Source organism: Homo sapiens, chromosome 19, assembly GCF_000001405.40.
Source record: "Homo sapiens chromosome 19, GRCh38.p14 Primary Assembly".
Taxonomy (NCBI): domain Eukaryota; kingdom Metazoa; phylum Chordata; class Mammalia; order Primates; family Hominidae; genus Homo; species Homo sapiens.
The window spans coordinates 4730581-5202464 of NC_000019.10; the positions used below are offsets into that span (position 1 = coordinate 4730581).

Consider the following 471884-nt stretch of genomic DNA (forward strand, 5'->3'; position numbering starts at 1 on the left):
CCGTGGTGGCATGTGCCTGTAATCCCAGCTACTCGGGAGGCCGACACAGGAGAACTGATTGAACCGAGGAGGCAGAGGTTGCGGTGAGCCAAGATCACGCCATTGCACTCCAGACTGGGCAACAAGAGTGAAACTCCTTCTCAAAAAAACAAAAATGCACCTAGAATCTAATCACTGCTTTCCCACTCAGTGCCTGTTCCCTGGTCCAGCCTCCAGCACAGCTCACCTGAGCCAACACACAGTCACCCCTACCTGGACCCCAGTTCCTGCCCTCACCCCCCACAGGCTGTCTCCCCACCAGCAGCCACCAGAGGGTGCTTTTGAGCACCTGAGTCACTTCCTATCCCTCCTCTGCTCACAACCCTCCATGGCTCCCACCTCTCTCAGGGTCAAAGCCCAAGGCCTCCCCATGTCTCACCAGGTCTGGCATGACCTGCCCCATCCCCTCCCTGCCCTCTCCTCTTCCCTTTCTCCCCATTGCTCACTCTGCTCCTCCTCACTGTTCCTCCAACACACCAGGTGAAGTCCTGCCGCAGGGCCTTTGCACAGGCTGTGCCCTCTGGTGGACCCAGGTATTTCCAAGGCTCACTCCCTCTCTTCCTTCAAACCTTGGTTCCAAGGTTACCTCCTCAGAGGGCCTTTCCTGCCTGAGCCTGGCTAAGTGGTAGCCAGTCCTACCTGGCCTTGGAACTCACAAACTTGGTACCTATCATTTATACATGTCCTTCCAGGGCGGCGCAGTGGCTCACGCCTGCAGTCCCAGTACTTTGGGAGGCTGAGGGTGGCAGATAGCTTGAGGCCTGGAGTTCAAGACCAGCCTAACCAACACACTGAAACCCTGCCTCTACAAAAAAAAAAAAAAATACAAAAATTGGCCAGGCATGGTGGTGCATGCCTGTAATCCCAGCTACTTGGGAGGCTGAGGCAGGAGAATCTCTTGAACCTGGGAGGGGGAGGTTTCAGTGAGCTGAGATCATGCCACTGCACTCCGGCCTGGGTGACAGAGCAAGACTCTCTCTCAAAAAAATAAAAATAAAGATGTCCTCCCAATGGCTTTTTAGTCTCTGAAATAATCACATTTGTAGATCTGTTTGCTAATTTTGCCTCCATTTCCCTAGCCAGGCTATGAGCTTCACTAGCAGTATTTTTTGTTATTTATTTTAGTCCATTTTGTTTCCTATTGTGTCACTAAGTCTCAGTAAACATTTGTTGAAATTATGAACAAATGCACAGCCGGCCAAAGGAGAGAAAAGGCCTGGGGTTTGGAGATGGTAGTGAAGTAATACAGGTGGACTTCCTGGTGGAGGGGGCGAACCTGGGAGAACATGTTACCTCCCCCAGAAGCCCCATCAAGGCCTGAGAACTCATTAATCTGCCAAAACCCAACCAACCAAACAAACAAACCAAACACTCCTTTAAAACTTTTTCTTGGGGCCGGGCGCGGTGGCTCATGCCTGTAATCCCAGCACTTTGGGAAGCCAAGGTGGGCGGATCACTTGAGGTGAGGAATTTGAAACCCACCTGGCCAACGTGGTAAAACCCCCTCCTCTACCAAAAATACGCCAATTAGTCAGTCGTGGTGGCGCGCGCCGGTAATCCCAGCTACTTGGGAAGCTGAGGCAGGAGAATCGCTTGAACCAGGGAGGCGGAGGTTGCAGTGAGCCGAGATCGCGCCATTGCACGCCAGCCTGGGCCACAGCGTGAGACTCTGCCTCAAAATAAAATAAATCAGCCGGGCGCGGTGGCTCAGGCCTGTAATCCCAGCACTTTGGGTGGCCGAGGCAGGCGGATCACGAGGTCAGGAGATCGAGACTATCCTGACTAACACGGTGAAACCCCGTCTCTACTAAAAATACAAAAAATTAGCCGGCTGTGGTGGCCGCGCCTGTAGTCCCAGCTACTCGGGAGGCTGAGGCAGGAGAATGGCGCGAACCCAGGAGGCAGAGCTTGCAGTGAGCCGAGATCCCGCCACTGCACTCCAGCCTGGGCGACAGAGCGAGACTCCGTCTCAAAAAATAAAAATAAATAAAAATAAAATAAAATGGTTTCTTGGGTCCTTGAAGCTCTCTCAGGGCAGCCAACATGCTGTGCGACTCCTGGCAAGTTACACCATTCAGTGCCTATTTGCCTGCCTGAAGTCAGGTAGATGTTTCAGAGGTGGCTACTTCACAGAGGCGGCTTGTTTAAAAGGAACAATAGTTCCCTCTTTCCACTAGGTGTCAGCAGAAGCACAGCTGGCCTCACTCGGCATCTCTCCACCCCTACCCCCGTAACCACCCCCGTCCCATCCTCTCCATCTCCACTCCGGGCCCCAGACCTCAGCATCTCAAATTCAGACACTTCCCTCCCTCAGTAGACACCCTTGTATTTGCAGACAAATTCCTGTCCCCAGGCAGGCCTTCGCAGCAGGCATGGTTGGTGGCCTGTCCTACCTGGTGTCCGATCACACCAGGAAACTTCAGCAAGGGCTGCAGAGAAGAGGAAAGAGCAATAAAAGAAGGAAGGTACCTAGGGCCTGGGTGCGGTGGCTCATGCCTGTAATCCTAGCACTTTGGGAGGCTGAGGCGGGTGGATCGCTTGAAGTCAGGAGTTCAAGACCAGCCTGGCTAACATGGCGAAACCCCGTATCTATTAAATTACAAAATCAGCTGGGTGTGATTGTTCACGCCTGTAATCCCAGCTACTTGGGAGGCTGAGGCAGGAGAATCACTTGAACCTGGGAGGCCGAGGTTACAGTGAGCCGAGATCGTGCCACTGCACTCCAGCCTGGGCGACGAGAGCGAGACTCCATCTCAAAAAAGAAGGAAAGTACATAGGGATTCAATGTTTCCAGCCAGGAAACATTTCATACAAATGTTTGTGTTCAAGAATAACTTTGCATGGAATAGCGGAAATCTGTATTGAAAATTGTTCTAAGAAAATGTCACTTTTTGCCTAGGTACAGTGGCTTACACCTGTATTCTCAGTACTTTGGGAGGCTGAGATGGGAGGATCACTTGAGCCCAGGAGTTCAAGACCAGTCTGGATAACATAGTGAGACCCCCGTCTTAGCAAAAACAAAACAAAACAAAACAAGACAAAACAAAAAAAACCTTAGCTGGGCATGGTGGTGAGTGTCTATAGTCCCCACTACACAGGAGGCTGAGGTGGGAGGATTGATTGAGCCTGGAAGTTTGAGGCTGAAAATGAGCTATAATTGAATCACTGCATCCCAGCCTGGGCAACAGAGTTAGATCCCACAGAAGGAAAGAAAGAGAGAGGGAGAGAGAAAGAGAGAGAAAGGAAAAGAAAGAGAGAGAGAAAGAGAAAGAAAGAAAGAGAGAGAAAGGGAAAGAGAGAAAGAGAAAGAAAGAGAGAGAAAGGGAAAGAAAGAGAAAAGGAAAGAAAGAGAGAGAAAGGGAAAGAAAGAGAGAAAGGGAAAGAGAAAGAAAGAGAAAGGGAGAGAGAGAGAAAGAGAAAGAAAGAAAGGAAGAAAGAAAAGAAAGAAAGAAAGAGAGAGAGAAAGAAAGAAAAGAAAAGAAAAGAATGGTTACACTTTAAACTCATTTAGTTCCCCCAACAACCCCATTATGCAGGTGCTATCCAGAATCATCATTGCCCTTTTAATGGGTGAGAAGACAGAGGGACAGGGAGGTTAATTTAACCTGCTCAGGGAGCGACAGAGAGGTTAAGTAACTCAACCAAGGTCACCCAGATCATGAGTAGCAGTATTGGGATTCAAAGCCAGGTGGTCAGGCTCCAAAGTCCATGGTGCATGATGAGACTGCATTCAACACAGATGAATTTCAAGGTAATCAAAGTAATTAAAAATAAAATAAGATATAATAAAAGACCATTGAATTGAACCAGCCAGTAGAAGAACCAGCCTGGACCTTAAAAGGGTCATGGGGCCAGGCACAGTGGCTCACACGTGTAATCCTAGTACTTTGGGAGGCTGAGGAGGGAAGATCGCTTGAGGCCAGGAGTTTAAGACCAGCCTGGGCAACAGGGTAAGACCCTGTCACTACCAAAAATACAAAAATTAGCCCGTCATCGTGGCATGTACCTGTAGTTCCAGTTACTCAGGAGGCTGAGGTGGAAGGACCGCTTAAGTCCAGGAGGCTGAGGCTGCAGTGAGCTATGATTGCACCACTACTGCACTCCAGCCTGGGTGGCAGAGTGAGACCCTGTCTCAAAAAAATAAAGTGGGGGGCTGGGTGCCGGTCATGGTGGCTCACACCTGTAATCCCAGCACTTTGGGAGGCTGAGGCAGGCAGATCACCTAAGGCCAGGAGTTCAAGACCAGCCTGGTCAACATGGTGAAACCCCATATCTACTAAAAATACAAAAATTAGCTGGACGTGGTAGCACACGCCTGTAGTCCCAGCTACTCAGGAGGCTGAGGTAGGAGAATAGCTTGAACCTGGGAGGTGGAGGTTGCAGTGAGCCAAGATCACACCACTGCACTCCAGCCTGGGTGACAGAGCGAAACCCTGTCTCAAAAAAAAAAAAAAAAAGGAACAAAGAGAGAAAGAAACAGAGAGAGAAAGAGAATGAAAGGGAGGAGAGAGGGAGTGAGAGAAATAGAGAGAAAGACAGCGATTCCAGAAACCATCTCACTCACTTCTCGCCCTCCCTGGCCTCTTCAACAGTAGTATTTCAACTGAGTGGAATGTTTGCCTTTGAAAAAAAAATACATTTAAATTAAATGAGCTGGGCAAGGTGGCTCACGCCTGTAATCCCAGCACTTTGGAAGGCCATGGCGGGTGGATCACCCGAGGTTGAGAGTTCAAGACTAGCCTGACCAACATGGAGAAATCCCATCTCTACTAAAAATACAAAATTAGCCAGGCCTGGTGACACATGCATGTAATCCCCGCTGCTCCGGAGGCTGAGGCAGGAGAATCGCTTGAACCCGGGAGGCAGAGGTTGCGGTGAGCCGAGATTGCAGCATTGCACTCCAGCCTGGGCGACAAGAGTGAAACTCTGTCTCAGAAAAAAAAAAAAAAATTAAATATTTATTCCCTCAGCATCATATCTACAATAATCCCATTTATTCTCAATGCCACAGTGGCAATTCTTCGATGGATCGGCCAGGGAGATTTGAAGTACCCGGGAAGCCCTCATTGTACTACATCTTTGTAATTTTCATTGATTTATGAAACGATGCCTGTTGTCTGCAGCCCCTGCTAACACGGTCCTCTAAGATTACTGCCATTTGGGGGTGTTTAAATCTATCATACATGGTACTATAATAACTACAACCTTAACAGCAGATAACATTTCTCAAAGCCCCCCAAGCACTAAAGAATTTAATCTGGCCGGGCGCGGTGGCTCACGCCTGTAATCCCAGCACTTTGGGAGGCTGAGGCGGGTGGATCATGAGGTCAGGAGATCGAGACCATCCTGGCTAACACAGCGAAACCCCGACTCTACTAAACATACAAAAAAATTTAGCCAGGCGTGGTGGTGGGCACCTGTAGTCCCAGCTACTCGGGAGGCTGAGGCAGGAGAATGGTGTGAACCCGGGAGGTGGAGCTTGCAGTGAGCCGAGATGGTGCCACTGCACTCCCGCCCGGGCAACAGAGTGAGACTCCATCTCAAAAAAAAAAAGAAAAAAGAATTTAATCCTCGGCAACCACCCTATGAGGTGTGATTAATATTATTGTTTGTTTGTTTGGGTTTTTTTTTTTTTCTTTTTCTTTTTATACACAGGGTCTTGCTCTGTCGCCCAGAATGGAGTGCAGTGGTGTGATCGTGGCTCACAGTAGCCTGGAACTCCTGGGCTCAAGTGATCTTCATGCTTCAATCTCCTGAGTAGCTGGGAGCAGAGACACATGCCCCAATCACTGAAATTTGCCCCAAATCACTCATATAGGGGCAGGGTCAAAACACAAACCTGTTTCTCTATGAGGGCTGTGTCCTGTGTCCACATTATCACTTAATATCAGTGAGTTTCACCTGGGGGTGATTCTGTCCCCCCACAGGGGACACTTGGCCATGTCTGGGGACATTTGTGGTGGGTGCCCCTGGCATGGAGTGTGTGGAGTCCAGGGATGCTGCTCAGCATCCTGCACTGTCCAGGGCAGCCCCCACCCCACAGGATGGCCCAGGCCTAAATGTCCACACTGCCAAGGGGGAGAGAGCCTGGCCTGGCCCTCAGCTCCCCTCCAGCGGCCCCTAGCCCCTATGACCCACCATGGGTGGTGAGGCTTCCCTGTGTTGCTGGCCTTGCAGGCTGCACCCCTGTGGTTGGTTTCCCTTAGCTCTCCCCACATTCCTATAGGTGGAACTCCTTTCTGGTACCCAGTCTGGAACAGACCAGCCTCGTTCCGCCGTCCCCCTTTGGGAGGCCAAGGCAGGAGGATCCTTTGAGCCCAAGAGGTTGTGGCTGCAGTGAGCTGTGTTTGTGCCACTGTACTCCACCCTGGGCAACAGAGCAAGACTCTGTCTCTAAAATAAGTTTTAAAAATATAAACCACTAAGGCCAGGTGTGGTGGCTCACGCCTGTAATCCCAGCACTTTGGGAGGCCGAGGTGGGTGGATCGCTTGAGGTCAGGAGTTTGAGACCAGCCTGGCCAACACGGTGAAACCCTGTCTCTACTAAAAATACAAAATTTAGCCAGGCGTGGTGTCACACGCCTGTAGTCCCAGCTACTTGCGAGGCTGAGACAGGAGAATGGCTTGAACCTGGGAAGCAGAGGTTGCAGTGAGCCGAGATTGCTCCATTGCAATCCAGCCTGGGCAACAAAGCAAGACTCCATCTCAAAAAAAAAAAAAAAAAAAAATATATATATATATATATATATATATATATACACACACACATATACATATATATATACATATATATACACATATACATATATATACATATATACACATATACATATATATACACATATATATATACACACATACATATATACACACACATATATATATATATATATATACACACACACCATCGGCTAGGCATGGTGGCTTACACTTATAGCTCCAGCACTTTGGGAGGCCAAGGCAGGAGGATGTCTAGAGCCCAGGAGTTAAGATCAGCCTGGCATCACAGTGAGACCAATCTCTACAAAAAATTCACTGGCATAGTGGCGTTCGCTTGCGGTCCCAGCTACTTGGGAGGCTGAGGCGGGAGGATGGCTTGAGCCCAGGAGTATGAGACCAGCCTGGGCAACATAGCAAGGCCCGGTGCTCTACAAATAATAAAAAAATGAGACAGGCATGGTGGCACACACCTGTGGTCCTAGCCACTTGGGAGGCTGAGGCAGGACGATCACTTGATCCCAGGAGGTTGAGGCTGCAGTGAGCTTTGATCGCACCACTGCACTCCAGCCTGGGAACAGAGCAAGACCCTGTCCCTAAAAAAAAAAAAAAGAAAATAAAAAAAAAAAGAGAGAGACAGAGAGAGAATGACAGGGAGGGGATAGCCAAGGAAGGGGTGAGGCCAGAGGTGTCTCCAGTTAAAACAGGGGCAGTAGTCTGATTTGCAGATGCCACCATGGTGCAGCTGGGCATGCAATCCCCTGGCAGGGTTCAATGCTATGCCCATTTCCTAGAAGGCAAAACTGATACTCTGAGGGCAGAGCTGTTCTATTCTTTCCTTCCTTCCCCTAGCTGGGGGGAAGGGAGGGCTCCCCAGAGGAGAGGAGAGCTGGGTGGCAGGGGTGGGGGTGGGAGAGATAGCTGATTAGGGGCCCGTTTATTAGCTGTAATTGCTGTCTCCTGGGCTGAATTAGACGAAATTACAGCCGCTGGCCCTTCAGGATGTCGAGCTCTCGGCATTGTCTGTGGAAGCAATCCAACGGCGGAGGGGAGTGGAGAGGGGGATGGGGGGTGCCTCTTGACAATAGAGCCCCCGAATTAGCCAGGCAGGGAGGCGGGGAAGCTGCGGCCTGACCACCCCCTCCCCACCACCCTAAAGAGCTGTCAGAGTCTCAATGAATTCAGCTCCACGAAGGCCAATTAAAGATAGCAGGGGGCCCAGTGGGCTGGGACAGGAGGTGGGAGAAGAGGGGGGAGGGGGACCACATGAACCAGGGTAGGGAGGTGCCAGCGAGGGGTGCCCAGGTCCACAGAGATCTGTGTGGAGAGACAGGCTGTGGGGGCATCGTGGACCCCCCAAATATTGAAGGGGGTGGGGTTCTATTCTTCCTCCTCACACTACCCTTTGCCCCCCATGCCTGATTAGAAAGATGGGGTTGCCCTGGAAGAGCAAGAGGAGCCCCCCAGGAGAAGAAGAGACAGTGGGACCCACCCAGCAAGCACTCCTCCTACCTCTCCCGTGGCCCTTGGCTGGTGTTCCTTGGTCAACAAGCATCAGCTGTTCTGTCCCTCTGTTAGCCACTGCTCACGGGGCCACTTCCAGTAGCATCCTGAGGGAAGGCCAGCCACACCTCTTGGAAGCCCTCCAGGATTGCCTAAGGCCTCACCACAGAGAGTCTCCAATCCCCAGGCACCCTCCCTTCCCCATCTCCTCTCTAATCTAACCCCCGCTCCCCGTCTTCCAAGGAACTCCCCCTCCTCTGTGAGCCCCACCTCTAGACCTCCTCCCTTTCTTGTTCTTTCTTTTTTGAGATGGAGTCCCACTCTGTCTCCAGGCTGGTGTGCAGTGGTGTGGTCTTGGCTCACTGTGACCTCCACCTCCTGGGTTCAAGCGATTCTCCTGCCTCAGCCTCCCGAGTAGCTGGGATTACAGGCGCCCGCCAGCACGCCTGGCTAATTTTTTCTATTTTTAGTAAAGACGGGGTTTCACCGTGTTAGCCAGGATGGTCTCGATCTCCCGACCTCACGATCTGCCCGCTGCAGCCTCCTAAAGTGCTGGGATTACAGGTGTGAGCCACTGCGCCCGGCCAGTCTCTACTAAAAGTTTAAAAATTATCTGGGCATGCTGGGCACGGTGGCTCATGCATGTAATCCCAGCACTTTGGGAGGCCGAGGCAGGCGGATCACTTGAGGTCAGGAGTTCGAGACCAAGCTAGCCATCATGGTGAAACCCCATTTCTACTACAAATACAAAAATTAGCCGGGCGTGGTGGCATGCACCTGCAATCCCAGCTACTCGGGAGGCTGAGGCACGAAAATCGCTTGAAACTGGGAGGGGGAGGTTGCAGTGAGCCGATATTGTGCCACTGCACTCCAGCCTGGGCGACAGAGTGAGACTTCCTCACAAACAAACAAACAAACAAATAAAACCTCTGGACCCCAAAGCTTGGTGGAGCTTCCTGATTGGTGAACATATTGATGTTCTTCCAGGAGAGGAGACACACTCTAATGCCTCAAGAAGAGGACATGGGGCCGGGCACGGTGGCTCACACCTATAATCCCAGCACACTGGGAGGCTGAGGTGGGAGGATCACTTGAGCTCAGGTGTTCGAGACCAGCCTGGCCAACATGGTGAAACCCCATCTCTACTAAAAATACAAAAATTAGCTGGGTGTGGTGGCGGGCAACTGTAGTCCAAGCTCTGGCGGCTGAGGCAGGAGAATCACTTGAACCTGTGAGGTGGAACGCTGTGAGTCAAAATCACACCACTGCACTCCAGCCTGGGCAACAGAGAGAGACTCCACCTCAAAAAAAAAAAAAAAAGACATGGAAGCTCTTTTGGGGACCCTCCCAGACTTTGTCCTATGTGTCTCTTTGTTTGGCTGTTTCTGACTTGTTTTGTTACTTTTTAAATGTTTTTTTAGAGACATGATCTCACTTCGTTGCCCAGGCTGGAGTGAAGTGGTGAGATCATAACTCACTGTAGTCTTGACCTCCTGGCCTCAAGAGATCCTCCTGCCTCACACTCCTGAGGAGCTGGGACTACAGGTGCATGCTATCATCGCTGGCTAATTTTTTTTTTTAATTTTTTGCAGAGATGGGGTCTCACTATGTTGCCCAGGGTGGTCTTGAACTCCTGAGCTCAAGGTATCTTCACTCCTCAGCCTCCCAAAGCGCTAGGATTGCAGGCGTGAGCCACTGTGACTGGCCTCTGACTTGTGGGGTTTTTTGCTTATTTGTTTTTTGTTTTTGAGACGGAGTCTCACTCTGTCACCCAGGCTAGAGTGCAGTGGCGCGATCTCGGCTCACTGCAACCTCCGCCTCCCAGGTTCAAGCGATTCTCCTGCCTCAGCCTCCTGAGTAGCTGGGACTACAGGCGCCCACCACTATGCTTGGCTAATTTTTTGTATTTTTAGTAGAGACGGGATTTCACCATGTTAGCCAGGATGGTCTCGATCTCCTGACCTAGTGATCCGCCCGCCTCGGCCTCCCAAAGTGCTGGGATTACAGGCGTGAGCCACCGTGCCAGGCCTGACTTGTGTTTTTAATTAAAAAAATTCTTTCCGAGACAGGGTCTCACTCTGTTGCCCAAGCTGCAGTGTAGTGATGCAATCATGGCTCACTGCAGCCTCAACCTCCCAGGATCAAGTGATCCTCCTGCCTCAACCTCCCAACTACCTGGGACTACAGGTGCACAGCACCACACACAGCTAATTTTTGTTTTTTTTTTTTAGAGGTGGAGTTTTGCTACGTTGCCCAGGCTGGTCTCAAATTCCTGGGTTCAGTCCTCCTGCCTCGGCCTCCCAAAGTCCTGGGATTACAGGCATGAGCCATTGCTCCTGGTGACGAGGACAGCCTTGTTAGGGACTGTGCCCATAACTTGAGTCTGTTATAACCCCAGGCGGTTAATGTCAGAATTGCATTGTAGAGCCTGGGTAATGTGGCAAAATCCTGTCTTTACAAAACATCAAAAAATTGGCCCGGCACAGTGGCTCATGCCTGCAATACCAACACTTTGAGAGGCCGAGGTGGGCAGGGCACGAGTTTGAGACCAGCCTGGCCAACATGGTGAAACCCCGTCTCTACTAAAAATACAAAAATTAGCCGGGTGTGGTGGCGAGCACCTGTAGTTCCAGCTACTCGGGAGGCTGAGGCAGAAGAATCGCTTGAACCTGGGAGGTGGAGGTTGCAGTGAGCCAAGACCATGCCATTGCACTCCAGCTTGGGCGACAGAGTGAGACTCTGTCTTAAAAATAAATAAATAAGTAAATAAAATTAAAAAGGAAAAGAAAATAATGTATTTTATTTATTATTATTATTATTATTATTATTTTTATTCTTCTTATTATTTTTTTGGAGATAGAATCTCACTCTATACCCCAGGCTGGAGTGCAGTGGCATGATCTCAGCTCACTGCAACCTCCAGCTCCCGGGTTCAAGTGATTCTACTGCCTCAGCCTCCAGAGTAGCTGCGATTACAGACGCCCACCACCATGCCTGGCTAATTTTTGTATTGTTAGTAGAGATGGGGTTTTGCCATGTTGGCCAGGCTGGTCAAGAATATATTCCATTTATTTTATATTATATATAGTACATATGTAGAGTATTAGCTAGAGTATTCTATAATGTATAGTAATATGTATCTATTGTCTATCATATAAATCACATATACTCACACCAAGAGTGTATCTTTTATTTTTTATTTTTGTGATGGGTCTTGCTCTGTTGCCCAGGCTGGAGTGCAGTGGCGCAATCATAGCTCACTGCAACCTTGAACTCCTGGGCTCAAGCAATTTGCCTGCCTTGGCCTCCCAAAGGGCTAGGATGACAGGCGTGAGCCACCACGCCCGGCCTCTGAGTGCCTCTGTGTTGTGTGTGAAGCCCAGTTTGCTGGAATGTTCTGGTGTTACAACTGTTCCAGCCTGACCGTGTGTGGCAGTGGGAGTGTATGTCATGATCTGCGCTTCTGTGACTGTGTTTCGTGGCTACATTTGTGTGTGTGTGTGGGCATGTTCGTGGGCATGTGGAGGTACGTTCGTGTCCCCTGTGTGGTTGTACTTGTAACCCTGCGTGTGTGTCTGTGTGTGTGTGAACCCGTGACCATCTGAAAGTGCACGGCCGAGCTTGTGGCTGGGGTGTGTCGGGCCTCTGTGCTCCGAATCCTGTCCCGAGGCTGTTGCACGTGGCCTTGGGCGTCCTCCAGAGAGACAGTCATGCTCCACGGCCACGTGCGTGCGTGTGTGTGTGTGTGTGTGTGTGTGTGTGTGTGTGGCTCTGGCACATGCCTGTGTGACCCTGCAGGGCTGTGTCCAGGGGACCTAGGGGGACAGGAGAGAGCTCAGGGGCTGTCTGAGCCGTAGGGGGTGTCTGTGATTTTCAGTGTGTGTGGCCCTGTGGTGACTCTGAGTGGCAGGTACATGTGCATTTAGAAGAAGCCCCTGGGGCCCAGCCTCCCCCAGCCCCCAGCCAGCCTGGTGCATGTTCTCAGGACACACCCAGGCCTGAAGAGCTCATAAGTGGAGATGAGTCCCCACCAGCCTTGCAGTCCTCCGTTCCCTCTCCTCCTCTCCTTTCCTCCCCCTTTCTCCCCTCCTCTCCCCCTTGGTCCCCTCTCCCTGCCGAGTACAAGGGGAGAAGCAGCCTCTGCCATCAGCTGGAACACGCTTAAGTGGCCCATTTCCTGGGAGGCTGGGTGGCCTCACCAGCCATTAGGGTAATGAGCCGCATGCTGTCCCCCATCCAGCGCCCTGGTAACCAAGGAGGGGGGCATTGCTCGCTCTGCAGGGCTGCGTTTTCCTCCTCCTGGCAGGGATAGGGATGGGGAGCAGGGAGGGAGGGCCCTGCAGACACAGACCAAGGCCAGAGGGGAGGGACACAGCAGAGATTCACATACAGGTCGGTTGGAGGCAGGAAGGGAACAAGAGACAGAGAGGAGAGGGAGAGACAGAGCCAGAGATAGACTGAGAGCGAAAATGGGGTGGAGACAGAGATAGAGAGAGACTAACGACCAGGCAAGGAGGAGGAAGACAGGGAAATGAGAGAGAAGATGTTTGGGGGGTGGGAGAGAGAAACAGGCAGAGAGACAGACAGGAAAAGAACCAGACAGGTGCAGACTCACAGATCACCAGGGAGATGGCCAGGGACAACCGAGGCAGGAAGAGAGACAGGGAGGCAGCAGGGGCAGGCAGGAGGGAGAGAGAGAAAGAAAGAGAGAGCGAATCCAAAAAAGAGACAGAGACAAAAAAGGGACAGAGAGAGAGATAAAAAAGAGACAGAGGTATGGTGACTTATGTCTGGAATCCCAGCACTTTGGGAGGCCAAGGTGGGTGGACCATTTGAGCCTATGAGCTTGAGACCAGCCTGGGCAACATAGGGAGACCCTGTCTCTACCAAAAATTTTAAAAAGTAGTCAGGCCGGGCACGGTGGCTCACACCTGTAATCCCAGCACTTCGGAGGCCGAGGTGGGCAGATCACCTGAGGTCAGGCATTCAAGACCAGCCTGCGGCCAAGTGCGGTGGCTCATGCCTATAATCTGAGCACTTTGGGAGGCTGAGGCAGGTGGATCACGGGGTCAAGAGATTGAGACCATCCTGGCCAACATGGTTAAACCCCGTCTCTCCTAAAAATACAAAAAAATTAGCTGGGCATGGTGGCACGCGCCTGTAGTCCCAGCTACTCAGGAGGCTGAGGCAGGAGAATTGCTTGAACCCGGGAGGCAGAGGTTGTAGTGAGCCAAGATCGCGCCACTGCACTCCAGCCTGACGACACAGCGAGACTCTGCCTAAAAAAAAAAAAAAAAAAAAAAAAGGCCGGGAGTGGTGGCTCATGCCTGTAACCCCAGCACTTTGGGAGGCCGAGGCGGGCACATCATGAGGTCAGGAGATCGAGACTATCCTGGCTAACAAGGTGAAACCCCGTCTCTACTAAAAAATACAAAAAATGAGCCGGGCGTGGTGGCGGGCACCTGTAGTCCCAGCTACTCGGGAGGCTGAGGCAGGAGAATGGCGTGAACCCGGGAGGCGGAGCTTGCAGTGAGCTGAGACTGCACCAAGGCACTCTAGCCTGGGTGACAGAGTGAGACTCCATCTCAAAAAACAAACAAACAAACAAACAAACAAAAAAACCAGCCTGGCCAACATGGTGAAACCCCATCTCTACTAAAAATACAAAAATCAGCTGGGCATGGTGGCAGGTGCCTGTAATCCCAGCTAAGGAGGTCAGGAGTTTGGGACCAGCCTGGCCAACATGGTGAAACCCCATTTCTACTAAAAATACAAAAATTAGGCCGGGCACGGGAGGCTAAGACAGGAGAATCGCTTGAACCCGGGAGGTGGAGGTTGCAGTGAGCCAAGAAGGTGCCACTGCACTCCAGCCTGGGCAACAAAAGCAAGTCTGTCTGAAAGAGAAAAAAAAAAGAGTCAAGGTCCATGTTACAGTCAGCCTGGTATATTTATACATCAGCACAGCAAAGCCACACTGTGACCCACATATTTGGACACAAATGCCATCCTCCTTACAGGGGAGTACAACATTGCACCCCTCCTTTTCTCTCCAACCCTTCTCATAGCTTGGTCTTCCCAGGCCCAGTGACATCTCAAGGCTCTGTCTCTCGACGATCTCGCAGATGACTCATTTTTTGTTCCTGTTCTAGCAGCAATCCTGCACACAGAGTAATAGCCTTCCATTCCCTCCCACGCCTGTCCCTCCTCTCTGCCCTCACTCCAGCCTCCTGATTTCATTTTTCTTTGGATATATTCCCAGAAGTGAGATTGCCAGATCATATGGTAATTCTAGTTTTAACTTCTTGAGGGAGAAACCTCCTTACCATTTCCCATAATGGCTATCACAATTTCCATTTTCACCAACAGAGCAAAAGGGTTCCCTTTTCTCCACATCCTCACCAATGCTTGTGATGTCTTGTCTTTTTGATAACACCACTCTAACGGGTATAACGTGGTGTGTCCTTGAGACTTTTTCTTTTTTTTTTTGAGATGGAGTCTCACTCTGTCACGCAGGCTGGAGTGCCGTGGCGCAATCTCGGCTCACTGCAACCTCCACCTCCTGGGTTCAAGCGATTGTCCTGCCTCAGCCTCCCCAGTAGCTGGGACTATAGGTGGGAGCCACCACACCCAGCTAATTTTTGTATTTTTAGTAGAGATAGGGTTTCACCATCTTGGCCAGGCTGGTCTTGAACTCCTGACCTCGCGATCCACCTGCCTCGGCCTTTCAAAGTGCTGGGATTACAGGCGTGAGACACCGCACCTGGCCTAATTTTTGTATTTTTAGTAGAAATGGGGTTTCACCATGTTGGCCAGTCTGGTCCCGAACTCCTGACCTCAAGTGATCTGCCGCCTGCCTCAGCCTCCCAAAGCTCTGAGATTACAAGTGTGAGCCACTGCGCCTGCCCCACCCCCCTTTTTTTGAGACAGAGTCTCACTCTGACACTCAGGCTGGAGTACAATGGCATGATCTTCGCTCATTGCAACGTCGAACTCCCAGGCTCAGGTGATCCTCCCCACTCAGCGTCCCAGGTTGCTGGGACTGTAGGCACGTGCCACCATGCCTAGCTACTTTTTTTTTGGTTTGGTTTCTTTTTTTTTTTTTTTGTAGAGATGAGGTTTTGCCATGTTGCCCAGGCTGGTCTCAAACTCCTGGGCTCAAGCAATCCTCCTCCCTCAGCCCCTCAAAGTGCCAGGATTACAGGCATGAGCCACTGCGTCCTGCCAGATGACCACCCCTTTGAAGTAATTTGTTTCTAAAAATGGCTGCAATTGTTTCCATCCTCTTATTTTTTTTTTTTTTTTTTGAGACAGAGTGTCGCTGTGTCACCCAGGCTGGAGTGCAGTGGCATGATATCGGGTCACAGCAACCTCCGCCTCGCAGGGTCAAGCGATTCTCCTGCCTTAGACTCCCAAGTAGCTGGGACAATAGGCGCCTGCCACTACACCTGGCTAATTTTTGTATTTTTAGCAGCCTTAAAGCCTGGACAGGCTTGGATGGCTTCAACCAACACGATATTGTGGAAGTGGTGCTGTGGGATTTCCCAGGCTAGATCGGAAAAGATCAGCAGCTTCTTGTTTACTGGACACTGGTTTTCAGAGCTCAGAGGCAGCCGGGCGTGGTGGCTCACGCCTGTAATCCTAACACTTTGGGAGGCCGAGGCGGGTGGATCATGAGGTCAGGAGTTCAAGACCAGCCTGGCCAAGATGGTGAAACCCTGTCTCTACTAAAAATACAAAAATTAGCTGGGCACGGTGGCTCACGCCTGTAATCGTAGCACTTTGGGAGGCCAAGGCGGGTGGATTGTCTGAGCTCAGGAGTTCGAGACCAGCCTGGGCAACATAGTGAAACCCCATCTCTACTAAAATACAAAAAATTAGCCGGGTATGGTGGCATGCACCTGTAGTCCCAGCTACTTGGGAGCCTGAGGCAGGAGAATTGCTTGAACCTGGGAGGCAGAGGTTGCAGTGAGCCGAGATCGTGCCACTGCACTCCAGCCTGGGGGATAGAGCGAGACTCCATCTCAAAAACAAAACAAAACAAAAATTAGCTCAGCATGGTGGTGGCGCCTGTAATCCCAGCTACTTGGGAGGCTGAGGCAGAGAATTGATTGAACCTGGGAGGTGGAAGTTGCAGTGAGCTGAGATGGTGCCACCGCACTCCAGCCTGGACGACAGAGCAAGACTCCATCTCAAAATAACAACAACAAAAAACAAACAAAAACAAAACAAAACAAAAAAACACAGAGTTCAGAGGCTCAGGCCTCCTCAGACCCTTTCCCCCACAGCGTCTCCACCTCCTGGTTGGGCCTGACTGCTGTTTCTCCTCTCCTTGTCCTCATGTCTCTGTCTCTGGTGGGGTTTTGGACTCTTGTTTCTTTCCGAGGTGGATTTCTGTGGTTCTCTTGGTGCCTTCTGTCTGGGGGTCAGGATCAAGCTCTCTCTGGGTCTCTCCCTGTCTCTGCTCTGTGTTTCTCTGTGTCTCTGTTTCTGTTTGCTTTGGGGTCTTTTGCTCTGTGTCTCTGATGCTCTCTGTCTCTGTCTCTCTCTGTTTCTTTGTTGTTGTTGTTATTTAGAGATGGAGTCTCGCTGTGTCACTCAGGCTGGAGTGCAGTGGCGTGGTCTCGGCTCACTGCAACCTCTGCCTCCCAGGTTCAAGTGATTGTCCTGCCCCAGCTTCCTGTAGCTATGATTATAGGCGTACACCACCACAACCAGCTAATTTTTGTGTTTTTAGTTGAGATGGGGTTTCATCGTGTTGGCCAGGCTGTTCTTGAACTCCTGGCCTTAAGTGATCCTCCCGCCTCAGCCTTTCAAAGTGCTGGGACTACAGGAGTGAGCCACTACTCCTGGCCTGGGGTGTCTTACTCTGTGTCTCTAACTGTCTGTCTCTGTCTCTCCCTGTATCTTCGTATCTCTGTTTGCATCTCTCTCTCTAGATCTCTCCATCTCTGTCCCTGTCTCTCTCCATCTCTCTGTCTCTCTGCATCTCTATGTCTCTGTCTCCATCTCTCTACATTTTTCTCTTAATCTCTGTCTCTGTCTATCTCTGTTTCTGTCTTTCTGTGTGTTTAGTCTTGCCTCTGTCTCTCTGTGTTTTCATTTCTCTTTTTCTCTCTATCTCTCTGTGGGTGTCTCTCTGTGTCTCTCCCTGTATCTCTAACTGTCTGTATGTTCAGTCTTGCCTCTGCCTGCCCTCTGCCCCACCTGGCTCTCTCTCTCTCTGCATCTCTGAGCATCTGTCTCCCTCCCCACCTCCACACCCCTTCAAATTCTCGACCCCCGGGCTTTGAGGAGGACCCCCGACAGTGGCAGATATTCAGACAACCAGACACCCTTGAGCTACTCTGCCCCTAACTCCCCAGACTGCCCCAGGAGATTCGATGCCACTGACTTTTTTGCTGCACCTCGATTAAATTTCCTCTCCTCCACCGGTGAAGCCCACACCTTTCCTAATGCAGCCTGAATCCTGGGCTGCACTCCACATTCCCAGCCTACTCCCGGGTCACCAGATGCCCGCCTGCACAATGCACCCCTGCACCTGCCTGGGTTGCCCACCTGAGCCCCGCCCCTCCCCAACACAGCGCTGGGGTCGTCATCTCCACCTGGGACGCTTGGGGGCATCAACCTGAGTTCTCAGTGAAAGTCTTATTTAAAAAGCCTTCAGTGATTTGTCTAGATTCTTCCGTTTTCTCCTGCTTGTTTTGAGAACACACACACACACACCATGTGTGAAATTCGTATTTCTTTTTCTCATCTCCAGACTTTTTAAAAACTTTCTATTTTAAAAATAATGATAGGCTGTACAGGAAGTTGCAAAAATAGCACAGCCAGCCCCTGTACCCTTCACCCCGCTTCCCCCTGGAATAGCGTCTTACATAACTCAAATAATTCTCAAAGCCGGAAGCGGCTGTGGGCGCCACACCTGCTCCCTCGTTGGCAGAGCTCCATTTCCAGATTTTTCACATTAAGCTTCCCTCTTGCACACACCCCTGAGTATGTGTACGTACACTTCTGGAGTCACACACTGCACCTGACCCACACTCACAGAGTCACATGCCTACATCCAAGCACACGAGTTGCTCACACACAGTGACGTGCACCACATATGTACAGGCAGATTCAAATACCTACAGAGGCCAGGTACAGTAGCTCATGCCTGTAATCCCAGCATTTGGGGAGGCCAAGGTGGGAGGATCACTTGAGCCAGGAGTTTGAAACCAGCCTGGACAACATGGAAAGACCCCATCTCTTTAAAAAAAAAAAAAGAAAGAAAGAAAGAAAAGAAAAAGAAAGCAGGTAGAGTGATGGGGCTCACGCCTATAATCTCAGCACTTTGGGAGGCTGAGGTGGGTGGATCACTGGAGGTCAGGAGTTCGAGACCAGCCTGGATAACATAGTGAGACTCCGTGTCTACAAAAAATAAAGAGTTAGCTGGGCGTGGTGATGCGCACCTATAGTCCTAGCTACTCAGGAGGCTGAGGCGAGAGGATCTCTTAAGCCCGGGAGGTTGAGGCTGCAGTGAGCCGTGATCACGCCACTGCATCCAACCTGGGTGATAGAGCGAGACCCTGTCTTAAAAAAAAAAAAAAAAGGTAGAGTGTGGTGCTTCACACCTGTAATCCTAGCACTTTGGGAGGCTGAGGTGGGTGGATCACTGGAGGCCAGAAGTTTGAGAACAGCCTGGCCAACATAGAGAAACCCTGTCTTTCCTAAAAATACAAAAAAATTAGCCAGGCATGGTGGTGCATGCATGTGGTCCCAGCTACTTGGGAGGCTGAGGCAGGAGGATCACTTGAATCCAGCAGGCAGAGACTACAGAGAGCCGAGATGGCACCGCTGCACTCCAGCCCGGGTGTCAGAGCCAGACCCTGTCTCAAAAAACCCCACAAAAGCCAAAAAACAAAAGACAAAAAAAAAAAAAGACTGTAGAAAAGGACAGGACACGGTCACAGCACAGATACACACACACACGCGACCAATTACATGGTGCATGGAAATGAACCCTGTTGTGCACACACAGCTCTGAATACCTTTGTTAAAGTGCCCACACACACATCACATCCATGCAGAGACCTACACGTGGGGTTGCAATGCAGATTCAAACAGCTACACAAATATGCATGCACACAGTCACACTCATGCACGCACACACACACACGCGCGCACCACCCCACGTCCACACTCACAGTCATACATGCGCGTGCACACACACACACACACACACACACACACACACGCTGCCTTGCTGGTACCGTAACCTGTGCTGGAAAAATCTGCACAGAGAATTATGAATGTCATCTGCGTCCCCGCCCCCAAGCCGTACTAGTCACCATGGTTTCAGTAGGATGCTGTCTGTATTAGGCAGTCTCTCTCTCTCTCTCTGTCTCTCTCTCTCTCTCTGTCTCTCTTTCTCTGTTTGTGCGTGTGTGAAGAAAACAGAAAACATTTGCTGCCTTGGTGTAAGTTTGTCCAGCTTTGGATCTGACAGACATAGAATATACTCAATGTTCTGGAAGGGAAGATTAACGCAGCTGTAGCAAGGCCTGCAGTGGTCACCCGTACAGAGCCCTCCCCAGCTGTGTCCTTCTTCTAGTGTAAGAGAAATAAGATGGGGGAAGATGAGGCTCAGCGCTGGTCTCCCAGGCTCCAAAGCTGGTGCTGGGGCCATGAGGCCACCCGGCCCCCTCACCCCTGTTTGTCCCTCTGAAGAACCCTGGACACTGAGTTCTTTCTTGGGCCCAGCCTCTCACCCACCCACTGCCCTTACCTCTTTTTTTTTTTTTTTTTTTTTTTTGAGACGGAGTCTCGCTCTGTCGCCCAGGCTGGAGTGCAGTGGCGCGATCTTGGCTCACTGCAAGCTCCACCTCCCGGGTTCATGCCATTCTCCTGCCTCAGCCTCCTGAGTAGCTGGGACTACAGGTGCCCACCACCACGCCCAACTAATTTTTTGTATTTCTAGTAGAGATGGGGTTTCACCGTGTTAGCCAGGATGGTCTCGGTCTCCTGACCTTGTGATCCACCTGCCTCGGCCTCCCAAAGTGCTGAGGTTACAGGGGTGAGCCACTGTGCCCGGCCTGACCCTCCCTTTTTTTTTTTTTTTTTTTTTGAGACAGGGTCTTGCTGTGTCACCCAGGCTGGAGTGCAGTGGCACGATCACAGCTCACTGCAACCTCCGCCTCCTGCCTTCAAGCAATTCTTCTGCCTCAGCCTCCGGAATAGCTGGGATTACAGGAGCCACCACGCCTGGCTAATTTTTGTAATTTTAGTAGAGACAGGGTTTTGCCATGTTGGCCAGGCTGGTCTCAAATTCCTGATCTCAGGTGATCTACCCGCTTTGGCCTCCCAAAGTGTTGGGATTGCAGGCGTGAACCACTGAGTCCAGACTCAACACATAATTTCACTTGTCTTTTTCGTATTACATGAGTACACATTCCCTGTTTAATTTTTTTTAATTTTAATTTTAATTTTTTTTGAGACAGAGTCTTTCTCTGTCTCTGGGAGCCACATTGCCCAGCCTCAATAAGTAGGTTTAAATTTTTTTTTTTCATTTTCAGAAACAGGGTCTCACTCTGTCACCCAGGCTGGACTGCAGTGACATGATCATAGCTTACTGCAGCCTCAGACTCCTGGGCTCAAGTGATCCTCCCGCCTCAGCCTCCCAAAATGCTGTGATTACCAGGCATGAGCCCAGCAATAACTATTTGTTGAATGAAAATGAATTAGACCGCTGGGCGAGGTGGCTCACACCTGTAATCCCAGCACGTTGGGAGGCCAAGGTGGGTAGATCACCTGAGGTCAGGAGTTTGAGACCACCCTGGCCAACATGGTGAAACCCTTTCTCTACTAAAAATATAAAAATTAGCTGGGCGTGATGGTATGTGTCTGTAATTCCAGCTACTCAGGAGTCTGAGGTGGGAGAATTGCTTGAACCCGGAAGGCAGAGACTGCTGTGAGCTGAGATTGTACCACTGTACTCTACCTGGGCCACAGACCAAGACTCTGACAAAAAAGAAAGAAAGAAAGAAAGTAAAGAATGAAAAGAAGAAAGAAGAAAGAAAAAAGGAAAGAAAGAAAGAAGGAAGGAAGGAAGGAAGGAAGGAAAGAAGGAAGGAAAGAAAAGAGAAAGAAAGGAAATGAGGCCGGGCACGGTGGCTCACGCCTGTAATCCCAGCACTTTGGGAGGCCGTGGCAGGCGGATCACCTGAGGTTGGGAGTTCGAGATCAGCCTGAGCAATATGAAGAAACCCCATCTCTACTAAAAATACAGAATCAGCCGGGCGTGATGGCACATGCTTGTAATCCCAGCTACTCGGGAGGCTGAGGCAGGAGAATCGCTTGAACCCAGCAGGGGGAGGTTGCAGTGAGCTGAGATCGTGCCATGCACTGCAGCCTGGGCCACAGAGCAAGACTCTGTCTCAAAAAAAAAAAAAAGAATTAGACCACTGGACAAACCCAAACCAAAAGATCATCTACAAACCCTGTCTCCTGACAAACATTCCCGGAGAGGGCACAGTCTCTACCCACCTTCCAGTTGACTACCCCTGGTGCAGACACCTTGAACCAAACTCCCTCTGTTTTTCAGCCCACGAATTGGCATCACAGGTGAGCTGGGAGACTCTGTAAGGCCATGACGGACATGGGGATTATCAGCATCCGTCCTGATCAACCAGGCCTCATTTCCAGGCCCCACACCTGCTCAGGGCCGGCAGCAGCTGAGCAGAGCTGAAACTTGAGCCCCTATACTCACAGCTTGCGACAGACGCACCCAGACCTGTGCAGACACAGCTGATGAACCAGAAACAGTCCCTGGGAAGCCCCAGCAGCCCCAGAGGCTGGCGGCATGTCTGGCCACAATTTGGGAAATATTACACTTGTGGGACCAGAGACCTTGAGCTCAAAGGGGCTTAGGATTGCAGCTTGAGACTGGGCGTGGTGGCTCACACCTGTAATCCCAGCACTTTGGGAGGCCGAGGCAGGCGGATCACTTGAGGTCGGGAGTTCAAGACCAGCCTGGCCAACATGGTGAAACCCCATCTCTACTAAAAATACAAAAACTAGTCTGGCATGGTGGCATGTGCCTACTTGGGAGGCTGAGGCAGGAGAATCGTTTAAACTCAGGAGGCAGAGGTTTCAGTGAGCTGTGATCCCGCCACTGCACTCCGGCCTGGGTGACAGAGTGAGACTTTGTCTCAAAAAGAAAAAAGAAAGGGCCGGGTGCGGTGGCTCATGCCTGGAATCCCAGCACTTTGGGAGGCCGAGGTGGGCGGATCATGAGGTCAGGAGATCGAGACCATCCTGGCTGACACGGTGAAACCCCATCTCTACTAAAAATACAAAAAATTAGCCAGGCGTGGTGGCGGGCGCCTGTAGTCCCAGCTACTGGGGAGGCTGAGGCAGGAGAATGGCATGAACCCGGGAGGTAGAGCTTGCAGTGAGCCGAGATCTAGCCACTGCACTCCAGCCTGGGCGACAGAGCGAGACTCCATCTCAAAGAAAAAAAAAAAAAAAGGTTGGCCGCAGTGGCTCATGCCTGTGGTCCCAGCACTTTGGGTGGCTGAGGCAGGTGGATCACCTGAGGTCAGGAGTTCAAGATGCAGGGGAGGTAAGTCCCCAAATTGGGTCTTAGCAGGGGAGGGTTTTTTACTTTGCCCAGGAGAGAATTCAGGGCAAGCTGGTGGTGTTAGCAACCTTTTTTTTTTAAAACGGATTCTCATTCTGTCGCCCAGGCAGGAGTGCAGTGGCGTGATCTCAGCTCACAGCAACCTCCACTTCCCGGGTTCAAGCAATTCTCCTGCCTCAGCCTGCTGAGTAGCTGGGACTACAGGCGTGCGCCACTGCGCCCGGCTAATTTTTTTTTGAAATGGAGTTTTGCTCTTGTTGCCCAGGCTGGAGTGCAATGGTTCGATCCCGGCTCACAGTAACCTCCACCTCCCGGGTTCAAGCGATTCTCCTGCCTTAGCCTCCCAAGTAGCTGGGATTACAGGCATGTGCCACCATGCCTGGCTAATTTTGTATTTTCAGTAGAGACAAGGTTTCTCCATGTTGGTCAGGCAGGTCTTGAACTCCTGACCTCAGGTGATCCTCCCACCACAGCCTCCTAAAGTGCTGGGATTATAGGCGTGAGCCATGGCAGCTGGCCTAATTTTTGTATTTTTAGTAGAGACAGGTTTTCACCCTGCTGGTCAGACTGGTCTCGAACTCCTGATTTCAAGTAATCCACTCACCTTGGCCTTCCAAAGTGCTGGGATTACAGGCGTGAACCGCCGTGCCTGACCGTGGCGTTAGCAATCATAATTGCAGCGGCCGTATAAGGAGCTGCAGAAGTCCTGCTCCTTGCAGAGTAGGGCTACCCCATAGGCAGTGAGCTCAGAGCAGCAGCCCAGAGGCAGTTCTGCAGGCGTATTGATACCCACTTTTAATTATATGCAAATTAAGGAGCAGATTATGCTGACATTTCTAGAAGAAAGGCAGTAACTTTTGGGTTGCTGGGTTGTTGCAATGGAAAGGGATGGTTACGTCTGGGTGTTGCCATGGCAATGGTAAACTGATATGGTACACAGATGGGGAAGTACTTTCTGCCTTTGCCTGTATTAGCTAGTCCTCAATCAGGTCCGTTGTCTGGGCCCACCTGTGGAGTCAAGAGCCCCGCCTCTTATTTCAACAGTCTTTAATGCTTATGGAAGTTGTGAGAATTCAGTGGGTTGACAAATGGTGAGATTGGTGAATACTGAACGCACAATAAATAAAGTTAACTCTTTTTTTTTTTTTTTTTTTTTTTTTGACAGTCTCGCTCTGTCGCCCAGGCTGGAGTGCAGTGGCGCAATCTCGGCTCACTGCAAGCTCCGCCTCCCGGGTTCACGCCATTCTCCTGCCTCAGCCTCCCGAGTAGCTGGGACTACAGGTGCCCGCCACCACGCCCGGCTAATTTTTTTGTATTTTTAGTAGGGACGGGGTTTCACCGTGTCAGCCAGGATGGTCTCGATCTCCTGACCTCGTGATCCGCCCGCCTCGGCCTCCCAAAGTGCTGGGATCACAGGCGTGATAAAGTTAACTTTTAAGTGTGTTATTATTCCATGAATCCAGTTCATACTTTCTCAATCTCGGCACTAATAACATTTGGGCCAGATAACTCTTGGTTGGTAGGGGTGGGGTCCTGTACGCTATCGGGTGCTGAGCAGGTTCTAACTACTCCATGCCAGAGGCATGCCCGGTTCTGGGGGTAAAAATGACTCCAGACATTGCTCAGCATCCCCTGGGGACAGAATCACCCCCAGGTGAGGCCTCTACTGATCTAGGTTAAGTGATTTTAAAAATGACAATAATTGACGGAAACCACGATGAGGAGATTAGACACTCCATATCCGTGTAACTAAAAATCGAGAGATGTCCATAAATTTCAAGCTGCAACTATGTGTTTTTAAAAATTGTTTAGGCCAGGCACGGTGGCTCATGCTTGTAATCCCAGCACTCTGGGAGGTCGAGGCGGGCGGATCACCTGAGGTCAAGAGGTTGAGACCAGCCTGGCCAACATGGTGAGACCCGCCGTCTCTAATAAAAATACAAAAATTAGCCGAGTGTGGTGGTGCGCGCCTGTAGTCCCAGATACTTGGGAGACTGAGGCAGGAGAATTGCTTGAACCCTGTAGGCACAGGTTGAAGTGAGCTGAGATCGCACCACTGCACTTCAGCCTGGGTGACAGAGTGAGACGCCATCTCAAAAAAAAAAAAAAAAAATTACAAAAGATCTCTTCAAATGTCACACAGGCACACTGAGGGCAACACATGTTCCCAGACCACAAAGGAAAAGAGCTGTAAAGAACGTGATAGCGACAGGTGGCGAAGTGTGCATATGGATTATATATTGGATAATAACATCAAGTCAACGTGAAATTTCATGAATTCATTGTATCTTCATCATTATGTAAGGGAACAGCCTTGTTCTTAGAGGTGCCCAGTCCCTTCCGGGCTTATTAACAATAAACAGTTGTACATATTAAAATGTTCACAATGGGTGAGGTGAGGAAAGACAGTACCTGAGAGGTCATGGTACTCTTCTTGCATCTTTTGATATTCTTTCCAAAATAAAAAGTTAAAAAAAAAAAAAAAAGGGCCGGGCGCGGTGGCTCACGCCTGTAATCCCAGCACTTTGGGAGGCCGAGGCGGGCGGATCACGAGGTCAGGAGATCAAGACCATCCTGGCTAACACGGTGAAACCCCGTCTTTACTAAAAAAAAAAAAAAAAAATACAAAAAATTAGCCAGGCATGGTAGCGGGCACCTGTAGTCCCACCTACTTGGGAGGCTGAGGCAGGAGAATGGCATGAACCTGGGAGGTGGAGCTTGCAGTGAGCCAAGATCGCGCCATTGCACTCCAGCCTGGGCGACAGAGAGAGACTCCTCTCAAAAAAAGAAAAAAAAAAATACATCTAAGTAGGGATGAAAAAATTACAAAATAGGGCTGGGCACAGCGGCTCACGCCTGTAATCCCAGCACTTTGGGAGGGTGAGGTAGGCAGATCACTTGAGGTCAGGAGTTGGAGACCAGCCTGACCAACACGGCAAAACCCTGTATCTACTAAAAATGCAAAAATCAGCCAGGCGTTGTGGCTCAAGCCTGTAATCCCAGCACTTTGGGAGGTCGAGGCGGGCAGATTGCTTGAGGTCAGGAGTTTGAGACCAGCCTGGCCAATGCAGTGAAACCCTGTCTCTACTAAAAATACAAAAAATTACTGGGGCGTGGTGGTGGGCACCTGTAATCCCAGCTACTCGGGAAACTGTGGCAGGAGAATCGCTTGAACTGGGGAGGCGGAGTTTGCACTGAGCCGAGATCAGTCCAGCCTGGGGGACAGAGGAAGACTCTGTCTCAAAAAAAAAAAAAAAAAAAAAAAAAAAGTAAAAAAAGTGTGCTGGAGGAGAAGAAATTCTGATTCATGCTACAACATGGATGAACCTTGAGGACATCATGTTAAGTGAAAGAAACCAGTATGAGGAGACAAACACATAATTCCAGTTACATGAGTTCCCTAGAACCGGCTAATTTATAAAGACAGAAAGTAGGTTGGAGGTTAGCAGGGGCTGGGGAAATGGGGAGTTTTTGCATAATGGGTACAGAGTTTCTGTTTAGGAGGCTGGAAAGATTCTGGAGATGATGATGGTGATGGTGGCACAACAGTGAATGTACTTAATGCCACTGAGCCGTTCACCTAAAAAGGATTCAGGCCAGGTGCCGTGGTATGCGCCTGTAGTCCCAGCTACTCGGGAAGCTGAGGTGGGACCACTGCTTGAGCCTGGGAGTTTGAGGCTGCAGGGAGCTATGATCAAGCCACTGCACTCCAGCCTGGGGGACAGAGTGAGACCCTGTCTCGGAAAAAAAAAAAAGTTAAAATGGCAAATTTCATGTGACACAGTCATGTATTAATTGATAATGGAAATACATGGGAGGCTGAGGCAGGAGAATCGCTTGAACCTGGGAGGCGGGGATTGCAGTGAGCCGAGATCGCGCCACTGCACTCCAGCCTGGGTGACGGAGCGAGACGCTGTCTCAAAAAAAAAAAAAAAAAAAGGAAATGCATTCAGCAAGATGTGTCATTAGGCAATTTCGTCGTTGCGTGAACATCATAGAGTGTGCCCACGCACACCTAGATGGCACAGCCTACCACACACCTAGGCTGTATGGTAGAGCCTAATGCTCCCAGGCTACAAACCTGCACAGTATGGGGCTGTACTGAATCCTGCAGGCAACTGTAACACGATGGTAAGTACTTGTGTATCTAAACATATCTAAGCATAGAAAAGGTGCAGGAAAAATATTGTATAAACGATTAAAAATTGGCTGGGTGCGGTGGCTCATGCCTGTGATCCCAGCACTTTGGGAGGCTGAGGTGGGTGGATCCCCTGAGTTCAGGAGTTTGAGACCAGCCTGGCCAACATGGTGAAACCCTGTCTCTACTAAAAATACAAAAATTAGCCAGGAGGGGTGGCGGGCACCTGTAATCCCAGCTACTCGGGAGGCTGAGGCAGGAGGATTGCTTGAACCTGGGAGGTAGAGATCATAGTAAGCCAAGATGGCACCACTGCACTCAAGCCTGGGCCAGAACAAGACTCCATCTAAAAAAAAAATCTTATTGAACAACCATCATAATTGCAGTCTGTCATTGACTGAAATGTTGTTATATAATGCTTAACGGTACATATTTTACCACAATAAACACACGTAGAGTAATAAGATGTCATTTCCACGCTCAGGTTGTAAGACACTGTAACTTCCATCTTGTTAGCCGAATGTATTGCCTTCTCAGTTTTCAGGCTTCAATAAAGCAATCCACCACGTTGAAGAGACCCCTATGTGAGTTTGCAAGTGGCTCTTTTCCCTTTCCAATCTTTTTTCTTTTCTTTTAGGTATAGGATCTTGCTATGTTGCCCTGGCTGGGATGCAGCGGCTATTCACAGGTGCAATCATAGTGCACTACAGCCTCAAACTCCTAGCCTCAAGCAATCCTCATGCCTCAGCCTCCAGAGTAGCTGGGCCTACAGGTACTTAACACCTCATCTGGCATCCCCCAGTCAGATATTTGGATGAGACCCCTGCCTTGGCTAACACCTTGATGAAAACCTGTGGAAGGTTCTAAGGCAGGTACGACACAGAAACAGTGAGATAATGAATATGATTATTTTAAGCCATTAAGATTTGAGGGGCTGGGCAAGGTGGCTCATGCCTGTAATCACAGCACTTTGGGAGGCCGAAATGGGTGGATCACTTGAGCCCAAAGGTTTGAGACCAGCCTGAGCAACATAGCAAAACCCCATTTCTACAAAAATTTTAAAAATTAGCTGGGCATGGTGGTGTGCCCCTTTAGTCCCATCTAGTCTGGAGGCCGAGGTGGGAGGATCACTAAGCCCAGGAGACAGAGGTTGCAGTGGGCCCTGATCCTGCCACTGCACTCCAGCCTGGGTGACAGAGGGAGACCCTGTCTCAACAACAACAAAAAAGATTTGGGGCTATTTGTTACACAGCAATAAATAACTAATACACGTGTGTGTGTGTGTTGTTTGTTTGTTTGGTTTTGAGACAAAGTCCTGCTCTGTCACCCAGGCTCTGGAGTGCAGTGGCACGATCTAGGCTCACTGAATCCTCCCCCCCACTGGGTGCAAGTAATTCTTCTGCCTCAGCCTCCCAAGTAGCTAGGACTACACGTGTGCCACACCACGACTGGATAATTTTTGTATTTTTAATAGAGAGGGGGTTTCACCATATTGGCCAGGCTGGTCTCAAACTCCTGACCTCGTGATCCGCCTGCCTTGGCCTCCCAAGGTGCTGGGGTTACAGATGTGAGCCACCGCACCTGGTCCACTATTTTTTTTTTATCATTATTATTAGAGGAAGTTTCATAAAGAGAATGAATATGTGGGCTTTTGTAGCCAATCCTAGAGGGTGGGAGTCCCTCCCTGCCTCCTAGCTTGTACTTGCCCCATTGGGAGCCTCAGTTTTCTCATCTGTAAAAGGCGAATGATAACAATGCCTGCTTCTGGGGCATAAGAAGCATGAGATGCAAATAAAGCGTTTCGCTCAGGCTCTGCACGTAGGGAGTGGTCAGGTACAGGGGCCGTGGTGATGCCGCTGATGGCTAGGGGGACAGGGACTGTCTCCTGTCTTGTCTGGTGACATCCCCTTCTGAACAGAGACTTGGAGCCTGCAGGGGTTTCAGCAATTGTTTGTTGATGCTGCAAGATCTCTGTGCCCCTGCCGTGTTTGTCTGTCTGTCTGTCAGCGTGCCCTACCCTCTGTGCTCGCTGGCCTGGTTCGTGATCCTCGCCGTGTCCTGTCCACCCACTTGGATGTCCTGTCATGTCCGTGGGGGGCTCGGAGCGACTGAGCTGTGGGGGCCGGAGACTGGGAGCGGGAGCTGAGGGAGGGAGGGAGGAGGGAGGGAGGGAGGCAGCGCTTGCCTGGCCCTCATGATCCCCCCTCCTCGTCTCTTGCCGAGGACCCTCAGCGCAGCCACTTCTCCAGGCACTCGGCAGAGAGAACGCGCGTAGGCGTTGCCCTGGCAACGCCGGGATGCCCAGCAACAAGTCCGCGGCGTGTATCACGTGCTCGGCGCGGACCAATCCGAGGGCCCGCCGGGAAGCAGGTCAGCCTGGGCCAAAGTCCGCCTCCTCCCTCGCGGCGAGAGGCTCCCAGCTAATTACCGTAATTGCGGTGGGAGAGCTGCCGGATGCGCGGGGGCTGGGGCTGGGGGCTGGGCAGGCCCTGAGGAGCTGAGCGGGGAGGGCTGGAAAACAGGACTCTCCTCCAACAGCCCTGCCGCTGCCTCCAACCCCACCATCGAAGCGTTCATTAGGCGCCTACAGTGTGCACCTGCTGTTGGAAGGGGTGGGTTTGGAGTGTTTCCAGTGGTGGTGGGGAACCCTAGCCTCCAGCCTGGGTAAACCTAGATTTGGGGGCGCGGGGAACAGATTTGACTCTTAAGACTCGGGGTCTCATGGAAACTGTCCAATCGCCGTTGGCTGTATTGAACCAATCCCCCCCTCCCCCATCCCGATGGGTCACGGTTTCCTCCTGCACAAAAATACAAAAAGTTTAACTCTTGAAGAGGGTGTATTAAAAGATTTGCCTCTGGGTGGACAGAATTCACATCCCGTCTCTGCCATTTGCGGCTGTGTGACTCTAGGTGAGTCCCTTAACCTCTCTGAGCCCTCGACTCCTCATCAGTTAAAAGAACAAATAGGACCAGGCACAGTGGCTCACTCCTGTAATCTCAGCACTTTGGGAGGCCGAGGCAGGCAGATCACCTGAGGTCGGGAGTTGGAGACCAGCCTGGCCAACATGGTGAAACCCCATCTCTACTAAAAGTACAAAAATTACCCGGGCCCGGTGACAGGCACCTGTAGTCCCAGCTACTCGGGAGGCTGAGGCAGGAGAATTGCTTGAACCTGGGAGGTGGAGGTTGCAGTGAGCTAAGATAGCGCATTGTGCTCCAGCCTAGGTGACAGAGCAAGACTCTGTCTCATATTATTGAGAGAATGTGTGTGAAGTGTGCAGCAAGTATTTAATAAACAGCAGCTAATCATCACCATGGTCCCAGCTCTCAGTTAGGAGCTGTGAGACCTTCCAAGTGTCATTTAATGGCACTGAGCCCCAACTGTTTCCATAGATGAGGTGAAGGAGTGGGAGAAGTGGCCTCGTGTCAGATTCCCTGCCACTGCAGTTTGTTTCCTACACAATGTTCTCTGGGTTGTTTTTCTTTCTAATTAATAATAGCTCAAGGCCAGGTACAGTGGCTCTCACCTGTAATCCCAGCACTTTGGGAGACCTGGCGGAGGCAGGAGGATCTCTTGAGGCCAGGAGTTCAACACCACCCTGGGTGACAGACTGAGACCATGTCTCTAAAAAACAATAGAAATTTAAAAAAAGAAAGAAAATTAGCTCAAAGTGGGGGCCTTCATGTGAAGGCATTTAAATTTCTGATTCCTAGACTACCTGATTTTTTTTTTTTTTTTTGAGACGGAGTTTTGTTCTTGTTGCCTAGGCTGGAGTGCAATGGTGAGATCTTGGCTCAATGCAACCTCTGCCTCCCGGGTTCAAGCGATTCCCCTGCCTCAGCCTCCAGAGTAGCTTGGATTACAGGCCTGTGCCACGTGTATTTTGTATTTTTAGTAGAGACGGGGTTTCACCGTGTTGGCCAGGCTGGTCTCGAACTGCTGACCTCAGGTGATCCTCCGGCCTCGGCCTCTCCAAGTGCAGGGATTACAGGCTTGAGCCACCACGCCTGGCCTAGCTGATCTCTTCTTAACTCCTTTCCAGTTATTTGCTTTGTTTGTTCTTTTGTCGACAAGCATTAATTGAGCACCTAGTGTGTACCAGGCTCTACTGTGGGTCTGAGTCCTCAGCCTCGCTGTGCTGAACTCAGGGTCCAACTGAGCCGGACTGCAGGGCAGCTTCGAGGAGTAAATGAGACCCTTCAGTCATTCAGTGAATTTCAGGCATTGGGAAATACAGTGCCAATAGTTGTGACTATCGCATTGACCACAGGAAGTGGCCCAGGACCTCAGTGGACGGGAGGACACATCTGATCATCGTTCATTTTCACCAGTGCTGATTTCCTCCTCCAGGTCTTTCCTCCCGCTCGCTGTTCCATCTTTCCCGGAAGACTTTCCTCTGAGCAGGCCCTCTGCTCACCTGCTCCGGGAACAGCAGGAGCAAAGACACAAATGGCAGAGCCTCTGAGGGGCTCCCCTGGGTGTACCCCCCTCCACCACTGTGGCTGCCAGGAACTGTCTTCCTATCTGCTCCCCTCTTAGAAGGGCAGTCACCAGACGGCAGTTGCAGAGAAGGACTGTACTTGGAAGTTGTTTTTATTGTTGTAGTTGTTGTTTTTGAGACAGGGTCTTGCTCTGTTGCCCAGGCTGGAGTGCCGTGGCACGATAATAGCTCACTGCAGCCTCAACCTCCTGAGCTCAAGCCATCCTCCTGCCTCAGCCTCCAGGGTAGCTCGGACCACAGGTGCATGCCACTATGCCTGGCTAATTTTTGTATTTTTTGTAGAGTCAGGGTCTTGCTATGTTGCTTAGGCTGGTCTCAAACTCCGGCCTCAAGTGATCCTCCAGTCTTGGCCTCCCAGATTACTGAGATTACAGGTGTGATCCACTGTGCCTGGCCCAGAATTTTGTTAATATGCATATTTCAGGAGCCTCTGCAAGCTAAGAAGGGAGAATACAACTTCCATGCAAGGGCCTCCCAGGACTCAGGGCTGGTGAGCAAACCAGGTCTGCAGGAACTTGGCTTGACTCTGCAGCCCAAAAGGCACATTTTGGAGGCTTGGGTCTGGTCCCACTTCAGACTCAGGTACCAACCACAGAATTTGGCTGAAAGTGGGGACTCTGGTCTCAAAAGGCAGCTCTCTCTGTTTCTCTGCTGTGTGAGCCTGGGCAAGAGTCTCAACTCTCTGTGCTTGCTTCTGCCCCTGGGACATGGTGCTAATAAGCACCAAGCTTGGAAAGTTAACGTGAGGACGAGATGAAGAGAAGAGCCAGCACCTAGTAGGTTTTCAATAAATGGTAGCTGGCATTATCATTTACACAGATTGGGGACTGATTGGAAGGAAGCCGTGACGGCCACAGAACCAACAGAAAGCTAGAAAATCGCTTTTGAGAACAGGCAGATGCCAAGAGAAGAGCCATTGAGGGGAGCAGCAAGATGGCAGGCAGGGAAATATCAAGCCTAGCCCCAGACAGACTCCGTCTTTCAGTAGGACTACGGGCTAGCAATCCAACCTCTGTCTTCTTCCCTTTTCCCCATCTTTCAAACAGGAACAAAACAACAGGTCCTGGTTCCCTGGAGGATGAGGGTGTGAGTTGGAACAGATACCCTTGGAGAGGTTCCGGAAGGTTCCAGAAGGTTCTGGAAGGTTCTGGAAGGTCCAAATCTGGACCTCATCGTATCATTGACAAATATCTATTGGGGCTCAATATTTTCAGGACACGGTGCTTCATGTTAGGGCTGCCAGAAAGTATGGCAAGCCAAGACAAGAAACATCAAAGACGGGGATAGGAAAGCTGGATTCTAGTCCTGGCTGGGCCTCTGACGTGCTGTTTGAGCTCTCTGGGCCTCAAGGAATTGAAAAGTAGGGGGGTTCTATAATAGGAAGGCCACCCTTCAGAGCCCTTCTCTGCCCCCTGCTTGCTAGGTGTCCTTGGGGAAAATGTCTCCACCTCTCTGGGACTCAGTTTCCACATCAGAACAGTGAGATTCAGTCACTGTGCTGCAGGACAGCTTTGAGGAGTAAATTAGATTATTTAGTCATTCAATGAATTTCAGGCATTGGGAAATACAGTGCCAATTAAAATGGGGCATGACCTGGCTCTCTATGGTCTATAAAACGCTTAGCACATAGTGAATGACAGACAATGAGTACCACCATTGGGCCATCATCATCACCCGTAAAGTGCTCGGCACAAAATAGATGCTCAGTAAACCCTAGTTAGTAATACTGCAGCAGTAGTTCCAGGACCTACATTGCAAGATTCTCTCCTCTCCCACTGTGTCCAAAGCATTAACGTGCCAGGAAGCAGGAACTGAGACCTTTATTAGGGATTCCCTGGGTGGCCTCAGGTGGGGAGGGTGACCTGCGTGTGGTCCTGTTTTCATGCCCTGCCTCTTCTAGGTAAACGCCTCTGCTAATCTCCCCTTGCCCAGGCTGCAGGTCAGGTTTCGGGGCCCCAGGCAGATGTTGTCCAGAGTAGCCCTGTTTCCTTAATCCTCAGGGCTCCAGAAATTGTCCTTAGAAGAAAGAACAACAGACCCGCTGAGGTCACCATCTGTGCAGTCTTGATTTGTAAATGCTCATGAGGGTGGCAGGAAAGAGGTCTCTATAGTAACGGCTGAGGAAGGGGCTGCGTGTGTGTGTGTGTGTGTGTGTGTGTGTGTGTGTGTGTGTGTACGCGCACATACAGGGAGGAGGAATCACCCAAGGCCCTTATTCCTAGACTTTTCTTTTCTACCCTGATGAGCTATTAATTAATACTCATTGCTGGCTTGTTATTCCCAGAGATAATTAGCTACTGTTCCTAACTGGAGTCGTGGGGCCATTTTCTAAATAGATTCGTTCGCCTCTGCCCACCCACACCTGTCTATCTCCCGGGACACAAGGAAATGTTACAGAACACAGAGACCCAGAGAGGAGAAAAACTGAACAAAGGGGTCTCTCTGGGAAGCTCAGATTCCAAGTGAATAGACAAGAGCAGAGCCTGAATGAGCAAGGGCCCAGTGCACAGAAAGTTATTATAAAAATGCCAGCTATAGCTGAGAGTGGTGGCTCACGCCTGTAATCCCAACACTTTGGGAGGCCAAGGCAGGAGGATCACTTGAGGTCAGGAGTTCGAGACGAGCCTGGCCAACGTGGTGAAACCCCATCTCTACTAAAATACAATCGCTCTGGAAAAGTTTGACAGTTTCTTATGAAGTTAAATATACACTTCCCATATGACCCAGCCGTCACCCTCCTAGGTGTTACCCTGGAGATGTGAAAATTTATCGCCCACATGAAAGCCTGCATGAAAATATTTATAGCAGTTTTATTCCTAATAATCTCCAAACACAGAAGGTGTTCCAGAACCTAATGTCCTTGGACTGATGAATAGCTAAACAGGCCATAGTTCATCCACATGATGGAATACTACTTAATAATAAAAAGGAACTAACTCCGGGTTCACACAACAGCATGAATGGCTCTCCAGTGTATTCTACTGAGGAAAGGAAGCCAGGCCAGGCGTGGTGGCTCACACCTGTAATCCCAGCAATTTGGGAGACCGAGGTGGGTGGATCGCTTGAGGTCAGGAGTTCAACACCAGCCTGGCCAACATAGTGAAAACCCATCTCTACTAAAAATACAAGAATTAGCTGGGTGTGGTGGCGGACACCTGTAATCCCAGCTACTCGGGAGGCTGAGGCAGGAGAATCGCTTGAATCCGGGAGGCAGAAGTCGCAGTGAGTCGAGATCATGCCACTGCACTCCAGCATGGGCAACAGAGTGAGATTTCATCTCTAAAATAAAATAAAATAATAAAAAATAAAAATAAAAAGTAGCAAACGTGCATGTGGGCGGAGAATGTACACACTTATATATGCATGTACTTCTGGAAGGGCACAGGAAATGAAATGAACAATTGATAAGAGATTAAACCTTGGGGTTGGCAGACTGGGGTCCCCAACTCCCACACCCTCTCCCTGTGGTCCTTGGGCAAGCCCCTTCCCCTCTCTAGCCATCTATAAAACATGCATATCAGCCAGGCATGATAGCTCATGCCTGGAATTTCAGCACTTTGGGAGGCCAAGGTGGGAGGATTGCTTGAGCCCAGGAGTTCAAGACCAACCTGGGCAACATAGGGTGACCCTGTTTCTACAAATAATTTTTAAAATTAGCTGGGCATAGCGGTGCACACCTACAGAAGGCTGAAGTAGGAGGATTGCCTGAGCCAGGAGGCAGAGACTGCAGTGAGCCATGATTGCACTACTGCACTCCAGCCTGGGTCACAGACTAAGACTCTGTCTTAAAAAAAAAAAGGTCTTTCTTCCTTTTTTTTTTTTTTTTTTTTTTTTTTTGAGAAGGAGTCTTGCTCTGTTGCCCAGGCTGGAGTGCAGTGGCACGATCTTGGCTCACTGCAACCTCCTTCTCCCGGGTTCAAGTGATTCTCCTGCCCGAGCCTCCCAAGTAGCTGGGATTACAGGCACCCGCCACTATGCCCAGCTAATTTTTTGTATTTTTAGTAGAGACGAGGTTTCACCATGTTGACCAGGCTGGTCTCGACCTCCTGACCTCGTGATTTGCCCGCTTTGGCCTCCCAAAGTGCTGGGATTACAGGCATGAGCCACTGTGCCCAGTCAAAAGGCCTGCTTTCCTTTCTCTCTCTCTCTCTCTCTCTCTCTCTCTCTCTCTCTCTCTCTCTCTCTCTCTGTCTATTTTGAGATGGAGTTTTGCTCTTGTTGCCCAGGCTGGAGTACAATGGTGCAATCTTGGCTCATTGCAACTTCAAACTCCTGGGTTCAAGCGATTCTCCTGCCTCAGCCTCCTGAGTAGTTGGGATTACAGGCATGCACCACCATGCCCAGCTAATTTTTGTATTTTTAGTAGAGATGGGGTTTCAACATATTGTCCAGTCTGGTCTCAAACTCCTGACCTCAGGTGATCCACTTGCCTTGGCCTCCCAGAGTGCTGGGATTACAGGCATCCAGCCAAAAAGAACTTTCTTTCTTTTTCTTTCTTTCTTTCCTTCTTTCTTTTTCTTTCTTTCTTTCTTTCTTTCTTTCTTTCTTTCTTTCTTTCTTTCTTTCTTTCTTCTTTCTTTCTTCTTTCTTTCTTTTTCTTTCTTTTTTCTCTCTTTCTCTTTCTCCTTCCTTCCTTTCTTTGTTCTTCTTCTTCTTTTTTTTTAACAGAGTTTTGCTCTTATTGCCTAGGCTGGAGTGCAGTGGCACAATCTTGGCTCACTGCAACCCCCACCTCCTGGGTTCAAGCGATTATCTTGCCTCAGCCTCCCAAGTAGCTGGGATTAGAGGCACGTGCCACCATGCCGGCTAATTTTGTATTTTTAGTAGAGTCAGGGTTTCTCCATGTTGGTCACGCTGTTCTCAAACTCCCGACCTCAGGTGATCCACCCACCTCTGCTTTCCAAAGTGCTGGGATTACAGGCGTGAGCCACCATGTCCGGCCCTTTTTCAATTTTTTTATTATTTTTATTTTTTTTATACAAGGTCTCGCTCTGTCACCCAGGCTGGAGTGCAGTGGCATGATCTTGGCTTACTGCAACCCCTGCCTCCCGGGTTCAAGCGATTCTCCTGCCTCAGCCTCTGTAGTAGCTGGGACTACAGGCACCCGCCACCGCACTCGGCTAATTTTTGTATTTTTAGTAGAGACGAGGTGTCACCATATTGGCCAAGCTGGTCTCGAACTCCTGACCTCAGGTCATCCACCCGCCTCGGCCTCCCAAAGTGCTGGAATTACAGGGGTGAGTCAACGCACCTGGCTGGGATCTATCTCATGGGGCTGCCCTGAGGCCTTCAGATCACTCAGCAGGTAGAATGTCTGGCACTGACCCTGGCACAGAGTAAAAGCTTAGGGAAGGGGAGAGAGAAAGGGTGGCAGGTCTTCCTGTGCAACCTGAGGAACTTCACTTTTGTCCTGGCCTGAATGATCAGGTCCTGTACAGCTGTCCCTGATTTATATCCTAACTGTCCCTTCTATGCTTGCTCACCCCCCAGGGCCTGTTCTTTCCCCCACCCCCACCAGGGCCCTTACACTGACTGTTCCTTCAACCCAATGCCCATACCAACATGTGAGCAGAGTTTTCATGTCTTTACCCTCCCTAAAGGCAAGGTTGGTTGCTGAATTCATGTATGTATCTCCAGTGCCTAGTACAACAAGTTTGTTGAGCAAATAAATGGGTGGAATAGATCAGGAAAGAATAACAGCTGCATTATTAGAAAACTTACCGTAAACAGACATGATTGCTAGTGCCATGCCAAGCCATATTGGGACCTCAGGCAAAAGGAAAAGTCAGAAAGGCTGGTTCTGCCTTTATTTACATTTTTGATATTTTGTTCATTGTGGATTTTGGCATACATTTTGATTTCTTAAAACATTGCATCGATTTTTTTTTGAGACAGGGTCTTGCTCTGTCACCTAGGCTGGAGTGCAGTGGTGCAATCATAACTCACTGCAGCTTCGACCTCCTGGCCTCAAGTGATCCTCTCACCTCAGCCTCCCAAGTAGCTGAGACCACAGGTGCCATTCTCTCTCTCTCTCTCTCTCTCTCTCTCTGTTTCTCTCTTTCTCTCTCCCTCTCTCCCTCTTTCTCTCTCAGAAACGGGGTCTCACTATGTTGCCCAGGCTCATCTTGAAATCCTGGCCTCAAGTGATCCTCCCACCTTGGCCTCCCAAAGTGCTCAGATTACAAGCATGAGCCATTGCACCTGGCCTGAAATATTATTTACCTTGATTATTGAGTTTTTTGGTGCCCCTTTAAGTTTTGCACCTGAGGCTGGTGCCTCACCCAACTCACATTAGCCCCTGCCCTGATTATTTCTAACATGCAATCCACACCATATCATTAGTTCCTCAGCAAATACTCTACTATTATCACTACTTCACAGTTGCAAAAACTGAGGCACAACTGTGCCCAATGTCCCAAAGGAAGGAGAAGAAAAATCTGAACTTGAACCCCAGTTTCTTCGTTTTTTGGTTCAGAGCCTGCCCAGTATAGCACTACAATAAGCTGAATTTTATAAATTGGGTTTTGAGTTAAGGAATCAAAAGCTTCAGGCTTAAGTCCCACCTCTGCCCCAGAGTCTTCTGAGCCCTCCATTTTCACAGACGTCAGTTGCCCTAGGTGGAACTGGACTTTAATATTCTCCACATCCCTTATTTTTTCCCAAAACAGTTTACCAGCTTTTTCTTTCCTGAACCAGGAGCAATAGCAAAAATTGGGAATGGGAAGAAACAGGTACCAGCCAGGACACCTGAACGAACTTGGAGCTCAGGAACCCAGGAGGGGATTGGAGAGAGTGGGGAGACTCCATGGTCCACAATGAATGCTCCTTCCCCATCCGAAAAAATCCCCTAGCCCAGTTTTTGGGCAGATGCCAGACTTTTATTCTGAAGCGTGGGCCACAACCTATGAGGTAATCTTTGGAGCTTCATTCTGAGGCGGAATCCCATTGGCCAGTTGGGGAAGCCCCTCCCAGGATTCCTGGCGCTCCGCCTTCCCTGAAGCCTATAAAAGCGCAGGTCCCCGCCTCGGCAGCCACGGGACACCTGCATCTGCCAACAAGACTGGAAGCAGGTGAGGCACACAGAGGGGGAGGCCCGCAGCTGCGTGGGAGGAGGGGTGGTCTGAGGGACGTGGGATGCCGGGAATGAGGCTGGTTTGCAGGTTGGCGCATGGACATTTTCCCAGAAAGGGACAGAGACGGCGAAGTTTGACGGTCTGGAAAGCAGAGACCAGCAGGGCTGACTGCTTGGGAGGTAAGTTCTGGGGACATGGTACAGGGTGAGGAGCAGGTATCAGTGCTAGTTGCGACCCCTCTGTGTCTCCCCCCCGCCACCCCATTGCCATTCTGAAGCTCCCCAGGAAGAAGCTAGGAGGGGAAATAAATTGAGTGGGGGTGGGGTTTCCCAAGAATCGGAGGAACCGAGAACGAAGAGGGGTGGGGGAACGGGGAAAGAGAGAGGAAAATCAAGTTTTCTTCAGCACGAGGGACAGCTCTCCACCGACCGAAGGAGGAGAATGCTATTTATTTCAGCACCAAATATCCGGACAGCGCCTCTCGGGAGGTCCGAGAAGAGAACCGCGATCTGTTTCAGCACCGGGGCTCAGGACAGTTCCCAGCGGGCTCCGTTTCGTCTCCAGAACCCTGGACAGCTCCTCCAGGTAACGGGAGAGCCCTTTGACCCTGATTTTGCAGGGGGAGGACGAGAGAGGGTGGTCTGAGGTGCCTGGCATTTCTGGAGACCTGCACCTCATGTAATGGATTTTTAAACAAAGTATTTTCCAGATAAGCACACACAGAAGTCTGCAATTTTCTTTTTTTTTCGAGACGGAGTCTTGCTCTGTCGCCCAGGCTGGAGTGCAGTGGCACGATCTCGGCTCACTGCAACCTCTGCCTCCTGGGTTCAAGGGATTCTCCTGCCTCAGCCTCCCGAGTATCTGGGATTACAGGCACATGCCACCACTCCCGGCTAATTTTTGTATTCTTAGTAGAGACGGGGTTTCACCATGTTGGCCAGGCTGGTCTCAAACTCTTGACCTCTTCATCCGTCCACCTCAGCCTCCCAAAGTGCTAGGATTACAGGCGTGAGTCACTGCGCCTGGCCCAAGTCCGGAATTTTCAACAGGTAAGATACCTCACTGGGGTAACAGCTGCCTGCTAAGATGACATTATGGTGTCTCTTCCAGACTTCGGTGAGAAACCTTGTGCCAAGCATTTTACATACATCATATCATGCCATCTTCAACCCTAGGACATGGGTGTTACTGTGCCCATGTGACATTTGGGGAACCCAAGGCCCTGAGAAAGGCAGAAAAATAACCCACGCAGGGACTCTCAGCCCACAAGTGAAGCTGTAAGTCAACCCCACCAGTCCAACTCCAAATCCCATGTCTCTGACGTGCCTGGGTGGGAGGTGGGCCCTTGGAGATCAGACCCTGCTTCTCTCCAGGAGAACCGGGAATGGAAAACAGGGAGGCAGCACAGAGGCAGGAAACTCAGGTGTCATAGCTTGGCTCAGGTGAGAAGGAGGAGCTGGGCAGGGGTCTCAGACATGGGGCAGAGGGTGGTGAAGAAGATTAGAGTGGCTGTGGTCTAGTGCTGTGTGGAAGACTAGTGATTTTGTTGTTCTGATGTACTACGACAACAAGTCACAGCCGGCCTCATAGCGCAGACTCCCTTCGACCTTCGCCTTCAATGGGCTGGCCAGTGGGGGAGAACCGGGGAGGTCGGGGAAGAATCGCTTCCACTCGGAGTGGGGGGGCTGGCTCACTCCAGGCGATACAGGCACAGGCAAAGGAGGGAAGCAAACAAGGACATACATCCTGTGCTCATACAGCCATGCACCATGTATGGGGTTTGTCACATCACTCGTACGCCCCCACAAGCCTGGAGATAGAACATACCTGACTCTAAACCCAAGACCTCTAACCACCTTATGGCGCTTTCCTGGGAGACCCAATGAGGGAATGACATTTAAAGCCCTCCCTAGACCAGAGTTCTCAGGGTACTTTTCTATTAAAAAAAAAATTATTATTTTTTTGGCCGGGTGGCTCACGCCTGTCATCCCAGCACTTTGGGAGGCCAAGGCAGGTGGACCACTTGAGGCCAGGAGTTCAAGACCAGCCTGGACAACATGGTGAAACTCCATTTCTCCTAAAAATACAAAAATTAGCTGGGCGTTGTGGCACACACCTGTAGTCCCAGCTACTCGGGAGGCTGAGGCATGGGAATCCCTTGAACCCAGGAGGCAGAGGCTGCATGACCCAAGATTGCACCACTGCACTCCAGCCTGGGCAACAGAGAGAGATTCTGTCTCAAAAAACATTTTTTTTTTCTTTTTTGTAAAGACATGGTCTCCTGCCTCAGCCTCTCAAAGTGCCAAGATTACAGGTGTGAGCCACCGAACCCAGCCTAAGGATACTTTTCAATAAAAGTTCCAGAAGTGGGCTGGGTGTGGGAGCTCATACCTGTAATCCTAACATTTTGGGAGGATGAGATGGGAGGATTGCTTGAGTACAGGAGTTTGAGACCAGCCTGGGCAATATAGTGAGACCCCGTGAGTTGACACATGCCTGTAGTCCCAACTACTTAGGAGGTGGGAGGAACACTTGAGCCTGGGAGATCAAGGCTGCAGTGAGCCATGACTGCACCACTGCACTCCAGACTGGGCAACAGAACAACACCCTGTTTCAAAAAAAAAGTTTCAGAAAAGATTCCTTTCCTGTCTGCTACCCATCAGTGTCATGGGCCAATCATAGGACAAGTGTGAACTTGTGCCCAGTGGTGACTTATGACATCATAAAGGCTCACCACCTTTGCCAGACATGGTGGCTCACACTTGTAATCCCAGCACTTTGGGAGGCCAAGGTGGGAGGATAGCTTGAGCTCAGGAGTTCGAGACCAGCCTGGGCAACATAGCAAGACCTCATCTCAGTAAAAAATAATAAATAAATAAATAAATATATAAGACTCACTCCCAATTCTCTGCAACACCCTAATCAAGTGAAAAACTGCACATGGTTACCTGTTCTCCAGCCTCAGGGCTTTTGCCTCTGCTGTTCCTGCAGCTTGGAATGCACTCCCTCCACCTCCAACCAGAGCTCCCCACAACTGACCCTGCCTTCTTCTGCAAGCTCCATTTCATCAAGGGAAACGATCCTTATTGCCTCACCATTTCCCACGTGAAGTCTGTATTGACATTCTCATAGACCTGGGATATTGTGTCTGCAGCACATAGTCCAATTATTTTCATGTTATCTACTGACAGGTCTATTTGTCTCCCTGTTACACTGTGAGCTCCGTGAGGGCAGAAACAATGTTAGTATTTTCACTGCTGTGTCCCCAGCGCCTGGTCCGGGGCCCGGCACACAGCAGGCATATAATAAGCATGTGTTGAATCAATAAAGGCATCAAAGAATAAACCAATACATCAATCAATAAATGAATGAATGGCCTCAGCACACACAGGAAGATCCTTCTTCTAGGTCTCCCCCAGAGAGATACTGGAGGGCAATGGTTGCTGGAGGTGTTTATTGGGGAAGCATAATTGAATTTGTGGACACTTAAGGGCCGGCCAGCCAACTCACAGCCCCAAGAGAGAGAGCCAGGCTCATTTAATTAGCAATTACAAGGCACTGATTCCTCATTAGCTCTGGCAACCCTCGTCTCCCTCCTCAGCCCCAGACAAATGAAATCTTTCTCTCTCTCCCAGGAGTACTGCCTCAGTGGGTCCATTAACAAGCAGAGAAAATGAGATTAGAAGACACCTAAATGCCAGAGGCACTTTATGAATGGGCTGAGCAGAGGGAGGTTCAATGTCTGGGTTAGGTCTAATTGTGGGAGGTTTCCTGGTCTATTTAGAATTGCCCCCTGGGAATGCAAGGTCTTTCAGAAAGGAAAAGGCACACAGATATTGCCTTCTGGGGTCCTCAATGGAGGAGGACATTCTGCTATGGGTGTCTCCCAGTCACCCCAAATTAATCATTTCAAAGTGAACACTCAATCTGCCCAGCCCCTAGCTTCCTCCCCTGACATGCCCATGAATATGACAGTCCCTCTACATGCCCAAGATCCTCCCCTCCTCATCCACTCCCCATGATCCCCAAGATGAGTCACTGTGCTCAAATCCATCCTCTCTCCTCCAGCCCTCTGCCTCCATGACCTCCCTCCAGCCCTCTGCCTCCATGACCTCCGCCTCCCTGCATGTCCGGATCTCCTCACTGTCTCCCCTCTGAGCATACACACACATACAGCCTGTTCATTCTCTACATGCAGCGAGGGGACTTTCCAGAACACACATCTGACCAAGTTCCACTCCTGCCTGTCACCCTTCCAAGAGCCCCACTGACTGCAGAATAACGTTCAAATATCCGGTTGGGCGTGGTGGCTCATGCCTGCAGTCCCAGCACTTTGGGAGGCCAAGGTGGGTGGATCACTTGCACAGGACCACAGGCGTGTGCCACCACACCCAGCTAATTTTTATATTTTTGGTAGAGACGGAGTTTCACCATGTTGGCCAGGCTGACCTCAAGTGATCCACCCGCCTCAACCTCCCAAAGTGCTGGGATTACAGGCATGAGTCACTGCACCGGTCTAATTTTTTCAGAGTCTCACTCTTGCCCAGGCTGGAGTGCAGTAGCATGATCTCGGTTCACTGCAACCTCTGCCTCCTGGTTTCAAGCGATTCTCTTGGCTCAGCCTCCTGAGCAGCTGGGATTACAGGCACGTGCCACCACACTTAGCTAATTTTTGTATTTTTAGTAGAGATGGGGGTCTCACCATGCTGGCACAGTTGGTCTTGAACTCCTGACCTCAAGTGATCCACCCACCTCGGCTTCCCAAAGTGCTGGGATTACAGACGTGAGCCACCGCGCCCGGCCAGCCTTTATTGATTCTTTTTAAAGCCACACTAACCTTTTATTTTCCCCCAAAGACCCCTGGGAGCCCTCAGTTTTTCCTGGCAGTTTCATCTTTGTACCCCTGACCTCCCCACACACACGCCTAGCTCAGTGCTGGCATCCAATATTCACTTTGGGTATAAATGCTTGTGCCTGAGCCTATCACCTTCATCACACAGAAAATCCTGGAGGCCACACACCCCTGTAAAGACGAGCCATTACCCACAGAGGTCCAACCAACTTACCACCCTCTCCCAGCCACCCCCAAGGACCCAGCTTGCAGCTGCCTGCTCAATGGCTTTAGAAACTAAAAAAGGTGAATGAGTTTCCATCACTGCCCTCCTGGGCTTTGCCGTTATGGCTGGTTAACTTGACAGAAGAACACATTATACTTCATTTTTTGCTGTTGTCTTGTTGGAAAAAAAAGTGACAGCTGGGTGCAGTGGTGCACACTGTAGTCACAGCTACTCAGGAGAATTGCTTGAGCACAGGAATTGGAGGCTACACTGAGCAATGATCGCCTCACTGCACTCCAGCCTGAACGACAGAGCAAGACCCTCTTAAAAAATACGTGAGAGAGGGTGCGTATGATGGCTCATGCCTGTAATCCCAGCAGTTTGGGAGGCCAAGACAGGTGGATTGCTTGAACTCAGGAGTTCAGGACTAACCTCGCCAACATGGTGAAATCCTGTCTCTACCAAAAATACAAAAAAAAAAAAAAAAATGTCGAACATGGTGTCACGAGCCTGTAGTCCCAGCTTCTCAGAAGGCTGAGGTGAGAGGATTGCCTGAGCTTGGGAGGCGGAGGTTGCAGTGAGCTGAGATCGCACCACTGCACTCCAGCCTGGGTGACAGAGCGAGACCCCATCTCAAACAAAACAAAACAAAACAAAACAAAAAAAACGGGCATGATGGCTCACACCTGTAATCCCAGAACACTTTGGGAGGCCAAGGCAGGCAGATCACTAGGTCAGGAGATCGAGACCATCCTGGCTAACATGGTGAAACCCCATCTCTACTAAAAATACAAAAAAAATTAGCTGGCCATGGTGGCGTGAGCCTGTAGTCCCAGCTACTCGGGAGGCTGAAGCAGGAGAATTGCTTGAACCCGGGAGGCGGAGGTTGCAGTGAGCTGAGATCGTGCCACTGCACTCCAGCCTGGGTGATAGAGCGAGACTCTGTCTCAGGAAAAAAAAAAAAAAGTGTGAGAGAGACCCCCTTCTCCCCTGGCCATGAGCAATTAAATTATGATTTTAATCACCCAGAGTTAAGTGTCAGAATCCACAGGTTAGCCAGGTGCAATGTCTCATGTCCTGTCATCCCAGCTACCCGGGAGGCTGAGGTGGGAGGATGGCTTGAGGCCAGGAGTTTCATACCAGTTTGAGTCTTACTATGTTGTGGGCAACATAGTAAGACTCCCCTCTCTTAAAAAAGAAAGAGGAGGCTGGGCGCAATGGCTCATGCCTGTAATCCCAGCACTTTGGGAGGCCAAGACGGGTGGATCACCTGAAGTCAGGAGTTTGAGACCAGCCTGGCCAACACAGTGAAACCTGAATCTATTAAAAATACAAAAATTAGCCGAGCGTGGTGGCACACGCCTGTAATCCCAGCTACTTGAGAGGCTGAGCTGGGAGGATTTCTTTAACCAGGAAGGCAGAGGTTGCAATGAGCCAAGATTGTGCCACTGCACCCTGGCCTGAGCAACAGTGAGTCCGTTTCAAAAAAAAAAAAAACAAAAGCAGTCACTCCTCATTCTTCTTCCCACACTCCAGCCCCTGGCAACCATTTATCTGATTTCTATCTCTCTGGATTGGCCTGTTCTGGACATGCCATAGAAATGGGATCACACACTGTGTGGCTTTTTGTGTCTGGCTTCTCCCACCTGAGCCTGACGTCCTCAAGGTTCTTGTAGCCTGTGTCAGAGCCTCATTCCTTTTCATGGCTGAGTCATATTCCATTGCATGGATATACCACATTTTCCTTATCCAGACGCTGTTTTGATGGCTTTAGACACATGATCTCCTGCGAGGTTGGTGGTCTTATTGCACCCTATTTTGCAGGAGAGGAAACTGAGGCCCAGGGAGGTCAAGCAAGTTGCTCGAGGTTGCACAGCTGCTGGTGGCATAGCCAGGACTTCAATCCAGGCAGTATCATCTAGGGTCTGCAAGTTGAACCCCTACCTTCTACCCCTCTAACAGTTTAGTATTCAGAGACTATGTAGCAATTATTATCATTTTTTAAAAAATGGAGTCTCACTCTGTGGCCCAGGTTGGAGTGCAGTGGTGTAATCTCAGCCCACTGCAACTTCTGCCTCCTGGGTTCAAGTGATTATCCTGCCTCAGCCTCCCGAGTAGCTGGGATTACAAGCACCCATCACCATGCTCTGCTAATTTTTGTATTTTTAGTAGAGACGGGGTTTCACCATGTTGACCAGGCTGGTCTTAAACTTCTAACCTCAAGTGATCTGCCTGCCTCGGCCTCCCAAGGTTCTGGGATTATGGGCGTGAGCCACCGTGCCCAGCCCAATCCAGGCAGTTTGATCCAGTCTGCAAGTTGAACCCCTACCATCCACCCCTCTAACAGTTTGGTATTCAGAGACAATGTGGCAATTGTAATGTATCTCTATCATTTTCCCAGGGAAGGATGCCAAGACACAGACAGGAGTTTGTGGCGGTCACCCAGTGAATCATCCCCAGCTAGGGCTGGAACTGAAGCCTCAGGCTTGGGGAGGGGTCAGTTCAGAAACCTTGAGGGTCTTCTCTGACGCCTGCTTGGCTCCCTTGTGTATGTTTTGGAGAATTTTTTTGTAGGGAGGCAAGTGAGGGAGGAGGGCAGAACTTAAATGCTGCAACATTCAAGGGCTCAAACGGTGGTTGCCTCCCACTAGGGAGGGCAGGGGGCCGCCAGAGAGAGCCTTGATTATGTCCTGCACCTTAATGGGTCCTTCCTAAGAGAGTGGCTTTGGTTTCCATGACAACAAGCCGGCAGCATCAGAGCAAGATAGTGGAGTCTCCTCCCCCGACCCACATCTGGTTCTGGAATCTCTACCCCTCTATCCCAGTCATTCCAAATCGCAGGAATCCAGCTGTGGCTCAGCCCAAGACCAGAGGGGGCAGCCACGCAGTGGACAGCGCTCCTTCTCTGTGGCCTAGCAGGCAGGAGGACCCCTGGCCCTGCCCCACGCTGGTAAGGAAGAGATGAATGGACAGAAATAGCGTATGCCGGGCCTGGCACAGTGGGTTACGCCTGTGATCCCGCACTTTGGAAGGCCGAGGCAGGCAGAACACTCGAGGCCAAGAGTTCAAGATCAGTCTGGCCAACATAGTGAAACCCCGTCTCTACTAAAAATACAAAAACTAGCCAGGTATGATGGCAGGCGCCTGTTAATCCCAGCTACTCGGGAGGCTGAGGCAGGAGAATCGCTTGAACCCAGGAGGCAGAGGTTGCAGTGAGCTGAGATCGTGCTACTGTACTCAAGCCTGGGCAATAAGAGCAAAACTCCGTCTTGAAAAAAAAAAAAAAAAAGCTACAGCCAGGAAGGGAGCAGTGGCTCATGCCTGTAATCCCAGCACTTTGGGAAGCCAAGGAGGGATGATTGCTTGAGGCCAGGAGTTCAAGATCAGCCTGGGCGACATGGCAAGACCATGCCTCACCAATAAGTAAATAAATAAAAAATTAGTTGGGTGTGGTGGCACGTGCCTATTGTCCCAGCTACTTGGGAGGCTGAGGAAGGAGGACTGTTTGAGCCCAGGAGGAGGAGGCTGCAGTGAGCCATGATTGTGCCACTGCACTCCAGCCTGGGCGACAGAACAAGCCCCTGTCTCAAAATAACAGCAAGAAAACAAACAAAACAAAACAAGACAAAAAAACTCTACAGCTAACAGTACACTTAATGGTACAAGACTGAATGCTTTCCCCCTAGAATGGGACTAAGACAGAGACGTCCAGCTCTGTAGCCCAGGCTGGAGTGCAGGGGTGTGATCTCAGCTTACTGCAACCTCCACCTCCTGGGTTCAAGCAATTATTGTGCCCCAGCCTCCCATGTAGCTGGAATTACAGGTGTGCACCACCACGCCTGGCTAATTTTTTGGGGGTAATTTTAGTAGAGACAAGGTTTCAACATGTTGGTCAGGCTGGTCTCAAACTCCTGGCCTCAAGTGATCTGCCCACCTCAGTTTCCCGAAGTGCTAGGATTACAGATGTGAGCTACCATGCCCAGCCGACTCTCATCATTCCTTCCTTCCTTCCTTCCTTCCTTCCTTCCTTCTTTCCTTTCTTCCTTCCTTCTTTCCTTCTTTCCCTTTCTTTCTTTCTTTCTCTTTCTCTTCCTTCCTTCTTTCTCTCTTCCTTCTTTCTTTCTCTCTTTCCTTCCTTCCTTCTTTCTTTCTTTCTTTTCTTTCTTTCTTCCTTCCTTCCTTCCTTCCTTTCTTCCTTCCTTCTTTTTTCTTTTCTTTTTTTTTGACAAAATCTCACTCTGTCGCCCAGACTGGAGTGCAGTGGCACCATCTCGGCTCACTGAAACCTCCGCCTCCCGGATTCAAGTGATTCTCATGCCTCAGCCTCCCTAGTAGCTGGGATCACAGGTGCCCACCACCATGCCTGGCTAATTTTTGTATTTTGGTAGAGATGGGGTTTTACCATGTTGGCCAAGCTAGTCTCAAACTCCTGACCTCAGGTGATCCACCTGCCTCGGCCTCCCAAAGTGCTGGGATTATAGGCGTGAGCGACCACATCCAGCTGCCACTTCTATTCAATATTGTATTGGAGGTTCTAGCCAGTGCATAAGAAAAAAAAAAAGGCATCCACATTGCAAAGAAGTAAAACTGTGTTTATTCACGGGTGCCATGGTTGTCTATGTAGAAAATATTACAGAATCTACAAAAGATTGCAGGCTCCAAGAACAATATAAAACATTAATTATATTTCTATATACTAGTAACAATCTTTCAGAAATTGAAATTAGGCCAGGCATGGTGGCTCATGCCTGTAATCTCAGCACTTTGGGAGGCCAAGGCAGGCAGATCACAAGGTCAGGAGATCAAGCCCATCCTGGCTAACACGGTGAAACCCTGTCTCTACTAAAAATACAAAAAATTAGCCAAGTGTGGTGGCGGGCGCCTGTAGTCCCAGCTACTCAGGAGGCTGAGGGAGGAGAATGGCTTGAACCGGGGAAGCAGAGGTTGCAGTGAGCTGAGATGGTGCCACTGCACTCCAGCCTGGGTGACAGGCAAGACTTCGTTTCAAAAAAAAAAAAAGAAAAAAGAAAGAAAATTACAGAAAATTGTAGACATAAAAGTTTCTCTTTTACTTGTTATGAGGAAGCAGACATCCTGGGCAACATAGTGAGACCCCGTCTCTACAAAAAATAAACAATTAGCCAGGCATGGTGATGCACCTGTAATCCCAGCTACTTAGGAGGCTGAGGTAGAAGGAAAGATTGCTTGGCCCTGGGAGGTCAAGGCTGCAGTGATCTATGATTGTACCACTGCACTCCATCCAGCCTGGGCAACAGAGTGAGATCTTGTCTCAAAAATAAATAAATAAATAAATAAATAAATAAGAGAGAGAAAAAGCAGGTATGCCTGCTACTCCATAACATTTCTGTTAGAAGGCTAGATGAGGGTTGTCTCTTAAGGTCCTTAATGAAAAAGAAAAAAGACAGGTTCTTTTTTTTTTTTTTTTGAGATGGAGTCTTGCTCTGTTGCCCAGGCTGGAGTGCAGTGGTGCAATCTCGGCTCACTGCAAGCTCTGCCTCCCGGGTTCACGCCATTCTCCTGCCTCAGCCTCCCGAGCAGCTGGGACTACAGGCGCCCACCACCACGCCTGGTTAATTTTTTGTATTTTTAGTAGAGATGGGGTTTCACTGTGTTAGCCAGGATAGTCTTGATCTCCTGACCTCATGATCCACCTGCCTCGGCCTCCCAAAGTGCTGGGATTACAGGCATGAGCCGCCACATCCGGCCAAAAGACAGGGTCTTGCTATGTTGCCCAGGCTGGTCTGTAACTCCTGGGCTCAAGTGATCCTCCCATCTTGTCCACCAAAATTGCTGGGATTTCAGGTGTGAGCTACTGTGACCTGCAAGGGACCTCATCTTTGATGGAGAATTTCCCTAAAATGCTCCTTTTCTTAAATAGGGTCTCACTCTGTAGCTTGGGCTGGAGTCAGTGGCATGATCATGGCTCACTGCAGCCTTGACTTCCTGGGCTCAAGAGATCCTGCTGCCTCAGCCTCCCAAGTAGCTAACTATAGGCACACACCACCATGCCAAGCTAATTTTTTTATTTTTTGTAGAAATGAAGTATCACTGTGTTGCCCAGGCTGGTCTCAAACTCCTAGGCTCCAGTGATCCTTCTGCCTTGGCCTCCCAAAGTGTTGGGATTACAGGCATGAGCCACCACCCCCAGCCAAAATGCTGTCTGATGAGCAAGGGATGTCAATACAATACGGAATGTACCATACCTGCCAGGTTGTCCATCCTCTGCATTTTTGGTGCTGTCTCTTCCTTCCACCTGTGTGATGGTCTTAAAACATCCACAGCCGGGCACGGTGGCTGCTGGGCGCGGTGGCTCACGCCTGTAATCCCAGCACTTTGGGAGGCCGAGGTGGGCGGATCACGAGGTCAGGAGATCAAGACCATCCTGGCTAACACGGTGAAACCCCGTCTCTACTAAAAATACAAAAAATTAGTCGGGCGTGGTGCCGGGCGCCTGTAGTCCCAGCTACTTAGGAGGCTGAGGCAAGAGAATGGCGTGAACCTGGGAGGTGGAGCTTGCAGTTAGCCAAGATCACGCCACTGCACTCCAGCCTGAGCGACAGAGCAAGACTTTGTCTCAAAAACAACAACATCAACAAAAAAAAAAAAAATCCACAAACATCTAACTCTGTTTTCTTGTGAAGATCCAATTCTCTCCCCTTGAAAGTGGGCTAGACTTGGCAAATACGATGTGGCAGAAGTGACACTATGACTTCTGAGGCTGCGTGATAAGAGGTGATACGATACAGCTTATGCCTGGTTCTCTCTCTGGATGCTTGCTCCTGGGACCCAGCAGCCATCTTGTGAGGAAGCTCAAGCTACATGGAGGTGTTCCTGCCGGCAGTCCCAGTTGAGGTCCTTCAAGATGACTCCAACCCCAGCCTCCTTCTGACTTGAACCACATACGAACTGCCCCCAGTGAGAACTGTCTAGCAGAGTCCACTCTCAGAACCATGACAAGTAATAATAATAGGTTGTTGTTTATGTCAGTAACCTTGAGGTCGTTTGTTAAGTCAATTTAGGTATCTAGAGCAATCTGGACCATTTGTTTCTTCCAAAGTTCTACCTAAAAAAAAATCCCTGTCCAGGCCAGACATGGTGGCTCACGCCTGTAATGCCAGCACTTTAGGAGGCTGAGGTGGGCGGATCATAAGGTCAGGAGATTGAGACCATCCTGGCTAACGCGGTGAAACCCCATCTCTACTAAAAATACAAAAAATTACCTGGGCGTGATGGCGGGCGCCTGTAGTCCCAGCTACTCAGGAGGCTGAGGCAGGAGAATGGCGTGAACCTGGGAGGCGGAGATTGCAGTGAGCCAAGATTGAGCCACTGCACTCCAACCTGGGTGACAGAGCAAGGCTCTGTCTCAAAAAAAAAAAAAAATCCCTGTCCATACTTGAAGACCTAGCCTCGCACATGAAGTATCTCCCAGGTTCCTCCTTCCCTCCCCAGCCAGATACAATCCATTCATTCTCAGGCTCCTGCATCCCCAACCACACAGTCTAACTTGAGTTATTCTCCTCCCATCAGATTCTGGGCTCTTGAGAACAACATCTGCTTGTTTACTGCTATATAACCAGGATCCAGCACACAGCCCAGCACATAGCAGGTGCTAAGAATATAAATAAATGTGGCTGAATGTTTAAATGAATGAAGAAATGAAACAAAGATACATACTAATGCCTTCAGGCTGTGCTACATTATATAAATCTATCTAGTCCCTTCAGGGAGTGGGAGACACACTGAGACTGTTTCTTAGAAACTAAACCATGGCATATTTTCCCAATGAACAGACAATTCCCCGGAGAGGAAACAGACATCGTAAACAAACTCTTGGGGAACTGTGTGATTTGGTTAGTAATTATAGACAGGCAAATTAAAGCTACCAGCTAGCACGTGGCACAATCCCAGTTACTATTACTGCACCACAGATGACCCCAAAATGTTCAGGCTTAAAACAATCATCATGGCTGGGCGGAGTGGCTCACGCCTGTAATCCCAGCACTTTGGGAGGCCGAGGTGGGTGGATTGCTTGAGCTCAGGAGTTTGAGACCAGCCTGGGCAACATAGTGAAACACCGTCTCTACACAAAAATACAAAAATTAGCTGGACATGGTGGCACAGGCCTGTAGTCCCAGGTACTTGGAAGGCTGAGGTGGGAGGATTGCTTGAACCCAGGAGGCAGAGGTTGCACTGAGCTGAGATCATGCCACTGCACTCCAGCCTGGACAACAGAGACAGACCCTTTTTTTTTTTTTTTAATCATTTTCTTATATCTTATGGATTCTGTAGGTCAGGAGCTTGGGGCAGGGCTCCACTGGGAAGGTAGCCATTTGCCCAAGCCAAGGAGAGAGGCCTCAAGATAAATCAATCTTTCCCATATCTTTCTTGTTTTTAAGTCAGGGTCTTGCTCTGTCACCCAGGCTGGAGTGCAGTGGTGCGATCATAGCTCACTGCAGCCTCCATCTCCTGGGGTCAAGATCCTCCCACCTCAGCGTCTCAAGGAGCTGGGACCACAGGTGTACATCACTGTACCTGGCTAACTTTTTAAATTTTTTCATAGAGACGGGGTCTCGCTGCATTGCCCACACTAGTCTTGACCTCCTGGATTCAAGCAATCCCTCATGTCAGCCTCTCAAGTAGCTGGGACTACAGGCGTGCCCTACCATACTCAGCTCATTCTGCCCATATCTTGATCTTGAACTTCTAGGCTCCAGAAATGTGGAAAAATAACTTTCTGTTGTTTAAGCCACTCAACCTGTGACATTTAGCTATGACAGTCCAAGCAGACTAATACACTTACTCCTCTTCTCGTCTCTTTCCTTTTCTTTTCTTTTCTTTTTTGAGACGGAGTCTCGCTCTGTCACCCAGGCTGAAGTGCAGTGGCATGATCTCGGCTCACTGCAACCTCTGCCTCCCAGGTTCAAGCAATTCTCCTGCCTCAGCCTCCTGAGTAGCTGGAACTACAGGCGTGCACCACCACACCCAGCTAATTTTTGTATTTTGAGTAGAGACGGGGTTTCACTGTGTTGGCCAGGATGGTCTTGATCTCTTGATCTTGTGATCTGCCCGCCTCAGCCTCCCAAAGTGCTGGGATTACAGGCATGAGCCACCGAGCCCAGACTTGTTTGTTTTTTTTTTTTTTGAGATGGAGTCTCATTCTGTTGCCCAGGCTGGAGTGCAGTGGCAAGATCTCGGCTCACTGCAACCTCCACCTCCCAGGTTCAAATGATTCTCCTGCCTCAGCCTCCTGAGTACCTGGAATTACAGGCATGTGCCACCATGCACAGCTTATTTTTGTATTTTTAGTAGAGATGGGGTTTCACCATGTTGGCCAGGCTGGTCTCGAACTCCTGACCTCAGGTGATCTGCCCGCCTCAGCCTCCCAAAGTGCTGGGATTACAGGGGCGAGCTACCGCACCCAGCCGAGACCAGTGTTCTAAGTGAAGTAACTAGTAATGAAAAACCAAATACTGTGTATTCTCACATAAGTGGGAGCTAAGCTATGGGTTTGCAAAGGCATACAGAGTGAAATAATAGGTGGGACACAGTGACTCACACCTGGAATCCCAGCACTTTGGGAGGAGAAGGAGGGAGGACCATTTGAGCTCAGGAGTTTGAGACCGGCCTGGGCAGTATAGCAAGACCCCACAAGCATCTAAAAAAAATTAGCTGGGTGTTGTGGTACATGCCTCTAGACCCAGCTACTCAGGAGGCTCAGGCGGGAGGGTCACTTGAGCTCAGGAGTTCAAGCCTGCAGTGAGCTATGATTGCACCACTGCACTGCAGCCTGGACAACAGAGCAAGACCTTATCTCAAAAAATAAAAATTTAAATTAAAAAAATGGTATAATGGACAGTGGAGACTCAGAAGCGGGGAGGGAGTGGAGAGTGAGGGATAAAAAGCTACATACTGGGGCCAGACGCTGTGGTTCACACTTGTAATCCCAGCACTTTGGGAGGCCGAGGCAGGTGGATCACCTGAGGTCAGGAGTTTGAGACCAGCCTGGCCAACATGGTGAAATCCTGTCTCTACTAAAAATACAAAAATTAGCCAGGCATGGTGGCAGGCGCCTGTAATCCCAGCTACTTGGGAGGCTGAGGCAGGAGAATCACTTGACCCCAGCAGCTGGGGGTTGCAGTGAGCCGAGATCTTGCCACGGCCCTCCAGCCTGGGCAACAGAGCAAGACTCTGTCTTAAGAAAAAAAAAAAAGAAAGAAAAGAAAAGAAAAGAAAAGAAAAAAGCAAAACGAGAAAACTACGCATTGGGTACAATGTACTCTACCTGAGTGACGGCTGCGCTAAAATCCCAGGCTTCACCACTACCAATCATCCATGTAACCAAAAACAACTTGTACCCCAAAAGCTATTGAAATTAAAAAAATTTTTTTTTGTTTTTTTGTTTTGAGACGGAGTCTCGCTCCGTTGCCCAGGCTGGAGTGCAGTGGCACAGTCTCGGCTCACTGCAAGCTCCGCCTCCCGGGTTCATGACATTCTCCTGCCTCAGCCTCCGGAGCAGCCGGGACTACAGGCGCCCGCCACCGCGCCCGGCTATTTCTTTTTTTGTATTTTTAGTAGAGATGAAGTTTCACCGTGTTAGCCAGGATGGTCTCGATCTCCTGACCTCGTGATCCGCCCGCCTCGGCCTGCCAAAGTGCTGCGATTACAGGCGTGAGCCACCGCGCGCAGCCTTAAATGTTTTTTTAAGGGTCCGTTTTGTTTTATTTTGCTCCCTGGTCTAGCTCAGCTCCGGAATCGGTGCAGACACGCAATATCCTCTCAGTAGATATTTATGGAATAAATAAATCTGTCTCATCTTTGGCATTGCTATGATGGGGTCTATTTTGTCTTTTTCTCTATTTATCCCCATGTTTAAAATATTTTTTTATTAGAAAAAAAAACGGAAGTCACCTTAGGATGAAAGCGCCTCCCCTCCCAACCCCCCAGTGGGGTTTGGCATGTCTCTCGCTGTCCCCATCACCTCCCTGGCCCGTGCAGGTGGCCTGGCCGTGGTTCTGCACGGGCCGCCGCGTTTAGGCGGCACTGCAGCTAATGACACCCCGCAGCGTGTGCCTGGCTGGCCGCCCGAGATGTGCCTGCGCATGGCATGGGGACGTTTGCAAGCCTGGATCCTGGCGCGGGGGCAGGTAGCGGGAGAACAGGCACGCAGATGGCAGAGGGGCTGGGGCGGGGACGCTCGCCTGGCGTGGGCCACAGTCACGACCCAATCGTAGCCCCCACTGTGTCTCTTCATAGTTGCATCCTTGGAAACCGGCGGGGCTGCAGGAAAAAAATTAAAAATCAGATGAAAGAAAATAAAGCAGTGGAGACCTCCAGAAGGTGCCCGCCCCACAGAATAGTAGTCAGAGTGGTGCTGTGGTTACAATGTGCTTCCTGGGGTGATGACTTTATTCATTCCACAGATATTTATTATTATTATTATTATTATTATTATTATTGTTATTATTTGAAATGGAGTTTTGCTCCTGTTGCCCAGACTGGAGTGCAATGGCGCGATCTCGGCCCACCACAACCTCTCCCTCCCGGGTTCAAGCGATTCTTGTGCCTCAGCCTCCCGAGTAGCTGGGATTACAGGCATGCGCTGTCACGCCTGGTTAATTTTTGTATTTTTAGTAGAGACGAGGTTTCTCCATGTTGGTCAGGCTGGTCTCGAACTCCTGACCTCAGGTGATCCGCCCATTTCAGCCTCCCAAATTGCTGGGATTACAGACGTGAGCCACCGCGCCCAGCTTCCACGGATATTTATTGAGCACCTACTCTGTTCTAGAAACAGGAATGCAGCAGTGAACACGACAGAGAAGAGTCCCTGAACAAACATTCTAAATTTGTTAATTATACAGCAGGGTAGGTTGGAAAGTGATGTATGCTACGGGGGGAAAAATAGGCTGAAAGGATCGTCGTTCCACCTCGGCCTCCCAAAATAGTGGGATTATAGGTGTGAGCCACAGTGCTCAGTCTTAATTTTCAATATTGGCCATGATTAACAACTGGTAGGAAAAAAAAATCCTGAAAATATAACGATCAGCTCTTGTGAGTCAGTATACACCAACATCTGCACACTCTGGAGGGGTAAATTCTGTTTTGTTTGTTTGTTTTGTTTTGTTTTGTTTTGTTGAGACGGAGTCTCTCTGTCGCCCAGGCTGGAGTTCAGTGGCATGATCTTGGCTCACTGCAACTTCCCAGGGAGTTGGAAGGAGGGAGGAGGTTGGAGGGAGGAGGTTAGAGGGAGGAGGTTGGAGGGAGAGAGGAGGTTGGAGGGAGGAGGTTGGAGGGAGGAGGTTGGAGGGAGGGAGTAGGTTGGAGGGAGGGAGGAGGTTGGAGGGAGGGAGGAGGTTGGAGGGAGGAGGTTGGAGGGAGGAGGTTGGAGGGAGGGAGGAGGTTGGAGGGAGGGACGAGGTTGGAGGGAGGGAGGAGGTTGGAGGGAGGAGGTTGGAGGGAGGGAGGAGATTGGAGGCAGGAGGTTGGAGGGAGGAGCTTGGAGGGAGGGAGGAGGTTGGAGGGAGGAGGTTGGAGGCAGGAGGTTTGCTGATTTTTAGCATTTGCCCATTTCCTGTGGTGTAAATATTCAAGCCAAGAATGATTTCCAGCTACCACCAAGGAGCCATAGAACAGGGTATGGGGGCTGGGCGCGGTGGCTCACACCTGTAATCCCAGCACTTCGGGAGGCTGAGGCGGGTGGATCACAAGGTCAAGAGATAAAGACCATCCTGGCCAACATGATGAAATCCCACGTCTACTAAAAATACAAAAATTAACTGGGCGTGGTGGTGTGCGCCTGTAGTCCCAGTTACTTGAGAGGCTGAGGCAGGAGAATCATTTGAACCCGGGAGGCGGAGGTTGCAGTGAGCCGAGATCACATCCCCGCACTCCAGCCTGGTAACACAGCAAGACCCCGTCTCAAAGAACAAACAAATAAAAAAGAACAGGATAGTCGGAAGGAACGTGCAGGGGGACCCCAGCACACAGTATCCCGGTACCACTGGGCAGGTGCAGTGGACTTGAATAACCCAGGAAACATAGAACATAGTGGGACATAGTAACAAAAATAGTGAATTTGTGAGCATTTGTTATTTGTTATCTTTGTTTTTGTTGTTGTTGTTGTGTTTTGGGAGTTTTTTTGTTTTGTTTTGTTTTTTTGAGACGGAGTCTCGCTCTGTCGCCCAGGCTGGAGTGCAGTGGCGCCATCTCGGCTCACCACAACCTCCGCCTCCCTGGTTCCAGCCATTCTCCTGCCTCAGCCTCCCGAGTAGCTGGGAATGCAGGCGCCCGCCACCATGCCCAGCTAATTTTTCTATTTTTAGTAGAGACGAGGTTTCACCATGTTGGCAAGGTGGGTCTTGAACTCCTGACCTCAGGTTATCTGCCTGCCTCGGGCTCCCAAAGTGCTGGGATTGCAGGATTGAGCCACCACACTTGGCCTAAAAAACACTTTTTTTATTTTTTATTTTTATTTATTATTATTATTTTTGAGACAGAGTCTCGCTCTGTCACCCAGGCTGGTGTGCAGTGGCACGATCTCAGCTCACCGCAACCTCTGTCTCCCAGGTTCAAGCAATTCTCCTGCCTCAGCCTCCTGAGTAGTTGGGATTACAGGCGCCTACCACCACGCCTGGCTAATTTTTATAGTTTTAGTAGAGACTGCATTTCACCGTGTTGGCCAGGCTGGCCTCAAACTCCTGACCTCAGGGGATCCTCCTGCCTCAGCCTCCCAAAGTGCTGGGATTACAGACGTGAGCCATCGCACCTGGCCACAAAGCACTTTTAGACATGTTTTCTCTCTCACGCTCCTATGTTCTCATTTTACAGATGAGAAAGCTATGTTCAGGGAGCTTGGGCCACTGTCCAAAGCCATGCAGCTGTTTGGCCGTGGACTTGGTTGTTGAATCCAGGAATTCAGCTTTTAGAATTAACCTCTTGTCTGTGTTGAGAGGCAAATGGTTCGTAAAGTATTTTCACTCAAAACGCTTAGCCTCCCTACGGTGCCAAATACTATAACAGGCAAAAAGAGTGTCCCGGGGGTTGACCAAGGTCCATCTGGCTGGAGCTTCTCATGCCCCTAAATGGTCTTATGGCCAGTCCCAGGTGCACTGTGGAAGTCTCAAAAGTAGACATTTAACATGCAACTTTAAGCTGCTGTCCTGTTATTGGACCACAGTCCCTCTAATTTTTTAAAATAAATCCTGTAATTGCTTCGTGGAAAGAACAATTATATTGCAAGACACTGCCATCTGTGGAAGGACATTAAAATACAATGAAGTGGCCAGGCATGGTGGCTCACGCCTGTAATCCCAGCACTTTGGGAGGCCGAGGTGGGTGGATCACTTAAGGCCAGGAGTTCGAGACCAGCCTCGCCAACACGGTGAAACCCCATTTCTACTAAAAACACAAAAATTAGCTGGGTGTAGTGGCGCGCGCTTGTAGTCCCAGCTACCTGGGAAGCTGAGGCAGGAGAATCACTTGAACCTGGGACGTGGAGGTTGCAGCGAGACAAGATCACACCACTGAACTCCGGCCCAGGCGACAAGAGTGAAACTCCATCTCCCCCCCGCCAAAAAAAAAAAAAAAAAACTTCAGGGTATGTGTGTGTATATTTCAAATGGTTGAACTGTTCATTAAAAACATTTCAAATATGCCATGAAATCCTATTTGGAGGCATTTCTTCATGTTGTACCACACATGAGAAAGCATCAAAAAACAATTGGTGGCCAGGTGAGGTGGCTCACGCCTGTCATCCCAGCACTTTGGGAGGCCGAGGCGGGCGGATCATGAGGTCAGGAGTTCGAGACCAGCCTGACCAACATGGAGAAACCCCGTCTCTACTAAAAATACAACATTAGCCTGGCATGGTAGCACATGCCTGTAATCCCAGCTACTTGGGAGGCTGAGGCAGGAGAATTGCTTGAACCCGGGAGGTGGAGGTTGTGGTGAGCCAAGATCGTACCATTGCATTCCAGCCTGGACAATGAGAGTGAAACTCCGTCTCAAAAAAAAAAAAAAAGAAAAGAAAAAAAGAAAAAGAAAACAACAACAACAAAAAAAGAATACTTACACTCGTAGGCATTACCCAAGAGAAATGAAAACATATTTCCACACAAAGACCTGTACGCAGAAGTTTATAGCAGCTTTATTTGTAATCATCTAAAACTGGAAAGAACCATCACGTAATGGATAAAAGAATGGTGGCTCGTTCTTGCCATGGAATACAGCTCCGTAATAAAAGGCAACGAACTGCTAATACACGTAACAGCATAGATGCATCTTGAATGCATTGTGCTGAATGAAAGCTGCAGACCCCAGAGGCCGCATACTGCATTTTTCCGTTTCTGTGCTGTTAGTATGAAACGCAGAGAACAGATCAGCAGTTACCAGTGGCTGCGGGTGGACAAAGGCGTTGATCAACAGGGCATGAGATAACATTCTTTTTTTTTGAGACGGAGTCTCGCTCTGTCGCCCAGGCTGGAGTGCAGTGGCGCGATCTCGGCTCACTGCAAGCTCTGCCTCCCGTGTTCACGCCATTCTCCTGCCTCAGCCTCCCGAGTAGCTGGGACTACAGGCGCCTGCCACCACGCCCGGCTAATTTTTTGTATTTTTAGTAGAGACGGGGTTTCACCGTGTTAGCCAGGATGGTCTCGATCTCCTGACCTCGTGATCCACCCATCTCGACCTCCCAAAGTGCTGGGATTACAGGCGTGAGACACCGCGCCCGGCCGGCATGAGATAACAATTCTGAATGAAGACGCTGTTGAACATCTTGGTTGTGATACTGGCTACATAGCTGCATGTTTGTCACACCTGTTCTCTTTATTTATTTTTATTTATTTATCTTAGAGACAGGGTCTCCCTCTGTCACCCAGGCTGAAGTACAATGGTGCAATCACGGCTCACTGCAGCCTTGACCTCCTAGGTTCAAGCGATCCTCCCACTTCAGCCTCCCGAGTAGCTGAGACAACAGGTGCACGCTACCACGCCCGGCTAATTTTTCTATTTTTGTAGAGATGTGCTATGTTTCCCAGGCTGGTCTCGAATTCCTGGGTTCAAGCAATCCTCCCACCTCAGCCTCCCAAAGTGCTGAGATTACAGGTGTGAGTCACCTTGCCCGGCCAAACCTGTCCTCTTTATTAAAAATGCATTTTATTGTATATATATTACACCTCGAATAAACTTTAAAAATAAAGAATTCGGGTCACCAAAGATTTCTTTTTCATAATATAATTCATTGTTGTCAAAAAATGCCAGGGAATGGATCACCTTACAACTGCTAGAATAGCTATCATCAAAAAGACGAAAGGTAACAAACGTTGGCAAGGATTTGAAGAGAACACTTATACACTACTGATGGTAATTTTAATTAGTATAGCCATTATAGAAAATGGTATGGAAGTTCCAAAGAAAAATTTAAAAATAAAACTACCAGGTGATCCAGGAATCCCACTTCTGGGTCTTTATCCAAAGGAATTGAAGTCAGCACGTCAGGCCGGGCATAGTGGCTCACGCCTGTAATTCTAGCACTTTGGGAGGCTGAGGCGGGCGGATCTCCCAAGGTCAGGAGTTCGAGACCATCCTGGCCAACATGGCGAAACCCGTCTCTACCAAAAATACAAAAATTAGCCGGGCGTGGTGGTGGATGTCTGTAGTCCCAGCTACTCGGGAGGCTGAGGCACGAGAATCACTTGAACCCGGGAGGCAGAGGTTGCAGTGAGCCGAGATTGCGGCATTGCCCTCCAGCCTAGGCAACAAGAGCGAGACGCTGTCTCAAAAACAAAAACCAAAACCAAAAAACCCCACAAAGTTATTGAAAGAAATAAATAAAAATAAATACGTAAATAAAAGAAGGAAATTCTGACACATACTAGAATATACATAAATGTATGTAAATGAATAAATGAATATATGAATGTGAGAATAAGAAGTGAGCGCGTCATTTTTTACCGTTCTCCCAGCTCAAAACGTTTTCGCCCCGTCCAGCTTTTCGGCCTCCTCCGGGCGCCCCCTGCCGGTGGGCCGCTTGCCCGTGCTCCAAGCCCAAAACAGACGCGTCCCCTCTAGTCGCTTTTAGCCTTCGGTCTCGGTCCTGATTGGCTCAGAGTCGCTCGTGATCCCTTTTGGGAAATGTAGTCCTTAAGGGTATCGCGCCTGCTTTTTCTATACGCTCTGACGCAGAGATAGCCACGGGAAGTACGTCACCAAATTTCGCCGGTTCCCACAAGCTAGGTCGTGTGACGCTGCATGACGGGAATTGTAGTCCTCAAATTGCTAGCTTCCGATGCCATGCGCTGCGACTGGAACGCCAATTCCCACCATGCCGCGCGCTCACAGCTCTCAGGGGCTGTCCTGTGGCCTTTGGGGAAGTGTAGTCTTGAGCCCCCAAGATTCCTTTTCTGTTCTATGGAGTGGGCCCGCGCAAAGGACTCCATTTCCCGGCGTGCTGCCATCCGTCGGGTCGCGGCAGCCATTTTGTTCCGCCCGAGGAGACCCTAAGATGGCGGCGAGGGGGACGGTGAAGGTTGCCTCCCGCCCGTCCGGGCTCTGATCCTCCGTCTCCCCGTCCCCCGGCGGCCGGCCCATGGCCTGGCGGAGGCCCGAACCATGGACCTCCGCACCGCCGTGTACAACGCCGCCCGTGATGGCAAGCTGCAGCTGCTCCAGAAGCTGCTCAGCGGCCGGAGCCGGGAGGAACTGGACGAGCTGACGGGCGAGGTGGCCGGCGGGGGAACGCCGCTACTCATCGCCGCCCGCTACGGCCACCTGGACGTGGTGGAGTACCTGGTGGACCGGTGCGGCGCGAGCGTGGAGGCCGGTGGCTCGGTGCACTTCGATGGCGAGACCATCGAGGGCGCGCCGCCGCTGTGGGCCGCCTCCGCAGCCGGCCACCTGGACGTGGTGCGGAGCCTGCTGCGCCGCGGGGCCTCGGTGAACCGCACCACGCGCACCAACTCCACGCCTCTCCGCGCCGCCTGCTTCGACGGCCACCTGGAGGTGGTGCGCTACCTGGTCGGCGAGCACCAGGCCGACCTGGAGGTGGCCAACCGGCACGGCCACACGTGCCTCATGATCTCGTGCTACAAGGGCCACCGTGAGATCGCCCGCTACCTGCTGGAGCAGGGCGCCCAGGTGAACCGGCGCAGCGCCAAGGGCAACACGGCCCTGCATGACTGCGCCGAGTCCGGCAGCCTGGAGATCCTGCAGCTGCTGCTGGGGTGCAAGGCCCGCATGGAACGTGACGGCTACGGCATGACCCCGCTGCTCGCGGCCAGCGTGACGGGCCACACCAACATCGTGGAGTACCTCATCCAGGAGCAGCCCGGCCAGGAGCAGGTCGCAGGGGGAGAGGCTCAGCCTGGGCTGCCCCAAGAAGACCCCTCCACCAGCCAGGGGTGTGCGCAGCCTCAGGGGGCTCCGTGCTGCAGCTCCTCCCCAGAGGAACCACTGAACGGGGAATCTTACGAAAGCTGCTGTCCCACCAGCCGGGAAGCTGCCGTGGAAGCCTTGGAATTGCTGGGAGCTACGTATGTGGATAAGAAACGAGATCTGCTTGGGGCCCTTAAACACTGGAGGCGGGCCATGGAGCTGCGTCACCAGGGGGGCGAGTACCTGCCCAAACCGGAGCCCCCACAGCTGGTCCTGGCCTATGACTATTCCAGGGAGGTCAACACCACCGAGGAGCTGGAGGCGCTGATCACCGACCCGGATGAGATGCGCATGCAGGCCCTGTTGATCCGGGAGCGCATCCTCGGTCCCTCGCACCCGGACACTTCCTATTACATCCGTTACAGGGGTGCCGTGTACGCCGACTCGGGCAATTTCGAGCGCTGCATCCGCTTGTGGAAGTACGCCCTGGACATGCAACAGAGCAACCTGGAGCCTCTGAGCCCCATGACCGCCAGCAGCTTCCTCTCCTTCGCGGAACTCTTCTCCTACGTGCTTCAGGACCGGGCCGCCAAAGGCAGCCTGGGCACCCAGATCGGCTTTGCAGACCTCATGGGGGTTCTCACCAAAGGGGTCCGGGAAGTGGAACGGGCCCTGCAGCTGCCCAGGGAGCCCGGAGACTCAGCCCAGTTCACCAAGGCGCTGGCCATCATCCTCCACCTGCTCTACCTGCTGGAGAAAGTGGAGTGCACCCCCAGCCAGGAGCACCTGAAGCACCAGACCGTCTACCGCCTGCTCAAGTGCGCGCCCAGGGGCAAGAACGGCTTCACCCCTCTGCACATGGCTGTGGACAAGGACACCACAAACGTGGGCCGCTATCCCGTGGGCAGATTCCCCTCCCTGCACGTGGTCAAAGTGCTGCTCGACTGCGGGGCCGACCCGGACAGCAGGGATTTTGACAACAACACCCCGCTACACATAGCAGCCCAGAACAACTGCCCGGCCATCATGAATGCCCTGATCGAAGCAGGGGCCCACATGGACGCCACCAATGCCTTCAAGAAGACGGCCTACGAGCTGCTGGACGAGAAGCTGCTGGCCAGGGGTACCATGCAGCCCTTCAACTACGTGACCCTGCAGTGCCTTGCGGCCCGGGCCCTGGATAAGAACAAGATCCCTTACAAGGGCTTCATCCCGGAAGATCTGGAGGCGTTCATCGAACTGCACTGACCTGCCCAGAACGCCTGCACCCTCACCTCTCCCCTCTCCTGCTGAGATGGGGGAAATCCGGCTGCGGCATAGCAGATGCTCGTTCTTGCCTCCTTCAGGCACCAATCAGGAGAAGGGTTCTGCCTCCCATCCCCTCTACCTGCAGACAGGGTCGGAGGTGTTAGCGAGCCTTTGGTGCTAGAAGCCTGCGGGGTCATGTGCTAAGAGGACAGTCTTTCTCCGGGAGCCCGCTCACTCATTCTGAGTTAGGAAAAGACACAAGACCTTCCCCACATCCTGTCTGCCTGGGTTAGGGAGGCCTTTGCCTTGTTACCTAGAGGCGGAGGGACTGAAGCCATTGCGTTCCTTCCCTGCTAGAAACACAGGAAGAAGTTGAGGACTGTCTGCCTTCCCTCGTCCCTTTACCTGGCCAGATAACTCCAGCCGCTGAATACAGTGTTAGGACTGGGGGCTCCTGAGATGAGAGTTTGAGATTCAGGGAATGAGACCACCTCTCATTTCTTCCAGCATGATCGCGCCCTGCTCCCGTGCCACCGTAGTCCCTGGCAGACAGGCAGGGCTCTGCCCAGGGCAGCCTGCCACTTGCATAGCTTTCGGTTGGTTTGGTGTTCTGTTTATTTAATAAGTGGGCAGGTTGCAAGCGTTGCACAGAAATTCTGAGATTTTACTGCCTTTTTTTTTTTTTTTAAGAAAGTTGTTTGTTGGACTCCATAAGTGAATTTCAAGCAGTGAGGATTTTGTGGTGCCTGAGATGGCCGAGGGCACAGGGAGTGAGCTGTATGTGTGAGGAATTTGGTGAGCGAGATAAAAGTCCACGGTGTCAACCCCTAAAACATGGGTGACCGTACATTTTTATACATCTCCACTCTACGGCCTTTTACAGGCTTTCCGATTTTACAGGCCTTTCCAAGTTTCCATTCTCCTTAGAGAGAGAACTGTGCTTCCAAACAGAAATCAGGAGTGACCACAAAGCCTGAAAACACTTTGCCACCCAGCAAAGAACTGGCACAATTGGTTTGGGTCTGCATTGCCATAGTGCCCGAGTTAAAACTGCAGGCCACTCTGCCTTGCAGTGGCCTCTGATTTCATTGTGGGTGCATCCACAGGTGGCCCGAGCTGTTCTTTCAGCTGCTCCAAGGATTGAGACCCAAGTCATCATGAAAAAGGCCCAAGTACAGTCTTAATGCGATAAATCCACTAGCTAAGACGTCGAGTGCCAAGACCAGCCTTCCAGCCGAGGTTTGGACAAAGTCTCAGGTTCCCGTGACTCAGGGTAAGGTGCTGGGGCTGCCAGAGGACCTGCCCCAGCAAGATTTTTGTCAAGAGCGAGACTCCATCAGCCCAGGCAGACGGGAGCAGGTTCTTGGCCAGCGTAGACAGCAGCAAACAGCAGCAGGGAAGCCATTCTCACTGCATCCTCCCTGCAGTAGCCACGGCCAGGCCCTTAGGAGGAGCAGTGACCGGGGGTGTCCAGAAATATCCTGTCCCTGGATGGAAACTAGGTCTCGTTTGGATTTTTTTTTTTTTTTGCCGTGTTAGGAAATTATTTATTAATTTACAAGACAGGTTTTAACTCAGCCGAGGTGGGAAATGGTGTCCCTGTCCCTCCCAAAGCACAGAGCACAGAAATGAGGCCGTTTACATGGCGAGTCTCCGTGCTGGTGTTTAAGTCATTAAAAAGATACTCAAAGAGAATGGCCTGCCTGATGCGTCCTTGGCGTGGGTTAACTGGGGAAGTCGGAGGTGGGTGAGTCAGTCCATGGCATTGGTGTGAGTGAACAGAGAGCCCTAGGGCCACCTCCCCTAGCCAGAGGGGTTTCTGTGTTACATACTGGGGCTTTTTTTTTTTTTTTGAGACAGAGTCTCACCCTGTCCCCCAGGCTGGAGTGCAATGGCGCGATCTCAGCTCACTGCAACCTCTGCCTCCTGGGTTCAAACAATTCTGCTTCAGCCTCCTGAGTAGCTGAGATTACAGGCACCTGCCACTATGCCCAGCTAATTTTTGTATTTTCTGTAGAGGCAGGTTTTGCCATGTTGGCCAGGCTGGTCTCAAACTCCTGAACTCAAGCGATCCTCCCACCTCAGCCTCCCAAAGTGCTGGAATTACAAGCATGAACCACTGCACCTGGCCTCTATGTTACATACTGGGGCTTTGTGTAAAATTTCATTTGAAAAACAGTATGTTGCTCTTTGAAAAAAAGCCTGGGCAACATAGTGAGAGCCTGTCTTTACAAAAATAAAAAATAGGCTGGGTACGGTGGCTCACATCTGTAATCTCAGCACCTTGGGAAGCCTGGGCAACATAGTAAGACCTCTGTCTCTACATTTTTTTTTTTTTTTTTTTTGAGATGGAGTCTTGCTCTGTCACCCAGGCTGGAGTGCAGTGACGCCATCTCGGCTCACTGCAACCGCTGCCTCCCGGGTTCAAGTGATTCTCCTGCCTCAGCCTCCTGAGCATCTGGGACTACAGGCATACACCACCATGCCTGGCTAATTGTGTATTTTTAGCAGAGACGGGGTTTCACCATATTGGCCATGCTGGTCTCAAACTCCTGACCTTGTGATCCACTCGCCTCGGCCTCCTAAAGTGCTGGGATTATAGGTGTGAGCCACCACGCCTGGCCCTTTTTTGTTTTCCTTTATCTGCCATCTCATCTCACCTCCTTGTGTAAACTTGTTCCATTCTAAAATTCTGGTTTTCTCCATATCAGAACAGTCAAACCCCCACCAGAAAGCACCACCCCGTTAGCTGGGTCCATGGGATTTTGCTGAGCCCCTGCCATGTGCCAGGCAGGTTTCAGGCCCCCTTGGGGATAAGGATTGAGCTGTCGATATGAACGTCCGGTTAATCCCTGTGCGCCCGCCTCACGTGGCAGTGGGGAGAGGCCCTGCTGTGGGGCACCGCATGCTGCTTCCATGGTGCATTGGGTTGGAGGGCTCTTCTCCCGAGGGTGGGTGTCTCCCATCTCTTGCCTTCACACACCTGCTGTCTTGTTTCATTTGGGACTGGACAGTCCCACAGGTGACAGCTGTTGGGCTGTTGTATGCCTGTTTGGTGTTGCATCAAAGGAGTGGGTTTGAATCAGCAGGTGCTCTCAAAGCTGTCTCCTGGGAGACACAGTACTAGTGAGCATTTATTGAGCACCTACTGTATGCCAGGCACCATTTTCTGTGGTTAAATGCACTGCCTGTTTACACAACAGCCCTCTAAAGGAGGAAAAACATATCAGAGTCCCATGGATGGAAGAAAAATAATGAAGTAGGAAAAACGGCCCTCTTAAGATGAAGGTCATCTTTTTTTTTTTTTTTTTTTTTTTTTGAGACGGAGTCTCTGTCGCTCAGGCTGGAGTGCAGTGGTGTGATCTCGGCTCACTGCAAGCTCAGCCTCCCGGGTTCACACCATTCTCCTGCCTCAGCCTCCCGAGTAGCTGGGACTACAGGCACCTGCCACCATGCCCGGCTAATTTTTTGTATTTTTAGTAGAGATGGGGTTTCACCGTGTTAGGATAGTCTTGATCTCCTGACCTCATGATCCGCCCACCTCGGCCTCCCAAAGTGCTGGGATTACAGGCATGAGCCACCGCACCCGACCAGATGAAGGCCATCTTAAAGCTCAACCAGTTTCAGGTGAGGGCTGATCCAGCAGATCCCAATTATTCCTAAAGACCTGGTTGATAGCTCCCTTGAGACTGGGGTGGGGTGGGTGTCCCAAGATGACCGCCAGCAGAAAAGAGAGCATCTTTCTCCCAGTCAAAAGCCAAAGTAGGACCTATCTAAAGTAAGTCCTGGCCGGGCACGGTGGCTCACACCTGTAATCCCAGCACCTTGGGAGGCTGAGGCTGGAGGATCGCTTGAGCCTGGGAGTTTGAGACCATCATGGGCAGCAAAGTGAGATCCTGTCTCTACAAAAAAAAAAAAAAAAAAAAATTAGCCATGTGTAGTGATATGTAGTCCCAGCTGCTACTGGGGAGGCTGAAGCAGGAGGATTGATTGAGCCCAGGAGTTTGAGGCTGCAGTGAGCCTTAATGGCACCATCACACTCCAGCCTGGGCAACAGAGTGAGACCCTGTTTCAAAAAAACAAAGCAGGGCCGGGCGCAGGGGCTCACGCCAGTAATCCCAGCACTTTGGGAGGCCAAGGCGGGCGGATCACGAGGTCAGGAGATCGAGACCATCCTGGCTAACACGGTGAAACCCCGTCTCTACTAAAAATACAAAAATTAGCCGGGTGTGGTGGCAGGTGCCTGTAGTCCCAGCTACTCCGGAGTCTGAGGCAGGAGAATGGCGTGAACCCGGGAGGCGGAGCTTGCAGTGAGCCGAGATCGCACCACTGCACTCCAGCCTGGGCGACAGAGCGAGACTCCGTCTCAAAAAACAAACAAACAAACAAACAAAACAAAGCAGGTCCGGTATGGCAGGCGGGGGAACTGAGGCTACTAAGAGACATTAAGATGCTTAAGGACAGCCGGGCGCGGTGGCAGACGCCTGTAATCCCAGCACTTTGGGAGGCTGAGGCGGGCGGATCACGAGGTCAGGAGACCAAGACCATCCTGGCTAACACGGTGAAACCCCGTCTCTCTACTAAAAGCACAAAAAATTAGCCAGGCATGGTGGTGGGCGCTTGTAGTCCCAGCTACTCGGGAGGCTGAGGCAGGAGAATGGTGTGAACTCAGGAGGCGGAGCTTGCAGTGAGCCGAGATCGCACCACTGCACTCCAGCCTGGGCGACAGAGCACAAGACTCCATCTCAAAAAAAAAAAAAAGAAAGAAAAATGCCTAAGGACACAGCGCATGAAGGAAGGGTCGAGATTGGAACCCAGGACCGTCAGAGTTCATACCTTGTGCTGATTCTCCATCCGGGACGCCAGACACATGGATCCCTTTCCCCTGCTTTCTGGTGTTGTTTTGGCACAAGCTCTCCCATCCCTGGGGCAGGTGGCCATCCTGCCTCCGCATCCTGAGCGTCTGTTTCCCTCGGGGATCTGCCAGACTCAGCCCCCTAACCCCAAGAAAATCACTCACAAAAATCATCTGAGCTAAATGCTTGCTTTGAAAGCTCAGACCTGGGGATTGTAACTTTAGCCTCATACCTTCTAATGAAGGCCATCTTAAAGCTCTACCAGTTTCAGCTGAGGGCCGATCCAGCAGATCCCAGTTGTTCCTAAAGACCTGGTTGCTAGCTCCTCTGAGACTGGGGTGGGGTGGGTGTCCCAAGGTGATGACCAGGAGAAAAGAGAGCGTCTTCCTCCCAGTCACATCCCAAGATTCGTGACCGAGCGCGGTGGCTCACGCCTGTAATTCCAGCACTTTGGGAGACCGAGGCAGGTGGATCACGAGGTCAGGAGTTCGAGACCAGCCTGGTCAACATGGTGAAACCCTATCTATTCTAAAAATACAAAAAATTAGCCAGGCACGGTGGCAGGCACCTGTAATCCCAGCTACTTGGGAGGCTGAGGAAGGAGAATCGCTTGAACCCGGGAGATGGAGGTTGCAGTGAGCCGAGATTGCACCACTGCACTCCAGCCTGGGCAACAGAGCAAGACTCTGTCTCAAAACAAAACAAAACAAACAAACAAACAAACAAACAAAAAACTAAAAACATCAAGATACGCTCTGATTGGACCAGCCTGGGTCCCATGTTCTTCCATGACCCAATCCTAGTAGCCCAGGAGTGGGATGTGCCAATTGGCTTGGCCTGAGGAGGGCCCCCAGAGGGTCTGTAATCCATGTGTAACTGGAGTTGCTGTAAAATGGGGCCATCTGGCTGGGTGCGGTGGCTCACGCCTGTAATCCCAACACTTTGGGAGGCCGAGGCGGGCGGATCACGAGGTCAGGAGATCAAGACCATCCTGGCTAACACGGTGAAACCCCGTCTCTACTAAAAATACAAAAAATTAGCCGGGCGTCGTGGCAGGCGCCTGTAGTCCCAGTTACTCGGGAGGCTGAGGCAGGAGAGTGGCGTGAACCCGGGAGGCGGAGTTACAGTGAGCCGAGATCGCGCCACTGCACTCCAGCCTGGGTGACATAGCAAGACTCTGTCTCAAAAAAAAAAAAAAAAAAAAAAAAAAAAATGGGGCCATCAATGCCATGGAGGGTAGCAAAAAATGTTCACAATAGTAAAATGACTACCTGCCGTTGATCAGTGAAGAAAAAAGCTCAGAGAGCTCAAGTGGAGTACCTAAGGCCACACAGCCAAGAGGGAGAGCCAAGTCGTTTGTGGTTAAATGTCCTGCCTGTTTACACAGCAGCCCTCTAAAGGCGGAAAAACATGTCAGAGTCCCATGGACGGGAGAAAAATAAGAATAATAATAAAGTAGGAAAAACAGCCCTCTTAAGAGGAAGGCCATCTTAAAGCTCTACCAGCTTCAGGTGAGGGCTGATCCAGCAGATCCCAGAGAAACAGGCTCACAGAGAGGGGAGGGGGCTTGTCTAAGCTTACCCAGCCCGGAAGCATCGGGGTCAAAGCTTAACCCCCTGCTGGAAGGTGTCGAGAGCCAGGCAGCCAAGCCTGACCTGGGAGATGGGGAAGTGGGGGCCCCCCCAAGCTCGCCGACTGCCCTTCCCAGCCTGCTGCCAGTCTGATTCCACAGAACTGAAGTCGGGACCTGGAGTTCTGCTCATTCGCTCATCTACTCAGTGACTTTCTTAGACCCTCCCCAGCACTTTGAGGGTGTCAGTCACTGCTGCGTCCTCAGCACCCACGCCAGGGTCTGTCCCACGCCAGGTGGCCTGTAAATATGGGCTGAGCAAGCGAACAGTGAACGAGTTGGGAATTCACATCCTCCTCTGACTACTTGGGGCAGCAGCAGGGGACACAAGCAGGCCCCTATGGCTTTGCCAGACCCCGGGTGCCGCCGCCCCCATGGAATTGCAGGACTGTTATCTGAGCAACGTCGACGGGGGAGAACACCCCTGCCCGAGGTTAAAGATAGCACCGCTCGAATCACATCACAGGCCGAAAAGGCCAGATGACCCACCAGGGACATTGAATCCGTGTCCCGAGAGGGGTGGGGCGGGGGTGTGGATTCCTGCGGGGAGCTTCGGGACTGGAAAAAACAGAGGGTGCTCTGACCGAGTGTTTACCAAAACATGTATTAGGCAAGACCCGGGCCGAATGTGGGTGGCACCGCCCCTGTGCTGGGCCAGGAGAATGTGCCCGCACCGGTCCCAGATCCTGTTTCCCCAGTGGGTTGTACAAGACACCTTGAACTTCTGCATGAACTGGGACATTCAGAATTCCCTGGAGCAACCCCCTCCCTCCACCCTGTGCCTTGATATCTCCTATTAAAGCTTGTGTTTGAATGTCTGTTAATAGACATGATTTAATTATTGATATTAATTCAAATGTATTAATTTGAATTATTAACTTATTAATCATTTGATGTCGATTAAAGCAATGATCTTGATCCAATGTCATCTCCTCCATGAAGTCTTCCTGGATTATCTAAGGTGCAGCCCCACAGCCAGGGACAGTGGTTCATGCCTATAATCCCAGCATTTTGGGAGGCTGAGGTGGGAGGGTTGGTTGAGCCCAGGAGTTCGAGACCAGCCTGGACAACTTAGTGAGACCCACTCCCCTCATCTCTACAAGAAATATATAAAAATTAGCTGGGTGTGGTGGTGTGCACCTGTGATCCCAGCTGCTCAAGAGACTGAGGTGGGAGGATTGCTTGAGCCCAGGAGGTGGAGGCTGTAGTGAGCTGTGATTGCACCATTGCACTTCAGCCTGGGTGACAGAGAGAGACCGTCTCTAAACAAACAAACAAACAAATAAATAAATACGAGTTGAATGGCATTTACATTTTTTTTTTTTTTTGAGACGGAGTCTCACTGTCGCCCAGGCTGGAGTGCAGTGGTGCGATCTCCGCTCACTGCAAGCTCCGCCTCCCAGGTTCACGCCATTCTCCTGCCTCAGCCTCCCGAGTAGCTGGGACTACAGGCGCCCGCCACCACGCCCGGCTAATTTTTGTATTTTTAGTAGAGACGGGGTTTCATCATGTTAGCCAGGATGGTCTCGAGCTCCTGACCTCATGATCCGCCCGCCTCAGCCTCCCAAAGTGCTGGGATTACAGGCGTGAGCCACTGCGCCTGGTCAGCATTTACATTTTTAATGGCTTTTACATTTTTTAATGTAGATATAATTTGCAAAACATAAAATTCACCATTTTAACATGGATAATTCAGGGGCTTTTAGTACATTTACAAGGCTGTACAACCATCACCAAGATCTAATTCCCAAAAAATAAAGGTTGATTTTCAAAGCCTATTTAAAGAAAAATATTAACTGGCTCAAGCAATAGAAAATATATTAAAGAGCCAGCCACAATGGCATGTGCCTATAATCCCAGCCACTTAGGAAGGTGAGATGAGATCATCACTGAAGGCCCAGAGTTCAAGACTAGCCAACATAGCAAGACCCCATCTCTTAAAAGAAAAAAGAAAAGAAAATACATTGATTTTGGCCAGGTGTGGTGGCTCACGCCTGTAATCCCAGCACTTTGGGAGGCCGAGGCGGGAGAATCACTTCAGGTCAGGAGTTCAAGACCAGCCTGGCCAACATGGGCGAAACCCCGTCTCTACTAAAAATACAAAATTAGCTGGGTGTGGTGGTGCATGCCTGTCATCCCAGCTACTCGGGAGGCTGAGGCACGAGAATCGCTTGAACCCAGGAAGCAGTGGTTGCAGTGAGCCAAGATCGTGCCATTGCACTCCAGCCTGGGCGACAGAGTAACACTTTGTCTCAAAATAAATAAATAAATAATAAAAAATAAAAATAGAGACAGGGGTCTCACTGTGTTGGCCAGGCTGGTCCCAAACTCCTGGGCTTAAGCGATCCACCTCAGCCTCCCGAAATATGGGGATTACAGGAAAGAGCCACTGCGCCCAGACACTCCTTTTCCTGGGAAGATAAAAAGTTTTGCAGCTTCCCTTGGAAACTGGAAACCGTGGCAGCCTCCCAGGGCTATAATAAGGCCACAGCCAGTGAACAGGTTAAAAATAAAAGATCCCCGCCCAGGGGCACTTGGGGATGGCATTTGTGAGCCCAGGCAAACCCCAGGGCTGCAGCGAGACACTCTTGGGGGAGGGGACTGGAGAAGAGCCTGCTGTGTGGCCTCAGGCTGGCATCTGCCCCCTCTGGGCTCCAATTGGGCTGGAAACAACATTAGACAGTGATTTCCAAAGATCCCACACCTGCGCACCCCTGACGATTAACTCTGGCTTTAATTTGTCTCTGAGGGGCCTTTCTGGCTCATCCTAGTCCCGGCCTTGCAGTCTCATTGTGTGACTTTGCAAAGCGACACTACCTCTCTGTGCCTCAGTTTCTCCATCTGCACAATGGGGCAAAGAAAGCCCTGGTGACCTGCCGATGGGGATAGGTATTTGGCTGTCATTATTGTTGCAATGTATTATTTATCTATTTATTTATTTTTATTTTTATTTTTATTTTTTGAGACGGAGTCTCGCTCTGTTGCCCAGGCTGGAGTGCAGTGGCGCGATCTCAGCTCACTGCAACCTCTGCCTCCTGGGTTCAAGTCATTCTCCTGCCTCAGCCTCCCGAGTAACTGGGACTACAGGCACCCGCCACCACACCTGGCTGATTTTTTGTGTTTTTAGTAGAGACGGGTTTTCACCGTGTTAGTCAGGGTGGTCTGGATCTCCTGACCTCATGATCCGCCCGCCTCGGCCTCCCAAAGTGCTGGAATTACAGGCGTGAGCCACCATGTCCGGCCTATTTATTTATTTTTGAGGTGGAGTCTTGCTCTGTCACCCAGGCTGGAGTGCAGTGGTGACATCTCGGCTCACTGCAATCTCCACCTCCCGGGTTCAAGTGATTCTCCTGCCTCAGCCTCCCGAATAGCTGGGACTACAGGTGCCTGCCACCACGCCTGGCTAATTTTTGTATTTTTAGTTGAGATGGGGTTTCACCATGTTGGCCAGGCTGGTCTTGAACTCCTGACCTCAGGTGATCCACCCACCTCGACCTCCCAAACTGCTGGGATTACAGGCGTGAGCCACCGCACCAGGCCTATTATTGCAATTTACAGAGGGACGAGGGGGCTGTTGGCATGGCTGGGGACTGGGCACTTTTCAGGGAGCCCCCTTTGGGCTCTCTCTTTGGAGCAGGCCCGGGAAAGAGGGACCGTCCCCTCCTCAGCCGGGGTCGGGAGAGGCTGGAACCGCTGTCCGATGGTGCCCTCTGGTGACACTGTTGGCTCATTGCGGCACCTTCTGGGTCCCCACAGATAGTTCATGCGCCCCCTGCCTCCAGGCTTGGGGGACACAAGGCCTGCACCACGGTGGGCCACACTGGCTCCCCTCGGTCCCTCGGAGGGTCCACGCTCCCTCCTACCCCTCAGGGTTGTTACCTGTGCCATGCCCTCCACCTGGAGTGCCCTTTCCTTCCTGGGGGCTGCAGAGAGCTCTGAGCACTACTGGTGGGTTCAGGTCCCTGTCCCCGGGTCCCCACCCCCTATTACTTCTGCATCCCCATCACACCCAGGGCAAGCCCACACGAGACCACCCATTCCTGTGTCTGCCTCCCCTTGGAGCTGTGAGCCCTATGAGGGCAGCAACGGGATCCGTCCCAGAAAACAGCGTTCACTCGATCTGAAGCCATCCCAGGCATACAGTAGATGCTCAATACACACTGCTCAACGAGGGAATGAACGGATAATGGGGGGAATGAACAAAATACACCGGCTAGCAGGAAGCGAACGTGGAATCGAGAAACGGAAAAACTGACTTGAGGCCAGGCGCAGAGGCTCATGCCTGCAGTCCCAACACTGGAAGGCCAAGGCGGGAGGATTGCTTGAGCCCAGGAGTTCGAGACCAGCCTGGGCAACATGGTGAAACTCCATCTCTACAAAAAATGTAGGGCCGGGCACAGTGGCTCACGCCTGTATTCCCAGCACTTTGGGAAGATGAGGCAGGTGAATCATTTGAGGTCAGGAGTTCGAGACCAGCCTAGCCAACATGGTGAAATACCGTCTCTACTGAAAATACAAAAAAATTAGCTGCGTGTGGTGGCACATGCCTGTAATCCCAGTTACTCAGGAGGCTGAGATGGGAGGATTGCTTGAGCCTGGGAGGTCCAGGCCGCAGTGAGCTGTGATCGCACCACTGCACTTCAGCCTGAGCAACAGTGAGACCCTGTCTCAAAAAAAAAAAAAAAGCAGCTGGGCATGGTGGTGCATGTTTGTAATCCCAGCACTTTGCGAGCCTGAGGCTGAGCTGGACAGATTACTTGAACCCAGGAGTTTGAAACCAGCCTGGGCAACACAGCAAAACCCCATCTTTACAAAAATTACCTGGGTGTGATGGTGTGCACCTGTGGTCCCAGCTACGCAGGAGGCTGAGGTGGGAGGATTGCTTGGCCTGGAAGTGTTGAGGCTGCAGTGAGCTGTGATCAGACCACTGCATTCCAGCCTGGGTGACAGAGTGGGACCTTGTTTCAAAAATAAATAAATAAATAAATTAATTAATTAATTAATTAATTTTTAAAAAGACTTGGGCATCCACCGGGTGTGGTGGCTCACACCTGTCATCCCAGCACTTTGGGAGGCCGAGGCGGGTAGATCATTTGAGGTCAGGAGCTCGAGACCAGCCTGACCAACACAGTGAAACACTGTCTCTACTAAAAATACAAAATTAGCTGGGCATGGTGGCGTGTGCCTGTAATCCCAGCTACTTGGGAGGCTGAGGCAGGAGAATCACTTGAACCCGGGAGGCAGAGGTTGCAGTGAGCCGAGATAGCACCACTACACTCCAGCCTGGGCAACAAGAGTGAAACTCCATCTCAAAAAAAAAAAAAAAAAAAAAAGACTTGGGGATCAATTCAAATTCAAACATTTATTGAGCATCTGCTATAGACCATACCTTGGGATCCCACAATAAAGCCCACGGACAGGCAGACCATAGACATGTGGGCCATGAATAAGTTGATTGTATTTGTCTCAAACTCCAAAGTGCTGTGGAAAGATGAAGCCTATTCAGGGGATCTGGTGGGTTCTGTTTTGAATGAATTATATTATATTATATTATATTATATTATATTATATTATATTAATTTTTATTTTTTTGAGACAGGGTCTTGCTCTGTCACCCAGGCTGGAATGCGGTGGTATGATCTCGGCTCACTGCAACCTCTGCCTCCCAGGTTCAAGCAATCCTCCTGCCTCAGCCTCCTGAGTAGCTGGGATTACAGGCGTGAGCCACAGTGCCCGGCCAATTTTATTTAATTTTTTAATTTTTTTTTTTTACAGGTACCACCAGGCCCAGCTAATTTTTTGTATTTTTGTTAGAGATGGAGTTTCACCATGTTGGCCAGGTTGGTCTTGAACTCCTGACCTCAAGGCATCCCCCTGCCTCGGTTTCCCAAAGTGCTGGGATGACAGACGTGAGCCACCATGTCCAGCCTTGAATGAATTTTAAATGAGGAGCACGCATGGAGAGGGTGAGGCCTTTGATACCACAGGGAATCAAGAGACAGCATCCCGCTCTGTCGCCCAGGCTGGAGTGCAGTGGCGTGATTGATCATAGCTCACTGCAGCCTCGAACTCCTGGGCTCAAACGACCCTCCCACCTCAGCCTCTGGAGCAGCTGGGACAACAGGTGCCCACCACCAGCTCAGCCAGACGGTGATGTTTGAGCAAAGATCTGAAGCAAGTGATGAGGGAGCCATGTAGGTACCTGGGGGAAGGGCATTCCAGGCTGAAGTCACAGCCTGTGCAAAGGCCCTGAGGCAGGACCGCACCCAACATGTTATAGGAACAACGGGAAGGCTCACATGGCTGGAGCAGAGTGACAAAGGCCAGAGGTCAAGGCAGATGTAAAACTGACCCTGGATTTAACAACACAAGATCACCAAGGACCTTGAGCAGAGCAGTTTCTTTTTATTCTTTTTATTTTATATTTTATTGTATTTTTTTGAGACAGAATCTCGCTCTGTCGCCCAGGCTGCAGTGTAATGGTGAGATCTCGGCTCACTCCAACCTCTGCCTCCCAGGTTCAAGCGATTCTTCTGCCTCAGCCTCCTTAGTAGCTGGGATTACAGGAGTGAGCCACAGTGCCCGGCCAATTTTATTTTATTATTTATTTATTTATTTATTTATTTTCAGACAGAGTCTTGTTCTGCCGCCCAGGCTGGAGTGCAGTGGTGAGATCTCGGCTCACTGCAACCTCTGCCTCCCGGGTTCAAGCGATTCTCCTGCCTCAGCCTCTCAAGTAGCTGGGATTACAGGCGTGTGCCACCACGCTCAGCTATTTGTTGTAATTTTTGTGGAGACGGGGTTTCACCATGTTGGCCAGGCTGGTTTCGAACTCCTGGGCTCAAGTCATCCACCAGCCTCAGCCTCCCAAAGTGCTGGGATTACAGACGTCAGCCACCGCGCCTGGCTGAGCAGAGCAATTTCTGGGACATGCGGCTGGGGTGGGTGGTGGATGGTAATAGTTTCACAGGAAGGACAGGACAGGAAGAGGATCCTGGGGGAACTTCTGGAAATTCTGTTCTGGTGCAAAGCCTGTAGGAAGTGAAGCTGCACCCTGGCCCCTGCCTTCCAGAAGGGCCCTTTATTTTCATGGCCAGAGGGGCCAAGCGGGTCCTGGCTGTGCAGCCTCAGAAACTTCCTCTTTCAGTTCCTGGAGGGAGCCCGCAGGGTCTGGGTCATGCAGTCTCTAGCTTGAGCAGCAGGGTGACCCCTGGCAAAGGCTCAGCATCATGCCAAGCCCAGGAGGGCAACAGATGCTTCTAGAAGAAACTAAGGGCCGGGTGCAGTGGCTCACGCCTGTAATCCCAGTACTTTGGGAGGCCAAGGCAGTAGGATCGCTTGAACCCAGGAGTTTGAGATCAGCCTGGGTAACATAGTGAGATTCTTGTCTTTACAAAAAAATACAAAAGTTAGCCGGGTGTGGTGGTGCCTGCCTGTAGTCCCCGCTACCTGGGAAGCTGAGGCGGGAGGATCGCTTGAGCCCAGGAGTTCAAGGCTACAGTGAACCATGATCTTGCCACTGCACTGCAGGCTGGGTAACAGAATGAGACCCTGTCTCAAAAAATAGGATGGGCATCAGAAAACATATTCATGTTTTGCTCAGTGAGAGAAGGCAGACACAAAAGGCCACACAGTGTGTGATCCAATTTCTTTCTTTTTTTTTTTTTCTGAGATGGAGTCTCGCTCTGTTGCCCAGGCTGGAGTGCAGTGGCGTGATCTCGGCTCACTGCAAGCTCTGCCTCCCAGGTTCACGCCATTCTCCTGCCTCAGCCTCCCGAGTAGCTGGGATTACAGGCGCCCGCCACCACGCCCGGCTAATTTTTTTATATTTTTAGTAGAGACGGGGTTTCACCGTGTTAGCCAGGATGGTCTCGATTTCCTGACCTTGTGATCCACCTGCCTTGGCCTCCGAAAGTGCTGGGATTACAGGTGTGAGACACCGCGCCCGGCCACGTGATCCAATTTCTGTGAAATGTTCAGGACAGGCTCATCCACAGAAACAGGAAGGGGATGCATGGGTGCCGGGGCTGGGGGGAGGCAGTGGGCAGTGTCAGCTGATGGTTCCAGTGCTGCTTTTTGGGGTGATGAAAGTTTCTGAAATTAGATAGTGGCAATAGTTGCATAATATAGTGAATACAGTAAAAACCACTGATGTCTCCACTTAAGAAATAACAGGACCAGGCGCAGTGGCTCACGCCTGTAATCCCAACACTTTGGGAGGCCGAGGTGGGCAGATCACCTGAGGTCAGGAGTTCGAGACCAACCTAGCCAACATGGTAAAACCCCCGTCTCCTACTAAAAATATAAAAAATAGCTGGGTGTGGTGGCGGGCCCCTGTAATCCCAGCTACTTGGAAGGCTGAGGCACAAGAATCGCTTGAACCAGGAGGTGGAGATCACGCCACTGCACTCCAGCCTGGGTGCCGGGGCGAGACGCCATCTCAAAAAATAAAAAATAAACAATAATAATAATAAATGCCGGGCACAGTGGCTCAGGCCTGTAATCCCAGCACTTTGGGAGGCCGAGGCAGGTGGATCACCTAAGGTCAAGAGTTCAGGACCAGCCTGACCAACATGGATAAACCCCGTCTCCACTAAAAATACAAAATTAGCTGGGCATGGTGACGCATGCTTGTAATCCCAGCTACTCAGGAGTTCAAGACCAGCTTGGACAACATATGTGAAACCCCATCTCTACTAAAAATACAAAAATTAGCTGGCCGTGGTGGCGCATGCCTGTAATCCCAGCTACTCGGAAAGCTGAGGCAGGTGAATTGCTTAAACCTGTGAGGCGAAGGCTGCAATGAGCTGAGATCAGGCCACTGCACTCCAGCCTGGGCGACAGAGTAAGAGTTGGTCTCAAAAAAATATGTATCAGAAAGAGATCATTCCAAGCAGGCACATATAGCTGCCCAGCCCGGTCTGGCTGTGTGTATACTGACTTCCAGAAAGAAATCCTCTGTTATTTATTCACATTTCACCGTTTTTAAATAGAGGGGACATTGGGCCGGGCTCGGTGGCTCACGCCTGTAATCCCAGCACTTTGGGAGGCCAAGGCGGGCAGATCACCTGAGGTCAGGAGTTCGAGACCAGCCTGGCCAATATGGAGAAACCTCGTCTCTACTAAAAACACAACATTAGCTGGGCATGGTGGTGCATGCCTGTAATCCCAGCTACTTGAGAGACTGAGGCAGGAGAATCGCTTGAAACCGGGAGGTGGAAGTTGCAGTGAGCCAAGATCGCGCCACTGCACTCCAGCCTGGGCAACAAGAGCAAAAACTCCATCTCAAAATAAATAAAGAAATAAATGGGACATTTTCTTATTTTTTTTTCTTCCTATTTTTCTTCAAGGCTGTTAGGCTCCCAGGGAATCTGGGCTTTCGTGGCCACGTGGGGCCGGCGGGCGGTGGCCACCAGAGGGCGCTGGGGCAGCGCAAATCGCAGCTGAGCCCCTAGAGCTGGGGACCTGGTCCTGCCTGGAGCTGCCTTCCAGACCTTCCAGACCTTCACCCATGCTGTACCACCTTCTAGAACTCTCTCCCCGCCCGTGGCTCATTCCAATGAAGGCCTGAGGTCTTAGCTTACTTCCTTCTTTCAGAAACTTCCTTTAATCTCCCCAGGCCAGTCTAGGGTCCCCTTTGGGGTCCCACAGCTTCCCCATCAGAGCCCCCATCACCCCATAACTGCCTAATACTGTCTGTCTCCAGCACTGGACAACATAGATTTCTTTTCTTTTCTTTTCTTTTCTTTTTAATGGAGTTTCGCTCTGTCATCCAGGCTGGAGTGCAGTGGTGCGATCTCAGCTCACTGCAAGCTCCGCCTCCCAGGTTCACGCCATTCTCCTGCCTCAGCCTCCTGAGTAGCTGGGACTACAGGCGCCCGCCACCACGCCTGGCTAATTTTTTTGTATTTTTGGTAGAGACGGGGTTTCACCATGTTGGTCAGGATGGTCTTGATCTCCTGACCTCGTGATCCGCCTGCCTGGGCCTCCCAAAGTGCTGGGATTACAGGTGTGAGCCACTGCGCCCGGCCTCTTTCTTTCTTTTTTTTGAGACAGAGTCTCACTCCGTAGCCCAGGCTGGAGTGCGGTGGCGTGATCTCGGCTCACTGCAACCTCCACCTCCCAGGTTCAAGCAATTCTCCTGCCTCAGGCTCCTGAGTAGCTGGGATTAAAGGCACGCATCACCACGCTCGGCTAATTTTTGTATTTTTAGTACAGACAGGGTTTCACCATGTTGGTCAGGCTGGTCTTTTAAATCCTGACCTCAAATGATCCTCCCATCTTGGCCTCCCAAAGTGCTGGGATTACAGGCGTGAGCCAAGGAGCCTGAGCTTTTTTTTTTTTTTGAGACAAGGTCCAGCTTTGTCACCCAGGCTGGAGTGCAGTGACACCATGATATCTCACTGCAGCCTTGACTTCCTGGGCTCAAGGGATCCTCCTGCTTCAGCCTCCCAGTAGCTGGGACAGCAGGTGGGTGCCACCAAGCCTGGCTTTTTATTTCATTATTTCATTTCATTTCATTGAGACAGGATTCTCACTGTGTTGACCAGGCTGATCTCAAAGTCCTGGCTTCATGTGATCCTCCCACTTCGGCCTCCCAAACTGCTGGGATTACAGACGTCAGCCACCGTGCCCGACCCTCAGGGCATTCAAAATGACCCTGCTTTACAGATCTACAGGAGGTATGTGGAGACAGCTGGGAATGGGAGTTCCAGACGTGAGGTCTATGGTACAAATGAGGAAGATGAGGCCCAGAAAAAGGCTGCCGGCCGGGCGCGGTGGCTCACGCCTGTAATCCCAGCACTTTGGGAGGCCGAAGCAGGTGGATCACCTGAGGTCAGGAGTTCAAGACCAGCCTGGCCAACATGAGGAAACCCTGTCTCTACTAAAAAAAAAAAAAAAAAAAAAAAAAAAAATTTAGCTGGATGTGGTGGTGGGTGCCTGTCATCCCAGCTACTCAGGAGGCTGAGGCAGGAGAATTGCTTGAACCCAGGAGGCGGAGGTTGCAGTGAGCCGAGATTCCACCATTGCACTCCAGCCTGGGCAAGAAGAGTGAAACTCTGTCACAAAATAGAAGAAGAAGAAAGAAGAAGAAAGAAGAAGAAGAGGAAGAGGAAGAGGAGGAGGAAGAGGAAGAAGAAGAGGAAGAGGAGGAGGAGGAAGAAGAAGAAGAAGAGGAAGAGGAAGGCTGTGTCTTGCCCCAAGTGCCACACTATCTCAGGGAGAAGCAGGGGCTTGAACCCGCTGTTCCTGCTGCCGAGGCCAGCCTGGCTGACCTGGGACAAGTGAAGGTTCCTGGGCCGAATTCTTTTTCAGTCACTTTAAGGAACAGGAAAGGGTCCTCTGAACTGGGCAGGCCCTGAATGTGCCCACATCTCCTCTGCTCTTGTCTCTACCTGGTCCAGCCCCAGCCAACATCACTCACCCAGACCAGTGCAGTCGCCTCCACCCTGGTGCCCCAGCATCAGCCCTGGCCCACCAAGGTCTGTCCTCCCTGCAGCGGCCACCAGAGGGCACCTGTGAGCACTGGAGTCAGGTCCTGTCCCTCCTCTGCCCACAGCCCTGCATGGCTCCCACCCGCCTGGGGGTCAAAGCCCAAGACCTCCCCATGACCCACCAGGCCCTGCTTAACCTGCCCCATCCCCTTTTCGCCCTCCCCTCCTCCCTCTCTGCCCGTCGCTCACTCTGCTCCAGCCTCCTCGCTGTTCCTCCAACACACCAGGTGCCATCTGCCCCCAGGGCCTTTGCATGGGCTGTGCCCTCTGCCTAGAAGGTCATTCCCACTTTCACCTCCAGCTCTTCCCATGACTGACTCCTTTTCTTCCCCCCAGGTCTCAACTCCAACACCCCCTCCTAGAGAGCCCCTTCGGCCACCCCTGCTGAAATTCTTTCTCCTGAGACACTCCCACCACCACTTCTTTTTTTTTTTTTGAGACGGAGTCTCGCTCTGTCGCCCAGGCTGGAGTGCAGTGGTGCGATCTCGGCTCACTGCAAGCTCCGCCTCCCGGGTTCACGCCATTCTCCTGCCTCAGCCTCCCGAGTAGCTGGGACTACAAGTGCCCGCCACCACGCCCGGCTAATTTTTTGTAGTTTTAGTAGAGACGGGGTTTCACCGTGTTAGCCAGGATGGTCTCGATCTCCTGACCTCATGATCCGCCCGCCTCGGTCTCCCGAAGTGCTGGGATTACAGGCGTGAGCCACCGCGCCCGGCCTGTTTTTTGTTTTTGAGACAGAGTTTTGCTCTTGTTGTCCAGGCTGGAGTGCAATAGCCCCATCTCAGCTCACAGCAACCTCTACCTCCTGGGTTCAAATGATTCTTCTGCCTCAGCCTCCCAAGTATCTGGAATTACAGGCGCGTGCCACCACGCCTGGCTAATTTTTTGTATTTTTAGTAGAGACGAGGTTTCACCCTGTTAGCCAGGATGATCTCGATCTCCTGACCTCATGATCCGCCCGCCTCAGCCTCCCAAAGTGCTGGGATTACAGGGGTGAGCCACCGCACCCAGCCCGAAGGCTCTTCACTTTCTGAAACTATTTTGCTTTCTTCTTTTATAATTTGTTTACTATTCCTTCCTCTCCTCCCCTACGGAAATGACAGCCAATGACTAATCACTTCTGTCTGCTGTCTGGGACAACTCCCAGCACACAGTAGGCGCTGGATGAACGTTGGTCAAATGAAGGAATAGCCAGTTCACTGCCCCTGCTCAGGTATTTGCAGCTGGTTCCGGCCTGGATGGTCCGAAACCCTTTGTTGGGAACAACCTCACTGCACCCTGGAATCTCATCTCAGAACTCCACTCCCCAGGTTTCACTTCTGGGCCGCTGCGGCTGCCACCGGGACCAGAGCTCTGACAAAGTCTGAGTCAACAACTAAAATAGCAAGTAGTGCATGGCTGCTGGGTGATTCACACCAGCCTGCTTCCATGTGGCCTGGCAATGGAGGAAGGAGCCTGCAAAGTCAAATCAGGTTGTCAGGAGGGAGGGGCTCCTCAGCTTCCCAGCTCAGTGAGTCCAGTTTCACCTTCGAGGACCCTCCTTTGTTTCCTCCCTTGGAAGTTCAGCTCCTTCCATTGTGATTCCCCGTTTCTGATCTGTGTGAGTTTTGGAGTCAGAATTAATCTCTTTAGGCCTCGGTTTTCCCCATCTGTAAGGTGGGTCCATAATAGAAGCTTCTACCTTGAGGGGTCATTTTGAGGATGAAAATGTGTTTGTTTATTTATGTATTTAATTTTTTGTTATATAGATGAGGCCTTCCTATGTTGCCCAGGCTGATCTCAAACGTCTGGCCTCGCCTCCTTACACGCCAGGACAACGGGCCTGCAACACCGTGCCTCCCTATTTATTTTTATTTTATTATTTTATTGTTATTTTTGGAGATGGAGTTTCACTCTCGTCACCCAGGCTGGAGTGCAGTGGTGCAATCTCGGCTCACTGCAACCTCCACCTCCCGAGTTCAAGCGATTCTCCTGCCTTAGCCTCCCAAGTAGCTGGGATTACAGGCACCCACCACCACACCCAGCTAATTTTGTATTTTTAGTAGAGACGGGGTTTTACCATGTTGGCCAGGCTGGTCTCGAACTCCTGTCCTCAGGTGATCCACCCACCTCGGCCTCCCAAAGTGCTGGGATTACAGGCATGAGCCACCATGCCCTGCCTATTTTTATTTATTTATGTATGTATTTACTGATACAGAGTCTTGCTCTGTTGCCCAGGCTGGAGTGCAGTGGCGCAATCTCAGTTCACTGCAATCTCCGCCTCCCAGGTTCAAGCGATTCTCCTGCCTCAGCCTCACAAGTAGCTGAGACTACAGGTGTGTGCCCCATGCCCAGCTGGTTTTTCTATTTTTAGTAGAGACAGGGTTTCATCATGTTGGCCAGGCTGGTCTCGAACTCCTGACCTCAAGTGATCCGCCTGCCTTGGCCTCCAAAAGTGCTGGGATAACAGATGTGAGCCACCATGCCTGGCCTATTTATTTATTTATTTTTTAAAAAGAGTTGGATGTCTTATTCAGTTGATAAATAAATAAATACATACATAAATAAGAAAGATGCGGCTGGGTGTGGTGGCTTACGCCTGTAATCCCAGCACTTTAGGAGCCCAAGGCAGGTGGATCACCTGAGGTCAGGAGTTTCAGACCAGCGTGGCCAACATGGCGAAACCCCATCTCTACTAAAAATACAAAAATTAGCCGGGTGTGGTGGCGAGCTCCTGTAATCCCAGCTACTCGGGAGGCTGAGGCAGGAGAATAGCTTGAACCCGAGAGGTGGAGGTTACAGTGAGCTGAGCTCTCTTCACTGCACTCCATCCTGGGTGAGAGAGCCAGACTCCATCTCAGGAAAAAAAAAAAATAGAGATGGGGTTTCATTATGTTGCCCAAGCTGGTCTTGAATTCCTGGCCTCAAGCAACCCTCCCACTTCAACCTCCCAAAGTTCTGGGATTAATTACAGATGTGAGCCACCACAGCACCCAGTCTTGTTTATGTATTTAGACACTCCAGAATCAATACATGTTAAGTGTCCAACAAACCTTGGCTCCATTCTTATTCTTAGAAGGTCTGTCACCCTGAAAAATATTAATCCCTTCCATGTGGGTCCCCATACTTAATGAGTGCTGCACCTGCTACCCAGGTATGGTGTACCTGATATGTGGTTCTGCATATGATCCGCTGAGGCCTTGAAACAACAGCCTCCACAGACCCATTTCTCAGATGAAAAAGCAGAGGCTCCGACAGGGGAGGCACTTGCCAAATGTCACACAGTGGCATCGGAGTCCAACCTTGGTGGGGGCATCAAAGGCAGACCCCAAAGAAAAAGGAAGGGCTGCAGCAAAAACTGCTAAATGTCCCCCAATGGCATTCATTCAAATTCATGCATTTATTCACTCATCCATTCATTCACTCACTCATTCATTCATTCACTCATCCTTTCACTCACTCATCCATTCACTCATTCATTCACTCACTCGTTCATTCATTCACTCATTCATTCACTCACTCGTTCATTCATTCACTCATTCATTCACTCGTTCATTCTTTCACTCATTCATTCACTGACTCGTTCATTTATTCACTCACTCATTCACTCATTCATTCATTCACTCACTCGCTCACTCATTCATTCATTCATTCATTCATTCATTCATAGCTCACTGCAGCCTTCGGCTCCTGGGCTCAAGCAATCCTCCCACCTCAGCCTCCTGAGTACCTGAGACTACAGGCGTGCACCACCACGCCCAGCTAACTTTTGTATTTTTGAAGAGACGCGGTCTCACCATGCTGCCCAGGCTGCACCCTCCCCGCCCTCAACAATATCTTTTCCCTCCACCTTTCCTGGTATTAGAACCCCGACTCGGGAGGCACACGGCCGTTCAGAAAGGACTACATTTCCCAGGGTTCCTTGCGGCAGGAGCAGGGCCATGTGATTATATTCTGGCCAATGGGATGAGGGCAAAGGCCGGTCTATGCCCTCCAAGAAGAGGCGTGCACTTCCCGCTTCCTGTTCCCTTTTGCGGGAGCGGGAGCCACGTGTTTTATAACAAATAGCCAGGCAGAAGGTGTCCCAGAAGACAATGGCGCTGCGGAAGCATTCAATAAATATTTATTATAATTAAAAGACCGTAGCAATACCCCCACCACCAAGACCCTTCACCCAGAAATAGAGAGATTGGAATTGTAAACACCGTATCCAGTTCTGACCACCCTGAAAGCCAGGGCATCATCGCGCCCGTTTTGTCCTAAATGAAGGGCTCCCGGACAATGTCCTGAAAGTGGCAGATGACCTCATCTTCCACTGTCCACAGGGCACAGGGCAGACCGGGGTGCTCTATGGGGTCCTGGCCGATGCCTGGGTCCAGGGGTGTTCCCCAGGTGGTCAGGCAAGGACACGCGGTCATTCTGCCTCCTGCGTCTTGTCCTCGGGCGCCTGGGACCCTCTCTGGTTCCACATGTGGTTGTTCAGCCCCAGCTGTACCATCTGTGCGTGGTGGATAATGAGGGGTTGCAGCCCTGGGCTCTGAGGGGGTGCGGGTGAGGCCGTAGGGAAGGCTGGGGACTGCGGGAAGGGCAGTGACTGTGGAAAGGCTGCTGGCTGTGGGGAGGGCGGTGGGGGGGTGCCAGCCTGCCATGCGTGCAGGGGTGGCGGCTGCGGGCACCCCGGCCAAGTGGGAAAGGGTGGCGGGGCTCCCAGGGGCACCTGGCCCCCAAAGGGCATTCGAGCCCCATAGGGCGCCCCAGTCCCAAATGACATGTGGCTCCCAAAAGCCACCTGGAGCTGCTCCATCTGTGCCTGGTAGGACAAGTAGCTCTGGAGGTAGGCTGAGTAGGCTGCGTTCAGTGCCGCCGCCTGCATCCGCTCACCGTCCAGGTGTTGGCTCTGTTCCCGCAGGGCTCGGGTGTCCTGTTCCTTCCTCCACATGGCCTTTCGGGCCTGAAGCCTGTGGGGCTTGAAGGTGTTGGCCACCTTCCTGGCGAAGATCTGGGAGTGTTCGTCCAGCCGCACCAGCCCGGAGAGCAGGCTGGCCGTGTCGGAGCTGAGCTGGGCCGGGGAGCTCTCCAGGGGCAGGAAGGGGATGACACAGTCTGGCGACCCCTGTCGCGTGAGGTTGCTCATCATGGCTTGGTTCACCTGGTGCAGGCTCAGGCGACAGTCGAAGTTGGAGGTGAGAAGTAGGATGATGAAAGCTGAGTGGTCTATGGCGTCCTGCAGGCAGCTCAGCTCCCCGCGCCCCGGCACCTGGAAATCCTCGCAGAAGGTGGCCCCGTCGGGCACGCCAAGGGCCTCCAGCTTCTCCCGAACCCGCAGGGCGATGTGTTCGTCTGCCCTGGCGTGGAGGATCACAAAGTTATAGAATTTCTGTTCCGATGATGATTCCAGGGAGGAAGGGAACAGGGAGGAGGGGGTCAGGTGAGCTGAACAAGGAGTAGATGAAGGAGGAGGAGGAGGAGGAGGAGGGGATGTTTCTGGGGTGGTGGGAGTAGGTGGGCACGGCTTGGTATTTGGAGAGGTGGTATCTTCTACAGAAAGTTGGAGTGGCGTCTGGTCTTTGACAGAGCAGGGGTTTTTGACCGGCTCCAGAATAGGCAAGGGGAGAGACTGGGGGCCTGCAGACCCCTCGGTGCACTCCACTGGGTAGTTGGTGCTGGTTTCTGGAGCTGCGGGGGTATCAGGGAGGCCAGTGGAGGTTGCATCTGGGGCCACTTCGGGAAGCCCAGGAGGTGGGCTGCTTGGCAGCTCTGGTGGGCTGGCAATCTCCCCCGATGGCGGCCAGCTCATCTCCTCAGGCTCCTGGCAGCCACCGGGGACAGGCTCGGGCACCAAGCTGGCCTGGGGGTCGTCACAGAGCTTGCTGGGCCCATGTGGGCTGCGGTGCAGGCTGAGGAAGGGCATGGTAGGGGACTGGCTGATTTCCAAGTTGCTGGCCAGGGAGGCAGGGCTGCCAGTGGATCGCAGGGAGCACCCTTGGCTCCAGTCCGAAACACCGTCAATGGGGCGTGGGAGGCTCCTGGTCCCAGAGGGCAAAGCCGAGGATGGTGGGAGGCAGCCCAGATTGGACTGGAGCGTCCGGATGCTCCCTGGATCCCCAGCAATGTCCCACCCACACCGGTTTCGGGCCTCATCCTGAAGTTCCCCCAGCCGGTGGTCGTCCCTGGAGCTGAGGGTGCGGACGGCTTCCTGGTAGGCCACGTCCCGCAGCGAGGCGGGGCACAGCTTCTCCTCAGCCAGCAGGTGGTACAAGCGGGCCACAGCCCAGGACACATCTGGGGGCTCCTCTGGGTCCTCGGTGCTGTCCACGCCAGCCCACTGGCGGGCCACCAGCCGGGCCACCGCATCGGCCTTCAATGCCTCTAGAGAGATCCTGGCCTCAGTTTCCTGGCCCAGCTTCAGGAGAACCATGGCATGCAGGAGGTCCTGCCCCTGGCAGCCTGGGCGTGGGGTCTTCAGTTTGTGCTTCAGATACAAGAGCTTGTCCTGGCCTGCTGCACCTAGAATGTCGAAGGCGCTAGGAAGTGATGGGCCTGTGCAGGCCATGGGCACAGGTGGGTGCAGCCTCCGGCAGCAGAAGCTGGAGGTGGTGAAGGCATGTTCCACACTGCCCCCCGCCTTCTGCACGCCCAGTGTCCCCTACCCATTCACTGTTCCAGGTTCTGCAGGAGCTGCCCAAGCAGATCTGTAGGAAACAGGAGAAGCAAACACACTTACCCCCAAGAAAGGTCAGCACGGGAAGGCGGCCCACACACCCCCGCCTGCTTTCCCCGCCTGCCACCCAGACCTAGCCAGGTGACCTTCGGCAACACGTCGCCTCCTTCAACTTCCATTTCTTCCTCTGCAAAATGCTATGAGGCCAGTGTGGTGGCTCAGGCCTGTGATCTCAGCACTTTGGGAGGCTGAAGCAGGAGGATCACTTAAGCCCAGGACTTCGAGACCAGCCTGGGCAACACAGCCAGACTCCGTCTCCACTAAAAGTTTAAAAATTAGCTGGGCTGGGTGAGGGGGCTTAAGCCTGTAATCCCAGCAGTTGTGGAGGCCGAGGCGGGGGGATCACCTGAGGTCAGGAGTTCGAGACCAGCCTGGCCAACATGGTGAAACCCCGTTTCTACTAAAAATACAAAGAATTAGCCAGGAGTGGTGGTGCATTCTTGTAATCCCAGCTACTTGGGAAACTGAGGCAGGAGAATCGCTTGAACACAGGAGGTGGTGGCTGCAGTGAGCCAAGATCATGCCACTGCACTCCAGCCTGGGCAGCAGAGTGAAACTCCGGCTCAAAAAACAAAAAAAGTAGCTGGGCGTGGTGGCACGTGCCTGTTGTTCCAGCTACTCCGGAGGCTGAGATGGGAAGATCGCTTAAGCCCAGGAGGTTGAGGCTGCAGTGAGCTATGATGGTACCACTGCACTCCAGCCTGGGCAACAGAGTGAGACCCAGTCTCAAAAAAAAAAAAAAAATGCTGTCATCTGAGACTTACCTGGTGTTACCTGAGAGGTAAACACTATTACACTATTTTCCCCATTTACAGATGAAGAAAGCAAGACACACAGAGGTGATGTCACTTGCCCAAAGTCACACTATCAGTGGATGGCAGAAGACGGATTTCAACCCAGGCAGTCTGGCTGTGGAGGCTGTGTGCCTAATGGCATACACTTACAGACTTGTTTTGGGGAATTGAGTTGGATTAACACAGAGATACTTCTGAGCTTGATGACTGAAAGCCAGTAGGTGCTCAATACATGCTTGCTAAATAGCCTCGGCTGAGCACGGTGGCTCACACCTGTAATCCCAGCACTTTGGGAGTCCAAGGAGGGCGGCTCACCTGAGGTCAGGAGTTCAAGACCAGCCTGGCCAACATGGTGAAACCCCATCTCTACTAAAAATACAAAAAAATTAGCCGGGTGTGGTGGTCCGCGCCTGTAGTCCCAGCTACTCAGGAGGCTGAGGCAGGAGAATCGCTTGAATCCGGGAGGCAGAGGTTGCAGTGAGCAAAGATCGCACCATTGCACTCCAGCCTGGGCAACAAGAGCGAAACCCCGTCTCAATAAATAAATAAATAGTCAGCCTTCTAGATGGTCCTCAAGGACCCAACATCCTGGTATTTGCAGTCTTGAGCAGTCCTTCCAACACTGTCCCAGCGTTGGACTATGACATTAACAGAATATGGCAAGGGAGCCAGGCACCACATCCACTCATTTTTCAAGAGAAGCCAGAGATCTAGATTTTTAGAAATCCGCTCATTCTTCTCGGGATGACAATCAATTCCAATATTTTTAAGAGACTTTGTGAGTTTAAAAAAAAGTTTGGGCCAGGCGCAGTGGCTCACGCCTATAATCCCAGCACTTTGGGAGGCTGAGGCGGGCAAATCACGAGATCAGGAGGTCGAGACCAGCCTGGCCAATATGGTGAAACCCCGTCTCTACTAAAAATACAAAAAATTAGCTGGGCATGGTGGCAGGCGCCTGTAATCCCAGCTACTCGGGAGGCTGAGGTAGGAAAATCGCTTGAACCTGGGAGGCGGAGGTTGCAGTGAACCGAGACTGCACCATTGCACTCCAGCCTGGGCGACAGAGTGAGACTCCATCTAAAAAAAAAAAAAAAAAAGTTTGGAGCCAGGCCTGGTGGTGTGTGCCTGTGGTCCCAGCTACTCGGGAGGCTAAGGCAGGAGGATTGCTTGAGCCAAGGAAGTTGAGGCTGCAGGGAAGGATACATACATAGCATTCATTCATTCATTTAAGAAGTAATTTTTTGGCCGGGCGCGGTGGCTCATGCCTGTAATCCCAGTGCTTTGGGAGGCTGAGGCAGGTGGATCACAAGGTCAGGAGTTCAAGACCAGCCTGGCCAACATGGTGAAACCCTGTCTCTACTAAAAGAAAAATAAAAAAAATAAAAAATAAAAAATTTAGCCGGGCATGGTGGCGTGTGCTTGTAATCCCAGCTACTTGGGAGGCTGAGGCAGAAGAATCGCTTGAACCTGGGAGGTGGAGGTTGCAGTGAGCCGAGATCGTGCCACTGCACTCCAGCCTGGGCAAAAGAACAAGACTCCATCAAAAAACAAACAAAAAGAAGTAATTTTTAGCCAGGTGTGGTGGCTCATGCTGCTAATCCTAGCACTTTGGGAAGCTAAGGCGGACAGATCATTTGAGGTCATGAGTTCAAGATCAGCCTGGTCAACACGGTGAAACTCCCGTCTCTAGTAAAAAAAAAAAAAAAAATTGCCAGACATGGTGTTGGGCACCTGTACTCCCAGCTACTTGGGAGGCTGAGGCAGGAGAATCACTTGAACCCAAGAGGCGGAGGTTGCAGTGAGCCGAGATCACGCCACTGCATTCCAGCCTGGATGACAGAGTGAAACTCCATCTCAAAAAAAAAAAAAAGTAATTTTTTCAGCATCTGCCATGTATTGGGTACTAGTGAATACACCAGTATGCAGACAAGGAAAAACAGCAATGGACTCTTCCCTGGAGCAACTGACTGTCTAATGGTATGTTAGTTATATGTAATATATAAGCATCATATATATTACATACGACAATATAACGGGCATGTGTGGATACACACACACACTTACATGCAACCACTTATTTGAGGGCTTACTACATGCTATATTGTGCTCCCCATCTGTTCTTTAAACTGGGCACAGTCCTGCCTCAGGACCTTTGCACTGGCTGTTCCCTCTGCCTATATCTCTGTTACCCCCCAGATATCCCTATGGCTCACTCCCTTACCCTCCTTCATGTTTTTGGTTAAGCCTGTCCTGATCCCACCGTGCAGATCTCCCTTTGACAGGGGCCACAAAATATGGCCCACGATTTTTTTTTTTTTTTTTGAGACAGAGTCTCACTCTTGTTGCCCAGGCTGGAGTGCAATGGCACGATCTCGGCTCACCGCAACCTCCGCCTCCCGGGTTCTAGCGATTCTTCTGCCTCATCCTCCCAAGTAGCTGGGATTACAGGCATGCACCACCATGCCTGGTTAATTTTGTATTTTTAGTAGAGACGGGGTTTCTCCATGTTGGTCAGGCTGGTCTTGAACTCCCAACCTCAGGTGATCTGCCTGTCTCGGCCTCCCAAAGTGTTGGGATTACAGGCATGAGCCACCCCGTCCAGCCTTTTTTTTTGAGACAGAGTTTCACTCTTGTTGCCCAGGCTGGAGTACAATGGTGCAATCTCAGCTCACCGTAACCTCCACCTCCCGGATTCAAGCAATTCTCCTGCTTCAGCCTCCCGAGTAGCTGAGATTACAGGCGTGCGCCACCATGCCCGGCTAATTTTGTATTTTTAGTAGAGACGGGGTTTCTCCGTGTTGGCCAGGCTGGTCTTGAACTCCCGACCTCAGGTGATCCGCCTGCCTCTGCCTCCCAAAGTGCTGGGATTACAAGCGTGAGCCACTGTGCCGGCCAATTGTTTTTTAGTTTTGTCTTGTTTTGACACAGAGTCTCGCTCTGTCGCCCAGGCTGCAGTGCAGTGGCATGATCTTGGCTCACTGCAACCTCCACCTCCCAGGTTCAAGCGATTCTCCTGCTTCAGCCTCCCGAGTAGCTGGGACCACAGGCACCCGCCACCACGCCCAGCTAATTTTTGTACTTTTTATAGAGACGGGGTTTCACCATATTGGCCAGGCTGGTCTCGAACTCCTGACCTTGTGTGATCCGCCCACCTTGGCCTCCCAAAGTGCTGGGATTATAGGTGTGAGCCACTACACCCAGCCAATTGCTTTTATAAATAAAGTTTTATTGCAACACAGACATCCTCACTCATTTACACACATCGATGGCTGCTTTCCCACTAGAGTGATGGAGTAGCTACAACAGAGACCATGGGGTCTACAAAGTGGAAAATATTCACTCTCTGACCCTTGACAGAAAAAGCTTGTAGACACCTGGGTTATGAGACAGGCATGTGATTTTTTTTATTTTCCATTCCACAGAGGGGCAAACATGACCAAGATCACACAGCTAGTGACTGACAGAGCAGCCATTTGATGCCAATGTTTGTAACTGTAACACCAAATGCCTTTTAATTAGTATGGGGTATGACTGGCTATTATGGGTTCAATCGTGTCTCTCCCCAAAATCATATGTTGAAGTGCCAACCTCCAGTAGCTCAGAATGTGACTTTATTTAGAGAAAAGGCCTTTTTTTGGTTTGTATTTGGCTTTGGTGTTTTTGTTTGTTTGTTTTTGATGTTGAAAGTATTTTTATTTGGCCGGGCCTGACGGCTCATGCCTGTAATCCCAGCAATTTGGGAGGTGGAGGTGAGCTGATCACTTGAGATCAAGAGCTCGAGACCAGCCTGGCCAACATGGTGAAATCCCGTCTTCACTAAATATACAAAAATTACCCAGGCATGGCCAGGCGCAGTGGCTCACGCCTGTAATCCCAGCACTTTGGGAGGCCGAGGTGGGCAGATCACCTAAGGTCAGGAGTACGAGACCAGCCTGGCTAACATGGCGAAACTCCATCTCTACTAAAAATGCAAAAATTATCCAGGCATGGTGGCGGGCGCCTGTAGTCCCAGCTACTCGGGAGGCTGAGGCAGGAGAATGGCGTGAACCTGGGAGGCGGAGCTTACATTGAGCCAAGATAGCGCCACTGCACTCCAGCCTGGGTGACAGAGCAAGACTCTGTCTTAAAAAAAAAAAAAAAAAAAAATTAGCCAGGCATGGTGGCATGCGCCTGAAATCCCAGCTACTCAGGAGGCTGAGGTGGGAGGATTGGTTGAGCCTGGGAGGTTGAGGCTGCAGCAAGCAAGCTAAGATCTCGCCACTGCACTCCAGCCTGGGTAACAGAGCAAGAACCTGCATCAAAAAAGGAAAAGGCAGGGGGCATTCAGATACAGACACGTAACTGCACAGAAGGAAGATGATGTGAGGAGACCCAGGGAGAAGGCGGCCGTCTGCAAGCTAAGGAGAGTCCTCAGAGGGAACCAACCCTACAACACCTCGATCTTGGACTTCCAGCCTCCATAACTGTGAGAGAATAAATTTCTGTTGCTTAAGCCATCCGGGCTGGGGCACTTTATTACCACAGCCACAGTAGCTAATACACTGCAGATACTTGCAGTCTAGATCAGCCTCAACACTCTCTGTCTGTGTTGTCCAGTATGGCAGCCCCCAGCTACCTGTGTCTACTGGGCACCTGAAATGTGGCTGTGGTAGTAAAGAGACACTGAATTTTAATTTTTTTTTTTTTTAGGATGAAGTCTTGCTCTGTCGCCCAAGCTGGAGTGCAGTGGTGCGATCTTAGCTCACTGCCACCCCCCTCTCCTGGGTTCAAGTTATTCTCGTGCCTCAGCCTCCCCAGTAGCTGGGATCACAGGCACATGCCACCACGCCCAGCTAATTTTTGTATTTTTAGTAGAGACAGGGTTTTGCCATGTTGGCCAGGCTGGTCTTGAACTCCTGACCTCAAGCTATCTGCCTGCCTCAGCCTCCCAAAGTGCTGGGATTACAGGTATGAGCCACCATGCCTGGCTTGAATTTTAACTTTTATCCAATTTTTTTTTTTTTTTTTTTTTTGGAGACAGAGTCTCGCTCTGTCATCCAGGCCGGAGTGCAGTGACGCAATCTCAGCTCACTGCAACCTCCGCCTCCTGGGTTGAAGAGATTCTCCTGCCTCAGCCTCCTGAGTAGCTGGGATTACAGGTTCGCACCACTATGCCCGGCTAATTTTTGTATTTTTAGTAGAGATGGGGTTGCCTCATATTGGTCGGGCTGGTCTGGAACCCCTGACCTCAGATGACCCACCTGCCTCGGCCTCCCAAAGTGTTGGGATTACAGGCGTGAGCCACCGCAGGACACAAAGAAGGGAACAACAGGGCCAGGCACAGTGGCTCACACCTGTAATCCCAGCACTTTGGGAGGCCGAGGCAGGTGGATCACCTCAGGTCAGGAGTTCAAGACCATCCTGGCCAACATGGCGAAATCCCGTCTCTACTAAAAATAGAAAAATTAGCCACGTGTGGTGGCGGGTGCCTGTAGTCCCAGCTACTAGGGAGGCTGAGGTGGGAGAATCACCTGAACCCAAGAAGTCGAGGCTGGAGTGAGCAGAGATCACACCACTGCACTCCAACTTGGGTGACAGAGCAAGACTCTGTCTCCAAAAAAAAATAAAATAAAATAACAGAGCCTGCTTAAGGGTGGTGGTGAGGAGGAGGGAGAGGAGGGTCGGGAGCGGTGGCTCACGCCTGTAATCCTAGCACTTTGGAAGGCCGAGGTGTGTGGATTGCCTGAGCTCAGGAGTTCGAGACCAGCCTGCGCAACATGGTAAAACCCCGTTTCTACTAAAATACAAAAAATTAGCCGGGTGTGGCAGTGTGCGCCTGTAATCCCAGCTGCTTGGGAGGCTGAGGGAGGAGAATTGCTGGAACCCGGGCGGCAGAGGTTGCAGTGAACTGAAATGGCGCCACTGCACTCCACCCTGGGCGACAGAGCGAGACTCTGTCTTAAAACAACAACAACAAAAAACTACCTATCAGGTACGACAGTTATTACCTGTGTGATGGAATAATCTGTACACCAAACCCTGTGACATGCCATTTAGCTATATAACAAACCTGGATATGTACCCGTTAATTTTTGTATTTTTGTAGAGACTGGGTCTCCCCATGTTGCCTGGGCTCAAGTGATCCTCCCACCTTGGCCTCCCAAAGTGTTGGGATTACAGGCGTGAGCCACCGCGGCCGGCATTTTATCTAATTTTTAATTAATTAAGGCAGGGTGCAGTGGCTCATGCCTATAATCCCAGTACTTTAGGGGGCTGAGGTAGGAGGATCTCTTGAGCCCAAGAGTTCGAGACCAGCCTGGGCAACAGTGAGACCCATCTCTACAAAAAATAAAAATAGGCCGGGTGTGGTGGCTCACGCCTGTAATCCCAGCACTTTGGGAGGCTGAGGCAGGTGGATCACCTGAGTTTAGAAGTTCGAGACCAGCCTAGCCAACACAGTGAAACCCTGTCTCTACTAAAAATAAAAAATATTAGCAGGGCATGGTGGCAGGTGCTGGTAATCCCAGCTACTCGGGAGGCTGAGACAGGAGAATCGCTTGAACCGAGGAGGCAGAGGTTGCAGTAAGCCAAGATCACACCATTGCACTCCAGCCTGGGCAACAAGAGCAAAACTCCATCTCAAAATAAAGAAACAAACAAATAAATAAATAAATAAAATTAAAATAAAAATAATTAGCTGGGTGTGGTGGTGCATGCCTGTGGCCCCAGCTCCTTGGTAGACTGAGGTCAGAGGATCGCCTGAGGCCAGGAGAATCAAGGCTGCAGTGACCGGAGATCGCGCCACTGCACTCCAGCCTGGGCAATAGAGTGAGACGCTGTCTCAAAAACAACAAAATAAAAAAGGTATGGAAGATGCCTCATTCGTAATGGAACATTATATTGGACCATGTTGGGTATATTGAGTTAAATAAAATATATTATTAAATGCATTTACATATTGGATTAATAAAATGTATTATTAGGAGATATATATATATATTTATTTATTTATTTATATATTTTGGAGATGGAGTCTTGCTCCATTTTCCAGGCTAGAGTGCAATGGCATGATCTCGACTCACTGCAACCTCTGCCTCCCAGGTTCAAGCGATTCTCTTGCCTCAGCCTTCCGGGTAGCTGGGACTACAGGCATCCGCCATCATACCCGGCTAATTTTTGTATTTTTAGTAGAGACGGGGTTTCACCATGTTGCCCAGGCTGGTCTCGAACTCCTGACCTCAAGTGATCTGCCAGCCTCGGCCTCCCAAAGTGCTGGGATTACAGGCGTGAGCCACTGTTCGCGGCTGCTTCATGTTATATTTCTGTTGGACAGCACAGTTTTAGACATCTCCACTACAGTCCAGTAATATTGGAGTATGGCCCCTTTTTGACACAAGGAAACAGAGGTACAGAGAAGTTGAGTAAGTAGTCCAGAGTCACACAGCTCATAAGGGATACAGCTGGATTGGAACCCAGGCTGTCTGGTTCTAGAATCCACTGAGCTTTTTGGCTCCTTTTAACATTTTCAGATTTAACACAGACTCCAGCTTATGTGGACCTGGTTATGGGGCCTGAGAAACAGCCTCACCTAGTTTTAATTAAACTAATGTTCAGGAAATAAGCATATGGCCTAAGTACTCCTCTAGAGAAGTGGAGGATAAAAGGTTTTTCCTAATAATCTTAGGAAATAATAATAATAATAATAATAAAATAATGCAGGCACAATCGGACAATAAGAAAAAGGCCAGACGGCCGGGCGCAGTGGCTCACGCCTGTAATCCCAGCACTTTGAGAGGCCGAGGCGGGTGGATTGCCTGAGGTGAGGAGTTCGAGGCTAGCCTGGCCAACATGGTGAAACCCCGTCTGTACTAAAAATACAAAAATTAGCCGGGCATGGTGGCGCAAGCCTGTAATCCCAGCTATTCGGGAGGCTGAGGCAGGAGAATCGCTTGAACCCGGGAGGTGGAGGTTGAACCCGGGAGGCGGAGGTTGCGGTGAGCTGAGATCATGCCATTGCACTCCAGCCTAGGCTACAAGAGTGAAACTCTGTCTCCAAAAAAAAAAAAAAAAAAAAAAAAAAAAAAAGAAAAAGGCCAGATGCCCAGCTTCTATCTCTGTTGTAAGCTCTACATAAAATGGGATAAAAATGAAAATGGGCTGGGCGCGGTGGCTCACGCCTGTAATCCCAGCAGCACTTTGGGAGGCCGAGGCGGGCAGATCACGAGGTCAGGAGATCGAGACCGTGCTGGCTAACACGGTGAAACCCCGTCTCTACTAAAAATACAAAAAATTAGCCAGGTGTGGTGGCGGGCACCTGTACTCCCAGCTACTCGGAAGGCTGAGGCAGGAGAATGGTGTGAACCTGGGAGGCGGAGCTTGCAGCGAGCCGAGTTGGTGCCACTGCACTCCAGCCTGGGTGACAGAGTGAGACTCCATCTCAAAAAAAAAAAAAAAAAGATCCTATATTCAGGTGGGACCACAAGTCGGCCAAAACTTTTTGAAATGATCAAGACAACTACTTGGAATACGGTCCAATACCCCCACCCCCCGTTAAGTTCGATGATCCACGAATCAACTGCTCTTCCCACCTCCCGGTGTTTCCTGGGAACGGTTGTGTGTATAACTTACCAAGCAAAAAGCAAACATACATTGGCACGTACCCTCCAATTTTTAGCTGATAAGAGGGCATAGATGATAAAGTGTGGAGAAGGGCCATGCTGGGACAGGGTAGCAGTGGGGCTGGGCGTCATGCTGAAAATTCATTGAGTTTAACACTTAGAATTCACACTCTTTTTTGTTTTTTTTATTTTTTTTGAGACGGAGTCTCGGTCTGTCTCCCAGGCTGGAGTGCAGTGGCGCGATCTCGGCTCACTACAAGTTCTGCCTCCCGGGTTCCCACCGTTCTCCTGCCTCAGCCTCCTGTGTTGTTGTTTTTTGACAGGATCTTGCTCTGTTACCCAGGCTGGAGTGCAGTGGTGTGATCATAGCTCACTGCAGCCTCAACCTCCTGGGATTAAGAAGTGATCCTCCCACTCAGCCTCCCAAGTAGCTGGGACTACAGGCACATGCCACCATGCCCAGCTAATTATTAATGTTTTGTAGGGACGGGGTCTGGAACTCCTGGGCCCAAGCGATCCTCCCACCTTGGCCTCCCAAAGTGCTGGGATTACAGGTATGAGCCACTGCACCCAGCCTACATGTCAGTAAAATATATATACATATATATATTTTTTGAGACGGAGTCCCACTTTGTCGCCCAGGCTGGAGTGCAGTGGTGCGATCTAGGCTCACTACAGCCTCCGCATCCTGGGCTCAAGTGATTCTTGTGCCTCACTCTCCTGAGTAGCTGGGATTACAGGAGCCTGCCACCACGCCCAGATAATCTTTTTTTTTTTTTTTTTCTGAGACCGAATCTCCCTCTGTCGCCAGGCTGGAGTGCAGTGGCGCGATCTCGGCTCACTGCAACCTCCACCTCCTGGGTTCAAGCAATTCTCCTGCCTCACCCTCCCGAGTAGCTGGGACTACAGGTGCATGCCACCATGCCCAGGTAATTTTTGTATTTTTAGTAGGGACGGGGTTTCACCATGTTGGCCAGGATGGTCTCAATCTCTTGATCTCGTGATCCGCCTGCCTTGGCCTCCAAAATTCTGGGATTACAGGCGTTAGCCACCACGCCCTGCTAGTTTTTGTAATTTTAGTAGAGACAGGGTTTCAGGCTGTTGGCCAGGCTGGTCTCGAACTCCTGACCTCAATCGATCCGCCTGCCTTGGCCTCCCAGAGTGCTGGGATTACAGGCATGAGCCACTGCGCCCGGCCTGTATAGGACTCTTAAAGCAGTGCCTGGCACACGCATGCCCCACAAACATTAGCATGCAAGACTGAAACCTCCTTGCAAGAAGGACTCAGGGGAGTTTTGCAGAAAACACGACAAAGCCAGCCAGACTTAGAATCATCAAGGCAGGACCATCTCCACCTGAATGCCTGGCAAATCTCTAAAATCACGTGGTCTTTCTTCTCATTCTCTCTGCCCCCCCGGGCCTGAACTCAACTCTATTTCAGTGACTGCCCCAGCTTCCCCCGCCCGCCTCCCCTGCCCACTGCCACCTCCACCTTCTCGAGACCCAGCAAGTTTCATTTCTCACTGTCCATGGCTGGGACAAAGTCCACTCCTCACTCTGAAGAGCAGGCGCCTGGCGGGACAAAAACACCCATGGGGTAGGAGGGTTCTGGCTCTGCCACCTGCCGGCTTGTGTGGTCTGTTTCTCAGCCTCAGCTTCCTCATTTATAACACCCACATGAACTGGTACTTAGGATGAATGGGAGTCTGTTTTGAAGCTTTCATGCGAAAATATGGTTAAAAAGTTTAGATCAGTGCCCAGCAAGGAGCAAGAGCTTGATATAATAATATTAGTGTGACAATAAATATTGGCAGACTTTTTCTCTTCCTCTTCCTTTTTAAAAAAATTTTTGATTTTTAATTTCATTTCTTTTTTTTTTTTTTTTTTTTTTTGACACAGAGTCTTGCTGTGTCGCCCAGGCTGGAGTGCAGTGGCGTGGTCTGGGCTCACTGCAACCTCCGCCTCTTGGGTTCAAGTGATTCTCCTGCCTCATCCTCCTGAGTGGCTGGGATTACAGGCATGCACCACCACGCCCCGCTAATTTTTGTATTTTTAGTAGAGACAGGGTTTCGCCATGTTGGTCAGGCTGGTCTCAAACTCCTGACCTCAGGTGATCTGCCTGGGATTACAGGCGTGAGCCACCTGCCCAGCCCCATTTCATTTTTTTTAGAGACAGGGTCTCACTCTGTCACCCAGGCTGGAGTGCAGTAGTGGGATCACGGCTCACTGCAGCCTTGAACTCCCGGGTTCAAGTGATCCTCCCACCTCAGCCTCCCGAGTAGCTGGGACTACAGGTGTGCGGCACCACACCTGGCTAATTTTTGTATTTTTGGTAGAGACAGAGTCTCACCCATGTTACCCAGGATCCTGGGCTCAAGCAATCCACCTGCCTCAGCCTCCCAAAGTGTTGGGATTACAGGCATAAACCACTGCACCCGGCTAACTTTCTTTTTGAATTTTTTTGTAGAGGTGGAGTCTCGCTATGCTGCCCAGGCTTGTCTTGAACTCCTGGGCTCAAGTGATCCTCCCACCTTGTCCTTTTTAAATGTTTTAACCACCTCTCCCACTCTCCTTCCCACACTCTCATGCAGCCTTTCATGCATCGAATATGCATTTATTGAGCACCTACTAGGTCCAGGAACTGTTCAAAGTGCCACTGCATATCAAGGCAGGCACATCTACCCTCACAGAGCTCCCAGTCTGGTTCAGGGAGACCAACAGTAAGCGAGAAAATAACCCAAGATCATTTCAGAGAATGAAAAGTAACGTGAAAGCCATGAGCCGGGGGCTGTGTGGCTCTGAGAGACTGGCTGGGAAGGGGCTACAGGGGACCACGGTGGTCAAGGGAGGCCTTTGGGGACAGGAGGTAACATTGAGCTGAGACCTAAAGGAGCTGAGGGAGGAGGCTGGGTGGAGATCAGGGAGGAAAGCTTCTGGAAGGTGAAGCCACCTGCCCAAAGGCCCTGGGGCAGGACTGCGCCTGGTGAGCTGGAGGAACAGTAAGGAAGCCCATGTGGCTGGATAACCGTTAGGAGGGGGAGAAAGGAAGAAGGTGTGTGGTGGTACAGGGTGTGAGGTTGGGATCCTGGGTGTCAGGGAAGAGTTTGGGGTGTCAGGGAGGAATTTGGGGTGTCTGGGAGGAATCTGGGGTATTCGGGAGGGATCCTGGGTGTTGGGGAAGAATCCAGGGTGTCAGAGAGGGGTCCTGGGTGTCACGGAGGAATTTGGGGTATCAGGGAGGGACCTTGGGTGTCAGGGAGAAATTCAGGGCGTTGAGAGAAATATGGGGTGTGAGGTAGGAAGCTTGGGTGTCAGGAATTTGGGGTGAGAAGGAATATGGGGTTTCAGGTAGGAATCCTGGGTGTTGGGGAGGAATCTGGGGTGTCCGGGAGGAATCTGGGGTTTGGGGGAGGGGTCAGGCTGTCGGGGAGGAAGCCAGGGTGCTGGGGAGGATCCCGACAGTGGGGGAGGATCTGGGCCACCAGCGCGGGGAGCTGGAGGTTGAGGGGAACGTCAACCTCCCAACGCGCGGCGCCAGGCCCCCTCCTCCGCACCGGGGCCCTAAGAGGGAGGCCAGGTGGCCTGGAGCCCTGGCGAGCGGCACGGGCTCAGGGCCACCCCCCACACCCCCGACACCTTCTCCACCTCAGGCCCGTCCTCGCCCCTTCCCCACCTACCAGGGATCCGGGGCTGCCGGCTGCGCCACTGGGTCCTGGGGTCCTGGGGGCTGGGGCTTCTGCGGAGTTGCCCGCGGACCGTAGCGCGCTGAGGGCGCTGGCTCCACCCCGCGGCCCGCGCCCTGGGAAGGAAGCGCGCCGCCCCTTCCGCGTCCCGGGTGGGTGTGGGACGTGAGGTCACGGTTTCGGAGTCCTGCCCCGCAGCACCGGGAAAGTCCCCGGGTCGCCCCGCACCCATGCGCTCTCTTCCCAACCCTTGCGGTCACGTTCAGCAAGTGTGAGCACCTACTGTCTGCAGGGGGCCAGAAGAACTCGCATCTGCTCTCGGGGAGCCCACAGTCATCTGGGCGGGGGTCCCAGATGAGAAAGTAATCACAATTGTAAAGTGGGATCATCTCCGTTAGTGATAGGTGCTTTCCAGGAAATAAATGTAGCAGCTGTTTTTATTTTATTTCTCTTATTTTATTTGTTTGTTTGTTTATTTATTTTTTTATTTATTTTCCGAGACGGAGTTTCGCTCTTGTTGCCCAGGCTGGAGTGCAATGGCGCAATCTCAGCTCACTGCAACCTCCGCCTCCCGGGTCCAAGCAATTCTACTGCCTCAGCTTCCTGAGTAACTGGGATTACAGGCATGTGCCACCACACCTGGCTAATTTTGTATTTTTAGTAGAGATGGAGTTTCTCCACCTTGGTCAGCGTGGTCTCGAACTCCCAACTTCAGGTGATCCACCTGCCTTGGCCTCCCAAAGTGCTGGGATTACAGGTGTGAGCCACCGTGTCCGGCCTCCCTTTTTTTTTTTTTTTTTTTTAGTTGGAGTCTTACTCTGTGGCCTAGGCTGGAGTGCGGTAGTGCGACCTCGGCTCACTGCAACCTCCACCTCATGGGTTCAAGCGATTCTCCTGCCTCAGCCTCCTGAGTAGCTGGGATTACAGGCACGTGCCACCACACCTGGCTAATTTTTGTATTTTTAGTTGAGATGGGGTTTCACCATGTTGGCCAGGCTGGTCTCGAACTCTTGACCTCAGGTGATCTGCCCGCCTCGGCCTCCCAAAGTGCTGGGATTACAGGCGTGAGCCGCTGCGCCCGGCCTAATTTTATGATTATAATAATTATTATTATTTGAAACGGGGTCTCCCTATATTACCCAGGCTGCTTTCAAACTTCCAGGCTCAAGCAATCCTCCCGCCTCGGCCTCTCAAAGTGCTAGGATTACAGGTGTGAGCCACCGCACCTGGCCTATATTATTTTTATCACCACATTAAATAAGATCTAATAATCACAGTGATTTTGCCGTGGTGACAAGTGTCAGATGTGTTTCTGGTTGCAATGCAATCTGAAAGTATCTGTGGTTTTTATTAGGGACAAACGGACAAAGTCCCAGGTCCTGTGGTTGTCTTCATTAATAATTGAGGGAATGGTAATTATCAGTTAGAGTCAGTGAAAATAAAGATGTGAAATTTTTTTCCTCCATCAGAATTCACAGACACCCTGAACACCCCTAAGAGGCTCAGGGACCCCAGGCTGAAGTTCACCTAAAAGTTCTTGTAGGGAGATAGCAATGGAAGTTATGTTGATGTCAAATCCCCCACAGTTCCCCTTATTGAGTACTTCTCTCCAGTGAGGGAGAAATTTTATTGAGCACTGACTGTGTTCCAGGAACGTCTAGGCTCTGGGAATACAGTAGCGGGGAAGACAGAAATGGTCTTACCCTTCAGGGTCTCCAGGGCTGGTGGGGGAGAGAAAGTTAAACACATCCTCCTGGCCTCTCTGTCTCCCACCCCAAAATTACCAATTCAAGGAGTGTCTCATAGGTGCTTGTACCCATGCAAAACTGTGCCCAGACTTTTTTTTTTTTTTTTTTTTTGAGACAGAATCTCACTCAGTCACCAGGCTGGAGTGCAGTGGTGCAATCTCGGCTCACTGCAACCTCAGCCTCCCGGGTTCAAGCGATCCTCCTGCCTCAGCCTCCCGAGTAGCTGGGACTACAGGTGCATGCCCCCATGCCTGGCTAATTTTTGTATTTTTAGTAGAGATGGAGTTTCACCATGTTGGCAAGGATGGTCTCGATCTCTTAACCTCGTGATCCACCCGCTCAGCCTCCCAAAGTGCTGGGATTACAGGCGTGAGCCACTGCACCCGGCTTTTTTTTTTTTTTTAGAGATGGGATTTCACTCTGTCGCACAGGCCGGAGTGGAGTGGCGCCATCATAGCTCAAAGCAGCCTCCAATTCTGGGCCTCAAGCGATCCTCCTGCCTGAGCCTCCCAAGTAGCTGGGACTACAGGCACGCAACACTGTGTTGAATTATTTTTTACATTTTTCTTTTAGAGACAGGGTCTCACTATGTTACCCAGACTGGTCCCCGACTCCTAGCTTTAAGAGATTGTCCCAATTTGGCCTCCCAAAGTGGTGGGATTACAGACATGAATCACCGTGACTGGGCTTTGCTGGTCAACTGATCAATGTCCTTTTTTTTTTTTTTTTTTTTTTTTTGAGACAGGGTCTTAATCTGCCACCCAGGCTGGAGTGTAGTGGTGTGATCACTAATCACTGTAGCCTTGACCTCCTGGTCTCAAGCGATCCTCCCACCTCAGCCTCCCAAGTAGCTGGGACTGCAGGTGCATGCCACCATGCCTGGCTAATGTAATTTTTTTTTTCTTTTGTAGAGATGATGTCTTTCTATGTTGACCAGGCTGGTTTCAAACTCCTGGCCTCAAGCAATCCTCCTGCCTTGGCTTCCCAAGGTGTTGGAATTACAGGCGTGAGCCACCATGCCTGGCTTGATCAATGTCTTAAAACAACCGTTTCTCCATCAAAATGGGTTTGATGGTTCCCATTTTACAGATGAGAGAACAGGCTCAGAGAAGGTAATGGCTGAAGAATTCAGAATTCCAGGGCTGCAGATGGGTGAATTTGGCCACTTGCAGAGAGGTGCAGTTGCCCCCTCTCTTCTTCAGTGAAAGAAACAGGCCGGGTGCGGTGGCTCATGCCTGTAATCCTAGCACTTTGGGAGGCTGAGGCGGGAGGATTGCTTGAGCCCAGGCGTTCAAGACTAGCCCTGGCAACACAGTGAGATCCCATCTCTACAAAAATTAAAAATAAAGAAAAAATGAGGGCCGGGTGCAGTGGCTCACGCCTGCAATCCCAGCACTTTGGGAGGCCGAGGCAGGTGGATCATGAGGTCAGGAGATCAAGACCATCCTGGCTAACACGGTGAAACCCCTGTCTCTACTAAAAATACAAAAAAATTAGCCGGGCGTGGTGGCGGGCACCTGTAGTCCCAGCTACTCAGGAGGCTGAGGCAGGAGAATGGTATGAACCCGGGAGGTGGAGCTTGCAGAGAGCCGAGATCACGCCACTGAACTCCAGCCTGGGCGACACAGCGAGACTCCATCTCAAAAAAAAAAAAAAAAAGAAAGAAAGAAAAAATGAGGCATGGCAGCACGTGCCTGTAGTCCCAGCTACCTGGGAGGCTGAGATGGGAGGACCACCAGAGCCCAAGAGGTTGAGACTGTAGTGAGCTATGATCGCACCACTGCACTCCAGCCTGGGCAACAGAGAGAAACCCTATCTCAAAGAAAAAATATAAAAAAAAAAAAGAAAGAAAGATAATATTCCAGTAAAAGTCCAAGTTTTTTTTTTACTTTCCCTCTCCACCACCTCCCCTAGAAGCCTCCACCCACAAGCCCATCCATTCTGTTTTCCACTTTTTTTTTTTTCTTTTTGGAGTCAGAGTCTCGCTCTGTCGCCCAGGCTGGAGTGCAGTGGCACGATCTTGGCTCACTGCAACCTCCTCCTCCTGGGTTCAAGCGATTCTCCTACTTCAGCCTCCTGAATAGCTGGGATTACAGCTGTGCGCCACCACGCCCAGCTAATTTTTGTATTTTTAGTAGAGATGGGGTTTCACCATGTTGGCCAGGCTGGTCTCGAACTCCTGGCCTCAAGTGATCTGCCTGCCTCAGCCTCCCAAAGTGCTGGGATTACAGGCATGAGCCACCATGCCCGGCCTCTGTTTTCCACTTTTGCACACATATCCACAGATCCGTGATCATGATACTGAATATTCTTCGATCTGATTTTCCTTTTTAATTCGCATAGGCCAGAGTTCAGCAAACTGTTTGTTGTAAAGGACCAGACAATAAATACTTTCGGCTGGGCGTGGTGGTTCACGCCTATAATCCCAGCACTTTGGGAGGCCGAGGCGGGCGGATCACAGTGTCAGGAGATCGAAACCATCCTGGCTAAAGCGGTGAAACCCCGTCTCTACTAAAAGTACAAAAAATTAGCCGGGCATGGTGGCAGGTGCCTGAAGTCCCAGTTACTCAGGAGGCTGAGGCAGGAGAATGGTGTGAACCTGTGAGGTGGTGCGGCTTGCAGTGAGCTGAGATCGCGCCACTGCACTCCAGCCTGGGCTACAGAGCGAGACTCCGTCTCAAAAAAAAAAAAATTTACTGTATTCCATTGTCAATATATCTTTGACACTTTCACAAGTCAACATATGTGTCATGTATGATATTCCAAAACAGGCATTGCTACCTTAAAATGTGGTGGTTATAAGCACCGTGGAGAGAACTTGACTCTTTGAGTCCAATTTTTTTTTTTTTTTTGAGACAGAGTCTCGCTCTGTTGCCCAGGCTGGAGTGCAGTGGCGTGATCTTGGTTCACTGCAACCTTTGCATCCTGGGCTAAGTGATTCTTGTGCCTCAGACTCCCCAGTAGCTGGGATTACAGGTGTGTGCCACCACACCCAGCTAATTTTTGTATTTTTAATAGAGAGGGGGATTTCACCATGTTGGCCAGCCTGGTCTCGAACTCCTGACCTCAAGTGACCTGCCCACCTTGGCCTCCCAAAGTGCTGAGATTACAGGCGTGAGGCACCATGCCTGGCCTGAGTTCAAATTACTACTCAGCTATTAGTAGCTGAGGTGGGGCTGAGGGTGGGCTCTCTGGATTACACCTCATTTTCCCTGGAGATAATAGCATCTATCTGATGGGATTGGGAAAAAGATCGGGTGAGAGCCAGGTGCAGTGACTCTCACCTGTAATCCCAGTGCTTTGGGAGGTTGAGTGGGAGGTCGCTTGAGCCCAGGAGTTTGAGACCAGCCTAGGCAACATAGCAAGACCCACATCTGTGTGTGTGTGTGTGTGTGTGTGTGTGTGTGTGTATAATTTAGCTGAGTGTGGTGGTGCACGCCTGTAGTTCCCAGATACTCAAGAGGATGAGGTGGGGCCAGATGTGGTGGCTCACACCTGTAACCTCAGTACTTTGGGAGGCCGAGGTGGGCAGATCACTTGAGGTCAGGAGTTTGAGACCAGCCTGGCTAACATGGTGAAACCCCATCTCTACTAAAAATACAAAATTACATCCTGGCTAACACGGTGAAACCCTGTCTCTACTAAAAATACAAAAAATTAGCCGGTTGTAGTGGCAGGCACCTGTAGTCCCGGCTACTCGGGAGGCTGAGGCAGGAGAATGGCGTGAACCCAGGAGGTGGAGCTTGCGGTGAGCCGAGATCGTGCCACTGTACTCCAGCCTTAGCCGGGCGTGGTGGTGCACGCCTGTAATCCCAGCTACTCGGGAGGCTGAGGCGGGAAAACCACTCGAACCTGGGAGGTGGAGGTTGCGGTGAGCTGAGATAGTACCACTGCACCCCAGCCTGGGCAACAGAGTACAACTCTGTCTCAAAAAAGAGCGAAAAAAAAAAAAAAAAAGGCTGGCATAGTGGCTCACGCCTGTAATCCAGCACTTTGGGAGGCCGAGGCGGGCAGATCACTTGAGGTCAGGAGTTCAAAGCCAGCCTGGCCAATATGGCAAAACCCCGTCTCTAGTAAAATTCAAAAATTAGCCGGGCATGGTGGGGCACGCACCAGTAATCCCTGTGGCTGTTGGTTATAGGGAGTGGATTCCTATGTAACATTCATTGAACTGTCCCTTTAAGATTCATATACTTGGGTGCATATGAATTCAACTTGAATATGGATTAACAAAGAGAAAGTAACATGTGGTTGGTGATGGGGGAAATGAACCCTCTCAGGACTTAGGGTGGGAGTGAAAAGACTGACAATGATTTGGGCAACAGTCCAGCAGTATTTAGTAAGACTGAGAATGTATCTTCTCCATGTCCCTGGGAGAAGTCCCTGAAGTTCCCCTTCTCTGTAGCTACCGTAGAGAAACACTGTAGATTGTCACTTGGATTTTTTTCCGAGATGGTATCTTGCTCTGTTGCCCAGGCTGGAGTGCAGTAGTGCGATCTTGGCTCACTGCAGTCTCAAACTCCTGGGCTCAAGTGACCCTCCCACCTTACCATGCCTGGCTAACTTAAAAAAAAAAAATTTGTGTAGAGATGGGGTCTTGCTATGTTGCCCAGGCCAGTCTCAAACTCCTGGCCTCAAGTGATCCTCCCACCTCGGCCTCCCAAAGTGCTGGGATTACAGGCGTGAGCCACTGTGCCAGGCCTGCCAGTGTCTTGATCTTGGACTTCCCCGCCTCCGGAACTGTGAGAAATCAATTTCTGTTGCTCATAAATTACCCAGCCTGGCCAGGCACTTTGGGAGGACGTGGTGAGAGGAACGCTTGAGCTCAGGAGTTCAAGATCAGCCTGGGCAACATAGCAAGACCCCGTCTCTACAAAATAAATAAATGAATAAATAAATTACCCTGCCTAAGATATTTCTGTTCTAGCAGCAGGGACAGATGAAGACACACACACGTACACACATGGCCTGTATGCAGTTGTGGGTGAAGTTTATTAAGGCAATACTGAATACCAGAGCATTTCAACAAGGCTTACCACACAGGCCCCAGTACCTTTCTACTCTACAATGAGGCTCAGAAGCTCAGTGTACCACCCCATCCCCAGGAGGCCCACTTAGACCAGAAATCCCAAGTCCATTAGCTACAGGCTGATATTCAGGGACATCGGTGTAAACAAAGAAGTGGGATATGAACTATATCCCTGATTTTTTTTTCTTTTTTTTTTTTTTTGAGACTAAGTCTCACTCTTGTCCCCCAGGCTGGAGTGCAATGGCGCGATCTTGGCTCACTGCAACCTCCGCCTCTCAGGTTCAAGAGATTCTCTTGCCTCAGCCTCCTAACTGGGATAACAGACACCTGCTACCATGCCCGGCTCATTTTTTTTTGTATTTTTAGTAGAGACGGGGTTTCACCATGTTGGCCTGGCTGGTCTCGAACACCTGACCTCAGGTGTTCCGCCCGCCTCAGCCTCCCAAAGTGCTGGGATTACAGGTGTGAGCCACCGCACCCGGCCTATATTCCTGATATTTAACAAGGAAAAAAAATTCTGCAGGGGAGAACTTTCCTGAAAGATATTTTTTCTGGACATCTCTCTCTACTGACTGATAGGGTGAGGCTCAGAACAGGCTTCTTCCAAGCTCAGAGAGGCTGAGAGATGGGTCAACTGGGTGATGCCCGTTTTGAGAGCCTTAGCTTCCCAAGTGGACAGCACAGAAGAGCTGGGAGGAGTGGCTAGAAAATAAGTTTGAAATGAGCCCCGGGTTGAGGACTCCAGAGCACAGCTGCATTATAGAGACGGGGCCCGCTGAGTCCTCTCCTCTCCCCCTACTTCTTCTCCTCCGGGGCTTTCTCAGTGATTCCAGGGGCAAAGGGTCCCACGAGCCACGTGACAGGTGTGTTCTGGGCCACATATTCCACCATGTGGTCCAGGGCCTCGCGGGCGCTGGCGACACGCTCACGGCTCTGGGCCAGAATGCTGCTGGACAGGTCCTGGAAGGAGTGGATGCTGGAAAACGTGGCCTGGAGGTCCTCCACCTGGCGGCGGGCCTGCTGCACCTGGTCCTTCACATTGGTGGGGAGGCCCTGAATGCTGGACCCCAGGGAGGTACAGGTGGCCTGCAGTTGCTGGGCAATGTCCCGGAACATGGTGAGCGCCCGGGACTCGACCTGCTGAGAAGGGAGATGGGGACACCAATCAGGACCATTTGTTTCAGGAAAGGCGATCGGAGCTGAAGCCAGGGAAAGAGGGGAAGAGGGGTTCTACCACTGACCTTGGGGCAAACGCTTTCCATAGGCGAAACTTTTTTTTTTTTTTTTGAGACGGAGTCTCGCCCTGTCGCCCAGGCTGGAGTGCAGTGGCACAATCTCAACTCACTGCAAGCTCCGCCTCTCAGGTTCGCGCCATTCTCCTGCCTCAGCCTCCCGAGTAGCTGGGACTACAGGCGCCCACCACCACGCCAGGCTAATTTTTTGTATTTTTAGTAGAGACGGGGTTTCACCGTGTTAGCCAGGATGGTCTTGATCTCCTGACCTCGTGATCCGCCTGCCTTGGCCTCCCAAAATGCTGGGATTACAAGCGTGAGCCACCGTGCCCGGCCCTTTTTTTTTTTTTTTTTTTTGAGATAGAGTCTTGCTCTGTTGCCCAGGTTGGCGTGCAGTGGCATGATTTTGGCTCACTGCAACCTCCGCCTCCCAGGTTCAAGCGATTCTCCTACCTCAGCCTCCCGAATAGCTAGGACTACAGGCGCGTGCCACCACGCCCGTCTAACTTTTGCATTTTTAGTACAGATGGGGTTTCACCATGTTGGCCAGGCTGGTCTTGAACTCTACCTCAAGTGATCGGCCCTCCTTGGCCTCCCAAAGTACTGAGATTACAGGCATGAACCACCGCGCCCAGACTCTTTTCTTTTAATTAGAAACAGGATCTCACTTTGTCGCCCAGGCTGGAGTGCAGTGGCGTGATCATAGCTTACTACAGCCTGTAACTCCTGAGCTCAAGTTATCCTCTCATTTCAGCCTGCCTGACTACAGGCACTCACTACCACGCCCAGCTACATTTTTAAAATTTTCTGTAGAGCCAGGATCTCACTAAGTTGCCCAGGTCTTAAACTCCTGGGCCCAAGTGACCTGCCCACTTCAGCCTCCCAAAATGCTGGAATTACAGGCACGAGCCACTGCATTTGGCCACTAGTCAAATTCTTTAAAGGGCATAGACAAATCACCAAAGAAGATATAGGGAGAGCACATGAAAAGCTGTTTGACCTTATAAGTCATTGAGGAAATGCAAATCAAAACCATAAGGAGGCCTGGCATGGTGGCTCATGCCTGTAATCCCAGCACTTTGGGAGGCCAAGGTGCGTGGATCACCGAGGTCAGGAGTTCAGCCTGACCAACATGGCGAAACCCGCATTTCTACTAAAGATACAAAATTAGCCGGGTGTGGTGGCATGTGCCTATAATCCCAGCTACACAGGAAGCTGAGGCAGAAGAACTGCTTGCACCCAGGAGGCGGAGGTTGCAGTGAGCCAAGATCATGCCATTGCACTCCAGCCTGGGCAACAGAGCGAGACTCTGTCTCAAAAACAAACAAACAAACAAAAACCCCAGAGGCTATCAGATGATACCCACTGTCAGTCAAGAGGCGGAGAAATTGGAAGCCTCGTGTATTGCTGGTGGTATAGTTACTTTGGAAAACAGTCTAGCGGTTACTCAAAATGTTAAACCATAGAATCATCATATGACTCGGCAATTCTAGTTGTGGGTGTGTGCACAAGAGAAACGGAAACATACGTCCACACACAAAGACATGCACACAGGGGCACAGCAAAAAGTAGAAACGACTCAAGTGTCCTTCGGTTGATAAATGGGTGAACAGAATGTGATCCACCCATACAACAGAATGTGACTCAGCCATGGAACGTCATGGGGCTCTGACCCAGGCCACAGCATGGGTGAGCCCTAAGGACGTCACGCTCAGCGCGAGAAGCCGGACACAAAAGGCCAAACAGGGTGTGATCCCATTTCTATGAAATGTCCAGGACAGGCCCATCCAGAGACAGGAGGGGATACGTGGTTGGGAGGAGGAGGAAATGGGGCAGTGACTGCTGATGGGAAAAGGGTTTCTTTTTAGGGGCATGAGATGAGATAGGGATAGTTGCACAATGCTGAGAACCAGCGATGTGTATGCTTTAAATGCGTGACTTGTATGGTATGCAAATGAGATCTCAATAAAACTGTTAAAAAAAAAAAAAAGGCTGGGTGCGGTGGCTCACCCCTGTAATCCCCAGCACTTTGGGAGGCCGAGGAGGGTGGATCATGAGGTCAGGACGATCGGGACCATCCTGGCTAACATGGTGAAACCCCATCTCTACTAAAAAAACACAAAAAAATTAGCTGGGCATGGTGGCGGGAGCCTGTAGTCCTAGTTACTTAGGAGGCTGAGGCAGGAGAATGGCGTGAATCCGGGAGGCGGAGCTTGCAGTGAGCCGAAATCGCGTCACTGCACTCCAGCCTGGGCGACAGAGCGAGACTCCATCTCAAAAAAAAAAAAAAAAAAAAAAGAAAAAAAAAAGCTGTTAAAAAACAAAAAGTGGAAGCCAGGCTGGGACAGCCTGGAAGAACTTTCTAGGCAGAAGTTGTAAACCATCCGGGGAGAACATAGTTGAAATCAGGTCCTTGAAAATTTCCTTGGCCAGAGAGTGAGATGAGCACAGACAGGGTTCGAGACCAGCCTGGCCAACATGGTGAGACCCCATCTCTACTAAAAATACAAAAATTAGGCCGGGCGCAGTGGGTCAGGCCTGTAATCCCAGCACTTTGGGGGGCCAAGACGGGTGGATAACTTGAGGTTAGGAGTTCTAGACCAGCCTGGCAAACATGACAGAACCCTGTCTCTACTAAAAATACAAAAAAATTAGCTGGGTGTGGTTGCAGGCGCCTGTAATCCCAGCTACTTGGGAGACTGAGGCAGGAAAATTGCTTGAACCCAGGAGGTGGAGGCTGCAGTGAGTCAAGATCACGCCACTGCACTCCAGCTTGGGTGACGGAGTGAGACTCTGTCTCAAAAATAAATAAATAAATCAAATTAGCTGGGCGTGGTGGCAGGTGCCTGTAGTCTCAGCTACTCGGGAGGCTGAGGCAGGAGAATCGCTTGAACCCGGGAGGCAGAGGTTGCAGTGAGCCGAGATCATGACATTGCACTCCAGCCAGGGTGACAGAGTGAGACTCTATCTCAAAAAAAAAAAAAAAAAAAAAAAAGGCACACACTGGGAGGTAGGGTTTTGCCCAGAGCCCTGGCAGCTGGAGGACTCTGGACTTGAGCGAGGGATTACGGGAGAGTGCCCACGTGAGAGAGATAAGATCTGGTTTTTTCATTTGAAAAGTCATTCTGGCTGCTGTGCTTAGCAGTCGGGGAAACAGGAGACAGTTTTAGGCAGCAGGTGGTCTAGTTCTGCCTCCCGAACAATTTGCATTTATAGAGATATTCACCATATCTTTATGCATGTCACTTTTGTAGCCCTTACTATGTGCTTTTGATATGATCTCATTTCAGTTTTTAAAAAATCGATCTGGGTCCGGGCACGGTGGCTCACGCCTGTAATACCAGCACTTTGGGAGGCCGATGTGGGCGGATCACCTGCGGTCAGGAGTTTGAGACCAGCCTGGCCAACATGGCGAAACCCCGTGTCTACTAAAAAGTACAAAAATTAGCCGGGCGTGGTGACGCATGCCTGTAATCCCATCTACTGGGGAGGTGGAGACAGGAGAACCACTTGAACCCAGGAGGCAGAGGTTGCAGTGAGCTGAGATTGTGCCACTGCACTCCAGCCTGGGCAACAGAGCAATAAATAAATAAATAGGCAGGGTGCGGTGGCTCACGCCTGTAATCCCAGCACTTTGGGAGGCCGAGGCGGGCGGATCACAAGGTCAGCAGATCAAGACCATCCCGGGTAACACGGTGAAATCGCGTCTCTACTAAAAATACAAAAAAAATTAGCTGGGCCTGGTGGCGGGCGCCTGTAGTCCCAGATACTCGGGAGGCTGAGGCAGGAGAATGGCGTGAACCTGGGAGGCAGAGCTGGTAGTGAGCTGAGATTACACCACTGCACTCCAGCCTGGGTGACAGAGCGAGACTCCATCTCAAAAAATAAATAAATAAATAAATAAATAAATAATTGATCTGGGGTCGGGTGTGGTGGCTCATGCCTGTAATCCCAGTGCTTTGGAAGGCTGAAGTGGGAGTATTGCTTGACACCAGGAGCTCAAGACCAGCCTGGGCAACACAGTGAGATCCTGTCTCTACTAAAAATTAAAAAAAAAATTAGCCAGGCATCGTGGCACACGCCTGTGTTCCCAGCTACTTGGGAGGCTGAGGCGAGAGGATTGCCTGAGCCTGCAATGGCGAGGCCACAGTGACCTGTGATGGCATCACTGCACTCCAGCCAGGGCAACAGAGTGAGACCCTGTCTCAAAGATAAATAAACAACTATTTCAAAAATTGATATATAATCCACACACCCTAAAACTCGCCCTTTGAAGTGTACGATTCATTGGTTTTTAATACATTCACAAGGTTGGGCAAATACTACCTTCATCTAATTTCAGGACATTTTCTGTTTTTTGAGACAGAATCTCCTTCTGTTGCCCAGGCTGGAGTGCAGTGGTGCGATCTCGGCTCACTGCAAACTTCCTTTGCCCCTGGGGAGCTTAAGTGGGTGGTGGGACAGGCAGCGAGACCCATTAGAGAACACAAGAGGCCAAGGCTTGAGATAGAGTGGAGGGGGCCGGAGAATACTAGTCAGAAGTTGCTGCTAGGGGCCGGGCTCAGTAGCTCACGCTTGTAATCCCAACACTTTGGGAGGCTGGGCAGGGCGGATCACTTGAGGTCAGGAGTTCAAGACCAGCCTGGCCAACATGGTGAAACCCTGTCTCTACTAAAAATACAAAAAAATTAGCCAGGCGTGGTGGTGAGCGCCTGTAATCCCAGCTACTAGGGAGGCTGAGGCAGGAGAATCACTCGAACCCAGGAGGTGGAGGTTGCAGTGAGCCAAGATCATGCCATTGTACTCCAGCCTGGGTGACAGAGCAACACTCCATCTCAAAACAAAAAACAGAAGCCATACCTATGCATGCCCAAGAGGAGAAATCAAGGCAGGCTTCCTGAAGGAGGTGTCATTAGCTTCCAAAAGCAGGTGAGGCTAGGGAAATCATTCGAAGCAGGTAGGCCCATGAAGCAGAGGTGTAGAGAGTGGCATCGGGACTCCAAGTACCCTAGGCCACCCCCCAGTCCCCTCATGGGTACCTCTGGCTTGGGCGGCTCCTTCTCGGGGCCCTGGAGCTGCTTCTGGTTCCAGCTGAGCCACATCTGGTGCAGCTTCTCCTGGCCTTCCACCAGCTTCTGATCAACGCCTTGCTTGACAGTTTCCATCTGGGGCAGGGGAGAGAGAAGTGAGGGAAGGAGGCTCCCCTGGGAGAGACGGGATTCCAGAAGGAACCCAAGGAATCCTTCCAGCATCTGACTTACATGACAGTCTAGAAAAGAGAAAGGGAGGGAGGGAGGAAGGGTTTCCTGGCTACGGTGAGCTCTGGGGCCTTTGGTTTAATCATTGACATACTCAGGCTCTGTGTGGTTGGTGCAAAGAAGGGCTGCACATCCCCTGTAGCTCTTCCCATTGTGTCAATTTCTCCTGCGCTTGCAAGGGAGCCTGGACACGTGGCTGGCTTTGGCCAATGGGACATGAGCAGATGGAACCAGCAAAGGCTTAAAAAGTGCTTGTAGGCTGGGCATGGTGGCTCACACCTGTAATCCCAGCACTTTGGGAGGTTGAGGTGGGTGGATCACCTGAGTTCAGGAGTTCGAGACCAGCCTAACCAACATGGTGAAACCCCGTCTCTACTAAAAATACAAAAATTAGCCAGGTGTGGTGGTGCACATCTGTAGTCCCAGCTACTCAGGAGGCTGAGGCACGAGAATCGCTTGAACCTGGGAGGCGGAGGTTGCAGTGAGCTGAGATTGCGCCACTGCACTCCAGCCTGGGTGACAGAGCCAGACTCTATCTCAAAACAACAAAAAACAAAAAACAAAAAAAAGTGCTTGTAATGAAATATGACTCAGCCTTCCAAAGGAACGAAGCAGGCTGACTTCTGCAATCCCAGCGCTTTGGGAGGCCAAGGGGGTTGGATCAGTTGAGCTCAGTAGCTCCAGAACAGCATAGGCAACACAGTGACATCTCATCTCTACATATTACATAAAGTTTAAGAGAAAAGAAAAATAGTCGGCCGAGCGCAGTGGCTCACACCTGTAATCCCAGCACTTTGGGAGGCCGAGGCGGGTGGATCACGAGGTGAGGAGATCGAGACCATCCTGGCTAACACGGTGAAACCCCATCTCTACTAAAAATACAAAAAATTAGCCCAGCGTGGTGGTGGGCGCCTGTAGTCCCAGCTACTCGGGAGGCTGAGGCAAGAGAATGGTGTGAACCAAGGAGGCAGAGCTTGCAGTGAGCAGAGACTGCATGCCACTGCACTCCAGCCTGGGTGACAGAGCGAGACTCCGTCTCAAAAAAAAAAAAAAAAAGGCCGGGCGCGGTGGCTCACGCCTGTAATTCCAGCACTTTGGGAGGCCGAGGCGGGCGGATCAAGAGGTCAGGAGATCAAGACCATCCTGGCTAACACTGTGAAACCCCATCTCTACTAAAAATAGAAAAGAAAATTAGCCAGGCATGGTGGCCGGCGCCTGTAGTCCCAGCTACCAGAAGGCTGAGGCAGGAGAATGGCATGAACCCAGGAGGCGGAGCTTGCAGTGAGCTGAGATCGCGCCACAAAAAGAAAAGAAAAATAAATAAAGAGGAATGATGGCAGACATATGCTCCAAGATGGGTGCACCTAAGAGGCTGCAGTGAGCCATGATCATCCACTCCAGCCTGGGCAACAGAGTGAGCCCCTGTCTCTGGAAAAAAAAAAAAAAAAATCGTCATAAAGGTAAATGAAGCTATCCATTAGGGTGGGCTCCAATCCATAAAGGGCTGGTCTCCTTCAATAAGGAGATTAGAGCTGTGCGTGGTGGCTCGTGTCTGTAATCCCAGCACTTTGGGAGGCTGAGGTGGGTGGATCACTTGAGGTCAGGAGTTTGAGACCAGCCCGGCCAACATAGTGAAACCCCATCTCTACTAAAAATACAAAAATTAGCCAGGCATGGTGGCAAGTGCCTGTGATCCCAGCTACTCGGGACGTGGAGGCCCAAGAATCACTTGAACCCGGGAAGTGGAGGTTGCAGTGATCTGAGATTGCACCACTACACTCCCGCCTGGGCAACAGAGCGAGACTCCGTTCAAAGAAAAAAAAGAGATTAGGACACAGACATACACAGAGGGAAGGGACGACCACGTGAATACACAGAGAGAAGATGGCTGTCTACGAGTCAAGGAGAGAGGCCCCAGAAGGACACTCTGATCTTGGACTTCCAGCCTCCAGAAATGTGAGAAAATAAATATCTGTTGTTTACATTTCCCAGACAGTACGAATTTTTTTTTTTTTTTTTTGAGATGGAGTCTCACTCTTGTCACCCAGGCTGGAGAGCAGTAGCATGATCTCGGCTCACTGCAATCTCTGCCGCCCGGGTTCAAGCGATTCTCCTGCCTCAGCCTCCTGAGTAGCTGGGATTACAGGTGCCTGCCATTGTACCTGGCTAATTTTTGTATTTTTAGTAGAGATGGGGTTTCACCATGTTGGCCAGGCTGGTCTTGAACTCCTGACCTCGTGATCCACCCGCCTCAGCCTCCCAAAGTGCTGGGATTACAGGCATGAGCCACCGCACCTGGCCACGATTTTTTTTTTTTTTTTGAGATGGGGTCTTGCTCTGTTGACTAGGCTGCAGTGCAGTGGCACAATCATAGCTCACTGCAGCCTCCAACTCCTGGGCTCAAGCAATCGTCCCACCTCAGCCTCCCAAGTAGCTGAGATTACAGGCACGCACCACCACAGCCAGCTAATTGTTTTAAATTATTTTTTGTAGAGATGGGGTCTTGCTATATTGCCCAGGTGGGTCTCAAACCCCTGGACTCATGCGATCCTCCTGCCTTGGGCTCCCAAAGCACTTGAGGGACTCACACAAAGAGGTGTGAGCCACTGTGCCCGGCCCCAGACAGTGTGGTTTGTGGCAGCATCCTGAGCAAATGAGTGTACAACCAGATACAGTGCCAGGAGCAAGCGGGAATGGCCCTGCCAGCCTGCAGAGGGGTGAGCAATAAGCCACTGAGCTCTGGGTGGGTGTCTGCTGCGGGGTGAAGGCTGCTGGCTCAGGGCCCCGACCCCCTGGAACCTCACCAGGCTTAGGACCTGCGACAGCTGCAGCAGAGCCTCCTGTGCCCTCTGCTTGGTGGCTCGAAGCTTGCCCAGCGAGTGCTCATAGGCGTGCTGCCGCAGCCTCTCCGACAGGGAGCCCAGACGTACGAAGTAGCTCTGTTCCTGCCGCTGCTGCTGCACGGACGCGACGTCAAAGCCATCCAGGGATGTGGCGATGCGGGCTGCAAGGAAAAGGAGAAGGGTCTCTGTGAAGACCAGAACACACAGCTGGGCTCGTCCCATGCAGACAGTCCCAAGAATCACACTGTCCAGTTTATTTATTTATTTATTTAGAGATGGAGTCTCGCTCTGTCGCCCAGGTTGGAGTGCAGTGGTGTCATCTCGGCTCACTGCAACCTCTGCCTCCCGGGTTCAAGTGATTATCCTGCCTCAGCCTCCCGAGTAACTGAGATTACAGGCGCCCGCCACCATGCCCAGCTAATTTTTGTATTTTTAGTAGAGACGGGGTTTCACCATGTTGGCCAGGCTGGTCTCGAACTCCTGATCTCCAGTGATTCATCCGAACTGGCCTCCAAAAGTGCTGTGATTATAGGCGTGAGCCACCACACCTGGCCATGCTGTCCAGTTTATAACCCAGTTCTACTTCTTATAAACCTCGAAGGCCTGGGAGCAAAGGATTCTGCCTTGGTTTTCCCTATCTGCAAAACGGGGATAAGGAAAATTAAACCTCACAGGAATCAGAGACCTTAGACTAGCAGGAGGGTCTCAAGCTATGGCCTGCAGGCCAGACCTGCCTTGGACAACCTGTGAATATAGGCCTGAATGTTCATTATGCAGTCCTGCAGAGAATAACAGCATTCCAGCCAGCAATACATCACATATACTACAGAGGTCCCATAAGATTATAATACCGTAGGCCGGGTGCAGTGGCTCATGCCAGTAATGCCAGCCCTTTGGGAGGCCAAGGCGGGCAGATCACTTGAGGTCAGGAGTTCAAGACTAGCCTGGCCAACATGGCACTACCCCATCTCTACTAAAAATACAAAAATTAGCCAGGCGTGATGGCACTAGCCTGTAATCTCAGCTACTTAGGAGGCTGAGGCAGGAGAATCGCTTGAACCCGGGAGGTGGAGGCTGCAGTGAGCCAAGATCACACCACTGCACTCCAGCCTGGGTGAGAGTGAGACTCCGTCTCAAAAAAAAAAGAGAATAATGACATTTCAGCCAACAATGGACTGCATATACTACAGTGGTCCCATAAGATTATAATACCATATATACCGTATTTTTCCTGTACTTTTTCTTCTTTTTTTTAGACAGGGTCTCGGTCTGTTGCCCAGGCTGGAGTACAGTGGCACGACCTCAGCTTACTGCAGGCTCAACCTCCCAGCTTCAAGCTATCCTTCAACCTTGGCCTCCCGAGTAGCTGGGACTACATAAAGCTGGGACTACGGCAAGACACCTGGCTAATTTTTGTACTTTTTGTAGGAATGGGGTCTCACTATGTTGCCCAGGCTGGTCTTGAAATCCTGGACTCAAGCAATCTGCTCGCCTCAGACTCCCAAAGTGCTAGGTTTACAGGTGTGAGCCATTGCACCTGGCTTCCTGTACCTTTTCTATGTTTAGATCTGTTTGTTTTGTCGGTTTTTATATTTTGAAGTACAGTCTCGCTCTGTTGCCCAGGCTGGAGTGCAGCGGTGCAATCATAGCTCACTGTAGCCTTGAACTCCCAGGCTCAAGTGATCCTCCTGTCTCAGCTCCCAAATAGCAACTGGGACTACAGGCGTGCACTAGCACACCCAGCTAATTTTTAAATTTTTTGTAGAGATGGGGTCTATGTTGTCCAGGCTGGTCTGGAACTACTGGGCTTAACTAATCCTCCCACCAAAGTGCTGGGATGACAGGTGTGAGCCACCACGCCTGGCCTCATCCCATGTTCGTAGGTTCATATGTGTATATGCATGTATTTATTTACTTATTTATTTATTTATTTATTTTTTTGAGACAGAGTCTCACTCTGTTGCCCAGGCTGGAGTGCAATGGCATGATCTCGGCTCACTGCAACCTCCGCCTCCCGGGTTCAAGTGATTCTCCTGCCTTAGCCTCCTGAGTAGCTGGGATTACAGGAATGTGCCACCATGCTTGGCTAATTTTTGTATTTTTAGTAGAGATGGGGTTTCACCATGTTGGCCAGGCTGGTCTCAAACTCCTGACCATGTGATCCAGCTGCCTCAGCCTCCGAAAGTGCTGGGATTACAGGCATGAGTCACCACACCTGGCCTTTATTTTTTTTGAGATGGAGTTTCACTCTTGTTGCCTGGGCTGGAGTGCAATGGCGCAGTCTTGGCTCACCACAAGCTCTGCCTCCCAGATTCAAGCCATTCTCTTGCCTCAGCCTCCCGAGTTAGCTGGGATTACAGGGATGCGCCACCATGCCTGGCTAATTTTGTATTTTTAGTAGAGATAGGGTTTCTTTATGTTGGTCAGGCTTGTCTCGAACTCCCGACCTCAACCTCCACCCGCCTCAGCCTCCCAAAGTACTGGGATTACAGCCATGAGCCACTGCGCCCAGCTGCATGTATTTATTTAATCCTGCTCCTACTGTACCCATGCTTTTTTTTTTTTGAGATGGAGTCTCACTCTGTCGCCCAGGCTGGAGTGCAGCGGCCCAATCTTGGCTCACTGCAACCTCTGCCTCCCAAGTAGCTGGGATTACAGACGCCTGCCACCGCACCTGGCTAATGTTTATTTTATTATTATTATTTTTTTGAGACGGCGTCTAGCTCTATTGCCCAGGCTGGAGTGGAGTGGCATGATCTCGGCTCACTGCAAGCTCCGCCTCCCAGGTTCATGCCATTCTCCTGCCTCAGTCTCCCGAGTAGCTGGGACTACAGGCACCCGCCACCACGCCCGGCTAATTTTTTTTTTTTTTTTTTTTTTTTTTTTAGTAGAGATGGGGTTTCACTGTGTTAGCCAGGATGGTCTCGATCTCCTGAACCTGTGATCCGCCCGGCCTTGGCCTCCCAAAGTGCTGGGATTACAGGCGTGACCCACCGTGCCCGGCCTAATTTTTGTATTTTTAGTAGAGACCGGGTTTCACCATGTTGGCCAGGCTTGTCTCAAACTCTTGACTTCAGGTGATCTGCCCACCTCGGCCCACCAAAGTGCTGGGATTACAGGCTGAGCCACCGCGCCCTGCCTATATCCTAAGCTACTTATTTGCAAAAATCCCAATCCCCGCACTTTGGGGGGCTAAAGCAGTAGGATCACTCCAGCCAAGGAGTTCTGGATCAGCTGGGATGACAGAGGGAGACCCCGTCTTTACCAAAAATTAAATAAAGAAAAATTAGTTGGGCGTGATGGTGTGTGCTTGTAGTCCCAGCTACTCGGAGGCTGAGATGGGAGGCTCGCCTCAACCCAGGAGTTGGAGGCTGCATTGAGCTATGATCGCACCACTGCACTTCAGCCTGGGCAAGAGAGTGAGACTCTATCTCTAAAACAAATAAATAAAAAAGGGCCGGGCATGGTGGCTCACACCTGTAATCCCAGTACTTGGGGAGGCCGAGGTGGGCAGATCACAAGGTCAGGAGTTCGAGACCAGCCTGGCCAACATAGTGAAACCCCGTTTCTACTAAAAATACAAAAAATTAGCTGTGTGGTGGCAGGTGCCTGTAATCCCAGCTACTCAGGAGGATGAGGCAGGAGACTCGCTTGAACCCAGGAGGCAGAGGTTGCAGTGAGCTGAGATCACGCCATTGCACTCCAGCCTAGGTGACAGGGCGAGACTCTGTCTCTAAATAAATAAATAAATTAATTAAAGAAGAATATCAAATAAACAGTGCAGGGAGTGCGAATATGTGACCGAGATGACTGGAGTGGGATGTCTGGCCTGGCGGGAACACCAGCATTGTTGTCACAGTTCAGTGAGATCTCAAGTTTAGTCACGTATTTATGCAGGAGCGGAGTGGCGAAGGGGGAAGAGGAGGAGGGCGGGGAGAGGACAGGGGAGGTTGTGCAGGACCTTGTGGGCTGTGACGAGGACTTGGGCTTTGACCCCAGGGGAGGTGGGGTCCATGGAGGGCTGTGGGCAGAGGGACGGGTTCTGACTCAGGTGGTCACAGGCGCCCTCTGGTGGCTGCTGTGGGGAGGAGACTGTGGTGGATGAGGGCGGGAGCTGGTGAGCAGGACAGAGGGGACTGCGTTAGTGATGAGATTCCAAGATGCCCGGGAGAAGTGGCAGGGACGAGGCGGCAGTGAGTGTCGGCACAGACCCCAGGAGGCCGACAGCGGCTTCCGGTCAGGGGGCCTGGGGAGGGGTCCCAGAGCAGCCCGCTGGCCACACTTACCCAGTTCGGCATCCGTAAGGGGCAGGTGGTTGTCCGCCCACTCCTCCGACTTCCCCAGCACCGTGTCGACCCCACTCAACACCATCTGGCCCAAGCGGGAGCCCATGACCGATTGGACGCCGCCGGTCACTACGGACTTTGTCTTGTCCACGCCGCTCTGCACAGCACCGCGGGTCGCGTCCACCGCCTCCGACAATTGGGTGGCCACCGTGTCCTTGGCGCTAGACACCATCTCTTGGGCCCCCGACACCTTAGACGACACAAGCTCCTTGGTGTCCGCCAGGACCTAGGAGATGCAACAGCATCAGCATCTCTGCCTTCCCTCCATATCTGGGCACCCCTCCCCTGCACCCCAACTTCCAGGGAGACCGAGGCGGGGAGCGCCATCCCCCGGGTGACCCCAGCATCTCCGTCTTCCCTCTGTATGTGGGCACCCCTCCCCTGCACCCCAACTTCCAGGGAGACTGAGGCAGGGAGCGCCATCCCCCAGGTGACCCTGAGTCTGGAGTTGTGGGCATGACCTCATACTCTGCAGCCAGACTACCTAGGCTCCGTTCCTAGCTAGCTACTTCTCAGCTGTGTGGCTTCAGGAAAGTCACTCTACCTCCCTGTACCTCATTTCTTTCTTTCTTTTTTTTTTTTGGAGACAGGGTCTTGCTCTCTTGCCCAGGCTGGAGTGCAGTGACACCATCTCAGATCACTGCAACCTCTGTCTCCCGGGTTCAAGCAGTTCTCCTGCCTCAGCCTCCGAAGCAGCTGGGATTACAGGTGCCCGCCACCATGCCTGGCTAATTGTTTTTTGTTGTTGCTGTTGTTGAGATGGAGTTTCACTCTCGTTGCCCAGGCTGGAGTGCAATTGTGTGATCTCGGCTCACTGTAACCTCCGCCTCCTGGGTTCAAGCGATTCTCCTGCCTCAGCCTCCCGAGTAGCTGGGATTACAGGCATGCGCCACCACGCCAGGCTAATTTTGTATTTTTAGTAGAGATGGGGTTTCACCATGTTGGTCAGGCTGGTCTCAAACTCCTGACCTAGTGATCCGCCCACCTCAGCCTCCCAAAGTGCTAGGATTACAGGCATGAGCCACTGCACTCTGCCTGTTTTTTGTTTTTTTTTTTCAATTTAATTTTTTTTCTTTTGAGATGGAGTCTCCCTCTGTCACCCAGGTGGAGTGCGGTGGCACAATCTCGGCTCACTACAAACTCCACCTCCTGGGCTCAAGTGAGCCTCCCACCTCAGCTTCCCCAGCGAGTAGCTGTGACCACAGGCACGTACCACCACTCGTGGCTATTTTTTATCTTTTATTTTTATTTATTTATTAATTTTTTTGAGGCGGAGTTTCACTCTTGTTGCCCAGGCTAGAGTGCAATGGTGCAATCTCGATTCACTGCAACCTCTGCCACGTGGGTTCAGGTGATTCTCCTGCCTCAGCCTCCCAAGTAGCTGGGATTACAAGCACATGCCACCATGCCGAGCCGATTTTTGTATTTTTAGTAGAGACGGGTTTCACCATGTTGGCCAGGCTGGTCTTGAACTCCTGACATCAGGGGATCCACTTGCCTGGGCCTCCCAAAGTGCTGGGATTACAAGCATGAGCCACTGCGCCCAGCCTTATTTTTTATTTTTTGTAGAGACAAAAAATACAAAAAATTAGCCGGGTGCAGTGGTGCATGTCTGTAATCCTTACTACTCAAGAGGCTGAGGCGGGAGAATCCCTTGAACCCGGGAGGTGGAGTTTGCAGTGAGCCGAGACTGCACCACTGCACTCCACCCTGGGTGACAGAGAGAGACTCTGTCTCCAAAAAAAAACAAAAACAAACAAACAAAAAAAAGCTTTGCATGGAATCCTTTGACTACGCCCCACCCAGCACATGGTGAGCGCTCATCTGTCAATACCTGCTGTTCTCGAATCTAAGTCTTTTTTTTTTTTTTCTTTTGAGACAGGGTCTCACTGTGTCACTCAGGCTGGAGTGCAGTGGTGCAATCATAGCTTACTCAAGCCTTGACCTCTTCGGCTCCAGCGATCCTCCCACCTCAGCCTCCCAAGTAGCTGAGACTACAGGTACGCACCACCACACCCGGCTTATTTTTTTATTTTTTGTAGAGACAAGGACTCTCCATGTTGCCCAGGCTGGTTTCGAACTCCTGGCCTCAAGCAGTCCTCCTGCTTTGGCCTCCCAAAGTGCTGGGATGACCGACATGAGCCACTGTGTCCAGCTGAAGCTAAGTCTTTAGACAGATCTCTATGCAGAGGGCTCTCCGCAAAGTTGAAAACCACACCTGCCCCATTCCTACCCAAGTTGGTGCTTCCCTGAAGACTCAGTCCTCTTGTACTCATGAGAGTTCATCTTTTTGTGGGGGAAGAGGGTGTGAGAGTCAAGTTTTTTGTTTTTGTTTTTGTTTTTTTTTACAGAGTTTTTGCTCTTGTCACCCAGGCTGGAGTGCAGTGGCACTATCTCGGCTCACCGCAACCTCCACCTCCCAGGTTCAAGCGGTTCTCCTGCCTCAGCCTCCCCAGCAGCTGGGACTACAGGCGTGCACTGCCACGGCCGGCTAATTTTTTGTATTTTTAGTAGAGACGGGGTTTCACTGTGTGAGCCAGCATGAGCCAACGCCCCCGATGAGAGTCAGGTTCTAACAGCCCCACTACTCAGTGAACACGCACGTTCTCACACTGGCCCGGATTAAAATCTAGCTCTGACAACACCACCGTCCCCCAGAACCTGGGGAAAGTTACCTCTTCACAAAGGGGGAAAAAACTCATAGGGCCCAGAATTGAGAGAGCATTGCACCTCTCAAAAAGTCAAGAGCTCACAGCAGGCCAGGCACGGTGGCTCACACCTGTCATCCCGGCACTTTGGGAGGCTGAGGTGGGAGGATCGCTTGGGCCCAGAAGTGTGAGAACAGCCTGGGCAACATAGTAAGACCTCACCTCTACAAAAAATACAAAAATTGGCCGGGCACGGTGACTCACGCCTATAATCCCAGCACTTTGGGAGGCCAAGGCAGCTGGATCACCTGAGGTCAGGAGTTCGAGACCAGCCTGGCCAACATGGTGAAACCCCATCTCTACTAAAAATACAAAAATTTGCTGGGCGTAGTGATGGGCGCCTATAATCCCAGCTACTTGGGAGGCTGAGGCAGGAGGATCACTTGAACCCAGGAGGCAGAGGTTGCAGTGGGCTGAGATCACGCCACTGCATTCCAGCCTGGGCAACAGAACGAGACTCCATCTGAAAAAAAAAAAAAAAAAAAAAAAAAGCTCCCAGCTGCTGCTCTGTTCAGTGACCTTGAAGAATTCACCCTGAGCTTATCCCTTCTATAAACAGAAAGACTGTTGGCCTCCTACGCTATCAGTGGGAGAGAAAGGGAAGCAAGGGCTTGGCCCTGAGACGGGGGCTCCTGGTTGACGTTTCCCATCTTCCTGTAAGCTCAGCAGTTTCCATCCCCCCTCAGCCAAGCCCACTATTGGCCTTTGCTGATAAGGTGTAGGCATGGCTGGGCATAGTGGCTCACAACTATAATCCCAGCACTTTGGGAAGCCAAGGCAGGCAGGAGGATTGCTTGAGCCCAGGAGTTTGTTTTTTGTTTTGTTTCTGAGATGGAGTCTCGCTCTGTTGTTCTGATCTCGTGATCCGCCCGCCTCGGCCTCCCAAAGTGCTGGGATTACAGGCGTGAGCCACCGTGCCTGGCTAGCCTGGGAGTTTGAGACCAGCCTGGGCAATATAGCAAGACCCCATTCCTACAAAAAATTAAAAAATTAGTCAGGTGTGGTGGTGCACACCTGTAGTCCCAGCTTCTCAGGAGGCTGAGAGCTGGGAGGATTGCCTAAGTCTAGGAGGTCAAGGCTGTAGTGAGCCAAGATCACGCCACTGCACTCTAGCTTGGGCTACAGAGCAAGACCTTGTCTCAAAAAAAAAAAAAAAATGCAAGTTGACAACCGCTCTGCTGTTTCCCAGCTAAGGCCATTTCTGCATAAATGGGAGGTGAGGAAGTCTAACCATGATGGGACAGCACAGCTCCCCGGCATACAGTAGGCACTCAATAGCAAGTGGATGAATAAGCTGCCTGTCCCTGCAGGTGGTCTCAGGGAAAGTCCAAGGATGCTGGGATGCGGCTGGCTTGTCCTGCCTCCAACCCAGGGATCACCTATTTCTGATGCTACAGACCCAGACACAAGCAGGTGGTACCCGAGGGTGGCCCTTCTGTAACCACTGGGCTGAAGCGGACATGGAGCACCTGAATACTTAATAAGCATCTATCTGCAGGGCGCGGTGGCTCACACCTGTAATCCCAGCACTTTGGGAGGCCGAGGCAGGCAGATCACCTGAGGTTGGGAGTTCGAGACCAGCCTGACCAACATGGAGAAACCCCATCTCTACTAAAAAGATAAAATTACCCAGGCATGGTGGTGCATGCCTGTAATCCCAGCTACTCGGGAGGCTGAGGCAGGAGAATCGCTTGAGCCCGAGAGGCGGAGGTTGCAGTGAGCCGAGATCGCACCATTGCACTCCAGCCTGGGCAACAAGAGCAACACTCTGTCTCAAAAAACTAAAAAAATAAGCATCTACCCTGTGCCAGGCTGCCTGCTGGGCACTGGACACAGCCACAAAGCAGGCAGCCTGTGCCCTGGTCCCAGCTGGGGAGACAAACAATAACCGATTAAGCCTCACACTTATCTGAAGGAGGGTGTTTTTTTTTTTTTTTTTGAGACAGAGCCTTGCTCTGTTGCCCAGGCTGGAGCGTGGTGGCACGATCTCGGCTCACTGCAACCTCTTGCCTCCCAGGTTCAAGTGATACTCGTGCCTCAGCCTCCCGAGTAGCTGAGATTATAGGAACTCACCATCACGCCTGGCTGATTTTTGAATTTTTAGTAGACACAGGGTTTCACCATGTTGGCCAGGCTGGTCTCGTACTCCTGATCTCAAGTGATCTGCACGCTTCGGCCTCCCAAAGTGCTGGGAGTAAGGCGTGAGCCACCACGCCTGGTCTGTGCCTCATTTTTTCATCCCAGGCTGTTATAGGTTGAATTATGGCCCCCTCAACCCCAAATTCTTATGTTGAAGTCCTGATCCCCAGGGGTAAGAATGTGGCTGTATTTAGAGACAGGGTCTTTAAAAAGCGGTGATTAAGGGAAACTGAGGTAGGGCACAGTGGCACACTCCTATAATTCTAGCACTTTGTGGGGCTGAGGCAGGAGGATTGCTTGAGCCCAAGAGTTGGAGACCGGCCTGGGCAATATGGCGAGACTCCGTCTTGACAAAAAGTACAAAAATTAGCCAGGCGTGGTGGATGCACCTAGTCCCAGCTACTCAGGAGGCTGAGGCAGGAGGATCTGTTGAGCCCAGGAGTCTGAGAACAGCCTGGGCAACATGGTGAAAACTCGTCTCTACAAAAAATTAAAAATAGCCAGGCATGGTGGTGCATGCCTGTGGTCCCAGCTACTTGGGAAGCTGAGATGGGAGGATCACTTGAGCCCAGGAGTTCAAGGCTGCAGTTGAGCCATGATCACACTACTGCACCCCACCCTGGGTGACAGAGTGAGAACCTGTCTCAAAAAAAAAATTTTTTTTTTTAATGTTAAGAGCCAACATTTGCTACAAGCCATGTGCTGTTCTGGGCCTTCAGGTGTTAACCCCAGGTCAGCATTGCCATTCTGTAGAAAAGAAAGTGGGACCCAGGCTGGGCCTGGTGGCTCATGTCTGTAATCCCAACACTTTGGGAGGCCAAGGCAGGTGGATCACCTGAGGTCGGGAGCTCGAGACCAGCCTGACCAACATGGTAAAACCCCATCTCTACTAAAAATACAAAAATTGGCCAGGTGTGGTGGCACATGTCTGTAATCCCAGCCACTCGGGAGGCTGAGGCGGGAGAATCGCTTGAACCTGGGAGGTGGAGGTTGCAGTGAGCTGAAACTGCACCAGTGCACTCCAGCCTGGGCAACAAGAGCGAAACTCCATCTTAAAAAAAAAAAGAGGGGGCCGGGCACAGTGGCTCATGCCTGTAATCCCAGCACTTTGGGAGGCCGAGGCGGGAGGATCACGAGGTCAAGAGATTGAGACCATCCTGGCCAACTTGGTGAAACCCCGTCTCTACTAAAAATACAAAAATTAGCTAGGCGTGGTGGCAGACGTCTGCAACCCCAGCTACTCAGCAGCCTGAGGCAGGAGAATCGCTGGAACCCGGAGGTGGAGGTTGCAGTGAGCCGAGATTGCACCACTGCACACCAGCCTGGCAACAGAGCAAGACCCCGTCTCAAAAAAAAAAAAAAAAAAAAAAAAGTGAGGCCCACAGAGGCAAAGTAACTTGTGTGAGGGCCACCCAGCTGCTGAGGGGCAGGACACAGTTTGGAACATGGTGTTTTTTTTGTTTTGTTGTTTTTGAGACAGAGTCTCGCTCTGTCGCCCAGGCTGGAGTGTAGTGGCGCGATCTCAGCTCACTGCAACCTCCGTCTCCTGGGTTCAAGTGATTCTCTTGCCTCAGCCTCCCGAGTAACTAGGACTACAGGCACACGCCACCACGCCAAGCTAATTTTTTTTTTTGTAGTTTTAGTAGAGATGGGGTTTCACTGTGTTTGCCAGGATGGTCTCGATCTCCTGACCTTGTGATCCGCCCACCTCAGCCTCCCAAAGTACTGGGATTACAGGCATGAGCCACCGCGCCTGGCCAGAATATGGTGTTTTTTTGGTTTTTTTTTTTTTTTTTGAGATGGAGTTTCACTCTTGCTGCCCAGGCTAGAGTGCAATGGCATGATCTCGGATCACTGCAACCTCCGCCTCCAGGGTTCAAGAAATTCTCCTGCCTCAGCCTCCCGAGTAGCTGGGATTACAGGCACCCGCTACCACACCCAGATAAATTTTGTATTTTTAGTAGAGACGGGGTTTCTCCATGTTGGTCAGGCTGGTCTCAAACTCCCAACCTCAGGTGATCCTCCCGCCTTGGCCTCCCAAAGTGCTGGGATTACAGGCATGAGCCACCGCGCCCGGCCAGGAACATGGTGTTTTGATGTTTTGACTTTCCTGCCGCCAACCTTTTCTGACTAATAAGTTATGGAGGTGGCAACATTCTGTGTAAAGGGCCACGTAACTAAGATTTTCAGTACTGTGGGTCACAGTCTCTGTCACAACTACTCAACCTTGCCATTGTAGGGTGAAAGCAGTCATAGACAATATGTAAATAAATGGGCATGGCTGTGTGCCAATAAAACTTTATTATAAAAACAAGTGGGCTGGGCACCGTGGCTCATTCCTATAATCCCAGCACTTTGAGAGGCTGAGGCAGCTGGATCACCTGAGGTCAGGAGTTCGAGACCAGCCCGGCCAACATGGTGAAACCCCATCTCTACTAAAAATACAAAAACTAGATGGGCATGGTTGCAGGCGCCTGTAATCTGGCTGGCTTTGCAATTATTCCTCCAGCTACCCTGTGGGGAGTGGATTCGGGGTGGGGATGGGAACCGACAGGAGAGGCAGCAGGGAGGATGCCATCAAGCTTGTCTAGTTAAGCTGGGACCAGCGCACTCCACACCCAGGTAGGTCCCTGTCTCGACAGAGCCCCTGAGGACGGACATCGTTACCTTCTCCGTGGGCTGCTGCAGGATGGGGAGGTTCTCCTCCAACTTGTCCAGCCCCCTGTGGGCGTATTCGCTGGCTGATGCAACTGCCAACAACAATTAAGACGCAAATGTGACTGCTGGAAGGTCACCTAGTAATGGTTCAGGGGGACAGGACCAAGAGCTGGGTAGACCCCCCTACTCCCCACCCAGGGAAATGACCAGGAGGGGAATTCAGTGCCCCCTGGGACTTCACCCACTCTGGGGCTCCAGCTTGGAGAGGATCGGCTGAGCCCCGCTGACAGCAGCCGCCGTGAGGGTCCTCACTCCCTTCTCTGCTGCGTCGCAGACAGTCTTGATGTGCGGGTAGCTCTCCTTGGTGGAGGCATAGGCTGCGGACACCATGTCGCAGGTGGAGCTGATCAGAGGCATGCTGGCCACACGGTCCACCACACTGGGCTACAGGAGAGAAGTGGCTCAGGCAAACTGGGTGGGGGAAGATGGGGAGCTCAGCCGGAAACTCAGGGTGCCCTGCAGTTTTGCTCTTACTCCTGGCCAGTGAAACGGCTCAGTTTACCCACACTTTGCATCCAGGCAGTTGCACAAGCCAGGAACCTTGGGGTTTCGCCACGTGCTTCCTTTATTTTTATTTTATTTTTGAAACGGAGTCTTGCACTGTTGCCCGGGCTGGAGTGCACTGATGCGATCTCAGCTCACTGCAACCTCCACCTCCCAGGTTCAAACGATTCTCCTGCCTCATCCTCCTGAGTAGCTGGGATTACGGGTGCCACCACGCCCAGCTAATTTTTTTGTATTTTTAGTAGAGATGGGGTTTCACCATGTTGGCCAGGCTGGTCTTGAACTCCTGACCTCGTGATTCGCCCACCTCAGCCTCCCAAAGTGCTGGGATTACAGGCGTGAGCCACCGCACTCAGCCCACGTGCTTCCTTGAACACAGGCTATTTACATGAGCCTGCACTTTATCCCAGCGATGTGCCAGGTGGTGATAAGGGACAACAGTTCCATTCTCATGGCAGTTAGGGTCTAAACCGGGGGCTGTAGACCACAGCCCATGGGTCACAGCCAGCGCACCACTTGATTTTTAAATTTTAATTATTTTTGGGGCCAGGAGCAGTGGCTCACGCCTGTAATCCGAGCACTTTGGGAGACCGAGGCGGGTGGGTCACTTTGGGTCAGGAGTTTGAGACTAGCCTGGCCAACATGGTGAAACTCCGTCTCTACTAAAAATACAAAAATTAGCCGGGCGTGGTGGCACATGCCTGTTACCCCAGCTACTTGGGAGGCTGAGGCAGGAGAATTGCTTGAACCCAGGAGGCAGAGGTTGCAGTGAGCCAAGATGTCACCACTGCACTCCAGGCTGGGCGACACAGCAAGGTTCCATCTCAAAAATATATACATAAAATAAAATCACCTGAGGATGAGAGATCTGGAATAGAAACTGGCCTCCTAGGACGTCCCTGAGAGAGCCTTCAGAGGTGAGGATGATTTGGCTCAGGGGTTGGGGAGGGCAGGTAGTTTCAGACAGAACCCTGCTCCCTCAGGCCCTCCAAGGGCCTTTGAGATTCCCCCCTCCCAACTGGGGACACCAGTGAGTGGTCCATACCCCACTGAGGAATAAATCCCTCTGGCTCCGTGAGCTGCCGGCAGATCCCTGGCTCCCTGCCAGGGCACCCTGGGGTGGGAAGCCTCCTTGCACGGGAATCACAGGGTCGGGGCAGTCCCTGGTCCCGGCCCTTCCTCACCTGCTGTACCGGTTCTTCCACTGTCACCTGGGTGCTGCCATCAGCCTCTGCCCCGTCGGCAGACATGGTCTCTGCAGCAGACGCTGAGGAGAGAGGAACAGTCAGGTACAGCCTGCCTGGCCCCACCTTCCAGGAGAAAGTCCAGGCCCACGCTGCAGCTGGAAGACAGGGTTCACACCTGCCCATGACTTACAGCTGTGTCTTTCAGTCCTTAGCAGGCACAAGAGTGACCTCTGGACTTTGTTCAATAGCAAGTGCTGATTCTAAAGCTTCGGGATGGGGCTCACCTGGCCCCCTATTTCTTTTTTTTTTTCTTTATTTTCTTTGGAGACAGTCTCACTCTGTCGCCCAGGATGGAGTGCAGTGGGGCAACCTGGGCTCACTGCAACCTCCGCCTCCTGGTTTCAAGCAATTCTCCTGCCTTAGCCTCCCGAGTAGCTGGATTACAGGCACCCACCACCACGCCCAGCTAATTTTTGTATTTTTAGTAGAGACGGGGTTTCACCATATTGGCCTGGCTAGTCTTGAACTCCTGACCTTGTGTTCCACCCACCTTGGCCTCCCAAAGTGCTGGGATTACAGGTGTGAGCCACCACACCTGATCCTTTCTTTTTTTTTTTTCTCATTAAAGACAGGGTCTTGCTCTGTCACCCAGGCTGGAGTACAGTGGTACAATCACAGCTCACTGCAGCCTCTAACTCCTGGGCTTAAGGGATCCTCCTGCCTCAGCTTCCCAAGTAACTAGGACTATAGGCACACACCACCACGCCTACTTAATTTTTTCTTTTTGGGTAGAGATGTTATCTTTTTTTTTTTTTTTTGAGACAGAGTCTTGCTCTGTCGCCAGGCTGGAGTGCAGTGGCACGATCTCGGCTCACTGTAACCTCCACCTCCCACGTTCAAGCAATTCCCCTGCCTCAGCCTTCCCAGTAGCTGGGACTACAGGCGTGTGCCACTACACCTGGCCAATTTTTTGTATTTTTTTAGTAGAAACGGGTTTTCACCATGTTGGCCAGGATGGTCTTGATCTCCTGACCTCGTGATCCGCCCGCCTCGGCCTCCCAAAGTGCTGGGATTATAGGTGTGAGCCATTGTGCCTGGCCAATGGTATCTTGCTATGTTGCCCAGGCTGGTCTCGAATTCCTGGTCTCAAACAATCCTCTTGCCTTGGACTCCCAAAGTTCTGGGATTACAGGAGTGAGCCACCATGCCCGGCCCTGACCCTGCATTTCTAAAAGGCTCCCAGGCAGTGTTGATGCAGCTGGTCCCTGGGACACACGTCAGGAAGCAAGGCTTGGGAACAGTCCCTTCAGGGCTCACCTGTACTCCAGCAAGCCAGGTATGACCTAAAACCTCTGTAGAGGACAATTTGCCAATAGCTGTCAAGTTCCAAGAGCCATCTTCCCCTTGACCCAGAAACCTCACTTCGGGGAAGAACCCACACCTGTGTTTCCACATGAGCAGAGCTGTGTGGACTTACTGGCCACAACATGACACTGGAAACAACCTGGATGCCCAGCAAAAGGGGAATAAGAAAACAACAAGTGTGGCCAGACACAGTGGCTCACGCCTGTAATCCCAGCACTTTGGGAGGCCGAGGTGGGTGGAACACGAGGTCAGGAGTTCGAGTCCAGCCTGGCCAACATAGTGAAACCCCGTCTCTACTAAAAATACAAACATTAGCCAGGCATGATGGTGGGCGCCTGTAATCCCAGCTACTCAGGAGGCTGAGGCAGGAGAATCGCTTGAACCCAGGAGGCGGAGGTTGCAGTGAGGTGAGATCGCGCCACTGCACTCCAGCCTGGGCAACAGAGTGAGACTCCGTCTCAAAACACAAAAACAAAAATAAGTGTATCCCAATGCAGTGGCTAAAGAATGAGATTTAAAGGCCGGGTGCGGTGGCTCACGCCTGTAATCCCAGCACTTTGGGAGGCCAAGGCGGGTGGATCACCTGAGGTCAGGAGTTCGAGACCAGCCTGACCAACATGGAGAAACCCCATCTCTACTAAAAATATAAAATTAGCCAGGCATGGTGGCGAATGCCTGTAATCCCAGCTATTCAGGAGGCTGAGGCAGGAGAGTTACTTGAACCCGGGAAGCGGAAGTTGCAGTGAGCCGAGATCGCGCCGCTGCACTCCAGCCTGGGCAACAGGAGCGAAACTCTGTCTCAAAAAAAAAAAAAAAAGAGATTTAAATGTAACTCACATGGGCCAGATGTGGTGGGTCACACCTCTAATCCCAGCACTTTGGGAGGCCGAGGCAGGAGGATCACCTGAGGTCAGGAGGTGGAGACCAGCCTGGCCAACATGGCAAAACCCCGTCTCTACTAAAAATACAAAAATTAGCCAGGCGTGGTGGTGCACGCCTCCATGTTTAGTTATCCCAGCTACTCAGGAGGCTGAGGCAGGAGAATCGCTTGAACCCAGGAGGTGGAGGTTGCAGTGACCTGGTATTGCACCACTGCACTCCAGCCTGGGTGACAGAGCGAGACTCCATCTCAAAAAAAAAAAAAAGAAAACAAAACAAAACAAACAAAAGACTAAATGTAACTGACATGACATGAACAAAGATCTAGTCAAGGGATAAAATGTGTTAAATAGGGCAAACTTTCTTCTCTTTCTTGAGACGGATTTCCGCTCTGTCGCCCAGGCTGCAGTGTAGTGGTGCGATCTTGGCTCACTGCAACCTCTGTCTCCTACGCTCAAGCAATTCTCCCACCTTGACCCTGCAAGTAGCTGGGACTACAGGCACGCACCACCACACCTGGCTAGTGTGTGTGTGTGTGTGTGTGTGTGTGTGTGTGTGTGTGTGTGTGTGTGTGTGGTTTTGTTTTTTTTTTTTGGACAGGGAGTCTTGCTCTGTCATCCAGGCTGGGGTGCAGTGGCGTGATTTCGGCTCACTGTAACCTCCGCCTTCTGGGTTCAAGCGATTCTCCTGCCTCAGCCTCCTGAGTAGCTGGGATTACAGGTGTGCACCACGTCTGGCTAATTTTTTGTATTTTTAGTAGAGATGGGGTTTCACTATGTTGGTCAGGCTGGTCTTGAACACCTGACCTCGTGATCCACCCGCCTCAGCCTCCCAAAGTGCTGGGATTACAGGATGAGTCACTGCACTCAGCCGTGGTTTGTTTTTTTTTTTGTTGTTGTTGTTGTTTTGTTTGTTTGTTTTTTAGTAGATGGGGTTTTGCCATGTTGCCCAGGTTGGTCTTGAACTCCTGAGCTCAAGGGATCTGCCCACCTTGGCCTCCCAAACTGCTAGGATTACAGCTGTGAGCCACCGCACCCAGCCAAAATTTAGGCTTTTTTTAAAAAGTGAGATAACATGCCTGCCTGCACCGCAGAGCTATGAAGTCCAGGTCAGGGGTGTGGGGAGGACGGGGTTCCCCAGGTGAGTCTATGTAAGCGGGATGAAGCCACAACTCCCTTTTCCTGGACTAGTGAAATGAAGCTGGGACACCATCATCAGAAGAGATTCTCAGGGGGAAGCCAGGAGTCCCAGCTCCACCTACGCTATGCTCCCTGGAGCAAGGCGCCTTCCCCTCCTCTGGCCTCGGTCATCTTACCTGTAATATGAGGCTAAAGGGTCGGGCATGGTGGCTCACACCTGTAATCCCAGCACGCTGGGAGGCTGAGGTGGGTGGATCATGAGGTCAGGAGTTCAAGAGCAGCCTGGCCAACATACTGAAACACTGTCTCTACTAAAAATACAAAAATTAGGTGCGGGTGTGGTGGCGGGCGCCTGTAGTCCCAGCTACTTGGGAGACTGAGGCAGGGGAATTGCTTCAACCTGGGAGGCGGAGGTTGCAGTAAGCCAAGACTGCGCCACTACACTCCAGCCTGGGTGACAGAGGAAGACTCCATCTCAAAGAAAAAAGAAAAAGCCAGGCATGGTAGCTCACGCCTGTAATCCCAGCACTTTGGGAGGCTGAGGCGGGCAGATCACCTAAGGTCGGGAGTTTGAGACCAGCCTGACCAACATGGTGAAACCCCATCTCTACTAAAAATACAAAAATTAGCCGTGTATTTTGGCTGACACCTGTAGTCCCAGCTACACAGGAGGCTGAGGCAGGAGAATTGCTTGAACCTGGGAGGTGGAGGTTGCAGTGAGTCGAGATCGCACCACTGCACTCCAGCCCGGGTGACAGAGGGAGACTCCGTTTCAAAAAAAAAAAAACATGGGGCTAAAGGTCATGCCTGTCTTATGGGCTGCTTTCCTGGGGAATTCTGGTGTGAGCCTAAGAACCTGTGGCCTTGAGTCTGAGCATCTTTTCCCAGAGGAATGAGGCCCCACCTCCTGGTGGCCTTGCTTCGATGTCCCCTAAGCAGAACCCAGCAAAATGATGATGTTTTGCAAGCACTAGATCTGGAGTCCAGATTGGGTTCTTTCCATTTTTTTTTTTTTGTTTTTTTTTTTGAGACGGAGTCTCGCCCTGTCGCCCACGCTGGAGTGCAGTGGCGCGATCTCAGCTCACTGCAAGCTCTGCCTCCCCGGTTCACGCCATTCTCCTGCCTCAGCCTCCCGAGTAGCTGGGACCACAGGCGCCCGCCACCACGCCTGGCTAATTGTTTGTATTTTTAGTAGAGATGGGATTTCACCATGTTAGCCAGGATCGTCTCGATCTCCTGACCTCATGATCCGCCCGCCTCGGCCTCCGAAAATGCTGGGATTACAGGCGTGAGCCACCATGCCCGGCCTTTTTTTTTTTTTGAGACAGAGTCTTGCTCTGTCGCCCAGGCTGGAATGCAGTGGCGTGATCTCAGTTCAGTGTAACCTCCATCTCCCAGGTTCAAGCGATTCTCCTGCCTCAGCCTCCAGAGTATCTGGGAATACAGGTGCCCGCCACCACGTCCGGCTAATTTTTATATTTTTAGTAGAGGTGGGGTTTCACCATGTTGGCCAGGCTGTTCTCCAACTCCTGACCTCAAATGATCCGCCCACCTCAGCCTCCCAAAGTGCTGGGATTATAGGCGTGAGTCATCCTGCCCAGCCCAGAATGGGTTCTAATCCCAGCTTGGCAACTCACTAGGAATAGGAGTTTGGGAAGGCAGCATCCCCTAGGAGTCTTGCTTGCCACATCTGTGAAATGTGTATAAGTGTTTCACAAGAGCCTGGAGTCCCTGTGGACTGGAGGAGACGCTGCTCCGGGGAAGCTCAGATCCGTGCCCGGCACATAGTAAGTGCTCCATAAACTATCTCACCGCACTCTGGCTTCCACGGACAAAGGGGTAAAGCCAGCCAGGAACCAGCTTCCTGCTAGGTACAAAAGTCCCCCAACTGGGAAGTCAGGTGAGAAGACATACCTACCTCCCAGTGATCATTGCCTAAATCTGTGCTTCTCCTCACCTCCTTTGGAGCCTGAGCTCACCTGGGCAGGGGGCCAGGTAGGCAGGCATCAAACTCCTGGCCTCGACCGATTCTCAAGTCCCACTTAGGACTCAGGCAGCTTCCTCCCGTCCCCTCTGTCCACCATGACTTCCTGGAACTGGTTTAAGCAAGGGTGGCCATGGCAGATGTCAACACCCTATGAAACCCCTGGGGGTCAGTGACCTGCCTTGCCGCTGGCTCCAGAAGGGGAGCTCCAGGCCAGACCCAGCCATCCAGCAACTTCAGAGCATGCTAAGACTGGACTTCCAAAATTCCAAGGGCCCCAGGTCCCACTGCCAGGCCTAGCCGGGACAAGAACCCCAAAGCAGTTAACGGATAGGCCTTCCTACTTTTAAGCCACCTCGTCGCCACGCCCACCCGAGGGAAGTGGGCAGGCTTTGCCCAAGACCTCCCCAGAATCAGTTGGGGGCGCCAGGAGCTGGGGCAACCCCCACCCCCACCCGTGGCAAAACCATCTGTAGGGGAGGGGGCTTTGCGGTGGCGGGGGGTGTCTCTGAAAACCCCAGAAGGGAGGGCGGAGATTCTGCCCGCAGGAGGAAACTTGCCTGCAAATGGCGTTTCCAAAAGCAAACTGTTCAAAATTTAGAGAAAACCTGGTGGGCGGGGGGCGGTATTTAGCCCACCCCCTTCAATATCACCCCTTCTACGGGGCTCTTTCGCCCCTCAAAAGTCCCAGGAAGTGAGAAGAGGGTTTCAAAGTCTGAGCTTCGTTGCAGAAGTTGGATTTTTCTGGGGGGAGGGGTGACCAGCCTGGGCTGAAGACCCCTCCCCAGGCCGCAGAGTCCAGCAAATCCCACCCCGAGAAAGGCCCTCCCCGACCCCTCCGGCCCCTGGGGTGCCCCAGGACTCCATGGACACCGCCCCCCAGCTCAACTGAGACGCCCCCGCCACTCACCGCGGTCAACCGGACGTCCCAGGAACAGCTGCCGCGACTTCAAAACCAGCTTGGAAACCGTCCGGGCCGAGGCGGGGGTGGCTTTTACTGCGTGGTAGGTTGGGGGCGCACTGGAGTGACGGGCGAGGGGACCAATCAGGTTGAGGGATTGCCCGCGCCAGGCCCGCCCCTCTCCTCCCTGCCCCGCCTCCACTAGGCCCCGCCCCTCGCCAAGTCATGAAGTCCGGGAAGGACTCCACGCCCTGCCCCTGAAGGGGAGGGAGCACTCTTGGACCACGCCTGTCCCAGCCACGGGACCCCCGCTCCGCAGCTGGGGACCCTGTGAAGTTGGCCCTGGGAGGTGAGTGCGATCGGGGGCGCCGCACAGGTGCTGGGATTCCCCAGGTCGCCCATTTCCCCTATGGCCAAACTGAGGCTGCGAGAACCCTGGGAGAGTTGCAGGGTGACCCTCGCCAGCGCGTCAGGGGCCACGCCCTCCACCATGGGCTCCGACTCAGCTATATGTACACACACACACACACACACACACACACACTTTTTTTTTTTTTTTGAGACACAGTCTCGCTCTGTCGCTAAGGCTGGAGTGCAGTGACGCGACCTTGGCTCACTGCAGCCTCCACCTCCTGGATTCAAGCGATTCTCCTGCCTCAGCCTCCTGAGTAGCTGGGATTACAGACACGTGCCACCACGCCCGGCTAATTTTTTGTATTTTTAGCAGAGACGGGGTTTCACCATGTTGGTCTTGAACTCCTGACCTCAAGTGATCTGCCCGCTTGGGCCTCCCAAATTGCTGGGATCACAGGTATGAGCCACCGCACCCGGCCCAACCCAGCTATATGAGTGACTTGAACCACCACGGGAACTTGTCCAGCCTCCGGCCTGATCTGCCCAACATCAGACCACTTCATCCTCCCAGCACTGTATTGTCTTTTTAATCATCCCTATTTTGCAGAGAAGGAAACTGAGGCCTGGAGAGGGTCAGCCAGGGGCAATGGAGGGGTCAGGCTCCAGGCTCTGTGACTGCTGGATCAACCTTTTCCTGAAGCTGCCCCCACTTGGATTTTACCCCGCCCCTCTCCACCTCCCAAATTATTTATCCTCTTGGTCTATAAACCAAGGTCTCAATCTCAGATGGTCCAGGGAGGAGGTGAATATTTCTGCTGAGGAGGTGGCAGTGATGCCCTGCTTAGAGGGGCAGGGGAGAGCAGTGCCCTATGGGAGACCCACCTGGAGAGTCACAGATCCACAGGAAGTTCAAGCTGTAGACATGTCCTGCCTGTTAGGGAACAATTGGACCAAATGAAACCCAACTGGGGCTTTGTCCAGCCCAGGGGCCACCAGTTTGCCACCTCTGCCAAATTATTTGAATAGAATGAAGCTTCTGGTAGCTTTAGAAAGAACATGGGAAAAATTGGGTGTCTGTGACTGCATTTTTTTGGGGGGGTGAGTGGGGACAGGGTCTATGCTAGCACTGTCCAATAGAACTTTCTGCAATTCTAGAATTGTGTGCCATCCAACATTGTAGCCAAAAGCACCACGTGGCTAATGCACAGTGAGAAGCTGAATGTTTAAATTTTTTTTTTTTTTTTGAGGCAGAGTCTCGCTCTGTCTCCCAGGCTGGAGTGCAATGGCGCGATCTCGACTCACTACAACCTCCACCTCCCGGGTTCAAGCGGTTCTCCTGCCTCAGCCTCCCAAGTAGCTGGGATTACAGGCGCGCGCCACCACACCCAGCTAATTTTTGTATTTTTAGTAGAGACGAGGACTAACCATATTGGCCAGGCTGGTCTCGAACTCCTGGCCTCAAGTGATCCACCTGCCTCGGCCTCCTAAAGTGCTGGGATTACAGGTGTGAGCTACCGCGCTTGGCCTGAATGTTTAAATTTAAGTAACTTCAGGCAGCTAGTGAGATTCTCAAGTGAATCTGAGACCCCATTCCATGACATTTGTAACAGGCTTTTTCCTTCTCATTCACTCATTCAACCATATTTATTGAGTCCTTGCGCTGGGGACAGCGGTGAGCTAAACAGATAAGAATTCCAGCCCTGGTGACACACACTACCCAGTGGGAGAGACGAACAAGGAACAACATAAGTGAGAGAACTTTACAATGTGTCACGTGGTAGGACAGCAAAGGACGAGATGAATGTGGGGGATGCGGGGATTTTGTTCTTGTTTTTTGTCAAAGAGTCTCACTCTGTCACCCAGGCTGGAGTGCAGTGGCACGATCTCGGCTCACTGCAACCTCCGCCTCCCAGGTTCAAGAAATTCTTGTTCCTCGACCTCCCAAGTGGCTGGGATTACAGGCCTGTGCCACCATGCCTGGCCAATTTTTGTATTTTTTTTTTTTTTAGTAGAGACGGGGCTTCACCATGTTGGCCAGGCTGGTCTCGAACTCCTGACCTCATGTGATCCACCAGCCCTGGCCTCTCAAGGTGCTGGGTTATAGGCATGAGCCACCACACCCGGTGGGGCCGCAGTTTTTAGTAGGGAGGTCAGAGGAGGCCTTTCTGAGTGACATCCAAGAAGAGAAGAGAGAGAGGCCAGGAGGGAACCATGTCCAGTTAGGGGGAACAGCATTCCAGGCAGCAGGCACAGTCCGTGCAAAGGCCCTGAGGCAGGACCACACCCTGCCTGTTAGAACAGTGAGGAGGCCCCAGTGGCTGGAGTACAGTGAGTGAGAGAGAGGGAGGAGGGGAGGGCTGGGATGGCTCAGAGAGGGGAAGTGACTCATCCAAGATTCAAGGTCAGTGGGAGATTTGCCTGTTAACCCTTAACTTCTTAGTGGCCTTGAGTAACAAAATAGCTCTGGTCTAGGGGATGAGCCCTGGTGATTTTGCCCCACACCGTTTTTTGTTGTTTTTTTTTTTTGAGACAGAGTCATCTCCCAGGCTTTTGGTTCTTCTTGATGGCAACATCTGCCCAGGAGTCCCCGCCTGGCCTCCCACAGCCCTAGGGTGAGAGGTAAGAAATAGCTACTGTTGGCTGGGCGCAGTGGCTCACGCCTATAATCCCAGCACTTTGGGAGGCCGAGGTGGGCGGATCACCTGAGGTCGGGAGTTTGAGACCAGCCTGACCAACATGGAGAAACCCCGTCCCTACTAAAAATACAAAATTAGCCAGGTGCGGTGGCGCATGCCTGTAATCCCAGCTAGTCAGGAGGCTGAGGCAGGAGAATCACTTGAACCTGGGAGGCAGATGTTGCAGTGAGCCAGATTGTGCCATTGCACTCCAGCCTGGGCAACAAGAGTGAAACTCTGTTTCAAAAAAAAAAAAAAAGAAAAGAAAAGAAAAAAAGAAATAGCTACTGTTGGCCGGTGGCTCACACCGGTAATCCCAGCACTTTGGGAAGCCAAGGCGGACAGATCACTTGAGCTCAGGAGTTCAAGACCAGCCTGGCCAATATGGCAAAATCCTGTCTCTACCAAAAATACAAAATTAACCGGGTATGGTGACGCATGCCTGTAATCCCAGCTTCTCCACAGGCTGAGGTGGAAGGATCGCTTGAGACTGGAGGGGTGGAGGTTGCAGTGAGCCAAGATTGCACCACTGCACTGCAGCCTGGGTAGCAGAGCAAGACCCTGTCTCAAAACCAAAAATGAGATAGCTGCTGTTTTCTGGGCTATTTCATTACATTATTCAGCAGCCTGATTCCCATTTTCTTTTATTATTTATTTATTTATTTATTTTCGAGATGGAGTTCTGCTCTGTCGCCCAGGCTAGAGTGTAGCCGTACGATCTCGGCTCACTGCAACCTCTGCCTCCCGGTTTCCAGCAATTCTCTGCCTCAGCCTCCCAAGTAGCTGGGATTACAGGAGCCCACCACCACGCCTGGCTAATTTTTTGAATTTTTAGTAGAGATGGGGTTTCACCATGTTGGCCAGGCTGATCTTGAACTCCTGACCTCGAGATCCACCCGCCTCTGCCTCCCAAAGTGTTGGGATTACAGGCGTGAGCCACAGCACGTGGCGCTATTTATTTATTTACTTCTTCTTATTATTATTATTTGAGTCGGAGTCTTGCTCTGTCACCCAGGCTGGAGTGCAGTGGCGCGATCTCAGCTTACTGAAAGCTCCGCCTCCCGGGTTCACGCCATTCTCCTGCCTCAGCCTCCCGAGTAGCTGGGACTACAGGCGCGTGCCACCACACCCAGCTAATTTTTGTATTTTTAGTAGAGATGAGGTTTCTCCATGTTGACCAGGCTGCTCTCAAACTCCTGACCTAAAGTGATCCGCCCACCTCAGCCTGCCAAGGTAAACCAACTGTGATTTCTGTTTTCTGGATCAGGAAACTAAGGATCAGAGAGGCAGAGTAACTTGCCCCAGGTCACACAGCCAGAAATTGCCAGCCCCAGGGTTTGAACCTTGAGTTATGTGTCTTTAAGGTCTTTGGTTTCTGTTTGTTTTGGGGTTTTTTTGTTTTGTTTTGTTTTTGAGAGAGTCTCACTTCGTCTGGAAGTGAGGCTGGAGTGCAGCGGTGGGATCTCAGCTCACTGCAACCTCCGCTTTCCAGGTTCAAGCAATTCTCCTGCCTCAGCCTCCTGAGTAGCTGGGATTACAGGTATGCGCCACCACACCCGGCTAATTTTTGTATTTTTAGTACAGACAGGGTTTTGCCATGTGGGCCAGGCTGGTCTCGAACTCCTGACCTCAGGTGATCCACCCACCTCTGCCTCCCAAAGTGCTGGGATTACAGGCATGAGCCACTGCGCCCAGCAGGTCTTTGTTTTTGACATTTTCTACTCTTTCTCTTCTTTCCTTCCCTCTGCATCCCCTCCCAATTCTAGGACTCCTAATTCTTTCTTTTTTTTTTTTTTTTTTTTTTTTTTTTTTTTTGAGACGGAGTCTCGCTCTGTCACCCAGACTGGAGTGCGGTGGCTGGATCTCTGCTCACTGCAAGCTCTGCCTCCCGGGTTCACACCATTCTCCTGCCTTAGGCTCCCAAGTAGCTGGGACTACAGGCGCCCGCCACCAAGCCCGGCTAATTTTTTGTATTTTTAGTAGAGACAGGGTTTCACCATGTTAACCAGGATGGTCTCAATTTCCTGACCTCCTGATCCACCCGCCTTGGCCCCTCAAAGTGCTCGGATTACAGGTGTGAGCCACCGCGCCCAGCCAGGACGCCTAGTTCTTTCTCACTGAGAAGAGGGGAACGGCGGTGAGCATGCTGCCACAAGGTGGCACTGCTGGTCCCAGATGGGTCCCTGCCTGGCACAGGTGTTCCCTGTCTCTCCTCTGACCCTTCCTTCCCTCCATCCATCCATCCGTTTTTAAGCATGTCCTATTGAGTGTGAGCCAGGCCAGCGATTCACTGGATATGCAGTCATTCAACAAACAATAATTAAGCACCTGCTGTGTGCCAAGCCTGTGCTGGGCAGCCCTGGAGACAGACACAGGATGGCAGGATTGCATTAAGACTTCTGGGGCCAGCTATGGTGGCTCACACCTGTAATCCCAGCACTTTGGGAGGCCGAGGATGGTGGATCACCTGAGGTCAGGAGTTTAAGAACAGCCTGGCCAACGGACAGAAACCCTGTCTCTATTAAAAATACAAAATTAGCCAGGCATGGTGGCGCATGCCTGTAATCCCAGCTAGTTGGGAGGCTGAGGCAGGAGAATCGCTTGAACCCGGGATGGTGAGGTGAGAATTGCTTGAATCCTCTCTGAGCCATCCCTGTCCTCCCCTCCTCCCTCCCTCTCGCTCACTCTTTGCACTCCAGCCTGAGCGACAAAAACGAAACTCTGTCTCAAAAAAAAAAAAAAAGACTTTTGCGGCCAGGCACGGTGGCTCAGCTCTTTGGGAGGTTGAGGCCAGAGGATCACTGGAGGCCAGGAGTTCGAGACCAGCCAGGCCACATAGCAAGACCCCGTCTCTGCACAAACTTAAAAAATGTAGCCAGGCATGATGGTGCCTGCCTGGGGCATCGGCTACTTCGAAGGTTGAGGAGGGAGGATTGCTTGAGCCCAAGAGTTCTAGTCTGCAGTGAGCTGTGATAGCACCACTGCACTCCAGTCTGGGCGACAGAGCAAGACCCTGACTCAAAACAAAAAACAAACAAACAAAGGCTTTTGGGGCTGGGCACAGTGGCTCATGCCTATAATTCCCAGAAGATTGGGAGTCTGAGGCAGAAGAATTACTTGAAGCCAGGAGGTTCTGTTTTGTTTTGTTTTCTTTTCTTTTGAGATGGAGTGTGACCAGGTGGATAAAATAGAGGGTTATCAGGGCTGTGATAGGGTGCACAAGTGTGATGGAGCCTGGGGTAGGTGCTGGACCTAGGTGGGTGAGAGTAGTTCTGGAGGACTTTCAGGATGAGGTGATGTCTAAGCTGAGCCCTGAGAAGTGAACAGCGATCAGGCAGGTAAAGGCACCAAAAAGCTGTTTCAGGCCAAGGGAACAGAGAGTGCTAAGACACAGAATAAGACTGGAGCGTAGAATGTGGTGGGGGTGGCATCAGGGGAAAAAAGATGAAGCTGGACAGAGTGGCCAGGGTCAGGCTGCCAGATCTAAGGGCACTGGGGAGCCACAGTAGGTTCCAGAGCAGGAGCAGCAAGGGCAAGTTGGAACATTTGAAAGATCTCTTGGGCCACCCTGTGGATAATGATTCAAAGGGAATAAGACTGGAGGATGAGGAATGGGAGGAGGAAAGGAACCAAATGCTTCAGGTAACTCTGGAAGAAAAAGTAGGACATACGTGGTGGCAAGGCCAGATATGGTGGCTCACGCCTGCAATCCCAGCACTTTGAGAGGCGGAGGTGGGAGGATCGCTTGAGCCCAGGAGTTCGAGACCAACCTGGGCAACATAGTGAGACCCTGTCTCTGTTTTGTTTGTTCGTTTTAGAGAAAGAAAATAAAAAGAAAGGTGGTATTGGAGAGGGAACAGTACAGAAGGACGTTCCAGTCACAGTAGCATTCATTCATTCATTCGGGGAATATTTATTTTTATTTTTATTTATTTATTTTTTTGAGACGGAGTCTCACTCTGTCACCCATGCTGGAGTTGGAGTGCAGTGGTGCGATCTCGGCTCACTGCAAGCTCCGCCTCCTGGGTTCACGCCATTCTCCTGCCTCAGCCTCCAGAGTAGCTGGGACTACAGGCGCCCACCACCATGCCCAGCTAATTTTTTTTTTTTTTTTTTAATAGAGACGGGGTTTCACCGTGTTAGCCAGGATGGTCTCAATCTCCTGACCTCATGATCCGCCCGCCTTGGCCTCCCAAAGTGCTGGGATTACAGGCATGATCCACCACGCCTGGCCTATTTTTATTATTATTATTATTTATTACTTTTTTTTTTGAGATGGAGTCTCGCTCTGTCGCCCAAGCTGGAGTGCAGTGGCGCGATCTCAGCTCACTGCAACCTCCGCCTCCCGGGTTCAAGGGATTCTCCTGCCTCAGCCTCCTGAGTAGCCGGGATTACAGGCACGTGCCACCACACCCAGCCAATTTTTTGTATTTTTAGTAGAGACGGGGTTTCACCGTGTTAGCCAGGATGGTCTCAATCTCCTGACCTCATGATCCGCCCACCTCGGCCTCCCAAAGTGCTGGGATTACAGGCATGAGCCACTATAAATAAAAAGAGACTTATTATTGTTATTTTTTAAGACGAAGTCTAGCTCTGTCACCCAGGCTGGAGTACAATGGCACGATCTTGGGTCACTGTAGCCCCCGCCTCCTGGGTTCAAGGGATTCTCCTGCCTCGGCCTGCTGAGCAGCTGGCGTTACAGGTGCATGTGACCATGCCCGGCTAATTTTTATATTTTAAATTTTTTTTAAGTTTTGTTTATTTATTTATTTGAGATTGAGTCTCATTCCATCACCTGAGCTGGAGTGCAGTGGCGCTATCTCAGCTCACTGCAACCTTCACCTCCTGGTTTCAAACGATTCTCCTGCCTTAGCCTCCCAAGTAGCTGGAATTATAGGCGCCCGCCAACATGCCCAGCCAATTTTTGTATTTTTAGTAGAGACGGGGTTTCACCATGTTGGCCAGGCTGGTCTCAAACTCCTGGCCTCAAGTGATCCACCCGCCTCGGCCTCCCACAGTGCTGGGATTACAGGCATGAGCCACCGCGCCTGGCCAGGGCCTGGTCTTTATCTTGGGAGCAATGGGCAGCAATGTTGGATTCAGAGCAGGGGAGGGCCCTCATCAGGCCTCTGGGGAAGGGAAGGGGCCTGTGAGATGCAGGGACTGGCAGGGGCCTGGGGGCTCTGGGAGGGCCAGTGGGAGGTGACGGTCCGCAGAGGGTCTGCAGGGGGTGCGGGCAGAGGAGAGAGAGACTGTAGACGGAAAGTGGACAGGTGAGGCTGACACAGGCCTCGGGTTGGGGGTTCCGGGGGCAGGGCCAACCTTGAGGCAGGGACCCAGCAGAGAAGCACGTTGGGGGATATGGATGAGGATGAGCTCAGCTTGCCTCTTCCAGAACCCCTGGCGTAAGGTTGCAGGGTTAGCAAATAAAAATACAGGACACCTGGTTAAATGCAAATCTCAGCTACACTTCTTTTTTTTTTTTTTTTTTTTTTTTTTTTTTACGGAGTCTCGCTCTGTCGCCCAGGCTGGAGTGCAGTGGCGTGATCTTGGCTCACTGCAAGCTCTGCCTCCCGGGTTCACGCCAATTCTCCTGCCTCAGCCTCCCAAGTAGCTGGGACTACAGACGCCCACCATGCCCGGCTAATTTTTTTTTGTATTTTTAGTAGAGATGGGGTTTCACCGTGTTAGCCAGGATGGTCTCGATCTCCTGACCTCATGATCTGCCTGCCTCGGCCTCCCAAAGTGTTGGGATTACAGGTGTGAGCCACTGCGCCCGGCCTTTGTTTTTCTTTTGAGACAGGGTCTTGCTCTGCTGCTCAGGCTGGAGTGCAGTGGTACAATCAGGGCTCACTGCAGCCTCGACATCCTGGACCTAAGCGATCCTCTTACCTCAGCCTCCCAAGTAGCTGGGAGTACAGGTGCATGCCACCACATCGGGCTAATTTTTGTATTTTTCATACAGGTGGGGGTCCCACCATGTTGCCCAGGCTGGTCTTAAACTCCTGGGCTCAAGTAATCCTCCCACCTTGGCCTCCCAAAGTGCTGGGATTACTAGTGTGAGCCACCACGCCTGGCCATGTGAATAATTTTTAGCGTAAGTATGTTCCAAATTATTTTGAGACATACTTATGCTAAACATTTTTCATTTAATGGAGTTCAGTGGCTCACGCCTATAATCCCGGTGCTTTCGGAGACAGAGGCAGGAAGATTGCTTGAGCCCAGGAGGTCAGGGCTGCCGTGAACTATGATGGCACCACTGTACTCCAGCCTGGGTGACAGAGCAAGACCTTGTCTCAAAATAATAATAATAATAATAATAATTCATTTTGGCCGGGCACAGTGGCTCACACCTGTAATCTCAGCATTTTGGGAGGCTGAGGTGGGCAGATCACTTGAGGTCAGGAGTTGGAGACCAGCCTTGCCAACATGGTGAAACCCCGTCTCTACTAAAAATACAAAAATCAGCTGGGTGTGGTGGCGTACGTTTGTAATCCCGGCTACTTCGGAGGCTGAGGCAGGAGAATCCCTTGAACCTGGGAGGCAGAGGTTCCTGTCAGCCAAGATCGCACCACCGCACTCCAGCCTGGGTGACAGAGGGAGAATCTGTCTCAAAAAATAATAATAATGGCCGGGTGCGACGGCTCACACCTGTCATCCCAGTACTTTGGGAGGCCGAGGGGGTGGAGTGGATCACCTGAGGTCAGGAGTTTGAGACCAGCCTGGCCAACATGGTGAAACCCCGTCTCTACTAAAAATACAAAAAATTAGCCGGATGTGGTGACATGTGCCTGTAATCTCTGCTGCTCAGGAAACTGAGGCAGGAGACTCACTTGAACCCAGGAGGCGGAGGTTGCAGTGAGCCAAGATCACGCCATTGCACTCCATCCTGGGCAACAAAAGCAAAACTCCGTCTCAAAATAAAAACAAAAACAAATACTAATAATAACAACAACAATAATTCGTTTAACTGCCTGTCTTGTAATTAACCTGGCAACTCAGCCAGACGTTGTCCACGTTGCCCCCCGCCACATTGTGGCTCCAGCGACCGGGTGGACACCTGACCAGCTGTGGCCCAACGGTGAGAAGGCAGAGGATTTTGTCTGGCAATTATTTGGGCTCGCTGCAGGAAGCCAGGGGTCTTTTAACATGCAGGCCCTGGCCTGTCCCCACCCCCAGGCCCTCATGGCGCCAGCTGCCCGCTGCCCCCTGCAAGGCGCTGGCGGGCGTGGGGGAGGGGAGCAGCTCTGAGACCCACTGTCCCCTCTCCTAGGCCAGGAGTGTCCTACTGGCTCGCATGCCCATCCGTGGAATGCCCGAGGGGACCCCGGGCCAGGCCTCCACCTGGCCATTGTCTCCTGCACCCTCCGTCCCTGGTGGCCCGTCCGGCTCTGAGCCAGACATTTACGACTTCTTGGGCCTCCCACAAGTCCTGCAGGCAGGCAGATTCCTTGTCCATGTCCGGGAAGGATGGAGGCCTGGGGCAGCTGCCTGGGAATCCGATCCCACGGGCCCCTGCAACTCCATTCCTTGGGGCCGCAGCCACCCCCACAGCCAATCCCTCCCTGGAGAACCGTGTCCAGGATGGCCAGGCCTGGCGGCTCTGGGCACGGCCCTCCCAGTGCCAGCTGCCAGGATGTGCCAGCCGCATTGGCGGGGAGAGAACAGGCCGTTCTTGGCTCTCCCGGCTGCCTCTTTGTTCCCTGGGCGGAGGTGGGGGGCTGTTGTCCTGGCAACCACCCCCTTTTCCCCAACACAGTCACACGAGGTGAAAACTGGGGGCGCCTCAGGCCTGGGGGTTCAGGTCAGGGAGGGTCCCCGGTCACCTAAGGTGGCCGAGGATCTCCCTCCTCCCCGCCAGCCCGGCTTCCTTGGAGTTCATATTTCCCGGACGACGAGGGAGGCCGGGTCACCCCCCGCACTTTTGGGGATTGGAATGTCGGAGGTGGTGGCAACAGGGGGTGGACGTTCCCAGCGGGGCAGGCACCGTGGTGGTGGCAGCTGCTAGTCCCCTGCCTGTCCCACGTCCCCCAAGTGGGAGGCCGCAGCTGGTGTGGGTGACTTTGGTTCCCGGGGCGGGGGAGGGTTATTTTGGGAGTAGGGACCAGGGAGAATGAGAGGCCCCTCCACGGGGGCAGGAAGTGGGGCGGCCCCAGCTGCATTCTCCCGTTGGCCCACCTGGCGTGGCGGGTACTGCTGCCGCTGCACAGGAAGTGTCCCCAACGCCCGCCTGTGTGGTCCACTGAGTCTAGGGCCTGGAAATGGGAGGCAGCTGGCAAGGAGGGGGCAGGGACCCGCTGGGGGTGCTGTACAGCAGATCAGAATCTTCCAGAAGAGTCCCGCTGGGGTAATGGTGGTGCCTATGGAGTGAGTGGTGACTTTGGTTCAGGCCATTTATATGCATTGGCTGGTTTAATCCAGTGTGTTCCGGAGGAAGATGCTAGGAATAAATCCCCCTTTTACACATGGGGAAACTGAGGCTCAGAAACAGAAGCGACTGGCCCAAAGTCATTCAGCAAATAAACAGCCGAGGCCAGGCGCGGTGGCTCAGACGCCTGTAATCCCAGCACTTCAGGAGGCCAAGGCGGGTGAATCACCTGAGGTCAGGAGTGTGAGACCAGCCTGGACCACACGGTGAAACCCTGTCTCTACTAAAAATATAAAAATCAGCCAGGTGTGGTGGCGGGTGCCTGTAATCCCAGCACTTCAGGAGGCTGAGGCCGGTGAATCACCTGAGGTCAGGGGTGTGAGACCAGCCTGGACAACACGGTGAAACCATGTATCTACTAAAAATACAAAAATCAGCCAGGTGTGGTGGCGGGTGCCTGTAATCCCAGCTACTTGGGAGGCCGAGGCATGAGAATTGCTTGAACCCAGGGCAGGGGTGGAGGTTGCGGTGAGCCAAGATGGCGCCACTGCATTCCAGCCTTGGCAAGACAGCAAGACTCTGTCCCAAAACAACAACAATAACAACAACAACACCAACAACAAAACAGCAGAGGCCGGGCGCCATGGCTCATGCTTATAATCCCAGCACTTTGGGAAGCTGAGGTGGGCAGATCGTTTGAGCCCAGGAGCTTGAGGTTGCAGTGAGCTATGATCGCGCCACTGCACTCCAGCCTGAGACTGGAGCGTGACTCCAACTCAAAACAAAATAATAATAATAATAATAATTAATAAACATCAGAAGTGGGATTCTCATGCATAGCATTTACTATCAGATATATTAACTCCACAGAGGCCTCCAAGTATATACTGTACAGTGTAGCTCTCAACCAGGGGTGAGTCTGTCCTTCAGGGCCCATGGGGTGATGTCTGGGGACATTTGTGGTTGTCATGACTGGGGGTTGCTCCTGATATGGAGGGGGTGGGGGCCGGGGATGCTGCTCAGCACTCTTCAGTACCCAGGATGGCCTTGCCGCAGAGAAGGAACCCACCCCTCATGTACAGTTATGCGCGGTGGCTCACGCCTGTAATCCCAGCACTTTGGGAGGCCGAGGCAGGCAGATCACTTGAGGTCAGGAGTTTGAGACCAGCCTGGCCAATATGGCGAAACCCTGTCTCTACTAAAAATATAAAAATTAGCCAGCCGTGGTGGCACGCGCCTGTAATCCCAGCCACTCAGGAGACCGAGCCAGGAGAATCGCTTGAACCTGGGAGATGGAGGTTGCAGTGAGCCGAGATCACACAACTGCACTCCACCCTTGTCGACAGAGTGAGACTCTGTCTCAAAAATACATACATACTATACATACATACATACATACATACATACATACATACATACATACATTTCCCATCCTGGGGTCGTTCATATCAGCCTAACTGTCAGAGTTTAGGCAAGCAGTGAGTATTCACAGTGGTTCACATCACCGGTTTGGTTGAACTGGTTTTGAGTCCTGGCTCTGCAGTGAGTTTGCTGTGTGACCTTGGGCAAATCAATGAACCTCTCTGATCCTCAGTTCCTGGGCATTGGTAGTGGTATCTTCCTCAGGGTTGCTGTCTGGACTACATGAGATGATGCAGGTAACTGGCTTAAGACAGTGTCATGCTCAAAGTGAGGGCCCAAGAAATGTGACCTAGATCACTATTGTTACTATTCAAGCCACAAACATTTCTTCCTTTTTTTTTTTTTGAGACAGAGTCTCGCTTTGTTGCCCAAGCCGGAGTGCAGAACCTCTGCCTCCTGGGTTCAAGCCATTCTCCTGCCTCAGCCTCCCAAGTAGCTGGGATTACAGACATGTACCACCACACCTGGCTAATTTTTGTTTTTGTTTTTGTTTTTCAATGTTTCCAGTTTCTTTTTTTTTTTATTATTATACTTTAAATTCTAGGGTACATGTGCACAACGTGCAGGTTTGTTACATATGTATACATGTGCCATGTTGGTGTGCTGCACCCATTAACTCGTCATTTACATTAGGTATACCTCCTAATGCTATCCCTCCCCCCTCCCCTCACCCCACGACAGGCCCGGGTGTGTGATGTTCCTCTTCCTGTGTCCACGTGTTCTCATTGTTCAATTCCCACCTATAATTTTTGTATTTTTAGTAGAAACGGGGTTTCACCATGTTGGCCAGGCTGTCCTGAACTCCCGACCTCAGGTGATCTGCCTGCCTCGGCTTCCCAAAGTGCTGGGATTACAGGCGTGAGCCACCTTGCCTGGCCTAGGAAATTTAAAATTAACATTTGTGGCCAGGTGTGGTGGCTCACACCTGTAATCCCAGCACTTTGGGAGGCCAAGATGGGAGCATCACTTGAGGTCAGGAGTTCAAAACCAGCCTGGACAACACAGTGAGACCCCCATCTCTATTTGAAAAAAATAAAATAAAAAATAAAATAAAATTACATTTGTGGCTCTCATGATCACTAGCATTGGCTTAGAGGAAGAAATAGACATGAATTGACTGAATGTGGTGGCTCTTGTCTGTAATCACAACAGTTTGGGAGGCTGAGGCAGGAGGATTGCTTGATCCCATGAGTTCAAGACTAGCCTGGGCAACATCGAAAGACCACATCTCTACAAGAAACTTTTCTTTTTTTTTTTGAGATGGAGTCTCGCTCTGTCACCCAGGCTGGCATGCAGTGGCACGATGTCGGCTCACTGCAACCTCCGCCTCCCAGGTTCAAGCAATTCTCCTGCCTCAGCCTCCCGAGTAGCTGGGACTACAGGTACCCACCACCATGCCCGGCTAATTTTTTGTATTTTTAGGAGAGACGGGATTTCACCATATTGGCCAGGCTGGTCTTGAACTCCTGACCTCGTGATCCGACAGCCTCGGCCACCCACAGTGCTGGGATTACAGGCGTGAGCCACCGCACCCGGCCATACAAGAAAAATTTAAAAAGAAGTAGATGCTGGGTGCCGTGGCTTACGCCTGTAATCCCAGCACTTTGGGAGGCAGAGGCGGAGGGATTATGAGGTCAGGAGTTCGAGACCAGCCTGGCCAATATGGTGAAACCCCGTCTCTACAAAAGATACAAAAATTAGCCAGGCGTGGTGGTGGGTGCCTGTAATCCCAGCTACTCAGGAGGCTGAGGCAGGAGAATCACTTGAACTGGGGAGGCAGAGGTTGCAGTGAGCCAAGAGCGAGCCACTGCATTCCACCCTGGGTGACAGAGCGAGACTCTGTCTCAAAACAAAAAAAAAGAGAGAGAGAGAGACATGAATCCGGTGGGGCGCAATGGCTTATGCCTGTAATCACAGCACTTTGGGAGGCCGAGGTGAGCAGATCACTTGAAGTCAGAAGGTTGAGACCAGCCTGGCCAACATGGCGAAACCCTGTCTCTACTGAAAATACAAAAATTAGGCGGGCATGGTGGCATCCACCTGTAATCCCAGCTACTCAGAAGACTGAGGCAGGAGAATCACTTGAACCCGGGAGGCGGAGGTTGCAGTGAGCCGAGATTGCGGCACTGCACTCTAGCCTGGGTAACAGAGCGAAACTCCATCTCAAAAAAAAACAAAAATGCAATTGTGGCTGGCGGCAGTGGCTCACACCTGTAATCCCAGCACTTTGGGAGGCTGAAGCGGGCGGATCACTTGAGGTCAGGAGTTTGAGACCAGCCTGGCTAATGTGGTGAAACGCCGTCTCTACCAAAAAATACAAAAATTAGCCAGGCAAGGTGGCTTGCACCTGTAATCCTAGCTACTAGCTACTAGGGAGGCTGAGGTGTGAGGACTGGATTGCTTGAACCTGGGGGGCGGAGGTTACAGTGAGCCAAGATCGTGCCACTCTACTCCAGCCTGGTCAACAGAGTGAGACCCTGTCTCAAAAAAAAAAAAAAAGGCAATTGTTATTAAACTTCGAGATCTTGAAAAAAGAAAAAAGAACAAAATGCAATTGTCATTACAGCAGTCTGTTTTCTTTTTGTTTTCTTTATCTTTTTTTTTTTTTGAGACGGAGTCTCACTCTGTTGCCCAGGCTGGAGGGCAGTGGTGTGATCTCAGCTCACTGCAAGCTCCGCCTCCCGGGTTCACTCCATTCTCCTGCCTCAGCCTCTGGAGTAGCTGGGATTACAGGCACCTGCCACTACAGCTGGCCAATTTTTTTGTATTTTTAGTAGAGACGGGGTTTTACCGTGTTAGCCAGGATGGTCTTGAACTGCTGACCTCATGATCCACCCACCTTGGCCTCCCAAAGTGCCGAGATTACAGGCATGAGCCACCGCGCCCGGCCAGCAGTCTTTTTTTTCTGTTTCTTTCTTTTTTTTTTTTTTTTTTTTGAGACGGAGTCTCGCTTTGTTGCCCAGGCTGGAGTGCAGTGGCGTGATCTCGGCTCACCGCAAGCTCCGCCTCCCGGGTTCACGCCATTCTTCTGCCTCAGCTTCTTGAGCAGCTGTATTTTTTGTATTTTTAGTAGAGACGGGGTTTCACCATGTTAGCCAGGATGGTCTTGAACTCCTGACCTCGTGATCCACCTGCCTCGGCCTCCCAAAGTGCTGAGATTACAGGTGTGAGCCACCGCACCTGGCCCAGCAGTCTCTTTTTTCAAAATCCCTCTGTGGGTGTCACCTGGCCCCAGGCTTGCTTCAGCGACACTAGTCTACTTTCAGTTCCATGCTCCTGTCATGTTCCCTTATATGCCAGGCCTTTGCACAGGCTGTTCCCTCTGCCTGGCACACTCTTCCCTGTTTTCTGCCTAGCCAACTGTGCGAATCCTTCAGATCTCATTTCAAGCACTGCTTCCTTAGGAAAGCTTTCGTGGAGCTCCGATAACGAGCCGCTATGCATCTGTCCAATGGGGAACGTGGCAGAGAAGCCTTTTGACACTTTATTGGTAGAATTTGTCGATTCATGTCTATTTCTTTTTTTTTGAGACGGAGTTTCACTCTTGTTGCCCAGGCTGGAGTGCAGTGACACGATCTTGGCTCACTGCAATCTCCGCTTCCCGGGTTCAAGCGATTCTCCTGCCTCAGCCTCCCGAGTAGCTGGGATTACAGGGCCTGCCACGACGCCCTGCTAATTTTTTGTATTTTTAGTAGGCACGGGGTTTCACCATGTTGGCCAGACTGGTCTCCAACTCCTGACCTCAGGTGATCCGCTGGTCTCAGCCTCCCAAAGTGCTGAGATTACAGGCGTGAGCCACCGCCCCCGGCATTTTTTTTTCTTTTTTTTTTTTGAGACAGTCTCTGTCACCCTGACTGGAGTGCAGTGGTGTGATTTCAGCTCACTGCAACCTTTGGCTACTGGGTTTAAGGGATTCTCGTGCCTCAGCCTCCTGAGTAGCTGGGATTACAGGCACCTGCCACCACGCCCAGCTAATTTTTGCATTTTTAGTAGAGATGGGGTTTCACCATGTTGGCGAGGCTGGTCTCACACTCCTGACCTCAAGTGATCCGATCGCTTCGGCCTCCCAAAGTGCTGGGCAACAGATCGAGATCCTGTCTGCAAGAAAACAGTACAACACAAAAAAACTAAGTGTCTTGGCTGGGTGCGGTGGCTCACACCTGTAATCCCAGCACTCTGGGAGGCCGAGGCCTGCAGACCATGTGAGGTCGGGAGTTTGAGACCAGCCTGACCAACATGGAGAAACCCCGTTTCTACTAAAAATACAAAATTAGCCTGGTGTGGTGGTGCATGCCTGTAATCCCAGCTACTCGCAAGGCTGAGGCAGGAGAATTGCTTGAACCCAGGAGGCAGAGGTTCTGGTGAGCCGAGATCATGCCATTGCACTCCAACCTGGGCAACAAGAGTGAAACTCCTTCTCAAAAACAAAAACAAAAAAGACTAGGCGTGGTGGCTCATGCCTGTAATCCCAACACTTTGGGAGGCTAAGGCAGGTGGATCACAAGGTCAGGAGATTGGGACCATCCTGGCCAACATGGTGAAACCCTGTCTCTACTGAAAATACAAAAATTAGCTGGGTGTGGTGGCAGGTGCCTGTGATCCCAACTACTAGGGAGGCTGAGGTAGGAGAATCGCTTGAACCCGGGAGGCGGAGGTTGCAGTGAGTCGAGATTTTACTACTGCACTCCAGCCTGGCAACACAGCAAGACTCTGTCTTAAATAAATAAATCAATAAAGTGTCTTAGTTGGTCCCACCCTATGGAGAGGCTGGGTTTTCCGGAATCTGCTGGAATGTGGCAGGGGCCACTAAATGCAAATGTGTCATGGCTGCAGGGTTGACAGACACCCTGCAGCAAGAGGGAGGGAGGTACCAGTATGTTGCAGTTCGAAGGTGGCTGGAGAAGTATTTCAGGGCCATTCCCCCAAGAAGACAAACCCTGGACCAGTCTTTTTAAAATTTAATTTAATTTAATTTTAGTATTATAAAGAAAAATTAAAAAACGGGCCGGGCGTGGTGGCTCATGCCTGTAATCCCAGCACTTTGGGAGGCCGAGGCGGGCGGATCACGAGGTCGGGAGATCGAGACCATCCTGGCTAACACGGTGAAACCCCGTCTCTACTAAAAATACAAAAATTAGCCGGGCATGGTGGCAGGCGCCTGTAATCCCAGCTACTCGGGAGGCTGAGGCAGGAGAATCGCTTGAACCCGGGAGGCGGAGGTTGCAGTGAGCCGACATTGCACTACTGCACTCCAGCCTGGCAACACAGCAAGACTCTGTCTTAAATAAATAAATCAATAAAGTGTCTTAGTTGGTCCCACCCTATGGAGAGGCTGGGTTTTCCGGAATCTGCTGGAATGTGGCAGGGGTCACTAAATGCAAATGTGTCATGGCTGCAGGGTTGACAGACACCCTGCAGCAAGAGGGAGGGAGGTACCAGTATGTTGCAGTTCGAAGGTGGCTGGAGAAGTATTTCAGGGCCATTCCCCCAAGAAGACAAACCCTGGATCAGTCTTTTTAAAATTTAATTTAATTTTAGTATTATAAAGAAAAATTTAAAAAACAGGCCGGGCGTGGTGGCTCATGCCTGTAATCCCAGCACTTTGGGAGGCCGAGGCGGGCGGATCACGAGGTCGGGAGATCGAGACCATCCTGGCTAACATGGTGAAACCCCGTCTCTACTAAAAATACAAAAAAAATTAGCCAGGCGTGGCGGCGGACACCTATAGTCCCAGCTATTCGGGAGACTGAGGCAGGAGAATGGTGTGAAACCGGGAGGCGGAGCTTGCAGTGAGCCGAGATCCCGCCACTGCACTCCAGCCTGTACGACAGAGCAAGACTCCGTCTCAAAAAAAAAAGACAAAGAAAAATTAAAAACTAGACACAGGGTCTCCCTATGTTGGCCAGGCTGGTCTCAAACTCCTAACCTCAAAGACATCTGCCCACCTTGGCCTCCCAAAGTGCTGGGATTACAGACACGAGCCACAGCGCCCAGCCTCAGCCGCTGTTTCATTTCAGCCATGCAGGGCCTTGCAGGCAAAGCCAGGCCTTTTGGATTTTACTTCAAATGCTGTAGGGACCTGATGGAGATTTTCAGTGAGGGAACAGGATGGCCTTTTTCATGCTGAGAGTTCTTTTGTTGCTCCAGGAATACAATTGACAGGTAAAATTCAGGATGCCCAATTAAATCAGAATTGCAGATAAACAATACATTTTTTTTGAGACAGAGTTTTGTGCACTGTCTCTCTCTCTCTCTCTCTCTCTCTCTCTCTCTCTCTCTATATATATATATATTTTTTTTTTTTTTTGAGACAGAGTTTTGCTCTTGTCATCTAGGCTGGAGTGCAGTGGTGCGACCTTGGCTCACTGCAATCTCCGCCTCCCGGGTTCAAGCAATTCTCCTGCCTCAGCCTCCCGAGTAGCTGGGATTACAGGCGCCCGCCACCATGCCCTGATAATTTTTTGTATTTTTAGTAGGCATGGTGTTTCACCATGTTGGCCAGACTGGTCTCCAACTCCTGACCTCAGGTGATCCACTCGTCTCAGCCTCCCAAAGTGCTGGGACTACAGGCGTGAGCCACCGCCCCCGGCATTTTTTTTTTTTTTTAAGACAGAGTCTCACTCTATTGCCCAAGCTGGAGTGCAGTGGCGTGATCTCAGCTCACTGCAACCTTCACCTCCCGAGTTCAAGCGATTCTCCTGCCTCAGCCTCCTGAGTAGCTGGGATTACAGGCATACGCCACCACGCCCAGCTAATTTTTGTATTTTTAGTAGAGACAGGGTTTCGCCATGTTGGCCAGGCTGGTCTCACACTCCTGACCTCAAGTGATCCGCCCACCTCGGCCTCCCAAAGTGCTGGGCGGCAGATCGAGATCCTGTTTCTAAGAAAACTAAAACAGTACAACACAAAAAAACTAAGTGTCTCAGCTGGGTGCGGTGGCTCACGCCTGTAATCCCAGCACTCTGGGAGGCCAAGGCCTGCAGACCATGTGAGGTCGGGAGTTCGAGACCAGCCTGACCAACATGGAGAAACCCCATTTCTACTAAAAGTACAAAATTAGCTAGGTGTGGTGGCACATGCCTTTAATACCAGCTACTTGGGAGGCTGAGGCAGCAGAATTGCTTCAACTGAGGAGGCGGAGGTTGTGGTGAGCCGAGATCACGCCATTGCACTCCAGCCTGGGCAACAAGAGCGAAATTCCATCTCAAAAAAAAAAAAAAAAAAGGTCCGGGCGCAGTCGCTCGTGCCTGTAATCCCAGCACTTTGGGAGCCTGAGGCAGGCAGATCACGAGGTCAGGAGATTGAGACCATCCTGGCCAACATGGTGAAACCCTGTCTCTACTGAAAATACAAAAATTAGCTGGGTGTGGTGGCAGGTGCCTGTGATCCCAACTACTAGGGAGGCTGAGGCAGGAGAATCGCTTGAACCCGGGAGGCGGAGGTTGCAGTGAGCCGAGATTTTACTACTGCACTCCAGCCTGGCAACACAGCAAGACTCTGTCTTAAATAAATAAATCAACAACGTGTCTTAGTTGGTCCCACCCTATGGAGAGGCTGGGTTTTCCGGAATCTGCTGGAATGTGGCAGGGGCCACTAAATGCAAATGTGTCATGGCTGCAGGGTTGACAGACACCCTGCAGCAAGGGGGAGGGAGGTACCAGTATGTTGCAGTTCCAAGGTGGCTGGAGAAGTATTTCAGGGCCATTCCCCCAAGAAGACAAACCCTGGATCAGTCTTTTTAAAATTTAATTTAATTTAATTTTAGTATTATAAAGAGAAATTAAAAAACAGGTCGGGCGTGGTGGCTCATGCCTGTAATCCCAGCACTTTGGGAGGCCGAGGCGGGTGGATCACGAGGTCGGGAGATCGAGACCATCCTGGCTAACACGGTGAAACCCTGTCTCTACTAAAAATACAAAAAAAATTAGCCAGGCGTGGTGGCAGGCGCCTGTAGTCCCAACTACTCAGGAGGCTGAGGCAGGAGAATGTCATGAACCCGGGAGACAGAGCTTGCATTGAGCCAAGATTGCGCCACTGCACTCTAGCCTGGGCGACAGAGTGAGACTCCGTCTCAAAAAAAAAAAAAAGAAAAAAGAAAGAAAAATTAAAAAATAGACACAGGGTCTCCCTATGTTGGCCAGGCTGGTCTCAAACTCCTAACCTCAAGACATCTGCCCATCTTGGCCTCCCAAAGTGCTGGGATTACAGGCACAAGCCGCCGTGCCCAGCCTCAGCCGCTGTTTCCTTTCAGCCATGCAGGGCCTTGCAGGCGAAGCCAGGACTTTTGGATTTTACTTCAAATGCTGTAGGGACCTGATGGAGGAACGGGATGGCCTGTTTGGTGTTGAGAGTCCTCTTGTTGCTCCAGGAATACAATTGCCAGGGAAAATCCAGGATGCCCAATTAAATCAGAATTGCAGATAAACAATACATTTTTTTTGAGATGGAGTTTTGCATGCTTTCTCTCTCTCTCCCTATATATGTATACATATATATTTTTTTGAGACGGAGTTTTCTTCTTGTCACCTAGGCTGGAGTGCAGTGGTGCGATCTTGGCTCACTGCAACCTCTGCCTACCAGGTTCAAGCGATTCTCCTGCCTTAGCCTCCCGAGTAGCTGGGATTACAGGTGCCCGCCACCATGCCCGGCTAATTTTTGTATTTTTTGTAGAGATGGGTTTTCTCCATGTTGGCCAGGAAGGTCTCGACCTCCTGACCTCAAGTGATCTACCTGCCTCAGCCTCCCGAAGTGCTGGGATTACAGATGTGAGCCACTGCGCCTGGCCATCAATGAATGATTTTTAAGCATAAGTATATCCCAAATATTGCATGGGATATACTTATACTAAATATTTCTATCTTTCCTCTAAAATCCAATTTAGGTCGGGCACGGTGTCCCAGGAGGCTGAGGCAGGAGAATCGCTTGAATCCAGGAGGTGGAGGCTGCAGTGAGCCAAGATCAAACCACTGCACTCCAGCCTGGGAGACAGAGGGAGACTCCGTCTCAGAAACAACACAAAACCAAAAAAGGTGGACAGAGAAGGGTAGAGGCAGGGGACGGGGAGAAGTGGGAGATTCTGGGCAGTGTGGAGACCGAGCCCCTCTGGCTTATTGATGGATTGCACATGGGCAGATGGCACAGGCTCATCACTAGGAAGACTTTGGCATTGATCCTAAGTGCGGGGGAGGAAGCCGAAGCTGCTGTAAGCAGAGGAGACACAGGATCTGACTCAGGTATGAGACCCACAAAGCAGCCCTGGGGCTCAATAGCAACCTCTGTGAATTACACCAGCACACAGTTTCTCCCCCTGTGTACTGTGATATTGTGGGTGGCTTTTTTTTTTATTTTTATTTTTTTGAGACAGTGTCTTGCTCTATCACCCAGGCCGGAGTGCAGTAGCACGATCATGGCTCACTTCAGCCTCGATCTCCCAGACTCAAGTGATCCTCCAGCCTCAGCCTCCCTAATAGCTGGGACTAAAGGTGTTTGCTGCTACAGCCAGCTAATTTTTCATATATATATATATACATATATATATTTAGACTGACTCTTGCACTGTCACCCAGGCTGGAGTGCAGTGAGGTGATCTCAGCTCACTGCAACCTCAGCCTCCCAGGTTCAAGAGATTCTCCTGCCTCAGACTCCCGAGTAGCTGGGATTACAGGTGCACACCATCACGCCTGGATAATTTTTCTTTTTTTTTTTTTTTTTGAGACGGAGTCTTGCACTATCACCCAGTCTGGAGTGCAGTGGCACGATCTCGGTTCACTGCAAGCTCCACCTCCCAGGTTCGCGCCATTCTCCTGCCTCAGCCTCCCAAGTAGCTGGGACTACAGGCATCCACCACCATGCCTGGCTAATTTTGTTTTCGTATTTTTAGTAGAGATGGGGTTTCACCGTGTTAGCCAGGATGGTCTTGCCTGACCTCGTGATCCGCCTGCCTTGGCCCCCCAAAGTGCTGGGCTGGGTGTGAGTCACCGTGCCCGGCCAGTTTTTCTTTTTCTCTTTTTTTTTTTTTTGTAGAGATGGGGGTCTCACAGTGTTGCCCAGGCTTGTCTCAAACTCCTGGTCTCAAGTGATCCTCCAGCCATGGCCTCCTAAAGTCCTGGGATTACAGGAATGAGCCACCATGCTCAGCCCCCTTGGTACTGTTGACATTCAGGATAAACAATTCCTGATTGTGGGGGCCGTCCTGGACACTGCAGGGTGCTGAACAGCGTCCCTGGCCTCCACCCTCTCCACGCCAATAAGACTCTTCTCCCCCGATCCCCTGCAGTTGTGACAGCCAATACAACCAGACATTAGCAGAGGGGAGAATTCTCCCCAAGTAGGACCCCTGGTCTTGGCACTGTGAGACCCCAGTAGGCTGGGGCAGACTCAGGGTGGAAAAGGCAGGTTATGCCGGGTTTGGGTCCTGGGAGACCTTCCCGGTTTCCTTTGTCCATTCCAGGCATTCAGTGATAGTTCTAGGGAGGGGAGACACAGATACCTAAACCGCTAGAGCTTGGGGAGGTTGCAGACAACCTGTTGCCCACTCCTCGACTCCTCTGAGAGTCACCTGTGCAAGAGAGAGGGCTTCCTCCTGGTAGAGACTAATAAAGCTTTTAATATTTAAAAGTTCGGGCACTTAATTCTGGTGATCTGGGTTCACGGGTAACACTCCGTCCTCTGACAGCTGGCAGATGGCAGAGTCCACTGAGGCGCTGGTGATGATGATGGGAACTTTGGCCTTGAGGCTGGTCAGGGACCAGGGCAGGTGCACGGTGGTGACCAGCTCGTAGCGAGTGTGCATGATCTCACCGTCCTGCGTGCTGCTGCTCACGGACAGCAGCAACGGCAGGTTGAAGGTGCTGACAACCTTGGTGGTGTTGAAGCGGGTCACGGGGGTGTTGGCCTCCTGCCTCAGAAGCTCGCTGCTGTCCAGCCGAGACCGCCGCTCTGCACTGGGCGTGAAGCCCTCGTACTGTATGTGGGCATACAGGGCGAATACGACCGTCTTGATGCATTTGCTGGTCTGGTTGTTGATCTCTGTTGTGAAGACGACCTTCTCTCCTGGCGTGAAGGTGTTCCTTTCCATCTGGATTTGCAAACAGACAGTGCCCTGGCGGCAGCAGTTGTAGGAGACTTTCTCCTCAGCCTCCACGAACAAGGGGTTCTAGGAGGATGTGGGGGAACAGACAACCGTGAGGGACCAGGACCACAAAATCCACTTGCCTGCCTGATCCACCCTGGGAACTCCTCAAAGTCTGTGGGGCTGGCTGGGCACGATAGCTCACGCCTATAATCCCAACACCTTGGGAGGCCGAGGCGGGAGGATCACCATGTCAGGAGTTCGAGACCAGCCTGGCCAACATGGCGAAACTCCATCTATACTAAAAATACAAAAATTAGCTGAGCGTGATGGAGCATCCCTGTAATCCCAGCTACTCAGGAGGCTGAGGCAGGAGAATCTCTTGAACCCGGGAGGTGGAGGTTGCAGTGAGCCGAGATTGTGTGATTGCACTTCAGCCAGGGCTACAGAGCAAAACTCCGTCTCAAAAAAAAAAAAAAGTCTCTGGGGCTTTGGGGGCTCTCCTAGGAAGAGGCATTAAGATGGAATCTGGAAGCCTAGGGATTTTGCAGTCAAAAACCTGGAGTCATCTCCCATCTCCCAGCATGTTTTGTTTTTTGTTTTTTGTATTTTTTTGGAGACAGAGTCTTGCTCTGTTGCCCAGGCTGGAGTGGAGTGGCGTGATCTCGGCTCAGTGCAACCTCCGCCTCCCGGGTTCAAGCGATTCTTCTGCCTCAGCCTCCTGAGTAGCTGGGATTACAGGCGCACGCCACCACACCCAGCTAATTTTTTGTGTATTTTTAGTAGAGACAGGGTTTCACTATGTTGGCCAGACTTGTCTTGAACTCCTGACCTTGTGATCCGCCTGCCTCGGCCTACCAAAGTGCTGGGATTACAGGCATGAGCCACTGCATCCAGCATTTTTTTTTTTTTTAATGCAGCCTGGAGTGCAGTGGTGCACTCATGGCTCACTGCAGACTTGACCTCCTGGACTCAAGTGATCCTCCTCCATCAGCCTCCCAAGTAGCAGGGACCACAGGCATGTGTGCCACCACACCCCAGCTTTTTTTTTTTGAAAGAAGGTCTCACTATGTTGTCCAGGCTAGTCTCAAACTCCTGGGCTCAAGCAGTCCTCCCACCTCAGCCTCCCAAAGTGCTGGGATTACAGGCATGAGCCACTGTGCCCAGCCTGCTTTTATTTTTAAAAAGTTGTTTGCAACATAGCAAATTGTTATTTCTGATATTTTTATTCTACTTGTTGCCTGTTCTGTTCTTTTATCTTAATATAAAAAAGTGGTTGCAACCTGCTAAATTGATTTTTTGTGATATTGCCTATTTAGATTCTTGCCTATTCTTTCATTTTATAAAAATATGGCCAGGCGCTCCCAGCATTTCAGGAGGCTGAGCGGGTGGATCATGAGGTCAAGAGATCAAGACCATCCTGGCCAACTTGGTGAAACCCCGTCTCTACTAAAAATACAAAAATTAGCCGGGCGTGGTGGCAGGCGTCGGCAATCCCAGCTACTCAGGAGGCTGAGGCGGGAGAATTGCTGGAATCTGGGAGGTGGAGGTTGAAGTTAGCTGAGATCGCGCCACTGCACTCCAGTCTGGCGAAAGAGCAAGACTCCGTCTCAAAAATAAATATATATATTATAATAATATAATATATATTATATTATTAGAATATATATAATATATTATTATATATAATATATTATAATAATATAACATATTATATATATATTATATATATATAGCCAGGCGCAGTGGCTCACACCTGTAATCCCAGCACTTTGGGGGGCCGAGGCAGGAGGATCACCTGAGGTCAGGAATTTGAGACCAGCCTGGCCAGCGTGGTGAAACCCCATCTCTACTAAAAATACAAAAGTTGGCCGGGTGTGATGGCACGCAACTGTAATCCCAGCTACTCAGGAGGCTGAGGCAGGAGAATCACTTGAACCTGGGAGACTGAGGTTGCAGTGAGGCTGAGATCCAGCCCTGCACTCCAGCCTGAGCAACAGAGTGAGACTCTGTCTCAAAAAAAAAAAGAAAAGAAAAGAAAAGAAAATGCTTGTATTCCACCAAATGGATTTTTGCAACCCACGACTGGGTTGTGACCTGTGATTTGAAAAACATTGCTGGCTGGGCATGGTGGCTCATGCCTGTAATCCCAGCACTTTGGGGAGGCCAAGGGGGGAGGATCACTGGAGCCCAGAAGTTCAAGACCAGCCTGGGCAACATAGTGAGACCCTGTCTCCAAAAAAAAAAAAAAAAAAAAAAACCAAAAAGGAAGGCCGGGTGCGGTGGCTCACCCCTGTAATCCCAGCACTTTGGGAGGCCGAGGTGGGTGGATCACGAGGTCAGGAGATTGAGACCATCCAGGCTAACAGGGTGAAACCCCATCTCTACTAAAAATACAAAAAAAAAAAAATAGCCAGGCGTGGTGGTGGGCACCTGTAGTCCCAGCTACTTGGGAGGCTGAGGCAGGAGAATGGCGTGAACCCAGGAGGCAGAGGTTACAGTGAGCCGAGATAGCGCCACTACACTCCAGCCTGGGCGACAGAGCAAGACTCTGCCTAAAAAAAAAAAAAAAAGAGGAGAAGAAGAAGAAAGAAGAAGAAGAAGACAGCCGGTGCGGTGGCTCACGCCTGTAATCCCAGCACTTTGGGAGGCTGATGCGGGTGGATCACGAGGTCAGGAGATTGAGACCATCCTGGCTAACACGGTGAAACCCCGTCTCTAATAAAAAATACAAAAAATTGGCCGGGCGCGGTGGCTCACGCCTGTAATCCCAGCACTTTGGGAGGCCGAGGCGGGCGGATCACAAGGTCAGGAGATCGAGACCATCCCGGCTAAAACGGTGAAACCCCGTCTCTACTAAAAATACAAAAAATTAGCCGGGCGTAGTGGCAGGCGCCTGTAGTCCCAGCTACTTGGGAGGCTGAGGCAGGAGAATGGCGTGAACCCGGGAGGTGGAGCTTGCAGTGAGCCGAGATCCCGCCACTGCACTCCAGCCTGGGCGACAGAGCGAGACTCCGTCTCAAAAAAAAAAAAAAAAAAAAAAAATTAGCCGGGCATGGTGGTGGGTGCCTGTAGTCCCAGCTACTCGGGAGGCTGAGGCAGGAGAATGGCATGAACCTGGGAGGCAGAGCTTGCAGTGAGCCGAGATCGCGCCACTGCCCTCCAGCCTGGGCGACAGAATGAGACTGTCTCAAAAAAAAAAAAAAGAAGAAGAAGGAGAAGGAGAAGGAGAAGAAGAAGAAGAGGAAGAGGAAGAGGAAGAGGAAGAAGAAGAAGAAGAAGAAAATCATACTGCAGGAAGTCAGGTATGTTTCCTTTTTGAGAACTCAGGCAGACCCTTGACCCCCTCTGACCTCACCTCCCACTTTTCTGCCTCTGGCTTCTCTTCAGCCTTTTCAGGAGCAGCTGGAGCTCCCCCTCCTCTCCTGAAGGTTAATTGAATCTGGTTACATTGTAAATCCCTGCAGTCTTATTCGAAAATTCGTAGCATGCGTTAGGACCCTGCAGGTGTGAAAGAACCTGCTGCCCTAACTCCAGACAAAGCTGGTATTTCTGTCCTGGTCCTGAAGGAGGTATCAGGAGGTGCCAAGAGCTACCAATGTCCCTTATTTCCAAATGAGCTATTACATTTTTTTTTTAATAGCGGTACCGGCTAGGAGCGGTGGCTAACGCCTGTAATCCCAGCACTTTGGGAGGCCTAGGCAGGCGGATCACCTGAAGTCAGGAGTTTAAGACCAGCCTGGCCAACATGTGGAAACTCCGTCTTTACTAAAAAATACAAAAATTAGCTGGGCGTGGTGGTGGGTACTTCTCATCCCAGCTACTCGGGAGGATGAGGCAGGAGAGTCACTTGAAGCTGGGAGGCAGAGGTTGTATTGAGCCAAGATTGCGCCACTGCACTCCCGCCTGGGTGACAAAGTGAGACTCCGTCTCAAAAAAAAAAAAAAAAAAAAAAAAAGAAAGAAAGAAAAAGGAAAAAAAATGCCAGCCCTCTGACATTTGTCGTCCTGTCCCAATGCTCTGATGACAAATGACTCCCTGGAGATGTGAAGTGACTTTGGCCAACGTCCCTCCTCCCACCTCGACTTCCGCCTCTGCACCTGGACTCGGGAAGGGATCCAGAACGAGTCCTTCACTCAGCCAAGCGGAGGCTGCACTGCCCGTCCTTCTCCTGGACTGAGGCCACCACCTCTATTGTCTGGGAGCTCCAAGGTCAGTGCTGGAGGGCCACTGAGTGTACATGCCTCTCTCCCACCCTGAGGGTCACCCTGTGGGGCCTTTTCTTGGCTTTTCCCCAGGGTCGTGTCTCCCTCTTGACAAGTGGACATTTGGGCCATTCTCCTGGGTGGGGCCGTCCTGGGCACTGCAGGGTGCTGAGCAGCGCCCCTGGCCTCCACCCACTCCATGCCAGGAGCACCCCCCAAGTTGAGACAACCACAGATGTCTCCAGACATTGCCAAATGTCCCTTATGGGGATAAAACAGCCACAGTTGAAAACCACTGGCTTAGTTCCTGCCCTTGTTTCTTTTCTAAAAAAAATGTTGGCCTGGCATGGTGGCTCACGCCTGTAATCCCAGCACTTTGGGAGGCCAAGGCAGGCGGATCACCTGAGGTCGGGAGTTTGAGACCAGCCTTGCCAACATGGCGAAACCCTGTCTCTACTAAAAATACAAAAATTAGCTGGGCATGGTGGTGCACATCTGTAATCCCAGTTACTCAGGAGGCTGAGGCAGGAGAATCGCTTGAACCTGGGAGGCGGAGGTTACAGTGAGCCGAGATCATGCCTCTGCACTTCAGCCTGGTGACAGAGCGAGACTGCATCTCAAAAAAAAAAAAAAAAATATATATATATATATATATTTTTTTTTTTTTACACACACACACACACACACACACACACACACACACACACACACATATATATAATTTTATTTTAGAGACAGGGTCTCACTCTGTCGCCCAGGCTGGAGTGCAGTGGTGCAAACATGGCTTACTGCAGCCTTGACCTCCAGCTGCCCTAAGGTTTCTGACTCACCTTTTGTGAAATCTCGGGGCCTGGGAAGCTGCCAACACCCTTCCCTTCTCCCCATGGGACCTTCTCTGTCCCCTGCCTGCCCACCTTCCCTCTTCCTCCTTGGAGCTTGGAGATTGTTCCCACCTCCACCTTTCCCCCATCGGTACCTGGAATGGGGTTTCTTTGTGGAAGGTGGAAGTTCCTTGAACCAATAAGTACATCCTCTTCTTGGCTAAAATGTGTTCCCTGCCCATGCAGGAAGCTTGTACGAAATAGAAGACATGGCCAAATTTGCTGGTGAAGGTAGAAGGAAGCCTGGGAGGTAAGTTGAAATGGAAGTCAAAGGTGTGGCTGCCTGCACTTAACCAATTATCTGAAAGCAAAACACACCGATGCCATCAGAAGGTTCTAGAATCTTTTTTCCTTCTTCTTCTTTTTTTTTTTGCTTTATTTTTATATTTATTTATTTTTGAGACACGGTCTCACTCTGTCACCCAGTCTGGAGTATAGTGGTGTGATCTCAGCTCACAGCAACCTCTGCCTCCTAGGTTCAAGCGATTCTCCTGCCTCAGCCTCCTGAGTAGCTGCGACTACAGGCGTGCACCACCACACCTGGCTAATTTTTATATTTTTGACAGAGATGGGGTTCTGTCATGTTGTCCATCCTGGTCTTGAACTCCTGGCCTCCGGCGATCCGCCCGTCTTGCCCTCCCAAAGTGCTGGGGTTACAGGCGTGAGCCACTGCACCTGGCCTTTTTTTGCTTGATTTATTGTTTTGGCATGGAGGTGGGTCCTGGGCTTGGCTTGTCTGTCCCTCCTGAGTTAAACTGAGCTCTATGCTTTTAGGACCTGCTGGGCCTATAAATATCAGGTCGCAGCTGGGCTGGAGTGGGATGCCCTGGGGTGGGTGACATGCCTGGAGTTGTCACCCGAAACCACTGAAGGGCTCTTGCATATCCCTGCCCTGAGCCTGAGAAAGTGGAAGTCAGGCCTTCAGGGTTCAACAAATATATCTTTTTTTTTCTTTTTGTAGGGACAAAGTCTGGCTCTGTTGCTTAGGCTGCAGTGCAGTGGTGTGATCATGGTCACTGCAGCCTCCAACTCCTGAGATCAAGTGATTCTCCCACCTCAGCCTCCAGAAGAGCTGGGACTACAGGCCCATGCCACCATGCCTGGCTAATTTTTAAATTTCTGGTAGAGACAGGGTCTTGCTATGTTTCCCAGGCTGGTCTTGAACTTCTGGCCACAAGCAGTCCTCCTGCCTCACTCTCCCAAAAGTGCTGGGATAATAGGCACAAACTGGCTGGGCCCAGTGGCTCACGCCTGCAATCCCAGCACTTTGGGAGGCCAAGGCGGGCGGATCACCTGAGGTCAGGAGTTTGAGACCAAGCTGGCCAAAATGGCGAAACCCAATCTCTACTAAAAATACAAAAATTAGCCGGGTGTGGTGGCACACACCTGTAGTTCCAGGTACTCAGGAGGCTGAGGTGGGAGGATAGCTTGAACGTGCGAGACGGAGGTTGCAGTGAGCCGAGATCATGCCACTGTACTCCAGCCTGGGTGACAGAGCGAGACGCCATCTCTAAAAATAAATAAATAAATAAACAAAGTAGTATGTGAGGCAGAGAAAACTTTCGCCCTCATAGAGCTTGACCTTCAGTGCATGGTATACAGTGGGTGCTTAATACATATTGATTGACCAACTGAGTGATGGTCTAGGAAGCAGACTCTCACACAACTGCCATTTCCATGACCTTTGTTTCATTTTCCTTCTTGCACTTCTCGAAAATCCTCTTAGCATTTTCTATCTTCTCTGGCCCATGGCAATCCCAAAGATACTAGGGACCCTGTCTCTTTCTTTCTTTTTTGTTTTTTTGAGACAGAATCTCACTCTGTCACCCAGGCTGGAGTGCAGTGGCGTGATCCTGGCTCACTGCAACCTCCGCCTCCTAGGTTCAAGCAATTCTCCTGCCTCAGCCTCCTGAGTAGCTGGAATTACAGGTGTGTACCACCATGCCTGGCTAATTTTTGTATTTTTAGTAGAGATGGGGTTTCACCATGTTGGCCAGGCTGGTCTCGAACTCCTGACCTCAGATAATCCACCTGCCTTGGCCTCCCAAAGGGCTGGGATTACAGGCATAAGCCATCAGGCGGGCTTGGCCTTTTTTTTTTTTTTTGAGACAGGGTCTCACTTTGTCACTCAGCCTGGACCTCTTGGGCTCAAGTGATCCTCTTGCCTCAGCGCCCCAAGTAGCTGGGACTACAGGCGCGTGTCACCACACCTGGCTAATTTTTGTATTTTTCATAGAGATGGGGTTTTGCCATGTTGGTCAGGCTGGTCTTGAACTTGTGACCTCAGGAGATCTGCCCACCCAGCCTCCCAAAGTGCTGGGACTACAGGCGTGAGCCACCGTGCCCGGCCCAGGCTGTGTTTTTTTCATCACTGCTGCATCCCCAGCACCTAGCACGGTGTTTGTGCACAGTAGGCACTCAATAAATGTTTATTAAATAAATGAAAAACCTGGAACAGGCATGGTGGCTCACACTTGTCATCCCAGCACTTTGGGAGGCCGAGGCGGGCAGATCACGAGGTCAGGAGATCGAGACCATCCTGGCAAACACGGTGAAACCCCGTCTGTAATAAACAAAATACAAAAAATTAGCTGGGCGTGGTGGCGGGTGCCTGTAGTCCCAGCTACTCGGGAGGCCAAGGCAGGAGAATGGCGTGAACCCGGGAGGCGGAGCTTGCAGTGAGCCGAGATCGCGCCACTGCACTCCAGCCTGGGCGACAGAGTGAGACTCCATCTCAAAAAAAAAATGTTTATTAAATAAATGAAAAACCTGGGATGGGCATGGTGGCTCATGCCTGTAATCCCAGCACTTTGGGAGGCTGAGGTGGGGCAGATCACCTGAGGTCAAAAGTTTGAGACCAGCCTGGCCAACATGGTGAAACCCTGTGTCTACTAAAAATACAAAAAATTAGTAGGGCATAGTGGCATGCGCCTGTAATCCCAGCTATGCAGGAGGCTGGGGCAGGAGAATTGCTTGAACCCAGGAGGTGGAGGTTGCAGTGAGCTGAGATCACGCCATGGCACTCCAGCCTGGGTGCCAGAGTAAAGACTGTCTCTTAAAAAAAGAACTAGCGGCCGGGCGCGGTGGCTCACGCCTGTAATCCCAGCACTCTGGGAGGCCGAGGCGGGTGGATCATGAGGTCAGGAGATCGAGACCATCCTGGTTAACACGGTGAAACCCCGTCTCTACAAAAAAAAAAAAAAAAAAAAAAAAATTAGCCAGGCGTGGTGGCGGGCACCTGTAGTCCCAGCTACTCAGGAGGCTGAGGCAGGAGAATGGCGAGAACCCGGGAGGCGGAGCTTGCAGTGAGCCAAGATTGCACCACTGCACTCCACGCTGGGCGACAGAGGAGACTCCGTCTCCAAAAAAGTAAATAAATAAAAGAAAAGAAAACAACTAGCAACATTTTTTTTTTCTGAGACTGAATCTCACTCTGTTGCCCAGGCTGGAGTGCAGTGGTGCAATCTTGGCTCACTGCAACCTCCGTCTCCCTTGGCCTCCCAAAGTGCCGAGATTACAGGCATGAGCCACCGCGCCCGGCCAGCAGTCTTTTTTTTCTGTTTCTTTCTTTTTTTTTTTTTTTTTTTTTTGAGACGGAGTCTCGCTTTGTTGCCCAGGCTGGAGTGCAGTGGCGTGATCTCGGCTCACCGCAAGCTCCGCCTCCCGGGTTCACGCCATTCTTCTGCCTCAGCTTCTTGAGCAGCTGTATTTTTTGTATTTTTAGTAGAGACGGGGTTTCACCATGTTGGCCAGGCTGGTCTTGAACTCTTGTCCTCTGGTGATCTGCCCACCTTGGCCTCCCAAAGTGCTGGGATAACACGTGTGAGCCACTGTGCCTGGCCAGAAATAGCAATTTTTAAGCATTTACTGTATACCTGGCATTATTCTAAGCGCTTTATGTGCCATTAAATCATTAAGTCCTTAACACAATCTTATGAAATAGGACCTCTTCCTACTCCCATTTTATAGATTGGTTAACTGAGAGCCAGAGAGGTCACATAATTGCTCAGTATTAGTGTCTGGTAAGTTGACATTTGTCCCCAGGATATTTGCATGGCTGGAGTCCCTCCTATCACTCAGTTCTGTGCTTGGTTGTTCCCTCTTTGCAGAGTACTCCTCTGGTGGAACAGACCATCTCATCTAAATTTTTAAAGTCTAAAATGGCCAGGTGTGGTGGCTCATGCCTGTAATCCCAGCACTTTGGGAGGCCAAGGTGGGCGGATCACCTGAGGTCGGGAGTTCAAGACCAGCCTGACCAACATGGAGAAACTCCGTCTCTACTAAAAATACAAAATTAGCTGGGAGTGGTGGCACACGCCTGTAGTGCCAGCTACTCGGGAGGCTGAGGCGGGACAATCGGTTGAACCCAGGAGGTGGAGGTTGCAGTGAGCCAAGATTACGCCACTGCACTCCAGCCTGGGCAACGAGTGAGATTCAGTCTCAAAAAAAAAAAAAATTGCTAGTTCTTTTTTTAAGAGACAGTCGTTTGAACCCAGGAGGTTGCGGTGAGCCGAGATTGCGCCATTGCACTCCAGCCTGGGCAGCAAGAGCAAAACTCCGTCTCAAAAAAACGAAAACAAAAAATAAACAAAAATTAGCCAAGCATGGTGCCATGTGCCTGTGGTCTCAGCTACTCAGGAGGCTGAGGTGAGAGGATCGCTTATGCCAGAGAGGCTGGGGCTGCAGTGAGTTTTGATCACACCACTGGCCTCTAGCCTGGGCAACAGAGCGAGGCCCTGTCTCAAAAATAAATACATAAGCCAGGCCTGGTGGCTCATGCCTGTAATCCCAGTACTTTGGGAGGCCGAGGTGGGCGAATCACGAGGTCAGGAGTTCGAGACCAGCCTGGCCAACGTGGTGAAACCCTGCCTCTACTAAAAATACCAAAAATTGCTGGGCATGGTGGCGGGTGCCTGTAATCCCAGCCACTCAGGAGGCTGAGGCAGGAGAATCGTTTGAACCCGGGAGGCGGAGCTTGCAGCGAGCCGAGATGGTGCCACTTCACTCCAGCCTGGGAAGCAGGGCGAGACTGTGTCTCAAAAAATAGATAAATAAATAAATAAGATACAAATAAATAAATACAGAAATAAATTAAATTAAATTACACTTTGTTCAGCCAAGTGTTGGCCACGTGTTCTGCTTGACTGCTTAATACCTGGGAATATCCCCACAAACACATTTTGCAATGGACATATAATTTCCCCGACAACTCAGCAGACTCTCTGACATTTGTTCAGATTTCAGATCTGACCTGGTGGAACTGGGGACTAGTTATTCCTTCTCTGGAAGGTCTCCCTTGCTCTTCTACCTCCACTATCTTTCTTTTTTTGAGAGGGAATCTCGCTCCGTCACCCAGGCTGGCGTGCTGTGGTGCGATCTCAGCTTACTGGAACCTCCCCTTCACGAGTTCAAGTGATTCTCTTGCTTCAGCCTCCCAAGTAGCTGAGATTACAGGCACGTGCCAGCACGCCCAGCTAATTTTTTGGTATTTTTTGGTAGAGATGGGGTTTCGCTATATTGGCCAGGCTGGTCTCAAACTCCTGACCTCAAGTGATCCACCTGCCTCGGCCTCTCAAAGTGCTGGAATTACAGGTATGAACCACTGTGCCTGGCCCACCTCCACTGTCTCTCCCCATGAATGCAGGACTGCCTACTTTGTCTCCTGGGGTTTTGCTGTCAGAGTGAAACTTATCTGTAAAAGAATAAGACTTCTCAGAGGCCTCTCAAAGGCAGTTGTTGGATTGAGCATTTTCCAAGGAGACTACTTTGAACCTTCATTTTGAATATCGGGGTTCCGATCAGCTCCTTATGTCTTGTTATTTTTGCGTTTTGTGTATCTGATGGTCATTGTTCTTCATGGCCTCCCTCCTAGGGAGAAATCAGGCCACTCCCTATTTCTGATAGCCCTAGAGTTTTGTTGATTGACTCTCGGATGTGTTTATTTTCCAGACCCAGGTTCCTGTCATGGCTAGGGGTGGCTGTTGGCCTCGTCCTTACCCTCCACTGGGAATGTCTTTGTCTTATGCACGTAGTCTGCCTTGTTGTTGCAAATAACATTTCTGCTATAATCACAGGATGCCCCGGCTTCTTCACTCCATTCGACGTAACCCCTTCCCACGAGCTCCACCTTCACTATGGGGTCCACCAGGGTGCTGTTCAGGGTTAAGATCACCTGCCCTTTTATGCTGGAGCCAGCCAGGTAGATTCTATCCTCGGGCAGCACTAATTCGATCGACTTCACCACAGACATGGGGGGTTGGGGGGTAGAGAGACATTCCTCTCTGTCCCCCATGTCCCTGAAATTCCCGGTTCGTTGGCCCTAGTGAGGTAATCCATCTATGACATCACTCAGCTCAGAGTTCCGGGAAGTGGGGACCCCAGTGGCCAGGAGGGGAGGCAAAACTGTTGTTTAGGGTGGGTGGTTGATTGGGAAACCTGTAGTCCTCACTGGTTCTTTTTTTTTTTTTTTGAGATGGAGTCTTACCCTGTAGCCCAGGCTGGAGTGCAGGGGTGCCATCTTGGCTCACTGCAACCTCCGCCTCATGGGTTCAAGCAATTCTCCTGCCTCAGCCTCCTGAGTAGCTGGGACCACGGGTGCATGCCAGCATGCCCAGCTAATTTTTTGGTAGAGACAGAGTTTCACTGTGTTGGCCAGGATGGTCTCGATCTCCTGACCTCGTGATCCACCCACCTCAGCCTCCCAAAGTGCTGGGATTGCAGGCGTGAGCCACTGCACCTGGGCTTTTTCTTTTTTTGAGACAAAGTCTCATTCTGTCACCCAGGCTGGAGTGTAGTGGCGCGATCTCGGCTCACTGCCACATCTGCCTCCCGGGTTCAAGCAATTCTCCTGCTTCAGCCTCCTGAGTAGCTGGAATTACAGGCATGCACCATCACCATGCTTTGCTAATTTTTTTTTGGTATTTTTATTTATTTTATTTTTATTTTTTGTGATGGTCTCACTCTGTCAGCCAGACTGGAGTGCAATGGTGTGATCTCGGCTCACTGCAACCTCTGCCTCCTGGGTTCCAGCGATTCTCCCACCTCAGCCCCCCAAGTACCTGAGATTACAGGCAAGTGCCACTGCAACTAGCTAATTTTTGTATTTTTAGTAGAGACGGGGTTTCACCATGTTGGCCAGGCTGGTCTCGAACTTGTGGCCTCACATGATTCGCCTGCCTTGGCCTCCCAAAGTGCTGGGATTACAGTTGTGAGCCACTGTGCCCAGGTGCATACACACTCATTTTCATCTTAAAGACTCTACATTTATATTGGTCTATATTGGAAAAAACATAGAGATATGGCCAGGACCTGAAATCTGGTGCGCACTGAAGTTGATCAGGGCAGTGTGTGCTTAATCTGAACATCGACACCATCAGGAAGCAGCAACTCCCTGCATGATTGACATTTCTCTTTTTTTTTGAGGTGGAATCTCACTCTGTTGCCCAGGCTGGAGTGCAGTGGCGTGATCTCGGCTCACTGCAACCTCTGCCCCCTGGGTTCAAGCGATTCTCCTGCCTCAGCCTCCCAAGTAGCTGGGATTACGGGCATGGGGGTTACAGGCACCTGCCCCCGTGCCCGGCTAATTTTTGTTCTTTTTGTTTTTGTTTTTGTTTTTTTTTTGAGATTGGAGTCTCACTTTGTCACCCAGGCTGGAGTGCAGTGGTGCGATCTCGGCTCACTGCAAGCTCCGCCTCCCGTGTTCATGCCATTCTCCTGCCTCAGCTTCCCGAGTAGCTGGGACTACAGGCGTCCGCCACAAATGCCTGGCTAATTTTTTGTATTTTTAGTAGAGACGGGGTTTCATCATGTTAGCCAGGATGGTCTCAATCTCCTGACCTCGTGATCCGCCCACCTTGGCCTCCCAAAGTGCTGGGATTACAGGCGTGAGCCACCGCACCCAGCCAATTTTTGTTATTTTTAGTAGAGACAGGGTTTCACCATCTTGGCCAGGCTGATCTTGAACTCCTGACCTCATGATCCACCCGCCTCACTTGGCCTCCCAAAGTGCTGGGATTACAGGCATGAGCTACCACGCCTGGCTGACATTTCTCTTTATGCCTGCATCTCCCCCATTGGATGGGAAGTCCCTCCAGGGTGAGACCTTGTCTAAGTGAACTTTGTGCCCATCAATGTCTGCGTGACCCAGGCAGGATCTGGCTCAGCCAGGAGTGGGTGTGGGGGGTGGAATCAATAAAAGTTTGTTGAATGACTTAATGACCTCTGAGAATGTATCATTTTGCAAAAGGGAAACTGAAGCCCTTTGCACTCTAACAATTATTCCTGGCACCTGATTTGCACATGGTCTGGTGCCTGAGAGGGAGGGACATTGAATCATAGGAGGGGCTAGGAAGTACCCATTCTCTAGCCTGGCAGGCCTTATTTCTTGTCTTGGCTGTATCTTGCATTATTTTATGTGATAGCTTTTGTGGGCATTGGCCTCTTATTTCCCTAAGTCAAGCTCATCCAACCCCTGACCCACGGGCCACATTTGGCCCAGGATGGAATATGGCTCAACACAAATTCGTAAACTTTCTTTTTTTTTTTTTTTTTTTTTTTTTTGAGACAGAGTCTTGCTCAGTCGCCCAGGCTGGAGTGCAGTGGTGTGATCTCGGCTCACTGCAAGCTCTGCCTCCCAGGTTCACGCCATTCTCCTGCCTCAGCCTCCCGAGTAGCTGGGACTACAGGCATGTGCCACCATGCCCGGCTAATTTTTTTTTGTATTTTTAGTAGAGATGGGGTTTCACCATGTTAGCCAGGATGGTCTCCATCTCCTGACCTCGTGATCCACCTGCCTCAGCCTCCCAAAGTGCTGGGATTACAGGTGTGAGCCACCACACCCGGCCACAAATTTGTAGTTTCTTAAAACATTATGAGATTTTTTTGCAATTTTTTTTTTAGCTCATCAGGTATTGTTAGTGTTAGTGTATTTTATTATTTATTTATTTATTTATTTATTTTTGAGATGGAGTTTTGCTCTTGTTGCCCAGGCTGGAGTTCAGTGGTGCAATCTCGGCTCACTGTAACCTCCGCCTCCTGGGTTCAAGCAATTCTTCTGCCTCTGCCTCCCGAGTAGCTGGGATTATAGGCACGTGCCACCACATCTGGCTAATTTTTGTATTTTTAGTAGAGACGGGGTTTCACCGTGTTAGCCAGGCTAGTCTTGATCTCCTGACCTCAGTGATCCGCCTGCCTTGGCCTCCCAAAGTTCTGGGATTACAGGCGTGAGCCACTGTGCCCGGCCAGTGTTAGTGTATTTTATGTGTGGCCCAAGACAATTCTTCTTCCAATGTGGCCCAGGGAAGCCAAAAGATTGGACACCCCTGCTCTAAGTGACTTGTGAGCTTTTTTTCTGAGACGCCTGGAATAGTTTGTTACTCATGTTTTTAAATGATTAACTTGAGCAATTATTACTATTTTTTGAGACAGAGTCTCCTTCTGTCACCCAGGCTAGAGTGCAGTGGCGCAAGCATGGCTCACTGTTGCCTTGATCTTCTGGGCTCAAGAGGTCCTCCTGCATCAGTGTCCTGAGTAGCTGGGACTACAGGTGCACACCACCATGCCTGGCTAATTTATTTTTATTTTTTGTAGAGAAGGGTTCTCACTACGTTGCCCAAGCTGGTCTCAAACTCCCGGGCGCAAGAGATCAGCCTTCCTCGGCCTCTCAAAGTGCTGGGATTGCAGGTGTGAGCCACTGCACCCAGCTGGACAATTAACCTGAGCTAATTTGAAAAATTTTGATGTTCTCAAGATGACTAGGGAACTGGAGCCCTCAATCAACAGTCCTCAGTATCTTTTCTGCAGGGAGGGCTAGATACCTCCTCTGTGACACTTAACTTCCATTATCCAAGGTGCTTAGGCTGTGCCCCTCACCACGTGTACATGAAGAATGCATGCCCAGCCAATCACAGTGGCTCATGCCTGTAATCCCAGCACTTTGGGAAGTCCAGGCGGGCAGATCACCTAAGGTCAGGAGTTTGAGACCAGCCTGGCCAATGTGGTGAAACCCCATCTCTACTAAAAATAAAAAATTAGCCGGACATGGTGGTGCGGACCTCTAGTTCCTGCTACTGGGGAGGCTGAGGCAGAAGAATTGCTTGAACCCAGGAGGTGGAGGTTGCGGAGAGCCAAGATCATACCACTGCACTGCAGGCTGGGCACCAAAGCAAGACTCCATCTCAAAAAGAAAAAGAAAAAAAGAAAAAGAAAAATGTATTCCCTCTTTCAGCCACGTTGAGTTTTCGCAACAGCGCTACAAACAGATGATGTGTTCTGATAGAAATAGGCTAGGTTCCTGCAGCAGGTGCTGTCATTTTGGAAGAGCTCAAGCCGTCTCACACCCTCAGGTGGGCCTGCTCATACCTGTGGTGTGGGTTCTACCTGGCTGATGGCTGAGGGTCTAGAATTGTGTGCAGTAGCGTTGATCGTGTACTGAGGTTGCAAACAGTGAACAGCACCATCTGGACATCGTGGATTAGAATGCAGGAGCTTCCCAAGGCTGCTATGACAAAGGACCACAAACTCAGTGGCTGCAAAACACACATTTATTTATTTGTTGATAGAGCCTTGCTCTGTCACCCAGGTGGGAGTACACTGGCTCGATCTTGGCTCACTGCAACCTCCGTCTCCTGGGTTCAAGTGATTCTCCTGCCTCAATCTCCTGAGTAGCTGGGATTATAGGCACACACCACCCTGCCCAGCTAATTTTTTTTTTTGAGACACAGTCTCGCTCTGTTGTCCAGGCTGAAGTGCAGTGGCACGATCTCTGCTCACTGGAACCTCCGCTTCCCAGGTTCAAGCAATTCTCTGCCTCAGCTTCCCGAGTAGCTGGGATTACAGGCGCCGGCCACCACACCTGGCTAATTTTTGTATTTTTAGTAGAGATGGGGTTTCACCATGTTGACCAGGCTAGTCTGGCGACTCCTGACCTCCAGTTATCTGCCTGCCTCGGCCTCCCAAAGTACTGGGATTACACGTGTGAGCCACCACGCCCGGCCCACACATTTATCATCTTACAGTTTGGGAGGTCAGAAGTCTGAAATAAATTTTAGGGGCAGGGCGGGTTCTAGGAGTCTTTCTTGCTTTTTCTAGCCACCAGAGGCTGCCCATCTTCCTTGCCTCTTGGCCTGATCTTTTTTTTTTTTTTTTTTTTTTTTTGAGACTGAGTTTTGCTTTTGTTGCCCAGGCTGGAGTGCAATGGCGCGATCTTGGCTCACCACAACCTCTGCCTCCTGGGTTCAAGCGATTCTCCTGCCTCAGCCTCCCGAGTAGCTGGGATTACAGACATGTGCCACCACGCCAGGCTAATTTTGTGTTTTTAGTAGAAACGGGGTTTCTCCATGTTAGTCAGGCTGGTCTCGAACTCCTGACCTCAGGTGATCTGCCTGCCTCGGCCTCCCAAAGTGCTGGGATTACAGGTGTGAGCCAACGCGCCCGGCCCTTGGCCTGATCATTGTAAAGCCTGCTTCCACTTTCCCATCTCCTTTGACTTTGACCTTTTGTATCCCTTTTTCACTTATTAGGACCTTTTAAGGACATTGTGCCCACCTGGATCACCCAGGAGACGCTCCCCAACTCAAAATCATTAACTGAATCACACCTGCAAAGTTGCAAAGTCCTTTTAGCTGTGTAAGGCACTGTATTCACAGATCCTGGGGGCGAGGACGTGGGGGTCTAGAGACGCATATCTTCGGGGGCCATGATCTGTCTCCTATATTAGGGACATAGCAGAAGTCCCACTGACCAGATAGAGGAGACTTAATAGAGTGACGAAGAAACTGTAAAAAGCTAAGTGGGAACTCAACATTTTTCTGCTCACAGCTCTCAAGGGAAAGACCAAAGTCCTCCCCGGTGGCCTTCAAGGTATTATATATCACCCCTCTGACCTCAACTCCCCCTCCCCTTTGCTCAGTGGGCCCCAACCACACCAGCCCCTTCCTGCTCCCTGGACACCTCTAAGCCTTTTCCGGCCTCTGGGTTTGACTTTCCCTCCTAGACCCATCTGTCCTTGGAGTCTCATCTCCGATTCCAGCTCAAATGTCATCTTCTCTGAGAGGCCCACCGCAGTGGCCCCAGTGAGAGAGTATCCTCTCTCCCCGCCTCCCACCACATGGCTGCTGGTCACTCTCCTATAAGGAATCATCTGAAATTATCTGCTTTAGTTATTCATTTCTTGCCTGTCTCCCCCAGATAGGAATTTTCCCTCCCTGAGACCACCAACTGGGTCTGCCATGTACACCGCTGGGTTCTGCAGCTCTGAGCAACCTGTCCGGCTGCTTTGTAGGTGCCCAGCACAGGTCACTCCTGTGCCCGCCAGGACTGGTCAGAGTGGAACAGACAGGGCGGAGGGGGCAGGGCAGCCCTGCCCGCCTGGACAGCCTGGAGAAGGCGGGAAAACGAGGCGGGAAAAGACAGCAAACAAGCCCTGCGGGTGGGTAGAGTGGGGAGCCCTGGCAGGCCCTGACGCCAGGCAGTGGGGCTTGGGGCGATCGGGCGAGCCATCAGGGTGCAGGTGGTCTCCTAGGGGCCCCCCACATTCCCTCGCAGTATTTACACATTGATTCCGGCCTTCTTAGACCTACTGGTCAATGCGTGCGAGTGGGGGGCTGCGAACGGACTTGGACTTAAGAGTTCAGGGGGTCTGTACCCTGGGGGTCCCCAAGGCTCCTGGGGTGTCCACGTGCGGGGGGTGACCAGGCCCTGCCACGCAGCCCCTTTGCACGCTGGGCGCGCCCAGCAGAGCGCGCAGGGCTGGGCGGAGCCGTGGCCCACTAGGCGGAGGCGCCGTGGACAGAGGCGGGGGCGCCCCCCACCCTCTTTCTCGCTTCCCGCCACTGCGTCGGCCAATCAGGAGGCAGGCGCCCGCCCCCGGCACGGCCTCCTGCGGCCCCGCAACTCCCAAATGCCGAGTTTTCGCGGGAAAAAAATCAGAGCAGCTGGCAGCGCGGCGGGCAGCGTTTGCCGAGCGGGCGCTCCGGGTCGCACGCAAGTCCGCGCGGGGTCCGGGCCACGCACGCGGTTTCATCGCCATCCCCAGCCGGGCCACGCGCGCAGGCAGACAAGCTGTTCGCGGCGACCGGAGAGGTGAGCGGGCGGGCCGGGTCGGGGTGCCAGCCCGGGCCGGGCGCACGGGGCTCGGGAACTTTGCAAAACTTTCCCGCGCGGCCAGCCCGGGCGCACGCATGTCCCGCACTCTGTCCCGGGATCCAGGGCCTCCCCTTCCACCTAACCCTCGGGAATCGTTCCCCGGCACACATCCGGCTGGAGCCGGGACCAGCGCTGCGTCCCCGGAGCCCGGCGGGGGGTCGAGCGCGCCGGGTGGGGGAGGGCCTGGCGAGCCGCCGGGGAGGATGTCAGGCTCCGCGCCTGCGCGCGGGGCGCCCCGCGATTCAATTGTCGCGCCCGAGCCCGATTTCGCGCGCCCTGAGTTCCCCGGGAGCATCTGGGCCAATGGGGAGCGAGCGGGGCGGGGCGGCCGGGTGCTGCGGAGCCAATAAGAGGCGGCTCAAGTGAAGGGGGGCGGGACTTGACGAGCGGGGGCCCCCTCTGTAGTCCCGGCGGCGGGGGTGGGCGTGGGCTCGCTGGCGCGACCCGCGCGGGCCAGTGGGAGTGCGGGAGGGACGCCGAGGGTCCAGGGTTTGGAGGGGCGCGAGCTGCCGGGGGTTGGAGGTCGAGGTGAGTCGCGGGGCGCGCGCGCTCGCGGGTGGCCGGGACGGGGCGGCCGGTTACCATGGCCACCGCGGGGCGGGCCCGGTCGCGCACGCGCGCGGGGGGGGCCGGCAAGGAGGGGGGGCGTGGGCACCGAGGGGTCCCGGGGTCCGCGGATCTCGGGTGGGGTTTTTCCCTCTCAGTGGCACTTGGTTGAGTTCCCCCGGGACTTCTGAAGTTCCGGCCCGCGCTGGACTTCTGGGATTCCCTCTTCCGTAAATAGGAATCCGAGGAATGAATGAATCAATGAATGAATGAATAAACGAACCAACTCGGCCACTTGGCCCGGGCCTCCTTTCTCCTCTGGTCGTGGGGAAGGAGGGATGGGTTGGACCTTCTGCTTTTCTTTCAATTCCCTCTTTTCATTCTCCTTCCTCCTCAATCTTCAACACTTGGCTAGTCGTTAATGCCTTAAGTGCTTAATTTGTTGTGTCTGGTCCTGGCCAGGGTCTGGCTGTACAGGAGGACTGGAAGGGCATCCTGGGAGTTTCCTGGTGTCCACAGGCCGGACAAAAGCAACCCCGACTCCTTAGAGCATGGCATGGCTCAGAGGTGCTGGTAAAACTGATGGGGGTTTTTGCTGTCCCTCCCCTCAGCGCCGACACCATGTGGATCCAGGTTCGGACCATGGACGGGAGGCAGACCCACACGGTGGACTCGCTGTCCAGGCTGACCAAGGTGGAGGAGCTGAGGCGGAAGATCCAGGAGCTGTTCCACGTGGAGCCAGGCCTGCAGAGGCTGTTCTACAGGGGCAAACAGGTACACCCGCCGCCAGCACCTTTGTTCTATGCCTGGTCCAGGCCTCGCGCCTCTGCAGCCACCAGCCGATACTTTCTCCCTCCCACCTCCCCCCCCAACAACCTCGTCCGGTCCCACTTCATCTCTCCCGGAAGGAGAAGTCCACAGAAACCTCAAATGCCTGCGAGAGGAAGGAACAAAGGGAGGACTCACAGATTGACACGCTGGGCTGGCGGCTGGCCCTCGAATCTATAGGGTCTGGGCTTTTAAACTTCTTTTTTCAAAGCTCCGCCTCAAAATAATGGCTAGAGAAAGAAGTTTTGGAGGTGGCCGATGGAAGGCTGAGGAATTTTCGAGAAAGGGCCCAGGACCATCTGGTAGCTAGGACGGAGGGGACCAGGTTTTCTTTTTTAAACATCCACCACCAATTGCTCTCAGCCTGTACCGGTTAAGCATCAGACCCTGCGAGTGTTTGTTTCTAAAAATTTGGATTAGCTTATTCAGAGTCTGGAGATGGCGCTTGCTAATCAGGAATTTCCGCCACCCTGAGCCTGCTGTGCTGCGGCTGCTGCTGACCTGGGGCGTGTGGTCCCCGAGGGGTCCACCGACCCTCGTCTCTTTCTCTGTTCTGTCTCCAGCCCCTCGTTGCATTTAAAATGTCCCCCTTTGATTTCATAGCTGCCACGTTTGGGGCGCTCCCTCCATTGGCACCTGGGGGTGGAGGTGCTACTTTGGTTGGTGTTTTTGTGGGGGACTGTGGGACCTACTGGGAGTGGGGTTTCCCGGCAGGATGAGACAGTGTGATCGAAGGTGTAGGTCCCATCTGCTGGAGTTGGTTGGACCGTGGGGACGGGCGTAGACTACTGGAACTGGATTAAAAGTCGTCAGTTGAGCTGCGTGTACCCCACTGTGTTGTTGTTGGATTTTGAACCGGGTACTGCTGCCATCTGGTGTCTAGGTTGGAAAATAAACACTGCGCCCGGCCAGGGGTTTTTGGGGGCTGGGAGGATCATGCCTGCTCACTCCAGATGAGACCTGATGATTAATTTCTCTGGCTTGCATGCCATAGGAGACCTTCATTAGCCCTCTTCCCGTAAGAGACGTGATGACTTGAGTCTTAAGAATCTGAGTTAACCCGCCCTGCCCCGGGAGGAGGCGATCTGGAGAACTTGGGGAGTTGACGGTGCAAGCCGCGTGTGTGCAGAGAAGAGGCAGGGCCGGGCTCGACAGAGGAGCTCCGCCTGGCGCTCTCTTCCTCCCTCCTCCTATGATGCGTGCTCCCTTTGTGGCATCCAAACTGATTTTGATTTGCCACTCAGCCTATTGGGTCAGCACAGAAGGCTTCATTTCACAAAGAGTTTCTGAAGCCTGCAAGGACCTTCTAAGTTCACAGCGTAGGTCAGTGGCGGGTTGGACTCTCATGCTCCCAAGTTCAGGAGAGGAGATAATGCTGAGTATCCACTCTATGCCAGCCACCGAGCTAGCATTTTAACTTTTGCATTTCAACCATGCAGGAATGGGAAAACACCTAGACACACCTGCCATGTAGATTTCACCATCGGTATTCTGACTTATTAGGTTTATCTTGAAGCGCTCTGTCTTTCTCTCTGCCCGCCAATCCATCTTTTTGGGATGCATTTCAAAGTAAGTTGCAGACACCAGTCCACCTTTCCCTTATTACTGCAGCACACCGTCAGTACCTAGAGCTCAGTATTTGTTTTTGGTTCTGTTTTCATTGATTTTTTTTGTTGTTGTTCCTATTTGAGACAGGATCTCACTCTGCCCAGGCTGTGTTGCAGTGGCACGATCACAGCTCACTATAGCCTCAGCTTCCTGGGCTCAAGCAATCCTCCAGCCTCAGCCTCCCAAGTAGCTAGGACTATAGGCATGCACCACCATGCCTGGCTAGTTTTTGTATCTTTTGTAGAGATGGGGTCTTATTATATTGCCCAGGGTGGTCTCCTGGGCTCAAGTGACCCTCCTGCCTTGGCCTCTCAAAGTTTTGGGGTTACAGGCGTGAGCTACAGTGCCGGACCTAAAAGCTTTGTCTATAGTGAAACAGATGTTAGACAGACTGAATAATTTTGACAAATGTCTACATCCATGCAACCCAAAACCCCTATCTCCCCTCATTTGTAACATAATACTTGAGTCATACAATAGTGTCTGTCACATTTCTAAGTTTAGTGTGACAATGACAGGAACACGTATGTTAATTAGACATGTACATTGTGCTTTTTTTTTTTTTTTTTTGAGATGGAGTTTCATTCTTGTTGCCCAGGCTGGAGTGCAGTGGCTCGATCTGGGCTCACTGCAACCTTCATCTCCCAAGTTCAAGCGATCCTCCTGCCTTAGCCTCCCAAGTAGCTGGGATTACAGTCACCCACCACCACGCCTGATTAATTTTTTGTATTTTTAGTAGAGACGGAGTTTCACCATGTTGGCCAGGCTGGTCTTGAACTCCTGACCTCAGGTGATCCACCTACCTCCGTCTCCCAAAGTGCTGGGATTACAGGTGTGAACCACTGCACCCAGCCACGTACATTGTGCTTTTAATTGTCAGGATGTCCGCAGTGATGACACCTGGCCCTAGCCTTGCCGGAACTCACCCGGACTGAACAGGGAGCTGGGATTGGAACCTGGGATTTTGGTTTCTGAGACTGGGCTCTCAACACTGAATTTCGTCTCCCAGGTCAGCTCTGGTAGTTATGAAAAGATTCAGTGTTCCTGTGTAACCTTCATAACCGCCTCTTAGTTCCCTTACCCTGTGGCTGTTTCCCATGCAGTAGCTTTTTTTTTTTTTTTTTTTTTTGGAGACAGTTTCGCTCTTATTGCCCAAGGTGGAGTGCAATTGCGTGATCTCGGCTTACCTCAACCTCCACCTCCTGGGTTCCAGCGATTCTTCTGCCTCAGCCTCCCGAGTAGCTGGGATTACAGGTGTGCGCCACCATGCGCAGCTAATTTTTTTTGTATTTTTAGTAGAGATGGGGTTTCTCCATGTTGGTCAGGCTGGTCTCGAACTCCCGACCTCAGGTGATTCACACCCCCCTCCCCCACCTTGGCCTCCCAAAGTGCTGGGATTAGAGGTGTGAACCGTCGCATCCGGCCCCCATGCAGTAGCTTTTAAGAGATCGTGTCGTTGCTTCTGTCTTCCGGGCCACAGAGAGGTGATGCAGTTTCCCCACTTGCATGGCTGGGAAAGTGAGCTGGCAGCAGGGAGGTTTGGACAGTGGCGGGAAGGCGGGACAGAGGCACACAGCAGCACCTCCCAGAGCGTGAAGTCTGCAGGCACCCAGGCTAACGTGATAGAAAGCAACACAGTTCCCGGTGGGCACAAATGGGCAGTTGTCCTTATAGAATGTTCTAGAGTGTTCACAGTCTTTTTTTTTCCCTGTTTAAAGAAACCTGGCCTAGCAGCCCAAGGTCTGCAGTGAAGTTGATGGAGACCCCAGAGCAGAACAGAGTTGGGTCTGTCTCGGAATATGGAGGATCTCGTGGTGGTCTCACTTGGGCTGAATAGGGTGACAGTGATGTCACTTGATGGGCGGGAACGCAGGGAGCTGATCGAGGGCAGTGACTTTGGGCAGACGGCCCAGCCTAGGCAACGGGAGAGGCATCTGCGGCCCCCACCCCTCAATCTTTTTTTTTTTTTTGGCTGCACATCAAAATAACAATAGCTGTCTTTTGCGGCACCTTTAACCTGCTCGGGTACAACGCTCTGCACTGTACATAATCTTTTCAGCATCCCTGGCCCGCGACTCGCCAGCTCCCACATCATCTTATTTTAGATAGGGCTAATACCCACCACGCTGCAGCGCAGTGCGAATTCAATGAGGTTGTGGATTTGAAGGGCGGAGTGAGCCCTGTGCCAGGCTCACAATGAAAGCGAAATCAATCTCTTAGCACAGGGCCTGTCCCGCTCTGCACTGTGGATGTTTGGGGCCAGGTCATCCTCTGGCTGGGACCGTCCTGGGCACTGCAGGGTGCGGAGCAGCGTCCCTGGCCTCCACCCACTCCATGCCAGAGCATCCTGCCCTACCAGTCATGACAACCACAAATATTCCCAGAGACTTCCATGCCTCAAAGGCAGGATTAAGGTCAGTCTGATGCCTCAGTTGAAATGGTGGCCCAGGAATGGCCTTGCAAGAGTCACTTGTCACAGTGATGCCTCAGGTGTCCCCACTGGACGGCCCCCTTGCAGAGACCTGCCCTTCTGTCTGCGGGAGGGAGGGTCCCCACCACCAGCTCCCACCCACTGCGGCATCCCTCCCCCAGGATGGCTCCCTGGTAGAGGGCGCGGCCTCTGTTAGGGTGACTCACCACTGCTGTTGTGGCCCCGAAGCAGCTGTAGACAATCTGTAAACCGGTGGGCGTGGCTTTGTTCCAATAAAACTTGATTTATAAAAACAGGTATGGCGGGGCCCAGTGGCTCATGATTGTAATCCCGGTGCTTTGGGAGGCCAAGGCAGGCGGATCACCTGAGGTCAGGAGTTCTAGAACAGCGTGCCAACATGGTGAAACCCCGTCTCTACTAAAAATACAAAAATTAGCCAGACGTGGTGGCGCATGTCTGTAGTTCCACTTAGGAGGCTGAGGCAGGAGAATCGCTTGAACCTGGGAGGTGGGAGGTTGCAGTGAGCTGAGATCCCACCACTGCACTCCAGCCTGGGCGACAGAGCAAGACTCCGTCTCAAAAAAAAAGCAAAACAAAAAACAAAACCAAAACAAAAGAGGTGCAGGCCAGAATTGTCCCCGTGGACATAGTTGGTCAATTAGATTGCATACTTTAATCCAGCCTCAGTTGGTGTGTCTGGGTTTTCTGGCTAGGAAGAATGCTGCTGTGGAATGTGCTGGAACAGATCCTTACGTGCGCTGTGTTGGAGTCTTTCCAGGTCAGGGGTTCTCAAACGGATTTCAGGACCCTTTACATCATCCAGAATGATCCAATAGCCCCAGGAGCCTGTGTCTGTGTGGATTATGTCTGCCGGCTGTTAGTGTGTTAGAAGTTGAGGCCAGGCATGGTAGCTCACACCTGTAATCCCAGCACTTTGGGAGGCTGAGGCGAGGATCGCTTGAGGTTGGGAGTTTGAGACCAGCCTGGGCCATGTAGCAAGACCCCGTCTCTACAAAAAATGAAAATTAGCCGGGCATGGTGGCGCATGCCTGTAGTCCTAGCTACTCGGGAGGCCAAGGTGGGAAGATCACTTGAGCCTGAAAGGTTGAGGCTGCAGTGAACCAAGATTGTACCACTGCATTCCAGCCTGGGAGACAGAGCGAGACTTTGTCTCAAAAAAAAAAAAAACCAAATAAATTGAAAGCTGAGAAATTCAGAGCACAAGAAGACAAGCGCGCCCCCTCTTTTAGCTGTCAACATGGCGGAGCCGTCCCTGGTGACGCAGCCTCCAAAGGCCTCCCTGTGCCCTCCTGAGACCGCAAGAGGGAAAGTGGCAGCGACAGTGATCGTGGTGTCTTTGTGGCGGTTGTGTTGACCTCACTGACCCCCGAAGTGCCGCTCTAGGGTCTGTCCTCAGCGGTGACCCGGCCGGGTCGAAGGGCAGAGTTCCGCTGTCACTAGCCCTCCACCCGTCCTGTGTGCTGGGATGCCCTCGCGGCGCCGTCCACGCCACCGCCGCCCCCTCTTGTGGGTTCTGTCTCCTCCGTGTCTAGGATCCTCCTGCATCCGTTTTTCCTTCCTCCCTTCTCTCCCTCCGTCTGTCTTGCCCGCACCTGAGGTTGTCGCAGAGGCGCTGAGACGGGCCAGCAGGAGCTGTGGCTGCCCCTCAGGAAGGCAGAGCAGTTTCTCACTTCCTTCCCCCCAGGTCCCGTCAGGCCCCTGCAGGCACTCTCTCTTCCGGCTGGAGGTCCCTCCTGATCGAGGCTTACACGGTCTTTGCTGAGCTCCTAAACTTCTGGTTTCTATCCCTAAAGTTGGAGAACCACTGCTCCCCAAACCCGGTGGCATTATCTGCCCTGCTGTGCCGCTAGGCAGTGTTCGGCACCCTGAAAGAGAGCCCCTGAATGTGGCACGAGGGGTAGGAAGTGGGCAGCTCGGTGGGGGGGGGGGGTGCAGTGAGCTTTTAGTCTTAAGTTTTCGTTTTTTTTTTTTTTTTTTTCTTTTTTATAGAGATGGGATCTCGCTTTTTTCACCAGGCTGGTCTTGAACCCCTGGCCTCAAGTGATCCTCCCATCTTGACTTCCCAAAGTACTGGGTTTACAGGCATGAGCCACCACACTCGGCCCTTTGTCTAAGTTTTCAAAAGGAATCAGCAAACTTAGTTATCAAGTTGTATTTGTATTTATCTGGACACTTTTTTTTCTTTTCTTTTTTTTGCCTTTAAGGGAGACAGGGTCCACAAGGCCGGGCGTGGTGGCTTACGCCTGTAATCCCAGCACTTTGGGAGGCTGAGGCAGGCGGATCACGAGGTCAAGAGATCGAGACCATGCTGGCCAACATGGTGAAACCCCATCTTTACTAAAGATACAAAAATTAGCTGGGGATGGTGGTGCACGTCTGTAGTCCCAGCTACTTGGGAGGCTGACGCAGGAGAATTGCTGGAACCCAGGAGGTGGAGGTTGCAGTGAGCCGAGATCACGCCACTGCACTCCAGCTTGGCAACAGAGCGAGACTCCGTCTCAAAAAAAAAAAAAAAAAAAAAAAAAGAGACAAGGTCTTGCTGTCGTCCAGGCTGGAGTGCAGCGGCGTGATCATGGCTTACTGCAACCTCTGTTTTCCAGGCTCAAGCAATCCTCCTACTTCAGCCTCCTGAGTAGCTGGGACTACAGGTGCCTGCCACCACACCCAATATTTAAATTTTTATTAATTGAAAAAACTTTTTTGCAGAGACAGGGTCTTGCCTGGTATCAAACTCCTGGGCTCAAGTGATCCTCCTGCCTCGGCCTTCTGAGTAGTTGGGACTACAAGCATGAGCTATTGGGCCTGGCCTAGCTTTTATACAATGCCCATGTTACAAAATTCCAAATGTCCAAAAAGCAAGGAGAATATCTTCCACTCTGCCTTGACCTTCAGTTTCCCCCCTGTAGTAACCTGTCTGCTTCCAGAAGTGCTTGAACATGTGTGCGTTTGCTATGGGTTTTTTTTTGTTTGTTTTGTTTTGTTTTTGAGATGGAGTCTCACTCTGTTGCCCAAGCTGGAGTGCAGTGGCGTGATCTTGGCTCACTGCAACCTCCACCTCCCAGGTTCAAGTGATTCTCCTGCCTCAGCCTCCCAAGTAGCTGGGGTTACAGGTGCACACCACCACGTCCGGCTAATTTTTTTGTATTTTTAGTAGAGACGGGGTTTCACCACGTTGGCCAGGTTGGTCTCAAACTCCTGACCTCAGGTGATCCACCCACCTTGGCCTCCCAAAATGCTGGGATTACAAGTATGAGTCACTGTGCCTGGCCTGTTTTTTTTTTTTTGAGACAGAGTCTTGCTCTGTCGCCAGGCTGGAGTGCGTTGGCTTGATGTCAGCTCACCGCAACCTCCACCTCCCGGGTTCAAGCAATTCTGCGTCAGCCTCCCGAGTAGCTGGGACTACAGGCATGCACCACCATGCCCGGCTAATTTTGTATTTTTAGTAGAGACGAGGTTTCTCCATATTGGTCAGGCTGGTCTCTAACTCCTGACCTCCAGTTATCTGCCGGCCTCAGCCTCCCAAAGTGCTGGGATTACAGGCGTGAGCTACTGTGCCCAGCTGGTTTTTTTTTTTTTTTTTTTTTTTTAGACAGGCTCTTGCTCTGTTGCCCAGGCTGGAGTACAGTGGCACGATCTTAGCTCACTGCAGCCTCGAATTCCTGAGCTCAAGTGATCCTCCTGCCTCAGCCTCGCAAGTAGCAGGGACTATAGGCTGTATACTACTATACCTGGCTGATTTTAAACATTTTTATAGAGATGGGTTCCTGCCATGTTACCCAGGCTGGTCTTGAACTCCTAGCCTCAAATGATCCTTCTGCCTCAGCTTCCCAAGGTGCTGGGATTATAGACCTGAGCCACTGCTCCTGACCTCATTTTTTTTTTTTTTTTTTTTGAGACAGTGTATCAGTGTCTCCCAGGCTGGAGTGCAGCGGCGCGATCTCGACTCACTGCAACCCCTGCCTCTTGGGCTCAAGCAATCCTCCCACCACAGCCTTCCAGGTAGTTGGGACTAGAGGTAAATTTTATAGTGATGGGTTTTGCCATGTTGCCCAGGTGATCTTCAACTCCTGGACTCAAGTGATCCTCCCGTCTTGGCCTCCCAAATCATACCTGAGATTACAGGCATGAGCCACTGCACACAGCCCCATTTTAACTTTTTTTTTTTTCTGAGGCAGAGTCTCGCTCTGTCACCCAGGCTAGAGTGCAGTGGCGTGGTCTTGGCTCACTGCAAGCTCCACCTCCTGGGTTCATGCCATTCTCCTGCCTCAGCCTCCCGAGTAGCTGGGACTACAGGTGCCCGCCACCTCGCCCAGCTAATTTTTTGTATTTTTAGTAGAGATGGAGTTTCACTGTGTTAGCCAGGATGGTTTCGATCTCCTGACCTCATGATCCACCCGCCTCCGCCTCCCAAAGTGCTGGGATTACAGGTGTGAGCCACCGCGCCTAGCCCATTTTATCTTTTCTGATAATGATTTTCCTTTTGCCAAAAACGGCAAGTGGGTTTTAGATTAAGTCACTCCTTTTACCAGGCACAGTAGGAGACCTTGAGTTAGGGCTGAGGTGGTGTCATTTAATAGGGACATTCAACTTCACTAGGTTCAATGATAGGAGACTTTACAAATTTCCATAATGGTAAATCTTCTTTCATTTAAATTATTATTATTGTTAATATTTTTTTTTTTGAGACAGAGTTTTGCTCTTGTTGCCCAAGCTGGAGTGCAGTGGCGTGATCTCAACTCACTGCACCCTCCGCCTCCCGGGTTCAAGCGATTCTCCTGCCTCAGCCTCCCGAGTAGCTGGGATTACAGGCACCCACCACCACGCCTGGCTAATTTTGTATTTTTAGTAGAGACGGAGTTTCTCCATGTTGGTCAGGCTGGTCTCGAACTCCTGACCTCAGCTGATCCGTCCGCCTTGGCCTCCCAAGGTGCTGGGATTACGGGCATGAGCCATCGCACCCGGCCAATCATTTAAATTATTAATGAAGAATAAAAAGAGGCTGGGCGCAGCGGCTCATGCTTGTAATTTCAGCACTTCGGGAGGCTGAGGCAGGCAGATCACCTGAGGTCGGGAGTTAGAGATCAGCCTGGCCAACATGGTGAAACCTCGTCTCTACCAAAGATACAAAGATTAGCTGGGTATGCTGGCATGTGCCTGTACTCTCAGCCATTCGGGAGGCTGAGGCAGGAGAATCGCTTGAACCCGGGAGACGGAGGTTGCAGTGAGCTGAGATTGCGCCACTGCAGTTCAGCCTGGGTGACAGTGAGACTCCGTCTCAAAAAAAAGAAAAAAAAAAGTAAGTCCCACGTAGCCATCACCCTCTGCAGTAGTCATCTGCTGTGTCTGATCTTGTTCATTTTGCTCATTTCTACCCTACCCACTTACCTCTACCTGACTGGATTGTTTAAGAGATGGGATCTTGCTGTGTTGATCAGGGTGGAGCACAGTGGCTATTCACAGATGTGATCATTTTGCATGAGAACCCCAAACTCCTGGGCTCCCCTGACCCTCCAGCCTCAGTCTGCCAAGCAGCTGGGACTACAGATGTGAGCCACTGTACTGGCTCCTACTGGATCATTTTGAAGTGAGTTACAGATGCCATAACTATAACACAGACATCATAGGTACAGGAATTTCAGTGCATCTTCCCCAGTGGCTCATGGATCACACAGATAGAAAATCGGTCAGGAGGGCCACGCGCGGTGGCTCACACCTGTAATCCCAGCACTTTGGGAGGCCAAGGCGGGTGGATCACGAGGTCAAGAGATCGAAACCATCCTGGCCAACATGGTGAAACCCTGTCTCTACTAAAAATACAAACATTAGCTGGGCGTGGTGGCATGCACCTGCAGTCCCAGCTACTCGGGAGGCTGAGGCAGGAGAATCGCTTGAACCCAGGAGGCGGAGGTCACAGTGAGTCAAGATCGTGCCACTGCACTCCAGCCTGGTGACAGAGGGAGACTCCGTCTCAAAAAAGAAAAAAAAAGAAAGAAAATCGGCCAGGATGCCGGGCACGGTGGCTCAGCCCTATAATTCCAGCACTTCGGGAGGCCAAGGCGGGTGGATCAACTGAGGTGGGGATTTCGAGACCAGCCTGACCAACATGGAGAAACCCCATCTCTACTAAAAATACAAAATTAGCCAGGTATGGTGGCGCATGTCTGTCATCGCAGCTACTCGGGAGGCTGAGGCAGGAGAATTGCTTGAACCTGGGAGGCGGAGGTTGCAGTGAGCCGAGATTACACCACTGCACTCCAGCCTGGGCAACAAGAGTGAAACTCCGTTTCAAAAAACAAACGAAAAAGGAAAGTTGGTCAGGATGCTGGGCACAGTGGCTGGGTCCTGTAATCCCAGCACTTTGGGAGGCTGAGTCAGAAGGATCAGTTGAGCCCAGGAATTTGAGACCAGCATGGGCAACATGGAGAAACCCTGTCTGTACAAAAAATACAAAAAACTTTCTGGACGTGATGGCCCATGCCTGTAGTCCCAGTTACTTGGAGGGGCCGAGGCGGGAGGGTTGCTTGAGCCCAGGAGGTCGAGGTTGCAGTGAGCCATGGTCGTGCCACTGCCCTCCAGCCTGGGCAACAGGGAGGGAGACCCTGTTTTAAGAAGAAAAAGAAAATTGATAAAGATGTAGATGATTTGAACAACACAAGTAACAGGGTTACCGTAATGACATGGATGGAATCTGAACCCAGCAAGAGAGAAAACACATTCTTCTCAGGCCACGAGGAGTGCTTAGGGAAACTGACCACATACAAGGCAAGTCTTAAAAACTCGATTTTTATTTTTATTTGTATTTACTTATTTTGTTTATTTATTTGAGACAGTCTCGCTCTGTCGCCTAGGCTGGAGTGCAATGGTGAGATTTCGGCTCACTGCCTCCCAGGTTCAAGCTATTCTCCTGCCTTAGCCTCCTGAGTAGCTGGAATTACAGGCGTGCGCCACCACACCCAGCTAATTTTTGTATTTTTAGTAGAGATGGAGTCTCACCATGTTGGCCAGGCTGGTCTCGAACTCCTGATCTCAAGTGATCTGCCTGCCTCGGCCTCCCAAAGTGCTGGGATTACAGGTGTGAGCCACCGGACCTGGGCTTTTGTTTTTTATGTTTTCATTTATTTATTTGTTTTTGAGATGGAGTCTTGCTCTGTTGCCCGGACTGGAGTGCAGTGGTGTGATCTCGGCTCACTGCAAACTCTGCCTCCTGGGTTCAAGCAATTCTTGTGCCACAGCCTCCCCAGTAGCTGGGACTACAGGCGCCCACCACCACGCCCGGGTAATTTTTTGTGTTTTCAGTAGAGATGGGGTTTTGCCATGTTGGCCAGGCTGGTCTCGAACTCCTGACCTCAGGTGATCCATCCGCCCTCGGCCTCCCCAAGTGCTGGGATTACAGGCGTGCACCACCGTGCCTGACCCTTTACAAATTTAGAACAATTACTGCCTTACTGACCATGTTTTCTCTCACCTGTGGGGTCAGAACTTAACAATAACTAAGCTTCCTCCTTCGCGCTTCGGGTTGTGCAAGCTTCCTCCTGCCTGCTTTGGGGCCTTTCTGCAATGTTCCAGAAGCGGCATCAGGAGGCTGCCCAGCCAGCTCGTGAGTTGTGTTCTGGAGTCAGAGTTTTGTGCCAGCCTGGGCCAGGCCCCATCCCCACTTCCCGCCCCATTTGCCCCTGTCTACATCATTGTACTGGGAGACACTTCCTGTCCCTCCTACGTAGCCCACGCTAAGCAGGGTGCTTCTATCCACCTCACCTTTCCGATGTGGGAAGGGCCGAAGTCATGGAGGGGCGACCCGTCAGGCCCAGCAAGGGTGGCACAGATGTTGTCCCTAGTAACAGATGAGAGGGGATGGGCTGGGACTGCAGGCCTGGCTCCCCAAGCTGCTCCTGCGGGTCAGGGGCTGCCCATTAGCCTGGCCAGGGCCCCTCATTGGATCCCTCCTGGCCGCCCAGACCACAGCCCTTGCCCCCCTGCCTACCCGCCACCAGTTCTCATTGGCCCTGCCTCCCTGCTTAACTCTGCCGCCTTGGCTTCCCCTCCTCGGTCTGTCTCCTCCCCGACTTGTCCTCTGTCTGAGTCTGGCAGGACAGAGTCCGACCGTCTGGCCCCCTCCTGGCTCCGTCTGCTCCTCCTGCCGCCTCCTGCTGTCGAGGTCACTTGGTTCTTGGCCTGTCTGGCCCCCAGCCACCCTGCTGGCTGCCTGCTCTCCAGGCAGCCCCTCGCCCAGGGCTGCACCTCCGACCTGTCCTCCGTCTTGGGTGGGGCTGGGACTGTATTTTCCATCCTCTGCAGTGGTCTGGTTTCCCTCGTGCGCTGAGGCCCCTCTGCTTGGCTGCCCCTGGCTGCCCCATGCAGCTGAGCCATGAGCGCGGCCTGTGTGCCCCTCTCCCGCTGGCTGGAGCTCAGGATGCTCACGCCGCTCTGGCAGATATCGCTGCTGCAAACATAGGAGGAGCAGCTGCCCCTCTGCGCACGTGGCCTTCGGACACATGTGAGGGCCGCTCTAGCTTGGGTGCTCACTGCGGGTGATTCCACCCTCCAGGGGACACTGGGGGATGTCTGGGGACATTCATGACTCGGGCGCTCCTGGCGTGGAGTAGGTGGAGGCCTGGAGTGCTGATTAGCACCCTGCAGGGCCCAGGAAGGCCCCACCCCAGAGAGTGATCAGACCCCAAATGTCAGCTTTGGCAAGAGCAGTGTGCCTGGCCACAGAGGTGCTGGCCCGGATGCAGATGAGTGCCCCATCCATCCCTCTGAGCGCCGTGTGGCTTGTCCCATGCTGCTTTTCCTGACCCAGTGATATTGGGGGCACTTGACTTCTCTCTTTTTAAGACGGAGTCTCATTCTGTCACCCACGCTGGAGTGCAGTGGCGAGATCCTGGCTCACTGCAACCTCCACCTCCCAGGTTCAAATGATTCTGTTGCCTTAGCCTCTTGAGTATTTGGGATTACAGGCACTAACCACCATGCCTGGCTAATTTTTTAATTAATTTTTAATTTTTTTATTTTTTTGAGACGGAGTCTCGCTCTGTCGCCCAGGCTGCAGTGCAGTGGCGTGATCTCGGCTCACGGCAAGCTCCGCCCCCCGGGTTCATGCCATTCTCCTGCCTCAGCCTCCCGAGTAGCTGGGACTACAGGTGCCCGCCACCACGCCTGGCTAATTTTTTGTATTTTTAGTAGAGATGGGGTTTCGCCGTGTTAGCCAGGATGGTCTTGATCTCCTGACTTCATGATCCACCCGCCTCGGCCTCCCAAAGTGCTGGGATTATAGGCGTGAGCCACCGCACCCGGCCAATTTTTGTATTTTTAGTGGAGACGGGGTTTGGCAATGTTGCCCAGGCTGGTCTCGAACTCCTGGCCTCAAGTGATCTGCCCACCTCGGCCTCCCAAAATGCTGGGATTACAGAGTAAGCCACTGTGCCCAGCCCCTTTTTTAGAAAAAATTAATAAACTTTATTTTCTAGAGCAGTTCTAGGTTCACAGCAAAATTGAGCAGAAGGTACGGAGTTCCTATAGACCCCCTGCCCCAACAGGCATAGCCGCCCCCACTGTCAGCCTCCCCCACAGAGCGGTGCATCGGTTACAGTTGATGGCCCGATGGCCCTCTGTGGAGTCATCTTCATCTCTGAGTCCACAGTCTACATACACCAAGGCTTGCCCTTGGTGTTAAGTTTTTTTTTTTTTTTTTTTGAGACAGTGTCTCACTTGTCGCCCAGGCTGGAATGTAGTGGCGTGATCTCGGCTCACTGTAACCTCTGCCTCCCAGGTTCAAGCGATTCTCCTGCTTCAGCCTCCTGAGTAGCTGGGACTACAGGCGCGTGCCACCACGCCTGGCTAATTTTTGTATTTTTAGTAGAGACGAGGTTTCACCATGTTGGCCAGGCTGGTCTCGAACTCCTGACTTCAAGTGATCCACCTGCCTTGGCCTCCCAGAGTGTTGAGATGACGGGCGTGAGCCACTGTGCCTGGCCTGCTTCATGTTTTAAATAACGGCTTTATTATATCCCTGCAGTTCACCCAGTTAAAGTACACAGTTGAGGTATATTCATAGTTGTGTAATCATCACTGCAGTCTATTTTAGAACATTTTGTCACCTTGAAAGGAAACCCTGAACCCTGTCCCAGCTACTGCTTCCTTTTTCTGCATCTCCTCCCGCAGCCCCTGGCACCCTCAAATCCCCTTCCTGCCTCTGTGGCTTGGCCTGTCCTGGAAATTTCATAGAAATGGGATCATGCACTGCGTGGCCTTTTGTGTCTGGTGTTTCTCACTGAGTGTGATGTCCTCAAGGTGCATCCACACTGTGGCCTGGGTCACAGCCTTGCTCCTTTTCATGGCTGAGTCGTATTTTATTTTGCCTTATATTTTATTTATTTTATTTTATTTCTTAAGACAGTCTTGCTCTGTTGCCCAGGCTGGAGTGCAATGGCACAATCTCTGCTTACTGCAACCTCCGTCTCCCAGGTTCAAGCAATTCTCCTGCCTCAGCCTCTGGAGTAGCTAGGATTACAGGCACCCGCCACCACGCCCAGTTAAGTTTTGTATCTTTAGTAGAGACGGGGTTTCACCATGTTGACCAGGGTGGTCTCAAACTCCTGACTTCAGGTGATCTGCCCTCGTTGGCCTCCCAAAGTGCTGGGATGACAGGCGTGAGCCACCGCACGCGGCCTGAGTCATATTTTGACACATGGATGGATGGCCACATTGTGTTGATCCTCTCACCTGTTTTTTCTTTTCTTTCTTTCTTTTTTTCTTTCTTTTTGAGACGGAGTTTTGCTCTTTTTGCCCAGGCTGGAGTGCAGTGGTGCAATCTCGGCTCACTGCAACTTCTACCTCCCAGGTTCAAGCAATTGTCCTTCCTCAGCCTCCCGAGTAGCTGGGATTACAGGCACCTGCCACTATGCCCGGCTAATTTTGTATTTTTAGTAGAGACAGGTTTCACCATGTTGGCCAGGCTGGTCTTGAACTCCTGACCTCGTGATCTGCCTGCCTCGGCCTCCCAAAGTGCTGGGATTACAGGCGTGAGCCACCGCACCCAGCCTCAATCCCCTCACCTGTTGATGGACACCTGGGTTGCTTCCACTCTCAGGCTGTTGCGAGTGATGCCGTGTGAACCTGCGTGTACAGGTTGACGTGCCTCTTCCTCTCCATCCGTGCCACCTCTCCCCAAAGCCAGCTGCTCTGTGCTGGAGAGCTGGCCCTGAGCCTCCTCCTGGCTCCCAGGCAGCGCCTAGCATGTCAGAGGCACTCACTTCTAGCTGGGAGAACAGAGGGGCTGAAGCGGATATTGGTGGGCCCTCGATGTCCACGGTGGGTTTCAGAGCAGCCCTTGAAACCCTTGTAGCTGTAGGTGGGTGTGTACATATTCAAACGGGTTTTTCTGATGCTGGTGGATCGCTTGCTTGAGCCCCGGAGTTCAAAACCAGCTTGGGCAAAGCAGCAAGACCTCATCTCTAAAAAAAATTAGCTGGGCATGGGTGATGTGTGCCTGTGGTCCCAGCCACTCAGGAGCCTGAGGCAGGAGGATTACTTGAGCCCAAGGTTCGATGCTGCAGTGAGCTACGATTGCACCACTGCCCTCCATCCTTGGCAACAGAGTGAGATCCTTTCTAAAGGAAAAAAAAAAAAAAGTCCGGGTGCAGTGGCTCACGCCTGTAATCCCGGCACTTTGGAAGGTTGAGGTGGGCGGATCACGAGGTCAGGAGATCGAGACCATTCTGGCTAACATGGTGAAACCCCACCTCTACTAAAAATACAAAAATTAGCCGGGCTTGGTGGCGGGTGCCTGTAATCCCCGCTACTTGGGAGGCTGAGGCAGGAGAATGGCGAACCTGGGAGGCGGAGCTTGCAGTGAGCCAAGATCGTGCCACTGCACTCCAGCCTGGGCGACAGAGCAAGATTCCGCCTCAAAACAAAAAACAAAACAAAACAAAACAAAAAAAAACAGGCCGGGTACTGTGGTTCATGCTGTAATCCCAGCTCTTTGGGAGGCCGAGGTGGGTGGATCCCTTCAGCGTAGGAGTTCAAAACCAGCCTGGCCAACATGGCGAGACCCTGTCTCTACTAAAAATACAAAAATTAGCTGGGTGTGATGGCTCATGCCTATAGTCCCAAGCTACTCAGGAGGCTGAGGCACAAGAATCGCTTGAACCTGGGAGGTGGAGATTGCAGTGAGCTGAGATCACACCCCTACACTCCACCCTGGGCGACAGAGTGAGACTCCATCTCAAAAAAAAAAAAAAAAAAAAAAATTTTTTTCTGGAAAAGATGAGTCAGCCTTTATCAGGTTCTTAGGTTTATGGTGAACAAAGAAAGAAAGCCTGCAGAGAAGGGCCTTGGCCTTCACTGTGACCCCCATGCTGTTTGCATTTGAACAGCCGTCAGGCCTTGGATCCCCAAGGGGCGAAAGGAGGAAGAGCTGACATTCTATGTATGTCTCTCTCCTCCCTTTTCCTAAGGTCTCTCTCCTCCCTTTTCCTAAGGATGCTCCTGAACCAGGGCATTTCTGCCTCTAGGGGACACATGGTGATGTCTGGGGGACATCGGTTGTTGTCATGACTGGTGGAGGCCAGGGCCGCTGCAGTGCCTCTGCAGTGCCCAGCACGGCCCCACGGTCCAGTGCCCAGAGGGGGAGACCCAGCCCATCCCAGAGTGGTCAGCCCTAATGTCAGCCATGCTTAGGTCGAGAAACCTGTATTAATTACATGGAAACCAACCGAGTCCAATCCTGCTCGCACCAGGCACGGGATAAACTCCTGACGGGGCAGACGTGGAAACCAGGGGGACCCCCAGCTCCTGGGATTCACCTCCTCTCTCCCTTCCCACTCAGTGTGTGGATTTTAATGCGTGCAGCCTCCTGGGACCTCAGTAGGGCACAGCATCATGGGATAAGGAGTTTCTTGGGGGCCTGTGGAATCCTTCACCAGGGGGTCTCACCCAGGGTGACTTCACACCCCCCCACCCCATACCGTATGATGTCTGGGGACATTTGTGGTCGTCACAACTACGGGGTGCTCCTGGCATGGAGTAGGTGGAGGCCAGGGACGCTGCTCAGCACCCTGCAGTGCCCAGGATGGCTCCGCCCCAGAGAATGGTCCAGGACCTGGCCCCAATGTCTGCAGTGCCGGGGGAGAGGAACTTGTTGCCTTGGGGGCATCTAGATGGCAAATCATCAGGAGGGGGGGGTCCTAGATGGCAAACCACCGGGAGAGGGTCCTTGTTGGGTGTTGGTGGAGTGTGAAGGGGCAGCTTCTGACAAAATGCCTCGGCTTCTCCAGCCCCCAGATACAGCTCAGGTGATGAGCTCCTCCTTGCATACCTGCTGAGTCAGGTGACCCGAGGGGCAGGCTGTGGAGCCAGGCCCCAGGGGTTGAGCGCATCAGGATAAAAGCGCACAAAGGGCGGGTGGAGCTGAGGGTCAGAGGAGGTGCCCTGGCAGGCGAGATTGGCGCTGGAGCCTTACCCAGGAAGCTCATAGGAAGCTCATGGATGCTGGCATGTGCCTCTTGCTGTTCAGGTGGGACAGGGTCTCTCTGTCTCGACACTGGACAGTGGGACCGTCCTGGGCACTGCAGGGTGCCGAGCAGCGTTCCTGGCCTCCACCCACTCCATGCTAGGAGCTTCTCCCAGTGGCGACAACCACAAATGTCCCAGACGTGGCCCAGCGTCCCCCGGGGTCTGAATCATGTTTGGTTGAGAAGCAGTGACAGAGGTGACACATGTTCACTGTCACAAAAGCTGCCGTAAGCACGAAGTATTAGGAAAAACTCCCAAGACCCCCATGTGTGCGTGGTGCCCCGTGATGATGTTTTGTGCTTCTGGGTGCTTCCTGCATGCAGTGCCAAAAGCCCTCGCTAGAGGGGCCTGAGACCCTGAGGGAAGGGACTGGGGTGCCGCTTGTGAGCGGGACAGCCCCCTGGCATGGCCCAGGTATCATGGCTCTTTACTCTGATGCAGATTGCCCCCCCCCCACAAGGGCTGGGACACAGTGTTTGGTTCATCACTGGTGCCCACAGATGCCCACTTGGCATTTGGTGGCTAAACAGCGTCTGCCTCTGGTGTCCCTGCAGATGGAGGACGGCCATACCCTCTTCGACTACGAGGTCCGCCTGAATGACACCATCCAGCTCCTGGTCCGCCAGAGCCTCGTGCTCCCCCACAGCACCAAGGAGCGGGACTCCGAGCTCTCCGACACCGACTCCGGCTGCTGCCTGGGCCAGAGTGAGTCAGACAAGTCCTCCACCCACGGTGAGGCGGCCGCCGAGACTGACAGCAGGCCAGCCGATGAGGACATGTGGGATGAGACGGAATTGGGGCTGTACAAGGTGAGCCTCCCCTCCGCAGCTGCTCTGGGGTTGGACGTTCTCCCTGCCATTCTGGTCTTTGCATACCCAGGGCTCACAGGAGGGGCTTCCCACGCGCCTCTCTAGCTCTGGCTGGGCAGAAATGGCCAAGGGGTGGTTTCCTGCACGTTCCTTGAGGGGAACATGGTACCCTGGGATTCCTTTGTGGACCTCTAGAGCAGAGTCCTGTTCGGGGCCTGCAGGTGTCTTCTCCGTGAAGCTTGCAGTGGCTGTGACGTTTCTGAACTTGCTGCTACCATGTAAGATCAGGAAATGTCACAGAAAGATCTGGGTTTCCAGCTTTTTTATTTTTTTATTTTTTTTTTGGCAGGGTCTCACTTTGTTGCCCAGCCTGGGGTGCAGCCGTGTGATCACAGCTCACTGTAGCCTCGAACTCCTGGGCTCAAGTGATCCTCCCACCTCAGCCTCCTGAGTAGCTGATGTTATAGGCATGTGCCACCACGCCCAGCTAATTTTATTTTATTTTATTACTTTTTTAATACATGGTCTCATTCTGTCGCCCAGGCTGGAGTACAGTGGTGCCATCTCGGCTCATTGCAACCTCCAACTCCTGGGTTCAAGCAATTCTCGTGCCTCAGCCTCCTGAGTAGCTGGGATTACAGGCATGTGCCACCACACCTGGCTAATTTTTGTATTTTTTGTAGAGACGGGATTTCGCCATGTTGGCCAGGCTAGTCTTGAACTCCTGGCCTCAAGTGATCTTCCCGCCGCAGCCTCCCAAAGTGCTGGAATTATAGGTGTGAGCCACTGCACCCAGTCTGTTTTATTTTTTAGTAGACACAGCGTCTTACCATGTTGCCCAGGCTAGTCTTGAATTCCGGGGCTCAAGCGATCCACCTGCCTCGGCCTCCCAAAGTGCTGGTATTCCAGGCGTGAGCCACGACGCCCTGCCTGGATTTCCAGCTTCTCTTGACAAATGGGCAGCTCTGGTCTCTCAGGGCCTCCCAGCAGCTGTGGCTGAAGCAGAGCCGCAGGGGCCTTTGTTAAGACAGTCCATGCCCCCTGGCCCCGCATCCCCGTCACCCCTGCCGGGGCTGGTTTCTCATGGTCAGCGGTTCCCAGCCAGGGAGGAGAAACCTCGCTGTGGGCATTCGAGTTTGCGCCCTGGTTCCAGAGCATCCCAGTGTCCGAGAACCAAGGTGGTCTCCCGTCAGTTTTCCTCACCCCGTTGGGATGCCAGACTTCCCTCATTCCTCACAGGTCAATGAGTACGTCGATGCTCGGGACACGAACATGGGGGCGTGGTTTGAGGCGCAGGTGGTCAGGGTGACGCGGAAGGCCCCCTCCCGGGACGAGCCCTGCAGCTCCACGTCCAGGCCGGCGCTGGAGGAGGACGTCATTTACCACGTGAAATACGACGAGTGAGTCATGGCAGGTGGGCGGGCCTGGGTATTCAGGCTCTGTGACGCGCATCCTTGGCTGCGGGTGTTCAGGCCAGAGCTTGGCACTGTCTCGAGATGGTGATCAGGATCTGGGGCCCCATCCTCGAATTCCTAACAGCATACGAGGCTGCCCACTTGGGGACTAGCCTGGGGACCCGAAGCCGGCTGCCCCCTCCTGTGTCTCCGCGGAGGGTTCTGCTCGATCAGTGGCTGAAACTGCCACCCCATCAGTTTTTCTGTTTTATTCCATCTTCCGGGTTTGTCATCTCTCCCTCATCCCCACCCCTAACGTCAGTCTCCAGTCTTTGCACAAGTGTTTACTGGGCACTTCCTACCTGCCAAGTTCGGGGTCCACACACCAGTGGACACAGATGGTGGCTGCGTCTGTCCGTGCTGCCATCGTGAGATTTCACAGACGGTGTGGCTTAAACACGGACATTGGTTGACTTGCTCACTGCAACCTCTGCCTCCTGGATTCAAGCGATTCTCCTGCCTCAGCCTCCTGAGTAGCTGGGACTACAGGTGCCCGCCACCACACCCAGCTAATGTTTGTATTTTTATTTTATTTTATTTTTATTTTATTTTTTCGAGACAGAGTCTTACTCTGTCACTCAGGCTAGAGTGCAATGGCGTGGTCTCAGCTCACTGCAACCTCCGCCTCCCAGGTTCAAGCGATTCTCCTGCCTCAGCCTCCCAAGTAGCTGGGATTACAGGTGTGTGGCCACCACGCCTGGCTAATTTTTGTATTTTCAGAAGAGATGGGGTTTCACTATGTAGGTGAGGCTGGTCTCAAACTTCTGACCTCGTGTTCCGCCCGCCTCAGCCTCCCAGAGTGTTGGGATTACAGGTGTGAGCCACTGTGCCCAGCTTATTTTATTTTTTTGAGACAGTTTCACTCTGTCCCCCAGGCTGGAGTGCAATGGTGTGATCTTGGCTCATTGCACCCTCCATCTCCCGGGTTCAAACGATTCTCCTGCCTCAGCCTCCCAAGTGGCTGGGACTACAGGCGTGCACCACTGCGCCCAGCTAATTTTTGTTTTTGTTTTGTTTTTGAGACAGAGTTTCACTCTTGTTGCCCAGGCTGGCGTCAATGGCGCGATCTCGGCTCACCGCAACCTCTGCCTCCCGGGTTCAAGCAATTCTGCCTCAGCCTCCCGAGTAGCTGGGATTACAGGCATGCGCCACCACGCCTGGCTAATTTTGTATTTTTAGTAGAGATGGGGTTTCTCCATGTTGGCTGGTCTCCAACTTCCGACCTCAGATGATCTGCCTGCCTCAGCCTCCCAAAGTGCTGGGATTACAGGCATGAGCCACCGTGCCCGGCCATGCCTGGCTAATTTTTGTATTTTTAGTAGAGGCAGGGTTTCACCGTGTTGGTCAGGCTGGTCTTGAACTCCTGACCTCAGGTGATCTTCCCGCTTCGGCCTCCCAAAGTGCTGGGATTACAGGCGTGGGCCACCTTGCCCGGCCTCTCCTCTTGTTCTAAAGACACCAGTCCTGTTGGATTGGGGCCCACCCTACTGCAGTGTGATCTCATCTTAATATGATTTCATCTGCAAAGGTTCTATCTACAAAGACCCTGTTTCCAAAAACAATCCTATTCGTGGGTACTGGGGATCAGCCTTTGAACATCTCTTTTTGCAGGGGACACGGGCAACCCATAACAATTTTGTACCTGGAATGTGCCTTAATATACCTGTGTGTTCTCAACACCAGCATATAAGCCTGTTGGGAGGGGCCTCTGCACACTGTCGGGAGGGGCCGTCCCACCTCGGCTCGTTTCCCATTGAGGGAAGGAGGCTTGGTCTTAGCACGGGGTCTAAGGCCCGGGCTTTCCTCCCAGCTACCCGGAGAACGGCGTGGTCCAGATGAACTCCAGGGACGTCCGAGCGCGCGCCCGCACCATCATCAAGTGGCAGGACCTGGAGGTGGGCCAGGTGGTCATGCTCAACTACAACCCCGACAACCCCAAGGAGCGGGGCTTCTGGTACGACGCGGAGATCTCCAGGAAGCGCGAGACCAGGACGGCGCGGGAACTCTACGCCAACGTGGTGCTGGGGTGAGCCTCGCGTCCTGGGGCGAGCCCTTCCTCTCTCCTTTCCTCCCCTCCCGGGGCCCCCGGACTGGCTTTGAAGCCGTCCAGCCAGCGCTGTGTGTGCGAGGCCCTTAGCCTCCGGCCTGGCCTTCCTGCCTCCCCTCTGGGGTCTGTTCCTGCTCACTGCTGAGCATCTTTCTAAGACCGACCACCTTGTGCCCCTGAGTGCCTCTGCCCAGGGAACTGTCTCTGACCCCCAGGCCCTGACAGGCAGAGTTGTCAAACTTCCTTTTTCTCATGGTGTTTTTTTTATCGCTCTGTTGCCCAGGCTGGAGTGCAGTGGTTCGATCTCGGTTCACTGCAAGCTCTGCCTCCTGGGTTCATGCCATTCTCCTGCCTCAGCCTCCCGAGTAGCTGGGACTACAGGCGTCTACCACCACACCTGGCTAATTTTTTTGTATTTTTAGTAGAGACGGGGTTTCACCGTTAACCAGGATGGTCTCGATCTCCTGACCTCGTGATCTGCCTGCCTCGGCCTCCCAAAGTGCTGGGATTGCAGGCAGTGAGCCACCGTGCCTGGCCTCAAGCTTTCTTTTTCTCTCTTGTTTGTTTCAAATTTGGTGAATAGGTCCCATTCACAGGGTCAAAATAGAAAGCACCCAAGACCACACATGAAGGTTCTCCCTCCTCTGCCTGGTCACCCAGTTCCCCTTTTTGGCGACATCACTGTTACCAACTTTCCAGGGACATTCTGTTCATAAACATACACGCCAAACCACACCGCTTAGGAGTTGGCAAACTGCAGTCCACAGGCCTGCTGTGGTCCGCTGCCGGCTTTGACTAATAGTTTTATTGGGACGTGGTCACACCCATTTTTATCTTATTACCTGTGGTTGCTTTTGTGTTATAAGAGCAGAGTTGTGTAGTTGCAACAGAGACTATGCGGCCTACAAAGCTGAAAATCCTTCCTATTTGGCCATTTGCAGAATCATTTTGCAAAGCCTGTTCTTTCTCCCTTGCCTCTTTGTGTGTGTGTGTGCGTGTGTGTGTGTGTGTGTGTGTGTGATAAAATGTATGTAACAGAAAATTTACCTTTTTTTTTTTTTTAAAAGACAGAGTCTCCCTCTGTCGCCCAGGCTGGGGTATAGTGGCATGATCTTGGCTCACTGCAGCCTCCGCCTTCCAGGTTCAGGTGATTCTCCTGCCTCAGCCTCCCAAGTAGTTGGGATTACAGGCGCCCGCCACCACGTCTGGCTAATTTTTGTATATATATATATATTTAGTAGAGTCTGGGTTTCACCATGTTGGCCAGGCTGGTCTCGAACTCCTGACCTCAAGTGATTCGCCCGCCTCAGCCTCCCACAGTGCTGGGATTACAGGCATGAGCCACTGCGCCCGGCCAAAAATTTACCATTGGAACCATGTTTAAGCGCACAGTTCGGTGGCATTAAACGCATTTACGTTGTTACGCAACCATCTCCAGCACTTTGTCCTCTTCCCAAACTGAAACTCTGACTCCATGAAACACTCACTCCCTAGCCCCTGACACCTCTGCATCCTACTTTCCATCTCTGTGAATCTGACAACTCGGGGGACCTCCTAGGAATGGGATCACACAGGATTTGTCCTTTGCATCTGTTCACTGACGTCACTGAGTGTGATGTCCTTGAGGTGCATCAGGCTGTAGCCTGGTCGGAATTTCCCTCCTTTTTGTGGCCGAGTGATAGTACGTGACGTGTTGTCTATAAACACGAGCATCTTGGCAACGGCGTTCCAAGTACAGGTACAGCAAGCACGCAGAGGTCCTGGGCTGGGACATTTATGGTGCATCTGTGGCCCGGTAGGGAGGTCAGTGAGCTGCGGGTGATGGAGGGGAGTGGCTGGGGCTGTGGGAGCCTCCTCACTGAGTCTGGGCCTTAAGCGCGTGGCTCGGGTGTGGTGTGGAATTGGTCTTTATTCTCTGCTAGGCGCATTTCTGAATCTGAGATTTTCTGAGAAACTATCTGGATTGTTATATGGAATCTGATTTTTAAATGCTGGTGACTAACTTTTTTTTTTTGAGACAGAGTCTTGCTCTGTCACCCAGGCTGGAATGCAGTGGCAGGATCTCTGCTTACTGCAACCTCCACCTCCCGGGTTCAAGGGATCCTCCTGCCTCACCCTCCTGAGTAGCTGGGACTATAGGTGCCCACCACCAGCTAATTTTTGTATTTTTAGTGGAGACAGAGTTTCACCATGCTGCCCAGGCTGGTCTTGAACTCCTGACCTCAGGCGATCCACCCACCTCAGCCCCTCAAAGTGCTGGGATTACAGGCGTGAGCCACCGCACCCAGCCTATCTGGTTTTATAAAGGGCAGTTCCCCTGCACACACTCCCTTGCCTGCCGCTGTGTAAGATGTGCCTGTGCTCGTTCACCTTCCACCATGATTGTGAGGCCTCCCCAGCCATGCGGAACTGTGAGTCCATTAAACCTCTTTCCTTTCTAAATTACCCAGTCTTTATTATTTAGTATGTCTTTATTAGCAACATGAGAACAGACTCATACAACCCCTTCCAAGCTCTTGTGGTGGCTGATATAATCCACTACTTTGCGGTTGAAGGATGGGGGCTTCATTTTTTTTTTTTTAACTTGGTTCTTGGAGGCCGCCTGCAGTTCCCAGGGCCCACCTGCAGTTCCTTGCCCCATGGGCTTCTCTGATGTGGCTACTGATGTCAAGCTAGCAAGGGAGGTCTTCAGCTAGTCGGCTAGTAAGATATAGAGCATCGTGTGATGTGTCATCGTCCCAGGAGTGACAGTCCGTCAGCTCTGCTGTATTTTATGGGTTAGGTTTAAGTGACAGCCCTGTCCATACTTTTATGGGGAGAAACGCCTACAAATGCGTGGTTGCCAGGAGGTGGGGGTTGTGGGGCCACCTTAGGCTCCATCCGCACCAGTTATACACCAGCTGCTGCCCGTTTACCCTGAGACAGATAACCTGCCCAGCCAGCACCCACGGGCTTCCTCCACCTCAGTCCCTCCCCTAGCAGAAGAAAACTGCATTTCTGCACATTGACTGTCACAAGGCAGGGGTGTCACCAGGCAGGGAAACGAAGATACCTGGCCGACCACACCTTGGGGTGTTTGGGTTCTTCGATTCATTCATGCTTGTGTCCCGAGCCCTCTGGGGATGCAGGAGGCACAGCGGGAAAGGGAACAGGTGCTCGGTCCAGGCGGCCTTGGGGCAGACACTGTCCCTTGCCAGCCCCATGGGAGCTTCCAGGGATGCAGTGAGAGGGTCACGCTGAGCCGAGTTGTGCCTCGCAATGAGTTTGTGATGTGTGCCCATCGTTAGCACCTTCGACTTCTATCATCTGCTGAGTCAGGCATCATACAAGATGAGACAGAGAAACGCGATTGCAGTCCCTGTCTTAGGAGGCACCCAGCCTGGTGTGGGAGACAGATCTGCAGATGACAGACCAGGGAGATGCGTGCTCTGAGACAACACGCGAGGATGGGTGGCAGAGATGGCCGAGTGGACTCTGGGATTGGGAGGCTCAGATAGGTGGCTGAGCCCCAGGTCCTGCTCTGGGCAGTGCTAGGAGCTACCAGCCTTTGCCAGGGCTGACTTCTAAATGCAAGCCCTCTACACTGGTGTCTCTGCAGTGTGGGGGGTCAATTCATTCATCATTCATTTTCATTAAATTTTACCTTGCATTGTAGATTCACATGCAGTTATAATGTAGAGATGGCTAGGCGCAGTGGCTCAGGCCTGTTGTCCCAGCACTTTGGGAGGCTGAGGTGGGAGGATCGCTTGAGCCTGGGAGGTTGAGGCTGCAGTGAGCCGTGATCACACCACTGCCCTCCAGCCTAGGCAACAGCAAGAGAGTCTGCAAAAAAAAAAAAAAAGTGAAAAGAAAAAAAAACAGGCTGTGTACCCTTTATTCAGTTTCCCCCAGTGGTAACAACTTATATTAATAAACTATACTGTGTTATCACAACTGGAATATTGACATTGATACAGTCAAAAGTGAGTTTCCTCCTCACAAAATCCTTCTCGTTACCCCTTTTATAGCCAAACCCACCTCCCCATCCCCACCTGGTCCCTGACCCCCGGCAAGCAATAATTTTTTTTTTTGTTGGAGACGGAGTCTCGCTCTCTTTTGTTCTCCATTCATACAATTTTGTAATTTCAAGGATTTTACAATTTCAACTTTGTAATAAGGATTCCCGTTATATAAATGGAATCACACAGTATGTAACCTTTTGGGATTGATTCTTTTTTTCCCGACTCTCCATAATTACAGATTAATTGAAGTTACCGCATATCAGTAGCTCATTCCTTTTCATCCCTGAGTAGTATTCTGTGGTATAGATGGGCCACTTTTTTTTTTTTTTTTTTTTAACGACCCATTGGATATCTGAGCTGCTTCCAGGATTTTTTGCTGTTTAAGATTTGTTTATTTTTTTGAGACACAGTCTTGCTCTGTTTCCCAGGCTGGAGTGCGGTGATGTGATCTTGGCTCACTGCAACCTCCGCCTCCTGGATTCAAACGATTCTCCTGCCTCAGCCTCTGGAGTAGCTGGGATTACAGGTGCGTATGCCAGCACACCCAGCTTATTTTTGTATTTTTAGTAGAGGTGGGGTTTCTCCATGTTGGCCAGGCTGATCTTGAACTCCTGACCTCAGGTGATCCGCCCGCCTTGGCCTCCCAAAGTGTTAGGATTATAGGCGTGAGCCACTTCGCCCGGCCAGTTTAGGATTTATTTGAGTAAGTTAATAAGAAACAGTGGTCTGCAATTCTCTTGTTTTGTATGGTCTTTGTTGGTTGGTCAATACCAGCCTTATAATGTGAGCTGGGAAATGTTTATTCCTTTTTCTGTTTTCTGGAAGAGATTGTGTAAAATTTACGTTAATTCTTCTTTAAAGGTTTGATAGAATTCTTTAACGAGACCATAGGCTGGGTGCAGTGGCCGATGCCTGTAATTTCAGCACTTGGAGAGGCGGAGGTGGGCGGATCACTTGAGGTTAGGAGTTTGAGAACAGCCTGGTCAACATGGTGTGAAATCCCCGTCTCTACTAAAAATACAAAAATTAGCTGGGCTTGGTGGTGTGCACCTGCAGCCCCAGCTACTTGGGAGGCTGAGGCAGGAGAATCGTTTGAACCTGGGAGGTGGAGGTTGCAGTGAGCTATGATCATGCCATTGCACTCCAGCCTGGATGACAGAGCAAGATTCCGTCTCGGTGGGGTGGGGGAGGAAGGGAAGCTTTACTGAGGCCATGGAGATCTGGAGATGTCTTCTGGAGGAGCTTTTATGAATTGAATTTCTTCTATGCTTATGTGACTGTCTGGACTATCTGTTTCATCATGTTTGAGCTGACATACTTTCTGGGTTTTGGGGAATTAGCCGGTTTCTCTGAGCATAAAGTCATTTGTATTATTTCCTTATTCTCTGATGCCTGAAGGATCTAGTGAGATCCCTGTTTTATTCTTGGTGTTGGTAATTTATGTTTTCTTTTTATTTTTGTCAGTCTTTACCAATTTTATTTTTGAGGATCTTAGACCTTTCCCTCCCTTCTCATTTATTTGTACAGCAAGAATAAGACAGTTTTTTTTTGTTTGTTTGTTTGTTTTGAGACAAGGTCTCACTCTGTCACCCATGCTGGAGTGCAGTGGCGTGATCTCAGCTCACTGCAACCCCCAGATCCTGGCTTCAAGCGATCCTGACCTCAGGTGATCCACTCGTCTCGGCCTCTCAAAGTGCTGGGACTACAGGCATGAGCCACTGCACCTGGCATAAGAGTTTTGTTTTGGTCAGGTTTTTTTTTTTTTTTTTTTTTTTTTTTTTTTGAGATAAGGTCTTGCTCTGTTGCCCAGGCTGGAGTGCAATGGCAAGCTCTCAGTTCACTGTAGCCCCAACCTCCTGGGCTCAAGCAATCCTCCAACCTCAGCCTCCCACGTAGCTGGGACCATAGGCGTGCACCACCATGCCTGACTAATTTTTTTTTTTGTTTTTTGATGAGACAAAGTCTCGCTCTGTCACCCATGGTGGAGTGCAGTGGCACGATCTTGGTTCCCTGCAACCTCCACCTCCCGGGTTCAAGCGATTCTCCTGCTTTAGCCTCCCGAGTAGCTGGGATTACAGGCGTGCTCCACTGCACCTGGCTCATTTTTTTTTGTATTTTCAGTAGAGACAGGGTTTCACCATGTTGGCCAGGCTGGTCTTGAACTCCTGACCTTAGATAATCCACCCGCCTCAGCCTCCCAAAGTGCTAGGATTACAGGCATGAGCCACTGCACCCGGCCATTTTTTTTTTTTTTTTTTTTTTAATTTTCGGTAGCAATGGGGGTCTGGCTAGATTGGTCTCGAACTTTTGAGTTCAAGTGATACTCCTGCCTCAGCCTCCCAAAAGGTGCTGGGATTATAGGTATGAGCCACTATACCCAGTCTTAGAATATGTTTTTCTTTCTTTTTTTTTGAGACGGAGTCTTGCTGTTTGCTGTCTCACCTAGGCTAGAGTGCAGTGGTGCAATCATAGCTCACTGCAGCCTTGAACTCCTGGGCTGAAGCAATTCTCCTGCCTTAGCCTCCTTTTCCTTAACACTTAATTTGTTGAGGAATCCTGGTCATTTGTCCCAGGAGTTCCAAATGGCTCTATCCAGACTGTAGAGATGACCAGGAGATGTCACTTGCTGTGTGCGTCTGTGCTACCTGTGAGCTGGTAGGTCAGTGTGTTCCCACACTGTCCCATAGCCAAGAGCCACCTGTGCTGTGCTTGAAATGTGGCCAGGAGGAACTGGAATGTACTGTGAGTGTAAAATACACATGGGTGCCAGGCGCAGTGGCTCATGCCTGTAATCCCAGTACTTTGGGGGGCCGAGGTGGGCGGATCACAAGGTCAGGAGATCGAGACCATCCTGGCAAACACGGTGAAACCCCGTCTCTACTAAAAATACAAAAAATTAGCCAGGCGTGGTGGCGGGTGCCTATAGTGCCAGCTACTCAGGAGGCTGAGGCAGGAGAGTGGCGTGAACCCGGGAGGTGGAGCTTGCAGTGAGCCGAGATCGTGCCACTGCACTCCAGCCTGGGCGACAGAGCGAGACTGTCTCAAAAAAAAAAAAAAAAACACATGGGCTTTCAGAGACCTGGTACAAAAGAAGAATGTAAAGTAGCTCATTAATAACTTTTTCATATTCATTCCATGTTGAAATAATCTTTTGTCTACACTGGGTTCTATGGAACATATTCCAATTACTTCCACCTATGTTTACCTCTCAAACGTGCTTATTAGGAAATTTAGAATTACATACACAGCGTGTGTTCAAGTGCTGTTTCCCTCGGACGTTGCTGATGGGGATGTCGGATTATTGATCTCGGGGGATCAGTTTCACTCACAGGAGTTCTTGTATTTTGATGTAGGCCATTGGATCAAGCGTTGCCTTTATGATTTTTTTTTTTTTTTTTTTTTTTTGAGATGGAGTCTTGCTCTGTCGCCCATGCTGGAGTGCAGTGGCGTGATCATCTCAGCTCCACAACCTCCATTTCCCAGGTTCAAGCGATTCTCCTGCCTCAGCCTCCCGAGTAGCTGGGATTACAGGCACGGGCCACCATGCCCAGCTAATTCTTGTATTCTTAGTAGAGACGGGGTTTCACTATGTTGGCCATGCTAGTCTCGAAGTCCTGACCCTCGTGATCCACCCACCTTGGCCTCCCAAAGTGCTGGAATTACAGATGTGAGCCACGGTGCCCAACTTGATTTATTTATATATTTTTTTGATGAGATGGAGTCTCACTCTGTCGCCCAGGCTGGAGTGCAGTGGCACGATCTTGGCTCACTTCAGCGTCTGCCTCCTGGGTTCAAGCAATTCTCCTGCCTCAGCCTCCTGGGTAGCTGGGATTACAGGTGCGCGCTACCATGCCCAGCTAATTTTTGCATTTTTAGTAGAGACAGGGTTTTACCATGTTGGCCAGGCTGGTCTCGAACTCCTGACCTCAGATGATCGGCCTGCCTCGGTCTCCCAAAGTGTTGGAATTACAGGTCTGAGCTACCATGCCCGGCCAACCTTTATGAGTCTTGCTTGTCGGTTCTTGTGGATTTGGTGCTCCTTAGCCAAAGGTTCAAACTCATTCTTCCCAGGGCATCCTGCAATGAAACTCTGGTTTCTGTGTTTTGTTTTTTTTTTTTTTTTTTTTTTTGAGACTGAGTCTTGCCCTGTCGCCCAGGCTGGAGTGCAGTGGCGCGATCTTGGCTCACTGCAACCTCTGCCTCCCGGGTTCAAGTGATTCTTCTGCCTCAGCCTCCCGAGTAGCTGGGATTACATGCGCGCTTCTCCAAGCTCAGCTAATTTTTGTATTTTCAGTGGAGGCGGGGGTTCACCATGTTGGCCAGGCTGGTCTCGAACTCCTGACCTCGGCCTCCCAGTGTTGGTATTACAGGCGTGAGCCACTGCGCCCTGTTCCGTTTCATGTTGCTTCTGTGAGTGCAGCTTTGATTGCTAGGGGGCGTAGCTGAGCTGTTGCCCCAGGCATCCCGAGAACCCGTGGTGTTCAAGTGCTGTGAGTAGATTTAGGGGCCTCGGCAGGCCAGAATGTTCCAGCGTCCTCGTTCCTTGCAGGGATGATTCTCTGAACGACTGTCGGATCATCTTCGTGGACGAAGTCTTCAAGATTGAGCGGCCGGGTGAAGGGAGCCCCATGGTTGACAACCCCATGAGACGTGAGTTCTGAGCCAGCCTTTCCCCATCTTCCGCGGTGGGCACGGGGCGGGGGCTCTTGTCCCGTCTCTGGCTTGGCCGGGCCCCGCCGGAGCTGACCCTGCCGCCCCGTGCCCAGGGAAGAGCGGGCCGTCCTGCAAGCACTGCAAGGACGACGTGAACAGACTCTGCCGGGTCTGCGCCTGCCACCTGTGCGGGGGCCGGCAGGACCCCGACAAGCAGCTCATGTGCGATGAGTGCGACATGGCCTTCCACATCTACTGCCTGGACCCGCCCCTCAGCAGTGTTCCCAGCGAGGACGAGTGGTGAGTGCGGCCCTGCCCGCCGCGGGGAGACCAGAGCGCCCCCTACAAATCCCCAGAGGGGCACTGAGGAGATACAGGAGAGGGGCAGGCGCGGGGGCTCACGCCTGCAATCCCAGTGCTTTGGGAGGCCGAGGCGGGAGGATCACTTGAGCTCAGGAGTTCAAGAGCAGCCTGGGCAACACAAGACCAGCCTGGGGGACGTAGAGACTCTGTTTCTTTTTTTGTTTGTTTTTTTGAGACGGAGTCTTTTTTCTTTTCTTTTTCTTTTCTTTTTTTTTTGCGGCGGAGTCTCGCTGTCTCCCAGGCTGGAGTGCAGTGGCGCGATCTCAGCTCACTGCAAGCTCCGCCTCTCGGGTTCACGCCATTCTCCTGCCTCAGCCTCCCGAGTAGCTGGGACTACAGGCGCCCGCCTCCACGCCTGGCTAATTTTTTGTATTTTTAGTAGAGATGGGGTTTCACCTTGTTAGCCAGGATGTTCTTGATCCCCTGACCTCGTGATCCGTCCGTTTCGGCCTCCCAAAGTGCTGGGATTATAGGCGTGAGCCACCTCGCCCAGCCTTGAGACGGAGTCTAATGGCACGATCTTGGCTCACTGCAACCTCTGCCTCCCGGGTTCAAGCAATTCTCGTGCCTCAGCCTCCCGAGTAGCTGGGATTACAGGTGCCTGCCACCACATCCGGCTAATTTTTGTATTTTTAGTAGAGACGGGGTTTCACCATCTTGGCCAGGCTGGTCTCTTAACTCCTGACCTTAAGTGATCTGCCTGCCTCAGCCTTCCAAAGTGCTGGGATTACAGGTGTGAGCCACCATGCCTGGCCTGGAGACCCCATTTCTACAAAAAATGTAAGAAAATTAGCTGGGCGTGGTGGTGCTCGCCTGTGGTCCCAGCCACTTGGGAGGCCGAGGTAAGAGGATCGGATCGCTGGAGCCCAGGAGGTCGAGGGTGCAGTGAACTGTGATCGCGCCACTGTACTCCAGCCTGGGTGATGGAAGTGAGACCCTATTTCTTTAGAAAAGTAAAAATGAGGTCAGGTGCAGTGGCTCATGCCTGTAATCCCAGGACTTTGGGAGGCTAAGGTGGGTGGATCACGAGGTCAGGAAATTGAGGCCAGCCTGGCCAAGATGGTGAAACCCCGTCTCTACTAAAAATACAAAAAAGTTAGCCAGGCGTGGTGCCACGCGCCTGTAATCCCAGCTACTCGGGAGGCTGAGGTAGGAGAATCGCTTGAACCTGGGAGGCGGAGGTTGCCGTGAACTGAGATCGCGCCACTGCACTCAAGCCTGGCGACAGAGTGAGACTAAGTCTCAAAAACAAAAAAAAAGGGGGGGTGGTGAGGAAATCTTCCCATGTTGCTTGAGTGGGTGAGACCTGCGGCCAGCCAGGGAACAGAGTGCAGGGGGCTTCACAGCTTCTGTGAGAGGAGGTTTCGTAGCCACTGTGTTCCTGGCGCACATAATGACAATTGCGGATGTGGATGGGGAGGTTGTGATGTGCTAGGCTCGGGTCTGAGGACCTGCCTGTGGTCATTCCTCCAGCACAGAAGTGGGTGTTGTTGTTGCCCTGCCCCCCCTCCCCACATCGTAGAGATGGGGAAACTGAGTCCACGGCAGTGAGAAGGCACTCATGGAATCTGCACGTGTATTTCCCACATCCCACATTGCGTTCACTCTCACTGTTGCAAGATCCGTGGAATTCTCCGTGGAAGGCCAACAGAGAACCTGCTTTCTTTTTTTTTTGAGATAGAGTCTTGCTCTGTCCTCCAGGCTGGAGTGCAGTGGTGCAACCTCGGCTCACTGCAACCTCTGCCTCCTGGTTTCAAGCGATTCTCCTGCCTCAGCCTCCCAAGTAGCTGGGATTACAGGTGCCCACCACCATGCCCGGCTAATTTTTGTATTTTTAGTAGAGATGGGGTTTCACCGTGTTGGCCAGGCTGGTCTTGAACTCCTGACCTCAGGTGATCTGCCCGCCTCGGCCTCCCAAAGTGCTGGGATTACAGGCGTGAGCCACTGTGCCTGGCTTAGTTCGAATGAATTTAAATGTAAACAGCCTCGTGTGCCAAGCGGCCTGCAATGTGGACAGGGCAGGATGGTAGTGGTGCCAGGCGGGGAGAGCCATGTCCGTGGTGTGTGGGCAGAGGGCACATGTTGGCTGAGACATCTGCCAGGCTAGGCGTGGGCAGTGACAATCCCGACCTCGCAGGTACTGCCCTGAGTGCCGGAATGATGCCAGCGAGGTGGTACTGGCGGGAGAGCGGCTGAGAGAGAGCAAGAAGAAGGCGAAGATGGCCTCGGCCACATCGTCCTCACAGCGGGACTGGGGCAAGGTGAGGCGGGTCCTTCCCACGTGCCCGTGGCCCCTCCCCGCCTGCCAGGGCTCACGCTGTTGTTCTTTGTGTCTGTGCCTGGGACAGGGCATGGCCTGTGTGGGCCGCACCAAGGAATGTACCATCGTCCCGTCCAACCACTACGGACCCATCCCGGGGATCCCCGTGGGCACCATGTGGCGGTTCCGAGTCCAGGTACCTGCAGCGTCCCGGGGCTCCAGGGGCCACGCGGGCTCATCCTGCTTTTCTGGGGGCAGTTTCTCCTGGCTTTGGCCAGCCAGGGGTCAGGGTGGTTACCAGTGGTGCCTCGGCTAGCCGAGGAGGGGTGTGGAAAGCCTGCAGGTTTGGGTTTACTCCTTATTTTACCAGGGACCTGCAATGAATCCTTGGGGGTGGGGGCTGCTGCTCTGCTCAGAGACACGTAAGGTCATTCCCAAAGCTCCTGTCCCAGGGAAGGGGTGGCATCTGCTAAGAGGGACCTGTCTCAGCGCTGGTTGTGATCTATCATTGGGGCAGCCCCTGCCTGTGACTGGGTGTTGACAGTGCTGGGCGCTGTCAGCTGTGGGCTGTGTGTCACGGCAGACGAGACACTTTGGCACTAGTGACATTGGAGCCAGATGGTTCTCTGGGGCGGGGCCATCCTGGGCACTGCAGGGTGCTGAGCAGCATCTCTGGCCCCCACCCACTCCATGTCCTCCCAAGTCATGACAACCAGAAACGTCTGCAGACATGAGTGTCCCCTTGGAGGCAGGATTGCCCCTGGGTGAGATGCACTGAGCTGGGTGGACAAGCTGGGCCTCATCATGGAGTTCATGGGGCCAGGCGTGCAGGGCTAGGAGCTCCTGGGGCAGCGCTGTATCCCTAGTGCTCAGCGGCCAGCCGGGGCCCCATGCTCAGGCCAGGGCCTCTCAAGGCATTTTGTGGAGTGAGTGGCAGGCTGCACCTCAACCGGCCTAATGAAGGCCGGCTTTTATATCATAACCTCATTTAGAACTCAGTCACCCCCACTTTTATTTTTTTTGAGACGGAGTCTTGCTCTGTTGCCCAGGCTGGAGTGCAGTGGTGCGGTCTTGGCTCACTGCAACCTCCCTCTCCTGGGTTCAAGCGATTCTCCTGCCTCAGCCTCCCCAATAGCTGGGATCACAGGGACATGCCACCACGCCCAGCTAATTTTTGTATTTTTGGTAGAGATGGGGTTTCACCTTGTTGGCCAGGCTGGTCTTGAACTCCTGACCTCAAGTGATCCACCCACCTCGGCCCCCGAAAGTGCTGGGATTACAGGTGTGAGCCACCGTGCCTGGCCGTCACCCCCCATTTTCTAGAGGCCGAAGAGGAGCATCGGAGATCAGCAGTGAGGATGCCCCGTGCACGCTTGATGGGGCTGGAATTCACGCCAGCTGGTTTTTTTTTTTTTTTTTCCATGGTGCAGCTCAACTCCGGCCGTCTCTAGCCGAGCAGCACACGTAGTAGGTGACTCGCAGGCCTGAGGAGTTTGGTGTAAAAGTGAGGCCGCTGGCTGCTCGGGGTAGGGAGGAGGAGGGCGGTGGAGCTTCTCTGCAGCAGTCATTGCAGAGGACACCATGTATATCTTGGTGGCATCCTCAGGTCAGCGAGTCGGGTGTCCATCGGCCCCACGTGGCTGGCATACACGGCCGGAGCAACGACGGAGCGTACTCCCTAGTCCTGGCGGGGGGCTATGAGGATGATGTGGTGAGTGTGTGTGTGGGAGGGGTGGGGGAGGGTTGCTCTAGTTTTTTGGATGGTGGTAAAATACATAGAACAAAATTTCCCATCCTAGCCGTTTTTAAATGCTTGGTTCCCGGTGGCGTGAAGTATATTCCCATTGCTATGCAACCATCACCACCACCATCTCCAGAACTTTCTCATCTTCCCAAACTGAAACGTTGTCTCCACGAAGCACTCACTCCCCACCCCCTCCCAGTCCCTGGCACCGCCCAACCTGGTTCCTGCCTCTGTGACTCTGACGACTCTGGAGACCTCCTGGGAGTGGAATCGCACGGCCTGCGTCCTTGCATGCCTGGCTCCTCTCACTGAGCCCGACGTCCTTGCTTTGTCCATGTTGTCGCATGTGTCCGGATTCCCCTTTTGTTCACGGCTGAGTCCTATTCTGCCGTGCGGAGGGACCATGCTGTGTTGATCTGTCTGTCCGTGGGCACTGGGGTTCCTTCCCCTTTCGACTGCTGTGAATAGATCTGCTACGAACACGGCTGTACAAGTATCTCCAGCCCCCGTTTTCCATTCTTTTGGGTGTATATCCAGAAGTGGAATTCAAGACTCCTGTGATAATTCCATGTTGAGTGTTGTTTTTTTTTTTTCTTTTTTTTGAGACCGAGTCTCATTCTGGCTGGAGTGCAGTGGTGTGATCACAGCTCACTACAGCCACTACCTCCTGGGCTCTAGTGATCCTCCCATGTCAGCCTCCCAAGAAGCTGGGACTACAGGCAGGCACTGCCACGCCAAACTAATTTTTGTATTTTTTTGTGGTGATGGGGTTTCGCCATGTTGCCCAGGCTGATCTCGAACTCCTGGGCTTAAGCGATCCTCCCGCTGCAGCCTCCCAAAGTGCTGGGATTACGGGTGTGAGCCACCATGCCCAGCCCTCTGTTTAAGTTTCTTGAGGACGCACCACACTGTTTGTATAGTCGCTTTGCCATTCTGTAGTCCCACCAACAGTTTACAAAGGGCTCCAATTTCCCCACATTCTCACCAACGCTTGTTATTTTCTGTTTCTTTGAAAGTAGCCATCCTGGGGAGTTTGCTTTCAATGCAGTCTCTTTTTTTTTTTTTGCCTCTGCAGAGGGTTCACCCAGCCTTCTTGTCTGTTTCAGGACCATGGGAATTTTTTCACATACACGGGTAGTGGTGGTCGAGATCTTTCCGGCAACAAGAGGACCGCGGAACAGTCTTGTGATCAGAAACTCACCAACACCAACAGGTTTGTGGAATCAGCCTTCTTATTTCCTTGCTGATGCATATCTGCCGAGTCTTGGTTCTGTTTTGGGCCTCATGTCCAGCAAGTGATAGTCTCATTAGGAGCGTGGTAGAACATAGCGAAGCCTGGCATTTGGTTCCTCCCTCTGTCTCCCAAAGTGCTGGGATTACAGGCGTGAGCCACTGCGCCTGGTCTGGTTCCTCCCGTATGTGTGCCACATACCGTGAGCCATTCAGATGGATGAAAGCAAACTTCCCTATAAAAGGCCAGATAATAGATATCTTTTTTTTTTTTTTTTTTTTTTTTTTTTTGGGCAGAGTCTCGCTCTGTTGCCCAGGCTAGAGTGCAGTGGTGCACTCTCTGCTCACTGCAACCTCTGCCTCCTGGGCTCAAGCGATTCTCATGCCTCAGCCTCCTGAGTAGCTGGGATTACAGGTGCTTGCCACCTCGCCTGGCTAATTTTTGTATTTTTAGTAGAGATGGGGTTTTGCCATGTTGGCCAGGCTGGTCTCGAACTCCTGACCTCAGGTGATCTTCCCTCCTCGGCCTCCCAATATTGGTATTACAGGCATGAGCCACTGCGCCTGGCTGATAGTAGGTATCTTAATGCTGGGCCTGGTGGCTCACGCCTGTAATTCTCGCGCTTCAGGAGGCCGAGGCTCGAGGATACCTTGAGTTCAGGAGTTCAAGACCAGCCTGGGCAAGGTAGTGAGACAACCCATCTACAAAAAGTAAAAATAAAAAAATTAGCTGGGTGTGTTAGCATGTGCCTATAGTCACAGCTAGTCAGGAGGCTGAGGCAGGAGGATCACTTGAGCCCAGGAGGTTGAGGCCGCAGTGGGCTGAGATTGCACCACTGCACTCCAGCTTGAGCAACAGACTGAGATCTTGTCAAAAAAAAAAAAAAAAAAACCCCTCCAAAATAGATTGCTTCAGCTATGCAGGTCACACAGTCTATTCAGAGAACCTCTTCAGCTCTTGTGTCGTAGCACAAAATCAGCCATAGACCATATGTAAGTGAGTGAGCATGGCTGTGTTTCAGTGAATTTTATTTGCAAAAGTATGTGATAGGCCAGAATTTGCTTGGCCCCTGATTACAGGATGGGGGCGGACTTTTCCAGCATAAAAACCATCATAAAGCCCAAAGGAAAAGACAGATTTGATTATCTAAACATTATAAATATATTACATAAATAAATCCTATAAATTAAAAGGCAGATGACTAGGAGGAGTTCTTGACATGACACATGATGATAGTGTCTTTATCATATAAAGAGCTGTTGCAAATCAACAAGAAACTCATAGAAGAGCTGGGTGCGGTGGCTCACGCCTGTAATCCCAGCACTTTGAGAGGCCGAGGTAGGTGGTGGATCACCTGAGGTCAGGAGTTCAAGACTAGCCTGGCCAACATGGTGAAACCCTGTCTCTACTAAAAATACAAAAATTAGCTGGGTGTGGTGGCAGGCACCTGTAATCCCAGCTACTTGGGAGGCTGAGGCAGAATTGCTTGAACCCAGGAGGCGGAGGATGCAGTGAGCCGAAATCATGCCATTGCACTCTTGCACTCTAGCCTGGGTAACAGGAGTGAGACTCTATCTCAAGAAAGAAAGAAACTCGTAGAAGAAAGCAAAGAGGCCAGGCGTGGTGGCTCACGCCTGTAATCCCAGCACTTTGGGAGGCTGAGGTGGGCGGATCACGATGTCAGGAGATCGAAACCATCCTGGCTAACATGGTGAAACCCCATCTCTACTAAGAATACAAAAAAAAAAAAAAAAAAAAAGCCTGGTATGGTGACAAGTGCCTATAGTCCCAGCTACTCGGGAGGCTGAGGCAGGAGAATGTCATGAACCTGGGAGGCGGAGCTTGCAGTGAGCCAAGATTGCTCCACTGCACTCCAGCCTGGGTGACAGAGCAAAAAAAAAAAAAGAGAATATGGAAATAATGCACAAAAGAAGTGCAAAGTTGTAATCAAATACAAACTGAGGCTGTGGTGAGATACTATTTGTTTCCCCTATAAAGTTGGCCAAAAATTCTAAAATGTTGACATAGGTCAGGGGTAAAATAGCATTCCACTGTTGGTAGAAATACAAATTGGAACCATCTTTCTGGAAATCTCTTCTGCCTGTTTGTATGAAGAGCTTTATAAATGATCTATTCTTGTCACTCTAACTCCGCTTTGAAAAATGTCTTTAGGAGACCTCTGGCTAGGTAAAAATGTAAGATGTAATGTTTTTCATACCATTATCTAAAACAATTGGCACATAGACACACACACACACACACACACACACACACACTCTCACAAAGTCAGTAACTAAGTACCTAAAAAAGACATGGGCCATGGGTGGTGTGTCACATGCCTGTCGTTCCAGTACTTTGGGAGGCTGAGGTGGGAGGATTGCTTGAGGCTAGGAGTTTGAGACCTACTTGTGCAACATAAAATTATGAAAAATTAAAATTACAAAAAAGAATTTCAAAAAAGTTAGCTGGTTATGGTCGTGTGGGCCTATAGTCCCAGCTTGGGAGCCGGAGGTGGGAGGATGGCTTGAGCCCAGGAGGCTGCAGTGAGTAAGGCGTGATCATGCCATTGCATTCCAGCCTGGGTGACAGAGTGAGACACCCTTTCTCTTTTTGTTTGTTTTTTTTTTATATGTGTGTGTGCTTTGTTTTGTTTTTTTTGAGGCAGGGTCTCCCTCTCTTGTCCAGGGTGGAGTGCAGCAGTGTGATCGTAGCTCATTGTAGCCTCCACCTCCTTGGGCTCCACTGATCCTCCCACCTCAGCCTCCAGAGTAGCTGGGACTATAGGTGCATGTTACCACGCCTGGCTATTTTTTTTTTTTTTTGTGGAGATGGGGTTTTGCCACGTTGGCCAGGCTGGTCTTGAACTCCTGGGCTCAGGCAATCCTCCTGCCTTGGCCTCCCAGAGTACTGGGATTAGAGGCGTGAGCCACGGCACCTAGCAACCCTGTCTCAAATAAATAGTAGGCTGGGTGTGGCCTATTTTATAAATTATACATATATAACTTTGAAATATTAAATTTTTTTTTTTTTTTGAGACAGAACCTCACTCTGTCACCCAGGCTGGAGTGCAGTGGCATAATCTCGGCTCACTGCAACCTCTGCCTCCCAGACTCAAGCGATTCTCCTGCCTCAGCCTCCTGAGTAGCTGGAATTACAGGCACGCGCCACCACGCCCGGCTAACTTTTGCATTTTTAGCAGAGACGGGGTTTCACCATGTTGGCCAGGCTGGTCTCGAACTCCTGACTTCAGGCGATCTGCCTACTTCAGCCTCCCAAAGTGCTGGGATTACAGGCCTGAGCCACCACTCCCGGCTCCTGTGTTTCCTTTTTTGGGGGGTACATCCTCACCTATAATGCGTGGGGTCCTGACTCTCCCTGCAGGGCGCTGGCTCTCAACTGCTTTGCTCCCATCAATGACCAAGAAGGGGCCGAGGCCAAGGACTGGCGGTCGGGGAAGCCGGTCAGGGTGGTGCGCAATGTCAAGGGTGGCAAGAATAGCAAGTACGCCCCCGCTGAGGGCAACCGCTACGATGGCATCTACAAGGTGAGTGCCCCTTGAGGAGGCCGGGGGCTCTGTCCCCGCCGGGGCTGCCTCTGATGGAGCTGACGCTGATGCCCGCTCTCTGCAGGTTGTGAAATACTGGCCCGAGAAGGGGAAGTCCGGGTTTCTCGTGTGGCGCTACCTTCTGCGGAGGGACGATGATGAGCCTGGCCCTTGGACGAAGGAGGGGAAGGACCGGATCAAGAAGCTGGGGCTGACCATGCAGGTGTGTCTGGGATGGGGGATGGCACTTTGGGAGGCCAAGGCGGATGGATCACTTACGTTAGGAGTTCAAGACCAGCCTGGCCAACATGGTGAAACCTCATCTCTACTAAAAATACAAAAATTAGCTGGGTATGGTGGCGGGTGCCTGTAATCCCAGCTACTGAGGTGGCTGAGGCAGGAGAATTGCTTGAACCCAGAAGGTGGAGGTTATAATGAGCTGAGATTGCGCCACTGCACTGCAGCCTGGGTGACAGAATGAGAGTCCATCTCAAAACAGGAGCACTGCCGGGCTCCATGACGGCTCTGACACTTCCCGCCTGGGCACCATGTGTCCTGCTTGGAGGCTGTCATCCTTGAAGGTCATTGTGGGTCACAGAATGGGCCCTGCCTGGGCTTGTGGTGCTCATGTTCTGGACCGCGCTGAACACTCCAGGAGGCCTCCCGTCTCGGGCCCATGCTTCCCTGGTTTCTCTCTGATCCAGAATAATTTCCAGGGCCCCAGCTGATGGCACCCCCCTAGCTGTCCCATATAAATCCTCCAGCCAGGGGGTGATGGGAACGCGCAGATGACATTTGCTTCTCCGCCTGCCGCATCTCAGAGTTGAAAACCAGACTTGCTTGTCTTCGTTCTGTTGGTAAAGGGATCGCTGCAGACCAGTCAGGCATCTGGTGTCTTCTGTTTTCACTTCTTGGCTCATCACAAAAAAAAAAAAAAAAAAGCAGAAACAAACCAACCAAATTGGTGGATTCCAGAGAGATCTGGACGGAAAAATGGGGAAGATGAATATCCCCGAGCCATCTCTCACCTCCCTGTGGCGATGGGAACTGCCGAGAACTTACTCAACAAGCGGCGCAGCATTTCAGCACCAGTTAGGATGTGGTCTGTCCATTGCAGGGAGAAGCTTTACAGCAGACGAATCGTGAGACTATTTAAGGAATCTTAATTGCTGTCGAGAGCCTGATGTCCTCTACCCGAGGGGGTCACTCAGGTTGTCTTTTGAATGGATTTGTACGGTGGGGAATTTCAGAAGCTGAGGAAGTAGAGAGAAAAATAGTAATGGGAGAGACAGCCTCAGCTTCTGTTGGGAGTAGGATTTTTTTTGTTTGTTTGTTTTGAGATGGAGTCTTGCTCTGTCGCCCAGGCTGGAGTGCAGTGGTGGGATCTCGGCTCTCTGCAACCTCTGCCTCCCAGGTTCAAGCCATACTCCTGCCTCAGCCTCCTGAGTAGCTGGGATTACAGGTGCCCACCACCACGCCTGGCTCAGTTTTTGTATTTTTAGTAGAGACGGGGTTTCACCATGTTGGTCAGGCTGGTCTTGAACTCCTGACCTCAGGTGATCCACCCGCCTCTGCCTCCCAAAGTGCTGGGATTACAGGCGTAAGCCACCGCTCCCAGCCTTTTTTTTTTTTTTTTTTTGGAGACAGAGTCTCACTCTGTCGCCCAGGCTGGAGTGCAGGCATGATCTCGGCTCATTGCAACCTCCACCTCCCAGGCTCAAGCGACTCTCTCATCTCAGCCTCCTGCATAGCTGGGATCACAGGTGTGTACCACCATGCCCAGCTATTTTTGTATTTCTAGTAGAGACGGGGTTTCGCCATGTTGGCCAGGCTGGTGACCTCAGGTGATCCACCTGCTTCCACCTCCCAAAGTGCTGGGATTACAGGTGTGAGCCGCTGACCCTGGCCAGGATTTTTTTTTTTTTTATGACTCTCATCTCCATTGTAACATAAAGAATGTGAAAGGAGCTCAAAGATTTCCTGAGACACTGGAGAGTCAGACGTGACTTATAGGTACCTTCGAAATGGAGCGATGATGCCCTGTGAGGACAGAGAGGGCCCGAGTCCTCAGAATCACCAGAGTTTGGCCAGCTAAGGCCCTGGGGTCAGGTGTTCGTAAGTGAAGTTTCTGGGGAAACAGTCATGCTCATTCACTGAAGTAGCCTGCTCTCAGCGCTTGCAGTCCAGACCCATAAGGCTTGAAAACATTCACCCTAGGGTCCCTGGAAGCAAAAGTTTGCCTGCCCTCATGGAAATCGTAAAGACAACGAGATCTTATTGGTGGGATGTGATGCTGAACACGTCACCCGCGTTCGCTCACATTAAATGCGCTTACCCCGACCCTGCCAGGTGGAGCTTGGCCGATTATCTCCTCTTAGTCTCCTCTTGTTCGTAGTGAAGCTTTGCGATTAGACAGGATTAGCCATTGGTCGAGGCTCCACAGTTAACGAAGAGCTGAATGCACAGGCGTCCCCCCCTTACCAGGGGGACACTTCGAAGGTCCTCAGCACATGCTTGAAACCAGAGAGTACCAAACCGTTGATGTATAATTTTTTTTCCATACGTTTGGACTGGTGATTAAGTTTAATCTATAAATTAGGCACAGTATGAGATTCACAACCTCTCTTTCGCATCTTAGGCTTCTCTTTAGCATTTCCAAATTGTCAGCATCCCTACTCTTGCACTTTGGGGCCATTATTTTTATTTTTGAGACCAGGTCTCGCTCTGTTGTCCAGGCTGGAGTGTAGTGGTGTGATCATAGCTCACTACAGCCTCAAACTCCTGGGCTCAAGTGATTCTCCTGCCTCAGGCTCCTAAGTAGCTGGGACTACAGATGCACACCACCAGGCTCGGCTAATTTTTTAAATTTTTTTGTAGAGAGGGGATCTTGCTATGTTGCCCAGGCTGGTCTCAAACTCCTGGGCTCAAGCGATCCCCCTGCCTTGGCTTCCCAAAGTGTTGGGCTTATTTAATAAAAATTAGAATGTTTAATATTAATATTTTATATTTAGCCTGTAATCCCAGCATTTTGGATGACTGAGGCAGGTGGATCACTTGAGGTCAGGAGTTCAAGACCAGCCTGGCCAACATGGTGAAGCCCCATCTCTACTAAAAATACAAAAATTAGCTGGGTGTGGTGGCGGGCACCTGTAATCCCAGCTACTCGGGAGGCTGAGGCAGGAGAATCGAGAAGCTGGACAAAGGGAAGGTTCACATCCCTGTGGGACGATGCAATGTTTCATCATGCAGTGTGCGTGATGTGAGGTGGCTGTAAAGGGGGAGGAAGGGGCCCCGAGCCGAGGGATGCAGCGCCTCTAGACGTTGGACACTTAGAACAGTGTGCAGTTTACAACTTAGGAATTGTTTCTAGAATATTTCATGTAACATTTTCAGTTGACTTTGGGTCACTGAAACCTCAGCAAAACTAGATAAGGGAGGACTACCCTGTGCTCTTCAGGGGGATTGGGGGTCAGGTGTGTCTGGAAACCCAGACCTGGCAAGGAGGCTGGAAGAGCGGGCTCTGCATAGCGTGTGGGCCCCAAGCCTGACTCACGGCTGTCCCTCTTCCTCCTGAAGTATCCAGAAGGCTACCTGGAAGCCCTGGCCAACCGAGAGCGAGAGAAGGAGAACAGCAAGAGGGAGGAGGAGGAGCAGCAGGAGGGGGGCTTCGCGTCCCCCAGGACGGGCAAGGGCAAGTGGAAGCGGAAGTCGGCAGGTGAGAATCTCGTGGGTGTGGGGTGAGCGTCTTGTGTGTGGGGGAGCAGGTGGGCATCTCGCGGGTGTGGGGTTGAGGTCGTGTGGACGTGGGAGCCGGTGGCTGTCTCTCCGGCAGCTCGGGCCACGCGCCCCTCCCTCACGCGCCCCACCCTCTTCCAGGAGGTGGCCCGAGCAGGGCCGGGTCCCCGCGCCGGACATCCAAGAAAACCAAGGTGGAGCCCTACAGTCTCACGGCCCAGCAGAGCAGCCTCATCAGAGAGGACAAGAGCAACGCCAAGCTGTGGAATGAGGTCCTGGCGTCACTCAAGGACCGGCCGGCGAGCGGCAGCCCGGTAGGCTCGCACGGCTCACTCGTCGCCCTGATTTGCGTTGACTGCGGTAAAATGTGTGGGGCTTGTTTCCCATGTTCCCCATTTTCAAGTGTACAGCTCAGTCGCACTGAGTACATTCTTGTGGTTGTGCAACCATCACCACCATCACCACCTCCAGAACTTTATCCTCTCCCCAGACTGAAACCCTGGCCCTGAAACTGTCACTCCCACCCCCTCCCAAGCCTTGGCACTCGCTCCCCAGCCCCGGCAACTGCTCCCCAGCCCCTGCACCCGCTCCCCAGCTCCGGCACCCCCTGCCATCCTACCTTCTGTCTCTGTCTCCCGGGGCTGTTGCAAAGTGACCCCAAGCCTAGGAGTGCAAAGCGACTCACATCTCACAGCTCTGGGGCTGGGAGCCCGACATGGGCCTTGCTGGGCTAAAGTCAGGGCAGGGATAGGGCTGGGCCCTCCTGGGGGCTCCAGGGGAGAACCAGATTTCTGCCTTTCCCAAGGTCTAGAGGCACTGTATCCCTCGGCTCGGGGCCCCTTCCTCCCCCTTTACAGCCACAGCGCATCTTCTTCCAGTCTCTGAGTCTCACTCTCCCGCCCTCTCTCGGGAGGACCTCGGGGTGACATCAGGCCCCCCGCCTCACCCAGGATGCTTTCCCAGCTCCAGGTCCTTCACTCAGTCCCACCTGCCATTTCTCCTCTGCTGTGGATGGTGACGTCTCAGGATGGTGCAGGTCTCAGGATTCAGCTGTGGCCGAGGCCATCTCAGTGGTCCCTCTCTTCCCATTTCCTTCAGGCCACATTCTTCCCAGGGCTTTCTCCCCAGCTCCCACCCTACGCTGGGGCAGCCCCTTGCCCCTAGACCTTCACTTGTGTCTCTTTGGTCCCCGCACTTAGCTCCAAGCAGGAGGAGGTGTCTTTCGAGTCATCCGAGGCTGGGCTCCTGGTGGCCCGTGTACTCAGTATGCATTGTGTCAGTGGACACCATGCCTCTAAATTTTTTTGGTGACAGGAGCTCACCCTGTCACCCAGGCTGGAGTGCGGTGGCATGGACAAAGGTCACTGCCTCCTTGAACTCCCAACTCCCAGGCCACGCCTATGTTTTTAATTTATTTTGTTTATTTTTATTATTTTTTTTTGAGATGGAGTTTTGCTCTCGTTGCCCGGGCTGGAGTGTGCAATGGCATGATCTTGGATCACTGCAACCTCCACCTTCCAGGTTCAAGTGAGTCTCCTGTCTCAGCCTCCCAAGTACCTGGGATTACAGGCACCCACCACGCCTGGCTAATCTTGTATTTTTAGTAGGGATGGGATTTCACCGTGTTGGTCAGGCTGGTCTCGAACTCCTGACCTTAGGTGATCTGCTCACCTCAGCCTCCCAAAGTACTGGGATTACAGGCGTGAGCCACCATGCCCGGCCTATTTTTTAATTTTTTGTAGAGATGGGGGTCTCACTGTATTGCCGGGCTGGTCTTGAACACCTGGCTCAAGCGATCCTCTTGTCTTGGCCTTCCAAAGTTCTGGGATGACAGGCGTGAGCTGCCGCTCCCAGCCAGGAACCTCTCCTAAAGCCCTGTCTTGACTCAGTGCAGGGTGTGCTTGGTGGTGCCAGCTGGTCATATCTGGGTCCTGCCCAGCATCATTGAGGCTGGCGCCCTTGTACTGGCTCCGCCTCATCCTCCCCACCTTGCCACTTGGGGTGTTGGGGACTTCAGGTGAGGCTCATGCCTGTTGGGCCTCTGTTTTTCTCAGAACGGGGACGATCATGGCCCCCGCCTCCTGGAGTGAAGGCTGGGGACAGAATTAGAGGACCCAGGTACATGCTCAGCAGGAAGCCACTGATCTGTGGGAGCCCTGGTCCCGGTGTCTTTGCCGGCCTCACACCCGCTTCCCTCTAGTTCCAGTTGTTCCTGAGTAAAGTGGAGGAGACGTTCCAGTGTATCTGCTGTCAGGAGCTGGTGTTCCGGCCCATCACGACCGTGTGCCAGCACAACGTGTGCAAGGTGAGTAGAGATGGCCGCGGGAGCCGGGTGGAAGGTTCTGGAAGGATGACCTGACCTCCCGTTCCCACATGCCTGCCACTACAGACAGAGGCTTGTTGGCTTTGCTCCGCTCACTCTGCAGCTTTTCTCGGGGCCCTGTTGACTGCTTTCTGGGCAGCCTGTATTACCACGGAGGCCTATAACATTCTCCCCCAAGTCCTGTATGGTCAAGGGGCCAGGGTGGGAGAGGATGGGCCACAGTCTTGGCCTAAGGTCTGGAGAGGAGGTGCACATCCCCTAGGGGTCAGGAAAGAAGGCTTCTTGGAGGAGGTGGTGTTACCAGGCAGCATCCCTTGTACCTGGGACAGCAGGTGAAGAAGCCTGGGTGGGAAGTCAGCAGCTGGGGCCTGCAGTGGCTCTGGGCACTGGGGTGGTGGCCTGCCATGGGCTTTAAACTCAGGACAAGTGGTCAGTCGTAGGAGGGACACAAGATCCCAGCTGATGGTTTTTTTTTTTTTTTTTTTTTTTTTTTCTGAGACAGAGTCTCGCTCTGTTGCCCATGCTGGAGTGCAGTGGCGCAGTCTCCACTCACTGCAAGCTCTGCCTCCCGGGTTCACGCCATTCTCCCACCTCAGCCTCCCGAGTAGCTGGGACTACAGGCGCCCGCCACCGTGCCCGGCTAATTTTTTGTATTTTTAGTAGAGATGGGGTTTCACCGTGTTAGCCAGGATGGTTTCGATCTCCTGACCTTGTCATCCACCCGCCTTGGCCTCCCAAAGTGCTGGGATTACAGGTGTAAGCCACCGCGCCCACCCCGCAGCTGATGGTTTTCAAACCGATTGGTTTGGGGCCAGGACAGGGTCTCTTCCCCCCTGTGCTGTGGGCCTTGGGGCTGGATCATTGTCTGGGGTGGGGCCGTCCTGGGCACTGCAGGGTGCTGAGCAGCATCCCCGGCCCCCACCCACTCCATGCCAGGAGCTCCCTGCCTAGTCGAGACAATCACAGACATCCCCAGACACCTTCCAGTGTCCCCTGGGGGCAGAACTGCCCAGGTGGGCAGTGTGGGTCTGGGTGATGGTTTCTCTGCTGCAACCTCTGGCCAGAGCCGGCAGTCCCGGTGGACAGGTGTGGAAGGGACTGACCCTGCCACCCCACGGATCTCCCCAGGCTTCTGAGTTGCTGGCGGTTTTCCTTCCAACTGCAGTCCCGCAGTCCTCTCAGCCATGGGCCACACCCCCGGGTCTCAGACCCCGTGTTTGTTTTCATGCCAGGAGGCAGCTCAGGGAAGGTCAGGAGATGGGGTGTTCCCAGTCATGCCCATGGCATCTCTGCCTCCTCGGGCCCCACCTGCCTCGCCCTGTGGCCTGAGTCCCTTCAGCTGTGTGGGCCTCCCTGAGTGCCCTGAGTGAGGTGGCAGAAGGGGTGAGAGGCCATGGTGTCTTTGGGGCTGGTGGTCCGGGTCTGGCCATCTGTCACCTCTCAGGCGTGCAGGCACTAATCCCTCCAAGCCTCAGTTGGCCACAGTGAGAAGGGGCCTGGTAACACTGTCCTGGATGCCAGGTTGTTGTGAAGGTCCCGGCTTAGCCTCTGGCAGGAAGGAGGTGCTCAGGAGGTGGGCACAGGCAGAGGGCTGGCTGTGGGGGGCTATTGGAAGAGGGAGGCCTGGGAGCCCCGTGGCGGTAGGAAGGACTGTGGGGACATTGGAAACCATCTGTCCTGTGCATCGGTGTGAAGGCGCGGAAGCGCTGAGGATGTGAAGGAAGGGGCTAACCAGCATCACGGTGTCCCCACAATCTGTCCTTGTTGCTCTGTTCCAACTTGGGAAGCTCAGCATCGGAGGGGTTCTGGGAAACAGGCTGTGACCTTCCACCTTGATCTTTTTAAATTATAAACTTGAGGCCAGCCGTGGTGGCTAATGCCTGTAATCCCAGCACTTGGGGAGGCTGAGGTGGGAGGATCACTTGAGGTCAGGAGTTTGAGACCAGCCCGGGCAACATGGTGAAACCCCATCTCTACTAAAAATTAAAACAAAATTAGCTGGGTGAGGTGACAGGTGCTACTCAGGAGACTGAGGTGGTAGAATCGCTTGAACCTGGGAGGTACAGGTTGCGGTGAGCTGAGATCGCGCCATTGTACTCCAGCCTGGGCGTCAGAGCAAGATTCTGTCTCAAAAAAAAAAAAAAAAAATTGAAAAAAACATTCAGAGACAGCATCTCACTCTGTCGCCCAGGCTGGAGTGCAGTGGTGCCATCATAGCTCATCGCAGCCTTGAACTCCTCGCGGGGCTAAAGAGATCCTCCTGCCTTAGCCTCCTGAGTAGCTGGGGCTACAGGCATACACCACCATGGCCAACATGATGAAACCCTGTCTCTACTAAAAATACAAAAATTAGCCAGGTGTGCTGGTGGGCGCCTGTAATCCCAGCTACTCAGGAGGCTGAGACACGAGAATCCCTTGAACCCGGGAGGTGGAGGTTGCAGTGAGCCAAGATCACGCCACTGCACTCCAGCCTGGGCGACAGAGCGAGACTCTATCTTAAAAAAAAACAACAAAAACAAAAGCCACAGGCTGCCTGGGGCAGGTGACTGTGCTGTGGTCACCAGGCCTCTCCCCCATGTGGTCACCGCCCTCGCCCAGCTGTGTGACGACATGCTGCAGACATGTGCCCCCTGCGTAGGCATCTGTGCACCTGTGTACGGCGTGTCACTCCTCCCTGGCGTGCAGCCAGCCCGGTGGCATCTTCCCTGTTTGTCTGCTTGGGAAGTGGAGACTCCAGGCCTCTCAGCTCTGTCTTCTCCTGGCTTTCTTCCCCAGGCACGACTTGGTTGATTGAGCTTGAAGTTAGGAATCTGAATCCACCAGACTTGGTTCCTTCCTCCTTTTCCCCTTTCTTCTCATTGACGTGTATGTTTATTTTTTATTTTTTTCGAGACAAGGTCTTGCTTTGTCGCTCAGGCTGGAGTGCAATGGCGTGATCATGGCTCACTGCAGCCTCAGCCTGCCTCCCTGGGTTCAGGTGATCCTCCCACTTCAGCCTCCGGAGTAGCCACGCCCGGCTAATTTTTTTGTTTTTGTTTTTTCTTTGAGACGCAGAGTCTTGCCCTGTCACCCAGGCTGGAGTGCAATGGCGTGATCTCAGCTCACTGCAACCTCCGCCTCCCGGGTTCAAGCCATTCTCTTGCCTTAGCCTCCCAGGTAGCTGGGATTACAGGCATGTGCCTGGCTAATTTTTGTATTTTTAGTAGAGACAGGGTTTCACCATGTTGGCCAGGCTGGTCTTGAACTCCTGACCTCAAGTGATCTGCCCCCCTCGGCCTCCCAGAGTGCTGGGATTACAGGCATGAGCCACGATGCTTGGCCTGATGTGTGTGTTTATTAAGCATCTACTGTATACACTGTGCTTGGTGTTGAGAGAGAACACAGCCTCAAAGCTCAGGGAGCATCTGCCCTGTTGTAGATAAGATAAGCACATTAATAATATATAACACGGCTCCACAGGTGGAAGGAGAGGTGCCGTCTTGAAGGCAGATGGGGTGAGGGGATGGGACTGCCTCTAGGGAGGTGTCAGGGAAGGCCCCATAAGGGAGGTGACTTGAGCTGAGCTGTGAGTGATGAGAGCCGGGGGACCGAGCTGTTAAGCTGCATGACCTGCCAGGGACAAAAGCCTGGAGGCCGGGTGAGCTTGGAATCTTTGAGGGCCCCTAGGGGGGCCAGGCTGGTGATGGGCAGCAGGTGGAAAGTGAGACTGAAGGTCAGAGGGGCCTCTGGACCTGGTGAGACTGTCCCCACAGTCCTGGGAGAGGTGGCCAGGAGCAAACCTGATGGTGTGGATGGCACTTCTCACGCGCCTGCTGTGTCTTACAGGACTGCCTGGACAGATCCTTTCGGGCACAGGTGTTCAGCTGCCCTGCCTGCCGCTACGACCTGGGCCGCAGCTATGCCATGCAGGTGAACCAGCCTCTGCAGACCGTCCTCAACCAGCTCTTCCCCGGCTACGGCAATGGCCGGTGATCTCCAAGCACTTCTCGACAGGCGTTTTGCTGAAAACGTGTCGGAGGGCTCGTTCATCGGCACTGATTTTGTTCTTAGTGGGCTTAACTTAAACAGGTAGTGTTTCCTCCGTTCCCTAAAAAGGTTTGTCTTCCTTTTTTTTTTTATTTTTATTTTTCAAATCTATACATTTTCAGGAATTTATGTATTCTGGCTAAAAGTTGGACTTCTCAGTATTGTGTTTAGTTCTTTGAAAACATAAAAGCCTGCAATTTCTCGACAAAACAACACAAGATTTTTTAAAGATGGAATCAGAAACTACGTGGTGTGGAGGCTGTTGATGTTTCTGGTGTCAAGTTCTCAGAAGTTGCTGCCACCAACTCTTTAAGAAGGCGACAGGATCAGTCCTTCTCTCGGGTTCTGGCCCCCAAGGTCAGAGCAAGCATCTTCCTGACAGCATTTTGTCATCTAAAGTCCAGTGACATGGTTCCCCGTGGTGGCCCGTGGCAGCCCGTGGCATGGCGTGGCTCAGCTGTCTGTTGAAGTTGTTGCAAGGAAAAGAGGAAACATCTCGGGCCTAGTTCAAACCTTTGCCTCAAAGCCATCCCCCACCAGACTGCTTAGCGTCTGAGATCCGCGTGAAAAGTCCTCTGCCCACGAGAGCAGGGAGTTGGGGCCACGCAGAAATGGCCTCAAGGGGACTCTGCTCCACGTGGGGCCAGGCGTGTGACTGACGCTGTCCGACGAAGGCGGCCACGGACGGACGCCAGCACACGAAGTCACGTGCAAGTGCCTTTGATTCGTTCCTTCTTTCTAAAGACGACAGTCTTTGTTGTTAGCACTGAATTATTGAAAATGTCAACCAGATTCTAGAAACTGCGGTCATCCAGTTCTTCCTGACACCGGATGGGTGCTTGGGAACCGTTTGAGCCTTATAGATCATTTACATTCAATTTTTTTAACTCAGCAAGTGAGAACTTACAAGAGGGTTTTTTTAAAATTTTTTTTTCTCTTAATGAACACATTTTCTAAATGAATTTTTTTTGTAGTTACTGTATATGTACCAAGAAAGATATAACGTTAGGGTTTGGTTGTTTTTGTTTTTGTATTTTTTTTCTTTTGAAAGGGTTTGTTAATTTTTCTAATTTTACCAAAGTTTGCAGCCTATACCTCAATAAAACAGGGATATTTTAAATCACATACCTGCAGACAAACTGGAGCAATGTTATTTTTAAAGGGTTTTTTTCACCTCCTTATTCTTAGATTATTAATGTATTAGGGAAGAATGAGACAATTTTGTGTAGGCTTTTTCTAAAGTCCAGTACTTTGTCCAGATTTTAGATTCTCAGAATAAATGTTTTTCACAGATAGACTTGATTGTGTCTTCCTATTTGCAAACTGCCTTTGGAGCTTTCTGTCTACTTTTGTGCACTATTTTACAAAAATCCCAGGAGAAACATGAGGCAGGTGGCTTCAGCCCCACTTTACAGATGAGAAAACTGAGACCCAGGAGATGACGGTGACGGGCTGAGGTCCTAACCGCAGCCTGGGAGGTGCTGGGCTGTTCACTTTGCAGCGTCAAGTTGCAGGGGTCAGCAAACGACAGCCAATGGGACCCAAGTCAGGACACTGCCTGTCTGTAAATAAAGTTTTATTGACACCACCACACCCATTTCTTTATGTATATAGTGGCGTTTACGCTACCATCAGCAGAACTGAGTAGGTACAGCAGAAACCATCTGGACCACAAAGCTGAAAAATACTCACTGCCTGGCCAGCAAAGCTTGCTGGTCTCTTCTCTTGGGAGGATGACTTGAGTGTAGGAGTCTGAGACCAGCCTGTAGACCCCAACTCTACAAATAAATAAAAATATTAGCCAGGTGTGGTGGTGTGTTTCTGTAGTCCCAGCTACTCAGGAGGTTGAGGCAGGAGGCTGATTGCTTGAGCCCCAGAGCTAGAGGCTGCAGTGAACTTTGATTGCACCACGGTACTCCAGCCTGGGCAACAGAATGAGATGCTGTCTTTAAAAACGTTTTAAAAAAAAAAAATCGGGACGGTAAAGGGGCTGCGTCTTGCAGATTAATTAATTCACATCAACCTATTACTGGTGCCTTTTATTGATGGTTAAGTAACCATATGGGCAGATTTGTTTTGTTTTTGAGACAGTCTTGCCCTGTTGTCCAGGCTGGAGTGCAATGGTGTGATCACAGCTCATTGCAGCCTCCAACTCCTGGGCTCAAGTGATCCTCCCATCTCAGCCTCCCGAGTAGCTGGTACCACAGGCATGCAGCACCATAACTGGCAAATTTAATTTTTTTTTTTTTTTTTTTGGAGAGACGGGATCTCATTCTGTTGCCCAGGCTGGTCTCCAACTCCTGTGATTAGGCGATCCTCCCATCTCAGCCTCCCAAAGTGCTGGGATTACAGACGTGAGCCACCACGTGCAGCCTGGAGTTTCTTTTTGAGGTGGTAAAAATGTTCTAAAATTGATGGTTGCACATGTCTGTGGATATACTAAAATCCACAGAATTGTGCACTTTATTTTTTATTTTTATTTTTTCCTTTTTTTTTTTTTGAGACGGAGTCTTGCTCTGTTGCCCAGGCTGGAGTGCAGTGGCGTGATCTCGGCTCACTGCAAGCTCCGCCTCCCGGGTTCACGCCATTCTTCTGCCTCAGCCTCCCAAGTAGCTGGGACTACAGGTGCCCGCCACCACACCCGGCTAATTTTTTTGTATTTTTAGTAAAGACAGGGTTTCACCGTGTTAGCCGGGATGGTCTCGATCTCCTGACCTCGTGATCCGCCCCCCTCGGCCTCCCAAAGTGCTGGGATTACAGGCGTGAGCCACCGCGCCCGGCCAGAATTGTGCACTTTAAGTGGGTGAATTGTATGGTATGTGGATTATACCAGAAATATGTCAAGTGTGAACGTGAAGATAAGATTCCCAGTTCTTGAAGGAAACTCCATAAATGTCCCCAGTGGGCCCTTCCTAGAAAACACTAAAGTGGGTTCATTGTTGAGATTGCTGCCTTCTTTTTGATTTTTCTCTCCCTTTAAAGAACAATGTCATGTTTAAAAAAATGAGCAAAACCCAGAAAAGTATTTGTGGAACTGTTTTGCCACCGACTCTAATCTTGGGCATATTTCTTTCCTGGTTCACTTAAAAAAATTTCTTTGGCCGGGTGCGATGGCTCACACCTGTAATCGCAGCACTTTAGGAGGCTGAGGTGGGCGGATCACCTGAGGTCAGGAGTTTGAGACCAGCCTGTCCAACATGGTGAAACCCCATCTCTACTAAAAATACAAAAATAAGCTGGGCATGATGGTATGAACCTGCAATCCCAGCTACTTGGGAGGCTGAGACAGGAGAATCGCTTGAACCCAGGAGGTGGAGTTTGCAGTGAGCCGAGATCACACCACTGCACTCCAGCCTGGGCAACAGAGCGAGACTCTGTCTCAAAAAAAAAAAAAAAAAAAAAAAAGTCTTTGATTCAAGATCTCACTTTGTCACCCAGGCTGGAGTACAGTGGTGGTGTCATCATAGCTCACTGCAGCCTCAAACTCCCATGCGCAAGCAATCCTCCTGCCTCAGCCTCCTGAGTAGCTGGGACTACTACAGGTGCAAACCACCATGCCTGGCTACTTTTTTAAAGAGAGAGATATATATTTTAGTAGAGAGAAGTCTCACTTTGTTGCCCAGGCTGGTCTGGAACTCCTGGTCTCAAGCCATCTTCCTGTCTGGGTCTCCCAAAGTGCTGGGATTACAGATGTGAACTACCATGCCCACCCTAAAAATCTTTAACAGCTCTATGGAGATAACAGTTCAGGTAATATAAAGGTCACCCTTTTAAAGCATACAGTTCAGTGGTTTTATTTTACTGTGTTGTTTTTGAGACAGTCTCGCTCTGTGGCCCAGGCTGGAGTGCAGTGGCAAGATCTCTGCTTACTGCAACCTCCCCCTCCCGAGTTCAAGTGATTCTTCTGCCTCGGCCTCCCAAGTAGCTGGGATTACAGGCATGCACCACCATGCCCGCCTAATTTTCATATTTTTAGTAGAGACAGGGTTTCACCATGTTGGTCAGGCTGGTCTCGAACTCCCGACCTCAGGTGATCCACTCGCCTCGGCCTCCCAAAGTGTTGGGATTACTGGTGTGAGCCACCATGCCTGGCCAGCTTAGTGGTTTTAGTATAGTCAATACAGTTATGCAGCCATCACCACCATCTAATTACAGAACTTTAACATCCACACAAAAAGAAACCTCACACCCTTCCGCAGTCTTGCCCTGTGTCCCTCCCCCAGGCCCTGCAAGCCACGAATCCTCTTTCTATCCTTATGGATTTGCCTGTCCTGGACATTTCATATAAATGGAATTATACTGTATTTTGTGTCTGGCTTCTGTCACTAAGGATGGAATTTTCGAGGTTCATCTGCATTGTAGCCTGTGTCAGAGCTTTATTCCTTTTCATGGCTGAGTAATATTCCACTGTACGGATGGGCCACCTTTCTATAATCCCCGTTTGACTTGTTTTAAGATGTAGTCTTGCTCTGTTGCCCAGGCTGGAGTGCAGTGGCATAATCTCGGCTCTACAACCTCCACCTCCTGGGTTCAAGTGATTCTCCTGCCTCAGCCTCCGGAGTAGTTGGGATTACAGGTGTGCACCACCATGCCTGGCTAATTTTTTTGTATTTTTGGTAGAGACGGTGTTTCACCATGTTGGCCAGGCTGGTCTCGAACTCCTGACCTCAAGTGATCTGCCCTCTTCGGTCTCCCAAAGTGCTGGGATTACAGGCGTGAGCCATGAAGCCCAGTCCCCAACTGCTTTTTTTTTTTTTTGGAGATAGTCTCCATGGCCCAGGCTGGAGTGCAGTGGTGTAATCTCAGCTCACTGCAGCTGCCTCCTCCTGGATTCAAGCAATTCTCGGGCTTCCCCTCTCTAGTAGATGGGACTACAGGCATGCACCACCACACCTGGCCGATTTTTGTACTTTTTGTAGAGATGGGGTTTTTGCCATGTTGGCCAGGCTGGTCTCGAACTCCCGGGCTCAAGTGATCCTCCTGCCTCAGCCTCCCAAAGTGCTGGGATTACAGCCACTGCACCTGGCCTCCCATTTCAATTTGTTAATGCAGCAGACCAACCCATAAGGGGAGGGGCATCTATTGAAGCATTGAACATTTTTGCGCTCCACACCTTGCCTGTCTAGAAAGATTGAGGGAGACCAGTCAGAAATTGAGCATTGGGCCTGCTAACTGGGGGTTCCTTGACGTCTGAAAGCCAAGCCAAGCCTCCTGGTCTTGTTTAGGGGGAGGTCCCCAAGCATTCCCTGCCCCAGTCCTTTGTGAGATTTGCATCTGACTGCAAAGGATGGAAGAAAACCAGGGCAATTAGGTGAGTGTTGCCTAAATTAATCTGCCCATTAAAATATTCTAAAGAGCATTTCCTTCCTTTTTGGAGGATGAGGACTTCTACTTATCTGACAGCAATTCTAGTGTGTTTTTAACATTTTAATATGAAGAGTTTCCAAAACTTGGAAAGAATCGGATTTGGAAAGAATCGGATGGTGAACCCTCAGACCTACCGTCTAGATTCTATGATCATGTTAAGTTTTTCTCATAAGAGATGGCATGAAAACTTTGTCTAAGCAAAATAAAGTGGAGAACCCATTTGGGTTCCTCGGTTAAAAACATTTATATTGTCTGTGAAATCTAAACACCCCCCACTGTCTCAGAGAATATACTTGGAAGTAGAACAAAAAGCCCTATGTATGTGGTACGTGGGGTGGGGACTCTTTCCCTTCATGATTGCACTTTTTTTTTTTTTTGAGACAGGGTCTCATTCTGTTGCCCAGGAGTGCAGTGGTGTGATCATGGCTCACTGCAGCCTCGACCTCCTGGGCTCAAGTGATCCTCCCTCAGCCCCCAGTGTAGCTGGGACCACAGGCATGTGCCCGCACAATCAACTCGGTTTTTATTTTTAGTAGAGAAGAGGTCTCGCTCTGTTGCCCAGGCTGGCCTGAAACTCCTGGGATCAAGTGATCCTCCCACCTTGGCCTCCCAAAGGGCTGGGATTACAGATGTGAGTCACTACACCCAGCCTGGGCAACAGCCTGTTTTTAAATTTTGTTTTTACTTTTTATTTTGAGACGGGGTTTGACTCTGTCACCCAGGCTGGAGTGCAGTGGTGTAATCAACGGCTCACTGCAGCCTCCACTTCCCCGGGCTCAGGTGATCCTTTCGCCTCAGCCCCCGAATAGCTGGGATTATAGGCGCGTGTCACCACGCCCAACTTTTGTAATTTTTTTGGTAGAGACGGAGTCTTGCTATATTGCCCAGCCTGTTCTCAAACTCGTGGGCTCAAGTGATCTGCCCATCTCAGCCTCCCAAAGTGCTGCGATTCCAGGCATGACCTGAAATTAAATCTCAACTCCATGTGGAATATATGAATATGGTCCCATAAGAATTTAAAACACCCAGAGCTTCTTAAATTCTCCTTTGACTTCTCTTTTTACCAGTGTGCAGCTTTCCTTCTCTCCCCAAGGATTAAGTTCGTTTCTTCAGTTTAGGAGTACCTTTTTCTGTGCATTGACAAGCTTGTGTGCTCTTAACCTCATGATACCGGTTTCTGTGTGTGTTTCCATATTTATTTTATTGAGTACAGGATTCTGGACCACTGTCCCTAGCTCAGCGGTTGGGAGATATTTCATGTTTGCAAACAGATCGGCCTTCTCTTTTTTCTTTTCTTTCCTTTTTTGAGACAGAGTCTCACCCTGTTGCCCAGGCTGAAGTGCAGTGATCTCGACTCACTGCAACCTCCGCCTCAGCCTCTGGAGTAGCTGGGATTACAGGCATGCGCCACCATGCCTGGCTAATTTTGTATTTGTTAATAGAGACAGGTTTTTGCCATGTTGGCCAGGCTGGTCTCGAACTCTGGACCTCAGGTGTTCCACCCGACTCGACCTCCCAAAGTGCTGGGATTACAGGTGTGAGTCGCCCGAGCCACAGCACCGGGCCTGGCCTCCTTTTCAATTGCTACATAGTAAGTATTCCAGAGTACTGATTGCTATTAAGTTACTTCTCTAATCCCCCACTGATGGATAGTTAGTGCAAAACATTGGAAACAGTTGCAGACAGCCCTGCCGCCGGCATTCTTGAATTGTGTAAGCTCCAGACCTTTTTTCTGGGTACATCACCTCCAGGAAGAACTGCTGGCTGGGTTATCGGGTGGTGGATGCACTTAGAATGTTATTAGAAAATGTCAAATTGCCCAATTTACACTCCTGCCACTCCAAATGGGGGCATGCCTCACACCCCTGCGTGGTCCAGTACACAATGAATGCTCATTTTGTGAAGTCACAGGGTCAAATCTTTCTCCGTGCCTCATCCCACTTAATCCTTGCAACATTCTCAAGAGGCGGGTAGACGGGGTGTGGCCACTACCATCATATCCATTGCACAGTTGGAAACAGACTCAGCGAGGTTACTTTGCTGGAGGTCAACCACAGTGAGGCATGGGGCCCGGCTTAGCTTTGAATCCAGGTCAGAAAGCACCAAAGCTCATTCTCTCCCATACATTTTAGGGAACTCGGGGAGAGGGACCCTAACTATTCCGAAGGCCTTGCCCCTTGGCAAAGGTTTGTTGATTGTGATGGGAATAGACCTACGGTGGCGGGGTGGAGGCTCTTGCTGCTTTACCCTATGTTCTCGGTTCTCCTCCTTTGCAAAACGGATCGCTATGTCTCCTTGCTTGGCACTTTGCAAATTGGGGAACGCTAAGCCCACATTCCGGCCACGGGTTTCGAACCTCCAGCCTGCACGTTCCCGGCCGGTGCTGATGCTGTGCTGGGTCTCACGTACTCAGCCGCCGCCTGATAACCAGGGCGGGGCCCGGAGCTTGCGGGCAGTGATTGGCACCTGCCCCAGCCTGTCCGCGCCTCGGGCTGGCCCCTCAAGCCAATACTGGCTCCTCTCTGTGCGGTCGTCGGGCGGGCCCTGAGGCTCCCTTGTCAATCCAAGGCCCAGCTGCCGTCGGGTTGGTCGCGGCAGCCTTGGCTGGCGTGCGCCCCCTCCAATGAGAACAGAGCCGGTCAGCGGGCACGTGGGTGGGCGCCGGCGTGTCCCCGCCGGTCTGCCAATGAAGAGGCGAGGCCGGCGTTTGTCCCCGCCCAATCGCGGCGCGCGGTGGGCGGGCCGTGCGGTGTTGATGGGCCCGGCGGAGGGGAGGGGCGGAGCTGTCAGCTCCGGCCAATGGGCGCTCGGGCGTGGATCCGGCAGCCAATGGCAGTCGGGGCGGAGCTGGCGCGCGGCCTTATAAGCCCCCCCGCGAGCGCTTGCGGAGGGCTCGGTCGCCAGCAACCGAGCGGGGCCCGGCCCGAGCGGGGCCTGGGGGTGCGACGCCGAGGGCGGGGGAGAGCGCGCCGCTGCTCCCGGACCGGGCCGCGCACGCCGCCTCAGGTGAGCCCACGGGGAGGCCGCCCGGCCGTGTCCGAGCGCGGACCCCGCCGCCATGGCCGCCCCCGCGTCGCGGCTCGGGGCTGCGGGCGCGCCCGGGACTCGAGGCCCAGGCCTCGGGCGCGGCCTGCTCGGGCCGGGCCTCGCGCTTTGTCCGGGCCGGCGGGGCGGTTGGGGCGTTAACCGCCCGGCCCGGGGGCGCCCGCTGGTTTTCGGGCGGGGGCGGCGGGGCCGGACAATGGCGGGGCGCGCCCAGGGGCGGGAGCGGGGGCCCCTTCCCGGGCCGGGGGCGCGCGGGGGCTGGGCACAGACGGCCCCGGCGCCCCGCACAAAAGATGACAGCGTGGGTGGCCCCGGCCGGGCCCTTTTATCACCCGGGACAAGCCTCGGCCTATTATTATTATTATTTTTGAAAGAAAGCAAGAAAAAGGAAAAAGACCCCAGCCCCTGGGTAACCCCCGCCTGCGTTTCTGGCCCTTTGGGCGCCAGGGGGGCTAAGGGGAAGCCCCCCAGCTGGACACCCAGGGATGCCCCCTAAATGCCTATCATTGCTCCTGCACTGCCCCCACCTCCGGTCAACCTGCTATGCCTTGGTAGCTTCCAAACTTGCCCCCCTGTACGTACCCGAAACCCCCACCCCGCCATAAGCATATGCAATCTGGATTTTAGAAAAAAATCATCTTGCTATGCAACGGCAGCCTCCACGAGTCTCTCCGTCCCTCCCCCTTCCAGCCTGATCGCCATCTCGAACGAAGCCCCTGCTCTAGAGAAATGAATTGAGGAGTTGCTTCCGCCGAGACCCCTTTTCTGTGTCCCCCGTGGACATCCCCCTGGGAGCTGGGGACGGACTCGCTCTGAAATCTGCTTGACCTGGGGTCTGCCAGGGCCCAGGTCTGCGCTCAGTGGTGGCCATGACAATCAGGCAGGACGGGGGACTCTGTCCACCTGGGCACGGTGGAAGGTTTTAAGGGGCATGTTTTCCGCCCCTGGGGGCAGTGGAGGCATGGACTGCTTTTGGGTGCATCCCATCTGTTTGCTTGGGGGAGGATGCTTCTGTTTTAATAATTTACCAGCACCCTGTGAGGAAGTGTTCCCCGAGTTGTGAAACTAGTGAGAAGGTGGTTCAGCTCCGTGGAGCCTAGTGATCCTGTCATATGTGAAGAGCGTCTTTTTCCATGTGTTTCTGGCTGGGGCGTGTATTCAGCAAGTTCCTTTGGGTCCCACCGGGTGCCTGCACTGTCTTGGGATCTCTGGATACTGGACTGAATTCAAGGGATCGGTGCCCTGCCCCAGTCCTCTGCCTCAATGGCCATTTATCAGAATGTCCCCGGGCTGGAGAATGCTCCTAAAAACAGCACCAGTCCTAAAGCAGGCTCATTAGACGACTCCTATGGGCTTTTATCACTGCCGTTATGGGAGCTAATGACTCCCCTAATTCTCCAATAATAGCTTCCTTATGAGCCACCAGGAGGGTTTGTCAACACACGGGGTCAGCCTTCTCCTGCAGCCCCTGCTGAAGCAGTGGGCATCCTCTCTCCGCTTTGCAGTTTATGTTTTGAAACCCTGAAGGTCGGAGCGTAAAGCCGTGGTAGAGTCAACTTCTGTCTGAGCCGAGGATTTCTGGGACTTGCCAGCCTCGTCTCCGTGTGTCTGATTGGACACCTGGCAGGTCCGGGCGCTCCCCCTCCTTGAGCCGGCGACACCAGGACGGGTCAGACTGTCCTGGCCTAGAGGAGGTCACCGCTGGGGAGGAAAAGGGGGTAACGGAGATTCTGCCGCACAGACGGGTGTCTGTGTACAGGCTGTTTTGGTGGAAGCGTCTACTGTGTCAGGAGCTGCGGGTGCCTGCGTGTGCACGTGTGTGTTTAGTTGCTGAGACCTGAAATATATATGTCTTAGTAACAATCCGTTTGCTCGCATTTTCTAACCCTTTCCTCTTTGGGGAGGGGGCTGCTAACAAGATGTTAACTGCTGGCGCTTAAAGGTATAGCTGATCAGCCACCGCACAGCACCCCGCCTGGCCTTTGTTGTACTTTTCTGTCTCGTGGAAGAGACCCTTCCTCAGCCTCCTGCCCTGTCTTCAGTCCCTGTCCCGTCCTGCAGGAGCCCTCTGGGGTGGCCAGGGGCCGTCCTCTGTGTCCTTCTCTCCCACCTGACCACTCTGCCTGTACTTTAATTCCTAATTTCTCTGTCTCCTCTGCTGGTTTCCTGCCCGTTTGTCCTATGCCCCACCCACTCCCTGATGAGCCGGGGAGGAGCCTCAGCTCTGGGGAAGCCATCTGTCCTCGGTTCCATCTGACACCTGTGGGGACGTGCCTTGGGGTCATGCGTTCACCTGGTCTGGGGCTGCTAGGTTTCCAGTGCCGAGTGCCATGCCGGGACAGGTTGGGAGGAGTCCCTGGCTCCTGTGGGTTTAGAGTGTAGTGGGGGAAAGGGTGAGCTGGCTGCCCAGGGCCTGGTCACAGCTGGAATGGTGGTGTGCAGTCCGCTGCCCTCGGGCCCAGCTCAGGGAGCAGGCAGGAGGAGGCGAGGCTGTTGAGGGCCTGAGGTGCATTTGTAGGTGGCTTTGTTCCCTGGATCGGGGAGCGGAATTGGGGGTTCAGAGCTGGGTGACCTTGACCCAGTCACTTGCTCAGTGACAAAGCAGATCGGGGGCACTAAATCTTTCGGAGCCCACTGGGCAGGAGGGGACGGAGAGCAGATGAACAGGGTGGGGGCTCGGGGCGGGGGGAGCTCCGCAGGCCTGCACTGGTCACCGCCATGACAGATCGGCCGTCCTCATCCACAGCCTCACCCTAGGCTCCTGGCTCAGCTCCAGGGACCTGCCATGAGGCAGCTCGATGGGGTCTTCAGATGCCACAGCCCTCCCCCTTCCTGCCCCAGGGGTCTCTGTTCCTGGCTTAGGATGCCGGACAGAAGAGCAGGGGCCCAGCCTGGGCTCCGTTCTCATCTGGTGGTCTTGACGACGTCTCTGGATCTCTGCCCTCTGTCCCATGCCCCACACAGGCTTCAGAGTTGGAGAGACCTGGATTCAGATCCCTCCTCTGAGGCAGTCACTTCCCCTCTCTGGGCCTTGCTTTCTTCTCTGTAAAATGGGTGTAATGGGAACACCTCCCTCCCAGGTGGTTGTGAGGATCAAAGCGGGTAAAAGGCGCTGAAGCTTGCAGGGTGCCAGGAGCTCTGAGTTCGGAGCCGGTTTATTACACAGCAAGGCCCTCTGCCCTGTCAGGGTCTCCCCACCTCTGCCCTATCCACGTTCTGGGCTGGGACATTCTGTGGCGGGGCTGTCCTGGGCACCGTAGGGTGAGTGTGAACAATATCCCTGACCACCACCCACCAGATGCTAGTAGCACCCTGTCCCCTAAGCGGTAGCAACCAAAAATGTCCCCTGGGAAGCACTGTCAACCCCGCAGTGAGAACCTTGGACTTGGCCTTCAGCCCTGCAGTAGCTCATGGTGTGCTGTGACCGTGATGGGCCTCAGCTCCCTTTCTTTCCTCCCCACTCACCCTTTAGCAGTGAGTGACTCCTATTTGCAAACTGTGTCCCGGACACACTCCTCACCTGGTTGTTCAGGTTCTCCGTGACTGTCCTTCTGCCCTTCCAGGGTGGCAGCTTCCACCTGAGAGGACAGGAGCCCCCACGGGGTCCCCTGCACGCCCTGCAATGAGGGGCAGCCCGGCATCTGTGGGGTCTTCTGGGCTGCTCTCTGGCCTCTGAGCTCCGGGTCTTCCTGGGCTGCTCTTTGGCCTCTGAGCTTTGGCAGGTCCTTGCCCAGGCTTGCTTGGCTGCCCCCAGGGGTGGCACTTCCACACCCTCCCAGTCACCATAGCCCTGACCTGTCGATTTGCCAGACAGTTTTCTTTAAGTCCATTTAAAAATGACTCACCTCTTTGATCTTGGCCTCTTCCTGAACAGTAATGTCCCCAGAGTTGTGGAACGTTAATGTGCTAGTTGCACATACTTTTATTTATTTATTTTGAGACAGAATCTCACTCTGTCACCCAGGCTGGAGTACAGTGGCTAGATCTCAGCTCACTGCAACCTCCGCCTCCCGGGTTCAAGTGATTCTCTGGCCTCAGCCTCCCGAGTAGCTGGGATTACAGGTGCCCGCCACCACACCCTGCTAACTTTTGTATTTTTAGTAGACACGGGGTTTCACCATGTTGACCAGGCTGGTCTCAAACTCCTGACCTCAAGTGATCCGCCTGCCTCGGCCTCCCAAAGTGCTGGGATTACAGGCATGAGCCACTATGCTCGGCCAAGTTGCACATACTTTTACTAATTCGCGTTCAAATGAGCTTAACCACTATATTAAAAAAAAGAAAATTTGTATCTTCCCAAATACTGAGGGGGGAGTGGATTGACGAATTGATGTTTCTTGGTTTTTGGACAAATTAATTTTCAAGCTCACTCCCTGCGTGACTGGCCTGTTCTAGGATGCTGGACTTGGTTAGATCTGGGTCCGTCTATTCCCTCCTGCTCCCTTGAGGAGCTCGGAAAATGGCCTTCCCTGTTGGGGCGGGGAACATGGGAAGTCTCTACCTCCTGCTTAGTTTTGCTGTGAACCTAAAACTGCTCTCTGAAACAAAGCATATTAAAAAAAAAAAAAAAAAAAAACTGGCTGGGTGCGGTGGCTCATGCCTGTAATCCCAGCACTTTGGGAGGCTGAGGCGGGCGGATCACCTGAGGTCAGGAGTTCGAGAACAGCCTGGCCAACATGGTGAAACCTCGTCTCTTCTAAAAATAAAAAAATTAACTGGGCGTGGCGGTGCACACCTGTAGTCCCAGCTACTTGGGAGACTGAGACAGGAGAATTGCACCGAGATCCTGCCACTGCACTCCAGCCTGGGTGACAGGGCAAGACTCCGTCTCAAAAAAATAAATAAGTGGCCGGGCGCAGTGGCTCACGCCTGTAAAGCCAGCACTTTGGGAGCCAAGGCGGGCAGATCACAAGGTCAGGAGATCGAGACCATCCTGGCTAACACCGTGAAACCCCGTCTCTACTAAAAATGCAAAAAAAATTACCCGGGCATGGTGGTGGCCGGTGCCTGTAGTCCCAGCTACTCGGGAGGCTGAGGCAGGAGAATGGTGTGAACCCGAGAGGCGGAGCTTGCAGTGAGTTGAGATCGCGCCACTGTACTCCAGCCTGGGCGACAGAGCGAGACTCCATCTCAAAAATAAATAAATAAGTAAGTAAGTAAGTAAATAAATACATAAAATAAAAAACTGGCCAGGTGTGGTGGCTCACGCCTGTAATCCCAGCACTTTGAGAGGCCGAGGCGGGAGGATCACCTGAGGTCAGGAGTTTGAGACCAGCCTGGCCAACATAGTGAAATCCCATCTCTACAAAAATACAAAAATCAGCCGGGCATGGTGGTGGGCGCCTGTAGTCCCAGCTACTCGGGATGTGGGGGCACGAGAATCTCTGGAACCTGGGAGGCAGAGGCTGCAGTGAGCCAAGATCACACCACTGCACTCCAGTCTGGGAGACAGAGCGAGACTCTGTCTCCAAAAAAAAAAAAAAGAAGGTAGTCAAAGGAGTAAAAACCAAAACAAACAAACAAACAAAAGATTTTCCCCTGCTCAGAACCTTCCGGTGACTTCCTGTTGCCCTTGGGAAAAATTCTGGGCCCTTTCGCGTGGCCCCTTCGCTCTGTCATCTGTGGCCTTGTCCTTCCTTCCTTTCCTCCCTTTCTTCCTCCTGCACCTGCTCCTTTCCTGGCACAGCCGCCTTCCCTGCCCGCCCTTCCCTGCCGCAGGACCTGTGCACTTGCTGTGCCCGCTGCCTGGTTCTCTTTCCACCCAGCCGGCTCCTTATCACTCTAGTCACTTCCCTTCCCTACTTCTCCTCCTTTGCATGTCACACGATCAGAGCTGGGTATTAGTCTGTTTGTGTATCTGTTTGTCTCATCTACTAGGGCAGGGGCTTTTTCTGGAAGGGCCGGAGAATAAATATTTTTGGCTTTGTAAGCCAGAGGTCATCTCTGTCCAGACCACTCTGCTTTGCCGTTGTAGCAAGAAAGCTCCCGTGGGCGAGTGTGCCTGTGTTTCAGTAAAACTTTATTTATGGACACAAACGTGAATTCCGTGCAATTTTTACATTATAAGACATTTTTCTTCTTTTGCTTTTTTTTTCCTCCAACGACTAAAAAATGTCAAAACCATTCTTAGACTGCAGGCTGTACAAAAACAGGTGGCGGGCAGGATTGAACCTGTGGGTTGTAGTTTGCAAATACCTGGCTAGGGTGTGAGGGCCACACTACGGAAAGCTATGGAAACCATGTCAGCCTCACGACCCCTAGAATGTACGGCAGCTCCTTAGACGTGGTGGGTGTTGAGTGGACATTCCTTGTTGAGTGAATGAATTTTTTTTTTTTTTTTTGAGACAGAGTTTTGCTCTGTGGCCCAGGCTGGGGCGCAGTGGGCTGATCTCGGCTCACTGCAACCTCCACCTCCCGGATTCAAGCGATTCTCCTACTTCAGCCTCTTGAGTAGCTGGGATTACAGGTGCATGCCACCACGCTCGACTAATTTTTGTATTTTTAGTAGAGATGGGATTGCGCCATGTTGGCCAGGCTGGTCTCCAACTCCTGACCTCAGGGCATCCGCCTGTCTTGGCCTCCCAAAGTGCTGGGATTACAGGCGTGACCCACCGTGCCCAGCCTGAGTGTGAATTTGTATCTTCCTAACTTCAAAGCATTTAGAGTCATATTCTAGCCTTAAAAAAAAAATGGGGCATGGCCGGGTGCGGTGGCTCACGCCTGTAATCCCAGCACTTTGAGAGGCCGAGGCGGGTGGATCACCTGAGGTCAGGAGTTCGAGACCATCCTGACCAATATGGAGAAATCCTGTCTCTACTAAAAATACAAAATTAGTTGGGCGTGGTGGTGTATGCCTGTAATCCCAGCTTGTTGGGAGGCTGAGGCAGGAGAATCGCTTGAACCCTGGAGGCAGGGGTTGCAGTGAGCTGAGATCACGTCACTGCACTCCAGCCTGGGCGACAAGAGGGAAACTCAGTCTCAAAAAAAAAAAAAAAAAAGGTCATGGGTCATTTCAAGGATCCTTAAAACTGCAGGAATGTGAGAAAATGCGATGCTGACATCCACCCAGACAGCCTCACCATAAAGGAGGGAAAAAACAGCTACAAACAGTGTAGGTGGGGGGAACGCTTCGCTGTTTGAGACGCCAGACTCTCTTGCTCTGGGATTCACGCGGCTGCCTTTCTGTTACAGCTCACCAAGCGTCAGAAGCACGTCGAGCCGTGTACTCGGCCCAAGGAGTTCAGTGTGACCTGGCAGGAACTGAGGGTTTGTTTAAAAGGAAGACAGCATTGCACAATTTCACAAGGCTTTTGTTTTGTAAGCATCGGAACTCTCCTCGTTACCAGTGCTAGCGCCCCCGATGGGAGGGGCAGGGGAGTCGCAGATGGTGGTTTCTGCTGTCCCTGAGCACAGAAAGCCTCATGAGGGAGGTGGCTTATCCAGTGCAGAGCTCAGCTTTGTAGAGTGAGTGGACAAGTGCCCGTCGGTGGCCATCGTGCGGTCAGTAGCCGAGTGGGGGACTGTGCCCGGCCACACTTCCTTTGTCTCACTCTTCTCCTGGCTGACAGGCATTTTCTGAGCCAAGTAGGTCTTTGGCATCTTAGATTTGGGCCTGTCCCAGGAACGTTCTGACTTGTCAAGAAATCGTACCGTTAATTTACGGTCATGCTTTCTTTCCTTGATTGAAATAAACAATCTGGAGAGGCTTGCTCAGAATTTCTTGGCTTTCAAAAGTTGCCTGTCTTTTTTTCTTTTTCTTTTTCTTTTCTGTTTTTTTTTTATTTTTGCTTGCCCCCTCTCTCTCCCTGCTTCTCTGGCTCTTCCTCCCTTCCCTCTTTCTTTTCTTTCTTTATCCACCTCAGTGATCTCAGCAAACACGAGGGGATGGATGACAAGTTTGCGTCCAGCCATCTCCGCCCTGCTGGCAGGCTGTGCCTCTTTGGCGGTGGCCGAGCGCGAAGTTGCTCTGTGGCTCTGGACTGGGATCGTGTTTGTTCAATGGACAAAGGCTGAGAATCCCGAGGCCGACTGCCCAGTGGCTGCTGCACCTCAAGACCCCGAGGGCTCTCAGGTGCACAGTGACAGTCACTCACGCAGACCTGGCCCCGTTTGCTGGTAGGCGCGACCACCGTTGTGTTTTTCAGACAAGCCTGGGTGACTTGCTGTGAAAACGTCAGCTGAGGGCACGGTGGCAGGATTTCCCCCTGCATAGACCTCCCGTCAGCATTCATAGCTGGACCCAAGTGCTGGCACCTTCCGAGCCGCCGGCAGTGGCGGTGGGCCTGTTTGCGTTTTTGCGGCTGCCCTAGTCTCCAGGGAGAGAGCGTGGAGACAGACGATTTGTATGAGATTAGCCGGCCGTGGATTCAGAATCGCTCTTTGTGTGATGGGTCCCAGGGGTTCCTTTTGACCACAGAGCCAGCCTGAAACTACCCACGGGTGCTGTGGACCCCTTGATCATGGCGGGATGGAAATGGGCTGTGCCCTCAGCCGGGACTCAGGACTGCAGCATGTCTGGGCAGCAGCCTGGAAGCTGGCCAGCCTCGGCGCCCTTGGGGACAGCCCTTGACACTCTGGCTCGGTGCCCTGAGTGAGGGGGCGCCACCCTGGGCTCCCTGGGATGCGAGCAGGACCCAAGCCAGGCTGCTGGACCGGGACAGTCGCGTCATGTTGCTGTTGTCCCCTTCCTGCAGCATCTCCATACTCTCCTAAAATCCCATCTGTCAGACAGTGTTGGCTGTAGGCAGAGCGGGCCTCCTGTCTTGCAGTCGGGCCGCGTGGATCTGATTGTCTTGCTCAGGAGAGAGAGAAGATTGCCGTCCCTAGCATGCACTTGAGTCAAGCCTCTGGAATTTCAACTCCTGCTCCCTGCTCTATTCCAACTGCTTCCCCCAGGAAGGGGGGACGAGGCGGAGGAAGTCGTTCTCTTGACACCCCTAGAACATAAGGCATCTTGGCCAGGCACAGTGGCTCACGCCTGTCATCCCAGCACTTTGGGAGGCTGAGGAGGGTGGATCACCTGGGGTCAGGAGTTCAAGACCAGCCTGGCCAACGTGGTGAAACCCCATCTCTACTAAAAATGCAAAACTTAGCCGGGCGCGGTGGCACGTGCCTGTAATCCCAGCTACTCGGGAGGCTGAGGGAGGAGAATCGCTTGAACCTGGGAGGTGGAGGTTGCAGTGAGCTGAGATCACGCCACTGCACTCCAGCCTGCACAATGGAGTGAGACTCTGTCTCAAAAAAAAAAAAAAAAAAAAAAAAAAAAAAAGAACATAAGGCATCTCATGTTACTGTCTGTCTGGGCTGGAATTGGTGGAAGCCACAGAATTTTTTTGGCCCCTCTAGCCACGGGTGTCCTGCGTACCCCAAAGGCAGAGCAGAGCCTGCTTCTCAGCTAGAGCCTGAAGGGCAGCTGCCGTTCATCAAAACAGCTCCTGTGCAATTCTGTGCCTGTCGCTGGCTCAGGGGCGCGGGAGGAGGGATGGGCTGCAGCGAGCGGGTGTGGTCAGGCCCAGGCTGGTGCGTGGTCACTGGGAGCTCGGGCAGCATGGCTGTCACTGTAGCCACACCCTGGGTCCCTCTGAGTGGGTTTGCATTGTCCAGCTCCGCGTGAGAGTTGTCAAGTTCATGCGTGCCTGGTCAGGGGCGCAGGGTGGCCAGATGACCAGTGTCTCCTGCCCGCAGGGCCTCTTGGTGGAAGGAGATGGAGAATAACTGCCAAGAGGGGTAGAAACCAAGCCTGGAGGCCGGATGGCTGTAACCCAGCACTGTGGGAGGCTGAGGTGGGAGGATCGGTGGAGGCCAGGAGTTCAAGACCAGCAAGGGCAACATGGCAAGACCCCATCTCTACAAAAACTAGAAAAAATTTGCCAGATGTGGTGGCTATGTCTGTAGTCCCAGCTACTCGGGAGGCTGAGGCGGGAGGATTGCTTGAGCCCAGGAGTTTGAGCCTACAGTGAGCCATGATTACACCACTGCACTCCAGCCTGGGCAACAGAGCAAGACCATGTCTCAAAAAAACCCCAAAAAACCAAGCCCAGGGAAGCACAGGGCAGTGCAGTGCGCCGGGAGGCTTCCCATAGGAACTGCTGTTTGCGCAGAGCCTTGTCCATTGTGGGAACTGTCACAGATGACTGTGAGCTTGAGAGCAGAGGAAGTAGCGAGAGGAACTTGGGGGTGTGGCCTGGGAGATCTGAGAGGGGATGGGGTCAGGGTGAAGCCCACCTGGCATGCTGGAGGCAGCTGGGCACCCAGGCTCTGGGGTGTCTCTGGAGGTGTTACCCGAACCAGTGTGATCATGGGGACATGAGGCAGCAGGCAGCCCCGTCCTCGAGGAGCTCAGAGTCTAGTTGGCAAGTCTAGAAGCCATTCCTGTCACCAGGGAGGGCCACCTCACAGTTGCCCAACTATTGGCGTCAGTGTGCTGGCCAGGTTCTGAATTTTCTAGGACAGCCTCCCTTAGAAATGATCCTGCCATTTTAAAAAATATATATTTTTATGGAGCTATCATTCACATACTATGAAATTCATCTTCTTAAAGTATACAATTCAGGCTGGGCACAGCGGCTCATGCCTGCAATCCTAGCACTTTGGGAGGCTGAGGTGGGCAGATCACTTGAGGTCAGGAGTTTGAGACCAGCCTGGGCAAAATGGTGAAACCCCATCTCTACTAACAATACAAAAGAATTAGCCAGGCATAGTGGTGCACGCCTGTAGTCCCAGCTACTTGGGAGGCTGGGGCATGAGAATCGCTTGAACCCAGGAGGCGGAGGCTGCAGTGAGCTGAGATCATGCCACTGCACTCCAGCCTGGGTGACAGAGCAAGACCTTTTCTCAAAAAAAAAAAGATACAATTTAGTGGTTTTTAGTACATTGACACAGTTGTGCAACCGTCACCACTATCAAATGTTAGAACCTTTCTATTATTACACAAAGGCACTCTGCCTCCACCAGTGGTCACTATCCATCCCCTCCCCCATCTGCTGGTACCCACACATCTCTTTCCTGTCTCTGGATTGGCCTGTCCTGAACATTTCATAGAGATGGAGTCACACACTGTGTGGCCTGTTGTGTCTGGCTTCTCTCAGTGGGCGTGATATTCTCAAGGTGTATCCACGCATGGCATGTGTCAGAGCCTTGTCCCTTTTCTTTCTTTTTTTTTTTTTTTTTTTTGAGATGGAGTCTTACTCTGCCACCCAGGCTGGAGTGCAGTGGCATGATCTCAGCTCACCTCAACCTCCGCCTCCTGGGTTCAAGTGATTCTCCTGCCTCAGCCTCCTGAGTAGCTGGGATTACAGGCACCTGCCACCACACCCGGCTAATTTTTGTATTTTTAGTAGAGATGGGGTTTCACCATGTTACATGGCCAGGCTGGTCTCGAACTCCTGGCCTCAAGTCATCTGCCTGCCTCGGCCTCCCAAAGTGCTGGGATGACAGGCGTGAGCCACCGCGCCCGGCCCACTTTGTCTCTTTACCTGGCTGCATCCTATTCCCCTGTGCGGGGGGTGTCCTGTTTTGTTTTCCATTCATCTCAGTGGGCATTTAAGTTGTTCTCATTTTTTCAGCCCCATCCTCTCCCCAGTCTGTGGCAGAGCTCAGGGATTCCTGTGCTGCACCATGCAGAATACAGGCCGAGATGGCCCCGGGGCAGACACAGCATAGAAACCATTTGTGGGGCTGGGGTGGGCGGGGTCAGCTTGGCGGATGCTGGGCTGCGGCTAGGCTTTGAGGTGCAGTGGCCCGGCGGGCCTGCAGGGGTGCAGAGGTACCCTGTGAGGCCACAGGGTCTAGGCTCCAGGTCATTAGTGGCGAGTCCGCGCCACGGGCCTCTTCTCTCAGCCTGAGCTGGCGTGCCTCAGCCAGTGGGGCCCTGGCAGGGACCTCTCTGTGCAGCCACAGGGCCCCTGTGTCTCCGCTCCATGGGGCAGCGTGGCCCCAGCTGACCACAGCTCTGACTTGCCCTTTGCTGTGTCCTGTAAGGTCACCCCTGGTGAGCAGGACCCCTGAGTCCACCACACCAGGGCCCGACGGCTGTCCTGTCCCCCTCGTCCTGTTTTTGGTGTCACCCCGCTGTCTGGTTAGCTGTGCCGGCCTCCCTGAGGGGCTTGTGAGAAGATGCCAGGGCCTTTCTTCCCCAGAGCTGCTCCCGCGAATCCAGCCTGGGGTTGGAGAGCACGCTGCTCCCTGGGTCACTTCCCTTTCCTGGTCCGGGGCCTGGTCCCAGCCCTGACAGGGTTGTGAGCCTTAGGAGGTGGCCATCAGGTTCTAAATGTGCCCCTGGGGCCCAGCAGCCTCCACCTGGACGTCCCCCCAGGAGGTTAAAGGGGTGAGTGGGAGCCCCCCCCACCACGCCGGGCCCCTTGGGAGTGCAGGTGGGTTCTCCAGGGGAGCAGGTGACACTGCCAGGCACCGGCGGTGCTGTACAGTCAGCCCAGTGCCAAGCCCCACCTCTTCCCACCTGCTCTGCAGTGCTCTCCCTGTGGGGACAGTGATGTGCCTGGGGACTGTCACCTGCTCTCCCCTGACAGAGGATGTGGGTTACCTGGGGTGCCCCATCAGTACCCCAGGGGCTGCTGATGAACATGGGAAGACCCCATGGCAGGGGGCGGTCACGTAACTAAACACTACCAAGTGTCATGTGGTGAAGGTGGACCCCTGCCTCACACCATGGCCAGAAGCCAACCCCACATGTAGCAGAGATGAGAACATGTTACTAAAACGATTACAAAACCTCTAGAAGAGCCAGGTGCAGTGGCTCATGCCTGTCATCCCAGCACTTTGGGAGGCTGAGGTGGGCAGATCACCTGAGGTCAGGAGTTTGAGACCAGCCTGGCCAACATGGCAAAACCCCGTCTCTACTAAAAAATACACAAAATTAGCCTGGTGTGTTGGTGCAGGCCTGTAATCCCAGCTACTTGGAGGCTGAGGCAGGAGAATCGCTTGAACCTGGGAGATGGAGGCTGCAGTGAGCCAAGATTGCACCACTGTACTCCAGCCTGGGCAGCACAGTGAGATTCTGTCTCCAAAAAAAAAAAAAGCCAGACGCAGTGGCACATGCCTGTAATCCCAGCTACTCAGGAGGCTGAGGTATAAGAATCTCTTGAACCTGAGAGGCGGAGGTTGCAGTGAGCCAAGATCGCACCACTGCGCTCCAGCCTGGGTGACAAGAGCAAGACTCCGTCTCAAAAAAAAAAAAAAAAAAAGCCTCTAGAAGAAAACCTGGATGTATATGTAAAATGTTGTATTTCCTTTTTTTAAAAAAATTTAAAATTATTTTTATTTCTATGTTTTTAATGGCTTGTCTGTATAACCAAAAGTGATGTTCTCTCTCTCTCTCTCTCTCTTTCTCTCTTTCTTTTTTTGTGGCGGAGTCTCACTGTGTCAACCAGGCTGGAGTGCAGTGGCGAGATCTCGGCTCACTGCAACCTCCACCTCCCGGGTTCAAGCGATTCTCCTGTCTCAGCCTCCTGAGTAGCTGGGACTACAGGCGCGTGCCACCACACCCAGCTAATTTTTGTATTTTTAGTAGAGACAGAGTTTCACTGTGTTGGCCAGGCTGGTCTCAAACTCCTGACCTCGTGATCTGCCTGCCTTGGCCTCTGAAAATGCTGGGATGACAGGTGTGAGTCACTGCACCTGGCCTAAAAGTGATGTATGTTTTAAGGCAGCGCTGTCCAGTGAGGATGCAGAACAAGCCCGTGTGTCTGAATTTTCTGGTAGCTGAGTTAAAAGGTGAAGAGAAATGGGGGAAATTAATTATTACAGTGTATTGTATTGAACCCAGTATACCCCCAGTTTTATCATTTCAGCATGTAATCATCATCTTCAAAACTGTTGGTGAGATGTTTCACACTGCTTTTTCTTTTCTTTTTTTTTTTTTTTTGGGTGCTGTCTTTGACATTCATTGTGTATTTCCCCTGAGAGCTGGCCCTACGTGGTTGATCATTTGGGGAGGGCCCTGGCCCCGGATGCACTGAGCGTGATGCCAGCCTGGTGCTATAGATGGGGTCCTGGTGCTTAGTGGACCAGGGCCCACGCTCCTTCCTCCCACCCTCCCAATCCTGCCCCCGCCTATCCCAGGCAGGACTTATGGCTCTGATGGTGTCTGGCTGGAGAGATGAGACACACCTGACATTCACCAGCAATGGCAGGACACGCTGCGACAGGTGCGGCTGAAGAAGAGCTAGGCTGTCTGGCGGTGGTCCTGGCCTATCTTCCCAGTGGGCTCTCGCCCACAGTCTCTCGCCTTTGCCAGGGAGCACTGAACCGTGGACTGGTCCTGGGGGCCAAGGGGTCCTGGCGGCCCAGCCTGGGCAGCGCCTCTGGCATCGCAGCTGGTGGGGAGGCGCAGGGCTGGTGGGGCTTAGGAGGCGCTTGGCACTGAGGAGGTGTTTCCGGGAAGAGAATGGCAGGAAGTTGGAATGCTTCTTTGGCTGTAGGAAAGCCCAGAAGAGAGACTTGTGGATCAGCACCGCCCAGGAATAACATCCTATAGCCACAGGCGGCTTCAAAGGGCTTGAGCTATCAGGGCAGGATTGCGGGAGGATTCGCAGCAGGGAGGATGGACACCCGGAGACCTGCTACCCATGCACGTAGCCTGCTGGGCTCAGATCCACCTCTCCTGGGTCTGTGTCTTTATTTCCAAAGTGGGGGTGGCTCTGCAGGTCCCGCTTCAAGGCTGGGTGAGGTTAACTGAATTACCACGCGAAAAGCCCTTGGTGAAGTAGTTCTCACCCCAGGGGCAATTCTGTCTCTTAAGGGACACCTGGCCACAGCTGGGGACATTTGTGATGGTCAGGATTTAGGAGTGCTCCTGGCGTGGGGTGGGTGGAGGGCAAGGACACTGCTCAGCACCCTGCAGTGCCCCGGGCGGCCTCATCCCAGGGAAGGCTCCAGGCCAGCATCCACCGAGCGGAGGCTGAGGCCCCAATCCAGAGTGGCGCTGGCCAGGTTGGGCCCCGGGAGGTCACAGGAATGATTTTTCTCTGGGCTTGTTTCTGCTCTTGACTGTGAATAGAGGTGCTGCACTAGAAGTTTCTAAAATCTTTTTCCATTCCAAGACAGCTTAGGGTTTATGCTGCTCTTCGTGTTTGTGCTGGAAAGGAAGTTAAGGAGCCGTGGAAGTGATCATAAAGCAACTTGAAAATAATAGTTTTTGCGGCCTCTTTATTATAATGGGGCAGCCAGGTGGGTTGGCCGGGGTTTTATGGGCCAGGAAGCAGGCGTGGGGGTTTCTGGGGGAAGCTGGACCCGAGGCAGCGTTGACCCCAAGACCAGGACTCCGCGTCTCTCCTGTTCCGGCCTGTTCCGTACGCCTCGTCAGGTTTTCTGCTCCGGTGAACTTGGAGTGTGTTGGGGACTGACAGATCCAGAGAACATGCCCCTCTGCTGCATGATGCCGCTGGGGCCCTCGGGAGGGCTTGGGGTGTGTCTGTGGGTCTTGCAAACACTCTCCTCTTGGTGAGAAGGATCTGGTTGCATTTTGTGCCCTTGGGCTGTCCCCTGGCTCGGACAGAGGTGTCCCTGCTGTAACCCCCACTTCGCAGGGTACCAGATGCCACTGCCCAGGAGTTACTAATGTACCTGGGGGTCTGGCACCTGCTCCGTGAAACCCGAGGTCTCCCTGTACTAATTAATTTGGCCTTTAGCCAAAGGGAGGGCTGCAGCCTTCGGGATCTGCTGGGTCACAGTGGGTGTTACCCTAACAAGTTTCCTAGAGGGATGTTCATTAGAAAAATAATTTATTTTATGGTATAAAAATTAGCAATGACAGGCTGGGCACGGTGGCTCCCGCCTGTAATCCTAGCACTTTGGGAGGCCAAGGCGGGCAGATCACCTTGAGGTCAGGAGTTTGAGACCAGCCTGGCCAACATGGTGAAACCCCTTCTCTACTAAAAATCCAAAAATTAGCCCAGCATGGTGGTGCACGCCCGCAGTCCCAGCTACTCGGGAGGCTGAGGCAGGAGAATCTCTTGAGCCTGTGAAGTGGAGGTTGCAGTGAGCCGAGATCGCGCCATTGCGCTCCAGCCTGGGCAACAGAGCGAGACTCCGTCTCTTAAAAAAAAAAATCAGCAATGACAGTGAAGTGGAAACAAAACAATACAAGCTGCCGTCATCTCCAGTGAGCTTCCGAGGTCTCTGCTCCATCCATGTGGATGTTTGGGAGGGGCCCTCCGTGGGCTCCAGGCGGCTGGTTTAGAGGTGGTAGAATGTTCTAGCTCTGTGAGGCTGGGATTCCCAAGTGGAGACCTGTGATGCTGCTGGGTGACAGGCAGAGGATCCTGCTGTGCAGGCTGGGGCTGCCATGGGAGGCTTGGAGCCCGAGGGTGGTGAGGATGGAATTAAGGGATCTGGCCCCGCGTGCTGTGCCGGGTGAGAGGCGGGTGTGAGCATGGCAGGAGGCTTTGGGGGCCGAATGTGCAGTGGAAGCCTGGATGGTGAGCGGATGAGCTGGTGCTGGAACCCAGACCCGCCTTCACTGCCCCCAGCGTTGGGCCAGGACCGCTCATCCTGTGGGCGGATGGTTTTGCTCTGAGCCTCAGCACCGGTTCCAGGAGCGCAGCCTGGGAGCGCGGATTGGGACTGTCTGTCTCTGGCCAAGGCTGTGTGTGTCTCAGGAAGCCTCCCCGGCGCCCAGCCCTCCACCTCTGTGTGTTCTGCACCGGCCGTCTCCCGGTTTTTCCCTCGCTGTCTGGGCCTGAAACAGCCCAGAAGAGAAATCGGATCTCTTCTCAGCCTGAGCTTCTCTTTTAGCCTGAGCTGAAAGAGATCATCTTGGGAAGGAGCTCCCCAGCCCGGCTTGGATTGGTCCCCTCTCTGGTGCCCCGGGGGAGTAGTGATGGATTCAGGACTTGGTCCTGGTCTGACCTGCCGTGGGGGCTGTGATGGGGTCCTGATGTGCCCCGTGTGCCATGGCGCTCGCCAAGGGCCAGCATGTCTGCGGCCTCACAGGGGCTTCACGAGCCACATTCGGGGCAGCGCTTGGTTTGGAGTCTAGAGCCAGAGCCTGGCGTGGGACCCGAGCTCGTGAACTCTGTCAGTGCCACTGACTTGGGGCAGTGTCTCCGTGTGCCTCCCTGTGGGGCGATGGCGGAGTAAACGGGTGATGGCCACTGAGCGCTGGCCGTGGGGACTCTTGGTCCTGGCTGCCAAGTAGAAGCTTCAGGGGTGCTCTTCACAGTCAGCTGACTCTGCTGTCCCTGATAGCAGAAGACAGCGAAGGCACCTGCCCCCTGCCATGGCAGGTCGGCGGGCACAGAGGAGGGCTCGGGAGGCTGTGTCCTCCAGCGTCTCCATGTTTACTGTGCCAGGCCAGGTGCTGAGGGGCCGGCGAGGAAGACGTGAGGACTGGAGAGAGCCTGGATTAGGGCCCTCGAGGGGCGGCGCTGCTTTAGCCGGGGGAACAGGGAGGGCCTCTCCCAGCAGGTGACATTCAGTCAGAGACCTCTGAGCGACTCACACCTGCCCACCTTTGCAGGATTTGGGACAAGAGTGCTCCAAAGAAGTGCAGGCAGCACGTGCGGAGGCCCCAAGGCGGAACGAGGCGCAGCTCACTGAGCTGGCAGGAGCAGAGAGGACTGCAGGGGCACAGAGGCCGGAGCAGCAGTGCCTGCTGCCTAGTCAGCCGTGAGGGCAAAGGCTGGAGGCACTGCTGTCAGAGGTTTATGCCTTTTTTTATTTTTATTTTATTTTATTTTTTTTTTTGTGAGACGGAGTCTTGCTCTGTCGCCTAGGCTGGAGCGTAGTGGCACAATCTCTCGGCTCACTGCAACCTCTGCCTACTGGGTTCAAGCGATTCTCCTGCCTCAGCCTCCTGAGTAGCTGGGATCACAGGCGCCCGCCACTACGCCTGGCTAATTTTTATATTTTTAGTAGAGATGGGGTTTCGCCATGTTGCCCAGTCTGGTCTCAAACTCCTGACCTCAGGTGATCTGCTCTCCTCGGCCTTGTAAGAGTTAAAGAAAGAGGAAAGAAACACAAAATGCAGCTGGCAGTTAAAGGCAAGTTTTCTTTAGTTAAAACCTGAGAGGCGCTCTTGGCCGATTGCGGTCAGGAGCGCTTTCTCTTATAGACTAAGAGTATATATTGGTTTTAGGGTGAAGGGGCTTATCACAAGCTTGGAACGTTTCTGTGTGTGGAGAAGTTTATGGCAGGGCTGGAATCTGTCTGGGAGGAGGGGAGGTTATCTTGGGGCAGACATCTTCCCGGCCGGAGGGGGGTTATCTCGGGGCTGGCATGTCTCTGGTTGGGGAGGAGTTTGCGATGTTTCTGGCTGGAGATGCTATTTGTGGTTTATGGTCATGCTGATCTTAGCTGTTAGGCTGATACCCTTTGGATTTAGCGGTCTTTTATTAAGGTGAACTTTTAGAATGAGGGGCTTGTCCGGGATGGCAATGCTTCTGCTGTCAGGCCTCCCAAAGTGCTGGGATGATGGGCGTGAGCCACTGCGCCCGGCCAGTATATGTGTTTTAAAGACCTCTCTGGTGGCTGTCAGGAGTGAAAGCAGGGGACCTGTCGGGAAACTCCAGGCGTCGCCCAGGTGATTCATGGCAATGGCTCAGGAGAAGGGGGTCTGGGCTGGGGCTGCGGCCTGGACTGGGGGTGGCTTTTGGAGGTAGACAGGATAGGCCTGGCTGGTGGGTTGAATGTGGAGTGGGGAGATCACTGCTACTCCCAGGGTGCAGCAGCTGGTTTCACGCCCCCAGCTCGGCCACTTCCTGCACAGCGATGTGGTCTTGGGCCTGAGAACGTGGGAATAACAAACTCAGTTTCTCCCAGGCTGTCAGAGCAGTCACAGATCCCTTCCAGCACACGCGAGCAAAGCGGTGCAGGGGCAGGAGCTGGGGCCCTCCGTTCAGTTCACTCCTACCTGGGGGCTGCATCGGGCAGGACAGGCTGCGGGCTCCTCCCCACGTACCTAACCCCACGGCCCATGCCAGTCACAAGCCCCAGGCTGTGTCCTGAGCTTCTGCTGGACGCGCTGGAAACCAGCCTTCTCATGAACCCTTCTTTTTTTTTCTTTTTTGAGACGGAGTCTTGTTGTGTTTCCCAGGCTGGAGTGCAGTGGTGCGATCTAGGCTCACTGCAAGCTCCGCCTCCTGGGTTCACGCCATTCTCCTGCCTCAGCCTCCGGAGTAGCTGGGACTACAGGTGCCCGCCACCACGCCCGGCTAATTTTTTGTATTTTTAGTAGAGACGGGGTTTCACCATGTTAGCCAGGATGGTCTCAATCTCCTGACCTCGTGATCCACCCGCCTCGGCTTCCCAAAGTGCTGGGATTACAGGCATGAGCCACCGTGCCCGGCCTCATGAACCCTTCTTTGAGCTTAATTTGCTAATGCACCTCTCAAAACTCAGGGGAGCTGTTACTTACGTTTACCAGCTTATTAGAAAGGATTTTACAAAGGAGGCAGATGAAGACATGTGTAGGGTGAGGGATGTGGGAAGGGGCACAGAGGGTTCCGTGCTCTCCCCGGGCTGTGACGTCTCCAGGAACCTCCACGCATTCATCTGTGGGGAAGCTTCCATCCCAGTCCTCCGGGTTTTACCTCAGCTTCCTCGCAGAGGCTTGGGTGACCTCACTGCATTGGCCTGGGTGATCAAGTCAGCCTTCAGCCACATGCCCCTCCCCTCCCGTCCAGCCTGGGTCTTTTCAGTGAGCAGCCCTATTCCCTCAGCTCCCGAGGGGCTGCCAAGCCCTTAGTCACCTCATTAGCACACTGGAGAATTCCGAGGATCTGGGGGAGTCGTAGGCCAGGAAACAGGACAAAATGTATTTCACAGTCTCACTGGGCCGGTCCCTTGCCTCCGCTTCCTTGTCTGTGATGAGAGGACGGGAGGGTGGCTGTCTGGACAGTGCTGAAGTGGTAGAGGTGAGTCGCTGCCGTGGAGGGCTTGGCAGGGTGCTCTGTGAAGGGCCCTGTGGCCTGGGGTGGAAGCCGCTTGCAGAGTGCTGGTTCTTTGCCTAAGGATGGTGGGGCAGGGGGGCCGTGTTCACACGTGCTGTTGGCTGTGTCTGCCAGTCTTCCTTTCTTTTTTCTGTTTCTGTTTCTTTTTCTTTGTTTTTTTTTGTTTGTTTGTTTGTTTTGAGACAGAGTCTTGCTCTGTCGCCCAGGCTGGAGTGCAGTGGCACGATCTTGGCTCACTGTAACCTCCGTCTCCCAGGTTCAAGCGATTCTCCTGCCTCAGCCTCCCCCAGTAGCTGGGATTACAGGCATGCACCACCACGCCCAGCTAATTTTTTTGTATTATTAGTAGAGACAGGGTTTTACCATGTTGGCCAGGCTAGTCTTGAACTCCTGACCTCAGGTGATCCGCCTGCCTCAGCCTCCCAAAGTGCTCGGATTACAGGCATGAGCCACCATGCCCAGTCTTCTTCTTCTTCTTCTTCTTTTTTTTTTGTGAGATGGAGTTTCACTTTGTTGTCCAGGCTGGAGTGCAAGGGCACGATTTTGGCTCACTGCAACCTCTGCCTTCTGGGTTCAAGCGATTCTCCTGCCTCAGCCTCCTAAGTAGCTGTGATTACAGGCATGCGCCACTGTGCCCGGCTAATTTTTGCATTTTTAGTAGAGATAGGGTTTCACCTTGTTCACCAGGCTGGTCTTGAACTCCTGACTTCAGGTGATCCACTCGCCTCGGCCTCTCCGAGTGCTGGGATTATAGGCGTGAGCCACGGTGTCTGACTCAGTCTTCCTTTTCATGTCATCCCTTGTTAATTTCCTTTAGAAACAGTTTGGGCCAGGTGCAGTGGGTGGCTTATGCCTGTCATCCAAGCGCTTTGGGGGGCTGAGGTGGGAGGATCACTTGAGGCCAGGAGTTCAAGACCAGGCTGGGCAACATAATGAGACCCAGTCTCTACAAAAAAATTAAAAGCTTAGCTGAGCATGGAGGTGGCACCTGTAATCCCAGCTACTTGGGAGGCTGAGGCAGAAGGATCGCTTGAACCCAGGAGGTTGAGGCTGCAGTGAGCCACGATTGCACCAGTGTGCTCCAGCCTGGGCAAAAGAGTGAGACCCTGTCCCCGCCCCACAAAAAGAGGGTCAGAACCTTGGTGTTAGAGCAGTTCACTTCCACCCAAAAACAGGGACTTAGAAAGGGAGACACTTGTGTGGAGCCCGAGGCAGACATGCCCTGACTTAGCAGTGCAGGTTTCTGTACTGGAATGAGGGCCTGGGGCAGGTGGCCTCTGGCAGGATGCATCTGTTACCTGAGTCTGAAGGCAGCGTGGCGAGGAGATGGGAGGGCTGTGCCTGGGATCCTGGGGCCGTGGAGAGCTCATCTAGAGGTCATGAGTATTGGGCAAAGCTCACATGCCGTGTTTTAATACTGTCATTATGGAAGTTGGCCTGGGGGTAATCCAGTGTCTCTTTTAGATCTGTGTTGTACAAACACTGAACTAGTTCTGGTCGCCTCTCCGGCCTTTGTTTTGGGGAGAATATTCGATGAGATGGCCCGTAATTCTAACACTGTGCATTTTGAAGGATATTTATAAACCCGGATGGATAAGGCCCTTCTTAGTGCTATTCTTGTGTTGGTTCCCTTTATTATTTTTTTTAAAAAACTTTATTATGGGCCGGGTATGATGGCTCACGCCTATAATCCCAGCACTTTGGGAGTCTGAGGTGGGCGGACCACCTGAGATCAGGAGTTCGAGACCAGCCTGACCAATATGGTGAAACCTCGTCTTTACTAAAAATACAAAAATTAGCTGGGCGTGATGGCGGGCGCCTGTAGTCCCAGCTACTAGGGAGGGGACAGGAGAATTGCTTGAACCCAGGAGGCGGAGGATGCAGTGAGCTGAGATTGTGCCGCTGCACTCCTGCCTGGGCGACAGAGTGAGACTCGGTCTCAAAAAATAGTAAAGCAAAAAATAAAAATAAAAACACTGTTATGGAGAATTTGACTACACAGAAAGGTAGACAACATGGAATAACGAGCCCCCCAGGCCCCTCACCCAGCCCCAAAACCATCAACCCATGGCAACCCCCCCTGCCCTACCCCCATCTGTGGTGAAATAGCCCTCATATTATTTTTGTTAACTTTTAATTTTTAAAGAATTACAGAGGCTGGGTGTGGTGGCTCACACCTGTCATCCAGGCACTTTGGGAGGCAGAGGTGGGAGGATCACTTGAGTCCAGTAGTTCGAGACCAGCCTGGGCAACACAGTGAGACCCTGTCGCTACAAAAGCAAAAATAAGAATGAATTATAGACTGCCAAGGTGTTGCAAAAATAATAAAGAGATTTCCCTAGGCTTCACCCTGCTGTCTCCAGTGGTAACATTTTACATAACTTTAGTGTCCCGTTAAAACTAGGAAATTGACACAGGACACTGTGGCTTCAGACCTTCCTCAGGCGTCCTCAGTGTTAGCACTGGCTCATTCTTTTGGTAGAGTCTTTGCGACATTCTGTTACCTGCACAGATTCCAGGAACCACCATTGCAATCAAGATACAGAACTGTTCTGTCAACACAAAGGAACGCTCTGCTTCTCCCTTCTGTCACCCCCAGGCCCTGGCGACGGCTGAGGATCTCTGCATCTCTGTAACCTTGCCCTTTTGAGAATGTTATGTAGATGGAATCACAGCGTATTTAACCTCTTGGGATTGGGTTTTTTCGCTTGCAATCTGTCGAAGTTGTTGTGTGTATCAGTAGTTACTTTCTTTTATTACTCAGTAGTTCTCCATACGGGTGTTGTTTTCTCATTCTGCTTATTTCTGTGAGACGGGTGGCAGTGGTAAGGTCCCATCTTTCATTCCCGATTTTAGCAATTTGAGTTCTCCAGAGATGGAGGACAAGATCCAAGGTTGCCAGGGCCTGGGGGCGACAGAGTGGAAGCAGAGTGAGTTCCTTTGTGTTGACGGAACAGCCCTGTATCTGATTGCAGTGGCGGTTCCAGGAATCTGTGCAGATAACAAAATGTCACGAAGACATTTACCTTCGACAGTTTTACTGGTCTTTTCAAGGGACCGACTTTTGGTTTCATTGGCTGTCTCTATTTTGTTTATTTTTGCTCGTTATCTTTGTTACGTACTGTGCTCCATCTGCCTTAGTTTCCGTGTGCTCTTCTTTTTCCAGTGTCTTAAGGGAGATGCTTAAATTAATATTTGAGATCTTCCTCTTTTTAAAAACTGTATAGGCAATTATAAATTTCCCTCTAAGTACTGCTTTAGCTGCAACCTGTACTTTTTTTTTTTCCTTGCGATAGGATCTTGCTCTGTTGCCCAGACTGGAGTGCAGTGGTGCAGTCACAAATCACTGCAGCCTTGACCTCCCGAGCTCAAGCAATCCTCCCACCTCAGCCCACCAAGTAGCTGGGACCAGAGGCATGTGCTACTATCCCTGGCTAATTTAAAAAATAATTTTGTGGAGAGGAGGTCTCACTATATTTCCCCAGGCTGGTCTCGTACTCCTGGGTTCAAGCATTCCTCTCACCTTGGCCTCCCAAAGTGCTGGGATTACAGGCATGAGCCACTGTGTCTGGCCATCCTATAAGTTTTACTTTGTTGTGAGTTCATTTTCATTCACCTCAAAATATTTTCTAATATTTTCTTCCTGTTCAACCCTGTGATTATTTAGGAGTATGTTGGTTAATTTCCATGTACTTGTGAATCCCCAAATTACTTTCTGTTGTTGATTTCTAATTTCCATTGTGGTTGGAGAACTTACTTTGGATGATCTGAATTCTTTTCAATTTAATGAGGCTTGTTTTATGGACTAACATATGGTTTATCCTGGAGAATGTTCCATATGTACTGAGAAGAGAATATGTTCTATAGATTCTTTTGGCTTATAGTGCTCAAGTCTCTCTCTTTGTTGCTCTTCTGCTAGTTGTGTTATCTTTTATTGAAAGTGAGGGTATGAGCCGGGCATGGGGGCTCATGCCTGTAATCTCAGCACTTTGGGAGGCCGAGGTGAGTGGATCACCTGAGGTCAGCAGTTTGAGACCAGCCTGGCCAACAAGGCAAAACCCTGTCTCTACTAAAAACACAAAAATTAGCCGAGTGTGGTGGCGCATGCCTGTATTCCAGCTACTCGGGAGGCTGAGGCACCAGAATCGCTTGAACCCGGGAGGCAGAGGTTGCAGTGAGCTGAGATCACCCCACTACCCTCCAGCCTGGGCGACAGAGTGAGACTCCATCTCAAGGGAAAAAAAAAAAAGAAAGTGAAGGTATTGACATCTCCAGCTATTGTTGAATTACTTCTCCTTTTATTTCTGTCATTTTTTGCTTCATGTATTTTGGGGCTCTGTTATTAGATGCATATATGTTTATAATTGCTGTATCTTGCTAATGGATTCACCTTTTTATCATTATAAAATGTCCCTCTTTATCTCTAGTAACTTTTTTGTTTGTTTTTTTTTTGAGATGGAGTCTTGCACTTTTGCCCAGTCTGGAGTGCAGTGTTGCGATCATGGCTCATTGCAGCCTCAGCCTCCTGGGCTCAAGTAATCCTCCTGCCTCAGCATCCTAAGTAGCTGGGACTACAGGTGTGTGTTGCCACGCCTGGCTAATTTTTTTGAATTTTAACAGAGGTGAGGTCTTACTATGTTGCCCAGGCTGGTGTCAAACTCCTGAACTCAAGTGATCCTCCCACCTTGGCCTCCTGAAGTGCTTGGATTACAGGCATGAGTCATTATACCACACCTGGCACATTTTTTTTTAAGTCTATTTTGTCTGATGTTAGTGTAGCCACTCCAGCTTTCTTATGGTTCCTGTTTGCATGTTACACGTTTAATTTTTATATTTTCAGCCTGTTTTTTTTTTTTTTTTTTTTTTGTTATTGTTGTTTTGTCTTTTTTGAGACAGGGTTTCGACCTCCCGGCATGCACCACCATACCTGGCTAATTTTTGTGTTTTTTCTGTAGAGACGGGTTTTGCCACATTGCCTAAGCTGATCTCGAACTCCTGGGCTCAAGCAGTTTGCCTGCCTAGGCCTCCCGAAGTGTTGGGATTACAGGTGTGAGCCACTGTGCCCAGCCTATTTTCAGCCTGTTCGTATCTTTGAATCTAAAGAGTGTCCCCTGGCTGGGCGCAGTGGCTCACGCCTGTAATCTCAGCACTTTGGGAGGCCGAGGCGGGTGGATCACCTGAGGTTGGGAGTTTGAGACCAGGCTGACCAACATGGAGAAACCTTGTCTCTACTAAAAATACACATGCGTGGTGGCGCATGCCTGTAGTCCCAGCTACTCAGGAGGCTGAGGCAGGAGAATCGCTTGAACCCGGGAGGTGGAGATTGCAGTGAGCCAAGATCATGCCATTGCACTCCAGCCTGGGCAACAAGAGTGAAACTCTGTCTCTCAAAAAAAAAAAAAAAAAAAAAAAAAAGTGTCCCCTGAAGACAGTATATAGTATAGTATATAGTTGGATCTTGTTTTTTAAATCCAGTCTGACAATTTCTGTCTTTTGATTGGATGTTTAATCCATTCATATTTAATGCCGTTATTGATATAGTTGGATTTGTACCTGCCATTTCCCTTTTTGTTTTCTATTTTGTTCCTTTATTCCTTCTTTGATGTTTTCTTTTGCATTAAGTGAATATTTTCTAGTGTAATATTTTAATTCTTTTCATGATTGTTAGCACTATATTTTTGGAAGTATTTTCTTAGTAGTTGCTGTCGGTCTTATAGGCATCTTAACTTCTCAGAATCGACTTCAGATCCCCAATATCATTTGAAGCAAGGCTGTGCTTACTCCTTTTGAACTGTGCTTAGCAATCAGGATTTCACTTAATCAGTTCAATGGCTTGGGTTTTCAAGGATGCTGATGTGTTTGTTTGCCTGAATGGTGCCTCTTCTTTTGCTCATTCCTCCTCACATTCAGTGAAATGAACACATCAAAGCCCTCTTAGGACCTGTGATCATCAAAACCATTTGGAGACCCCACTGTCTCGGGAGCAGGGCTTGGGAAGGACACCAGCTCCCCTGTCATCCCTCTCCTTGTGTTTCTGGCTTCTTTTCATCTCCCTTGCACCACTGAAACTGATGAGTTTGTAGCCCTGTTCCTGACACAAGACTCCAAATCTGTGTCAGTGGGTCTCACCCACTTGGAGGCAGGTCTTTTTTTTTTGAGATGGATTCTTACTCTGGGCAACAGAGCAAGAATCCTGGGTTCAAGCGATTCTCCTGCCTCAGCCTCCTGAGTAGCTGGGATTACAGGCACCCGCCACCACATCCAGCTAATTTTTGTGTTTTTAGTAGAGACGGAGTTTCTCCATGTTGGCCAGGCTGGTCTCGAACTCCTGACCTCAACCGATCTGCCTACCTTGGCCTCCCAAAGTGCTAGGATTACAGGCATGATCCTCTGTGCCTGGCCGAGGCTTGGCATTTTTAATTTGAATTGGTAGAGAGTGGGTGCCATCATCGTTTTGATGATCATTCAACCCCAGGAATATGCATCCCTTTCCTGAGAGGCACTCTCATCCTCTACGCAGAGCAGCCAGTGAGCTGCTGGAGGGACCTTGGGTCCCAGCACAGTATCCCAGGCTGGCTCCCTTTAAATACTCGTTGTTTTTATAAAAGGGATATGTAAGTATGGTTGGCGTGTGAACTACAAATGTCCCTGCATCCTGCGACCCTGAAATGGCCTGTCTTGGTGTTGGCGCTCCTGGTCGCCGCGGTGTCACGCGTAGATCTTTGCTTCTCAGTGGCTCTGCAGTCCTTTATTTTGGTACAGATATGTGTAATTTACTTACCCATTCTCCTACTAATGAGCACTTACTTTTCTCTCTCTCTTTCTTTCTTTTTAGACAGTGTCTCGCTCTGTCGCCCAGGCTGGCCTGCAGTGGTGTGATCTCAGCTCACCGCAGCCTCCTCCTCCCAGTTCAAGTGATTCTCCTGCCTCAGACTCCTGAGTAGCTGGGATTACAGGCATGTGCCACGACGCCTGGCTAATTTTTGTATTTTTGGTAGAGATGGGGTTTCTCCATGTTGGCCAGGCTGGTCTCAAACTCCTGACCTCAGGTGATCAGCCTACCTCAGCCTCCCAAAGCGTTGGGATTATAGGCGTGAGCTACTGCACCGAACTACTTTTTTCTCTTTTAAACAATGCTGCTGGCCACATCCTTGCTGCCAGCCCTTCTAGGTGGGGTTGCTCAGAGTGTGTGTGCCTGTTTTATTTTTATGTTTTTGAGAGGGGGACCTGCTCTGTCATCCAGGCTGGAGTGCAGTGGCATGATCACAGCTCCTTGCAGCCTCAGCCCCCTGGGCTCAAGCGATCTCTTGCCTCAGCCTCCCAAGTTGCTGGGGCCACATGTGTGCACTACCACATCTGGCTAATTTTTTTTTTTTTTTAGTAGTGACGCGGTCTCGCCATGTTGTCCAGGCTGGAGTTTATTTTGAAGCGTGTTGCTCAGCTGTCCCCTGAGGTGGTCTGAATTTGTGCCCCTGCACAGTCATTGTGGGACAGTCATTGTGTTGGGGACAGCTCTGGTCTCTGCCCCTCCTTATAACCTGTCTCCTCGTGCTGGTTCTTGTTTGAGTTGCCAGTTCATAGCCTTTGCCTGCTTGTTGATTTGGTATGTTTTTTTTCTTGACTTAAAAACAAAAAAACAAACCCAAAGCTTCTCAAATTCGGCACTCTTGCTATCTTGAGCTGGGTCCTTCTCTGGGGTGGGGCTGTCCTGGGCCCTGCAGGGTGCTGAGCAGCAGCCCTGGCCTCCACCCACTGCATGCCAGGAGCACCCCCTAGTCGTGACAACCACAGACAGCCCCAGACCTCCCAGTGTTCCCTGTGGGCACAGCTGCATGGTTGGGCAGTGTGGGTCTGGGTGAGTGGGTTCTTTGCATCCCTGGCCTCCACCCCCTCCACGCCAGCACCACCCTCAGTCGTGACAGCCATAAATGTCCCTAGACATCGGAAGGCATCCTCTGGGGGCACGATCAGCCTTGGTGGAGAACCCCTGTTTTGGAATAACCCTTTCTGTACCCGGGCTATTACCACCCTATTGTGTTACCTTTTTTCTCAGTTCCTCACTTATCTTTAGTTTTATTTTTGGTGCGTTGTTACATAGGATGTTTTCAAGTTGCCTGATGTGTCCTTCCCTTTAGGGCTTCCGAGTTTGTGTCCCACTTAGAGAGGTTTCCCCCGCCCTAGGAGTCCAGGAGCGTCGGCCCCTGGCTTCCACTGTGTCCTTCTGTGGTTCATGAGGACCTGCCATCTGGGGGCGGCGAGGTGGGCTGGGCTTTGTGTTTCCAACATGTCCACCCCAGCCGGCTGGGCCTGCGTACCCAGTGGGTGGCGCTCAGGTCTGCAGCTGCCTCCTTGGCTCCCCGGTTGTTAGCTGTGTGATCTAGGGTAGGCCACTTCCTGCCTGTGCCTCAGTTTCCTCTCCTGGGAAATGGGCTGGAATAGCTGTCCCTGCCTCCTCCGGTTGGTGGGCTGGTCAGCCATGCCAGGCACTCAGAGTCATCCCTGCCTCCTCGAGTTGGTGGGCTGGTCAGCCATGCCAGGCACTCAGAGTCATGCCTGCATGGGGGCTCCAGGACCTCGTCATCAGCCTCTTCATCCTTACTGTCTGGTCTGTTCCAAAGGCCGCAGGCCCCAGAAAGACGGTGACACTCCAGGAGGTTGCTAGACCTGGCGGGCCCCAGGGCCAGGAGTGAGGGGCGGACGTGCCACTCTGCACTGCTGTCCCTCTCCACCCAGGCCTTGGGGCTCCCAGACAACCATGAAATTACAAGGCAGGTTTGTAGATGCATAGATTATTTAGTTAATGATTATGGTTTTAAATGGTTAATTATGGAACATCAGATACCTATAAATAAGTGTGAAACATGGACTGGTCCTCTTGTGTCTGCCAGGGGTTGCCTCCTGACTGGGTGGGAGCCTGCTTGGGGGCCCAAGTCTGCTGGCATCCCCGCTCTGTGTGGCTCCATCCCCTCGCCTGGGGGCAGTGGACGGACAGGTGGCCTTTGCCCGTAGTGCTCCCCAGACCCTGTTGAGTGCCTGGCAAAGATGTAGGTGGGCTGCACCTCCCTTTGTGTGGAAGGTTCCAGAAGGAAGTGCCAGGTGACCAAGCCTGTGTCTGTCCTGGGTTTTCTTGGCTCTTCACCCAAACACTTCCCTTTTTTGTTGTTTTTGTTTTAATAAAATTTTTTTGGACATAATTTCAGACTGACCCCAAAATTGCAAGAATAATAGGAAGAATTCCCAGACACCTTTCACCCAGGACCCCCATGTGGCGACATTCCCTGCTTTGCCTTTAATCCTTTCCTCTCATTCTCTTTCCCTGCACTTCTTCCTAAACTGTCAGTGTGTGGCAGACATGACATCCCTTTACCTCTCCTTCAGTGTGTATTTCCCCCAGACAAGGAATTTTTGTATCAAGTTATCAAAATCAGAAATTCACGCTGATAAAATCAAATCTACAGACCCTATTCTGACTTTGCAGTAATGTCCTTAAGAGTCAGAAGAGAATCCAGGATCAACACAGCACTCAGTCGTCTTGCCTGTCGGTTCCTTTTAACCTGGGGCTGCTCCTGAGTCTGTCTCTGGGTTCTCTGACTCTGATGTTTTGGGGGCGTACAGGCCGTCATTCTGTTAAATGTCCCCCAGGTGGGTTTGTCTGATGGTTCCTCAGGACCAGATTCAGGCCACACACTTTTGGCAGGAAAGTCCTGGAGCCGACATTGGGTCCTTCTTAGTGCGCCCTATCAGGAGGCCCATCATGCTAATTTGTCCCATTTCTGGTGATGTTAACCTTGATCCTTTGGTTAAGGTGGGCCCGCCAGGTTTCCCCACCCTAACATTACTATTGTACCATTTGCATCTCATGGGGAGGCCAGTGTAAACACGCCGTTACTCCTCAAACGTTCACTGCTTGTTTCAGCAGACATTGATTCTTGCCGCATGGTGGTTGTCTAGTCCTGTCATTTCTTCTGCGTTTATTAGTTGATGTCTCCTATACAGGACAGCTGTCCCTTGTTCCTTTCTTATTTCTATCAGGGTGGGCTTGTGGATTCTTACTTTGTTCAATGGGTTATAATCCACTGCCATCACGATTGATCTGGTTGCTCAGATGGCTCCACATTTTTCCAGAAAGAGCCCGGTCGAGCTGGCTCCTGGGCCATTTGACATGTCCCCACCCTGCTCGGAGCACTTCCCAACTTTTTGGCACTGGGATGCTCCCAGCTCATCCTGTAGTCTCCCTCATGGTCGATCCCTGGGATTGACCAATCTCCAAGGAGCCCTGGTTCTGTTTGTGGAGAATGCCACTTAGAAACCGAGATCCAGGTGCTCCGTGTGCTCAGTGCTACTGGGGTGTCTTTGCTTCTAGGTCCTCTAATCAGACAGAGCTGGGAAGTAGATGTGTGTACATCTTACACACATGTACATTGTGTGTGTATATATGAATAGACATGTATACATACAGACACCTGACATTTGTATCCATCTCTGCATCCATCTATCCACCCACCCATCCACCCATTTACTCACCTATCCATCTATCCACCTGTCCACCCACCCACCCACCTGTCCATCTATCCATCTATCCATCCATCCATCCACCCACCCACCCATCTACCCATTTACTCACCTATCCATCTATCCACCCGTCCACCCACCCACCGACCCACCCACCTATCCATCTATCCATCCATCCATCCACCCACGCATCCACCCATTTACTCACCTATCCATCTATCCACCTGTCCACACACCGACCCACCCACCCACCTATCCATCCATCCACCCATTTACTCACCTATCCATCTATCCCCCTGTCCACCCACCCACCCACCAACCTATCCATCTATCCATCCATCCATCCACCCACCAATCCCATTTACTCACCTATCCATCTATCCACCTGTCCACCCACCCACCCACCTACCAACCTATCCATCTATCCATCCATCCAGCCACCCACCTATCCACCCATTTACTCACCTATCCATCTATCCACCTGTCCACCCACCCACCCACCCACCTATCTACCATCCATCCACCCACCCACCCATCCACCCACCTATCCATCCACCCACCCATCCATCCACCCATTCACATATCCGTCCATCCATCTATTCATTCACCGATCCATCTGTCCGTCTGTCCATCCATCCATCCACCCACCCATTCACCTATCCATCCATCCAACCGTCCATCTGTTCATTCACCTATCCATCCATCTGTCTGTCCATCCATCCATCCATCCGTACATCCATTTATTCATCCATCCATCCATCCATCCATCCCCATTAATGCCCATGAGTTCACACTGAAACCTCTAGTTCCAGCCCCACACCCAGGGTCCCTTACCATCTTTCCCCATCGTTATTTGTAACTCCCTTGGCTGACAGTGAGAATCCACCCACTGCCTACCATAAAAGCATCCTCCAGAGTAGGAGCCAATATTTCTTTTTTGTTTGTCTCAAAGACATACAGTCCCAAACTGTATTTAAAAGTTTACATGGATTAGTTCTTCCATTTTTTTCCCCCTTCTTTACTGTGGTTATATTGTTTGCTTGAAATAAGGTTTGGTTTACTTGTTTTTGTTTGTGTTTTGGACAAGGATTTTCCTCCTCAACTCTTGCTGATTTTAGTTGCCTGTTGATTGATTTCTTGATTCAACATACGTGATGTAGTGTATAGAACATTAGCATGGTTCCAGAGTCAGGACTGCACAAAAAGGCATGGGCGGAGAAGTGTCATCAACCCCCTTTCTCCTCCCCATTCCTGCCCACCCCCTGCAGGAAAGGAATCTCGTTAGTCTCTGGCTCAGCCTTTCAGGGCAGCTCAAAGAAGCAGATGTGTATTTTTTTAATGTCCCCTTCTTTTTTTTTTTTGAGACAGAGTCTTTCTCTGTTGCCCAGGCTGGAGTGCAGTGGTGTAATCACAGCTCGTTGCAGCCTTCACCTCCTGGGTTCAAGTGATCCTGCCACTTCGGCCTCCTGACTTAGCTGAGACCACAGGTGTGTGCCACCATGCCAAGCTAATTTTTTTATGTTTTTATAGAGAAATACAGGGTCTTGCTATGTTGCCCAGGCTGGTCTCAAACTCCCGGGCTCAAGTGGGCTCCCAAAGTGCTGGAATTACAGGTGTGAGCCACGGCGCCTGGCCTTATACCTTTTCTTTCGCACGTGAAAGTGGCGCTGTGCTCTGTTCATTTAGCTGTGTGTCCTGGAAACCACTTCATTGGCCAGGGAGCTCTTCCTGGCTCCCCTGCACAGCTGCGTAGTGTTCCTTGCAGGGATGCAGCGAAGTCCACCCAGTGTCTCTCCTGCATGTAGATATTTAGTTTGTTTCCAGGCTCTTACGGTGGCGAACTGTGCTGCCGTGAGTAACCTGGTGTATATGGATTTTCACATTGGTGGAAGGGTATCTTCATGGTAGATTTTCGTGAGTGGGATTGCTGGGTCAGAAGTGCAGACATATTTTGTTAGCTTTTATGCTAAACACCCATGTAAGTCCTGTTCCGCCAGCTGTGTCGTCTGGGAGGGCCTGGTTCCCCTGCCTCGCCAGCAGGGTGTGCTGTTTCATGTCTAAATACTTGCCAATCCCAGTGCTGAGAAATGGGGGCTCAGTGGAGTTCTAATGATTGTTCCTGTAGTTATGAGTGGTGATGAACATCTTGTTGTGATTAAAGCTGTTTTTGTATCTTTTCTGTGAGCTGTATCTTCATACTTTTCACTTGCTTTTTTCTATTGGATATTTGACTCTTTCCTCCTAACTTGAAACTCCAATATGTGAACCTCTGTGGTATGTATTGCAAATATTTCCTTTGTGTTTTTTTTTTCTTTTTTTTTCTTTTTGAGACTGAATCTTGTTCTGTTGCCCAGGCTGGAGTGCAGTGGCACAATCTCAGCTCATTGCAACCTCCGCCTCCCAGGTTCAAGCAATTCTCCTGCCTCAGCCTCCTGAGTAGCTGGGATTACAGGCGTGTGCCACCATGTCCAGCTAATTTTTATATTTTTAGTAGAGATAGGGTTTCGCCATGTTGGTCAGGCTGGTCTCAAAATCCTGACCTCAGGTGATTCACCGGCCTTGGCCTCCCAAAATGCCGGGATTATAGGCTTGAGTCACCTCACCCAGTGCAAATATTTTCCCTCGGTCTCTGGATTGCCTTTTGGCTTTGTTATTGGTGTTTGGTTTTCTTTTGCCCTGCAGAGTGTTTTTTTTTCTTTCTCCTTTCCTTTCCTTTCTCTCTCCTTTCTCTCTCCTTTCTCTCTACTTTCTCTCCCCTTTCTCTCTCCTTTCCTTTCCTTTCCTTTCCTTCTTTCTTTCCTTTCTTCTTTCTTTCTTTTCACTTTCTTTTTCTTTATTCTCTTTCTTTCAAGACGAGGTCTTACTATGTTGCCCACGCTGGTCTCAAACTCCTGGGCTCAAGCAGTCTTCCTGCCTTGGCCTCCCAAGCAGCTGAAATTACAGGTGTGAGCCTGTAATTAGCCACACCTGGCTAATTAAAAAAAATAGTTAGCTGGGCACGGTGGCTTACACCTGTAGTCCCCGGACTGTGGGAGGATCACTTGAGCCCAGGAGTTTGAGACCAGCCTGGGCAACATGGTGAGACCCCCATCTCTACAAAAAAGAAAAAAAAGTTAGCCAGGCATAGTGGTGTATGCCTGTGGTCCCACCTACTCAGGAGGCTGAGGTGGGAGGATTGCTTGAGCCCAGGAGTTCAAGGCTGCCATGAGCTATGATCACACCACTGTACTCCAGCCTGAGTGACAGAGCGAGACCCTGTCTCAACAAAAGTCACATTTCTGAGTCTTTACTTTCTTTGCCTCTTGATTAGAGCTGTGGTTGTAAAGCCCTTTCCGTCTCTGGGGCTGGAGAGGAGTTCACCTCGTTTTTTTCTGGCTCTCGTATGATTCCTCCTTTACACTCACGTTCCGATTCCACCGCCGTTCATTCTCGCAGAGGTGCGAGGTGGGGACCTCACTTTATTGTTTTCTGAATGGCTACCCTGTTGTCCCAGCTCCATTGATTAAAAAAATCCCTGCTTGGGCCGGGCATGGTGGCTCACGCCTGTGATCATAGCACTTTGGGCCCAGGCGGGCGGATCACCTGAGGTCAGGAGTTCGAGACCAGCCTGACTAACATGGAGAAACCCCATCTCTAATAAAAATTAGCTGGGTGTGGTGGCGCATGCCTGTAATCCCAGCTTCTCGGGAGGCTGAGGAAGGAGGATTGCTTGAACCCAGGAGGCGGAGGTTGTGGTGAGCCAAGATCGTGCCATTGCACTCCAGCCTGGGCAACAAGAGCAAGACTCTGTCTCAAAATAAACAAACAAACAAACAAACAAATAAATAAATCCCTGCTTGGCCAGGTGCAGTGGCTCACACCTGTAATCCTAGCACTTTGGGAGGGTGAGGTGGGTGGATCCCTAGAGGTCAGGAATTTGAGACCAGCCTGGCCAATATGGTGAAACCCCGTCTCTACTAAAAATACAAAAATTAGCTGGGCATGGTGGTGGGCGCCTGTAATCCCAGCTACTTGGGAGGCTGAGTTAGGAGAATCGCTTGAACCCGGGAGGTGGAGGTTGTAGTGAGCTGAGATTGTGCCACTGCCCTCCAGCCTGGGTGACGAGAGTGAGACCCCGTCTAAAAAAAAGGTCCCTGCTTACCCCACTGCCTTGGGGAACCCCCTCTGTCCCCCACACAGTCTCCGTATATGCCTGAGTCTGTGTTTGGTCTTCCTCGTCTCTCCACAGCAGGTCTGCCCCGTGGGTTGTTGGCCGCGGTCGGATGCTCAGCCGCTTGAGAATGCTGTCTCCTGCCTGGGTGCGTCTGGCTCCCCTCTGCGCGTCCTGTTTCGTGTTATTTTTTAGAGTTTGTGCATTTCTCTGTGTACTTTGGTACACAAATGCTTCTTTGAAGTTAATACGTGGCAGTAAAGCTGGCACTGGGGACGGCTAGGGCGGTGGATGGCGTGTGTCCTGGAGGGCGGGTGTGCTGGCAGAGACTTAAGGATGAGGTTAAGGATTCTCCTAAGTCCTTTTCTTCTGGGGGAAGGAGACTCGTGGGAACCCCTCCAGTGCAATGGCCTCGCCATTTCCACACGCCGGCCCCTGGCACTTTCCACCATTCGTGTGCTCGGCTCCCAGCTCTTGCCCTGCCACAGGCCCTCGCTCCCTCCTCACCCGGCCTGGAGTGCATGGCCCACAGTGGGCCTGTTCTCACCGCGCATCCCGCCAGCTCCTTGGCCCTTCTCAGCCCTTGCTGCCCCCCGGGCTCATACACCTCTACCCACGATCCAGAGACGGATCGTCAGGCCCACCCCAGCCCGGCAGCTTCCTAGAGCAATGCCCTCAGCCAGGCATGTTGTCTGGGGACGCTCGGCAGTGTCTAGACACAGCCAGTCCCTGTGACCCGGTGTGCATGTGTGCTGCCGTGCACGTTTCAGCTCCCCAGTTTCATGTAGTTGAGAACGCTTGACTGTGAGATGCACCACGGCTCTGTGCTCCCTGGGAGTCCCCGTACCCCCGTGCGGTGAGCGTGAGAAGTCACCCACAGAGGGGCAGGAAGGCGGTTATATTTTAATGGTCACAGGTGGGCAGTACCCCTGGGTGTTGGGCAGAGGCCACCCCTGCTCCCCTCCGGAATACACTCCCTACTGTCCAGGCAGCCCTCAGATTACAGCCCCCAGCCTGACCCCAGAGACATGCAAATATGGGACAGACGTAAGGCTTTGGTGCCGGAACCAGGAGCATCCCGGGCAAAGTGAGACGAGCTGGTCACCCCCTGCACAGTCTCCCACTTCCCCAGGCTTCATTCTCCCACCCCTGGAAGTGGTAACCCTTCTAGAGGTACCTGTGTAGCGTCTTCCTTTTCTGCGCGCTCTGTGTGTGCCGGCCTGTCCTGCGGCCGTCACCTGGCAGATAGCTGCTGTCCCAGGGATCCAGCACAAAGCTTGGAGATGCGTCTGTGCAGCCCACTCTGTGGCTGTGTGTGGAGTTGATGGTGGACTTCTGTCACCCCATGACATCTGAGGCTACAGGAGTGGCCTGTGGAGATGTTGGTGGCCAGGTGGCACAAGTATGGAGAACACAGATGCCCGGGGCAGCTGGCAAGAAGGGGCAGGTGCTTTTGAAAGATGTTACCAAACCGTCCTTCCCAGTGGTGCTGCCAGGCCACTGGGGCATAGATCAGTGTGGGCACCTGTTCCTCCATGGCCTCTGTGACCTGTCGTGTCATTGGACTTGCTGGTCAGCCTCCTGAGTGACAGGATGGTGACAGCTGCCACTTAGGGGACCTCATTGAGCTTCCTGAAGACCCCACGATGAGGGTGTTAACATGGGGAGCCCCCTTTACAGATGAGGAAACTGAGGCCCCAGAGGTGGGGGCCTCACCCTCCTCCGGGCCTCATGGTGGGTGGTGGGGGTTCACCTTCCTTTATTTGCATGTGGATATCAAGCAGTTGTCCCAGCACTGTTTGTTGAAACACCTTTTCTTTCTGCATTCAGTGGTCTTGGGACCAGGCCTTGGGGGACTGTGCTCTGTACCATGTCCTCACCCAGGACGTCCCTCTAAGATCGCTCTTAGAGGCTACAGGGCCACGGGGGAGAAGGTCCCCACCATTCTCCAGCGGCTGCCTCGCCACACAGCTGGGAGGGATGTGGGGTAGAGAGCCCCCTGCTTGGCACTGGCCCTGGGGGTCTAAGTGATATGAGGGGCAGGGGTCGCCCCTGCAGTCACCGCGTCCTCCTCTGGCGGAGGTGAGTGGTGATGCTGGGTCACAAGAGGTGGCTTCTCATCCCAGTGGTCTCGTGCTGCACTTCAGGGCCTCCATCACCTGATCTGGGGGCTGTGGGGGTCCTGGGAGAGGGCTCATGGGTAGGGGACAGTTTTTGATGTTCTCTTAGTGAAGGACAGAGAAGAAGGATGGGGGGCTGGTGGCGGCGGCAGGGAGCCAGGATGGTGCTGGTCCCGCCTCCCTTCCTTCCATCCCTGCTGCAGGCCTGCCCTCTTCATGCCTGGCTCCCCGCAGCCTCTCCCTGTCCCCGTCTGTCCCGCCACTACTGGAACCCCACCCTGCCTCTGGGTAGTGTGCACCCCATCCTCAGAGCGGAACCCCCATCCCCTGGGCTTGTGGGGGCTTCACTTCCTGCTGTTTCCCCGCAGCCCACGGCCATTCTCCTGCTCCTCCCACCCCTCCTCACTGTCCTTCCTGGCACTCCAGGCCCCTCCGCCGCATCTTTCTGACTCGTGTTGCCACATCATCTGCCCTGGCTGGGGTTTTATCTCCCTGGCAACTGGAAATGTGTTGGTTAAGATATGGTGAGTTAGGCCGGGTGCAGTGGCTCATGGCTGTAATCCCAGCACTCTGGGAGGCCGAGGCAGGTGGATCCCCTGAGGTCAGGAGTTCAAGACCAGCCTGGCAAACATGGTGAAACACCATTTCTACTAAAATTACAAAAATTAGCTGGGCATGGTGGCGCATGCCTGTCATCCCAGCTACTTTGGAGGCTGAGGCGGGAGAATTGCTTGAACCTGGGAAGCGGAGGCTGCAGTGACCTGAGATCATGCCGTTGCACTCCAGCCTGGGCAACAGAGCGAAACTCCATCTCAAAAAAAAAAAAAAAGATATGGTGAGTTAAGAGGGTAACCAGCCCTGGAGCTGACAGCCTGGGTTAGCACCTCTGGGACTTGGGACGGCCTCCATGTTCCGCTCTGTGAAGTGGGAGTGACAACAGTGCCTTTCCCATGGGGCTGCTGGGAAGTGACTCAACGAGGAGCACCAGCAAGGGGACACCAGAGCGGGCCCCAGCCACCTCCTGGCAGAAGCATGGGGCTCACGAGGCGGGGCGGGGGTGGTGAGGACCAGGCGCAGACCTGGGCAGGGACCTGGGCGGAACGGGGGAGGCGGAATCTTCTAGAAGGGCCTTGGGGGAGGGCCCTGTCCCCACCATCCCTCGTGAGCACCCCCTGCCAACCTCCATCTCCCATTTGAGAGTTGGGGAACGTAGCAAAGTTATCTCAGGACTGGAATATGAATGGCAGCTCTTGGCCAGGCTCTGCCATATTGGAGAGGTTTCTAGAAGGTCCTGGAAGCCCACTGGCTCCTCTGTCATTTTCGGCATGGTTTTGGCCTCTCCTCTTCTCCCTTGCTTCATTGCTGTGATGTCAAGCATCTCTTCCTGTGACTGTTGACTCTTTTTGTATCTTCTTTGGAGAAATGTCTGCTCCATCCTTTGCCCGTGTTTTCTGTTAGGTTGTTTGTCTTTTGTTGAGTTGCAAGAGTTGTTGACATATTCTGCATACAAGTTCCTTATCAGATAATGTTTTGCAAATATATGTTCTCCTGTTTTGTACATTGTCTTTTCACTTTCTCTCTCTCTTTTTTTTTTTTTTTTTTTTTGAGACAGAGTATTGTTCCATCTCCTAGGCTGGAGTGCAGTGGCACAAACATAGCTCACTGCAGCCTCCAACTCCCAGGCTCAAGCGATCCTCCCACCTCAGCCTCCCGAGTAGCTGGGACTGCAGGTGTGCACCACAATGCCTGGCTAATTTTTTTCTTCTTTATTTTTTGTGGAGATGGCATCTTGCTGTGTTGCCTAGTCTGGTCTTGAACTCCTGTGTTCAAGTGATCCTCCCACCTCTGCCTGCCAAAGTGCTGGGATTATAGACATGAGCTGCCATGACCAGCCAAGTCTTTTCACTTTCTTGAGGTCTTTGCAAACAACTTTTCTTTTTCCACATGCACTTTTGGTGTTTTAGCCAGAAATCTTGCCTGATCCAAAGCCACGAAGGTTTAATCCTATGGTTTTCCTAAGAGTTGGGTAGTTCTGAGCTGGGTATACTAGCTCACATCTATATGCCCAATGCTTTGGAAGGGTGGGTTGGGAGGATCGTTTGAGGCCAGGAGTTTGAGACCAGTGTGGGCAACATAGGAAGATACTGTTGGTACAAAAAGTTTTTAAAAAGAGTTTTGTAGTTTGGGCACTTACATTTAGATCTATGACCTATTTGGAATTAGTATAAATATATGGTGTGAGGTAAGGGTCCACCTTCATTTTTTGTGTGTGAATATCCAGCTGTCCCAGCACTATTTGTTGAAAAAACTGTTCTTTTTGCATTGAGTGGTCTTGGCACTGTTATTGAAAATCACCTGACTTTAAGCGTGTGGGTTTATTTCTGGACTCTCAGCTTTCTCCCGTTTATCTAATGTCTGTACTTATGCCAGTACCATGCTGTCTTGATTACTGTAGGTTCATAACCGTGAATTATTTTTTGTCTAGTCTTGAGTGTAGATGTTAAGGAAAAATAATATGGTTCTTACATTAACATATAGAGACCCAGATTAGCTGATGAGACTACAGCCTTCTTAGTTGAGATCCAGAAAACCCTGGCTGTTCCCTGCCTCCTTGTTTCTTCTTTTTCTTTTTCTTTTTTTTTTTTTTTTTGAGACAGAGTCTTACTCTGTCACCCAGACTGGAGTGCAGTGCCACAATCTCAATTCACGGTAACCTCTGCCTTCTGGGTTCAAGCGATTCTCCTGCTTCAGTCCCCTGATTAGCTGGGACTATAGGCATGTACCACCACACTTGGCTAATTTTTTTTTTTTTTTTAATATTTTTAGTAGAGACAGGTTTTCACCATACTGGCCAGGCTGGTATCGAACTCCTGACCTCGTGATCTGCCCGCCTTGGCCTCCCAAAGTGCTAGGATTATAGGCATGAGTGACCATGCCTGGCCCCTGCCTTTTTTTTTTTTTTTTTTTTTTTTTTAAAGACAGAGTTTCGCTGTGTTGCCCAGGCTGGAGTGCAGTGGCATGATCTCGGCTCAGGCAGCCTCTGCCTCCCAGGTTCAAGTAATTCTCCTGCCTCAGCTTCCTGAGTAGCTGGGACTACAGGTGGATGCCACCACGCTCAGCTAATTTTTGTATTTTTAGTAGAGATGGGGTTTTGCCATGTTGGTGAGGCTGGTCTCAAACTCCTGACCTCGAAAGATCTGCTCACCTTGGCCTCCCAAAGTGCTGGGATTCCAGGTGTGAGCCACCGCTCCCGGCCTATTCCCTGCTTCCTTTATTGAGCCATGCCACCTTCCTCAGTTGGATTTTGGTATCAATAAGGATATGAAGGTTTTGGTGACATATTTCTAAATAAGAGGCTGTTTCCCTAGGATGCAGAGGTTGGTGACAAATGTCAGCTTTTCAGTTCTTTCACTCAAGAAGGATCTGCAACTTGAATTCAGCAGGTTTGGTCTTCAGTGGGGCCTGGAAGTGGAAGGGATGTGGTGGTGTCCACTTGGTTTCTGATCACCTTGGCTCTTTCACGGCCTGACTCTCCTCTTCCAGTGAAAACCTGCTATGCCTTGAGCTTCAGAGGACAGAGGTCCAGGTGGTTGTTTGGTTTGGTCTTTTTAACTTTTTATTTTGAAATAATTTTAGACTCACTGAACTGTTGCAAAGATAGCACAGAGCGTTCCTGTGTACCTTTCACTCAGCCCCTAATGTGAGCATCTTATGTAACCACAGAATGCTCAGAAATTAGCCAATTCCATACTACCATGCAATTTACTCAACTATAGATTCTTTTTTTTTTTGAGTCAGAGCCTTGCTCTGTCTCCCAGGCTGGAGTGCAGGGGCGCCATCTTGGCTCACTGCAGCCACTGCCTCCCAGGTTCAAGCGATTCTCCTGCCTCAGCCTCCTGAGTAGCTGGGATTACAGGTGCCTTCCACTACGCCTGGCTAACTTTTGTATTTTTAGTAGACACAGGGTTTCACCATGTTGGCCAGGCTGGTCTCAAGCTCCTGACCTCAGGTGCTCTGCCTGCCTTGGCCTCCCAAAGTGCTGGGATTACAGGTGTGAGCCACTGCACCTGGCCTCAACTATAGATTCTATTAGAATATCACTAGTTGTCCCACCAATGTCCCTTTCCTGGTCTAGGACCTCGTCCAGGACCCCACTCACCATTTAGTCTCATAGGCTCCTCCAGGTGTGCCAAGGCCTCCATCTTGCCTTGACTTTCACGACCTTGGCACTTCCAAAGAGCACCAGGCAGATGTTTTGTAGAAGGAACTTCCCTTGGCTTTCAGACGTTTTCTCATGGTTAGCCTGGGCTCTGGACTTTTTAGAAGCATACCATAGGGCTCATGCTGCTCCTTCCCTGTGCAGTGTATCAGGAGGTGCGTGTGGCTGATGTGGCTGATGCGGCTCAGCGTGGTGGTGTTGACCGTGGCCGCCTGGCTGAGGCGTCGGTCAAGTTTCTCCACTGCAAAGTTACTCCTTTTCCCTTTGGGACTTTGAGCCTGTGAACATGTCCTGTTCCTTCAACTTTTGCTCACCAATTTTTACATTTCCGCGTGGCTCTTTCCTGCAGGAAATATTCCCGTGGTGTTGGACTGGTGATTTTATGTTATGCTTATTCCTTTGACACTTATGAAGGAGAATTCTTCTGTGGAGGAAAGCTGTCCCTCTTCCCCATTTATCAGTTGCATTTTATTTATTTATATATTTTTGAGACAGAGTCTCACTCTTTTGCCCAGGCTGGAATGCAGTGGCGCGATCTTCGCTCACTGCAACCTCCGCCTCCCAGGTTCAAGCAATTCTCCTGCCTCAGCCTCCCGAGTAGCTGGGATTACAGGTGCCCACCATCACACCTGGCTAATTTTTGTATTTTTAGTAGAGATGGGGTTTCACCATGTTGCACAGGCTGGTCTCGAACTCCTGACCGCAAGTGACCCACCTGCCTCGGCCTCCCAAAGTGCTGGGATTACAGGCGTGAGCCACTGCACCTGGCGCTCAATTGCATTTCACATGTTCTCTCAGGAAAGCCATCTGTGTGTTTGTTTTATCCTGTGGGTTGTAACATGATGCTGTCATTCATCCTGGTGCTGAGGTAGGTGGTCCTCGTTTTGGCCATCAGGAGCCCCTCGCATGTCCTTTCTGCCCGCTCCCATCCTGTCAAGCCTTCCCTTCCTCTCAGGTCCTGCAGGGCGATCTGGGCTCAGCTTGTATATTCTGCCCCAGCCCTGGAATTGACCACGTGTCCTGCAGGGCTCCCTGGTTCCTCACAGTGGAGAATGATGTTTACAAACTGTGGCCTGGGTGCTGGCCGTGCTCGATGCTGTTGGGGCATCATTGCTTCTAGGTTTTCTCTGCTGACAGGGCTTGGAAGTAGGAACGCTAACCCATGTGTATATGCACACCTGTATCCATCTCACTGTCTCTTTTCCAGAGCTCCTGAGTTCATACTCATAGGGTGCCAGAGCGTTCATGTCGTGGGCCCATCTGAGGCTTTGGGTGTCCACCCCCAACCTGTAAGGGGTACGCAGAGCCCCTGGAAAAAGGAGGACCTTCCTGTGGGGCTGAAGACTTGGGTGGGAGGCAGGAGATGGCATGTCCCTTTTGAAGGCCACCTGGGGCTTGTGGCCGTGGGAGAGGCAGGCAGGGCTGGGCCCTGGGCCATCCCGGCTCAGGCAACCTCGCCAGGCGTGCAGGTGAGAGGATCCCTTCTTTCTGGTTCAGAGACTCCTGTTTTTGGACCCGTGCTCAGACCCGGGAAAGAGGTGGGCAGTGTGGTCTGGTGCAGGCCCAACTTTCGGAACCCACCCGAGGGTCAGCCCTGGGGGCTCCGGTGACTGGCAGCCCCATGGCCAAGAGTACCTCCTTTTGGGGGGTTCTTGGGGGCCAAGTTCTGTGGTCCTCAGGCCTCTGTGCTGTGGTGCCACTGTCTCCTCCCTGATTCCCGCCAGTGGTCTCTTCTTCCGCCCCACCCGCGGGTCTTGGCGGAGGGGCTCACAGAGCCAGCACTGTATCTGAGGCTGCCCTCAGGGTCAGCACGTGCGGGGCAGTGGCTGTTACGTAATCGGTAGCTCGTGCTGTTTGGGGGCGTTGTCGTCCGATGCCTTGGGCTGTCACTGCAGGCTTCTGTCATGCTGCGGTGGGCTCCCCTTGCCAGTTCTATTCCTAGTGCCCAGATCTGCCTAGAAGCCGCAGCAGGGTTGACAGGCTGGGCCCGTGGCAGGGTGCAGTCAAACCTAAGCCACCTGGGTCTTCCCCTCCTGGCAGTTAATAGAACTTAGCTTTTGGAGCAGTTTTAGATTTACAGAGAATTTGGGCAAGTGGTAGTGAGAGTTCCCGTCTCTGCCTGCCACCCCCCACCCGTTTTCCTTGTGGGAACATCCTGCCTGTTGTGGCGCATTTGTCTCTTGATTAACACGTTGTTAATGACACTTCCCGCTTCATTCGGATTGCCTCTGCTTTCCCCTAATGGACTGTTTTCTGTCCCAGGGCCCCCCACACCGGGATTCCTCGTGGCCCGTAGCCGTCCCAGGATCCTTCGTGGCCCGTGGCAGTCCTGGGATCCCTCGTGGCCCATGGCCCTCTCCTCAGGCTCCTCTGGGCTGGGACCACTCCCGACACGTTCCCTGTGTTTTGTGCCTGGACAGTGTTGAGGGGGCTGGCCAGGCAGATGGTAGGGCGCCCCTCGATTGGGGTGTGTCTGGCATTTTGCTCAGGCTGGCACGCGGTGGAGGCTGTTGGGAGGACTTCAGAGGTAAGGGCTCTTCTCATCACATCCCGGTGAGCGTCAGGACGTGGGCCATCAGCAGGATGGGGTTGGAGCCGTGTGGCTGTTGCTGCTGCCCTGACGGCGTAGCTGCAGGGGTTCATCATCCTCTCCCCGGGATGCTGCCCCCGACTTTCCATTTGTGCACTGATGGAAGGAAGTCACCGCATAGCCCATGCGTAAGGAATAGGGAGCTGCCTGGGCCCCAACCCCTCGTCTTCCCTCCTGGAGGGGCAGTGGAGGCAGGCTAGCCCGGCCTCTCATCTATTGCGGATGGGGACCAGGGTGGACAGAGGCCTAGGCTCGGGCTGTGCCTTGAGAACTGGGGCCCGGCCTCAGCCCCAGAGCCTCCAGCCTCCCAGCTTGGAGTGGGCGCTTTTGGGGCCCCAGAGAGGGAGGGCAGAAGGACCCGTGGTCTTGGTAGCACCGGGCTGAGGTCTGTCCAGCTGAGAGCCTCAGGGTCTGGTGGCTTCCATGCCTTCTTGACCAAGTGCTGAGAGTGGGGGTGGCCCGTCGTGCAGCGGGGGAGAGAGCTGTACAAAGAGACAGTTACTTGTGGCAGGGGAGACCCAGGATCCCGTGGGGACCTGGTGGCAGCCAGGAGCAGCAGGTCACAGGGGAGAGGCCTGGGTGGCCCCTGGGAGTGGACAGGCCCTTGTCTCCGCTGAAGTCAGGGAGGTACCCTTTGCTGCTATGACAAATGGCCGCAGACACAGTGGCTGAAAACAGCACCCGTTCATTCTCTCCCATGCCTGGAGGAGAGAAGTCTGACATGGGCCTCCCTGGGCTAAAATCATGATGTGGGCAGGGCTGTTCCTTCTGGAGGCTCCCGGAGACAGTCCATTCCTTTCCTCTCCCAGCGTCTAGAGGTGTCCGCATCCCTCGGCTTGGGGCCCTTCCTCCCCCTTCACAGCCACAGCGCAGCGTTTTCCAGGCCTTGACTCTCACCCTCTGGCCTCCTCCCATGAGGAGGCTGTGAGGACATTCCGCCTCCCGGATCATCCCCTATCTCAAGATGCCTAACTCAGTCCCATCCGCAAAGCCCCTGTTGCCATGGAAGGTGAAATAGTCCCAGGGTCTGGGGGTTAGGATGGGGACATCTTTGGGAACCATTGTTCTGCTGCCCACAGCTGCGTGGAGGGATTCCGGTCCTCGGGTTCAGTTGGTGACAGTGTCGGGTAGGCCTGGGCAGGTGGGAGAGGTCGTGAAGCCCTTTGCAGGGCACTTGGCCGCTCATCTGGCACAGGGGAAGAGGCGCAGCCCGTGGCCCGGCAGTCCAGGACCTGCTGTTCCCTTCCTACCCGGGGCGGGGCCTGTGGGAAGATATGGAAGTCGGGTGAATGAGCCGTGCCCAGTGATTTTAAAAAGCAGATTAAAATAACATAGAAAATGTCAGAGCTCATTGCGTGCTCTAGGGCATTTGTGAAACTTGCATTATTTATTTTTTTGAGACAGGGTCTCGCTCTGTCGCCCAGGCTGCAGCCTTGAACTCCTGGGCTCATGCGATCCTCCTGAGGAGCTGGGACCACAGGCACATGCTACCACACCCGGCTAAGTGTTTTGTTTTGTTTTGTTTTTGAGACGGAGTCTGGCTCTGTTGCCCAGGCTGGGGTGCAGTGGCACGATCTCGGCTCGCTGCAAGCTCCACCTCCTGGGTTCACGCCATTCTCCTGCCTCAGCCTCCCGAGTAGCTGGGACTGCAGGCGCCCGCCACCACGCCTGGCTAATTTTTTGTATTTTTAGTAGAGACGGGGTTTCACTGTGTTAGCCAGGATGGTCCGATCTCCTGACCTTGTGATCCACCCGCCTCGGCCTCCCAAAGTGCTGGGATTACAGGCGTGAGCCACCGCGCCTGGCCTAAGTTTTAAATTTTTTGTAGAGACAGAGTCTCACTATGTTGGCCAGGCTGTTGAGACTCCTGGCCTCAAGTGATCCTCCCTCATCATCCTCCCAAAGTGCTGGCATTACAGGTGTGAGCCACTGTACTACTTGGTGTTATTTAAAAGTCCTGGTGAATTGTAAAAAGTGTACAACTTCGGGAGGCCGAGGTGGGTGGATTACAAGGTTAGGAGTTCGAGACCAGCTTGGCCAGCATGGTGAAACCCCGTCTCTACTAAAAATACAAAAAATTAGCCGGGCATGGTGGCGGGCGCCTGTAGTCCCAGCTATTCGGGAGGCTGAGGCAGGAGAATTGCTTGAACCCGGCAGGCGGAGGTTGCAGTGAGCCGAGATCGTGCCACTGCACTCCAGCCTGGGTGACAGAGCGAGAGTCCGTCTCAAAAAAAAAAAAAAAAGTACAACAAAACCAGGGCCCCAGGGGGCGAGCTCCTCTGCCCTGGAGGTTGGGCCTGCCGAGGGGACCTTAGAGTGCTTCTGAAGTGAGAGTTGGCATTAGCTGAGCAGAAGGAAGCAGAGGGCAGCCTGAGCTGAGAGCCAGCACCGGTGGAGCTCTGAGACGAGGGCTCGCAGGCCTGGGCACCCACCGAGCCCCAGGTGTGCCAAGTCCAGTGGGAGCTGCAGGTCAGGTTGTGAAAGTCCTTTTTTTTCCCTAGACGTAGTCTTGCTCTGTCACCCAGGTTGGAGTGCGTGCAATGGCATGATCTCGGCTCACTGTAACCTCTACCTCCCAGGTTCAAGTGATTCTCAAGCCTCAGCCTCCTGAGTAGCTGGGATTACAGGTGCACATCACCACGCCCGGCTAATTTTTGTGTTTGTAGTAGAGACGGGGTTTCACCATGTTGACCAGGCTGGTCTTGAACCCCTGACCTCAGCTGATCTGCCTGCCTCGGCCTCCCAAAGTGCTGGGATTCCAGATGTCAGCCACCTCGCCCCGCCATGAAAGTCTTGATATTGGCCGGCGTGGTGGCTTATGCCTGTAATCCCAGTACTTTGGGAACCCAAGGCAGGAGGATCACTTGAGGCCAGGAGCTCGAGACCAGCCTGGACGCTATAGTGAGACCCTGTCTCTTAAAAAAAATAAAAATAAAAAAGTCTTGGTGTCACATCCAAAGTTTGGAGTTCTGTTCCGCATCCATCCTACAAGTATCTGAGCGTCTTTGTGTCCAGGACTAAGTTCAACGCCTGGGCTGTGCCTTGGCCCCTGTGCGGTCGCAGCCCCTGCCCCCCTCTCTCCCCGTGCTCTGCCTCTTGGTGTTGGGAGGTGGGGGAAAAACTGGGTGCATTTTCTGCACTTTTCCCCTTGGAGGAAGCAAAACTTCTTGAAAATCTCTCAGTAGGTGTCTGCGTCTTAAGGCCTCCAGAAGCTTCTTTGGTTTCATTTGACTGTTCACGGATACTCCCGCTGCCTTGGCCCGTAGATTTTAGGAGCTAAGCTTAAAATGGGCCCTCATTGGAAAACTTGACTGGGTAAAGTGCTTATAGTTACGGATTTTTGTCTTGTTAAAAATTGACAAGAATGTGGAAAATCTGAATAAAGGCAAGCGTCCTCGGGCTGCGTACAGCTGGTGGGAGTCGAATTTAGAATTAAAACTTGAGCGTGCCATCAGTTTAGTTAATCATGCTTTTATTTGCATGTTTTAGGAACCATCACTGTTGCTGGAGGCACCTGACAAATCCTAGCGAATTTTTGGAGCATCTCCACCCAGGAACCTCGCCATCCAGAAGTAAGTAACACGGGCCTGGCCCCCAGGTGGCCCCACAGGACCAGGGACCGGAAGGCTGTGGCCTCTTCCCTGGGTGGCCCGCCAGGGAGAAGGTGGTGGCCTGACCGGCTCTGAATTCCCGGGACGTCCAGGCGCAAGCTGTGCTTAGACGGGAGCCTGCGGGCCATGGTAGGGAGGTTCTTCTGCAAGTTTCTTCATGAAGCCTGTCTGCTTTGGGCTTGCATCTCGCCCTTCGGCATCGAACCACCCGACTCTCACTTCTAGAAACTGGAAAAGCTGTGGCTCCTCCTGCATTTCGGGTGACACTGGGGTTTCCCAGGACCCACTACCCTGTCTGCATCGGCCCTGGGGACACCTGAGCTCAAGGGGCGTTCCCCCACACACTGTCAGAAGTGGGGAGCAGTTAGAGCAGGGCTCTCTAAAAATGGGAGACTCATTTTTAAATGCCTTTGAGGTAGTTCCATGGCCCAGCCGCCCCGGGTTTAGTTCCTTTTCTTGTGCCTTTCTTATAAGCCGGTGGCACAAAGAGGTGCCTCTGGTGGCAGCCCAGGGGGACCACTCAGGAGAAGAGAGAGAATGACCTCATCCCTTCTGGCCACACCCACAGGGCCCGGGTGACCCAGTGGAGGGTGTCAAGTGTGGGATGAGCAGTGCAGTGTCCTCCCGTCAAGGCAGAGGTGGCAGTGGCAGCGGCGGCCGGCAGAGCACCGGGGAAAGGCTGCCTTGTGCGGCGTCGCCCTTGGATTGTGTGCCGCTTCCCTGTGCAGAGGGAGGAAGGGGCCCATCCAGGGCCCCCTGTAGCTAATGAGGGCGAGTGTGGACTTGAGCTGGGGCCCTTGAGTCATTTGTGGGTGCCTTTTCTGTTCTACTACGATTAGGACCTTGAGGAGGGTGGTGGAGCCCAGCCTCTTTTGGGAAGTCATAAAGTGTAAGGGAAGAGGCTCTGGTCACGTGGTTGGCAAACTATGGCCCCTGGACCCAATCTGACCCCCTGTTTTTATAAATAAAGTTTTATTGGCACATGGCTGTGTCCATTTGCCTGAGCATTGTCCCTGGTTGCCTTCTCCTCACAGTGGGAGAAGTGACTAGCTGGAACAGAGGGCGTGGCCTGCGCATCTGGAGATATTTCCTGTTTGGGCCTGTGCAGAAAACCATGCGCCTCCTCTTGTCCAGGTTAACTTACTGCTGGCTGGAGCAGGATGGACGAGTCTCTTGGTGACTTGGTTTGGAAATTGGCAGGTCTGTCTGTGCCTCCTGAAATCTTGCTTTTACCCTTCAAGTTTGTGCTTCCTTACAAGATGGTCAATTTTCTAAAACTCAGCTGTTTTCTTTGTACCCAAATTAACACAGCATGAACCAAGTAAGCAACTTGCTCTGTCAGTTAGCTTTATTATTTATTTATTTATTTTTATTTTTTTTGAGACAGAGTCTCCCTCTGTCACCCAGGCTGGAGTGCAGTGGCGTGATCTCAGCTCACTGCAAGCTCCGCCTCCCGGGTTCACGCCATTCTCCTGCCTCAGCCTCCCTAGTAGCTGGGACTACACGAGCCTGCCACCACGCCCGGCTAATTTTTTGTATTTTCAGTAGAGATGGGGTTTCACCGTGTTAGCCAGGATGGTCTCCATTTCCTGACTCGTGATCCGCCCACCTTGGCCTCCCAAAGTGCTGGGATTACAGGCGTGAGCCACTGTGCCCAGCCAGTTAGCTTTATTTTTTTGAGGCAGGGTCTCACTCTGTCACCCAGGCTGGAGTGCAGTGGTGTGATCATAGCTCACTGCAGCCTCCACCTCCTGGGCTCAAGGGATCCTCCCGCCTCAGCCTCCTGAGTAGCCGGGACTACAGGCATGCACACCACACCTGGCTAATTTTTTTATTTTTTGTAGAGGCTATGTTGCCCAGGCTGGTCTCAAATTCCTGGCCTCAAATGATCCTCCCACCTCAACCTCCCAATGTGCTGGGGTCACAGGCGTGAGTCACCTCATCCTGCCGAAGTTCACCACATAGCCCTTGATAAACCCACTTTATATCTGAAGGTGCTGAGTGCAGCAACCAGGAGGTGCTAGAAAGTCCTCGGGGAGAGCACAGGAGACAGGAGTAAGGGAGCAGGGCTCCTGCTTCCGAAGGCCTGGAGCTGAAGGAGAGGAGGAGCTCAGGGCAAACCATGTGGGCTTGCTGTGGTTTGGCAGGTCCCCAGATAGGCTGCCTTCACTTTGTAAAAGTTAACTTTTACTGAGAGGAAATTCACATACATCATATTCACTCTTTAAAGGATACAGTTTGGAGGTCGTTGGTGCACTCACAGGGCTGGGCAGCATCACCACTCATTCCGGAGCATCTCATTGTCCCAGAGGAAGCTCTGTCCCCCTCAGCAGTTGCTCTTCATCCTGTCCCCCACACCCCAAAACCAGGCATCTCCTTCCTGCCTCTGTGGACTGGCCTGTCCTGGACATCTCATAGAAATGGGATCGCGCACTGTGTGGCCTTTTGTGCCTGGAGTCTCTCACTGAGTGGCCCATCCTCAGAGTTCATCCACTCCGTGGCCTGCGTCAGAGCCTTGCTCCATTTCATGGCTGAGTCGCGTTCTGCTGTGTGTGGTGCCGGGCGACCTGCTCCCCTGCTGATGGGCGCTCATGTGGCCTCCTCTCTGGCTATTGGGAGTCGTGCTGCTGTGGACATTGGTGTGCAGGTGTTGGTGTGGACGTTGGTGTGCAGGTGTTGGTGTGGACGTTGGTGTGCAGGTGCTGGTGTGGACGTTGGTGTGCAGGTGTTGGTGTGGGTGTTGGTGTGGATGTTGGTGTGCAGGTGTTGGTGTGGGTGTTGGTGTGCAGGTGCTGGTGTGGGTGTTGGTGTGGGTGTTGGTGTGCAGGTGCTGGTGTGGATGTTGGTGTGGGTGTTGGTGTGCACGTATTGGTGTGCAGGTGTTGGTGTGGATGTTGGTGTGGACATTGGTGTGCAGGTGTTGGTGTGGGTGTTGGTGTGGACGTTGGCGTGCAGGTGTTGGTGTGGGTGTTGGTGTGCAGGTGTTGGTGTGGACATTGGTGTGCAGGTGCTGGTGTGGATGTTGGTGTGCAGGTGCTGGTGTGGACGTTGGTGTGCGGGTGTTGGTGTGCGTGTTGGTGTGCAGGTGTGGGTGTTGGTGTTGGTGTGCAGGTGTTGGTGTGGATGTTGGTGTGGGTGTTGGTGTGCACGTATTGGTGTGCAGGTGTTGGTGTGCAGGTATTGGTGTGGATGTTGGTGTGCAGGTGTTGGTGTGCGGGTGTTGGTGTGGGTGTTCGTGTGGGGGTGTTGGTGTACAGGTGTTTGTGTGGACGTTGGTGTGCAGGTGTTGGCGTGGATGTTGGTGTGCAGGTGTTGGTGTGGGTGTTGGTGTGCAGGTGGTGTGCAGGTGTGGGTGTTGGTGTGGGTGTTGGTGTGCAGGTATTGGTGTGGACAGTGGTGTGCAGGTGCTGGTGTGGACGTTGGTGTGCAGGTGCTGCTGTGGACGGTGTGCAGATGTTGGTGTGGACGTTGGTGTGCAGGTGTCGGTGTGGGTGTGCAGGTGTTGGTGTGCAGGTGTTAGTGTGCAGGTGTTGGTGTGGATGTTGGTGTGGGTGTTGGTGTGCAGGTGTTAGTGTGCAGGTGTTAGTGTGCAGGTGTTGGTGTGGATGTTGGTGTGCAGGTGCTGCTGTGGACGGTGTGCAGGTGTTGGTGTGGACGTTGGTGTGCAGGTGTCGGTGTGGGTGTTGGTGTGCAGGTGTTGGTGTGGATGTTGGTGTGCAGGTGTTAGTGTGCAGGTGTTAGTGTGCAGGTGTTGGTGTGGATGTTGGTGTGCAGGTGTTGGTGTGGATGTTGGTGTGGGTGTTGGTGTGCAGGTGTTGGTGTGGATATTGGTGTGCAGGTGTTAGTGTGCAGGTGTTGTTGATGTTGGTGTGGGTGTTGGTGTACAGGTGTTGGTATGCAGATGGTGTAGATGTTGGTGTGCAGGTGTTGGTGTGGGTGTTGGTGTGCAGGTGTTGGTGTGTAGGTGTTGGTGTGCAGGTGCTGCTGTGGACATGCGTTTTTGTTTCCCTTGGGCCGACACATGGGTGTGGAATCGCGGGTCCAAGGGTACATTCTGTTTAGCCTTCTCAGGAATCGCCTGCCCGTCTCCACGGCGGCTGCACCCTTCAACATTCCCACCAGCCGTGCATGAGGGCTGCCTCTGGTCTTGGAAAAGACTCTCGGAATAGTTGCTCACTTTCTCCATTTCGACCCTGGAGCCGTCGCTTGGTGCCCAGAGGAAGCCAGGCCGCGGGCGCTGGGGGAAGGGGGTCCCACTGCAGCTGCAAGTCGGCCTCTCCTCCTGCCTGCTTCCCGTGCCTCGGCTGTTGGCTTATTTGAGTATTGAATCGTAATGGTTTCTTCCTCCTAAATAGAATGCTAGGTTTCCTTGTTCAGGCCTCGTAACTTTTCCTGACCTGTAAAAAAGCACACCTTGAACACTTCGCTTTCTGTCTGTGCACACGGATAGGTGTCAGCTGGGGGCTGATAGAAAACATCCCTGACTGGCCGGGTGTGGTGGCTCACGCCTGTCATACCAGCACTTTGGGAGGCTGAGGCAGGCGGATCACCTGAGGTCAGGAGTTCAAGACCAGCCTGGTTAACATGGTGAAACTCCGTCTCAACTAAAAATACAAAAATTAGCCGGACGTGGTGGCGTGTGCCTACAATCCCAGCTACTCGGGGGCTGAGGCAGGAGAATTGCTTGAACCTGGGGGCAGAGGTTGCAGTGAGCTGAGATCGCACCACTGCACTCCACCTGGGCGACAGAGTGAAACTGTCTCAAAAAAAAAAAAAAAAGAAAGAAAACACCCCTGGCTGCAGGCTTCGGGCGGCCCTGTGTCCTCCAGCTCTTGGGGTGGGGCCACTCTGACATCATGTGCTGTTTTGGGGAGTGTCATGACCAGGAGGGCATCTTTTGTTTTTTCTTTTAATTAAAACAAATACTAGGCTGGGCATGGCAGCTCATGCCTGTAACCCCAGCACTTTGGGAGGCCAAGGCGGGTGGCCTTGATTGCTTGAGGCCAGAAGTTCAAGACCAGCCTGGGCAGCATGGTGAGACCTGGTCTCTACAAAACAAATACAGAAAGTACTGGGTGTGGTGGCATGTACCTGTGGGGCGGGAGGATGGCTTGAGCCCGGGAGTTCCAGGCTGCAGTGAGCTGTGATTGTGCCACCGCACTCCAGCCTGGGCGATACAGCAAGACCCTGTTTCAAAAAATAAAATAAAAAACAAACACTGAAGGAAAAGAGTAGATAGAGTGCAGGCCTGGCACAGGTTTTTTTTTTTTTTTTTTTTGAGACAGTCTCGCTCTGTTGCCAGACTGGAGTGCAGTGGCGTGATCTTGGCTCACTGGAACCTCTGCCCCAGGTTCAAGCAATTTTCCTGCCTCAGCCTCCCGAGTAGCTGGGATTACAGGAGCGTGCCACCATGCCCGGCTAATTTTTGTATTTTTTTAGTAGAGACAGGGTTTCACGGTGTTGGCCAGGATGGTCTTGATCTGTTGACCTCGTGATCTGCCTGCCTCGTCCTCCCAAAGTGTTGGGATTACAGGCGTGAGCCACCATATCCAGCCAGATTTTTAATTTAAGAGACTTGGCACGCATTTTTTGTTTGCCTCTGTCTGCTTTCCGTAGGCCCCCAAGCAGGGGCAATGTGTGATCGTCCGTTTGTTTTCTCCTCTGCAGTTTGGGGGTCCTTGGGTAGAAGGACTGAGCATTGAGCTTGGATCAAACTGTTGGTTTTATGGACAGAGTCAAGTGGCCCGGAGGTGGTGACTTGGGCCATGTTCCTTGTGAGGGTTTTGTCTGTGGCTCATTCATTCAGCACAGGCGGGCCCTGTGGCCAGGTGCTGATAGTCCTATGTTCCCTCTGAGAGTGTGGCCCTGGTCCCTCATCTCCTGGGGATCAGTGGTAGGGCCAGGCCTGGCCCCAGGTGCTCTGGGTCTTGTGCCTGTCCTTCCTCACACCACCTCTCTTGGGTACGTAGGGCACAGGGCACAGGACCTCCGCCCGAGGGCCACCGTGCTGAGGTGTGGCTCACATCTCGTGGCTTCATCTTGAGGCTGGTCCGTCTGCTTGTCTCACCACACTTAGGCCTGAGTGTCTGAAGAAGTAATGAGCTGCAAACCTCATGACCTGGAAATCCCACCTGTCAGAGCCCAGGCCTCAGGAGGAGGCAACTGAGGACATTGGGAGTGCCAGCAACTGGAGCCCACTTCCACCTGCCTCACTTAGGCCACTGGCCACCCCCACGGATGGTCCCGGGAGTTAGCTCTGTGACCATGCGCGGCTGTTCCTGCTCCACCTCTTGGAGTGCCGCCTCTGTCTGTTGGTGTTGCAGGGGAGCTGGGTTGGGAGAGCTCACTCCCTTGTCTGATTTTCTGGAAACTGTGCTCCTGTCTGAGTGAGCGCAGGCAGAGGTGCTCAGTTTACCCGAGGTGTGCCGGGCAGGAGTGCTCTCCAGGTGGGGGGGCTTGGAGGGATGTGGGGGTTGGTACTTTTTTTTTTTGAAGTTTTAATTTGTAGTTTTTATGGGTACAAGGTATGCTTATTTCTTTGCATGGTACATTTCCCACATGGCAGTCGTGGTGGACTGAATGATGGTCCCCATGGATGTCCACATCTTAATCCCTGGAACCCATGAATATATTACCTTAAATGACAAAAGGGACTTTTCGCGGGTGGGACTGAGTGAAGGACCCTGAGCTGGGAGATGACCCTGGATGATCTGGGGAGCCCGATGTCCTCACCGGGTCCTCATGAGAGGAGGCAGGAGGGTGAGAGTCAGAGAGAGGCTGGAAGAGGCTGTGCTGTGGCTGCGGAGGTGGAGGAAGGGCCTTGAGCTGAGGGAACCTGGCACGCGCTGGTGCTCTCTGGAGTAGGACGAAGCAGAGAACGTTCTCGTGCCAAGGTTTTCTCTTTCCTGCCTGAGGGCCCTTTATGTAGATCAGACCAGAGACAAGTGAATCCCGGTCTTGCCAGGGGAGGCATTTGGAGCTGCTCGTGGGACGTGGTGATGCGGTGCCAGGCCACATGCCCGGGGCTGGGGCCGAGTGGCGTTCTCGTGCTGCCTCTGTGGCCAGGTTTCACTTGGGAACCTGGCTGCATCGCGGGTTCCTCCTGGGCCTTCTGGTGGCTTGGGGCTCCTCTGTCCTCGGTCCCTGCTGGGAACCGTGCTTTGGCAGCAGGAACCAGCGAGATGGCAGCACAGGGGCTGGAGGCCGGCTGGGACTCACTGGGGCCGCATGGGGCTTCACCTGATGCCCAGCCCTCCTGGGACAGGGACCAGTGGGAGCAGGAGGTGGGACAAGAGGACGAGGGCTCGAGGGAGCCCCCACACTTCCTACCCACAGAGGAGGGCCTGATACTTTTCAAAAACCATGCACTGTCTTTTTGAATTTTTTTTTTTTTTTTTTTTTTTTTGAGACAGGGTCTCACTCTGTCCCTGGCTGGAGTACAGTGGTGCAGTCTGGGCTCACTGCAGCCTCGATCTCCTGTGCTCAAGGAATCCTCCTGCCTCAGCCTCTAAGTAGCTGGGTGTGCACCACCACGCCTGGCTGATTTTTAAATTTTTTGTAGAGATGGGGTCTCGCTATGTTCAGGCTCATCCTGAACATCTAGCCCCAAGTGATCACCCACCTTGGCCTCCCACAGTGCTGGGGTCACAGGCGTGAGCCCCTGCCCCTGGCCTTCTTATTTTTAAACCGATTCTTTGTCATCAGTTTCTGCGTGTGGCCGCTGAGAGCCATCACCTGGCTGTTTCTTGGGTGTCCCTTGCGCCCACACCCCTGCATCCTGCCCCACCTTCAAGTTCTTCCATCCCAGAGTGGACTCTGGGGTCAAGGAGAGTCCTCAGATCTTGGGGACATGGGCAGTTGTGGGGCCTGGGGTCATGTGGACAGGATGCCGGCCCAGCCCCAGCAGTGCCAGTGCAGGTGGGGTGAAGGCCTGATGGGGTCAGCCAGACTGTCCCCACCTGAAGCCCCCTGCCAAGCCCCTGCATCTGAAGACTGAAGAGTGAGGGTGGCAGCCCGGGAGGGTATCCTTGGGCCCAGTGTGTCAGCGATCAGGAGAGCAGCCCAGGCTGGAGCGTGCGGCCCTGCTCAGCCGGGCCGGAAGCGTCCCTCACTTGTTCCTCCCCCAGGTTGCAGAGGAGCTGTCCAGGACAGCCGGGGTGGGGCCGCCCATAAGATGCAGCTGCTGGTCCCATGTCATGGTCACAGCAGGAGGGCTGAGGAGCCAGGCCTGGCCCGTGGTGTGCAGGGTCCCTGGAACAAACAGCTGCCCTAAAAAAAAAAAAGGCTTTAAGGCCAGGTGCAGTGGCTCATGCCTGTAATTCCAGCACTTTGGGAGGCCGAGGTGGGTGGATCATGAGGTCAGGAGTTGGAGACCAGCCTGACCAACATGGTGAAACCTCGTCCTACTAAAAATACAAAAATTAGCTGGACATGGTGGGGAGTGCCTGTAATCCCAGCTACTCAGAAGGCTCAAGCAGGAGAATTGCTTGAACCCGGGAAACGGAGGTTTCAGTGAGCTGAGATCGCGCCACTGCACTTCAGCCTGACTGACAAGAGCGAGACTCCGTCTCAAAAAACAAAAACAAAAAGGCTTTATTGAGATACAATTTGCGAACCATACAAGTCACCCATTTGAAGCATGTCATTCAGTGGTGTGTAGTTTACTCAGAAGGCTGCTCTTGGGCCTCAAAATGAGTAGAGGGGAGAAAGGGACCCTTTTTTTGTTGTTAGAGATTTTGAGAGCTGGGTTGGGTTAAGCGGCTTTCATGGTAAGCTGGAGGCCCAAGCCTGTCTTGAGCCCCGAATAAAGAAGAAACCTAGGGGTGGGGCGTGGTGGCTCACGCCTATAATCCCAGCACTTTGGGAGGCCGAGATGAGGGGATCGCTAAGCCCAGGAGTTTGCCCTGGTCTCCCAGCTTCCTCTGCGGTGCCCCAGCCAGGAGCAGCTGTAGACTCTGTGGACCGTATGTGAAATGAACCCACAGGGTTCCCGTGCTAAAACCATGGAGAGTCTTCAGGTGGGGCCAGCCGGGCCTTAAACTGTGTATCTAACTGAGTGGGGCCTGGGGTACCCATGGGGGTTGCATGCCCTGGAAGCCAGCCCTGCCTGCCATCCACTTCCCACAGCCAGAGAGAGCTTTCTAGAAATTTCGGTTGGATCGTGTCTCCTTGCTCTGAACCACCTGTCGGCTTCCCGTCCAACCCCACAGGAGGGCAGGCTCCTTCCAGCCCAGCCCCCAGGGCCCACCCTGGTCTAGCCTCGATCCTGCCGCCTCCTCTGCGCTCCCTGCCATCCGGCCTCTGGGGCCTTAGCTCTTCCCTGGCTTCGCTGGGTCCTTCCCTTTGCCTAGACTTTCCTCCTGCCCTGGACCGCCCAGAACTTGCACCCCTGCGTGTTTGACAATCACTTCCAGACGCAGCCCCGCTGCCACCCAGACCTCTCTGGTCCCAAACCAACTTCATTTGTCTTTTTCCTTTTTTTTAAATTTATTTATTTATTTTATTTTACTTATTAATTTTTTTTGAGACAGAGTTTCACTCGTTGCCCAGGCTGGAGTGCAATGGCACTATCTCGGCTCAATGCAACCTCTGCCTCCTGGGTTCAGGCAGTTGTCCTGCCTCAGTCTCCCAAGTAGCTGGGATTACAGGCGCATGCCACCACACCCAGCTAATGTTTGTATTTTTAGTAGAGATGGGAGTTTCACCATGTTGGCCATGTCTTGAGCCCCGAATAAAGAAGAAACCCAGGGACAGGGCGTGGTGGCTCACACCTATAATCCCAGCACTTTGGGAGGCCGAGGTGAGGATCGCTAAGCCCAGGAGTTTGCCCTGGTCTCCCAGCTTCCTCTGCGGTCCCCCAGCCAGGAGCAGCTGTAGAATCTGCAGACCCTATGTGTGCGGCCTCCCAAAGTGCTGGGATTACAGGCGTGAGCCACCACGCCCAGCCTTAAAATGTTTTTGAGATGATCTGGCTCTGTTGCCTGGGCTGGAGTGTAGTGATGTGATCACAGCTCACTGCGGCCTCAAACTCCTGAGCTCAATCGAGTGTCCCACTTCAGCCTCCCAGAGCACTGGGACCACAGGTGTGTGCTGCAGTGTCTGGCCTTCATTTGTCTTCGAAACTCTTGCTCGCCCCTCTGTGACGTTGTTAATTAGTAGTCTTCCAGATTGGGCCCCGTCTCGTCCCAGAACCGAAACTCTGCCTGGCACGTGGTGGGGCCTGCACATTTGCTCAGCGGAGGAGGATTCTGGGGCCCTGGGTTCCCGAGGCTGGCAAGTTGGCTCAGAGCTGCCCTTGGGATGGGTCAGGGTGGGGTAGGCTGGGGGCAGCACAGAGTGGGCACAAGGCAGTTTTGTGGTTTTGAAATTGAGTTTGTATCAAGAGCTTTACTGCTTTTGTAAAAACTTACTGGCATGGTACCAAGAGAAATTCAAACAATAGTTGGTAATAAAATCCCTCCCTACCCCTGCCCTGGTGTCCCCATAGGAGCTGACTGCCGCCCCCTTTCTGCAGCATTAGCTATTGTCTAGAATCTTCTACAAGGATGGGGCAGGGCGGTGGGAGCAGGGCCCGAGGGTCCCAGTTGTTGGGAACTATGTTGGCCTGGCTCCAGCCAGCTCACACCACGGGGCAGCCGAGGCCTCCTTTGGCCCAGCTGAGGCCTTCACGGCACCCCGAGGCCCAGAGTCCCGTGAGCGGGAGACAGAGAAAGGGGTCTCCAAGGAAGGGTGGGCCTGGCAGCAGCACTATGAGCAGCGGCAGGTGCAGGGTGCCACCAGGCAGAGGCCGGCAGAGGCAGAAGCCGGTACGGTTGCCCTGCGTCTGTTTCCACATCTGTGTATTTGTGCCAGGGCTGCTAAACATGCACAGCAGGCACTGTGGCGCCCACCCCAAATCACAGGAAGGATGTGTCTCTCTGTGACCGTGAAGCCCACCACCACTCCATAGTGTTGGCTCACACCCGGCTGTTTCCCACGCCTCCCCGCGTGTCCCCAAGACAAAAGGTCTGGGATGAAGCTGCCGTTTGCATGGCTGGGGATGTCTCCTTGTCCTCTCTCAGCTGAGAAGAGTGCCAGTTTCCTCTCTTCTTTTGCGAGTTCAGGAGAGCATTATTCTTTCTTCTTTCCATCATTCTTCCTCCCTCCCTTTCTTCTCTCTCTTTTCAGTTTTTTTTTTTTTTTTTGAGACGGAGTTTCTCGTCACCCAGGCTGGAGTGCAATGGCGCAATCTTGGCTCACTGCAACCTCTGCCTCCCGGGTTCAAGCAATTCTCTTGCCTCAGCCTCCTGAGTAGCTGGGGTTACAGGCACCCACCACCACACCCGGCTAATTTTCATATTTTTGAGTAGAGATGGGGTTCATGGTGCTGGCCAGGCTGGTCACGAACTCCTGACCTCAGGCAGTCTGCCCACCTTGGCCTCACAAAGTGCTGGGATTACAGGCGTGAGCCACCGCACCCAGCCTTCTTTTTAATTTTTTTGCTAAGAGCTTTATTAGATATAATTTGCACACTCATTTGTTCACCCATTTAAAGTGTCCAGTTCCACAGTTTTCAGTATATTCAAAAACTTGTGCAACTATCATCACAATTTGATTTTTATTCATTTACTTTTTAGAGACAGGGTCTTGCTCTGTTGCCCAGAGGCTGGAGTGCAGGGGTGCAGTCATAGCTCACTGCAGCCTCGAAATCCTGGCCTCAAGTGATACTCCTGCCTCAGCTTTTTGAGTAGTTGGCAGGCACGCACCACCATGCCTGGCTAATTTTTTATTTTAATTTTTAGTAGAGATGGGGTCTCCCTACGTTGCCTAGGCTGGTCTCGAACTCCTGGGCTAGAGCACCCCTCCCGCCTCAGCCCCCCAGAGTTCTGGGATTACAGGTGCGAGCCACTGCACTGGCCACAGTCAGTGGAGAACATTGGCATCCCCTACAGAGAAGCCCTGTAGCCTGGGGTGTAACACACGGCCTTTTGTGTCTGGCTTCTCTCACTGTGATGTCCTCAAGGTTCCTCCATGTGGCGCCTGTGTCAGAGCCTCGTTGCTTTTCATGGCTGTGTCGTATTCCACCGCATGGATGGGCCATGTTGTGTTGATTCATTCTTCTGTTGGTGGACACCTGGGTCGTTTCCACCTTTGGCTGTTGGGAATTGTGCTTCTGCAGACGTGGTGTACACGTTTCTGTGTGGATGGATGTTTTCATTTCTCTTGGGCAGATACGCAGGAGTGGAATTGCTGGGTCAAGTGTGATTTATGTGTGACATTTCCAGGAGCTGCCAAGCTGTCTTGCAGAGCAGCTGTCCCACGTCACCGTCCTGCCAGCCTGTGTTCGAGGGCCCCAATTTCTCCACATCCCTGCCCACAGTGTCACCGTCTGTCATTCTGATTCTGCCATCCTGGTGGGAGTGAGGTGGTGGCTCATTGTGGTTCTGATTTGCATTTCCCTGGTGCTGAGTGCTGCTGGGCACCTTTTCACGTGCTTGTTGGCCATTTGTCTACTTTGGAGAGCTGTCTGCCCAAGTCCTTGGCCTGTTTTTTGCTGGTTTTTTAGACATGGTTTCGCTCCTGTAGCCCAGGCTGGAAGGCTGGAGTGCAGTGGTGCAATCTTGGCTCACTGCAACCTCTGCCTTCCCAGCTCAAGCGATTCTCCTGCCTCACCCTCCCAAGTAGCTGGGAGTACAGGTGCAGACCGCCACACCTGGCTAATTTTTGTATTTTTTATAGAGACGGAGTCTCACTATGTTGCTTATGCTGATGTCAAACTCCTGGCCTCAAGTGATCTTCCTGCCTTGGCCTCCCAAAGTGCTGGGATTACAGGCATGAGCCACCGCGCCCACCAGCCTTGGCCCATTTTTACTGGGCTGTTTGTCTTTGCCTCTGAGTTGAGAGCCCCATTCCTTGGCGTGGCGCCGTTGTGAGCATGTTGCTGTTGCCGGGCAGCTCCTCTGGCTCTTCCAGGGTGTCTGATGCCCCCGAGTCATCCTGTGTCCTCTGTCTGCCACATTCCTGGTGACCTGGAAGGTCAGTCACAGGACTGCATTTCAGTAAATTCCCTCTTCCCTGTTTAGCTGTGTTGCACGTGCGTCAAGGTTATGGCGCGTGGGGATTGTGGACCATTTTAGTTTTCTCTGTATGATTTACTTCCTAAGCATGTCATTTCCAAAGGCACAAATGGCTGGGCATGATGGCTCATCCCTGTAATGCCAATACTTTGGGAGGCCAAGGCGGGAGGATCATTTCAGGCCAGGCGTTTATTAGCAGCCAGGGCAACATGGCAAGACCCCGTCTCTACAAAAAGTACAAAAATTAGCCAGGTGTGGTGGCACACACCTGTGGTCCCAGCTAGTTGGGAGGCTGAGGCGGGAGGATGGCTTGAGCCCAGGAGGTTGAGGCTGCAGTGAACCGTGACCGTGCCACTGCACTCCAGCCTGGGCGACAGAGCCAGATGCTGTCTCAAAAAACAATAGTTTCTTAAAAAGTGCACCAAGTTGCCCCTAGGGGGCGGTGGTGGGTGAAGTGCCTGAGTCCCTGTGCTGAGAGTGGCTCCCGGTGTCACGGCTCCACCTTCCAGATGGAAGGGCTGTCTGGGTCTCCCCAGCGTGGGTTTTGATGCGTAACCTGCCATGGGCTTTTGTCACCTGACACTGCAGGGTGTGCTGCTGGCAGCTGTGGCCACGTGCTTTCCAGACGAGCCCCCGCAACCCCACGAGGTGTGGGGAGCCCCCCTTTTTATTATTTATTTATTTATCTATTTTTTGAGACAGGATCACTGTCACCCAGGCTGGAGTGCAGTGGCGCAATCACAGCTCACTGAAGCCTCGACCTCCCAGGCTAGAGTGATCCTCCTGCCTCTACCTCCCATGTAGCTGGGACCACAGGTGTGTGCCACCGTGCCTAGCGCTTTCCTGTCGTACAGAGCACAAGTTTGAGGCATCCCTTGGGCCGTCCAGCCCTGCCCCAGGCCCTGTCCTTCCTGGGCCCAGCTGGTCTGGGGGACATGAGAGTGTGGCAGGCCCCATACTGCATAGGTCACCCTGTGGCCAGTCCTGTGGGGCAGGTGGGCTTTGATGACCTGGAGGTCAGAGCCTGCAGAGGGGGGTGGGCCAGCCCCTCACATGACTCTTACTTGAGGGCTTCCTGGGAGCTGATGGCCCTTGCAGTGGGTTACAGGGAGGCAGGAAGAGGCCATGTGTGCACCGGCCTGCAGAGAGGCAGCCAGGGACAGGGGCTGCTGGGTGCACGAGGGTCCCAGCGCCTCCACCAGCTGCCAAAGCGCAGGGGGAGACTCATGCGGTCATGGCAGTGCCCTGGCATAGCATGCAGCCCAGCTGTGTGCCGTGTGGCCTAGGCCCACAACTGCCCCTCGTGGGCCTCTGTGCCTCCTCAATAAGCTCAGTCGACCATGTCATCATCTGTGATGCACAGAGCAGGGCCAGGGACCCGGGAAGTGCTGATGTGGGGACCACTGTGGCCACCACCGCATCTGGGCACTGTTTGTGGCAGATCCAGGGATGGCCTCAGGCCTTTGGCCCGGCCTCTGAGGGCTGGGGACCAGTAGGAGGCCTGAGGTGACCGCGTTCTGCCACCCAGTCCTCCCAGAGGGCTGCCCTGACAGGTGCCTTGGCAGCTCCCATCGTGGCTACTGGCCCAGCTCAGGCCGGCACTGAGGGTCCCACAGTGGTCCAGCTGCGGCCTCTGCTCCCTCTGAGCCGGTGGCTCCCTGGGGACAGTGCGCAGGCCCTGGGTGAACACTACATGGCCACATCTGGGTGAGAGCGGGAGGGCAGGTGCAGCGTTGGGGGGATCCTGGGGCCTGTGGGGTTGGCGGGGTCGCAGGTGAGGATTGGGTACTGGGACCTGGCTGTGGGCGAGGGGCCCGCTGGGACAGTGTGGTGGCCTGGGAGGCCCCGCGCAGTCAGAGGCTGGTCTCTGGGCACAGGCAGCTCTGGTGACTGTGACAGGTGCCTTGCCTTGACACACACTGTGACCGTCTAGTCTACATTTCTAGGCTGCACGTGGTCACGTGCCGTGCACGGTGCACTTGGGGCCTCCTGTGCAGACACTGGCTTTGCGGCTGCCCCATGGGAGAAGCTGCGAGGACTCTGCACAGAGCAAGGGTGGCGGGCAGGGCCTCAGCCCACGTGGGCTTGGAGCTGTGCGGTTTTGTCAAACCCAGTGGGGGTCTCTCAGCAGCAGCCCAGCGCGGGGTGTGACGTCAGGGCTGGGGCTCAGCGCTGGGTATCAGCCCTGTGTGCTGCAGGCAGGGTATGGGGTGGACCCAAGGCAGTAGGTGGAGGCCAGGGGGCGACCTCGGCTTTGCTTTTGTCAGGATGGAGGGTTCTGGACACCAGTGCAAGCCTAGCTGGGGCCTCCCTGCCGTCCTGCTCAGATTCCTGGGTGCATGCTGCCCTCTAGTGCCCGCAGTGGGGAGTGCCTTCAGGAGCGGGTGGCTGCACCTTGGTGGCTGGGAACCCCACTCCCGGGACTGTCTGGGCGGCTCCCTGCCTTGTTTCCTTCACACTCTAGATCACTTTGGGGGTCACAGCGTGGGGAGGTGGATTTTGTTAAGTTTTTTCTAAGTTTTTGGGTTTGTGTGGACTTGGGTCCTTGTTTCCGAATCCTAGAGGGATTCTGTCGTCTTTCTGCCTTTGGAGATTGAACCTGCCAAGGAGGACCCTTCCCCAGAGTCTGTGATCAAAGTCCCTTCCTGGTCGGGGTGGGCTACCAGTTCCCACCCTGCAACACCTGGGACAGGAGGGAGCCGCTCCCGCCCGCAGCCTCCGTGGAGAGGACAGTCTGACTCCGATGTTTCCAGGCGGGTGCCGTCAGTGAATCACTTGGCCTGGTGCAATCCCCCATTCTGTACAGGGCTGGTGGGCTGGTTTATGACCCGCGTGACTCTGGGCAGCTATGATGGCAGGAAATGAGCCGTCTTGGGCGGGCCTGCTGCTCTCCTGGGTCAAGGTTCCTGCTAGGGCCTGAGTTCTGCTGGCAGCAGCCAGCCAGCCCCCCGTGACCCACAGGCCTGCTCCGAGGGGTGGGTCCCCCTGCCCTTGAGCGTGTGACCCTCACCCATGGCCGCCCTCACCTTCGAAAACCCGCAGATGCCGCGGTCTCTCGTGCGGATCAGGCTCAGAGCAGAGAGACTGATGTGCAGCGGACGCTGACACACCTGTGGCGTCCCTGATACGTAAACCTTTCTCTCCGAGGCCCCGCTTAAAATTAGCGCACTGGCTCCCGGTGTCGCCTCGGCCTTAGAAACTAGGACGCCTCTGCTTCTCGTTAGCTGCAGCCCTCGTGCCTTTTATGCTCAGCAGAGTGACGAGGCCGCTCGTGGTTTTCTCTTCTGCCCTCACTCAGCCGCGAGGGCCCAGCCGCCTTTGTCCTCCTGGTGGCCACGGTATTTTTAGCACGCTCCGTTCTGAGGGAGGACGGGCTCCAAGGGCTGGGCATGGCGGCACCGCTGGTTCACCCTCTCTCGTCTTCCTCCACAGGTGTGCTTCCCGCACAGCTGCAGCCATGGGGTCTGAGGACCACGGCGCCCAGAACCCCAGCTGTAAAATCATGACGTTTCGCCCAACCATGGAAGAATTTAAAGACTTCAACAAATACGTGGCCTACATAGAGTCGCAGGGAGCCCACCGGGCGGGCCTGGCCAAGGTGGGTGACATCCTGGCCCCAGCGCGGCCCTCCATCAGCCTGCGCCGCGGGCCTGCGGACATCCTGGGTCCCAGCTCAGCCAGCCCCACAGGCGTGGCCTGTGCACGTGGAATGTGTTTCGGGGCCACTCCCAGCTCGTTTACCAGCGCCTGTTTGTGGAGTTCCAACAATGTGCCAGGCACCATTCTAGGCACTGGAGTTGAGAAGTGGCCGGTGCAGGCCCTGGCTCCAGGGAGCTGGCAGGGGGTGGTGAGGACACACAGCCACACTGCAGTGAAGCCCAGGGGCAGTGGGCCACCAGGTTGTTCTGGCCGTGAGCTGACGTCTCACTGAGGGACGCCTTCCAGGGGTGTTCAGTGCCCAGGAAGGCCTTACTTTCCTAGTAAAACTTTTTTTTTTTAAGCTGGGTATGGTGGTGCATGCCTGTGGTCCCAGCTATTTGGGAGGGTGAGGCAGGAGGATTGCTTGAGCCCAGGAATTAGAGGCTGCAATGAGCTATGACCGTGCTACTGCGCTCCTGCCCCGGCAGCAGAGCAAGACCCTGTCTCAAAAACCAAGTCAGACCACACCAGAAACAATCTTTTTGAGATGGCAGAGTGACTGGGTCAGGAAAACTCAAACAGGGCGACAGCGCAGGTACATAGTGACCAGGAGCCTCCTCCCTGTCCCGACCCAGTCCCCCACCCTCTCCCTGGAAGCAGCACTGTTATTGGTTCTTCTCTCTCTCTCTCTCGGCATATTGTGCACGCGTGTACGTGAATACACACAGCAGACCCCCGAACCCCACATGCTGAGTATGTACAGTACCATTCTGCTCGTCTGGGCATGGTGGCCCAGGCCTGTAATCCCAGCATTTTGGGAGGCTGAGGCAGGGGGATTGCTTGAGGCCAGGAGTTCAAGACCAAGCTGGCCAACACAGTGAGATCCCATCTCTACTAAAAATACAAAAATGAGCCAGGCGTGGTGTTGGTACATGTCTGTGGTCCCAGCTACTCGGGAGGCTGAGGCGGGAGGATCACTTGAGCCAGGGAGGTTGAGGCTGCAGTGAGCTGAGATTGCACCACTGCACTCCAGCCTGGACGACAGAGGAAGATTCTGTCTCACAAAACAAAACAAACTTAAAAGTTGGTGCTGCACGTTTCACGGCTCTGAAGGTGGCTGCCGTGGTCCGTGAGTCTCTGTGTTCGGGTGTGGGCCTGTTCGAGCAGTGCTCACCCCTCAGTTTGGAAGATGAATCGTCGTTGCATTTTGGGTTCTTCCAGTTGCCTGCTGTTTGACTATCGCTGTTCTTCCTCAGTTAGGCCAGGGGTTGGCGGGCAGTCTCTACACACGGCCAGAGGGTGAACGCCTAGGCTCTGTGAGCCAGAAAGAGCAACCAGACGCCGTGTGAATGAAAGTGCACGGCCCTGTGCCAATACAACATTATTCCTGGATGCTGGAGGGCAAACGCGTATTGTTTTCACGTCTTCTGCTTTTTTCTTTTCCCCCAACCACTTAAAAATGAAAACAAACAAACAAAAGCCTTCATAACTCAAAGGCTATACAGAAGCAGGAAGGGGCTGATTCGGCCCGAGGGCCGCAGTTTGCTGAGCGCTGAGGCCTCCTGCCTTTCCGGGCCGCCTCCACCCTGCCCCTCCCTCCACTCCCTGGTTTTGGTGGATTTTGTCAGTAGCCTTCGTCTCTCTCCTAGTGATCCTTCGGTATCAGACTCGCATTGTTATTTCTTTGTCTCTGAGCTGTAGAGCGAGGGAAGCAGTCTCGCACCATCTTTTCTTCCCCTCCAAGATGGATGTTTTTTCTGTTTTGAGAGGGGGTCTGGCTCTGTCGCCCAGGCTGGGGTGCTGGGGTGCAGTGCTGCGATCACGGCTCACTGCAGCCTTGACCTCCTGGGCTCAAGCAGTCCTCCAGCCTCAGCTTCCCGAGTAGCTGGGACCACAGGTGTGCACCACCAAGCTGGATTTTTGATTGTAACACACCATGACGATGTGGGAATGATGGCACATCTGTGTCCGGGTCAGAACGGTGGGGGCTGCTGCCGTCCCGGCTTCAGTTCTGTCTTTAAAAGGCTTTGGTCCTCCTATCTCATCTCAGACCGTCTTCTCTGGCCCTCTAGGCCACAGGCTGCTATCCCAGGAAAGGCCCAGGTCCTCCTCTTCCTCCTCTCCCTGGTGCACATAGGGCAGGTGGGACAGGCGTCGCCTCCCTTTATCCTGGCACCGCATCTGCCTCTGTCTCCTGCCCTTGACCTACTTCCACATTTCCCAGGATGCAGCAGCCCTTTCTGGCTTGGGATCCAAGGCGTCCTGATGTCAGGACGTTGAGGGGAATCAGCATCTCAGACCGCCCTGCGCTCTTCCGAGGTGCCTTTAAATGCCCGCCCCGTCACTTCTTCCTCATCCCTCACCTCCCACCGGGCTCCATGCCCCGGTGTTTCCGGCTCTCTCTGCCCTCCACGTGGCGGCCTTGGGTGCAGCCTGGGTTCCCGGGTGGCCTGTCCTCCCCCGCGCTGGCACCTCCGCTTCGTCCCTCCCTCCCTCTGCCTCCTTGGCTGCCGCCTCTTTGAGCCCTCATGTCGCTGCTTCAGGTTTCTGCACTCCCCCCAGGCCAGTTCCCCCGAGATTCTTGGCACCGGCGTCTTAAGCCAGTGTGGGGAGTATGGTTTCCCTGCCTTGCGTTCTGCGTGTTCCTTCCCATGCCTCTGCAGCGGCAGCTCCCATGCTGCTTCTCCTTGCACCAGTGCAGAGAATCCTTTCTCAAACCCGTGGAGGGGGCTGGGCAGTAGGGGGCCGTCCGGGTCCCATGCTGTGGAGGGGCTGTGTGTGCACGTGTCTCTGTGTGTGTGTGTGTGTGCGCGCGCGCGCGCGCCTGCGCGCACAGGAGACTGAGGTGGGGAGGCAGCTCTCACACAGCCCAGAGAGCTTGGCAGCTGCAGAGTCACGTTGGCACCCGCATGTGGCACACGCACACCCCCTTCTGCAGCTCTGTGGGGACAGATGGGCTCAGGGAAGCATCTGCTCTGGCCCTGGGCAGCCCTGCGTCTTCCAAATGGGGGGCCCTTGGCTCGGGGCAGCCAGCCTCTTTGGAGAAGGAGCACAGTGCCCTGCTGGTTCTGAGCGAGCTGTGGGGGTGTTGGGGTCCCCCTCTCACCCTGGTCTGCCTGCCTTGACCACTGTGTGTGTGCGTGCATGTATGTGTGTGGTGGGGGAGCTGGGGGTTTCCTGGTTCCATCAAAACTGTGTTTGGTTATACATCGCCCCTGCCCCCAGCAGAGATCTGCAGGCCCGATGGAGCTCGGTGGGGGCGGGAGCTGCGGGCACAGCCCTGAGAGGGCCCTGGAGCTGGCGGTGCCCTGGGTGCAGGAAGCCTTCCACTGGAGTTGCTGGGCCCTCCACACGGGGTGTCCCCGACCACTTGGGAAGCACTGAGGTGAGAGGAGCCCTGGAAGGCCCCGTCGGGGGTCCTGTTGGGAGGGGTGGGAACTTCCAGTGCCCCTCCACCCCCACCAGCTGCCTCCCAGGCGGGTGCCAGCAGGGGAGGCCCTGGCTGCCCTCAGCTATACCACCCGCCGGCATCTGCCTCTCACTGTTGGCATGTGGCCGGTCGCCTTCCTGGCCTCAGCTGAATCTGGCCCCCCAGGAGCCCCGTGTGAGGCACTTTCAGGGGCCGCCGGAGGCCTGGAAGACCCGAGTGTGGCAGTAGGAATGTCCCGAGCGGCTTTCAGTGCCTCCTTTTCAACCCTCCCCGCCTGGAGCCCTCCTTCTGGATTTGCGTCTCGGCAGATTGTGGGATGTCACTTCTGTCCTCTTCCGCCCTGCGGGATTTTCCCAGAGCCTTCGGGTTTGAGCCCAGCTGGAAGTGGCCCTCGTTCACGCTGCCTGTCAGCACCTGCCTGGGCTGTGTCACCTAGAGTGTGGCTCCGTGTGTGCGGCGCAGACACCGTGGGGGTGTTTGGAGCTTCCTGCGTGGCTCCCAGATGTCTTTACTACACAGTGCCCGCCGTGGAAGGGACAGATGAGCAATGTAGCCCGAGGCGTTCTTTCAAGAGCAGAGGAATCGGGAGCGAAGTGTTTTTGTTCATTTAGCAGACTAGGATCATGGGCGAGTTTCCTCTAATAGCACTGAAGAGGCGAATTCACGGCTTCCCCTCGGCCAGCGGCTTTGGCGTGGATTTGGAGCCGGGCCAGGTTCATGGAACCCTCCTGCAGAAGCAGACTGGGGCTTCCTGGAGAGGGGGGACAGTGTCTGTGTGATTCAGAGCAGTGCTGGCCTGTGGGTCTCTGACCATACCACTCAGTTCTCTGTAGTAACATCTCGTGTCTGGGACACAGGCCCTTTTGTTTCTGTTTCTCGCCTTTCCACTCCTCAATGTCTTCGTGTCTCACTGACTCTTCAGCTGCTCCCCTGAAATCTAAGAGAACGGCAGCCCCGCAGCTGCCCCAGCACCCTGCCATCACACAGCCTGTGCCAGGGACAGGTGCCCCAGGCGCCTTTTGCACTGTGGCCATAGTGGACATGGAGAGTCTCCAGAAAGAGCCGGCGCTAAGCTGGACTGTCCTTTCCTTGGGACCGGCCTCATCTTGGTTTAACTCTAAATTAGTGTTTCTCTTCGCTTGGCACTGTGGACTTGGGGCCGCATCGTTCTCTGGGGTGGCGCCATCCTGGGCATTGCAGGGTGCTGAGCAGCTTCCCTGGCCTCCATCTACCTCATGCCAGGAGCACCCTCAGTCGTGAAAGCCACAGACATCCCCAGACATGGCCAGGTGTCCCCTGGGGGACAAGACCCCCCCTCAGTTGAGAGCCACCTGCTCGCTGCGGCTGCTGCTGCTGTTACTGCTTTTGCTAAAGAAACCTGTGCATGCCGGCCACGGAGGCAGCACCTTCCTGTCGTTAACAGGCACCTGGAGGATAAGTGTTTTCATTGCCAAGCAAAACAGTTTCTTCACTGATGTGATCGCTGGGTCCTTGGGGACAGTAAATGGATTTTAGCCGTTCTGGAAGCTGCCAGCGATGCAGGCGTCAACACACAGCTCTTCCCTTGGTGGCCCGGGGCGCGGAGGGGCAGCTTGCCAGATTCCTGGCAGATGAGCCGAAGCGGGTGGGTTAGTTCCTTCTCCCTGTGCAGTGGGTGGCCCGGTCGACTCCTGGAAGGAGGCGTGGGGCCTGCAGTGCCCACCCCAGGACTGGGTGTGGCAGCCCCGGAGCGGCTGGGAGGGCCTGCACAGAAGGGTGCCTGGCACCCAGAAGGCCCGTGGTGCCCACCGGCAGTCTAGAATCTGGTCTTGTCGGCCCATAGGCTCACCCCCACCAGAGGAGGGAACATGAGGCTGGGGACAAGGCCAGGAGCCCAGGGTGAGGCGTGTACTCCGGATAGCCCTGGTCCCTCAGCTCCTGGATGTCTCCAGAAAGAGCCGGCGCTAACCTGGACTGTCCTTTCCTTGGGACCAGCCTTGTCTCGGTTTAACTCTAAATTAGTGAAGGCACCGGGTTCCGGCTGCAGTGCCGCCTCTGACAGGTGCTGGTCCTTGTCTTCCTCTGCTGTCTTCTCCGCGTGTTCCAGTGTCTGAGGTGGCCCAGGACCTCTCTGGGGTGGAAGTCCACGTGGCCGCCAGGCTAGAGGTCCTGGGCCATAGTCTGTCTGCTCACCCCAGGGTGCCCCGGGCTGTGTTGTGGATCGCTGTGTGCCTCAGTTTCTTCAGCGGTCAGATGGGAGCTCTGCCATTCCTCCCACCCAGGAGATGGGTGCGCTGGGCCCCAGCACGCTCTGCACAGTGCCCAGCTCCGCACAGCTCCTGTCCTGCCTCACGGCCCCTGTCCCATGTGGTGCTGTCACCCTCCCTGCGCCTGCACTTCCTGTTGGCTCACTCCAGGCGGGGCGGAGGCCCATGGGGGCTGGATCTGTTTCCCAGTGTTTCCTAGCTCCTAGAACTTGGGTTGCCCCATAGTGGGTCTCAGCCAAGTGGAGCCACTGGGGATAGTGTCTGGGCTCCAACCCCTGTTCTCCAGGTGCATGTGGCCCCTGGTGGGCTCTTGGTAGCCAGTGGGTGCAGTTCTCACTTCCTGCTGCCAGAGGGCATTGTGAGCTGCAGCGCTTATGACCAAGCATGAAGATTCCCGTTTTGAAAAATGCCTTACCAGGGCGCAGTGGCTCACATCTGTGATCCCAGCACTTTGGGAGGCTGAGACAGGAGAATCACTTGAGGCCAGGAGTTTGAGACCAGCCTGTGCAACAAAATGAGACTCCATCTCTAGAGAAAATTAAAATTTTTTAAAAAAATTAGCTGGGCATGGTGGTGCAAGTCTGTGGTCCCCACTACTCGGGAGGCTGAGGTGGGAGGATCACGTGAGTCCAGGAGTTGGAGGCTGCAGTGAGCTATGATTGTGCCACTGCAGTCCAGCCTGAGTGACAGCAAGACCCTGTCTCAACAACAACAACAACAAATGCCTCAAAATACGAGTCTCTGAGCCTCAAGATGCCAGAACACACACACGCCCAGTGCCACCTATGTTTGCTGAGTCTAATCCTGCACACACGTGTCAGGGTTGGCCCTGGTGCTGGGGGGGTGCTGTACCCAGCTTCCCAGGCCTGGAGGATGGCTCTGCCCTAGCAGGTGAGGCCCTTGTTGGCTGCAGAGTCTTCTGGGGAGTTTGATAAGGCAAATGGGGGGGTTCCTCGTGCCCCTGGGGGGTGTCCCGAGGTGCAGATCTTGGGGGGTGCTGGTCTCTGGGGAGCCGGTGGCACAGTCTGCTCTCTGGCCCTGCCCTGAGGGTCTGAGGGTGCCACTGACTCCCATCTTGGTCTTGCAGATCATCCCCCCGAAGGAGTGGAAGCCGCGGCAGACGTATGATGACATCGACGACGTGGTGATCCCGGCGCCCATCCAGCAGGTGGTGACGGGCCAGTCGGGCCTCTTCACGCAGTACAATATCCAGAAGAAGGCCATGACAGTGGGCGAGTACCGCCGCCTGGCCAACAGCGAGAAGTACGCGGGGCGGGCAGGGCGGACCTGACCCCCGCCCCCGGGGGCACACCTGCTCATGGGGGCCCTGGGGGCAGAGAAGGTGCGGTACACGCAGCCCCCACAGCATGGCCGGCCTGCTCTGTGTGCCCCGTGTGGGCTGTGGCGACCCCTGCTCCCAGGGTGGATCTGGACCCTCTCCCGGCCTGGGCTGACCCACACCGCCCTCATCTCAGTTTCCCAGGGCTTCCCAGTGCATGTCGGGCGGTGTCCTGGTCCCCGGCCTGGGAGCACGTCCTCCACACCCTCCTGTGACACCTGGGCTTGTGGCCCCTCCTCAGAGAGGGCTCCCTGGCTCCACACGGGTACATGCACAGGCACACAGGAGGGCACAGACACAGAACACACGAGGGCACATGTAACACACATGGGTACACAGGGCACACGCACGTCCATACACAGGCACACACGGGTACACATGGCACACGCACGTTTCTACACAGGGACACACAGGCTCATGCACAGGTACACAGGCACATCCATGTGGGCACACCTATGGGCGCCTACCCAGGTACACATGGCACCTGCGTGTACCGGCAGTGTTCCGAGTACAGCTCCCTGGTTCAGCAGGCACAGCCACGTAGCCTCCGTGCTGCGCAGGCCTGTCCCGTCGCCGTGCCCTCCTCTCTGTCTGTGGCCTCCACCCTGTCTGTGGCCTCCACCCTGTTGCTCTCTGAGGTTCACGTGCCTTGTGGCTCTGGCACCAGAGCAGAGCCTGGTCTGTCCTGCTCACCCGGCCTTCCCAGCCCCCTAGTCTGTCGTCTGAGCTCAGTCTTTGCCACACAGGGATGACAAGAGCCTCCCAGGGCCTCTGTCCCCTGCCCACTCCCCCTGGCGTGTGTTCTGATGTGGGTGCCCCGGGCCAGGATAACTGAGGAGGGGTACGTGGGTTTGGGCCACTGCTCGCCCGTGGAAGTGCGCTGTCCCACCCGGAAGCAGGTTGCGTGGTACCCTAGGCGGGGCAGCGGGCAGTCGGAGCAGAGCCCCTCCCGCCTCTTTCATGGGTGCCCTGGGTTCCAGGTGGCTGAGGGTGGGCTGCGTAGCACCCAGGCCTCACCCTGAGCTGGTTTTGGGGTGTTTGTTCACCAGGTACTGTACCCCGCGGCACCAGGACTTTGATGACCTTGAACGCAAATACTGGAAGAACCTCACCTTTGTCTCCCCGATCTACGGGGCTGACATCAGCGGCTCTTTGTATGATGACGTAAGTATGAGGCTCCGGGGAAGAACAGGGACCAGCTTCCTGGTGGGTGGTGGTGGGAGGGCCCTGAACGGGACTCTGCCTTGGCAGATGAAGCTTCCAGGCAGGCAAGGTTAACCCCCTCGCCCAGGCTCTGGATGCGGGCCTCGCCCTGTGGTGACGAAAGAGGAAGCCAGGCTTTCTCTGATTTTTGCAGGGCCCCTCCTGCCTCACCCTGCAGCCCCCACCCTGAGCTCACCCTGGCCCCACCTCTGGCCTCAGCAGCCGGCCCACAGCGTGTTACAAACACGTGTACTTTCCCAGTCCCTGCCGCTCGTCTTCCTGGCACTGTGGAGCCTCGAGTCCTCAGCCCGCCAGGCCACCTGCTGGATTCGGCTCCAACCCGGTCCTGACTTGGGCTCAGGGCCCGGAGACACTGGGGTGAGGGGATCTCCCATCCCGAGCCTGGTCTGCTGGAGCGTCCTCTTGTCCACACAGCCTGGGCTCTCCATGAGGGCAGCTGGCCGGCATCCCCAGAGTCCCAGCCTCAGGCATAAGGTCCCCCAGGCCCCGCTGGACGCCAGAAGTGGGCCTGCGTGGCGGGTGTGTGTGGAACAGCAGCAGGAAGCTGTGACTGCCCTGAGGCCACGGCCAGCCTTGGCTCTGCCCTGCTTAGTGGACCTTGTCTGCGCTGTGGCCCGCAGGGGACTGGGTTTGCTCTCTGAGCCGAGGGCGCCGGTTTATGACACGGAGGATTCTGTTCAGGCTGGAAGTGAGCCCGCCCTGGAGAACCTGAGGGAGACGCCCCCGACATGGAGCCAGGCATAAGCCAGCCTTGCTTCCGGCCCCACCAGAAGCAAACATGAGACCAGAGTATTTCGAATTTGAGATTTTCTTTTTTTGAATATTTGCATATACATCCTGAGATATCTTGGAGATGGGCCCTAAGTCTGGATTAGTCTGTTCTTGCACTGCTATAAAGAAATAACTGAGGCTGGGCGTGGTGGCTGACGCCTGAATCCCAGCACTTTGGGAGACTGAGGTGGGCAGATCACTTGAGGTCAGGAGTTCAAGACCAGCTTGGCCAACATGGCAAAACCTGTCTCTACTAAAAATACAAAACTTAGCTGGGCATGGTGGTGTGTGCCTGTAATCCCGGCTACTCGGGAGGCTGAGGCAGGAGAATCGCTTGAACCCGGGAGGTGGAGGTTGCAGTGAGCCAAGATCGCGCCACTGCCCCGCAGCCTGGGCAAAAATGAGACTACGTCACAAGAAAAAAAAAAAAAAAGAAGGAAACAAACACCTGAGACTGGGTAGTGAATAAAGAAAAGGTTTAATTGGTTCACGTTTTTGCAGGCTCTGCAAGAAACATGGCTTGGGAGGCCTCAGGAAACTTAGAGTCGTGGCAAAGGTGAAGGAGGAGCTGATCCATCTTACACAGCAGGAGAGAGTGAGGGGGGGGGCGCCGTAGGCTTTTCAACAGCCAGGTTTCGCGAGCACTCACTGCCCTGAGGACAGCACCGCGGGGATGGCGCTGAACCATTCAGGAGACATGAGCAATCCACCCACGGTGCAGCCACCTCCCACCCGGCCCCACCGCCGACACCGGGACCTGCAGTTCCACAGACTCAAGTCTAAACACAAAATTCATCTGTATTTCGCGTACACTTTACACACGTAGCTTGAAGATAACTTTACACAAAGTTTTTAATAATTTTGTGCACGAAGCGAAGTTTTGACTGTGTCTTAACTGTGACCGGTCACATGAGGTCAGCTGTGAAAGTTTTCACTTGTGGCGTCGTTATCGGTACTCAGAACATTTGGGACCTTGGAGCTTTTTGGGTTTTGGATTTTTGGAGCGGGGGTGTCCCCCTTATCCCGCACGGCGTTTATCGGAGTGGGGTGTCCACCTTGTCCCGAGTGGTGTTTATCGGAGTGGGGGTGTCCACCTTATCCCGCGTGGTGTTTATTGGAGTGGGGTGTCCACCTTATCCCACTCTGTGTTTATCGGAGTGGGGTGTCCACCTTATCCCGTGCTGTGTTTATCGGAGTGGGGGTGTCCACCTTATCCCGTGCTGTGTTTATCGGAGTGGGGTGTCCACCTTATCCTGCGCAGCATTTATCGGAGTGGGGGTGTCCACCTTATCCCGCGTGGTGTTTATCGGAGTGGGGGGGTCCACCGTATCCTGCGTGGTGTTTATCGGAGTGGGGTGTCAACCTTATCCCGCGCTGTGTTTATCGGAGTGGGGGTGTCCACCTTATCCCGTGCTGTGTTTATCGGAGTGGGGGTGTCCACCATATCCTACGTGGTGTTTATCGGAGTGGGGTGTCCATCATATCCTGTGTGGTGTTTATCAGAGTGGGGGTGTCCACCATATCCTGCGTGGGGTTTATCAGAGTGGGGTGTCCACCATATCCTGCGTGGTGTTTATCGGAGTGGGGGTGTCCACCGTATCCTGCGTGGTGTTTATCGGAGTGCAGTGTCCGCCATATCCTGCGTGGTGTTTATCGGAGTGGGGGTGTCCACTGTATCCCGCGTGGTGGTTATCGGAGTGGGGTGTCCACCTTATCCCGCGTGGTGTTTATCAGAGTGGGGTGTCCACCTTATCCCACTCTGTGTTTATCGGAGTGGGGTGTCCACCTTATCCCGTGCTGTGTTTATCGGAGTGGGGGTGTCCACCTTATCCCGCGTGGTGTTTATCGGAGTGGGGGTGTCCACTGTATCCCGCGTGGTGGTTATCGGAGTGGGGGTGTCCACCTTATCCCGCGTGGTGTTTATCGGAGTGGGGTGTCCACCTTATCCCACGCGGTGTTTATCGGAGTGGGGGTGTCCACCTTATCCCGCGTGGTGTTTATCGGAGTGGGGGTGTCCACCTTATCCCGCGTGGTGTTTATCGGAGTGGGGTGTCCACCTTATCCCACGCGGTGTTTATCGGAGTGGGGTGTCCACCTTATCCCACGCGGTGTTTATCGGAGTGGGGGTGTCCACCTTATCCCGCGTGGTGTTTATCGGAGTGGGGTGTCCACCTTATCCCGCGTGGTGTTTATCGGAGTGGGGTGTCCACCTTATCCCACGCGGTGTTTATCGGAGTGGGGGTGTCCACCTTATCCCGCGTGGTGTTTATCGGAGTGGGGTGTCCACCTTATCCCGCGTGGTGTTTATCGGAGTGGGGTGTCCACCTTATCCCACGCGGTGTTTATCGGAGTGGGGGTGTCCACCTTATCCCGCGCAGTGTTGATCAGTTCATCCGCTGACGGACATTTGGGCTGTGTTCTCTTTTTGGCTATTTTGAATAATGGTGCTGTGAACGTTTCTTGTGTGTTTGTTTCTTTGTCTTTGAGACAGAGTCTTGCTCTGTCACCTAGGCTGCAGTGCAGTGGCGCAATCTCAGCTCTCTGCAACCTTGCCTCCTGGGTTCAAGCGATTCTCCTGCCTCAGCCTCCCGAGTAGCTGGGATTACAGTGTCACATGGAGTCATCCCACCACTCTAATGATCCCCTGAGCTCCCCCTCGTCATTCCTCCCTCTCCCCCATCCCTCTCCTGCGCCCCAGGCAACCACTGATGTCTCACTGTCTCCATAGCTCAGCCTTTTCCAGAATGCCGTGAGCTGGAATCCTACAGTCGGTAGCCTTTTCCCATTGGCCTCTTTGACCAAGCAATAGGTGTTCAAGTTTGCTCCATTTTTCATGGCTTGAGAGCTCATTTCTTTTCAGCGCTGAATAATACTCCATGGTCCGGGTGCACCACAGTGTGCCTGCTCATTCACCTATTAAAGGACCCTTCCAAGTTTGGTCAATGTGGGCAGAAGTTTTCATCTCCTTTGGGTAAATACCAAGGAGTACAGTTGCTGGACCACGTGGTGAGAGGACGTTTAGTTTTTTAAGACGCCACCAAACTGTCCTCCCGCCCACCTGTCCCACTGTGTGCTCCTAGCAGCAGCGAATGAACGTTCCCAGGGCCCCGCTTCCCCGCCCCCATCTGGAGTTGTCGGTGTTGTGCATCCTGGCCACCCTGGGAGGCGTGTTGCGCTGTCTCATTGCCATTTCAATCTGCATTCCCCCGATGGCTGCCTTCGCGGCGGGGCCCCTTTGCATGCCTGTTTGCCATCTGTGTGTTTCCTTGGTGAGCTCTCTTCATGTCTTTTGCCCAGTTTGTTGTTGTTGTTGTTGTTGTTTGAGATGGAGTCTCGCTCTGTTGCCCAGGTTGGAGTGCAGTGGCGTGATCTAGGCTCACTGCAACCTCCACTTCCTGGGTTCAATCATTTCTGTGCCTCAGCTTCCCAAGTAGCTGGGATTACATTACAGGCGCCCACCACCACACCCAGCTAATTTTCTTTCTTTTTTTTTTTTTGAGATGGAGTCTTGCTCTGTCACCAGGCTGGAACTACGGTGCCCACCACCACGCCCAGCTAATTTTTGAATTTTTAGTAGCGATGGGGTTTCACCATGTTGGCCAGGATGGTCTCAATCTCTTGACTTCGTGATCTGCCCGCCTTGGCCTCCCAAAGTGCCGGGATTTACAGGCATGAGCCACCATGTCCAGCCTAATTTTTGTATTTTTAGTAGAGACGAGGTGTTGTCATGTTGGCCAGGCTGGTCTCAAGCTCCTGACCTCAGGTGATCCACCTGCCTTGGCCTCCCAAAGTGCTGGGATTACAGGCGTGAGCTACCGCGCCTGGCCATCTTTTTCTGTTTTTTAACCATGCTGTTTGTTTTCTTCTGGTTAAATTTGAGAGTTTGCTGTGTATTTTGGTTATCAGTTGTGACTTGCAAGTATTTTCTTTCTGACTGGGGCTTGTCTTTCTCTTACGGATCCTGCCTGATTGTTTTCAAGTGAAAGTTCAGCCTCAGACTCCAGTGCATGAGAGCCTCTGGGTTGGCTGGCCTGCACTGCCTGCACTTGGCCTGTAGTGATGACCCGGGAGGGACTCTGCAGCCGCACGCAGGCTGTGCCAGCCCAGGCCGACCTGCCACAGGTGCCAGGGGAAGCTTCAGGGCTTCCTTGCCATGTGTTTGCCATGCCTAGCCTATGCACTAGCCTACTTTTACAGCGGGGGAAACAGCCCACAGCAGAGAAGCGACTTGCTGTGGTCCCAGGATGAATTTGCGCCCAGCTCAGCCTGTGCCTGGGGCCTCCCTCTGCCCCATCTGGGTCTCATCACTGCCTCCCTCCTCACCTCTTCTGGGCTCCTGCCAGGGCTCACCTTGCAAAGGAACCGCTGGTCTTGCCAAGTCTGAGGGCCGGTCGTGCAGGTGCAGGAACAGCTGGTGGGGGGTGGATTCAGGCTGTGAGAGCAGCTCACGTTCATGTGTGTCTGGGCTCCTCTCGGCCTCTCAGCAGGCCATGAGCCTCTCCGGGGACTGCAGTGACTAATGTGTATTTTATGAGCTCTTGGGACAGGACGGGGTTTGTTTGCTTGTGGCATTAAGAATAGATGTGCCTGGTGGGTGGGGATTCCGTCCTTGTTTGCCTAGTTCTGAAAACTGTCTTCGTCTCCTCGGTCAGAAGCTGTGGAAGGGCTGTCACTGGGCCTTGGCTCCGGTACCATCGCTGGGTTAGCCCCAAGTGGTGACTGTTTTTCTCCTTCCGTGTCATTGACTTAGAGGCGTGTTAATTATGCACTCCCAAACTGCAGGCTTCACAACAAGGCCTCCACCCAGCAGGAAGCACGCAGCTCAGTGGAATCTGACAGGCCCTGCCTGCCTGGTGCACGCTGGCATGTGCGATGGGGCCCTTCCTGGAAGGGCCAAGCTGGCGGTGAGCCCTTCAGAAAAGGTGTCTGGGCTGGGTATGGCGGCTCATGCCTGCAGCCCCAGCGCTTGGAGGGGCCAAAGTGGGAGGGACCATTGAGCCCAGGAGTTCGAGACCAGCCTGGGCAACAGAGTGAGACTTCATCTCTACACAGAAAAAAGTAAAAATTAGCCAGGTGTGGTTTCTCACGCCTATAGCCTATAGTCCCAGGTACTCAGGAGACTGAGGCTGGAGGATTACCTGAGCCTGGGAGGTTGAGGCTGCAGTGAGCTATGATTCTGCCACTGCACTCCAGCCTGGGCAAGAATCTCACACAGGTTAAGACCAGCCCCTGGTCTGCAGGGTATGACCGGCCCCTGGGGGGGCCGCAGATACTGGGGTGGAGGAGGATGGGCAGCGACCCCTGGGACTCTGGGGAGAATTAGCCTGCACCCCAGGGCTCGCAGGTTCTGGGGGTGGCCGGGCGGTTGCCGACGCTGCTCTGCCGCCCCACAGGACGTGGCCCAGTGGAACATCGGGAGCCTCCGGACCATCCTGGACATGGTGGAGCGCGAGTGCGGCACCATCATCGAGGGCGTGAACACGCCCTACCTGTACTTCGGCATGTGGAAGACCACCTTCGCCTGGCACACCGAGGACATGGACCTGTACAGCATCAACTACCTGCACTTTGGGGAGCCTAAGTCCTGGTGAGTGTCTGCACTGGCCCTGCCGCCGGCCGGACCGAGAGCCCCTCGGGAGGGAGTCAATCCCGGGTACACGGCTGGGCGCCGTGGCAGGGGCCCCACCAGGTGAGGCCGCAAAGGTCGGCCTATGACGGCTGGAGATCTTCCGGACCGCCTGGGGTCACCCACCAGCTTTGGGGTGGGGGATGTGCACCCCCAGAGCCGAAGCTCCCAGGCCCCTAGAGCTTGCGCTTTGTACCCCGGAGTGCCCCCCATTGAGCTGTGAGCGGCCCCAGGTGTCCCCATGGCCAGGAGCGTGGTCTTGAGCCTCCTGAGCTGCCCAGGCTGTGCTGCCTCACAGCCAAGTGGAGACGTTCCTGGTGAAGGGACACTGTCCATGCTGCCCAGAGGGGCCTGGCCAGGATGACCCTGCAGCCGCTCCCTCGCAGTCTCCGCCCTGGCACGTCTGGGCCAGGCCCTACAGTTAGGAGGGCAGGGCGTGGCGCTGCAGGCCTGTGTGCAGTGTGGTGGACCTGCCCCTGCCCGGGAGGTGCCGGGTGCAGCGTGGGCGCTGCTGTGGCGGGCTGAGTTCCAGGACCTTCTCCTGGCTCCCTGTGCACGTCGCAGCGAGGCCGTGTGGGGGTGTGTGTGAATGTGCACGTGTGCGCGCGCATGTGAGTGCGCACGTGAGTGAGTGTGAGTATGCATGCGTGTGTGTGCCCCTGTGTCACCGGGCTCTGCTTGTGACTGCGGAACCTGCTGGGTGCTCCGCGGGGCTGCCCTGCACTGTCCTCCAAGGGCCGCTAGGTGGCGCTCCCGCCCTTCCCGGGGCCGCGCTCATGCCTGGAATCTTCCCAGGCCGTCCTCGCGCTGGAGGAGGACGGAGCCTTTGCCTGGAGGGCGTGGGAGCTCCGCCTTGCCTGGCCCTTCCCTGGGTTGGAGTTGTAAGCGGGGAGAGGGGGGGGCGGGGGAGAATGCTGTACCTCTTCGTTAAAAAAAAGCACAATGAGCAGGAAGGGGCGAGCTGTGCGCATCCTCACCTGCGTCCGAAGCGCAGATGGAGCCCAAGGGAAAGGCCCTGTAGAGGACCCCGTGTGACTTGGGGCAAAGCGTGGCCTCCCAGGGGTGCGTGGGCAGCGGGACGCCCATGGTGTGACCGGGTTTGTGCCTCCATAGGGACCGTCTGCCCTGTGCAGAGAGCCCCTGTGGGGCGGGAAGTGGCGAGCAGCCGGCAAGGAGGCCCAGCCAGACAGAAGCAGGGGGGTCAGGGACATGGGAGGTGGGGGACCAGCCAGTGAGTCAGACGTGAGGACTTCAGTGCCAAGGACTGCAGTGCCAGCAGCTCGGTCTCCTGTGAGGGGCCCCGGGGGTTGCTGGCTGTCGTGGGAGCCTGGGCTGGGGGAGACCCTGGGGCTGGGGCTGCTATGGGTCAGATGCCAGGGCCGGGGGTGCCTGCTGCTAGGTCAGAGGGGCCTCTGCGGGAGGAGGCGACAGTGGCTCCCTGGAGGCGGCAGTGGGGCCCGGCCACAGGCCGTCGGAGGGACTGACAGGGATGCGCCAGGAGCCGAGGGCCTCTCCTGAGCTGGTTCATCCAGGACGCAGCCTCTGAGGGCATCCCGCACCTCTCCCCGAATGCCCCTCACTGCACCCCTCCTCTGCTTCGCCTGGTGCCGCAGGCGTCCAGCTGCCACTCCCATGTCTACCCTTCCCCATGACCCGTCGTGGGAGATGGCTCAGGGGAGACAGCTGGGGCGGGGCAGCGTTGAGTAGGCAACAGTTCTTTCGGGAAGGGAATTCCGGAAGCGCCCTGACCTTGGTCTTGGTTTTTGCCCAGGAAGGGGTGGGGATGGCAGGGGTGGGGCCTGGCATGAGGGGCCTGAGAGGAGCCACAGTGTAGGCTCTAGCTGCAGGGCATGCCCTCAACCCCCCAGAGCTCCCCACTCGCCCCCACAGTCAGCTCAGCCTGCTTAGCACGCAGGGCCCCTTCCCTGCTCTCTCACCAGGGCTGAGGCGGGGCCCCAGATGTTCCCACGACACCCCATGCCTGCGACAGGCATAGACCAGGTGACCCCAGCATTAGCCAACGTCTACTACGGGCTATCAGTCCTCCCCAGCAGATGGTAGGGGCCCTGGTCACCCCGTGTCCCAGCTCCCAGCAGGGGCCTGGCACAGAGAGGCTTGGTGACTTGCCGGAGCCTCTTGGATCCTCACTGTGTGCTGTGGGAGCTGACTACCCCTCCAGGCTGCCCTCCCAACTTGCAGGGGGGTGGGGACAAGGTAACTGGAAAGAGTGTCTGGCCTCTGGTCCCTGGGCTGGGGTTCAGGAAGCTACTCAGGCCCCTGGGAGATGCTTCCCCCCTCTCCCTTCCTCGGGCCCTTGGGGTAGGTAGGGCTCCCAGCCAAGAGATCACCAAGGCTGCGCCCCGTCTGTCTCCCTCATTACACTGTTCCGCTTGCATCTGCAGCCGCTTAATTGCAACCATTTCAGAGTATTCCAGTGGGATTTTAAAGAAAGTGTCAATGTACTCAGGTTTACAGCATTTTATTAAAGCTTTCTGGGTCTGTTGCTACTTTGGTAGCTTGATTTGTGTGTCAAAGTGACGTGAACAGCCTGGTGTCAATAACAGGCAGAAACATGCTTCAAAAGGCTGGCTTCTGTGGTGCTCTCAGGCAGCGGGGCTAAGAATATCTGAAGAGACTGAGCGCCTCAAAATCTCTTTGGCAATGCGGATTGAAACCAGAGCCAGCACCTGCAACTTCCCCCCGCCAACTTCCCGCAGCCCCTTCTGTCACCCAGGCCGGGGGGGCCGGAGTGCAGGTGGGTGTGGGGAGGGTCCGAGCTTTCCACTTGACCCTGTATTCCAGGGTCTTCCTGGGTGGGGTGGTGGCCTGGGGTCGGTGTCCTGAAGGCTGTGCCCCATAGAAGCCACTGTCCCAGGCCACACTCCTTGCCATAGATCAAGACTCTCCTGGGGCCAGGCGCGGTGGTTTGCGCCTGTAATCCCAGCACTTTGGGAGGCTGAGGCGGTTGGATCATGAGGTCAGGAAATCGAGACCATCTTGGCTAACACGGTGAAACCCCGTCTCTACTAAAAATACAAAAAATGAGCCGGGTGTGGTGGCAGGTGCCTATAATCCCAGCTACTCGGGAGGCTGAGGCAGGAGAATGGTGTGAACCCAGGAGGCGGAGCTTGCAGTGAGCGGAGATCACACCCCTGCACTCCAGCCTGGGCGACAGAGTGAGACTCCGTCTCAAAATAAATAAAAAATAAATAAATAAAAAGACCCTCCTGGAACCTGGGGTGGGGGTGGTTTAGCCGAGCTGACCCTCCAAGGCCGGTCCTGCGGCTGTTCCCCTCCAGGCATCCCCTCCCCAACCTGCACCTGTGGCAGCCCCTGCAGGGCCCACCCTCCTGAGCCGCCCGGGCCAGGCACGAAACACAGGCGTCGCCACGAGGCTGAGCGCAGTGTCGCCAGCAGCATCACATGCCACATGCCCCTAGAAGAGAGTTCCAGGCCGGGGTGGGAGGATGTTGGGTCTCGGCCAGCCCTGAGAGAGTTGCTGGTCCCAGGGCACTTCTGGGTCATTCGGATTGTGCTGTGCACCCCAAAGAAGAGAGTGGAGTGGCCATCCCCCCTCGAGGGCCCTGGCCCACGCTGCCTGGGAAAGTGCCCACTGTTCAGTCCTGTGCACCCATGTGCCGGGCTGGGACCTGGCCGAGGCTTCGGGTCCCCTTTTGCCCCCAACCCATCAGACACCCTGCAGGGCAGTGTTGGGGTGTTTAGGGGACTGTGGGCCACCGCCAAGAGCAGAAGCTTTGGCTCTCACTGCAGCAGGGAAGCCAGATGGGGGATCAGCATGTTCCTGGGGCTGCAGGGACTCCCGAGGACGTCGTGAGCTGATGGGACATGGTCAGCTGCTTGCACTGGCTCCAAGGCGGCGAGAGGAAGGCCCTCCTGAGGAGTGCCGCGGGGCCAGCGCAGGTGCGTGGCAGCCACAGAGGCCTCTGCTCAGGCTTAGGGAAGGGGGTGTCCCCCAGGGTCTCTGCAGCTCCGCTTGTCAGAAGGGGGGTCATCCTGCACCCAGGTGAAGCCCCCAAGAGCAGCGGGGCGAAGGAGCGCTTGCCCGGACTGCGACCTTGACCTGCCCATGACCCGCGGCAGTCTGGAAATCCCCCATTGCCCCAGGCAGGATGGGGGTCCCCCATGGTCTCATCTCTGGCTGTTTCCTCAGGGGATCGCTCCGCCCACCCTCTCCTGCCTCTGTTTACCTTGGACACACTCAGTCTCCGGTGCAGGTGTGGGAGGTGGGGGTCTCGGAGCTTGTGCTCCCGTGAAGGGCACGGAGCCCCCAGTTGCTCTTGGCCATCCTGGGCTGCTATGAGCCAGACCCTCCTGAGTGCTGCGGGGAGGGCTGCTGGGGAGGCCAGGGGAGAGGGGATTATCAGAAGACTCCACCAGCCTCCCTTGACCTTTAAGGAGCTGCAAGCCGAGAATTTTCCCTTTTGATTCAGCTACACCTTGAGTTTTCTCTCTGGCGTTTTCCCTCATGGGAATTTCACAGCATCTTTTCTTCTTGCTGCCAGGGAAACTTGAGTCCTAGCAGGCATAGCCGTCTTTTGCTTCATGGGTGTCCCTGGAGGTGTGCGTGCATGTGTGTGTGTGCATGGGCGCATGTGTGCACCGAGGAACCGTGCTCCAGACACTGGGGGTGGGGGTGGGGAGGGTGGGGGTGGGGAGGGTGGGTTCCAGGGCTGCAGGGGACCAGCCCGGGCTTCCTGCCCTGTGGCCGCAGGTGGGTGGAAGGCAGAGCCTGGGGTGGATGAGTCTGTCGCCCACCCAGGCCAAGCCAGGCTGTTCTTGGGGTGGAGGCTGCGGGCCTGCTCCCTTACCCCTCTGCTGCCCGCCTAACTGCCCCTCAGGACCTCCCTGGCCCACCCGCCTCCCAGCTCCATCTCCTGCTGGCAGCTCCTGCCTGGGGGCAGACACCTCCCTCCCTCCTGGGCTCCCTCAGTCTGGCTGCAGGTGGCACTGTCGGGCCCCACAATGGCCTCTGCCCTGTCCCTTGGAGTGGGACCCAGGAGTCTGGTGGGTGATGGAGCTGGCGAGCCCGTCCCAGGCAGCAGCCTGAAGGCCCATGGGGTAGCGCGCTGGCGCCCGGGGACCCTGGTGTGGGTTTGTACTGCTGCTGCTGGCGAGCCAACCACTGGGACTTCCAGCTTCTGAGCCCGGGACCCGGGGGGTCCCACCAGCAGTGGGGACCTAGGGTCCCAGTCTACTGACCGTAAGGCATGGCCCCCCTCAGTGACCTGGGGCATTCCTCCCAGCCGCTTTGCTCTGGCTGGGCCACCAGAGGTTGGGTGGCCGCAGAGACAGCTCTGGCGGAGATTGGTGTCCCGACAGGGGTGGCGTAGCCTGAGCTGAGCACTGGGTTGAAATGGAAATTGCCTGGAGCCTGACAGCTTCACAGATTGGTTTTAATAACTCAGCTTCCCCACACTGCACTCTGTCACCAGAACAAGATGCAGGAGCGAGATAGTTGCTCCCTCCTCTCCTTGCCACCCGAGGCCCAACCCTGGCGAGGGTGCCTAGGGACAGGGCTGCATTGGCAGCTCAGAGCCGCTGCGGTGCCCTGGGAGGTCAGACTGAGAAGACCCACCAGACTGATGGGGGCAGCCCGATGCGTGCCTCGCTCCCAGGCAGGGGACCGCAGCCAGGTCTCTTCCCAGCCACACACACTGAGCCAGGATGACAGAAATAGAAAAGGAAGAAGCGGTTTAGAACAGAGAGCTCCCACGGAGAGCAGATCAGACCAGTAGGGAGGCAGAGGGACCCTGGTCATTAGAAAATGATAAGGTGTCAGGAGCCAAGGCAGCTTGCTCAGGGCCCAGGTTCCTGCCCGCCAAGGCCTCAGCACTTCCTCCCTGGCTCACTGAGACCCGCTGCAGTGGCCCCAGCCCATGGTCCCTGGGAGCCGTATCCTTGTAGAGACAGCTGTCTAGCCTGCATGAGGTTATCTGGGGAGGCTCTTGATGAGGGGTGTCCCCTCTCTGCAGAAGGAACCTCTTTTTGAGAGAAGACAGTTGTTGTCACAAGCAAGTGAGGCCCCCAGGCCCAGTGCCCAGGCCAGCTGCTACGCCTGAGTAGTAGTTGCCACCAGCCCAGACCAGCCACTACCCCCCAGCAGCGCTCAGCACCAGCCCAGGGGCCCAGCGTCCCGGCTGACTGGCTCTGGGTCCACATGGGTTGCTGCGTGGCCAGGCACACCTGGTGCCCAGCTTCCCTGTTTGAGGAGCGTGGCCGTGGGCAGGCAGGAAGCTCCTTCGTGGTCACCTGTCCCAATCCTCTGCTTCTGATGGCGACTGTGGCCACAGCATCAGTGCAGCGGTTCTTTATTCCTGTGCGTGAGTGGGCCTCAGTGACCAGCTCAGCTCTCCTAGCTTTATTTATTTTATTTTAGATGAAGTCTTGCTCTGTCATCCAGGCTGGAGTGCAGTCGTATGATCACACCTCACTGCAACCTTAACCTCCTGGGCTCAGGTGATCCTCCCCCTTCAGCCTCCTAAATAGCTGGGACCACAGGCACGTGCACAACTGGCAAATTTTTAAATTTTTTGTAGAGACGGGGTCTCCCCGTGTTGCCTGGGCTGGTCTCGAACTCCTGGGATCAAATGATGCTCCTGCCTCAGCCTCCCAAAGTATTGGGATTGCAGGTGTGAGCCCAACCCTTTCCCAGTTTTAAAACTGGAAGTCCCATATCCTGGAACCTGCTCAGATCCAGTGAACTGTGATGCTGAGTCCCCTGAGAGAGAGAGAATGTGTGTGTGTGTGTGTGTGTGTGTGTGCGCGCGCATGCACATGCGTACACATGTACATGTGTTTGTTAGAGAAACAAGGGTCTCCAGTCACATAGTCTGTCTGGGAGGGAGTCTGGCCCCCTGGGACTCTGCCCAGAAGACGAGACCTGGGAGTCTGCTGGGTAACTGAGAACTGGACTTTACCCACTTAGCTGCGAGAACTCGGGCCAGGAGCTGAGCTGCCAGCAGGGCATTGCAGCCGTGTGGCCTAGAGCGTGGCGTGTGGCGCTGGTGCCGTGCTTGGGTAAGTGGTCCAGGCTGCGGCCAGGAGGGCCGGCACATGGGAGCTATGAATGGCAGCTGTGTTTTCCCTGGCCTGGTCCCCTCCCCAGCCCTCATCATCGAGCCCTCTGCCTCGCTCTTGTCACTACCACTCTGTCGGCCTGACGCCATCAGCCCAGGCCTGCTTATCAAGACTGGGGAGTGAACTGAGCACCAGAAGCTGGCTTTGGCGTTCAAAAAATTAACTCGTGATGCTGCAAAGACCTTTGAGCCTCACACTGGGGCGTCCACAGCGAGGCTGGGATTGCATCTCTGCGCCTGGCGTGTGGGGCACAGGTGCCAGAATCACAGCTTCTCCGGCTGGCCTGATCAGCCTCCTGCCAACCTCACTCACGTTAAGCAATTGCGGCCCGATTGTGCCCCCAGGACAGGCAGGGCTCTCAGCTGTGTCTCGTGATGGTGTCCCCAAGGACTGGGAGAACACCTCTCGGCCAGGGTGACCGGGAAACCCGGGGCACATCGGGGCACTCACCGGGGCTCCCACCGTACCTGTCAGTGGGATCTGTCCCAGCAGGCTGGCTCCTGGCTCTTGCTGGGAGCTGGCAGGGACAGACACAGACACACTTGGTGTTTGTTCGGGGACTGCAGAGCAATTTTCATATCGCCTTTTGCTGTGTGAAAATCGCACTCCAAGCTCTCCTCCAGAGCCGTGCCACTGAGCTGGGGACTTCCGGTGTTTGGATGGTCGATTGCCCTGTGTGTGTCTGGACAGCAGGCACCGTTGCCCATGGATTTGGGAAACTGGCTTCTTGGTGAGCAGAGATGGTGGCCGTGATGGGGGCCGGGTGGGCACCCCGCAGCAGGCGAGTGTCAGGCGGTGGGCCCGTGATGGGGGCTGGGAGGGCGCCCCGCAGCAGGCGAGTGTCGGGTGGTGGCCGTGATGGGGACTGGGAGGACACCCCACAGCAGGTGAGTGTCCTGCAGGTCCCTCTTCTCATTCTTGTCCCAGGCTTGTGCTTGTGTTTTTCATCCACTTTTTGGTGAAGTCTTCTCCCCCTTTCTCTCTCTTTAAATAGGTCTTTATTAGACCTGTTTTAGATTCACTGAAAAAGTGGGAAGGTAGTAACCACAGAGAGTTCCCCACCGGGTTCCCTGTTATGAGCATTCTATATCAATGTGGTACACTTGTGATCATTGATGGGCCAACACTGATGCGTTATGAACTAAGATCCATTCTCCAGATTTCCTCTGTCTTCCCCCGTTGTCTTTTCTGTCCCCTGAACCCATCCGGGTCCCACGTGATGTTGTCCCGTCTCCGTAGGGCCCTGGGCTATTACGGTGTGTTTGATGCCCTGGACAGTGTTGAGGAGGGCTGGCCAGGGAGTTTATAGAACGTCCCCTAATCTGTATGTCCCCTAATCAGCATGTCTGATGTTTTTCTTGTGGTTAGATTGGGGTGATGGGTTTTAGGGAGGAAGACCACAGGGGCGAAGGGCCCTCCCATCACATCCTACCAAGGGTCAAAGGCGCAGCCATCAGCGTGATGTCACTGCTGATGTTGGCCCTGGTCACCCGGCTTGGGTGTGGATGTCCAGTGTCTCCACTGCAGAGTGGCACTCCCCCGCTTTCCATGCTGTCATCTGTGAATGTCAGGCCCACCAGGATCATCTCCCTTTCTTTCTTTTTTTTTTTTTTTTTTGAGATGGAGTCTTGCTCTGTTGCCTAGGCTGGAGTGCTGTGGTGTAATCTCGGCTCACTGCAACCTCCACCTCCCAGGTTCAAGCGATTCTCCTGCCTCAGCCTCACGAGTAGCTGAGATTACAGGTGCGTGCTGCCACATTTGGCTGATTTTTGTATTTTTAGGAGAGATGGGGTTTCACCATGTTGGCTAGGCTGGTCTCGAATTCCTGACCTCAGGTGATCTGCCTGCCTTGGCCTCCCAAAGTGCTGGCGTTACAGACGTGTGTCACTGTGCCCAGCCACCTCCCTTTCTTAAGGTTAACTGATTTGGGACCTTTATCACATCTTCGAGACCCTCACGGCAGCAGCACGGGGCATGTGTCACTCGAGGAGTGTGGGAGCCCTGGGGCGGGGAGTCCTGGGGTGTCTAGAGCCCTGGGGTGGGGACCCTGGGGCGGGGAGTCCTGGGGCGGGGACGCTGGGGCGGGGAGTCCTGGGGCGGGGAGTCCTGGGGTGTCTAGAGCCCTGCCTGTCCCGGGGCTTCCCTTTTGTAGGCATTTCTTGCTGTGAAACATGATTTGGTACAGAAACGGACATAAAGCATGTAAGTACCAGATATATATGCGTGTGTGTGTGTGTGTGTGTGTGTGTGTGTGTGTGTGCGCGCGCGCGCGTATGTTAGCAAATGACTCTCCGGCTGTCCCCTGTGTACCTCGATGTCAGGACACGGCCCCCACCTGTGCCTCCTTTTCCCAGCCCCCTCTGCACACTGTGGTGGTGGCTTCCTCCCGGCTCTGCTGGCGGCGCCCTTGCCTCTCCCCTTTGCCAGGCCGCGTGTGCCTGTGGCCCGGGCAGTGAGGCTGTGTGTTGGCTGCATTGGAAGGTCTTACAAATGGGCTGATTTCCTTGCGTTTCTGCTCAATGGTGTGTGTGTAAGATTCATCCGGTTGTGTGTGGTGGCAGTGCACTCATTGTCATGGCTGTGAAATTCCCCACTGTATGGCTGGACTTTAGTCGACTTTTTCCATTCTGCCGTGGACGGACATTTGGGCTGTTTCCAGCATGAGGCTTCTGCGAAAGACCTATCATCTCTTCACCTGCTGCTCATGTAAGAAATTCATTTTGATCGTAAGCCTTGCTATCAGTAACTGTGACTGGGGCTGCATTTATGATGTTCCGTTCCTCATGCAGCAGCTTTGCCTGGAGTAACCCTTTGACTTGTGCCCCTGGCTCCACGTCCTTGTTCACGGACGAGGCACAGATTGAAGAGACGTCCGATCTGCCCTTGAAGCGCTGCCCTGTGGGATCAGGAGGGCAGCGGGTCCTGGGAGCAGGTGCCAGGACGATGTGCAGCCTTGAGGACAGGGTGTGTCCCAATTGGCGAGGGTGGCCTGAACCCGAAGGTGTGGGTGAGGAAGGAGCCATTTCTAATGGAGTCACCATATTAAGCCCTGCTTAGCCAAACTTGAAGGTGACAGTTTGTTGTGGGACATGGAGATGATGCAGGGATGCGGGGACCGAGGCCAGCATGTGTGGTGTCCAAGGTCGCCCTGGGTGCTGCTGTGTAGGTGAGGGAAGAGGGACTGATGGGCTGCTTAGGGGGCCATGTCTGAGGGCAGGGCCCACCACTTCTGCCCACACCTCATTGGCCAGCACCCAGTCACGTGGCCACACCTTGCATCAAGGGAGGCTGGGAAATGTAGTCTGACCACATGTCCAGCTGGGAAGGGGCAGGTGAGACTTCTCTTTCCTGCCATGTGGGTGCTGGGTGCCCTGCAGGGGCTCAGCCAACAGGGTCTTGAGGTTGAAGAGATGGATCTGCCCAAGCCCTGACGGAGTGCTCATGCCTGCTCAGGGCCCAGCATGAGCTGCGTCAGGAGCAGAAGCCATTGGGAAGGGCTTTTGGTGTGGCCGGGCAGCCAGACACTCCACGCGCAACCCCCAGAGCAGTGCCAGGCCCGGGAGCCCTTGGGATGGAGGCAGGGAGAATGGGGGGCTCTGAGGACTGAGGGAGGAGGGGAGCCCGGTGAGGGGAGGATGGGTGACCAGCTCAGGAGCAGGGGCGGGAAGGGGGCATAGAAGCTTCCTAAGCAGGGGAGCTACTACTCTTGGCCATGTTCCAGGAGGATGGAGTGGCTGTAGGAGCAGGCTTTCGGGCCAGGGCCTGGGTGTGGTGGGAGCCGGGGCTGGCTCTGGACCCTGCAGGGGCTGCCTTAGCCTCACGCTGTCTGACCAGCCCCTGCCTCACGTCGTGTGCTGAGTCCTGTCTGCGGCCCCTCGCTCACCCGCTGGCTTGGTCTGGCAGGAGCAGATGGCCTTCATTTTGGAGTCTTTTGTTCAAAGCGGGCGCTTCGGGTTGGAGTGGCAGTGCACACGCTGGCTCGTGTCGCTTGTGAGGCTGCAGGATTTTTGTTTTAGGGAGGTAGGAGCCAAACAAACCTGGCGCCCGCTTCCAGGCTGTGGCATGCCAGGCGAGTCACCGGCATCCTGTCCCTGCCCACCGCTTTAAGAAACTGTTAGTTCTGTTTGAAATGTCATCACTGGGCGTGAATTCCCATCTTCAGATAATCCCGCCAGGCGGTGTTTGGATGAGGAGTTTATTCAGGCTGTGGGGGTCTGTGCGTGCCCGCGGGTCCCTCCCACTGCAGCCGGCGAGGCTGGCCCTGACCCAGAGTCGCCCGCCCACCCAGTCTACGTAGGCATTAGAGGTTTGGGTTCTGAGCTCAGGGCCTGGTTTCCATGGCAAATTTCTCTCCCTTCGGCGAGGCTGCTGCCGGCGGGGTTCAGCTCCCCAGAAGGGAGATGGCAGCAAATCTGCGGGAGGAGAGTCTTCGTTATCTTTGCTTAAAAATTGGGCAGCGCATGGCTTCCTCCCCTCCACACTCGCCAGCAGCAGGGGACAGGAGCGCTGGCTGCCTTCTGATGAAACGGGGCGGGCGCAGGATGGGGCCGATGACAGCGATGCTAATGGCCCTCATTCAGCAGCCTCCCGCCGAGGGCTCGGGCCGCTTGTTCTCCCTGACCTGATTGCGAGCCAAGCAGACTTAACCCGTGTGTGAGCCAAACCCTCCCGGAGCTCCAGAGCCCAGCCCGGGTCCCCGAGGCCCAGGGAGGGACCCAGCATCCTGCGGCCTCTGCCCGTGGTGGGCACAGGCTGAGACTTAGGTCATAGGAACAGGAGCGCGTAGCCTCATGGCCATCGGCCTGTGTGTGAGACAGTTCAACTCCCGTGCTCTCCAAAGCTAGTCCCATCATTACACGCGCCATTTAGGACGCTCCAGGCCATCTCGGTCACCAGGGGCCTGGCGGTCACCGTGTTTCCTCATGAGGCTCAGTGGGTGCTGTGTGTCTGTGGGTGCCGGTGATGAAATAAATGTAAGCATAGAGGCATCAGAGCATTTTAATAGATGGGAGCCTCCACAGCCTGCAGGTATCCAGACGACGTTCTGCACACAGAGACTCAGACTCCCACCAGGGCCTCACGCCCCACTGCCTCTCCGGGATGCCTGCGTGTGGCTCACTCCCACCACGGGCACATCAGCCCTGGTGCCCAGCTGGCCTTCTGCAGAGCCTGGTGCTGGAGCAGCTTCTCGAATTCTCTGCTGCCTCCTCCCCACAGCCTTCCAGGGCCTCAGAGCTGCTGCCAGGCCAGCACCTCCTTGGGCCCGTGTTGAGGCCCCACGGGGCTGGGCTCATGTGGGAGCTGATCTTGGCCGGGTGATCCCTCACTGCTCTGGACAAAAGGGAGCCATGGGCCGGGCATGGTGGCTCACGCCTGTAATCCCAGCACTTTGGGAGGCCAAGGTGGGCGGATCACCTGAGGTCGGAGTTTGAGACCAGCCTGGCTAATGTGGTGAAACCCCGTCTCTATTAAAAATACAAAAATTAGCCGGGTGTTGTGGTGGGTGCCTGTAGTCCCAGCTACTCGGGAGGCTGAGACAGGAGAATGGCGTGAACCCGGGAGGTGGAGGTTGCAGTGAGCCAAGATTGTCCCATCCAGCCTGGGTGACGGAGGAAGACTCTGTCTCCAAAAAAAAAAAAAAAAAAAAAAAAAAAAAAGGGAGCCATGATTGTTCTCCAGCTGCAGTCCCTGTCTCTTCAGACCCTCTGTGCTCTTAGGAGACTGTCGTTGTTCTCTCCTTTTTAAACCATCCTGTGCCTTTTAACAGAATAAACGGCAAGGGGTCCCCACTGAGGTCGAATAATGCTGGAGGAGGGCCGTGGGTCCAGGCATGGTGGGGGCTGCCTCCTGGTTGTTGATGAGCAGAAATTCAGGCCGGTTTGACGGCAGGCACGTGAGGGAGGTTGCTGTGTGTCAGTGGCCCTGTGTCCCTGGCACTGTGTCCGAACCTGACAGCCGCCGCTGTGTCACTGGGCACCTGCCCTGCGCACCCTCCCCTGTGACGGGCACTCTCACAGCTTTCCTGGCGAGGCTGAGGGAAAAACATGGCAAACAACTCGCACATGACTTTGCGTTTTTGGCCTTGTCATATAATAAAAGTAATTTGTGGGCCTAAAATAAATCAGGGCTGGGGATCAGATGCCTCCAATCTGGCCTTTAATTGCAGGCGTGACATGGCTTGCCTCGGCGAGTCTGCTCCTAATTAAAGTGGGCTGGCGGTGTATGAAGTTCGCACGGATCCTCAGGGTGCTGACCCAGCCCCGGTTCCGGAGGGCCAGTGTGACGACACCTCGTGGCCCAGGAGAGCAGGGCGGGCCACCCATGGCCACCGTGCCAGGAATGGGGTCTTCTGGCTGGCCCTGCGAGAGCCGAGAGCTCTGTCTCCTCCGCCTGCTGCTCCGCTTTGTCGGGCATTCCTGTGGGCGGCTCTCCCCATCCCAGGCTCCCCATCTTCCCTGAGCCGAGGCTCCCAGGACTCTGCTGGTCTCCTGTGTGTCTCAATAAAAGGTCATTATTTGAAATCATTGTCACCACTGGTTTAAGATACCAAATTCCATCATCTCTTGTCCCGTAAAACGATCCATTAAAGATAAAGCCACTGCAGCTCAATAAGGCTGTTTCCTGGGAACAAGCCACCCTGCTCCCTGGCAGATCCTATCTCCCAAGCAAGTATTAGTATCTGCCACATAAAGGAGCCCCTGTGCTGGGGACAAATGAGGGAGGTGGCCTTTCCCCAGGATGAGGCTCCATGAAAGAAGATTTTTCCAGTAGAAACAGGCAGGTTGGCTCATGCCTGTAATTCCAGAGCTTTGGGCAGCTGAGGCCAGAGGATTGCTTGAGCCAGCCACTGGAGCTCGAGAACAGCCTGGGCAACATTGCAAGACTCCATCTCTACAAAAAAAGAAGAAAAAATCAGCTGGGTGTAGGGCGCACACCTGTCATCTTTTAGCTACATGGGAGGCTGAGGAGGGAGTATTGCTTGAGCCTGGGAATTTGAGGCTGCAGCAAAGACCCTGTCTCTTAAAAAAAAAAAACAAAAAACAACAACAAAAAACAACAACAAAAAAAAACAGAAGAAAGAAATAGGGTAGCTTTCCATCAGATATTGGAGGAGTTCTGTCATTGCCTTGGGAGGAGCCGTGCAGCCCAGGCTGGGCTCCATTTCTGCAGCGGTGGCATCTGGGGGAGCAGGGCTGGCCCCGCAGAATGCCAGGGCTGGAGCCTTCCCCATGGGGCCTGCACCTGCTCTGGGACTCCCGTTTCTCCTGTGAGTCTTTGCGAAAGGGTCTCACTCCTCCTCTTCCTGCCCTCTGTCCGGTCCCCTGTAATCTCTCCCTCCCAGCAGGCTGCGGTTGGTGACATCTCCTCTCCCTCTCTCTCAGCCAGGATATGGGACCTCAGTGCTCTTGGCAGTTCCCGGGCTGTCTGTGTGTCCTGGCCTGTGGATCCACTCCCTTGCCTGTGCAGGCACTTTTTCTAACATCTTTATCTCTCCAGACTGACCTGTGGGGCAGCTGCCTGTCCTGGGCGACCCATCCTCCTGGGGTGGCCATCGGTAGCATGCCTTTCCTGCTGCTGGCGACTACGTGATGAGCTCTGGCACCTGCCCTTCCTCCCGTCCGTCCCCATGCGCTGTTGCAGGGGTGTGGAGGGGTTTTACCCAGGGAGGCACTGGCTTCCCAGGTCAGAGCCTGTGAGTACAGCAGGCAAGTGCACTACCAGGTCTGTGTGTGGCCTTGTTTGTGGAGAGAATTCCTGCTCCACCCTAGACGAGGGACAGGTTTACCCTAGTGGGTTTAGAGTGTTCTGTTAATGTTCTTTCTGCTGTAGAGGAAACCCTCTTTTTGTTGACTTTTTTTTTTAATTAAAAATTCTGCCACCTTGCTGGGCTGTGTTTAATTCTATAGTTTTACCAGTTTCTTTGTTTGCTTAGATTTCCTAAGTAGAAACTTATGTTATAATTAAACTGTTTTTTTTTTTTTTTTTTTTTTAGAGATAGAGTTTCCCTCTGTTGCCTAGGTTGGAGTGCAGTGGTGCAGTCATGGCTCACTGCAGCCTCAACCTCTTGGACTCCAGTGATCCTCCTGCCTCAGCATTCTGAGGAGCTGGGAACACAGGCATGCACCATCACGCCTTACTTAGACGTTTATATTATGATTTTAAGAAGTTTGTCTTATCCCTTCTGCTTGGTAAACCCTTTGTCTTTTTCTTGATATATCACATTGGCTAGTGTCTCTAGTGCAGTGTGACGTGTGCTGTGATGATGGGCAGGTTGTGTCCTCTCCTGCCTCGCCATGAAGGTGGTAGTGGGAGAGTCCCTGCTAGTCCTGGTTGCCTGAGAATTTTTGTACCAAATGCTTTGGAATTTTTGATAGATATTAATTTTTGGAATGTCTTTGCAACCTTGGAGATAAACTCTTCTTGGTCTTGCAATAGCCTACTGTGCTTGACTCACTAATGCTGTATTTAGGATTTTTACATCCACGTGGGACTGGCTGATCATTTTCTTGCGTGTTCTTTGTTGGTGCTGGGGTTTCCCATTTGTTCATTTATTCATCCATTTGGAAAATATGCCGGATTCAGAAAACGAGCTCAGTAACGTCAGATATTCCCTACTGCTTGCCAACCATGTGTGTACATGGGCACTGTCCCTTTAGATGAAGGTCATCGGGCAGGATTCATTAAAACCACCTGGGCTGGTGCCTTTTCCAGAGAGGACATCTGTGACCTGGTCTCTTCAGGGTTTCTGGTGGGGCCTGTGTTGACTTGGTGGACACCCTGGGCTCCACAGTGCTGAAGATACTCTGAAGAGCCAAGTGCATCTGTGGCACTGAGCCCAGCAACGCAGGCAGGGACCGTGGCTCTCTGGTCCTTGTGTCCCCAGTGCGGTGAATAGGTCCTCAGGTTCCTGTGAACAGCTTTGTTTGTGGTGCAGTTTCCATAGCATACATAGAAGGCGCTCAGAGAACTTGGCCATTTCCGTGGACGGAGTTAACACGGCGCAGCACGGTGGCCACCACACAGACCTGTGTGTCCCTGGCCCGGTCACCATGCGGCTCTGAGGAGCAGAGCAGAGGAGCCACCCTGGCCCGGCTCGTCTTTAGCTGGCTCCGGGACTGCATGTCGGCTGAGGGGCTCGTGTGGATGTGGGGCTGAGACAGCAGCTCTCTGTTGGGTCTCGCAGGAAGCCCACCCTGTAGCCGGCTTGCTCTCCTTCCCGGCCTGTGCCAGCCACAGGGCAGTGCGCCAGAGCCATCTTGCTGGGTCACAGGCCGGGGCCACCATAGGGCTTTGTTGCGAGGGTGGCGGTCACCATGGCTTTTCCGTTCTGTTTGCAACTTGGGGTCCCGGGGGCGCCACTGGCGTTTGGATCTGCCGTGGCCCTCCTGGGCTTGCGTGGGTGGCTCACTCTGCCAGGTGGCCTCTGTCCAACCTGACACCTGGTCTCGGGTACTTCCAGCGTGACGTGCACGGGCTCTGCCTCCCTCATTCTGTGTCTGCGATGATAGCGCATTAAATGGCGAAGGCCCGTCTGCCCAGGCCTGTGCAGACACTGTGAAATTAACTTTCTCACCCTCCAGCACGCATTGGGCTGTGCCGACATCTCTGAAGGGCTCTTGGTCGGACCTCTGCTCTTGGCACACATTCCTCGGCGGCGGGGGTGGGGGGTAGGGAGGAGAGCGTTTTCATCCCTGGCACCTAATTGCCGAGAGCTTCCGCTGGCAGGAGCTGTCAGGCTGGGCCGTGGGTTGGATTCCAAGTGCCACTGTCACCTGGGAGAAAGCTACACGAATCTTAAAAAAACCTTACACTATGATGTCCCGTTGCCTGGTTCAGAGCCATCCACAGGGACCAAGCAAGATGGTGCCAGGCAGGGGCCACTGCCAGAGGTGAGGGCCACAGAGTCCTGGCTTGAGAGCCTCCAAGGAGCCCATTCCGCTTGCAGTAGGAGGGAGAGGGCGCTGGGAGTCACCTGGTCGCTCTGGAAGTGCCGCCCAGGTAGGGAGCCTGGGGCAGCCGGCAGGTGTGGTGGGGACATGTGTGGCCGGCACCAGCATCACACCCCTCATCCAGAGACTTTGCCCCGATCTCGGGTTTTCTGCCTGGTCTGAGAGGCAGCGGCCCTGCTGTCATTGCCTGCCCATGGCTGGCAAAGGCAGAGGCTGTGAGGGGACAGGATATTGGACCCCCACCTCCTCCGCCTCGGGTTCCGAGGTCAGGTGCGGTGTGCTTTGGCCGTGGCAGGCGGGGTCCCTGGGGGTGCTGGGGCGTCAGCCAGGCAGGCAGTGCCCACAGGCGAAGCAGGCAGCCCCACTGCGCAGCGTCACCTAGCACAGGAGGGGCCACAGCGCCTGCTTTGCAGAGACCAGTGGGGGCCACGCTTTCATGGAGCCACATGTGGGCCCGCCTCAGGCTGGGGCCCTGTGGGATGGTGCCCAGGGGTGGCCTGGGCCGTGTGACCCCAAGCCCGTCTGCTCACCGTCATCGTAGCTAAGGGCTCCCTGGCAGGTCCCAGCTGCCCAGGACGGCCTGTGTTCCCTTTCCTGACACACTCATTTAATTTTTAACTCAAAGGCATTTGCTTATTTATTTTCATTGTTCTTGATAATAATTCTAAGCCATTAGAGGGGAAAATTATATTCAAAAATGCTGTTTCACACTTTATTTGTTTGATGATTTAGAGCGATAGAAAATAGCACATTTGCTGGCTTTTATAGTCTGATAATTATTCACATCCATCAAGCCATTCCGGGGGAATAAACAAAACACCAAGAAATTACACTATTAATAGCATCCTCTGCGGTGGACAGAAAACTCTTTCCGGGGCCAGCGTGGCGGCGAGATGACAGTGGCCTGTCCGCTGGCTGGAGGGGAGCGCCTGCCTGCAGAGAACGCCTTTGCTTTCATTCCCTGGTTCCGGCTCCAGCTCCGGCTCCGGCTCATGAGCTGCCCGCCATCCATCCCCTCCTCTGCACGGCCGGGGGCTTCTGGGGCCCATGGCAAAGGTTCGCCCACCCGTCGCCAGGAGCCCCTGGGGAATGGCGCGAGCAGAAGAAGCAAGGCTGTCGGGGCCTCGCAGCATCCCCCGGGCAGCTCTGCCGCCAGCCCAGACTCAGGCCTGGTCTCAGCTCGCTGGCTGAGCCTGGTGGGGCATCCCCACCCTCTGGTCTCGGTGCTGAAACAGGGACATGCGGCTCGTTGCTGCCTACGTTGGGCCCAGTCCTTGGCTGCAGTCCTGACCTCCCGTGTGACCAGTGTCTCTGGACACCAGTCAGACTCATGTGTGTCAGGCCGCGGGGCTCAGCCTCAGTTGCTCTCTGCTTCTGGGTCCCAGCCCCTCGAGAGGTGGCCCGGCCCCCACTCTTGCCCAGTGGGTGGCTTTGAGGCTTTTAGCTTTGCCTTTCTTGGGTGGCAGTAAAGTGTAACGTTGGTGACATTCACTACTCAAAACACCTCAAAGTGTAAAAGAGAAGCTGGGAAGGTAGAGGGTCCGGGGGCTGCCCACCTGCCCGTGCCCACCCACCCACTGCCCCTGTGCCGGGGTGTCCTTCCTTCTGGATCTCATGTCCTTGTTGGCGCCTCACATGTGTCTCCCCATGGGCCTAGGAGGTCACTGTGCTGCCTCACATGTGTCTCCCCATGGGCCTAGGAGCTAGTACACTGCTGGACCATCATTTTGTTTGTTAACCATCATGTGACCTCACGTGTCTTGTGTCCCCAACTCCAGAGGGGCCACGTCCTAGCATTTGTCTCTCCCATTGTTTTATTTTCTCACCCACGCTGCTTTGGCTTGCACATGACTGACTTTCCGAAAGGGTGTCCGATGCCTGGGTTTGTTTCTTGACCTCCTGGTCACCACCACGTATGGCTCTCACGGAGCTTGTGGAGCCTTCTGCGGCCAGCACCAGACACCAAGGGTGGCTACCAGGTATATGGCTCCAGATCCCGGGCTGGAGATGCGGAGCCGAGTTTCTATGACTTTGTGGTTTACTGTCTTCCAGAAGGACTTGTGTACAGCATTCCAGAACAGAGGGAGTGGGTACGGGGGGCAGACAGCCAGGGCTTTGAGAACACGGAGATGGAGACCCCGCTGGGGGTGCTGTGGACAGTGGTGCAGAGGAGTGGCGATGCCCGGGTCCTGGGTCCTGGGTCCCGCGTCCTGCGTCCCGGCCGATGTGAGTCCTCAGACCTCCTAATAGCATTCGCCCTGATTTAGAACCAGATTCCTCCAGGCAAGGCCAGGGGCCTGCAGTGGGTGCACCTGAGGGACCTGTGCAGGCCACCCCTCCCTCCCGAAGGCTCCCCTGGCAGCCTCCTCAACAGTGCTGTCTTCAGCCCCCGCCCAGACATACCCCAGGGCACCTGCTCCGTGCTCGGAGAGCTTAGCTTGCTGCAAGAGTCCTTGTTGCACTGAGCTAAGTCTCCCCACCCCCTTAACATTTCTGACTCTGCCCTCTGAAGCCCCGTGGCTGTTCTGCCTTGCACAGACCCACGAGATTCCAGGAGTCGCTCTTCCTGCTTGCTTTGTCTTGACCTCTTCAGCTTCTTCCAGCAATCCCTGTGCGCTGGGCCGCAGACCCTCCGCACCCTGCCCCTGGCTTAGGGAGAGCTGATGGCTGCAGAGGGCTGGCCACACACAGCCCCAGTCCTGGGGACGTGCTCTGAAGATGGTAGAAGGGAGGGACACGTACAATGACCTGGCCTCCAGGGCTCTAGAGGGTGAGAGGTGGTCAGCCCTTGCGGGGTCCCGGGGAGGTTGACAGAGTCAGAGGACAGAGAGCTGGTGTGGGGGCCTTTGTGTCAGCAGGAGGTGGTGCTGGCATGGGGGAGGGAGGGGAGGGAGGGAATGCCAGGGGCTTGTGGGCAGGGCCCGTGCAGGTCATGGAGCCGGTAGCATCTCAGAGCTGGACAGAGGAGGTAGGCTGGGAGCAGGCCCGGTTGGGGACCAGTGGCCCCTGCACAGGAGCCAGAGGGCCTGGGCAGCTGTCTGTCCAGAAAGCATGCAAGACCCCGTGCCACCCGGGCACACAGGGCTGTCGTGTCTAGAAAGAGATCTCCTGGGGTCACGGGCAGGCAAAGCTGATTGATTTTGGCCGTGAAGTTTGACCTTGTGATGGAAACCGAGCTCCCAGGGAGTGAGACAAACTGCCTCCCCGTGTCAGTGGCCAATAAACCTGACTTGGTTTTACAGCCCCGAGAAATTGCTCACTAATAGCCAGACAGATGCTCCCCCTGCCTCGAGCTTTAGTGAACAAACATTTCCAAACCAAATAGCTGCTTTTGCCTTTTTTTTTTTTTTTCCCTCCAGAGCCAAGGCCAAATGTCAGGGATGCCCCAGCATGGCCCCGAGCAGGGACTATGAGGAGGGGGCCGTGCATTCTTCGCTCTTTGGGGGCCTGGGCGGAGGACCCTGCTGAGACGCCCCTCTGGGAGGCCCGAAGGCTCCCTGAGTCTCTTGTCCTGTGGTGACTGTGGGTCTCTGCCGTGCATCTGCTTCAGTCCGCCAGTTCCATGGCCCGCCCACCAGTGCCGTCGCAACCCCGTCCTTTGGACTGGGCTTTTCAGGACATCCGGAGAGCCTTGGTGTGAGAAGCAGGCCCCGAGGCTACCTTCTGGTCCCCCGTCCTGGGGTTGGTCCCCTAAGCGAACGCAAGCGTGCTTTCAGCCCTGTGTGGACGGAGCGTGGCGCCTCCAGCCTCACTCAGTTCTGTGTGTCCTAAGCCGTGTCCTGGCACTTTCTCTTGGAAACTGAGGTTTTTCTTCCGCCTGTGTCCTTGGGGGTGGCCGGGAGGCAGGTCTGCCAGCATCAGGTCTTCTGGTCCCCGAGGCCGTCGCTGGGTTGTTCCGAGTGGCGGGAGGTGCAGCTCGCTGTTGGGCACTGGCGGTGGCGGAGCCCAGAAGTCTCCGTGGCTGCCCGGCCTCTTGTCCAAGAGTCCTTTGTGATTTCTGTGGGGGCTGCTCCTCTGAACGCTGGGCCTGCGTCCCGCAGTCTGTGCTTTCTGATAACGCCAGAGCCACGTTCCAGTGTATTAAACTTTTAACATTCGCCAGATTCAATTAATCTTATCTTTACAACTCCCAATTACAGGCAGTAATTAAGTGGAGCAGCATTGTAGGCTGGGGATACGGCATTAATCATCGCAGCCTTGGAGCCATAAATTAGTTCCTTCCCGTCCCCAGCATCTTCCCAGAAGGAGCAGAGTGTTTCATTCCCTGTGCGGAGGGGTCTTTAATCCCACAAAGGTGCTTTGGATTGGGATTAAAATTTCTCATCTTTATGTAAATCATAAAAGCCCATTTAAAAAAGAGGAATGCACCCCTGTCTAGACAGTGGAAGACTCTCTGAGGACGACAGAGTTGAAGGTGCTGGGGTCGCCTTGGCTGGGGACCCTGGGAGCATGCCCAGAAATTAATTATTTGTGTCCTGTTAGATTAGAGGCTCCGTGATGTTCGCCTCTTCTCTGGCTCCTGCCCCCTCCTTATTTATTTTTATTTTTATTTTTATTTTTTTTAATTTTTTGAGACAGAGTCTTGCTCTGTTGCCCAGGCTGGAGTGCCGTGGCGCAATCTTGGTTCATTGCAACCTCCACTTCCTGGATTCAAGCAATTCTCCTGCCTCAGCCACCTGAGTAGCTGGGATTACAGGCGCCTGCCACCACGCCTGGCTAATTTTTGTATTTTTCGTAGAGGCGGGGTTTCACCATGTTGGTCAGGCTGGTCTCAAACTTCTGACCTCGTGATCCACCCGCCTCGGCCTCCCAAAGTGCTGGGATTAGACGTGAGCCACTGCACCCGGCCTGTTTGTTTGTTTGTTTGTTTGTTTTGAGACAGAGTCTCACTCTCTCGCCCAGGCTGGAGTGCAGTGGCACCATCTTGGCTCACTGCAGCCTTTGCCTCCCAGGTTCAAATGATTCTTTTGCGTCAGCCTCCCGAGTAGCTGGGATTACAGCCTCCTGAGTAGCTGGTATTTTGTATTTTTGGTAGAGGAGGGGTTTCACCATGTTGGCTAGGCTGGTCTTGAACTCCTGACCTCAGGTGATCTGCCCGCCTCAGCCTCCCAAAGTGCTGGGATGACAGGCATGAGCCACCGCGCCTGGCTTCTTTATTTCATTAAAAAACAAAGTGGCCTTTCAGCTGGAAGGGGCTGTAGTGGAGCAGGGGCCGTCTCCCACCCTCTGAGCTTTTCCTTGTCTTGCTTCTGCCCTGGGAGGGTCTCGGGGAGAGACCATATCATGTGTCCTCTCATCTGTGTGACTGTTCTAGAACGGGAGCTGTTGGCCTTGTTACTCTAGAGTTGGGGTCGAGGATGGGACTTGACCATCCTCAGCTGGCACTCAGCTGTGTGCCCTCAAGTCCCTGAGGCCCTGTCCTCGTCCCCTTCGCTTGGAAATTGAGGTTTTTGTTTTGCCGGAGGCCTTGGGAGTGGGCTGGGTGGTGTCCCCGTTGGCACTGGGGCTTCTCGCTCCCCCTCAAGGCTGCGGCTCCTGGTGCCCACCCTCCCTGATGGGAAGAGAGTCCCAACATCGCAGGTCTCCAGCTTCTGGTACGGCATGAGCGGGATGCCACCCCCACTTCGCTTCGTGTGTTTGCACACTTTCATCTTATGTCTTTCTTATTCATGATGGAGCCTTGGTGATCTTTCAAATGTAAAATGTGTAAAAATAAAACTTACAAAGTCGGTGACAAATGCAGCTTTTCTCATTTCCAAAGCTGCTTTTTCCCTGTTGGCTCCCAGTGCCGGGAAAGGGTGACGTGGGCCTGGAGACCGTGACGTGGGCCTGGAGAGCGGGCTGGCAGCTCCGGGGGCCCCAGATGCTTGCTGTTCCAGACTCGGCCCTCCCAGGGTCCCCTCGCCACCCGCAGTTCCAATCCAATACTTTTGTTTTTTGCCTTTTCAGCCTCCTCGAGGTGGAGTGCCGCTTAACCGGGAGCATCCCCACTCCTGGCTTTCTGAGTGTGTCACAAGCCACCGAGCCATGGTCCTCACTCCCCGCTCCTCCACCTGCCCCACCTCGCTTCCTTACGGATTCCGTCCTGAAAGCCCCCACCCCCGGCCATCCCCTCCACACAGTCCTGACCATGACTCCACTTTGCTTCTGCCCTGGGCACTGTCTGCGTCTCCCCAAGGCTGGTCCCACCAGGGACACCCCCTTGCGTGGCTGCCACCGATCTTGCCTCTGACGTGCCTCCCTTCTCTCGCAGGTACGCCATCCCACCAGAGCACGGCAAGCGCCTGGAGCGGCTGGCCATCGGTAGGTGCCTGCCCTGAGGGCCCCAGGGACCTGGGACCAGGTGGGAGGGGCCTGTGGGTGGGGAAGGGCAGCTGGCGTCCCCCGGGCTCTGCTGCGGTCTGGGTTTGGGTTTTGGGGAGTGGTGACATTCTTTGAGCCATTACTGTGTGATTTTTTCCATTTCCTCCCACCCTCGTGGTCAGATTCACGCCCTTCTGCCGCGCAGTTTGTCTCTTGTGAAATTCGCACAGAATGCCCAGACGCTCCTGTTTTCCAGTTTTCTTAGCGCAAACTTCTTGGGCCTGGTCAAAGGCTGCCAGGGCCCAGGGAGGGCAGCCTGTGTTCATTTTCCTCCCATCACCTGACCCCACACTGTGCCCTTGCTAATTCTGAGAAAGCCTAGGAAAGGAGACAATTCAGCCAGCAGTCCGCTTACCTGCGGGGGAGCAGACATGGTGGCCGCACGGCGTTTGCCCTTGTTCTGCTGGGACCCAACCTGGACACCTTTGGCAAATGTCCTCACTGGTGATGCCACCAGCTCGCGTTCATGTGCTCCCTGGGGACTCTTGGGAAAGAAGGGGTTTGTCATAGAGGGTCCCAGCATGTGCCTGAGGGAGTGCCAGATCCTCAGGTTGTGGGATACTTGGAAACAAGTCAGACAGCTGGAGACACCCGGGATGGGGCCACCCTGAGCTCCCCTGACCACCCAGCCCTGAGGCACTTGGGCAGGGTCCCCATGTCAGCGCCGGCATCACAGCACAACAGGGGTGCAAGTTTCATGACACCTCACTGCTCCTAAGTGCCTGGAGAGTCATGAAAAGACACAGCTGGCTAAAGCAGTTCCTCCCTCCCGCTGGTCCATTCCCAGCTGCTCAAGAGCTGGCTCCTCCGCATTGGCAGGTGGACAGCTTGGGGTGCGTGAGGGGTGAGGGTCAGTGAGGGCCCGTTGTTCCTCTGACAGCATTGAGAGGGCCCTGTCCGAGCACCCCGCCCTTCAAGGACGGCGTCAGGCAGCTCAGCAAGCGACAGCCACAGCTTTTCCAGGAGCTCTCACCCAGCCTCAGTACAGGCTCCCGGGACTGCCTGGTTGCTGTCCTCTGTCCCTTCCAAACCTTCGAGCCAAAGGACGCCCGCCACATGCTCTCTTCCCCCTTCCCATGGGCTTTTGGCTTTGGAGATGGGAACTGTCAGTCTTTCTAGGGAAATAAGGGTCTCCTGTCCCAGAGACTGCGCCAGGAGTCACGTGGCTGTGCAGGAAATGTTGCCCAAGCGCGGCAGATTCGGTGGTGGGGACGGAGGGGAAGGGAGTCCTTGGGGAGTGGGCTGGGCCCTCTCCTGGCATGTGCTCTCCTGGCTTCTGGACTGAGGGCTTTGCTCTTGGTATTTTTGAGCGTTTCTATTGGAAACCTGGACCCCTTTCTTAGGCACAGGTGAATCCTGGTCTTAGGAGCACGCTTCTGGTAGTAGAAATTCTGCAGTCACAGACAGGCCGTAGCAAAGGTCCAGCTCACTTACATACTAAAGCTGTGAAAGAAAAGCTAGATTAAAGCATTTCTCCCATTGTATGTTTTTAATACCAATTTCCAAAACAAATTTGAAGACATAAGCTAAAGAAACATTCCCCATGTTGTATTAGCATCCTGAGGCTCCTGTAACAAATGACCACAGAATTAATGGCTGAAAACAACACACGTTTATTCTCTCACCGTTCTGGAGGTCAGGAGTCTAAAATGCATGTTAAGGGGCTAAAACCCAGGTGCAGGCAGGGCCAGTTCCATCTGGAGGCACCAGGGGAGAACCCACTTCCCGCCTTTTCCAGTGTCTAGAGGCCGCCCGCATTCCTTGGCTCGGTCCCAGGGGAGAACCCGTTTCTGCCTTCCCTTCTCCAGCATCTAGAGGCCACCTGCATCCCTTGACTTGGGCCGCATCACTCCAGCCTCTGTCTCTGGTCTCCTCACTTTCCTCTGCTGTAACCAACAGTCCCTCTGCCTCGCTGTTCTGAGGACCCATGGAATGACATCGGATCACCCGGATAGCCAGGGTGCTCCCCCACCTCAAGATCCTTAACTCGATCCCATCTGCAAAGTCCCTTTCAGCATGGAAGGTACCACACTCACAGGTCCCAGGGGTTAGCATGTGGGTGCCTTGGAGTTCCATTTTTCAGCCAGCCACACTTAGAAAGCCACTGAAGAAAACCTCACTGAGCGGTCAGGGAGCACCTGTGGGCTCCTTGTCTGCTGCAGGCATGACACCCCACACCTCTGTCGTCCACACGGCAGTACCTCTCTACTGCCACAGGGCAGGGGATGCAGGCGCAGCCTGGGGAGAGCCAGCAGCCCCGGTGGGGAGCAGGCTCTAGGCTCCGCAGTCTGTACTGGAGCTGGGCTTCACCCAGGCGGGCCCCTCCTGGTGCTCTCTGGTGCCCAGATCGAGAGGGCCACCCCATCCTTGCCAGCCACTTCTCCCCCTCCATATTTAACTGAGACTACAGTTAGCCACTGTCCCCTCCCTTCTCACCCAGTGTGACTTTTGCATTAGAAAAGCAGAGGTTGACAGGAGCCTGCTGGAGAGGCCACAGGCAGGATCTGGTGAGGCCACCCCTGTCCCCAAGCACTGCCACATCCCCTCTCCCTGGAATGTGACCAGTTCTACCCTGAGGCCAGGCCAGGCACCTGGAGGGCTGGTTTGGTTTCTAAGTGTGCAGAGGGCTCAGTGCCTGGGCTGGGTGAGGGGGAGCCAGGGAAGAATTAGTTCTTGGTGGTGCTTTCACAGGGGTTCTTAGAAAGTATGGACTCTGGCCAGGTGCAGTAGCTCACACCTGGAATCCCAGTGCTTTGAGAGGCTGACGTCAGAGGATTGCTTGAGCCCAGGAGTTCAAGACCAGCCTCAGGAACATAGTGAGACTCTGTCTCTGTAAAAATTAGCTGGGCGTGGTGTTGTACATCTGTAGTCTCAGCTACTCAGGAGGCTGAGGCGGGAGGATAGCGTGAGCCTGGGAAGTCAAGGCTGCAGTGAGCTGTGATGGAGCCACTGCACTTCAGCCTGGGTGACAGAGTGAGACCCTAGTCACCCTTCAGCAGGGCAGAGCAGCTTCTAAAATTCTGGGAGCCAGCCTGGCTGTGAACCCCGAGGAGGGTCAGGAAGGTTGTGGGATGTGTCAGATGCCTGCAGCTGCGTGGAAACACCTTGAGTCCCCTGTGGCCTCTGGCTCAGGGCCCTGCCCTCCCCTCTGGAAGGCAGCTGGGGGCAGGATGGGGCACTAATGGGGAAAGCCTACCCGACCCCCCTTGTGTTCCTAGGTGCCCCTCCCAGACTCTTTTTGGGGCAGGCGATGTGTTCCATCGTTGGGACGGTGGAAGGGGTGTGCGAGTAATATGGAAAATGAATAGCTGTGCTCCAAATGGGCTCACCGGGAGAGTTGTGGAGCCTATGGAGAGAGCATTAATGTGCTGGCGCCTTATTGGTGCTAATCACTTAAAATGTGCGCCTTTGTTAGAGCTTTAATGAGAGCCACTTAAACTGTGCATTAAAAAGAGGAACTGCGGAGAGGCCGCCGGCAGGCCGGGCGGCAGGCAGTCATCATTCTCGTTGAAATGCTTTTAGTGTGGAGAAAAGTTGCTGGATTCGGCAAACCCCTGTACTTTGCAAAACCTCACCGTGGTGTCTGCGTGGCTGGGTGTCAGCAGAAGCACCGTGGCCCCGCTCTCCCGCCTCCCCGTGCGCCTGGGCCTCCGTGTGCTGGTGCTCTCGCACACAGCTGTGCCGCCTTCCACCAATGACCCAATGGGTGTGTGTCCCGTCCTGGAGGCGCTTGAGGTCTGTGCAGGCTTCTAGAAGGGCCCTCGGGCTGGCCGAGGCTGTTGGTCAGTCCTGGCAGGAGGTGGACGCCTGTGGGCTTCCTGTCTGCTGCAGGCGTGACACCCCACACCTCTGTCGTCCACATGGCAGTACCTCTCTACCGTCACAGGGCAGGGGACGCAGGCGCAGCCGGGAGAGAGCCGGCAGCCCTGTTGGGGAGCAGGTCCTAGTCTCCGCAGTCTGTGCTGGAGCCGGGCTTCACCCGGGAGTGCCCCTCCTGGTCCACATCTGACCCCCGTCCTCCTGCCTCCTGGGCCGGCCTCCTGCCCGTTGCCACTTGCAGAGTGGGTGGTGGAGCAGGAAGTGCCCGAGATGAGGCGGTAAGTCCCCTCCCTGAACTGCTCTTCCTGGCTTGGGCCCGTCTGGCTCCCCTGGTGTTGGTTCCGGGGGCCCGGCTGCTTCAGGGAAGTCCCTTTGGCACAGGGATTGTGTTGCACACTGAGGGGCGTGGGCCTCAGCAGCTGCTGCCGGGAAGCCGGGGCATCCTTACCTTACCCGCCAAATGCACGGGTCTTCACCTTGTGATTTGGAAACATTCCTGAACTGTGCTAATTAGGAAGCTTGGTTTATTTTTTATTTTTATTTTTATTTTTGTAGAGATGGGGTCTTGTGATGTTGGCCAGGCTGGTCTCCAACTCTTGGCCTCAAGAGATCCATCTACCTGCCTCGGCCTCCCAAAGTGCTGAGATTCCCTGTGTGAGCCACCGCGCCCAGCCTGGCTGTGAGGTTTGTGAAGGCGCCAAGCTGCTGGTGTGAGTGCCTGTTTCCCAGGCGCTGCTTTAAGTCAGCTGCAGAGCGCACTCCTAGACAGACAGCCCCACACACATGTACGCAGCCCACCATGCTGAGCACGGCCCAACAGGAAGAGGTTGTGAGCTCTGACCACAGCTCGGGGTCAGGCCCACTCTGCCACTTCCTGGTGGTGCTGGGGCCGAGGGTGAGTCAGTTGGTGGCCCGGGCCTCGATTTCCTCACCTGTGCAGTGACAGTGAGGACACCCGCTGTGCTGTGTGGGGGGGCAGGTGCACAGTCTCATTCATGGCCTTGAAAGCAGGTGCCCAAGGGGGAGGCAGCACTGCTAACTCCTCACCGTCCCTGGCTGGTCTGGTTCTAGAACATCAGCTCCGAGAGGAGAGCGGCCACACTGCGTCCTTTCCCCAGGGTCGTGCTCTCTCGTTGACTGAGTGACGAGAGCGGCCACACTGCGTCCTTTCCCCAGGGTCGTGCTCTCTCGTTGACCGAGTGACGAGAGCGGCCACACTGCATCCTTTCCCCAGGGTCGTGCTCTCTCGTTGACCGAGTGACGAGAGCGGCCACACTGCGTCCTTTCCCCAGGGTCGTGCTCTCTCGTTGACCGAGTGACGAGAGCGGCCACACTGCATCCTTTCCCCAGGGTCGTGCTCTCTCGTTGACTGAGTGACGAGAGCGGCCACACTGCATCCTTTCCCCAGGGTCGTGCTCTCTCGTTGACTGAGTGACGAGAGCGGCCACACTGCATCCTTTCCCCAGGGTCGTGCTCTCTCGTTGACTGAGTGACGAGAGCGGCCACACTGCGTCCTTTCCCCAGGGTCGTGCTCTCTCGTTGACTGAGTGACGAGAGCGGCCACACTGCATCCTTTCCCCAGGGTCGTGCTCTCTCGTTGACCGAGTGATGAGAGCGGCCACACTGCGTCCTTTCCCCAGGGTTGTGCTCTCTCGTTGACCGAGTGACGAGAGCGGCCACACTGCATCCTTTCCCCAGGGTCGTGCTCTCTCGTTGAATGAGTGATGAGAGCGGCCACACTGCGTCCTTTCCCCAGGGTTGTGCTCTCTCGTTGACCGAGTGACGAGGGCGGCCACCCTGTGTCCTTTCCCCAGGGTCGTGTTGTCTCGTTGACCGAGTGACGAGAGCGGCCACGCTGCGTCCTTTCCCCAGGGTCATGTTGTCTCGTTGACCGAGTGACGAGAGCGGCCACACCGTGTCCTCTCCCCAGGATCGTGCTCTCTCATTGACCGAGCGACTGTGTGGGCTGTGGTCTGGTGGATTTTGTCTGGGGAGGTCGGAGGAGAAGTCTCTGCATAGCCGTGCCCTGTGAGGGACCCAAGTGTATGCCATGGGTGGGCACCTTGTCACACAAGTAACCCTGGTCCTTCCCCTGGTGAGGAGGCCCTTGGCTGCCCCTGCTGCTGGGCAGAGACGAGACCAGGCATCTGCTCACATGGTCACTGCGCAGAGGCCAGAGGGTGTCACCACTGTCTGCCACCTGCAGAGCTCACAGCAGGGCACTATGGGGCGGCTCCTGCGCATCTCCTTCCCCCCGACCTGCAGGCACTGGGGCCCTGAGAACCAAGGGCAGATCTGGGCCGTGCTCTGTGCTCCCACACGCCCGCTCTCCATGGGAGGAAAGAGCCAGCCTGCCCAGAGGGCAGCATCCTCGCTGACCCCGGCCGGCTGTGGCCCAGGAGACTGACGTCTGTCTTTTCGGCCCTAGGCTTCTTCCCCGGGAGCTCGCAGGGCTGCGACGCCTTCCTGCGGCATAAGATGACCCTCATCTCGCCCATCATCCTGAAGAAGTACGGGATCCCCTTCAGCCGGGTGCGTACGGGTGGGGCCTGCACGCCTGTGGGTGAAGTGGGTACCGGGTCCAAGCCCAGGTGGCCGCACATACCCCAGGAGATAAGCTGTTTAACCCTGGAGAAGTTTCTAGAACAGTGATTAGCATGCCAGAGGAGGGCCGCATGGCTCAGCAGTTAGCCTCCAGCTCTTCCACGGGGAAGCGAAGATGGCAGAGCTTGAATCTGGCGGGGTGTTAACCTCCCCTCCCAAACCAAACCAAAACTTCCTCCTGGGTGTGGCCATCAGAGGCCCCTCCGCAGGGGCTGCAGGGGTGGAAGGGCAGGGGCAGGCCCTGCTGACCTGGCAGGAAGCTGCCAAAGAAACAGAGGGCAGGGCCCCTCGTCCCGTGCAAGGTGGGAACCTGGTTCCTACCGCCCCAGGCCACACCCTAAGTCTCAGGCACCCCCACGGCCCATGTCACCCGGCCGTGGAGAGAACTGCCTGTTTAGAAGTGACATTTCGGGCTCTCCTGCACCGTGAAGACTGTGAACTCATTCAGTTCACTGCTTCAGGGGCTGCTGGTGGAGGCTGTGATGGAGGAGACCTGAGGCCGGGGGGTGGGGCCTCCCTACACCTGATTTGATGGACAGCTGGGGTTTGGTGTCCCAGGAGCAGAGCAGGCTGTGCTCAGGGTCCAGCTCAGCAACTGCACCCACTCGAGGCAGTTCCTTCCCCATGGAGAAGCCTTTGTCCATGGGAGAGTCTAGGCCTGTGTCCCCAGCTCTGTCCAGGTGAGAGGCACGTGCCAAGAACCTGCAAGGCAGGTCTGGGCCGCAGCCCAGCTCATGAGGTTCCACGGGAAGAGTGATGTGCAGGCTCGGGAGCGTGCTCTGTGGTGAGGCCCTGAGTGTCAGCCAGCCGGAAATTGCTTGTGACATTTCAATCAAACCGCCAAAGCATCAGCTCACACATCGGGGATCCGCTCTTCCTGGCGGGGCTGCAACCCAGAGGCCGCCTCCCAGCCGCTGCAGGCATTCATCAGACAGCACAGATCTCGCTCGGAGAAGTGCGCATTTCCGGCCTTTCCTCTTCTCCCCCGTCTTCTGGTTGGAACATCATTCAGTACCAGCAAAACCAGACAGATCACGGCATTGCTCAGGGAAGTGAGAAGTACTGATTTTCTGGCTGGTTTGTCTAAAACCTTCTCCAAAGTGGTGCTTCCTGGAGGGGGGTGCCCATCGAAGGGGTGGGCAGGCAGTGAGTGGCCTGGACTCCCAGGTCAGCATCTGTATCGCACTGCAGTTTATCTGTAAAGTTCCTGAACCTGAGCCAAAGGTGGCTCACCACCAGCCTCAGAGCGGCTGCTGGCACCATGCATGGTAGCAGGCGGGGTCCAGGCAGTACGGCTGCGCTCCCCAACACCGCCAGCTGGTTGCTGGGGCCGGGCGCCAGTTTCTCCAGAGGCTGCCACAGTGAAGGCCCCTGTCCCACTGCAGCGAACAGCACCCTGTGCCGCCCGGCCTGGGGACCGTCCTTCAGCCTCTCAGACGCCATGGGCTTGAGATGAACGTCCCTTCCAGACAGCAGCGTGGGTCCCCTCATCTGAATTCCTGGCAGCCTTCAAACAAGTGACTCCCCACACTCCCCTTATAAATCTTTGTAATGGTATTTACTTCTAGGAGAAAAAGCCGATCAATAGCAGAGCTTTTTAATAATTAAAAGTGTGTACTTCTGTAATCTGCCATTGACTCCCTCATTTATTCTGCAAGAGCTCGCAGAGGAAACCGAGTTCCGGGCTTTCTCCGTGCCTGGTGTCTGGGGCCGCGTCCTGTCACCACTGATGACTTTGCCGCAAAGCCTATTCATCATCCCAACGCCTTCTAATTGATTGTTGGATAATGTTGACAGCAGTGACACAGGGGACAGACACCGTGAGTGTGGAACGAAGCCACCAGGATGCAGGTTTTCTCGCAGGAACATAATCTTCTTGTCCTAACCGAGCACATTTTCTCTTCTAGGCCTTGGTTCATAGGAGGGCTGGGGGAGTGAGGTCCTTACACTGTGAGAGCTTGGCTCTCTGCTGCCATCACCCCCATTCAATCTTGGCATTCCGGGGGCCCAGCTGGATCCCTGAAGGCTCTGAGTCTGATGTCTGCCTGACGCATGCCTGCAGGCCTGGTTCTCCAGGGGAGAGACAGGGAGCCGTCACTTGGCCTTAGAGCAGGTGGTCAGGGAAAAGCCTTTCCGAAGCCGGCTCAAATAGGATAAAGGAATCAGTAATGGCATTTACTTTACTTTCTTAACTTTTCTTTTTTTCTAGAGATGGGGTCTCACTCTGTTGTCCAGGCTGGTCTCAAGCTCCTGGGCATAAGTGTTTCTCTTGTCTTGGCCTCCCAAAATGCTGGGATTACAGGTGTGAGCACCATGCCCGGCCCAGTAATTAGGTTTTTTTTTAAAAAGCCCCAAACCTTAATTTTATTTGCCCCTCATTTCACGGAGCTCCCAGCGTAGTGGGGAGAAGCTGGCCCAGAGAACCCCACGTCCTGCACAGTGAGGGCCAGCCCTTGGGGACCCCATGTCCTGCACGGCGGGGGCCAGGCCCTGGGGCCACGTGTGTTCCCCCCCCACCCCTATTTTCTGCCGCGTGCTCGTTCTGCTGCACGTGGCTGTCACTTGAATGGGAATTTAAAAATATAACTTAATGCACACTGACTTCCCTTGATTGGTGCAATTAATTATTTGAAAAGAAAAATATCACAGTGTTCTTAAGGACTGGCATTTTTCCAAGCTGTGTCAGTTTTGATTGATGTCTGACGCCGTGGCTGGCTTCTGAAAGCCTCACCAGTTCTGATGGCTTATTGGCGACTTCAGTGTATCCAGCAATCTCTGCTCATCTTTCTGGGGGAATATATAATGATCAGCAGGCCTGAGAACTCCTACAAATCAGAGATAAGAAAACAAATGGCCCGATGAATTCGGCGTGAGGGGCTTGAGCAGACGCGTTACGAAGGAGCTGCAGGAACGAAAGCCATGGTTCAGTGCCCAGCATCGGTAGAAGTCAGAGGCAGCCAGCTGGGAGACACCGCCAGCCCCAGGACGGCCACGTCAGAACACCGCCACCAGATGCCAGTGAGGAGGGCGCAGCTGCACGCTGCTCCCAGCCGGGGTGGATGCAGGGCGGTGCCATGGCCATGGAAAACCGTTCGGCATTTTCTTGGAAACGGAAGCATGTACCCTGTGCCCCAGCGATGCCACTCTGTGCATATTTACTCAGGAGAAATGAAAACATATGTCTCCAGAAAGATTGGTACATAAGTGTTCTTAGCAGTTTTCTTCACGAGAGCCCCAAACTGGAAACAGCCCGCACGTCCATCAACAGGAGGATAGATAAATAAATAACCATAGATCCACGCGCAACCGAGTACTGTTTAGAAATGAAAAGGAGCGGTCGCCTGGTGCACAGGACAGTGGGAACAAATCTCAGAAACGCACGCCAGGTGGAAGACAACAGGCACGTGTCCCTGCCGTACAACGCCATTCATGTGAACCACTAGGAGGGAACGAGGTCTGTGGTGACTGAGAGCGCGTGCGTGGTTCGGTGGGGATGGCCTGGTAGAGGGCTGGTAGGAGGGGTGCCTGGGGGCCCGGCATGTTTTGTTCCTGTCTGGATCAGTGGTTACGCCCAGAACTCCGAGCAGCCTGTGATCCCTGCGTTTTACTGGATGTTAAATAAAGATGAGGAGCCCACTTGACTTCAAGGATTCTAGTTCATGAGCCTCAGTTTCCACGTCTGTGGATTGGGCCCACAGCCCCACCTCCTAGAAGCCCTTGGCCTGAGCCCCGGGGTGCAGCAGGTGGGAGCCATCACTCCAAATTTGTTGTTGATCTTTCTGGATGGTCGTCTTTCAAAGGCTTTATCAACGGGCTTAGCAGTGAGCAGGGAGTGGGGGTCAGTGTGGCCATCTCGAGTGTCCCCAGAGTGGGGAGGGTTCCTAGGGCACAAGGCTGTAGCCCCCCAGCCCTGGTAGGCAGCCCTGCCTTTTCTTCCAGACCTTGGGGTGGCTGTTGGGAAACCTTGGGTCTGGGGTCATTGTGGGCCCCACCCCAGCCACGCACGCCTCGGCTCCTCAGTTTAGGGGGTCCTGCTTCAGAGACCTGCAAAGTCGAATGGGCCGAACATCCGAATTGGACCTGGGTCTGGAAGCATTGGCCCGCTCTCCAGGGTGCTGATCTGTGGTGTCAGGTCATGCCCCCGGTGTGCAGATATTTCTGGATCTCCATGACTTCATGGAGATCCCCTTGTTGAGATACAATTGAAAGATGGCTTGGGATGGCGGCGTGTCGCAGGCCCCTTCCTGGCGTGTTTTGCGCGTGCAGTGGTGGTTCCTTTCTCATGCGAGGGCAGAAGGTGTCCTGAGCGCGTGCAGTGTCTTGTCTTCAGAGCACTCTAAAGCTGCTGTCAGCACCACCCGCCCCGAAACCAGCCCCAGCTGCTTCAGGACATGTCACAGTGACTGTGAGTGTGACTCAGCCACCTCCAAAGCAGGAGGCCCCCATCGCTCCCCATGAAGGTCCGGCTGGAGACACCCCCACGGGCATTGTGTCCAGCCACGGCTCCATCTGCGGTTCTCCCACTGGGGTGATGCTGACGGCCGCCTTGGGGCAGGGCAGGGGCTGCTGGGGCTGGAGGGGCCCGGCTGAGCCGAGTGGAGGTTGCAGAGCTGTGGCTGCGGCTGCTCACTATGTCCTTCATGAGCCGCGTGGGAAATGGGCTGGAGCCCTGGAGCCCCTGGAGCCGCTGGATCACCTTTGACTTTGTGAAACCCCCTTGGCTCATAAGCCAGGCTCCCTGGCACTTGCTGGGAAGTGCCCACGTCCCATCCCCTGGTGCGCCTCTGGTGGCCCTGCCCTCACCTGTCTCCTTTCCCTCTGCAGATCACGCAGGAGGCCGGGGAATTCATGATCACATTTCCCTACGGCTACCACGCCGGCTTCAATCACGGGTTCAACTGCGCAGAATCTACCAACTTCGCCACCCTGCGGTGGATTGACTACGGCAAAGTGGCCACTCAGGTAAAAGCTTGCCTGCTGGGAACGGGTCCCAGCAGGGCGGGAGGAGGCTCTTTTTTGCCTCTGCAGCCACACGCCCATAGCTGGTCCAGCAGCCGTTTCGCTCAGCCCAGGGCCTGGGCTCTCAACCAGGGTCTGATTCTGGGCTCCTCAGAGAGCTTTTGCCCAGAACGCTCCTTACCTCGAAGACTGGAGAGGAGGTGGGCAGGTCGGGTGGACGATGGTGGCCCAGGGCCCATCTCCAGCGAGTTCCATACACCAGTTATCCCTCGGCCTGCGTGGGCCTCCTGGGCATGGCCGGCTGCTCGGGTCTAGGGGTTGGGGTGTTTCCTCCACCAGCACCATTGTCCCCCCTGCTGGCTGGCTCCTGGGCATCTCCTGGCCATCATGGTCCTGGGGTTGGGTTGTTTGCTGACATCTCTCTCCTGGGGGCCGCTTGGCCAGGCAGGAGCCCACTCAGGCATCTGCCCCCCTCCCTCCCTGCTCCCCTGTCAGTGGCAGTCCCCCAGCTCCCAGTGCCTGGGTGCTTCCTGCTGGTGGGGTCCCTGGAGGTCACGGTGAGCTTAGCATGCCCGTGGGAAGACTCACAGTGAGTGGCCCTTGCTTGATTTTTTTCTGGTGATTCTCGTTCCTGGTCTCAGAAGGCCGATTATTGGCCAGCAATTGGCGTCTGAACTGAGCGCTTGTTCCCCACTCTCCTAACGCCACGTACAGCCATCTGTGTGGCTGTTCTCGACCATGCGGAGGGTGTGGGAGGCTACTGGATGGATAGGAAGCCCACAAGAGCTGCTGCTGGGCACGGGTGGGACGGGGTCGCCTTGGCTGGCCACCCCCTCCCCCATGGTCTCTGCCTTGGGGTCCCAGTGACGGGGACGTGGACGGGGCTTATGAATCCTAAGCCTCAGAAAGGGGAGTGTGGGACCCGGGAAGGGAAGCAGCTAGGAGGCCGTCTGGGCATCACAGGTCTAGCCCTTTCCTGGCTGCCTGTCTGGAGCTGGGGGCTGGGGAGCCTCCTCCCAGGGCTGTCCCTGAAGTCCCCTGCGTGCTTTTCCTGGCTGCCCCCAAGTAGGACTGAGCTGTCCCGGCAGGCCAGGCTCGGCCACGTGGCCCTGGCTCAGGGCTGCTGTTTCTGGGCAGCATTGAACAGCCCAGCTCCTCCCAGCCCCTCTGTCTTCCCCGCAGAGACAGCCTCAGCCTCAGCCCCTCCCGGCGTCTCCCTCTGGTTTGGGGTCATGTGGCTGCTCGTGATGCAGCAGGACGGGCAGCGGGCTGGCCAGGGTGAGAGCAGGTACTTCCTCCCATCGTCCCTCCCAGTGCAGAGCCTTCCAGTTCCTCCAGAGCCGGGGTCAGCACAAATGGCAGATTCTTCTCAGATCCAGATGTGGGGGAGGTGTGATAGGAGAGACCACAGGGCCAGATCCGGATTCTTTGACTCTCGCAGCATTTTCTAGATGTCAGACCTTGGCCTGGTGCGGTGGCTTATGCCTGTAATCCTAGCACTTTGGGAGGCAGAGGTGGGCGGATCATTTGAGGTCAGGAGTTTGAGACCAGCCTGGCCAACATGGTGAAACCCTGTCTCTACTAAAAACACAAAAATTATCCAGGCATGGTGGTGGGCACCTATAATCCCAGCTACTTGGGAGACTGAGGCAGGAGAATCACTTGAACCCGGGAGGTGGAGGTTGCAGTGAGCTGAGATTGTGCCCTGGTACTCCAGCCTGGGCAACAAGAGCGAAACTGTCTCAAAAAAAAATACGTATTTATATATTATATATGTAATTTATATGTTATATATAATTTATATATTATGTATAATTTATATATTGTATATAATTTATATATTGTATGTAATTTATATATTGTATATAATTTATATATTGTATATTTATATAAAATAAATTATATAAATTACATAATTTATATATATAAATATAAATTATATATGTTATAATAATTTATATATTATATATAAATATAAATTATATATGTTATAATTTATATATTATATATAAATATAAATTATATATGTTATTTATATATTATATATAATATATAAATTATATAAATTATATGTATTATATATAAATATAAATTATATAAATTATATATATAACATAATTTATATATATAAATTATATATGTATGTATAATTAAGATGGATTTTGGCCGGACATGATGGCTTCACGCCTATAATCTCAGCCCTTTGGGAGGCTGAGGCGGGAGGATCTCTTGAGCCCAGGAGGTCAAGGCATCCCTGAGCTATGATTGCACCACTGCACTCGAGCCTGGGCAACAGAGTGAGGACCCGTCTCAAAGAAAAAAAATGAATTTCACCTGTTTCATTTTACCCACCCTCCCCCGCCCGCCGCCCCGGCCCACCCTTTTATAGAGACAGGGTCTTAATATGTTGGCCAGGCTGGTCTGGAACTCCTGGGCTCAAGTGATCCACCCACCTCGGCCTCGAAAAGTGCTGGGATTACAGGCGCGAGCCACCACAGCACACCACCTCTTTTTGCTTTTTTCTCCTGGCTACTGGGAAAATGGAGGCAGCATAGGTGGCCTGTGTGACATCTCTCCTGGCCACGCCGGTCTGGACGAATGAGCTAACCTTTATTTTTCTGGCTGTTTCTCTGCCTTCAATCCAGTTTAGAAAAAGAACAGGGGTCTACAGCAGGGAAGGCTTGAGAGATGCCCCCAGGACTCAGTTCAGAAAGTCTCGAATGTCTCTAGTGAAGACTCTGGGCTTAGCTAAAGGAAGAGAGATCCAGAAGTTGGGATTTCAGCTTTTTGATCTAAAGGAGTAGTTAAGTATCTCAGGGCTGTTGCTGTGTTGAAAGGGCATGTGTCTGTGTGTTTGTGCTGCCGTGAGGACACCACGGGTGTTGTGACCAGCCCAGCAGCAGATTGAGCTGTAAGCCCCAGGCCTCGGGCTTGTCCTGGAGGTGCTGTCGGAGCTGAAACTGCAGCGGGGCGGTGGGGACTGCCCAGATATTAAAAGCAATTTGGGGTTCAGCCATGTGTTCACAAACAAGTTGGCATTTGGGAAGTGCAGACTTAGATTGGGCTCCACGCTTCCATTGTCAGGCGGCGTAGCAAGTGGCGTGCAGCGCTCGAAACACACCAGGGGTTCCAGGCAGGCGCCCAGGGCCTGGGCTTCCTCCTGGACCCCCCAGCCCCGCTGTCCCAGCCCCTGCTCAGGCACCCCTGGTGTAGTCAGGCCTGGCCTGGGCGGCGAGGGCCTTACGCAGGGAGTGTCATTAGCCACAAGGCCTCTGTGGCCGTCGGGGGGGTCGGTGGCTCTCAGGCTTCTTGGCGGGGCAGCCGGCCCCTGACTCTGGCAGGGTTTTCTCTCCCATAAGCAGCCCAGGCTGGAGAGTCTGTTAGAGCATCTCGCCGCACAGATGACAGAGGAGTGTTAGAAGGCAGGGAAACGGCCCAGGTCAGGTGGGGCTCGGGCCTTGTTCAGATCTTGTGTGCAGCCAGATTGGAGAGAAGGGGCAGCCCAGAACCCCCCTTTTCTGGTGTCCCTCTGGCCGGCCCAGCTCCCCTGTCCCATTTGCGTTTCGGGCCACTTTGTTTTGAGCACATTCTTCAGAAGAGAGCCAAAGAGGAGGCTTTCCACCCCCTCGATTTGCTTAGAGACATTTTTGCTTGTTGGCTGTTCACCTTCCTTGACCGCTAGGGACCCCTGCCCCCCCCCACCCCGTTGTCCCCTTTCTGTCATTTTTGTGCTCAGGAGCTGACAGGTGAAAAGCCACCCTCCTGCCCTGGCCGGGCCCTGTGAATTTTGGGTGTCTGTGTTCACGGGTTGGCAAGCTAGGGCTCGGATCTGGTAGGCCGACGCTGTGCCGTCTGCAAACTGAGCAGGGGGTTTACGTCTTCACAGGGTTGTGGGAGGAGGGCAATTAAAAGGATGTGTGACCTGTGACAGCCGGACGAAACTGAAATCTCACCCACAAATGAGCAGCCTGTGCACAGAGCCACACTCTGGCATGGAGGTGGCGTCTGCGTCTGCTTCGCCCCGCGGAGTTGAGTAGTTCCGAAAAGCCAAGAGGCGTGTGCTGCCTGGCCCTTGCAGGGGAAGCCTGTCTCCCCGTCTACAGATGCCAGCGGGGTTGCACAGCTCGCAGGACAGCCACCTCCTCCCCCCCCCAGCCCCCAGGGCCTCTGTGGGCAGAGGGGCTGCTCCGAAAGCAGGTTGGCCCCCACCGCCTCACCACACCTCGAGCCAGTGCAGCTCCCTCTGGAGTTCCGGATGGGCCTGCAGCAGCTACAGCCGTGAGCAGGCCAGACCACTGCCACAGATGTGCTGCCACCTGCCTGCGGAGCATCCCTGGCTGCCCCATGGCAGGCAGGAGGCCCAGCCCTCAGCCCAGGTCTGCCCCCACAGGGCAGAGCTCTCCAAGGTTCCCCCGGCTGTAAAATCCCAGAGAAATACGATCTCCCTGCAGCAGGTGGCTTACCTACTTACACAGCCTTGGACCAGAGCCTCCGGGTGGAGCTTCCAGGGCCCTGCGCGCACACACAGGAGGCAGCCTGGGGCTCTCCCCTCCCGTCTTCTGCAGAGCAGGGCTGGCGCCTGCCTGAGCTCACAGGTGGGATGGAGCAGCCCAGGCCGGCACTTGTGGCCTAAACACGGCCTCATTCACTCCCCATCAGCAGAATGCCGTGGGCACACGGAGGCCATTGTCAAGGAGGGGGTGGGATTTATTCCCGTGGGTGTCTTTCCTTTCTAGCTGGTCTGTGGGCATTCACCCTTGCCACCTGTCTGTGCAGCCAGTGACATAGTCATTGCCCCTCGGGGCAGGAGGAGGCCTGGTGGCCCTGTGTGTCTGTGTGGGGGAGGTACGGCTGTGTCCCCACCCCCGGCTCTCCACTCCTGCTCATCCCCTATGAAACCTGGTGTCATGGACCTGCTCCCCTCGGGGCTGGTGACCTTTGGACCCCAGTGGTGACAACCACAGAGGTCCCCAGACATCACCTGCAGCGTCCCTTGGAGGCAGGATTGGCCCCAGTGAGAGCTGCTGCCCAGGGCCACTTCCGAGGTCAGTCATCTCTTTCTGGGGGGTGGGGTAGGTAGTGCCAGTGTCATTTTTGACTCCCCTGCTGGTGTGGCCTTCTAGGCCCAGGTTTCCCAGCATCTCCCCTCTCCTGCTGAGGGCCCCCATCTCTGAGTATTCCATTTGAGCTGCTCATCTCTGTGCCACTTTTTCCCAACTTAAGGCGGCTGAGCTCTGCAGCGGTCTGCAGCCTCGGTGTGCGACGTTTCTTAAGCACACAGGTGTTAAGTATCTCAGAGCCATGAAACTCTCTGCCTTGCCTGACAGACTCCCACCTTGAGGATGGACCCTGGCTTTGGGGCTGGGATTTCATTCACTGCACTCGAGTCTCTGGACGGGGGCTGGGCTGTTCGGAGGGTTTGGGGAGTGAGGGCACCGGGCAGCACAGGTTTAAGTCTCCTGTGTAGGAATCTCACGTCTTTCGGGAGCTAAATGCCAGGCAGGAGGTTGCTTTCCCCTCAGAAACTAGAAGTTCTTATCCAACCTGCTCTTCACGCCCACCTGTGGGGAGAGAAGCCCATTCCTTGTGTTCACTGCCTGCCGGAGAGCAGGAGGGAGCCTGTTTCCTCGTGGGCGGGATGTGCCCCCCGACTCGGGTAGGCCCGAGCATCTGAGGGCCCCCAAGGGCCCATCGTTTTCAGGGTGACCGTCCACACCTGCAGGGGCAGGGAGTCGGCGGCTTAGCTTCCTCTGGAGCACGGTTCCATCAGCCAGATGCGCTCACATCCAGCTCTTAGCGGCTCCTGCAAAAACTCGCTCTGATCAAAGGGAGGTGAGTGTAAAAATGCGGCCCGGGCTTTGTCTCCAACTCCCCCCGTGATTCCTGGACCACGCAGGCCATATCACTCGGACACCACGGATACAAACCCTCACTCCCCTGGCCCCTAGAGCTGAGCAGAGCGCTGGGTTCGACTTCCATCTAGAGCAGAGGTCGATGGGGGGGAGGTTGCCCCTGCCCACAGCTCCACCCGTGATAAGTAGGCAGGCTTTTCCATAATTAATCAAAACCTAGGCCGTTCATCTGTGGGCCAGGGCTGAGCAGAGACCACCGGAGTCCCTGAGGGGGCCCCTGAGGCTGCAGGGGACAGGCCAGGCCCCCCCCCTCCCCCCCCCCGCAAAAGAGCAGGTTGTGGTTATAGGGGCAGGATGACAGTGGGAGATTTTGACATCCTCAAGAGGCAGAGGAGCAGGACGCCCCTGCCAGCTTCATCCGCACATCCCTTGGGGCAGATACAGAAGGAAGAATGTGCATTGTTGGAAACTGGGGAATACGGTAAACAAAGAGAAGTGGGAGCTGACCTTACCATCTCTGCCATCCGCTCAGCCATGAGAAGGAGCAAGGCCCAGCGTGGGTGAACCCTGAGGACACCCCGCTCAGTGAGAGAAGCCAGACCCAGAGGCTACACCGTGCGAGACCCCATTTCTATGAAATGTCCGGGACAAGCCAGTGCTCAGAGGCAGGAAGGGATGCTTGGGTGTGGGGGCTGGAGGGTGACAACGGATGGGGACGGGTTTTCTTTGGAGGATGAAAATGCTCTACCTTTGATGGCGAAGATGGTCTCCCCACTCTGTGAATACACAAGCTCCTGCGTCGCACACCTGGTGAATTGTAGGGCACACGAATCTCACTGAAACTGTCCAGAAACATCCTTCCCCCAGATCAGCTCTCAGCAAATCAGGAACAGTAATCCAGAATAAAAACTGGGCAGCCTTTCTGGAAGGCCGTCTGCCATGGGTTACACATGTGTCTCCTGTGGCCTAGCGGTTCTGTCTCTGGAACACGTGCATACCGGTTCCATGTCTAGGGATATCTGTAGCCCCGTTTGTTGTAGTGGAAAGTTCTATGACCAGGGGATGGGTTGAACCAGTGGAATGTTATGCAGCTGTGAAAATGGGTTTGCTCCATGAGGTTTGCTCTGTATCTTTGGGCATGGAGAGATGAGCGCGACAACTTTAAGGGAAAAAATAGGCTGTGGACTGGGACTCTTGTGATTCCCGTTTTTTGTGGGGATGTGGTTCTTGAACTGGGAAAGGGAGATTTGCCCAAGTATTGGTTGATATTAGTTTGATGTCATGGAATTTGGGATACCTTAAAAATATGCACTAACTTCTCAATATGGTTCTGTCTTTTTTTGTACTAAAAAAAAAAAAACCCACATACTCCTCTTTCCATAGTCAGAGGGGTGTAGCTCTGGGGAGGGAAGAGTGGGGTCCGCCATTCCTAGGTGCTTCTTGAGCAAGCACCCCACAGTTCCCAAGTGGAAAAGGTTTTTGTTGTTGTTGCTTCGTTGGTTTGTTTTCAGAATGGGAGTTAAAAACCAAACAAAAGGCCAAGCGCAGTGACTCATGCCTCTAATCCCAGCATTTAGGGAGGCCGAGGTAGGGTTGCATGATTCCAGAGGTTCAAGACCGGCCTGGGCAACATAGTGAGACCCCATTCTCCACAAAAAGGGGGAAACAAGACAAAAACACAAAAACTGTGAAGACCCCCAAAGCCTGGCCCCCTTCCTCCCTGCTGAGCAGGTGAGGCAGTGCTGGAAAGAGGACAGAGTGGAAGGTCCTGGAAGCCCAGCCCAGCATTGCTGAGCGCCTGCCGTGTGCAGGGGAGGGGTCCTAGCCCCTGGGTCTGCCAGGGAGAGGTGAGAGTGCAGAGGACAGCAGGCTTGCCTCCCTAGCCACACACCTCGCTGCATGCCCTGGCCTCGCCAGGCTGAGGCTTAGGGTGCAGTACCCGGTTCGTTTTGAGAAGTCTCTTTCTCAGCTAGAGCTGTCTCAGTGGTAACGTTCTCTCTCTCTCTCTCCTCATCTCTCTCTCCCCCCATATCTCTCCCCCTCTCTCTCTCTCTCCCCCTCTCCCCCTCTGTCTCTCTCTCCCCCATCTCTCTTCCCCCTCTCTCTCCGCCTCTTTCTCTCCCCCCCTCTCTTTCTCTCCCCCTCTCGCCCCCTCTCTCTCCCTCTCCCCCTCTTTCCCCGCTCCCCCTCTCTCTCTCCCCTTCTCTTTCCCCCTTGCTCTCTCCCCCTCTCCCCCCTCCCTCTCTTTCTCTCTCTCTCTCTGTCTCCCCGCTGCGCGCGTGCGCCCCCCTCCGGCCCCCCCTTCCCCCCACCGCCGACAGTACCACCCTCCATCAAGTGCCGACTCTGGGCCTTGTCACCTTGGGAGGACCAGAGTAGTGCAGTGACTTTGCCAAGGTCACACAGCAGGAGGCTGGGCCCAGCACACCCTAGACCTTCCTCTGCTTCCCTTGCCCCACTTGGAGGCACAGGCCGATGGGGCATCTGGGAGCCCACACCCTCCCTGCCCACCAGGTGTCTCCTGGGCCAGTGGCTTCGTGTCCTGGGCACGTGTCCTGTGCACAGCCCGGTGGGGGCAGCTGGAGGGGTCTCCAAGGCGGCGGCTTCCTGTCTCAGAGCAGGATCCCCCGGCATGTGCTCCAGCAGGCAGGCTTTGTAGTGGGATTACTAATGGGGCAGATCAAAAGGATGTTCCTATTTCACTCAAGGAAATAAAATGTGCACGCAGCCGCCTTTCTCACGCTGAACTCAAGTTAGTCCTACAAGCCTGCACGCCATGTTAGATTAGCTCAGCACGCGGCCGGGCTGGCCCCGAGGTGGGTGGTGCCTGGTGCTGGTAGATAAGGGTCTCTCCTCCAGAGCCCAGGACTCAGCGGCATCCCGAAACACCCTGCCACGGGGAGAGTTGACTGAGGATTAAACAGAGCGCGAGAGATGTGAAGCCTGGCTGGAAGGCTGGGGAGCCACTCACGCTCTCTTAACTGGTTCCCTGCCAGCTGTCTGTGGGTGAGGCCTGCTGTGTGCCAGCCTCCCCGGGGACATCTCGGGCTCTCTGGAGGTGTCTGGCAGGGAGAGCTTCTGCTGAGCTTGGGAAGGGGACGATGACTTGGATTCCCCAGAGGCGCCATTCCAGGAAACGGCCCACTCGGCACCACCCATCTCCTCCCACCTCCCCGCATCCAGGCTGGATGGGGGCTCCGGCAGGAACCAGGCCTCTCCTAAAACCCCAGCCCTGGGGTGTACTGAACTTAATTACTGTAAAATTCAAACCAAATTGTTTCTGCTGCCTGGGAGAACTGTGTGTTCCTTCTGTTTGGTAATGAGGCTGCCTGCTCCAGGTGATTAACCCGGAGCCCAGGGGGAGGGAGCCCAGGGGGAGGCGGCAGAAGGCAGGGGCTGGGGAAGGGTGGGAGGGAGGAGGGCCCACGGAGGTGCGGGAAACTCCAGCCACTCCTCTGACCCGCTGGAGCCCACGGCTGGCCTGTGCCCTGCCTTTGGCTTCCTGCCTCAGTGAGCCTCTGATTTATGGCGTTGTGGGGCTGGACGCATCGTGTGTGCCGCAAACTGCTGTGTGAAATATGTCTCCCTTGCTCTTCCCAGATCTTCCCTGTCACTCTGACCCTGGTGAGGCCTTTGGGGCCCCTTCCCATGTGTGGGCTTAGGGGGTGTCACAGTCACGCAGAAGCGTGGGGAGAATCTGCAGCTAAGACCAGGCGGAGCGGATCCCGGGCCGGGCCAGAATGAGTGGGTCCCATGCTGGCTCTTGGCCTAGTGTTTATGCTGCATGTCTGGAGGGTGATCTAGGAGAGGAGTGGTCTGGAAAGAAGGCCTCGTTTAGTCTCTCCCTCGGCACTGCGGACATTGGGGCCGTATCCTTCTCTGGGCTGGGGCCGTCCTGGGCACTGCACGGTGCTGAGCAGTGCCCCTGGCCTCCACCCACTCCATGCCAGGCACACCCCAACCCAGCTGTTTCAACCACAACATCGGCAGGCACATCCACTCCCATGGGGGCAGGGCCACCCATTGAAGACACCTGGGTCTCCAGGCTCCCTGCGGGCCCTTCCTTCCTTTCTCCCACTGCTCTCGGCTTTCGGGATCACGCCCTCTAATACCCCCGGTTCTGCTGCCCAGGAGCTCCGGGGGGGACACATCTCCCCAGAGGAGGGTCGGGGGCTTTTCTAGACCGAGGCTCGTGGTGTGGCTCGAGGGCCTTTGCCAGCTCGGCAGCCCCCAGTCTTCTCTACCATCCTTCATGGACAGAGCTGGTTCGGGGGCTGCAGCTGGTTGCTGCCTGGCATCAGAGGAGCGGGTCTGCTTACGGGGTCAGGCAGAGGCAGGACCCCCTCGAGGGGCACTGGCGAGGGAGCCCAGGGGTCAGCCGTCAGAGAAGCAGGAGAGTCAGAGGAGGGGGCTCGCAGGGCCTGGCCCTGAGTCAGAAATGGTGGAGTTCTCCCCTCTGCCATCTCAGGGCATCCCGGCTCATGGCTGTTCCTCAGCCGTCGTGGATGAGTCGTAACCTGGAGAGTGAGAGAGAACCTCCAGGGGCAACTGCTGGCAAGGAGGGATCAGGGGAGGCCGGGCCCCTGTACCCCTGACCACATGTCCTCTCCCCACCCAAGGTGTGACCCTTCATGGGGCCTGTGGTTCATACCTGGAGCTGTCTGCCTGGGTGCAGACCCTCCCCTCCTAGTGCTCTGCCTCAGTTTCCCTCCTAGGGCTGTTGGAAGTGACATGGAACAGCACTTGGGTGGTGCCTGGCACAGAAGCAGGACTGCTGTGGCTGTTGAGGCCCCTTCAGGGCAGCATGTGGAGGAGAAAGGCAGGTCCTGGTGGCCTGGGGTCAGGTGTGCAGCTGCCTGCTTGTCATGTCCCTGCAGGGGCTCACAACACTGATAGACTCGAGGCTACTTTCATTTAGGGAGGGCCAAAGGGGACATCGGAGCCTCCCCAGGCACCTGGTGGATGTGTGGGCAGCATGGAAGGCTGCGGAAGGCCATGGAAGGCCCGTGACCTTGCCTGGCCTGGCTGGCCGGGAGGGGCAGGGAGCCGCTTTCTGTGCTGCCAGGAATGGCCCCGCAGCCGAAGCCCAGGGAGCCCTGGGAGCCGGCGCCTAATTGTTTTGTTGACGCGGCTGCCGAGCACTTCCAGTAGGTTTCCTAATGAACTGGTTTGTTATCGGCCTCACTGCAGCGCTGATAATTACATCAGAAACAGGGGGCCCACTCGTCCTTCCCACGCGTTCTGTGAGCCATCAGCGCAGATGCGGGCGCCTCTGCCCCTTCCTCGGTGTTTAACGCTTTGTGTGCCAAGGCACCTGCCACCCACACCCACCCCAGACAGATGGTCGAGATGGCTGTGAGAGGAGTGTGACCGCCACTCGCCCCGGTTGGTGTCTGCTTGGCAGTGGTCACCGCGCAGGTCACTGTTCAGCTGCTGGGAAGGCAGTGGATGAGGCCATCGAGGTCCAGGGAGGAGACAGGACACGAACAAGGGTGGAAGGAGGAATTTCTGCTCCTAGAGAGGGTGCAGGGACGCTGCAGCTGCGGCCTGGTGTGTCTGCCACCTGGGTAGCCCAGTCCACAGCCCAGGCAGCTGAAAGCACCAGACATGTATCCTCTCTCAGTTCTGGAGGCAGAGGCTGAGATGGGTGTGTGGCGGGCCGAGCCCCCTCAGGGCGCCAGGGAGACCACCCTGCCTCTCCTGGCTTCAGGGCTGGCCGAGATCTCAGGGCTGCTTGGCTTGCAGGGGTGTCGCCCTCTCCTCTGCCCCATGGTCACGCGGCCCCTCCTCCCTGTCTTTGTGTCCTCTTGTCTGCTTCTAAGGGCACCAGGTGCTGACCCCCGGCAGGCCCTGATCCCATATGTGAATCATGCACTGATGACAGCTGCTACCACCCTGCTTCAGAAAAGCTCCTCTGTGAGGCCCCGGGTGCAGGATGCTGAGTAGCGCGGGGAACAGCACTGCTGGGGAGGAACGAAAATTGCGAGGTCCCTGAGCGGGGGACCTGGCAGAGGCCAAACGTCAGAGGTCGGGGGCTGCAGTAAGGGCCTTTGAAGTTAGATTTCATCACCATGTGCGGGGGGGAGGCACTGGGCATTTCAGCAAGGGAGAGGGGCCACTGGCTGGAGAAGGGACTATGGGAGAGATGGGGCAGGGAGCCCGGCGTGGATGGCCGCCGTCTAGACGGGCATGGGGTCTGTGGGCGTGGGAAGAAGGGGACAGCGTGTGCCTGTGTTTTAGGGGTGGTGCCTGTAGGACCTGGTGATAGGACAGAGGTGGGGGCACAGGGGAGGGGTGGGGACTTGGGCATGTAGGTGTGCGGTGGTGCTGGGAGCGCACAGAGGGACATGGAGGAGCCAGGACTGGGTGTGCTGTTGAGATGCGTCAGAGCCTGCCTTCCAGTGTGGGAGCCACGGGCCACACGTAGCACCGTATCCATTAACCAAAATGAAATAGGATGAACCCTCCACTCCTCAGTCAGGCCAGCCGCGGGTCAAGCCCTTTGCTAATAGCCGGGTGGGCTGGTGGCCGTGTCCTGGGCAGCGCAGGTGCAGGTCATCGCCGTCACCACAGACAGTCCTGTCACCGTGCAGCTGATGCGTCCTGTGGAGGGGTCTGCAGCTCGGGGGCGGCGCCGGGGGCGGGGCAGGGGCAGTGTGAGGGATGGGACGTGTTGAGCCATAGATGTCCTGTCGGCAGCTATGAGATGCTGTGCCCTCCCCACGCCAGGATCGCTGTTTCTAAGGCCCCTGCCCGTCCCCATCCCTGTCCACAGCAGGGCAAGCACCAGCCATGCAATGTCTGTCACCGTCGGCTGTAGAACCGCCCGCTGGTGGCTGGCATTGTCCTCAATGTTCCGCCCTGGTTCCTGGATCAGGGGGCTGGGAGTTGGCGCTGCAGCTGACGAGAGCATTCATGATCCCCGTGGTCAGATGCTATTTGGGTTGATGATTTTATCGGACCACATATAATCATTTTCTCATTAGGCCGGTGGCTGTGTCTTCTCTCTGCCACTCTACTGTTTTACATGAGCAGACTCTAGTATCTGTTCAGGCTTTTAAAAAAGAGATGGCCTCTGGTGAAAGCTCAGTGCTGTTTAAATCAGGAAAGGTGGCAGATGAGCCCCCTGGGCTCCAAGGCAGCAGTGGTAGCCCACTGTGTCTGCAGGTGGCCAGGGTCCTGTGATGATGCTGCCAGCCAGGCTGCTGCACACTGAGAGCTGGGGGCCCACGAGCCTCGGTGCTGGACGCCCCCACAGTGTGGATCAGATCGCAAGGGGCTGGCCAGGGCAGGGCAGAGCCTGCTAGGAGGAGGGAGAGGGCTGGGAGCAGCCAGGGTGGACCCCTCAACCTGGATCAGATCACAAGGGGCTGGCCAGGGCAGGGCAGAGCCTGCTAGGAGGAGGGAGAGGGCCCGGAGCAGCCAGGTCGGACTCCTCAACCTGGGGACCCTCCCCCAGCAGCTGCAGGCTTGAGTGTGTGCAGCACTTATGTGCGAGCATGTCGTTTGTGTGTGTGTTTCCCTGGGAATCAGACCCTGGCAGGGGCCCCCAGTCTATAGAGTGGGTGCTATGGACCCCAGCCGCTGTGAGGCAGAGTGTGCGCCCCACCAAGGGGCAGGCTGCCGAAAAGTCAGCTTCACAGGGAGCTTGTTTTAGGAGGAGGTCCTTGTGTTATGGAAATGTAGGCCACAGACTGAGGCGCACACAGGGCCGGTGTACAGTGTGGGGAATCTTTTTTTTTTTTTTTTTGAGGTGGAGTTTTGCACTGTCACCCAGGCTGGAGTGCAGTGGTGTGATCTCGGCTCACTGCAACCTCTGCCTCCCGGGCTCAAGCGAGTCTCCTGCCTCAGCCTCCCTGAGTAGCTGGGACTACAGGTGCGCCACCACACCTGGCTAATTTTTGTATTTTTAGTAGAGGTGGGGTTTCTCCATGTTGGCCAGGCTGGTCTGGAACTCCTGACCTCAAGTGATCCACCCGCCTTGGCCTCCCAGAGTACTGGGATTACAAGCGTGAGCCACCGCGCCTGGCCATGGCGTGGGGAATATTCACAACCCTACCCCATCCGGACTCCTGGCAGCATGGAGTGGTGTCACCTTGGATGGGGAGCACGGTCCCAGGTCTCCACGGGCTTGGGCAACCCCTGGGGTTCCTGCTGACCTCAGTGCCCCTGCCCAGACCCCAGTTTCTCACTTCCGTGCGATGTGGCATTTCTACACTGGAGTCGCTGGTGACATCAGTGGCGCCTGTTGCCGCGGTGCCCCCGGCGGTGTCGGTGGTGCGTGTTGCCATGGCGCCTGCCTGGTGGAGGAAGTGTCCCGCGGTGCCCCCGGCGGTGTCGGTGGCGCGTGTTGCCATGGCGCCTGCCTGGTGGAGGAAGTGTCCCGCGGTGCCCCCGGCGGTGTCGGTGGCGCGTGTTGCCGTGGCGCCTGCCTGGTGGAGGAGGTGTCCCGCGGTGCCCCCGGCGGTGTCGGTGGTGCGTGTTGCCGTGGCGCCTGCCTGGTGGAGGAAGTGTCCCTCCGTTTCTGGATTTGCCTTAATAGCTCAGAGAAGGCTGAGGGAAACCTGTGAGTGATTGTAAACATCCCATGCTAGGGAAGGGCTTGTGAGGCCACACAGGGTGGCTTCCACCAGAATCGACACTTTAAAGAGCACGGGCTGGCAGCATGTGTGGTGTGGAGTCAGCAGGGCGGGGAGAAAAGAACAAGGCACGTGCCCCATGGCCATCGGGTGATGGGGATGGTGCCTGTTCACGAAGAAGAGTCACCAAGGGAAGGAGGTGAATGGTAACCAAAGCCACCAAGATGTCAATCTCACCGTACACAGGATTCTTAAATATGTAGTAAAAGGCTGTAAAGCCCCACGTGGCGCATCAGTCGGCCATCCAGGCTTCGTGGTTTTGTTTTTTGTTTTGTTTCTTGAGACAGTCTCCAAAAACTCCAGATTGGAGTGCAGTGGTGCGATCATAGCTCACTGCAGCCTTGACCTCCTGAGATCAAGCAATCCTCCTACCTCAGCCTCCCGGGTAGCTGGGACTACAGGTATTGCACCACCATGCCCAGCTAATTTTTTGTAGTTTTTGTAGAGTTGGGGTCTCACTATGTTGTCCAGGCTGGCCTTGAACTCCTGAGCTCAAGGGATCCTCCTGCCTTGGCCTCCCAAAGCACTGAGATGACAGGCGTGAGCCGCCGCGCCTGGCCTGTGCAGGCCTTGGTGGAGCTGCTCCTTCGGTCCTGATGGGGAGCATTTCCCAAATGTGCCCCATGGAAAAGGCAAGGCGCAGAGCAGGGACCGTAGGATGTCATTGACATGAAAAGCAGAGGACCGCTGCCCTGTGTGTCGGGAGGCTGGGGCCTCAGGGCAGAGAGCGCGTTGGCCACCTTCCCTTTTGTTCTTCTGGAGCTGGGTACTGGGTGCAGTGTTGGCTGTTCCAGAAAGTCTATGAGTTCTGTCTCCGTTTTGGCTTGGAGTTCTCCTGTGGGAGGTGCCCAGCAAGGATGATTCCCCTCGGCCACCAGTGAGATGGGAACCCTCCTCCTCCTCAGCTCAGCAGAGCCGTCGTGGACCTGGGGCCCCCAGCTTCTTTGGATCTCAGGCATGGGGGGCGCAAATGTCAGTCGGGAGCTGTCAAGCTCTGTGGAAGGTTTCTGCATGTTTGCCCGAGCCCCACCAGGAGGGGCTTCAAAAGTGCTTGTCCAAGTGCAGAGCAAGGCAGGGCACAGAGGCAGAGGCAGACACAGCCCCCAGCTGGGCCAGGGCTGGTGGCCAAGGGGCTTCCTCAGTGTGTAGCCTCCGTGGCAGCCTCCATGTGTAGTACATGGTCAGTAGAAGCCCCATTAACAGCAGGGGGGACTCGGCCTCTGGGGAGCGGATTTCTTTTGCAATATGATGTTAAAGGAAGGTCTGGCATTCAGTATGTTTTTTATTTTATTTTTTATTACAGTTTACAAAAGCACTCCAGTTTCATTGGATTTCAGGCATTTTGCATGGGATCGTTATGGCTCAGAAGGCGTAATCTCAGGCATTAGATTAGAGTGACAGGCTTGGGAATTCAGACCGGAGAACAGCTGCCCTGCCTGTTCCCTTGTAGGTGACTGGCAGGTCTTGCTTTATAACAGGAAGTGCTCCCATGGTGGCCCTGACTTGCCCAGCCTGTGGGGTTTGCTTGTGTTACCTCATTTAAAACCCCTGGCAGCACGAGGTTGGTCCATCTAGTTCCCTAGAAAGGTGCCATGGACTGAAGGTCTGTGTCCCCTCAGAGTCATCTGTTGAGTGCTCATACCCCTCCCTAGGGTGATGGTATTAAGAGATGGGGCCTCTGGGAGGCGACGAGGGCATGAGGGTGATGCCCTCATTGATGGGATCAGTGCCCTTATGAAAGAGCCCCCAGAGAGCTCCCTCGCCCCCTCCATCATGGGAGGACTCAGTGAGAAGATGCCAAGAATCAGGAAGTCACCCTCACCAGACACCAGACCTGCCAGTGCCCTGATCTTGGACTTCCCAGCCTCCAGAACCATAAGAAATAAGCAATTTGCTTATGAGCCCCCAGCTTATGGTATTTTGTTTCAATAATGGACTAAGACAAAAGGTTCATTCCAGTCACTTCCTCACATGCCATTTCCCTCATCCCTGCCTCCAAGGAATGTGCAGGGTGGATTTCTGAGCCTTTAGTTGCTGCTTTCTTTCCTTTTGGCAGAGATACTTTCAGGGGAACCTGGTCACATAGAACAACCTCCGGTTCCAGTAGTGCTGGGCACACACTGGGTAGCAGTGGGCAGTGGAGAGGATTGCAGGGCACCAGAAGGCCCATTTGTTTCCTTTCTCTTTAAACATGATGAGCAGGTCTGTGCAAATACCCCAAAGTCCAAGGATGCTGAGAGGCCAAAGAAAGAAGCTGGCATTCAGTTTCTCAGAGAGAAACATTTAATAAGGATTTACAACGAGAAGCCATGTCTGTGTCTTGGGTGGCGGTAGTGAGACAAGACGGTGGATCCCTGCACCATCACCCCCAGACCCAGGGCTTATATACCATAGGGAAGGGTTGTTTTGGGATGTGCAAGACAATTGAAATATGGAAACCTCAAGGGCCATTTGACCAAAGGGCAAGATTTACAGTAAGTACCTGCTCTTATACAAGGAGCAGTAGATGAACTGGAAATCTCAGAGGCCTTCCCAGAATGGGGGTTAATCAAAAGCCAACATGGCAGGTTAGCATCCAAGATGGAGTTGCTTTGGCCTCCACACCTGCTGTGACCTCATTTCTGAGAGACATATGCTCCAGGGGCTTCTTGAGAAAGGAACACAGGCAGTAAAGTTTTGAGACTTTTCTCATTTGAAAACAGGGCCTGAGGGTGGCACCCTCATGGAGGAGATCAGAGCCCTTATAAAAGAGCCCCCAGAGAGCTCCCTCACCCCTTCTACCAGAGGAGGACACAGTGAGAAGGCACCATCTAAGAACCAGGAAGTGACCCTCACCAGACACCAAATCTGCCAGTGCTTTGATCTTGGACTTTCCAGCCTCCAGAACCTTGAGAAATAAGGAAAGGGCAGAATTTGAAAATGAAACCAAAAACTCCACAGGATGGTTAGGCAACAAAGTAGAAGAACTTGTGCAGGAGAAGCTGCTGTCTGGGTGGCGGATAGTTTGGCTGGGTATCGAAGTCCCTTCGAAGGCTGCACCCATCCGTGGTTCTCATTCAGTGCTGCTGGCACAAAGATGCTCCTCTGATTCCTCATCCTTGGTGTGGGACCTGTTTTTCTCCCTTCTGGAGGCTTATTGAACCCTTTTTGTGTCCCAAGTGTCCTGAAGTCCCCTCATTGGGTACCTGATACGTGTCTGATTTTTGTCACTTGCCCCTCCTTGGGCCTTTCCATCCATCTTTTCCAACCTTTCCCATGATTCTGGTAAACTTTCTTGAATGGTTTCATTGATTATTTGCTCTCCTGTCTTTCTTGTTTCTATTTCAAACTCCCATCACTCGCTATTGGGCTTTCAGAACTAGTGTTCCACTTTATCTTCCCCACCTCCGTTTTCTACGTTGTCTTTTTTGTTTTTGTTGTTGTTGTTGTTGTTGTTGTCTTCAAGACAGGATCTCACTCTGAAATGAGACAGAGTCTCAGCCTAGAGTGCAGTGGTGCAGTCATAGCTCACTGCAGCCTCAAACTCCTAGGCTCAAGTGATCCTCCTGCCTCAGCCTCCTGTGTAGCTCGGACTACAGGTGTGTGCCACCACACTGGCTAATTTTTTGTAGAGATGGGGTCTCGCCATGTTGCCCAGGCTAGTCTTGAACTGACCTCAAGTGATCCTCTCGCCTCGGCCTCTCAAAGTGCTGGGATTAAGGCGTGAGCCACCACACTTGGCCTCTTTGTCTTTTTTATTAATTTGTTTTCTGGAAGAGTTCCTCAGCTTCCTCACTTAACCTGTCTATTGATGTGTTTTTATTGGTGTTTTTCATTTCTGCCCTTTTTTGTCTTCTGAATATTCCTTTTGTTATAAGCCCCGTTCTTCTTTCATGATGTAGTATCTTTTATTTCTGAGGATATTGATTGACGATAGGTTTAAATTCTTTTTGAAAATGTCTTCTCTGGCTGGACACGGTGGCTCACACCTGTGATTCCAGCACTTTGGGAGGCTGAGGCGGGCGGATCACCTGAGGTCAGGAGTTCAAGACCAGCCTGGCCAACATGGTGAAACCCTGTCACTACTAAAAATACAAAAAATTAGCTGGGCATGGCGGTGGGTGCCTGTAATCCCAGCTACTGGGGAGGCTGAGGTAGGAGAATCACTTGAACCCAGGAGGCAGAAGTTGCAGTGAACCGAGGTTGTGCCATTGCGCTCCAACCTGGGCAACAAGAGCAAGACTCCGTCTCAAAAAAAAAAAAAAAAAAATCTTCTCTGTCCTCTGTTTCTTACCAGGTTTTTGTTTTTTTTTTGATAGTTTATTTTGATCTCTGGGGATCATAGTGCAGGCCCATCTCTCTGATGCTTGGGGGTAACGATCTAGTGTAATGATTACAAGTGAGGGACTAGGTGCAGTGGCTCATGCCTGTAGTGCAGCACTTTGGGAGGCTGAGGCAGGAGGATTGCTTGAGCCCAGGACTTCGGGGTCGGCAGTGAGCTGCTGTGATCACGCCACCACATTCCAGCTCCAGCCTGAGCAATAGAGTAAGACTGTCTGAAAAAAAAAAACAAAACCCCAAAACCCAAAAAACCCAAGTGGGCAATGGATGCTGGTGATGGGTTGGGATGCAAGGGGATAGCGGGGAGGGCCTCACTCGGTGCTTTACCCGGGGAGGTCTGGGTGGGCTGTGGATGCAGGGGAAGGGCGGGGAGGGCCTCACTTGTTGCTTTTCCTGGGGAGATCCGGGTGGGCTGTGGATGCAGGGGAAGGGCGGGGAGGGCCTCACTCGGTGCTTTTCCCGGGGATACCTGGGTGGGCTGTTATGGGGGAGCCCACATCAGGCCCTTTGGGTCTCTCCCCTTGGGCCAGCCGGATTGCACAGGGAGTAGCCCTCCAGCCTCCTGCCTGGGCTCCTAAGGGTGTCACCCACATCCTCCACTGTGCCCAGTGTCCCCAGCCCAGACACCCACCTTCTCTGGCCTCCCCAGTAAATGATCCTAGGGAGTCCAGCGAGGAGGGGCAGGCGGCCGCCAGGGTGCCAGGAGGGGTCGGGTGCTGCGGCAGTCCTCGCGCAGACCTCCGTTTTGAGCACCCCCACCCTTGTTTCCAGGGGACCCTGGGCCATGAGGCGTGGGGTGCGTGCCCGCCACCACCATCCGTGTCTCTGCTGGGAATGGCTCCCTGGTGGCCGTCCGTCTGCTCGCCACGTCCCACCCCCAGCCTGCTGTCGTCTCCTTTTCCATCCTCCCTGTCCTTGCAGGTGTGTCCTCCCTAAAGGCACTTTCTCGTGGCTTCAGGAGAGAGATGGGTGGCGTGGGCTTGCCAGCCTACCAAGGCATCACTTAGAGCCAGGAGCCATGAGCGTGGCCTCCTTCCTGCAGTTGCCTCTGGCTGCCCAGGAGGGATGTGGTGTTGCCTGGCAGGGAGTGGAGACAGTGAGGCCTTCTAGGGGTCCTCCCTTGAAGGGTCAGCAGACCAATGTGGAAGTCACCAAGGATGAAGGCCAGAGCCTGGGGGAGGGTGGAGCTGGACACCCCTGGGAAGTCTGGGAGAGGGGCTGAGCCTCCACAGGCCAGGGGAGCAGGGGAGGAATGGGGCCGGGGCCGGGGTGGCATCTGGGGCCACTCCCGGTCTCTTGCTGTTGGCGTTGGGAGGGATCTCGCACCACAGCAGGGAATCGAGGCCCCGGCTCCCCTCAGGCTCTCCCTTCACCGGCAATGGGCGGCGGGCGACGGGTGACGGGTGACGGGTGATGGGTGCAGCACCCGCCCCGCCCATAGGAGAGCCCTGGTCCACTGTGGCCTGTGGATGCCGCCCCTGACGTCAGCATCTCTCTCTGGCCTCCCTGGGAGCAGTCTCAGAGCAGTGAAGAGCTCTTCACGTCCGGTGCTGTGGCGATACTAAGTAATAAGATCTCCAGGTTTTATTGGGCATTAATATTTATTCCCATGAAAAGGTTAAATTTATTTCACTTTAAAGCCCTGGAGAGTGCAAGGTGGAGCCATAGTCGCCTCTCCTGGCAACGGCCCTGCCCACCACGTACCCACCTCTCCCACACAGGCCAGTCCTGGTGATGGCCTGCAGGACAGGGCAGATGTGTGGGGCAGTTGGGGGCACCCCCTTTTGGAAGGCACTGCTGCCAGTGGGGCCGGTGAGTGTGCAGAGCCCAGGGCCAATGTGTGCCTCCTGCAGGCACCGGGCAGCCCTGGCCACTCCTCAGCTCTCTGACCCCTTCCCCCGCTCTCTGCAGCAGGCACCACACGAGCCAATTTCGCTTGGCACGACGTCCTGAAGCAGGCCCTGGGCTCTGCGGCTGCTGGCTCTGAGCCCATCGACATTCTGATTTGTATTTTTTCATGCTTTGGAAAAAAGAAATCTATTTATCTCTGCGTCGGGTCCCGCTCTGCATAACCGGAGGCAAACCAGCAGCCCCGCCCGCTTTCTCATTTTCCTGGGAAGGTAGCAGCGGGTCCTCTGAGGCCTGCGTCAAGAATATCGGGCTGTCGGACGCGTCAGTCTTCAGGGGCAGGTGACGGCCGCACTGCTTCCAGCTCTTTGGCTTGGTGTTTGGGCACCAGCTGACGGGCCAGCCAGCAGCAGCGGTGCTGAGGTTAGTCCAGGTCCCCTGAACTCGACGGCCATCAATCCCGGGCCTGTCATTTGCAAGCAGCTGCAGCAGCTGGTCGAGCCTCCTGCTAGACCCTCTCTCCACCCCAGGTTTTTCTTAAGGGTCTGTGACGGTATCTGTCAGTGGAGACTCATGTTAGCCATGTCAGGAGGGCCTGTGTTGGAGAAGGATGGAGGGAACAGCCCCGAGCCCAGGGGGCCTGGCTTTTGCTCTGTGAGGCTCGCTCCACACCCTGTTCACTTCCTGATCCCCTTCCCCACCCTGCCTTGGTCCTTAAGGAGGTGAAGATGGGGCACGGGGGTGCACGGCCACCTCCTGTAGAACCAGGGCAGGCCAGCCACCTTCTGAGTAGCTTCCGAGCTCCTGAGGCTTGGCCACCCGCACATCATGGGGTGGGTGAGGAGCAGAAGGAGGGGCCCTCCCCACGGCTGCCTGCAGTCTGGCCCTCCCCTTTTTATCTGGGAAAAAGTGTCCTGTGGCTGCTGGGTGGGTGGCAGGGAGGCTGGCCGAATCCCTGGCCAATGAGTCCCGCTGGCAGGACCCCGAGAAGCAGAGGAGCTCGCTCCAGCTGGTGCCCCTCCACCCCGGCAGCAGCAGGACGAGCAGGCGTGCCAGCACAGCTCCTGGGCACCTGCCCCTTTCTGCTCCCGGGTCCCCTGGCTTCTCATATGTGCTTATTTTGTCTCCCAGTTACACTGTGAGCTGCTTCAGGGCAGGGCCCAGCGTTGCACGGTAAAACTACATTAATTCAGACTCATTAATTCAGAGCCTATAATAGTTCAGACATGGGAGACGTGACTCTTTTTGAGCTAAAAGTTGGAAACCGTTTTGCTCTGGGTTTTTATGGCCACAATTGCAGAACCTAATCTAAGATCAGTACCTTTTTTTTTTTTTTCCAGCAACTAAAATCTTGGGAAATTAAAGGTCCTTAAAACATGCTTTCAATTGTGAGCCAGACAGTTCTGAACCCGGCAAAGAGCAGGCACAGGGATGCTCTGTCTTGGAAGGGGGTTTTGTCTGGGAACGCCACTTCCAGGATTCAGACCTCATGTGTGTCCCTCGGGAGCTTCCAAAATAGGACTGCTTTTAGGTGGAGCGTATTGGAACTGATGTCAGTGAGAAAATGGACACCCTCACACCCCCCAAAAATTAGAAACAGAAGACCTCACTCCTCAGGCCGTGCCTCTTCTCTTCCCCAGACCCTGGGCAGGTCTCAGCAAACCCGGGAGAACCAGAGCCTGACTCCAGGTCCCAAAGTTGTCATTTCAGGGACCTGAATTGCTGTTTTCTCCCATGTATGAGTGTCTGGGCTCATTAAGATAACTGGGGCCATCCCAGCCGGAATGTGCAAAGTCCATGGGCTCCGGGAGTTTGGAGCTGGGTCAGGTGGTGAGGCCGGGAGAGTCGCACCCCCTGGGCTCCGTCCGGGCAGCAGGATCCAGGTCCCCATGAGGCTGAGGTGCAAATGGCCCCGCTCCCTGAGCTGCCCCTGAGTTCTGGGGGCAGCGTGCCCACAGTACATGGCTGGCTTGGGCTGATGGTGCAGAGGGCACAGGACCCAGAGCGGGGCAGAGCAGGAGGCCAGGACTCTCCATGCCTGGAGCCGGACTGCTTCCCGGCAGGGGCAGTCAGAGGCCCGGAAGCCGGTAGTGGGGCGCGCGCAGCTGCCACGCTCAGTACAAACTGGGACTGCTGCCCATGTCTGCAACAGACACACCTGCGATTGCTCCCAGAGTGTGCTGAAGCTGGTCTGTGGGACGTGGTGTTCACCCCGATGCTGTTACACTGCGAGTTACACTAGAAAAGTTACTTCATGACTTAAGTCAGGCTTCAGCAAGCTTTTTCTTTTGAGACAGGGTCTCAGTCTGTCGCCCGGGCTGGAGTGCTGTGGCATGATCACAGCTCACTGCAGCCTTGACCGCCTGGGCTCAGGTGATCCTCCCACCTCAGCCTCCCAAGTAGCTAAGACAGTAGGCGTGCACCACCACACTCACCTAATTTTAAAAATAAATTTTTGTGGAGACAGCGTCTTGCTATATTGCCCAGGGTGGTTTTGAACTCCTGGCCTCAAGCGATCCTCCTGCCTCAGCCTCCCAAAGTGCTGGGATTACAGGTGTGAGCCACCATTTGAGCCAGCCCAAACTTATTGTAAAGGACCTGATAGTGACTGTTTGCAGCTTTACAGGCCGTGCATTCCCCATCTTGAATGTTCAGCCCTGCCCTTGTAGCGTGAACACAGCTGTGGATGATACATAAATGAATGGGCCTGGCTATGTGCCAATAAAACTTTATTCACAAAAACAAGTGGCAGGCCAGATGTGGCCCATGGGCCCACCTTAGAGGATATGCCTTCTCAATAAAGAGATTTAGAGAAATAAGTAGCGCAGAAGTGTTTACTCCTACAATTGAAAGAACCACAGTTATTGTTTTGATACATTTCCCTGTCTTGAGAGAGCTCTGCCCATAATTGGGCTCTTGCTATATTCATGACCGTGCATTTTGTGTTTCTTCAGGTAACAGACACATCCTGAGGACGTTTCTGTCATTGAAAGCGTCCTGTAGACCGCATCTTGCCAGCGCACACCTCCCTGTTGTGTGTCGTTTATTTAGTCTGTCCACGATGGTTGAACGGTTTGGTTAGAGTCATTGTGTGTGTGTGTGTGTGCGCGCGCGTGCAAGCGTACTTGTCTTTCAGTACAAAAGCAAAGGACATCTTTGAATTCCTTCCTTCCTTAGGCGAGATCGCTAGCAGGGGGAGATTAGGGATGAGCTTGCCTGGAGTGTGCAAAGATCCACGTTGCACCCGTCATCTGCAGCTTGGAAGAGCTGCTCAGCTCCTCCTTGCATCCTCCTGAGGCCGCCAGGGTCTGCTCCATGCTCACTGGGGGCCGAGTAGGGGCCGTGATGCTGACGCACCCTCCTCCTCTGGGGGATTCCGCAGGACCCAGCAGCCACCCGGCAGCCACCCCTCCCTCTGCTGTCACTAGCTTTGGGCAGCGCGTGTCTCCTGCGTGCAGGAGCACTGTGAAGCCTCTGCTGATTCGCTGGCAAGCGGCACTGTCCAGGCCCCCAGAGGTGCACTTGGCAGGGTGGTCAGGCTGCCCCCTGACATGAGCACTGTCCAAGAACTGGGTTCTGCTTGGCATCTGGGGCACCAAGAGGGGGGGCCTTGCTTTGAGACCCTGCTCTGCGGGCCTTAGCCAGGAATGAGAAGAAGCTTATGGGTTCCAGCCCAGCCCAGAGCAGTGAGACCAGGATCTTAGGACTGGGGAGAACGGTGGGGGCAGAGAGCCTGCAGTTGGTGGGCCCAACCTGTAGATGAGAGGCTGACCCCAAGGCAGGGCAATCCAGGGCCGTGACCTGCAGAGAATGCGGCGTATTTGGGAACAAAGACCCTCAGTGGAGACTGGCAGTGGGACCCTGGCTTCATGCTCCGCGTTCCTCACCTGAGTCCCCACCTCCTGGTCTCGGACCTCCACCTGTCCCCAGAGGCTGTTCAGCACTGAGGGGGCACCGCCACCCTGCGTTGGCCAGATGCGCCCAGCTTCCCCGGCAGCTCTCAGGGCGGCCTCACCCATGCACACGGTTCTAGCGGCCATGTGTATCACACCACACGATGGGACACAGGCCCTGGGGCGTGCTCAGGCCTTTGGGGGCCGCGCAGACCTCCTCTTGCCCTGTTTGTGCCTGATTTCTCCATCAGAAACTAATGACACAGCCAGATTCCCCCGGATGGTGCCTTCCTTATCTGTCGCGAGTGCTGACAGAGGACCACCAAGTTGGGCAGCAGGAATTGGAGCGGGCGGGGCCTGTTCCCTCCAGTCACTCCTGCACAGCCTCACAGACACCCGTGTCCCAGAGAGTGGGGAGCTAGACAGGGCTGTGGTGAGAACAGTCAGGGGCCTGGCTAATGAAAATAGACAGCGAGGTCTGCCCTGCCGGAGGACTCTGTGGTGAGGCTCCCTCCGGCCTGCTCTGAACCCTTCCCAGCTGCAGTAGAACAGCCCACAGAAGTCCTCATGGGCCTGGCTCACCCTTTTCATGGGCACGTGGCTCCCACAGGCACGCAGCCGATCAGAAGAGGCCGGAGTTGGTGGCTCGCAGTGGGGGCTGGGCATGTTCAGCAGGAGGCTGCTGCTAAGGGGAGCTGGGTCTCCTCACCAGCCCTAGCGGGTTTCTCTCCCACACTGTGGCCCTGCTGAGCTGCCCAGCACTCAGAAGCGACTACCCTGTGTCCTCGAAGGCTGTGCTTCCCTCCCTGTGACCCACCGGCCTTGCCTCCTTCCTGCTGTTTGCTTCTTGGGTGTCCTGGCTCCCCAGCTCCCTGCAGAGCCACGTGGAGACTTGCAGGAATGCTCCCAGCCGCCACCTCCTTCCAGTCCAGCCGTGGGCAGCCTGGCACCAGCAGCTTTGTCCTGGCAGTGGCAGCCCCTGGAGCAGGGGATGCATCTGGAGCCGTGCCAGCCCCAGCCGGGCAAGGGGGCTCAGGCCGTGCTCCAGGCCGTGGCAGTGCACTCCGTGGAGCGTGTCTGCCTGTCCCCCCTCCACGGGTGCACACAGGTGCTTTTTTTAATTAAGGAAAAGCAATTGCAAAGCCGCTCAATACAAATCCCCTAAGCTGCTGTGGATGGGGATGCCGGGGCAGTCGGCCTGTCCAGGAGTCTGAAACGCCGGCACCATCTGTGTTCCTGCCACTCCATGGCCAAATGACACCACCAGCCTTTCTCTCCTGTGCTATCTTTCATTAAATGAATTGAGTTTGCTGGGAATTGCCCAGCCACAAATATTCCCTCCTGCTCAGCATGATAGGAATCTAACTGTTCCCAAGCCCCTGCTCCTGGATCCAGCAGAAGGTTCCATGGCCCCCCTGGGACTGGGTAAGGTGGGGGGAGGCACGAGCTGCAGGAAATTCCACAGGAAGGTTTCCGTCGTCCCCAACCCCGTCAGATTTGGGGTCGTAAATATGTGAGTGTCTCCAAGCAAAGTGTGGGCCACCTGGAAAGGTTTGTCAGGGCAAGGGAATAGTTGCGTTGAATTAAGTCTTTCCCTTCCCATTTCCTTCATCCCATTGAGCACGGGTGGTGACAGCAAGACAGGTACTTGAAATGGAAGAGTGTCTCACGATTTTTGGAAATGGGCTTCTTCTGTGCCTGTTTGATGGAGAGGCAGAAAGTTCCCTGTGGGCTTCTGAGGCTGAGATAAGGGTTGGCAGAGGTCGGGGCAGCCTGTGTCTGGCACGCGGTCCCTGGGCCCGCCTCTCCCCAGCAGGAGATGAGGTCTGTGCCCCGTTCAGACGGGGGCCCGTGCCTCTGCCCCCCACGCCCCGAGCTTCCGCATGGCCCTCCCCCATGCCTGTGGAGACTCCCAGGGGCTACTTTGTCCCCTAGAATCTAGACCAGCAATTTCCAAACTGCTGCCCGCAGGTCAACTCTGTCCCTGGCCTCTGTTTATTAATAAAGTTTTATTGACACACAGCCATGCGCATGCATGTGCCCATCATCCGTGATGCTTTAGAGGCACGGTGCAGAGTTTCTCGAAGCTGAAAACACTCAGCGTTTGGGCCTCTGTGACAGTTGGCCAGCCCTGCCCTTTCCCCCTTCCTCTTGAGGTTGGGGTTTTTCCAGCCCCATCTCAGCCTCATCCCAGTAGGTACGTGACAGACCAGAGCTTCCTGGCCGCCTCCTGGGATCTGAGTGCCATGGTGGTAATCGCCGCTTGGGCATCTGGGTTCATGCCCTCTGGGGCCTGGCTTCTCTGGCCCCAAGTCCCTGAAATGTTGAGCATCACCAGGTCACCTGCAGAACATCCTTCCCAGTGCCCAGTGTGACCAAAGTGACGCAGCGGCAGAGCCACCAAGAACAGTGACCTGGGAAGGGCTGAGGGCGTGAGAGCGGCAGGTCTGCCCGGCAGGCAGCTGGAGGGGACTTCAACTCATCCTTGCCACTCGCTTGACGTTCCCAAACACAAGGGGCCATCCTATTGGGTGTTTGCTCAATTCCCCCAAGACCCCAGGCAAGCCGGCTGCAGCACATGGCACGTTAATGTCCTTTCTTAGCCGCTGAGTCCCTGAGCCTCCCAGACCCTCAGCATCTTCTTCGTTAACATTGTCGTCCCTCCAGCCCTGCAAGCTGGAGGCAGTCAGGTGAGGCGTGCGGGAGCCTGTGGGCCACCGTCGCCCTCGTGAGGCCTCCTGAGGAGGGGCCGTTGTCACATTCCGGGATTCCTGTTGGTTCTCTCAGCTCTTTGGGGACTGCTGTTGTCTCCCTTCTTCCCAGCCCTCTTGGAACGATTGCTGTTATAAAATACTCCGTATCCATTTTTACCTACCTGGGGGCACCCGCGTCTGACGGGAGGGAGATTTTTGCCTGGACCAACAGGAGGCATCTGAACCTCAGCCTCGCTGGTCTCTGGACAGCTGTGCGTGGGGCAGTGCCCAGTCCTGAACCTCAGGCCCCTCACTGAGCTGCGCCCAGCCCCCATTTCTCTTGGGTGTTTGCTCAGTGGCCGTTCCAACTCCGTGGAGGCAAACCAGGGACTCACAACTGGGGGATGCCGTTTCCTGACTTGTGATAGAAGTTCTAGAAACAGAGCAGGAGTGCTGGTGCACACCTGTAATCCCAGGGTTTTGGGAGACTGAGGCAAGAGGATCACTTGAACCCAGGAGTTCAAGACTAGCCTGAGCAACATAGCGAGACCCCATCTCTAAAAATTCTCTTAAGAATTAGCCAGATGTGGTGGTGGGTGCCTGTATTCCCAGCTACTTGGGAGGCTGAGGCGGGAGAATCGCTTGAGCCTGAGAGGTCGAGGCTACAATGAGCCATGATTGCACCACTGCACTCCAGCCTGGGCGACAGAGTGAGACCGTGTCTCGAAAAGAAAAATGTTCTAGAAGCGGAATGCTCAGCGGTGGGATGGGGTGTGGGAGGCCCGGGCCGTGAGCCCTACCTGCTCTGGGGTGGGGTGTGTGGAGCCAGCCGTCCAGGTGTGGCGCGAGGGCTCAGACCGTGTCCCCTGCCGCAGTGCACGTGCCGGAAGGACATGGTCAAGATCTCCATGGACGTGTTCGTGCGCATCCTGCAGCCCGAGCGCTACGAGCTGTGGAAGCAGGGCAAGGACCTCACGGTGCTGGACCACACGCGGCCCACGGCGCTCACCAGCCCCGAGCTGAGCTCCTGGAGTGCATCCCGGGCCTCGCTGAAGGCCAAGCTCCTCCGCAGGTGAGTTGCCAAGGGACTGCCGCGTGACTGCCCAGCATCACGGGGGGTGGCCCTGCTGGGTGGCCCAGGCCCCTTCCCACTGGCAGGGGCTCCGGGCCGTGTCCCACTCCTCCCTTTCTTCCTATTCCCACCCCGCCTCCTCTTTCGTCCTCCTCCTCCTGTTCTGTTTCTCCTCCAGTCTGAGGCACAGTGTTTTCTCGAGGCCTCGCTTTGCTGGGGTGGGTGGGCTCTGCTCTGGCGGGCAGCGTCTGTGCCGTTCACACCCGCGGGCTCCCCATACTCCCTGTCATGTCCCCGCCAGGAGGCTGACCCTGGGTGGCCCCAGGCCCCGTGCCATTGCCTCAGCAGAGCCACCAGCCACATGGCTCCCTGTCCCTCTCACTCACCGCATTTCTGCTGTCCGGCTACTCGGGCCCCTCCCTGGCGCTGAGAGCAGTCGGGTTCCCTGCAAGGACTCAACGGGGCATCAGGTGGGGCTGCTTGGATTTGAGATCGTGGAGAGGATTTCAGAAGGCCGGCCCCGGGGCGTGACCCTGGATGCCCTCCTCCCACTCAGAACCCCTCCCTGCGTATCGCCGCACAGACCCTCCCAGCCAGGTATCTGGTGTCCGCCTGGAGGAGAGGCCAAAGCATCTGCAGCCTCTTGGCTTCTGACCACAAGAGGCCATGGGGACACGGAGGCAGGTCCCGGCCTAGGAGGAGATCCACTTCATGCCCAGAGTGAAGGCGAGCACCGGCCTCCCCAGCCCCTCCTCTGGGAAGTGTCCAGGCTTCCAGGGCTCTGAGCTGCCCTTGGCACAGTTGTCGACAGATCTCACTCCTGTTTGGTGCCCAAGGAACATTCAGGGAGCCCCTGAGCATGAGCTGGAGCCGGGAGGGACGGCACAGAGTGGGCTCAGCCAACTCCTCCGGGGAAGGGCCAGAGAGCAAACATTTGTGACTTGGCGACTTTGCAGGCCAGGCCTCCTGTGTCTCGACGTCTCGACTCCGCATGGCAACTCAAGACCCTTGCAGATGATAGACAGCGAAGAAATGCGCGTGGCTGTGTCCGTGAAGCTTTGTTTACAGACCCTGAAATCCAGATCTCATGATTTTTACATGCTACCAAATACGATAATTTTTCTGTTTTGAGCCACTTAAAAATGTGAACATTGGCCAGGCACGATCGCTCACACCTGTAATCTCTGCACTTTGGAGGCCAAGGAAGGAGGATTGCTTGAGTCCAGGGGTTTGAGACCAGCCTGGGCAACATATTGAGATGCCATCTCTACAAAAAATTTAAAAATCAGCTGGGTGTGGTGGTGTGCGCCTGTGGTCCCAACTACTGAGAAGGCTGAGGCAGGAAGATCACTTAAGCCCAGGAGGTCAAGGCTGCAGTGAGCCGAGATTGTACCACTGCACTCCAGCCTGAATGACAGAGCAAGACCTTGTCTCTCCAGGAAAACAAACAAACAAACAAAAAAACATGTAAACACTGTTCCTAGCTTGTGGGTCGTACCCAGACAGGCTGCTGGCAGGTCTGGTCTTTGAGCCAACAGTGGTGGCCTTGGTGTGGGGGCAGCCTCCCCCTTCCCTTTGAGCAGTGACCTTCCCTCTGCAGCCATCCAGTCTCTGCTGCCTTGATCTTGTCCCAGCTGGCGATGGATGGTGCCCACTCGAGACCCAGCCACTGAGCACCAAGGTTGGGGGCGGCTCAGCCTTGGCCCCCCACCACGCTCTGCAGAAACAGGCCTTGGAACTGGTTTCTGAAAAGTCACTTCTGGTCCAGAACCTTCTCCTCTAAATGGGCGCCTTCTTTTTCAACACGTCCATCTGTCTGTGAGTCTGGGACTCCTGGGCGGTCTGGGCATCTGTCTCGGCCTCCTCTGTCTTCCCCACCTCGCGGCCTCTCTCGGAGAATGTTCCCTCTGCCCCGAGTGTTTTCACAGCCCCTCCTGACAGCCCTGCCAAGGTGAATCTGTCTCTTCTGCTCTTGTTCTGTCCTTTTGATTTCCTGCCTCCTGTGTGCTCCTCATGAAGAGCTGCCTCCTGGTGAGGCTACTCCAGGCGGCCCCCGCAGCACAGAGCTCGTGCACCCCAGCTCCCAGGCCCAGCCAGACGTGCTATTTGCATAATGGTTAATTGATTGTGGCTCAGGCTAATTGGTCAACAGAGTGGATTGCCAATAAACCGGCACCACGTTCCAGGAGTGGAATGGGACTAGAGGCCGTCTAAATTGCCTGCCAGGAGGAGATGCGGAAGCCGCTGCGCTCACCGCTGCTTGGAACCTTCTTTGCACGCAGGAAGTGGACCCCCCAGAACCAGCCCTTGCGTGGCCTGGCCTGGCCTCCCTGCCCCGGCCACCCCCTCACTTCTAGTCACGACCTGCTCCTCCCAGGAGCCCCCTCCCGCCCTCTCCCGCGCCGCCATCCTGGGGGCTGCCTTCACCCAGCAGCAAGCCTGAATAACAAATGAAGTCAGCTTCCCAAGGATATAATTTTCTTGAAAGCCTTCAGTATGTAAAACAAGGCTGATTCACTTTTTTTTTTTTTTTTTAAAGTCATTGGGGGTGCTTTTCTCTGGAGAGGCAGATGGGTGACTCACGTTCCAAAGCCCAAGCTGCCCCTCCCTCCACCAGGGAGGTGGTCGGTTCCCCCCTGAGCAGTGCCCTCTCCACGTGGCCTGCCTTTTCCCCTGAGCCAGGCTCCCTCCCTGAGGGCATATCTTGGGGCCAGGGCAGCCCTGTCTGAGCATCTGTGGCTCAGGCTGGATCGGGAGACACAGTGGACTGGCTCTGTCTCCCAGACAAGGGGCTTGTGGACACAGGCGGGATCCTTCTCTGGTTGGGGGAGCATCCTGGGCCCTGCAGGGTAATGAGCAGTATCCCTGGCCTCCACCCACTCCATGCCAGGAGTGCCCCAAGTCGTGACAACCACAGATGTCCCTAGACATCGCCCAGTCCCCCGCGTGGGAACCCCTGCCCTAGACCAAGGGATGGCATCAGGGTGGGCGCCATGCCCTCACCCCCGTGCAGTCCAGCCTTCCCTGCCCTCGGCGTGGCTGTGGGATGGCCCTCATGTGTTTACCAGGTGCCCCATGGGGTGCGGATGGTTCGGCACAGCTGCCTGAGCTCAGAGGACACGGCCTACTCCCTGCTCGCCACCTTACATGGGTCTCTTCCAGAACTAAATCTCGTTGAGCGAGCGTTGGGGGCTGTTTGTATTCTTCCCCCTGATGGATGGGTCGCCTAAAACTGCAGCCTGGCTCCTGGCGGGTGCCCTCAGCCTCCCCACTCCCGGTGGCGCTGTGCGTTCTGGTGCCCTGCCTGAGCCGGAGCCCTCACAGTGCTCTCTGGCACCCACGCGACGCTCCTCCATGCAAACTCTTTCCACGCGAGAAGCGCCATGTGCACGTGCTCCAGCAGGTACGCGCTCCCTGCAGGACATCTGTGCACCCGCCTCACCACAGCCTCCCTGGCCCACTGCTGCTCTGTGAGCCCGGCTGGGCCCAGGCCTCGTCTCCCCTACCCCTCCGAGCTCGGTGCTGCCTGTCCCCTCCTGCTCTGCCTTGGCCTGTCGCCCCTGCGCCAGTGCAGGACACCGCCACGCCTCTGGCCCCGACTCCTGCCAGGGCTGCCACGGCTGCCACACCCCAGCTGCATTCCTGAGCCCTCCCCACCAACAGGGACCTCAGCCCTCAGGGACAGAACCTCACGAGCACAGGGACCTGCCAGCCCCTGCAGGGAGTGCGCAGCCTCAGGGACTCACTTGCTGTCTCCTGTCTCTTTCCTAGAGCTGCCCTTCATTTTCTCAAAGGTGAAATTCCTCAGCACAGGGTCTAGTCTTGGGGGTGGGGAGCACTGGGCCACTTTGGGTCGGGGGTGGGCGGCTCTGAGGGCTCAGCCTGGGGCCAGCCTCCCAGTCCTCCCCACCTTGTGAGAAGCCCTGAGCCAGCGCGGCACTGAATGCTGATGGTCCCACTCTGGGTGCTGCAGGTGCCCTGTGTTACTGGGTGACAGGGCCAGAGGCCGTCCACCCCGCCTCCTGCCATACAAGCTGCAAAGGACACCTGCTTCCACCTTGGAAATATTAGTGCAGTTATCTGGACTATGTCCCGACATTTGGCTCATAGGAATGAGCCCAGCGGCGTCCAGTTAAGCCTGGCAGGCTAAGTGCTTATTTATCTCCACTCTCTCCTGAAACGCCACTGAAACACCAGAGAGTGAAGTGCAGAGAACGGGAGAGGGGGCAGTGGCAGCTGAGCACGTCTCCAGGCTTTGAAAAGCAGGGAAGGGTGGGCAGGAGACCCCATGGGCCGGCAACCAGGAGGACAGCCAGCAGGGAGCAGCTGGGCTGCACCATGGGGCCACAGAAAGACACAGTGGGCAGACATGGGCAGCTCCTGGAGGGCTGCAGGGGGAATGTACCACGGGGCCTCAGAAAGACACAGCGGGCAAACATGGGCAGCCCCTGGGGGTGCTGGGGGGATGTGGGGGCAACCAGCAGAAGACAGTGGGTGGCTCTGGGCAGAAGGGAGGCGCCTTCCTGGGGTCAGCAGTGGGGCCCAGCTGCCAGCCTCACATCCCCCCAACCCCCAAGGCCAGGAGAGACAATAGAGGGGGTGGGGGTCCTCTGCCAGAGAACAAAGGGGCCCAGTGGAGCAAAGCCACATATGCTGATACTGGGGCTCTCCTAAAGTCACAGGCTCCTGCCCTCAGCAGCCCCTGCCACTGCCTTCACCAGGCCCAGCTCACACACGGCTTGGCACCGTGCACAGAGGGATCAACGGCCAGGGGACCCGACACATTGGAGGCTGCGCTCCCATGACAAAGGCAGGGCCTGCACAGCAAAGAAGGGCAGAGCTCCGAGGAAAGAGGATGCAGTGAGTGCAGGGCCCTGGAGTGGGCCGGGACTTTGCATTATGGAAAAAGAGCCATTGCTGTGAAGAAGAAACATTCCAGGAACGAGTGGCTCTCGGATGTTACCATCTAGAGAAGAGACAAGCCCACAGTGGATTGGGAGGCCCTTGAAGAATCCCCTCCCACAGCACTGACAGACAGAGCTGGAAGATAGGAAGGATCAGGAAGTCAGAGGCGTAGTCTAGGAAATCTAGCCCCTGATAGGAGTTTCAGAAAAAGAAAAGTGTCCCGGGACCCAAAGGCTTTGCATTTCCAGGTTAAAAAGTCCACCAGAAAGTCCGCCCAAGAATGGAAATTACCCAAACCACAATGCATCGCTGTGAAATTTCACAATTCCTGGATTAAACAAAGGCCCTGAAAGCTTCCAGAGCAAACAGATCACATAAACAGCTCACCAGACTGGGGCTGGGCATGGTAGCTCATGCCTGTGATCCCAGCACTATGGGAGGCCAAGGCAGGAGGATCACTTGAGGCCCAGAGTTCGAGGTCAGCCTGGGCAACATAGCAAGACCACATCTCTAAAAAAAAAAAAAAAAAAAAAAAAAAAATTATAAAGAATAGGAGACTCTGTTAGCATTGGATTTACAGTCATAATGCCACAAGCTAAAAGACAAAGGAAAAAGGCCTTCAAAAGTCAGAAGAGGAATAATTCTCCCCAAATCTTTTACCTAGCCAAATTGTCAAGAAATGTGTGAGGGGAATAAGGATCTTTTTAGACACACAGAGTCTCGTATTCCACCTCCTTTCTCAGGAAGCTGCTGCAGGATGTGCTCCAGCTAAACAAGGATGTAAATCGAGAAAGCCATGGGGTTGAGGAAACAAGATCTAACCCAGGAGAGTCAAGGGGAGTCTCAAGATCATGGGAGAAGGAACCAAGACCCCCAGGGGTGTCATGGAGAGAAGGGGACACCCTGCATAGGAGACCACAGCAGGAGTTTAAGAGCAATGGCAGGGAGCTCAGAGATACCAAGGAAGCTAGGCGTCCAAAGCAGGAGGCCAGTTCCAGACCCCAGGGTGGGGGCAGGGAATGCGGCCCGAGTTGCTCTGTGGCTCATGGATGCACAATGTTTATGGGGCATAAAAGCGTAAACGTGGAATTTGGCTGCAATGGAAGACGGTGGCAGGTGCAGGGAGAGAAGGGGACGGTCATGGAGGCGAGCAAGGATGGCCACACCCTCAACACCTGTGCCGGGAGCCAGACCCAGAAACAAGCATTGGGTGCAGAAACACGCGAAGGGGGATGAAGATGTCAGGGTCAGGAAGAGGCGTGCTCTTAGGACCCCACAGATGCCCCAAGTGATGGCTGCCCCTCTGCCGTGGGCTGTGCCCCCCTTGCTGTGTCTGTGCCGCCCTTGCTGTGTCTGTGCATTGAGCCCTACCCAGTTCCATGTAGTGTGGGACCCAGGGGTCTCAGCCTGGCACTACTGCAGGTAGGAAAGGGCTGGGCTGCAAGGATGAGGCCCCAGAGCTCTGGTTGGGCACCAGGACAGTTCTGGGGCCCTCTGGGGCAGACACAGTAAGGCTTGAAGGCCGTGGGGGTGCCCCTGGAAGGCTGCAGCAGGGGAGGGCCATGGTCGGAAGCGACCTCTAGGGTGAGTTTTCAGGGTGGGGGTGGAGGGAGGGACTGCAGTGGGTGGGAGAAGGGGCTGTGGAGCTGGGGGCAGCTGAGGCCAGGTGAGCGGCATGGGAGGGCGCCCTTCTGCTGGTGCTGTCTGGGACCAGGGCGGGTCCACTGTGGGATCCCGGCCCTACAGCCCTGGGGCATTCCCAGACCAGGAGGGCAGCCCACCTTGGGATGACAGTGGTGACAAGAGCCAGTTGCACCCCAGCGCCGGTCTGAAGCTTCCTCCTCCTGAGCCTGCTGTCTCCATCTGGGGCAGGCACCCAGCATTTGCCTAGCCCCCTAGTGGAGCCTGAGGCTGCCTTCCCAGAGCCGTCCTTGGGCTGCTGTTGTGGAGAACGTTCTCTGGAGGGCAGGGGCCACTCCCGTGTCCCCCATCCACCTCCTGCTCCCTGTGTTAGTGACTCTGGCCCCACGCCCGCCCCTGCCTGCCTCCCACCCCTGCCCGGCCACCCCGCAGCGACCTTGTGTGCACCATGCTGTGTGATGCCATGCCTCTGGTCCACCCGCTTTCTGCCTTGAGTCATTGTGGTGGGCCATGCTGCAGACATCGGGGAGCACTGATTCTAGCGAGTTAGGCAGCTGAGGAGCAAGGAGGGCCGGCAGTGACTAGTGTTCTAGGAAGGCTTCCTGGAGGAGGCGCCCCAGAAGCCAGCATGGAGCACAGGGCGGGCAGAGTGGCTGGGAGCAGCGGTGGGCAGGGGTCAGGTCCAAGTGTCCCGAGGGAGCATGGGCTGCTGCTGGCCCATGTGACAGCCTGGCTCAGGCAGAGGTGAGGAGGTCCTGGTAACAGAAGCCCCGGCAGCGGGCCCACCCCACCCCTGTCAGATGAGCCTGCCCCACCTTGGTGACCACTTGGTCCTTGGAGGGGCAGCTGCCACAGGGACCCCCGTGGGATTGAGGTGTCCGAGTCTGAGCCCATGGGGACAGGGGACACGGGAAGCACCCGGAAGCCGCAGCCGGCATTGGTGATTGTCCCGGAAACACTGGCGCTCCCAGCTCTGCCTGACTGCTGGCAGGCTTGACGTGGCTGGATCTCAACTGGGGAAGGGGAGAAAGGCCACTGGGGAGCCGGGCTGTGCGGCCTCGAGCTCATGGCCTAGAGAGGCCCCTGGCCAGGCCAGGGCTTAGGGCAGCTGCAGGGGGTGGGCCTGGAGGAGGTGCAGATATCACATGCCCAGGGGAGGCACTAGTGACCAGCCAGGCCTCGGCTTCTCTGCACTCCCGGCTTCTGCCTGAGCCCCCTGGGAACCACCCCCTCCGCATCTCCAAAAAGCTTTTGCTTCCTTCCTGGAAAGACCCTGGAGGTCCCTGGGGGAACCTGGTGTGAGGCCCTGGCCGCTCAGCTGCAGGGTCACCTGGCTGTCACTTTTCCTCCCTTTTTCAGCCCCTCTCTCTCATTTCTAAGAAGTCTCAGCTCAGCCAAGCCTGTAAGCCTCAGGTTGAATCCCTTACTTGGGGCTGGTGTGCAGGGACCGGGACCTCCCCGATGTACCCCAGGATTGTGGGTGTCCAGGTTGGGCATGCAGGATGCGCCTCCTCTTGGCCCACGCCTGCCCCGTGAGCAGATCCTGGGCTCAGGGCGCAGAGGAGGCCCTGGCAGGCCCTGGGGTGTGGGCACAGGTCAGAGCAGCGGAGTGTGAGCTGGGGCTCCCATGCACCTCATGGGCTGCAGAGAGAGGACCCAGGGAGTTGGGGACAGAGCCAGGTGGCCAGGACCAGGCGTCCTGGGGAGTTGAGCAGAAGTCCTAGAGAAAAAACCCGTGAAATTTACATTCTAGACAAATTAGTCTGAAAGAAAACAGACACTGGAGAAAGACTGAGGAGGAGAGGAAACCAAGTCTAGAAAGGAAGAAAGAGCAGACCAAAAGGCCGGGGCTGTCGTAAGTGTCTTTTTCGTTCCGTTTGTCGTCTAGGCATTTTCCATGAGCTGCTGTTTCCCTCGGAGCTCACACTCCCTGTGTCTCTGTCCCGTGGCACACGCGGCTCCTGCCGCCCCGTCCCGCCCGTCATCCCACCTGGTGTCAGTCGGCTTCCCATCTCCAGCTGTCATCAGCGTCCCCCGCTTGACACCGTCCCCGCCGTGTCCATTGCCCCGTCTCCCTTTGGTCTCTCCTCCCAACACGGCTCCTGCCCCGCAAGAGCAGAACCCCACCCAGGGTTCCCTTTACCCCCGGCCTCCAGCCAGGAGGCCCCCTGCTCATGGAGCGCTCTTCTGGGGGTGGGCGGGGGCTGCGTGCTGCCGGACAGAGTGCACAGACCTAGGGCTCTTCCCTCCCTGGTCTCCCCTCCTGCCTGATAAACCTCCCTCTCCAGGTCTCACCGGAAACGGAGCCAGCCCAAGAAGCCGAAGCCCGAAGACCCCAAGTTCCCTGGGGAGGGTACGGCTGGGGCAGCGCTCCTAGAGGAGGCTGGGGGCAGCGTGAAGGAGGAGGCTGGGCCGGAGGTTGACCCCGAGGAGGAGGAGGAGGAGCCGCAGCCACTGCCACACGGCCGGGAGGCCGAGGGCGCAGAAGGTCAGTCCCTGCCGGGCCAGGCCTGGCACCGCTGTTTTCCCACCCCCGTGGGCATCTCCTAGAAGGAACCAGTGCCTGCTACAGCCAGAGTCCCCGTTTTGTAAGAATCTGATTCAGTGGCTTTCTTGCCAGGGTGGGGCATTTCGTGAAAATAGACATCGTAAGGTGGAGGCCGTAAGAAAAGTGCCTCCGTCCCCAGAATTGAGAAGAGCAGTTACGAGAGGCCAGGCGCAGTGGCTCCCACCTGTAATCCTAGCACTTTGGGAGGCCAAGGTGGCAGGATCACTTGAGTCCAGGAGTTTGAGACCCTGTCTCTACTTATGATATAAAAAAAATTTAACCAGGCTTGGTGGCTTGCACCTATAGTCCCAGCTACTTGGGAAGCTGAGGTGGGAGGTTGAGGCCGTAGTGAGCCGTGTTTGCACCTCTGCACTCCAACCTGGGCAACAGAGCAAGACCCAGTATCACAAAAATAATAATAATAATAAAAGACCAGGATGCTGTATATGGCCCAGATGCTGGAACGTGCCTGCAGCAGCCACAGCCACTTGTGGGCAGAGGGCTGGTCCTGACTGTGAGCTGGGGCCCCCGTCAGCAGGTCTCCCACCTGCCCTCGGGCCTCCCCACTCTCCCGGGGCTGGCAAGACAGGGGGCAGCCGCCTTCCCACAGGAGTGTGAACCAGCAGTTGTGAACGGGGTGCGGGGGGCCGGGAGGCAGTCTCAGAAACATTACCTTCCCCAGGGGGAGGTTTTGGCTGTGGAACTCCCACCTGTGAGTGTGTAAAGGTTCCTATTCCAGGGTTGACAGCATTTTGTTTCTGGTGACTGGGTTTTATCTTCTCAGTTTAGAGCTTTAGCTGCTTGGGAGTCTGTGCAAAGTGGCTGTTCCCAGCTAGGGCTCCCCGCTGGGAGCCCTTCCCTCTCCCACCCTTTCCAGGTGCCATGCAGGGAGCAGGTTTGTGGGGTGTGCTGGCCAGCCTGCCTCCCACCAAGGGCTGCCCCCAGCCACAGTGCCTGAGGCCCAGGTCATGGGGGCCACATTCGCCGGAGGGTCCTAGTCCTCAGTTTCCCTCTGTATGAGCCCAACATGACCTGGTCTGCCTCTGAGGTGTCAGGTCTCCAGGACGCGCTGGTGCCCAAGGTGAATATTGTCCTTGGAACATGGCAAGAGGCCCAGCTGTGGTGCCATTCAGCAGATGTGAGGTCCCTCCCACCTGCCAGGGGCAGCCGTGGGGTGCCTGATCTGTGACGATGGGGTCGTGGCCCTCGCAGTACTCCAGGAGGCAGGCACGCCCCTGCCCTCCCCATATACATGGGGCAGATATTGAGGGTCACAGTTTGCCAGTGCCTGTGGGCCTGAGGCAAGAAAAGTGAGCATCCCTGGGGGAAAGAGCAGAGGCCGGGGGTGAGTTTGCCCCTGACGGACCACTTACTCGGTGGGGTACGTGGGCCCTGCGTCTGTTCAGCACGCCTCAGGAGGGTCTGCCGGCCTAGAGAGGCAAGACGAGGACAGAAAAGGCATCGTGGGTAGAAGAGAAAAGCACAGCTGTCGTGGCACTGTTATTATGTAGCGACAATTCTCTACTGAGAAGCAGCAAGCAAGTCTACAGGCAGCCGCCTGGTGACTCGGGGATCGAGCGGAGCTGCCAGAGATGAGCGACAGGCACAGAAACCCAATCTCGCCCCTCATCTGCGAGCCGCTCGCAGCAAACATGGCTCCCAAAGATGCCCCTTATGGTGCTAGCAACCAGAAATAATGGATCTTAGAATAAACCTAACCAAAAAAATGATCTTTATGGAGAAAATTAAGAGACTTTTTTTGGAAATAAGAAAGAATTCCTAAATAAACAGAAGGACCTACCAGGTGTTAGGAGAGCTCTTAAGCGGACAACTAACGGCTTCCCCCACATTCTCTGCAGGTTCAGTGCAGCTCCATTTGGGATCCCAGCAGGGTTTGCTGATTTAAATGCAGGCGGATGAAAGCCCAAGGCCTGTCAAGAGGCTGGGGCCACCCTTCCAGAAGGCAGGGCTTGCCACAGAGCTTGCAGGACCCAAGCAAAGATGGCAAAAGGTCTAGGAATAGGAATCCCGGAGCAGTGGACTTGGTGTGAGACCTCAGTCCCCTCCCTCCCCCTGTCCACGCTGCGGCCTCTGTGAGTGCCCTGGGGCCGCTGAAATGAAGGACCATGACCTTGGTGGCGTAAAACAACACACGCTCCTTGTCTCACAGCTCTGGAGGCCACCAGTCTGACAGGCCTCACTGGGCTAAAATCAAGCTGTGGGCAGGGCTGCTTCCTCCTGGGGGGCTCCAGGGGAGAACCTGTTTCCTGCCTGTCTCAGTGTCTAGAGGCGCCCACATCTCTTGGCTCAGAGCCCCTTCCTCCTCCTTCACAGCCACAGTGCAGCCTCTTCCGGTCTCTCTCTGACTCTTACCCTCCTACCTTCTACCCGGTGAGGACCCTGGGTTCCCAGGTCTCCCAGATGCTCTCCCATGTCAGGGTCCTTCACTGAGTCCCACCTGAATATTCCTTCTGCCACGGGAGGGGACAGATTCCCAGGCTCCAGGGATAAGGATGCAGATGCCTTTGGGGTCATTCCTCTGCCTGCCACATGCTTAGGCATTTCTGTCAAAAGAGAACTGGCAAACTGGAAACACAAAGCAGGAAAGTATATAACCCAAGGCTAAGTGATTGTTTATTAAAAAGCACAAACTAGAAAAATAAAGATGAACAAATTCAGTGACTCTCAAATCCACTGCTGTTTATCAAAGGATGAACCTTTAAGAAAGTGAGAAGACAAGCCGATAAGTAGGGAAGACACTCGCCACCCGTCACCGACCAAGAGCAGATAAGAATGCCTGAGGACCAGGAGGGGCTCAGCCCCCCAAGGAAGAGGGCACCAGAAGAGGAGATCCCTTAGGCTAATGAGCCCAGCCTGCTCTGGGAAGCGCTGCAGACACGCTGCTGTGTGCTCCTCGGACCACCAGAGGTGGAAACACCCACCGTGCCCAGCCCTGGAAGCCGGTGCAGCGGGCAGCCCAGTCCCCTGTTGCCTGGGACCTGCGTGAGTCCGGCTGCATTGGAGATGGACCTGGCCTTATCCAGAGAAGTGGAGCATTTGCAAACTGCACACCCAGAGCTGCCCTCAGGGCACGTTTCCTGGAGAGACCCCCTGCTGGTGGGGCACTAGGACTGTGCAGATGCAGGGACAGGCAAACTAACCAACCTCCATCGATGGAGAGGGACGGGGAACCAGCGCCTCCTGTCACCCTCGTCTGCCCTGGAGGCATGAGCGCTGGAGGCCACTGCTCCACGCCCTGTGGCTCTCGGACACGACCTCGCGTGGCACGGGGCTTCTCATATGCTGTGCTCCGTTTGTTTAAAGTCCACAGATGGGGCGGCTGAAATGGCTGAAATGTACAATCTCACACCTGTGGAAGCGGGAAGGTCACGGTCCAGGTGTCAGCCGGGCTGGCCCATTCCGAGGACCCAGGAGGACCTCTCCCAGGCCCCTTTCCTGGGCTTGGAGGCAGCACCTTTGTGTTCCCGTGTTCTCCCGGAGTGTGTCTGTCCAGATTCCCCCCTTCCTAAGGACACTGGCCACGCTGGGCCTGGCCCGCCCCAAGGGTCTCATCATAACTCATTCCGTCTGCAGTGACGCCCTTCCCAAACAAGGTGGCACCCCAGGTCCGGGGGCTAGGACTGCAGCACCATTCAACAGCACAGGGACTCAGCTCTGCAGCAGGCGAGGGGCTTCCTGCAGGGCAGGAGCAGGCACAGGTGCCCATTTGTGTTGTCATCCTGCAGGGCCTGTGTCTACACTGCAGGTCCTCTGGGGTTTGGGAAATCCTCAGAAATAATGCAGACTCCAGCAGGCAAGCTGGGCGCCTGAGCATGGGTCGTGCTGGTAGAGGATAAGTTCCTGGGCTGGCTGCGGTAGCCAGGCCTCCTGTTTTCTGAGCAGGAGTCTGTGTTTGATTCTGGAGACGGTGAGCCCCAGGCGAGGTCGGCAGGGGAGTGGGGGATGGGCGCAGTTCAGGTTCTATTCCAAGGGGGACTGTGGGATGTCGCTGGAGGGACTGGCGTGGGACAGGGAGGTGGCTGAGCCGTGACCATTCTCCCCACAGGATGGGCTGGCAGGGGTGGGCTGGGCTTGGGCTGGGGTCCCTGGGGGTGGGGGGCTGCGTGGGCCACCTTGAGCTTGGACCTTGTGAAGCTGCCCTTCTCACGAGTCAGAACGTGCTGGGGGCTGTGTGTGGTCTCACAGGAGATGGGTGAGTTATGGGAAAACAAGCAGGCAGAGAAAGATCCAGGCTTGGGTCTGGGGACCCGGGCCCACCCAAGCCCACCCGTTAACTGCCCATGTGACCCTGAGCTGGGACACCGCCTTGATGGACCCTTCAGGAGGGCAGAGATAAGAGGACACGCATCCTCCCCAGGCCGGCGCGGTGGGGGAAATCGGGCAGGCTGCTGCCGCCGCCGCTGCCACCTGTGGGTTCAGGCAGCGAGGAAAGTGGCCCAGTCCTGGGAAGGCTTTTACAGAGTGGAGCTGGCTGGTCAGAGTCTGTCCTGGGTTCTCAGTGGGGCCTCCTGGGAGGGGTCACAAGGATCCCCCGTACCATGGGTGTCTTCCTCCCTCTTGAGCAGACTCTAGGGGCTGGCCAGCCTCTGGCTGGAGGAAGGGCGGCCACCAGCTCCTGTGACTTGTTTTACCCAACTGGCTAGCAAAGGACTGTGGCTTCTTTTCCTTTTCCTTTCCTTTCCTGATGGAGTTCCGCTCTGTCACCCAGGCTGGAGTGCAGTGACGCAATCTCAGCTCATGCAACCTCTACCTCCCAGGTTCAAACGATTCTCCTGCGTCAGCCTCCCAAGTAGCTGGGATTACAGGCGCCCGCCACCATGCCCTGCTAATTTTTGTATTTTTAGTACAGACAGGGTTTCACCATGTCGGTCAGAATGGTCTCCAACTCCTGACCTCAGGTGATCCACTTGCCTCAGCCTCCCAAGGTGCTGGGATTACAGGCCCGAGCCACTATGCCCAGCCTTCTTTTCTTTTCTTTTTTTTTGAAACCGAGTCTTGCTGTGTCCCCCAGGTTGGAGGGCAGTGGTGCAGTCACGGCTCACTGCAGCCTTGGTTTCCTGGGCTCAAGCAGTTCTCCCACCTCAGCCTCCTCAGTAGCTGGGACTGTGGACGTGCACCGCAACTCCGCTCATTTTTCAAAATTTTTAGTAGACACGGGGTCTCGCTATGTTGCCCAAGCTGCTCCCGAACTCCTGGGCTCCGCCTCAGCCTCCCAAAGTGCTGGGATTACAGGTATGAGCCACTGTGCCCAGCTTTCTTTTCATTAATGTGACTAACTGTTATTTACTAATCTTCCCAAGCCCACTGACGAGACAGCCACACCCTCCCCAGCCCCGGCGTTACCTGCTCTCACTTGGGCCTCACCATGGCCTTGGCCTCCAAGAGACTCAGGTTCAGGGAGGTCCTGAACCAGGGGGTCCTGGTTCTCCTCTGGTCTCCCCTCCCCATGCGTGGTCCTGGCTGGATGGGCGGCTTTCCTCCCCTGACAGTGGCAGTTGCCCGCTGGAGAGAAGCCTACACCGCGTGGGAGGGAGGGGAAACCAATGGCTCGTCCAGCTGCCTGGCGTAGGTGAGGCCCTGGCCTGGTCACTCACCATCCTGTTTAAAGATGTACAGGGCAACTCGCTCCCTCCCGAGATCCCCGGGGGTCCACACGCCCGGTGCAGTGGTCACGGTGCCAGGAGGCTGGGCCTGGTGCATCTCTGAGGCCTGTGGCTTCCACGGGTCTCTGAAGGGATCAGCCCCCACAGAAAGGCCAGGGACCAGCGAGGAGGGTTAGGGGCTACGTTGGTGGCACGTCAGGGTCTCTGCCCAGGGAGGGCTCAGGACTGGTGCTGCCCACCCCCCGCCCCCCGCCCTGGACACCCTTATCTCTGTTCCACGACAGAGACTCCTGGGAAGGACCCAATCTGGCAGGGGTGGGCGTTTTCTTGGACACAGCCGTTTTCCCGGGAGCCCGAAGTCCCAGGAGCCTCTGGACGAGAGGTTTATCTCGAGAGAGCCTCATAAATGCATGTTCACAGTCAGGGGCACGACAGGAAATGCATGCCACAGTGCTGCGGGAAAGATTTCCTAAAGCGGTTTCTGGTCCTCCTTGAATGCCAGTTTCACGCCCCTAAAAGCTATGACGCTGAGGCACCTTTCAGGGCCTAGCAGTGGGGTGTGGGGTTTTGTGTTTTCATATGGAACAAGCTGGGAAGGGGCCAGAACCTGTTGCTCACAGGGGCCAGGGGGCATCAGCATCGGGGAGGAAGCCCCTCAGGAGGAGAGGTGCCTGGGGGGCGGTTGAGAGGCTGCTTCCCAGTGGCTGCTGGTGTCCCCTATCCCATTCTTACTGGCTGCTTCAAGGTCTGGGAAGAGCGGCCGCCCTATTGCCCAGCGCTAGGAGGGACTAGCAGCCCCACCAGCCAGCCCTAACCCCAGAACCAAGCAGAAAGCAGGAAGGCGGCCTCGTCCACCTCTCCTGAGCCTCCGGGGAGGCCCCGCCTCCTGGAAGAAGGCCTGCAGTGCAGGACACACAGGGTCAGGGGGCAGAGCCAGGATGGGGACCCAGGAGGGCTGGCATAGTGCCGTCCTGCCTCCCAGAGGGTGGAAAGGCTGCGGTGAGTGGGGCAGCCAGCCCCCAGCCCTTCCCCTCCCCTCGCCCCGGAGTGCTGCTCTCAGGAGAGGCCTCGTGGCTGGTGACTGGTTTTAGAACACGGAAAGCAAAGGCTGCCATGTCTGGAGGGCGGCCCCAGCTCATAGTGAGGGGCTGTGAGCTCAGCCCGGGGACCCGCCAGCACATCCCAGCTGGGCCTCTGGGACCGTCAGGCGCACCCGGCTGCGGGTTCAGCACGGGAGGGTGGCAGTGTTGAAGGGGGTGGCCAGAGAGCCCCTGAGACCGGGGCTGGTTGGCCCAGGCATGGAAGCCAAGCACGAAACTTGAGGGAGGGGCCCCATAAGCCAGGCCGAAGCTGGTGAGTTGATCTCGGCAGCCTCGGAGCAGGAACAGAGTGGTGTCCTTGGAAATGGGTGGTTTCTTGCCCCCTCCACAGGGCAGCCTGGGCCTCGGGCCTGTCTTGGGGTTTGCTGGAGGCTCTGGTGGAAACCCCGGCGCTGGGGAGGAGTGGCCTCGCCACCAGGCAGGCTAGTGAGCCCTGGTGGTGGGGTTTCCGCTGTGACACCTTCCCTCCACCCAAAAAGAGTGCTAGCAGGGCCTCAGCTGGCTGCCCTCGGGGGCCTGGGTGCATCCTGGGCCCCATCTGTACCATGGTCCCTGCTCTGTCCTGAAGCCCCTCACCCGCTTCCCTCCCTCAGGCCAGGCAGGTGAGGGGCGTGCCAAGGTCCCTGTGGAGTGTAGTCCCCATGGCAGGGACAGAGCCCCAAGGAATGGCCCACAGCAAGGACAGAGCCCCGAGGAATGGCTGCGGGGTGTGCCGCCGTCTTTCAGGGTGTCCTTCCTAGCCTTGGGCATCTCCCTCTAACAGGGTCCCCTGTGTGTCTGCCCGGGCTTCACTGAGCCTGGGAGCCGACAGGGAGAGGGCTGGAAACTTGTTCTTGTGAGTTTGAGAATCCAGGGCACCAGCAGGTGCGGGCTATGCGTGGAGTGCGTTGAGGCTGCCGCCATTGTCATTCACTGCTGTCTCCAGACAGGGGATGGGGTGGCACTCATCAGCCGGGCACCTGAGGCTCAAATTATGTCCCACTTTGTCTCCCATGCCTGGTCCCTCCGGGAGACAGAACCAGGCAGCCAACCAGGGAGGGCTGTGGGGAAGCGGGACTTGGGGCCATCCCTGTCCTTGGAGGAGGAGGGAGAGAGCCCTACAGTGTGGCCCTTGGTGAGAGGACAGCCCCCGGGAGGCCTAGGGGACGATGGTGGCCTCAGCTCCCCACCCAGCCTTGCCTCCCGAGCAGAACCAGGGCCTGGGGCGGTCACACCAGCCGCCCCTCAGCTCCCAGGAGGCCCCGTTGGTCGGGGGAGGATGCCAGCCCCTTAGAGAGGCGGGGACTCCCCAGGGACCCTCTGAGCAGGCACCTGTGGTCTCGTGAGGACAGCCCGGCTCTGTGTCTCTGGCCCCACAGCCCTGGCTGGAGTCCCCTGTGCACAGAGCTGCCTGTTGTGTGTGAGGACAGCCCAGCTCTGTGTCCCTGGCCCCACAGCCCCGGCTGGAGTCTCCTGTGTGCGGAGCTACCTGTTGTGTGTGAGGACAGCCCGGCTCTGTGTCCCTGGCCCCCACAGCCCCGGCTGGAGTCCCCTGTGTGCGGAGCTGCCTGTTGTGTGTGAGGGGTGGGTGGGGGTGCCGGCTGGGGACTCTGATGAGTGTTTCCTCCTCGCCTCCTTCCCCAATTCCTCATGTGTGCACTGAGTGGCCCTGCAGCTGGAGGCCGTGAGGCTGTGTCCTGGCATCTTCCTCCCTCTCCTGAGACCATCGATGCCCCAGGTGGGGCCCTCCTGGGCCAGATCCCACGCCAGCCCCTGCCCTTGAAGTTGAACCCGGCTTGGGAAGCCGGCCCAGCAGTGGGGGGCCTGAGTCCCAGTCCCCGGTGAGGCTGGATGGGCACCGCAGCCTGCAGTCCTGAGTGAGGCTGGGCAGGCGCTATCATGGACGAAGGAATATTGGATTTCCTTAGGGGAACAAAGCTGTTTGTCCTCAAGTGCCTTTTACACACGCAGGACAGTGGCTTTCCTGACAGGCGCTCGGGGTGAGGCGTGCGGCCTCTGCAGCCTCCCCGGGCTGCTCCAGCTTCCAGCCCTGGTGAAGCTTCCGGCCCCTCCCCTCTGCATCTCCACGCCTCTGCTCCCAGCCTCCCAGGGAGGGGGTGCCTCCCCTCTGGCATCGGCAGGGAAAAAGTATTTCTTCCCACGCCAGCCTGTCTGCTGTGTCCAGTGTTTACCTCCCCTGGCCAGATAACAGCTGAGGGGCCAGATAACAGTGGAGGCGGGGGGCGGGGGGGGGGGTCATATAACAGCGGGGGGCCCGGATACCAGCGGAGGGGAAGACTGCGCTCCCTGCAAGGCCAGACAGGACCTGGGGGTGTTCCAGGCTCCCCTGCCGGGGTGGAGGTCAGGGAGGAGCCCGGCCAGTGCCCCCAGTGCCCCAGAATGCTCAGGACTAGCAGGGGTGGGGGCCAGGGCAGTGGCGGGGGCTGCCTTCACCTTATGGCTGCTCGCCTGTCCTTCTTGAGAAACAGGTGGGCGTGTGCCTGCCAAGGACACCGTGGGCGGTCCCCCAAGCCTGCAGATGGAGCTGGGTAGGGTGTGGGGAGGAGAGCTGGAGCAGGGAGGGCAGGGCCGCCTCCACTCCTGGGGGAGGCTGTGGGCTGGGGGCCCCTTGTGGGAGTGTGTGGGGCAGTGTGGCTTCCTCCTGGCTGCAGGGTCTGTTGGGGGAGGGTCCTCACTTGACCCTTACTGGGGTCAGTGTGGGTCAAGGGTTAAGTGTCACCCTCGGCCCTTGGGAGCCTCATTGCTGAGGGTCTCAGCGCTTACCACTGGTCCTGGCATCACGGACTGTGGAGCTGGGGGCAGCCCGTGGTGGGTTTTATAGCAAGTGGTGAGATGTGGGCGCTGTGCTCCAAACCAGACCCCGTTAAGTGCCACATGGTCAACAGTTTAGTGTGCAGAAATGAATTTCCTTCTCTTAATTTTTCCTTATTTTTCCAGCCTGTTGGGGGAGGTGGAGGTGGTGAAATGTTAGCAGTGACCAGTTCATCCTGATCTGCTTGGGACCTTCCAGTTTTAGCACTGAAAGCCCCACAGCCCAAGAATCCCTTGGATATCAACCACGGTTCCTCCTTCCAGAATGTCCCAAGAGCCTTAGGGCCTGGAGACACACAGGTGGGGGCCTGAGCCCCTGTCCCCCTCCTCCAGATGGAGCAGGCAGGGCCCCAGGGCCCCAGGGCTCACGGTGTTCTGGGGTCCACAGTGTGCTGTGCGGCCAGGCTGGTCTTCCTCGAGGACAGGGCTCCAAGTTGCCGTGCCACAACTTACCCTGAGTGCGGCGGCCCTCAGAGGGATTGCCCCGGCACGAGCTTCCCACAGCCCGACACAGAGCGCCGCTGGGCTCACATGGAGCTGTGTGCAGGGACAGGCCCTCCTGGGCACTCCAGGACAGAAACCTTTCCCAGCATCTAGAGGCCCCTGCATCCCTCAGCTCGAGTCCCTTCCTCTCCCTTCACAGGCACAGCGCAGCCTCTTCCAGTCTCTCTCTGACTCTCACCCTCCCGCCTCATCTTGTGAGGGCCTTGTGAGGACATCGGGCCTCTTGGATCATCTAGGATCACCTCCCATTTCACTCAGTCCCACCCACAGAGTCCCCTCTGCCAGAGTCCCCCATGTCCCTCTGTCATGTCCCACATCCACATGTCCAGGAGAGTTGGGACCCGCACGCTTCTGGGGGCTGTGATTCAGCCAGCCAGGCTGCTCATCCCAGTTTTATTTTATTTACTGCAAACCCGTCCTGGCCCCAAAGTAAAATGCCACCAAACACATGAGTCAACTGTCCCCTCCCTGTCACCTGTCAGGAAATCTCCCCATTGCTGGCCCCGGGGAGTTCCACGCGGAAGGGTGTCGGGCCCCACAGGCCCATCTGACGCTTCCTGGTTCGCTCATGTGACCGCCAGGTTGGGGTTCGTTGATTAAGATTTTGTGCGTTGTTCAAGGTTTTACTTTCGTCAAAAGCAAAACCTTAACGTTTCTACATCAACAGTAGAAATGTACGTAATTCGGATACACGAGAACACAAAAAGTGCTTCTCCCCCACCTCCACCGGGAAAGTGCCATTTGGTACGGCCCACCCAGGTGGGAGCCCAGAAGACAGAGCAGCCTCCCCTGGCTGGGTTTGGTGACGCGTCTCCTCACCTCCCGTGACCCCAGAAGGCACATAGAGCAACACCTGGTGGGTCCTCACAGGCCTTGGCAGGCAAGTGCCGCTGCTGCGCCTGCGTTGTGGGGAGACCAAGGCCTGGGGGTGCCTGGCCAGGTGCCCCTGCGGTGATCTGAGGTGGCCCGAAGCCTGTGTTCTCTGCCCACCCATGTTCGTGTGGCCTCTCTGGGTGGAAGGAGCCCTCGACCATCCCAGTCAAAGTTGGGGGATTTCTGGGGAGCGTGGGACCAGCACTTGAGCCCGGGTTCTCCTCCCTGACCTCCCTCTCCTCTTCCCACAGAGGACGGGAGGGGCAAGCTGCGGCCAACCAAGGCCAAGAGCGAGCGGAAGAAGAAGAGCTTCGGCCTGCTGCCCCCACAGCTGCCGCCCCCGCCTGCTCACTTCCCCTCAGAGGAGGCGCTGTGGCTGCCATCCCCACTGGAGCCCCCGGTGCTGGGCCCAGGCCCTGCAGCCATGGAGGAGAGCCCCCTGCCGGCACCCCTTAATGTCGTGCCCCCTGAGGTGCCCAGTGAGGAGCTAGAGGCCAAGCCTCGGCCCATCATCCCCATGCTGTACGTGGTGCCGCGGCCGGGCAAGGCAGCCTTCAACCAGGAGCACGTGTCCTGCCAGCAGGCCTTTGAGCACTTTGCCCAGAAGGGTCCGACCTGGAAGGAACCAGTTTCCCCCATGGAGCTGACGGGGCCAGAGGACGGTGCAGCCAGCAGTGGGGCAGGTCGCATGGAGACCAAAGCCCGGGCCGGAGAGGGGCAGGTGGGGTGGAGCGGGGGAGGCAGGGAGGAGGGGGGCAGGTGGGGTGGGGCAGGGGAGGAGGGGGCAGGTGGGGCACAGGGGAGCTGGTGGCGGGGGAGGGGGCAGGGAGGAGGGGACAGGAGGGCTGACTGCTGGTTTCACAGGGAACTGTGGCTCTTCTCACAGGGTAGGTGGGGTGTCTGTACTTAGAGAACAGAGGAGCCCTGTGGTTCTTTGCTGGGACAGTCACCCCAGGAGAGGAGACTCAGGCCTCAGGCACGCCGAGCCCCTGTGTGGCTCCGAGGGAGCCCCACCCAGGGGTCTGTAGCGGGGCCCTCACTACAGCCTGTTGTGTGTTTCAGGCACCGTCCACATTTTCCAAATTGAAGATGGAGATCAAGAAGAGCCGGCGCCATCCCCTGGGCCGGCCGCCCACCCGGTCCCCACTGTCGGTGGTGAAGCAGGAGGCCTCAAGTGACGAGGGTGAGTGGGGGGTCCCCAGGTCGGCTCTCATCAGCCCTGCTCCGCGCTCTGCTGCTGCTGGAGGGGGGGCCTGGCTCCCCTGCGGCTTCCTTCCCCCACTTCCTGGGTCTCCTCCCCTGAACCCAGGCCTTTCTGTGGCTCTGCCGTAGCGACAGGCTGTCACTGGGGCAGGTGGTCGTGCGGGGAGGCAGCTGCTGTTAGAGATGCTCGGCTCTGCTCTGCTGGCTGGGCTGCCCATGATGGGCGGTTCAGGGCTGGGGAGCTTGTACCTCCCCATGGAAGATTCCTCCCAGGGCTGAGCACAGGCCTCTCCAGGACTTGGAGAGGTTGGAACAAAAGGCTCCCGCGAAGCTTTGAGTGGGAGGGGAGGAGATGGAATCTTCGATTTAACCCTCAGCCGAGAGCTGCTGTCTTGTGTGCAGAAGTCCTGCTAAGCCAGTTTTTCAACTTCTGCTTCGGCCTTTCATTGGGGATGCATGTAGAATCTGAAAATGGTCTGGATGGCGTCTTTCATCCTGCATGCAATTGGAGGGGTGGGGAGAGGAGGGTTCTAGAAGCGCGTGGGATCACAGGGCGGGAGCTCCCAGGAGTGGAGGAATCGGCACGGGGACAGAGGAATGACCAGGGGCCCCCGCGGGCTGGCTTGGGAAGGGGTCTTGCCTTCTACCCAGGTATCCTTCCAGAAGGCATCTCTGGGGCCTCCGTGGACTCCCCCACTCCCCACACCCCACTGTGACCCTTTGGTGAGACCGGAGCATTTGCCTGTGAGACCATCACGGCCCCAGAACCCCAGGCATTCTGGGGTTGTGAGTGACAGACGCAGCCAGTGGCTCTGTTCTCATCCCCAGGGCCTCGGGGCCGCTTAGGGCCTTCCCTGGGCTCCGCTGGCGGTACTGTCTGGTTTGGGTTTTCAGAGGAGTCTTGGCCTAAGGGCTTCCTGAGTCCACCATGGGAGACCTGGGCCTCCACCTCGGGGAGCCTGCCCTGCCCTGCCCTGCCCTCCTCTAGGTGAACCAGGGGCAGTGCCACAGCTGGGCTGATCCCAGGACCCCAGGCTCCCCTTTAGGTTGGGCTGAGGATTGGGCCACAGGAGTGGGCACCCCACTTCCTGGGGACAGCACCCCTGTGTCCACAGGAGATGCAGGGAGGGGACGTGGGGAGATTGGGGTGCGGCAGCTGGCAATGGAGGCCATTAGAGTTCAATGGGAACAGGCAACAGGTGGGAGAGAGACCGCCGCGGCTTCTCAGCAGCAGACCTGCCTTCCGGGAGAGTGTCCCCGTCACGCAGCTCTTCCTGGGGCGGGCTGCCTTGGCTTCCTAGCCCTGGTCACGGCCCCTCCTGACTCCCTGTCGCACTCCTCTGGCACCTCCCTTGAGTTCAGTGAGTCTGTGCCCACCTAAGACAGGAAGGACAGTGTCTCTGAGTCTCGGCTGGTCACTGCCGACGCCCCCACTCAGACTCAGACCCCAGGACGGGTGTAGGGCAGCCGGGGCAGGGCTGGGCACTGAGTTTGGCCAGTCCTTGGCCCAGAAGGCCCTGGGTGAGTGGACGGCTCTGGATGTCCAGGGAGAACCAGGTGTTGGGGGAGGGGCTCAGAGGAACCATGTTTGGGGGCTCTGGCCTCAGGTGGCAGTCAGCCGAGACAGACGTGTCCCCCTCCTGTTGATGGGATGGGACGCTGCAGTGTCAGCTTGATGGGCATTGTGGAGAATGGGGCAGCCAGGAGGCAGGTGGAGGGGGAGCTATGGGCCAGGGACCCTGTGGGCAGCCAGGGCTGTAGACCCGGGGCCATCCCCTGGGCAGTTGGGGTGATTCCTTGGACGAGTTTTTAGGGGGCTCAAGTGTCTCTCTCCCTCTCCCCTCTGTTCTTCTAGAGGCATCCCCTTTCTCCGGGGAGGAAGATGTGAGTGACCCGGACGCCTTGAGGCCGCTGCTGTCTCTGCAGTGGAAGAACAGGGCGGCCAGCTTCCAGGCCGAGAGGAAGTTCAACGCAGCGGCTGCGCGCACGGAGCCCTACTGCGCCATCTGCACGCTCTTCTACCCCTACTGCCAGGTGGGCAGGCGGGCCTCACGGGTCCCAGAGAACCCCAGGCAGGGGCGGTGGGAGAGGGCGAGGGACCGGGCACCCCACACGCCTCCCTCTCTCACGCAGGGCAGGGTGTTGGCCAGCACCCCGAGTTGTGAGGGCTTGTTCCTGACAGCCGTAGGCAGAGCCTGGTCTCTGGGTTTTATTGGAATGAAGCTTACTAACGTGCCCATGTGCAACATGAGCCATGGTGGATGGGGCAGAGGGAGGCTGCGGAGGCTCGGGGTCACTGCCCTCAGGGAGCGCCCGTGTCTGGTGGGCGCTGAGATGGGCCGGGTGGTGTGGGAGTGCAGTGAAGGCCCAGGTACACCACCTGGGTGGCCGGGCGGGGCTCCCGCAAACCCTGGCCTGTCTAGCTGAGCTGGGCACCTGGCTAAGGTCCTGTTTCTGGTGCTCTTTCCATGCTGGCCTCGCCTGTCCTCTGCACCCAGATGGGGAGCTGGCCTCTGCCCACGGCCATCCCAGGCATCAGCACCCAGCCCAGCCGTTTTCCTCGGATCTCTTAGATCCCCCCTTCTCTCTTCCCCTGGGCATGCAGCCTCCCCAGGACAGGACCTGGCCACATGCTTTGCACTCCCAGCTCCTAGCCCCATGCCAAGCATGTCCAGGCATCAGCAGAGCTGCCCTGGGTTGGGGACGTCACCCCCCAGGCCTGTGCGCCGGCCGGGTCTGGGTGGACAGAGCCAGGGAGAGTGCTGTGCCGAGGGTGGTGAGCCTGTCTTGGGGCTCTGCTGCTGGGAGCTGGATTTAGTGCTCTGGTTCCTGAGACAAACAAGACCTGACAGCCGACACCGTCTCCAGGCACTTGCTGTCCTTTGTGAGGCCAGAGAGGCTGCTGGGAGCCACAGGGCCTGGAATGCCACTTCAGACATGCGTCTTCCTAATTCCCCTTGCCAGGCAGAGTGTGGAGACTCGTTCATCACACACCACCCCCAGCATACCCCAGCGCCAGGGGCCACCCAGCACCAGGGGCCACACAGGCCAGCCTGAGCTCTGTGTCTGGATGCAACCCTCATGGGAAGGTCTTCGGCGGGTTGGGGACAGGGTCAGACAGTGTTTGGGGATCCTGACTTTCTGGAGGAGTGAGAAGAGGGGCCGAGGTGGCTCTGGCCATCTCCCCGACCTCCCCCTCCAGAGCCAGGGGGTGTCGAAGCCTGGGGCAGGTGCCCTGAGAGAGGTCCGCGCCGCCCGCCCGCCTGCCCCACACATGGCTCTGTCCCCTGAAGGTCGCCTCTCCCCTACAGGCCCTACAGACTGAGAAGGAGGCACCCATAGCCTCCCTCGGAGAGGGCTGCCCGGCCACATTACCCTCCAAAAGCCGTCAGAAGACCCGACCGCTCATCCCTGAGATGTGCTTCACCTCTGGCGGTGAGAACACGGAGCCGCTGCCTGCCAACTCCTACATCGGCGACGACGGGACCAGCCCCCTGATCGCCTGCGGCAAGTGCTGCCTGCAGGTCCATGCCAGTGAGTGCCACTGTGGGGCCCAGAGGAGCTGCGCCCTCCTTCAGGGTGTTGGTGGGGGTGCCGGTGGGGGCTCCATCCTCCCCTGCGGAGGGCCACACCGGCCCCTCTCCCCAGGCTGCACTTTCAGGGCCAGGGCAGGGGCCTCCCCCGGTGACTTCCTGCAATTTCTGACTTTCTCATCCTTCCCGTTGTGGTCCCACCATCTAGAGCAGGGGGAAAGGCTGTGGCCATGGAAGGGCTGGATGACCGCATGCCACCCTGGGGCAGGACAGGGCCTCCACCGCCCCCAGCATCCAGAAGATGCCAGTGCAGGCCCAGGTGCTGGCCTCTGGTGCCAGCCTCTGCGGAGGAAGCCTCTGCTCCAAGGGGCACTGGGCTCATCCCACCCTGTCCCTGACACCCAGAAGCTCACCCTAGGGCCAGAGCAAGAAATGGGCCAGGCACCCCGTCTCTCCGCAGGCTGTGTTCCCTGAGAATGGCTGTCTCTGCCAAGCAGCCTTTGGGGGCAAACATCCCTGCCCTTGACCTTGGCCCAGGCAGGGTTCCTCCTCACTGGCCCTCTGGACAGTTCTGCCGAGTCTTCTCCAAGGCCTGGGAGGCGACAGGAGGAACTCAGGCAGCCGCTACGCCTGTGATTTGTGGCTGTGGTTGAAACTGATGGTCACAGTGAGATTGCAGCGTGGTCAGGGCGTCTGATTTATCTCTGCTCTCAGGGACCCCTCCCCAGTCCTGAGGCTCGACCATGGTCACAGACAAGAAAATGGATGTCTGTCTCTTTCCCACGCACGGGGGGGCGGTGGCAGGAATTGGACTTTCAGGGAAGGAGGAGGGCTCTCTGGAGACGTTTAATTTTCTGTGCCCCTGGCAGCCATAGATCTGTGTCGGTTTCCTCCTGGCGGTGGCCTGCCTGGGGGCTCGCGTTGTCTCCTGGCTGGGAGGCTCTTCACTCTGCTTTGCTGGGCCTGGGTTTGAGATGTGCCCCCGGGGCAGATGGGCTCCCTGGGGGAAGGGTTGCCGAGGGTCCCAGGCCTGCCACAGCCGGGCCGCCCCAGCCAGGCTACCCCAGCAGACGCCCCCACCCCCAGCCGTGCCCACCACCCTGCTGCTCTGGAGGCAGTGAGGTCCCCGCCCCCAGCCTCTTCAGTGGGCCATCAGCACTGGCAGAGAGCCCCTTCCACACTGGGGGCAGTGATCCCCAGCAGAGGCAGAGCCCTGGGGGGCAGGCGGCACCCCTGCCCTCGCTCTGGGGGCATGATTCGGCCTTTTGTGCCCTTTCCCCATTTCCAGACCCAGGGCCACATCCCACAGTGAGTCTCCCTTGCGGCTTTGGCCTTTCTGGACATAGCAGGAGGAGCTGCTGTTGGGGGTGCAGACACCCAACAAGGAGGGGCCCTCAAGACACCACCAGGCTGAGCGCGGCAGACCCAGCTGGAGCTCAGGGTCCCTGCTTCCCCTCCTGCGTCCTCTTTCCACACAAGTAGCTTCCAGACCTTTCTCTCGCTCCACATGCAGTGGCCTGGATTGAAGCTCAGAGGGTGGGAACAGCACGCACCCTGAATGCTGCAGCTGCGTGCGGAGGCCTCGTCACTCCACATACGGACACTGGCCCCCAAGTTACCCGGCCCCTCCCCCTGAGTTTCACTCGGCTCCCCAAGTCTCACCTGCCCCCCAGATCTCAGCCAGCCCCCGCTGTCTTCCAGGTTGCTATGGCATCCGTCCCGAGCTGGTCAATGAAGGCTGGACGTGTTCCCGGTGCGCGGCCCACGCCTGGACTGCGGTAACTCGCTCCCCGCAGCGGGGGTGGTGCTCTGAGAGGCCTGGGCCCCGGCCCCACTCCAGTGGGGTGACTTTGGGGCGTAGTCTCCCCTCCGTGGGCCTGGGTTCCTTCACCTCTGCCCTGAGGGGGTGGAACCCAAGGGATTCCCACCCGTCACTTTGGTGGCTGCTAGGTTGAAATATAAGGGCCGTGGGCTGGGGACGGTTGGCAGATCAGGCCCCAAGCAGTGTGTGGGGAGCCTGCTCCGAGCCCTGCTCATCCAGGGCTGTCTGGTCTCCACAGGAGTGCTGCCTGTGCAACCTGCGAGGAGGTGCGCTGCAGATGACCACCGATAGGAGGTGGGTGGCACCGCGCGTTGGGGCTGGAGGGCCGGAGGGGAGCCTGCCCTGGGCTGAGGCTCTGCAGGGTGTGACCCCAGTGCCTAGGGGTTGACCATCACCTCCACATAACCGCCCTGTGTCATGGATGGGGTGGCCAGGGCTGAGGAGGAGCATACGCCTGCACCGACCTTCCTGAAGTTCCCCAGGCCCTGACCCAGCCGACAGCCACATCACGCCCAGCCCCTCTGTGACCAGCCCAGGTCCTCAGAGGCGCACCTGACCCCGCTGCACCTGCCCTCCCAGGTGGATCCACGTGATCTGTGCCATCGCAGTCCCCGAGGCGCGCTTCCTGAACGTGATTGAGCGCCACCCTGTGGACATCAGCGCCATCCCCGAGCAGCGGTGGAAGCTGGTAGGTCCTTGCGGTCGAGGCCCACCCTGCCCGTGCCTCTAGGGCTGCCGGCCATGCTCGGCTCCCCACCTGCGCGATCTGAAGCGGTCTTTCCTCCAAGCTCTGCGTCTCCATGGGGGTGGTGGGCAGCTTTCAGGAAGCCAGTGATCCCGACTTCAGCAGGTGTGTTATTTTTTGAATCCTTCCCCGAGGTGCAAGGTACAAAAATCAGAAGGCATCAAGGGTGGCAGAGATAAGCAGGCCCCGTCAGGTGTGGCCTTGGGGGCATCCTCTGCAGAATCGAGCACCCCATGCAGTTTCCACCTTCCCACAAAAGCAGAGGCACCGCACGTGCCCCGACACAACCGGGCTGTCTGATCTTTGCTGTTTTTCTAATAATTATAACAAGCCTGGGCAACACGATGAGACCCCATCTCTATAAAAAAAATAAAAAACACTAGCTGGGCGTGGTGGCACACACCTGTGGTCCCAGCTACTCGGGAGGCTGAGGTGGGAGGATCGCCTGAGCCCGGGATACCCAGGCTGCAGTGAGCTGTGATGGCACCATTACACTGCAGCCTAGACAACAGAGCCAGGCACTGTCTCAAAAAAAAACAAACAATTGTAACAATGCTTAGCGTGAGATCTGCCCTCTTAAGAAGCATCTGAGGTTCAGTACAGCATTCACCACGGGCCCAGTGGTGGGCAGCAGGGCTCTGCGGCCCGCTCACCCGTCCTGTATAACTGACACTTCACACGTGCTAAGCAGCAGCTCCCTCCGCCCACCCCAGCACCCAGCACTCTGCTTCTGTGTGTTTGCCTGTGTTATAGACCCCACGTGAGTGGGATTGTACAGTCTTTATTCTTCTGCGACCGGCTTCTTTCTTAAGAGACAGGGTCTCTCACTCTGTTACCCAGGCTGGAGTGCAGTGGTGTGATCACAGCTCTCTGCAGCCTCAAACTCCTGGGCTCAAGCGATCATCCCGCCTCAGCCTCCTGAGTAGCTGGGACCACAAGCACGTGCCAAAAAGTTAGGTTAACTCCCAATTTTTTTTTAAAAGATGGGGTCTCACTATGTTGCCCAGGCTGGTTTGGAACTCCTGGCCTTGAGATCTTCCTGCCTTGGCCTCCTGGGTAGCTGGGATTACAGGCGCGAGTGGTGTCTTTCATTTGGCATAGTTTCCTCAAGGTTCATCCACATTCATTCAACCCAAATATGGCAGGAGTTCCTTCTTTTCCTGGCTCAGTGATGTGCCACCATGTGGATGGACGACGTTGTGTTGATCCGGGCACCCGCCGATGTCTCTGCCTTCAGGCTGTTGTGGGTTGCGCCGCAGCGGATGTGGGAGTGTGGTTGTGGTTTGGAGATTCTGATGTCATTTCCTGTGGATACAGACCCAGCAGTGGGCTTGCTGGACCGTCGGGCAGCTCTGTTTTTAGCACTGGAGGAAACTGCTCTCCCTTGCGGCTGGACGGACTCCCATCCGCACCCCCCGGGTGCAGGGCTTTCCCCTTCCCCTCGTCCTCACTCACACCTACCTTTGACTTTTTTGTAGCAGCCGCCCTAGCAGGTGCGAGGTGGTCTCGCTATGGTTTGATTTGTGTTCTCCTGGCGGTCAGTGACGCTGGGCATCTTTGCACAGTCCTGTTGGCCATCTGCATGCCGTCTTTGGAGAAACGTCTGTTCTGCTCCTTCGCCCATTCCGTGCCTGGGTTGCTTGGCCTTTTGTGGTTGAGTTGGAGGATCTCTGCTGCTCCACTCTTGGTGCACATTGAGGCCCCCCGTAGATGCGCGCAGCCACCTTGGGCGTAGCGGGGCCTCATCGTGGGGGCTTGTGAAGCTTCCTCCTGCTCTCAGCAATGATGGCCCCCCTTTGGGGAACCCCTTGGAGCCACAGGGCAGTCAGGAGTGGTCAGTGCTGGCCACCAGCTGGCTGTGCACTTGGGACAGATTCCTCGACCTCTCTGTGCCTCGGCCGTCCCTTCTGTGCTGTGGGGTTGCCACAGTCCCCGCCATGCAGGGTTGCAGTGGTGTGAGCTGGGCCCACTCCCTAAAGCATGGACCACCCTGTCTGAGCACTAGCAGCTGCTCAGGGCTTGTCAAATCTGCAGCCTCGCTCCCCCAGGCCCCCAGTGTCACCTACTGCATTTGATCCACACAGTGAGAGCCTGTGGGGTCATCCTGCACTGTCTGTTCTGCAGGTGAGGAGCCTGGGGCCTGGAGGGGCTTGGCCGATCATGGCCTGGGCTGCAGCCCTGCAGGGCTGTCTGCTGCACACCCTGTAGCCCACCTGCGCACAAGGCACTTGGGGCTGTCCACGCCTGCTGGAAAATGACACTCAGCTGGCCCTTTAAATCAGCTTCCTGCAGAGCCTTGGGACCTGGCCCAGAAAGAAGATGAGGAGGCCAGGCCTGGTGGCTCATGCCTGTAATCCCAGCACTTTGGGAGGCCGAGGCGGGTCGATCTCCTGAGGTCAGGAGTTCGAGACCAGCCTGGCCAACATATGAAACCCCGTCTCTACTGAAAATGCAAAACTTAGCTCTGCATGGCGGGACGTGCCTGTGATCCCAGCTACTCGGGAGACTAAGGCGGGAGAATTGCTTGAACCTGGGCGGCGGAGGTTGCAGTGAGCTGAGATTGCGCCACTGCACTCCAGCCTGGGCGACAGAGTAAGACTCTGTCTCAAAAAAAAAAAGATGAGGAGAGCAAAATGCAGATGTTGCTGGGGCCGCGTCCCCACTAAGGGCTGTGCATGTGGCAGCGCTGATGGGGAGGACGCATTTGTCCCTGTGCACTCCGGCCTCTGCACACGTGTCTCGTGGGCCCCTGGAGGCTGGGCCCGCAGCCAGTAGCACCCAGCAGCGTCCTGCCTGCTTTTCCTGCCTGGTTTATCTTCCCAGCCGCGGACACAGTGCCTGGTGTTGACATTCAGGCTTGCGTGGAGGTGGGGCTGGAAGCAGACAGATCAGTCTGGCAGGGTGGGTCTGCTGGGGAGACCACAAGGGTGGGACTGATGCCGGCCACAAAGCCCGGGCTCCCATGCACTGGTGCGAGGTGCCCACGAGCCCGGCGGGCTTGGATGCCATGCTTGGAGCCCACAGGTGCTGGGCCACCTGGGCAGGGCTGTGCAGGCAGTCACAGAGGCTCATCTGGAAGGGGAGCCCTCTTTCCTTGTTCGTGGAGTGGAGTGTGCAGTGGGTCACGCCGGCCTGGCCGGGCACGGCCAGGCGATTAGGAAGCCGGCAGCCCGCGGGTGATGCTTCCGAGGCACCAGTGACTCAGTCCACAAACGTGGGCGTAAAAGGCCTCATGATTCAGGTGGAGTGATGGTGCGATGCGTGGTGCAGTGATAAGTCCTCCTGCCCGACGCCTTATGGATCATCTGACATTTCCAGAACGCAGCCTCTTCATTACCGGTGCTTGTAACGATGAATTAAAAATCCTTTTACACGAGGCCCGCTTGTACTGCTTAATGGGGCTTTGCAAGGAGGCGGCGGTTAATTCCTGCTCGCCCAACCGCCCAGCCACCTTCGCGGGCCACGGGCAGGCTGCAGGCATGGGGCACTCACTCCTGGTTACCCATCCGTCAGTTTGTCTCCAGGACTTCTCCAGCCACCGGCTCAGGGCTCCAGGCAGTCCTGGTGAGTCAGGGGGCTCCGGCTGGCCGCCCGCCTGGGCCAAGTTATCACCACGTTCTCAAGGCCGTGCTGCTGAGAAGCTTCTCACCTACCGGCTGGGCAGGTTCCTGGCAGCAGGCAAAAGCACCGGGAGCTCCCTGGAGGATCTGGGAGGTCTGGGAGGGGCTTGGGATGGGGGGAGGCGCCTCCAGGGCAGCAGGAGGGGTGGGCAGTTGCACCAGCTCTCTCCACTGCCCACAGTCCTGCCTGGAGGGGTAGGGCTCGGTCAGGAGGGAGGGGCTCTCTGCTCCTCAGGGGTTGGGGTTGTTTGCGAAAGCAGGTTGGTGGACAGCCACTGCGCCTCAGTGTGTGACAGGCTGAGGACACAGCTTCATGGGTGGTACCTAGCGGTGACCACCTGCTTCCTCCAGGCCGTGGTGCTCTGCAGACCTCTGAAGCCCACCCGCGTCGTCCTCACAGCCCTGTGGCCTCCGAGGAAGGACACCGAGCCGGGAACTTCGAACCAAACACCAGTGCCTGGGCCCTTCCAGGCCCCCCACGGGCCGTAGACCCTGACTCCCCGGCACACACTGGCCTGGGCCAGGCCAGCACTGGATGTGGGTCTTCAAACTGCGGCTCCCAGGAAGGGAGGTGACGGCCAAGAACGCCTGCCCGACCTCCTGTGGCCACAGCGCGTGGCGTGACTGGACCTCGCCTTAGTAGGGGTGGCTCTGGGCAACCTCGGCCCCAGGCACAGCTCCTGACAAATGGTCCCATGGGTCCGGGGGCACGCTTTTCACAACGTGGAGATGCAGGGTCATGGGCTGCCTGCTACCACGAGGCGGAAGGGGATGGTGCTGGGCACCAGCCTGCCCCGGGGCTGGGTTTCTCCTGGGCCTGGGCCGAGGGGTGGAGGCCTGTGGGTGACGTGTTCAAGACGGCTCAGCAACCCCACCTGACAGTGTCCAGGTGGGGCCTCTCCCCCACCCCCAGGCTCCCCAGGGAGCACAGCCTCCACTCCTACACACTGGCTACTCTGCCGGAGGGGGAGGCCGTGCTGGAGTGATGCCTGGCGCGTGTTGTGTGATGGGAGAATTGGGTATTTACAGTTTAATAACGAGATCTCGATGCCGTCGATCGGCCCTGCTCCAGGCCCTTGGCTTATCTGGCTTTTGAACGTGGTTTATAGAGTGGTGACGGTGCCGCTTATTAAATGCTTAGCTGGGCCTGGCGTGGGTGTGGCGGCCGCCAGGGCCCCGGTGCTGGCTCGGGCAGGTGTTGCAGCGGGAGCCTCAAGGGATGAAAGGTGGCTCTCCGGTGCTCCCTCCTCACCAAGGAGGCTTCTCTCAGGGCTTCTTATTAAAAGCCGATGTAAAGGACCTGCGCGATGGCTCACGCCTGTAATCCCAGCACTTTAGGAGGTCAAGGCGGGAGGATCCCTTGAGCTCAGGAGTTTGAGAGCAGCCTGGACAATATAGCAAGACTCCACCTCTACAAAAGTCAAAAATTAGCCAGGCATGATGGTTGCACCTGTGGTCCCAGCTACTCAGGAGGCTGAGGTGGGAGGATTGCTTGAGCCCAGGAGTTGGAGACCGCAGTGAGCTATGATCGCGCCGTGTGCTCCAGCCTGGGTGACAGAGCACCCAGGCTCAAAAAAAAAAAGAAAAAATCCTTCACTCTAACCATTCTAAAGTGTGCCACTCTATGTTTTTTAGTACATTCTGAGTTGTGCCAACTATCACACCGTCTAATTCCAGAACAGTTCATCACCCCATGAAGAATGGGCCCCATTACCAGTCGCTCCCATCCCCTACCCTGTGCCCACGAGCCCACTTCCTGTGTCTGGGGGTGGCCTGCCCTGGGGGTTGCAGAACACGGGGTCACATGGTCTGCACTCACCTCTGTGTCCCCAGGGCACATCTCTGTCGCCACGTGGTTCCTCTGGCTGAGCGACACCACGTGGGGCTCTTCAGTGTCTGTCCCAGCAGTCAGTGACACGCAGGGGGACGGGAGAGGACTCCCCGGGGGCTGATCTGTCCCAGCAGCCAGTGACATGCAGGGGGGATGGGAGAGGACTCCCCAGAGGCTGAGCAGCAGGAGGCTGGGTCAGTGGGTCTGGAGGGCTTGGCCAGGGAGGCTGCGGGCTCTGGGCTGTGGAGGGGAACCCTCACTGGGCAGAGCGCAGGGCCACTCCCGCGATGCCTCCCTTGAAGGCTGTGCCGGGAGGGGCCGGGGACTCCGTTCCAGGGTCCCTAGGGAAGCTCGAGCCCCATGCCCCTGCCTGTGTCCCCATCCCCAGAAATGCGTGTACTGCCGGAAGCGGATGAAGAAGGTGTCAGGTGCCTGTATCCAGTGCTCCTACGAGCACTGCTCCACGTCCTTCCACGTGACCTGCGCCCACGCCGCAGGCGTGCTCATGGAGCCGGACGACTGGCCCTATGTGGTCTCCATCACCTGCCTCAAGCACAAGTCGGGGGGTCACGCTGTGAGTGCCTGCCCGCCTCCTTGCCCCCAGCCCCTGGCTCCCGCCCCCACCGACACCCGCGCTGACCGCCCCCCACACCCTCCGCACCCTCCCAGGTCCAACTCCTGAGGGCCGTGTCCCTAGGCCAGGTGGTCATCACCAAGAACCGCAACGGGCTGTACTACCGCTGTCGCGTCATCGGTGCCGCCTCGCAGACCTGCTACGAAGTGAACTTCGACGATGGCTCCTACAGCGACAACCTGTACCCTGAGAGCATCACGGTGAGCTGTGGGGTGGGGCAGGGGGCGGGGGGAGGCTGGGAGCACAGCGACAACCTGTACCCTGAGAGCATCACGGTGAGCTGTGGGGGTGGGCGGGGGGAAGCTAGGAGTGGCCTGACTCCAGATCCCTTCATGGGGTCCCCTTGTCCTCAGGGCCCCAGGCCCCTTCAGGAAAAGCACCGCTCACTGTTCAGCAGAAAGCGACCCGCAGCCAGGGCTCTGCACCGCCCCGCTACCCCGGGCCCCCGCAGCCAGCTTTGGGGCTTCAGGCAGAGAACCTCACTTGCCAGCGCGGAGAGGGTCTAAAACCCAGCGACAGCCCCCAGCGTAGTGTGGCCAGGACCTCACCTCCCACCTCTTCTCCCTGCAGAGTAGGGACTGTGTCCAGCTGGGACCCCCTTCCGAGGGGGAGCTGGTGGAGCTCCGGTGGACTGACGGCAACCTCTACAAGGCCAAGTTCATCTCCTCCGTCACCAGCCACATCTACCAGGTAAGCGGGGGATCTGGCAGCCGCGCCATGCCTTCACCAAGCTCTTCTTGTAGGTGCGGGGACAGGAGGATCACACCCCTGGCCCAGGTGCCTTTGCCTGGGGCACTGGCGGGTGTGGGCCATGGTTAGTGAGGCCCGCAGGACCCAGCTGAGCCTTGGCTCGCCTGCCTAAGTTAGAAGCACAGGGCTTGTTTGTTTTCAAAGCTAAAGGGGCCTCCACTCGGGTGACATTTCCCTTTGAGACACCTTCTCAATTTTTCTTAACATAAGTTCTCCCTTTCACCGTTTTGGAGTGTACAGCTCAGTACCCCTGGGTTTTTTTTTTTTTAATCAAATTGGTAGTGAGTTTCTTCTCATGACTGTGGAAGAGGAATTATTTAAAAGTGTGGAATCTTAGACCGGGCACGGTGGCTCACCCCTGTAATCCCAACATTTTGGGAGGCCGAGGCAGGTGGATCACTTGAGGTCAGGAGTTCAAGACCAGCCTGGCCAACATGGTGAAACCCTGTCTCTACTAAAAATACAAAAATTAGCTGGGCTTAGTGACAGGCACCTGTAGTCCCAGCTGCTCGGGAGGCTGAGGCAGGAGAATCGCTTGAACCCGGGAGGCAGAGTTTGCAGTGAGCCGAGATCACACCACTGCACTCCACACTCCAGCCTGGGTGACAGAGCGAGACTCAGCCTCAAAAAATTAATTAATTAATTAAATGAAATAAAAGCGTGGAATTTTAGGAGGAGAGCTGCCCATATCCCAGCAGCTAGAAGCGTCGCTCCCAAGCCTGGTGCCGCACTTCCCTTGAGCTCCCCTGGCTCGAGGCTCCCGGGAGGAGGCGACAGCTTGTCTCTTCCAGTCACATCTGCCCCATTTGAGGAGTGGAAACGAAGCCTCACTCAGAGTCACCTCGGGTCACGCGGCGGGTCAGTCGGTGACGTCCTGGCCTTAGCTCGCACCCCGAGCCCCAAGTTCTTTGTAAACATCGGAGTTCAGCTCTTTACCACGTCGGTTAAGGTGAAAACCCTAACCCCTGCGATGGTCCCGAGGCCGCATTAAGGAAAGGTCCCGCCCGCATCTCCCGCCAGACCTGAATGAACTGAAATGATCGAGTGTCACTGAGTGCCCAGGACCACCCCTACCCCCCGCCGTGCAGGCCGGCCCCGCCCGGTCACCACTCTCGGACCTGTCACTGAGCATCCAGGACCCCCACCCCCGGCCGTGCAGGCCGACCCCGCCCAGTCACCACTCTCAACCTGTCACTGAGCATCCAGGACCGCCTTGCCATGCAGGCCGGCCCCGCCCGGTCACTGCTCTCGGACCTGTCACTGAGCATCCAGGACCCCCCCCGCTCCGCCGTGCAGGCCGGCCCCGCCCAGTCACCACTCTCGACCTGTCACTGAGCATCCAGGACCTCCTTGCCATGCAGGCTGGCCCCACCCGGTCACCACTCTCGGACCTTGCAGGGTCTTCCCTGCTCCTTGAGAAGGGGGTGGTTTCGGGGACAAGCCATCCCCATGGCCAGCCCTGTGGGAGCTACCACCAATCTCCAGACACTGTCACTTCTGCTCAGCTCCAGCCTTCCCTGGGGGGAGGCTCAGGCAGCTCCTTGGACTTCCTGATTGTGTTAGGCTTAGACCAAGGGCAAGGTCGATTTGCACCCCTTAGCCCATCCCAGGCAGCAGCAAAAGAGAATAATCCCTGCTCAGCTCACCTGGCAGCTCTTCTCTCAGGTTATGAGTTTCAGGTGGGCTGGGCGCGGTGGTTCACACCTGTAATCCCAGCACTTTGGGAGGCCGAGGCAGGAGGATCACTTGAGGCTAAGAGTTCGAGACCAGCCTGGGCAACAAAGTGAGACCCCCCCCCCCCCCACAATCTCTACAAAAAATTTTAAAAATTAGCTGGGCATGGTAGTGTGCGCGTGTAGTCTCAGCTACTCGGGATGCTGAGGTGGGAGGATCGCTTGAACCCAGGAGGTCGAGGATGCAGTGAGCTGTAATTGAGCCACTGTACTCCAGCTTGGGTGACACTGAGACCCTGTCTCCAAAAAAAAAAAAAAAAAAAAAAACAAAAACTCTGCTGGGAAGCATTCTGGTGCATCTAGTACACGGCAGGATGGGTGGGGTCTGTGTGACAGTGACAACACCCTCCGCCTGCCCCGGGAGCCTCAGAGTCTGGCCCAGGCAGGTCGGACTGGACTCCGAGGAGGGGAGGTTGAGCCAGGACCTCTAGAACACCATGGAAGTTTACTCCAGAGATCAGGCTGAGCATGTGCCAGTCTCTCTCCCTCCCTCAAGAAACCTATGGAGATGATAGAAAACACACAAATAGATAAATAGCCATTTATAACGTACACAGAGCACAACTGTGGTGGAAAATGACAAGGGAGACTCAGGGTGGGTCTTGACAACATCCCACAGAAGAGGCGCTGACGCAGCCCCCACCCTGGTGGCGAAGGAAGTGCTCCCAGGATCATTGTCATGTCACCAGAGCCCAGGCAGGGCCAGCGTCAGGGGAGCTCACCTCAAGGAAGCCGAGCTAATGAGACAGTCAGAAATGAGATGATGCCAGCCAGGCGCGGGGGCTCATGCTGTGATCGCAGCACTGTGGGAGGCTGAGGTGGGCAGAGCGCTTGAGCACAGGGGTTCGAGACCAGCCTGGGCAACGCAGCAAAACCCTGTCTCTACAAAAAAACAAAATTAGCTGGGCATGGTGGCACGCACCTTTAGTCCCAGCTACTTGGGAAGCTGAGGTGGGAGGATCACTTGAGCCTGGGAGGTTGAGGATTCAGTGATCCAAGATCGCGCCACTGCACTCCAACCCGGGTGATGAAACAAAGCCCTGTCTCAAAAAAAAAAAAAAAAAAAAGTCACATTTCCAGAGTGCTCGGGGCGGGGGGGCAGAGGCTGTGGAATCAGGAATGGGTGGTATCGGAAGCCAGCAAGCCACCGTGGAGTGCGCGCCTGCCTGCGAGGTGGCGGCAGGACCTCGATCACACAATCATGCAAACGCCCGCTGTGTGGTGGCCAAGGAGATGGGGCTGGAGCTGCCTGCCCCGAGGCCAAGGGCCTGGTCAGCGGGGCGGGTGGCTGGGGTGGGCCCAGGTGACAGCGAGGCCGAGTGGCTGAGACCCCCACATGCCAAGGCCCCAAGAGCCTCCCCGCCTGTCCGGAACACTTGGAACATGTTTCCCTCGCACGTGACCCCTCGAGATGCTTCTGAGACGTGCCGGGCAAGACGTCACCACAGGGAGCCCGGGCCGAGGCGCACGCCTCTGATTTCCTGTAGCTGCAAGTATATCCAGTTTTCTCAAAATGTTAAAAAGCAAACGCCGCCTTCAGAACTCGCCCTGTGGAGACTCATAGTGAAAGCACGTTCCAGGGAGGCCACTGGGAGGAAATCAGCCTGAGTCTCCAGTCAGCCCCCAGTTCCCAAATGACCCAGGCACAGAAGTTTCCCTGGAGCCCACTTGGACCCGGCAGTGTGAGCGCCATCCTCCTAGGCGGTTCTGTGCTCCTGAGAATCTGGGGCGGATCTCTGCAGTCTTCCTGACCCAGAAACCTGAGCCAGTTTCCACTGAGTTTCTAGAACGCGCCTTCCCCTCCTGGCAAGGCTGCTTCTGTGCCTGACTGAATCACTGTGTGCCACGCCTGCCAGAAGCCGAGAGGCCGAGTCGGGGCCGGGGAGCTGGGGAAAGGCAGCAGGTGGGCCCTGGGACTCCTGCAGTGGGAGCTCTAAAACCCGCTGCTGCCCGTGGCAAAGCGGAGCCTCCAAAACCCGCTGCTGCCCTTGGCAAAGCGGAGCCTCCAAAACCCGCTGCTGCCCGTGGCAAAGCGGAGCCTGGCCACGCCGGGGGTGGAAATCGCTTTCCGGGGTGCTGGGGCTCCGACACTAGGACTCCTTCACCCAGACTCTCCTCACCGGACAGACGCTGGGAAGGGGCCTTCTCCCGGTGGCTTTCCTCTACAAATGAGATGGGTAGGACGGGGCAGAGGGTGGCACCCATGTCCTTGGTTCCCAGCAGGCTCCTCCACACATCCCCGAGAGATGTGTGCTGTCGTCCCAGGACACGGCCCAGAGGCAACCGGCCATCTGAGAGTCCACACTGGGCACTCCCAGCCCTGCTTCTCCCGCCGCCTGCGCCGGCCAAGAGGCATGTGGAACCCACAGCAGACACTTGCTCCAGGGCCTACGTCTGTCTCCATCCCCACCCATCCCTGGAGGAGTCACAGGGACCGGCAGGCTTGGCTGCCCCAAGGCAGGGTCTGTGCTCCCTTGGAGAGGGAGGTGCTGCGATCCCGGGCCCCCCCGCTGCACACTACGTGGGGCGTCTAGCCCCAGACACACTTCCGCGATGGTCTTACTGTGTGACTTTTATACACTTCCGTCATGGTCTTAGTGTGTGACTTTTGTACGCTTCTGTGACAGTCTTATGTGTGCATTTTGTTCATTTTGAGACGGGGTCTTGATCTGTCACCCAGCCTGGAGTGCAGTGACATAATTAGAGCTCACTACAGCCTCCACCTCAGCCTCCTGGGTAGCTGGGACCACAGGCACATGCCACCATGCCTGGCTTGTTTTGAGTTTTTAAATGTGAAAAGCGAGCCCTCTGATATGGGAACCTTCTCCCCCTGGAGCAGAACGGCAGTCAGGCCCAGGGAGTGACCCCAGCACCTTTCCTGGCTTGGGAACACGGCGCCCATCGCAGTTATGAGGTGGGCCTGGAGACACGCCCCTCCCTGGCACGCCCTTCATGGGACAGTGTTGTGTTGCCAGAGGGCCCCTGAGAGAGTCTCCGCGAGCCTGAGCTGGCACCAAGCTTAACGAGGAGGAAGCGGGGTGCTCCCAGTGCCCCTCACCAGTCAGGCATCTGCCACCTGGAACAAGGCACCAGCTGGGGAGGCTGGAAGGGGGTGATTTTTCTCTGAGTTGAAGGGAAGAGGTGACTGAGCTGTTTTCAGAGGGCCACACATAAGCCAGGGACCCTGTCCTTCACCTTCTGGTTGGGGGCTCCTGAGCTCAGGCCCCTGAGTCCGCCTGTCCGGCCTCCCCTGCCTCCCAGGCCCTGTTAGGGCACTGCGCCTCCTGCCTGGCTCTGTGTCCACCAGTGACTCTGTCACCTTGTCCTGGGGCTGTGTCTTCATGGAGACAGATGTCTTTTGAGCTGGGAGGAGGTGAGGGGTGAGTGTTCTGTCTCCATGTGGAAGCTGCGGGGCCCTGCCTCTGCCCCAGGCTGTCCCGTCCTCCGTCATCCTTGCCCCGTGGTACGGGACCCTCAGCCTGATCCTTGTTTGCTGCAGGCGGTGTCAGAGGTGGACATGAGCTTCAGCTTGGCTGCATGTGGCCTCTAGCGGGCCCCATGCACCCAAGGGGGCTGGCCTCCCAGCTCTTGAGGCCGTGGCCTGCCTGGAGCACCTGCCATCCTGGCAGTGCCAGGCCCCTGAGAGCCACATCCCCCTGCAGGTGGAGTTTGAGGACGGGTCCCAGCTGACGGTGAAGCGTGGGGACATCTTCACCCTGGAGGAGGAGCTGCCCAAGAGGGTCCGCTCTCGGCTGGTGAGTGCGCGAGGCTGGCCTGGTGGCTCCGGGTGACTCAGGGAGCCCGTCTGGGACGAGGCAGGGCACAGACTGCGTCTTCCAATGGCGTGGACCACCCCCTCCTCTTGCACCTCTGCTGGAAGGGGGTCCCGGCCGCCCCAGCACAGCTGGTCCATGGGCTCCTGGCAGGAGACCCTTCCTTTGCCTTGACTCCTGGTGCCGCAGCTCCTGGGCGATGCCGTTAATGTGGGGAGGGAGGGTTGGAGAAGCCCCGCCCCTCCCCTTATCACGAATGCAGAACAGACCCTCCCAGCCCCCTGTGCCCTGCAGGACCCGCGCTGCCCCACCCTGCACAGGGCGGCCTCTGAACCATCACAGGTTTTGGGGTACAGGCGAAGTACGGGCACCCCAGTTGTCGGCTTAAAAAAGCTTTTCCTGAGGTTTTTCCTTATTAAACGGGAGCCTGAGTCCTGGAGGCAGCGGAGGCAGCTCCAGCTTTCGCTCCCCCAGCCCTCATGGGCTTCCTTTATTCTCTTTCTAATCGAGAGGCGAGAGGCGAGGTGTTGAGGGGCAGAGCCCGTGGGGGAGGTTCCTGGTCCTGGCCACAGCTGCTCAGCCGCAGAGGGGTCCCTCGGAAAACAGATGGGAGCTGCCAGATGGACGGTCCCAGCCCCAGCCAGGGTGCCCACCCCACTAGGGGGCCAGAGGCTGGGGCCGAGTGCAGGGCCCCTCTGCTGGCAGGATCAGGGGTTTACAAACACGAAAACAGGAGCCTGCTGAGCAGCCCCCACAGCAATCAGGGCTCTGTGTCCAGCCAGCTCCTCTCAGAGGCCATAGACAGTGGCTGGGGCCGCACAGAGTGTCTCCACCGTGCTAACCACTGTGCTTCCGCTCTCCCGCAGTCACTGAGCACGGGGGCACCGCAGGAGCCCGCCTTCTCGGGGGAGGAGGCCAAGGCCGCCAAGCGCCCGCGTGTGGGCACCCCGCTTGCCACGGAGGACTCCGGGCGGAGCCAGGACTACGTGGCCTTCGTGGAGAGCCTCCTGCAGGTGCAGGGCCGGCCCGGAGCCCCCTTCTAGGACAGCTGGCCGCTCAGGCGACCCTCAGCCCGGCGGGGAGGCCATGGCATGCCCCGGGCGTTCGCTTGCTGTGAATTCCTGTCCTCGTGTCCCCGACCCCCGAGAGGCCACCTCCAAGCCGCGGGTGCCCCCTAGGGCGACAGGAGCCAGCGGGACGCCGCACGCGGCCCCAGACTCAGGGAGCAGGGCCAGGCGGGCTCGGGGGCCGGCCAGGGGAGCACCCCACTCAACTACTCAGAATTTTAAACCATGTAAGCTCTCTTCTTCTCGAAAAGGTGCTACTGCAATGCCCTACTGAGCAACCTTTGAGATTGTCACTTCTGTACATAAACCACCTTTGTGAGGCTCTTTCTATAAATACATATTGTTTAAAAAAAAGCAAGAAAAAAAGGAAAACAAAGGAAAATATCCCCAAAGTTGTTTTCTAGATTTGTGGCTTTAAGAAAAACAAAACAAAACAAACACATTGTTTTTCTCAGAACCAGGATTCTCTGAGAGGTCAGAGCATCTCGCTGTTTTTTTGTTGTTGTTTTAAAATATTATGATTTGGCTACAGACCAGGCAGGGAAAGAGACCCGGTAATTGGAGGGTGAGCCTCGGGGGGGGGGCAGGACGCCCCGGTTTCGGCACAGCCCGGTCACTCACGGCCTCGCTCTCGCCTCACCCCGGCTCCTGGGCTTTGATGGTCTGGTGCCAGTGCCTGTGCCCACTCTGTGCCTGCTGGGAGGAGGCCCAGGCTCTCTGGTGGCCGCCCCTGTGCACCTGGCCAGGGGAAGCCCGGGGGTCTGGGGCCTCCCTCCGTCTGCGCCCACCTTTGCAGAATAAACTCTCTCCTGGGGTTTGTCTATCTTTGTTTCTCTCACCTGAGAGAAACGCAGGTGTTCCAGAGGCTTCCTTGCAGACAAAGCACCCCTGCACCTCCTATGGCTCAGGATGAGGGAGGCCCCCAGGCCCTTCTGGTTGGTAGTGAGTGTGGACAGCTTCCCAGCTCTTCGGGTACAACCCTGAGCAGGTCGGGGGACACAGGGCCGAGGCAGGCCTTCGGGGCCCCTTTCGCCTGCTTCCGGGCAGGGACGAGGCCTGGTGTCCTCGCTCCACCCACCCACGCTGCTGTCACCTGAGGGGAATCTGCTTCTTAGGAGTGGGTTGAGCTGATAGAGAAAAAACGGCCTTCAGCCCAGGCTGGGAAGCGCCTTCTCCAGGTGCCTCTCCCTCACCAGCTCTGCACCCCTCTGGGGAGCCTTCCCCACCTTAGCTGTCTCCTGCCCCAGGGAGGGATGGAGGAGATAATTTGCTTATATTAAAAACAAAAAATGGCTGAGGCAGGAGTTTGGGACCAGCCTGGGCTATATAGCAAGACCCCATCACTACAAATTTTTTACAAATTAGCTAGGTGTGGTGGTGCGCACCTGTGGTCCCAGCTACTCGGGAGGCTGTGGTGGGAGGATTGCTTGAGTCCAGGAGGTTGAGGCTGCAGTCAGCTCAGATTGCACCACTGCACTCCAGCCTGGGCAACAGAGCGAGACCCTGTCTCCAAAAAAAAAAAAAAGCAATGTTTATATTATAAAAGAGTGTCCTAACAGTCCCCGGGCTAGAGAGGACTAAGGAAAACAGAGAGAGTGTTACGCAGGAGCAAGCCTTTCATTTCCTTGGTGGGGGAGGGGGGCGGTTGCCCTGGAGAGGGCCGGGGTCGGGGAGGTTGGGGGGTGTCAGCCAAAACGTGGAGGTGTCCCTCTGCACGCAGCCCTCGCCCGGCGTGGCGCTGACACTGTATTCTTATGTTGTTTGAAAATGCTATTTATATTGTAAAGAAGCGGGCGGGTGCCCCTGCTGCCCTTGTCCCTTGGGGGTCACACCCATCCCCTGGTGGGCTCCTGGGCGGCCTGCGCAGATGGGCCACAGAAGGGCAGGCCGGAGCTGCACACTCTCCCCACGAAGGTATCTCTGTGTCTTACTCTGTGCAAAGACGCGGCAAAACCCAGTGCCCTGGTTTTTCCCCACCCGAGATGAAGGATACGCTGTATTTTTTGCCTAATGTCCCTGCCTCTAGGTTCATAATGAATTAAAGGTTCATGAACGCTGCGAAACCCCGTTCCATGCCCCGGCAAGTGTCTTCATTTCTGAGCCTGTGCTAGGGGGACTGATGTTGGGGCCTCCCTGGGGTGGGGCTGCCTGCGCCCCGTTCTCCCGGGAGAAGGTTTGCTTCCAGAGCTGGATGTCCCTCCCCTCCCACTCTCCAGGGTCCCCAACACACCCCCACACACCCAGGGGCAGCTGTCATGCCCCTCATGCTGTGGCCAGGCTGGGTGGCTGGGGCAGCGGACCCCATGATTCCCCCTCAGTTCTCTGGAGGCCTGGCCCTGGCCTCACTCGTCCCAGCCAGCAGCTGCCCTGTCCCTGTCCCCCATCCGGTTCTGGTTACATCTGAGCCCCGAGAGCATTGCTTGTGGTGGTGGTGGCTGGCAGACGTGCTAGGCGCTGGGGCTCACGGCCCTGGATGGCCACTGGGACCCAGCAGTCCTGGCCTGGGTCACTCAGTGCCCAGCCCCACCAGGCCTGGAGTCGGCAGAGGGGACACGGGAGACCTGAGCCTCCCTCAGGGAGGTGACCCTCCTGTGCCTGGTGTGCGGCAAGAACATGAAGAGGCCCCTGTGGCTGGAGCAGAGGGAGGCAGGGGAGAGGGGGAGGAGGGGAGGCAGGGTGTGCAGGCCCTTGTGGGTCTCGGGAAGGACTTGGGCTTTGACCCTGAGGGAGGTGGGAGCCATGGAGGGGTGTGGGCAGGGGAGGGATGGGCCCTGACTCAGGTGCTCACAGGCGCCCTCTGGTGATTGCTGTGGGGAGGAGACGGGGTAAGGGCAGAAGCTAGGGACCAGGGCAGGGGTCAGGTGTAGTGAGAAGTGGGTGGATTCTGGATGCATTTTCAGTGCAGAGCCAATAGGATTCGCAGATCACCCGAGCCCCTGGAAGGAGGCGTTGAGCTGGGAGGGGGTTGGATTTGAACACCAGACGTCCAGGTGAAGGTGCTGGGTCTGGGGAGGCCGCCCCAAGGCAGGTGGTCAGGGGCCGTCAGCTGGCAGGTGTTGGAACTAGAGGATGAAGTCACCTGCAGGGAGTGGGTGGAGGTGGGGTGGGACCCAGGACTGGGCCCTGGGTGTCTGTGGTGGGACGGGGGCTGGGACACCCGGAGAAACCCAGGCCCAGCAGCCAGGGCTCGGGGGGACGCGGCCAGGCCATCCCTCCCTGGGCCCCGGCGTTCCCTCTGCAGAAGGAGTGTCCACCTGCCTGCTGTGCCGAGGGCTTGTGTCCTGAACAGAGGGTGCCCTTGACAAAAAAGCTTCATCCACCTACTGCCCCCAGCACCGACTCTCCTTTCTGGGGCCCTCTCGCCTCCAGCATCCTCTCAACACCACCAGGACTCAGTTCCCCTGTGTGCTGCAGGTGGGGAGGAGGGATCCAGGGTGGGGTGAAGCCCGTGGCCACAGGAGGCTTGGATGCTCCACCTGCTGCGATTTCCCGACAAAGACTGTGTCCCTCTTTTCTCCATCTCGAAAGCCTTCCCTGTGTGCGGGGACAGACACAGCCTGAAACCAAAGCCTCTGGGGTGCCCCCCCGCCCGCCCTAGGCCCTGTGAGGTCAGCGTCCCTGGGCCTCCCCAAGCTGGCAGAGGGGCCGTGGCAGGAGCAGGTGGTGCCTGCAGCGTCCTTTCCATTGTTCTCCAAAACGCTCTAAAACGGGAAGGCTATTTGGGACAGGCTGTTGCTGTCTGCCGAGCAGAGTAAAGATGAGTGGATAGGTCCCCAAAAGTGTCACCGTGCGGAGCCGATGAGGTCTGCACTCGGGCCGGGGTGGGTGCCCCGATGCCGAGGTCTCGTATCTCGGGGCAGTGTGTGAGACTCCGTAATCAGCACCTGAGTTTGGTTCATTTATTCCAGCTGCAATATTTTTATGCAACCTCTGTGCCAGGCTCTGGGGACACTGCTGAGGAAAAGGGAGAAAAAAACAAAAATACATCTTTAATGCATGCTCTGAAAGACAAGAACGGGGTCAGAGATGGAGGGTAAGTGGTGGTCGGTCACAGACCACCAGAAGGGTGTCAGTGGACACCCTTTTTATTAAAGAGGGACTCTTAAACAGATATGACCCCCCGATGGGACGGCAGATCAGAGAATCAGGCTGTGGGTACATTGTGTTGAGAGCAGGCACCTTCTAGGGCAAGGCCTGGCAACCTACAGCCCTCCGACCAAATGCAGCCCGCCACCTGTTTTTGTCAATAAAGTTTTGTTGGCACATGGACATGCCCATTCATTTACATATGACAGCTGGCGCCCCGACAACAGCAGACCTGAAGAGTCACTGCAGAGCCCACCTGGCCTGCAAAGCCCAATGTATTTAGAATCTGGCCCTTTATGGGAAAGAATGTGCTCAGCCCTGACTTAGAAGAAGTGGGTGGTGGCAGCCTCCACCCTTTCTCTATGCCTGCAACAAAATGTTCTCCCATAGGGACAGCCCCTCAGTGCCCAGGTCCACCTTGGCTCTCAAAGGCTTCCAGTTAGATGGACAGTGGGCAGCCAACTGCCCCCGCTGCCACCCGCAGGAGCGGGTGGAAAAAGGAGGCTTTGACCAGGGACTTTGATTCATCTGTCCATCTGTCCGACCCACTGGGGGTGCTCTGCCCTCTACCCTTGGGCCACCTGCTGCCCAAGTGCTGGGGTCGGGGAGAGCCTGACACACTCAGCCTCCGACCCCTGCAGCTGCCCCCCACCAACCCCACCATTCACGGATTGGGCTCCCTCCCCTTCTGCAATGGAGAGTTCTGGCTCCCACTCCACCACGGTCAAGATTCACGGCTCCCATGACGGTGCTAAGATCCCGATGTGTCTCCCTCTCTCCCTGTGGCCACCGCCCCGACTCCTCCCACAACCTCAAATTGTCCCCTGGCCCCATGAGGCAGCTCTGGAACTCAAGAGTCACAGCCTGGTCATGATCATCAGGGAGAGAAGCTCCCAGGGACTCCCAGGGCCCCAGAGACGAGGCACAGAACACAAGGAAGCTGGGGGACACGCCTGGGGCCTTGGCACCAGCCCGGGGAGGGTTATTTACGGATTAGATTTACTCAGCGCTGCTGCTCTGTTAATGGAGAATATAAAAATTATTTGCTGCTGCAGGCAGTGTGAGGGGTGACAGCAGCCAGGAGGCGGGCGGAAGAGTGGGTGGCTCAGGGCATCCGTGCCTCCCAGCTAACTCGGTGACAGGGACAAATGCCTCCCTTCCCTGCAGCTTCCAGACGGAGGAGGGGGTCCTTGTGGCCACGACAGCCTCCACCCCCACCAGCCCCAGCAGCTGCTTTAGAAACACAAAGCCAGCCATGTACGGTGGCTCACGCCTATAATCCCAGCACTTTGGGAGGCTGAGGTGGGCGGATCACCTGAGTTCAGGAGTTTGAGACCAGCCTGGGCAACATGGAGAAACCCCGTTTCTACTAAAAATACAAAAAATTAGCCAGGCATGGTGGTGAGTGCCTGTAATCCCAGCTACTCGGGAGGCTGAGGCAGGAGAATCACTAGAAGCCAGGAGGCAGAGGTTGCAGTGAGCCAAGCGCGTGCCATTTCACTCCAGCCTGGACAACAAGAGCAAGACTCCATCTCAAAAAAAAAAAAAAAAAAAATAGAAAAAAAGAAACACAAAGCCCAAAGTATGGGTGCCAAACGGGAAGTTTGAAAAGAGTCTCTGTGTCCCCCACCCCTTCCCAGGGCCCCTGCTGGTTCCAGAACATCTGTTGCCCTCTCACCCCCGTACTCATCAGAGTGCTGCAAACTGGGGAGCTTCAACAGAGAATTATCCTCTCCCAGCCCTGGAGGCCAGAAGTCTGAGATCAAGGTGTCAGCAGGGCCACGCCCCCTCCCAAGAGTCCAGGGGGATCCTTCCCCACCTCTTCCAGCTTCTGGTGGCCCCAGGTGTTCCTGGGCTTGTGGCCAAATCACTGCAGTCTCTGCCTCTGGGGTTACACACCCGTCTCCTCCTCTTCTCCATGTCTGCTGTGTGTGTCTAATATAAGGACACTTGTAATGGGACTTAGGGTCCACCCACATAGTCCAGGATGATCTCCAAATCTCAAGATCCTTAATTACATCTGCACAGGCACTCTTCAAGGAAAAGGTCACAGCCCAGGGTTCTGGAGAAGAAGATGTGGACAGATCTTTTTGGGGGCCATTAGTCAAGCCACCACCGCAATGTCTGTTTCCCCATCACAGATCAATAGCCCCATCCCTAATTGCCTGGTCCTGTGACTGCCACCTCCCACCTCCCCTGAGAGGGTAAGGATATGGTCTTGGTCCCCAGGAAGTGGCAGGGGGTTCTGTGAGTCCTGGTGTTGGTGGAAGTCAGGCTCTGGAAGGACCCCGGAGGCGAAGGCTCTGGAGGGAGGACCCGACGGAAGGACAGGCATGAACTTGGCATGTGGATTCCCCATGGGTGGGTCTGAGAGCCATGGAGGATGATGTAGCAACTAGTACAGATGGCCCAGGACTTAGCCCAGGGTGGTCATGGCTGTCTCCCACACTCACCAACCGTGATCTTATGTCCAGAGTTGGTTCCTTCTGGTGGGTGCATGGTCTCGCTGACTTCAAGAATGAAGCCGCAGGCTGGGCGCAGTGGCTCAGGCCTGTAATCCCAGCACTTTGGGAGGCCGAGGCGGGCAGATCACAAGTTCAGGAGATTGAGACCATCCTGGCTAACACAGTGAAACCCCATCTCTGCTAAAAAATACAAAAAAAATTAGCCAGGTGTGGTGGCAGGCGCCTGTAGTCCCAGCTGCTCGGGAGGCTGAGGCAGGAGAATGGTGTGAACCTGGGAGGTGGATCTTGCAGTAAGCCGAGATCGCACCACTGCACTCCAGCCTGGGCGACAGAGCAAGACTGTGTCTCAAAAAAAATAATAAAATTAAAAAATGTTAAAATAAGAATGAAGCCGCGGACCTTCACAGTGAGTGTTACAGCTCTTAAAGGTGTCTTGGACCCAAAGAGTGAGGAGCAAGATTTATTGTGAAGAGCAAAAGAACAAAGCTTCCACAGCGTGGAAGGGGACCCGAGTGGGTTGCCGCTGCTGCCTGGGCTGGCCAATTTTTTCCCTTATTTGTCCCTGCCCATGTCCTGCTGATTGGTCCATTTTACAGAGTGCTGATTGATCCATTTTACAGAGTGCTGATTGGTGCATTTTACAAACCTCTAGCTACAGAGCGCTGATTGGTGCATTTTTACAGAGTGCTGATTGGTGCATTTTACAAACCTCTTGTAAGACAGAAAAGTTCTCCAAGTTCCCACTCAACCCAGGAAGTCCAGCTGACTTCATCTCTCAATCCCCCATCTAAACAGGACACCCCAACTGCTGTTGGGAATTGGGCGATGACCGCTCTAGCTACTTCCTGCTGGATAGGGGCGAAGAAGGGGCCCTGCAGTTGTGGTGTCCTCCAGAGGGGAACTCTTTAGGCCAGTGAAAGGGCCAGCAGGTTGGTCCAGGGGTCCTCAGTAGAAGTTGTTAGTTGAGCTCATTTGGGGTTCCATTTGTAAGATCATCTGTAGCTTGATGGCCTCAATCCTAGAGGAAACAAATTTGACAAGGAGGTTAAAAATACAGGGCCTGAAGGCAAGTAATAGCAAGATGGCTGTCACGGGACCTAGAAAGGGGAAAAGCCATGTCGCCCAATTCCAGAGGTTGTTATAAGAGTTTGAAAGGCATTGTCTGATTTCAGAAGCCTTTTCCTGTAAACGCCAGGCGGCGTCTCCTATTATCCCTGACTGATTAGCGGAAAAACAATGCTCTTCCCCTAAGAAGGTGCAAAATCCTCCTTTCTCAGCAGTGAGGAGGTCTAGACCTTGACGGTTTTGGAGTCACTGATGCCAAAGAGTCTATTTGGGATTGTAGAGTAAGGATAGATTTTGTTATTTCTTGCAAACTGTCTGAGAAATCCTTTGAGAGTGTGTGGTAGTAGGCTAGTGAAGTGGACAAACCTGCTATTCTGATTCCTGTAGCAGTGGCCATTCCTAACCCTGTAAGTAGGGGTATTAGTTGTATGGCTCTGTGCTGATGGAGTTGAGCTTTGAGGGGCACTGATAGGGTCTGATTTCCACAAGATTAGAAGTTAGGATAATACATGTTACACTGTTGTTAACTTTTAGCAAACTTTACTTTTGTTGAAAACCTTGTAAGTCTGGGATTTCAATTATTCTTTGCTATTAATAAGACCTCGTTCAGTCCATATTAACTTAGAATTGGTATAGATGGCTCCTTCCTGATTCTGTAAGTACTTTAAGGTTTGGCTGAGTGCAAACAGCTCTCACGTTTGAGCAGACCAATTATTAGGCAATTTTAATACCCATTGTATCTTTTTCCCTTAATCACCGGAGAGGAACCATCTATTGTCCTGTCCTGAAGGGAGTACCTTCTAGGTCTGGTCAGACCTTTGTATGGTAATTAGGATTTAGATCCCCTATTAGGAAACCTGCTGGGTTAAGGATTTTTGATAGGAAAGCTACAGGTTGTCAGTGGCCTCAGTGCTTTCAGGCTACGCCCCTGTTTACGCTGACAACAAGGTGGTATTGGAGTGTTACAGGGTCATGGAGAAGACCTCCAATTAACAATTGTAGGTTTTAAATTTACCCAGGCTTTTAAAGGCATAGGGTACACTGTTTTTTTCTTTACTACTTCTATCTCTTTCTTTCTCTCTTTCCTTCTCTCTTTGACTTTCTGTCTCTCTCTCTCTTTCTCTCTCTCTCTGACTCCCTCTTTGTCTCTGTCTCTTCCTCTCTTTCTCTCTTTCCTTCTTTCTTTGACTTTCTGTCTTTCCCCTCTCTCTCTCTCTCTTTCTCTCTTTGACTTTCTGTCTCTCTCTTTCTGTCTCTCTCTGACTCCCTCTTTGTCTCTGTCTCTTCCTCTCTTTCTCTCTTTCCTTCTTTCTTTGACTTTCTGTCTTTCCCCTCTCTCTCTTTCTTTCTTTCTTTGACTTTCTGTCTCTCTCTCTTTCCTCTCTGCTGGTCTTTCCCTGCCTCTCCTTCCCCTTTTTGATAGCTTCAGCAGTGTAAGACTGCCACCTCCTTGGGGTTTTTGCACTGCATGCAATAGCTCCATGATTTCCTTGTGGTATTTAATGGGGGTTCCCCCAGAGGTTAGGAACTCCTTTTCTTTCCATATTGCAGCATGGGCATGTAGGATTAGATAAACATACTCGCTATCTGTATACACGTTCTTTTTCCCTTTCCCAGTTCTAAGGCTCAGATAAGTGCCACTAGTTCTGCTAACTGAGCGCTGGTCCTTGGGGGAAGAGGCTTACTTTCAAGTACTGTTACATAACTATGGCATAACCTGCCCTTCATATCCCATTCTCCACAAGTGAACTTCCATTGGTATATGGATTAAGGTCAGGATTAGCTAAGCGGACTTCTAAGAGATCCTCTCAGGCGGCCTAAGTCTGGACTATAATTTGTTGGCAGTCATGCTTGATTGGTTTCCCATCCTCTGGGAGAAAAGTGGCAGGATTGAGGGGTGCACACATGCGTATTTGAAGGACCATTCCCTCAAGTAACACCTGGTATCTAAGCAGGCGGTTGTCTAATAGCCATAAACTTCCTTTGGCACCTAGTATGCCATTTACATCATGAGTAGTCTGGACAGTGAGATCCTTTCCTTATATTATTTTGATAGCTTCTGATACTAAGATGGCCATCGCCGCAACTACCTGTAAGCAGTGAGGCCAGGCTTTTGCTACTACGTCAATTTCCTTAGGTACACCACTAGTTGTAGGGTTGTCTCACGAGTCTGAGTAATGACTCCAAGAGCTATTCCTGCTCTCTGTGTGACGTATAAAGAGAGGTTTGTTCCTGTGGGAAGGCTTAAGGCTGGAGCTTGTAGTAGGGCCTGCTTTAAGGTTTTGAAGGCTGTTTCTGCCTCTGGTTCCCATTCTACTAGATGAGTATTTGCCCTCTGGGTCTCCATTCTACTAGATGAGTATTTGCCCTCTGGGTCTCCTTAGAGTGTATCTCGCTGTATCTGGGGATCCATAGTCGGCAAAAGCCAGTGATTCCAAGGAACCCCCACAACTGTTTTAATGTCTTAGGGCGAGGATAAGCCAGTATAGGCTGTATTCATTCCTTGCTGAGGGCCCTGGTTCCTCTGGCCAAGATTAGGCCTAGATATTTGACTTGTAGGCAGAGCTGGGCCTTTGATTTAGACATCTTGTACCCTTGATTAGCTAGAAAATTCAAGAGATCGAGAGTAGTCTGCTGGCATGAGTCTTCCAAACTGGTAGCCAAAAGTAAATCATCCACATATTGAAGGACCAGAGTGCCTGGACTTAAGAAGTGGCCTAAATCTTGGGCCAGTACCTGACCAAACAGATGAGGGCTATCCCTAAACCCTTGGGGCAAGACCTTCCATGTAAGTTGGGACCTGTGGTCTGTGGGATCCTCAAAAGCAAAGAGAAACTGGGAGTCAGAGTGCAGGGGAATACAGAAGAAGACATCCTTGAGGTCCAGAACAGTGAACCATTCTGCTTCCTCTGGTATTCAAGAGAGCAGGGTATAGGGGTTGGGTACAACTGGATATAGAGGAATTACTGCCTCATTGATTAGTCTAAGATCTTGCACTAGCCTCCACTGACCATTTGGTTTTTGTACTCCTAGAATTGGGGTGTTGCAGGGACTACTGCATTTTCTTAGTAAGCCTTGAGCTTTTAAATGTCTGACAGTATCCTGTAATCCTTTATGAGCTTCAGGCCCTAAGGGATATTGCCTTTGATAAGGAAAATTGATGGGATCTTTTAGCCTGATTTGGATGGGGCGGGCATTTTTTGCCCTTCCAAATTGTCCTTCCAATGCCCAGACTTCAGGGTTGATTCCCTCCTCAAGTAGGGGACAACAAATGGGTAATTTGTTCCCCATATTCAAGTAAATAATAGCTCCAGCTTTGGCTAATATGTCCCTCCCTAATAAGGGTGTGGGACTTTCAGGCATAACAAGAAAGGCATGTGAATAGAGCAAAGTCTCCCAATTACAACTGAGGAGGTGGGAGAAATACCTGGTTACAGGCTGTCCCAGGATTCCTCGGATGGTAATGGACCTTGAGGACAGCTGTCTGGGGCAGGAGATTAACACTGAGAAGGCTGCACCAGTATCCAGGAGGAAGTCAATTTCCTGGCCCTCATTGGTTAATCATACCCGGGGCTCAGTGAGAGTGATGACATGAGCTGGCGCTTGCCCCAGGCACCCTCAATCCTGTTGTTGGATCATCTGGTTGGGGGCTTCTGGCCCACAGAGCCTTTGCCCTCTGGGGCAGTGCACCTTCCAGTGATTGCCTCAGCATAGTGGACATGGGCTAGGGGGCAGCTTGTTTCTCATTGGACAATCTTTTTTAAAGTGTCCTTGCAAACCACACTGATAACAAGCCCTACTAGGTGATTGGCCTGTTCCATTTTCTGTCCTCTCTGAACCACCAAGGTTTGTTTGTCTGAGGGCCATGACTAAGGCTGTGGCCTTCCTCTGATCTCGCTTTTCCTTTTCGGCCTGTTTCTCTTGGTCCCTATTATAGAACACCGAGGTTGCCCGGTTTAACAATGCATCCAGATTTTGTTCAGGGCCCAGGGCTCACTTTTGGAGCTTTCTCCTGATATCTTCACTGATTGGGTAATAAAGTTATGTTTGAGGATCAGTTGACCCTCGAGAGAGTCAGGTGACAGGGGAGTATATTTTCTTAAGGCCTCCTATAGCCACTCGAGGAAGGCGGTAGGATTTTCTTCCTTTCCCTGAGTTGTGGTGGACATCATTGAATAATTCATGGGGTTTTTCCTAATTCTCCTTAGTCCTTCTAGAACACAGGTCAACAGATGTTTGCGACTCCAGTCCCCATGATCTGAGTCGAGGTCCCAGTGGGGATCCATACTGGGGATGGCTTGCTGACCAGTAGGGAATTTGTCCCTTTCTTCAGCTGTCATCCTATCATTTACTTGATTAAGATAAAAGGTATCTCCAAACTCTTGGGCTGCAGCTAAAGCTCCATTCTTTTCATTAAAGACCAGGGTTTGATCTAACAATAGCATGACATCTCTCCAAGTGAGGTCAAAGGTTTGCCCTAGACCCTATAGGACATCTGTATACCTATCAGGATCATCTGAAAACTTCCCCAGGTCTACCTTGATCTGCTTTAAATCGAGAGGGAGAAGGGACATGTACCCAGATTGGGCCAAAATCCCTACCCCTATAGCTTGAAGGGGACATAAATGATAGCCCAGGGGGTTTTGTGGTCCCTTGGAGATTTCTTTGCTTGTTTCCTTCTGGGTGGGGGAGATTAGACGAGGCTTATCCTTAATAGGAATGGGAGCTGTAGGAAGGCTAGGATATAGAGGTAAGCTGAGAGCTCCTCCTGTGGGATGTAAATTGCAAGCTTTGCATAGTTGTGGATTCTCCTTCAATGAAAAGAAAGCTTGGACATAAGGTATTTCACTCCATTTGCCTTCCCTCTTACAGAAAAAGTCAAGCTGCATGATAGTATTGTAATTTATACTTCCTTCAGGTGGCCATTTTTCCCCATCAGAGAGAGAATATTGGGGCAAGGCCATAGTGCAGAAAAAAAAAATGAGCCACCTCTTTTTCAGGGTTTCTGGGTCAAATTGGTCCCAGTGGCTTAGGATGCATTTCAAGGTTGAGCCTGTTGATGCCTGAGTGTTTCCCATGTGAAAGAAAAACTGCTCGCAGTTTTGGTTTGTTTTCCCCCCTCCCCCACCCAAGAACCTGCAACAGTCCCTGGACCCTGCTGATCGTAATAGTTGCGCTCACCGAAGCAGCAGCAGAAACACTAGTTTTCCTCCTAGACCACAAAGAGGACTGAGGAAGGTCAGATTTAGTGGCCCTTACTGATGCATTCTCGGAAACATGCATCCTTGCCTTTCCTCTTAGACCACAAAGAAGACTGAGAAAAAACAGATTTAGTGGCCCTTACCAACACATTCTCGAAGACCTGTTAGAGTCCTAAGCATTTTCTCCTGTTAGTATTGGGACCTTACCCTTGTTCTATAAAGATGTTATGTCTCAAAATGGAGTGAAGGGCCATACCCTGAGGGAGGGAAGGGATCTCTAGAGTGATGCCTTTTGTCCTCACTTCTCATCATGTGAATAGGAAGGATATCATTTCTGAGGCTCCCCATATCCTAGCTTTGGGAATAGCCTTTGTTAGGCCTGCTAGTCTGAGGAGGGATCCTAAAATTCCAGATAGTCTCCCCACTGACAGGGCTTTGGGCAAAGATTGTCTTTCTGATTGGTGAGCCCAGATGCCTAAAGAAAGGAACAGAGTCCTGAAATGTATACTAGAAGTCGTTCTTATAGGAGAAACTAGAAAAGCACCAGAGACAGGGAGTGGTTTTTAGAAACAGGACTAGCCTCGGAGAGGAGAGGTGGGAGGAAGTATGTCTGACAGGCATTAGGACCCAGGAGGCAAGGGTCAGGATAGATAGGATAAATGGGCAAGTCTCGCTTGGGTGACGTGACTTTGAGAGTTCCGCTCATGGCTGCAGGGTCAACCAACTTTTTGTCAGGGCCCTGGAGCTAAATGGCTTTCCTCTCTGTTGACACTTGGCTCAGTCCGGAAGTACAGGAAAAGTGGAAGCTGGTTCCAGGCAAACCAACGCTCCCAACTCCAAAGAGTTGGGGATTGTTAGAGAGCCCTTTCCCAGAAAGCCCGACACCAGTGTCTTTAGTCTGGTGGCCACGCTAGTTGCTTTTAACTGGCCGACAAGTGCCCGGTGTTTAGCCCCTGAATTCTAAGGAAAAATAGGACAGAATAGCAAGCAAAATGGGTCCGATGGTACTCACCAAAAGGCGATATCCCAGACAAGCCCCCAAGATGTGTCCAGAGTTGGTTCCTTCCAGTGGGTTCGTGGTCTCGCTGACTTCAAGAATGAAGCCGCGGACCTTCGTGGTGAGTGTTACAGCTCTTAAAGGTGGCACGGACCCAAAGAGTGAGCAGCAGCAAGATTTATTATGAAGACCAAAAGAACAAAGCTTCCACAGCGTGGAAGGGGACCCGAGCGGGTTGCTGCTGCTGGCTGGGGCGGCCAGCTTTTATTCCCTTATTTGTCCCTGCCCATGTCCTGCTGATTGGTCCATTTTACAGAGTGCTGATTGGTCCATTTTACAGAGCACTGATTGGTGCATTTTACAAACCTCTTGTAAGACAGAAAAGTTCTCCAAGTCCCCGCTCGACCCAGGAAGTCCAGTTGGCCTCACCTCTCAGTCTTATCAATTCTGCCAGCTGCTACTGAGCCCTTGCACTGTGCTAGTTTTTCCCAAGCCCACACACACACTGGGGAGCCAGACACTGAGGATACAGCAAGTTCTTGCCCCACAAAGCCCATGCCCTTTAGAGGAGACAGATGCCAGCATCAACATTACCAGGTGTTAAGAAAGTACCTGGGAATAGTCTGAGTCCTTCAAAAAGTTAAACACAGACCAGGCTTGGTGGCTCATGCCTATAATCCCAGCACTTTAGGAGTCCGAGGCGGGTGGATCACCTGAGGTCAGGAGTTCATGACCAGCCTGGCCAACATGGTAAAACTCCATCTCTACTAAAAATACAAAAATTAGCTGGGGGTGGTGGTGAGCTCCTGTTATCCCAGCTACTCGGGAGGCTGAGGCAGGAGAATCAATTGAACCCAGGAGGGTTGCAGTGAGCTGAGACCGCACCATTGCACTCCAGCCTGGGCGACAAGAGTGAAACTCCATTTCAAATAAAAAGTTAAACACAGAGTCACTGTATGACCCAGGAATCTGACTTCCAGGATACACCAAAAGAATTGGAAGCAGAGACTCAGATGTTTGCACACCATGGTCATAGCAACATGATTCACAGTGGCCAAAAGGTGGAAACAATCCAAGTGTCTGTTGTTTGATGGATGGGTAAACACAATGTGATCCATCCATACAATGGAATATCACTCAGCCATTAAAAGGAATGGGGGTCTGACACAGGCTACAGTAGTGTGGATGAACCTTGGCATCATGCTCAGTGAAAGAAGCCAGACACAAAAGGCCACACAGTGTGTGATCCCATATCTATGAAATGTCCAGGACAGGTCAATCTACAGAGACAGGAAGGGGATTGTAGGTTGCCAGCAGCTGGGGCCAGGGGAATGAGGAGTGGCTATTTAATGGGCATAGGGTCTTCTTTGGGGGTATTTGGGAATTAAAGAGAATTGGTGACTGCACAGCACTGAGTGTGTCAAATGTCACTGAATTGTTCACTTTCAAATGGCTAACTTTATGTGAATCTCACCTCAATGAAAAAGAAATACGGGAAGGATAGACAAGAAACTAAGGATGTTGGTTACCTACAGGGGCAGGTGGGAAATTATTTAAAAGAATTAGGGCAGTAGGCAAGGTGGCTCATGCCTGTAATCTCAGCACTTTAGGAGGCCAAGGTGGGAGGATTGCTTGAGGCCAGGATTTCGAGACCAGTCTAGGCAACATAGCAGGACCCTATCTCTGAAAAAAAAATTGTTTTTAATTAGCCAGACGTGGTGGTGCACACCTGTAGTCCCAGCTACTCAGGAAGCTGAGGTAGGGGGATCATTTGAGCCTAGGAGGTCAGGGATGCAATGACTCGTGATTGTGCTACTGCACTCCAGCCTGTGTGACAGAGCCAGATCCCATCTCTTAAAAAAAAAAAAAAAAAAAAAAAAGGCTAGGTGCGGAAGCTTATGCCTGTAATCCCAGCACTTTGGGGGCCAAGGCAGGTGGATCACGAGGTCAAGAGATCGAGACCATCCTGGCTAACACAGTGAAACCCCGTCTCTACTAAAAATACAAAAAATTAGCCAGGCGTGGTGGCGGGCGCCTGTAGTCCCAGCTACTCGGGAGGCTGAGGCAGGAGAATGGCGTGAACCCGGGAGGCGGAGCTTGCAGTGAGCCGAGATCGCGCCACTGCACTCCAGCCTGGGTAACAGAGGGAGACTCTGTTGCAAAAAAGGAAAAGAAAAAAAAAAAAGAGGCTGGAAGTGGTATGGGAAAAAGAGTAGCAGGAATGAAGAGGGAGTGCCCACTCTCTGAGAACCATTTGGTATAGCTCTGACTGAAAAATCATAGTCATGTTATACACACTTTAAAAGATAACTGATTAAAATCAAGGATATGATGTGTACTCCAAATGGAAAACAAATAGTAAAATATAAACTCAGCTGCACCACAAATGAAAATCAACCACACTGAAGAGCCAGGGGAAGAATGGAGTTGATCTCAGTAAATTTGGGAAACAATGTTTCCACTGGATACTGTTAGGCTAAAAATGAAAATACCTATACACCAACACTATACTCTAGTTCAAAAATCTAGTTCTCATGGCTTAGCCATCTGTACCTACTATATGTGAATATTGCAATTGAGCAAATGAGTGAATTAATTGTAGATGAGCTAGGTTTCTCTCTGTCAGCGAAAAAAGTTACGTCAAGGGTAAAGGAAGCGGCTAGAATGAACATTGTGCTGGTTGGAATCAGAAGTGTCAGTATAGGCTGGGCGCAGTGGCTCATGCCTGTAATCCCAGCACTTTGGGAGGCCAAGGTGGGTGGATCATGACGTCAGGAGATCGAGACCATCCTGGCTAACACAGTGAAACCCTGTCTCTACTAAAAACAAAAAAAAAATTAGCTGGGCGTGGTTGTGGGCGCCTGTAGTCCCAGCTACTCGGGAGGCTGAGGCAGGAAAATGGCATGAACCCAGGAGGCAGAGCTTGCAGTGAGCCGAGATTGCGCCACTGCACTCCAGCCTGGGTGACATAGCGAGACTCCGTCTCAAAAAAAAAAAAAAAAAGTGTCAGTATCAATCCATGATTTTCTAATATATATATATAGACAGATGTTATAGAAATATATAGTCAGTACATATAGATGCAGAAATAAATATGTAAGTATATATATTTATATTATGAATACAGGTGAAAGGGCTCAAACTTGTAATCCCAGCTATTTGGGAGACCAGGGTGGCTTGGGGAGAATCGCTTGAGGCTAGGAGTTCAAGACCAGCCTGGACAACATAGCACAGCCCCATCCCTACAAAAAGAAAAATGTTAAGAAGAAATAAATAAAGATGTGTGTACACATGGCTAATCTGATACCCCAATAGCAGTGAGCATACTAGCACCCCGATCTAAATACCATTCTCCAATAAAAGGAACCAGGGGAGGAATCACTGATTTTATGACTGGGACAGAGAAAACACAAGACAAGGTACAGGCACATACCGCTGTGCCCAGCTAATTTTTTATTTTTTTTGTAGAGATAGGGGTCTCACTTTGTCGCCCAGGCTGGTCTTAAAGTCCTGGGCTCAAGCGATCCTCCCGCCTTGGCCTCCCAAAGTTGGCCATACCCAGCCTACATGAATGATTCGATGGGGGTCTGGGCTCGGTGACTCATGCCTGTAATGCCAGCACTGTGGGAGGCTGAGGTGGGCAGATCACCTGAGGTCAGGAGTTCGAAACCAGCCTGGCCAACATCGCAAAAACCCATCTCTACTAAAAATACAAAAATTAGCTGGGCGTGGTGGTGGGCACCTGTAATCCAAGCTACTCGGGAGGCTGAGGCAGGAGAATCACATGAACCCAGGAGGTGAGCCGAGATCATGCCACTACACTCTAGCCTGAGCAATACAGCAAGACTCCATCTCAACAACAAAAAAAAAAAAAAAAAAGAGAGAGAGAGAGAGAGAAAGAAAAACAGAAAACACAAGATAAACCTGAAGCATCTTGTGTTCCCAGAAAATAAGGAAATGCTCAAAAAAGGGTATAGATATATAGAAAGGACACCAGACCCAACCGAAGCAGCTCCCAGTGGCTGAAGCTGAAACAATTTGAACAATAAAATTAGTGACAGTGTGGGATTATCACCTAGAGAATAAAATAAATATCCAAACTGCTATAAGTAATTGAATAAATACCTAAATGGAGGGAGAAGGGACAGATCTTCCTTACAGATGAGTCACATTACACGTAAGAGGGAGAAGTAATGGCTTAGTCCCTTTGTGCCACTACAAGAGAATATCATGGACTGGGTAATTTACAAAGATCATAGATTTATTTCTCGTGGTTCTGGAGGCTGGAAAGTCCAAGATCAAGGCTCCAGCCTCTGGTGAAGGCTGCTCTCAGCTTCCAGAATGATGTCTTGAATGCCACCTTCTCACATGTCAGAAGGCAGGATGGGAAAGGAGTCAAAATCTCCAGGAAACCTTTTATAATGGCACGAATCCTAAACACCTCCCCCAAAGGCCCCATCTCCCAACACTGTTGCATTGGAGAATCAGTTTCCAACACATGACTTTGGGGGGACCCATTCAGACCATAGCAAAGAGAAAGGAGTTTACATTCAGTCACTCAGAAAACACCTTCACTTTCCTGGTGTTATCCCAGGAGCTTGGGCCACACTGGGCAAATATGGGGAAAAAAAAGAAAAATCCCTGCCCACAGCAGCTCACAGCCCCTCGGGGAGACGGATGAGATAAATAACCAAATTGGGGAGCAGGTTAGAAGGTTGTACATGCTATGCGATAAAAGAAGAAGGAAGAAGAAGGAGGAGGAGAGAAAGGAGGAGGAGGAAAGAAGAAAAAGAAGGAAAAAGAAGAAAGAAGAAAACTAACGGTGATGGGAACAACTGTATTAGGTTGGTGCAAAAGTCATTGCAGCACACAATGACTTTTGCACTAAGCTAAATATATAGGTTGTTCAGGGTCCCACTGAGAAGGTGACATTTGAGCAGAGACCTGAAGGGAGAGAGTGAGTCAAGTGTATATTTGGAGGACGAGAGCTCCAGGCAGAGTGCACAGCCCATGCAAAGGTCCTGGGGCAGGACTGTGCCTGGTGTGCTGGAGGAACAGTGAGGAGGGCCCTGTGGCTGCAGCAGAGTGAGCCAGGGGAAGAGAGGAAGGAGGGGAGGGCAGCAAGGTGATGAACATGTCATGCAAGGCCTTGTGGACCTTAGGCTGTGACCCTGAGGAAGGTGGGAGCCATGGAGGGCTGTGGGCAGAGGAGGGACAGGACCTGACTCAGGTGCTCACAGGCGCCCTCTACTGGCTGCTGCAGGGAGGACAGGCTGTGGGTTGGTGGCGGTGGGGCAGTGAGGACGGGAACAGGTGGACCAGTGCAGAGAGGACTGGGCTGGTGCAGGGTGGAGGCAGAGGAGAAGAAGAGAAAGCAAACAAAAGGAGATGTAAAAGAAGCTGAGAAGGCTGGGCCACGGTGGCTCACGCCTGTAATCCCAGCACTTTGGGAGGTTGAGGCAGGTGGATCACCTGAGGTCAGGAGTTCGAGACCAGCCTGGCCAACATGGTGAAACCCCATCTCTACTAAAAATACAAAAATTAGCCAGGCGTGGTGGTGGGCGCCTGTAATCTCAGTTACTTGGGAGGCTGAGGCTGGAGAATCGCTGGAATCCAGGAGGTGGAGGTTGTAGTGAGCTGAGATCGCACCACTGCACTCCAGCCTGGGAGACAGAGTTAGACCTCTAACTGGGAACTGACTTGTTCCCAGTGGCTCCCAGTTATGGGTGAGCCACAGCAAAGCCGGCTTCTCTGTGCATGTTAGCATCTGCGTGTTTCTCTAGAACAATTTCCTGAAGAAACAAAAGGGGAGATTGCCAAATGGAAGTATCTGTAATTTTATTTTGTTTATTTATTTTTTTTTCTGAGAGTCTCACTTTGTTGCTCAGGCTGGAGAGCAGTAGCGTGATCAGGAGTTCCTGCAGCCTCAACCTTCTGGGCTCAAGCAATCCTCCCACCTCACCCTCCCAAGTAATTGAGACTACAGGCAGAGCCACCACACCCAGCTAATTTTTAAATTTTTTGTACAGATGGGGGGTCTCACTATGTTGCCCAGGCTGGTCTTGAACTCCTGGGCTCAAGCAATCCTCTCACCTCAGCCTCTCAAAGCACTGGGATTACAGCACAAGCCACAGTGCCTGGCCTGTAATTTTACTTCTAATCCTGCAGCCAGGTCACCCCAAATGCCTTGTGCACCCCCGATGTGTGGTAAAGGAGGGTGTGCACTTCCCGCTATCTACCCAGATGTAAGCTGTTACCACGTTTTTGTGATCTGTTTGATAAATCAAAAGTGATATCTGATTATGGCTTAAACATTCATTCCTCTTAGAACGAGCGAGGTTGAGTATACTCTCATTGGATTAAAAGCCTTTTGTCAGAACTGTCTTGAAACATACTATTTTTTAAATTCCACGATGGCCATTTCCCGTCAGTGAGAGGGTTGATTTGATGTTTAATCTTTTGCGTTTCTACATCCATCTAGCTCAGCGTCAGTTGCTGAGATCTGGGTCAGGGGTCACACCCAGCTTTTTCTTCTCTTACGTTTGATGTTGATAAATGAGAAAAACCAGGTCAGGTGTGCTGGCTCATGCCTGGCATTCCAACGGTTGAGGAAGCTGAGGCGGGAGGATCACTTGAGGCCAAGAGTTTAAGACCAGCCTGGGCAACAGAGTAAGACTTCGTCTCTACCAAAAAATCAAAAAGTGAGCTGGGCGTGGTGGTGGGCACCTGTAGTCTCAGCTACTCAGGAGGCTGAGATAAGAGGATCACTTGAGCCCAGGAGTTTGAGGCTGCAGTGAGCTACGATCACACCACTGCACTCCAGCCTGGGCGAAAGAATGAGACCCTGTCTTTAAAAAAAAAAAAAAAAAAAGGCCTCATGTCGTGGCACATGCCTGTAATCCCAGCACTTTGGGACGCCAAAGTGGGCAGATCGCCTGAGGTCAGGGGTTCAAAACCAGCCTGACCAACATAGTAAAACCCTGTCTCTACTAAAAATACAAAATTAGCCGGGTGTGGTGGCACATGCCTGTAATCCCAGCTACTTGGGAGGCTGAGGCAGGAGAATCGCTTGAACCTGGGAGGCAGATGTTGCAGTGAGCCCAGATTGCACCACTGCACCACTGCACTCCAGCCTGGGCAACAAGAGTGAGACTCCGTATCAAAAAAAAAAAAAAAAAAAAAAGAGAGAAAGAAAGCCGAGTGCGGTGGCTCACGCCTGTAATCCCAGCACTTTGGGAGGCTGAAGAGGGCAGATCACAAGGACAGGAGATGAGACCATCCTGGCTAACATGGTGAAACCCCGTCTCTACTAAAAATACAAAAAATTAGCCGGATGTGGTGGCGGGCGCCTGTAGTCCCAGCTACTTGGGAGGCTGAGGCAGGAGAATAGCTTGAACCCAGGAGGTGGAGGTTGCAATGAGCCAAGATCACGCCACTGCACTCCAGCCTGGATGACAGAGTGAGACTCCGTCTCCAAAAAAAAAGAGAGTGATGGGGCTCACACCTGTAACCCCAATACTTCACAGAGCTGAGGAGGGAGGATCACTTGAAGTCAGGAGGTTGAGGTCAGCCTGGGCAGCATAGCAAGACTGTCTGTACTAAATTTTTTTTAATTAGCTGAGCGTGATGGTGCATGCCTGAGTCCCAGCTACTTGGGAGGCTGAGGCGGGAGGATCGCTTGAGCCCAGGAGTTCAAGGCTGCAGTGAGCTATGATCACACCACTGCACTCCAGCCTGGGTGACAGAGCAAGATCCTGTCTTAAAATAAATAAAATAAAAATTTTCTAAATCCTGCAAATAATCTTATCGGAAGCATTTAGATCGAATTTTTAAATATACTCCACAGTGAATCATCCATTTCTGTCTCCAACAGGAAAAGAAAATCATGATGAATCAGCGAAAGGTCACACCCTTGGTGACTGAGCCATTTGTGCAAAAGCTTCATTCTTTTCCAGAAACCCCAGTTTGTCCTCAGAGTTAAGACTGTCAGCTCCAAAGGGATGGCCCCAGGCTGTGCTAGTAACTGAAAACCTCCCCACGACACAAGCCTGAAATAACCGCTGTGGGTGTGGGTGGTGTTATTGATGTCACAAAGAAATATCATCTCAAAACTCATGTTTCAAAAATGCTTGTGAGGGCTGGGTATGGTGGCTCAGGCTTGTAATCCCAGCACTCTGGGAGGCCAAGGGAGGTGGATCACTTGAGGTCAGGAGTTTGAGACCAGCCTGACCAGGTCAGGAGTTTGAGACCCAACATGGTGAAACCCCATCTGTACTAAAAATATAAAAATTAGCCGGGTGTGATGGCGCGTGCCTGCAATCCCACCTACTCAGGAGGCCGAGGCACGAGAATTGCTTGAACCTGGGAGGTGTGGGTTGCAGTGAGCAAAGATTGCCCCAGTGCACTCCAACCTGGGCAACAGAGCGAGACTCCATCTCAAAAGAAAAAAAAAAGACAAAAACAGGCCAGGAGCGGTGGCTCACGCCTGTAATCCCAGCACTTTGGGAGGCTGAGGCGGGCGGATCACGAGGTCAGGAGATCGAGACCATCCTGGCTAACACGGTAAAACCCCGTCTCTACTAAAAATACAAAAAATTAGCCGGGCGTGGTGGCGGGCACCTGTAGTCCCAGCCACTCGGGAGGCTGAGGCAGGAGAATGGCGTGAATCCAGGAGGCGGAGCTTGCAGTGAGCCGAGATTGAGCCACTGCACTCCAGCCTGGGCGAGACTCCGTCTAAAAAACAAACAAACAAACAAAACACGTATAAGCACCTTTTTCCAGGAATGCCAACATCCTTCCAAGGGAAAAGAGCAAAGTCTCGTCACCACGGTCCAGCTTGTCCTACAGCTGATGAGGGTGATGGAGCTGCTGTAATGTCTGTCGTTTTCTTCACTGGAAGATGAGAAGATAAATGTGGGCGGTCTTTGCTGAATAAAGCAGTGTGGGATTTGTGGTTCCCGAGCAAACTGTGTTTGGGTAGCAAGGGCCCTTTCTGGTTGCTCCCCAAGCTGGTCGCCTTTCTGGACTGACCCCACCCACCCTCCCCAAGTTACTCTGTGGCCCCCAAAACAAAGTTTTTTTGTTTTGTTTGAGACGGAATCGCACTCTTGTCGCCCAAGCTGGAGTACAGTGGCGCGATCTCGGCTCACTACTACCTCCGCTTCCCGGGTTCAAGTGATTCTCCTGCCTCAGCCTCCCAAGTAGCTGGGACTACAGGCACCCACCACCATACCCAGTTAAGTTTTGTATTTTTAGTACAGATGGAGTTTCACCATGTTGGCCAGGCTGGTCTCAAACTCCTGACCTCAGGCGATCCACCCGCCTTGGCCTCCCAAAGTGCTGGGATTACAGGCATGAGCCACTGTGCCCGGCACTTCTTCCATCTTTACCTGGTGGTCATTAGATGTTCAACCCTGGGGGTGTTGGGAGACACCCCCAGAGGGCAGGCCAGGGCCTGGCCTGCAGCTATTATTACAGGCTAAGTTAGCAATTGACAATTGAGGACTTACTATGTGGCAGCCACAGGTCCTTCCTTCCTTCCTTCCTTCCCTCCTTCCGTCCCTCTTTTCTTTTCTTTTCTTTCTCCCTCTGTCACCCAGGCTGGAGTGCAGTGGCACGATCTTGGCTCACTGCAGCCTCTGTCTCCCAGGTTCAAGTGATTCTTGTGCCTCAGCCTCCTGAGTAGCTGAGATTACAGGTGTGTGCTACCACACCTGGCTAATTTTTGTGTTTTTAGTAGACAAGGGATTTCACCATGTTGGCCAGGCTGGTCTTGAATTCCTGACCTCAAGCGATCCTCCCACCTCAGCCTCCCCAAGTGCTGGGATTACAGGCATGAGCCACTGTGCCCAGCCCATCTAATTTTTGTTTTTGTTTTTTGAGACAGAGTCTCACTCTGTCTTGCCCAGGTTAGAGTGCAGTAGCTCGATCTTGGCTCACTGCAGCCTCTGCCTCCTGGATTCAAGCGATTCTCCTGTCTCAGCCTCCAGAGTAGCTGGGATTATAGGTGCCTGCCACCACGCCTGGCTAATTTTTGTATTTTTAGTAGAGATGGGGTTTCACCATGTTGGCCAGGCTGGTCTCAAACTCCTGATCTCAGGTGATCCACCAACCTCAGCCTCCCAAAGTGCTGGGATTACTGGCGTGAGCCACCGTGCCTGGCCCATCTAATATTTTTTTAAATGTTTATTGAGACCTTATTTACATATCAGTCAATAAACATATCTTCAGTTGTATGGTTCAATAAGTTTGACAAATGCATACGCTCGCATAACCAAAACAAGATATAGGGCACTTCACTCCCTCCAGAATATTCCCTTGTCAACCCTCCACACTCAGTGGCAACTACGGATCTGTTTTCTCCAACTATCAGTGAGAATTACATGTTTAGCACTTCATATAAATGGAATTGTGCAGAATGTCACCATTTGTGTCTGGCTTCTTTCCCTTGGTGCAATGCATTTCAGATTCACCCCAAAACAGCCATGTTTCTTTCTTTTTTTTTTTTTTTTTTGAGACGGAGTCTCACTCTGTTGCCCAGGCTGGAGTGCAGTGGTGCAATCTCGGCTCACTGCAGGCTCTGCCTCCTGGGTTCACACCATTCTCCTGCCTCAGCCTCCTAAGTAGCTGGGACTACAGGCACCCACCACCACGCCCTGCTAATTTTTGTATTTTGGGTAGAGACGGGGTTTCACCTTGTTAGCCAGGATCGTCCCGATCTCTTGACCTTGTGATCCGCCCGCCTCGGCCTCCCAAAGTGCTGGGATTACCGGCATGAGCCACCACGCCCGGCCAACAACAGCCATGTTTCTAAAGTGCAGTCCTTTTTCATTGCTGTGTAGTATTCCATTGTATTGATGGGCCACAGTGTGTTTATACATTTACCAGTTGATGGACATTTGGCAATTGCAGTTGGAGCAACTGTGAACTCATTCATGCACACAGCTCTTTGTGGGTATCTTGTGATATTTTACCCTCCAATTTCACTCAGTCTCATGGAACTTTCTCCTACCAGGGACACCTATGGTAAGGTGATTTCCAGCATGGGAACTTTGCTAAAGAAAGGGGCAATTGGGCCGGGTGTGGTGGCTCACGCCTGTAATCCCAATACTTTGGGAGGCTGAGGCAGGCAGATCACGAGGTTAGGAGATCGAGACCATTCTAGCTAACACCATGAAACCCCATCTCCACTAAAAATACAAAAAATTAGCTGGGCGTGGTGGTGGTGGTGGTGCATGCCTGTAATCCTAGCTACTCAGGAGGCTGAGGCAGGAGAATCGCTTGAACCTGGGAGGCAGACATTGCAGTGAGCTGAGATTGCACAATTGCCCTCCAGCCTGGGCGACAGAGCAAGACTCTGTCTCAAAAAAAGAAAGAAAGTGGCAATCGGCCAGATGTGGTGGCTCACTCTTGTAATCCCAGCACTTTGGGAGGCTTGTAATCCCAGCACCTGGATCGCCTGAGTCCAGGAGTTTGAGACCAGCCTGGACAACATAATGAAACCCCATCTCTACCAAAAATACAAAACAAACAAACAAGAACAAAACAAAACAAAACAAAACAAAAACAGCCGGGCGTGGTGGCTCAGCACTTTGGGAGGCCGAGGCGGGCGGATCACCCGAGGTCAGGATTTCAAGACCAGCCTGGCCAACATGGGGAAACCCCGTCTGTACTAAAAGTGCACAAATTAGTCAGGCGTTGTGACACATGCCTGTAATACCAGCTACTCAGGAGGCTGAAGCAGGAGAATTGCTTGAGCCTGGGAGGCAGAGGTTGCAGTGAGCTGAGATCAGGCCACTGCACTCCAGCCTAGGCAACAAGAGCCAGACTCTGTCTCAAAAAAAAGAAAAAAAAATTAGCTGGGTGTATGGCATGGGTCTGTAGTCTCAGCTACTTGTGCAGCTGAGGCGAGAGGATCTCTTTAGCTCAGGAAGTCGAGGCTGCAGTGAGCTGAGATTGCACCATGGCACTCCAGCCTGGGTGACAAAATGAGACCCTGAAAACAAAAAAGAAAAGAAATAGAGAGGAAAGAAAGAAAGAAAGAAAGGAAAGAAGAAAGAAAGAAAGAAAAAGAGAAAGAGAAAGAAAGAGAGAGAAAGAAAAGAAAAGAAAAGAGTGGCAGTGGCTGTCCTTGTACCTAATCATAGGACAGAGGGGAGACCAGACCCAGCATAGGTGAGGGAAGCCGTCAGGGTCATTAGTGGCAGCTGGTGTGTCTGAAACAGCCATGGTAGGGCAGCAGGATGACCCAGACAGGACCTTCGGTTTATCACAGGGGACAGGAGTGGAAATCAAGAGACCCTAGAGGGCCTGGGGATCACTTGAAAAGGGTCACAATGATAGCATCAGGTGGGGCTCATGGTCCAGCCCTGCCCCCCTGGAGAAGGAGCACAGGGCAGCCTCTGAGCCCCGGCCTCGGCATCAGTGCGGTTGACACCGGGGCCATCACCATCTGATAATAGGTTCTGTTTGGAACAGCTGCCTGGTGACAAGTATAATAAAACGTATTAACGAGGCCATTATTACTCCCTAATTAAAAGCTAATAACTAAGAGTTAATTGCCTTTAAAAGATGAAGCAAGGCTGGGCTGGGACTTATCTCTGTTTTCCTTTGCTTGCCTGGATAGGCTGATATTTGGGAACTAATTAATTGAGTCGAATCTTACAGGAAACTAATATCTCCTCTGCCATTGCGGCTGTTGGATTAAAAAGCGTTTGCTGTGTGTCTGGGCATTTCTGTGGAAAGGTCTCCTGTGTCCACTGTTCTTGCCGGGGCGGGGGTGGTGGTGGTGAGGCTTCAAGGTGCGGCTATGGGGGGCTGCTTGTCCTCTCCTTTCCTGCTGATTCTCCCGCAATGGTAGCCCAAGCATCCATGCAATTTGTGAGTCAGAATGCTCAGATGCTGTTCCAGGGAACAGACGGGCCGAGCTTATATCACAGATCTATCGTCGTCATCATCATCACCGTCATTAAAAAAAAAAATCAGGCTAGGCTCTGTGGCTCATGCCTGTAATCCCAGCATTTTGGGAGGCCAAGGCAGGTGGATCCCCTGAGGTCAAGAATTCCAGACCAACCTGGCCAACGTGGCAAAACCCCCTCTCTACTAAAAATACAAAACTTAGGCAGGCATGGTGGCAGGTGCCTGTAATCCCAGCTACTCAGGAGGATGAAGCTTAAGAATCTCTTGAACCTGGGAGGCGGAGGTGGCAGTGAGCTGAGATAAGATGGCACCACTGCACTCCGGCCTGGACGACAGAGCTAGACTCCACCTCAAAAAACAAAACAAAACAAGACAGTGCTCTAACTGCAAGCATACAATTCGATGGCTTTTGTACATATAAACACTTCAGTTACCAACACTTTAACAAAATAGAACAAGGGTTAGCAAACTCTGGTCCCTGGGCCACATTCAGTCCACTGCCTGATTTTGTATGGCCCATAGACTAAAAATGTTTCTACGTTAAAACAATTTTTAATAATATTCAAGCTTTTGCTCATTCTTTCATTTATGCAATTTTCTTTGAGATGGAGTCTTGCTCTGTTGCCCAGGCTGGAGTGCAGTGACATGATCATAGCTCACTGTGGCCTGGACCTCCAAGGCTCAAGCAATCCTCCCACCTCAGCTTCCTGAGCAGCTGGGACTACAGGCAACCCCGCCCTCTCCTCCTGCATTCAGCTTGGATGTTGCTTCCTCCAGGAAGCCTTCCATGCCTCCTGATGCCCATCTCTCTGGGTGCCCTAGGTGCTAAGGACGGCTGCGATTATGCCACTGCACTCCAGCCTGAGCAACAGAGTGAGACCTGGTCTCTAAAAGGAAGAGACATCTTTCTCCATGAAGCCTCAAAGGATTTCAGGCATCTTTCCACACTTAACTGAAAACCTACTCCCAGACTGAGATTTAAGCAGCCTGTGTGGACTGGGAGGAAACTTTAAAGAGCTTTACAGGACAGGGCAGGGAAGGGCTGTCAGCAGAAGGCTCAGCCCAAGCGAAGGTTAGGATGCCGAGCTTGTCAGAGGGGGTTTGAGGAGGAACCGGTGTCGGCCTGGGCCCGGCCCACCTGGAGCCCTCGGCGCAGTGAACATCAGCTGTGCTGGTCACGTTGCCTCCATCATTCTGTGCATCTGTGCAGCGTGGCCATGTGCCAGCCAAGAGGACCCAGAGTGTAGCAAGAACAATTAGCCCATGACGGATGGCGCCTCGGTCCACCTTACTTTTGGCAAGGCTAATTGTTGAAGTAAAGCTTCCACCGGGGTCACTCGCTACTGCACTGGGCGGTGTTTCCCAAACCCCGTCTCCAGGAAACTGACATGGACCTGGGAGTTGTGGGAGGGGGTCCCCTGAGCTGGTTTGCTCTCAGCACTGGGGTCTCTGCAGAGTCTCCCAGGAAACCACCTGGGCTTGGCTTGGGTGTTTGTTGCTGGGAAGGTTTATCATGTATAAGACCACAGACCTCAGTCCATCCCCTCCCTCCCTCCCTCCCTCCTTTCCTTCCTTCCTCCCTCCCTCCCTTCTTCCCTCCCTCCCTCCCTCCCTTCTTCCCTTCCTTCCTTCCTTCCTACCTCCCTCCCTCCTTTCCTTCCTTCCTTTCTTTCTTTTTTTTTTTTCTTCAGGGTGTTGCTCTGTTGCCCAGGCTGTAATGCAGTGGTTCCATCTCAGCTCACTGGAGCTTCAACCTCCTGGGTTCAAGCAATTTTCCACCTCAGCCTCCCGCGTAGCTGCAACCACAGGCATGCACTGTCACAAGCAGCTAGCTTTTTACATTTTTAGTTGAGATATGGTCTTGCTATGTGTTGCCCAGGCTGGTCTTGAACTCCTGGGCTCAAATGATCCACCCGCCTTCGTCTCCCAAAGTATTGGGATTACGATGTGAGCCACTGTGCCCAGCTTCCTGTCCTTAAAAAAAAAAAAAAAAGGCCAGGTGCGGTGGCTCACTCCTGTAATCCCAGCACTTTAGTAGGCCGAGGCAGGTGGATCACGAGGTCAGGAGATCGAGACCATCCTGGCTAACACGGTGAAACCCCGTGTCTACTAAAAATACAAAAAATTAGCAGGGCGAGGTGGTGCACGCCTGTAGTCCCAGCTACTCGTGAGGCTGAGGCAGAAGAATGGCATGAACCTGAGAGGCGGATTTTGCAGTGAGCCGAGATCATGCCACTGCACTCCAGACTGGGGGAGAGAGCGAGACTCTGTCTCAAAAAAAAAAAAAACTTTTAATTTTGAAATGATTATAGATTCATGGGCAGTTGCAAAGGTAGTACAGACAGGATACTGTACACGCTTCACTCAGCTTCCCCCGATGGTTACATTTTATTACATGATCAAAACCAGGAAATTGATATGGATACAATGTATTCAGTTCTTTTTTTTTTTTTTTCTTTTTTGCTCGTTCTGTCACCCAGGCTGGAGTGTAGTGGCGTGATCTCCACTCACTGCAACCTCTGCCTCCCTGGTTCAAGTGATTCTCCTGCCCCAGCCTCCCAAGTAGCTGGGATTACAGGTGGGCGCCACCATGCCTGGCTAATTTTTGTATTTTTAGTAAAGACGGGGTTTCACCATGTTGGCCAGGATGGTCTCAATCTCTTGACCTCCTGATCCACCCGCCTCAGCCTCCCAAAGTGCAATGTATCTATTTCTATGTAATTGTATCACATGTATATATATATTTTTAAGAGAGACAGGGTCTTGGGGCCGGGCGCGGTGGCTCACGCCTGTAATTCCAGCACTTTGGGAGGCTGAGGCGGGCAGATCACAAGGTCAGGAGATTGAGACCATCCTGGCTAACATGGTGAAACCCCGTCTCTACTAAAAATACAAAAAATTAGCCGGGTGTGGTGGCGGGCACCTGTAGTCCCAGCTACTCGGGAGGCTGAGGCAGGAGAATGGCATGAACCCAGGAGGCGGAGCTGGCAGTGAGCCGAGATCGCGCCACTGCAGTCCAGCCTGGGCGAAGGAGCAAGACTCCGTCTCAAAAAAAAAAAAAAAAAAAAAAAAAAGAAAGACAGGGTGTCACTGTGTCACCCAGGCTGTAGTGCAGTGGTGTGATCATAGCTCACTGTAGCATTCAACTCCTGGGGTCAAGCAATCCTCCCACCTCAGTATCCTGAGTAGCTGGGACTACAGGCATGCACCACCGTGCCTTGCTGATTTTTTTAATAGAGAGGGGGTTTTGCTATGTTGCGCAATCTGATCCCAAATTCCTGGCCTCAATTGATCCTCCTGCCTCAGCCTCCCAAAGTGCTAGCATTACAGGTGCATACCACCACACTAGGCTTATTTTAAAATTTGTCTGTAGAGATGGGGTTTTGCTATGTTGCCCAGTCTGATCCCAGATTCCTAGCCTCAAGTGATCCTCCTGCCTCAGCTTCCCAAAGTGCTAGGATTACAGGTGTGCACCACCACACTAGGCTAATTTTTAAATTTGTCTGTAGAGATGGGGTTTTGCTATGTTGCCCAGGCTGGCCTCCAACTACTGGCCCCAAGTAATCCTCCTGCCTCAGCCTCCCAAGGCACTGGGATTACAGGCGTGAGCCACCATGCTCGGCTATCACACATAAATTCTTGTAACTAACCACAGATGAGATACAGAACTATTCGGTCCCCACAAAGATCTCTCTAAAGCTACTCCCTGGGAGTGACCCCCACCCCATTCCTAACCCTAGGCAACCCCTAATCTCTTCTCCAGTCTACAACTTTATTATTTCAAGAATATTATAGGACGGGTGTGGTGGCTCACACCCATAATCCCAGCACTTTGGGAGGCTGAGGCGGGTGGATCACTTGAGCCCCGGAGTTCAAGACCAGCCTGGCCAACACGGTGAAACCGCCTCTGTACTAAAAATATAAAAATTAGCCAGGCTTGGTGGTGGGCGCTTGTAATCCCAGCTACTGGGGAGGCTGAGGCAGGAGAATCTCTTGAACCCAGGAGGCAGAGGTTGCAGTGAGTCAAGATCGTGCCACTGCACTCCAGCCTGGGTGACAGAGCAAAATTCCATCTCAAAAAAAAAAAGGAAAGAAAAGAAAAGAAAATTATATATATATGTGATTAATGGAATCCAAACCTATGTTGCATTTTGAAATTGCCTTTTTTTTTCTGTGAACATTAGGCCCTTAGGAGCAGCCAGGGGGTATGTGGGGGTATCAGCAGTTCCTTCCTTTTTAGCCCTGCGTCGTATTCCGTGGTGTGGATGGACCACAGTTTGTTCAACGATCCACCTGTTGAAGGGTACCTGGGTGGAGTCCAGGTTTTGTCTGTTGGGAATAAAGCTGCTATGAACATTTGTAGACAGGTTTTTGCATAGACATACGTTCCCATTTTTCTAGGATGAATGCCAGGAGTGCAATTACTGGACGATGTGGAAAGTGTTTCGGGTTTTAAGAGTTTTCCCAGAGTGGCTATACCATGTTACATCCCCACCAGCAAAGGATGAGGGATCCAGTTTCCCTGTACTTAGAACGTCTTTTATCCCCATTCAGGCTCATCCTGGAAGCCACACATCCCAGCGTTTGCAGAGGCTCCTGGGTTTCACGGAGAGGTCTGGGAAGGGGAGAAAAATGCGAGCTTGTGGTTCTATTCTAGGAAATCGCCACAGGCTTCACTCTGGAGTTGGAAATCTCGCCTGTGGAGCTCAGAGCCTTCATAAGCTTGTGGGATCCAAGATGCCTCACGACTGCCAGACAGAGAATCCACACAGATCGGGCGCCAGAATTTGAAGCAACAGTCAGGCTCCAGCAGGATTTTATCTTAAAAAACAAAATAGGCAATTGGCTGGGCGCAGTGGCTCACACCTGGAATCCCAGCACTTTGGGAGGTCGAGGCAGGAGGATTGCTTGAGCTTGGGAGTTCAAGACCAGCCTGAGTGACATGGCAAATCCATGTCTCTACAAAAAATACAGAAAAATGAGCCGGGTGTGGTGGCGAGTGCCTGTAATCCCAGCTACTTGGAAGGCTGAGGCAGGAGGATCGCTTGAACCCAGGTGGTGGAGGTTGCAGTGAACCAAGATTGCTCCACTGCACTCCAGCCTGGGCAACAGAGTGAGGACCTGTCTCAAAAACAAAACAAAACAAAACAAAAACAAAAACAATTGCTTTACTTTATCTTATTGTCACTTCCATTTCATTTACCATTGCAACTGTGTGCAAATGCTTAGAATGAACAAAGAAATTATGAAGTGCCAGGGGGAAATATTGCCATATTTTTCTTCCCCCAAATTGCACGCTAGAACAATCCCACACCCTTCCCTGCCACTTTGATTTTGCACCACCAATAGTCATGGGGGACACTTTTACAAGAAGAAAAAAATAAAAATAAAAATAAGAAGGCCAGGCGCAGTGGCTCATGCCTTTAATTCCAGCACTTTGGGAGGCTGAGGTTGGAGATCACTTGAGCCCAGGAATTTGAGACCAGCCTGAGCAACATAGCAAGACTTCATCTCTACAAAAAATTACAAAATAAGCCAGGCGTGTTGGCACATGTGTGTAGTCCCAGCTACTCAGGAGGCTGAGGTGGGAAGATTGCTTGACTCCAGGAGGTTGAGGCTGCAGTGAGCTCTGATTGCACTCTGGGAGACAGAGCAAGACCCCGTCTCCAAAAAAAAGGAAAAAAAAGAAAAAAGAAAAGAATAAAATGAGGCTCTATTAGTTTCCCCAAGAGTCTCTTTTAATCCACTGCTAATCAAATCTCTCTCTTTTTGTTTTTTAACTTTTTGTTTTGGACTAATTATAGACTTACAAGAAGTTTCGGCCGGGCGCGGTGGCTCACTCCTATAATCCCAGCACTTTGGGAGGCCAAGGCGGGTGGATCACAAGGTCAAGAGATTGAGACCATCCTGGCTAATACGGTGAAACACCGTCTCTACTAAAAATACGAAAAATTAGCCAGGTGTGGTGGTGGGCGCCTGTAGTCCCAGCTACCCGGGAGGCTGAGGCAGGAGAATGGTGTGAACCCGGGAGGCGGAGCTTGCAATGAGCCGAGATGGCGCCACTGCACTCCAGCCTGGGCGACAGAGCGAGATTCTGTCTCAGAAAAAAAAAAAAAGAAGTTTCAAAAGTAGTACATAGTCTTAGATACCCTTCATCCAGCCTCCTCTAATGGTGACGTCTTATATGACCTTGGGGCAATATCAAATCCAGGAAATTGATGTTGGGATAACACTGGGAAATAGACAGATATACAAATTGTGATATTTTCTAAACCTGCATTCGTGTGTGTGCACGTGTGTGCAAACCTGCATTCGTGTGTGTGCACGTGTGTGCAAACCTGCATTTGTGTGTGTGCACGTGTGTGTAAACCTGCATTCGTGTGTGCACGTGTGTAAACCTGCATTCGTGTGTGTGCACGTGTGTGTAAACCTGCATTCGTGTGTGCACATGTGTGTAAACCTGCATTCATGTGTGCACGTGTGTGTAAACCTGCATTCGTGTGTGTGCATGTGTGTGCCCAGTTCTATGCAGTTTTATTCCATGTATAGATTAATGTAACCATCACCGCCATCAAGATACAGAACTGTTCCATCTTTACAAAGTAACTCCCTCATGCTACTTTTTTTTTTTTTTTTGAGATAGGGTCTTGCTCTGTTGCCCAGGCTGGAGTGCAGTGGTGCAATCTCAGCTCACTGCAACCGCCACTTCCTGGGCTCAAGTGATTCTCCAGTCTCAGCCTCCCGAGTAGCTGGGACTACAGGCACACACCACCACACCTGGCTAATTTTTGTAGTTTTTGTAGAAACAGGTTTTGCCTTGTTGCCCAGGCTGGTCTCAAAACACTCCTGAGCTCAAGCAATCCGGCCACCTCAGCCTCTCTCTCCAAGTCTGGGATCACAGGCGTGAGCCACTGCACCTGGTCACCCTCATGCTACCTCTTTATATTCAACATCCCACCTCCACTTCCCTGTCCCATCACAACCACTAATCTGTTCTCTATCTCTATGGTTTTGCCATTTTGAGAACATCATATAAATAAAATCAGAGAGCATGTACTCTTTGAGGTTGACTGCTTTTACTGTTTATGAGACAGAGTCTTGCTCTGTCAGCCAGGCTGGAGTGCAGTGGTGAGATCATAGCTCGCCGTAGCCTCAACCTCCCAGGTTCAAGCAATCCTCCCACCTCAGCCTCTTGAGTAGCTGGGACTACAGGCATGCACCACCACGCTCAGCTAATTTTATTTATTTATTTTTTTTAAAGATAGAGTCTCCCTCTGTCGCCCAGGCTGGAGTGCAATGGCACAATCTCGGCTCACTACAACCTCGGCCTCCCAGGTTCAAGTGATTCTCCTGCCTCAGCCTCCTGAGTAGCTGGGATTACAGGTGCGCGTCACCACGCCCAGCTAATTTTTGTATTTTTAGTAGAGACAGGGTTTCACCATGTTGGTCAGGCTGGTCTGGAACTCCTGACCTTATGATCCACCCACCTCAACCTCCCAAAGTGCTGGAATTTTATTTGTTTATTTATTTAGATGGAGTCCTGCTCTGTCACCCAGGCTGGAGTGCAGTGCCACAATCTTGGCTCACTGCAACCTCTGCCTCCTGGGTTCAGACGATTCTCCTGCCTCAGCTTCCTGAGTAGCTGGGACTACAGGTGCCCACCACCACGTCCAGCTAATTTTTATATTTTTAGTAGAGAGGGGGTTTCACCATGTTGGCCAGGCTGGTCTTGAACTCCCGACCTCAGGTGACCCGCCCACCTTGGCCTCGCAAAGTGCTGGGATTACAGGCATGAGCCACCACACCTGGCCAAATCTTTAAAAACTTTTTTTGTAGAGACGGGAGAATATCGCTATGTTGCCCAGGCTGGTCTTGAACTCCTGGCCCCAAGTGATCCTCCTACCTCAGCCTCCCCACAGGGCTGGGATTACTGGCGTGAGCCACTGTGCCTGGTCTGTTTTCACTTCATCATGCTCTTGAGGTCCATCCAGGTCTCAATCTTTTGTCCTTTTTTTTTTTTTTTTTTTTGCTGAGTAATATTCCAGGCATGGAATGGAGGTGCTGCCATATGTTCAACCATCCAACCACAGAAGGGCCTCTGGTTTCCAGTATTTTGCTATCATGAATAAAGCTGTTATGAATGTGTGTGTACTATTTTTTGCATGAACACATGTTCTCATTTCTCCAGGATTGGTGCCTGAATTGTATTCAATTGCCGGGTGGTATGCGAATTGCATGTTCCAGCTTTGGAGAAACTGCCAGACTGTTTCCACAGCGGCCACGCCCTCTTACATCCCCACCAGCACTGCGGGAGAGAGCCAGTTTCTCCACGTCCTCACCAGCATTTGGTGTTGTCATTATTTTTTACTGTTCTAATAGGTGTGAAGTGGTGTGTCATTCTAGTTTTAACTTACATTTCCTAATGGCTGATGCTGTTCAACATCTTTTCATGTATCAGATCTTTCTCTTTAAAAACAAAAAATTCATTCAGGCTTTCCATACAGGAAACAGTGGATTATTCCATTACACACACACACACACTCACACAGACACACACATAGACACACACACACATTCACACACATACATACTCACATATACACACACATACACACACATACACATACACACACACATACACACATACACACACACACAGATATAATTTTTTTTTTGAGATGGAGTTTCCCCCTTGTCACCCAGGCTGGAATAAAGTGGCACCATAGCTCACTGCAACCTCCACCTCCCGGGTTCAAGCAATTCTTCTGCCTCAGCCTCCCAAGTAGCTGGGACTACAAGCGCTGGCCACCACACCTGGCTAACTTTTGTGTTTTTAGTAGAGAGAGTGTTTCACCATGTTGGCCAGGCTGGTCTCGAACTCCTGACCTCAGGTGATCCACCTGCCTTGGCCTTGGCCTCCCACAGTGCTGGGACTACAGACGTGGGCCACCGTGCCCGCCCCCCACCTCTTTTTTTTTTTTTTTTGAGACAGGGTCTCTCTCAGTCACCCAGGCTGGAGTGCAGTGGTGCAATCATAGCTCACTGCAACCTCCACCTCCTGGGCTCAAGCAATCCTTCCACCTCAGTCTCTGAAGTAGCTGGGACTACAAGTGTGCAACACTATGCCTGGCTAATTTTGTTTGTTATAGACACAGGGGTCTCACTCTGTTGTCCAGGCTGATTTTGAATTCCTGGGTTCAAGTGATCCTCCCCCAGTGCTGGGATTACAGATGTGAGCCACCATACCCAGCCTCCAATGCACATCCTGGTGAATTTTTACATTCATATTGTGAGGGGTGAGTGAACGGTGGGCTTTGGGTGGGGGGTCAGAAACTCCCCAGCACCCCTAGTTCACCCTCACAGGGCTGAGCTTACTTCTGCAGGCAGAGCAAATCCCCCAGGCGGACTTTGCCGTTTGCAATCAGCAGTCATTAATTAGTGTGTTTAGGTGAACACAGCTGTTGTGATCAGGGCCTCTGCAGTATCCACTAATTTATTTTTATTTTATATTTTTTTGAGATGGAGTCTCGGTCTTGTTGCCCAGGCTGGAGTGCAAAGGTGCCATCTCGGCTCACTGCAACCTCCACCTCCTGAGTTCAAGCAATTCTCCTGCCTCAACGTCCCGAGTAGCTGGGATTACAGGCACCCTTCACCACGTCTAGCTAATTTTTGTATTTTTAGTGGAGATGGGGTTTCACCATGTTGGCCAGGCTAGTCTCGAACTCCTGACCTCAGGTGATCTGCCTACTTCAGCCTTCCAAAGTGTTGAGATTATAGGCGTGAGCCATGGCGCCCGGCTGTATCCACTAATTTAACAGTGACTGACTTATTTTCCAGGGCGTCCCACTGTTCTCAGGACACGCCCCTCAATGTGGCCCTCACAGCTCATGCTGAGGTTTGAAGGTGCCCCTTCCAAAATTCACATGTTGGGACTTAATGGCCAATGTGATGGGTATTAACAGGTGGAGCAGGTAGGAGGTGATTGGGGCCTGAGGACACCTTCCTGGTGAATGAGATTAAGGCCCTCATAAAAGAAGCACTGAGAACGGTCGGCTCTTTTTGCCCTTCCACCCTGTGAGGACAAAGCGTTCTTCCTCTCCAGAGGATGCGGCAACCAGGTCCCGTCCTGAAGCAGACCTCAGCCGTCACGAGCGACTGACCTGCCGGCACCTTGATCTTGGACTACCTGACATGCAGAACCGTAAGGAAATCAATTTCTGTTCTTTATAAATGACCCAGCCTGACGCATTTTATTAGAGCCATGAAAATGGATTGAGACAATCCTCCATCTCTTGCCTCTGCCTCTCCGAATTTGTTTCATGCAATATTCCCCACCCCCAAATTCCTCAAATGCACCAAGCCCCCATCCATCTTGCCAGCCTTTCTCTGGGCTGCTTCCCAGAACCACTTTCATCCTTCCTTCAGGCCAGCTCCTTCCTATTCATCCTTTTGAATCTTGGCTTAAACGCCACTTCCTCCAGGAAGCCTCCCCTGCTTGCTACCTTCCGGTCTGAGCCCCTGTTCCAGATCCTCACATCTCCCTGGGCTCGCCTTTGGAGAACTTCTCATGGCCATATTTATAACCATGATTTGCAGGCAATGTAGGGCTTCTCTTATCTGCCTTGATTTGCTTAAGGCCAGGGGTTTGAGACTGGCCTAGGTAACATGGCAAGACCCCCCCCCCCCGCCAACCCACCCACCACCCCATCTCTTCCCACGGGGCAGAAAATCCAGCCTTGCGGTATCCGAGACACTCAGCCTGGAGCCTGGTATACAGTAGGTGCTCAAGCAGAGAAACTCAGGAGGGGAGTGAAGCGCGGCCTAAATCACGTGGCTCAGCCCATTGCATATTTCCTGCTGTTTTCCACGTCCCCCGGGGGACCCACTGGCCCTCTACTCAGGACGCCAGGAATTGAAAGTAAGTGTTCCCTCCACAAGTTTCCCCCATCTACGTTCATCTTCTGCACGGGCTAATTTTATTAAAGTTCCTCAAAGAGAGAATTGTAAATTCATTAGCACGCATGTTAGACCAGACCTTCCTTTACGCCGGGTAGAAAAAGATTAGGAGTCAGCTGAGCCCGATGATAATGAAACAGAAGATGCTAAAACATCATTCTTAATTAAACTGTAATGAGATAAGAAGTTGTCGCCGGCTTGTGGGCCTGGCTTGAGTCGCTCATGTTCCCATCGTAAATCTATGATTTATGGTTCTCCTCCCTCACAGATGTAATTAGTTTTTTCCCCCTCTAAACAAAAAATCCTAAACACTACTTCGATTATATATATGTATAAAAAGCCTGGACCACAATTGGAGGTTGTTTTTATCTAGCTGGAATAATAACTTCAATTAGGAAAAAAAATAAATGCTGGAGGTTGAAAGAGGGAGAATTCAAGAGGAGGAGATGAAGGAAAGTTGGGGGGAAGTGCCCAGTTCCGTCCTGGCCCAGACTCTTGGACTCTGCCCAGGTGGTGCTTCTGCCAGGATAGCCCTTGGTCATTTTAGGGATCTGCGGACATTTTTCACTGTGGAAACCTTCCCCAGATCCCTGTGTCTCCCTGAGCCTCATAGCTGGTTTGTGGCAGGTTTTGTATCATGGTAGATCTCGCAGCTGCATGCTTCAAGAATATTTGGGGTCTAGGCTGGGTATGGTGGCTCACGCCTGTTATTCCAACACTTTGAGAGGCCAGAGCAGGAAATTTGCTTAAGGCCATGGGTTCGAGACCAGCCTGGTTAACATAGCGAGACCTCCATCTTTTAAAAAAAAAAAAAAAAAAAAAAGGCCAGGCGCGGTGGCTCACGCCTGTAATCCCAGCACTTTGGGAGGCCGAGGCGGGTGGATCACGAGGTCAGGAGATCGAGACCATCCTGGCTAACACGGTGAAACCCCGTCTCTACTAAAAATACCAAAAATTAGCCAGGCATGGTGGCGGGCGCCTGCAGTCCCAGCTACTCAGGAGGCTGAGGCAGGAGAATGGCGTGAACCCGGGGGGTGGAGCCTGCAGTGAGCCGAGATCGCGCCACTGCACTCCAGCCTGGGCGACAGAGTGAAACTCCGTCTCAAAAAAAAAAAAAAAAAAAACAGCCAGTTGTGGTGGTGCATGCCTGCAGCCCCAGCTACTAGGGAGGCTGAGCTGGCAGAACTGCTTGAGCCTGGAAGTTCGAGGTTGCAGTGAGCTATGATTGCACCACGCACTCCAGCCTGGGCAACCGAGCAAGACCCTGTCTGCCTTCCTGTTGTCTACCTCTCTTCCCCAAGAGGAACCAGGTGCCTGACTTTGGGGACTCCACAATCTCGGGGAGGGAAGCTGATGTTCATCAGATAACCACACACCAAAATGAGAGCTATGGTAGCTGGACAGGGTGGGAGGAGAGCTTTGGACGAAGGCCCAGAGGTGGGACAGCAAGGATGGGATGATGGGAAGCTGGGGAGTGAGGAGTTGGCCTTGGGAGGTCCTGGGAGGTTTAAAAGTCTGTTTTAAATTGAGATCATTTACATAGCATAAAAATCACCGCTTTAAAGTGGACAATTCAGTGTTGTTTTAGCACAAAGCGTGCAACCATCACACTATGTAATTCCACAACGTTCCAGCACCCCAAAAAGAAGCCCTGGCTGGGCGCGGTGGCTCACACCTGTAATCCCAGCACTTTGGGAGGCTGAGGCGGGTGGATCACCTGAGGTAAGGAGTTCCAGACCAGCCTGGCCCACATAGTAAAAGCCCATCTCTACTAAAGATACAAAAAATTAGCTGGGCGTGGTGGAGGGTGCCTGTAATCCCAGCTACTCGGGAGGCTGAGGCAGGAGAATGGCTTGAACTCAGGAGGTGGAGGTTGCAGTGAGCCAAGATTGCACTATTGCACTCCAGTCTGGGTGACAGGCTGAGACTCCGTCTCAAAAAAAAAAAAGCCCATCCCTATCAACAGTCACTCTCCCTCCCCTCCCCAACCCTGTGGTCAGCCACAAATCCCCTTCCTGTCTCTGTGGATTGGCCTGTCCCGGACATTTCATGGAAGTGAGATCATACACTGTGTGGCCTTTTGTGTCTGGCGCCACTCACTGAGTCTGAGGTCCTCAAGGTGCATCTGTGCTGTTTCCTGTGTCAGAGCCTCATTCCTTTTCATGGCTGAATAATATTCCATTTTACAGATAGACCCTGTTTTCTTTACCTATTCTTGTGTTGGATGTTCGGATTGGTTTCACATCGTGGCTGTTAAAAATCACACTGCTATAAACATTCAAGTAGAAATTTTGGTGCCAACATGGCCAGGCGTGGTGACTCACTTCTGTAATCCCAGCACTTTGGGAGGCCGAGGCAGGTGGATCACTTGAGGTCAGGAGTTTGAGACCAGCCTGGCCAACATGGTGAAACCTCATCTCTACTAAATACAAAAAAAAAAATTAGCCAGGCATGGTGGCAGGTGCCTGTAATCCCAGCTACTTGGGAGGCTGAGGCAGGAGAATTGCTTGAACCCGGGAGGCGGAGGTTGCAGTGAGCTGAGATCACGCCACTGCACTCCAGCCTGGGTGACAGAGCGAGATTCCACATTCTACCACAGTGTAGCCGCATCATTTTACCTCCCGCCGGCTGTGGACAAGGACTCCCGTATCTGCACACCCTTACCAGCGCTTGTGAGTGCACGTTTTTCTGTCTGTGTTTGCTTTTCGCTTGGATTCTAGCTCTCACAGTGGGTGGGAAGTGTGGGGTCGTGCAATAGCTGGTTCACCGAAAGGGATCGCGCTTGCGGGCGGCTCAAACTGGAGTGATGGTGCCAGGGAGGCCCGGGGACAGGATGCAATTTGCAATTCCCCGTAGCTCTCTGTCATCCTCCTGCCCAGGGTCCTATTTGAGGGCTCCCACAGTGGGAGTGTTTCAGGAATGGGGTTCCGATCCAGACCCTGAGAGAGAGGGTTCTTGGATCTCACACAGGAAAGAAGTCAGGGCAATTCCATAAAGTGAAAGCAAGTTTATTAAGAATTTAAAGGAGGCTGGGCGCAGTGGCTCATGCCTGTAATTCCAGCACTTTGGGAGGCCGAGGCGGGCGGATCACCTGAGGTCAGGAGTTCGAGACCAGCCTGGCCAACATGGCGAAACCCCTTTTCTACTAAAAATACGAAAATTAGCCGGGCATGTTGGCACTCGTCTGTAATCCCGGCTACTCAGGAGGCTGAGGTGGGAGAATCGCTTAAACCCAGGAGGCAGAGCTGATAGTGAGCCGAGATCGTGCCACTGCACTCCAACCTGGGCGACAGACTGAGACTGTGTCTCAAAAGACAGTAAAGGAATGAAGAATGGCTACTCCATAGACAGAGCAGCCCTGAGGGCTGCTGATTGCCCATTTTTAGGTTTTTTCTTGATGATATGCTAAACAAGGGGTGGATTATTCATGCCTCCCCTTTTTAGACCATGTGGGTAACTTCCTGGCGTTGCCATGGCATCTGTAAACTGTCATGGTGCTGGAGGGAGTGTAGCAGTGAGGACACCCAGAGGTCACTCTCGTGGCCATCTTGGTTTTGGTGGGATTTGACCAGCTTCTTTACTGCCACCTGTTTTATCAGCAAGGTCTTAGTGACCTGTATCTTATGCCAACCTCTTATCTCAATCTGTAAGTTAGAACATCCAACCTTTGGCTGGGTGCAGTGGCTGATGCCTGTAATCCCAGCCCTTTGGGGGGCCGAAGCGGGCGGATCACCTGAGGTCAGGAGTTCGAGACCAGCCTGACCAACATGGAAAAACCTCGTCTCTACTGAAAATACAAAACATTAGCTTGGCATGGTGGCACATGCCTGTAATCCCAGATACTCAGGAGGCTGAGGCAGGACAATCGCTTGAACCTGGGAGGTGGAGGTTGCAGTGAGCCGAGATGGCGCCATTGCACTCCAGCCTGGGCGACAAGAGTGAAACTCTATCTCAAAAAAAAAAAAGAATGTCTAACCGTCTGGGAATGTCACCCAGTGGGTCTCAGCCTCATTTTACCCAACTCCTATTCAAGATGGAGCTGCTCTGGTTCACACGCCTCTGACAGGAGGGAGGAGGGGGTTAAGCCGGCCCAGACATCTCAGAGCTGGGAAACTTCAGCTGGGCCCCCAAACACAGCGAGGCTGCCTATTCAGGGGAGCCATTCAGCCGTTGCCCTGTTTGAAAAGGCCAAGCCTCTGTGTGCAAAGCCTCAAGGCAAAGTGGCTTCGTGCCTTCCTTTGTGAGGTCCAGCTGCTGGCTCTTTGTCTGGGGGGCTGTGGGGGTGGGGGCAGGCCTGCCCTGGCCTCTCCTGAAACCCTCCCAGCTGCAGCCACCCCTTTGTCTGCCCTGATTGAAATGCGAAGAGAAAATTAGAATTCCCTGGCCTTCTCTCCTCCTCTTTCTTCTGGATTTTAATGAATTCAGCCCTTACAGGCTGCGCAGGTGAAGAAAATGGCTTTGGAGACTTTTTTGTTGTTGTTGAATTATTTTCATTTCCAGGACGATGTTCGCGTTCAACTTCATTCCGCAGAAGGTTCCCCTAAAGTGGTCTGGGCTGCTGCTTCCTGATTTCTGGCTGGTCGGCCAGAGTTCCAATCAGACTTTTTGTTTTGAATCCACAAAGAGACTTTCTAGAGCTTTATCTGATCTGTTCTAGGAGGCAGATAACCATAAATAAAATTAAATATGAAAGAAACAAAATTATGGTAATAAAAGTTTGCCTGCCCAAGGACTTGAACTTTAAGCCAATTGTCCTAATCACAGTGGTTTATGACTGTCATCCCAGCCCTTTGGGAGGCTGAGGCAGGAGGATCACTTGAGCCCAGGAGATGGAGGCTGCAGTGAGGCGTGTTTGTGCCACTGTACTCCAGCCTGGGAAACAGAGTGAGATTCTGTCTCTAAAATAAGTTTTTTTTTTTTTTTTTTTTTTTTTTTTTTGAGACGGAGTTTCGCTCTTGTCACCCCGGCTGGAGTGCAATGGCACGATCTCAGCTCACTGCAATCTCCACCTCCCGGGTTCAAGCGATTCTCCTGCCTCAGCCTCCCAAGTAGCTGGGATTACAGGCACCCACCATCATGCCTGGCTAATTTTTGTATTTTTAGTACAGACAGGGTTTCACCATGTTGGCCAGGCTGGTCTTGAACTCCTGACCTCAGTTGATCTGCCTGCCTCGGCTTCCCAAAGTGCTGGGATTATAGGCGTAAGCCACCACGCCCGGGCTTTAAAATAAGTTTTAAAAATATAAACCGTTGGCCGAGCATGGTGGCTCATGCCTGTAATCTCAGCACTTTGGAAGGGCCGAGGCAGGAATATTGCTTGAGCCCAGGAGTTTGAGACCAGCCTGGGCAACACAGCAAGACCGCGTCTCTTTAAAAAAAAAATAAAATAAAAATTATATAAACTAACCTTCAGAGGAGATGGCGCCTTATCAACCTGTCTGGGCTTCCCACCACATTAATAAAACTGGGGTGGATGGTGGGACCAGTGAGTTTGTAGCCATCTACACTGTCTTCAAATGGCACACTCTTGTCGCTGGTCCTCATGTGAGCTGTGGCTTCCTCTAGACACAGCCTTGCCCTGCACTCCCCCTCCCCTAGGAAGATCTTGGAATCTTATTCACTGTGCACCTTGAGAAAGCCGTTCCTGATGCCCTCCCACCGATGTACCCACAACCACTCATGCCCCACCTGGTAGAGCTCTTGGCACCAAGAATTGAAATTGCTGAAATTGTCTTCCCTGAGTCTCACTCAGCAACAAAACCCATGTAAGCAGGAAGTATGTCTGGTTCACTTTTTTTTTTTCCAAGACAAGGTCTCACTCTGTTGCCCAGTCTGGAGTGCAGTGGCACAATCTTGGCTCACTGCAGCCTCTGCCTCCTGGGTTCAAGTGATTCTCCTGCTTCAGCCTCCCGAGTAGCTGGGACTACAGGCGCCTGGCCTCATGCCTGGCTAATTTTTGTATTTTTTAGTAGAGACGGGGTTTCACCATGTTGGCCAGGGTGGCCTCAAACTACTGACCTCAGGTGATCCACCCACCTCGGCCTCCCAAACTGCTCAGATTATAGGCGTGAGCCACTGTGCCTAGCCTCTTGTTCACTATTGAATTTCCATGGCCTTGTGGCTTGTTGAGGGTAGGGAAGACTCTAGGGCCAGGAGGTCCAGGTTCACATCCTGGCTCTGCTATTTCCTGGCTGTGTGACCTTGGGCAAGTTATTTAACCTCTCTGTGCCAGTTTACTAATCTACAAAATGGGGATGATATTATATCAGAGGGCTGTGAAGTACTACGGGCAGTCACTCAATAAATGGAAGCTGTTTCTCATAAGATAGTGGCAGGACCCCGGGAAACAGCATAGTTAGCAAGATATAGCTCTGTCTCAGTCTTTCGTTTGTTTTTTGGGACCCAGGCTGGAGTGCAGTGGTGCAGTCATAGCTCACTGCAGCCTCGACCTCCTGGGCTCAGGAGATTCTCCTACTTCCCCGAATAGCTGGGACCACAGGCACATGCCACCACACCTGGCTAATTTTTTTACAGAGACAGGGTCTTGCTATGTTGCCCAGGCTGGTCTCCAACTCCTGGGCTCAAGTGATCCTCCCACCTTGGCCTCCCAAAGTGCTGGGATTCCAGGCATGAGCCACCATGTCTGGCCTCTGTCTCATTCTTGTGGCTGCTTCTCTCTGCCTGTGGTAAGCTGAGTCTATAACAGCAGAGATGGATGGAAGCATGTTCCTTTATGTTTTGTTTTATTTTTATTTCTTTATTTTTTTGAGATGGAGTCTTGTTCTGTCGTCAGGTTGGAGTGCGGTGGCACTATCTCGGCTCACTGCAATCTCCACCTCCTGGGTTCAAGTGATTCCCCTGCCTCAGCCTCCCAAGTAGCTGGGATTACAGGTGTGCACCACCATGCCTGGCTAATTTTTGTATTTTTAGAAAGGAGGTTTTGCCATGTTGGCCAGGCTGGTCTCTAGCTCCTGACCTCAAGTGATCTGCCTGTCTTGGCCTCCCAAAGTGCTGGGATTACAGGCCTGAGCCACTGTGCCTGGCTATGCTCCTTTATTTATTTATTTTTTTTCCGAGATGGAGTGCAGAGGCGTAATCTCAGCTCACTGCAACTTCCGTCTCCTGGGTTCAAGTGATTCTCCTGTCTCAGCCTCCCGAGTAGCTGGGATTATAGGCATCTGCCACCACGCCTGGCTGATTTTTATATTCTTAGTAGAGACGGGGTTTCACCGCGTTGGCCAGGCTGGCCTCGAACTCTTGACCTCGTGATCCGCCTGCCTCGGCCTCTCAAAGTGTTGGGATTACAGGCATGAGCCACAGCACCTGGCCCTGTTCCTTTATTTTTTAAATTTGTTTTTAATGACACAATTACGATATAAAAGCATTTTTCATAATAGAAATGGTGCCGTAAAAACTAAAGTTTCGTTCACTCCTCTTTAATCCTATGCTCACTGTGGCCCTCTGTGCTAATTTTATTTTATTCATTTTTTAAGAGACAGGGTTTCGCTATGTTGCTCAGGCTGTCCTTGAACTCCTGGGCTCAAGCGATCCTCTTGCCTCAGCCTCTCGAGTAGCTGGGACCACAAGTGTGCCCCACCAAACCTGGCTAATTTTTAGATTTTTTGTAGAGATGGGGTCTCCCCATGTTTCCCCAGGCCGATCTGAAACTCCTGGGCTCAAGCGATACTCCCACCTCGGCCTCCCAAAGTACTAGGATTGCAGGCGTGAGCCACTACGCCCTGCCCCTTGCCTCAGTATTGAATTTAGTGGCCATGGTCTGAGTAAATCCAGCCCACCACTGGTTTTGTAAATAAAGTATTATTGAAACACAGCCATGCCCATTCACTTTGTCTATGGCTTTTATACTTTACTGGCACAGGTGACCAGATGCAACAGAGACTTTTTGGCCTGCAGAGCTTAAAACATTTACCATCTGGTTCTTTACAGAAAAAGTTTGCCAACTTCTGTTCAAAAGCTTCAGCATTATCAAGTTAATGTCTCAAGTTGAGAAAATTCATTTCCTAGTTTGCTGAGTGTTTATTTTAAACATGCTTTAAAAAAAAATCAAATGCTGGGCTGGCACGGCGGTTCATGCCTGTAATCCCAGCACTTTTGGAGGCCGAGGCAGGAGGATCATTTGAGGCCAGGAGTTCGAGACCAGTCTGCCCAACATGGTGAAACCCTGTCTCTACTAAAAATAAAAAAGTTAGCCAGGCATGTTGGCAGGCACCTTATAATCCCAGCTGCTCGGGAGGCTGAGGCAGGAGAATCTCTCGAATCTGGGAGCTGGAGGTTGCAGTGAGCTGAGATCACGCCACTGTACTCCAGCCTGGGGGACAGAGTGAAACTCTGTCTCAAAATAAATAAATAAATAAAAAGAAATGTTGCCCCAAAGCATTTTAAAAATTGATTTATGGTATTTTTATTATGGAAAAATATTTCCACATATTTGTTATAATTTGTTACATTTTTATTATTTATTTTAATAAGTGATATAATGGGCTTGGCATGGTGGCTCACATCTGTAATCCCAGCACTCTGGGAGGCCGAGGCAGGGGGATCACTTGAGGTCAGGAGTTCAAGACCAGCATGGTAAATGTGGTGAAACCCCGTCTCTACTAAACATACAAAAATTAGCTGGGCGTGGTGGTGGGCGCCTGTAGTCCCAGCTACTTGGGAGGCCGAAGCGGGAGAATTGCTTGAACCCAGGAGGTGGAGGTTGCAGTGAGCCGAGATTGCGCCTCTGCATCCAGCCTGGGCGACAGAGCGAGACTCCATCTGGGGGAAAAAAAAAAAAAAAAAAGATAAAATGAACACCATATACTTAACACCCAACCAAAAAAATCAAACACTACACTTTTTTTTTTTTTTTTTTGAGCGGAGCCTCACTCTGTCACCCAGGCTGGAGTGCAGTGGCACAATCTTGGCTCACTCACTGCAAGCTCCGCCTCCTGGGTTCACGCCATTCTCCTGCCTCAGCCTCCCTAGTAGCTGGGACTACAGGCGCCTGCCACCATGCCCGCCAAATTTTTTTGTATTTTTAGTAGAGACAGGGTTTCACTGTGTTAGCCAGGATGGTCTTGATCTCCTGACTTCGTGATCTGCCGGCCTCGGCCTCCCAAAGTGCGGGGATTACAGGCGTGAGCCACCGCATCCAGCCAACAATACACATTTTATTGCATTTACCTATGTACCGTTTGCTGAATACATTCTCCTTCCTCCTGCACAGAAGGAACAATTACCCTGAATTTGTTTAAAGGTGAGCTTTTCTCTTTTTTTTTTTTTTTTTGTTTTTTGTTTTTTGTTTTTTGGACACAGCATCTTGCATTGTCTCCCAGGCTGGAGTGCAGCAGCGTGATCTCAGCTCACTGCAACCTCTGCCTCCTCAGTTCAATCGATTCTTGTGTCTCCCAAGTAGCTGGGATTACAGGCATGTACCCGCACACCCAGCTAATTTTTGTATTTTTAGTAGAGATGGGTTTTTACCATGTTGCTCAGGCTGGTATTGAACTCCTGAGCTCAGGTCATCTGCCTGCCTCGGCTCACCAAAGTGCTGGGATTACAGGCGTGAGCCATCACGCCCAGCCTCCTAAGACTTTTTAGCTTTTAGATTTTACATGTATTTTGAGTTACTATTTTGAGTTATTTTCATCTATTTTGAGTTACTTTTTGTATATGGTATGAAGTATATAGTTTCATACTTCGCATATAGATACCTAGGTGGTCCAGCAACATTTGTTGAAGAAGTTATTCTTTCCTAATTAAATGGTCTTGGTACCCTTGTCAAAAATCAACTGGCCAAGACTGGGATCACACCTGCAATCCCAGCACTTTGGGAGGCCAAGGCAGGAGGATCACTTGAGGCCAGGAGTTCGAGATCAGACTTGGCAACATAGCAAGATCCTGTCTCTACAAAAAAAAATTAAAAACTAGCTGGGTGCTGCTGGGTGCGGTGGCTCATGCTTGTAATCCCAGCATTTTGGGAGGTTGAGGCAGGCAGATCATGAGGTCAGGAGTTCGAGATCAGCCTGACTAACATGGCGAAACCCCGTCTGTAGTAAAACTACAAACATTGGCCAGGTGTGGTGGTGCACAGCTGTAATCCTAGCTACTCAGGAGGCTGGAGCAGGAGAACTGCTTGAACCCAGGAGGCGGAGGTTGCAGAGAGCCCAGATCACATCCCTGCACTCCAGCCTGGGAGACAGAGTGAGACTCTGTCTCAAAAAAATAATAATAGTAAAATAATAATACAATAAATTAGCTGGGTACTAATTGGTGGTGGTGTGGTGGTGCATATAGCTACTAGGGAGGCTGATGTGGGAGGATTACCTGAGCCTAGGATTTGACGGCTGCAGTGAACTCTGATTGCACCATTACACTCCAGTCTGGGCAACAGAGTGAGACCCTCCTTTTTTTTAAAAAAAAAAGTCCATTAGCCATAGATGTGTGGGCTTATTTCTGGATTCTCAATTTTATTCCATTGATCTGTGTGTCTGTCCTTACACCAGTACCACAGTGTTTTAATCATTGTAGCTTTGTAGTCAGTTCTGAAATGGAGAAATTTGGGTTTTCTAATGGTATTTTTTTCCTGCAAAATGATTTTGACTATATGGATTCTCTTGTAATTCATTATGAATTTGTGGAGTGGCTTTTCCATTTTTGCAAAAAAGTCTTTGGGATTTTGAGGGGGATTGCATTGAATCATAGAGTACGTGAGGTAGTATTGCCATCTAGATGAGTTTTTATATCTTTGCTGCTTATAGTGTTTCCCCCTAACTAATACGTGTTTGCTTTGTCAGTTTTAAAATGTTCTGTGATGAAATTGCACTGTAACTTTTCTTCCTGAAATCTGCTTGTTTTGCTCAGAATATTTCTGAGATTTGTTCAGGTCATGGTGTATAGTTTTAATGGCCTCATATTCGTTGCTGTATAGTATTCCATCGTGTGCCTGTATCATAATTTTTTTCTTTTTCTGAGATGAAGTCTCACTCTGTTGCCCAGGCTGGAGTGCAGTGGCACGATCTCAGCTCACTGCAACCTCCACCTCCCGGGTTCAAGCAATATTCCTGCCTCAACTTCCTGAGTAGCTGGCTTCACAGGCATCTGCCACCATGCCCAGCTAATTTTTTGTATTTTTGGTAGAGACGGGGTTTCATCATGTTGGCCAGGCTGGTCTCGAACTCCTGACCTCAGGTGATCCGCCCACCTGGGCCTCCCAAAGTGCTGGGATTATGGCGTGAGCCACCATGCCTGGCCTTTTTTTTTTTTTTTTTTTTTCTTGAGACAGGGTCTCACTCTGTTGCCCAGGCTGGAGTACAGTGGCACAATCTTGGCTCACTACAACATCTGCCTCCTGGGCTCAAGCAATCCTCCTACCTCAGCCTCCTGAGTAGCTGAGATTACAGGCAGATACCACCACATTCAACTAATTTTAAAACATTTTTTGTAGTGATGAGTTCTCACTATATGCCCAGGCTGCTCTCCAACTATTGGGCTCAAGTAATCCGCCAGCCTCAGCCGCCGAAAACACTGGGATTACAGGCATGAGCCACTGTGCCCAGACTTTCATAATTCTTTATACATTTTCCTGACGGCTATTTAGTTTGGTTCCAATATTTTAACGACAAATAATGCCACTCTCGACATATCTGTACATGTCCCCTTGGACATATCTGCAAGAGTCTCTGTCAGATGTATATCTAGGAATGGAATCGTTGACTGAAAAAGTTAGGTGCATCCTTAATTTACTAGATACTCTCAACTTGTCCTCCAAAAGCACCAATCTGTTCTCACTCAGAGTTTCTAAAGTCAAACTATCCTTGCATTCCATAAATCTGTCTGAGTCATAACATTGTATTCTTTTAATGAGATGTTAGATTTCCATTGCTGAAATTTTCTTGGCCTTTTTGCATCTAGGCACATAAGTGGAATGTGCTTTTTTCCTCCTTAGTTTGTCCTCGTACAGTTTAGGTACCATCTCTTTTTTCACCTCATAAGCTGACAGTTGACAAAAGGTGCAAATCATCTCTTCCTTGCGGATTTGGCAAAACTCACTTGGAAAACTATCTGGGAAGGTGCCTTGTATGGGGCATAGATCTTTACTATCACTTCACTATTTTCTTTCTCTCTCTCTCTTTTTTTTTTTTTTTTTTTTTTTGAGAAAGGTCTCTCCATCACCCAGGCTAGAGTACAGTGGAATGATCACAGTTCACTGCAGCCTTGATTTCCTGGGCTCAGGTGATTTTTCCACTTCAGCCTGCAGAGTAGCTGGGACTACAGGTGTGTGCTACCATGCCTGGCTAATTTTTTGTATTTTTGGTAGAGATGGAGCTTTGCCATGTTGCCCAGGCTGATCTTGAACTCCTGGGCTCAAGTGATCCGCCCACCTCAGCCCCCAAAGTGCTGGGATTACAGGCATGCACCACCACACCCTGCTAATGTTTGTATTTTTGGTAGAGATGGGATTTCACAATGTTGGCCAGGCTGGTCTTGAACCCCTGACCTCAGGTGATCCACCTGCCCCAACCTCCCAAAGTGCTTGGATTATAGGTGTGAGCCACTGCACCCAGCTTCCCCATCTTTTTCTCTCTTCACTGTCTGTTCTTACAACTATCCTATGGAGGGAGAGAAGGGGATTTTTTGCATACCAGTTCTGCTACCGGTAGCCTCCACTGCCCCTGTCTGTTTCCTCCTTGGCTCTCCCAATACTCATCTTACCAAAAAAAAGAAAAAAAAAAGGTTTCATCTCTAAAGTGTTCTATCCCCACTTTTCTGATATTATTTGTACTTTCTCTTTTTTATTATCTTTGCCTAAGGTTTTTGGAGTTTTCAAAGAAAAGGTTTTTGATCTTGTCAATGCAAAAGAGCCATATCAAAATGCCCAATTAAGAGTTATTTCCAGGCTGGGTGCAGGGGCGCACGCCTGTAATCCCAGCACTTTGGGAGGCCAAGGCGGGTGGATTACCTGAGGTCAGGAGTTCACCACCAGTCTGACTAACATGGTGAAACCCCATCTCTACTAAATACAAAAAAAATAGCCGGGCATGGTGATGGGTGCCTGTAATCCAAACTACCTGGGAGGCTGAGACAGGAGAATCACTCTTACCTGGCAGGTAGAGGTTGCAGTGAGCCGAGATCCACCATTGCACCCCAGCCTGGGCAACAAGAGTGAAACTCTTGTCTCAAAAAAAAAAAAAAAAAAAAGTTATTTCCATCTTTATCTTCATTTTTTTTTATTTGGG

General features: G+C 53.5%; 6 protein-coding genes, 3 long non-coding RNA genes and 2 other non-coding genes across 45 annotated transcripts, besides 105 other annotated features; 7 read left to right on the top strand and 4 right to left on the bottom strand.

Annotated features, from left to right (window-relative positions):
- Positions 7448 to 7948: an enhancer, noted in NCBI's record as "H3K4me1 hESC enhancer chr19:4738040-4738540 (GRCh37/hg19 assembly coordinates)". NCBI's record gives its function as "activates a minimal SCP1, AML or CMV promoter by ChIP-STARR-seq in naive H9 embryonic stem cells {active_cell/tissue: H9 hESC(naive)}" and the evidence as "EXISTENCE:reporter gene assay evidence [ECO:0000049][PMID:30033119]".
- Positions 7949 to 8449: an enhancer, noted in NCBI's record as "H3K4me1 hESC enhancer chr19:4738541-4739041 (GRCh37/hg19 assembly coordinates)". NCBI's record gives its function as "activates a minimal SCP1, AML or CMV promoter by ChIP-STARR-seq in naive H9 embryonic stem cells {active_cell/tissue: H9 hESC(naive)}" and the evidence as "EXISTENCE:reporter gene assay evidence [ECO:0000049][PMID:30033119]".
- Positions 12033 to 12633: an enhancer, noted in NCBI's record as "H3K4me1 hESC enhancer chr19:4742625-4743225 (GRCh37/hg19 assembly coordinates)". NCBI's record gives its function as "activates a minimal SCP1, AML or CMV promoter by ChIP-STARR-seq in primed H9 embryonic stem cells {active_cell/tissue: H9 hESC(primed)}" and the evidence as "EXISTENCE:reporter gene assay evidence [ECO:0000049][PMID:30033119]".
- Positions 29217 to 29511: an enhancer, noted in NCBI's record as "tiled region #10046; HepG2 Activating DNase matched - State 4:PromP, and K562 Activating DNase unmatched - State 8:EnhW". NCBI's record gives its function as "activates a minimal TATA promoter and a strong SV40 promoter by Sharpr-MPRA in HepG2 and K562 cells {active_cell/tissue: HepG2 | K562}" and the evidence as "EXISTENCE:reporter gene assay evidence [ECO:0000049][PMID:27701403]".
- Positions 29217 to 29636: a biological region, named in NCBI's record as "Sharpr-MPRA regulatory region 10046".
- Positions 29437 to 29636: a silencer, noted in NCBI's record as "silent region_9905". NCBI's record gives its function as "represses an Ori minimal core promoter by ATAC-STARR-seq in GM12878 lymphoblastoid cells {active_cell/tissue: GM12878}" and the evidence as "EXISTENCE:reporter gene assay evidence [ECO:0000049][PMID:35858748]".
- Positions 38525 to 41976, top strand: MIR7-3HG (MIR7-3 host gene). The gene is made up of 3 exons (NR_027148.1): positions 38525 to 38771; positions 39050 to 39177; positions 41584 to 41976. It is a non-coding gene; the product is annotated as an MIR7-3 host gene (long non-coding RNA).
- Positions 38957 to 39251: a silencer, noted in NCBI's record as "tiled region #15136; HepG2 Repressive DNase unmatched - State 12:CtcfO, and K562 Repressive DNase unmatched - State 8:EnhW". NCBI's record gives its function as "represses a minimal TATA promoter and a strong SV40 promoter by Sharpr-MPRA in HepG2 cells, with weaker repression in K562 cells {active_cell/tissue: HepG2 | K562}" and the evidence as "EXISTENCE:reporter gene assay evidence [ECO:0000049][PMID:27701403]".
- MIR7-3 (microRNA 7-3) lies at positions 40090 to 40199 on the top strand. The gene has a single exon (NR_029607.1). It is a non-coding gene; the product is annotated as a microRNA 7-3 (primary transcript).
- Positions 50364 to 50564: a silencer, noted in NCBI's record as "peak3287 fragment used in MPRA reporter construct". NCBI's record gives its function as "represses an SCP1 promoter by STARR-seq MPRAs in K562 erythroleukemia cells {active_cell/tissue: K562}" and the evidence as "EXISTENCE:reporter gene assay evidence [ECO:0000049][PMID:32103011]".
- LOC124904620 (uncharacterized) lies at positions 54485 to 60712 on the bottom strand. The gene is made up of 2 exons (XR_007067103.1): positions 60618 to 60712; positions 54485 to 54947 (listed from the first exon to the last, which is right to left on the bottom strand). It is a non-coding gene; the product is annotated as an uncharacterized LOC124904620 (long non-coding RNA).
- Positions 60807 to 61464: an enhancer, noted in NCBI's record as "NANOG-H3K27ac-H3K4me1 hESC enhancer chr19:4791399-4792056 (GRCh37/hg19 assembly coordinates)". NCBI's record gives its function as "activates a minimal SCP1, AML or CMV promoter by ChIP-STARR-seq in primed H9 embryonic stem cells {active_cell/tissue: H9 hESC(primed)}" and the evidence as "EXISTENCE:reporter gene assay evidence [ECO:0000049][PMID:30033119]".
- Positions 60975 to 61244: an enhancer, noted in NCBI's record as "active region_13779". NCBI's record gives its function as "activates an Ori minimal core promoter by ATAC-STARR-seq in GM12878 lymphoblastoid cells {active_cell/tissue: GM12878}" and the evidence as "EXISTENCE:reporter gene assay evidence [ECO:0000049][PMID:35858748]".
- On the top strand, positions 61154 to 70693 carry FEM1A (fem-1 homolog A). Its single transcript, NM_018708.3, has one exon. The coding sequence runs from the start codon at positions 61275 to 61277 to the stop codon at positions 63282 to 63284; it is 2010 nt and encodes a 669-aa protein (NP_061178.1). The 5' UTR covers positions 61154 to 61274; the 3' UTR covers positions 63285 to 70693.
- Positions 61465 to 62121: an enhancer, noted in NCBI's record as "NANOG-H3K27ac-H3K4me1 hESC enhancer chr19:4792057-4792713 (GRCh37/hg19 assembly coordinates)". NCBI's record gives its function as "activates a minimal SCP1, AML or CMV promoter by ChIP-STARR-seq in naive and primed H9 embryonic stem cells {active_cell/tissue: H9 hESC(naive and primed)}" and the evidence as "EXISTENCE:reporter gene assay evidence [ECO:0000049][PMID:30033119]".
- Positions 61775 to 61834: an enhancer, noted in NCBI's record as "active region_13780". NCBI's record gives its function as "activates an Ori minimal core promoter by ATAC-STARR-seq in GM12878 lymphoblastoid cells {active_cell/tissue: GM12878}" and the evidence as "EXISTENCE:reporter gene assay evidence [ECO:0000049][PMID:35858748]".
- Positions 62122 to 62778: an enhancer, noted in NCBI's record as "H3K27ac-H3K4me1 hESC enhancer chr19:4792714-4793370 (GRCh37/hg19 assembly coordinates)". NCBI's record gives its function as "activates a minimal SCP1, AML or CMV promoter by ChIP-STARR-seq in primed H9 embryonic stem cells {active_cell/tissue: H9 hESC(primed)}" and the evidence as "EXISTENCE:reporter gene assay evidence [ECO:0000049][PMID:30033119]".
- Positions 73754 to 73915: a silencer, noted in NCBI's record as "fragment chr19:4804346-4804507 (GRCh37/hg19 assembly coordinates)". NCBI's record gives its function as "represses an EF-1alpha promoter that drives an FKBP-Casp9 reporter gene in an ReSE screen in HepG2 liver carcinoma cells {active_cell/tissue: HepG2}" and the evidence as "EXISTENCE:reporter gene assay evidence [ECO:0000049][PMID:32094911]".
- Positions 81939 to 83138: an enhancer, noted in NCBI's record as "P300/CBP strongly-dependent group 1 enhancer chr19:4812531-4813730 (GRCh37/hg19 assembly coordinates)". NCBI's record gives its function as "activates an origin of replication core promoter dependent on BRD2, BRD4, P300/CBP, MED14 and CDK7 cofactors, with strong dependence on P300/CBP, by STARR-seq in HCT116 cells {active_cell/tissue: HCT116}" and the evidence as "EXISTENCE:reporter gene assay evidence [ECO:0000049][PMID:35650434]".
- Positions 82328 to 82407: an enhancer, noted in NCBI's record as "active region_13781". NCBI's record gives its function as "activates an Ori minimal core promoter by ATAC-STARR-seq in GM12878 lymphoblastoid cells {active_cell/tissue: GM12878}" and the evidence as "EXISTENCE:reporter gene assay evidence [ECO:0000049][PMID:35858748]".
- Positions 82558 to 82647: an enhancer, noted in NCBI's record as "active region_13782". NCBI's record gives its function as "activates an Ori minimal core promoter by ATAC-STARR-seq in GM12878 lymphoblastoid cells {active_cell/tissue: GM12878}" and the evidence as "EXISTENCE:reporter gene assay evidence [ECO:0000049][PMID:35858748]".
- Positions 85273 to 85402: an enhancer, noted in NCBI's record as "active region_13783". NCBI's record gives its function as "activates an Ori minimal core promoter by ATAC-STARR-seq in GM12878 lymphoblastoid cells {active_cell/tissue: GM12878}" and the evidence as "EXISTENCE:reporter gene assay evidence [ECO:0000049][PMID:35858748]".
- Positions 85352 to 101132, bottom strand: TICAM1 (TIR domain containing adaptor molecule 1). 4 transcript variants are annotated; one of them, NM_001385678.1, is made up of 3 exons: positions 101034 to 101132; positions 87895 to 87936; positions 85352 to 87751 (listed from the first exon to the last, which is right to left on the bottom strand). In NM_001385678.1, the coding sequence occupies exons 2-3, from the start codon at positions 87896 to 87898 to the stop codon at positions 85659 to 85661; spliced, it is 2097 nt and encodes a 698-aa protein (NP_001372607.1). In that variant the 5' UTR covers positions 87899 to 87936; positions 101034 to 101132; the 3' UTR covers positions 85352 to 85658. The 4 variants fall into 4 exon arrangements, with proteins under 4 accessions (NP_001372607.1, NP_001372609.1, NP_001372608.1 ...); NM_001385680.1 differs by having other exon boundaries at positions 85352 to 87226; positions 87804 to 87936; NM_001385679.1 differs by lacking the exon at positions 87895 to 87936.
- Positions 100849 to 100968: a silencer, noted in NCBI's record as "silent region_9906". NCBI's record gives its function as "represses an Ori minimal core promoter by ATAC-STARR-seq in GM12878 lymphoblastoid cells {active_cell/tissue: GM12878}" and the evidence as "EXISTENCE:reporter gene assay evidence [ECO:0000049][PMID:35858748]".
- Positions 100979 to 101268: a silencer, noted in NCBI's record as "silent region_9907". NCBI's record gives its function as "represses an Ori minimal core promoter by ATAC-STARR-seq in GM12878 lymphoblastoid cells {active_cell/tissue: GM12878}" and the evidence as "EXISTENCE:reporter gene assay evidence [ECO:0000049][PMID:35858748]".
- On the bottom strand, positions 107761 to 137087 carry PLIN3 (perilipin 3). Of its 3 annotated transcripts, none has more exons than NM_001164194.2 (8): positions 137029 to 137087; positions 130749 to 130831; positions 129246 to 129444; positions 129010 to 129092; positions 121436 to 121685; positions 117111 to 117310; positions 114088 to 114213; positions 107761 to 108956 (listed from the first exon to the last, which is right to left on the bottom strand). In NM_001164194.2, exons 2-8 carry the CDS (start codon positions 130812 to 130814, stop codon positions 108612 to 108614), a joined length of 1269 nt encoding a protein of 422 aa, NP_001157666.1. In that variant the 5' UTR covers positions 130815 to 130831; positions 137029 to 137087; the 3' UTR covers positions 107761 to 108611. The 3 variants fall into 3 exon arrangements, with proteins under 3 accessions (NP_001157666.1, NP_001157661.1, NP_005808.3); NM_001164189.2 differs by having other exon boundaries at positions 107761 to 108953; positions 121436 to 121721; NM_005817.5 differs by having other exon boundaries at positions 121436 to 121721.
- Positions 110172 to 110391: an enhancer, noted in NCBI's record as "active region_13784". NCBI's record gives its function as "activates an Ori minimal core promoter by ATAC-STARR-seq in GM12878 lymphoblastoid cells {active_cell/tissue: GM12878}" and the evidence as "EXISTENCE:reporter gene assay evidence [ECO:0000049][PMID:35858748]".
- Positions 110812 to 110891: an enhancer, noted in NCBI's record as "active region_13785". NCBI's record gives its function as "activates an Ori minimal core promoter by ATAC-STARR-seq in GM12878 lymphoblastoid cells {active_cell/tissue: GM12878}" and the evidence as "EXISTENCE:reporter gene assay evidence [ECO:0000049][PMID:35858748]".
- Positions 121177 to 121266: a silencer, noted in NCBI's record as "silent region_9908". NCBI's record gives its function as "represses an Ori minimal core promoter by ATAC-STARR-seq in GM12878 lymphoblastoid cells {active_cell/tissue: GM12878}" and the evidence as "EXISTENCE:reporter gene assay evidence [ECO:0000049][PMID:35858748]".
- Positions 136055 to 136404: an enhancer, noted in NCBI's record as "active region_13786". NCBI's record gives its function as "activates an Ori minimal core promoter by ATAC-STARR-seq in GM12878 lymphoblastoid cells {active_cell/tissue: GM12878}" and the evidence as "EXISTENCE:reporter gene assay evidence [ECO:0000049][PMID:35858748]".
- Positions 136055 to 136847: a biological region, named in NCBI's record as "H3K4me1 hESC enhancer GRCh37_chr19:4866939-4867439".
- Positions 136347 to 136847: an enhancer, noted in NCBI's record as "H3K4me1 hESC enhancer chr19:4866939-4867439 (GRCh37/hg19 assembly coordinates)". NCBI's record gives its function as "activates a minimal SCP1, AML or CMV promoter by ChIP-STARR-seq in primed H9 embryonic stem cells {active_cell/tissue: H9 hESC(primed)}" and the evidence as "EXISTENCE:reporter gene assay evidence [ECO:0000049][PMID:30033119]".
- Positions 137065 to 137244: a silencer, noted in NCBI's record as "silent region_9909". NCBI's record gives its function as "represses an Ori minimal core promoter by ATAC-STARR-seq in GM12878 lymphoblastoid cells {active_cell/tissue: GM12878}" and the evidence as "EXISTENCE:reporter gene assay evidence [ECO:0000049][PMID:35858748]".
- Positions 139501 to 139987: a transcriptional cis regulatory region, noted in NCBI's record as "candidate enhancer chr19.1096 targeted for multiplex CRISPR interference". NCBI's record gives its function as "positively regulates PLIN3 gene expression with high confidence in K562 cells {active_cell/tissue: K562}" and the evidence as "EXISTENCE:mutant phenotype evidence [ECO:0000015][PMID:30612741]".
- Positions 139668 to 139832: a silencer, noted in NCBI's record as "fragment chr19:4870260-4870424 (GRCh37/hg19 assembly coordinates)". NCBI's record gives its function as "represses an EF-1alpha promoter that drives an FKBP-Casp9 reporter gene in an ReSE screen in HepG2 liver carcinoma cells {active_cell/tissue: HepG2}" and the evidence as "EXISTENCE:reporter gene assay evidence [ECO:0000049][PMID:32094911]".
- Positions 139709 to 139788: a silencer, noted in NCBI's record as "silent region_9910". NCBI's record gives its function as "represses an Ori minimal core promoter by ATAC-STARR-seq in GM12878 lymphoblastoid cells {active_cell/tissue: GM12878}" and the evidence as "EXISTENCE:reporter gene assay evidence [ECO:0000049][PMID:35858748]".
- Positions 146971 to 147854: an enhancer, noted in NCBI's record as "H3K27ac-H3K4me1 hESC enhancer chr19:4877563-4878446 (GRCh37/hg19 assembly coordinates)". NCBI's record gives its function as "activates a minimal SCP1, AML or CMV promoter by ChIP-STARR-seq in naive H9 embryonic stem cells {active_cell/tissue: H9 hESC(naive)}" and the evidence as "EXISTENCE:reporter gene assay evidence [ECO:0000049][PMID:30033119]".
- Positions 147855 to 148736: an enhancer, noted in NCBI's record as "H3K27ac-H3K4me1 hESC enhancer chr19:4878447-4879328 (GRCh37/hg19 assembly coordinates)". NCBI's record gives its function as "activates a minimal SCP1, AML or CMV promoter by ChIP-STARR-seq in naive H9 embryonic stem cells {active_cell/tissue: H9 hESC(naive)}" and the evidence as "EXISTENCE:reporter gene assay evidence [ECO:0000049][PMID:30033119]".
- Positions 148149 to 148328: a silencer, noted in NCBI's record as "silent region_9911". NCBI's record gives its function as "represses an Ori minimal core promoter by ATAC-STARR-seq in GM12878 lymphoblastoid cells {active_cell/tissue: GM12878}" and the evidence as "EXISTENCE:reporter gene assay evidence [ECO:0000049][PMID:35858748]".
- Positions 156491 to 157484: an enhancer, noted in NCBI's record as "H3K27ac-H3K4me1 hESC enhancer chr19:4887083-4888076 (GRCh37/hg19 assembly coordinates)". NCBI's record gives its function as "activates a minimal SCP1, AML or CMV promoter by ChIP-STARR-seq in primed H9 embryonic stem cells {active_cell/tissue: H9 hESC(primed)}" and the evidence as "EXISTENCE:reporter gene assay evidence [ECO:0000049][PMID:30033119]".
- Positions 159857 to 186240, bottom strand: ARRDC5 (arrestin domain containing 5). 6 transcript variants are annotated; one of them, NM_001367189.2, is made up of 4 exons: positions 171993 to 172316; positions 167382 to 167505; positions 166091 to 166238; positions 159857 to 160993 (listed from the first exon to the last, which is right to left on the bottom strand). In NM_001367189.2, the coding sequence occupies exons 1-4, from the start codon at positions 172243 to 172245 to the stop codon at positions 160466 to 160468; spliced, it is 1053 nt and encodes a 350-aa protein (NP_001354118.1). In that variant the 5' UTR covers positions 172246 to 172316; the 3' UTR covers positions 159857 to 160465. The 6 variants fall into 6 exon arrangements, with proteins under 6 accessions (NP_001354118.1, XP_011526483.1, XP_047295176.1 ...); XM_011528181.3 differs by lacking the exons at positions 167382 to 167505; positions 171993 to 172316 and adding an exon at positions 184758 to 186240; XM_047439220.1 differs by lacking the exons at positions 167382 to 167505; positions 171993 to 172316 and adding an exon at positions 184758 to 186240 and having other exon boundaries at positions 166091 to 166296.
- Positions 160225 to 160726: an enhancer, noted in NCBI's record as "H3K4me1 hESC enhancer chr19:4890817-4891318 (GRCh37/hg19 assembly coordinates)". NCBI's record gives its function as "activates a minimal SCP1, AML or CMV promoter by ChIP-STARR-seq in naive H9 embryonic stem cells {active_cell/tissue: H9 hESC(naive)}" and the evidence as "EXISTENCE:reporter gene assay evidence [ECO:0000049][PMID:30033119]".
- Positions 160727 to 161226: an enhancer, noted in NCBI's record as "H3K4me1 hESC enhancer chr19:4891319-4891818 (GRCh37/hg19 assembly coordinates)". NCBI's record gives its function as "activates a minimal SCP1, AML or CMV promoter by ChIP-STARR-seq in naive H9 embryonic stem cells {active_cell/tissue: H9 hESC(naive)}" and the evidence as "EXISTENCE:reporter gene assay evidence [ECO:0000049][PMID:30033119]".
- Positions 172500 to 231574, top strand: UHRF1 (ubiquitin like with PHD and ring finger domains 1). Of its 9 annotated transcripts, none has more exons than NM_001290050.2 (17): positions 172500 to 173065; positions 180296 to 180458; positions 198642 to 198896; positions 200136 to 200296; positions 202161 to 202376; positions 210948 to 211048; positions 211165 to 211351; positions 213552 to 213675; positions 213763 to 213870; positions 215281 to 215385; positions 216525 to 216631; positions 220031 to 220193; positions 220279 to 220416; positions 223770 to 223908; positions 224070 to 224242; positions 226129 to 226233; positions 230077 to 231574. In NM_001290050.2, the coding sequence occupies exons 2-17, from the start codon at positions 180306 to 180308 to the stop codon at positions 230221 to 230223; spliced, it is 2382 nt and encodes a 793-aa protein (NP_001276979.1). In that variant the 5' UTR covers positions 172500 to 173065; positions 180296 to 180305; the 3' UTR covers positions 230224 to 231574. The 9 variants fall into 9 exon arrangements, with proteins under 9 accessions (NP_001276979.1, NP_001041666.1, XP_011526244.1 ...); NM_001048201.3 differs by lacking the exon at positions 172500 to 173065 and adding an exon at positions 178921 to 179075; NM_001290051.2 differs by lacking the exon at positions 172500 to 173065 and adding an exon at positions 179564 to 179666.
- Positions 177954 to 178860: an enhancer, noted in NCBI's record as "H3K27ac-H3K4me1 hESC enhancer chr19:4908546-4909452 (GRCh37/hg19 assembly coordinates)". NCBI's record gives its function as "activates a minimal SCP1, AML or CMV promoter by ChIP-STARR-seq in naive H9 embryonic stem cells {active_cell/tissue: H9 hESC(naive)}" and the evidence as "EXISTENCE:reporter gene assay evidence [ECO:0000049][PMID:30033119]".
- Positions 178680 to 178759: a silencer, noted in NCBI's record as "silent region_9912". NCBI's record gives its function as "represses an Ori minimal core promoter by ATAC-STARR-seq in GM12878 lymphoblastoid cells {active_cell/tissue: GM12878}" and the evidence as "EXISTENCE:reporter gene assay evidence [ECO:0000049][PMID:35858748]".
- Positions 179260 to 179779: a silencer, noted in NCBI's record as "silent region_9913". NCBI's record gives its function as "represses an Ori minimal core promoter by ATAC-STARR-seq in GM12878 lymphoblastoid cells {active_cell/tissue: GM12878}" and the evidence as "EXISTENCE:reporter gene assay evidence [ECO:0000049][PMID:35858748]".
- Positions 184679 to 184728: an enhancer, noted in NCBI's record as "active region_13787". NCBI's record gives its function as "activates an Ori minimal core promoter by ATAC-STARR-seq in GM12878 lymphoblastoid cells {active_cell/tissue: GM12878}" and the evidence as "EXISTENCE:reporter gene assay evidence [ECO:0000049][PMID:35858748]".
- Positions 185980 to 186039: an enhancer, noted in NCBI's record as "active region_13788". NCBI's record gives its function as "activates an Ori minimal core promoter by ATAC-STARR-seq in GM12878 lymphoblastoid cells {active_cell/tissue: GM12878}" and the evidence as "EXISTENCE:reporter gene assay evidence [ECO:0000049][PMID:35858748]".
- Positions 192635 to 193363: an enhancer, noted in NCBI's record as "H3K4me1 hESC enhancer chr19:4923227-4923955 (GRCh37/hg19 assembly coordinates)". NCBI's record gives its function as "activates a minimal SCP1, AML or CMV promoter by ChIP-STARR-seq in primed H9 embryonic stem cells {active_cell/tissue: H9 hESC(primed)}" and the evidence as "EXISTENCE:reporter gene assay evidence [ECO:0000049][PMID:30033119]".
- Positions 200001 to 200500: an enhancer, noted in NCBI's record as "H3K4me1 hESC enhancer chr19:4930593-4931092 (GRCh37/hg19 assembly coordinates)". NCBI's record gives its function as "activates a minimal SCP1, AML or CMV promoter by ChIP-STARR-seq in naive H9 embryonic stem cells {active_cell/tissue: H9 hESC(naive)}" and the evidence as "EXISTENCE:reporter gene assay evidence [ECO:0000049][PMID:30033119]".
- MIR4747 (microRNA 4747) lies at positions 202107 to 202160 on the top strand. Its single transcript, NR_039902.1, has one exon. It is a non-coding gene; the product is annotated as a microRNA 4747 (primary transcript).
- Positions 237997 to 238096: a silencer, noted in NCBI's record as "silent region_9914". NCBI's record gives its function as "represses an Ori minimal core promoter by ATAC-STARR-seq in GM12878 lymphoblastoid cells {active_cell/tissue: GM12878}" and the evidence as "EXISTENCE:reporter gene assay evidence [ECO:0000049][PMID:35858748]".
- Positions 238407 to 238706: a silencer, noted in NCBI's record as "silent region_9915". NCBI's record gives its function as "represses an Ori minimal core promoter by ATAC-STARR-seq in GM12878 lymphoblastoid cells {active_cell/tissue: GM12878}" and the evidence as "EXISTENCE:reporter gene assay evidence [ECO:0000049][PMID:35858748]".
- KDM4B (lysine demethylase 4B) lies at positions 238533 to 423018 on the top strand. 17 transcript variants are annotated; one of them, XM_005259521.5, is made up of 24 exons: positions 238533 to 238650; positions 285677 to 285759; positions 302286 to 302451; positions 309256 to 309431; positions 310557 to 310671; positions 316896 to 317089; positions 340430 to 340479; positions 346787 to 346890; positions 351787 to 351924; positions 380042 to 380238; positions 388538 to 388639; positions 389073 to 389272; positions 400496 to 400965; positions 401307 to 401427; positions 403303 to 403481; positions 404759 to 404981; positions 406682 to 406758; positions 407041 to 407096; positions 407382 to 407490; positions 413387 to 413572; positions 413668 to 413832; positions 414203 to 414322; positions 419778 to 419870; positions 420755 to 423018. In XM_005259521.5, exons 3-24 carry the CDS (start codon positions 302311 to 302313, stop codon positions 420929 to 420931), a joined length of 3393 nt encoding a protein of 1130 aa, XP_005259578.2. In that variant the 5' UTR covers positions 238533 to 238650; positions 285677 to 285759; positions 302286 to 302310; the 3' UTR covers positions 420932 to 423018. The 17 variants fall into 17 exon arrangements, 16 of the variants coding, with proteins under 16 accessions (XP_005259578.2, NP_055830.1, XP_011526116.1 ...); NM_001411148.1 differs by lacking the exon at positions 238533 to 238650 and adding an exon at positions 257985 to 258560; XM_047438470.1 differs by lacking the exon at positions 238533 to 238650 and adding an exon at positions 265437 to 266199.
- Positions 239973 to 240022: an enhancer, noted in NCBI's record as "active region_13789". NCBI's record gives its function as "activates an Ori minimal core promoter by ATAC-STARR-seq in GM12878 lymphoblastoid cells {active_cell/tissue: GM12878}" and the evidence as "EXISTENCE:reporter gene assay evidence [ECO:0000049][PMID:35858748]".
- Positions 241027 to 241096: an enhancer, noted in NCBI's record as "active region_13790". NCBI's record gives its function as "activates an Ori minimal core promoter by ATAC-STARR-seq in GM12878 lymphoblastoid cells {active_cell/tissue: GM12878}" and the evidence as "EXISTENCE:reporter gene assay evidence [ECO:0000049][PMID:35858748]".
- Positions 253354 to 254280: an enhancer, noted in NCBI's record as "H3K4me1 hESC enhancer chr19:4983945-4984871 (GRCh37/hg19 assembly coordinates)". NCBI's record gives its function as "activates a minimal SCP1, AML or CMV promoter by ChIP-STARR-seq in naive H9 embryonic stem cells {active_cell/tissue: H9 hESC(naive)}" and the evidence as "EXISTENCE:reporter gene assay evidence [ECO:0000049][PMID:30033119]".
- Positions 257961 to 258466: an enhancer, noted in NCBI's record as "H3K27ac-H3K4me1 hESC enhancer chr19:4988552-4989057 (GRCh37/hg19 assembly coordinates)". NCBI's record gives its function as "activates a minimal SCP1, AML or CMV promoter by ChIP-STARR-seq in primed H9 embryonic stem cells {active_cell/tissue: H9 hESC(primed)}" and the evidence as "EXISTENCE:reporter gene assay evidence [ECO:0000049][PMID:30033119]".
- Positions 258467 to 258971: an enhancer, noted in NCBI's record as "H3K27ac-H3K4me1 hESC enhancer chr19:4989058-4989562 (GRCh37/hg19 assembly coordinates)". NCBI's record gives its function as "activates a minimal SCP1, AML or CMV promoter by ChIP-STARR-seq in naive H9 embryonic stem cells {active_cell/tissue: H9 hESC(naive)}" and the evidence as "EXISTENCE:reporter gene assay evidence [ECO:0000049][PMID:30033119]".
- Positions 259188 to 259689: an enhancer, noted in NCBI's record as "H3K4me1 hESC enhancer chr19:4989779-4990280 (GRCh37/hg19 assembly coordinates)". NCBI's record gives its function as "activates a minimal SCP1, AML or CMV promoter by ChIP-STARR-seq in naive and primed H9 embryonic stem cells {active_cell/tissue: H9 hESC(naive and primed)}" and the evidence as "EXISTENCE:reporter gene assay evidence [ECO:0000049][PMID:30033119]".
- Positions 259690 to 260189: an enhancer, noted in NCBI's record as "H3K4me1 hESC enhancer chr19:4990281-4990780 (GRCh37/hg19 assembly coordinates)". NCBI's record gives its function as "activates a minimal SCP1, AML or CMV promoter by ChIP-STARR-seq in naive and primed H9 embryonic stem cells {active_cell/tissue: H9 hESC(naive and primed)}" and the evidence as "EXISTENCE:reporter gene assay evidence [ECO:0000049][PMID:30033119]".
- Positions 270938 to 271232: an enhancer, noted in NCBI's record as "tiled region #13405; K562 Activating DNase matched - State 12:CtcfO". NCBI's record gives its function as "activates a minimal TATA promoter and a strong SV40 promoter by Sharpr-MPRA in K562 cells {active_cell/tissue: K562}" and the evidence as "EXISTENCE:reporter gene assay evidence [ECO:0000049][PMID:27701403]".
- Positions 273742 to 274242: an enhancer, noted in NCBI's record as "H3K4me1 hESC enhancer chr19:5004333-5004833 (GRCh37/hg19 assembly coordinates)". NCBI's record gives its function as "activates a minimal SCP1, AML or CMV promoter by ChIP-STARR-seq in naive H9 embryonic stem cells {active_cell/tissue: H9 hESC(naive)}" and the evidence as "EXISTENCE:reporter gene assay evidence [ECO:0000049][PMID:30033119]".
- Positions 295938 to 296437: an enhancer, noted in NCBI's record as "H3K4me1 hESC enhancer chr19:5026529-5027028 (GRCh37/hg19 assembly coordinates)". NCBI's record gives its function as "activates a minimal SCP1, AML or CMV promoter by ChIP-STARR-seq in naive and primed H9 embryonic stem cells {active_cell/tissue: H9 hESC(naive and primed)}" and the evidence as "EXISTENCE:reporter gene assay evidence [ECO:0000049][PMID:30033119]".
- Positions 300995 to 301044: an enhancer, noted in NCBI's record as "active region_13791". NCBI's record gives its function as "activates an Ori minimal core promoter by ATAC-STARR-seq in GM12878 lymphoblastoid cells {active_cell/tissue: GM12878}" and the evidence as "EXISTENCE:reporter gene assay evidence [ECO:0000049][PMID:35858748]".
- Positions 301075 to 301134: an enhancer, noted in NCBI's record as "active region_13792". NCBI's record gives its function as "activates an Ori minimal core promoter by ATAC-STARR-seq in GM12878 lymphoblastoid cells {active_cell/tissue: GM12878}" and the evidence as "EXISTENCE:reporter gene assay evidence [ECO:0000049][PMID:35858748]".
- Positions 306097 to 306671: an enhancer, noted in NCBI's record as "H3K4me1 hESC enhancer chr19:5036688-5037262 (GRCh37/hg19 assembly coordinates)". NCBI's record gives its function as "activates a minimal SCP1, AML or CMV promoter by ChIP-STARR-seq in primed H9 embryonic stem cells {active_cell/tissue: H9 hESC(primed)}" and the evidence as "EXISTENCE:reporter gene assay evidence [ECO:0000049][PMID:30033119]".
- Positions 311636 to 312155: an enhancer, noted in NCBI's record as "H3K27ac-H3K4me1 hESC enhancer chr19:5042227-5042746 (GRCh37/hg19 assembly coordinates)". NCBI's record gives its function as "activates a minimal SCP1, AML or CMV promoter by ChIP-STARR-seq in naive H9 embryonic stem cells {active_cell/tissue: H9 hESC(naive)}" and the evidence as "EXISTENCE:reporter gene assay evidence [ECO:0000049][PMID:30033119]".
- Positions 312156 to 312674: an enhancer, noted in NCBI's record as "H3K4me1 hESC enhancer chr19:5042747-5043265 (GRCh37/hg19 assembly coordinates)". NCBI's record gives its function as "activates a minimal SCP1, AML or CMV promoter by ChIP-STARR-seq in naive H9 embryonic stem cells {active_cell/tissue: H9 hESC(naive)}" and the evidence as "EXISTENCE:reporter gene assay evidence [ECO:0000049][PMID:30033119]".
- Positions 316034 to 316837: an enhancer, noted in NCBI's record as "H3K4me1 hESC enhancer chr19:5046625-5047428 (GRCh37/hg19 assembly coordinates)". NCBI's record gives its function as "activates a minimal SCP1, AML or CMV promoter by ChIP-STARR-seq in primed H9 embryonic stem cells {active_cell/tissue: H9 hESC(primed)}" and the evidence as "EXISTENCE:reporter gene assay evidence [ECO:0000049][PMID:30033119]".
- Positions 318331 to 318933: an enhancer, noted in NCBI's record as "H3K27ac-H3K4me1 hESC enhancer chr19:5048922-5049524 (GRCh37/hg19 assembly coordinates)". NCBI's record gives its function as "activates a minimal SCP1, AML or CMV promoter by ChIP-STARR-seq in naive H9 embryonic stem cells {active_cell/tissue: H9 hESC(naive)}" and the evidence as "EXISTENCE:reporter gene assay evidence [ECO:0000049][PMID:30033119]".
- Positions 321424 to 321923: an enhancer, noted in NCBI's record as "H3K4me1 hESC enhancer chr19:5052015-5052514 (GRCh37/hg19 assembly coordinates)". NCBI's record gives its function as "activates a minimal SCP1, AML or CMV promoter by ChIP-STARR-seq in primed H9 embryonic stem cells {active_cell/tissue: H9 hESC(primed)}" and the evidence as "EXISTENCE:reporter gene assay evidence [ECO:0000049][PMID:30033119]".
- Positions 352838 to 353520: an enhancer, noted in NCBI's record as "H3K4me1 hESC enhancer chr19:5083429-5084111 (GRCh37/hg19 assembly coordinates)". NCBI's record gives its function as "activates a minimal SCP1, AML or CMV promoter by ChIP-STARR-seq in naive H9 embryonic stem cells {active_cell/tissue: H9 hESC(naive)}" and the evidence as "EXISTENCE:reporter gene assay evidence [ECO:0000049][PMID:30033119]".
- Positions 356698 to 356992: a silencer, noted in NCBI's record as "tiled region #3293; K562 Repressive non-DNase unmatched - State 15:Elon". NCBI's record gives its function as "represses a minimal TATA promoter and a strong SV40 promoter by Sharpr-MPRA in K562 cells {active_cell/tissue: K562}" and the evidence as "EXISTENCE:reporter gene assay evidence [ECO:0000049][PMID:27701403]".
- Positions 362096 to 362645: an enhancer, noted in NCBI's record as "H3K4me1 hESC enhancer chr19:5092687-5093236 (GRCh37/hg19 assembly coordinates)". NCBI's record gives its function as "activates a minimal SCP1, AML or CMV promoter by ChIP-STARR-seq in naive H9 embryonic stem cells {active_cell/tissue: H9 hESC(naive)}" and the evidence as "EXISTENCE:reporter gene assay evidence [ECO:0000049][PMID:30033119]".
- Positions 362646 to 363193: an enhancer, noted in NCBI's record as "H3K4me1 hESC enhancer chr19:5093237-5093784 (GRCh37/hg19 assembly coordinates)". NCBI's record gives its function as "activates a minimal SCP1, AML or CMV promoter by ChIP-STARR-seq in naive H9 embryonic stem cells {active_cell/tissue: H9 hESC(naive)}" and the evidence as "EXISTENCE:reporter gene assay evidence [ECO:0000049][PMID:30033119]".
- Positions 365158 to 365658: an enhancer, noted in NCBI's record as "H3K4me1 hESC enhancer chr19:5095749-5096249 (GRCh37/hg19 assembly coordinates)". NCBI's record gives its function as "activates a minimal SCP1, AML or CMV promoter by ChIP-STARR-seq in naive H9 embryonic stem cells {active_cell/tissue: H9 hESC(naive)}" and the evidence as "EXISTENCE:reporter gene assay evidence [ECO:0000049][PMID:30033119]".
- Positions 365669 to 366169: an enhancer, noted in NCBI's record as "H3K4me1 hESC enhancer chr19:5096260-5096760 (GRCh37/hg19 assembly coordinates)". NCBI's record gives its function as "activates a minimal SCP1, AML or CMV promoter by ChIP-STARR-seq in naive H9 embryonic stem cells {active_cell/tissue: H9 hESC(naive)}" and the evidence as "EXISTENCE:reporter gene assay evidence [ECO:0000049][PMID:30033119]".
- Positions 366170 to 366670: an enhancer, noted in NCBI's record as "H3K4me1 hESC enhancer chr19:5096761-5097261 (GRCh37/hg19 assembly coordinates)". NCBI's record gives its function as "activates a minimal SCP1, AML or CMV promoter by ChIP-STARR-seq in naive H9 embryonic stem cells {active_cell/tissue: H9 hESC(naive)}" and the evidence as "EXISTENCE:reporter gene assay evidence [ECO:0000049][PMID:30033119]".
- Positions 372598 to 372892: a silencer, noted in NCBI's record as "tiled region #7356; K562 Repressive non-DNase unmatched - State 7:EnhWF". NCBI's record gives its function as "represses a minimal TATA promoter and a strong SV40 promoter by Sharpr-MPRA in K562 cells {active_cell/tissue: K562}" and the evidence as "EXISTENCE:reporter gene assay evidence [ECO:0000049][PMID:27701403]".
- Positions 379119 to 379975: an enhancer, noted in NCBI's record as "H3K4me1 hESC enhancer chr19:5109710-5110566 (GRCh37/hg19 assembly coordinates)". NCBI's record gives its function as "activates a minimal SCP1, AML or CMV promoter by ChIP-STARR-seq in naive H9 embryonic stem cells {active_cell/tissue: H9 hESC(naive)}" and the evidence as "EXISTENCE:reporter gene assay evidence [ECO:0000049][PMID:30033119]".
- Positions 380438 to 380947: an enhancer, noted in NCBI's record as "H3K4me1 hESC enhancer chr19:5111029-5111538 (GRCh37/hg19 assembly coordinates)". NCBI's record gives its function as "activates a minimal SCP1, AML or CMV promoter by ChIP-STARR-seq in naive H9 embryonic stem cells {active_cell/tissue: H9 hESC(naive)}" and the evidence as "EXISTENCE:reporter gene assay evidence [ECO:0000049][PMID:30033119]".
- Positions 383587 to 384542: an enhancer, noted in NCBI's record as "H3K27ac-H3K4me1 hESC enhancer chr19:5114178-5115133 (GRCh37/hg19 assembly coordinates)". NCBI's record gives its function as "activates a minimal SCP1, AML or CMV promoter by ChIP-STARR-seq in primed H9 embryonic stem cells {active_cell/tissue: H9 hESC(primed)}" and the evidence as "EXISTENCE:reporter gene assay evidence [ECO:0000049][PMID:30033119]".
- Positions 384543 to 385497: an enhancer, noted in NCBI's record as "H3K27ac-H3K4me1 hESC enhancer chr19:5115134-5116088 (GRCh37/hg19 assembly coordinates)". NCBI's record gives its function as "activates a minimal SCP1, AML or CMV promoter by ChIP-STARR-seq in primed H9 embryonic stem cells {active_cell/tissue: H9 hESC(primed)}" and the evidence as "EXISTENCE:reporter gene assay evidence [ECO:0000049][PMID:30033119]".
- Positions 390863 to 391403: an enhancer, noted in NCBI's record as "H3K4me1 hESC enhancer chr19:5121454-5121994 (GRCh37/hg19 assembly coordinates)". NCBI's record gives its function as "activates a minimal SCP1, AML or CMV promoter by ChIP-STARR-seq in naive H9 embryonic stem cells {active_cell/tissue: H9 hESC(naive)}" and the evidence as "EXISTENCE:reporter gene assay evidence [ECO:0000049][PMID:30033119]".
- Positions 394769 to 395305: an enhancer, noted in NCBI's record as "H3K27ac-H3K4me1 hESC enhancer chr19:5125360-5125896 (GRCh37/hg19 assembly coordinates)". NCBI's record gives its function as "activates a minimal SCP1, AML or CMV promoter by ChIP-STARR-seq in naive and primed H9 embryonic stem cells {active_cell/tissue: H9 hESC(naive and primed)}" and the evidence as "EXISTENCE:reporter gene assay evidence [ECO:0000049][PMID:30033119]".
- Positions 395306 to 395843: an enhancer, noted in NCBI's record as "H3K27ac-H3K4me1 hESC enhancer chr19:5125897-5126434 (GRCh37/hg19 assembly coordinates)". NCBI's record gives its function as "activates a minimal SCP1, AML or CMV promoter by ChIP-STARR-seq in naive H9 embryonic stem cells {active_cell/tissue: H9 hESC(naive)}" and the evidence as "EXISTENCE:reporter gene assay evidence [ECO:0000049][PMID:30033119]".
- Positions 395844 to 396380: an enhancer, noted in NCBI's record as "H3K27ac-H3K4me1 hESC enhancer chr19:5126435-5126971 (GRCh37/hg19 assembly coordinates)". NCBI's record gives its function as "activates a minimal SCP1, AML or CMV promoter by ChIP-STARR-seq in naive H9 embryonic stem cells {active_cell/tissue: H9 hESC(naive)}" and the evidence as "EXISTENCE:reporter gene assay evidence [ECO:0000049][PMID:30033119]".
- Positions 396024 to 396113: a silencer, noted in NCBI's record as "silent region_9916". NCBI's record gives its function as "represses an Ori minimal core promoter by ATAC-STARR-seq in GM12878 lymphoblastoid cells {active_cell/tissue: GM12878}" and the evidence as "EXISTENCE:reporter gene assay evidence [ECO:0000049][PMID:35858748]".
- Positions 396304 to 396363: an enhancer, noted in NCBI's record as "active region_13793". NCBI's record gives its function as "activates an Ori minimal core promoter by ATAC-STARR-seq in GM12878 lymphoblastoid cells {active_cell/tissue: GM12878}" and the evidence as "EXISTENCE:reporter gene assay evidence [ECO:0000049][PMID:35858748]".
- Positions 396381 to 396918: an enhancer, noted in NCBI's record as "H3K27ac-H3K4me1 hESC enhancer chr19:5126972-5127509 (GRCh37/hg19 assembly coordinates)". NCBI's record gives its function as "activates a minimal SCP1, AML or CMV promoter by ChIP-STARR-seq in naive and primed H9 embryonic stem cells {active_cell/tissue: H9 hESC(naive and primed)}" and the evidence as "EXISTENCE:reporter gene assay evidence [ECO:0000049][PMID:30033119]".
- Positions 396584 to 396653: an enhancer, noted in NCBI's record as "active region_13794". NCBI's record gives its function as "activates an Ori minimal core promoter by ATAC-STARR-seq in GM12878 lymphoblastoid cells {active_cell/tissue: GM12878}" and the evidence as "EXISTENCE:reporter gene assay evidence [ECO:0000049][PMID:35858748]".
- Positions 397994 to 398529: an enhancer, noted in NCBI's record as "H3K27ac-H3K4me1 hESC enhancer chr19:5128585-5129120 (GRCh37/hg19 assembly coordinates)". NCBI's record gives its function as "activates a minimal SCP1, AML or CMV promoter by ChIP-STARR-seq in primed H9 embryonic stem cells {active_cell/tissue: H9 hESC(primed)}" and the evidence as "EXISTENCE:reporter gene assay evidence [ECO:0000049][PMID:30033119]".
- Positions 398048 to 398212: a silencer, noted in NCBI's record as "fragment chr19:5128639-5128803 (GRCh37/hg19 assembly coordinates)". NCBI's record gives its function as "represses an EF-1alpha promoter that drives an FKBP-Casp9 reporter gene in an ReSE screen in HepG2 liver carcinoma cells {active_cell/tissue: HepG2}" and the evidence as "EXISTENCE:reporter gene assay evidence [ECO:0000049][PMID:32094911]".
- Positions 398456 to 398505: a silencer, noted in NCBI's record as "silent region_9917". NCBI's record gives its function as "represses an Ori minimal core promoter by ATAC-STARR-seq in GM12878 lymphoblastoid cells {active_cell/tissue: GM12878}" and the evidence as "EXISTENCE:reporter gene assay evidence [ECO:0000049][PMID:35858748]".
- Positions 398530 to 399067: an enhancer, noted in NCBI's record as "H3K27ac-H3K4me1 hESC enhancer chr19:5129121-5129658 (GRCh37/hg19 assembly coordinates)". NCBI's record gives its function as "activates a minimal SCP1, AML or CMV promoter by ChIP-STARR-seq in primed H9 embryonic stem cells {active_cell/tissue: H9 hESC(primed)}" and the evidence as "EXISTENCE:reporter gene assay evidence [ECO:0000049][PMID:30033119]".
- Positions 398536 to 398585: a silencer, noted in NCBI's record as "silent region_9918". NCBI's record gives its function as "represses an Ori minimal core promoter by ATAC-STARR-seq in GM12878 lymphoblastoid cells {active_cell/tissue: GM12878}" and the evidence as "EXISTENCE:reporter gene assay evidence [ECO:0000049][PMID:35858748]".
- Positions 399068 to 399604: an enhancer, noted in NCBI's record as "H3K4me1 hESC enhancer chr19:5129659-5130195 (GRCh37/hg19 assembly coordinates)". NCBI's record gives its function as "activates a minimal SCP1, AML or CMV promoter by ChIP-STARR-seq in primed H9 embryonic stem cells {active_cell/tissue: H9 hESC(primed)}" and the evidence as "EXISTENCE:reporter gene assay evidence [ECO:0000049][PMID:30033119]".
- Positions 399605 to 400141: an enhancer, noted in NCBI's record as "H3K4me1 hESC enhancer chr19:5130196-5130732 (GRCh37/hg19 assembly coordinates)". NCBI's record gives its function as "activates a minimal SCP1, AML or CMV promoter by ChIP-STARR-seq in primed H9 embryonic stem cells {active_cell/tissue: H9 hESC(primed)}" and the evidence as "EXISTENCE:reporter gene assay evidence [ECO:0000049][PMID:30033119]".
- Positions 400142 to 400678: an enhancer, noted in NCBI's record as "H3K27ac-H3K4me1 hESC enhancer chr19:5130733-5131269 (GRCh37/hg19 assembly coordinates)". NCBI's record gives its function as "activates a minimal SCP1, AML or CMV promoter by ChIP-STARR-seq in primed H9 embryonic stem cells {active_cell/tissue: H9 hESC(primed)}" and the evidence as "EXISTENCE:reporter gene assay evidence [ECO:0000049][PMID:30033119]".
- Positions 400182 to 400291: an enhancer, noted in NCBI's record as "active region_13795". NCBI's record gives its function as "activates an Ori minimal core promoter by ATAC-STARR-seq in GM12878 lymphoblastoid cells {active_cell/tissue: GM12878}" and the evidence as "EXISTENCE:reporter gene assay evidence [ECO:0000049][PMID:35858748]".
- Positions 400772 to 400991: an enhancer, noted in NCBI's record as "active region_13796". NCBI's record gives its function as "activates an Ori minimal core promoter by ATAC-STARR-seq in GM12878 lymphoblastoid cells {active_cell/tissue: GM12878}" and the evidence as "EXISTENCE:reporter gene assay evidence [ECO:0000049][PMID:35858748]".
- Positions 406662 to 407163: an enhancer, noted in NCBI's record as "H3K4me1 hESC enhancer chr19:5137253-5137754 (GRCh37/hg19 assembly coordinates)". NCBI's record gives its function as "activates a minimal SCP1, AML or CMV promoter by ChIP-STARR-seq in primed H9 embryonic stem cells {active_cell/tissue: H9 hESC(primed)}" and the evidence as "EXISTENCE:reporter gene assay evidence [ECO:0000049][PMID:30033119]".
- Positions 407164 to 407663: an enhancer, noted in NCBI's record as "H3K4me1 hESC enhancer chr19:5137755-5138254 (GRCh37/hg19 assembly coordinates)". NCBI's record gives its function as "activates a minimal SCP1, AML or CMV promoter by ChIP-STARR-seq in primed H9 embryonic stem cells {active_cell/tissue: H9 hESC(primed)}" and the evidence as "EXISTENCE:reporter gene assay evidence [ECO:0000049][PMID:30033119]".
- Positions 408686 to 408785: an enhancer, noted in NCBI's record as "active region_13797". NCBI's record gives its function as "activates an Ori minimal core promoter by ATAC-STARR-seq in GM12878 lymphoblastoid cells {active_cell/tissue: GM12878}" and the evidence as "EXISTENCE:reporter gene assay evidence [ECO:0000049][PMID:35858748]".
- Positions 420684 to 421455: an enhancer, noted in NCBI's record as "H3K27ac-H3K4me1 hESC enhancer chr19:5151275-5152046 (GRCh37/hg19 assembly coordinates)". NCBI's record gives its function as "activates a minimal SCP1, AML or CMV promoter by ChIP-STARR-seq in naive H9 embryonic stem cells {active_cell/tissue: H9 hESC(naive)}" and the evidence as "EXISTENCE:reporter gene assay evidence [ECO:0000049][PMID:30033119]".
- Positions 423386 to 423886: an enhancer, noted in NCBI's record as "H3K4me1 hESC enhancer chr19:5153977-5154477 (GRCh37/hg19 assembly coordinates)". NCBI's record gives its function as "activates a minimal SCP1, AML or CMV promoter by ChIP-STARR-seq in primed H9 embryonic stem cells {active_cell/tissue: H9 hESC(primed)}" and the evidence as "EXISTENCE:reporter gene assay evidence [ECO:0000049][PMID:30033119]".
- Positions 423644 to 423703: a silencer, noted in NCBI's record as "silent region_9919". NCBI's record gives its function as "represses an Ori minimal core promoter by ATAC-STARR-seq in GM12878 lymphoblastoid cells {active_cell/tissue: GM12878}" and the evidence as "EXISTENCE:reporter gene assay evidence [ECO:0000049][PMID:35858748]".
- Positions 434980 to 435199: a silencer, noted in NCBI's record as "fragment chr19:5165571-5165790 (GRCh37/hg19 assembly coordinates)". NCBI's record gives its function as "represses an EF-1alpha promoter that drives an FKBP-Casp9 reporter gene in an ReSE screen in K562 erythroleukemia cells {active_cell/tissue: K562}" and the evidence as "EXISTENCE:reporter gene assay evidence [ECO:0000049][PMID:32094911]".
- Positions 442084 to 443283: an enhancer, noted in NCBI's record as "MED14-independent group 3 enhancer chr19:5172675-5173874 (GRCh37/hg19 assembly coordinates)". NCBI's record gives its function as "activates an origin of replication core promoter dependent on BRD2, BRD4, P300/CBP and CDK7 cofactors, and independent of MED14, by STARR-seq in HCT116 cells {active_cell/tissue: HCT116}" and the evidence as "EXISTENCE:reporter gene assay evidence [ECO:0000049][PMID:35650434]".
- Positions 443365 to 443556: a silencer, noted in NCBI's record as "fragment chr19:5173956-5174147 (GRCh37/hg19 assembly coordinates)". NCBI's record gives its function as "represses an EF-1alpha promoter that drives an FKBP-Casp9 reporter gene in an ReSE screen in phorbol 12-myristate 13-acetate-treated (for megakaryocytic differentiation) K562 erythroleukemia cells {active_cell/tissue: K562(+PMA)}" and the evidence as "EXISTENCE:reporter gene assay evidence [ECO:0000049][PMID:32094911]".
- Positions 446188 to 446277: an enhancer, noted in NCBI's record as "active region_13798". NCBI's record gives its function as "activates an Ori minimal core promoter by ATAC-STARR-seq in GM12878 lymphoblastoid cells {active_cell/tissue: GM12878}" and the evidence as "EXISTENCE:reporter gene assay evidence [ECO:0000049][PMID:35858748]".
- Positions 446288 to 446337: an enhancer, noted in NCBI's record as "active region_13799". NCBI's record gives its function as "activates an Ori minimal core promoter by ATAC-STARR-seq in GM12878 lymphoblastoid cells {active_cell/tissue: GM12878}" and the evidence as "EXISTENCE:reporter gene assay evidence [ECO:0000049][PMID:35858748]".
- Positions 447166 to 447884, top strand: PTPRS-AS1 (PTPRS antisense RNA 1). The gene has a single exon (NR_186338.1). It is a non-coding gene; the product is annotated as a PTPRS antisense RNA 1 (long non-coding RNA).
- Positions 460887 to 461549: an enhancer, noted in NCBI's record as "H3K27ac-H3K4me1 hESC enhancer chr19:5191478-5192140 (GRCh37/hg19 assembly coordinates)". NCBI's record gives its function as "activates a minimal SCP1, AML or CMV promoter by ChIP-STARR-seq in naive H9 embryonic stem cells {active_cell/tissue: H9 hESC(naive)}" and the evidence as "EXISTENCE:reporter gene assay evidence [ECO:0000049][PMID:30033119]".

What these genes read in the sequence shown, in the direction of transcription:
- FEM1A (NM_018708.3), top strand. Translation starts at nt 61,275, where the DNA reads ATGGACCTCCGCACCGCCGTGTACAACGCCGCCCGTGATGGCAAGCTG.
- TICAM1 (NM_182919.4), bottom strand. Translation starts at nt 87,797, where the DNA reads ATGGCCTGCACAGGCCCATCACTTCCTAGCGCCTTCGACATTCTAGGT.
- PLIN3 (NM_005817.5), bottom strand. Translation starts at nt 130,814, where the DNA reads ATGTCTGCCGACGGGGCAGAGGCTGATGGCAGCACCCAGGTGACAGTG. An exon ending in TGGAAGAACCGGTACAGCAG is followed by an intron (nt 129,445 to 130,748) that starts GTGAGGAAGGGC and finishes TCTCTCCTGTAG; the next exon opens with CCCAGTGTGGTGGACCGTGT. An exon ending in CCTTACGGATGCCGAACTGG is followed by an intron (nt 117,311 to 121,435) that starts GTAAGTGTGGCC and finishes TTTTCCTTGCAG; the next exon opens with CCCGCATCGCCACATCCCTG.
- ARRDC5 (NM_001367189.2), bottom strand. Translation starts at nt 172,245, where the DNA reads ATGTCTGTGGTGAAGTCGATCGAATTAGTGCTGCCCGAGGATAGAATC. An exon ending in AAAGACATTCCCAGTGGAGG is followed by an intron (nt 167,506 to 171,992) that starts GTAAGGACGAGG and finishes ATTTATTTTTAG; the next exon opens with AGATGGCGTCTCGCTCTGTC. An exon ending in ACAAAGAAACCCCATTCCAG is followed by an intron (nt 160,994 to 166,090) that starts GTACCGATGGGG and finishes ACATCCTCCTAG; the next exon opens with AACCCCTTGTTCGTGGAGGC.
- UHRF1 (NM_013282.5), top strand. Translation starts at nt 180,267, where the DNA reads ATGGGGGTTTTTGCTGTCCCTCCCCTCAGCGCCGACACCATGTGGATC. An exon ending in TACGCCAACGTGGTGCTGGG is followed by an intron (nt 202,377 to 210,947) that starts GTGAGCCTCGCG and finishes CGTTCCTTGCAG; the next exon opens with GGATGATTCTCTGAACGACT. An exon ending in GCCAGCACAACGTGTGCAAG is followed by an intron (nt 226,234 to 230,076) that starts GTGAGTAGAGAT and finishes TGTGTCTTACAG; the next exon opens with GACTGCCTGGACAGATCCTT.
- KDM4B (XM_005259521.5), top strand. Translation starts at nt 302,311, where the DNA reads ATGGGGTCTGAGGACCACGGCGCCCAGAACCCCAGCTGTAAAATCATG. An exon ending in GGAGGCCTCAAGTGACGAGG is followed by an intron (nt 401,428 to 403,302) that starts GTGAGTGGGGGG and finishes CTGTTCTTCTAG; the next exon opens with AGGCATCCCCTTTCTCCGGG. An exon ending in TCACCAGCCACATCTACCAG is followed by an intron (nt 414,323 to 419,777) that starts GTAAGCGGGGGA and finishes ATCCCCCTGCAG; the next exon opens with GTGGAGTTTGAGGACGGGTC.